General features: G+C 43.4%; 2 protein-coding genes across 2 annotated transcripts; one reads left to right on the top strand and one right to left on the bottom strand.

The window, feature by feature from the left end:
* Window positions 1–72199: 72199 nt before the first annotated feature.
* Window positions 72200–239394, top strand: LOC126469952 (lysosomal acid glucosylceramidase-like). Its single transcript, XM_050097405.1, has 11 exons — window positions 72200–72245; window positions 81721–81921; window positions 104606–104744; window positions 111751–111904; window positions 127816–127976; window positions 147928–148165; window positions 192641–192785; window positions 200307–200386; window positions 218317–218603; window positions 234955–235050; window positions 239148–239394. Exons 1-11 carry the CDS (start codon window positions 72200–72202, stop codon window positions 239155–239157), a joined length of 1557 nt encoding a protein of 518 aa, XP_049953362.1. The 3' UTR covers window positions 239158–239394.
* A 10340-nt stretch (window positions 239395–249734) lies between these two features.
* LOC126469890 (dynein axonemal intermediate chain 4-like) lies at window positions 249735–312243 on the bottom strand. The gene is made up of 5 exons (XM_050097273.1): window positions 311961–312243; window positions 302219–302335; window positions 280879–282150; window positions 268302–268540; window positions 249735–250163 (listed from the first exon to the last, which is right to left on the bottom strand). Exons 1-5 carry the CDS (start codon window positions 312241–312243, stop codon window positions 249735–249737), a joined length of 2340 nt encoding a protein of 779 aa, XP_049953230.1.
* Between the last annotated feature and the right edge of the window lie 122433 nt (window positions 312244–434676).

The following is a 434676-nucleotide window of genomic DNA, read 5'->3' as shown; positions in this document are numbered from 1 at the left end:
CTTGTTTCACCAGCTGCGTATATTAACAGTGATCCAACACTGTCAAATGTTTTTTATTCCAGTCTTTGATCACAATATCAATTCTTATGACGATGACCGGTTTTAGTCAGTAATGACCATCCTCAGATCTTTTCTACACCATGTCCTAAAGTGGTAAGGCCATAATGGTCATTACTGACTGAAACCGGTCATCGTCAAAAGAATTGATATTGTGATCAAAGACTGGAATAAAAAACATTTGATATAAACTTGTACGGCTGTGGTAGGCGTGGGCTTCGTGTCTATCTTGGCTACAGTAATGCGTTCACTATGCTGTTCGTAGTAGCTTATCAGCGTTCCTATTTTTTTATTCATTATTAAACAAACTCCTGCATTAACGTTATTTGATTTTATATTTATAACCCTGTATTCACTTGACCAGAAGTTTTGTCCCGACCTACCACCGAACTTCACTAATTCCCACTATATCTAACTTTAACCTATCCATTTCCCTTTTTAAATTTTCTAACCTACGTGCCCGATTAAGGGATCTGACATTCCACTCTCCGATCCGTAGAACGCCAGTTTTGTTTACAAAAGCAAAACGAGGATAAAGGAATGTAGTCGAAATAAATCAGGTGATGCTGAGAGAATTAGATTGGGAAATGAGACACTTGAGGCAGAAAATGAGTTTTTCTATTTGGGGATCAAAATAACTGAGGATAGTCGAAGTAGAGAGGATATAAAATGTAGACTAGCAATGGCAAGGAAAGCGTTTCTGAAGAAGAGAAATTTGTCAACATCGAGTATAGATTTAAGTGTCAGGAAGTCTTTTCTGAAAGTACTTGTACGAAATGTAGCCACGTATGGAAGCGAAACATGGACGATAAAAAATACAGACAAGAAAAGAATAAAAGCTTTTGAAATCTGATGCTACAGAAGAATGCTGAAGATTAGATGGGTAGATTACGTAACTAATGAGGAGGTACTGAATAGAGATGGGGAACAGAGGAATCTGTGGCACAACTCGACTAGAAGAAGGGATCGGTTGTTAGGACACGTTCTGAGGCATCAAGGGATCACCAATTTAGTTCTGGAGGGAGGCGTGGAGGGAAAAATCGTAGAGGGAGACCAAAGGATGAATACACCAAGTAGATACAGAAGGATGTTGGTTGCAGTAGTTATTCGGTGATGAAGAGGCTTGCATAGATAGAGTAGCATGGAAAGCCTCATCAAATCAGTCTCTGGACTGAAGACTACAACGACAACACTTGAAGACTCGCAGTACTAATGACACATTTCACAAAATTGCTGATTCTGGTTCACAGTACTTGAATGTGGAGATGCACTCCTACGAATGATAAAACAGTTTGATAAACTGAATAACTGGCATTAATATTGTCACTTCAATTGGAGATTTATCATCTTACATCTAACGCAAATCTCGTAATCACTTGGCCAGTAAACATTCACTGAAAGTAGCTGAAGTAAGTTGACGGACAGTGCTCAGTTGGAAAGACACGTCCAGCCGGTGATGGAATAGAGAGACCTCTCGCCTCATTGCACAGCTCTACTGGTTGTTAACGTGGCATAACATGCAAGGAGGCATCGTGCTATCAACATATTGCCTGTTCATATGAAGTCGAAAATCTTTCTGAACGTTGTGAGACTGTATTATTTAATATGGGAGACCATATAGCAGTTGATTCATTGAACTTACATCGTTATCTGTTGTGTTCAATAAACTAACAAAAACGCTCTATACACCGTACTACTAAAGAATTACAACCCACCAAGATAACGCTACGAAAAAATTCATTTTTAGTAAAACAAAGTATCCCAAACCGTCACGAATTATGAGCATAATATGCGTTTTCGGTTTCGAAACGGTCTTGTCTACGTTCCGTAGCGTTACAGGAAGGACTACCAGGAAAGTACATTAATATAGCAGTAGGACAGATCCACAACACCACCCAGTTAACAAATCATTGAATGCTGCAATGAAGTCAATACGACTGACAGAAGCATAAAAATTAGGCATTAACAAGTGTGTAATCCTAGATGTTTTTCAACTTTAGATTCAAAGGGTATAGAATCAAGTTAGCAACAAAGCAAGTTTTTTAAGGTTTCTTTAGTAATCGTCGACCTGCCTGCTAGTGGCTCTTTCACAGAACACGCACAAATCTTGTCTCTAGTGATGTTATACCGATAACTAAACATGCTACAGCCTGGAGGGCAATAATCTACCACTAAGCTAGCATACAGCTGCTTCAAACAGCGCTCTGTTGTTGTCCCAATGATGCCCAATCCAGAGAATTCGGAATGTAAATGACAAAGTAACCTGCAGTTTCTGTTGGAAAGACCTTCTTGGACTCATTATCATAGACTTGTTAGCTCTATGTCATCCCTTAAGTGGAAATCATTAAGAATATTTAATCTAAATTACAAGAAAGTTACTAGGAGTTGCCAAACGTATTCTACAATGCTTCCAGTTGTCAATTAGACTAGCGGCAGGCAGAAAACAAGGCAGAAAACGTCTGCTCAGCCGATGTGAACCTTGATCTGGCTGCCACCGGACAGGCTCGCCCCAGGGAGACACGATATCGCTGGCTGCCATGCATTGGCAGGAGCAGAAGTACGCAGTATAGGCCAATGAGCTTTATTCACATTCCTGTAAATATAATTTGAGTCTAAAGCATAGTTACGAATAACACCCAGACACGTCGACTGCAACACGAACATCACAAAAAAAAGTTGGGGAAATTATTTCGGCGGTTCTCCGCTCCTGCAGCTTTCGTACGTATTTTGTTCTTCTGCTTTAAGCAAACTGCAAACTACAAAACTCATTCATTGGAAAGGATCTAAAGGTGAAAAACATCCAGGCTTACACACTTGTTAATGCCTGATTTTTATGCTTCTGTCAATTTTATTAACTTAATTGTAGCATTCAATGATTTATTAACTGGATCCCGTTATATATCTGTCCTACTGATACTACTATCGTGGTTTTCCTTCCTGTAACGCTACTTCAGTATTACTGCGTACGGAACGTAGACGTAAACCGTTTTGAAACCTAAAACGCGTATTGTCCTACTAATTTGTGACGGTGAACCAGAATCAGCAATTTTGTGAAATGTATCATTAGTACTGCCAGTCTTAAGAAAGACACATCAGAAGTGATGCTTCAAATGTGATAATCTTTTCTTTTTTGTGAATCCATTTCCAGTAGAGGAATGACCAGTGTCTATGAATTGTTTGATTTTCTGTGCTTATTTCGATCGGTCGTCTTATCTTTTGGCTATCCGCGCATAACTCACAGCCAGACCCAAACTTCCGTATGTTGACCACCACGTGACTACAAACTGTATTCGTACAACCATTATGTAGATTCCCGTTCAGGCGAGACATTTTACTGGAAAGTCGCTTGTACGGTGTCGGCGAATAAAAAGGATATTGCAGTGCCAGTGTTCTAACGAATTACGAAGCAATTTTCCTTTGTTCATATATGGAACGTTGCATCGCAATTCAGGTTGGGTTGGGTTGTTTGGGGAAGGAGATCAGACAGCGAGGTCATCGGTTTCATCCGATTAGGGAAGGATGGGGAAGGAAGTCGGCCATACCCTTTCAAAGGAACCATCCCAGCATTTGCCTGGAGCGATTTAGGGAAATCACGGAAAACCTAAATCAGGATGGCCGGACGCGGGATTGAACCGTCGTCTTCCCGAGTGCGAGTCCAGTGTCTAATCACTGCGCCACCGCGCTCGGTGCAATTCGGAATAACACAGACAATGCAATATTGTATCAACAAATATATTACTTCCTCCTGTGTATACCTTGCGAAGAAACCACGAAGAGGAAATTTGAGATATTCGAGCTCACGTAGGGTATTACCGACAACCGTTCTTCCCACTAATCATCCGTAACCGGAAGAGGAGAGGGAGGATATGGTACTGCTACACATACTAACGACAGATACACTCTGCGAGATGGCGAGATGCTTGTGCTGCAGTCATGGACTGTGCGGCTGGTTCCGGCGGAGGTTCGAGTCCCCCCTCGGGGATGGATGTGTGTGTTTGTCCTTAGGATAACTTAGGTTAAGTAGTGTGTAAGCTTAGGGACTGATGACCTTAGCAGTTAAGTCCCATGAGATTTCACACACATTTTTGAGGTGGCTTGCAGAGTATAGATGTAGATGCCCTTCGACCATAGTTCGCAGGATATCGTGCGAGAAAAGGTCAAGCTGACCTTCGCTCGAGCATTGCTTTCCAAATTCGTGCTGGTTTGTAGAAAGAAGATTTTTTGTTTTCTTTAACGCTTCTTATACTCAGGAATCACCTTTGCTTTTTTGCAGTTGTTTGGGGCTTGGTGCTGGACGAGAGATTTGCCGTACATGCAAGCTTAGTAAGGGCCAACGTAGAAGAGTACCCTCTTTAAAACCGAGCCGGCCGAGGTGGCCGAGCGGTTCTAGGCGCTACAGTCTGGAACCGCGCTACCGCTACGGTCGCAGGTTCGAATCCTGCCTCGGGCATGGATGTGTGTGATGTCCTTAGGTTAGTGAGGATCAAGTAGTTCTAAGTTCTAGGGGACTGATGACCTCAGAAGTTAAGTTCCATAGTGCTCAGAGCCATTTGAACCATTTAAAACCGAACTGTGATTCCGTCCGGAGCAGGTGACTTATTTGTTTCAACTCTCCCAATAGCTTCTCAGCGTCAGAGATGCGTATGCTTACGTGCTCCGTATATGATTCCTTTGCTACTGTCAAACGGTGGAATGTCTGTAGTCTGTTCGATTCGCCGCCCTGCGCCTCGGTGTCATAAACCTCCTGCACAGGCGCTGCGAAGGCGCTCCCAAGGCGGCACGCCTACAGGCTCGGCACCACGCAGGGCCTCCAGACAGCCATTACCCCGCGATTCCTGCGCATCAACCAGTCAGAATCCACGCATGGCCGATGCCTCAGCGTCTGTGGGCAGACCTCCATGTAGACACAGAAGGCTCCTTCCTCAAAGTGAAGTGGCTCGTCTTCAGGTCTCATTTTATAACTATCCTTACACAGGGTGAGTCACTAACTATTGCCAGCAAGAATAACTCCGAAAGTATGGTAGAAGCTGGAAAGTTTATGGGACAAAAGTTGTATGGGACAATGGGGCCATAATATGACTTTGTTGTTTTGTTGCTAGGTGGGGTCGCTTCAGAGATATGAAGGTCAACTTTTTTTGTAATTTTTTTAAATTTTTTTTTTAATGGGATGCTATAGTTTGGTACTTACTTTCTGATAGCAGCTTTCGAGACGGATCCAGGAATCCAGTAATGTGTAACTATAAGGTCTTTGAAGGTCAACGAGGCTTAAAAAGGTGGCAAGAACGTCCATTTACAGAAGGTGTTCAAAGTGATGACCATTGGTATCAATGCAGTGCTGCAATCTTCTTATCATGGATTGAATGGTATCGGCACTTATCGAAGCACATTCTCCGTCAATTCTCTCTCGCACATCTTCAGGTGTCTTTTACGAATCCCCACAAGAAAAAAACCTGAGGTGTCAAGTGTGGCGAACGAGCCGGCGATGACACATCTCCTCCGCGTCCAATCTAAGAATTTAGGAATTTTGTCTGCAGTTTATTTATGTCCATTAGCGAAAATGTGCCAGACGCCCATCGTGTTGATACCACATTCTGTTCCTTGTTGCTAAAGGTATTTCTTCCAATAATAGACCTAATGTTTCTTGCAGCAATGTGATGTACTTCCTACCATTAAGATTTCCTTCGATGACATAGGGGCCTATAATTCCGTCCTCCAGAATCCCACACCATACATTCACCGACTACGGTTCTTGGTGTGCAACTTGCCGCAGCCAGCATGGATTTTCAGTTGCCCACTAATGCATGTTATGCATGTGAATGTAGCCTCCTCAGTCAATAAAATCAAATTAATAAATATGTCATCCCTCTGAATCTGAAGTTGAGTCCATCGGAAGAATTCAATGCGACGCACACAATCCGTACCCGTTAATTCTTGGTGGAGACTGATTTGGTAAGGATGATATTTATGGCGATGCATAACACGAACAACACTACTCTGGCTCATGCCAGATTCCCTTGCGATTTGACGCGAACTAACACAAGGATCTCGAACCACAGTCTCGGTTTCCTCGTTAGTAACTTTCCTTATCCGGATGTGTTTCCGATGCGTTAAAGACCCAGTTGCTGTCAATTTATCATACACATATTTAAATGTAGGGCGTGTAGGGTGAGTACGTTGAGGATATCTTTCAGCGTATAACTCTCTAGCTCTCACTGAATTTCTTTCTCATTCTCCATAAATCAAAAGCATATCGACTTGTTCTTCGAAGGAATGCATCATTTACATTCGCTTTATTCGTCAATACTAGTATTACCGTTCCTATTAGTGTTGTATTGCGAAACCGTCGAATGGTGTTTACATGTCAGTGGCACGTCAGATGGATACGCAGTATTCGGCGAATATTCACTACTTGCACGGTATACGAGAGAGGATTGTCAGAGCATGTGCTTCGATAAGTGCCGAAGTGATAAGGAATACCACTCAATCCATAATAAGAAGACTACAGCTATGCATTCATACCAATGGTCATTACTTCGAACACCTTCTGTAAATGGACGTTCATGCCACATTTGTGACCTTCGTTGACCTTCAAAGACCTTACTTTTACACAGCACTGGATTCGTCTCGATAGCCGTTATCAGAAAATAAGCACCAAACTATAGCATCCCATTTATAAAAACAAAGTTGACCTCCATATCTCTGACACGACCCCACCTAGCAACAAAAAACCAACGTCACATTATGGCTCCCGTTGTCCCACGCAACATTTGTCCCACAAACTTTTCAGCTCCTATCATACTTTCGGAGTTATTCTTGGTGTCAATAGTTAGTGACTCACCCTGCATTTTGAATGACAAATACCACAGCAGCAAATACATTAAGAGCCTTGCAGAAAGTATTCGCCGCTGCAGGGACCCCAGAAACACTTTTCTTCGGACAGTAACGCACCTGACAGTACCACCACTCCAGCCAGCCTCCAGTAATGAAGCCGAGTAGTTCGTCCACACCTTTATGATGCGCAAGATGGTATCGGTGCGCCGGAGGCCAGGGTCCTCACCCAATTCGTGGACTCGTGCATGACAACACCGATACACAAGTGAAATTGCTGCATGACCGCCGAAACCGAAACCTCTGGGTCCTCCTGTGGCCTACGACACAGCAACGACAGCCGAACCCTCCCCCACTATTTTAAGGGCACCTTCAGTGGGTCCCAGGGAGGATACCAGGCATCATCAGAACTACCCAGGAAAAAAGAAATGTTCACAACGGACGCCAACAATGCCTTGCTGGAACCAGTTGCACCCACACTTCCCACACCACTACTGAATCCGGAGCCAGCTCGATGCGACTTCAAATTTGAAATGGATTTAAAACAATTCTGACTGCAATAAAATATTTATTTGTAATGGTAACCGGTTTTCTCAGAATGTGACCAGCTTCAGACCATTTATACCGTGATAGTATGTAGTGGTGTTGAGTGGAGAAGCCGACGTAATTCCACGAACGTGAACTCGAAGGGCCTGACAGACTCGCATTCGTAGCTCGAGGTTATATCTGATCTTCATGGAATGGGACCTTTTTCCACCTCCAGCACCACTGTGTTCCTAATGATCCAAGAGACCAAAACATCTGCTCCAACTGACTCTAGCATCATCATCACATGCCCACTACAGGCAAAGGATACACCGACAGCAGATGTCGAAGTTTACAGCGAACGTTTAGCTGGATTGCCAATACACACCTCCTCCACTCTGGTATGTTGACCATGATATCAAGAGGGTCAGAGTCATCAGCTTCCTGACTGATCCGATGTGGCCCGTCACGATTTACTCTCCTGTGCGAACCTCTTCATATCAGACTAGGACTTGCAACCTACATCCTCATTTATTTGCTTTCTGGATGTATTCCAATCTCTGTCTTCCCCTACAGCTTTTATCCTCTACATCTCCTTCTAGTACCATGGAATTAAATCACTGATGTCTTAACAGATGTCTTATTATCCTGTCCCTTCTTTCTGTAAGTGTTTTCCATATACTCCTTCCCTTTTCGAGTCTTCACGGAACCCACTCATTCCTTACCTCATCAGTCCACCCAATTTTCAACATTCGTCTGAAGCACCAGATCTCAAATGCTTCGATTCTCTTCTGTTTCCGTTTTCCCACAATAGGTTTCACTGCCATAGAATTCTGAGCTCCAAACGTACATTTTCAGAACTCTTTTCCTCAAATTAAGACCATTGTTTGATATTAGTAAACTTTTCTTGGCCACTACTACCCTCTTTTTCAGTGCCTGTTTGCTTTTGATGGGCCTCCTTGCTATGTCTGTCTTGGGTTATTTTTCTGCCTAGGTAGCAGAATTCCTTAATTTTATCTACTTCGTGACCATCAGTCTTGATGTTAAGTTTTTCACTGTTCTCATTTCTACCACTTTTCATTATTTTCGTTTTTCTTCGATTGACTTTCAATCCATATCCCGTACTCATCAGACTGTTCATTCCGTCCAGCATATCTTGTGAATCTTCTTTAGTTTCACTGACGATAGCAACGTCATCAGCGAATCTTATCGTTGACATCCTTTCACATCAGCTAAAATATTTCTTCTGCTACCCACGGTTTCTTCGCAGTTACCTTCTTTGTACCTATGTTTTTCTTTCCAACATCTGTGACTGCCTTTTATGGAGATGTCCATTCTCTTCAACTGAACTGCCTAGTGAGCTATTCCTTACCCTCACAGAACTTCAAACGTATCTTTTCATTCCTTAGTTCTCCTGTATCCCACTTCTTTCCGCACTGATTCTTCCTGGCGAGTCTCTTAAACTTCAGTCTACTGTTCAGCGCTACTGAAGTGTGATCTGAGTCTATATCAGTTCCTGGGTACGCCTTACAATCCAGTATCTGATTTCGAAATCTCTGCCTGACCATGATGTAATCTAACTGAAACTCTCCTGTATCTCCCGGCCTTGGCGAAGTATACCTTGTGGCCCGTTAAGTTGGTCTCTCACTTTCCTTTAAACAATCAGTCAACCTGCCTGTATATTGCCTGCCCCTTCACTCTGCCATGGTAGATATTGGTTTAGCCGAAAAAAGCAGCGTTGTCGAAAATTCGACAAAATGTCTACCACGCAAAGGCCACATGACTCCAATCCTTGAGCAGTAGCTGAAAGTTGAACCATCGAGCCCTCGGAATTCTTGCATGAATTGTTCGAAAATATGTCAAAAATTTCCTTGTAGTTGGTTTAGTGTCTTTAAAATAGGGAAAATGGCTATCAAGTCCGAATTTAATATCCCGACATCAATTGTACAACGTTACTGTCTCTGGTACAAGTTCACACCCGAACTAGTAGATCGTGTCGGAAGTTCCATGCGGCTTTTCGCGGAAGTTGCAGGAGTAGAAAGATCTGCAGCGGATAGGCAGTTGGTGCAGGGAGTGGCAACTGACCCTTAACATAGACAAATGTAGCGGAACAGACACTGGAAGCAATTACTTCTGTAAAATATCTGGGAGTATGCGTACGGAACGATTTGAAGTGGAATGATCATATAAAATTAATTGTTGGTAAGGCGGGTGCCAGGTTGAGATTCATTGGGAGAGTCCTTAGAAAATGTAGTCCATCGACAAGGGAGGTGGCTTACAAAACACTCGTTCGACCTATACTTGAGTATTGCTCATCAGCGTGGGATCCGTATCAGGTCGGGTTGACAGAGGAGATAGAGAAGATCCAAAGAAGAGCGGCGCGTTTCGTCACAGGGTTATTTGGTAAGCGTTATGGAGATGTGTGACAAAATCAAGTGGCAGACTCTTCAAGAGAGGCGCTATATATCGCGGTGTAGCTTGCTGTCTAGGTTTCGAGAGGGTACGTTTCTGGATGAGGTATCGAATATATTGCTTCCCCCTACTTATACCTCCCGAGGAGATCACGAATGTAAAATTAGAGAAATTCGATCGCGCACGGAGGCGTTCCGGCAGTCGTTCTTCCCGCGAACCATACGCGACTGGAACAGGAAAGGGAGGTAATGACAGTGCCACGTAAAGTGCCATCCGCCACACACCGTTGGGTGGCTTGCGGAGTATAAATGTAGATGTAGATGTAGGTGAAAGCAGCCAGAAGATATTTAGTCCGACCCGATATTTTAAACGTCCTAAATGGTCACTGACTCACGACTACTTGCGAGTTAACACATTCAGTCGGTCAGTAGGCTTCTTGTAAAAAAATGCTCGCCATAATGTCTCGTTATCTGAACGAAACATGCCACGCGAAGCTTATGTACAACACGAAATGTTCACTCACGAATATCTCCTAAAATAAACCAGTCACAACGCTCAAACTTCCACAGAATACTCAACATTGTAGCCGCTTTTTCATCAGTGGGATGATCAAACTCGCGAATTTCTTCATTTTAGTACAAATTTGATCAGCGCGGTTCAACATAGGTGTTTTCCAGAAGACGGCAACTCTCTCGACTCGTACACATGTGGCACAAAGCCCCACTCAGTCGCACGGGAAAGGCTAGTATGGCTAGTATGTTAAACAGCCAATCAGATCATCTCGAGAACTTCTATACTCGCGGTATCGCCACAAGTAATGTAGATTGAAGTCTCGTAATTCGGCAATTAAATAAAATTTAATGAAAACAAAATACGATTCCTCTTCGCAAAATGAACACTAATAAATTAAATACTTAACGACCATCCTGGCTGCCTTTTACAAAAACAGGCTAACTCGGACATACATCACAAATTCCCCAATTGCACAATAACTTTCTTACGCACATATTTACGAGGGTTGTTCAATAAAGAATGACCATAATTATTTATGGTTTAATTTCTTGCGCTAAAATTTAATCTTATGATATTCTGTTATCTTAATGTGCAACAAACACGACGTAGTAGTTTCATTGTTGGGACTCCTGGTTCCCACCTGTGAGAGGAAGGCAAGGTCAGACATGTTCAGTATCGCCTACCGCTGCAATGGAGGTAACATTTGAGGAACAATATGCGGCTTTGAAATTCTGCTTTCGTCTCAGCAAATCTTCAGCTGAGGCCTATACATTGTTACAGGAGGCCTATGGGGAATCTGTTCTTCCCTGCAGCACAGCTCTAAGGTGAAGAATGTTTAAAGAGGTGAGACAATTTCAAAGGAAGGTGGACCCGGTGCTCCAGTTACTGCTCTTACGGAAGAAAACATCAACACTGCTGCCGTCATTGTGAGAGAGGATCGACCAATTATCTTAAGATCACTCTCTGAAATACTGAACATTTCATTGGGTGGTTCAAATGGTTCAAATGGTTCAAATGGCTCTAAGTACTATGGAACTTAACATCTGAGGTCATCAGTCCCCTAGACTTAGAACTACATACACATCCATGCCCGAGGCAGGATTCGAACCTGCGACCGTAGCAGGCGCGCGGTTCCGGACTGAAGCGCCTAGAACCGCTCAGCCACAGCGCCCGGGCTTTCATTGGGTGCCACCCACACGTTGGTGACAGATGAATTGCGCATGACACGTGTTTGTGCGCAATGGTTTCCAATACTGGGGATTCCGCAACAAAAGGACATTCGCTTGCACGTCTGCATGCAGTTAAAATTGATGTTCGGGGAAATCGGGAGTTTCTTTCAAATGTAATCGCTGCTGATGAAACTTGGTACATCGTTCTGATTCTGAGAGCAAACAGCAAAGCTCAGTGTGGAGATCTCCATCATCATCAGTCCCCAAAAAAGCAAAAGTGGTTGCTTCTGCTGGAAAAGTTATGGTCATTCTTTCTTTGACATTCTTGGAATGATTTATCAGCATGTTGTACCTGCACACTTCAGTAATTGGATGTCCTGAAAACATTGCAAGTCCACATCAGGCGCAAAAGACCACATTTCCATGAAGCAGGTTGTATGCTGCACCACGATAATGTGCCGTCGCATAGTGCCAATGTTGTTGCTGAATATCTTGCAAAAATCAACTTTAAGTGCATCCCTCACTCTCCCTATAGTCTAGATTCAGCCCCATATGACTGTTTTCTATTCCCTAACATGAAGAAACACCTTCATGGGAGGAATTATCTATCATCAGAATCCGTGGTGAAGGCTGCGGAGGCGATTTTGAAGGACCTGTCGAAAAATGATTTCCAGCATGCATTTGAAGACTGGCAGAAACGCGGGGAAAAGTGCATCGCATTGATAGGAGATTACTTTGAGATGGAACATCAAAATTATGAGGATAAGTGAAGCTATGTTGTCAAAACAATATTACGATCATCCTCTATTGAGCAGTCCTCGTACATAGTCTTAATAAAATATAAGATTCTCACTTTTCGGATGTCCTCCAATCACTGACTCAGTCTCTCCAAATTCGCACACGCCCAAAAACACGATGAAATAAAAATTTTGTTAAGTACTTTTAATTAAGTCAGAAATCTGAGGTAATAAAACCAAAGAAAATTAGATCATTTTAACCCATGCTCTAGGTTGTAGTTTCAATTGATACTATAGATGAATACATTACAGTCCCTAATTGAGTTTCACAGTGCAGCCAAGTTACTATGTGTTTTATGTAAATATTTATATATCCGAAAGCAATGAAGTTATTGATTTGAATGTTAACAGTATGTTTGTGTTAGCCATAGAATTTGGTATACCAATTACGAAAAAGTCGATTAATATTTAATAATTCTTCTTCAGATTCATAGAGAGTATGTGCCACGTGTTTCACGTACCGTTAAACAAGTACACGGCTCTCTCTGGCCAGTAGCCAGCATCAGCTGTGCCAGCGTCAGAACTAAAATCTGCTCTCCTCTCGACTCCACGGCAAGCTATACTTACAATGCAAGATGACAACTCTTAACAATTTGCTACATTACAACCCCCTCCTCTTATGATTCTTGAACAGAGTATTCGCCGTTACTAGCTGCAATTGAGTGCAGAATTCAATTAGACTTTCTCCTCTGTAAGTTCTACTACCAAGTCCATACTCTCTCATAACCATTTCTCCTACTGCTTCCCCTTCAACCGCATCCCTACCTCCCCTAATTGCTAGATTTTCATCTCCCTTTACGTCCTGAATTACTGATTCACTGTACTTTCTCTGTACCTCAACTTCAGCTTGCGTAATCGACATATATACCTGAACTACCATTGTTGATGTTGATTTGCTGCCGATTCTGATGAGAACAACCCTACCACTGAACTGTTCGGAGTGACACTTTCTCTTCCCTACCTTCCTATTCGTAACGAATCCCAATCTCTTTGTACCAGTTCATGCTGCTGTTGATATTAGCCGATACTCATCTGACCAGAAATCCTTGTCTTGTTTCCAGTTCCCTTCACTGACCCGTACTTTACCTAGATTGAACCTCTGTATTTCTCTTTTCAGATTTTCTAGCTTCCCTACCACATTTAAGCTTCTAAAATCCCATGCCTCGACTCGTAGAACGTTATCCCTTCGTTGGATATTCAGTCTTTTTCTCATAGTCGCTTCGCCCTTGGTAATCCTTCTCCTGGAGATCGGAATAGGGGACTATTCCGGAATCTTATGCCAATGAAGAGATCATCATGACAGTTTTGCAGTTACTGGTCACATGTCCTGTGGAGACACGTTAGGTGTCTTTGCTGAAGTGGTTTTCATTGCGTTCCATATCCTCATACCGTTGGTCATTGCAGATTCTTCCACCTTTAGGGGCAGTTTCCCACCCCAAAGGCAAGAATATGGCTGAAACCTCTGTCCGCTCCTCCACTCTCTTTTATAAGGCTGTTGGCAGAATTAAGGTGACGTCTTATGCCGGAAGTCTTCGGCCGCCTATGCTGATGATTTTTATTCAAAATTTAAGCGGTGGCGGAGTTAGATCCCGGGACCGAGGATCTAGACCAAAGATAGCTGAGTAAAGGTAAGGCGGATACTAAATCTCTGGCACCCGACAGCAAGGTCAGTACTCCACGATGTCCGCTATCATGACTCCTGCAGAGGTCAATAAGAGGCTTCAGTGAGCCGTCTCTTGGGCTCCGATGCCGACGTCACGCGAAAGCTATAAGCCAGCTGCCACGCTCCTGAAAGACACTTTGAGCCGTGCTCACTTACATTGTGCTTGACTCTGGACTATGTCGAGTATTCTCTTGGTGCGTTCAACAGTTCAGGACGTTGCAGCGTGGACTGGAATTGTGAACTATTGATTCTTACAGCCTGTCTGTATTTTATGTGTAACAGAGTGTTGTACCCTCGCAGATGTAATACTTCCAATGGTACTACATATTAGGATTTCTCCCTGCTGCATTCACATATGTACCGCAAGACGTTGGAATACTTAAATGGCTTTCTTGGACCTGTAATTAATCTACTCTCATCTTCGGGGTCTCAACGGGAACTTGTCAGTAGCTCTTTCAGAGTTTGAAAGGAACAGGTGTCGAGCTCGTGACGACTCGACGCTTTAAGTCGGTCTAGGAAGCATTCCCGAGTGACATAAGAGGAATCCACGGTTTGCGAAAGGGCAGATCTGAGGTTCGAATCCCAGTCCAGCACAGAGATTTGACTTGTTATACACAAACATCGCAAAAAATACTCTGCTGAGAATAAGAGGATTCTCGACTAAAGCAACGACAGTTTATGAAAGATAAAATGTTCTCTGCTACCATAGTTTGCAGAAGGAGACATATTCGAGTATTTAGGTCTTGACAGCTTACGAGCTTCGCGAGTACAGGCCCGTGAGCACCGTAACCCCTCCATTCCGTCGTCACAGCGCAGGGCATGTAGTGGGGAGCCACGAGTTAGACTTGAAATGGAAAAATGCAGATACCGTTTCTTTGGCAGGCTAAATACTTTTGCTACCAGAAATATATAATTCAGCGTGAATAAGGCTACACTGACAAAAATTAGAAAAATAAACTAGAAGCATAATGCTGCCGCATTATTTTGCTATTGAGTATGTACGTATCTCTCATTTTACTTAATCAGACGTTATTCGTCGTACGAGCAAATAACATTCATAAAAGTGATATTATTTGCACGTAAATGCTGCTGAGGATTCACGCAGTGGACACCTCTGATTTCACTGGGTACTGAAGGTTTTCGTTTTCTCATTCAGCTGCGTTTATTTCGTATGTGGCTAACGCACCGTATATCCAGGGCGTAAATTTTAAGTTGACTAACCAGAATAACTCGAAAAATAAGCTTCACACGAAAAAATGTGTACAATCCAAGGTTGATTATTTGCGAGGGGGACATCTGCTGGTGCTAAAATTAGCTCGCCACCCCCCACCCCCCTGGGGGTGGGGGCGGGAGGCAACTATAAAATTTCAAATGGGAACCCCCATTTTTTATTGCAGAATCAGATTCTACATTAAAAACTACGTACATTTTGCTTTAAACATTTGTTTTGATTCTTGGTAGTTGGCACTGTAATTCAAGAAAATCCATGTTCTCATTTTTGCGTGGAAAATGGTTACAGATAAATAAAAAATACTTATTTACTTCGTAAATTTTGATTGGCTAAAACTAAAACTCTCCCTCTCTCCCCATATGGGTTAGTTAGTTAACTAGTCAGATGATCTGTTTGATAATTAAAAGTTGTGTGGCCTCATGACCACGAAACAATCGAAACTTACCCGCATCTGCGGAAAAAAATATTTGGGTCAACATTTGTAAAACTCTAATTCCTCTCTCTCTCAAACCGCAGCCTATGGGGAGAGAGGGAGAGTTTTAGTTACAGCGAATAAAAATTTACGAAGTAAATAAGTATTTTTTTATTTATCCGCAACCATTTTCCGCGCAAAAATGAGAACATGGATTTTCTTGAATTACAGTGCAAACTACCAAAAATCAAAACAAATGTTTAAGACAAAATGTACGTAGTTTTTTTATGTACAATGTGATTCTGCAATTAAAAAAATGGGGGTTCCCAATTGAAATTTTAAAGTTGCCTCCCGCCCCACCCCCAGGGGGCTGGGTGGTGGGCTAATTTTAGCACCAGCAGATGTCCCCCTCGAAAATAATCAACTTTGGATTCTACACATATTTTTGTGTGAAGCTTATTTTTCGAGTTAGCCTGGTTTGTCAACTTAAAATTTACACACTGTAGAGACCGAAACTACTCACTTCCACCATAAACCTATATTTTCCACGGTTTCTTCCAGATTGCTAAGAGCATTCATCATCGCTACTAAGACCGGGAACTTTTTTTCTGACATCACTCTGATAAAAATGTCTCTTGGGTCGTAACTACTAGAAGAAGGGATCAGTTGGTAGGACATGTTCTGAGGCATCTAGGGATCACCAATTTAGTATTGGAGGGCAGTGTGGAGGGTAAAAATCGTAGAGGAAGACCAAGAGATGAATACACCAAGCAGATTCAGAAGGATGTAGGTTGCAGTAGGTACTGGGAGATGAAGAAGCTTGCACAGGTTAGAGTAGCATGGAGAGCTGCATCAAACCAGTCTCAGGACTGAAGACCACAACAACAACAACAACGGATCGTAACTAATTCCCTACAAAGGTTTACAGGCTGACCCAGAACGTCTTCTGCTACATAGTGTATACGACGCATAGTTATCATGTTTTGTATCAGCATCACTTCTGCCTGAAGATTTCTGCAACTGCGGACTGATATGACGAAGATATTTTCTATATTACGCAACGCCGACTCGCCACAGCTCTTAAAGCAACCCCTCGCCTGCATCATATTCGGCACTTTCCCGTGTTGTCCGACGGCCACTGTGTGCGCATATTTCTACCACTCCCCACCACGTGACAAGTGTTCTGTTTACGAATAGGGGCCTGAGCAGGCGCGAGCGCTCACGTTCAAAACCGGCGAGTTGTTAAGCCCCGAAGTAGACATCGTGGCCACCGTAGAGGTGATAATTCTGCCTTGTTTTCCACGCGCATTATCTGCACACACACGTAGTGCGGACTGTGGAGGTCACTGGGCACTGGTGTAGACAGCTCAGACAAGATACGCTCCGTCAGCAGGTCTCGGGGCCGTGAAGCACGGGTGGCGGCCCAGAGCGCTGGCCAGCGCTGGCACGGTCCACTGAAACAGCGGTGCGACTCAGCAACCAGTCACACATGAACAGCTTCACTCACAGCCTCGTGCTTTAGTGCGGTATCGAGGCACTTTCCTCTTATTACTGCGTCTTTGTTTTGTAGCTCATATGAGACACCTTTGAAGGGCGCTGACGTTGACTGCCCTAAACAAACAACAACAATAGCACTTACAAGGGAACCTCCCCATCGCACCCCCCTCAGATTTAGTTATAAGTTGGCACAGTAGATAGGCCTTGAAAAACTGAACACAGATCAATCGAGAAAACAGGAAGAAGTTGTGTGGAACTGTGAAAAAATAAGCAAAATATACAAACTGAGTAGTTCATGCGCAAGATAGGCAACATTAAGGAAAAGTGTGAGCTCAGGAGCGCCGTGGTCCCGTGGTTAGCGTGAGCAACTGCGGAACGAGAGGTCCTTGGTTCAAGCCTTCCTTCGAGCCACAATATTTTTATTTTCAGACATAATCAGGTTCGTTCTCCAAAATTCCAGGACATGTTCAGATTTGCTTGGACATATAGAGGATTTGACGGTCTACTCAAGGAAAAATTAGAAAACGTTAAAAACCGTTAAAACATATGTTTTGACAGAGCATAGGGAACCCTCTGCGAAAGTGAAACTGTTGCATTCATTTGTTGCAGTATAGTGACACACTCTTATGCATTCATCACTTTTTTGGGAGTGATTATCACATCCACAAGAAAACCTAAATCGGGCAAGGTAAAACCCATTCGCCAAGTGTACAAGTTAGGTGGGTCGACAACATATTCTTGTCATGTGACGCACATGCCGTCACCAGTGTCGTATAGAATATATCAGACGTGTTTTCCTGTGGAGGAATCGGTTGACCTACGACCTTGCGATCAAATGTTTTCGATTCCCATTGGAGAGGCACGTCCTTTCGTCTACTAATCGCACGGTTTTGCGGTGCGGTAGCAAAACACAGACACTAAACTTATTACAGTGAACAGAGACGTCAATGAACGAACGGACAGATCATAACTTTGCGAAAATAAAATTTTCGCTGGAGGGAAGACTTGAACCAAGGACCTCTCGTTCCGTAGCTGCTCACGCTAACCACTGGACCACGACGCTCCTTACCTTAGTTTCGTCCTTCATGTTGCTTATCTTCCACACAACTTCTTCCTGTTTTCTCGATTGATCTGTGTTCAGTTTTTCAAGGACTATCCCCTGTGCCAACTTATAACAAAATCTGAGGGGGGTGCGATGGGGAGGTTCCCTTGTTAGTATTAACATTCTACTTAAGAGTAATACCATCTTATTTCTTTTTGTTCCTTACGTTCACAGGCAAAATACCCTCAGACTTCAAGAAGAATATAATAGTTCCAATCCCAAAGAAAGCAGGTGTTGACAGATGTGAAAATTACCGAACTATCAGTTTAATAAGTCACAGCTGCAAAATACTAACGCGAATTCTTTACAGACCAATGGAAAACCTGGTAGAAGCCGACCTCGGGGAAGATCAGTTTGGATTCCGTAGAAATGTTGGAACACGTGAGGCAATACTGCCCCTACGGCTTATCTTAGAAGCTAGATTAACGAAAGGCAAACCTACGTTTCTAGCATTTGTAGACTTAGAGAAAGCTTTTGACAATGTTGACTGGAATACTCTCTATCAAATCCTAAAGGTGGCAGGGGTAAAATACAGGAAGCGGAAGACTATTTACAGTTTGTACAGAAACCAGATGGCAGTTATAAGAGTCGAGGGGCATGAAAGGGAAGCAGTGGTTGGGGAGGGAGTGAAACAGGGTTGTAGCTTCTCCCAGATGTTATTCAATCTGTATATTGAGCAAGCAGTAAAGGAAACAAAAGAAAAATTCGGAGTAGGTATTATAATACATGGACAAGAAATAAAAACTTTGAGGTTCGCTGATGACGTTGTAATTCTGTCAGAGATAGCAAAGGACTTGGAAGAGCAGTTGAACAGAATGGACAGTGTCTTGAAAGGAGGATATAAGATGAACATAAAAAAAAGCAAAACGAGGATAATGGAATGTAGTCGAATTAAGTCAGGTGATGCTGAGGGAATTAGATTAGTAAATGAGACACTTAAAGTAGTAAAGGAGTTTTGCTATTTGGGGAGCAAAATATCTGATGATGGTCGCAGTAGAGAGGGTATAAAATGTAGACTGTCAATGGCAAGGAAAGCGTTTCTGAAGAAGAGAAATTTGTTAACATCGAGTATAGATTTAAGTGTCAGGAAGTCGTTTCTGAAAGTATTTGTATGGAGTGTAGCCATGTATGGAAGTGATACATGGACGATAAATAGTTTGGACAAGAAGAGAATAGAAGCTTTCGAAATGTGGTGCTACAGAAGAATGCTGAAGATTAGATGGGTAGATCATATAACTAATGAAGAGGTATTGAACAGAACTGGGGAGAAGAGGAGTTTGTGGCACAACTTGACAGGAAGAAGGGACCGGTTTGTAGGACACATTCTGAGGCATCAAGGGATCACAAATTTAGCATTGGAGGGTAGCGTGGAAGGAAAAAATCGTAGAGGGAGACCAAGAGATGAATACACTAAGCAGATTCAGAAGGATGTAGGTGGCAGTAAGTACTGGGAGATGAAGAAGCTTGCACAGGATAGAGTAGCATGGAGAGCTGCATCAAACCAGTCTCCGGAGTGAAGACCACAACAACAACAACACATTCACAAAAGAATAACAGAATCTCTAAAAGGTAAAAGTTATCCTTCCAGTTGAGTACACGAAGATTCATATCAGTTCCTCCTAAACGTACAACCCATCGTAGGATTTCCCTCATGACATTATTTCGCTCTAGTCCTAGGCGACATCCTTCAAAAGTTCTACTATCGTGAAGTATAACAATACAAGTTAGTTCGTCATCATCAACATTGGTCGATTTATTCGCTGCTGAGTGTCGCGACCTCATTTCTTCATACACTTCTTTAGAACTGAATCTTCAACTGGATGTCTCAATCCACAATGATCGTCGGCTGTTCTTAATCCTAGATTACCAAACTCTCGTAAAATTTACGATGCAGCTGGTATCTCTTCGCGGTTCCCGCCAATCTGGACACATGAGCAACACGTTCTCTTGATTACCTTCTTCGTAAACATTGTCGTTAATAATGGCTGAATAATTTACTGCCTGACTCCAACGATTTGTTGACTCTGTGCACTTTTCGTATATATTACGAATGTTTAATAATGGCTCTGAGCACTATGGGACTTAACTTCTGAAGTCATCAGTCCCCTAGAACTTAGAACTACTTAAACCTAACTAACCTAAGGACATCAGACACACCCATGCCCGAGGCAGGATTCGAACCTGCGGTCACGAGGTTCCCGACTGTAATGCCTAGATCCGCTCGGCCACTTCGGCATATTTGTTTTATATCGCCGTATATGTTTTATAGCTTAGAATTTTTCAAGCACCATCATAGGTGAAATATCGAGCAGTGACAGCAGTTAGAAGAATGTTAGTATCACATTGGTGTTCTTCAGAGCTAATCTCGTTTTTTGCTACTGAAATTATCAGAATATTGGTGGTGCCGAATCTGATTTTGACATTAGTATACTGTGTGATTTGCTTGAAGAAGCTGATAAAGACGCAGGCACTGGAGAATTAAGTGAAGGAAAAGCAAATGAGGAAAACGAGGAATCAGAAGAAGATTGCTTGGGTGACCATGGATGACCAAGTTAGTCTTGCTTGGATTGTAATAAGCAGAAATCTCTGTTTGCGCATAAAATACTCTTGGATTTATAATAATTATTTGTAACTTGTGCATAACATAAATTGTGACTTACTTTCCAATTTGAACAGTAAAACTGTGATTATAAAGTATAAAACAGGATATTTTATACTTACCTTATGTATAACATATCATTGCGTGACTAATAACAGTTGTTAACCAAGGTACAATCCATAAATTATGATTTTTAAAATAAAATTTGAATTAGTCAAATTTAGGATGTTTTAGTAGCAACGTAACATTCCACCGCCTTTAGTGTTCTTCTGCCTTCGATTATACTTTGCAAGATTGTCTTTTCTACACTATCCCCTTCTCTTCGCCGGCCGTTGTGGCCGAGCGTTTCTAGGCGCTTCAGTCTGGAACCGCACGACCGTTACGGTCGCAGGTTCGAATCCTGCCTCGGGCATCGATGTGTGTGATGGCCTTTAGGTTAGTTAGGTTTACGTAGTTCTAAGTTCTAGGGGCTGATGACCTCAGATGTTAAGTCCCATAGTGCTCAGAGCCATTTCAACCATTTTTGAACTCTTCACTTCCGAAAACGTGTCCAAGGAACTGGGAATAGATTTGACTGGCACGGGAGGATAACCTTATTGTGGTGTAAGGTTATTCTATAATAAAAATACTGGTTCTTCTTTCTGAGCATTGCACACATAACATATTCCTCCAACGCAATATCTCTAAGGCCCTTTAAACGAGCCAGGTCTCGCAGTCGTACAAAAACGCAGGGAACACCAATGATTCCATCAACCGCAACTCCGTTAGTTCAGATATTGTCCGATTCTATCAGATCTTGTAGATTTTGATCAGTGCATCTCGGCCAAGGACAATTCGTCGTTTTATTTCTTTAAGGCACGTCCCCGTGTTATTGATCAGATATCCTAGATGTACGAGTACTCTATCAGCCACTATTTCCAGATCCTTAAAGCAACCTGCGAGTTGTATTTGCACTAAACTTCGTCGATTGATAATCATTACCTTGGTAATTTTCATGTTTATCTGTGGACTGAGATTTAAACTGTCTACACTCTGGAGAACAGATCATGGTTCTTTCTCACTTCCTGCAATGATAAAAATAACTGTCAGTTAAATATAGTCGTAAGACTATTGGTACTGGTGTTTTGCCTGTTGGCTTCTGTCTCGGATTATTTGAAAGACGTTAAACAGACAATCTTAGTTCGCTGAACATCGGTCGAAAAATCCGAGACACGTGCCAGCAGGCAGTACGTCAGCAAGTGGCCACGAAAGGCTAAAGTATTTTGTACTATTAGTACTGACGTTAAGCAAAGGATTAATAACAGTAACAATAATAATGATAATAACAGTAGTAATAGCACCACTCTTGTTCAACGGCGTGTTTGACAAAATAATACAAAAATGGGCGAAAAGAATAAAAACTTTGGAAACCGTTGAAACCGTTAAAGATTGGAAATAAAAAGAACAGTGTGGAAATGGTTTATCTCTCGCAGACGATACGGCCTTGATAAACAAAATATTTTAAAAGTGTAATAGAAGAAATCAGTGCAGTGGAAATGGTAGCAGAAAAATCGTATCTCCACTTTGTTCTTCAACATTTTTTGTCAGTTGCAAGCAGAAACGTATCGTTTGCAAACCTCTTCCTATTATTAACCGTCGTCATCTAACGGGCAAGGCTCATTCACTTTCTCTAAGTGCAGACTGGAAGAGGTGGGAGAGAAGCAACAGCCTTATCTTGAGCATCTAAATCGACAACCAACGCGTAATGGAAATATTTTAGATCTGGTAGCCATGAACAGACCAGACCTCATCGACGGTGTCAGTGTTGAGGCCGGCCGGTGTGGCCATGCGGTTCTAGGCGCTACAGTCTGGAACCGAGCGACCGCTACGGTCGCATGTTCGAATCCTGTCTCGGGCATGGATGTGTGTGATGTCCTTAGGTTAGTTAGGTTTAATTAGTTCTAAGTTCTAGGCAACTGATGAACTCAGAAGTTAAATCGCATAGTCCTCAGAGCCATTTGAACCAACCAGTGTTGAGACAGGGATTAGTGATCATGATGTTGTCATTACGACTATGGTTACGAAAGTTAAAAAGTCGGTCAAGATGGCTAGGAGAGTATTCTTACTAGAAAGAACAGATAAGCAGTTGTTAGCATCCCACTTAGTAAATGAATCGACTTCATTTACTTCCCGTACGATGGACGTCGAAGAATTATGGGCAAATTTTAAACGCATTGTAAATCACGCATTGGAGAAGTATGTGCCGAAAAAGTGGATTACGGACGGAAAAGACCCACCGTGGTTTAACAGCGCAATTCGGAGAATGCTCAGGAAGCAAAGACAGTTGCACTCGCGGTACAAGAAAGATCGGGAGAATGAGGACAGGCAAAAGTTAGTAGAGATTCGTGCTGCTGTAAAAAGAGCGATGCGCGAAGCATTCAACCACTACCACCGTCATACCTTAGCAAAAGATCTTGCTGAAAACGCAAGGAAATTCTGGTCTTACGTAAAATCGGTAAGCGGGTCGAAGGCTTCTATCCAGTCACTCACTGATCAGTCTGTCCTGGCAACGGAAGACAGCAAAACGAAAGCTGAAATTTTAAATTTAGCATTTGAGAAATCTTTCACGCAGGAGGATCGTATAAACACACCGCCGTTTGAGTCTCGTACAGATTCCCGTATGGAGGACATTGTGATAGACATCCCTGGGGTTGTGAAGCAGCTGAATGGTTGAAAATAAATAAATCGCCAGGTCCTGATGAGATTCCAATTCGTTTTTACAGAGAGTACTCTACTGCAGTGGCTCCTTACTTAGCTTGCATTTATCGCGAATCTCTTGCCCAACGTAAAGTCCTGAGCGACTGGAAAAAAGCGCAGGTGACGCCTGTATATAAGAAGGGTAGAAGGACGGATCCGCAATATCCTTAACATCGGTTTGTTGCAGGATTCTCGAACATATTCTCAGATCGAATATAATGAATTTCCTTGAGACAGAGATGTTGCTGTCCATGCATCAGCACGGCTTTAGAAAGCATCGCTCCTGCGAAACGCAACTCGCCCTTTTTTCACATAATATCTTGCGAACCATGGATGAAGGGTATCAGACGGATGCCATATTCCTTGACTTCCGGAAAGCGTTTGACTCGGTGCCCCACTGCAGACACCTAACTAAGGTACGAGCATATGGGATTGGTTCCCAAATATGTGAGTGGCTCGAAGACTTCTTAAGTAATAGAACCCATTACGTTGTCCTCGATGGTGAGTGTTCATCGGAGGTGAGGGTATCATCTGTAGTGCCCCAGGGAAGTGTGGTAGGTCCGCTGTTGATTTATATCTACATAAATGATCTTTTGGATAGGGTGGATAGCAATGTGCGGCTGTTTGCTGATGATGCTGTGGTGTACGGGAAGGTGTCGTCGTTGAGTGACTGTAGGAGGATACAAGATAACTTGGACAGGATTTGTGATTGGTGTAAGGAATGGCATCTAAATATAGATAAATGTAAATTAATGCAGATGAATAGGAAAAAGAATCCCGTGATGTTTGAATACTCCATTAGTAGTGTAGCGCTTGACACAGTCACGTCGATTAAATATTTAGGCGTAACATTGCAGAGCGATATGAAGTGGGACAAGCATGTAATGGCAGTTGTGGGGAAGGCGGATGGTCGTCTTCTGTTCGTTGGTAGAATTTTGGGAAGATGTGGTTCATCTGTAAAGGAGACAGCTTATAAAACACTAATACGACCTATTCTTGAGTGCTACTCCAGCGTTTGGGATCCCTATCAAGTCGGATTGAGGGAGGACATAGAAGCAATTCAGAGGCGGGCTGCTAGATGTGTTACTGGTAGGCTTGATCATCACGCGAGTTTCACGGAAATGCTTCAGGAACTCGTGTGGGAGTCTCTAGAGGAAAGGAGGCGTTCTTTTCGTGAATCGCTACTGAGGAAATTTAGAGAACCAGCATTTGAGGCTGACTGCAGTACAATTTTACTGCCGCCAACTTATAATACGCGGGAAGACCACATAGATAAGATAAGAGAGATTAGGGCTCGTACAGAGGCATATAGGCAGTCATTTTTCCCTCGTTCTGTTTGGGAGTGGAACAGGGAAAGAAGATGCTAGTTGTGGTACGAGGTACCCTCCGCCACGCACCGTATGGTGGATTGCCGAATATGTATGTAGATGTACATGTAGATCTTATTGCTTTTCCTAAATCAGTCCAGTTGGAACTTTCACTACCACTGTCATTTAGATAATTTTATAAATCATATGCTTTTGCAGTCCATTTTCCTTTCCCTCATCATAGTTGCAAACTTATCCGAGACCACATTGTCAAATGCATTTTTCAGCTCTATAAAAGACGTACATGCGTTTCATCCTTTCTCAACAAACCTTTCCACAAAATTCGCAATATTTTATCCGTTATGTACTCGTCCTAAAACCAAACTGCTTCTTAGCGAAATTCTCCTCCGATACTTTCGCCAGTCTTTCATTCACGATTCTTAACACAGCTATGGTTGCTTATGAAACGAGACTAATTGTCCTCTGAATTTCTTGGTTCCCTGTTTCTTCGATGTTGAAATCATTACCATTGTCAGAGAGTCTCCGATCATTCACCACTGCCACATGTCTACTTACTTAGCTTCGATATTTCTCTTATTTCTGCTAGATTCGAACACTTAAATATTCCTCCTGGTATCGTGCCTGTACCTACCAACTGCTTTACGGCATTCCATTGCAGCTATTTACTTCATCATCCACATCCAGACACAAATATCGCAAGGAGTATATGCGCTATAAAGTGAATGTATGAATTTACAGATCTCCGAAGAGGTTATAGTGTCCCTTTTGAAATATTCAAGCCGATATATTTGAAGTAAATAATAAAAGGACTCTGAATAATATTATATGGACATAAACGACAAATTAATTATGAAAATGTATTAAATTAGCTTCAAAGAAAGACTGTATCGATTGCAATGTAATAAAAAGATATTATTTATGTTAGGTGAAATCGTAGTGCATAACGATCTCGAAACTAACATTATTATCTTTGTCATTATACATAAGAGAAAAAGTATATTTAAAATCACTTCGAGTCAGATAATTTCTTCTGCTGTATGTAAGGTAAGCTTGCTATTGTAAAGCGGCAGCTTTTGCTCTTTTTGTTCTCGTACGTAGCGAATAATTCAAGTGTGTATTCTGTGCTTAGTGCAAATATATTTACAAAAAGTGAGTGCATTGTGTTACTTAAAGAACCCATGCAAAAAATTCTTCCTGAATTAATAATTGCAAGAAGTTATTTAGCATTTTTTCAGTCTCTGCGAAGCGAGTAGCGGTGATCTTTAACTGGCAACAATTGGCCGCCATTACGTGGCGTATTTAAATTTATTTTTTTGTGTAACATATCACTACAGCCGGAGCAGGAAGAATCATTTCAAGTTATTCAATTAACTAATTTTATTTCGTCAAAACTGCATACTTTCAAAGATACGATTTATTCTAGGTCAGTGAAACTGGCCTGCATTACATTTCGCCGAAAGCATCTGAAATAATTTGTAGAGAGCCTGGCGCTCATTTGAAACAAAATTTAATGCTTACCTTTGGCCACCTACAAATCAATATACAGGGTGTTACAAAAAGGTACGGCCAAACTTTCAGGAAACATTCCTCACACACAAAGAAAGAAAATATGTTATGTGGACATGTGTCCGGAAACGCTTACTTTCCAAGTTAGAGCTCATTTCATTACTTCTCTTCAAATCACATTAATCATGGAATGGAAACACACAGCAACAGAACGTACCAGCGTGACTTCAAACACTTTGTTACAGGAAATATTCAAAATGTACTCCGTTAGCGAGGATACATGCATCCACCCTCCGTCGCATGGAATCCCTGATGCGCTGATGCAGCCCTGGAGAATGGCGCATTGTATCACAGCCGTCCACAATACGAGCACGAAGAGTCTCTACATTTGGTACCGGGGTTGCGTAGGCAAGAGCTTTCAAATGCCCCCATAAATGAAAGTCAAGAGGGTTGAGGTCAGGAGAGCGTGGAGACCACGGAATTGGTCCGCCTCTACCAATCCATCCGTCACCGAATCTGTTGTTGAGAAGCTACGTACTGATGTGCTTGATGCTAGTACTGTAGAGCAATGAGTCGCATGTCAACAGAAGCACCAAAATCAACATTACCTTCCTTCAATTGGGCCAACTGGCGGTGAATCGGGGAAGTTCAGTACATACTGACGAAACTAAAATGAGCTCTAACATGGAAATTAAGCGTTTCCGGACACATGTCCACATAATATCTTTTCTTTATTTGTGTGTGAGGAATGTTTCCTGAAAGTTTGGCCGTACCTTTTTGTAACACCCTGTATATACATATTTCTTATATTATCCCTTTCTTGTGTTTCACTTAATAATAATAATAATTAATAACCACAGAATGGAAGGGATAATATAAGGTCTCTGTAATAGGCTAATTTACATATTGTTACTGTAGATTGATATTGAGGTCATTTACTTTAGTTACAGTGGTCCACGCGATAATTTCAGAGTATCACAAGGAGTGTAAGTACACAAGATCCTCGTCTTCTACGAGCTGTCGGACATCACCCAGTTTCTGGAGCACCTTTCTGCTGAGCGTGTATCCCCACACTCTGTGCTGCACTCCCCTTGTTCCCACGTTCCCTCTGCCTACACCTCGAGGCGCGCGGGCCGTCGCTGGATGTGAGGTGTCGGTAATCGGTGGTATCGAGACGAGGGCTGGGTTAGGGCAATTATGTGCCGTGGCTGCAGGCGCTGCGTCCACTAACCGTTCTCGCGGCCAAGTGGGCCGCTGCCTCTTCGCTCGGAGCATGGCCTTCCCACGTGGAGAGCCGCCTCAGGCGCCGACCACCTGCTCGAGTATGCAGCGCCAGCCTGTTCATCCACGGTGTGATGTCGTAAAAACTGAAATATCACTGCGCTCACTGCGGCAGTTACGACCGGAAGTCAAGCTCTTATACTGGCTGTGCAGTGTGTCTCAGCAGGAAACAGACACACGTTTTTAAGTGAAGACTATTGACCATACGGAAGGGAAGACATTAAAGAAGCACATGCTCTGTATAAGATACCATTCGTAATTTCAGAGAACAGTTTGATACGGTATACCAGAACAGACTCAGTCTGTCTTCTATCGATGACACAATACGATACTTAAAATGGTCAGTTTCTAACGTTCTCTGGCAGCACGCATCCAAAGTGAAAGTTAAAAGAACATTTCGATGTATAATGCTCACTGTAACAAATAATTTATATGTATTCCTGTTAATCGAATTTCAAAAGGACACTTAATTTTGTGAGAAAAATATAATTATAAATTTTGCTATTATAAATGGTTATTCAAAGAGTGTAAAATACTATCTGTGGCGAGGACGTGAAAACCGCCACAGAAGAAACGATATGTAATCAAAAACGACAAAAACTATACAAGAATTAGTTACGATATAAATAGGCAATATATTGTAATACAATCGCTTGTCTTCTGCACGGACTGAATGGGAGAGGAACCCGTGACTTTGCATTAGACTCTTACGTAGTCTTCATTTGTCATAAGTCGATGATCGACACCATTTGTAGCTGGGATTGTAAAAGGTGTGTAAAGATTTTAATGTTTCTGTTAAAATATATTTATCTAGTAAAATCTGATTGTCACAATTACTGCAAAGTTCGCACCCATTTTATTTAAGAAATTTCAGCATTTTATTGGCTATCGCTGGTGGTGCGGAGCTGCGCCGCGAGCGAGCAGTCTGCAGCAGCGGCAGATTTAAATATACGATCGCTATAACGACCACATCCTAAAAAGGGTACAGGTAGAGGTGAACGAAAATAATAAAGTGTTTCTTTTCACAGCATTACAGACGCAGAATAAAAGGAGATAGTAGATTTTATCTTGTGCATTCATAGATGGATACAAGCTGCAGCTTTTGTAAATTTTCATTCAAAAAAGTGATAAATTCTGAACATATCGTAAAGTCTATTTAAAACTGGATAATTTTCATGGGAGCTTAGCAATATAAAAAAAATATTTTCATATAGTGAAGATAATCTTATGCTTCGAAGCTAGTCGGGGTATATCCAGTTAAACCAAAAATCCACTGCAACGTGAAAATGTTTGCTAACTTCGATGGGCAATAGTATTTTCATTCTTGCACAAACAGCTTTAGTACTTGAATAAAAGTAAAACTTGAATAATTATTTTGGAATATTCAAAGAAATTCATTTTTATTAATCTGCAACAGAATATTTCATACGTAAAGTAATAATCACAGATGAAAAATTTATTGCAACCTTTCATTTCTCATGTCCATCCATGTATATGTTAAGTTCAATCTCAACGGTTTCCCAATCAAATTAAACGCAAGAAGCAAAGAAAGTTTAAAACCAGACGGTCAACTCCCGAATAATCAGAACAGACGCATTAAAAGTTCCTAGAAGAATAGAAACAGTCCGCTTTTGGGATTCTGAAGAAAACAGTATCAAACAATATACATGTGAAATTATAAACGTAAATACGTATTCAATATACTAACATCTTCAGCTTTAATAAATAACGCATATAACTGATATTATCTGCAGGTTATTAAATCCTTTCGAACAAACTGACAGAATAGATTTCATAAAAGGCGACTTGGTGAAATGAGATCTGACACAATTCAATCGTAATAGCATTTTTGTACTTTGTCACTTTTTTTCAAATGTACATGCCAGTAAATTTAAAAATGCAAATAACACAAATAAATTCAAACACGAACACTACATTCTTATAAATTAAACTTGACACTTCATGACCATTGAAACAAAATTTTCTTATCTAATCATATTCATGAAAGTCAATAATTACTGTGATTATATCTTGCTTCTATTGGCTTGAAAATAACCCAGAAAGCGCTTTACTTTATTTCCACCGCGAAAAATATTTGAGATTTTTAAATAAAATAATTCATTTTTCTTCTCCGTGTTGCCTTATTTAGAAGCTAGTATCTAACATTCTGCGTGGTGTCTGTTTGTTCTATATCGTGTCTCCCTACCACTTTCGCGCAACGACGCTCTGAGCGTGTTTTTTAGGGAATTGACTAGTTTGAACCTGGGACCTGTTGCAGGTAAGGAGACGCCAGACCACACATGACATGTAGAATTCAGAAGAGTTCAGTGAGACTAGCGATGATATAACCAAATACTTAATGATTTCAGCGTCAGCTTCACTGCACTCCCTGTAAAGGAATCTTAATACTAACTAAATTTAGTGGAATGGGTTCAAGGCTTTCCTATTTTTAGTTATCTGGTAAAATAACGTCGGAAAAGCAGTTAAGTTTACCATTGGAAATTTTATTCTACTCACAAAACATCGTTTATAAATTGCACTATTGATAAAAGGAAATGTTTTAATACAGGATGGTAAAACCAACTGCGTTCAACAAAAATGTGAACGAATATTCCCTGAATGGGTTTCCAAGTTCTACAATGGATTGAAGGATGACCTATGCCATATCACATCTATAATCTAGGTTTAAATTAAGTTTCACAAAAGAGAAAACTATCAAAATGGTCTACAGTGACCTTCAATTATCTTTAATTACTTATCTAACTTGTCGTAAATTACAGTGGCTGATGTGGCTTCTCAATAACTATATAACAGAAAAATCATCGCGTTTCAGATTTTTACTTCAAGTGGCAAATGTGAACACCATGAGCTTTAATTGACGATCGACACTAGTATTACGCAAAAAGGGGGTGTAACAGATGAGACTTCTGCAGTTCGAGTGAAGCTTTATGCGCTGTTATGCGGCATCGCGTGTGTTCATTACCTTGTCGGTGTTCGTCAGGGGGCGGCGGACAGCACAGCTCCGCTCACCTCGCCGTCTCGGAAGCAACTCTCTCCTAACTTCTCCTTACTGAAATTTACCGAAGTTGGTTTAAAAAAACTATCTGGCTGTGTCTTCATCTGACCAATCAGGGTCTCAGTGTTAACCTTACGCTCCGCCTACAAAAATTCTGTCTATCCAATGAGAAACGTTATACTTTTCGTGGTGGGGCAATGTTTTTAAAGTTTGCAACGTAACAGAGACGCGAAAGAGTCTCACTTGCAGCTGGTGTGGCCCTTTTAATGTTATCGTAAGGTCTATACTGTTCTTCTGGAGGACTCTATCTTTCAACATGGGCTGGGGGATGGTCCTGACATAACAGAGACGCGAAAAAGTCTCACGCTAAAACATGCGGCTGGGGTGGCCCTTTTTGTGTTATCGTAAGATCTATACTGTTCTTCTGGAGGGCTCTAGCTTTTGACATGGCCTGGGGGGTGGTCCTGACGTAAGAAAGACGTGAAAAAGTCTCACGCTAAAACATGCGGCTGGGGTGGCCCTTTTTGTGTTATCGTAAGATCTATACTGTTCTTCTGGAGGGCTCTAGCTTTTGACATGGGCTGGGGGGTGGCCCTACGTAACAAAGACGCGAAAAAGTCTCACGCTAAGGCTCTAGCTTTTAACATGGGCTGGGGGGTGGTCCTAACGGTTAGCTGGTGACGTGAGTGTCCGTCCCTTATCGTAGGGCCTTCTAACTTAACATGGTTCTGCTCTCGGCTTCTGCTCTCGTTTCTCCCCTCGGAACTGCGTCTGACTCACGGTGGGAAGGTATGACATGCATTTAGGCATTCTTGTGTTAGTCTGTGGTATTCCATTTGCTCACTCGTTACTCGTATTACTTTAGTTAATTTAATGTCACGATTTATTCAGAGCTATGTGACATACTACTCGATTTGCTTATCATGTCAGGGTTTTCATGGAAGGTGTTGGATTTGCCTGACACCTTACAAGTATAGTAGTAATGTTATAAGCTATAATGTACACCTTTAAACCCTGGCAAAATTTCGTAGGTAATCATTGAGTTTAGACTTATAAACAGATTACTTTAAGAACTTATTACTAACTTTTTATTTTAGATTTCACCTAGCTAACTCATTGATACTACCTAGCTAAGCACACTATGAAAGCACGATGGCAGTATATCATCAGAAAAACTGTAGAAGTGTTATGGGATTCTTTTCATTCCACAAGTGTTCTTTGAATATAGTAATGGTCTTGCGCGCCGGCCGGAGTGGCCGTGCGGTCCTGGGCGCTACAGTCTGGAGCCGAGCGACCGCTACGGTCGCAGGTTTGAATCCTGCCTCGGGCATGGATGTGTGTGATGTCCTTAGGTTAGTTAGGTTTAATTAGTTCTAAGTTCTAGGAGACTGATGACCTCAGAAATTAAGTCACATAGTGCTCAGAGCCATTTGAACCATTTGAACCATGGTCTTGCGAGCACGAGTAATGTTGTGTGGGGAACACATCATTGTTGGCCATGTGGTTAGGTCCAGTTTACTGTTTTTCGCATGCAGCTAGGGACGAACTTCATTATAGCGCAAACTATTAACACCTCAGATGGACGGGTATTTCATGCACGGTACGCAAATTGGCGCATCAGGAAGCTGTCTGCCACATGGGTACTACGAAAATATAATTTCTGTAAGCAGATTCGTTTGGTCATATCACAGCATTATTTACTGGTATTGAGGAGCAATGTAAGTACAATTTTTTGGAGGTACGTAAGGAATAACCGAAATAAGGATGACAATGATGCACAGCATCTTCAAAGTGAAGAACAACGCACTACAAAAAACTCGAAGAACACATTAAAAGAGATGAAAATATCTGGCATCTAGAAAGCAGCTGCTACAAGATGGGCATCAGAAGCAGATTGACGAATATGTTCCTGGACATAAGAAGTCTCTTGATATCTAATACTGACGTATAGCTCAGGAGGAAATCTTTGCAAAGAATGGTAAGTATTAGAAGAAACTTGAACTTTTTGAAATGTAGTGCTAGAGACGAGTGTCATAAAGCGTGAGCAGAAAAACCACGAAATGAAGAGGTGCTGGAATGAAAGTAAAAAACGGGATAAGACATCTATGGACATTATTGTTAAACAAAGGATCAGATTAGTTGGGCATGTTCTGATGCCTCCAAGTTGGCATCAGAAGGAGCAGTGTAATGGAAAAAAATGGCAGAGATAAACGAAGATTTAATTATACAGAGCAGATTGACGAGAACGTTGATGGCTTACACAACCGAAAAAAAAAATTGTACACGATGAAGGACGGTACCAAACCACCTAGAATTTTACAATGAAATGTTACGGAGGTACTTAAAGTTTTGAACATGGCTGCGTAGTCAGTGACCGTTTACAAAGTAAAGTTAACAGCAATAGCAACACTCGGTCACAAAAAAGGAGTCTTTTGATCCTGGTTTCGGCAGTGCTGTGAGAGCCTTCATCAGAATCACAACTCTCAAATTGGTATGTCGCGCTTGATGTTTAGTTTAATACGTGACATGCCAATTTGAGAGTTATATTCGTGATGAAGGCACTTGTAGCAGTTCCGAAACCTGGGTCAGAAGACTCCTCTTTTGCGACCGAGGGCTGCTATTGCTGTTAATTTTACGGAGACACATTTTCAGCTACGAGCAATTAACACTCAGAAAGGTGAATGTTCCATGCTGACATGCTCCAGAGAAGGCACAAACCGCCCCCGGTCCCTCGCCTGATAGAAAAGGAGAGTTAGTCTATTAGATTCATATGACATCATATTTAATGGCTACTTGAGAAGGACGAAAATAATTCGCTAGATAATGAAGAAATACCAGTACAATAAACCAGAAAAGATAGTTTCCGTGCATCACTAGCATAAATCCGCTCCCTTCTCTGCAAATTTCTGCAGTCACAAGTCCAAACTTTGCTACTTCGAGCAATGAACTGCTACCTTGGTCCCTCTCCTCCGTGTTCGTCCCTTACAGCTTTTTTTATCTTTACTAACTTGAAGGAAAGGCAAAAAGGATGTAAATTCACATCGAATAAAGAAAGGATGCTAGACAAGATATCTTTTGCGAGATAGGCTAAAGTAAGTTATGAAAATTTGTAAAAAGTATGTGGATCCACGAACAGATCGTTGAGAACGAAGTCCGGTTTAGTAGAAAAATGATCTGAAAGTAGCTCCCATTTAAAGTGCTGATTGTCGTGAGATAATTCCAAGTGACAGCTACAGTGAAACCCCATCAATTCGCACTAACTGGGGAGAGTCCAAGGCCGGATTATTTAATGTGTGAATTACAAAAATTATTTCCAAAATTGTTATCTGAAACTATAAGTGGGAATGTAGTCCATGTAGTGGTCCAATAAAAACTTGATGAACTGTACACAGCGTTGTTGTTTGTTCCAGATGTACATAGTGTGTGACGGAACGTCACGTAAATCGACATTTCGAGAAAAATAAAAAGGGTTTTTCGTGTGTTGAAAAATAGTGACGTGTGAACTATAATTTATTGAAAGACTGCGTCCGTGTGCGCGATGAATGTCAAATATTAAAAAGTGTAGTTTATTGTCTGTAAAGCTCGCAAACAGCGATGCGTTTGACAAATAGCTTTTGTTTATAGTATCTGCGTAATGTAGATGAAGAAGAACGGAGATAATTCTTTTGGGTTAGACTTTTTTTCCTAGCTTGTTTCGTCTAGCGGAAGGCCGTCATTGTATCACAGTCTGATATTTAATGTATGTCTGTCTGTAAGTTATCAGAATATATGTCCAATTGTTATTAGAAAGTGTTGGTTACTAAAGTAGTGAGCACCTCCCATAATAGCCACCATTAATTGTAATTAATAACTCTATTTCAGAACTTCGTGTTGCGGGGAGCTCTCTTTCCCTAGCAGCGTTTGGTCGGCCATTACGCTGACGACGTTTTTTAGTTAGAAATTCAGTCTGCAATATTAAATGTAAATGCGGTAGACTTCTATATTTTGATCTTTTAATGGTTTCAAAGCTAGTAAAGTAAAGACAAATTCCATTCATTAATGTTTTCGTACCGAAGGAATTCAGTATGTTTAAGATTGGCCGCTTAACGGCAGATGAGATTCTCCTCAGTTTTTGCCTTGCAGAGAACGAATAGTAAATACAGAAAAATATTCCGTTTAATAAGCATAAAAAATATCTCAGTTTCTTTGTGAAAGTTGGTACATAAATGACCAGTAGCCTCTGAGAACCAAATTAATCATTACAGTTTGTGTAAAAGCACGCATATTTTCTCTCAATAATAGCAGCGCTCACGCGAACTATCTGTTAGAAGGCGATGAGTCGAACGCTGTGTATAAAATATTATTTCGTGCGTACTTCGGAATAGTCGATGTCCGTACGTATGTTATCGTGGTATTGGGTTATTTCAGAGTCTCATGCTAGCCTACAATATATAACAGAGTAAGTAATATTGCAGTACAGAGTAAATAATTTTTCAGTATTCAGTATTTATTTATTTATTTTGATTAATCACTGCATACATACAATTTCACAAAACTTCCAATCCCGAGTACCGCGATAAGTGCCACCGAAAAGAAACCACACAAACTGTATTTGGTCCAGTTCGCTTCTGTTTCCCAGCTACCTCATTTTAATTTAACAAAAAAATCTGAAGTTTTATTACGTTTTATCTTCATGTGATTAGTATCAGCGGCTTGGATTTTGTCAAACACTCTCATTTTGTCTTCTAGAGTTAAAGATTTATTTTTGCATTACACTCACCTCAGTTGCTGTATTGTACTGTAAGACACTTTGTATATCGCACGTCGTCATGCGAACTGAGCTGGCTTTGACATCGTCGACCAACACTGACCTTTAACCAGCAACGACACATACGTTACTCATTATAGGTCACGGATGAAAGGAATAGGAAGGTATAGGATGCGCTTGACTGATGTCCGGTGCAGCACGGCGGATCTTCAGTCAGCGGCATAAAAAGAATATATAAAAAAATTAAAAATAAATACAGTGAATTCCAGAATAGTGAAGTCCGAATTACTGTAGTGTTTTTATTTCGGTCGCCTAGATCGCATTTCGTCTAATATGTGGATGTTCAAGTATTTTGTTCCTGCTTTCGTCTTTCCGTTTATGCGTGAACACTTTACTCGCTATCCTTAGTTTGTCTGCTTATTGCTCTACAAGCTTAGTGAAGCGCTGTTTAATTGATTTTGTTTCTTTGTCGTCTACAGATTTTACGGCTCTAAGCACTATGGGACTTAACATCTGAGGTCATCAGTCCCCTAGACTTAGAACTACTTAAACCTAACCAACTTAAGTACATTACACATATCCATGCCCGAGGCAGGATTCGAACCTGCGACCGTAGCAGCAGCGCGGTTCCAGACTGAAGCGCCCAGAACCGCTCGGCCACGGCGTCCGGCACAGATTTTATGAATAATGTGTTTTGTTTTTTGTCTTGTTGCATACTGTGGAACAAGGCAAAAAAAATTCGTTTAATTAATGGAATATATTAATACAACATACGAGTGCAATGTTTCATCAAGTACTCTCAGCTGAATCAATTAAAACAAAATATTTGTTGTTCTCATTGCTTGTCTTTGTTGAATTCTTGCAGTGGTGTTTGGTTTTGGTTGACAGAGGAATATGTCGGCATTTAGCTTCTGTTTAACTCTCACCTTGGTCTACATTTTTCCTTTCCTAGGTTCTTAGTTATTAATGGTGTTACAAATTTTTCATATTTTGGGAGATGGTACTTTGGACAAAACAAGAAAAACATAACATGCGCAGCAAACACGTGCTCTAAAGTGCATACCTAAAAAGCTATGAGAACTTGCGCATCTTCGCTGCCGTGAAACACATCCTTCTACTGCAAGCTCTTTGCTATTATGAACGACCGACAGAGTGCAGTAAAAAATGAATAAATATATGGCAACACATTATTGTGTAACTGTGAAACAGCAGAGCCTCTAATGTAGTCTGCTTGCTATTGTATACCATCCGCACTTCTGAAAATCTGTGAGGCAAGTGCTCAATACGGTGACCGTTCATAGCGAGGCATGCTTTTGTGCGACCTCTTAGGGAATTAAACAGTCTGTGAAACACTCCTGGTTGGTCACAGCTAAGCGCTTCAGCCCGGAACCGTGCTGCTGCTGCGGTCGCAGGTTCGAATCCTGCCTCGGGCATGGCTGTATGTGATGTCGTTAGGTTAGTTAGGTTTAAGTAGTTCTAAGTCTAGGGGACAGATGACCTCAGATATTAAGCCCCATAGTGCTTAGAGCCATTTGAACCATTTGGTCACGGCTGCGCCGAAGGCACTGATGACGCGTTCCTGTGTGTTCATCATTAACCCTTGACTCATAACGTGTGGTCTCTCAGGCTACGCAAGAATTCTCGAACTCTTTCTTAAAGGTAAATTCTGGCGGAATGCTCTTATACTCCCATCCATCCCCTCTCCCTTTTCCTCCTTAAATCACCCACTTAACAATGTTTTACAGTTTCTTCAGAATCGTACAAAACGTGTTCGCCAGTACGTGCAATTTTAACGATCCTATGTTTGATGAAACTATTTGTGGATGAAAGAAGACGTCATTGATATAGATCAAGAGATAGACGAAACAGACGATTTTGTAATAACCAGCGCTCACAATTCTGCTAGCCAACAAGAAGATCACTGAGAGGGAGAACATCAGGACAATGATAATGGGGGAGTAGTGTCAGTTAAAATTAAATGTGTTCTGAGTGGTGCTAAAGAAAAATGCAGACCCTGGCATTGAATATCAATTTTTCAGACATTCTTTTTGTACCAATCGAGTGAAATTTTTATGAGCAAGTTTAAACACTGGTATTTAGCTTTACGTGAAAATTGACTTTTTGCAGAGATTAATTTTTCAGAATGTAAAATTAAGCTCTCAAACAGTTCATTTATGAGTAAGATTTAAAAAACCACACAAAAGTATACTTTAAATAATAGTAGAAATAAATGTTATACAACTTAAATTAAAATTTTTAAATTATTTACTCCCTAAATCTCGGTTTAAACATGGGTACCGGAGACTGCACCTCATAGTATACTTTACAGAAAAGTCACGTCATGAGTTAAGTGTTAATGACCCCTGAATACAACGAAAAGTTCTAACTAAAGTATTGGATTCCCTCCCCTCACTCCTCCACCCCTTTCCTGACCAATCCATAGCCCATTAAATGTCTATGTGAGATGTTGTCGGATATTATGCAAAAAATGGACGGAGATGAACAAGAACTCATAGGTCGCTAGGTATGCTGTTTAGAGACCATGTTTCTGGACATTTTTCTTGCTTTGCTCCATACTACCATCTCTCAAGTATGGAATACTTCTTTCTTAACGCTCTGTATTGACTCTTTTTCTCTAATTCCTTAATGCAGCCCGTTAGCCCAGCCTGCAGACCGCTCATGTCGTCGTTTTCTATTTAAGATCCGCTACCTTGATTGCTGATAAATAAATCTGTAGATAAGTGTACGATGATGTCTGCCTGTACTGTTTTTCCGTCAGGCGAATTAACTATCGGTGCCGTGTGTGCCTTTGTTCAGACAACAGCTACTGCCTCAATTTGTCGAACTACAAACTGCTCACCACTTAGTTATCACCCTCGCTAATTCTCTGAAGCGTGGCGCCTTGGACTAATGACAGTGAGGAATGGTTGCATCAGGCAGTGCTATGATACCCGACACATACGACGATGCTGTCGGCCAGGTGTACCTTCGCCTAATGCTGAGTTCGCACTATGACACCGGTGCAATTGCTGCTGAAATCTGAGTTTCACACGTACTGCGGCACAGCACTTCACTGTCGCCGATAATGTGATTCCCACCAACGTAACAGACAACATATGTTACGCAAACATGTGGTTCATCCACTTGAGCCATTCGATAGCTTTGTAATTCAGCCTCGAAATCATATCAGTTACGTTATCTGCACTGTGCCATATCTCGATGCACTTTGCTAGACTAATTGTGCCACTTTGATCCGCTGCTAATGTTGAGTTTCAACCAGCCAAAGACTGTACCGTCGCAAATTTCATTCTCTTCTTCCTGTATACGATGTACATATTGTAGATACTGTCCTCCCCTGTTAAAACCTAAACCTTCTAATGGAGTGTAATTTATTTTAAACTCCTACCTGACGATGGGTAGATTGTAATACACTTTTGGCCCATATATGTATTATCACAGCCCCTGCTGCGAACCATATACCCCTCAGTTCTTCAGCACAATTCGATTCATAATACTACTTCCAGATACGGCTTGGATCCGGTCGATGACATCCACGCAAAGCCACAGTGATACTTCATAGTATCTCAAAGATAAGGAAATTCACTCTTATTTCTTGATTATGCCTAACTTCTGACTACTAGTTTAAAAATAACGAAAAACTGTTACATTTCGAAACAGAAAATCTGCATTACACATAAGTTGTTTAGAAACAGACATTGAGCGATTTTAAGAAACGAAGTGGATCCACATTTGTAATAATCTGTTGTTTTATGTTGTGCACTTTTCGGCCCATGTATATACAGGGTGATTCAAAAAGAATACCACAACTTTAGGAATTTAAAACTCTGCAACGACAAAAGGCAGAGCTAAGCACTATCTGTCGGCGAATTAAGGGAGCTATAAAGTTTCATTTAGTTGTACATTTGTTCGCTTGAGGCGCTGTTGACTAGGCGTCAGCGTCAGTTGATGCTAAGATGGCGACCGCTCAACAGAAAGCTTTTTGTGTTATTGAGTACGGCAGAAGTGAATCGACGACAGTTGTTCAGCGTGCATTTCGAACGAAGTATGGTGTTAAACCTCCTGATAGGTGGTGTATTAAACGTTGGTATAAACAGTTTACAGAGAATGGGTGTTTGTGCAAAGGGAAAAGTTCTGGACGGCCGAGAACGAGTGATGAAAATGTAGCACGCATCCAGCAAGCATTTGTTCGCAGCCCAGGAAAATCGACTCGCAGAGCTAGCAGAGAGCTGCAAATTCCACAATCAACTGTATGGAGAGTCCTACGAAAAAGGTTAGTTATGAAACCTTATCGTCTGAATTGAACGTCAACTACCCGAGGCGATGGATCGGCCGCCAGGCAGCCCGTGACAGAGCACATCACTGGCCTCCAAGAAGCCCTGATCTTACCCCCTGCGATTTTTTCTTATGGGGGTATGTTAAGGATATGGTGTTTCGGCCACCTCTCCCAGCCACCATTGATGATTTGAAACGAGAAATAACAGCAGCTATCCAAACTGTTACGCCTGATATGCTACAGAGAGTGTGGAACGAGTTGGAGTATCGGGTTGATATTGCTTGTGTGTCTGGAGGGGGCCATATTGAACATCTCTGAACTTGTTTTTGAGTGAAAAAAAAAACATTTTTAAATACTCTTTGTAATGATGTATAACAGAAGGTTATATTATGTTTCTTTCATTAAATACACATTTTTAAAGTTGTGGTATTCTTTTTGAATCACCCTGTATTATCCCAGTCACTGCTGTGAATCTTATGTCCTCCTGTTCCTCAGGATACTTTAATTCAGAATAGGACTTGCAGATATGGCTTGAACCCGTTCGATGACATCCAAATGTGGCCATTGTAATGCTGCATTGTATCTCAAGGATCATAAAACACGCTCCTATTTCTTGATTTTGCTTAACTTCTGATCGCTAGTGTAATAATAACGAAAAATTATTAAATTGCAAAACAGAAAATCTGCATTGCACACAGACTGTTTAGGAACAGATATTGAGAGACTTTAACAAACGAAGGGAATCTACATCTGTAATGATCTGTTCTCTTATGCATACGTGAATGAAGTTAATGGAAGAAGGTAGTTCAACAAGGACGATATTTAAAACTGTTACCTTAAGTTAAAACTAAGATTTCTTACGTTGCGCAAAATCTTACTAGGATTGTTTACGCCCATAATTCGTTCAGTTTTACAGTGCCTCCACTTTCTCTCGCTTCGACCAACCTAAATGTCTAGCTCTGCCCAATTGGCCTACACATGCTACTGGAAAAAATACAACACCCTCAAAGACGAGGTCACTTTACTGGCAAATGAGGTGACATGTAGTTCATCACTGTAGGAGCATATGATAACAAATTCACACCAACTGAAACGTACACGTCACAGTAAAGCGTGCTACACAGTCGCACCAATACGCACTGTACAGTCCGCTTCCCTACCCCCCTCGCCGCCCTCTGGAGGCAACGCGGACGTGTATTATAGCATGAAAACGGCCATAAAGGTGCCGAACGGCATTATGCTATAGACTGTCCCAAGCATCTTGCACCTTTTCGGCAGTGGTTTTTGCAGACCCTGGAGAACAAGTAAGTTCCCGCTTGAGCATGCGTGCTCAGTCGACGAGAGATTTTGTGATCTCGATGGCCAGGGCTGTTGTGCAGCAGAAGAGCACGGTGCGTAGCAGCAGCCAATGCGGACTTGCATCGTCCCGCTCAAAAAACAGAGCACCTCCCTGTCGAAGAAATGGCAGTATCACGCGGATAACAGACTGTGCAATGTGGTGGCCACTGGGTACCTTACCCTGTAGAAACACCAAATGTGACAGCGAGCTGTATCTGATGCCCCCCCCCTCCCGCCCCCCACACACACACTATGAAGCATGGAATGGGCCATGTGTGTCATGGGCGAATGCAGTCCGGACGAGGGAGCTCACCAGGTCCACGCCATACACGAGTACGTCCATCGCCCTCATACGAACAGAACCTCCTCTCATCGCTGAAGACAATACAGCATCATTACGGTCCCCAATCAAATCTTTCTGACACGCCAACCTTGGCAGTGTAGTGGCGTCAGTGGCAGCATGGCCAAAGGCACACGTGGTCTTCATGCCGCTGCAAGCAGGCGGTTCACAATGATCCCTGATGACATAGCACATACAATATGTGTCCGAACATCGTCTCTGGATGATGTTCCGTCGATCATCGCTGGTTGCATATTGAGTCTATCTTGACGTGCGTCTGTATTACGTGGACCTCCAGAACATTGTTTGCAGGTGTGTGAATGTCCAACAGACCACTCAGATACATTACGCCCAACATATGCAGCAATCCGACGATACGTCCATCCAGCTTTCCACAGCTCTATAGTGCGAACCCGTTCAAACGGTTAACGCTGTTCAGCAGGAGCACGTGCTCGCTGACGTGACAAAGTTGTACCTTACAATATACACTACTGGCCTCTAAAATTGCTAAACCACGAAGATGACGTGCTGCAGACGCGAAATTTAACCGACAGGAAGAAGATGCTGTAATATGTAAATGATTAGCTTTTCAGAGAATTTACACAATGTTGGCGCCGGTGGCGTCACCTACAACGTGCTGACATGAGGAAAGTTTCCAACCGATTTCTCATACATAAACAGCAGTTGACCGGCGTTGCCTGGTGATACGTTGTTGTGATGCCTCGTGTAAGGAGGAGAAATGCGTACCACCACGTTTCCGACTTTGATAAAGGTCGGATTGTAGCCTATCGCGATTGCGGATTATCGTATCGCGACATTGCTGCTCGCGTTGGTCGAGATCCAATGACTATTAGCAGAATATGGAATCGGTGGTTCAGGAGGGTAATACGAAACGCCGTGCTGGATCCCAATGGCCTTGTATCACTAGCAGTCGAGATACCAGTCATCTTATCCGCATGGGTGTAACGGATCGTGCAGCCACGTCGCGATCTCTGAGTCAACATATGGGGACGTTTGCAAGACAACGACCATCTGCACGAACAGTTCGACGACGTTTGCAGCAGCATGGACTATCACCTCGGAGAGCGTGGCAGCGGTTATCCTTGACGCTGCATCACAGACAGGAGTGCCTCAACGACGAACCTGGGTGCACGAATGGCAAAACGTCATTTTACCGGATGAATCCAAGTTCTGTTTACAGCATCATGATGGTCGCATCCGTGTTTGGCGAAATCGTGGTCAACGCACATTGGAAGCGTGTATTCGTCATCGCCATACTGGCGTATCACCCGGCGTGATGGTATGGGGTGCCATTGATTACACGTCTCGGTCACCTCTTGTTCGCATTGATCAGTGGACGTTACATTTCAGATGTGTTACGACCCGTGGCTCTACCCTTCATTCGATCCCTGCGAAACCCTACATTTCAGCAGGATAATGCACGACCGCATGATGCAGGTCCTGTACGAGCCTTTCTGGATACAGAAAATGTTCGACTGTTGCTCTGGCCAGCACATTCCCCAGATCTCTCACCAATTTAAAACTTCTCGTCAATGGTGGCCGAGCAACTGGCTCGTCACAATACGCCAGTCACTACCCTTGATGAATTGTGGTATCGTGTTGAAGCTGCATGGGCAGCTGTACCTGTTCACGCCATCCAAGCTCTGTTTGACTCAATGCCCAGGCGTATCAAGGCCGTTATTACGGCCAGAGGTGGTTGTTTTGGGTACTGATTTCTGAGGATCTATGGACCCAAATTGCGTGAAAATGTAATCACATGTCAGTTCTAGTATAGTATATCTGTCCAATCAATACCCGTTTATCATCCACATTTCTTCTTGGTGTAGCAATTTTAATGGCCAGTAGTGTATGTTGCAAGCACTGGTTACTGACGGCAGGGTCAAAACAGATGGTGCCTACTCAGACCTCCTGAGACAGCTGATCGCCGATGACGGTGACAAAGGAATCAGTAACACTACAATCCTTCAGCATGCACATATACCCTGGTGCCACTGAATAAAGTCCTTCTCGATGTTGCAATTTTTTTCTCCGGCAGTGTGTTATTTTCGTCCGACGGCCTTGCCGCAGTGATAACACCATTTGTCGTCTGATCACCGAAGTTAAGTGGTGACGGGCTTGGTTAGCACTTGGATGGATCACCATCCGGGTCTACCGAGTGATATTGACAAGCTAGGTGCACCCAGCCCTTATGAGGCCAATTGAGAAGCTACTTTATTGAGAAGTAGCAGCTCCGGTCGCGAAACCTGACAACGGCCAAAGAGCGGTTTGCTGACCACATGTCTCTCGGTATCCTCATCCGTTGACACCTAAGAGCTGAGGATAATACGGTGATCGATTTGGGAGTGTTTGTTTGTTTGCTTTTAGTGTACTGTTTTCAGCAGTGGTCCAGATGCCCCTAAAAGCAACTTTTTCCTTACTTGTGATTTTATCTTACCTACTGACTAATGCTATGGTCATGTTGTTGTCAAAATAAATATAAAAAAATAAGCCCGAGCTTATACTTGTTCATGTATTTCGTAATAGTTTTTGTCACGTGATGGATGACGCATGTATGAGAGTGCACTGCGAGCATCCTTCGAAAAATGGCTCAAATGGCTCTGAGCACTATGGGACTTAACTTCTAAGGTCATCAGTCCCCTAGAACTTAGAACTACTTAAACCTAACTAACCTAAGGACGTCACACACACACATGCCCGAGGCAGGATTCGAACCTGCGACCGTAGCGGTCGCGCGGTTTCAGACTGTAGCGCCTAGAACCGCTCGGCCACCCCGGCCGGCTGAGCATCCTTCATTGGAACAGTACTTTAAAACACAGTTTGAGACGGTCACCACATTGCTTTCAACTGAGTGACAAAATTGTACAGAAGAAGAAAAGATAACACAAACTGGTCAGTCTGAGAGAAGTAGCAGAGTAGCGGAATCGCTAATCTGTTTCTATAAGCAGACATGGTGTCATGACCGCAATACCGAAAGAAGCAATGATAAGGCTGAATTGAAGTCGCCTCTCAGATCTTTAGCGCACGTAAGCATAAGGAGGTCCCTGAATCAACAATTTCAAGCATGTTTACAGTTATGCTACCCAGCAAAGCCTGACTGGATTTTTCTAATACATACATCACTGCCGCCAAGTAATGTCATCGCGGCCCGTGTGTTAGTTACTAGTTGTTGAGAAAGTGGGAAATGTTTCACGAGATACTACTCGAATGCCCGTTGACCGAAGTGAATCATGTTCTCAAGCATTTCGTGAAATGGAAAGTCACCTTCTTCGATAATCGCGAAGATAATTTCTACATTAGTGGATAAAATGAACCAGATCTGCTACACTGAAGACTAGTCGTTGCTCAACGGGAGATCAGGCACGATGATTGCAGCTTCGGCGTTAATCTTAGTGCTTTTGGGTGAGTGTCGGATTTTGTCGCAGTTATTCAAAGATTTGAAATTAATGATTTAATAAGGATTTTCAACAAACATTTTTAATAACGTGAACCGGTATTTAGCGTTTTATCGAGTCTCGAGCATTTCGAATGATGTGACGCTGGCCCCCTTTTCTGTCCACCCTGTCCAAGTCTCTGTCCTGTTTTCGTCTAAAATCTGTTTTATTTTATACGTATTTTCATGTCTGTAGTTCTATCCTCTGTTAGAGTGATTATTATAGATTTACAACTGAAGTTTTAAAATATTTTTGTCATTGTCTGCTCAATGCGCCTCTCCTTTCTTTTACATTATTGGTATTTGGTTACTCATTCATTCCAGATCTTTAAACACTGAGAAAGAAGTGTACGACAAATAATCGATCCCAACTGAGCAAATCTGTAGCGTTTAGTCGTTTGAATGAAAGTAATTTCTATCCTAGTTATTGTTACATGCAAGTATCATCAATCTTAAAGAGTATACAGTATCACGCAACACTTAGACTCGAAGTATATCGCTAAATTCAGTTAGGGTAATTCTTCAATAACACGCTGTTTTCTTCAGTTGCCACCAATAAAGTGACATTATTTCCTAAAACTAGTCGCGTATAATTGAAGAATTCCCATATTTTACGGATTGCTCGTCGCTTGTAACCCGATTATTCTTGAGTTTGAAGTGATCATGAATTACAATTGACGGAAATGTTGATCTACTATTTGCCTTTAAGTGTTTAGGTTAACTATAAAACGATGCGGACATGTTGATTCTCACGTTTAGGTACAACATGAGAATCATTTAAATGTGCGCCTAGACGACCCGCTGCTAACATAGTGGATTTGGCAGTATTCCTGTCTTAGATCACAGGTTAGATGAATTAGAACAGATTTGACAAAAACGGTTTAGGTTGTCAAGATCAATGTTCGAATAGATATAGCAAACTTCCTTATCCCTAAGAATTCTTCTGACACGCTCTGAATTTTAGCGCACTACTTTATTGAAGTAAACCTCCGTGGACTGGGATTCAAATCTCTGTCCGTCAGATAACGCTGTACGGTCCAAATGTCAAGGGACAGAGGGAAAACTTAGGGTTACCAGGAGGTGTTCTCAGCTGTGTTTTACGCCACGAGGGTTTGCCATCTGTTACGGGGATCTGACAGGCACACAGAAAGAATATGGGGCACAACATATCTTTCAAGACCAAGGATTTGCTTCATAATGAGTTTTCCACTTCTCTAAGACTACGGTCCACGGCAGTAGTTGATTGTAGGAAAGTCTTGAAGATAATTGGGTAATGCGAAACGTGGTGCTGGAAATCTCCTTCAATACAGTCCATAAGCTGTGTTAAATGGGCGATCTTCTCGATACTGCTAAGAATTACTGTTTGCATACACTAACTAAATTTTCTCGTCTTCTAATAGCATATCAAGTGCTGCTTACAAAGCGGAAATGTTAACTTGTTCTATTGTCGTTGGTATTGGTTTTCGTTCAGTTATAAGTTCAATAATTATATTTGTTCGCCCTAATTCAGTCCGTTCCCCGTGCATATACCTACATCCAATTCATTATTTGTAGCATTACTTGATGATGGTGTAGTCATACCGCAACGTTAGTTCGCTTACTACTCTTTCGATCAGTAATGATTGACAACTACCTTCAAAAAGAAATAACTTAGTTTATTGGACCGTTCTTCAGTTCCGACCAATTGCAGTGCACTTCGTCCATTGATAGAACATCAGACTCGATATGAGGTGTTGCTGTTTTCCGTTAAGAGATTTCATTACCTTTCCAAATAGTAAATAACGTCAGTTAGACCTTAGACGTAATGTTGGACATGAAATAATTCGCAACTATTTGACATTTTTTTCGATCGGCCGAGTGAGTATCTGCACGTCATATGAATATCCGGAGAATCCTTCCGAGATGTGCCAGTTACTTTGTACAATATGATTTAAAAATCACTATCGAACTACCAGAAGCTTATAAAGAAATCAAGAATGTTTCGATAAAATCCTAAAAAGCGAGAGCGAGGAAGAAAAAGAGCTTCAAACGATTGTTGTTAGCACCCATTATTCTGTTAACAGAATATTTGGATTGACAGCTGAATATATGGTTCACCAGCCATGTGACTGGGCTGGTAGTTGAGGCTACGCAGTCTCAAAGTTCCCATAAACAAGACAGCGTTGCTAGAAGAGTCGCAATTAGACGGCGGCATACATCTTCGTTGTGATAATCAGTCCCCGAAGTGTTTGATGGCTGTAGAGTCCTCTTACTCATATGTCATCTGCAAAGTGGAATATTCGTCGTGAGAACGATGGCACAGTCATTGTTTGCATTTGTGTGGACGTTAATACGTTGTGCGATAGTACTTTTGCAGTTGATTAATGCGTTTATTCGGAAGACACCTCAAAATCCACAGCTGGAAACTAAAATATGGCACTGGCACAAGGAGAGCAGCTAACTCGAGGCTTTGATCGAACCAAATGAGTTCATGTCGATTCTGCATACTTTCAAGAATTCCCATGTGACTTCATATGCGCGACTTCTTATTGATATATAAAACTAGGTCTTTCAATTTGGCTAAAAACATTTACCTTCACTCTGTTTAGTTTCATCCTCCAGTTTGACTAACGCCTCCTGATTTTTTCTGTTTCATTCATTTATACTTAGTATTACACTTAGTTCCATTATCAGTAAAGTGCTAGCAATAACAGATAGCACTTAAGATAACCGATAAGTATTATTTTAATGACGTTTATCAAACTTTCGTGCTAGTATCCCCTCCTGTGAAGAACGCACAAAGGATGGAAGATATATCGCTGCTCTAAAAGTGTGTAAACAAATATGAAGAATCTCCAGAATATCGGAGACAGACCATCTCTCTTTACAATATGCAGTTGTTTGATATACGATACGAGTTTCTTTTCACAGGAGGAGCAGACGAGATGCTCTAAATTCAGCCAAATAGCGCAGAAAGTTACTTCTTATTATGGAAATTTAATACTTTGCACTGAGATCTATTTCATGGCTTGACATTCGGCTTCAGAACTAGGCGAAGCTAACTGAATTGCAGTATTAGCTTCCTGGGCAAGTGCGCTGCTGTTACCTTAACGTTAACATATTTTAAACTTGCATTATCTCTAGATTTGAATAACGGATTATCGTTTGTGAAGTATGATCACATTATGAAGCTAAATACGGCAGATGACAGCACTTGAATCCATTATTATAATTATATCTACAGCTTTATCAAATAGCAGAGCTCCCTACTTGTCTGCAGCATGCTTTAGAAACGATCATGTGTCTTCTGATGAGTAACATTAACAGTTCTCCGTGTTTCGTTTTAATATACAGAAAGGAAAAAGTACGTATACGGTTCTGCAAGTATGTAACCAATCAGAAGTTTCCTCTACGAAGTCTTAGACCAGTTTTAGAAGTCAGAGCTTGTAAGACGTCGTGGTCTCCTGACCTTCATTGCTTACATATTCCGCCCTCACAATCATATTCCGCACATCAAGACGCTTCATTCGAACCCAAACTCGATAGTATAAAATCAATGTTGTATGAATTCATGTAAACGATATGCAATTAACAAGTAAGCGCACCGTGGTTGAAATACTCGAGGCTGGCATACGCACATATATTCCAGACACTACGTCACAGAAGCTTTTAGTTCGGGAGAGAAACCGCACAACGGGACGCTGGTCCCTTCAGAGGACGACCCAGCCTATGTCGGCCGGTGACCACCCGTGTAGCGGACAGGGTGGGTCTGAGTGAAAAGGGGGAACAACCCCGTGTTCGGCTTAAAAGCAAATTCCGCTACATTGTGTGGGAGCGGCCAGCCTACGCATTCTTTACACATAGCACGCAGTTTCAGAGATTTTCACAGGGAGACAGCAAACGCCAAACGCCAATGCTACAGGTTTCGGGATTGGTCGCCTTAAACGAAACGTCATTCTCCCGGTTTTGAAGAGCAATGCTGATTGGCAGACGATATTTCTGACGCCTTGAGCTGAAGGAATAATGGAAGAGACCGAAAGATATACCCCTTCACATATGGCGTGGAGAGGTGCTGTTCTGTTGTAGCTCTTGGAGCGAGGAACAAGTCACTCCTCAGTACTTCACTGGGAGAGCACTTCTGTTGAGAGTGAATCGAAGTGCTACTCTATATTGAGTCCTTGCGATTAAGCGTTGTGCACTGAGTTGGCTGACACGCTTATTGTGTGGTATGAACAGAGTTATAGTTAAACACCTGCGAGCGAATTTTGAGTGGCATTGCGGTGGACTGGTTATCTGTCCGGTGTACCACGCCAATAGTTAAACTAGGGGCGAATAGGAATCCTTGACTTCATCAAGGCATAGGGAGAGTTTGATTGGCGAAGGTCAATCCAGATAGAACGAGAGTTATCTTATTTGTCAGCAGCGAGCAGCGCAGACAGCAGTCATCGCAGCTTACGGTATTGTGCACAACAGCTCTTGCGAGCCCCATATTTCCTCCACAACAGTACACTTCACTGCATTTCACATGCAGCAGCCTCGACCGTACCTAGCAACATTCTAAAGGATAATTATTCAAGTTGAGTAGGCGCGCCAATCAGCCATTCTGCCAAGTCAACAACCATCTTAAACTTTGTATAGAAATTTCATTAGCGAATCTTATCCTTGAGAGGTAACTTCACATTCCGAAAAGAGCCAGGATATAACTTGTTTAACTCATAACTAAAAGTGCCATTGTGATTTTTTCATAATTTTTGCAAAATAAATAATAACTTTCGTTAGATTCATGTTTTTCTTACATTAACTAGCACTTCTCCAGTACCCAAGTATCCCACTAGTTACGTAAGAAATTTTGTGAATTTTTGTGTCATTCCCTTACAGTGGACGACTCCAGAAGATATTTATAGCTGAAAGTTTTTCAGGCATTTCTCTTTAGAACATTAGGAGCGTCTGTCTGACTTCTGTAGTAGTGTGGGGGTGCAAATGGCATCTTGCAGGAGCCACAGGGTAAAGGGTACATCTCAGATTAATCCGTTGCGCAGAATAACAGAATAACAGATCAACCCCACATCTCAGAAGCTTGTCACTGAAAACTGTATCTTCAAACTTTATAAGACGTTATTCACGAAATTATCGCTCCTTCTTCTGGAATATTGAGCTGAGCTGCAGCACTGTCACAGCGGTTGAACAATCCCGATACTACTGCTGTGAGGTGTTCTCATTTTTCATTATTCTTATTTCAATTACTAACCTCACGGTCAGAATTGCTTGTTTAATTATTCTAAATCCAAACAAATATTTGCCTGGTACCATCTCAATTTTTCCAGTTGTTTTCTATATTACTGTACTTAGTGATTATGTGAGTGGAATATTAGACAGATGAAATTGCATTTCAGTTACTGTACTTCCCGGTGCAACAGCATTCATTCGACTCAAGCAGACTTGTTAATTTCTGGCCATGGACAAGTTGCCAAATTTTGAAATCCTTACTCTGTTACCGGTTGTTACACACATCAGTCTCGCTTCTATGATACTACTGGAGAGCTTTTCTCGGTGGTTTGAACTTAGGATATATCACTGTCATCCACCTGTTTCTTCGTTGGCACTTAATAGAACTCTGTCAATTGCAGCTCGTGTGCTAACATCTTTACTCTTTTTCCCCTGTGAAATTAAGTAATTGAACTTCTTGTGTTCATCAAAAATTCTCTTAATTTAACTTTATCAGCACAAAATGTAGAACCTAAATGCACAGGCAGAACACATCAGCTGAAATCACATACTGACATCTCTTGGCTATAAGTAATGCACTGTAATTAAAGTCTTCCGTCGTATGTCGGAGTTTATATGCCACAATATGAGCGATATAGAAATGCCATGGCACACACAACGCTTTCCAAGTTTAGGGATCTGAAAATTTCCCATGCGGCTGTTGAGAATAATTTCAATGTTCTGGAATCTCCTTGCCTAACTCCTCTTTAAATTCTGAATCTCCTACTACTCAGAGTAAGTCAGCTGCGTCGGCTTCAGTGTCTCAACGGCTGCTGGTTGTAAAACTGCTCTCCCTCTCCCTCTATATACGAGTACTTAAAATGTTAGTTTAGCGGTCGCAGATTTAAAGAAGTCCGTCGAAATTGATTTAGTTGCAGGCGAAGAAGTTATCTACTGGAGAACAAGAGAAAGTTAAGAGTGGGTATCCGTTTGCCTATTGCCAATCACATGTCTCTGATTTGATCTTTGACATCGTTGACTGCATTTTTGCATTGAAATATAATAAAAAATATAATGTCGTTGGTTGCAGTTAGTGTTTAAGAAGAGATGCTTGCAATTAACGTCGCTGTTATCAGACAACAAATCTAAATTAACAATCGTGATTGTCTTACAATATTACTCTGGAATATTTCCTATGAAATTTACTGAATCTTAAAATAAATGCTGTTTCCGGAAAGTAACATTTCTCATTAAGCACGCAAGATTTTTAACCATGAGCATTTGTGCCACTAATCTTACGATGAGTTTCGTTCATAATTGATCTTTACATTAATTCCACCGAACTTTTTACTTAATATTTTCCTTTTTGCCGCATTTGCACAGGCGGCGTCATACGTGAGCGAATTGTTGCGAACGTGACGCGGCTAGGCGACCACTTGAAAATGTCAATCGCTAGCAGTTGAGCGAAGGACGCTGTCAATTGGTTTGATATTTTCGCTCGAAGTGGAGGCGGATTGCGGTTAGTGTTTCAAGTTACATTGTGTAAAATTGCCATCAGTGGCTATTCAGGAACATATTCCCTTCATACCACTGTGAAGTGCATGAGACAGGATACGTCCCATTATATCAGTTCCCGTTCCGCTCAGTTGTTTTGCTCAGAAGAGCTTGTTCTGCTGACTCCAAATGCCATGCAATCACCGACAGGTCGATCAAAGGGGGCACTAATTTCTATGACACTATTTTTAATTATTATCTATCTTTGGCATGCAGGTTAATCAGAAGTGACGAATACAGCGTCACACCATTACAGTTGAAGTGGACACATTAAAGCCAATTATGGTCCTACATAACTTCTGATCAGTTTCTGATTAGTGGGAATGCTCATATAACATACTGTGTTGTTCTACATGACGTGTGAATTCTGTGTATGGTGACAGGCAATTACACTTTGTACTTGGCATCACAGGTTAAAAGACACTGAAGCAATCAGATGCCTTCATATGAAGATCATTTCCATACCGTTCCTGCACAGACCAGTTGACAAGCTGATATCGTCACACATAGCATTCCACAGGTTGTAAATAAACAAAAGATTTCAAAGGAATCTGAAAAAATAAAACATGTAGTTATTTAGCGATTATATCTTTTGCAACAAGTTTCGATTGAAGCTATGTAGCCCACATAGAATAATGTAAAAATTAACGTGTGCAATGCCACACTATTCTTCTTTTGACCAGTTAACCGTTGCAGCGTTGCTTCCATATCTCGATAGATAAAAAGGTTTCAGGTATTAACTGTACAGCAAGATACACTCCTCTTTGCATGCTATCATTTGCAGATATCTTCGTTTTGATATCCTCAATTGTTTATGACCGATGAGATGTGTTACAACCACATGATTCATGTTGCACATGGACAGATGTGGATCCACAGTGTGTGTGTGTGTGTGTGTGTGTGTGTGTGTGTGTGTGAGAGAGAGAGAGAGAGAGACAGAGAAAAAAATGGTTCAAATGGCTCTGAGCACTATGGGACTTAACATCTATGGTCATCAGTCCCCTAGAACTTAGAACTACTTAAACCTAACTAACCTAAGGACAGCACACAACACCCAGCCATCACGAGGCAGAGAAAATCCCTGACCCCGCCGGGAATCGAACCCGGGAACCCGGGCGTGGGAAGCGAGAACGCTACCGCACGACCACGAGATGCGGGCAGAGAGACAGAGAGAAAGAGAGAGAGAGAGAGAGAGAGAGAGAGACTCTCCTACAGATATAAAACAACAAGTTCTTGGAATGATTTTCTTAAATTGATGGTAAACACTATTACGAAAAACGAAAATGCATTCAGTCCTTTATCGAGCGAAGCTATCAGATAAACTGCACTCATGCCGCCTCTGCAGCCACATGTAGGCCACATGCGGGTCGAAGCCCAGCCAGTCTCGGCTTTGCTCGATCATTCAGGGAAGTACCCAGCATAGTGCGATATTTAATTTAGTATTGGCGCGTGGCATTTTTCTGTTGGCACAACTCCCTTCAGTTCGGCAGAATCGCAGTGTCACCTCTGCTTACGCTTCGCCATTTGTTCGTGATATTAAGGACGTTCACCGGTCCAGTGGCTGTTTGCACAGGAAAAGACAGTCTAGCGATCTGTCGTAACAAGCCTTTAAAACAGAATGGGAGTGACAGAAGGATGTGAATTCTCAATATCTATTATGTAGTCGCATATTCGACAATTACTGTAAATTTGCTATTCATCAACTACAGTACCATGCAGAAGCAATTGAAAGATCTAAACTAAGAAAATGGTGACTTTATATACACTATGTGATCAAAAGTATCCAGACACCCCCAAAAACATACGTTTTTCATATTAGGTGCATTTTCCTGCCACCTACTGCCAGGTACTCCACATCAGCGACCTCAGTAGTCATTAGAAATCGTGAGAGCGCAGAATGGGGAGCTCCGCGGAACTCACGGACTTCAAACGTGGTCAGGTGACTGGGTGTCACTTGTGCCATACGTTTGTACGCGAGATTTCCGCACCCCTAAACATCCCTAGATCAACTGCTTCCTATGTGATATTGAAGTGGAAACGTGAAGAGACACGTACAGCGCAAAAGCGTACAGGCCGACCTCGTCTGTTGACTGACAGGGACCGCCGACAGTTGAAGAGGGTCGTAATGTGTAATAGCAGACATCTATCCAGACCATCACACAGGAATTCCAGATTCCATCAGGATCCACTGCAAGTACTATGACAGTTAGGCAAACCATACATCACGCCGGTAAACGCCAAACGACGTCTCGCTTGGTGTAAGGAGCGTAAACATTGGACGATCTAACAACGGAAAAACGTTGTGTGGAGTGACGAATCTCGGTACACAATGTGGCGATCCAATGGCAGGGTGTGGGTATGGCGAATGCCCAGTGAACGTCATCTGCCACAGTGTGTAGTGGCAACAGTAAAATTCGGAAGCGGTGCTGTTATGGTGTGGTCGTGTTTTTCATGGAGGGGGCTTGCACCCCTTGTTGTTTTGCGTGGCACTATCTCAGCATAGGCCTACATTCATGTTTTAAGCACCTTCTTACTTCCCACTGGTGAAGAGCAATTCGGGGATGGCGATTGCATTTTTCATCACAATCAACAGGCCGGTGTGGCCGTGTGGTTCTAGGCACTTCAGTCTGGAACCACGCGACCGCTACGGTCGCAGGTTCGAATCCTGCCTCGGGCATGGATGTGTCTGATCTCCTTAGGTTAGTTAGGTTTAAGTAGTTCTAAGTTCTAGGGGACTAATGACCACAGATGTTAAGTCCCACAGTGCTCAGAGCCATTTTTTCATCACAGTCGAGCACCTGTTCATAATGCACGGCCTGTGGCGGAGTGATTACACGACAGTAACATCCCTGTAATGGACTGGCCCGCACAGAGTCCTGACCTAAATCCTATACAGCACCTTTGGGATGTTTTGGAACGCCGACTTTACGCCAGGCCTCATCGACCGACGTCGAAACCTCTCCTTAGTGCAGCACTTCGTGAAGAATGGGCTGCCATTCCCCAAGAAACCTTCCAGCACCTGACTGAACGTATGCCTGTGAGAGTGGATGCTGTCATCAAGGCTAAGGGTGGGCCAACACCATACTGAATTCCAGCATTACCATGGAGGGCGCCACGAACTTGTAAGTCATTTTTAAGCCAGGTGTCCGGATAATTTTGATCAAAAAGTGTATAACTGCGAAGTACGTTGGTTAAGTCAATGGGCATTCTTGGAATGATTTTTCTATGTAAATTTATGATGGAAAAATGGGTCCAGGAACGAAAATTACAACATTCAGAATGGATTGGAGACTTTGCACTTTAAATGGATTTGACAGCTCATTTCCTACAGTCAGATATTGCAAGGCGAGAAATAGCGTGTTTCTGATTTGACGGGGATGCATTTAAAAAGAAAATCGCATTGTAGAAGGGACAAATTAAGACAAACAAAGCCGATTTTCCTAAGCTCACTGATGTTAAAGAAATCGTAAGGTTTGAAGAATTCATCGTGACCTTGAAAGAATTACAAGGGTAGTTTTCTAAACGTTTTGGGAACATTGCCAATCTAACATTTTTTTTCGAGACCGTTTGCCGTTTCAGTTGAAAGCGCTCCCGTGCACGTGCAGATGTCGTCTCTGTGACGGTCTTGGCTGCAGATTTCCAGAACTGCGCTATCGAATGGGGATTTGGAGGAGTCCCCTTGAGGTGTCGGGGTGCACTACACCAAGGAAGAAGCTACTCGGCTAGCAGAGTACTTGTAGAGAGTACATGAGGGATATTTAGGCTAGAAGGTAGTTTGAGGTGCTCTGATGATCATTCGCCAGTCGAAGCGCAGCAAGGGAAGTTACGCCGCGTTCAGAGTAAAGACACTTCGACTGTCAAAGTTTTATTAGTAAACTGTCGAAGTGTTCGTAACAAAGTTCACGAATGTACTATCCCCCAGAAAAGCTCTCGCGCTAAGGTTATTCTTGGTACCGAGAGCTGGCTTAAACCCTAAGTGGAAAGCTCTGAGATATTTATCGAGTTGTGGAATATATATCGAAAATACAGATTAGAGGCCATAGGAGGGGGCGTGTTCATTGCAGTTGACAAAGTATTGTCTCTATTCAGGTCGAAGAGGAGTGCAACATTGAAGTTATCTGGTCGCGTATAACAGGTGTAAGTGGAGTCAAGTTAACTGTCGACGTTTTTCCCGGCCACCGTATTCTGCTGTGGCAGATCTAGAGTCATTCAAAGAAAGTCTACTATCAATAGCGCGTAAGCCTACCGGAGTGGCCGAGCTGTTCTAGGCGCTACAGTCTGGAACCGTGCGACCGCTACGGCCGCAGGTTCGAATCCTGCCTCGGGCATGGATGTGTGTGATGTCCTTAGGTTAGTTACGTTTAAGTAGTTCTAAGTTCTAGGGGACTGATGACCTCAGAAGTTAAGTCCCATAGTGCTCAGAGCCATGTGAACCATGTGAATAGCGCGTAAATACCCAGATCATACAATATTAGTTGGAAGCGACTTTACCCTACCTATTATAGAGAAGGATCTTTGGCTTCATTGCATGGAGTTCAGACAGACAGTCATGCGAAATACTTTTGAACACGTTTTCTGAAAACTGCCTTGAGCAGCTACCTCGGCGGCCTAACGCACAATGGAAATACCTTAGACCTTGTAGCTACAGATAGGCCGGATCGTATCGACAGTGTCAGTATAGAAACAGGAATCAGCGATCATGGTATCGTTATATCAACGATGGTTACGAAAGTTAATACATCAGTGAAGAAGGCTAGGAGAGGGTTTCTGCTAGATAGAGCACATAAGCAGTTGTTAGCATCGCACTCAGAGAGTGAAATGGTGTCACTTTTTACCAGTAAGATGGGTGTGGAGGGATTATGGGCAAAGTTCAAGCAGAGTGTAAATCCTGGTCTGGAGCGTTATGTGCCTAGTAAATGGGTGAAGGATGGGAAAGACCCACCACGGTTTAATAGCAAATTTCGAAAGATGCTAGGGAAGAAGAGACTGTTGAACTCTCGTTTCAAAAGAGAAAGCACAAATGACGACAAGTAAAAGCTATTAGAGATTCGTGCGTGTGTGAAAAGATTAAAGTGCGAAGCATACAACAGCTACAACCGTCATACCTTGGCAAAAGATATGGCAGAGAACCTGGGAAAATTCTGGTGCTATGCAAAATCACTAAGCGGGTCTACGGCTTCCATTCAGCCGCTTGTTGACCAGTCTGGTGTGGCAGTTGAAGATAGCAAAACGAAAGCTTAAGTTTTAAATTTCGCACTCAAGAAATCGTTCATACGCGAGAATCGTACCAACATGCCGTCATTTGACCATCGGACAGACTCCCATATGGAAGACAAAACGACAAGTACGCCAGGCGTAGAGAAACAACTGAATGATTTGAAACCAAATAAGTCAGCAGGTGTGGATGGAATCCCATTTCGGTTTTACAAAGAGTGCTCTACGGCACTGGCTCCTTATATAGCCTGCATTTATCGCGGATCTTTCGCCCAGCACAAAGTCCCACACCACTGAAAAAAACGCAGATGACTGCTGTGTAAAAGTATGGACCCGCAAAATTACAAACCAGTATCCCTGACTTCGACTTGCTGCATCCTTCAAAATATTTTCAGTTCGAATGTAGCAGATTTTCTTCAGACTGAGAAGCTTGTGTCCACAAATCTGCACGGTTTTAGGAAGCATCGCTCGCGTGAAACTCAGCTTTCCCTTTTCTCATTGCACATGAAGGATAACAGGCAGATTCGATGTTTAGATTTCCGGATAGAATTTGAGACGGTGCCCAATTGCTGGCTGTTAACGAAGTTTCGAGCATATGGAACCAGCTCACAGATACGTGAGTGGCTCGAAGACTTATTAAGTAGTAGAAGCTAGTAGGTTGTCCTCGACGGCGAGTGTTGATCAGAAAAAAAGCTACCGTCAGGAATGCCCCGGGAAAGTGTGATGGGACAGCTGTTGTTCGATATACACATAAACGATTTGGCGGACAGGGTGGGAAGCAACGTGCGTTTGTGTGCAGATGGTGCTGTGGTGTACTGTCAGCTGTCGAGATGAGTGGCAGGAAGATACAAGATGACTTAAACAAAATTTGTAGTTGGTGTGATCAATGGCAGCTAGCTATAAATGTGGGCAAATGTAAGTTAATGTGGATGAAGAGGAAAAACAAACCTGTTATATTAGGATACTGCGATAGTAGGGTACTGCTTGTCATTTAAATATATGGTCATAATGTTTCAAAGCGATATGAAATGGAACGAGTATGTGAGCACTATGGAAGGGAAGGTGAATGGTCGACTTCGGTTTATTGGGAGAATTTTAGGAAAGTGTTGTTCATCTGCGAAGGAGACCGCATATAGAACGCTGGTGCCACCTATTCTTGAATACTGCGTGACTGTTTGGGATTCGTACCAGATCGGACTGAAGGACATCAAAAATGTTCAAATGTGTGTGAATTCCTAAGGGACGAAACTGCTTAGGTCATCGGTCCCTAGACTTTCACACTACTTAAACTGACTTATGCTGAGGACAACACACACACCTATGCCCGAGGGAGGACTCGAACCTCCGGCGGGAGCGGCCGTGCAGTCCGTCACACGGCGCCCAAGACCGCTCGGCCACTCCGCACGGCTGAAGGACATCGAAGCAATTCAGAGGCGGGCTGCTAGATTTGTTACTGGTAGTTTCGAAAAACATGTAAGAGTTACGGAGATGCTTCTGGACCTCAAATGATAATCCCTGGAGGAAAGGCGACATTCTTTTCGAAGAACACTACTGAGAAAATTTAGAGTACCGCCATTTGAAGCTAACTGCCGAATAATTCTGCTGCCACCAACATACATTGCGGGTAAGGACAACGAAGGTAAAATACGAGAAATTATGACATAAGGAGTAATATAGATAGTCATTTTTCCCTCGCTGCGAATGGAACAGGAAAGGGAATGACTAGTATGAGGTTGCGGAAGTGTACAATATTTTGACCAATATACGTATGAGAAAGAACTTTTTTCGACAATGAACCTAATGAATCATAATTAAGAGACAACCCGAACGTGAAAATCAGTGAAATTGTCTGCATCTGTCACTGTGCCGACAACTTGTAAGATATAAATATTATATTACGTCTGCAACACATCAAAAATTATTAAGCAATATTGAAAATAGTTTTATTTTTTGTTGTGTGTCGTTGAGAAATGTGAAATATAAAACCAAGTTGTATGCACTGCGGCTACATTTCCGTTTAAATATGGCGTGTTTGCAGTTTTCCGCAGGCCTCCTCCTCACACTCAGACAGCGTGCCGTGGCGGTCGGGGAAATGTGCAGCTGGCTGAGCACTATGACACTCGTGCCGGGGCCCGGCACGCGAGCAGAATACTTGGGCACTCCTACTGTAATACGTGAAAGAACCAAGTTTTTTACCAAACAGTTTTCTTAAAATCGGATGATAATTATTTCATAGTGCCCATCATGTCCACTCAAGAGCTTCAGCTGCGGCTGCACTGCACATGTACATGTGCGATGAATTTCCGCGTCATACCGGTTCATGTTGAACCGGTCGAATGTTTGCATGGCCTGCATCACTCAAGTTCCATAGGATGAAGTGTTTGCGCGAAAAAATTAATTTTCAAGACGACAATGCCTAGTGGCAGCCCGCCTCAGAGAACTTATTACCTTGGTCGATAAAATGTAGATAAAGGTACGCCTGACTAGTAAGCTGGGCAGGTTTGAGAACATGCTTACCCACAAGCAGCGTACCCTCCTCCCACCAACACTGTCAGACATTAGTTGGACTTCCTTTTTCTGTGGAGGGGGAAGGGTGTATCGTCGGTTATCTGGGTTGATATAGCCCGTCACGATCAGTCACAAGCTCTTCACCTCAATTATAGCTTGAGTCCTCTACTATGTATTGGACACATTCCACTCTCTGTCTGCCTCACAGTTTTTACTATCTACAATTCTCCTAAGTACTGTTTAACTTACCTGTATTTCTTGATGGGTTAATAAATGTCCTATGATATGTCCTTTTTCTTATCAATGCTTTACAAATGTTACTCTCCACTTTGATTCAGCAGACAGCCTTCTCAATTATTATCTTATCAGTCCACGTAATTACCTACATCTTTATGTGGCACTACAGGAATGCACTCCTTGCATGCGTCGGTCTCCTTTTTATGCCCTCCTTCTTTCTTCCGTCAAGTTTTATTTTGATTCCAAGTCATCAGAATGCCTTCACTTCATATACTTTGTTATTTTCAATTTCGATGTTATTTTGTCGCTTATTTCTCCCAGCCCCCATTACTTACGTCTTTCCTCGGTTTACTCTCAGTCTATAATACGTGCTCTTTCGATTGTTTATTCCTTTTAGCAGGTCCTGCACTCCTCACATTCATTGGGGATTGCTTCGTCAACAGCGAATCTTGTCACTGATATACTTCCTTCCTGACTTTTAACCCCATTCTAGAATTTATTTATTTATTTATCTTTTGTTTCATCGTTGCTTCTTCGATTTACAGAGTGAAAAGTAGGGGCAAAAGACTACATCGATGTCTTATACCCTTCCTAATCTGAGTACTTCGTTCTCGGACTCCCATTCTTATTTTTCCCTCTTGGATCCTGCACTTTATGTATATTCTACATCTTTCCTCATAGCTCATACCTAGCCGGCCACGGTGATCTAGCGGTTCTAGGTGCTCAGCCCGGAACCGCGCGACCGCTACGGTCGCAGGTTCGAATCCTGCCTCGGGCATGGATGTGTGTGATGTCCTTAGGTTAGTTAGGTTTAAGTAGTTCTAAGTTCTAGGGGACTGATGACCACAGATGTTAAGTCCCATAGTGCTCAGAGCCATTTAGCCTTTAGCTCACACCTATTGTCTGAGAATTTCGAACGTCTTGTACATTTTTCCATTGTCTTAATAGATCATTTTCCTTCTCCACTCTTTTGTACATTATTCGTGTCAGCAGATTGGATGCATAAGTTGTTAAAGTGATTTGCAATACTTCTCGCCGTTACTATCATTCCAATCTTCATAATTCAGCAGATGACATTTTTTCGAAAATGTGATGGTATGTTCCTATACTCATAGATTCTACAAGCGAACTTAAGTAGGTAATTTTTGAGATTTCAAGAAGAGCAGTGGTGTGGTAAAAAGTACTTTAAAAATTGACGTAAACAATCTCGACAGCAAACATATTTACTTCGTGGCGTTTTTAAGATTTCGTGAAGAACAGTGGTATGGTAAAAAGTACTTTAAACATTGACGTAAACAATCTCGACAGCAAACACATTTACTTCGTGGCGTTTTTGAGATTTCGTGAAGAACAGTGGTATGGTAAAAAGTACTTTAAAAATTGACGTAAACAATCTCGACAGCAAACAAAAAAATGATTCAAATGGCTCTGAGCACTATGGGACCCAACTTCTGAGGTCATTAGTCCCCTAGAACTTAGAACTAGTTAAACCTAACTAACCTAAGGACATCACACACATCCATGCCCGAGGCAGGATTCGAACCTGCGACCGTAGCGGTCTCGCCGTTCCAGACTGCAGCGCCTAGAACCGCACGGCCACTTCGGCCGGCGACAGCAAACACATTTACTTCGTGGCGTTACGAACACCCGCTCCATTCACTGCCACCGCCTACCATCATAGTACGAGGGTCCGAGGACGGTCAAAAACTGACGTAACCAGTTACCACAACATAAATGTTTTTGCTGTCGGGACTGTGTCCATTTTTAACGAACTTAAATAACCATTTGGATGCCAATTTCCTGAAAGATTTTAGAAATTCCGAAGCAGGGTCATTTATTCCTAATGTTTGCCTCTTTAAATTGTTTAGGTTTGCATGCGTCTGGCACCCTTCTCAGCCCGGCGCCCCAGTGGCAGCTTGTGTTGCTTGGGCCTTAAAACGACCCTGATAGTGATATCATATTTATTTACATATCTCCGACAATAGACGATATCGATAGCGACTCAGGGGCGTTACAGCTCATTAGTGAAGAGCGTTTCACGTGGGCTCAGCCACTCACAACAATGGGTTAAGCAAGCAGATGCAGCTCAGTCTTGTGTAGTACGCCACATGTGTTGTTATCAATCACGTCTAGCTTCTATGCAGGTACTGATCCTGCTCTGGACATTGACATAATAGCTGTCGTTCTTGTTGTTTATTCAGTGTTATTCTCATGAAAACTTGGCTTTGTTTATGAATTACCCGTTCGCACTGGGAGCAGATATAAAAGGGGCCACGAATCCTTACCCTATCGTGTTAATGGCGACGTATTCGCACCCACTGCCAGTGTTACGCATCCCAGGGTTTTGGAACGCTGACAGCAACAGCTATCACTGAAACAGCAGCAATAGCAGCAACTGCAGGAAAAGGCAACAGCATAAAGAACAGCAGGATGTTCTGCTGCAGATCATCGCTCAGCAGCAACAATCATATAAGTAGGTATCCATGGCTACTCCTCCGCGGCCGTTCACTTCCTTCGGCGAGTCTTCAGTGGGCTGGGAAGTCTACGTATACAGTTTTGAACTGCTCTGTTTTGCTGACAGCATTTCTTGCACGAAGCAAAGTGTACTGCTCTCGTCTTCTAGGAGTCCTTCATACGAAGTTTTGCAAAAGTTGCAACCACTACTGGACATTACTGGATCGTATTTTAATGTCTCTTTGCTCATTTAACCAACTACTACGGTCAGCAGATGTACCTTGTTGCTACTAATCACCAGCTTAATCAATGGCATAAACAAAATGGCAACAGTGAGCAAAGTAGACTTAAAATTCGAATGGTCTTGCACGCAAGTCCATCTTCACGTACCAGAACTGTACAGTTTCGTATACAGAATAACTGATTTGCGGCGCGACTGTACGCCTTCCTTCCGACACGGAGGTCGCAGCAAAACCTTTGTCCACGTCCGACGATAGTCTAGGTAAAGTGTTTAAAATTGCTAAATCATCCGAGGTTGCTTCAGCAGCACCGCATGCTTTTACAAATCAATAAGTGTCCCAAGTTGTTACTCGCCATCGCAAGCAGTTGTCAACTGATGATTCATAATAGCAATCGTTTATATCGATATCGATAGCGACTCAGGGGCGTTACAGCTCATGATTGAAGAGCGTTTCACGTGGGCTCAGCCACTCACAGCAATGGGTCAAGCAAACAGATGCAGCTCAGTCTTGTCTAGAACGCCACACGTATGTTCACGGGCGTCCGGATCAGCGGCGTCTTTTGAGAAGTACGTTGGCCAATCTGTTCCTTCCTCAGTGCCGAAAGATCTTATTGGAAAGCTAATCAGATAGGTCAGCAACGCTCTCTCTTCTCGTCCATGATACATAACACACGCACTCAAGTAATCTTCAGTCCTGTCCTGGCTGCAGCAGCGGGCACACCGAACGCTGATGCCCGCATCGTGTAGTGGACTGCTGGGCTTGCGGCAAGCGGCCCCGTGTGCCAACAAGCCGCACGCCGGCCTCGTGCCCAGGAAAACGCAGTCACGGCTGCGGAGCAGGCAGCTAACCTGCTCACTTTGGACTTGATGCTGTATGGCCAGTTCATGGAATTCCAGCTGGACACCAGCACTGCCGTGTCTTGAATTAACGAGGGCACTTAGTGCCGACTCAGCTGGCCCCAATGCATTGGGGCAGCGTCGTGTAGTGTCATGTCTTGCTGCCACGTGGCCATTCCTCTCCTCAGAGATCTTCCCCTGCATCTAAGTACAGAAGGTCGAATGCGTACTAACCTTATTAGTTGTGCGCTCCCCTACTGCCATTAACATTTGCGGGTTAGACGACTCTACCAATTAAGTGTCGAAAGTAAATGATCAAGTTCGTTTAGTCTCCAATAACGTGTCTTTTCTGATCTTCACAACCTGTGCACTTCGTTTAAGGAGGTATTTGAACCAATGCTCGGTTGTGCACGTAACATTATGGTTCACATTTCTCTGAAGTTGTCTGTGGTGCGTAAATTTGGCAGAGCTCGCCCACTTCCACTTGTGGTTTGTGAGGCTGTTCAGGAGGAACTCGCTTGGATTCGGGATCAAGACTTTATTTGCAAGTCTCCACCAGTCAGTGGGCGAAGCAGATGATGATCAATCAAAAACCAAACGGTTCTTAAATGTTCATGGTGATTTTACCGACTATTATTCCCAGAAAAGTTACTGAGCAAATTGGCTGAAGGCCTCTATTACTCGAAGGTAGATTTAAAGGTTCCGTATCACCAATAGCCACTGGATGATGCTTCACGTCAGTTGCTACTTTTAAATACGCCATTCAGCTTAAGGGGGGTAGGGCGTCAAACGGACCGACTTGGAGCAGGAGAGGCACCACAGGACATTTTAATTTCCACTGTCTACACTTTTACAAAAAACTTCATAAAACTTTGTCAGCATGACCAAGAAGGATTCAGAATTCAGTGGAAGTTCGAAAACAAAACGAAATAATTTTTTTACATGTGAAATTTCGTCATTTTTTTCACTTACTAATGGCCGCACTTACTAATGGCAGTTATGACCTGTAGATTAAAACTGAAGAAACTGCAAAAAGGTGGGAATTTAAGGAGATGGGACCTGGATAAACTGAAAGAACCAGAGGTTGTACAGAGATTCAGGGAGAGCATAAGGGAGCAATTGACAGGAATAGGGGAAATAAATACAGTAGAAGAAGAATGGGTAGCTTTGAGGGATGAAGTAGTGAAGGCAGCAGAGGATCAAGTAGGTAAAAAGATGAGGGCTAGTAGAAATCCTTGGGTAACAGAAGAAATATTGAATTTAATTGATGAAAGGAGAAAATATAAAAATGCGGTAAGTGAAACAGGCAAAAAGGAATACAAACGTCTCAAAAACGAGATCGACAGGAAGTGCAAAATGGCTAAACAGGGATGGCTAGAGGACAAATGTAAGGATGTAGCGGCCTATCTCACTAGGGGTAAGATAGATACCGCCTACAGGAAAATTAAAGAGACCTTTGGAGATAAGAGAACGACTTGTATGAATATCAAGAGCTCAGATGGAAACCCAGTTCTAAGCAAAGAAGGGAAAGCAGAAAGGTGGAAGGAGTATATAGAGGGTCTATACAAGGGCGATGTACTTGAGGACAATATTATGGAAATGGAAGAGGATGTAGATGAAGATGAAATGGGAGATACGATACTGCGTGAAGAGTTTGACAGAGCACTGAAAGACCTGAGTCGAAACAAGGCCCCCGGAGTAGACAATATTCCATTGGAACTACTGACGGCCGTGGGAGAGCCAGTCCTGACAAAACTCTACCATCTGGTGAGCAAGATGTATGAAACAGGCGAAATACCCTCAGACTTCAAGAAGAATATAATAATTCCAATCCCAAAGAAAGCAGGTGTTGACAGATGTGAAAATTACCGAACAATCAGTTTAATAAGCCACAGCTGCAAAATACTAACACGAATTCTTTACAGACGACTGGAAAAACTAGTAGAAGCCAACCTCGGGGAAGATCAGTTTGGATTCCGTAGAAACACTGGAACACGTGAGGCAATACTGACCTTACGACTTATCTTAGAAGAAAGATTAAGGAAAGGCAAACCTACGTTTCTAGCATTTGTAGACTTAGAGAAAGCTTTTGACAATGTTGACTGGAATACTCTCTTTCAAATTCTGAAGGTGGCAGGGGTAAAATACAGGGAGCGAAAGGCTATTTACAATTTGTACAGAAACCAGATGGCAGTTATAAGAGTCGAGGGACATGAGAGGGAAGCAGTGGTTGGGAAGGGAGTAAGACAGGGTTGTAGCCTCTCCCCGATGTTGTTCAATCTGTATATTGAGCAAGCAGTAAAGGAAACAAAAGAAAAATTCGGGGTAGGTATTAAAATTCATGGAGAAGAAATAAAAACTTTGAGGTTCGCCGATGACATTGTAATTCTGTCAGAGACAGCAAAGGACTTGGAAGAGCAGTTGAATGGAATGGACAGTGTCTTGAAAGGAGGGTATAAGATGAACATCAACAAAAGCAAAACAAGGATAATGGAATGTAGTCTAATTAAGTCGGGTGATGCTGAGGGAATTAGATTAGGAAATGAGGCACTTAAAGTAGTAAAGGAGTTTTGCTATTTGGGGAGCAAAATAACTGATGATGGTCGAAGTAGAGAGGATATAAAATGTAGGCTGGCAATGGCAAGGAAAGCGTTTCTGAAGAAGAGAAATTTGTTAACATCCAGTATTGATTTAAGTGTCAGGAAGTCATTTCTGAAAGTATTTGTATGGAGTGTAGCCATGTATGGAAGTGAAACATGGACGATAAATAGTTTGGACAAGAAGAGAATAGAAGCTTTCGAAATGTGGTGCTACAGAAGAATGCTGAAGATTAGATGGGTAGATCACATAACTAATGAGGAAGTATTGAATAGGATTGGAGAGAAGAGAAGTTTGTGGCACAACTTGACCAGAAGAAGGGATCGGTTGGTAGGACATGTTCTGAGGCATCAAGGGATCACCTATTTAGTATTGGAGGGCAGCGTGGAGGGTAAAAATCGTAGAGGGAGACCAAGAGATGAATACACTAAGCAGATTCAGAAGGATGTAGGTTGCAATAGGTACTGGGAGATGAAAAAGCTTGCACAGGATAGAGTAGCATGGAGAGCTGCATCAAACCAGTCTCAGGACTGAAGACCACAACAACAACAACTAATGGCAGTATTTATTGCTATAGGTACACTTTTCTTCATAAGTAAGAGAGATTCTTCGATGAATTGTGCACAGCATACAAACCCTACTTAAAGGTGTATGAAACTCTAGAATTTTCGAAATCTATTAAAAACTGTGGAAAAAATTGAGGTAATTAACTATAAAATTTGTGTTTTTCCTAAACATGAAGTTTAAAATATAACAGTTCATTCGTTTTTTCATAAATTAAATGAATTCTAGAGTTTCATACACCTGTGAGTATGGTATGTATGATGTGCAAAATTCATCGAAGAATCTCTCTAACTTATGAAGAAAAGTGTACCTATCGCAACAAATGCAGCCATTAGTAAGTGAAAAAATTATGAAATTTCACACGTAAAAAAATTATTTTGTTATGTTTTCGAACTTCCATTGCAATAAGTGTGAATCCTGAATCCTTACTGGTGATTCTGACAAAGTTTTATAAATTTATTTGTAAAAGTATAGACACTGGAAATTAAAAACGTCCTATGATGCCTCTCCTGCTCCAAGTCGGCCCGTTTGACGTCCTACCCCCCTTAAACAGTTTCAGTCACCTACTGTTTGGGTGATGACTGGATGTTGTGTGATGTCCTTAGGTTAGTTAGGTTTAAGTAGTTCTACGTTCTAGGGGACTGATGACCATAGATGTTAAGTCCCATAGTGCTCAGATCCATTTGAACCTACTGTTTGGAGTTGCGAGTGCACCTGTCAATTTTCCAAAAGTATTTCAAACAACTGAGTCAAGTTATTCCACACTGTGTTAATTATTTGAACGTGCTACCGGGTCGATGCACGCGGCACATTGCAAGAATGTTAAACCTCTTTTTAAATGGCTTCAGGAAAACGACTCACGCTGTCAGTTGCAAAAGTACACTTTCTTCATCCTCAGCGTCAAATGCCTGGGGCACATTCTTAGTCACAAGGGTATCATGACCACGCGAGATCACGTCGACGCGATCCTAAAATTGTCGGTTTCCACTATCCTTAAACAGTTGCTGGAGGTTCTGACTAAAATCATATACTAGGCCACGTTTATTCACCAAGTGGTGGAGATCGCGCACCCTTCTCATCACCTGCACAAGAACAGCGTCAAATTTGTCTGGTTGAACGCCTATCACTAGGCTTTTCAGCGCCTTAAGCACAGTCTCAAAGCAGCTCCGCGTCTGATACCGTATATGCCAGGTCTGCCATTGACACTGACGTGTTCCAGTATGGCACTGAGGCAGTTTGTTAAACATCAGATGTGTCTGAGCGCCCATTTGCCTTTGACTCCAAGACATTAAGTGCTACACAAATAACTCTTCCCAAATTGAGAAGAAGGGTTTGGCGATCATTTAGGAGCTCAAGAAATTTCATGTGTATTTGTATCCTAGCAAATTCCACCCTTGTTTGAACATCTAAGCACCCAGACAAGATGGTGCAGCATCGGCAGTGCTGGGAGTTGTTTTTATACAGGTACTCAGCCCAACACAGCAACGTAGGTATTCTGTCCTGCCTCCCTCTCGACTCCGATGTGGAATTTGATCACCTGGCAGAAAGTTTCTTTTGCCCTGGATCAACACCTACAAATAACCCAGGACCAATTCCTCCTGATGATACGCAAGACTGCATCGGCGTTATCCTATGACCCAGTTCTGAGAGTTTTTGGGCCGTTTGTGGGTGCTATGTCGCTGCTGGTGGTGGACACCCACTGAAAATTATCGTTTGTAGCGTGCATGCTGTCCACTTCCACCCATGCTACCATCTGTGCCATTGAAAGGATTTTCTCCCCACCTCCTATGAGGAGATTAAGTAGATGGTCCATACATTCAAAACACAGATGCAGAAGGCCTGGAAGACATTATGAACCAATGATCCATTGCACGCCTTCCTTGCAATGTACAGGTCCATCCATGTCTGTGGGATCAGTCCAGCCAGCATGGACGCCAGCATCGAACCTGTTAGTTCCGCATCCAACGCAGTGCGCTCATCCCGTGTACCGGCCCACCTACACGCAGGATGCTCTTGTCTGGGCTCACACATTCAGCCTGCATCTATGGTGATCCAGTGGGTTCGTTGTAAACAACGGAAGACGTCAGCTGTTTGACGTCACAGCTGGGTACGTCCTCCCAACCAACCACCACAACTAGCTCAGGCTGTGACTACGTCCCTACCCCCGTTTACGCCTCTGATCCATGGACAGACACCAGAATCGGCCACAGCTTGATGTCTCGCCCACTTCCTGCGCATCTGACGCCTTGATACGACCTCCACCTCTGCAAGCCCACCATGCGCATTGTTGGGGGGTTAAGTTTTGAGAGTCTATGGAGATGGAACCGCTCGGTATACCCCAGTCTTACCTCATCACGGAGGCAGTGAGGCAGTCTACTGCTGTCAGAGTACTGTTACTCCCACTACACCCTCCGCCCTCAACTTGGTCTCCTGGTGGATTTAGCACAAAGTGAATGGTACTAGATCTGACATTACTCTACTCTCCCTCCCCTCCCGCAGTTGAGCGCCCCACAAACCAAACATCATTATCATCTCCCTGCCCCCCTCCCCCCACCCACCCCCCCACCCCGCCAATCGTCGACATTATTGGCCTTACATACTGATCTGAAATCAGTATGTATCAGTAGGTATTTGATATCCCCACCAGTGGAAGATATCGATAAGAGCTTGGAGGCATTACAGCTGATGAGCGAAGAGCGCCACCAGAGGCGCACAATGCGTGTCACATGGGAAGGATGGAAAGAAGGGAGTTTAGAGTTTAACTTTCCGTCGGCATCAAGGTCATTACAGATGGATTTCACGTGGCCTCAGACACTTACAGCAGTGGTCTTAGCAATCATCTGCGTCCCAGTCTTGTATAGTACGCCACATGATGTTACCAATCACATCTAGCTTCTATACAGATCCCGAGCCTGCTCTGTAAGTTGACTTGCTGGTTATAGTTCTTACAAGGGAAGCTCCCCATCGCATCCCCCTCAGTATTAAGATGACCCACTCGACAGCCCGTCAAACACTGAACACAGATGAAGCATGAAAACGGGAAGAAGGTGTACTGAATTGTGGAAAAAAGCAAAATAGAAACGTGAATGGTCCAAGAACAAGAAGCGCGATAAAGAGCAGCCTCCAACGACAGCGGTGTCGTGGTCATGTTGACCGCCGAGAGGGCGATCCACGTGCAAAACCCCCGTACGGCGTTTTTTTTTTTTCACTGCATTATGAATTGTCCGTCCGGTCACTGAAATGTTTGTTCTCCTTCCGTAGTATTGGCAGTTGCCATACTATACATTGGTTATAGAATACGAGCCGTGTGGTAAGAATATGTCACCGTCGCAAATAAATGTGATGAATAGTGAGAGCAGGCGAGATACCTCATACAAGTCTCATAGAAATGAAAACAACAAATAAACGGATGCGGACTACGTTACAACAAAGGAATTCTAGAGTCAAGACCTCCAAAACGGAACGCAACTTCAAAAACGTAAAAAACGTTTGTTTTGACTCAGCACAGAGAAACTGCGTTCATTTGTCGCAGATTACGTGACGAACTACGATGTTTTCATCATTTTCTGGGAGTGATCACATTCACATTGATACGAACACTTATACCGGGCACGGAGGCATATCTCACTCGTTAACCAGTCGTACAAATTAGGTGCGTCGATAAGAGATTCCTATCATATGACATACTGTCACTAATGCCGTGTATAACACACCAGACGTGTTTTCCGGCGGAGGATTCGTTTGCTTTATAGCCTTGTCATCAAACGTTTGCGATTACCATCCGAAAGTCACTTCCTTTCGGTTGCTAATAGAGACGTGCAGAATCAACTGTCATTATAGGTCCTTACCTTACTCCTCGCTGTTGCGAACGGACGTTACACCACGACACAGACACAAATTTGAATAAAGCGAACAGAGAAAAAAAATGGCGCAGGAGAGGTTTGAACAAGGCTCACACTCCTGGTAAGCTAACACAGTAAACGCTTAAACACGACGCCTTTGATTTTTTGCACCCTGCTCTATATTGGACAACTTCTCCTTGGACCGTTCACTGTTTCTATTCTGATTTTTTTTACCGACGTCCATTACACCTCTCTCTTATTTTCATGCTTCATCTGTGATCAGATTTTGACGGGCTGTTTATTGCGCCCTCTTACGACTAAATCTGAGGAGGGCGCGATGGACAGTTTCCTTGGTTAGTGTTTATTCAGTGCTCCGCTCATGACGAACTAGACTTTGTTTGTGGATTACCCATTCTTCTCAGGAGCAGACGTACAATTCATAAATCTCTAAAACGGCCTTTAAATAGTCAATAAGACAACGTCACTCTTAGATTAAGCTTCTGGCTCAGCAGCAGTAAACTGTGACTGATGAAGCCATCCACGTGATGCAGGTGGCTGCCTTAGAAAGCAGTTGGCTGCTCTCTTCTAGCTCCAGGAATCGTTTTTCGTATTTCCGAAAACGTTAATGTTGGCCCTCTCTACTATCACTCCGCATTTAAAATTTGTATAATGATTTTACACTACTGGCCATTAAAATTGCTACACCAAGAAGAAATGCAGATCATAAAAGGATATTCACTGGACAAATATATTGTAATAGAACTGACATGTGATTACATTTTCACGCAATTTAGGTGCATACATCCTGAGAAATCAGTACCCAGAACAACCACCTCTGGCCGTAATAACGGCCTTGATACGCCTGGGCATTCAGTCAACAGAGCTTGGATGGCGTGCACAGGTACAGCTGCCCATGCAGCTTCAACACGATTCCACAGTTCATCAAGAGTAGTGACTGGCGCATTGTGACGAGCCAGTTGCTCAGCCACCATTGACCAGACGTTTTCAATTCGTGAGAGATATGGAGAATCTGCCTGCCAGGACAGCTGTCGAACATTTTCTGTATCCAGAAAGGCCCGTACAGGACCTGCAATACGCGGTCGTGCATTATCCTGCTGAAATGTAGGGTTTCGCAGGGATCGAAAGAAGGGTAGAGCCACGGGTCGTAACACATCTGAAATGTAACGTCCAATGACACCCCATACCATCACGCCAGGCGATACGCCAGTATGGCGATGACGAATACACGCTTCCAATGTGCGTTCACCGCGATGTCGCCAAACACGGATGCAACCATCACGATGCTGTAAACAGAACCAGGATTCATCCGAAAAAAAGACTTTTTGCCATCCGTGCATCCAGGTTCGTCGTTGAGTACACCATCGCAGGTGCTCCTGTCTCTGATATAGCGTCAAGGGTAACCGCAGCTATGGTCTCCGAGCTGATAGTCCATGCTGCTACAAACGTCGTCGAACTGTTCGTGCAGATGGTTGTTGTCTTGCAAACGTCCCCATCTGTTGACTCAGGGATCGAGACGTGGCTGCACGATCCGTTACAGCCATGCGGATAAGACGCCTATCATCTCGACTGCTAGTGATACGAGGCCGTTGGGATCCAGCACGGTGTTCCGTGTTACCCTCCTGAACTAACCAATTTCATATTCTGCTAACAGTCATTGGATCTCGACCAACGCGAGCAGCAATGTCGCAATACGATAAACCGCAATCACGATAGGCTACAATCCGACCTTTATCAAAGTCGGAAACGTGATCGTACGCATTTCTCCTCCTTACACGAGGCATCACAACAACGTTTCACCAGGCAACGCCGGTCAACTGCTGTTTGTGTATGAGGAATCGGTTGGAAACTTTCCTCATGTCAGCACGTTGTAGGTGTCACCACCGGCGCTAACCTTGTGTGAATGCTCTGGAAAGCTAATCATTTGCATATCACAGCATCTTCTTCCTGTCGGTTAAATTTCGCGTCTGTAGCACGTCATCTTCGAGGTGTAGCAGTTTTAATGGCCAATAGTGTAAAATCACAGTGCTCCTCACCTGCCCTTCCTCAGAATTATGTAGCTTCTACACTAGCTGGAATTTTGTCAATTCTGGTTGCGTCTTCCACATGAGAAGGAGATTAGACAGACTTACCAGCGACAAGTCAGACGTTGGTGAGTATAGGCAAGTGCTGAATTTTTGCCTCTGCGAGCCGTATAGCACGATTTCCATGATGCATGACAAGGCGGCAACAATGTCCTCCTTTAAGCACGTGACAGGAATTTTCATCTGTGATCGGAGTGTACCATGCATCGATAATGTAGAACCAGCGTACTGCTGGAGCTGCGACCAGCTCTTCGTGTTTTAGTATTTCTCTTGTCCTTTCGATTTTTCCCGTTTACACACCCTGCTGCTTTCATTGCTAAACCACCTATACGTCTAGCTTCTAATCTCATCCTTCCCACTCGTAATTTGTCTTCGTTCATTGATAAATCCGAGTGATCGATGACATTTATTGCCTCTGCGCTCGCTTTATCTATAGCCGCCTATCCAATTTTATTCCTCCTCTCCTGTACTGCATCCCCCCCCCCCCATTTTTTACAGCACTACTATCGATACTTTGACCATTTTTCGCTGACACAGCGAAAAATCTATTTCCTTGTCTTCTACTTTAAAATTTTGGTATCCCGCTTTCTAGTTTGGAGGATTAAAATGTTTACAACTAATACAGTTTGCGTTTCTTTAATCTGGAACCTCTGTCGCAATACTGTTTTAATCAAAGTAAAACGCAGCCTATAATCAATAGTGTAATCCAGATAAAAATACACTGAAACGCCAAAGAAACTAGTATAGGCATGCGTATTCAAATACAGAGATATGTAAACAGGCAGAATACGCGCAGCAGTCGGCAACGCCTATAAAAGACAACAAGTGTCTCGCGCTGTTCTTAAATCCGTTGCTCTGCTACAATAGCAGGTTATCAAGATTTAAGTGAGTCTGAACGCGCCGTTATAGTCGGCGCACCAGCGATGGGACACAGCATCTCCGAGGTAGCGATGAAGTGGGGATTTCCCCGTGCAACCATTTCACGAGTGTACCGTGATTATTAGGAATCCGGTAAAACATCATATCTCCGACGTCGCTGCGGCCGGAAAAAGATCCTGCAAGAACGGGACCAACGACGACTGAAGATAATCGTTTAATGTGACAGAAATGCAGCAGCAAGTTGCTGCAGATTTCAATGATGCGTGCGAACCATTCAATGAAACATCATCGATATGGGCTTTCGGAACCGAAGGTCCATTCGTGTATCCTTGAAGACTGCACTACACAAAGCCTATCGCCTCGCCTGGGCCCGTCAGCACCGACATTGGACTGTTGATGACTGGAAACATATTGCCTCGTCGGAGGGGACTCGTTTCAAATTGTATCGAGGGGATGGACGTGTGCGGGTATAGAGAGACAACCACGGGAATCCATGGACCCTGCAAGTCAACAGGGGACTGTTCAAGCTGGTGGAGGTTCTGTAATGGTGTGGGGCCTTAGCAGTTGGAGTGATATGGGACCCCTGATATTTCAAGATACGACTCTGACAGGTGCCACGTGCGTAAACATCCTGTCCGATCAGCTGCATTCAATCATGTTCATTGTGCATTCCGACGCAATTGGGCAGTTCCAGCAACAATGCGACACCTCACACGTCCAGAAATGGTACAGATTGGCTCCAGGAACACTGTTCTGACTCTAAATACTTTTCTGGCCACAAAAATCCCCACACATAAAGATTATTGAGCATCTCTGGGATGCCTTGCAACGTGCTGTTCAGAAGAGATCTCCACCCCTCATGCTCATACGGGTTTATGGACAGACCCGCAGGATTCTACAAATACATCTACATTTATACTCCGCAAGCCACCCAACGGCGTGTGGCGGAGGGCACTTAACGTGCCACTGTCATTAACTCCCTTTCCTGTTCCAGTCGCGTACGGTTCGCGGGAAGAACGACTGCCGGAAAGCCTCCGTGCCCGCTCGAATCTTTCTAATTTTACATTCGTGATCTCCTCGGTAGGTATTAGTAGGGGGAAGCAATATATTCGATACCTCATTCAGAAACGCACCCTCTCGAAACCTGGACAGGAAGCTACACCCCGATGCAGAGCGCCTCTCTTGCAGAGTCTGCCAGTAGAGTTTGCTAAACATCTCCGTAACGCTATCACGCTTACCAAATAACCCTGTCACGAAACGCGCCGCTCTTCTTTGGATCTTCTCTATCTCCTCTGTCAACCCGACCTGGTACGGATCCCACACTGATGAGCAATACTCAAGTATAGGTCGAACGAGTGTTTTGTAAGACACCTCCTTTGTTGATGGACTACATTTTGTAAGGACTCTCCCAATGAATCTCAACCTAGCACCCGCCTTACCAACAATTAATTTTATATGATCATTCCACTTCAAATCGTTCCGTACGCATACTCGCAGATATTTTACAGAAGTAACTGCTACCCGTGTTTGTTCCGCTATCATATTATCATACAATAAAGGATCCTTCTTTCTATGTATTCGCAATACATTACATTTGTCTATATTAAGGGTCAGTTGCCACTCCCTGCATCAAGTGCCTATCCGCTGCAGAGCTTCCTGCATTTCGCTGCAATTTTCTAATGCTGCAACGTCTCTGTATACTACAGCATCATCCGCGAAAAACTGCATGGAGCTTCCGACACTATCTACTAGGTCATTTATATATATTGTGAAAAGCAATGGTCCCATAACACTCCTCTGTGGCGCGCCAGAGGTCACCTTAACGTCTGTAGACGTCTCTCCATTGATAACAACATGCTGTGTTCTGTTTGCTAAAAACTCTTAAATCCAGTCACGCAGCTTGTCTTATATTCCGTAGGCTCTTACTTTATCAGGCGACAGTGCGGAACTGTATCGAACGCCTTCCGGAAGTAAAGGAAAATGGCATCTATCAGGGAGCCTGTATCTAATATTTTCTGGGTCTCATGAACAAATAAAGCGAGTTGGGTTTCACACGATCGCTGTTTCCGGAATCCATGTTGATTCCTACAGAGTAGATTTTGGGTTTCCAGAAATGACATGATACGCGAGCAAAAAACATGTTCTAAAATTCTACAACAGATCGATGTCAGAGATATAGATCTATAGTTTTGCGCATCTGCTCGACGACCCTTCTTGAAGACTGGGACTACCTGTGCTCTTTTCCAATTTATTTGGAACCTTCCGTTCCTCTAGAGACTTGCGGTACGCGGCTGTTAGAAGGGGGGCAAGTTCTTTTGCGTACTCTGTGTAGAATCGAATTGGTATCCTGTCAGGTCCAGTGGACTTTCCTCTGTTGAGTGATTTCCGTTGCTTTTCTATTCCTAGGACACTTATTTCGATGTTAGCCATTTTTTTCGTTCGTGCGAGGATTTAGAGATTCCTGGTGTCAGTTCCCTCCAGCATTACTTCAGACCTTAGTCGAGTCCCTGCCACGTCGTGTAGTGGCATTTCTGCCTGCTCCCGGGGACCCTGCTCGATGTTAGGCAGGTATACCAGTTTCTTTGGCTCTTCAGTGTCAATCTGCAGTCTCAGTGCAGCTTAGTAGCGTACACTTCGCCTCTTGGCGTGAATCACACAACACGGCTAGGGTCAGAAATGTCTGTCAGTATGATTCTAGGCTCGTTTCAAGCTGACAGAATGTGCGCAAGTCACTTTACGATCAAAATACTTGTCTTCATGGGAAGTTGCCCGCCGAACTAGCCTATACGACGGAGAAGTAATTCGAACATTCAGCTTCTATTGTGGGACACAAAACATTGAAGGCCTGCGTAGAAGTTGTCGCCAGCGGTCAAGAACACCAAAAGATGACCGCTACGTGCAAATTATGGCAGTTAGATACCCCGTGGAGAATACAACAGGACTGCGCCATGCCTTTTTGGCCTATTGACAGCAGTTGACACGTCCCAGACTAAATTTGCCATTACCATTTCATGTTGACATCCACCTGTCTTAGTCCCTCCTTCCTTCTCTCTCTCTCTCTCTCTCTCTCTCTCTTTCTCTCGTGTCTGCATGGTTCAAATGGCTCTGAGCACTATGGGACTTAACATCTGTGGTCATCAGTCCCCTAGAAGTTAGAACTGCTTAAACGTAACGAACCTAAGGACATCACACACATCCATGCCCGAGGCAGGATTCGAACCTGCGACCGTAGCAGTCGCGCGGTTCCGGACTGCGCGCCTAGAACCGCTAGACCACCGCGGCCGGCGTGTCTGCATGTATATATATATATATATATATATATATATATATATATATATATATATATATATATATATATATATATGTGTGTGTGTGTGTGTGTGTGTGTGTGTGTGTGTGTGTGTGTTCTGAAAGGTGTGACATTGCACACGGTACTGAATTCATTTCCCTTAATTATTGCCGTCTGTATGTGAAAGCTTTGTAGTTGTTAATAAAAAAGAAAAAGAGAAGAAAAGAAAAGAAAAGATTGAAAATGTGGGAAGAAATGATGAATAAAAAGGGGGTTTTAAAATCGTTAATGACCGTGAAGAAGGGAAATAATGAAATGCAAATCAGACTTCGTATTACAGAAAAGTTATCGGACTTCGTGATTCGGGAAAGCTATTGTTGGGGTGGTCCTTGTGGCGTTTCTGAGCAAAAGTCAAACCAATTTCCATTATAAAAATTATCTGAAAGAGAACAGAGAATAACAACACGTGATTAACAGGGGGAAATGGCGTAGATAAGAGTTTATCCTTTACCTTGTTACGGGCATGGATGTGTGTGATGTCCTTAGGTTAGTTAGGTTTAAGTAGTTCTAAGTTCTGGGGAATCATGACCTCAGATGTTAAGTCCCATAGCGCTCAGAGCCATGTTGAGCCTTTACGTTGTTAACATGTCTTCTTTCGTGCGTCGTCCAGGTCTTCAAAAATGTCCTACTTCATTTCTGCGTGAAAAGTATTAGCTGCTCCGAAATCTTGCAATCGTCCAGGAATCACTAATTTATACAAATCAAAATCGTCTTGATATTAAATGCAATGTATTTTACGTTGCTGCTTCCATCCTCTGAATTTCATACAAATTTCCACAATACGTCTACACATCAATAAGTTGTTTTTCGTCTTAATCAGACCAAGACTAGCTAATAAGTAAGTTAAGCTTCAGCTCTCAAAAGACAAAAGACGGATAGATAACAAAAAAAGTTACAATTTTAGTACCTTCATTTTCTTATATATTTTCTCTGCCGTCGAGCGCTCATACCGCTGCGACGGTATAATTTATATCTGAGGGAACGAGTGTAGCGCGGCGAAATTCAAAGTCCCGCTACAGCTTTCTTCTATAGAAGTTATTGCTACAGGCTGTGACTGGATTTTAGTATTTTTCAATCCGCATATGTGTTATTTGGCTGTTGACTGCGAGGGACTAAGTACCCAGTAAATTTACTATGTGAGCTATCAGTTTTTAGGGCTCTAAGCTGTTCCCAAAACATTCTTTAATAATTTGTGTTTGTCTGTCATATCTATACAGACTGACATTTGTTGTGTGTAAGTTGGTTTATACTCGAGATACTATATTTGTTTCCTGTGTTCTAACATTTCTCTGTGTGGTGTTGTCTGTTGTGTTACCTATTTGAAGTCTCTGTTTCTTTACAATGTTGTTTGTTCTGTGAACTATCTAATCATCATAGGTAAGAATATGCCATTTTGCTTTGTGTGTGGGTTTTCGTTCTGTGGTGTCGTATGTGGTGCAATGGTCTGTGTACTGAAAAATGTTTGGGCACTTCTTCGAACAACAGGCGGAACTATAGCGGTTGGACAAAAACACGATAACACGGCGAGAAATGAATGCTTGCATGCTTGAACAGAGCAGTGTTCTGTGCAGTTGTGAGTGCATAAGTCGGAGCTAAGAGAATTCGAACGTATACAGTTGCTCATATGGAGGGCGCTTCCGTAACCAAGGTAACCGATGTGTTAGGATCCCAAGAAGCACCATATCGAAAACTTACACCGTATACAGGGAAAGTGGAAAACCATCGTCCTCTAAGTGACAACACGGACGAAAGTGGGTGTTGAGTAATCGCGACGATCGGTGACTGAAGAGGATTGTGACGAAAAGTCAGAAGAAGCACTGCAGAAATGAACGTGGCACTCGCGAACCATGTCAGCACCAGGGCAACAGAAAGGGAGCCCCGTAAGCAGGGAATTGCCTGGTGATCTCGATTTGCAAAACCCACTCATCAGTGATGCTAAAGCCCGTAAAAGGAAAACGTGTTGCTGAAGCCATAAAACCTGGACTATGTAGCAGTATAGGAAGTAATTTGGTCGTATGAGACTTGTTTTACGTTGTTTCCAACTTCTGGCCGAGTTTACCCCCTGAGAGTGAAACATTGCGGGGTTCAGTGATGATTTAGGCAGGCATATAGTGGTATCCTTTGGACCCCATCGTTATTCCGCAAAATCAAATTGCTGCGGAGGTCTATCTACATTTACATGACTATTCCTCAATTCACACTTAAGTGCCTGGGAAAGGGTTCTCCGAATCACCTTTAGACTGTTTCTCTACCGGTCCATTCTCTAAGAGCGCGTGGAAAAACGAACATTTAAAAACGAACATTTACATTTTTCTGCACGGGTTCTGATTTCTCTTATTTTATTACTATGATGTTTTCTCCCTATGTACGATGGCGGCAGTTAAATATTTTCACATTCAGAGTAGAAATTTAGTGACTGGAATTTCGTGAAAAGATCTCGCTGCATGGAAAAGCTTCTTTATTTTTAATGATTACTACCCCAGTTCGTGTATCATATCCGTGACACTCTTTCCCATATTTTGGGATAAAAGAAATCGAACGACCTTTCTTTGGACTTTTTGGATGTTCTCCGTCAATCCTATCTGGTAAAGATTTCATAGGGCACAGCAATACTCCAGCAGAGGACGAACAAGCGTTGTGCGTGCTGTTACTTCAGTGGGCCTGTTGTATCTTCAAGTGTCCTCTCAACAAAACGCAGTCTCTGGTTTGCCTTCCCCACAACATTACCTAAGAGATCGTTCCAATTTTAGCTCTACGTAATTGTAATTCCTATGTATTTAGTTGAATTACAGCCTTTAGATACGTGTGATTCATCGTATAACCAAAATTTAACGAATTCCTTTTTGTACACAAGTGGATGACCTCACACTTTTCCTTATTCAGAGACAACTGCAACTTTTCGCACTATGCAGATATCGTATCTGAATCATTTTGCAGTTGGTTTTGATCTTCTGATGACTTTAATAGAAAGTAAAGACAGCATCATCTGAAAACAATGTAATCAGGCTACTCAGGTTGTCTCCCAAATCGTGTGTATAGATTAGGGGCAGCAGAGGGCCTACAACACTTCCTTGGATAACGCCATATATCACTTCTGTTTTACTTGATTATCGTCATTCGATTACTACCTGCCAGGAAATGAGGAATCCAGTCGCACAACCGAGGCGATGCTCCATAGGCACTCAATCTGCTTAGAAGTGTTTTGTGACCGTTCTGGCTGATCAGATCAATCCCACTGTGCAATATTTGTTGCCCACTGGTGATGCTGTGTTCCAAGACGACAGGGCCGCTGTTCACACAGATCGCATTGCCAGGTCCTGGTTTAATGAGCACGAAGACAATGTGTCGTATTTCCCGTGGCCTCCACGGCCACCAGATCTGCATATGATTGAGCCTTTGGAGAGGAGTGTGCGTGATGTCCACCTTCATTGTCTGGCAGATGATGCTGTGGTATATGGTGAGGCGTCGAAGTTGAATGGCTTTAGGAGGATACAAGGTGACTTACACAAAATTTCTAGATGATGTGATGAATGGCAGCTAGCTTGAAATGAGGGGAAAATATAAGTCAGTGTGGATAAGTAGGAAAAAGAAACCCCATAATGTTCAGATGCAGCATAAGTAGTGTCCTACTTGATACAGTCACGTCGTTTAACCATGTGGGCACAATGTTGCAAAGCGATATGAAATGGAACGAGTATGTGAGGATTGTGGCAGCAAAGGGGATTGGTCGACTGCGGTTTATTGGGAGAATTGTAGGAATGTGTGGTTGGCCGTGCGGTTGTAGCCGCTACAGTCCGGAACCGAGCGACCGCTACGGTCTCAGGTTAGAATCCTGCCTCGGGCATGGATGTGTGTAATGTCCTTAGGTTAGTCAGGTTTAATTAGTTCTAAGTTCTAGGCGACTGATGACCTCAGAAGTTAAGTCACACAGTGCTCAGAGCCATTTGAACCATTTTTGAATGTGTGGTTCATATGTAAGGAAACGCAAGTGTGACCTATTGTTGAATACAACTTGAGTGTTTGGGATCCATACCAGATCGGATTAAAGGAGGAGCAATTCAGACGCTGGATGCTAGATTTGTTACTGGTAGATTTGAGCAACACACAAGTGTTACGCAGATGCCTTGGGAACTCAAGCTGGAATCCCTGGAGGGAAGGCGACATTCTTTTCGAAGAAGACTATTGAGAAAATTTAGAGAGCAGGATTTGAAGCTGACTGCAGACCGATTCTGTTGCCTCCAGCACACACTGCATGTGGAACGAGAAATCAGGACTTACGTGGAGGCATACAGATAGTCGTTTTTCCCTCCTTCTATATGCGAGTGCAAGAAGAAAGGAAATGGCTAGTAGTTGTATGGGATACTATCCTCCACGCTCCGTGAGGTAGATTGCGGAGTATCGATATACCGGGTGATCAAAAAGTCAGTATAAATTTGAAAACTCAATAAATCACGGAATAATGTAGATAGAGAGGTACAAATTGACACACATGCTTGGAATGACAAGGGGTTTTATTAGAACCAAAAAAATAGAAACGTTCAAAAAATGTCCGCCAGATGGCGCTTCATCTGATCAGAATAGCAATAATTAGCATAACAAAATAAGACAAAGCAAAGATGATGTTCTTTACAGGAAATGGTCAATATGTCCACCATCATTCCTCAACAACAGCTGTAGCCGAGGAATAATGTTGTGAACAGCACCGTAAAGCATGTCTGGAGTAATGGTGAGGCATTGGCGTCGGATGTTGTCTTTCAGCATCCCTAGAGATGTCAGTCGATCACGATACACTTGCGACTTCAGGTAACCCCAAAGCCAATAACCGCACGGACTGAGGTCTGGGGACCTGGGAGGCCAAGCATGACGGAAGTGGCGGCTGAGCACACTGTCATCACCAAACGAAGCGCGCAAGAGATCTTTCACGCGTCTAGCAATATGAGGTGTGTTTTTTTTTTGTTCTAATAAAACCCCATGTCATTCCGAGCATGTGTGTCAATTTTTACCTCCCTATCTACATTATTCCGTGGTTTATTAAGTTTTAAAATTTATACTGACTTTTTGATCACCCGGTAGTTGCAAGATCGTCGATACTTGAACTTGCCACTATTTTGAATGAAAAATGGTATAAGATTGCTTAAAAACCATACAGGCCCTGCATTTATCTATTCCGAGACGACTGTTTGGAATGCCAACGGTTTACCAGATCGATGAGACATGGTAATGTGTTGTGCTTTCTTCGTGTTTCCACACCTCGTAAATTTCCACGATTTCTTCAGCAGTGAAAGCTCTGACGTGAGGTGGGCACGCTGTTGCAGCGGCCGCCGGGGTGTCGGAGGGGTCGGAGTGCGCGGCGCGGCAGCTGGCGGACGGCGTGGTGTGCGTCTGCAACGTCACCTTCTGCGACGAGCCGGGCGTGCCGCAGCCGCCGCCAGCCGGCAGCCTGCTGCACGTGCTCACCTCCAAGGCGGGCGCCCGCTTCCAGGAGCAGGTCGTCCCCTTCCAGGAGGCCGGACAGGGTGAGCTGCTTCTCGTCCACTTAACCCGTTATTTTACTCTTAAGTAAAAGTTGCCACGTTAAAACCGATCTATAGGTTACAAACAGCTTTACTTTTTATAATCTGTAGGTCGGTTTTAACCTGCCAACTGCTTTACTACAGTGGTGTGCGCATATGTGTAAGAACAGAAAGAAATCCTGTAGTCTGCGAGCCGACCCATCGCGCAGTTACGGGTGCACAAAGAGAACGCTGGTTAGCTTGCTAGTCGAGCTGCAGCAGTGCCATTACGAGTAGCGCGTCACACGTGCTCGAACGCTCCCTCTGTTCTGCAGTCTCTCTCACACTATTTTACAGAAACTATTCGTTAAAAAAATAATATTTACGTCACACATAGCTGTATACACTGCTCGCCTTAAAAATTGCTACACCACAAAGGTGACGTACTACAGACGCGAAATTTAACCGACAGGAAGGAGGTGCTGTGATATGCAAATGATTAGCTCAAAACTGCTCAGATGTGTGTGAAATCTTATGGGACTTAACTGCTAAGGTCATTAGTCCCTAAGCTTACACAATACTTAAACTAAATTATCCTAAGGACAAACACACACACCAATGCCCGACGGAGGATTCGAACCTCCGCCGGGATCAGTCGCACAGCTTTTCAAAGCATTCAACCAAGGTTGGCGCCGGTGGCGACACCTACAACATGCTGACATGAGGAAAGTTTCCAACCGATTTCTCATACAGAAACAGCGGTTGACCGGCGTTGCCTGGTGAAACGTTGTGATGCCTCGTGTAGGGAGGAGAAATGCGTACCATCACGTTTCCGACTTTGATAAAGGACTGATTGTAGCCTACCGCGATTGCGGTTTATCGTATCGCGACATTGCTGCTCGCGTTGGTTTAGATCCAATGACTGTTAGCAGAATGTGGAATCGGTAGGCTCAGGAGAGTAATACTGAACGCCGTGCTGGATCCCAACAGCCTCGTATCACTAGCAGTCGAGATGACAGGCATCTTATCCGCATGGCTGTAACGGATCGTGCAGCCACGTCTCGATCCCAGAGTCAACAGACAGGGACGTTTGCAAGACAACAACCGTCAGCACGAACAGTTCAACGAAGTCTGCAGCAGCATGGACAATCAGTTCGGAGGCCATGGCTGCGGTTACCCCTTGATGCTGCATCACAGACAGGATGTTGTGTACATAGTTCCGCGTAGTCAGCGCGTACACAAGTTTCCCACTAGAGCGCGCCCCGCTAGACACAACAGCGCAGGCGCAGCGTTCGTCCGTCTCCGGACTACGAGATGGCGCTTGTAACGCCGGAAATGCATATCCTCCTATTTCCATCTATTGTACTATAATTTGTTTTCCTTATTTTTGTTACCTGAATATATGACATTTCTGTGTCTTTACATATTGTAATTGTTTTACTATTTGTATATATATATATATTTATGCATTTATGTCGATGTATAATTGGTTTGTTTCGTAAATATTATTTGTATTTTTACGCTGGGTCTTGCCGAGGGAAAACTGCTATCGAACGATTACATCGATAGGTCGTGTGAAGAATCAAAGTGTGTAGGATCTTTGGTAGTGTTAACTCTGCCGCGTGGAGTGCGGGCAGAGCTGTTGGAGTCTGGCTGGAGTAGCGAATGGAGCAGGTGTGTTGTGTGACGCTCCCGCGAGTTGCCGCGCTTTCGGGGTTTGGCAGCATGTAATTGCGCTCGACTCGCGATGATAGTTTCTGACATGGTGTCGCGGACGGGAAGCATTAGCTGGCGCACATCAAGAGCCCGTTTCGCCTGGTGACCGTGTCGAGAAGAAGGCGCGCCAACATCCAGCTTCTGCAACAGCGACGGCCGACAATGAGTGTCTGTCGCCACCTCCTCGATCGACGGCTTCATACCTTCAATCAACCAACAAGGAAGACTAAAAGCACGTAAAGTTTCAGAACTGTATGGCAGACCTCAGCTTTTCAAATTGTTCCATTTGCCTCGCAAAATTACAGCAACTTAGCATGAACCTTTGTTGCTCATTGTCCCAATTGCATTGCCAAGCAGGGCCCCTTCCTTTTCCGAAATGAACCCGAGTATCGTTGAAATTCAAACGCCAGCATAATTCCATTTCACTGCTTTAATTTCACAGTTCAATTTAAGTAACAATAGTTAGATTACACAAGCACAAATTAAGAGTGCTAGTTTTGTTACCGTATTTTAGCTTACCTGTGACTGCAGCTCAGCTTGGTACGTACTAAATTTTACTATTGTTAATTGTTCAGAATCGTTTAATTCAAGTTCAAAGTTAATTCTCTTATTTCTAAATTGCGTAGATTCAAGTAGCTTTTGAAATGATTGTTGAGGTAGTCCAAGACTAACCTTATTTTACTGAATGTCGATGTGCTTCAGAAAGAAAGCTCACTATTAACTTCAGTCACTAAATTAACTTTCGATTTCTTTTGCTAAATTAAGTCAGAGTGTAGCGAAATTTATTACTTCTGACAAACTTTCAGTTTTCACACTACACGTGTCAACCTTCAGTTGCCACGCTTCTAGTGCTAATTATATGTGTAATTACCTTTCTTTTTCAGTTACTATAGTAATTGTCCTTAGGACTGGCGACCGTAATTTCCCCCAAATCTCAAATATCTAATTACCGCTAGTTAATTGTTAACGTAACGGCCGCACATTTACTTTCTTCATTAACTTTACCCCTTTTCAAAATTAATTTCCACCAGTTTCACTTGCATTTTTCCTTTCATTTAGATGTAACCCTTTCCTCCCTCTTTACCGACAGGTTAACTACGGTGACGATTGCTTTTCCAAAATTCCCATTAGGTACACGCGGTTTCATTTTTCACTGTCATTAAGGTCGATAAGTGAGGGGGAGGTTACACGCTGCCATAGAGACAGACCAAATTCTGCTTCCGCCGATCCGCGTAATAATATGTAACGCAGCCAATGAGATTGCTGCTAACGTAGAACCTTTTCTCCTCGCGGATCACACTCGCACAGTGATACATGAACGCGCAAGGTATTATAATTGCACAGACCTCTGATTAGTCAGTCTGCATTTGCCTGTACCAGCCTGCATTAGTCTGTACCAGTCTGTACGAGTTCTACATTTGTCTGTGCCAGTCTAAAGTCAAGTTTCAGTCTGCACCTAATAAGATTACCATATTCCGTTGGTCACTGTCAATCTGCTACACTAAGCGTGCAAGTGGCATTTCTATCGTCTGACCTAACGGCAGAAGATAAACACGCCACGATAAGACAACAAGACATATTGCTGACACTCGCCTACTTCGTTAGAGCGACATGTCCAATAATCTGATGGTGTGTGTCCTGAAGGTCTTACAGAACGCACACCACACAGGAGCGCCTGCGATGGTGTACTCAACGACGAACCTGGGTGCACGAATGGCAAAACGTCATTTTTTCGGATGATTCCAGGTTCTGTTTACAGCATTATCATGGTCGCATCCGTGTTTGGCGACATCGCGGTGAACGCACATTGGAAGCGTGTATTTGTCATCGCCATTCTGGCGTATAACCCGGCGTGATGGTATGGGGTGCCATTGGTTACACGTCTCGGTCACCTCTTGTTCGCATTGACGGTGCTTTGAACAGTGGACGTTACATTTCAAATGTGTTACGACCCGTGGCGTGGCTCTACCCTTCATTAGATCGCTGCGAAACCCTACATTTCAGCAGGATAATGCACGACCAAATGTTGCAGGTCCTGAACGGGCCTTTCTGGATACAGAAAGTGTTCGACTGCTGCCCTGGCCAGCACATTCTCCAGATCTCTCACCAATTGAAAAAGTCTGGTGAATGGTGGCCGAGCAACTGGCTCGTCACAATACGCCAGTCACTACTCTGTGGTATCGTGTTGAAGCTGCATGGACACCTGTACCTGTACACGCCATCCAAGCGCTGCTTCACTCAATGCCCAGGCGTATCAAGGCCGTTACTACGGCCAGAGGTGGTTGTTCTGGGTACTGATTTCTCAGAATCTATGCACCTAAATTGCGTGAAAATGTAATCAAACGTCAGTTCTAGTATACTATATTTGTCAAATGAATACCTGTTTATCATCTGCAGTTCTTCTTGGTGTAGCAATTTTAATGGCCAGTAGTGTATATCAGCTACATACTGAACTGCCCATCATCTTGCTAATGGTCATACTTATTATGATATTCTCATTTACGTAACATGCTGCACGAAATTCGAAACGTTTGCAATGAAAAATATGGGTCTTTATGATTTTGCGTTTGGTGCACATTACATCAAATGTTACTGCTAACGTATTGAATTTGTCTTCATACTTGAAAGGACGTCTCTTTTTCTTCTCCAGTCTCGAGAAAATCGATTATTTGTAGCACACTCACTTCCGACCTTATGTGCACGAGAATGAGATGTTACTATCTCCTTTACCATTCGAGATATAGAAACGAGATTTTGATTAATGACAGCACGCAAAGAGGAGAGTATGGTGTCTTATGGTTAACATATAGAAATTTCTTATCTACGTCGATATACTACAAGCTATTTTTTGTTTTTTAATTTTTCAATCCCGTAATGCATTGTATGGAACTGGGGACCTAGAAACGACGGAGAGGCGTCGTCCCCGCGGTAGCCCGCAGTGGTACACAACCCCGCCACAGGCTACAGCAGTCCACTCACCCCACCACTGCCCCACGCCGAACCGACGGTGATTGTGCGGTTCGGCCCCCAGTGGACCCCCTCACACCACATGAGTGTAACTCCAATGTTTGGGTGGTAGAATAATTATGGTGTACGCGTAGGTGGAGAATGTGTTTTCGCAGCAATCGCCGACATAGTGTAACTGAGGCGGAATAAGGGGAACCAGCCCGCATTCGCCGAGGCATATGAAAAACCGCCTTAAAAGCTATCCACAGACTGGCCGGCACACCGGACCTCGACACTAATCCGCCGGGCGAATTCGTGCCGGGGATCGGCACCGCTTCCCGCCCGGAAATCAGTGCGTTAGACCGCACGGCTAACCGGTAGGGCTTTCAATCCAGTACTGTACTTCATTATAAGCCATCGATAGCTGTTAAAAAGAGAATATGCTAGCACGAAAATAAACGTGTAATTTCTTCCCTTAAGTTACTGCAAGCTGACACAATGAGGGTTTCCGTAATGTACTCACCTCTCTGGTCGCCTATTGCTTGTTTAATAAGACACTCTGTTTCAAGATTCTGTCGCAATAGCTATTTCAGGGTGAGTTTGTGCAGTTTATACTGTGTTTTGGCGAAAGAAACAAAATTGAATGTCAACAAGAAAAATGTAGTTGTCACCGATAACTCTTGATCCATCTTCAAATGGTTAACAAATTAGACAAAAATAAATTACCGATTCTGTTACAGTTTGGGCGGAACCCTGTAACACATCGTATTTTTAACAGTGAGCGACTGGAACGGAAACTTGCCAAAAGATTTTCTTCCTGTTCTTCATCTTAGAAATATGAAAATAATTCGCAAGCAAATACTGTAACATATTTCTGTTCCTATCCCCATTCAGAATGATGCGGAGAAATCTTCAGCATAATTATCTTTTTATGGGTTAAAGGTAGGTTATATACATATTTATAATCTGTTTTAACCTTAATGAGTAGTCTCAAGCGGTTCATAAATTAATGACTATTATGTTTCCATAACCTTATTATCCACAGATAAACAGGCATCAATTTTTTTTTCTAATGGAACAATGCTGCATTTTTGCTGCAGAGTAGAACTGACCCAATGAACCCCTTTCATAACTCTGAAGCTGTGGGCACACTTACGACTTGCAGTAACTTGCCAGCTGTTCGTCAAAGTCAATATCACTACTGAATTAAAAGATATTTGTAGTAAGGAGATTCACTCGCCCACTCTGCACAGGGATAGGAACGGAAAGATTGTAAGCTCTTTGCTGTAGTTTTTGCTGTGTCATAGATGACTGAAGTGTAGAAATAAAATTCTTTGGTAAGTTTCAGTTCCAGCTGTTCGTTCTTAATGATACCTGCGTTACATGATACCCATAGGATTGCAACAGAATTTGCGATTTATTTTCACCTGACTTGTAAAAGCATTTTTCTTCAGGAGTGTAATCAGTGAAGAGGTTTGACTAACGCATACGGTACATTTATCCAGATGCCACATTCAATTTTGCTTGTTTTGCCAAACCGAAACAGAAATTAACACAGTGAGTGTGCAAATGCTTTTTATCAAATAGTTTCGTTGAAATCTCATGAATAAGGTTGTGTGGTCGTTATTATTCACGCACCTGCCATTCGGACAGTAATGCGATAGTGTATTTCCGACACTGCCAGGGTGCTTTTGCTGCGACAGCAGTGGTTCGCCCCTTCATTTTGATCGTCATCGCCTGCCGGAGTGGCCGTGCAGTTCTAGGCGCTACAGTCTGGAACCGAGCGACCGCTACGGTCGCAGGTTCGAATCCTGCTTCGGGCATGGATGTGTGTGATGTCCTTAGGTTAGTTAGGTTTAATTAGTTCTAAGTTCTACGCGACTGATGACCTCAGAAGTTACGTCCCATAGTGCTCAGAGCCATTTGAACCATTTGATCGTCATTTGTGTTCAATTTCTGTTGTGTTTTGGCAAAAGAAACAAAATTTAACGTGGCACCTAGATAAATGCAACTATATGCATTACACGAAACATATCACTGAATACACTTCTCTGAAGAAAAGAAAGTCAGATGACCGTTAGGGAGATGATGGGCATTTCACCATGAAGCTGACATATAATGCTATAAGCAACGTAAAAAGTACATTTTTTGAGGAATAGTTTCTGTAAAATCGTTCGAGAAAGATTGCAGGACGCACCCCTCGATTCTGTCAGCGTAGCTCGTCGCCGACCTGTGCACTGAAGCGGCCAGAGATTGTCTCGTTCATTCCCGCTCACCGTCAGCCGCGGGACCGCAGCCGTCGGCGCTGCCACCCGGCTGCCACTGTATGCTGCCTCATTAGACAACAAGGGGATATTTGTGGCGCTGGTTCAAGTCACCTCACGATGGCCCCCCTGCGCAGTTAGGCCGCTTTCTTCCTGTGCGCATCTGTGAACAAATCAATGAGGATTTGCAGAAAATAAATGCGTGGTGTAATGGCTGGCAGTTATCTCTCAATATTAGTAAGTGTAACCTACTGCGTATAACAAGGCGAAAATCCCCATTAATGTATGAGTACAAAATAAATGATTAGTCTTTGGAAGCGGTAACATCAGTCAAGTATCTGGGTGTGACTATTCGAAATGATCTCAAATGGAATGATCAGATTACACAAGTAACAGGTAAGTCGAGTTCTAGATTGCGGTTTGTTGGTAGAACCCTGAGGCTATGCAGTCCTTCAACAAAGGAAATAACTTACAATACGTTAGCTCGTCCAGTCTTGGAGAATTGTTCGTCTGTATGGGACCCTTACCAGTTGGGTCTGATTCAAGAGACTGAGAAGGTCCAAAGAAGAGCGGCAAGATTCGTGACTGTTACATTTAGCGGTTACATTTAGCGTTACAAATCGCATAGAAACTTTGAAGTGGGACACACTTGCAGATAGAAGACGCGCTAAACAGAAGGGGCTGCTCACTAAATTCCGAAATCCAATCTTCGCCGAGGATGTAGAGCATATATTATTACCACCAACCAACTTTCAAGTCGCGTAATGATGATCATTCAAAGATAAGGGAAATAAGAGCTCGTACTGAGGCGTTCAGACAGTCGTTTTTCCCTCGCGCCATCCACGAGTGGAACAGAGGGGGGGATATGACTTTGGCGCGAATTGTGCCCTCCGCCACACACCGCTTGGTGGCTAGCGGAGTATATATGTAGATGTAGATATAGAATGCGTGTAGTGGGCCGATGCACAGTTGCAAGGAAGAGTGACGCTCCGGCCAATAGCGTCATTCTGCCGCATTTCTCTTTAGAGGGTGCTTCAGGATGTGCGCACAAATTTAGCATCGATTTTCAAGGTAGTTAAGTATGGTGAGTGTATTTAAAAACTCTAACGTTCGTGGCATAAAGCAACCACGACAGGTATTTCGTTAACAAGTGACAGCAATTGTTTTCTGAGCAACTAGTTCTGTCCAGGTGGAGTCATCCCCAGTGTTGGCAGCTAGCACGGTAACCATAGGTTGGGGGCACGAGGGATGGGACAAAGTGCACAGTGGTAACGTACAAAGTATTTGTGGTGTCACCGCCAGACACCACACTTGATAGGTGGTAGTTTTAAATCGGCCGCGGTCCATTAGTACATGTCGGACCCGCGTGTGCCCACTGTGTGATCGCAGACCGAGCGCCACCACAAGGCAGGTCTCGAGATACGGACTAGCACTCGCCCCAGTTGTACGGACGACTTTGCGAGCGACTACACTGACGAAGCCTCGCTCCTTTGCCGAGCAGATAGTTAGAATAGCCTTCAGCTAAGTCCCTGTCTACGACCTAGCAAGGCGCCATTAGCCTTACATAGCAATTGATACTTATCGTATAAAGCATGTCTCATCAAGAACGATGTGTACAACAAGGATGGATTAAAGTTAAGTATTCCAAAAGCTACGTACTTTTCGTTATAGCATTCATTACGTATCCTGTTTCAGACCTCACGCCATCCTTCGTGTGTTTATAGCGTGCATTGCGGTCCCCTCAAATCACACTGTGTCGGCACTTCTGTCGACACATCAGTATTCTCCTCATCTCACTACACAGAACGCATAGTGCAGCCAGCTTTGTTATTTGTACACCATTACAGGCAACTTCGTTTTGGAAGTAGTATGCCGTAGGGTGTAGACCACTGCAGGCACATGGTAGATGCGAACGGTCTGCACATGGTGTGCAAGAGAGAGGGCGAATCAGCTTCGTACAGTTTGCAGGAAGTTGCCGCAGAGGACCGACACTGCACTCACGTTCAGAAAAACAGAACACCTTGAATGACTGGAGGTAGGACGTTCATATTCACAAGGCGTGTACAGTAGAAATGATTAACATTTGAGTCATCTCGCTTTAGCACATGTCGTGTTACCTAGCAGGCACAGGGTCCGCCATGGGCCCTGACAACTTGTTCCATGCGTGATGGCATCGACGTGTATAAGTTGCGAATGGCGTCCTGTGATAAGATATCCATGCTGTATTCACCCGGCTCCAGAGTTCATCATTGGTGACTGGCATTAGGTCACATCGCTGCACCCGTCATTTCATCATATCCCACACAGTTTCAATTGGCAACAAGTCTGGTGGTCTGGCGGACCACGGCAAAAACTTGACATCCAGTGACACCAATAGCGCACGTGTCCTCGCAGCAACATGTGGTCGTGCATTGTCTTGCTGGAAAATATCTGGGGTGTTGTGCAGAAAAGGTATGGCTATGGGTCACACTGATCACAGTCAGCTAACACGCCAACTGTGATGTGTGGTTGTACCCAGTAGCACCCCACACCGTAAGGTCTTGAGTTGGCGCTGTATGTCATGTTCGAATGCAGTCACTGTGATGCCGCTCCCCCTGTCTGCAGCGAACCAAAACGCGGCCATCATTTTCAGACAAACAGAAACTGGATTTGTCTGAAAATGTTTCTGATCCCATTCCTGTCCCCAGTAACGTCGTTCCATACCGCCTTGGCATCTAGCAATTCTCCACATTCGCAATGATAAACGATATCGCGGCGCAACACGACGTACCGGTAAAATTAAACGTATGTATCTGAAAGGTAATGTAACCCCTGATACTGTACGATGTGTTACACTGTTCTACTATTGCGCCAGAGCAGAGGAGGACGCAGATCTGTCCGGTAATGCTATTTGGATGAGGGGCCGATCTTTTCAGGGGGTGGTCTGTGTGGTGCGACCTGACCCATCTAGTGTTTTCAGCTTTCCGTGAATCAGTTTGCACACAACCGTTGCACTACCGAAACACTTCATCCCACACAGGCAGCATTTTCCCGGATGGCTGCATCACATTCTCTCATGCCAACCCGAACGAGGTGACGCAGTGGTTAGCACAATGGACTCGCAATCGGGAGGACGACGGTTCAACCTTCTAATTTGGCTGTGGAATACCAATGAAGTCAACTTTCAGAAAACATGCTGGTGAGCTGCACAGACACTTTACGCACGGGTTTCGTCTGCAGGGAATGTCACAGTCTTTGGTTGACGAACAGAAGTACATCTATACGCTGTACTTTCGAGGCTGCATCTGACTGACCACTCGTGTGACAGGGCGGCTGAGATTTGAATTAGCGTGCCCTTGTGGGCTGAGACATAAAGGGCACTTCTGTTTCGGCTGGTGCTAAATATATCACGTAGAGGATTTTAGGATGCCTGCACTTTTCGTTGTTCTGTTGGTTCAAATCGTCGGCTTTGTCAAATGATTCATTTCGATGGTTTTTTCTATACTGCAACATGCGGGAATTTATGCCGAGGACGTTGCTTGCAAGTGCACTTTAGCGTAATATTTCATTGTATCATTTTTCAGCTTTATAGCTGTGCTTTCTTTGTGATCATTGTTAAATATACTGTTCACAACTAGAGACTATGTTCCGTGTTCAACGAACAACATCGGTTTCCATTAACTCATCCGTGAATTTAGAGAACATCGCTCGCGTTGCTATCCTACTTATTTAGTGTTACTACTGAGATTGGGAATCATATGAGGTTCCTTTTGTTGTAATGTTGATGATATATGGTAATTGTGTTCCACATGGTCCCATGGAGGACGTCTGTAATTTCATTGATAAGCTATCGTGTTGATTTTCTCAAATACTAATCAATAATTTTTTCAATTTCTCTTCAGCTATTTGTAGTTGCTAAGGCACTTATAATTTGTAATTCTTCTTTGTTGAGAGTCCATGTGTTCATTTATTCCTTGTCTAAAGTGGTAATTTACGCGAGCACAGTTAACTGAATACGTTGTACCTTCAGTGGAATTGTTATTAGGACAATTTGCTGTTTGCATATTACATAGTTATATCCTTGCAGGCACATTCCAGCAAGTATAATTCAGTTGTCAGCTGCTGAGAACTTCGAGACACATGCTGATCCTGAGTATACTGAGAGTGACTACTGTAGTGAATGCTTTTTCTAAGTGGAGATGGAGTTATACAACGTGGAGTCAACGTATCTACTGCACGCACACTATCTAAAAGGGGGGTGCAGTATATCTTCACACTGTGTTAACACGTTTGTGTATATTGGCCACAATCATGTACTTCCTTAAAAACATGTTCAAGGCCCACTATCTTTATCATTGAACTCTGAGAGTTTGCCTGTCTCCGAATATCTCAAAAAGGAAGTCAGATCGTATTAATATTCATTCAAGTGTTTGAATCTTTGATAAAAGTGGAATATTTTCAGGGTACTGATACTGAAGTCATATCAGTTATGTATTCAGATTAAATTTAGTAAGTAGTAGAAGGCTTTCACCATTCTCGTGTGACTGCTAAGAGACATAAAGTATCTTCAAGTTCATTGGTATCAAGAATAACATGATTCTTTTCGAGCATCGAGCCGGATGAATTAGTTATTCCAAGAAGATAAGCTAGTTCTTTAGTGTCACCATATGTAGTTCAATGGTGAGTTTCCACAGTCATTTAATTCTTGACCGAGCGAGGTGGCGCAGTGGTTAAGACACTGGACTAGCATTCGGGAGGACGATGGTTCAAACCCGCGTCTGGCCATCCTGATTTAAGTTTCCCGTGATTTCCCTAAATTGTTTCATGCAAATGTTGGAGTGGTTCCTTTGAAAGGGCGCGGTCGACTTCCTTCCCCATCCTTCCCTAATTCGATGTGATCGATGACCTCGCTGTTTGGTCCAGTCCCCCAAACCAAACAACCAGCCAACTTAACTCCGGTAGTGTCTTCCTTGCGCAATTATTTGGGTAACAGAATCCAACGGCACAAGATTTCCGCAATTCAAAATAGCTAGACTTTCGACAGGTGTTGTATAACCAATGAGGTCAGAAATGTGTTAATTGCTATGTTTTCGTAATAGCGAGACTGACTTCTAGAAAAAGGGAGAAGTTTAAGCATTTGTTTATAGGCCTAATATTATCAGGTATCCACAGAGAATATTTTAGAAACAAATATAAATCTCAATCTCATTTACAGTTATTAATATTTTGTACTATATCTAAGTCATGTATTTAGTGTTTTTTCTTTGTTTGTTTAATTCATTAACCTGACGTGTTTCGCTCAGTAATTTAGGCGTCGTCAGAAATCGCTACTGACATCCATAAATCGGTAGTGAAGTTTAGTATGCACAGCTATGAAGCGTCCAGATCATGTGCATATATCGAAAACTTCACTAGGGTCTCTCATTGAACGGACACACGCTTCAGGTGCGAGCACCAAACATAATAAATGATCTGCAGTACTATTAGACAAAATATGATAAGCACAACTGTAGTCAGTTCCAGAATAAAAGCTTCTTCGTCTTTAAATAAGAAATAAAATCAAGTAGATATATTTGATTACATTAAATCTTAAGTAACGACCTATTCGATTTAATATAATGTCGATCTGGAAATAGTATATGAAAAGAATTTATTTAAGTAATTTTTATTAACAGGCACAACTATATTTATGAATTTTGATAACCAGTTTAGATCTTCTTCAACGATTATCTTCAAATCTCTAAAAATTATTTCTATGCACTTTGACACTTAAGATATAAAATATATTCAGTATTCTAGATAATGAGATCATAAATTTCTCGTACTAGTGTGCTCCACATAAGGGTCACGAAATTTCATTATCTTAAAATATTTTCTGTTGTTGTTGTTGTTGTTGTGGTCTTCAGTCCTGAGACTGGTTTGATGCAGCTCCCCATGCTACTCTATACTGTGCAAGCTTCTTCATCTCCCAGTACCTACTGCAACCTACATCCTTCTGAATCTGCTTAGTGTATTGATCTCTTGGTCTCCCTCTACGATTTTTACCCTCCACGCTGCCCTCCAATGCTAAATTTGTGATCCCTTGATGCCTCAAAACATGTCCTACCAACCGATCCCTTCTTCTAGTCAAGTTGTGCCACAAACTTCTCTTCTCCCCAATCCTATTCAATACCTCCTCATTAGTTACGTGATCTACCCACCTTATCTTCAGCATTCTTCTGTAGCACCACATTTCGAAAGCTTCTATTCTCTTCTTGTCCAAACTGGTTATCGTCCATGTTTCACTTCCATACATGGCTACACACCATACAAATACTTTCAGAAACGACTTCCTGACACTTAAATCTATACTCGATGTTAACAAATTTCTCTTCTTCAGAAACGATTTCCTTGCCATTGCCAGTCTACATTTTATATCGTCTCTACTTCGACCATCATCAGTTATTTTATTCCCTAAATAGCAAAACTCCATTACTACTTTAAGTGTCTCATTTCCTAATCTAATACCCTCAGCATCACCCGATTTAATTTGACTACATTCCATTATCCTCGTTTTGCTTTTGTTGATGTTCATCTTATATCCTCCTTTCAAGACACTGTCCATTCCGTTCAACTGCTCTTCCAAGTCCTTTGCTGTCTCTGACACAATTACAATGTCATCGGCGAACCTCAAAGTTTTTACTTCTTCTCCATGAATTTTAATACCTACTCCGAATTTTTCTTTTGTTTCCTTTACTGCTTGCTCAATATACAGATTCAATAACATCGGGGAGAGGCTACAACCCTGTCTCACTCCTTTCCCAACCACTGCTTCCCTTTCATGCCCCTCGACTCTTATAACTGCCATCTGGTTTCTGTACAAATTGTAAATAGCCTTTCGCTCCCTGTATTTTACCCCTGCCACCTTCAGAATTTGAAAGAGAGTATTCCAGTTAAGGTTGTCAAAAGCTTTCTCTAAGTCTACAAATGCTAGAAACGTAGGTTTGCCTTTTCTTAATCTTTCTTCTAAGATAAGTCGTAAGGTTAGTATTGCCTCACGTGTTCCAACATTTCTACGGAATCCAAACTGATCTTCCCCGATGTCCGCTTCTACCAGTTTTTCCATTCGTCTGTAAAGAATTCATTTAGTATTTTGCAGCTGTGACTTATTAAACTGATAGTTCGGTAATTTTCACATCTGTCAACACCTGCTTTTTTTGGGATTGGAATTATTATATTCTTCTTGATGTCTGTGGGTATTTCGCCTGTCTCATACATCTTGCTCACCAGATGGTAGAGTTTTGTCATGACTGGCTCTCCCAAGGCCATCAGTAGTTCTAATGGAATGTTGTCTACTCCCAGGGCCTTGTTTCGACTCAGGTCTTTCAGTGCTCTGTCAAACTCTCCACGCAGTATCTTATCTCCCATTTCATCTTCATCTTCAACTACATCCTCTTCCATTTCCATAATATTGTCCTCAAGTACATCGCCCTTGTATAAACCCTCTATATACTCCTTCCACCTTTCTGCCTTCCCTTCTTTGCTTAGAACTGGGTTGCCATCTGAGCTCTTGATATTCATACAAGTGGTTCTCTTCTCTCCAAAGGTCTCTTTAATTTTCCTGTAGGCTGTATTTATCTTACCCCTTGTGAGACAAGACTCTACATCCTTACATTTGTCCTCTAGCCATCCCTGCTTAGTCATTTTGCACTTCCTGTCGATCTCATTCTTGAGACGTTTGTATTCCTTTTTGCCTGCTTCATTTACTGCATTTTTATATTTTCTCCTTTCATCAATTAAATTCAATATTTCTTCTGTTACCCAAGGATTTCTATTAGCCCTCGTCTTTTTACCTACTTGATCCTCTGCTGCCTTCACTACTTCATCCCTCAAAGCTACCCATTCTTCTTCTACTGTATTTCTTTCCCCCATTCTTGTCGATTGTTCCCTTATGCTCTCCCTGAAACTCTGTACAACCTCTGGTTCTTTCAGTTTATCCAGGTCCCATCTCCTTAAATTCCTGCCTTTTTGCAGTTTCTTTAGTTTCAATCTGCAGTTCATAACCAATAGATTGTGGTCAGAATCCACATCTGCGCCTGGAAATGTTTTAAAATTTAAAACCTGGTTCCTAAATCTCTGTCTTACCATTATGTAATCTATCTGATACCTTTTAGTATCTCCAGGATTCTTCCAGGTATACAACCTTCTTTCATGATTCTTGAACCAAGTGTTAGCTATGATTAAGTTATGCTCTGTGCAAAATTCTACAAGGCGGCTTCCTCTTTCATTTCTTCCCCCCCAATCCATATTCACCTACTATGTTTCCTTCTCTCCCTTTTCCTACTGACGAATTCCAGTCACCCATGACTATTAAATTTTCCTCTCCCTTCACTACCTGAATAATTTCTTTTATCTCGTCATACATTTCATCAATTTCTTCATCATCTGCAGAGCTAGTTGGCATATAAACTTGTACTACTGTAGTAGGCATGGGCTTTGTGTCTATCTTGGCCACAATAATGCGTTCACTATGCTGTTTGTAGTAGCTAACCCACACTCCTATTTTTTTATTCATTATTAAACCTACTCCTGCATTACCCCTATTTGATTTTGTATTTATAACCCTGTAATCACCTGACCAAAAGTCTTGTTCCTCCTGCCACCGAACTTCACTAATTCCCACTATATCTAACTTTAACCTATCCATTTCCCTTTTTAAATTTTCTAACCTACCTGCCCGATTAAGGGATCTGACATTCCACGCTCCGATCCGTAGAATGCCAGTTTTCTTTCTCCTGATAACGACGTCCTCTTGAGTAGTCCCCGCCCGGAGATCCGAATGGGGGACTATTTTACCTCCGGAATATTTTACCCAAGAGGACGCCATCATCATTTAATCATACAGTAAAGCTGCATGTCCTCGGGAGAAATTTTCTGTTAGACAAGTTAATAAAATTATCTGGCGATGGTTAAAACTGCAATAAAAACTACGTTATGTAAAGTGTGCTATATTCTTTCTTTAATATGAGAAATTTAAAGCAAGAGATCTATTTTTGTTTGTTTGTTCAGTGCTAGTCAGTTAAAGTAATCTCTCTAGAACCTAAGATTAGTAATACATGGGCATATTTCTTTCATCCGTTGCTATACAAACCTTTTGAGGCGTTATCCCATAGCTCATAGTTCAAGTTTATTAGAGTTACAAGGAAATAACAGTGAGTTGCACGCAAATAAAACAGTTTTGGTAATATTTGTGTTTAAAAGAGCTCTTGCTCCATAGTTTCATCTATTTTCTGCAATTCATTTTCGTGAACCACCACTGAAATTAACCATGTTTTTTTTCTGCTGCACCTACATAATTGTATCCAGAATGAGATTTTCACTCTGCAGCGGATTGTGCGCTGATATGAAACTTCCTGGCAGATTAAAACTGTGTGCCCGACCGAGACTCGAACTCGGGACCTTTGCCTTTCGCGGGCAAGTGCTCTACCAACTGAGCTACCGAAGCACGACTCACGCCCGGTACTCACAGCTTTACTTCTGCCAGTACCTCGTCTCCTACCTTCCAAACTTTACAGCAGCTCTCCTGCGAACCTTGCAGTACTAGCTCTCCTGAAAGAAAGGATATTGCGGAGACATGGCTTAGCCACAGCCTGGGGGATGTTTCCAGAATGAGATTTTACATAATTGTAATTTACCTAGTTTTTGTAGCTGTTAATCTAAGGAGCACCACTTTTACTCAGAGATGAAAGTAATATTCAGTATTTAAACGATTTGTGAACATAACCAGATGCCTATAAATAATTCTGAGTGCAGGTAGTGGGATGTTTATCAAGCGTTCCCCCTTTGAATCTCCCACACTGAATTTAATACTGTTTTTTTTTTTTCATTTGGTGGAGAATTTACCAGAAAATATTAGTTCGTTCGTGTAGTTAATATCAGCTGTTGGTGCTGCCTGGGTTCACGATCCATAAACTATGATGTTTTCATTTTATTGTTGTTTGTTGCCTTTACTAAGCCGAGGAGCTACGGGCAAACATTGCACTAGACATGACGACATCCTTCTGCCTATATTTCAAAGCTCAACGGAGAAGTTCCCTAAAATTCTGTTGACAACGGGCAACATTTCCCTCGACAAGGATGTCCCGATAATCCTCTTTTGAGGACAGAAGTGGTCGCCGTTGAGAAGAGGCCCATAGTGGTTTTTTTTGTAGTGAATAGAGCCCTGTCACGCCAACAAGATGCCAACTCAGATACAGTTGTTACCGCCAGACTCAAAACTGAGCCCCTTCCATCAGCAGAGGACACAGCCCTCCCCCCTCACCAACAAAACTGTTGTCAGCCACATAATATATAACAGTCAGGTCTAAGACGATCATACTATTTAACAAAATCTCGCTTAATAGTTTTTTCACTTAATCTGCGCCAAACACACTATCAGCTGACAACTTAGGAAAAGTAGGAGAAAAGAATTGTGTTCCGCAGTGTTTTGCGCTTTAATGCATTTTGCGTTAAAGTATTAAACTAATTTTGTTCACTACTGCTAGCTCACAGCATTCTTTAAATATTCTAATATTATTTCTCCACTACCGAATAGCACAGTAGGCAGTTCAGCTGAAGAAAAATAGACGTCTCTAAAAAGGGTGATCAAGGAATTTGGACAGACAAACGCAGGTATAAGGAAACTGACTACGAAGAAACCGTGGGTAACAGAAAGAATTCTTCAACTGACCGACGAAAGGAGAAGTACAAAAATGTTCAAGGAAAGACGGGACTACAGCAGCATAAGTCACTAAGTGATAAAGTAATCAGGAAGTGCAGGGAAGGAAAGGCGAAATGATTGCAGGAAAAATGTGAATAATTCCAAAAAGGAACTGTCGTTGAAGCATTGATTCGGCGTATAGAGAAGTCAGAACAACAGCAACGAAATCAAAGGCGTCAACATGAAGAGTGCGATGAGAACTTCAGCGTGAAACGCAGAATAGGGAGAGGATATCTGGAAAGAGTAGAAAGAGTAGATTAAAGCCTGTACGAGAGGGAGGACTTGTCTCATGATGTGACGGAACATGAAATGGAGTCAATACGACAGACATAAGGGATCCAATATTTGATTCGGAGCTGAACAGAGCTTTGGAAGACTTGCGATCAAATAAGGCATTTAAATAACATTTCATTACAATTTCTATAACGGAAGAAAGTTGCAACCAAACAACTATTCAAGTTGCTGTGTAGAAACTCTGAGACTGAAGACGTACCACCAAACTTTCGGGAAAAAATCGTCGACACCGTCCTGAATATATCAAGGGCAGATAATTGTGGAAACCATCCCACAGTCAGTTTAACAGTTCACGCATCCAAACCGCTGACAAGAATAGTATACAGATGAAAGGAAAAGAAAATTGAGGCTGTGTTAGATGACTACCTGTTTGGCTTTAGGAAAGGTAAAGTGGTCAGTGGGTCAGTTTTAATGTTGTGCTTGATAGTGGAAGCAAGATTTTAAAAAATTCAAGATGCGTTCATAAGATTTGTGGACGCTGAAAAAACGTTAGACAATATAAAATGGTGCAAGACTTCAGAAATTCTGAGAAAACCATAAGTAAGCTATAGAGAGAGGCAGGTAATATGTACAAGAACCAAGATGGAAAAATGAGAGTGGAAGACTAGAAACGAAGTACTGGAATTAACAAGGGTGTAAGACAGGGATGGAGTCATTCGTTCCTATTGTTCAGCCTATTCACCGAAGCAACAATAATGGAAATTAGAAAAACTTTCAAGAGGGTGAAAAGATATCAGTTGAAGAATTGGTATTGTCAGTGGAAGTGAAGATAAATTACAAGACCTGTTGACGGTAATGAACGGTCTAATGAATACATAATGCAGACTGAGAGTAAATCGAAGAAAGACGAAAATAATGAGAACGAGCGGAAATGAAATTAGCCATCTAATTAACATAAAAACTGGTGACAAAGAATTCTGCAACCTTGGAAGTAAAATAACACATGACGGCCGAAGCAAGCAGGACATAAAAAGCAGAATAGTTCAGAAAAAGAGAGCACTCCTGGTCAAGTGATAAGTCTTGATGGGAGGATGAAATTTCTAAGAATGTACGTTTGGAGTGCAGCATTGCATGGCAGTGAATCGTGCCCTGGAATAGGAGAGAAACGAAGCGTTCCAGATATGGTGATAAAGAAGGATGTTTGAAATAAAAGTGGACTGATAAGAGAGGAATGTTCTTCGTAGAATAAGACAATAAGAATGGGCAGGATAGCTGGACATCAAGGAACAACTTCCGTGGTACTAGAGGTAGTGCAGATGGAAGAATCGGAACGGAAAGACAGAGAGTGGAATTCATACGCCAAAAAATTGAGGACGTAGGGCGGAACTGCTTCTCTGAAATGAAGAGGCTGGCGCAGGAGGCGGAAACAGTCGAAAACTGGTACATGATATTTTATTGTAACTACACTCAAATGTAATTTCTTAAATTTACAACATAGATGTGATTAATTAATATACGAAATCATCGAATTTAGCGGAAGGTCTTCAATTTAGCTAGAAATCGCCAACTTGCATGTTCACGCCGTTGATTCTTTACTCACTTAACTTCTCAGCAGACCTCACGATATTGAGAGGACTACGGTGCAAGCCCACCTAGCCCACAAAAAAACTGACCGACCGCTATCGAACCCGATACGGCAACATTAAGGTCAATGACGCTACCCACTCTATTAGGGAGACTTTCTACGAATGTGCAAAATCCTCTGTTACGAACTGTGTATCTTGTCCGACTTATGTTATGTTAACCGGGGAACTAGAAACGACGGAGAGGCTTCGTCCCCACCGCAGCCGCAGTAGTCCGCAACCCCACTACGACTACTGCAGTCCACTTCACCCCTCCGCCGCCCCACACCGAACCCAGGGTTATTGTGCGGTTCAGCCCCCAGTGGACCCCCCCAGGGAACGTCTCATACCAGACGGTTGTAACCCATATGTTTGCGTGGTAGAGCAATGGTGGTGTACGCGTACATGGAGAACTTGTTTGTGCAGCAATCACCGACATTGTGCAGCTGAGGCGGAATAAGGGGAACCAGCCCGCATTTGCCGAGGGAGATGGAAAACCGCCTAAAAACCATCCACAGACTGGCCGGCTCATGTGACCTCGACATAAATCCGCCGGTCGGATTCGTGCCGGGGACCGGCGCTCCTTCCCGCCCGGAAAGCCGTGCGTTAGACCGCACGGCCAACCGGGCGGGCTCCTGTCCGACTTACTTGTATTAGTCAATCGGCGTCGTTTCTGCGTTCAATGGTGTCGATGTAATCGACTCGCAGACACTTTGATTGTATCCTCAGCGTTAACATGTTTTGCTCCAAAACATGTAATTATTTACTGTCTCTTTTTCTTCTGCCTCCTGTCCTCTGCCCCGTGTGCTAGGTAACGTACGAAATGGCGTTCTTTTAAAAAGCAAAAGACATTAAATTTTCAGACTTAATATTCCAGACAAAACAATTCTATACGTGCCAGGCAAGTGCAGTAGATTGCGTGCCGTTTACTGCACTGAGTTACGAAGCAACCAGAACGACATTGAAACACCGAAGTAAAAATGAAATGTTACAGAGTCAGAATGAAATTGTTACACATAAGATAACCAAACAGCCACATTTTCCTCTCTAACGGCTACGACATCGACGGGATGTTAACGTTAGCTCTTGTTTCATTCTTTCACTGACTGTCAGACTAAACATATTATTCAACGGACCACTTATACTTTCCTATACCGGAAGGGAAACAACGAATAATCCATTGAAAGAAACATTTTAATTTTCACATGAGAGGGTAACATTGGTTAACTGCGTCTCATTTTAAAGTTTCAGGTTACAAACATTGCTCAGTGTTACGACCATCTGCTTACACGGCAGCCTGGACCCACACTAGAAATTGTTCGCAACACTTTCGAACGTTGGTCGATGGCGTGTTCAGCCGTCGCGACACAATTTGAAGATCGTACACTGCGTCCAGCATTGTCAGCCACGGCAACAGTGACTGCTTCAACAATTTGTGACACAGTTGGTCTTCGGCGTCTCCTGGAGCAATTACCAAATCGCCAGTTAAATCGAACTTCCGAATCACGTTCTTCAACCCCGGTGCGGAAAGAGAGCCTCTCCGTATTCCTTTAATGCATCGGTAGTCGCGAGGAACAGGAGCACTAATTCTGTTGTTTTGATCAAACAACTTCACGAGTAAAGCCTTGCTCGCCTTGTTCGTATCCATATTGACTGTCAGCAACTGCAATGCACACTGACGCTGGTGTTCCGATCCTACCTCGACGTACCAGTACCGGCGCCTAACCCCAAGTTATGACACAAACGCTACCCATAACGCAAATCCTGCAGTGCACAATCTGAAGATCATTCCTACAAAGTTGGGTAGCCGTACGGTGAATGGTTTTCCGTCTACACTGGCTCAAATAGCAAAAATTTATTACGAAAACCATGAATTAAAAAATGAACCAATCTATGTGGCAAAAAGGAAATTATTTTTGCTGAGCAGAATGTGACTGTTAATTTCCCGTAATCTTTCTCTGACTGTTTGAAGTAAACAATATCTAACTGAACGAGTTTCATTACCGAAGAACTGTTGTTAGTTTAGTCCTCCGTAAGAACAGGAAGGCCGGAAAGCGTCTGGAACCGCGCGATCGCTACGGTCGCAGGTTCCAATCCTGCCTCGGGCATGGATGTGTGTGATGTCCTTAGGTTAGTTAGGTTTAAGTAGTTCTAAGTTCTAGGGGACTGATGACCTCAGATGTTAAGTCCCATAGTGCTCAGAGCCATTTGAACCATTTTTTAGGCCGGTAAGAGAAACACGGGTTAGATAACAGTTCACAATTATACGTTTAAATATTGCATGTTTTCTGCCAATTACGTTGTGATTAAGCTTTACCTTATTGTGTAACCCTTACGATATGCTGTTAAGGAAATAAGCTCCCTTTTTTAATGTTTGACTTTTAATCACTTGTGTACATGTGATTATTACGAAGGCTTTTCCGGCGTAATAATTGATAATATTCTTCTCGGGTGTGCAGCTGGATCATAACGTCATCTTGACACAATATTTCCGCGGTCCAACTGACCGCCATCTTCAGGTGAGAGTGCTGGTACACGATCTCGCCGGAACTGACTTCTCAGCGCAAGCGGCGGCCCCTATATAGGCCACAGAAAGGCCCACAACTCGTGCGCGAGAAGGTGCCGTAACTGTCCTCTAGCTCAAGTAAACATACAGCGCCGCCAGTGGTGGAAACAGGAAAATCGAGATATCGCTATCAGAAATTAAAAATTGTTGCCCCTGCATCTTGGTATTGGGACTGTTTTTTAAAAGAATCCATAGAGCTTCGTTTATCTGAAAATCTTATTAATAGAGACAAAGGTTACCTTTTAAGTAAGACTTGGAACCCAGTGTTATCACACATTAAAAAACAACGGTCTGTGTTTCGATCGTAGGAATAATTTTTAATTTTTGATAGCGATATCTCGATTTCGGCTGTTTCCACCACTGGCGGCTCGGTACGTTTACTTGAGCTAGAGAACAGTTACAGCACCTTCTCACGCACGCGTTGTGGGTCTTCTGCGGCCTATATAGGGGCCGCCGCTTGCGCTGAGTAGTCAGTTCCGGGGAGATCGTGGACCAGCACTCACACCTGAAGATGGCGGCCAGTTGGACAGCGGAAATATTGTGTCAAGATGACGTTATGATCCGGCTGCACGCCCGAGAAGAATATTATCACTTGTGTACGTATTGTACATATGTCTGAACGTGCACCGTGTTTGTGTTGCAGCCGGCGACACGGAGGCGGTCCTGTCGGTGAACCGCTCGGTGCGGTACCAGGAGGTGCACGGTTTCGGCGGCGCCATGACCGACGCGGCGGGTCTCAACATGGCGTCGCTCAGCGACGCTGCGCGGGAGAACCTGCTCAGGTGCGTACTCAGCAAAACCAGCGGCAGCGGGGAGGTACCGCGCTGGTGTCCTTCTCATTCACATGATTGTTTTGCCTCGTCTTTTGGTTGTAACACTCTTTAAAAATATCCAAGTGTAACGTCCTTTAAAACTATGTTTTAGTGTAAAATTCTTTAAGAAAATATATTTTGTGCTATCCAAATTTACTGTGTGTTGTGTTGTTTAGAAAATGGTGTGCTTAATCAGTTTTACTGAAATCCAAAGAAAAATTAAACAGCTTAATCTGGAAAACCAGTATGTAATGCCTATCCGGGCGGGAAGGAGCGCCTGGTCCCCGACACGAATCCGCCCGGCAGACCGGCCAGTCTGTGGAAGGTTTTTAGGCGGTTTTCCATCTGCCTCGGCGAATGCCGGCTGGTTACCCTTATTTCGCCCCAGTTACACTATGTCGGCGATTGCTGTGCAAACAAGTTCTCCACGTACGCGTACACCACCATTACTCTACCACGCAAACATAGGGGCTACACTCGTCTGGTGTGAGACGTTCCCTGAGTGGGTCCACCGGGGGCCGAACCGCACAATAACCCTGGGTTCGGTGTGGGGCGGCGGAGGGGTGAAGTGGACTGCGGTACTCGTCGTGGGGTTGTGGACCATTGCGGCTGCGGCTGGGAAGGTGCCTCTCCGTCGTTTCTACGTCCCCGGTTAACATACAGTACAATACAATACAATGTAATGCCTATAACGAAAGTCTCGTAAGCACCGACTTCTATGGCCCTGTGCAATAAACTGATAAAATTCCCTATGAAAATAAACAATGAAATACATTGTCCTTAGCTCTTGAGTCGCAATGGATGTAACCTTGGTATTCCGTTCTCTCCACAGTAGGCATACAAAATATTCAATCTTGCCTCAGCGGAGTGCAATACCGGCTGTAAAATAGCTTCATACAAATAATGTGAGTAGATTAGTTGATAATGAGTAACCTTGCAAACGTTCAGTGATAATTTTGGATACTGGTTCAGCGCTGTGCAATGCTGCCTGCATTGAAACTGTTACAAACATCAGTACTTTTCTGATTCTGGCACATTAATATTTTTTCTGACTGGCTGAAAAATCATTTCTTTAAAAAAATAGTCATTGGATCTAAACAAACACCACATGCAAGAGGATGAGATACTGATAACAGCATATGCTAAGATCGCATTCTTTAATTCGAAAATTGTATTGAAAATAAAGCTTCTCCTTCATAAAATCTGATATGAAACATTTTGCGTTTACTTCAAAATCAGTGAACTTCTCAACTGTTCTGCAATTCTCACTTACTGAGGTAGTTAACAATACTTGAATAGTAACATGACAAATGGTCTTGCATCGATTCACAAAATAGATCCCAAAGTTAACTTGTCTGTATCAGGATTACAAAACACACAAAATGTTACAAATCGGGTATACCTAATTAACCTATACATTAAATCTGAAGGCAAATACTTGGTTCCTACAATGAAGGGTCAGTACTGTAAAATTAGCAAGATCCACATTGCGTTGCTGCATACTTAAAACCAAATAAACAAAATTTCAGTACCTTACAAAACTGTATTACGCTGTGTCCATAGGCCAACAGCTAAATTCTCACAGATAGCCACTAGCTTTAAGTCTTTCATCCTACCTGCGACAGAGAGCAACACTGACTGCTACTGCATTCTGCGCGCCCCTACTTACAATCGATTCTGCCGCTCAGGCAACATCTTTTCTTCAGTGGTGTCAAAGATATAATCTCTTCTACATGTGATAACCTTTACACGCCATTTTTCATGAAATATAGTACAAAATCAGGCTCCACGTATAAGTGGGTCCGTCGCACGGTTAATACCGTTAATACCATAAAACTCAATAACGGAAAGCGGAACATAATCTAGCAGTGCTGCGTTCGATCGTGTAACACGTTTATAGCGATGAAACAATGCAAGTTTTCTGAGGAAATGACTGCCAAGATTTACCTGAACATTGATGAAAACCTTCTGGTGTAAGAATCTTCGGCACTTGAAATATTTAAGCACGTATGCCGTATTGAAATTAGCGAGTTGACGCAGCATCTAAGAGATTAGCTCGTACTCAAGGATTTTTTATCCACGTTTTCCGAGATTTCCTTGAGTCATAAGTTTGGGATGAGCTCACAATCTCATTCAATTAAACTAGTGCTCTGATCATAAGATCTCCATACCAACGCCACTTCACAAGGTACCCTTGCTACGTTTCTTCCTCAAATTTTTCTCAGTTACACTCTTTGCTTCTAAGGGAACTACGTTAACGATTTTAGAACTACAAGAACTTTGTTTCCTAAATCAGACACGTACCTGTAACCAATGACTAGTCTTTTGAAAATCCACGACGCAGCGAAAAGAACGGAAAATAGATTTAAACGCTCTGTCGACGTCAATGTGGTGAAATCTTACGGAAATAACAGTGCTGGCATTCCAAAATTGCTAGATATGAATAGAAGTCCATAATGTTAAACAACGAGCTGTTTCTATTAGCAAGCCAAATCTCAAGAATAAGTTAAAATACATACTTTTGTACCTAACCTCTATCTCTGAGCGGTGATGACAATTCCATTCTGACGCTTTAAACAATAATTTTTTAAAGAAATTTTCTGTATCCTGTTACCAGACCAAGAGAGGCAGCTTCTCTTATGACTTAGTAACACGCTGATTTTAAACAATACGGCACTTAGACACGCTTAGATCGTTGACTGTCACATTGCATCGTGCGAGATCTTATTCTCCTGTTGATCCGAAGGACAGCACGTCTTGTGATTCCAGCTGCGTACCCATGTCGGTCGATGCGCAGCACGCTCCAGACAGCACACCCATGTTGCCGCGTATCTGTTGCTGTTTCTGTATTGTAGTAGGTGGCGTACCTGTGAAGAGTGTTTTGAGGTGAAAATTGAATAGTTGCAGGAAGTTCATAAAACTGCGTGGCAAGCAAGCACCGGCGTTCTGACCACAGATGAGCCAGTCGGACCCGACCGACCGCCGTGTCGTCCATCAGTCAATGGCGTCACGTGGGTGGGGTCTGGAGGAGTGGTGGTCAGTGTACCACACCTCCGGCCGTTGCGGCTTTGCAGACCTGGTGCCACTACTATTAGTGCACACTGTTCCAGTCCTCCCACCAAGGAAAAAAATCCCTGCCAGTATCGGGAATCAAACCCGGATCCTCTGCATGGGAATTAGCCCCACTGACTACTCGGCTACGGAGGTGGACAACATTGTGTGTGTGCGTGGGGGGGGATCGAAGAACAACTGTTTAATAAATCGCATGGGCACTCTTACCGGTTTAGATAATAAGTTGTAAAAAATATGTAATTAAAGCAACCAACCAACCTGTACTCATTGCTGTGGCTCTTAAAGTAGCAGTTGTGTTTTACTAAACATAAATCGTTTTTTGATACTAAATCACGTTGGGTCCATGGTATTCCAATGTCTTTCTAGCCATTCCTAACTATGACAGTTCATCTCAATGATATTCCTAACAACAGTAATACTCCAGAAAGAAATTTTCACTCTACAGCGGAGTGTGCACTGTGCGTAACTTCCTGGCAGATTAAAACTGTGCGGTAGACCAGAAGTCGAACATGAACATTCATCTTTGATGGACTATAGCTTCACAAATTAACCTACCCACGCACAACCAACCACCCGCCCTCATAGCTTAGTTACCGCTAGTACCTCGTCTTTTACCTTCCATACATCACAGAAGTTGCGGGACTACCACTCTTGGAGGAAATGATAGTGTGTAAAATGGCTTTACCACAGTCTACACAGTTTACATATTACATACGTAATTTATATGCATGATGCATTAAAGTAATAAAATTGACAATATAAAGTGGTTAAAATGGTACCATCATTTGGACGAAACAGTCGTGATGACATGAGTAAATATGACTCACGATCTGCTAAAAATTTTGATCCTGTATGATTTTAATATAGTGGTATCTGATACTCCTCAAGAGAGAATATTATAATTATAGCAGTGTATTTATTGTTACTTTTACTACGAGACACCCTGAGTGCAACGCGTTCTTGCTTGAGTTTGGGATTCATTATGATATTTTTTGGGAAATACGAATACGCTTATTTCAATGCTTTCCCACGTTTATTATTCAAAAGTATTCGACCATATCACCAACCATATATTCTTTTACCCGGGAGAAACAGATTATACTTTTTACAACTTCAGGTAGAACTAATAAGCAGCAACGAATAGTAACCGTTCTTTCATACGCTACGAACAGCCCTAATAATATCTCTGACTCAGAGGTGTCGTTGTACATACGATTACACAGAAGGAAATATTGTATGTTTTTCAAATATTTAATAAAGCTTTAATTTGTATTTCTAAATTAAAACATCTCTGTTTACTGTAACCTGCCTACTTACTCGTATTATACTTTAAATATTATTACCTCTTTCAAGTAATTATGTTGACTTTAAAATTGTAAAAAGTGGCAAGAGACATGACTTCCTCTAGCTACATTTACGAAGTAAGTTATGCTAGACCACTGCAGCTTAATTCAGCAAAATGGATTATACAACGATTATCGTTGAGTTGAGTCATTGTCATATAGTCATCCCACTACTTCTCTTCTAATATATCCAAACTAAGATTACTCATCATAAAAAATGAAACACAAATCGTATTTGGTCCTACTTGATAATGTCAATTCAAAAAATTTAAAAAAATATAAAGTTGATGTAGACGGCGGCAGCTTTTGTCCTCCAGATTATTTCTTTTGTCAACACACCTCGTTCAGTCACTTACAATACATACAACATAATAATTCCACTATAATTAACGTACATTATCTATACTACAATATAAAGATAAGTCCTACTTTAACGTTGGTACCAAAAATATCGAGTAGTTCTTGATCGATTTAGTTTAGATTTTTACACGAAACTCTAATAAACATTCCGGCGGACATAAGCGAAAGGTTTCTCGCAAAATTATCAGGAACTTCATGACTGATTTACTTCAGATTTTTACAGGATACACTAACGTAAGTTCGGATAGGTATAGGCCACATACTTTTTTATATGTACAGCATATAAACATATATATAGAATTTATACTTCTAAATGAAGAGAGCCGCGCGGGATTAGCCGAGGGGTCGAAGGCGCTGCAGTCAGACTGTGCGGCTGGTCCCGGCGGAGGTTCGAGTCCTCCCTCGGGCCTGAGTGTGTGTGTTCGTCCTGAGGATAATTTAGGAAAAGTTGTGTGTAAGCTTAGGGACTGATGACCTTAGCAGTTAAGTCCCATAAGATTTCACACACATTTGAACATTTTTTTAAATGAAGAGAACTCGTAGTTTCAGATTGTTACCAATAATCTCGGAGAGTTTTAACGATTTACTTCAGATATTTACAGGATAGTGTAATAAACATTTGGACGCACATAGGCTACATAATTTTAAATAGATATGGTATATAAGTATATATTTACTATGTAAATCGGAAAGGTTCTTAGCAAAAATATAAAAAGTTCATAACCGATTTACTTCAGGTTTTTACACGATATCCTAATAAATGTACAGTGGGATATACGCTACATATTTTTTAACACATATGATACATAGGTATGCGTATTCTATCCAAATGAAATAGGTTATTACCGAAATATAGAGAATTTCTTGATTTATTTGAAATTTTCACCCAATAGTGTAATAAACTTTTCGACGGACATATGCCACAATTTTGTAATATATACATACTACGCAAAAGAAAATCGTTGTTATCAAAAATCTTGAAAAGTAATTGACCGATTTTCTTCGAATTTTTACACAATACTCTGATAAACTTGCAGGAGGACGTAGGCTTCAATTATTAATATATATGGTATTTAAATGTATATACTACATAAAGGGAAAATAGTTGGCAAAAATCTCGGAAAGTTCATGACTAAATCGTTCCAAATTTTTACACTATACTCTAATAAACGTATGAACAGGCATAGACTATATATAGGAGATGAGAGGGGTCAGGAAGAGATGGACAGGGAGAATGGGGAGACAGAATTAAGACGAACATCCAGTTCCCATACGCATTTAACAGTTGCCAAACATTGCTGGATTCACTAGTAAGGTATAAATTTATCTAGTAGTAAACTCTTCTGAGTGATGGAAATGTACTAACAACACGCACTGAGATGAGCGCTACAAAGTGGTATTTTTTCAGTAGTTCAGTCCGTAGAGCGATTGGTTTCGAAAAGCAAAGGTTCTCGGTTCCAGTTCCAGTCTGCTAGATACAATGTGCCAGGAAGTTTCAGAAATAGTATTGACAGAAACTCTCATTTTTAAAAAGTGTTGTGCAGTATGATGACACAAAATATTATAACGCGTCTGCACTTCATACCTGCCAGTTATCTCTGGTGAAATTTAAAGCCAGGAAAATTTGCCACTGCACTCATTGAGAGTAATTGCCTCTTTCAGTCTCTTAAGGGCTAGTCATTGTACGGTCGCCATAAGACGTACACTATGCTGTATGATGACGACCCCCTCTCGCCCTTCCTGACTGCTGATGTCTCTCGTCACATTGGGCACAGTCCGCAGCTCGTGGTCGTTCGGTAGCGTTCTCGCTTCCCGCGCCCGGGTTCCCGGGTTCGATTCCCGGCGGGGTCAGGGATTTTCTCTGCCTAGTGATGACTGGGTGTTGTGTGGTGTCCTTAGGTTACTTAGGTTTAAGTAGTTCTAAGTTCTAGGGGACTGATGACCATAGATGTTATGTCCCATAGTGCTCAGAGCCATTTGAACCATTTGAACCATTGGGCACAGCAGCTCTGACCGCGCAAACGCAGGGAACGTCACAAGACGAGTGCGCCTCACTAGATCATGCTGAGAGGCTTTCTACGAATGAAGTGACTTGTCTTTATTCAGTAGCTGTGGAACGTGAAGGGAATGGACAAGGGAGTGTAGCTGCGGAGCTTTAATCACAGCAGACACTGCGACGCTACAGTGGCAGGTGTGTGCAGGGCGTACTTCGCGCCGGAGGGCCTGCACTACAATATGGCGCGCGTGCCCGCAGCGGGCACCGACTTCTCGACGCGCACCTACTCCTACGACGACGTGGAGAACGACACCAGCCTGGAGCACTTCAGCCTCGCCGACGAGGACCTGCTCTACAAGGTACGTCACGCCTTTCACACCGCTCCACACTATACACTGCGGTTACGAAAATCATGGAACACCTAATACCGTGCAGGACCTCCTTTTGCAGGCGTTGTGCAGGAACTCGACATGGCTTGGAATCGACACGCTGTTACCCCACTGCCGAAGTATTGAGCCATGCCCCCTCTATAGCCGTCCATAATTGCGGAATTGTTGCTGGTGCAGACCTCTCGATTATGTCTCATAAATGCTCTATGCGATTCATGTCGGGCGCTCAGGGTGGCCAAATCATTCGTTCGAAGTGTCTATAATGTTCTTCAAACCAATCGCGAGCAATTGTGGCTCAGTGACAAAGCGTACTGTCGTCCATAAAAATTCCATAGTCGTTTGGGAGCACGAAGTCCATGAGTGGCTGCAAATGGTCTTCAAGTAGCCGAACATAACAATTTCCACTCAATGATCGGTTCTTTTGGATCAGAGGACCCAGTCCGTTCCATGTAAACACAGCCCACACCGTTATGGAGACACCACCACATTGCACAATGTCTTGTTGACTACTTGGGTCCGTAGCTTCATGGGGTCTGCGCCACACTCGAACCATACCATCAGCTCTAACCAACTGAAATTGGAAATTATCCGACCAGGCCACGGTTTTCCAAACGTCTAGGGTGCAACCGATACGGTCACGGACCCAGGAAATGCGCTGCAGGCGACATGCATTTCCGTCGGTCGTCTGCTGCCATAGGCCATTAACGACAGATTTCGCCGCACTGTCCTAAAGGTTACGTTCGTCGTACGTCCCACATTGATTTCTGTGGTTATTTCATGCAGTGTCGCTTTTCTGTTAACACTGACAACTCTATGCAAACGCCGCTGGTCTCGGTCATTAAGTGAAGGCCGTCGGCCACTGCATTGTCGGTGGTGAGAGGTAATGCTTCAGATTTGATATTCTCGGCACATTCTTGACTCTATGGATCTCGAAAATTGAATTACGCAAAGATTTCTGAAATTGCATATCCTTGCGTCTAGCTACAACTGTCATTCCGTGCGGCTATAATACCGTCAGAAATCGTTTCACATGAATGACCAGAGCACAAATGACAAATCTGCCACTGAATTGTCCTTTTATACTTTGTGTACGGGATACTGTCGCCATTTCTATATGTGCTGTTCCATGGACTTTTGTTACCTCTGTATATAAGTGGCATCTCTTTACCCCTTGTTAACAGCAACAAATGTTTGGCGCAACCTCCATGTCCGCATCGTGTGCGGACTTAGATTCGACACTGGTACAGTCCGAGAGAATAAGCCTTATGAAACTAAAACAATTAACTTGACTGTGAAGTAAAAACAAAATACACGCTGCAACAGAACTGAAGGATCACTTTTTCGAGACCCGTAATTCCCGTCCATTGCGACTCTTAAATTTGAGATTTGGCCCAAAAGTGTGTTCTACCTTCCTCTGTAATGTTGCAAGAGTCTGGCGGCGTGTTCAAAATGTTCAAATGTGTGTGAAATCTTATGGGACTTAATTGCGAAGGTCATCAGTCCCTAAGCTTACACACTACTTAACCTAAATTATCCTAAGGACAAACACACACACTCAGGCCCGAGGGAGGACTCGAACATCCGCCGGGACCAGCCACACGGTCCATGACTGCAGCGCCTGAGACCGCTCAGCTAATCCCGCGCGGCAGGCGGCGTGTAACATCATCCGCGGGCTAAACGACGCTTCAAACTACCAAGTGTCGACATGTGCAAAAGAAAGTCACTAATCATAAGTTCATGTGACGTGTAAGATGGGTTAACGATGTCACATTGGCACCAAATTTTACCATATTTCTGCCCACTGCCATAGTGGATGTGTAACACGATTGGAAGGTCGCCACATCTCCTCTCACCCACATTTCGCCTGTTTTTTTTTTTTTTAACTCCTCTGTGATTTGGAAGTCAGAACCGCGACGGTCAGGGTTGATATCGCCGCTGCTCAGAATCGGCACGGAAATGCCGCATGAGGTGGCATAAAGGGCACCAATGAAACCACTCTTTCCCTGGGGCGTTGATTTCATCATATTTCGCGATCGAAAACGACAATTCCCAGTGCTGTGGCCAACAGGAAGGCGTTGTTCACTTTTCACGCTGCTGACACTCTCGGGCACATCTAGCTTCCCCTAAGGACATCGTGGGGCTGCATCCTCATCGAACGCGATCGCACCCATTTGGAGTGCAGTACGACCGCAATCTTTGCTCTCGTTTACACGCTGGAACCACTAGGGACCGTTCAAAACCATTCAACAAAATGTGAATGTGATCCGAAGCAGCTAATGGTACTTATGCATTTTCAGTGCTCCTATTTTGTGTCCTCCTGACACGCAACACTGATACATGGGTAAATAAAACGGCAAAGCTTCCCTCTAAATTATCCAAAATGTACCTGTTTAGACAGAAATCGTGAGGAACGCCTAAGAACTTGCAGCCCGGCAAATCCATTCGACACACCCTGATTCCAAATGGCTTACAATCAGGTAAAAATGGAAATGAGCGGTTGGCGTCATTGGCCGGGAGGCCCCTTACTGGGCAGGTCCAACCGCCATGGTGGACGTCTTATTACATTCGACGCCACATTGGGCGACCTGCTCGCCGGATGGGGATGAAATGATGATGAAGACATCTCAAAACCCAGTCACCCTGAGGGGAGAAAATCCCCGACCCAACCGGGAATCGAACTCGGGCCCGTAGGACGGCAATCCGTCACGCTGACCACTTTTTTTTTTTGCGTTTAGTCTGGTCGGACGTCGCAAGACATCCGTTCAAGTTGTTCCTTGAGTCCTTTACTCAGTTTTTTTTTTTTTATTACAGAGGGCCACCGCCTCTCTGACCGAAGACTCTGAGCTACCGTACCGGCTACCACTCAGCTATCGTTGCGGACGTACAATCAGGTGCAAGAGCAGCACTCCAGCGGCGAAACAGCAGGAGCACAACCCGCTTGCGGGCACCTGATACGCTCGTCTTGGGTTGTTTGTCAACGTATTTTAAGGTGCTCTATGAAGGCGGTTGGCCGCGCGGAACGGTCGCGCGGTTCGAAGCGCCGTGTCACGGATTGCGCGGCCCCTCCCGCCGGAGGCTCGAGTCCTCCCTCAGGCATGGGTGCGTGCGTTGTTCTTAGCATAAGTTAGTTTAAGTAGTGTCTAAGTCTAGGACCGATGACCTCAGCAGTTTGGTCCTTTAGGAATTCACACACATTTGAACGTTTTTTGAAGACTGTTGGGAGGCACTACAGGAGGACGCGATATAGAAGGAATGAAAAAGCATAAACACCTTTTGCTGTTTCGGATAACGTTCGAATTTCATCGAATGTTGTTGAACGGTCCCTAGTGGTTCGAACTTGTACGCGAGAGCAAAAATTACGGTCGTGTTGTGCTCCAAGTGGGTCAGATCACGTTTAATGGGGATGCAGCCCCACAACGTCTTTAGAGGAAGGTTGAACTTCCGAGAGCGTCAGCACTGCCAAAGATTGTGAACATGGTCTTCCTGTTACTCATCGTACTGTGAATTGTCTTCTGCCGTGAAATGTGTGGGAATCAACGATCCCCTGAGGTCCTTTACGCCACCATCTGAGGTCTTTTTTGACGATTCTGGGCGACACTTTGTCTGGAACGTTTTCCTCGGCCCCTCATAAGAAAGCCACGTGATTTCAACGCTATGCGTCACGGTTCTAACCTCCACCGCAGAGGCGTCAAAGCAGGGGTGAAATTTGCGTAGGGGGGCTGTGACGAACTTCCCATCGTGACACGTCCACTATGGCGATGGACAGAATTGTGATGAAGTTTGATGCCAATGTGACATCATTATCCCACCTTCCACGTCACATGAACTCCTTAACTGTGGCATTTTTTTCGCATGTATCGATACCTGGCTGTCTGAACCGCCGTCGAGCCCGAGGGTGACGTTGCAGGGCACCACGCTTTTGCACAATTACAGAGGAAGTTTGTACACACTTTTGAGCCAAATTTCAAAGTTGGCGTCGTAATGGGTGGGAATTACGAGTTTTCCAAAAATTGACCCTCTAATTCTGGTTCGCAGTAACGAAATGAAGGGAGTCTCTTCAAAAATGCATTTCTTTGGGCTCTGTGAAGTCAAAAATTGTTGCTGAATAATATTCAATATTTTGTTGCCCCATCTTGCGCACTCTAACTAACTTGGGTCCTCTTTATCATGTTGCCAACAAGGTTATGGAAACATTGCCGATTTCCGGTACAGTTCCACGGCGGCCCTCTTGGTGCCATCCAGTGTCTGGGGAGGGTTCCTGCGACGGCGCACTGCAAGTCTTGGTCCCAGCAATGCCCAATCATGTTCACGTCACCTGGCGTCAAAGCTCTTGCAACAAAGTTGGTTTGTGCCTCCTGGGTAAGGTCTTCACTTGTTGGGCGCAGTTTGATAGTGCATTATCGGTCTGAAAGAAGAACCCATCGTTGAAACGTCAAGTGATGGGCCGGATAGGAGGTTGTGGGATCTTACCCGATTCTAGACAGCTTTGAAACTACTCTCGACCGCTATGAGAGGAGTCAATATTCATACTTGATATCGGACCAGGCCGTGATTTACTCACCTCCCTACTGAATCCACGAGACTGTATGACTGAGATGTACATCAGCATCTGGCTGCCTCCACACGCTTCTACGAGGGTCTGCCGTCTGACAGTTCCCGTATTCCTGTACCAGTTGAGATGTCGCTGCCATTGATCCAAGCGCCATTTCAGGCACTACGATGTTCACCATCTTTGCGCACCATGCTTAATGGCCAGAACTTATGGTGTGAAGGTTTCCTACCAAAAATTGTCACGAAGTATTTGTATTGTCTTTCAGGTATCTACGAGCTGTAATTTATACTTATATTGGTCATCAATTTGAAACGTTTCATTATGGTTACATACTTTGATGCAGACTGCACATTTGTCACACAGATTTTCGTGTGCTGCGTTTAGTTATCCTGCATACAAGAGCCTCTGGAGGACAGATAGCCCAATGTCTTCATTTATTTATTGGCACACATCCCCTGCAATCCTTTTATTCCCTTTCTGTGCTCATGTGTGTATAAAACTGAGTGTACCGATTATGCGAATCATCACAGAAGCACCAGTAAAGTAGAACCAATGTCAACCTAACTTCAGAAGCAAGTTTAACAAATATGGAAGAGAGGAAGAGTTGTACGATAGCTTACAGCTTTGTCGTGCGATATTCCCCCCCTCCCCCCCCCCCCCTCGCTCCACCTGTCACCCGTCTTTTGGTCTTTTGAATGTAGAGCCGTATCTTGGCACCCACCATGATATTTACTCGGGGCTGCGGCCTGATAATTTGAGCCGGCCGCGGTGGCTGAGCGGTTCTAGGCGCTTCAGTCCTGAACCGCGCGACTGCTACGGTCGCAGGTTCGAATCCTGCCTGGGGCATGGATGTGTATGATGTCCTTATGTTAGTTAGGTTTAAGTAGTTCTAAGTTCTAGGGGACTGATGACCTCAGATGTTAAGTCCCACAGTGCTCAGAGCCATTTGAACCTGATAATTTGACAGACATACTCAGAGGGCTGTTTACCTGAGTTGTGGATACAGGCATCAAAATGCGTTATTTACGTATAGAATCACATAATTATTTTTCTTTCAGCATTTTTATGTTAAAAAGTGAACACACGTTCCCAGTTTTGATCCTTTTGTTAAATTTTACTGCAGGAGAGAAGTCTGATGGTTATTACTTTGAGTGAGTCATAAACAATTGTCACAATATATTACACTGAACCAAAATAACACTAGTGGTATGGATGTTAAACGTGTTTTACAAATAGTGCGTGTTGTAAATTCAAATACTTACCATTTACAAACAACTGGAGTATTATTCATTTACTGGTCTGTTTTAGCTTACACATGGGTATCTTGTCTTCGCGTACATTCAAATGTGGGCACCTTTGGCTTTGATTTTCTTGCAAATTTTTCTTTTTCCAGCAGCTTATGTGTCTTACAATGACTCATGTTCAATTACCGCATCACGTTTACACTGATGTGTTCGTTCTTGTTACGTATAGATTCTTGGCAACAGAAAGACACACTACATCAACATTAATAAAATTCATATCCAGTACCTACGGATACGGCAGCAAAATGAAGAATCCTGCAAATAAATTTTCACGTTCTATGTTCTATGTTTCCTCCAGCATTCATCATTTTTATTCAACATATACACTCTCCAACACGTTTACTATCTTCAGACCTATAATGCCTTTGTATATCTCCTGTAACATTATTTCTGGAATGTATTATTTTTGTTATTAGCTCTCTGTGATTCTTACACAATCCTTGAATTATACAAACAGTCAGGAAAATCTTGGACTCCTTGTACATTTCTCTCTTTGGGCCCCATCTCACATTCTGTCAGGGACATTTCAAAACATTTCCTTTTTTTAAAAAAAAATTCAGCACATTCAGTCAGGTTCCCATTACCGTTTGCTTGGAACTCTCGACCTCTCTTTAATAATTATATTGTTCCATCTGAATTTTCGTTTCCTTTGGTTCTTGTGTAATCTTTACTTCATAAGATACGAAACTAGTTGCTTGAATTAATCTGGTACATCTCCCCACTCTCAGATAAGGCACATCCCATATAACACTGGGTATATAGGTTGTAAAAGAACTACGCATACAAAATTTTATGGCGCTTAGAGGATATAAAAAGAAACTTCTTTACGTGGCAGAAGTGTCACTAGTACACCGTTTCGCCGCTATGAGTCCACGACTATTTTGACGGTAGTGATGTTCAGACAAGGTGTTCACACTGCCGTGCGATGAGTGTTGTTTCAGAGCTGTAGGTGACTTTCTATGGATTTCTTTTTGTTAGAGGAGATGTCTGGTGTACGAGACAACGAGAGACACTACAGAAGAGTCTGTTGCTCGACACTACAGAAGAGTCTGTTGCTCGTTTCGTTGAAGTTGCAGCCATTATTCGTTATACACCTTGTTGTTTGAGCGTGTTAGACAATCAACACCGAGCAGATACCATTTATGTTTACGGTGACGTTTTCAGAAACATCCTTAAAACAATTTCCATCACTCGCCAGTTTGAACACCATCTCTGAACATCATTAGCGTCAAAACCTAGCAGCGGTACAGTGCTCTTATGACATTTTTGTCACGTAAAAGAAGTTCATGTTTTTATCTCCTTTAAACACTCTAAAATTATATTTTTTCTTAGATAAACAACATGGACCTTATGTTAACAACTATACGTCATAGCAAATGTTCAAAGTGGTACCCACACGCATCACAACAGCTCATACAATATTCACGCAATCTCTCAAATATCTCTGTTTTCTGTTGTAAACAGGAAGATAGATGCCAGCCAAACCGTTACTCTTCTGTTTGTTCTGGAGTTTCAAACACTAGTCCCATAGGAAAAAAATCCATTTGAGTGAGAACTTGCAATGGCGCTGACGTGGGACTGTACCATCTCCCATCCCCTCCTCCCGTGTATCCGATGACAGTGATCTCTGTTACTCAGGGGCTCATGGACATTAATATCAAATGCAGGAGGTGCACTCTCGTGTTGACGACATATCCATTCAGGACCAACGAAACGTACAACTGACAACAACTTTGGCAGCACATCTCGAATGAACTTCAGGTAGTGCAAACGATTCAAAAAGGATGGACACAAATAGTGCCCTGTAGTTGACATGGTCCAGTTCTTTCCCACAAGTTGACAGACAATCATTATTGGCAATCTGAGATGAGCACAGCATTTGGATTTTCATCACTCCAGGCATGGGCGTGGCTACAATCTATTAATACGGTCATTTACCCCCATTGCTACCACACGTCTTTTATAATAGAGGTATAATTGCCGCTTAGAACTCCGAATACTGTATTCTAATTGTTTAGTGATGAGTTTTCTCCCACAGAATGCGACACAGCTTTCTCAGATTCTTCTGTATGAGGATGTCACTGCTGAGAAATGTGGATGCGTCTCTGTAGCCTGAACGATCCAGTTCCTCATAAGGTTTCGTCCATGTCGAGAAACTTACTCCAGTTGGGATGACCCCCATTGTTTGGATTTTCTCTGTCTATTCATTCGTCTTTCAGTGCACTACATCCTTCATTAACATACGTTAACTACACTTTACAGTTTCCTGTAATTAATGTTACATCTTCGAAAAGCTGTCAAGAACTATAAATAATGGAGATTCGAAAGTGGACACGTACAGACGAGTCTGTATTGCGTTTTATGGTAGTGCCACTGACATCGATGCGGCGGGTTCCGATGTTTAAAGATCTTGGTCCATATGAAATATTGATTTCCTACCAATGGTTCCTTATTTCTAAGCGCCTAGCTTAAGATTTTTCTAGATCAGTACAGTTTTAACTGTAAACACTTGCGGCATCCCGTGTTTCTACACAGGCTGTAACTGTTTGAGGTGGTATTATTGATCTAAAATTTTAAAGTAAAACTGACTGAAAATACGAGAAATGGTATTAAGTTTAACTTCCGAACAGTTGCGTCATGGCTGTTACTGATAATGTAAGACAGTTATATTCAGAAACCTGTTACAAATTGTACTTGTATTTATTTGATCTTTTACCTTTCGGGAGTGCCACCAGAATTTGAACAACGAACACGTTTACGAGAAGAGGCATGCAGTGTACACAGTCCTTATTGTTCACCAACTAGAGCAGTGGTTCCCAACTTGGGGGTAATTACCCCGTGAGGGTAAAATGTAATTTTCAGACGGGTAAAACAAAAGAGTTCAATTTTGTTTTGGCCAGGAAACCAAATTATTTTTAAAAAATCATTACTCATATTAGTCATCTTCCTCACACAGGCCACTCACAACATCCATACTTTGCGCTTTGTAAAACGCCTCTATGACAGTAGAACTGGGAGACATACATCAGAAACGCTTAAATATCTCATTAAAGTTCCTTCTCTGTGTTTCAGGTTGTTCCCAAAAGAGACTAGAAATTGTTTCAATATTTATTTCACAACAATTGCAAAACCCCACGTGTGTGTAAATGACTATAACAGAAACAGAATTAGTCGTGATACAGGCACACCCTTGTGACCCAATGTTGGAATTAGTGTATTCAGCGCACTGATAAAAACTACGAAATACTGTGGCCCTAGCAGTGAATCTTAGGAGGGGAATTTGATTTAATTAATCTGTGGTTTATTACAAAAAGCATTACTGTCGTAAAGCATCCAAAACAATCATGGAATTACTAAAGCTGCAATCGCATAATTAACCACGATAACTGTAAAAGTTAGACTATCAGTTGACAAGATCACTCGATTGCTTGATAATGTCGCATCTGACTCCATGGAATTTATCTCAGCCTGACTATATAACGATTATAGTGACTGTGTGCAGAGAGAAATGGAGAAACCAACAAACGTGGACCGAGCGAGGTGGCGCAGTGGCTAACACACTGGACTCGCATTCGGGAGGACGACGGTTCAATCCCGCGTCCGGCCATCCTGATTTAGGTTTTCCGTGATTTCCCGAAATCGCTCCAGGCAAATACCGGGATGGTTCCTTTGAAAGGGCATGGCCGACTTCTTTCCCCGTCCTTTCCTAATCCAATGAGACCGATGACCTCGCTGTTTGGTCTCTTCCCCCAAAAAACCCAACCCAACCAACAAACGTGGGACAAGGAAACCTATCATGAATTTGAACTTCAGACACTCGATTTTCCTAAAATGACGGGCCTGGAAGCCATGCTCACCATACTCTTCAGTTTAATACAGACGGTATGGTGACACCGTGTCTCGGTACTCTTATGTTCGACACCAGGATTGCCTCTGAGGAGCCGGATACTGGATCCCAGGCGGCTCCTCCAGTTGAGAGCGCAGCCTGCAGTCTGCATTGTGTTCGGCACCGAGCACAGGGAGGGAGTCTTTCTTTCCAAGTCAGTAAGGAAGTGACTGGTCCCTTCTTCCCGCCTAGAAAATCTCGACCAACAGTCCTCTCTAAGCTTACATAAGCCCGCCAATGGCACAACTGTTTCTTGAACAATATATCCTGTCACATACAGGCAAAATGTCGAAAAACCAAAGCTCTCAATTTCTTTCCCTCTTTTCTAAAGAAAGTGTTATGCCCTCTGGACATCACTTCTGTCCCACGAATCAGTGCCCACTCAACCAACAGCTAGCCTCGCATTCCACGTCCTGGGAAAAGCTAAGAAACTGTGCGCGCTCGATGCTACCCACCAACGCTGCGACTTCTGAATCTGCAGTATGTCAGAGCTGTTTTTCCATGTCTTTTTTTTTTTTTGCATATCCAGGAGATGTTTATCTGCTAAAATAATTTTTCTCAATATGGTCCGAGAGCCTACCTCATGCCGGCAGCTTTCCATTGTCAGGAACGAATGCTTTAGCTTGACCAGGTGGATACGTAAAAAATGTAAATGTCGTGTGACTAGGGCCTCCCGTTGGGTAGACCGTTCGCCAGGTGCAAGTCTTTCGATTTGACGCCACTTCGGCGACTTGCGAGTCGATGGGGATGAAATGATGATGATTAGGACAACACAACACCCAGTCCCTGAGGGGAGAAAATCTCCGACCCAGCCGGGAATCGAACCTTAGTCCTTAGGATTGACGTTCTGTCGCGCTGATTACTCAGCTACTGCGGGCGGACAGTGAATACGTAACAAAACAACATTCACACGATGGTAGTGGAGGTGAATTTTCTCAAGACAACGAGAGAGCAGCTACGCGTGCCGGTCCCCTCCCCACAGCCCCCGCAAATCGGCTCGTTCCTTCTGCTCTCAATACATCATGTGCCTCGTACCTTACAGTGCTCCTCGCTTCCAAAGCTCACTCAGAAAAACAACTGTCATAGCCAGCATCGTGTTAGGTTAAAGAATATTAAAAAGAGGATCTGATATCACCATACACAATCACTGTAATCTTATCACTCCATATAAACTAACTCAATTCCCTCCTATCGCGTTAATAATTAAAAATAAATGAAAAGAGGTGAGTCAAATGGCTTGCCTCTTTTCACAGAAAATGAACTAATTGACAGCACAGCACAACAATAATTATAAGATTTCTACCACACAGTAGCAGGGATACGGTGTATTGCTGATATTGTTGCCGTTATTAATAGAGGGAGCGGTAACCCACGAAACAATAGCATCCTGAAGTCTTCCATTTTCCTCATGTTCAGAAGTAAGGAGTCCAGCAGTCAAGTGATTTTCAAGCAGGAGTATAGTGCACAAATTTTAATTTGACTGATTTTAAATGGGAGATGCAGGGTGTTGGTGAAGCAAGTGGCACAAGGGAGTTGAGTGGTGCAGAGGAATCGTCTTTTGTAACGAATGTCTACCCTCAAAGTGTATAATTATGTTTCATTTCTGAGAAGAAATTGTTGGTAGCAGCAAGCCGTTGTGGCCGAGCGGTTCTAGGCGCTTCAGTCTAGAACCGCGCGAGGGCTACGGTCGTAGGTTCGAATCCTGCCTCGGGCATGGATGTGTGTGATGTCCTTAGGTTAGTTAGGTTTACTTAGTTCTAAGTTCTACGGGACTGATGACCTCAGATGTTAAGTCCCATAGTACTCAGAGGGTACTGAAAATTGCTTCATCATTCCATTGAAAAATAAACAGTAAGGTCTACCATTGTCACTGTTTCATTATTGTGTGATTTAATAAAACGCCTAGAACAACTAAATGTCATTTAGATTTCACCATTTTGAAAACTGTTTTTCTTTATAAAGTTTAGTTAGAAGCTAATGTTGTTGACGAAGAGGGAAGGAGAGGTTAAAGGCTAATATCTGATTCTATTCGGGGGTAACAGCCTCAGAAAGACTGGGGAACCTCCGTACTAGGGCCAGCGGAAACTTCAGAAAATTCAATTTCTAACCAGGAATCTAGCATTTGTAGACTTAGAGAAAGCTTTTGACAATGTTGACTGGAATACTCTCTTTCAAATTCTAAAGGTGGCAGGAGTAAAATACAGGGAGCGAAAGGCTATTTACAATTTGTACAGAAACCAGATGGCAGTTATAAGAGTCGAGGGGCATGAAAGGGAAGCATTGGTTAGGAAGGGAGTGAGACAGGGTTGTAGCCTCTCCCCGATGTTATTCAATCTGTATATTGAGCAAGCAGTAAAGGAAACAAAAGAAAAATTTGGAGTAGGTATTAAAATCCAGGGAGAAGAAATAAAAACTTTGAGGTTCGCCGATGACATTGTAATTCTGTCAGAGGCAGCAAAAGACTTGGAAGAAAAGTTGAACGGAATGGACAGTGTCTTGAAAGGAGGATATAAGATGAACATCAACAAAAGCAAAACGAGGATAATGGAATGTAGTCGAACTACGTCGGGTGATGCTGAGGGAATTAGATTAGGAAATGAGGCACTTAAAGTAGTAAACGAGTTTTGCTATTTGGGGAGCAAAATAACTGATGATGGTCGAAGTAGAGAGGATATAAAATGTAGACTGGCAATGGGAAGGAAAGCGTTTTTGAAGAAGAGAAATTTGTTAACATCGAGTATAGATTTAAGTGTCAGGAAGTCGTTTCTGATAGTATTTGTATGGAGTGTAGCCATGTATGGAAGTGAAACATGGACAATAAATAGTTTGGACAAGAAGAGAATAGAAGCTTTCGAAATGTGGTGCTACAGAAGAATGTTGAAGATTAGGTGGGTAGATCACATAACTAATGAGGAGGTATTGATTAGGATTGGGGAGAAGAGAAGTTTGTGGCACAACTTGACCAGAAGAAGGGATCGGTTGGTAGGACATGTCCTGAGGCGTCAAGGGATCACCAATTTAGTATTGGAGGGCAGCGTTGCGGGTAAAAATCGTAGAGGGAGACCAAGAGATGAATACAGTAAGCAGATTCAGAAGGATGTAGGTTGCAGTAGGCACTGGGAGATGAAGAAGCTTGCACAGGATAGATTAGCATGGAGAGCTGCATCAAACCAGTCTCAGGACTGAAGACCACAACAACAACAACAACCAGGAATCTGTGTGGTTTATTAACATTATGACCACCGACCTACTACTGATATAAACCCGTCCAGGAGATAGCAGGGTCACCTGGCGAGGAATGAATGCTAGTCAGACACATACACAGTTCACGTAGCATCAGTGAGCGTGTTATCCGTGTGTAGACTGGGGAAGGCGCCCGATCTATCTGAATTTGACCGAGGACAGATTGTGATGGCCTGGAGGCTCGGCATGTGCATTGCAGAAACTGCAGGACTTGGGTGTTCGAGGAGTGAGTGGTAAGGGTCTTCAACACGTGGCCAAACAAGGTGAAATCACATCCTGGTGTTGAGGGGTTGGGTGGCCAACTCTCATTTGTGATGTCGGATATTGTAGGCTGTGCAGGCTGGTAAAACAGGACAAGCGGCAAACTGTGGCGGAACTAACATCAGACTTTAATGCTGCGCAGAGTAAAAGTGTGTCTGAACACACAGTGTTCCGAACACTTCTAACAAAGGCCCTCCGCAGCCAGCGACTCATGCACATGCCAATGTTAACACCACGACACCGGCAACTACGACTGAAATGGGCACGTGGTCTTGGGCACTGGACGCTGGCGCAGTGGCAGTGTTGCTTGGTCTGATGAATCCCGCCGGTTGAAGGGCGCAAATCCCTCGTCTTCCAGGGCAGGGAACAGCTCCTTGACACCTCTACTGTGGAACGGAGACAAACTAGCAGTGGTCCCATTATGCTCTGAGGAACATTCTCGTGGGCATCCAAGGCTCCATGGAGCACGTGCAAGGTACCATGACGGCAAAGGAATATCGTACATTGATTGCAAACTTCATGACGATCGTGTTTCCAGACGGCAGTGGAATTTTTCAGGAGTGTGATGGTGGGTTCGAGGAACTGAGTGGTGGATTACAACTAATGTGCTGGCGCCAAGCTCGCCAGATCTGAACACGATCCAACATATCTGGGATGTGATTGGACGTGGCGTCAGACCTTATCATTCCTTCCCGGAATTTACTGGAATTATGCGACTTGTGTGTACAGAAGTGATACGAAATACGTCCAGTTACACTCATGCTCATAAATTAAGGATAATGCTGATACATGGTGAAACAACACTCTGCTAGGCGGTTTGGGGGTTTAAATCACCTCAGGGTATCACCATGCGGTGTATCTGACTTGCGGTCGTCGCACGGTGGCGCTGGCAGCAGTCAACATACGCAGAGGTGTGTTGGTGCATGTCAGAGTACGGTGCAGCGAGTAAGTGTGCAGACGTGCTAATGGTGACTGTGTGTTGAAAATGACTCATAGAACACATATTGATGACGTTATGAGGGTTAGAATACTAGGGCGACTGGAGGCTGGTCAAACACAGGAGGTCGTAGCACGGGCCCTCCGTGTGCCACAAAATGTGATCTCAAGATTATGGTAACAATTCCATCAGACAGGAAACGTGTCCAGGCGTTACAGTACGGGACGTCCACAGTGGACAACACCACAAGAAGACCGGTATCTCACTATCAGTGCCCGCAGACGGCCACGGAGTACTGCAGGTAGCCTTGCTCGGAACCTTACCGCAGCCACTGGAACAGTTGTCTCCAGACACACAGTCTACAGACAATTGAACAGACATGGTTTATTCACCCGGAGACTTGCTAGGCGCATTCCACTGACCCCTGGTCACAGGAGAGCCCGTAAAGCCTGGTGTCGAGAACACAGTACATGGTCATTGGAACAGTGGTCCCTGGTTGTGTTCAAGGACGAGTTCAGGTATAGTCTGAACAGTGATTCTCGTCGTGTTTTCATCTGGCGTGAACCAGGAACCAGATACCAACCCCTTAATGTCCTTGAAAGGGACCTGTATGGAGGTCGTGGTTTGATGGTGTGGGGTGGGATAATGATCGATGCACGTACACCCCTGCATGTCTTTGACAGAGGAACTGTAACAGGTCAGATGTATCGAGACGTCATTTTGCACATGTATGTCCGCCTTTTCAGGGGTGCAGTGGGTCCCACCTTCCTCCTGACGGATGACAACGCACGGCCCCACCGAGCTGTCATCATGGAGGGGTACCCTGAAACAGAAGATATCAGGCGAATCGAGTGGCCTGCCTGTTCTCCAGACGTAAACCCCATCGAGCTCGTCTGGTATGCTCTCGGTCGACGTATCGCTGCACGTCTCGATACCAAAAATGGCTATGGGACTTAACATCTGAGGTCATCAGTCCCTCAGAACTAACCTAAGGACATGACACACATCCATGCCCGAGGCAGTATTCGAACCTGCGACTGTATCGGTCTCGCGGTTCCAGACTGAAGTCTTCATACCCCTACGACACTTCAGGAGCTCCGACAGGCACTGATGCAAGAATGGGAGGTTATATCCCAGCAGCTGCTCGACCACCTGATCCAGAATATACAAACCCGTTACCCAGCCTGCGTACGTATGCATGGTGATCAGCCGGCCGCGAAGGTCTAGCGGTTCTAGGCACGCAGTCCGGAACCGCGCGACTGCTACGGTCGCAGGTTCGAATCCTGCCTCGGGCATGGATGTTTGTGATGTCCTTAGGTTAGTTAGGTTTAAGTAGTTCTAAGTTCTAGGGGACTGATGACCACAGATGTTAAGTCCCATAGTGCTCAGAGCCATTTGAACCATTTGAACCATGGTGATCATATCCCATATTGATGCCGGGGTACATGCGCAGGAAACAGTGGCGTTTTGTAGCACATGTGTTTCGGGACGGTCTTCTCAACTTATCACCAATACCGTGGAAATACCTGCTATTAGTAGGTTGTGATAATGTTCTGGCTGAGCAATGTATATCCGGTAACTATAGCAATCACAGTGACTTTACCTGACCTACACATCTGAAGCTCAGTATAAAAGCACTTTGCTCCTTTGCTAAAGCAGCTGCGTACCCTGACAGTGTGTGGTGCTTTTTGTCGGCAGATTCCATACCTGCAGCACGCGCAGGACCTCAGAGGGGAGGAGCTGCTGCTGGTGTCGGCCGCCTGGAGCGCGCCCACCTGGATGAAGACCAATGGCAAGTTCAACGGCGAGGGCAAGCTGATCAGAGAGTACTGGCAGCTGTGGGCCGACTACCTGCTCAGGTTGGTCACCTACAGTTCATACCTTTTCTGTAACATTTATAAATACGTTGCAAACGTGGTGCAGAACGTCATGTACTGCTTTCCTCCCTGAGACATTTGTTCACAGGTTGGAAAATTTGTAATAGGGTATTCAGTTACGATCGTGTTTAATGGAAGGTGCTAAATCGCCGTGACAGTTTAGGATCCATCCCAGAGGTGCAGCATAGAGATATGGACTCATATTCATCTCCCACATCTACTTTTCATGTAAGACGATCTTCTGGATACGTTTTGGGACGTTACAGACCCGAACTTTTCGACTCTGTAAGTGCAGAACAGGGAATCAGTGATCATAAGGCCGTTTCAGCATCCCTGAATATGGAAGTTAATAGGAATATAAAAAAAGGGAGGAAGGTTTATCTGTTTAGCAAGAGTAATAGAAGGCAGATTTCAGACTACCTAACAGATCAAAACGAAAATTTCTGTTCCGACACTGACAATGTTGAGTGTTTATGGAAAAAGTTCAAGGCAATCGTAAAATGCGTTTTAGACAGGTACGTGCCGAGAAACCTGTGAGGGACGGGAAAAACCCACCGTGGTTCAACAACAAAGTTAGGAAACTACTGCGAAAGCAAAGAGAGCTTCACTCCAAGTTTAAACGCAGCCAAAACCTCTCACACAGAAGCTAAACGATGTCAAAGTTAGCGTAAGGAGGGCTATGCGTGAAGCGTTCAGTGAATTCGAAAGTAAAATTCTATGTACCGACTTGACAGAAAATCCTAGGAAGTTCTGGTCTTACGTTAAATCAGTAAGTGGCTCGAAACAGCATATCCAGACACTCCGGGATGATGATGATGGCATTGAAACAGAGGATGACACGCGTAAAGCTGAAATACTAAACGCCTTTTTCCAAAGCTTTTTCACAGAGGAAGACCGCACTGCAGTTCCTTCTCTAAATCCTCGCACAAACGAAAAAATGACTGACATCGAAATAAGTGTCCAAGGAATAGAAAAGCAACTGGAATCACTCAACAGAAGAAAGTCCACTGGACCTGACGGGATACCAATTCGATTCTACACAGAGTGCGCGAAAGAACTTGCCCCCCTTCTAACAGCCGTGTACCGCAAGTCTCTAGAGGAACGGAAGGTTCCAAATGATTGGAAAAGAGCACAGGTAGTCCCAGTCTTCAAGATGGGTCGTCGAGCAGATGCGCAAAACTATAGACCTATATCTCTGACGTCGATCTGTTGTAGAATTTTAGAACATGTTCTTTGCTCGCGTATCGTGTCGTTTTTGGAAACCCAGAATCTACTCTGTAGGAATCAACATGGATTCCGGAAACAGCGATCGTGTGAGACCCAACTCGCTTTATTTGTTCATGAGACCCAGAAAATATTACATACAGGCTCTCAGGTAGATGCTATTTTCCTTGACTTCCGGAAGGCGTTCGATACAGTTCCGCACTGTCGCCTGATAAACAAAGTAAGAGCCTACGGAATATCAGACCAGCTGTGTGGCTGGATTGAAGAGTTTTTAGCAAACAGAACACAGCATGTTGTTATCAATGGAGAGACGTCTACAGACGTTAAGGTAACCTCTGGCGTGCCACAGGGGAGTGTTATGGGACCATTGCTTTTCACAATATATATAAATGACCTAGTAGGTAGTGTCGGAAGTTCCATGCGGATTTTCGCGGATGATGCTGTAGTATACAGAGAAGTTGCAGCATTACAAAATTGTAGCGAAATGTAGGAAGATCTGCAGCGGATAGGCACTTGCTGCAGGGAGTGGCAACTGACCCTTAACATAGATAAATGTAATGTATTGCGAATACATAGAAAGAAGGATCCTTTATTGTATGATTATATGATAGCGGAACAAACACTAGTAGCAGTTACTTCTGTAAAATATCTGGGAGTATGCGTGCGGAACAATTTGAAGTGGAATGATCACATAAAATTAATTGTTGGTAAGGCGGGTACCAGGTTGAGATTCATTGGGAGAGTCCTTAGAAAATGTAGTCCATCAACAAAGGAGGTGACTTACAAAACACTCGTTCGAACTATACTTGAGTATTGCTCATCAGTGTGGGATCCGTACCAGATCGGGTTGGCGGAGGAGATAGAGAAGATCCAAAGAAGAGCGGCACGTTTCGTCACAGGGTTATTTGGTAACCGTGATAGCGTTACGGAGATGTTTAGCAAACTCAAGTGGCAGACTCTGCAAGAGAGGCGCTCTGCATCGCGGTGTAGCTTGCTCGCCAGGTTTCGAGAGGGTGCGTTTCTGGATGAGGTATCGAATATATTGCTTGCTCCTACTTATACCTCCCGAGGAGATCACGAATGTAAAATTAGAGAGATTCGAGCGCGCACGGAGTCTTTCAGACAGTCGTTCTTCCCGCGAACCATACGCGACTGGAACAGAAAAGGGAGGTAATGACAGTGGCACGTAAAGTGCCCTCCGCCAAACACCGTTGGGTGGCTTGCGGAGTATAAATGTAGATGTCGATGTAGATGTACAATATTTAATGTCTGTTATTGAAAGATATTACACAGCCGGAATAAAATTAGTACACTCTTTCACAGGTTCCCAATACGCTCAAGATTTATTATTGCAGCAGTACTTGGAAATAGGTTGACTCACAAACCAAAATCCTTACTTTGAAATTGACCAACATTCTAAATTCATAAAAGTTCTTCAGTTTAAATACCTTGGATCACGTTCCAACAGTTAAAATTTCATAACAATTGATATAAACGAATGAATAGCCTCAGGGTCAAGATGCCTGTACTCACTAAGCAACCCACTCAAAAGTAAAACTTTGTCAATCACCACAAAGATGAAGATATACAATACTATCATCTGCCCCATTGTACTGTACGGTTCAGAAATCTGGACGCTTAGAAAGAATGAAAGAGAAAAACTGAATGTTCTCGAAAGAAAAGTAATGAGAAAAATCTTGGGACCTGTGTTGGAGAAGGGCGTGTGGAAAATTCGAAAGAACAATGAAATTTATCAGCTAATGAAACAACCCACTATCATCCAGAAAAGTAGAAGACTGCAATGGGTTGGGCATGGGGCTAGAATGGAAAACAACAGAATCACCAAAAAAGCATTTGAAGGAACTCTCCAGGCAACAAGACCACTGCGCCGACCTCGTACAAGGTGGAAAGATGACACAGAGAAGGACATCGCAGCATTTGGAATTCCCGCAGGGTGGAGAGAGACTGCGAGAGGTAGAAGGCGGTGGAAGCAGATAGTTGATGCAGCGCGTTGTCTACAGGGCCTGTGATCGCTGAGGAGAAGAAGAACAAGAGAAGAGGAAAAGTGGCATGAAATTAGATTTAGAGATGATAGTACAGGCGGTTCTGGTGTACCAGGCGTCGACCCATCGTGAACACCGATGTTAGTACGTGGTGAAACTTCCACAGGCGGCAACACCGGCGCTGATTCTGGCATCCAGCTGATCGTACAGATGACGAATACTGTACTAGGATACGTTATTTCACTCCTCTTCACGTGGTTTTGTAAGAATGCTTCGTTGAAGAGTCGCACCAGTCACTTCTCGTCCCATCATATCCCACACGTGCTCTATTGGAGACAAGTCCGGAGATCGTGCTGGCAGGGAAAACTGCTGCACATCTTGCAGAGCGCGTTGAGTTCCACGAGCAGTCTCAGGCGAGCATTATCTACATCCATATTTCGCAAGCCACCTGACGGTGTGCGGCGGAGGATACCTTGAGTACCTCTATCGGTTCTCCCTTCTATTCCAGTGTCGTATTGTTCGTGGAAAGAGGGATTGTCGGTATGCCTCTGTGTGGGCTCTAATCTCTCTGATTTTATCCTCATGGTCTCTTCGCGAGATATGCGTAGGAGGGAGCAATATACTGCTTGACTCCTCGGTGAAGGTATGTTCTTGAAACTTCAACGAAAGCCCGTACCGAGCTACCGAGCGTTGCAAAGTCTTCCACTGGAGTTTATCTGTCATCTCCGTAAGGCTTTCGCGATTACTAAATGATACTGTAACGAAGCGCGCTGCTCTCCGTTCGATCTTCTCTATCTCTTCTATCAACCCTATCTGATACGGATCCCACACTGGTGAGCCATTTTCAAGCAGTGGGCGAACAAGTGTACTGGAACCTACTTCCTTTGTTTTCGGATTGCATTTCCTTAGGATTCTTCTATTGAATCTCAGTCGGCTCTGCTTTACCGCCGATTAACTTTATATGATCATTCGATTTTAAATCACTCCTAATGCCTACTCCCAGATAATTTACGGAATTAACTACTTCCAGTTGCTGACCTACTATATTGTAGCTAAATGATAAAGGATCTTTCTTTCTATGTATTCGCAGCACATTACACTTGTCTACCTTGAGATTCAATTGCCATTCCCTGCACCATGCGTCAATTCGTTGCAGATCCTCCTGCATTTCAGTACAATTTTCCGTTGTTACAACCTCTCGATATACTACAGAATCATCCACAAAAAGCCTCAGTGAACTTCCTATGTTATCCACAAGGTCATTTATGTATATCGTGAATAGCAACGGTCCTACGACACTCCCCTGTGGCACATCTGAAATCACTCTTACTTCGGAAGACTTCTCGTGTTGGAACAACACAGCTTCATGTTGCACGAACCGACCGATAGTTGGCGTCTCTCTAGAATCACCATGGTGAACAAGAGTTGTAGCTTATCGCAACCCGGACCACGAGGCCTGCGTTGGTGCCAGTGTGTCTCGGACGAATGCACTCTACGGGATAGTGCACGCCAGGTCTACGTCGCACGAACAAACGACCATCATTTGCGTGCAGGCCGAATCTGCTTTCATCCCTGAAGACTACGGCGCGCAATTCTATCTTCCCTCTGACAACACCCTTCTAGCCGTCCTTGTCCATGCTATGGCGCGAGTGAAAGACGGGCTAGAGGTGTGTGCGCTCGTAGTCCCAGTGCTAGTAACCGGTTCGCAACAGTTCGTGTTGACGTGTCTGGGCTTACAAGTCTTATGTGAGCTGTGATAGCTGTACAATCTGCCACTGCTGTCCTTACAATACGACGATTGTGGCAGGTGTATGTGTTGCATGGACGTCCATAACCACGTTTGCGGATGTGAGGATGTTCGCGAGACCCCTGATACCAGCATCGTTGCACAACTGATGCAGCACGACCAACTTGTATGGCAGTTCTCCGAAAGGATAGCCCTGCCTCTCGAAAGGTCACAATTTGACCCCTTTCACATTCGCTCAGCTGGCTGTAGAAAGCACGAGTGCATCTTCGTGGCATGGTTGCCTGCTTGCTTCACAAGTTCGCACCACACTGGGCCTTCCGGCTGTGATCTTTCCCTGATAGGGGTAGACACAGGCGGCGCTGTGGTAGCTATGCCACTACGCTATCTGTTGGCGGACGACGTTGAAATCATTGTCGGTACATCTATCTCCCAGGTGGCATATTCCGTCATCGGATCAAAATCGACGTCGTCTCTTTAGGTTTTCCGACAGCGTATTTGCACTATATGTAGTTCTATCATGTCAGATCCCGTACCTATGATATCCACTGCCGACTAAAATGTATTGCAAATAAGTGGCTGGAAGAAAACAAAATGAAAATAAGAGGAAGGTATATTTTTTCGTGTCCAAGGTTGTAATAGTGCAAGAGGAAAGGAGCTCAAATTTAATCCTGCTTCAGAAAAGTTAACTCCAATTGACGTTTCATGGAATGTGAGTTGGATCTTTTATTCTTGATTTATGAAATTTCATGCAAATAAGATAATGCAGTAACAGATTATATAATTTGTCGTGGAAAGTACCAACTCTGATGCTTGCACTCCATTACGCATTGGGAATGAAAGCTTTAAAAGGGTGTGCGGTGTTAACCCAGAATGTGTTTAATAAGGGAGTCAATCAGTTATATGTCCTAAAGTTCAGGTTCATCGTGAATTTAATAATTCAAATATGTTTGCCAATAAAAATTGCATTTCTTTCAAAAATGGCATTTGCAGGCGTGTAATTGACTACACATTATTCTTCCAGGTACACTCATAAAGGGTGTAAAGGAAAATACTGACAACGTTTTGCACGTACTGAAGAATGGCAAACTGATCGTTTGTGAGAAGGGAAACCCTGCCAGGAAGTGAACAGTTTCAGCCGTCTGGGGTGCAAAAATTTAAAATTCGTGGTACGAGAACTTATTTTTGGCCATGTGAGGTGCCAAAAAGAACCCAGGCACTGCTAGCAGACAGAGGCCAGGAATGTTGCCACAGGGGCCCCACGCTTTGTTGCGTCTGGGCAGGAAGCGATGGGACATATGGACCCAATGCATATTATTGGGCTGCAGGGCAAGTAGAGACTTCCAGAATAAATGGTGCTCGTCAGCATCATCTGATACATGCATGACAAGAGTAAACAAAGAGTTTTCAGTCACAGAAAAAAATGTAATTCGTGGCAACGAAGAAATTTTTTCAGAGAGGAAATTTCATGCCGAATGTGAGATAGCGTGAGAAAAGAGGACGTAGCTGAACAATTACAAAAGTTGCTGTTAAATAATTAGATTAGCGAGAAGAAGAACCGGGTTTAGGCAATCAGCTGTATGAACACGCCGAGTGAAATCTTTGCAGAATGCTAGGGATGAGGTCTTCGAAGCGTGTGAGACTTTGCTGCTAGACTGCAAAGGCACTTAGCTTACACGCCTCATGGGAGACAAATCGCTGCTTTTCTGCGCAAGCAATGGCCGCCTGCGAGAGTCATAGCCGGTTGCCGCTGCAGCATTCTGGCACCGCCGCTCGCAGTGGTTGTATTCTTCCTGGGCGGAGCGAGGACACTGCAACGGTGGCACCGCTGACAAATCGGTCATCGCCCGGTAGCGACACGCATTTACACGCCTGTCATACAATTGCTGCCAGTGTTCGATTTGTCTCTGAGTTACTACAAGAAGTCAGTGGAAAACGAGCGTGAGAGTTTCCATTAATACAATGGACGTATTGATGTTTGCTGATTTCAGTCATAAGTTACCTAGAACTGTTTTTTGTATCCTGATCATTCCTCCCATGAACCATGGATTTTGCTGTCGGTGGAGTGGCTTGTGTGCCTTAGCGATACAGATAACCGTACTGTAAGTACGATCACAACGGAGGGGTATCTGTTGCGAGGTCAGACGTGTGGTTCCTGAAGAGGGGCAGCAGCCTTTACAGAAGTTACAGGGGCAGCAGTCTGGATGACAAACTGATCTGGCCGTGTAACAGCAACTAAAACAGCCTTACTGCGCTGGTACTGCGAACGGCTGAAAGCAAGGGGAAACTACAACCATAATTTTTCCCAAAGACATGCAGCTCTGCTGGATGGTTAAATGATGATGGCATCCTCTTGGGTAAAATATTACGGAGGTAAAATAGTCTCCCTACGGATCTCAGGGCAGGAACTGCTCAGGAGGATGTCGTCATCGTAGTGTGGAATGTTAGATCCCTTAATAGGGCTGGTAGGTTAGAAAATTTGAATAGGGTAATGAATAGGTTGAAGTTATAGTGTGAATTAATGAAGTTTAATGGCAGGAGGGAAAGGACTTCCGGTCACGTGAATACAGGTTTATAAATACAAAATCAAATACGGATAATGCAGGAGTAGGTTATAATGAATAAGAAAGTAGAACTGCAGGTAAGCAACTACGAACAGCGTAGTGAACGCATTGTCGTAGCCAAGATAGACACGAAGTCTACGCCTACCACAGAAGTACAGTTAAAGGAGATGAAAATTTAATTGTGAAGGGGGACTGGAATTCGATAGTAGGAAAAAGGAGAGAAGGAAAAATACTAGATGAACCTGGACTGGGGTAAAGGAATGAAAGACGAAGTCGCCTGATAGAATTTTGCACAGAGCATAATTTAATCGTCGCTGACACATGTTTTAAGAATTATACAAGAAGGTTGCATACGTGGAAGAGACCTGGAAACACCGAAAGGTTTCAAATTGATTATGTAATGGTTAGACAACGATTTAAGAACCAGGTTTTAAGAAATGGTTCAAATGGTTCTGAGCACTATGCGACTTAACTTCTGAGGTCATCAGTCCCGTAGAACTTAGACCAATTTAAAAGTAACTAACCTAAGGACATCACACATATCCATTCCCGAGGCAGGATTCGAACCTGCGACCGTAGCGGTCGCGAGGTTCCAGACTGTAGCGCCTAGAACCGCTCGGGCACTCCGGCCGGCCCAGGTCTTAAATTGTAAGACTTTACCTGAGACAAATGTGGACTCTGACCACAGTTTAATGGTTATGAACTGTAGATTGAAATTGAAGAAATTGGAAAAAAGGTAGGAAATTAAGGAGATGGGACTTGAGTAAGTCGAAACAACCAGCGGTTGTTGATAGCTTGAGACGGAACATTATATAACGGTTGACTAGAACAGCTGAAATGAATACAGTAGAAGACTAAGGTCTAGTTTTAAAAATGGTTCAAATGGCTCTGAGCACTGTGGGACTTAACATCTGAGGTCATCAGCCCCTAGAACTTAGAGCTACTTAAACCTAACTAACCTAAGGACATCACATACATCCACGCCCGAGGCAGGATTCGAACCTGCGACCGTAGCGGTCGCGCAGTTCCAGGGTGCAGCGCCTAGAATCGCTCAGCCACACCGGCCGGCTGTAGTTTTAAGAGATGGAACAGTGAAGGCGGCAGAGGATCAAGTAGGTAAAAAGACAAGGCCTAGTAGGAATCCTTGGATAACAAAAGAGGTATTGAATTTAATTGATGCAAGGAGAAACTTCGATAATGAAGCAAATAAAGCAGGCGAATAGGAATACAAGCGTTTAAAAAATGTGATTGACAGTAAGTGCAAAATTGCCAAGCAGAAATGGCTAGAGGACAAATATAAGGATTTAGAAGTCCTTCCACTAGGGGAAAGATAGATACCGCCTACAGGAAAATGAAAGAGGGCTTTGAAGAAAAGAAAAGCAGATGAACGAATATCAAGAGCTCGCATAGTAAATCAGTCCTAGGCCAAGAAAGGGAAGCTGAAATGTGGAAGGAGTATATAGAGGGTCTACCCAAGGGAGGTGAAGTTGAGGTCAATATTATGAAAATGGAAGAGGACGTAGAGGAAGATGAGAAGTAAGATATGATACTGCGCGAAGAATTTGACAAATAATCGAAAGACTTAAGTCGAAACAAGGCCCCGGGAGTAGACGATGTTCCATCAAAACTAATGATAGCCTTGGCAGAGCCGGCCATGACAAAACTCTTCCATCTGGTGTGCAAGATGTAAGAGACAGGCAAAATATCCTCAGACTGCAAAAAGAATGTAAGAATTCCAGTTCCAACGAAAACAGTTGCTGACAGGTGTGAAAATTACCAAACTACCAGTTTAATAAGTCATGGCTGCAAAATACTAACATGATAACACGAATTCTCTACAGAAGAATGGAAAAATTGGTAGAAGCAGACCTCGAGAAAGAGCAGTTTGGATTCTGGAGAAATTTAGGAACACGGAAAGCAATACTGACCCTACGACTTATCTTAGAAGATAGGTTAAGGAAACGCAAACCTACATTTATAGTATTTGTGGACTTAGAGAATGCTTTTGAGAGCGTTAACTGGAACACTCTCTTTGAATTCTGAAGGTAGCAGGGGTAAAATACAGGGAACAAAAGGTGATATACAACTTGTACAGAAACCATACGGCGGCTATAAGAGGTGATTGTTATGAAAGCGATGCAGTGGTCGAAAAGGGAGTGAAACAGAGTTGTAGCCTACCTCCAATGCTGTTCTCTATGTATATTGCATAAGGAGTAAAGGAAACCAAAGAAAAATTTGGAGTAGGAATTACAGTTCAGGGAGAAGTATTTAAAACTTTGAGGTTTGCCGATGACACTCAAATTGTCAAAGACGGCAAAGGATTTAGAAGAGCAGTTGAACGGAATGGACAGTGTCTTGAGAGGATATAAAATGAGCAACATAAGCGAAAAAAATGGTTCAGATGGCTCTGAGCACTATGGGACTTAACATCTGTGGCCATCAGTCCCCTAGAACTTAGAACTACTTAAACCTAACTAACCTAAGGACATCACACACATCCATGCCCGAGGCAGGATTCGAACCTGCAACCTTAGCGGTCACGCGCTTCCAGAGTGAAGTTGCCTTGAACATAAGCGAAACAAGGATAATGGAATGTAGTCGAATTAAATCAGGGGATGCTAAGGAATTAGATACGGAAACGAGACACTTAAAGTAGATGAGTTTTGCTATTTGGGCAGCAAAATAACTGATGATGGACGAAGTAGAGAGGATATAAAATGAATAGTGGCAATGGCAAGAAAGGCATTTCTGAAGAAGAGAAATTTGTTAACATCGAATATAAATGTGTCAGGAAGTCATTTCTGAAGGTATTTGTCTGGAGGTTAGGCATGTATTAAAGGGAAACATGGACGATAAACAGTTTAGACAAAAAGAGAATAGAAGCTTCCAAAAAGTGGTGCTGCAGAAGAATGCTGAAGATTAGATACGTAGATAACGTAACTAATGAGGAGATACTGAATAGAATTGGGGAGAAGAGGAATTTGTGGCACAACGTGAGTAGAAGAAGGGTTCAGTTGGTAGGACTCGTTCTGAGGCATCAAGGGATCACCAATTTAGTATTGGAGGGAAGCGTGGAGGGTAAAAATCGTAGAGGGAGACCAAGAGATGAATACACTAAGCAGATTCAGAAGGATGTAGGTTGCAGGAGTTATTCGGAGATGAAGAGGCTTGCACAAGGTAGAGTACCATGGGGAGATGCATCAGACCAGTCTTCGGACTGAAGAACACAACGACAAAAACAACATCCTAATCAGTTATGCACCGCATTAGCCAACAGTCCATGGTAGATGAAACTTCCTGGCAGACTGAAACTGTGTGCCGGACCGAGACTCGAACTCGGGACCTTTGCCTTTCGCGGGCAAGTGCTCTACGAACTAAGCTACCCAAGTACGACTCACGCCCCGTCCTCACAGCTTTACGTCTGCCAGTACCTTGTCTGCTACCTTCCAAACTTCAGAGAAGCTCTCCTGCGAATCATGCAGAACTAGCACTCCTGAAAGAAAGGATATGCGCAGACATGGCTTAGCCACAGCCTAGGGGATGTTTCCAGAATGCGAGTCCATGGTAGATGTATAGACTGCGTACAACAGCCTTCCTTTACAGATGATGCATTTTTCCATAGTGCCCTCCTCTGATCATAATTCGCTAACTTTTTTGTAATCGTGTTTTGCAAACGGGAACTTAAAAATCTGCGGCACAGGTGGAGCTTAATACCTTTATTTATTAAAGTATGTCCAAGTACAACTATCTTATAATTAAAATTAATTAGTCTTCACGTTACTACATAAGTTTCTAGAACGGTGCAACGCATTAGCCAACAGTGCAAGGTAGATGAACAGACTGCCCACAAGAGCCTTCCTTTACAGATGTTGCATCTTGCATCTTTCCACAGTATCCTGCTCTCGTCATAATTCGGTGACCGTGTTGCGTATCAGAGCAGCAACCTTGTAGGTAGCATTATCACTACACTCCAGTAGTGCTTAATCTCCCATCACGTCCTTGGTGCCAAAATTCCAAATACAGAAGACCACGGGAGATTCCGGCAACATCTCTACCGCCTCAACATAACCCCATCTTCATATGTGAATACGGTAGTGAGGAAGATGCTAACCACATTTTATTCGGCTGCGGTAGAAGATATCACGATACTACAGCGCCGTTTGATGTCCTCCGGCAATACATTACGAACGAACATTTTAACTCTTTTTGCGGCAGAAGAACTGAATGTGTACAAACTCCGACAGATTTAACAGCGGAACGTGAAATAATAATATAGGAGAAACGAGTCTTTCTACATTACAATATTGCAAATAAATTAGTACGATTTTTCTTCTCAACCATCCTATTATATTAATGAATTTCCACAGGTCATGGACTTAATTAGTATTAAATGAATGCGATAATGGTTGCATTTAAATGTTAAGAAGCATTCTGATGCTAGCTACATGAATGGTAGTCAAAAACCATTAATAAATTTAAAAAAGAACATTATCACATGTACGAATAAACGAGTTTCGAAATGACTAATGTGCTGCTTTCACACGGCAAAGTTAGTGGGAACGATGAACTGCAGTACAGTTGTTTGTAGAAATGTTTCCCACAGTAAAACGGTGAAAACAGCAAGAGAGACACGAAAATGATGTTTTCCACCTGAGATATTCCCAGGATTATAGCGTGTATATACTTCAAAGTGGGCTTTCTGTCCTTAAATTTTATTGTGTATACAGTCAAGCTGTGTGATTGTTAGAAGTATACATTGTTTTTCTGGGCCTTCCGAACACAGCACCAATACACTGCATTTCTGTTCAATAGCATCAAAAGCGGATGTCGGCTGTCCCTGCTTGGCTCCAACAGTTGCCCTTGAGGAGGTTTTAAGAGGAACCGCCCACTTGCACTCCGTAAGTGTGTGAGTGCATAAGAACCAGGTACATCTGTGCTATCTACTATCTACAGAAAGTGCAGGCTATAGTACGGGAGGGCTATCCACTACACTTAAGCAGTAGTATATATATATATATATATATATATATATATATATATATATATATATATATATATATATATAGGTCTATATTCTCTCGCCACAAGGCGGTACTATGGTGCTGTTCACTGATGAACGAGAGCTCACTATAGACAGCTTTGAGAACCCTCACAATACAGATATTTCGACAAATTAAAATCCACGTGCTCAAGGCGTTGGAAGAAACCAACACAGGTTCAGTTGAACGTATGGTTTGCTATAATTCGTGATTACATCATTGAAACTAATTTAATACCAAACAGACTAACAGGACCGATCTGCTTCATGTTTGCCAGATACGTTCTTCCCATCCAGTTGGATGCGGTGTGACACTGGTTCGCTTGTTAATGTGGCTGCAAAACGACGGACGTTTTTGATATAAATATGCGGCATCATCTGGTCGCCATATACGAAAATCGATTGACTGGTCAACTGATCTTATGCATCTTGCCTGTAGTACGTGGAACACTGTGAAGATGATAAAGTGTGCCACTCCTGAGACTTTATCACAGGAATGTACACTGTTATGGAAATAGTGAACACGAAGTCACACTTATTTCACGATGTGGCTCACTCTCCACACCGTCGATGTACACTGTGATATCACACTGGAGGAGGAAAGTCTGCAAGCTTCTTGTAATGCATTTGCACGGCGTAAGTTTCTCAACGAAATGTGGAAGTCTGAAAATGAACCTACGGCATTGTGGGCCGGGAGTCCCCCATTCGGGGAAGTTCGGCCGCCGAGAGCATTCGACGCCACATTGGGGGACTTCAGCGTTTAGATGGGGGATGAGATGATGATGTGGACAACACAACACCCAGTCTCTGAGCGGAGAAAATCTGCTGCTCCAGCCGGGAATCGAACCCGGGCCCCTTGGCTTTGCGGAACACTGACTCATCAGCAGTACCAACATTTCTCTAACTTTCAAGCTCCTCCCACTCCGAGCGGGGTGGCGCAGTGGTTAGCACACTGGACTCGCATTCGGGAGGACGACGGCTCAAACCCGCGTCCAGCCGTCCTGATTTAGGTTTCCCTTGATTTCCCTAAGTCGCTTATGGTAAATGCCGGCATGGTTCCTTCGGAAGGCACGGCCACTTCCATTCCCCAGCCTCCCCCTACTCCGAGCTTGTACTGTGTACCTAACGACCTCGTTGTCGAGTGACGTTTAACACTAATCTCTTCGTTCTTTGATGCTTCACAATACGAATTTCAGGACACTGATTACTTCTGTGAAAATTATCAGTTTATCATCCTACTCAACGTACTAAGAATTGCACAGGTACAGTCGGTGTGTCCGCCAGACGGGTTACATGAGCTATTTGGATGCCAAGCATAGCCTCAAGAAACTTTGACACTAGTGTTCTCAAACTTCGGCGCCCCACAGCGCCGGAAATATACGTCTTAAGACAGGAATTCCAGTTTGCAAAATGACTAGTTTACAGCCCCGCGCAACATACTAACAGTTCCATCGTTTCTTCTGTGCATCCTTTTGGGGGAGTTATCAAGCAAAAACAAAATTACATTAAAAATTAGAGTCATCTGTTGATCTTTTATATCCATAGGTTGTTTGCTGAGGACTTTTATAGATGAATTTTTCAATCTCTTTTGTGCTAACGTTAAATTCATTCGGTGATAGTGTACATATTTTTTCTTTCCGGTTTCGTTACTGGGAATTTCATGATTGCTCTTATCCTCAAACTGATGGTTTGTAACTAATTTTATCAATAAATGAGAGCACTATAGAGCATCATTAAATATTAAGAACCGATTAAGCATGTGTCTATAGGAAATGCTTATGTGATATCCAAATATTTATAAATTCTTTCGACTGACTTCTTCTAGGTGGGCAAATCTGCCGCTATCACTTTTACAAACAGAATCATTTTCACCAGGATATAAAGTTTAAATGAGAATCTTATGAAGTATTACTGGCTGGTTTTGAGAATGCGCTCATTCTGAAGAACACAATGGCTGTGTACATATCGGCCCCGTGAGAAATGTGTAACAGAATCCACATACCATGCATAATGGACGAACGCGCCTTTCATAACAGTGCGTGTCGTATGTAGTTGTTTTATACCTCTTACAAATATGATGTGTCCACGTCCACTATGAAGCCGAGAATAAACCCACTCTTGAAATTATGTATTAGTTCTTAATAATGCGCTCATTTAAACTAAAACTCTGGCGTAAACGATGTCGTTTTTCGCAATCTCTTTCTCCTGTGCACTAAATAGAATACCCGACAAAAAGTTTGAAGCACCCAGAAGGTGAGGAGGAAACTAAATGAAACTTCAGGGGTTGAGGAGGTATGTGATATTTCAGTAATTACAATTTCGAGTAGATTTAAAAACGACTTGGCAGTCTGTGCCCACTTATCAGTATGACTTTGCACCCCGTCTGGCCTGAATGCACCCACTGATTCGGTTGGGAAGCTGGCCCACAACTGTTGTAACTAGTTCTCAATATCCTGGTACTGGCAAAAGGGACGCATTTGCGTCCGTGTTGGATCTACATATGTTCTGTCGAGGTCAGGTGTGGGGATCTTATTGGACAAGCGATTACCTCAACATTACGGAGACACTCCATAGAGACATGCCATGTCCGGAGGATGTGAGGGGCATTGTCTTTCTGAAAAATGTCCTCACGATGCTGTCGCCTGAGAGGTAACACGTGCGGAAGCAGGATGAAAATAGTTCAAATGACTCTGAGCACTATGGGACTTAACTTCTGAGGTCATCAGTCCCCTAGAACTTAGAACTACTTAAACCTAACTAACCTAAGGACATCACACACATCCATGCCCGAGGCAGGATTCGAACCTGCGACCGTAGCGGTTGCGGGGTTCCAGACTGGAATACAGGATGACCTTGGCGTCCTGTTGTGCAGCCAGAGTTCTCTCGGTCACTACCAGCTGCTACCTGAAGCAATACCCGATGGTTCTCCACACCAAGAAGCCAGGAGTAACGCTGCTGTTCCCCTTCAAAATATTGGAAGAAAGCGACCTCTCCCCAGCTCGCCACCATACTCTTTACTTGGTTACTTTACGCGATCAGGCCCAATGGACCGCGCGCTGCTTTGAGAGATTGCCTCCACTTCAGCCTGTCTTCGGCACCTTTCTGCCATCCTTTCAGCAGTCCCACTATCTGAAGGTCTTTGAATACGCAGTGACTCCATCGAGTTCTAGGTCTTACTACGGGCCTTCTGCCGGTTGACTTGGTGCTGAGTACAGTTTTCGGCCATCGGTTGTCCTGCATTCGAGCAACATGCCCTGCCCACTGGATATGATATTTTTACTGTTGAAACAGAAGAAATTTTCTGAATTTAGAATGTTGGTCAATTTCAAAGTAAGGATTTGGGGTTGTGAGTCGACCTATTTCCATGCACTGTTGCAATAACAAATCTTGAGCGAATTGGGAACCTCTGAAAGGGTGTACTAATTTTTTTCCGGTTGTGTAATACCTTTCAATAACAGACATTAAATATTGTAACGTCTCAAATGGTCTTTGAATACGCAGTGACTCCATCCAGTTCTAGGCCTTACTACGGGCCTTCTGCCGTTGGCTTGGTGCTGAGTACAGTTTTTGGCCATCGATTGTCCTGCATTCGGGTAACATGCCCTACCCACTAGAGTCGTCGTGTCTTCATTATAGCCACGATGTTCGGCTCATTGTAAATATTATACAACTCTGTATTGTGACGAATCCTCCATTTTTCACTCTCATTAACATAAACTGGTCCAAAAATCTTGCGAAGGTCTTTCCTTTCAAATACCATCAGTCTGTTCAGATCTGGCTTGGTTGTACTCTAGGTGGCACATCCATATAGTACTGGCTGTAGGAGTGTTTTGTAGATGTTTATTTTGAAATGTCTGGACAAACTTCTGGTTACAGCGATTACATACCTGTAGTCTTGCCTGTATTTCCATTTTACTGGGTGGTTCATATCTGAATACTGCCCCCAGATATTTGAACTCCCTGACTTGACTCGCCTCCGGTGTGATGCGAGCCCGCGATTCACCGCTGTACACAATGCAGCGCCATTCATCAGCAGTCCATGTTTCCCTGTCATATCACCACTCCAGACGCAGCCGTTTGTGCTGCTGTCTTAACAGCCCTGTATCCAGTGTTATATGGGATGTGCTTTATCTGAGAGTGGGGAGATGTACCACCACCAAGGCAGGATCGCTGTATTGTGCTTCAAGCACATTGTAACTCCTGCAGATTTTCAGACGTGATCGACCGGTTCCTTGATGCTAGTATGACTGCCCTCGCATCTGACCACTGTCACATCCGAATGCCCTACTAATCTGGATACTGCACAGTTCGATCAGCCGGCCAAACAGAAACTGTTCAGACGCTGTCAGATGGTGATAACATTGTCTCGTAGGAGTAAGTGACGTCTTCGTGTCCTTCATAGTGATTACTGAACTTCTGACGCTGTCCTCCCAGTTCAGACACTGAAAGGAGAGAAGTGATGGGATACCTCGTAATGTCGTGTCAGACCTCCTTTTGCCCGGTTTTGCGTAGCGGCTCGAGGTGGCATGGAATAAATGAGTCGTTGGAAGTCCCCAGGAGAAAATTGAGCCATAATGCCTCTCCAGACGTCCATAACTGCGAAAGTGTGCCGGTGCACGATGTTGTGCACGAACCGACCTCTCGATACTGTCCCATAAATGTTCGATGGTATTCATGTTCAGGAAATTCAAATGTGTGTGAATTTCTAACGGACCAAACTGCTGAGGTCACTACTTAAACTAACTTATGCTAAGAACAACACACACACACCCGTGCCCGTAGGAGGACTCGAACCTCCGGCGGGAGGGGTCGCGAAATCCGTGACATATCGCCTCAAACCGCGCGGCCACTTCGCGCGACGATGGGATTGATGACAGGCGATCTGGGTGGCCAAATCATTCGCTCGCATTTGTAACTTCTTTATTAAATATTTTGCTTAAACTGCTGAGTGAAACTGAAAGCAAGTGAACCTACTTTCTCTTTACTTATTCTTATCATGTCAACACTGACCCACAATATTCTAGCGCAACGCAATTTGACTGCTCAAAAAAATTAAAACCTGACTTCAAAAAATTAATTCAAAAGAATGGCCGTGACTAAAAATAAATCTTAACAATAACCTACACATTTCATTAAGCACTTACCTCACAAAAATCTTCATTAGGCGAACTACGGCAATACAGCGAACGTCAATACTGCCAGCTAAATAAAAGATTCTAACTACTAAAGCCTCTAACTTCTAGTAGGCATGTGGTTAGCAAAGGAAAGCTTTTGTTGCAAACCAAATAATGTATTTTCTACCTTAATAATGTGACATCCAGTTCAGACGCAAACATAAATCGTCATTGACATCTAGTACAAAGGCACATAATCATGAACAATATTCAGTCTCCAGGTCGAACATGTACGGATCGTTAGCCTACGCTAACACTTCAGACCTCTCCCCTCCATCAATGCTAACTTCTCACATCTAACATCCATCACTGCTGGCCATTCACCTTCAACTGCTCAACAGTACTTCCATCACTGCTGGCGACTTATTTCCAACTGCCCAACACTACTGGCGATTAACTTTCAACAACGAGTCCAGCCAGCCACAGAGCCTCTTACAAAGAAAGCGCAGTCACACAGGTCCAAGGAAAGCGCTACACAGCGCTGCCAACACAGAAGCAGCCCACTTACACATTGTCCAGAATGTTCTTCAAACCAGTCGCGAACAACTGTGGCCCACTGACATGGCCCATTGCCATGCATAAAAATTCCATCGCTCTTTGGGAACATGAGGTCCATGACTGACTATAGAAGATCTCCAAGTAGCCGAACGTAACCACGACCGAGTCCACCCCATGTAATCATAGCCTACACCATCACAGAGCCACCACCAGCTTGCACAGTGCCTTGTCGACAACTTGAGTCCATGGCTTTATGGGGTCTGCAGTACACTCTAACCCCACCATCAGCTCTTGCCAACTGAAGTCGAGACTTACCTGATCATGCCGCGATTTTTCCGTCTTCTAACGTCCACCTGGGATGGTCCTGGGCCCAGGAGAGGCTCTGCAGGCGATTTCATGCTATTAGCAAAGGCATTCGCGTCGGTTGTCTGCTGCCATAGGACATTAACGCCAGATTTCACCGCAGTGTCCCAAGGGATACGTTTGTCGTACGACCCACACTGGTTTCTGCCGTTATTTGATACAGTGTCACTTGTCTGTTATTGTTGACAAATCTACGCAAACGCTACTGTTCTCTGTCGTTAAGAGAAGGCTTTCGGCCAATGTTTTGTTCTTTGTAAGAAGTAATGAGTTAAATTTGGCATTCTCGGCACACTCTTGACACTTTATAGCTCCGCGTATTGAATTCCCTACCTATTTCCGAAATGGAATGTTCCATGGCTCTTAGCACTATGGGACTTAACTTCTGAGGTCATCAGTCCCCTAGAACTTAGAACTACTTGAACCTAACCAACCTAAGGACATCACACACATCCATGCCCGAGGCAGGATTCGAACCTGCCACCGTGGCGGTCGCGCTATTCCACACTGTAGCGCCTAGAACCGCTCGGCCACTGCGGACGGCGAATGTACCATGCATCAGGCTCCAACTGTCTTCCCGCGTTCAAAGTCCGTTTATTCTCGTCGGGTGGCCATAATCACGTCGGAAACCGCTTCACATGAATCACCTGCTTACAAATGGCGGCTTTGCCAATATCGCATTGCCGAAGCCGCCATTTGTACGTAGGTGATTCATGTGAAAAGCCTTCCGACGTGATTATGGCCGCCCGACGAGAATTAACATACCATGTGTATGCGATACTACCGCCAGCTATGCAGTATGTGCATATTGCTATTCCACGACTTCTGTCACCCAGAGTACACCATACCAGGTCTGGTAACAACACTAAACACGAACAGCCACTGTGGTGGCATTTGTAGCTGTCATAGAGTATTGCAACTGTAATTATTTACGTGCCCGTCCATGATGTGTACGTACACCAAGTTACATTGACATCCGACCATCTCATCAGGGTGGTTCACTTCTTTCGTCAGGCTGTGTAGCGGCATCAGGGGGCTCTCTTCTTTGTCAGCAAACATAGAGCGAAAATGTGTTATAGAAACCTAAGTATGTTTTCTCGGCTGGGGACGTCACAAGACAGTGTCACAACATTGTGAACGATTTTTGCCAATGGGGCTATAGTTTCAGTCCACCAAGCAGTTTGAATCCTTGAGATTCAATTTAAAAAATGTTTTACAGGTAAACATGCCTGGCCTCTCCATAGCAGCGAACAGCTCTCTGACGTTTACTATACTGGCGGTATTGTGGGGAAACTGTCGCTAGCGATGATCGGTCCTTTGGTGCGCAGGTTCGTGGAGGAGTACGCTTCGGTGGGGCTCCCCATCTGGGTGCTATCGGCGCAGAACGAGCCGACGGACGGCAACTCTGACTTCTGGTTCAACTGCATGGGCTGGTCGGCGACGGAACAGCGAGACTGGGTGGCGCAGCACCTGGGGCCCACGCTGCAGGCCGCCGTCGCGCAGCCGCCGCCCGACGTCCTCGTCATCGACGACCAGCGCTCCATGCTCGACCGCTGGCCGCAGCAGGTCCGTACATCTGACCCCTTCTCAAAGGGCGTTCCTCCGTGATAGCATCCAGGAAGCACGCGGCGACTGCGTTTAAGGACATTCTTGAAGCTTCCTGACATCATAATACACTACTGGTCATTAAAATTGCTACACCAAGAAGAAATGCAGGTGATAAACGGGTATTCATTGGACAAATATATTATACTAGAACTAACATGTGATTACATTTTCACGGAATTTGGGTGCATAGATCCTGAGAAATCAGTACCCGGAACAACCACCTCTGGCCGTAATAACGGCCTTGATACGCCTGGGCATTCAGTCAAACAGAGCTTGGATGGCGTATACTGGTACAGCTGCCCATGCAGCTTCAACACGATACCACAGTTCATCAAGACCAGTGACTGGCGTATTGTGACGAGCCAGTTGCTCGGCCACCAATGACCAGACGTTTTCAGTTGGTGAGAGATCTGGAGAATGTGCTGGCCAGGGCACCAGTCGAACTTTTTCTGTATCCAGAAAGGCCCGTACAAGACCTTCAACATGCGATCGTGCATTATCCTGGTGAAATGTAAGGTTTCGCAGGGATCGAATGAAGGGTAGAGCCATGGGTCGTAACACATCTGAAATGTCACGTCCACTGTTCAAAGTGCCGTCTATGCGAACAAGAGCTGACCGAGATGTGTAACCAATGGCACCCCATACCTTCACGCCGGGTGATATGCCAGTATGGCGATGACGAATACACGCTTCCAATGTGCGTTCACCGCGATGTCGCCAAACACGGATACGACCGTCATGATGCTGTAAACAGAACCTGGATTCATCCGAAAAAATGATGTTTTGCCATTCGTGCACCCAGGTTCGTCGTTGAGTACACCATCGCCGGCGCTCCTGTCTGTGATGCAGCGTCAAGTGTAACCGCAGTCATGGTCTCCGAGCTGATAGTCCGTGCTGCTGCAAACGTCGTCGAACTGTTCGTACCGATGGTTGTTGTCTTGCAAACGTCCCCAGGTGTTGACTCAGGGATAGAAACGTGGCTGCACGATTCGTTACACCCATGCGGATAAGATGCCTGTAATCTCGACTGCTAGTGATACGAGGCCGTTGGCATCCAGTACGCGTTCCTTATTACCCTTCTGAACCCACCGATTCCCTATTCTGCTAACAGTCAATGGATCTCGACCAACGCGAGCAGCAATGTCGCGATACGATAAACCGCAATCGCGATAGGCGGAAACGTGATGGTACGCATTTCTCCTCCGTACACGAATCATCACAACAACGTTCCACCAGGCAACGCCGGTCAACTGCTGTTTGTGTATGAGAAATCGGTTGGAAACTTTCCTCAGGTCAGCACGTTGTAGGTGTCGCCACCGGCGCGAACCTTGTGTGAATGCTCTGAAAAGCTAATCATTTGCATATCACAGCATCTTCTTCCTGTTGGTTAAATTTCGCGTCTGTAGCATGTCATTTTCGTGGTGTAGCAATTTTAATGGCCAGTAGTGTAACTCGTGCTCAGTTCGTTGAGAGCTTGCCCACGCGAAGTAAGATTCCGGTTTCGTGTCTCATTTCGTCTGTACTTTCGATTTTCCTGGAAGTTTTCGATACTCCTTCAAGTAATCTAGAGATATTCCATGAAGTTTCGGGATTGCAGCCGGATCGCTTCGACATCGTACTACGATATTTCGGCTGACAGGCATTCAGCCATCTTCAGATAAGTGTTTTGCACTGTAAAACGCTCAGTTGAAGATGATTGATCGATTGTGCGCCGAAATATCGTGGCAAAATGTCGACATCATCCGGGCGCAATCACGAAACCTCATGGAATACTCATTACGCCGAAAAAACGTCAAGAACCAAATCTATAGTTAATAGTTTTAACATTAGTCATAACTTGTTAGAATATTTGACAGTGAGAAGGAACTGGTGTTACCACCCCGCTACTTTATGTCCAAGTACACAGTGTTCCTTATTAATTATGATAAATTGGTCATATTCATATTTTGTTGTGATACCGAGAGCCTCTTGCGAAGGGATGGGCACCACTGTTTTTATTTATTTACCATATTGTGCACATACTTTCGTCGTTTGCATTATATTCCTATCAGTTATGGACTGAATGAATGTTTTGATTGTGATTTCGTGAATATATCAACTGTACTTCAGGAATACGTGTTTCACATTGTAACCTCCCCACAAAAATTTAAAAGCAATAATAAATGAATAGGAGCCAAACGTCCAAACGTAACCTCCCTGCAATTAAATTTAATGACAATAAAAATGAGAATCGCGATCTGACTCAAATATAAATTCTTCACACAAAAAATTAAAGTCTACTCAGTGATAAGAAAATCTCAGTGATAATGATAATTCAACTAAACCGAAATATCGGTCTTTGGCCCTGTGTAAATCAATCAGAATTAAAGTCTTACCTCAGAATAACTGGATGTCAAATTTCTGCTCTTATCTTTGCGCACGGCTTGGAGGAACTGCATTGCAAATAATAATATTCCTTTTTTCTGTAATTTTACTGAAAATTTTCTTTAAAAGAAGTGGAATGAAATGGGAAGTGCAACGAAATCTTTAGTTCAATGAAAAATAAAATTTTTGAAAAAATGCTTTTGAAATTAAAATTATTATTGGGGCACTTGTTGGAGAATAATTACAATAAATAAATTTTTACATTATCTAATGATTATATTAATTAACAGTATACCTCATTCAGCATCTTGACCAGTGTTGCCGACCGCCTACATCACACAACCGCACTGAGCTGCTACTACTGACCGACCGCTCTGCATGACGACTATTAGCGTACTGCTCGCAACTGTACTGCACGACTACTACTCACAGAGTACTGCCCTCAACTAGACAGAGTTACATACTCGCAACGACTACTGACAGACACGCAACGACTGACTGACAGACTGAGAACCGCTCGCAACACTCGCGCGGTCAAGCGCATACTCTCTGGTCACAGATGCTACAATGCCTCGCCATCGCTGCTATGTTACATACGTGTTTCATAACCCTCCACTGGGGGGGCAAAAATTTGGCAGCGATGGTGAGTCATTTGGACTTGCCAAGCGCGGCAAAATTTTTCTTTAATTAACAAAATTCTACAACTTACAGAATATTTAAATGTTGTGCACACGCACTAAGTACAAAATATATCAGACAAAGACAAAATGTGAGTACAAAACATAGTAGCAAATCAGAAAAATGTATATACAAATTATTTGACAGATAACAAAGTGCACAGGCACTGAAAAAATTCTTTAGCATATTCAGAACAAATAAACAGACTGGTAAGAAAAAATATCATGATGACAAGTGACATAAGTGTACTCGCACTGGAGTTCAGCGAATCGAAAAATGTATAACCTATGAACATAAATGATGTTACCAAAAAAAATTTTTATTTTTTTATTTTTTTTTTATGTGACAAGAATCAGGATAGGAAAGGGAAGGATTGCATCATGGTTGTAGCACTTTAGATTGCACACAGCTGCTCTGAAAGTCCATATCTTTCCACAGAAGTACAACACTAAGTGACACAACTTGAAGTTCTTTTCCCATCAGAATTTATCAGTGTAGCCAAGACACTGAACTGTCGTAGTAATGTTCCATGTTTTCATTTTGGCAGTACATTACGTACACCAAACAGTGGGACCATAATAATGTCTTCATCGCTCATGGTGGTGGACAGCATGTCGTGTCAACACCACACTCTTACAAGGCACACCAACGTAGAATTAGTGCAAAACCAAATATAGTGCTCCATGATCAGTGGGATAAACAGGACAAATGGACATTGCAGTAATTCAGGGTAGTTAACTCATGAGGTGAAGGACATTATGTCACATAATATTGACAATTACAGTCTTCATTGATAGTTTGTGGCATTCATAGCCCAGTTATTGAACATTTCTGTACCAAGTATGTAGTATTACAGAAAAATGTTCATTAATTGTTTTACATAGAATCAGTAGCCTTCTTTTCCTGGTTACAAAGTATTATGAAATAATCGCATTCTTTTCAGTTACAGAGTATAATTAAGAATCATTAACCTTCTCCTAATTACAGTTAATTAATCATTTGTCATTCCAATAATAATCATTAGCCTTTTCCTAATTACAGTTGATTAATCATTTGTCGTTAATTAATCATTTGTCTAATTACAGTTAATTAATCATTTGTCTAATTACAGTTAATTAATCATTTGTCGTTAATTAATCATTTGTCTAATTACAGTTAATTAATCATTTGTCGTTAATTAATCATTTGTCATTCTAATATAGTAAGAATCATTAGTCTTCTCCTAATTACAAAGCATTATTAAACAGTACCATAGTTAATTAATTATGTGTCATTCCAATCTATTAAGAATCACTAGCTGGCATCATGGGTAATCGTATTACAATAAACAGTGGCGGTCCTTGGCCAGTTACAAAGTATATTTAGTATGACAGAATAATGTTCATCAGAAGTCTTAGTTGAAAAGGAGAGTCAATTATTGGCCTAGCATTAACATAATACATTGAGTGATACAAATTATTGGCACTCATTGGCCATTAACCAAAACATGAAAACTCAACATGGGAAAAAAAGGGCTAATTAATGGCATAATTAATAACAATTCTTCAAGTGACATTAATTATTGGCGCTCAGTGGCCAGCAAGTATTGAATAGAATCATCATTCAGTATTATTCAGATTATTACGAAGTCATTATTAAAAATCAGTTAATTACAGTCATAGCATTAATAATCACAGGCATTATAAGCAGTCTCATTACCATAAACAGTGTTCCTCCTTCAGTAGTATTCAGATCATTACAAAGTCATTATTAAAATCAGTTAATTACAGTCAAATCATTAATAATCATGGGCATTATAAGTAGTCTCATTACAATAAACAGTGTTCCTCATTCAGTAATATTCCGATCATTACAAAGTCATTATTAAAAATCAGCTAGTTACAATCAAAGCATTAATAATCATGGGCATTATAAGTAGTCTCATTACAATAAACAGTGGCAGTTATTAGCTAGTGACAAAGCATTATCTTAAATATATACTTTTTTTTTGTCTCATTAAGAAGTCATTACTGAAGCGACATACTATTCAGAGCTAATCAGTATTATTCAGAATTATCATAAACTAGTGACATTATGTGGGACTGGTAATACATTTTTTTGGTAGCAATGCATTGCGTTGGGATCGATAATTAATTGCTGAAACATAACACTATTTGCTTTTGACCTATTGCAGCAAATGAGGATAGTAACGTCATTCGTCATGAGTCAGCTGTAGCAAGGTTATGTAACAAGGCAGTACATGTGATCACATTTATAAACGATAGACACAAATGGGTAAAAATATAAAAATGCAAGTACTAGAACAGGTATAATAAGTAACAGGTTTAGTAAGTATCATGAAAAGCTTCTCCTGGAAAAATTACAAAATGGATTATTGACCTGAAAGAAGAAACGCACACTATGCTGAAAAGTAGTGAACTTCGAATTAACAGGTAGTGAAATGTGTATAAAAATGTGTTCCATAGCTGTCCTTTCCAAAACTTTCCGTCATCCTACTATGCAATATAACACCTGCTGTCAAAGCAAACTGCAACAAATACTTAAATAACTACATAACATAAATACATAACTTCAACATTATCCTCATCTGTAAAGAAAACTTCATTATCCATATCATCATAACTTCACTATTATCATCACCTGTAAAGAAAAACTTCATTATTCATAACATCATATCCTTCATCATTATTCATCAGTATTCATTATCATCTGCAAAAAATCATTTCATTACTCATTATACAACTATTCCTTATCTCTAGCATATTTCATCACTAAAACTAAGATGTGTAGTTCAGTCTGACAGCCTGCATCAATCACCTTGTATTCTGAAAGAAAAAAATTAGCTAAGGCTGCTATTCTATGATGAGTATAGTATATTCTTGTTAATGCTTGTTAATCCTGATCCATTTACTCTTCCTCATAAAGTTATTGCATCTTCTTTCGTTTATTCCGTAGGTGAAATTCCCATTTCTGTTGAATTTATTTCTTACACGCACCATTTCTTACTGAAATTGATGAACAAAGATTAATGTACTGCATTTAAATCATATACCCACTAAATAAGGACTGGTTTATGGTAACATACTTAAGCATACAGCATAACATGACAGAAAACGTAATATGTCAAAGACATTGACAGTGTTCAGATGCAAAAATGTACACAGAATATCACAATGCAGCAGCAAAAAAAAATGTAAAACAGTCACGATGTCGAGATGTCATAAGGCAAAAAAAAATGTCAAAGTCGACTGGTGTGTGTTATATCTTAACTATTTCACAATACATACAAACAAAACTGGAGTACAATCATATACACAAAAAGTGGAAAATGTGCACGGTCTGATGTGTAACGACAAGAAAAGCGACCTGCTAACCTTACCTTGCCGGGCACTTGCCAAGAAAAAATACGATAATCATCAGTAATTAGTCAGGTGAATTAATTGCATTAGTAAATGACATCATAGTGTGTTGAATCATACAGTGGTTTCACTCAATAAACGGTTTAATGTTTGAGATATGGTGATTGCCTTTCGATTTTCTAGTTCTCAAAGTTTCGACGTGTACAACATTGGGGTGAGGGATGCTGCGAATCCGATACGGACCTGCGTATAGAAGTTCAAATTTACTGCACTTACCTTTTAATTTGCTGGATAAATAGTGTGTACGTACTAATATCTTCTGTCCAACGTGAAAGTCGCGGCGTGTACAAACCTGTTTTTGCTGTCTTCTCCGGCGCTCTGCGGCACGTTTGATGTTGTTCAGCGCAATGTCAATTATTTCGTGGTGTCTTAGTCGCCTACATTTGGGTAATTTTACTAATTCTTTAATTTTGTTCGGTGGTTCAACGTTTTTCAGTATAACAGTCGGAGATAGCATAGTGGATTCACTTGGAATGGAATTAATTACATCTTGGAATGAGAGTATGTGTGTATCCCAATCAATATGTCTTTTGTGGCAGTATATTCTACACAGTTTACCAATTTCTTTCATTAATCTTTCACAGGGGTTCGAAGAAGCGTGGTACTTGGATATATAGATCGGAGAAATGTTTCTAGCTCGTAACATGCGTGTCCATACGCTACTACGAAATTGTGATCCATTGTCAGAAATTACTTTCATTACATGCCCTACATGAGATAGAAAATGTTTTACAAATGCTTTCGAAACAGTTTTAGCAGTAGCTTTGCGTAACGGAGTGAAAGTAACAAATTTTGAAGTGAGCTCAACAGCGACAAAAATGTAGCAAAAACCTCTGTTAGTTCTGGGAATTGGACAAAAAATATCTACTGCGGCCATATGTCTTAATTTAACAGGTATAATGGGATATAAAGGAGGAATATGTGAAGTGGTGTCTGATTTAGCTTTCTGGCAAATTTTACAAGGCGCTAACACTCGTCGTATACGTTTTTCCATGTTAGTAAAATACCAGTTCTGTCTCAGTATAAGAAAACATTTTCGTGCTCCGTAATGTGCGTAACTTAAATGAGTGTACCAAATTAATTTGTTGACCAGTTCGTCAGGAATGCATAATAACCAATTGTTGCTGTCAGGATGAGAGCGGCGAAACAGAACGTCATTGCGTACAGTGTAATGGTTTCTAATCGTAACATTTTTTCTATCTTGCCAAAGGTGTTTAATTTCTTTCCACACATTGTCTTTATTTTGCTCCTTTGCTATGTCCTGTAATGACGACGAAATAAAATTTTCAAATGCTACTTGTTGAATGTACATGACACTGAAATTTGCTTTGCAGAAGTTGGTTGCTACGTCTTGCTGATTGTTGCCGAGAGAACGCGATAGTGCATCTGCTATAACATTTTGTGTGCCGGGAATGTGAACTATTGTAAAATTAAATTCTTGTAAATAAAGTTTCCATCTACTTAATCTGTCGTGAGTGAATTTAGCCGAAAGTAAAAATTGTATCGCTCTGTGGTCTGTGTAGACGGTGGTATGTCTGCCATAAAGAAAGTGCCTAAATCTCGTAAAAGCCCATACAACACATAATGTTTCAAGTTCTGTAACAGAATAATTTCGTTCAGCAGGTGACAAAATGCGACTTGCAAATGCGATGTTTTTAATTATTGTTGAACCATCTTCTTCTATTTCCTGGAAAATGTGTACGCCTAAAGCGGTGTTGGAACTGTCGGGAGCAATGGAAAAATTTCTGGTAAGATCTGGGTGCGATAAAAATGGAGCATTCAACAAAGCATGTTTCAAATAACATTCTCGTGAGCAAAATTCTGCGTGTCAAAAGTAATGTTTGCGTTACTGTAATACGCAATCTGTGCTGTATCTGGTTAAAATCTATCGCACGTGTTATTATTTACGGGAGAATGTTGTGGCATATCCACTATATGAACTGTTCTGTTATTTCTTACTGACGTGTTACGTTATGGATGACACCTATTGTCTGGATCATTCATGATAATGTGTTGTTGCTGATGTTCTTACTGCTGAAAAGATCGACTGTTATTAAATCTACGCTGAAAATTGTGCTCATCATTTTTTTTTACGTCTGTCATGATAGTAATTTCTATACGGCGCATTGCGATACGAGTTGAAATAGTGTGTTATCTGTACGTAGTTATTTCTTTGCTGCCATGCGTTATTATTTGTTGGAGCTGGGACTATACGTGCACGCGGCGTAACATTAAAGTTTGGTTGACCTTGTAGACTGCATTGTTGGTTAGGTATGCTAAGCGGCTGACTTTCATGCTATTGTGGTGAAAAACATCTATTGTTACAAAAATGTGGTTCCGACTGCACAAAATTTTATACATACTGATGATTACGATTTTATCTGTTATTAAAATTACGGCGGTAGTTGTCATTACGGGAGTGCCTACTGAAAATTGTCACATTCGGTAAAAGTTTGTCACATCGGGTTTTCATTACTCGTTTCTTAATACTAGGTAGAGCAATAGTTAAAGAGCAGTTTGGATAGATATAAAGGATAGTAGAAGAGAAGGCAGCAGTGCAGAAAACTAAAGATGAGACAGCACTACTACAGCTCGGGGCCCTATGCTCGCTACGGCACATATTCATTAAAGCGTAATGAATCCCCTGAGGTCATTTACGCTCTGCAAATAAATTTTAGCTTTTGTGTTACAGGCAATGGCGGTAAAATTCCAAAGGCAAATTGTTGTATCCGTGCTAATTCAAATTTCTGCATAATACGTAATGCTGATGAAAATACAATAGCAAATTGTCGCAAGTTCAAAGCTAGTTTATGCATTACAGGTAATAGCGGTGAATGTACAAAGATAAATTGTCGTATATAGCTCAAAGCGTGTACCTGTGTTCTGTCATTATTAAATTCTTTACATTTTCTTACAAATGCAAATTGCTTGAAATCTACGTTCTCGTCACTCGGTTTGATAACACGTTCAGGTTTGTGTGTGAATCTGTTCGTCTGTGTCATTTCGGATTTCAAGTTACATAGCTTTTCAGATTTTAAGTCGCGTGGCTTTTCGGATTTTAATTTGCGTAGTCTCTGTAAATTGCTCACATTATACGCGCTGCGTAAGTCTGACAAATGTTTGCAACGTGGCGGGTTCTGTGACGTATTGGTGACTGAAATAATTGTTAATTCTGTTACTTTAATACTTTCGTCAATCTGGTTGTTGTGTCGTTCACTTTTCTCGTCAGCCTCCGTATTCGGAGTGTGTGAAACTTCCACTGACTCCAAATCATCGCGAATCTGTACTGCGTTTTTAGGGCATTGTTCGGTGACTGCATTAATTTCGTGTATCACTGTTGCGTTTGCTGAACATTGTTCAGTGACTGCATTAACTTCGTCTTTATGTGATTCTGTTGTGCCTACACGTGTGCTATTTAATTCTTGTGCAACAGTGCCAACTTCTTTATTACTGTTTTTAGCACAAGCCTCAGTATCCTCACGTAATTGTTCTTTACTGTCCTGACATTGCACGGTAACAGCTGTAATCTGCTCACTAACTTGTTTGTTCTGTTCTTTAAGGTCGTCTTGTTTTTCGTTTGTGAGATCGACACTTTTATCAATTGGTTCGCTAAGTTGTTTGAAATGGTTGTCAAAACTTCCATCAAGTTGTTTAAAATGTTCATCAAGAAGTTGTATGAGATTTTTGGTTTGTTGTTGTATCAATCTTGTCATTATTCGTACCAAGTCAAAATTAACGTATATACTATCTGTACTGTTTAGTGGTGGATCTGGAATTGTCTCGTTTTGCGTGACCATTTGGTCATTCTGCAACTTACAAAAAGGATTATCAGTCGGATGTACACTGTCAGACATTATTTCGGAATTAAATAAATCCGTCGTACTTTCAGTATCCTGTTCATTTTCATTACACAAATTTGTCTGTACATTACTTGGATTTTCTAAATCGGGTGTGTTAAGCTCGGCAGCGCTCATTACTATAGACCGCTCCGCGTCATCAATTGTCGTCAAGTTAACAGACGAGACAATTGAGCTCGTTTGTTCATCATTAAGGTAAAAGTCATCATTAGTGGTTGGAATGCACTGATTGTTAGTGAACGCAGGATTGACATCATTACACTGCGTGTCACATGTCCTATCGGTAAAGTCGTTTGAGCCGGTAATTTCGTTCGTAATACCTCGCGATACACTATTCACAGTCTTTCGTGGCATTTTTACAATAGTCACAATTTTTTACAAAATTAAGCACAATGCAAAAGCAACACACAAATACAACAGAGCAACAAATTGCCGTTGACCTGTAGAAAGGAAGTCACAATATTATTAAAAGCGTTGCGCTAAATCCTAATTATATCTAAGCAAATAAGAGCAGATATCTGACTGTTCCTCAAAAGACTCTCAACGAAATACGATCCTGGCAGGGTCGCCAAGTGTAACCTCCCCACAAAAATTTAAAAGCAATAATAAATGAATAGGAGCCAAACGTCCAAACGTAACCTCCCTGCAATTAAATTTAATGACAATAAAAATGAGAATCGCGATCTGACTCAAATATAAATTCTTCACACAAAAAATTAAAGTCTACTCAGTGATAAGAAAATCTCAGTGATAATGATAATTCAACTAAACCGAAATATCGGTCTTTGGCCCTGTGTAAATCAATCAGAATTAAAGTCTTACCTCAGAATAACTGGATGTCAAATTTCTGCTCTTATCTTTGCGCACGGCTTGGAGGAACTGCATTGCAAATAATAATATTCCTTTTTTCTGTAATTTTACTGAAAATTTTCTTTAAAAGAAGTGGAATGAAATGGGAAGTGCAACGAAATCTTTAGTTCAATGAAAAATAAAATTTTTGAAAAAATGCTTTTGAAATTAAAATTATTATTGGGGCACTTGTTGGAGAATAATTACAATAAATAAATTTTTACATTATCTAATGATTATATTAATTAACAGTATACCTCATTCAGCATCTTGACCAGTGTTGCCGACCGCCTACATCACACAACCGCACTGAGCTGCTACTACTGACCGACCGCTCTGCATGACGACTATTAGCGTACTGCTCGCAACTGTACTGCACGACTACTACTCACAGAGTACTGCCCTCAACTAGACAGAGTTACATACTCGCAACGACTACTGACAGACTCGCAACGACTGACTGACAGACACGCAACGACTGACTGACAGACTGAGAACCGCTCGCAACACTCGCGCGGTCAAGCGCATACTCTCTGGTCACAGATGCTACAATGCCTCGCCATCGCTGCTATGTTACATACGTGTTTCAACATATACGGATCAGCCGGAACTTTATGACCACTGACCTACTATCGATATAACTCGTCCAGGACATAGCAGCGTCACCTGTCAAGCAATGACTGTTAGTCAGACACACGAACGGACCACGAAGTATCAGCGAGCGTGCTATCCGTGTAGCCGGCCGGAGTGGCCGTGCGGTTCTAGGCACTACAGTCTGGAGCCGAGCGACCGCTACGGTCGCAAGTTCGAATCCTACCTCGGGCATGGATGTGTATGATGTCCTTAGGTTAGTTAGTTTTAATTAGTTCTAAGTTCTAGGCGACTGATGACCTCAGAAGTTAAGTCGCATAGTGCTCAGAGCCATTTGAACCATATCCGTGTGTAGAATGGGGAAGGCGGGCGATCTACCTGATATTGACAGAAGATGGATTGTAAAGGCCCAGAGGCTCGGCCCGATCATTTCGGAAACTGAACGATTTCTCGGGTGTTAGAGGAGTGTTGTGGTGAGGATCTTCAACACGTGGCGAAACCAAGGTGAAATCACATCCAGACGTCGTGATATTGGGCGGACACCCCTCATTACAGATGTAGAACGTGGTAGGCTGGGCAGACTGGGAAAGCAGGACAAGCGTTGAGCTGTGGCGGAAGTAACATCAGACCTTAATGTTGGACGGACAAGTGTTTCTGAACGCACAATGCACCGCACACTCCGAAGGCCCATGCATCTCACAATGTTAACATCACGACATCGACAACTATGACTGAAATGAGTACGTGACCATTGGCACTGGACGTTGGTGCAGTGGCAGAGCGCTACAAGGTCTGATGAATACCGATACCTTCTTCATCATGCCAATGAGAGGGCGCGAATCTGTCGTCTTCCAGAGGAAGAGCTCCTTGACATCTCTACGGTGGGACGGAGACAAGCTGGCAGCGAGTCCATTATGCTCTGGCGAACATTCACGTGGGTTTCCGGTTTCCTTGGGTTCAGTGGAGCTCGTGCAAGAGAGTGCAAATGCGGTGATTCCTGGAGTTGGGTAGACGCGCCGGCCCCGGATCGAATCCGCCCGGCGGATTAACGACGAGGTCCGGTCTGTAGGCCAGCCGGGCTGTGGTTTTTAGACGGTTTTCCACATCCTGCAAGGTGAATACCGGGTTGGTCCTCAAGTTCCACCTCAGTTACACCAATCACAGACATTTGAAAACGTACGAACTATTTCAGGACTTACACTAGACGCAGACAGCTGGGGTACACTACTTCCATCCCGGGGGGTTCGGGGTGGCGGCAGGAAGGGCATCCGGCCACCCTCTGTAGTTAACACTGCCAAATCCGTAATAACAAAGCCTACCCCGCGTTGGAGTCGGACAAAGGCCCGAGAAAGAAAGAAAGAAAGAAAGCTCGTGAAAGGATCCATGATGGCAAAGGAGTATTGTACACTGGTTGCAGACCACGTACACCCCTTAATAACGATCATGTTTCCCGACGGCAGTGGCATTTTTCAACAGGATAATGCGCCAAGTCACAAGGCCAGGAGTGTGATGGAGTGGGTTCGAGGAACACAGTGGTGAGTTCCAATTAATGTGCTGACCCCCAAAACGCCAGATCTGAACCCGATCAAACATATCAAGAATGTGATTGAACGGGGCATCAGAGTTCATCCCGTCCCCCCACCCCCTCCGAAATTTACGGGAATTACGTGATTTGTGTGTGCTGATGTGTTGCGAGCTTTCTCCAGCAGCCGTTCAAGGCCTCATTGCTTCCATGCCACGAGGTATCACAGCTGTTACCTATGCCAGAAGTGGATATACGGGTTGTTAGGTCAAAGACGCATCTCTAATGGCAGAAACTTCAGGGTTTTGTGGGAAGTCCTCCCCTCCACTTCAGGGATGAGCCGAGTGAGCATTAGCGGAGCCCCTCCACTTTACGTCACCCGTCTTCCGTATGTCTGAGAAGGTGGTTGCACGCTGTGGATATCTCCGTCAGGCAGTCCAATAAATTTCAAAAGGATGAGGTAAATTGTAGCCATAATTACTAATCCGTTCTTTTTCACCACCGTCGTAGTCAGGGTTATTTTTTCATCACTAGTTTTAGTCATTTTGCAAGTAAAATCACCTATTTTTGTAATGAGAGCATAGTGTTCATTTTCAGTCTAGTCATACGAAGTTAATCCTGCATTGCTTTTAGCACATTCGATGTTTATCGAGTTCTTTTTTCCGTTCTCTTGCGTTCATTAGTTTTAGTTAACTTGTTTGCTGAGTATTTTATAGTTTTTTTTTTTTTTTTTTTTGTAGAATGGGCATCACCCTTTTTCTTCAGTCAACCATGTGGTCGCAAAGAAGAATGGGGAATCTCTTACAGTGTTTTCAATCTAGGCTTTCTTGACTGAAGTGTGAAATATTTAAGTAATCTTGTGTGTGAAATTATTTGATTTTATTTCATTTTTGGTCCGATGGTTAATGTAATTCTGCATGGAGAAGGGACTATCTGCATCCTACGTCAGTTAAAAATATGACTTGCGTGTGAAGCGCGTCAAATTTTGCTATTAATCCAAGAACGATCCATTGGTAAGTACACGTTTGAGCCACTAATTTCCAGCTTTACACGTGGGCGTTCTGGCAGAAATTCAAAACAGGTCATGCGTGTCAAGCTTTGTCATCAGTCCGATAACGATCGAATATTGTGAGAAAATGTTTATGGCATTGATCTCCAATATCCCGAATGGTGTTGGGTGGACGGTCTTTGCACAATTATCATTCTTGTGGAATTTCATAATAGGAAAAGCTTGTGACGAATTTTTTGGGATATATTAATGATTTGCTTGTATTTTATCATATGTACTTCTGTCTGCTTGAACCTTTTTGCCCCAATTTGCATTATGCTATGCACCCCACGTACTGTTGGTTTCTTCCCTCCAAAACCATGAAGACCCCAGTAGCAATTTTGTATAGTTTATCTTTCGAATTTGGATCCACTATCCCATGTATGAGCGGCATGAAACTGAAAGTTATGCGTGAATCACGATTTCATTATAACAATATAATATTCCTCCCTCTCCCATGCATGATTTACGAGACCGATTATGTTAAGCTGAAGACCATCAGCGCATGTAATATGTTTATTGTTGTTTGTTCCTCACTGAGATATGGCAGAAATGTTGGAATACTTCATATATCTAAATGAGAACCCACAATTGTTTTGACTAATGATTTGAACCACCTCATCTCACCTGTTAATAGACTACTGAATTGAAATATCTCAGTTATGATTCTAATGCAGCCAGTAAATAAACTACGACCCCTGTAGTAAGGAACCGTGTCTGACTGTGGCGCTAATATTTTCAACGAGCTAGCTTCTTTGGTTGCTTGTGTTTTCCCGTTGCGTTATCCGTTGGCAAAATTGTCCCTTTAATATGTGAATCATTATCTGCTCAATTAGATGTACCTAGCCCACCTCCTTTTATAAATGACCAAGAAGCACTGAACCAGAGAAGATAGTGAAAGTGTTAGTTTATCCGGCACATTAACGTCCATGGTCAGGTAACGAGATAGTAGTGTCCTCTACTGTTTGTTAATGTAGAATGGAAACTCCAATCCGATATGTATCAAACTTTATCACATGATGGCATGAAAGCAAACAGCCTCGAATGTCATCTTGAGGAATTTCTTGCCATGCCCCTAAATAGATGCCGTACCAGTTTGTGGGCGGTGCTGACTGAAGGATGGTATGAATGTATACGTCTTACGATGACATCGCAGACGTAAGTGATGGTCGCAGGTTCGAATCCTGCCTCGGGCATGGATGTGTGTGATGTCCTTAGGTTAGTTAGGTTTAAGTAAAGTTCTAGGGGACTGATGACCATAGATGTTAAGTCCCATAGTGCTCAGAGCCATTTGAACCATTCGAACCTGCGACCGTAGCGGTCGCTCGGTTCCAGACTCCACACAATGCAAGTGTCTGATGTCTATGGTGTAGTATCAGCGGTAAAAGATGTATGGCAACTCGAGATCTCAGTTCATCTCCCAGTAACCTATTCCGAGGGTACATGGTGCGCAGTGCAACCTCTGTCCGGATTTCAGTTACTGACATCCGTTCATTCGCCAGATACTATCGACAATGTAAGTATATTCTATTCGTGCAGTATCTCTGGAACGACCCGTGCCTAGATCTGCTGCAATACTTTTGCCTTGCATCCATCTCATCTCCACTGTTTTCGCAATCATCGCACTGTAGCCAACTATGTGTGCAGTTGCTCAGTATGATGCTCCCACGTCCTTCGTGCCAAGGACTCGACCTTTCTCAGAGTCCATAAGTTGGTGATAAGAAGTACAAGCACGCCCCGTGAACGTGCTGCATTTCGATATCCAATAACTGTGCTGAAAATACTGGAAATAAGCTGGCATAAGGATAAAACGTCAATCAACATATTCCACCATCATGGAAATACTACGATGCAGTACGTTTGCTGTCGCGCGGTCAAGACGTTAATGATGTAAGAGTGTCAGTTTCCATCAGTGATTAGCTTGAATCTTTCTCTGTCCATGACTACTGTCCTTCAAGATAGCATTTATAGAACACGATATGTGAATGAATGAAAGTCATTTGCTGAAGTCGTCTCAACAACAGTTAAGAAATTATCTTTCTCATTAAATTCGAGGTACTCTTATATTACTGGACACGAAGAACTTAACAGAACCTGACACAAATAATAGTGAAAAAAATCATGAGCCATTAAACTTAGAAAATAAAACTAGACTTCCTTGACGACTAGGTGCTTATTGTGCCGTTATTTGGGAATGAAATATATCTGAAGCGCTAAAGAAACCGATATAGGCATGCGTATCCAAATACAGAGATATGTAATCAGGCACAATACGGCAACTCCTACCCAATACCTAGATAATACAACAAGCGTCTGGCGCATTTGTTAGATCGGTTTCCTCTGTTACAATGGCACGTTATCAAGATTTAACTGCGTTTGAACGTGGTGTTATAGTCGGCGCAAGAGCGATGGGACACAGCATCTCAATAGCGATGAAGTGGGGATTTTACCGTACGACCATTTCGCGAGTGTACCGTGAATGTCAGGAATCCGAAGAAACACCAAATCTCCGACGTCGCTACGGCCTGACAAAGATCCTGCAAGAACGGGACCAACGATCACTGAAGAGAATCGTTCAACGTGACAAACGTACAATCCTTCCTCAAATTGTTGCAGAGTTCAGTTCTGGGCCATCAACAAGTGTCGGCGTGCGAACCATTCAACGAAACATCACCGATATGGGCTTTCGGAACCGTAGGCCCACTCATTTAGCCTTGATGACTGCACGACGCAAAGCTTTACGCCTGGCCTGGGCCTGTCAACACTGACATTGGATTGTTGATGACTGGAAACATGTTGCCTGGTCGGACGAGTCTCGTTCCCGATTGTATCGAGCGGATGGAAGTGTACGGTTATGCAGACAACCTCATGAATCCATGGACCTTCATGCAGCAGGGCTCTGTAATGGTGAGGGGCTTGTGCAGTTGGAATGGTACGGGACCCCTGCTACATCTAGGTACGACTTTGACAGGTGACGCGTACGTAAACACCTTGTCTGATCACCTGCATCCATTCATGTCCATTTGTGCATTCCGACGCACTTGGGCAATTCCAGCAGGACAATGCGACACCCCACACGTCCAGAATTGCCACAGAGTGGCTCCAGGAACACTCTTCTGAGAGAAAACACTTCCGCTGGCCACCATACTCCCCATACACGAACATTATTGAGCATATCTGGGTGCCTTGCAAAGTGCTGTGCAGAAGGGATCTCCACCCCCTTGTACTCTTACGGATTTATGGACTGCGCTGCAGGATTCATGGTGTCCGTTCCCTCCAGCACTACTTCAGACATTAGTCGAGTCCATGTCATGTCCTGTTGCGGCACTTCTGCGTGCTCCGGTGGCTCTACGAGAAATTAGGCAGGCTCTTCAGCGTATATAAACTGAAATACCGGACTGCGGTAGAATCAAACTATTAATAAATAATTTTAGGATAGTAGAACGAGGTACAATACTACAAGAATCTACGACAGTCTATGCTTGGTAGTCTATTATATGACTGTTTCCGGAGATAAATGTATGTGGAGGAACTGCTTACCCCCTCTCTTGTTAAGACAATAGAATTGCGAAATTGTACTGCAGGCGTCTTGGATAACTACTCGAAGTTTTCACGCTTTGTAATTATTCTAGATATCTCGAATATGCATTGACAATGGTTTCTAAAGGGAAAATGTGTATGTGACAGTGCTGATTTTTAGTATACTAGGCAGAAAACAGCTCGTGTCCGTATTATAAAATTTTAAATCTTAAGTTTAATGAATATGTATCAATTAAGATGTTAATGGTCAACAGAGTTCCTTCTTGAAATGACGTAAACCTTTATAAAATGTTGAAAGAATACAGAATTTTGTATTCTTGCTTCAAAAGAAGTTGATGGACAGCAAGTAATATAGCTGACCCGGATACTGTTTCCGAAATTTCTTGCGTACGTAAACTAATCAGCAAATACATTAGAAAACTATACAAAACTAGTTCGAATTCAAGAAAATATTGCTTACATGAAAGTACAAAAAAGTAATATAAAACCGCAACGTCGATTAACGGTGTAAAAGTGAGGTAAGATTTTGTCTTGTCAAAGAATTGTAAAGAAAAGGCCGTCACAAATTTTCACTTATACAGGAATTAATGTTTTCATAACAATCAGTACGCGTTCACTTCTGCCGGAGGTTTTCGAATGAGATAGCATGCCGTTTATTTGATCCTTAGAATTTAGTTTTTCAGATGATTAGCCTGTCGTTAGACGCGAACTCACAGAACAAGCACCATTCTGTTTCAGAATATGTTCTTCAGTAAGAGGACCAGCCGTTACATATAGTTAAGATTTGTGTTTAGTTCGTAGTTATCGGAACTGCTTTATTTGGGCCACCTACGTGAAGCTGAAATGAATTTCACAGTTAAGTCCTCATGAAAACTACTGCCACTGTGGTCATATTTATAATGATTCGCTGATCAACCAGGCGCAGAAGCAGAAGACACCAAGAGGAAAACGTAAATATTAAAATCCACTTTTAAGATAGATTTAAGCAGGACACTTAGAAGCACTTCATCGTATAACAGCCGCACAATCTCTTACATGGATGATATTAAAATCAGAACTACTGGTTTTCGAAAAAAGTGGACTATACGAAGAAAGTATGGCGTTTGATTTAAAAAGAATTATTGCAGGGTGTTCTTCGAAGCACTCGCTGAAATTACTCCTTAATTAATCCATATTCAACAGGAATTTATTGCGTTTTATACCCAAATAAGCGGGCAGTTCACGCCAGCGGAACCATTCCGCTGTGAGCTCTATCTGCAACAGCATTGAAGCACTATGCCTCGTCGACGTGTCTATCGTCAATGTTGTCATCGCATGTCAGTCTACAAACATGTAATAAGCCTCGAGAATAAACTTGGCACTAATGGCACTGCACAAAGTGTCATATTAAATGGACCCATTTTTTCCGTGGATGTCGGGTTAATTTCAGTCTTGATGCTGGCACAAGGAGTACTGGAAGTGGATGGTTTACTCTAGCTATTGTCCGATGTGAGAATGCCTCTCTACCTGGATTGGAATCATTCGCCGAACGAGATGTCATTGCTTACAAGACCTGGCATTGTGGAATAGATGCTAAATCGGTTATTTTGAGCGGTTTGAACACACAGGTTATACCGGCGTTGAAAAAAATCGTATAACCGAAATCCTGTTGTTTCAGCGACAACCAGGACGGCCGGCACGACCCCACAGCTGTCGAAGATCCGCGCGCTCGTTCGCGCCTCCTTTCACCATCACAAAAGGACACACGTGCACGGCTGCGTCTGCCTTTCAAAATTTTGGCGTTCAGCCGTTTCGGGCTGTGCCGTCACACTCCTGTCTACTGTGTGTACAACTTTTATGGTGTATTCCTTGCCGCAAAGGCAGAGAATTTGCTAGACCCCTGATTTACGAGGGCCTAGATCGCCCTTCAGTGAACCTAGAAGATTCAAGTTCTTAGAATGCGAGTGAAATACAATCTGCCAATGTGTCGCTCCAAGATTCTGCTTACTTTACTGGAGGTACTACCGGCAAACGGGATTATGCACCTCCTTTTTTACCTGCTGTTACCTAGGTAAAGCCCCAAATGCACGCCATATCTGTTTCTTGCTGTATTCATTCCTTCCGAAAATTGTCTCCAGGTGTTTCAGACTGCCTTGGTCGCAGATCTAACGCACACTTTAAACAAATGTGTGCAAAACGCCTTCATGTCTGGAGTCATGGTGACTACAGGAGGCGCGTTGGTAAAGATCCGTATGTGCAGGCTTTCTGTACACACTACGTCCCAGCTTGTCATCTGGTTTCCGTTTCACAAGAGCGTCACGGACCGGGCAGACACCATCCTGCACCACCTCTGTTGTAAATTGTATCTTGCGATACAGCGAATGGAAGAGATGGAGAAATTCACCTAAGCTGTCCCTTCCATGTGGGAAAATGAAGAAGTGTCATCCACATAACGATAAAAAAAGGTTGGTTTTAGTTGGAATTGCTCCAAGCCTTTCTCCTCGATATCTTCCATAAACAAATTCCCCTCAACAGGCGACAGCGGACATTCCATTGCGACGCCTTTCGTCTTTTTGCAATAATTTCCGTGGAACTAGAAGTTAGCTGAGGTGGACAGATACTCGACGAGTTTACGATTAGTCTCGAATCAATTCCACGGCTACCTTTACTGGTACTCTCCTGAAGAGAGATATCATGTCAAACGTCAGCAACAGGGCACTATCATTGAGGAGAAGGTTTTGTAAATGCCATACAAAATGAATGACAGGAGGTAAGGAGAAAAACCTTCGATACGAAAACTGGCATAAACAAACTTAGATCACGAGCTGCTGGTCCGTCACGACTGTATGGGCTGTAAAAGTCCACAAAGAGAGTATCCCAATGCGGACGGTATTCAGCAATATAGGAGCAGCAACACACAGCTTGGCCAAACACTTCATTCTTGAGTCCATTGTGGGGGAATTTCAAGCATCAAATCCGTAATTCTATTCATTTTGTGCAGCTTCACCTAGTCTAAAGTTCAAACAGAAGTTCCGTACTCTGGTGCTAAGGTTTTCAACAAGCATCTACACTACTGGCCATTAAAATTGCTACACAACGAAGATGACGCGCCACAGACGCGAAATTTAACCTACAGGAAGAAGTTTCTGTGCTATGCAAATGATTAGCTTTTCAGAGCATTCACACAAGGTTGGCGCTGGTGGCGACACCAACAACGTGCTGACATGAGGAAAGTTTCCAAGCGATTTCCCATACACGAACAGCAGTTGACCAGCGTTGCCAGGTGTAACGTTGTTGTGATGCCTCGTGGAAGGAGGAGAAATGCGTACCATCACGTTTCCGACTCTGATAAAGGTCGGATTGTAGCCTATCGCGATTGCCGTTTATCGTTTCGCGACATTGCTGCTCGCGTTGGTCGAGAGCCAATGACTGTTAGCAGAATATGGAATCGGTGGGTTCAGGAGGGTAACACGGAACGCCGTGCTGGATCCCAACGGCCTCGTATCACTAGCAGTCGAGATGACAGGCATCTTTTCCACATGGCTGTAACGGATCGTGCAGCGACGTCTCGATCCCTGAAACAACAGATGGGGACGTTTCCAAGACAATAACCATCTGCATGAACAGTTCGACGACGTTTGCAGCAGCATGGGCTATCAGCTCAGAGACCATTGATGCGGTTACCCTTGACACTGCATCACAGTCAGGAGCGCCTGTGATGGTGTACTCAACGACGAACCTGGATGCACGAATGGCAAAACGTCATTTTTTTCAGATCAATCCAGGTTCTGTTTATAGCATCATGATGGCGTAACACCTGGCGTGATGGTATGCGGTGCCATTGGTTACACGTCTCGGTCACCTCTTGTTCGCATTGACGGCGCTTTGAACGGTGGACGTCACATTTCAGATATGTTACGACCCGTGGCTCTACCCTTCATTAGATCCCTGCGAGACCCTACATTTCAGCAGGATAATGCAAGACCGCATGTTGCAGGTCCTGTACGGGCCTTTCTGGATATAGAAAATGTTCGACTGCTGCCCTGGCCAGCACATTCTCCAGATCTCTCACCAATTGAAAACGTCTAGTCAATGGTGGCCGAGCAACTGGCTCGTCACAATACGCCAGTCACTGGTCTTGATGAACTGTGGAATCGTGTTGAAGCTGCATGGTAGCTGTACCTGTACATGCCATCCAAGCTCTGTTTGACTCAATGCCCACGTGTTTCACAGCCGTTATTACGGCCAGAGGTTGTTGTTCTGGGTACTGATTTCTCAGGATCTATGCACCCAAATTGCGTGAAAATGTAATGTCATGTCAGTTCTAGTATAATATATTTGTCCAATAAATACCTGTTTATCATCTGCACTTCTTCTTGGTGTAGCAACTTTAATTGGCAGTAGTGTAGATAACATAAAGCAGAAAAACTGGGATTTTCCATCATTTAAAAATATAAGTGTAGAAGCTAATCATTCACTTCTTCTATATGTTATGTGTTTATCTAAAATCAAAGGATGGAAATTTTTATCAACTATATGGCAAATGGAGTGACCACGTGCTCGTAGATCAGTGTGACTGGTAGCAGTATATTGCAAACAGGCCTCTGTTACTTTCGTTAAAAAGTTCCATTTTAGTCAAGTAAAAGATATCAACAGCAGATAAACTAGCCCCTTTCACCGTAGTAGCGGCTTTGCTTCTAATTCATTAGACTGCGTTTAGCTGGCACAGGCACAAGTACTGCATAGTACAGTGAGAGTTCATTCTTAATGCGGCGTATAGATTCAGTAATCTACGTTTTACACCTTCCTGAAGGTTCTTTTTCTTGATGGGATTGCTCAGGAGTAATGCTCATGTGGCAAAGAAAAAATGCCATCCCTGTAAAATTTTTAAAAAATATACGACAAACCGTTCGCATGAACGACAGCCGCTCTCTGCAGAACGATATCTGACTATTCGTACGAGGAGCTGAACATAGATCCCCTTTTTATCATTTTATGAAGGGCATACTAATTGTGCCAAACTATTAACCGATAACGGTGAACGATCACACAAATTATCTTATCAGGTACGTGATGAATTCGAAGAATTGCTGACAGATCTAACACTTTACGCAATCCTGAACGGCGAATGTTTATCAAATACGTTCACCCAGTAACACGGCTTCTGTATACAGATAACTCTTCGGCTGAATCAGTCCCGCTACGCGTATCCGCAATACAAGTGAGCAGAGCGATTTGCTAAGAGGTGAAACTTGTGTTCCACGGTAGCCACAAGCAATGATAAATTTACGATTTACAGACTGCGAAGCACAGAAACGAGAGTATTCTATACTATGTGTAAACATTGCATCAGAAACGTATACTACTGGGGAAAGGAACAGTCACCAAAAGTTCTCTTTAAGCTAAATAATGCCTTCAGTAAGGTGGATAACGTCGACAGCAACTAATGAACTTCTTAAAATGTGCTGTCACACACGGATAGACGTACCGGTCCGCAGCTCGTGGTCGTGCGGTAGCGTTCTCGTCTCCCACGCCCGGATTCCCGGGTTCTATTCCCGGCGGGGGCAGGGATTTTCTCTGCCTCGTGATGACTGGGTGTTGTGTGATGTCCTTGGGTTAGTTAGGTTTAAGTAGTTCTATGTTCTAGGGGACTGATGACCATAGATGTTAAGTCCCATAGTGCTCAGAGCCATTTGAACCATTTTTTTAGACGTACCTATGTTGACAGCGCAACAGCACGGTCACGATACCGCTAGCAGAATGTGCATTTGGTCTGATGATAACCGCTGTCTGGTCTAAGCACATTACACATTGACAAATGCTTTCGTGATTGTATCGTAAGCAAATAAAAGAATAATAAGTAATTACGTCACTCCCTATGAAATTTTCTCGTAGTTGGTATCCCACAGTTCTAAGGCAAAAACATTACCTACTAGTCCCACATAACACAAATTACGAACTGTAAGTATCAATGCGCCGTGACGGAAACAGGGAGTGCTGCAGTATCTGTATGAGTGGTCTTCCAGAGATTTAATTGCTGAACAGGTGTAAAATAAGAGCAGTCGAAGTACAAACGTCGTGGAGAAGAGTGCTTACATATAATGGAGCTAATAAAGTTTGCTTGTCATAGCAGAAGTCAGTACACAATTCCAAAGCGTCTGAGATGAACAGCACAGATACCATGGACACGAATTTTCAAGTCTATAGGGAACTCTCACCAAACAAAAGAAGCAGTCTCAAGCTATTTCTTTATGCTTCTCTTTCCCTACCAGAAAAAAAAATGGCTCTGAGCACTACGGGACTTCACATCTGAGGTCATCAGTCCCCTAGAACTTAGAACTACTTAAACCTAACTAACCTAAGGACATCACACACATCCATGCCCGAGGCAGGATTCGAACCTGCGACCGTAGCGGTAGCGCGGTTCCAGACTAAAGCGCCTAGAACCACTAGGCCACACCGGCCGGCTCCTACCAGAAGACCAATTAAAAAAGAACGTGCACTTTCAAGCCTTCGTGATGGGATCATCTAGCGTATCAACGAACCCTCCAAATATAAGTTTCACTTCAACAGTGTGAAAAGGTGAAAGACAAGAAACAATAAAATCACACAAGTTAGATGGCTCCCACACACCATTGGAACCACACTGATTCAGGATTCATGTGTACGAGTTTCTTGGTATAGGCAGGCCCACGTCCCGATGCCCCTAAGACAACCACTACTGCGCCGTTAGTCAACAGCTTCCAAAGAGACGATGACTTCCTTGGACTGAGGGCTAAAAATGGTGTGGCAATGCTCATCGTGGACGAAGATAGCTCCACAGTCCGCCTCCGTAGCGTAGCTGTAGCGTTTTCGCTTATCACGCAAGGGGTCCGGGTTCGATTCCCGGCAAGGAACTGGATGTTGTGTGTCCTTCATCATCGTTTTCATCATCATTGACCTGCAAGTCACCAAACTGGCGTCAACTAACTCCCCCGCATGGGGCCTCCCGGCCAACAATGCCATACTCTCATTTCCATAGCTCCGCATCTCTCATTCATATCAACATACGGGAAGTTAATGTAACTGTACATATGACGTATCGGGTGCTCTCTATACCTCCCCTTCCCGTCTTACCGCCCTCCCTCCATCCCCTCCCCCTCTTCCATCCTTCCCATGAATCAAGCTACCTCAATGAAGCTTGCAACAAACTCATTTCATAAATCATTGCTCAAGTTTCCTCTGAGGGATATTAATGCACGGAATTTGTGAAGTGGTTCTATTACCACCTGTCACCTACCTGAAAGGTAGAGCAATGGAGAGCCTCGTACGGGTTTTTCAACATACAGCAAAGCATGCATTTCAGCGATGTTGTCCGCCATTGGTCTCTCGATGCGCACTTTACCGTCGTCGTGAACAGCACATTGTCCACGACAGTTATGCTAATGCAGTGCTACTTAACCGCGCATTATTTCGCTGGTTTCTACTTTCTCTTTAATCCTGCCACAGCTGAATTAAAAAATAATAGGGTAGGGTTTAATCTCTAGATACTTCGAAGTCATTAAACAAGGTTAAATTGTTTGGTGTTCTTAAAAGGGAACCGCGCCTATTCGTCATCAGCGATTTCGTCCAGGGCTCTGTGGGAAATGAAAGCGACAGAAGCGGAAGCTCCAGACGGCCAAGAGTTAAGAGAAAATAGCGTTTCTGGTGCAGGTCGCGCGAAGTATTAACCATTTATGTCAGCGTTGATTTCAGGCAGCGGTTGACGCAAGGAGAGAGGACAGAATGGCAATCCGAGGGTGATGGACTCGAGGCTTACGCCGAAAGTCTTTTATTTTCAGTTTTTAAGTTTCTTAAGCTGCAAACGAACCGAAATAATATTCAGTATATTCGATTTATTAATATTTTCATAAAAGGTATGAAAATAGGCAAAGGAGAATTTTGTATTAGAAAGAAATTTCCAGGAATGAATTATAAAGTGTACATGAGAACTTGTAATATAAAGTTAGATACTTTTGTCATTTTGCAGTTGATGATTTAGACGTGCTAGGGTGATTTCATCGCGAAAACAGGTGAAGCTGTAATTTTCTCTGATCTTGCACACACCATAAACGCCACATTTTTACAATTACAGGTTATCTTACAGTTGATACAGAAGTACAGACTTGGTTTCCATACAAAACGCTCGTTCTCATCGCACGGTTTGACAGAAAACCACGCATAATGCAACATTTGGCCGGCCGGAGTGACCGAGCGGTTCTAGGCGCTACAGTCTGGAACCGCGCGACCGCTACGGTCGCAGTTTCGAAACCTGCATCGGGCATGGAAGTGTGTGATGTCCTTAGGTTAGTTAGGTTTAAGTAGTTCTAAGTTCTAGGGGACTGATGACCTCAAATGTTAATTAGGTCAAATGTTAACGATGCTGATGAGGACAACATAACAGCCGGTCCTCGCGCAGATAAAATGTCTAACCTGGTCAGGAATCGAACCTGGGCTCCCTGCACGCAAGGCAGCTACACTGCCCACTTTACTTTTTTTTTAGCTTAAAGCTCTAACGATTTTTCTTTTTAGACTTCTTCACTTCAGCCATTGGTCCCTAATACCGCAACTACCCCCAACACCTTTGTAACATACAAACAAAACCGGTATCTAGTGCCACCGCGACTTTCTTCTTCGAAGGATGGATGTTTCTCACAACCTCAGGCTCCGTCCACGAGCAGAAATGAAACCTGTCTCCAAACAGTGTCCGGGTCGTCTTCTCGCTCATCTAGGGTATACACCCTATAATTATCGTTGATGTCTCTCGACAGTCCATTCTATGCTGCGTCTTCAATCTTTTCTCGCACAATGTACGCTCCAATGCTCTGGAGAGTGCGTCAATAAAGAGCGAATCACACGACACTTTGTGTCGTAAAACCGAATAGTTGCTCGTCCAATAGTGCCAAAACTCTAACAGCTCTTCAACGTGCTCACCAAAAAAGTGTGACAACACTATAGCTTTAAGCCACACTGGGAAATTATGTCGAGTAGCAGGACTGCAATTGACCTCGGCTGGATCAGTTCGGTGCGCTCTTCGGACTGAGTCGTCCGTCACAGCAACAATGCCAACATGCGACGTATGAGCAGCCTACACTCGACAGCCGTATTGCATACGAAACGGTGTACGTCGGAGTCAACAGCGGCGCATCTGGTGCAGAGAGGGTCCTCGGCGAGATCTGTAGTGTATAAACGTTGTCCAGTGGGGAATTTTTCAGTCGTTATTAAATAACACAGCGCCTTCACCGCAGTGGGAAGGAAAGGTGAGTGTATGTTACTCCACACCCGCTTCCAGCCAACCGCCCGATGTCAGCGTTGTCACATTAGCAGGCAGTGTCCGTTGAAAGTAGCGGTAGAAATCCTTGGTTCTGGGCGCCTGTATGATCGGTAGGACTTCCAAGAGATAACTCTAGTCGACCAGATAGGTGCGAATGTAACGTAATGGCGGGGCGATATGTCCAGCAGTCCGGAGCGATTGATGCGCTATATCCTCAATCAGGGTACCAGTTAGTGTGTCCTTGTGCGAAGCACGTAGGTGATGCATAGTCCTCAGAAAGAGGGCGCGTGCCCTATTTTGCATGTTTATCATTCCAACGCCGTCCGAATTTGTGGGAAAGTTCAGTGTGTCACAACGGGTCTTGAACACACCACCATCAGCAACGAAATTGCCAAAGGCCGCTTGGAATTTGGCAGCCACTAAAGCAATCAGTGAGAGAACGTGTACGTAATGATTAACTTTCGGGGCGTGGTTGACGTTCACAAAATATACGCGCATTATCAAGGCAAGCGTTCGAAAGGTATGGAGACGACCTCGCGTGCGGATCGTATTAATTAATCTGCGATAAGTAGCTGCCACAGTACGCTGCTGCACGCTCTCACGGAAGATCACCGCCAAACATTTCACCGCTGGAACCTCGGTAACGGGCACCAGCGTATGGATAGTCAGTGTTCTGCCAACTTCCATGTAGTGCACCTTCCGCAGATTGATTTCGTTGCCAGTCACCTCTCCGTAGAGCTGAAGCCACGCTATAGCCGTACGTACATCTTCTCCAAGAAAACTACATCTACATCTATATGGATACCCTGCAAATCACATTCAAGTGCCTGGCAGAGGGTTCGTCGAACCACATTCACATTTCTCTATTATTCCAATCTTGTATAGGGCGCGGAAAGAATGAACACCTATAACTTTCCGTACGAGCTCTCCGTTATTTTATCGTGGTGATCGTTCCTCCCTATGTAGGTCGGTGCCAACAAAATATTTTCGCATTCGGAGGAGAAAGTTGGTGATTGGAATTTCGTAAGAATATTCCGTCGCAACGATAAACGCCTTTCTTTTAATGATTTCCAGCCCAAATCCTGTATCATTTCTGTGGCACTCTCTCCCATATTTGGCGATAATACAAAACGTGCAGCCTTTCTTTGAACGTTTCCGATGTACTCCGTCAGTCCTATCTGGTAAGGGTCCCACACCGCGGAGCAGTATTCTAAAAGAGGACGGACAAGCGTAGTGTAGGCAGTCTCCTTAGTAGGTCTGCTACATTTTCTAAGTGTCCTGCCAATAAAACGCAGTCTTTGGTTAGCCTTCCCCAGGACATTGTGTTCCTTCCAAATTAAGTTGTTCGTAATTCTAATACCTAGGTATTTAGTTGAATTTACGGCTTTTAGATTAGACAGATTTATCGTGAAAGCGAAGTTTAACATGTTCCTTTTAGCACTCAGGTGGATGACCTCACACTTTTCGTTATTTAGGGTCAACTGCCACTTTTCACACCATTGAGATATCTTTTCTAAATCGTTTTGCAGTTTGTTTTGATCTTCCGATTACTTTATTAGTCGATAAACGACAGCGTCATCTGCAAACAACCGAAGACGGCTGCTCAGATTGTCTCCAGAATCGTTTATATAGGTAAGGAACAGCAAAGGGCCTATAACACTATCTTGGGGGACGCCAGAAATCACTTCTGTTTTACTCGATGACTTTCCGTCAATTACTACGAACTGTGACCTCTCTGACAGTAAATCACAAATCCAGTCACATAACTGAGACGATATTCCATAAGCACGCAATTTCACTATGTGCCGCTTGTGTGGTACAGTGTCAAAAGCCTTCCGGTAATCCAGAAATACGGAATCGATCTGAAATCCCTTGTCAATAGCACTCAACACTTCATGTGAATAAAGAGCTAGTTGTGTTTCACAGGAACGATGTTTTCTAAACCCATGTAGACAGTGTGTCAACAGACCGTTTCCTTCGAGGTAATTCATAATGTTCGAACACAGTATACAGGGTGGTCCATTGATCGTGAGCGGGCCAAATATCTCACGAAATAAGTGTCAAACAAAAAAACTACAAAGAACGAAACTTGTCTATCTTGAATGGGGAAACTAGGTGGCACTATGGTTGGCCCGTTAGATGGCGCTGCCATAGGTCAAACGGATATCAACTGCGTTTTTTAAATAGGAATCCCCATTTTTTTATTTAATATTCGTGTAGTAAGTAAAGAAATATGAATGTTTTAGTTGGACCACTTTTTTCGCTTTGTGATAGATGGCGCTATAATAGTCACAAGCATATGGCTCACAATTTTAGACCAACAGTTGGTAACAGGAAGGTTTTTTAAATTAAAACACAGAACGTGGGTACGTTTGAACATTTTACTTCGGTTGTTCCAAAGTGATACATTTACCATTGTGAACTAATCATTTCTGAGAACGCATGCTGTTACAGAGTGATTATCCGTAAATTCCACATTTATGCAATAAATGCTCAAAATGACGTCCGTCAACCTCAATGCATTTGGCAATACGTGTACCGACATTCCTCTCAACACAGACGTTTTTGAGATTCCCGATTCTCGCGCAATTTGTGTGCTACTGATGTGCGGATTAGCCGCGACAGCAGCTAAAACACCTACTTGAGCATCATCATTTGTTGCAGGTGTTGGTTGACGTTTCACATGTGGCTGAACACTTCCTGTTTCCTTAAATAACGTAACTATCCGGCGAACAGTCCGGACACTTGGATGATGTCGTCCAGTATATCGAGCAGCATATATACACACGCCCGTTGGGCATTTTGATCACAGTAGCCATACATCAACACGATGTCAACCTTTTCCGCAGTTGGTAAACGGTCCATTTTATTACGGGTAATTTATCACGAAGCAAATACCGTCCGCACTGGCGGAATGTTACGTGATACCACGTACTTATACGTTTGTGACTATTACAGCGTCATATACCACAAAGCGAGAAAAGTGGTCCAACTAAAACATTCATATTTGTTTACGTACTGCACGAATATGTAATAAAAATGGGGGTTCCTATTTAAAAAAAAAAACGCAGTTGATATCCGTTTGACCTATGGCAGCGCCATATAGCGGGCCACCCATAGCGCCATCTGGTTTCCCCCTTCAAGCTAGACAAGTTTCATTCTTTGCAGTTTTTTCGTTTGATGCTTATTTCGTGAGTGATTTGGCCCGGGCAGTATCAATGGACCACCCTGTATGTTCTAAAATCCTGCTGCATATGGACGTTAACCATATGGGCCTGTAATTTAGTGGATTACTCCTACTACCTTACTTGAGTATTGGTGTGACCTGTGCAACTTTCCAGTCTTTGGGTACGCATCTTTCGTTGAGCGAACGGTTGTATATGATTGTTAAGTATGGAGCTAATGCATCAGCGTACTCCGAAAGGAACCTAATTGGTATACAGTCTGGACCAGAATACTTGCTTTTATTAAGTGATTTAAGTTGCTTCAGTATTCCTAGGATATTTAATTCTATGTTACTCATGTAACACCCTGAGCTACGAAAGCAGACACTGCCAAGGGAGTATTTTTGCTCCACGATAAGGCCCTTGCTCCTTCTGTACAGGACACAGTCATACATGCTGCTCCTTGGGCTATCAAATTTTGCCCCCCCCCCCCCCCCCCCACACACACACCATCCTGTATTCTTCTGACATGATACCCAGAGACTTCTCCCTCTTTCCTAAGATAAAGAAACTGTTGCATGGCAGGTGTTCCCGGGATGAAGACGATGTGATTTTGGAGGTGGAACGTTTCCAGAAGAACCAAAATGAATTCTTCCACAACTAAGGCACTCAAAATGTCATCCATTCCTTGAAAAAATGCGTCGTATTTAAGGGTGAATATGTAGAGAAGAAATAACACCGTCAGCTGAACTTGCTGAAGGTAACTGAAACTTTCTGAGTAGCCCCCGTAGATTCCGGACGAAGCAGCACCCTCTGGTGCACCAAGTCTTTCTCCTGTTGAGAGGCTTCAACGGAGTCCGTTGCAGCTATTTAACGAGACGTTGACAACATGGCCGTAATAGTTTAAGAACTGATTCGTCTTCCATATTAAGTGAGAATGAAACGAATGAGGCATGGGTTACAGGTTCTGTGTTGCACACCTAAATTGTTATATGGGAGAATATAAAGTGTTGACAGGTTTGCTGATTCATCTACTATTTACATAACAGATCAGCCTGCTGAAATATGTCTGGGTACTGTACTTGATGTTTTAGCCTCTTCCGGTTACATTTTAGTTCTTAACAGAAATCCGTATTTACAAGTTTATATGTCTTGCGCCCGAATATGTGCGCGTACATGAGAATGGAATGGGGGTTTGTGAGTGAGTAATCCTCTTAGAAGATTTTGTGGAATCCATATTAGAGTTCTGAAAAACAATTGAATCATATTCGTCTTGGAATGTTTTAGTGAGAGCGTCAATAACAGTGCTGTTGCGTGCTCTAAATGCATAACGGTCGTCATCTTCGTGATGACGTGTCAGTCCAGTACTCGGTGACATCACCTTTCTGATGCCTGCGTAAAAGGCAAACCGCAGCCGAAATCTTTTGGTCCAGTTACATGGAGTAAATAACTGAAGACTATGGTCGTAATTGAAACCTGAATCATCCTGATGGTAAACCTGTATCATAACTATGAATAACAGAAAGACGTATATTTGACCACCTGGCCATCTCTACGTTTTACAGACGTTCGGTTTTCATCGGCCCTCCACGGCAGTTCATGTAACAAATGATGCCTCAACGAGACAGCATTAATTGGAATCCTACTCTGAAACACACAGCTACTTCATAGTTGTTTGCTACGTACACCCGATACAAGTCAGTTGTGGCGCCGTGAGGTTACACGTACTAGCACTACGGCATCACTCTCAACTGTTGTATAATATTATTTAGGTATTCGATGATTATTTCTGTGTTTGTTGGCCCATCTTTAGACGGGAGCTTGTGTTTCTCCTGCATCTTATTTTCCTCGTATTATGATAGAATAAATGTGTTTAATAATCTCCACAAACTTTCACCAAAACTCGTCAAACGTTAATGGAGAATTCGCAGACGAGGTGTGCTTGTCTAACCGATTTCAGATTGCGTTTTTTGCGTCATATAATTTCTGCAAGAAATGTGTGTACTTTTTTAGTGCCCTCTTTCTTTCAAAAATGGCTATTTATTACCTTGAAAATACAGGAATATTCTCAAATCACAAGACATTTCAGTTATATCAATTACACAAAAATCATTGATAAATATATCACCACTGTAACTGCGACCTTTTCCTGCTGCAACTTGACCCAACTGAAGTTAGCACTTGTGCGTTGCTAGTAACTAGTGCCCACTATAATTTTCCTCTAGGCTGCTTCACTGCCCAACTGTGTCACCTGTTTTTTTTTTTTTTTTTGTTTTTTTTCTCAGTCGTCTCTTCTGGTTTTTCTCGTTTGAGTTTGTAGTGATTATCATGTCACTTACTCACCTCCCAATTTCCGCGATTGGCTGTTTAAAACTACCAGTGTCATATACAGTACATAAAATTAGGAAAGTGACCAGCCATAGGTACGTCATCTATCTCAGATATTTCATTTGTTTTCCCATTTAGCATGTTTTTGCAGAGATTGTGTCCATCGGTTCAAAAGAGAAAGCTCAAATGACGGCAACCAAAAGTTAGTAAAGATTTTCGCATCTGTGAAAAAATCTATGCATCATACCTTAGCAGCCGCGCGGGGTAGCCGTGCGGCTAAGGCGCCTTGCTACGGTTCACGTGCCTCCCCCCACCACCCCTCCCCGTCGGAGATTCGAGTCCTCCCTTGGGCGTGGATATATGTGTTGTCCTTACCGTTAGTTAGTTAAGTTAGTTTTAGAGTAAGTGCTGTGTAAGCCTAAGGATCGATGAACCGATGATCTCAGCAGTTTGGTCCCATAGAACTTACCACAAATTTCATACCTTAGCAAAAGATAGCGAGAAAATTCTGGTCCTATGTAAAACCTATAAGGCTACCATCCAGTCATTCGTTGAACAGTCTGGCACGGCAGTAGAAGGCAGCAAAACGGAGGATGAAGTTTTAAATTTCAGTTTCAATAAATCGTTCATGCACGACTATCGTACAAAGACACTGTCGACATAAAAGATTTCTGGGTATGGTACCGCGTCATAATGTATAAAACAACTGCTGCTGGAGAAACAATAACGTTTCGGCCACGGTTGCAGCGGCCTTCTTCTGAGTCTACTGGGCTATTATGTCGACTGACTCTGGCCGTGGAAGCCTACGCAATAATAAAAGACACTGTCGTTTGACCATCGCACACAGGTCCTTATGGACGACATACTAATAAGAATCCCTGGCGTAAGAAATTTACAACAAATAAGTCGACAGGTCCGGAAGAAAACCCAATTCGGTTTTACAAAGAGTACTCTACTGCATTGACCCTTTACTTAGCTCCGAGCGAGTTGGCGCAGTGATTAGATATTGGACTCGCATTCGGGAGGACGACTGTTCAATCCCGCGTCCGGCCATCCTGATTTAGGTTTTCCGTGATTTCCCTAAATCGTTCCAGGCAAATGCCGGGATGGTTCCTTTCAAAGGGCACGGCCGACTTCCTTCCCCGTCCTTCCCTAATCCGATGAGACCGATGACCTCGCTGTCTGGTCTCCTTCCCCGAAACAACCAACCAACCTTTACTTAGCTTGGGTTTATCGTCAGTCTCTCGCCCAGCGTAAAGTACCAAGTGACTGGAAAGAAGAGCAGGTGATTCTTGTTGCCGGCCCTGTATATGAGAAGGCTAAACTAACTGACCCCAAAATTACAGACCAATATCCTTAACATCAGTTCGCTGCAGAATTCTTGAACATATTCTCAGTTCGAATACTATAAATTTCCTTGAGACGGGAAAGCTTATATCCACGAAACAGCACGGTTTTAGAAAGCATCGATCAGCCTCATATTTTCACTAGTCCCCGTGCTGACTTAGAGTTTGTGTATTTTTACTGTATTTAGTGTTTTTTATTAGTAGCTGTGCCTGGGATGCAATGTATACTCTATAGCCCGGATTTTATCGCTCTTGCTATACTCTATAGCCCGGATTTTATCGCTCTTCCTGATCACTGGATAAATAATGGAAAGTGCTGCTCGAGTGTTTGCAGTCTGCACTAAGTCGGATTAAATGAAGACATCGAATCAATCCAGAGGCGGGCTGCTACATCTGTTACCGGTAAGTTTGAACAATATACAAGTGTTCGGAGATGCTTCGGGAACTCAAATGGGAATCCCTGAAGGGAAGGTGACGTCCTTTTCGAGGAACACTATTGGGAAAATTTAGAAGCCCAGCATTGCAACTGACTGCAGAATAATTCTATTTGCGCCAACATACTTCTTGCGTAAAGACCACGAAGATAAGATAGAGAAATTAAGGCTCTTACGGAGGCGTATAAACAGTCGTTTTTCCTTCGCTCTATTTTGCGAGCAGAAACGAAAAAATGGCTGACATCGAAATAAGTGTCCAAGGAATAGAAAAGCAACTGGAATCACTCAATAGAGGAAAGTCCACTGGACCTGACGCGATACCAATTCGATTCTACACAGAGTACGCGAAAGAACTTGCCCCCCTTCTAACAGCCGTGTACCGCAAGTCTCTAGAGGAACGGAGGGTTCCAAATGATTGGAATAGAGCACAGATAGTCCCAGTCTTCAAGAAGGGTCGTCGAGCAGATGCGCAAAACTATAGACCTATATCTCTGACGTCGATCTGTTGTAGAATTTTAGAACATGTTTTTTGCTCGAGTATCATGTCGTTTTTGGAAACCCAGAATCTACTATGTAGGAATCAACATGGATTCCGGAAACAGCGATCATGTGAGACCCAACTCGCTTTATTTGTTCATGAGACACAGAAAATATTAGATACAGGCTCCCAGGTAGATGCTGACTTCCGGAAGGCGTTCGATACAGTTCCGCACTGCCGCCTGATAAAGTAAGAGCCTACGGAATATCAGACCAGCTGTGTGGCTGGATTGAAGAGTTTTTAGCAAACAGAACACAGCATGTTGTTATCAATGGAGAGACGTCTACAGACGTTAAAGTAACCTCTGGCGTGCCACAGGGGAGTGTTATGGGACCATTGCTTTTCACAATATATATAAATGACCTAGTAGATAGTGTCGGAAGTTCCATGCGGCTTTTCGCGGATGATGCTGTAGTATACAGAGAAGTTGCAGCATTAGAAAATTGTAGCGAAATGCAGGTAGATCTGAAGGGGATAGGCACTTGGTGCAGGGAGTGGCAACTGACCCTTAACATAGACAAATGTAATGTATTGCGAATACATAGAAAGAAGGATCCTTTATTGTATGATTATATGATAGCGGAACAAACACTGGTAGCAGTTACTTCTGTAAAATATCTGGGAGTATGCGTGCGGAACGATTTGAAGTGGAATGATCATATAAAATTAATTGTTGGTAAGGCGGGTACCAGGTTGAGATTCATTGGGAGAGTGCTTAGAAAATGTAGTCCATCAACAAAGGAGGTGGCTTACAAAACACTCGTTCGACCTATACTTGAGTATTGCTCATCAGTGTGGGATCCGTACCAGATCGGGTTGACGGAGGAGATAGAGAAGATCCAAAGAAGAGCGGTGCGTTTCGTCACAGGGTTATTTGGTAACCGTGATAGCGTTACGGGGATGTTTAACAAACTCAAGTGGCATACTCTGCAAGAGAGGCGCTCGGCATCGCGGTGTAGCTTGCTGTCCAGGTTTCGAGAGGGTGCGTTTCTGGATGAGGTATCGAATTTATTGCTTCCCCCTACTTATACCTCCCGAGGAGATCACGAATGTAAAATTAGAGAGATTAGAGCGCGCATGGAGGCTTTCAGACAGTCGTTCTTCCCGCGAACCATACGCGACTAGAACAGGAAAGGGAGGTAATGACAGTGGCACGTAAAGTGCCCTCCGCCACACACCGTTGGGTGGCTTGCGGAGTATAAATGTAGATGTAGATGTAGAAAGGAAGTGACTAATAGCGGTCCAGGATACCTTCCGCCACGCATCGCACAGTGGGTGGTTTGCGGAGTATGGATGTAGATGTAGATTTAGATGTAGATGTAGATTAGAAAGAGAAATAACATCAAATTCATTGGAGAAAGCTACCAGCAGCAGCAAACCAGACGTAAATGAAAACAGCAATATTCTCGTTACCATCTCTTCTTTTTTTCTCTTTTTTATGTTTTTTCTCCACTGTTTTCCCACCATTTACAATAGTTCCAATGCTGATTTAGAGTGCATACTTTTGCTATATTTAGCGTCTTGCGTTACTAGTTGTCCTGGGATGCATCATGACTCTACAGAATGGCTGTGATTTTTTGAAATACAATTGGGCTAGCGCATAAAATTATTTTACGCGTTTGAAAACAGTGACTTCGAGGCTTCTCATAATTTCATTGTATTATTTACCACAGAAAAGTAATGACGTACAACAACTCTTATGCTGTGTCTGACGATGGTCAGATAAATGACAAAAGGCTTGTGTTGATCGGTAAAACAGCAACCGATACTAAACATCGAGATTACCAGTCATTGCAGCTTCACTATAAAGCACCAATATAATGCCGCACCTCATTTTTAAACGAAAATCAAAGAAAGCCGTATCTGTGACGTTACAAAAATTACAAATTATTGCGCAAAGCGCCAAATATAAGGTGAAATGTACGAAAAATTTAAAAAAAATGAAATGAAATTACAAATATTTGAAATGAGACAATTAATATAGAACGTACGATCCGTATCTATAAAGGAAACTAAAATTGTTCAAAAAACGGGTATTGTTCAGGCCATCAAAAATAGTTAGAGAATAACATAGTAACAAAATGTGTAGTAAAATGTGTCATCGGTGCCAATGGTTAAATTTTTTTCCTTGCTCAGTGCTGAACCGCATATGTCAGTTGGGCGTTGTTGTGGTTACGTAGTAGTAAGCTATCTTGTATTGATTTCAGTAGGTTGGTTTTTTACGCTGCTGTTACGTTATTGCAAAGTATTTCATTTAAAATTATTTAGTCTCACATTTCACATTTTTTGCTATAAATCTGATGATGGAATTCTCCCGATAGGCGTCGTGTGACAATAAATAAAATTATTTTGGCGGTTAAAAAAGTCTTTTAGCATTTAGTACCAACTGGCTGCAATACACGACAGGTCAGAGTACATTACACGGTTGATAGCAAGCGGTCCATTACCCCTTTCAGATATACTACAGATATATATAATGTATATTAAGTTAATTGATCAACAACCCGAAAAATATTATTATTTGAATGAAACAGGTTAGAGTCAAAAGTTACTTACCCTAAAAAGAAATTTAATTTTTATTGTATATAAATATAGAAAATGTATATTTTTCATGTTTTCACAGTACTGTTGTTCGGATTATAAATAAACTAATTGTGAGGTGACCTGAATCATGAGCACGCGACGTACAATTGACCGTGCGAAAAGCTTGATTCCCTTAACACCACAATGTCAGAACGATTGGCCATGTGCTTTGTTGATCATGCTGTAAGCCAACTTTATTGTAATTTCAATCGCCTTAAACTCAAGGACAATCCAGATGGTATTAAAGGTAATCATGATATAAGTACCGTCTGCCCTTTTCCTTTGTCAATCATTATACTCGCTTAGATGACGTTATCCTGCAGTTTTCTGATGCAGAGTCTTGTAATTTACTCAGTTTCGGCGAATTCAGATACCACAGTTATGACTAGCGAAGCAACCTTAAATTTGAGGAAGTGTAACAGCATTGGCAAAATGCAAATAGCTCTGAGCACTATGGGACTTAACATATGAGGTCATCAGTCCCCTAAACTTAGAACTTCTTAAACGTAACTAACCTAAGGACATCAGACCCATCCATGCCCGAGGCAGAATTCGAACCTGCGACCGTAGCAGCAGCGCATTTCCGGACTGAAGCGCCTAGAACCGGTCGGCCAAAATGGCCGGCTAGTGTAACAGCGTTACTGGAACATTCGCCGAACTTAAAAATTCAATAGGAAAATTCACAGTTTGATTCTCATTTGTCATAGTATCGATCGACATGTTTTTTTTTCGGAATCATCTCTTGAACCGTTGTGTTGTTGTCGTTGACAATTTCGTTTTTCTTCGCTAGAATAACTCGCTCGCTTAGCCATTCTGAATTGGTATAATTTCGACTATATCCGAGTATATTTCGATTATGAGTTAATCAGATGTTACAACGATGTTACACAATTCATTTTTCAGTATGATCTGGCCGGAACTTTCGTCTCCCGAGATTTGCCTTCTCATATTTCTCGTTAACTTGATTATTTTTACATACTGCCATATAAACTTTTTTTTAAGATGGCGTTTGCTTCATCCCCTGGCGTCGATTTTGAAATGACAGACAGCGTTTGACGAAAATCGCCTTACAATATTAGTAACACACTTCCCATTAAATTCACGTTATCTCTTAACTCCTGAAGTATCATTTATTGCTTCCAAAGACATTCTGTGGGACATTGTTGTGCTTTTGTCTCATACGATGTCGTTGCACTGTTTCAATATACCGTATGTCCACGACCTGATGGTTTTGTTATGTCACGTACCGGTACCGGAATGTCATGTTCAGCTACAGTCAAAGATAATTTTAACGCAGAATGTGCTGTTCGTCCACCATCCATTAGTGTAGCCGCTTGTCATAAACGCAGTGTCTGAGAAAACGGTATTGATAAGATAGCTTATCTTCTCGGCGACATTTGCTCTAACGATTTCCTAAGAGACATTCTTAATGGAGAAAAGTAAATATAGCTTCGGGCGTTACAGGCTTGTTTCTTTTCACAATATACAGGGTGATTCACCTAAAACGTACACTGCAAATATTGCGGAAATGGAAAGTTTTACTAATGCGTGGTTTTCAAAGAATGGCTTGGTAGTCAGAGGCTCGCACTGTAATATTACTTAGCGTATTTTTGTGCAAACATAGACTTTTTGAAATTGAACATTGCCGATTGACGTAAACAGACTAAAATTAGGGTAAGTCAGAATATCAGTGGTGTTAGTTGTAGGATTATAGTGCGAGTCGTTTATGAGATATCGTATTTCGAAAAGTTCCCACACCGTCACGGGTACAATACCTCTGGTAGGACACACTAAAGAGCAACAGAGGTGCAAACACTGTATATGTGGATTCTGGCCAGTAACAAGTCACCTGACCATCACAGGTTGTGTTCAAAATGACCACCGGCAGCGGCAGTACACGCTTCTTGTTTGGCAGGAACTACTGCTGCACAGTTAGCCGAGCGGTCTAACGCACTGCTTTCCGGAGCGCCTGGTCTCCGGCACGAATCCGCCCGGCGGACTTGGGTCGAGGTCCGGTGAGCCGGCCAGTCTGTGGATGGTTCTTAGGCTGTTTTTCATCCTCATCGGCGAATGCGGGCTGGTTCCCCTTATTCCGCCCCAGTTACACTATGTCGGCGACTGCTGCGCAAACAAGTTCTCCACGTACGCGTACACCACCATTACTCTACCACGCAAACATAGGGGTTACACTCGTCTGGTGTGAGACGTTCCCTGCGGGGGTCCACCGGGGGCCGAACCGCACAATAATCCTGGGTTCGCTGCGGGGCGGCGGATTAGTGAAGTAGACTGCGGTAGTCGTCGTGGGGTTGTGGAATACTGCGGCTTCGGGGGGGGGGGGGGGGGGGACGGAGCCTCTCTGTCGTTTCTAGGTCCCCGGTTGACATACAACACACATACATACTGGTGCACGCGTGCTAGCATTTCAGAGGAGATTTCCGTGCAGGCTGCCGTAATACGTTGCTTCATATCAACGGGTGAAGTTGGTATGTCTTTGTAGACAGCGTCTCTCAGCATTTCACAGACAAAAAACGTCTACAGGTATCAAATCCGGGGAACAGCTGGGCAAGGTACACGTCTTCGGCGTCCAGGCCCACGATTTGAAAACATTTTTTTAAGAAAATCTGTAGTACTTCTTGCACTATCAGCTGGAAAACGATCATGTTGGTACCACAGATTCCTCCTAGTCTGCAGAGAAACGTCATCTAGCGTTTGTGGAAGATGGTCTGTTAAGAGGCTGCGATCCTTGTGCGGGTTTAGTGGTCCGTCTATGAAACACGGGCCTATGAGCTGATGATTCTCTATTCCACACCACACGTTTACAATCCATGGACGCTGATGTTCCATCTTACGAAGCCAACGGATATTGTTAACAGACCAAGAGTGCCAGAATGAGATTTTCACTCTGCAGCGGAGTGTGCGCTGATATGAAACTTCCTGGCAGATTAAAACTGTGTGCCGGACCGAGACTCGAACTCGGGGCCTTTGCCTTTCGCGGGAAAGTGCTCCACCAGCTGGCAGAAGTAAATCTTTGAGGACGGGGCGTGAGTCATGCTTGGGAAGCTAGTTGGTAGAGCACTTGCCTGCAAAAGGCAAAGATCCCGAGTTCGAGTCTCGGTCCGTTACACAGTTTTAATCTGCCAGGAAATTTCAGACCAACACTGCATGTTTCGGCAGTTTACCTCGCCTTAATTTGTAAATGTGGCTTCATCAATAAACACGATAAACTATACATGTGGAGTATCCTTTCTTAATGGCAAGTACAAAAGTTAACACCATTCTCACAATCATTTCCATGTAGCTCTTGGTGGAGGTAGATATGATAGGTATGGAACCTATGCCGATGGAGTATTCTGACTTATGCCACTTTCTCGTGCGATTGCGCGGGCGCCATCGTGCGGATCAATTGCAACAGCAGCAAGAACATTAATTTCCTCGTCTTCTGTCGTCAGTTGTTCCCTTCTGTTACGTTATGTAGATGTTACACTACCATTTTCACGCAACTGAATGAAGAGGCTGATAAATAACAGCGGAGGTGGTTGATTCTAATGTGATGTCTTGCTGCATACACCATAAAAGAGCTGACTGCAGTCTTCCTACACTCTCTATGCACCACGAGTGTATCGGCTTTTTCTGTATTGGTAAATCCCATCATCCACTCACGATCTACTGCTTGGTCCATCACGCACCAACTAACTAGCAGCACGTCGCAATGCAGTCAAGGAACACAGAAGCACACTATAAGCAAACATAGCATGATACCTAGCAACTACGCAGGTTGAATGGCACAAACAAATGTCACTGTGGAAACTTTTCAAAATGTGATATCTCATAAGCGACTGGTACTGGAATCCTACAACCAACGCCAATGACATTCTAATTTAACCTACTTTTTGTCTGTAAATATCAATAGGCTTTGCTGCATTTAAAACAGTGTATATTTACACAAAAATGCACTTTTGAAGTATTATTACTATCTGTTTATTAGCTAATAATACGAGCCCCCCCCCCCCCCCCCCCGAGTATGAATCCATTCTGAGAAAACCGCTCATCAGTGGCACATTCCATTTCTCCAATATTTGCGGTGCAACTTTTAGGTGATTAATCCTCTTACACACCGTCAGCCCAAAAAGTTCCAAGATTGATTTTATTTCTGGTGTACAAGCGACATCAGAGCAACAGCTACCATGGCAGCTTCAACTAACAATAATAAAATACATACGTGGATTCGACCAGTCAGTCCCTAGCAAGCTGTGCTACGCAGTGGATGTGCTGCCGCAGTGTGTTATCGTTATTGTGTCACAGAACGCAGTCGGGCAACGAACTGAACAATTCCAAATCAAGAATGTCATGAAGAAGAGGAAAGTGTGTGCGAAGTTCGTCCCGCACACTTTGACTCCGGAACGAAGTCAACGACACATGGACGCCTGTCGCGATTTGATATAACAGATATACGCAAACTTGGTTTTATAAATACGAATATACCACAAAACGACGAACAGCCCTAATATAAATCATATTCCTTGCTAAAAATATACACCACTTTTAAAGACTACCTCTGTAATCCTTCGGTTGTAACTGTTGCGCGAGCAGCAGGTCGTATGCTTTGGAATGTAGCAACCATCGCAAAATCAAGTTCGTGGCTGACGCGGACCGTTATTATTTTTGGACTTCATACGAAACTTTACTCCGTTCTCTCCATAGTTGCATTTGGCACACTTGGTCAACCGATACCGTTCTGCTCACAGAGGTAACCAGTGTCCCTGAATTGTCGATACCACCGCACAGAACTCTGTTTACATGGCGATTGCTTTCCATAATTTCTTCTGAATGAGCACTAGTCTATTGTAACAGATAAATGTCTCGCAAATTCCAAAACACAAAAGCACTCTTTTCTTGCTTTGTCACTATTTTCTCAGAGCTCTGACTCTTAAAGCCAAATGCCGAGCACAATGCACGCTCGATGAGTGAAGCTCATGCATCAGTCGTACTAATACATGTAATACGAGGGTAAGTCAAATGAAAGCCTTAAATATTTTCGCTTACGAAGTGCATAAATTCCTTTAGAAAAAAATTGTTTTGGTAGTCCGCTAACCACTCATACACAGCTTGGCGTACCTCTTCATCAGAACGGAACTTCTTTCCTATCATTGCGTCTTTGAGTGGTCCAAACATATCGAAATCACTTGAAGCAAGGTCTGGTGAGTATGGTGGATGAGGAAGACACTCAAAATGCAGGTCTGTGATTGTTGCAACTGTTGTACGGGCAGTGTGGGGCCTTGAATAGTCATGTTGCAAAAGGACACCTGCTGACAGCAATCCACGTCGCTTTGATTTGATTGCAGGCCGCAGTTGATTTCTTAGGAGATCTGTGTGTGATGCACTTGTGACAATGGTCCCTCTAGGCATGTCATGCCCCAAAATGACGCCTTCTTCGTCCCAAAAGAGAGTCAGCATAACTTTCCCTGCTGATGGTTCGGTTCGAAACTTCTTTGGTTTTGGTGATGAGGAATGGCGCCATTCCTTGCTCGCTCTCTTCGTTTCCGGTTGGTGGAAGTGAACCCAGGTTTCGTCCCATGAACGATTCTTGCAAGGAAGCCATCACCTTCTCGTTCAAAGCGCCGAAGAAGTTCTTCACAAGCATCAACACGTCGTTCTCTCATATCAGGAGTCATCTGCCGTGGCTCCCATCTTGCAGACACTTTGTGAAACTGGAGCACATCATGCACGATGTGGTGTGCTGACCCATGGCTAATCTGTAAACATGCTGCAGTGTCATTCAGTGTCACTCGGCGGTTTTCTGTCACTATGACTTCAACTGCTACAATGTTCTGTGGAATCACAACTCGTTGTGCCTGACCTGGACTGTGGTATCGATAGCAACGATGCCACGGCTTAGATGCAAGTTAAGTTGGCACTACGACAGACACCGACGACAGCGCCCTCTAGCAGGCGCTGTTGAGGTCTACGAGCGCCCCTGAAGATTCGGCCCATTTCATCAAGTGCAGACAGCCAGGAAACACCACTTCAGCTTAGTTTGCTATTGAGGCTATGTACGAGTTACGACGGAATACGGTTTTGGATCTACGGGCTTTTCAGTTGTATAGTTACGTATGTCATAGACTAATAATTAAATGTACTTTCACGTAAAAAGCTGTACAGAGAGTCTTACCTCACCTGCTCCTACTCACTTCCTACATTCGGCCTACGCTTCAGTTTACAGGAGCAGACCCACGCGCTGCCTTCTAGGCGGGATACAAAATGGAAGAGGAGCATCTTCCACTGAAGTCACACCATTTGCGATCTTGCTACTCCATTCGTAGACTTGCTGCCGTGACAAACATGCATCACCGTACTGAACCTTCATTCGTCGATGAATTTCAATAGGTTTCACACCTTCACTACGCAAAAATCGAATAACAGAACGTCGTTCTTCTCTGTTGCAAGTCGCAAGTGAGGCGGCCATCTTTGTACTGATACTGCGACGGTATGTGTGCATCTGCACTATGCTGCCACCTACAGGCCATTCTGGACGCTGTTTGTAGCACGCTTACCAACTTACAGGATAACGGCGCGAAATTTCGATTTGTTATTACAAATTTAAGGTTTTCATTTGACACACTCTCGTACTTGGGAAAACAGAACTCTGGTAACAAATAAATCATTTATAGCAGCCCTGTCGTTCTGCTTGTTAATGAGCAGGAAAGTTTCACTCTTAAGCAGCTCTTGACGTTGGTTAACATTTTGGATTCGGCTGTTAGTTGCTGGAAGCAAATTAGTATACAATACGGCTTGGAACGGCGGGCTGCAGATTGACCCGCGGTCGCGGCCCCGGCGCAGCCCAGCCTTGGCGCTCCCGTAGAGCGCGTGGGCCCCGCTTAGTCACCGCCGCCTCCTGTTCCAGATCCTCACCAACGAGACGGTGACGCAGTACGCCAAGTTCGTGGGCGTCCACTGGTACACCGACCAATTCTCGCCGGCCTCCATGCTGGACGATGTGCACCAGCTGTCTCCCGAGACCCAGATCCTCTACACCGAGGCCTGCAATGGTGAGCCATCTACTCGTCGCTTTTCATTCAGCCAGCGCCCTCCAGTGGGAAAGCTCATACCGCACAACTCCATTACTATATCTTCCTTACTTTATATTGTTGTAATATGTACACTACTGGCCATTGAAATTGCTACACCAAGAAGAAATGCAGATGATAAATGGGTATTCATTGAACAAATATATCATGCTAGAACTGACATGGGATTATATTTGCACGGTTTTTGGGTGCATAGATCCTGAGAAATCAGTACCCAGAACAACCACCTCCGGCCGTAATAACGGGCCTTGATACGCCTGGGCATTGAGTCAAACAGAGCTTGGATGGCGTGTACAGGTACAGCTGCCCATGCGGCTGCAACACGATACCCCAGTTCATCGAGAGTAGTGACTGGCGTATTGTGACGAGCCAGTTGCTCGGCCACCATTGACTAGACCTTTTCAGTTGGTGAGAGATCTGGAGAATGTGCTGGCCAGGGCAGCAGTCGAACATTTTCTGTATCCAGAAAGGCCCGTACAGGACCTGCAACATGCCGTCGTGCATTATCCTGCTCAAATGTAGGGTTTAGCGGGGATCGAATGAACGGTAGAGCCACGGGTCGTAACTCATTGAAATGTAACTGCCACTGTTCAAAGTGCCATTAATGCTTCCAATGTGCGTTCACCGCTATGTCGCCAGACACGGATGCGACCATCATGATGCTGTAAACAGAACCTGGATTCATCCGAAAAAATGACTTTTGCCACTCTTGCACCCAGGTTCGTCGTTGAGTATACCATCGCAGGCGCTCCTGTCTGTGATGCAGCGTCAAGGGTAACCGCAGGCATAGTCTCCGAGCTGATAGTCCATGCTGCACCAAACGACGTCGAACTGTTCGTGCAGATTGTTGTTGTCTTGCAAACGTCCCCATCTGTCGACTCAGGGATCGAGACGTGGCTGCACGATCCGTTACTGCCATGCGGATAAGATGCCTGTCATCTCGACTGCTAGTGATACGAGGCCGTTGGGATCCAGCACGACGTTCCGTATTACCCTCCTGAACCCACCGATTCCATATTCTGCTAACAGGCATTGGATCTCGACCAACGCGAGCAGCAGTGTCGCGATACGATAAACCTCAATCGCGATAGGCTACAATCCGACCTTTATCGAAGTCGGAAACGTGATGGTACGCATTTCTCCTCCTTACACGAGGCATCACAACAATGTTTCACCAGGCAACGCCGGTCAACTGCTGTTTGTGTATGAGAAATTGGTTGGAAACTTTCCTCATGTCAGCACGTTGTAGGTGTCGCCACCGGCGCTAATCTTGTGTGAATGCTCTGAAAAGCTAAGCATTTGCATATCACAGCATCTTCTTCCTGTCGGTTAAATTTCGCGTCTGTAGCACGGCATCTACGTGGTGTAGCAACTTTAATGGCCAGTAGTGTAATTACCCACACACACAGACGAAGGAAGCATCTAGGAGCTCACGATTAGTGTGAGATGATTAAGTATAGGTGGTTGAGAATTGGAACTTGGGCATCATGAAGTTTACGCTGTAAAAACACTGCTACTCGCAACGTATTCCGATGCGATTTCACTATATGTCTTGATTGCACAGTTTTATTCATCGACTACCGCTTTCGAAAAAATATTACCATGATTTCTGCACGGAACTACAAAAATGGCTCTGAGCACTATGGGACAACTTCTGAGGTCATCAGTCCCGTAGAACTTAGAACTACTTAAATCTAACTAACCTAAGGACATCACACACATACTTGCCCGAGGCACTATTCGAACCTGCGACCGTAACGGTCGCGCGGTTCCAGACTGAAGCGCCTAGAACCGCTTGACCACTCCGGCCGGCACGGAACTACACTCATGCTCATAAATTAAGGATAACTGCAGAATGTGGTGCCACACAACGTCGCACTACACAAAACTGGCGCTAATAGCATAAGCACATAGGGAACACACACGACACAGCTCTGTAAGTCCACGGTACAGGTGATAAGTTGAGAAAACCGTCCCGAAACACATGTGCTACAAAACGCCACTGTTTCCTGCGCATGTACCACGACATAAATATGGGATATAATCACCATGCACACGTACACAGGCCGCACAACGGGTTGGCACAATTCCTTTGTCAAAGACATGCAGGTTTGTACGTGCACCAATCATAAGCCCACTCCACACCATCAAACCACGACCTCCATACAGGTCCCTTTCAAGAACATTAAGGGGTTGGTATCTGGTTCCTGGTTCACGCCAGATGAAAACCCGGCGAAAATCACTGTTCAGACTATAGCTGGACTCGTCCGTGAACATAAGCTGGGACCACTGTTCCAGTGACCATGTACTGTGTTCTTGACACCAGGCTTTATGGGCTCGCCTGTGACCAGGGGTCAGTGGAATGCACCTAGCAGGTCTCCGGGCGTATAAATCATGTCTGTTCAGTCGTATGTAGACTGTGTGTCTGGAGACAACTGTTCCAGTGGCTGCGGTAAGGTCCCGAGCAAGGCTACCTGCAGTACTCCGTGGCTGTCTGTGGGCACTGATGGTGAGATACCGGTCTTCTCGTGGTGTTGTACACTGTGGACGTCTCGTACGGTAGCACCTGGACACGTTTCCTGTCTCATGGAATCGTTGCCATAATCTTGAGATCACACTTTGTGGCACACGGAGGGCCCCTGCTACGACCTGCTGTGTTTGACCAGCCTCCAGTCGCTCTAGTATTCTACCCCTCATAACCTCATCAATATGTGTTCTTTGAGCCATTTTCAACATACAGACACCATTAGCACGTCTGAAAACGTCTGTACAGTTACTCGCTGCGCCGTACTCTGATAAGCACCAACACACCTCTGTGTATGTGAACTGCTGCCAGCGCCATCGTGCGACGTCCGCAGGTCAGATGCACCGCATGGTCATACCCCGAGGTGATTTAAACCCGCAAACCGCCCATCAGAGCGTTGTTTCACCATGTATCAGCATTATCTTCAATTTAAGAGCATGAGTCTATTTCCATAGAGGAAATGTGCTGAATGCCTTTAAAAAAACACTTTCTTCACTTTAATCTCCACGAATAATAGCGTAATTTTTTTAAAAATATTTGCACAGTTTTTGGAAAAAACGGCAAAGCCTACAGAGAAGTGTCACTGACTTTCAGTAGAAGTTTCGTATTAACCCTTTTTCAAATATTTACATAATACGCTCTTACTCGTGACATACATTGCCCATCTTCAAAAACAACAATAGAAAAATACAAAATAAATATACTTTATCACCTAAAAACATAGAAAAATTGGCCATCTGATTAATGTTATAGTAGAATTTTATGTACCTATAAATGTTTTTCACTTTTTAAATTTCTCAATGTTCTCTCCTGACATAAGAAGATGCGCGGGTACAGGGTGAAAATTATTTAAATACACAAACTCTCGTGGGTTGCTCGAGACACTGAAACAAATGTCTTTCTCTAACGTCATATTTTCGTGTGAGGATTTTTTAAACTTCGAGACTAACTTTTTCTGGATGAAAATTAATCGAATCAACAAACTCTTTGAGGTTCCATGGGACACTGAAAGAACTTGTTTGTAATCTGTTTCCTTGTGGGGCACCATTTTACAAGTACATCATATCTTACTAAATGTAGACAAAAATTTCTTTATTGACGAGAGACAACAACATGAGCACAACATAATTACTTCAATTACAGTAGAGGTTCAAACATGCCTCCACTGACTTGTAAACAAAGGTTACACCGAAGGAGTCAAGTTCTGTCTAACAAGACCAAAATTGCTGTAGTGTCCTTAATTCTGCTACTATTCTGGCAACCAGATCCCCTTTTGATTCGACAGGGGTTTTGTAAACAAGTTTGCGCATCTCTCACGACACAAAAACTCCAGAGGGTCTAAATCAGGGGGTCGTTTAGGCCGTGGTGCAGAACCATCTCTGCTGGTACACTTTTATGGAAACTGTTGATTCAAGAATTGACGCACAGGTCGACTGAAACCTTCCCGTCGTGCTAGAAATGGCACGTCATCCAGCAATTCTGCCAATGTTCGAGATGTACAGCTAAATTTGAATGTCAAGCAGCTATTATGACTGAACAACGGATTATGCCTGCTACCAGTACAACAGGAACCGTTTCAAGAACAAGTCAGTCATTGCAAAAATGGTTCAAATGGCTCTAAGCACTATGGGACTTAACATCTGAGGTCATCAGTCCCCTATACTTATAACTACTTATACCTAATTAACCTAAGGACATTATAAACATCCATGCCCGAGGCAGGATTCGAACCTGCGACCGTAGCAGCAGCGCGGTTCCGGACTGAAGCGCCTAGAACCGCTTGGCCACAGTGACCGCCCAGTCATCGCAACTGAAGCACCCCTCTGCCCCATGGCTAGCCTGCAGCTGTATTTACCTGGAAAAAGCAGTAGTCTACAACTGCCATTCCTGTTCTCATAAGCAGCGAATGAATTATGTAACGACTAAATTGAAGTAAAGCAACCTCTGTATGGACGGCGGCCAGGCTCCATTCGAGGCGAGAAGGGCGAGACCATCGCATGTGTTCCAGTAAATGATACCTCGACGCCGATCCTCTAGGCTGGCTTCTTTCACTCGCACAGCACCAGCGGACTCCCGTTCCCAGATGTGCTCTCGTTGCCAGCCACGTATAGGTGACGCAAGCAGACTGTAGCGCCGCTGGTTTGGGTGCCGTAGTCGAGTATTGTTGCACAGAAGTAACAACACCCTCGTATTCATTATCAATTGTTTCTTACATTCTTCTTATACAGGGTGATTCAGGAGGAATGTCACATAATTTGTGAGGTAATTCTAAATGTGAAAATAAACCGAAAAAGTCCTATGAACCTGTGTCCAATTTTCGAAATTCTGCATAGGCGGTGTATTGGACAAAGTAGTGGTGGGACAGATGTCTGATCCATCCTACAAGAGGTGTTCAAAAAATCCTCCGCCCATCTCAATGCACTTGTCAATGCATTGGAGGATGTGCTGTGTTGCACATCGAACATTATCTTGGCAAGTTTTAATGCGGGCAGCAGAATCGTTCATGCGAGTGAGGAGTTCTTCAGGTGTATCCACCTCCGTAGCGAACACATCCCTCTTTAACCGCCAGTCGGGGTGGCCGAGAGGTTCTAGGCGCTACAGTCTGGAACCGCGCGACCGATATGGTCGCAGGTTCGAATCCTGCCTCGGGCATGGATGTGTGTGATGTCGTTAGGTTAGTTAGGTTTAAGTAGTTCTAAGTTCTATGGGACTGATGACCTCAGAAGTTAAGTCCCATATTGCTCAGAGCCATTTTGAACCTCTTTATTCAGCCCCATAAACAGAAGTACATTTGGATTAGGTTGGGTGATCTGGCAGGCCATTTAATGGGTCTGGCGCAGCCAAACCACTGTTGAGGAAATGCGTTATGCAGGTACAGTGAATTGGTGACCCATTATGTTGTAGGTACATTTTCTGTCATTGGTCTAATGTCACATCTTCCAAAAGTACATGTAGGTCTTCTGTCAGGATATATGCTTATGCTGCGGCTGTCATACGAACTGGCAGGAACACAGGCTGTATCACCAGGTTATCAATCATACGACACAAGACGCCCACTGAGAACGTAACTAGGAATCTTGTTTTCCTAGTGTTGTATGGGTTCTACATCGCCCATGTATAAGAATTGTGGGTGTTCATTGTGTGTAAATGTAGTCTCATCTATAAATAAAGTCTGTTGCATGATGTCTCTGTGCACAGCCAACCATTCTACTAATTGCTGTCTGCTTACTGAGTCACTTGGCTGCAGATGTTGCACAGGCTGCACATAGAATGGGTACAAGCCCTAGGAATGTAACGCACACTACACTCGCGTTTGTGGAATATCGAGCTGATGGATAATGCATCGTATACCGGTGGTGTGACTCCGTTGTACCATTACAGTAATGACTTTCCTTTCCTCAAGTGACAGGACAGCCTCACGTTCTGTTATTAAGTGTACATGTGGTAGTGTTCTATATTCATTTAATGTTTGAGTAAAGTTTGTGGTAAGCTGCTATGGGACCAAACTGCTGAGGTCATCCGTCGCTAGGCTTACACATTACCTAAATTAACTTACGCTAAGGACAACACACATACCCATGCCCGAGGGAGGACTCGAACCTCCGACTGGGGAGCCGCGCGAACCGTGGCAAGGCGCCCCAGACCGCACGGCTACCACGCGCTGCTGATGTTTGAAAAAACCTCGGAAATACGCTAGCACAGCGGGTTCATCGGTCAGAGAAACGTCTCCGATATTTTGTCACAGCAGCATAGGCACTGTCATTACAGTACCTACACTCAAACAACATATCTGCATATTCTGCCTAAGCAAATGTATGCGGCATGTTGGTATTCGTGGACACAATGGTCTTGCTCAATTAAACAACGCTCAAGCTTGACAAGCACACGGCCTCACGATTGCGTGCTGGGTACGCTTACAGCTGTTGACTCGGTTCTATGTCATAGTGATGCCATCTGCTGGAGAACCACCAAATCTCTTGTAGGATGGATCAGTCGTTGTCGCACCATTATTCTGCCCACTACAGCGCCTACACAGCATTTCAGTAAGTAATATTCACACTTCTCTTCGTATCCATTCTTCGATGTGTGTAGTCTTTAACTCGCACCATTTCTCTAACGATCGAAAATCGAACCTATGTTTATAGGACGTTTTCGGTTTATTTTCACATTTAGAGCCGCCTCACACATTATGTGACATTCCACTTCATTCACCCTCTATGTGTTGCTGTTATTGTGACTCTTCCCTTATTCAATGTGTTTGAAACTTTATTGTTTGTTTTATTTGGAATATACGCGTATTTGGCCAGCTTTTGTAAGCAGATTCAGATGTAAATATAGCCCCTAACTGCATACTGAAATTCCTGGAATGTCTAAACGTTTCTGGTAGTGAAATAGTTCATCCCCAGACACACATCGATGGCGAGCCCTCTGTTGGAACAAATCTTTTAAGTGTTCGATGTAATCTGATGAAATTAAATACAGCAATTCATTCCGACTGCTTTTAAACCCAAAACTGTTCCTTTCGATCACCATTTTTAGTAATTTGTTTGACTGAAGCAGCAGACTTTAGATAAAATAAATTCATAAATAACAGTCTGTGCGTGTGTTGTCACCAATTTACTGTGCTTCCAGTAAGAAATAAACTTCGCAGCATCTGAATAGTTCTGTTCTATGATATTAGGTCAAAAATCGTTCGTTTCCAGACAGACTCTAAAACCATAATACTTCTGTATTTTTGACATTCAATGATCGTTGATGGTGACTTAAACAATACAATTTATATTGCTTGATTGTGATTCTATTTATAATTACGATGTTATTTTCTAAATAATTACCTCAGAATATATCCACCGTACTTGCGGTTTGTAAATTAGATTCTGATTACCTTTTCTTTGCCTCGGATAATTTTCTGATCTCTGTGAAAACAGCAGACAACGTCCTGTACCATTTTGTTGCAGGACTGAGGGACATGGGTGAAGTCGCTGTTCTCCTCGGTTCGTGGGAAAGAGGGGAGAAGTACGCCACGAGTATTATAGAGGTAAGGAGGCTACAAACATCTAATATTTGCCTTCAAAAGTACCCAGTTGAAGACCTATATTTTGACACTACAACTCCATATAAAATTAGAATACCGTCACAAATTGGCTTCTGTTTTCTACTTTTGGCAATAGTTTATCACCGTTTTCACCCTTTGTGATGAATTCATCGCCATGAACGAAACATGTTAACGATATTAACTTTTTGCATGTATAAAGATGGGTATGTCATGTAATTAATATCATATAGCAATATCACGTGGATGGGTTGAATAGCATCCTCCGATTTTGTAACACTCATCCAGTTGAAAATTCCTGGCAGATTAAAACTGTGTGCCGGACCGAGACTCGAACTCGAGTTCGAGTCTCGGTCCGGCATACAGTTTTAATGTGCCAGGAAGTTTTATATCAGTGCACACTCCACTGCAGAGTGAAAATCTCATTCTGGACTCACCCAGTTGTTCGCAAAACTTAGTTATCTGTGTGTATTTATTTATACTTCTCTACTGCGCAGTTTTGAGGTGTGAGAACGAATGTAATGTATCAGTGTATTATGTACGCAATGGAATTTTTAAAACGCTGTTTTAAGAGGTGGCACTGTCACTCATAAATACCCCCTGGAGGAAATGTTTAGAGTACAAATTATACAAAACATTAACTGTTACCCAATAAGAATACCATTGCAATATCAATTTATTCAATGGATTATTCCAAACAGTGTGAGGCTAATCAAATATCCAGTCTTGTGCCCTACTGACACAGATCAAATACTTCCTCCGAGCCGCGCGGGATTAGCCGAGGGTCATGGACTGCGCGGCTGGTCCCGGCGGAGGTTCGAGTCCTCCCTCGGGCATGGGTGTGTGTGTTTGTCCTTAGGATAATTTAGATTAAGTAGTGTGTAAGATTAGGGACTGATGACCTTAGCAGTTAAGTCCCATAAGATTTCACACACATCTGAACATTTTTGAACTTCCTCCGATCGATGTTAATAAATACATACCAAACGAACAAATTAAATGATGGGGGGAGAGCTATGCTGCTACTGAGAGGATAAATTCTGGACTTGACAAAACAGTTTGTTTGCAGTAAGACCCACATGATGAACATGAACGAGAAATAAGCTATAGAGGGACCAGTGAACATATAAAAACTTGAAGTGTCTACAGTAAACTAATATTGACTATATTCTGCTTAATTCTTCCAAGTTGTGAATAACGCGATCTGGAATTTTCTAGAACTTCGCTTCCATAATGGAAAACTAGAAGAATCTACTCCACTCAGTTAATGTGAAACGTCAGTGGAGAAAATTTTACAAATGATCCCAACAGTTTAAAGTACATGCCCTGAATGCTGGAGTGGGTGTCTATTTCACCGTCTCAGACAGCGAGATGGCGGCCTGCACTGACGGCTCTCGAAGTATCCGGCGCTGCGAGCACGGCTGAGGCTCTGCAGTATTTTCAATACTGAAACCTAAATCCTCAGACAGCAGACTATTGTCCAGGAACTGCTAAGTCCAAGCTGTATCAAAATAGCTCCACTGCCAACAACCAAGGTAAGACGTGAACTCCCAGCCGAGGAGGAGAATTTCAGAACCTTATTAATCGTAAGTATACAACAGAGAAAGAGATCTCCACAGAATTGTATGCCAGACGTAAGACGAGAACTCCCAGCCAAGAGGCGGAGTTCCGAATCGACTTAAACGAACGGCAAAGTTCTCCACACGAGCTACTCCCTCTACACGAGCTATCACCTGTAATAGAAGTTCTATCGAGCCCAAGGGCTCTGACAGAAGTCTGTCCAGCTAGCTGGCCCAGGCAGATCTCTCTCGCCTTTCCTAAAAACTCATGGCTGTCCAGCTCATCTCTGGTTACCTCCCCCTACGTAGGAGCAGGCATAGTGCATTCTTTTCTGACTCCCACTCTCCTCACTGTTAAACACCTTTGGTAAACTAGAAACTCAAGTTTGGTTTCTTCCACTGAACTGCCTAGAACAGAATTTCTCTACTCTTATTTCACACAGTTCTTTGGATGTTCGGGGGAGGAGACCAGACAGCGAGGTCATCGGTCTCATTGGATTAGGGAAGGACGGGGAAGGAAGTCGACCGTGCTCTTTCAAAGGGACCACCCTGGTATTTGCCTGAAGCGATTTAGGGAAATCACGGAAAGCCTAAATCAGGATTTCCGGACGCAGGATTGAACCGTCGTCCTCCCGATGACGAGTCCAGTGTGCTAGCCACTGCGCCACCTCTCTCGGTTTCAGGCAGTTCTACCAATTGGAAACGTCCGCTTTAAAAATCGCGGGAAAGAGGTTGGACGAAGTGACTCTGCTAACGGCTGATGGCGCTAGCCCACTGCCCGACACATTCCAGGCGGCTTCTGCATCATCATCATCATCATCATCATCATCATTTAAGACTGATTATGCCTTTCAGCATTCAGTCTGGAGCATAGCCCCCTTATAAAATTCCTCCACGATCCCCTATTCAGTGCTAACATTGGTGCCTCTTCTGATGTTAAACCTATTACTTCAAAATCATTCTTAACCGAATCCAGGTGCCTTCTCCTTGGTCTGCCCCGACTCCTCCTACCCTCTACTGCTGAACCCATGAGTCTCTTGGGTAACCTTGCTTCTCCCATGCGTGTAACATGACCCCACCATCTAAGCCTGTTCGCCCTGACTGCTACATCTATAGAGTTCATTCCCAGTTTTTCTTTGATTTCCTCATTGTGGACACCCTCCTGCCATTGTTCCCATCTACTAGTACCTGCAATCATCCTAACTACTTTCATATCCGTAACTTCAACCTTGTTGATAAGGTAACCTGAATCCACCCAGCTTTCGCTCCCATACAACAAAGTTGGTCGAAAGATTGAACGGTGCACAGATAATTTAGTCTTGGTACTGACTTCCTTCTTGCAGAAGAGAGTAGATGGTAGCTGAGCGCTCCCTGCTTTAGCTTTGCTACACCTCGCTTCCAGTTTTTTCACTATGTTGCCATCCTGTGGGAATATGCATCCTAAGTACTTGAAACCGTCCACCTGTTCTAACTTTGTTCCTCCTATTTGGCACTCAATCCGTTTATATTTCTTTCCCACTGACATTACTTTCGTTTTGGAGATGCTAATCTTCATACCATAGTCCTTACATTTCTGATCTAGCTCTGAAATATTACTTTGCAAACTTTCAATCGAATCTGCCATCACAACTAAGTCATCCGCATATGCAAGACTGCTTATTTTGTGTTCACATATCTTAATCTCACCTAGCCAGTCTATTGTTTTCAACATATGATCCATAAATAATATGAACAACAGTGGAGACAGGTTGCAGCCTTGTCTTACCCCTGAAACTACTCTGAACCATGAACTCAATTTACCGTCAACTCTAACTGCTGCCTGACTATCCATGTAAAGACCTTTAATTGCTTGCAAAAGTTTGCCTCCTATTCCATAATCTTGTAGAACAGACAATAACTTCCTCCTAGGAACCCGGTCATATGCCTTTTCTAGATCTATAAAGCATAGATACAATTCCCTGTTCCACTCATAACACTTCTCCATTATTTGCCGTAAGCTAAAGATCTGGTCCTGACAACCTCTAAGAGGCCTAAACCCACACTGATTTTCATCCAATTGGTCCTCAACTAATACTCGCACTTTCCTTTCAACAATACCTGAGAAGATTTTACCCACGACGCTGATTAAAGAGATACCTCTGTTGTTGTTACAATCTTTTCTGTTTCCATGTTTAAAGATTGGTGTGATTACTGCTTTTGTCCAGTCTGATGGAACCTGTCCCGACTCCCAGGCTATTTCAATTATCCTGTGTAGCCATTTAAGACCTGACATTCCACTGTATTTGATGAGTTCCGACTTAATTTCATCCACCCCAGCTGCTTTATTGCATTGCAATCTATTGACCATTTTCTCCACTTCCTCAAATGTGATCCTATTTCCATCATCATTCCTATCCCATTCTACCTCAAAATCTGAAACATTACTGATTGTATTTTCACCTACATTGAGCAACTCTTCAAAATATTCCCTCCATCTGCCCAAGGCATCCACAGGATTCACCAGCAGTTTTCCTGACCTGTCCAAAATACTTGTCATTTCCTTCTTACCTCCCTTTCAAAGACTGCTAATTACACTCCAGAATGGTTTTGCAGCAGCTTGACCCAAAGTCTCAAACCTTTTTCCAAAGTCTTCCCAAGATTTCTTCTTGGATGCTGCAATTATCTGTTTGGCTTTGTTTCTTTCTTCAACATAACTTTTTCTGTTTACCTGAGTTCTAGTATGTAGCCATTTTTGATACGCCTTCTTTTTTCTTTTACAGGCTGCCTTGACTGTGTCATTCCACCAAGCTGTTTGCTTCATCCTATTTTTACACACTACTGTTCCACGACATTCTTTAGCCACTTCTAGTACTGTGTCCCTGTACCTTGTCCATTCCTTTTCCAATGGCTGTAATTGACTACATTCAACTAACTGGTACCTTTCTGAGATCGCTGTTATATACTTGTGCCTGATTTCCTTATCCTGAAGTTTCTACACTCTTATCCTCCTACATATGGACCTGACTTCCTGCACTTTCGGCCTTACACTCCCAATTTCACTGCAGATTAAATAATGATCAGTGTCATCAAAGAATCCCCTGAATACACGTGTGTCCCTCACAGCCTTCCTGAATTCCTGATCTGTTATTAAATAGTCAATGACAGATCTGGTTCCCCTGCCTTCCCACGTATACCGGTGAATGTTCTTATGTTTAAAAAAGGAGTTTGTGATTACTAAGCCCATACTGGCACAGAAATCCAAGAGTTGTTTCCCGTTCCTGTTGGCCTCCATATCCTCTCCAAATTTACCTATAACCTTTTCATACCCTTCTGTTCGATTTCCAATACTGGCGTTAAAATCACCCATGAGCAGAACACTGTCCTTGTCCTTTACTCTAACAACTACATCAATGAGTGCCTCATAAAAACTATCCATCTTATCTTGATCTGTCCCTTCACAATGCGAATATACTGACACAATCCTAATTTTCTTCCTAGACTCTGTCAAATCTATCCACATCAGTCGTTCGTTTACATACCTTATTGCAACTACGATGGGTTCCATTTCTTTCCTGATGTGAAGCCTTACACCCCATTGTGCTATTCCTGCTTTGACTCCTGACAGGTAGACCTTGTATTCTCCCACTTCCTCTTCTTTCTCACCCCTTACCCGAATGTCACTAACAGCTAAAACGTCCAGCCCCATCTTACTTGCAGCCTCTGCCAGCTCTACCTTCTTCCCAGAGTAGCCCCCATTGATATTAATAGCTCCCCATCTCACTACCATTTGTTTGCCAAGTCGTATCTTAGGAGTCCCTGGTTTGTCAGTTAGAGGTGGGACTCCGTCACCTCGAAAGGTCCGAGGCATTTTGCTCTGATTGTTGCCAGCATCATATTTAAAGTACCAGGGAAGCAGGTTGCTAGCCTTACTTGCCCCGAGTCCCATTGGGTATTACCCCTAACGGTTGAGGGACTAACCGGTGGATTTGGTAGTCTTTGCTGTATGAGCACAAAGGTGACCAAGACTCAGAATATGTCCGAGATGCCCTGCCTTATTCCAAAGTAGCTGGTGCATTGTCTAAAAAAATTTGTCGGCTGTCATTGTACGCCGCTTGCCCTCTCATTCCATTCTGGACGCATGCTCGTGAAAGCTGGCACCATCGGCGTCTCCGGGTCAGCGACAACTCGCTTGCAGTATCAGTGCCGCTGTTGCATCTCCAGACACTACCTGAAAGGCCGTTTGTGCGCGCAGCCATCGGCTAGCACCCCGCTGTCTTTCCTGTTCGCCCGCTTCTGGCTGCACTCCGGCCGAGGTCCCATTGTCCCATTCCTCCACCGAGATTTTCACAGCAACACTAGCTTCAGGGCCAATCACCTAGCCTGATTCAGTTATTAGTGCCAAGATGTGCTTGTCGTTATCAGTCACATTCTGTGTTTATAATAAAACGGCCCTCCTCCTTTAAAATGATATCAGAACCCAGTGTAATTCCATGTCATAGTGTGTTTTGAAAGCGCTTACAGCATTAAACCTTGGTCAAAGTATTATTGTGGCCAGTAATAATCAAGTTCTGGTGTTTCAGACTCGAATAACAGCCGGTCTTCGTGAATGTGATGTGTGGTAACGTGAAACTTCGACCGTCCCCCCAACCTCCCCCCCTCCCCCCCTCTCTCTCTCAAACAGTTTATTCCAGTGTGGGACATTGTGCCGATAATGGGTGGGCATGTTCTTCCGGAAAACTTAGCAAAACGATCACTACCAGAATCAGGTGCCATTTTACTCTGATAGCAAACGTGATGGGTGCTTACAGCGAGTAGTTAAAACTGCTGACGCGGGGTTGCGGGTTGTGGATGTGAGAGGAGGCAGCGGGAGCGGTCTAGAATGGTGTACCATGTAATGTTCTTCACCATACTTAGTGGTATCCTGTATGGAGCTTCTTATGCACGTCCATTAAATTTCATTTTACTGTACTCGTAATACAGCCACATTTATATCTACATCTATACTCCACAAGCCACCTTACAGTGTGTGGCGGAGGGTACTTTATCTAACAGTGACTCTTCACTCTTTTGCTGTTCCACTTGCATATGATTTGCGAGAAGAACGGTCAGTAATGTCTGTGTGGGTTCGAATCTCTCTTTTCATGATTTTCGTAGGCAGCAATATATTGGTTGGTTCTTCTAGGAGCATATGTTCTCGGAACTTGAACAGTAGACAATTTTTACTTGGCAGTTTACGCCCAAACTGCCATACAACCCCTTTTATAATGTAACATGTACAACCTACTAGTTAGTGTAGTCAACTGTTTAGTGCTGCACAGAAACTGCAGACAGAATTTACTACTCCCAATTATTTAAAAGCTATTTATTTCCTCCTTCCCTTTTCTTATGGTCATGAAGAGCTGTCATTTTCTGGAACCTTAAAGCTTCCTTTAGGAGATTCATGACAGGGAGGTTAACTTAAATGGACCAGAGTGCTATAAACTTATTTGGCGCTGAAGGCAGCCCCAAAGCAGGTAAAGAATAGGGAAGTTGTAGTGTCTTGTCTTTGGACAGCAGCTGCAGGAGGGCAGGCTACATCCCATTAAACAGCATTGTGCGGGACACTATAAGAAATCCTTTCTGGCGAGATAGAGATCTGAAAGCCAAGTGAAGCACTCACAACTTGAGACCGTGAGACCAGTAATATGTCTGCAGCCATGCCACAAAGTAACGTTCGTTTAATCCGAGTAAGCGAGTAAGAAGAACTCTGATTGCCTCACAATAACTCCACTCCGTCTTCAGGCCACGAGTGGCCTACCGGGACCATCCGACCGCCGTGTCATCCTCAGTGGAGGATGCGGACAGGAGGGGCGTGTGGTCAGCACACCGCTCTCCCGGTCGTTATGATGGTGTTCTTTGACCGGAGCCGCTACTATTCGGTCCAGTAGCTCCTCAATTGGCATCACGAGGCTGAGTGCACCCCGAAAAATGGCAACAGCGCATCCAAGTGCCGACCACGCCAGACAGCGCGTAACTTCGGTGATCTCACGGGAACCGGTGTATCCACTGTGGCAAAGCTGTTGCCTTCTCACAATAACTCACAATAATTATTTCAGTTGGTTGTGCTTTTTCCCATGTGTGTTAATGCAGAAAGTTTCTGGTTGACGGCTGTTGGAAAGCTGTCATATAATGAGACAGATTTTCTGCTTTCCCTCCTGCACCGCACTGTTATTGACAACCATGACAGAATCGACAAGAGTACGAATCTGTTAAAGTAGTTTATTAAATTATCATTGGCCAGAATACTCAGTGTCTAATGCAGTTGGCTGGCAAGATTCCTACACTGGATGAACGAGCTACGTTTTTGGGGAGATATCAGTGAGTACACTTTCAGAGGCAAATTGAACAGTAGATCTGTTCTCAGTCGTTGAAAAGTACTACAGAGACGGATGTCTCCTACTCAGAGCAGAGTGCCGAGGTACTCAGAATTTTCAGTTGCTGCTGCATACATCTTCCACACTCATTCCATCCAAGAGTGGTAAGCATGAGCCTTTAGTGCAGTCACTGAGCTGAGGGTATGCGAAGGTAATTAATGTACATCAGGTTTTAGTTGTGCAGTTTTAAAATTCTCTGCCTGCCGGTTGCACCCATCGCGCACTTTGGTGAGTGTATTTGTGTTTGTACTTGCTTTTCTGGGTTCCTTCTTCAAATCACTAACCATTTTTGCGGTCATTGGTCATATCTGTGCTGCAGTATCACATTATGCTTTTGTGTGTCCATGCACCAACGCAAAGGCTATAATTTATAATTGCAATCTTTTGTCCACTTATTAACTCTTTACATGCCCGACGCAGTGTGTAAATCATTTATTTGATGGCTTATGGTTGTAAGCCATCAAACAGCGCCTGCTAGTTTCCTTTTCTAGTGAGATGAGCCCCTTCATTAATACATCCGTGTGAGGTGTGGTACCTGTATTTTCATGCTTAACTGGGCCATCCTCTACAGTTTTAATTCAATAAGACGTTACCCGTAGCACAACATTGTTTCTCTTACATTTGCATGATCTTAGGGGTATGCTAAGCAGCTCAGATGACACCTCAAACCACATCGTGGTGCAGAACTCTTCTTTTGCAGCGCCTGGGACTGGAGTTGAGTGGGCGTGTCCGTGACAATTTCGCACTTACTAAATGAACCTAAAACGAAACATGCTGCTCTCCTTTCAATTTTCTCTATTTCCTCTATCAATCCTGTCTGATACGGTCCCCATACTGACGAGCAGCATTCAAGTTTTGGCCGAACGAATGTTTTGCAAGCTGCTCCCTTTGTTGATGGATTATATTTCCAGAGGATTCTTCCAGTGAATCGCTGTCCGCCATCTGCCTTCTTCGCGATTAATTTTATGTGGCTGTTCCTCTTCAAATCGATCCGCATAGATACTCCCAGATATTTTACAGAAGAAACTGCTTCCAGTGACTGTTCTGCAATTTTCTAATGACACGATAAAGGATCTTTCCGTCCGTGTATTCGCAATACGTTACATCTGTTTAAGATGTCGTTCAGTTGGGACTCCCTGCGCCATGCGTCGTTCCTCTATAGGTCTACCTGCATTTCTCTACAATTTTCTAGCTTTGTGACTTCTCTGCGTACAACAGCATCATCCGCGAAAAGCCTCTGCTTGTGAAAAGTAATAGTCCTGAAACACTCCATTGAGGCAGGCCCGAAATTAATTTTATGTTTGAACGCTTCTCACCGTTCAGAATGACTTGCTGTGTTCTCAGTCCAATCACAGAGCTGGTCTGATATTCCATACTCTCGTATTTTGTTCATTAGGCGGATCAGTATGCATTCCAGAAGTCAAGCAACACGGCATCTGTCTGGGCGCCTCTATCTACTGCTTTCTCTGTCTCGTGCACGAAGACAACGATCTGGGCTTCACACAATCGTTGTTTTCGGAACCCATGTCGGTTCCTACAAAGGAAATTCTCGGTCTCCAGAATCGTTATAGAACGCGAACATAAAACACGTTCCAAGTTTCTACAACAAATCGACGTTAGAGATATGGGCCTATTGTTTTGTGCGTTTGTTTCACGTCCCTTCATGTAAATGGGAATGACCCTTTTTTTCGAAACATTATCATTGCTTAGATAGTATGGTACACTGGTGCTACAAGAGAGGCAAGTTCTTTCGCATATTCTTTGTAGAATAGAAATGGTATCCCGAGAGGCCCAGCTGCCTTTCCTCTGTTGAGCGACTTCAGTGCTTTGCTATCCTTTGTTCACTCATTTCGACATCCGTAATTTTGTCATTCGTGCGAAGATTTAAAGGAGGAAGAACGATGTGATCTTCCTCTGTGAAACAGTGCTGGAAAAGACGTTTAATATTTCTGCCTTCTCTGTGTCATTCTCTGTTTCAGAGCCATCATAGTTACAGTGTGTCTGGACAGTTGTCTTCGACCCGTTCACTGATTTAACTCAAGTCTAGAACTTCTTTCCATTTTCTGTCAATTTTTTTATATGCTGAGTTTGTGAAGGTCTTCCTCTTGAATATAACATCCGATTTTTCTGAAATTGTAACCATTTGTTTATCTGTGCATGTACAGTGCTGAACAAAACGAGCGAGACCCCTCGCCTTTTCGTTATGCTGATCCGCACAACTTTAAAGTCTGCTCCACAGCTTAACAGGCAAGGCGACGAAGTGCTACCAACATACTATACACAGGCGTGAAATTGAAAAACTATTCGAACTTTGTCAGACTGTTTTCAGTCGTGAGTACGGCTATATTAATGCTGATAAATGTGTTAAACACATCACGTAAATATAAGATATAATTGAAAGAAGAAACGCTAATTAGTATGAACTGTACTAATAAAAATGAACTTCAGCTTATAGAGATAGCATAACTGTTTCAGTTAGACAAAGTATTCCAGATAGTTACGAATTAGCGAAATATTATGCGCATTCGGCCGCAAAATGGTCTGTGTCTACGTTCAGACCAGTCATACTGGATTACCGTTGCTGACCTGCCATGAAAGTGTGCAAATTTAGCAATGCGTGAAGATTCATTACGAAATTCAGTTTAAAATCATTCATTGACACACTTAAGTCAATACAATTATTGACAGCAACGGAAAAAGTAGGCGGTAATACGTATGAAATTCTACAAGAGTTTCTTATTGACATCCACAGGTCACAGGGCGCCAGTACGGAATAAAGGTAGCAATAAAACGTATTGGGTGCGCGAGAATTTCTTAAAATTGCTTTACTGATAGTCTATCTGCCTCCATCGATATTAGAAGCGAAAACAAACCAGACCTCCCTTGCAGCAGCAAACACCTTTCGCACAACCCAGGCAAACAGCGCTATATTATTACCCCAGACATGAATATGCCGGCAATTTCGAATGGAAATTGTAAAATGATCTGCAGTTTCTGTTGCATAGAGCTTTCTGGACTAAAAGAAAAAATTTTCTACCTTTATGTCACCGCTTATGTGACAATCATTCGGGATGTTTATCGAAATAACAAAATATTGTTATTAGCAAGTAAATTTAGTAGGATAATTCTGCACTACCCCAGGAAATAAACGGCGACATAGCTGGCAAACGTATTCTACAATGTTTCGAATTCTTCGTTAGACTCGCCACAGCTATAAAACGTTCATTAGCCGAAGTGTTTCTTAAGCTAGCTAGCAATGGGAATGCTCACACTTCTAAAACGCGGTGCCATTAATACTGGGATTTGAATTACCACGTGTATAGGCAAATGGATTTTATTTGCATTGCTGTAAACGTGATTTGGATCGAAAGCGTAGCTACGATTAAGATGCTGATGTATCGACTGCAAATAGAACATTTAGAATAAAGAGTAGGGGAATTATTTACGTGGCCCTCATCTTCAGTAACTACATCGGTAAAAATGGAACCGTACTAGTCTCACTTTCTTGACCGTCTATCTGTCTACCCAACCCTTAAAACCCGTTTACCTCCAGTACGGGTACACATAATAAGCGGAAATGTACCGCACTTCCTGCGGTATATGGTCCCTTGGTGGTGTAAAAAAGTTAGCTTCTTCGTCAACGCAATCTAAAGATACGGCCGTTTACGTAAACAAAAATTTACGCGAAAGGTCAAAAACTGGCTCTAAGAACTATGCGACCAAATTTCTCAGGTCATCAGTCCCCTAGACCTACTAAAACAGTTATGTTATCTCGATAAGCTGAAATTCATTTTCATTAGTACAGTTCATACTAATTAGCGTTTCTTCTTTCATTTATGTCTTATATTTATGTGTTGTGTTTAACACACTAATCAGTGTTAATATAGTCTTACACATGGTTAGCTCAGATAGTTTGTCAATTTCACGCCTATGCATAGTATGTTGGTAGCACTTCGTCGCCTTGCCTGTTATACTGTGTAGCAGACTTTAAAGCCGTGCGGATCAGCATAACGAAAAGGCGAGGGGTCTCGCTCGTTTTGTCCACGACTGTACATCACGTCAACCGATGTCTTAATTCCTTCGTGGTGCGTTGCTTTTTTTGTCGTAGAGTGTATGTGGTTGTAGTAGAGAGCGTGGTACACAAATACTGACTTGACATGTGTGACTCTGCTAACGCCAAGAAGAACAATCATTGGCGTAATAACATCATTATTTAAACAATATTGACCTGTAATTATGTAAGAACTTCTTAGTATGCAATACTAATTGATCATTCAGCAGATCATTTGGGGAGTCGATTGGACAGTTATATATTTTCATTTCTTCTAATTTATCCATTTTCTTGCTCTTGTGTAGCGAAAGCATGATCTGTAATGACACATCAATTCTTTCACTTGGTGATCATTCTCTTTTAAATGCTTACTGAATCTTAAAGTGTATATCTGTTTTCCTAATATATTCTTTAAGGTTACCGTGAAAAGAGCACCCTGTTTGTGCAATGTAATAGTTGTCGCATGTTTTTCACATAATCTTGTAAATATCGGGCCTCCTCATAGGGCTGGTTTCATTTGTACTATGTGTCTTTTGCCTAAGTTGTTGTTGGCTTGAAAACCCAACTGGACGTTAATTTTGTCAAATTCTTTTGCAGTTTTGTTCGAGACAACACCCACATATGGAATGGTAGCAAACATATACTTTTTCATTTTTAATTCTTCTCTAATTAGGGTAATATCTATAATATTGAGATATTATTCTCTCTAATTTTCTTTTTATATAATTTTGCGAGTATTTTTGGTCTACACCTATTGTTGAAAGCAATATCTTGTAGAATTTGAAATTCTTTCTAGCTGTTCAGTAGAAGATTGATGAGTTTATGTACAATAAAGTTTAAGTAACCCTTTTGTCGTTAGCTGATGACAAGACTGGTTATTAATCATACAGTCAGTAATTGTTGGTTTTCAGAATATTCTGATCACGTATCTGCTGCTAAGTCAAGGAAATTAATGGTGTTTTTTTCTACAGTTTTATTTGTTGAACTGAACCTTGTGATAGGGGCTATTTAGATCCCTACCTCATTCAGGCAGCTATCAAATAGTACTACTGTCTCACTGATATATCTTTTATAGAAACAAACTTTGTGGCTGATTATTTTAATTTTTCAAAAATCGCACTTCTACATTATTTTTATAAATGTCAGCCAATGTCCCGGCCAGACCATCCTGTTGTATTTAAAATTCCCCTTCGAAAGCGATATGGTTATGGTCTGTGATCAACTCTAACAGCTTAATGATTTGAGTAATTTCAGTCAGTGACAGTGTTTTATATTTAATTAGGACGCCCCATATCAACACAACGGGTGCAGCTACTGATATGTTTGTATACATATTAGCTCCATCAAATGATACTAGTATACCAGTTTCCATACTTTAAGGTGTTTCATTTCTTGGGTGACATCTTGTGAATTATGTACACTATATCGGTTTTCATACGCGCAGTATTCTTCCAGCAGTCCATCCACTTTTTAACTTAATTTATACGCAGAGTTACTTATGCAGTTAACATTGGACATAATTTGAATGTTATCTTCATTTATTATTTGTTGTACTCTGAGTTTTGGGGGCATTAGGATTTATATTTATACATACTCTAGCCCCCCTATCGTTCAGGAGAAAGTTACAATTCTTTGCCTTTTTTTCTTAGTATGTCATTGAAAATTGCAATGTTATCTTTATTTAGTACAGTAATTTTGAGGTTAGCAAAACGTTCTGTTATTTTAGCCTCATAATCAACCTTGTTAATAATTACAATGCATTTATATCCAAGGCCTGTTTTGTTTTCTGTCACTAATTAATGCTTTTACTGGTCCCACAATCTCTGTTACTTACATGATAACTACTTTTGTGCATATATATTTGCTCTTTCATAATTCTAGCAACATTACTTGTTATCAGACTTTGTTCTTCCACTCGTAACCTAGCCATACCCAAAGCAATTTAGTACTTACAACCAAATCTTTAATATACTGACTACCATGAGGCCACTGGCGATCACAGCAGATCTGTCTGCTGTGGCTGCCAGCGACCACGTGGCAGTCAATGTCTTAATTGTATTGCCTTGTAACTTGTCTGCTACATTAAATTTAAGACGTTTATTTAATTCCCTTATCTTTTTTCTGTAGAACTGATGTTAATTAAATTCACTGTTTTCTTAGAAAATTAGCGTTACTATGCATTATTTTACTAGTTTTATGTTGAGACATACCAACAGTGAGAATGAGATTAGACATTTTCTTAGAATGCGTAAACCTGACCTTTTTCACTCGGTTAATGTACATACTCACTCACAACAACACATAATCGTATTGTAGGAGTGAAAGCACTTCACCCTACACAACTGAGAAGAATAAAACTTTACAGTAAGAACATTGTTATGTTTATAACTATCATTAATTTGTTCTTTAAGTAACAGTCGTTTACATACCAACATTGCTCATCTCATTGCTTTTGATATTGGTTTGGAAACCAAATGGATATATTTAGGTATCACTTGTTTAGCCCTATACTTTTTGTTAAATCTATTATGTTTCATCGATTTAACTCATTTTATCTTTACCCACTGGAAACGAAGAACATCCTCATATCCATGGCTCGGTAAGAAGTGATTGATTTTTTCTTCGCTGGGGATCACAGTCATGTAGACCTTTTTGAATGTAATTTCTGCCTTTGAATGTTTATTAGTATTCAGTTATTTCACACAATCGCGATTTTGGCTTTGCAGCCAATATGAAGAGCATTGTGAACTGAAAATTCAATAAAATGTAGTTCATTCAGTGCAGGTCATAATATGAAGAACATAACAGTCGTTACGTATTCGAGTATAATTACTTCGATATCAAAAATGTCTGACATGGCTGCATGATACGTCATCGTCTATTTTTTTCCTTACTCTTATTTCATCCCCCTCGTCACATATAGGCAAAGGATGGACTTTTAGCTGTACATTCAATCCATCCCTTACTCAAAAACACTAGCCAAAAGATGAGATACTTACAAGTGAATTACAAATGTTTTAAAGGGAAAATTACAAAAAGGTTTTACATTTGACAAACTTAAGTTTTTCGTTTTTAATTTAAGTATGAATAAAAAATTTAAAACAGAAAACTATAAGAGTGTATTTAAAATATTTAAATCATGATACAAAACACTTATGTAAAACTTAAAAAAGATGCACTTCACTCTCACTAAAAGTGGAAGGATCGGCTCTGGGAAACGTCTTCTATGTCGAAGGCGAATGAGACTGGACATTGGGGATGGTAGGAGGTCGGAGGTATAAGAATAGAGGATTTATGCACAATAACGATGGAGCAGAAGTGGATTTTTAGAGGCAGGACTGGAGTAGTTGGAAAGGTTGCTGAGGACACACATTGAATGGAGAGAAGGTGTTGTGGTAAGAAGGGGGAGGGGAAATGGGTCGGGAAATACGCTAATCGCTGAGGTGAGGTGGACAGGGTGGTAGGAGGAGGATTTTAGAGGTTTTCCACACTTCACGATATTAACCTGTAGAGAGGATAGTGGTATAAAGGACTGCTTTCCAGAAGAAGAGTTAATAGGGAGTGTAGAGTTGAGTCTGGCGCATGTCTGGTGTCAGTCCCGGCATTTTTTAACATTTAATAACTTCCTGATATATCTCAGTATTTGTCAGTGGCATATGAGTGTATCCCAGTCATGAATCTAAAGTAAGAAGTGATGTTAGCAATGAGAGTTTCGGACAAGGAGTAGAGAGTGAGAGTATGGTTGCAGGGAGAGCAGGGTGCTAAGCGTCTTTTTTTTTCGCTGACTTTTGTCTAAGAGCAAACAGAACTTAGTTTTCATTTGCCACCATTACGAGAAAATTTGAAGTAAGTTCCAAATTTTCAGTTTCTTCGTTTTGAATAATTTATTATACATCAGCTTCGAAGAACAGTAATGAGTCGGACTGAGGCACAGAAAGCTAGACAGACACCATTTTTGCGCAGACGAAGTAACAGGAATTATGTGGACACTGATAATAATAATTTTTATTGCTTTGAAAGATTCATTTAAATGTGCACTGAACGCTATAGCAAATAACAGGTTTGATGAATTTACAGTGAAGATTTTTTAATGCAAAACATTTCGCATCTGAGATTCTTTAACGTGATACAAGGGCACACACGTTGTGTTGTTACAAGTGAAAAATTAATTTGCCGTCACTAACATAAAAAAATTATTTTTCAATGCACTGCATCAAGGATTCGCTCCAAAAGATTGAACAGTTAAAGAGAAATCAAAGAATTATTTCAATAAAAACAAATGGTCGAATTTCGATCACATGCGAAACTAGTTACTATTATTTCTGTCGATGGTTTACTAATTTTTAGAACTCAAAAATATAATAACTACTTCGTTAATCATGTAGAAAAATAATTAAAAACAAACATTAATGTTACGAGTGGCTTTCTCGCCGCTAGGGCACTAGTGTCGTTCTAACTGTCAGACGGTAACAGTTTTCACAGTAGTGAGTGTCGCGACTGTATATGTTAAGATACGTTCACATTTGGGATTTGTATCGGCACAAGCATGCGCGAAATATGTACACGTCTCTGGGACATGTATCACGACTTGTATGAGCGCGTTACTTGCAAGTCATACATGTACGATCGTGCATTTACATCTAGCGATTTGTATTTATGCTTTCGGTGGTGCAGAGCTGTTCGGAATTCGTGATGGCTTCCCGGAGCTATGTGGAAGACTTAACATTTTTATGTGCTGGGATGCCTGCCCTTTTGAGCGAAGAATGAAAACCCACAAAATGTAAAGAATACAACAATAGATTACGGAGAACACTCAAGATCAAATACACTTATAAACAAACATGGCGGCACATAGCCAAGAAAGACTGGTACTGCTCCTACCCAACTTCTGCGACTTGTCTAGCACATCTCGAAAAGTTTATATACAAAATGTGCAAGCCACTTGTATACCCGGAAGGCGCGCATAAAAGTCGGGTGAACTTTTTTATGAGAAAAAATGATAATTAGTTGAAACCCTCAATTGCCGACAGGTGCTGTTGATATACCTCGATGGGGACAGGTGTAAATCGGTGCCTTGACCGGGACTCGAACCCGGGATCTCCTGCTTACATGGCAGACGCTCTATCCATCCGAGCCACCGAGGTCACAGATGAATAGCGCGACTGCAGGGACTTATCCGTTGCACGCTTCCCGTGAGACCCACATTCCCAACCGTCCACAATCCTGCATATGTAATGTACCTAATAGATATTTGGCCATCTACTCATTACTCGCGCACACTTTGGCGATTCCTTGCAAGAGTTCGGGTAATCTGTGCGCATTCGCACAGACAAAGGCCAATGGCTGGGTAGCCTTTAGCTATATATATGAAGATAGTAACTGTTCTCGAAAGAACGAATACCATTGATGACCGTGCAGCTTCTCTAGAACAAATGATAATTAGTTGAAACCCACAACTGCCGACAGGTGTGTTGTTGATATACCTCGATGGGGACAGCTGAAAATATTTGCCTCGACCGGGACTCGAACGCGGGATCTCCTGCTGACATGGCAGTCCCTGGAGTCGCACTATTCATCTGTGTCCCCGGTGCTCAAGTTGATAGAGCGTCTGCCATGTAAGCAGGAGATGCCGGGTTCGAGTCCCGGTCGGGGTACATATTTTCAGCTGTCCCCATCGAGGTATATCAACAACAGAGGGTTTTAACTAATTATCATTTGTTCTAGACAAGCTGCGCGGTCATCAGTGGTATCTGTTCTTTCGAGAACAGTAACTATCTTCATATATTTTGTATGAGATGTTGTATCGCGACATGTCAAATTGACATGAGGCTCATACAAGTTGTGGAACACGTATCTTATGTAAATGTACCTTTAGATGTGCTACTACTGTGACACGACCGGTGAACCGTGCAGGTGCTAAATCACTGGTCGACGGGCTGGCTGGACTGGAACCTGGCGCTGAACACGTCGGGCGGGCCCAACTGGGTGAACAACAACGTGGACTCGCCCGTGATCGTGAACGCGACTGCGGACGAGTTCTACAAGCAGCCCATGTTCTACGTGCTGGGCCACTTCTCGCGCTTCGTGACGCGCGGCTCGGTGCGGTTGCAGCTGGACGCACAACTGCCGGCCGCCGCCTCGCTGGACAGCGTCGCCCTGGAGACGCCGCAGGGCCGCACCGTACTCGTCCTCTCCAACAAGTAAGCCTCCTCCTCGTCCTTCTTCTACACTTCCAGAGCGAGACATCTGCCTGGACCGATACTCAGGTCTTCCTCTATTTCTTTACGCTTGTAGTTTACGATTTTGAGAGGTAATCTTGGCTACTCATCCTCTTAAGACGGGTAGGACGTCAAACGGGCCGACTTGGAGCAGTAGAGGCACCACAGGACATTTTAATTTGCACTGTCTATACTTTTACAAATAAATTCATAAAACTTTGTCAGCATGACCAGGAAGGATTCAGAATTCACACTCATAGCAGTGGAAGTTCGAAAACATAACGAAGTAATTTTTTTACATGTGAAATTTCATCATTTTTTTCACTTACTACTGGAAGCATTTGTTGTTATAAGTACACTTTTCTTCATAAGTAAGAGAGATTCTTCGATGAATTTTGCACAGCATACAAACCATACTTAAAGGTGTATAAAGCTCTAGAATTTTGCAAATCTATTAAAAACTGTGGTAAAAGTTGTGGTATTTAACTATAAAATTTGTGATTTTCCTAAACATGAAGTTTAAAATAACAGCTCATTCGTTTTTTTTCATAAATGAAATAAATTCTAGAGTTTCATACACCTGTAAGTATGGTATGTATGTTGTGAAAAATTCATCGAAGAATCTCTCTAACTTATGAAGAAAAGTGTACCTATAGCAACAAATGCAGCCATTAGTAAGTGAAAAATAATGAAATTTCGCACGTAAAAAAGAAAATTATTTTGTTATGTTTTCGAACTTCCACTGCAATGAGTGTGAATCCTGAATCCTTCCTGGTGATGCTGACAAAGTTTTATGAACTTATTTGTAAAAGTATAGACACTGAAAATTACAATGTAGTGTGATGCCTCTCCTGCTCTAAGTCGGCCCGTTTGACGTCCAACCCCCTTAATGTGTGTCAGTTCCATTTTTTCGAGGATTTTATTTCAAACCTTCTAGCAGATTAAAATTGTGTGTAGGACCGAAACTCGAACTCGGGACCTTTGCCTTACGTGTACAAGTGCTCTACCATCTGAGCTTCCCAAGCACGACCCACGACCCGTTCTCACAGCTTCAATTCTGCCAGTACCTCGTCTCCTATCTTCCAAATTTCACCTTGCAGAACTAGCACTCCCGGAAGAAAGGATATTGCGGAGACATGGCTTAGACACAGCAGCGGGGATGTTTCCAGAATGAGATTTTCACTCTGCAGCGGAGTGTGCGCTGATATGAAGTTGTGAGGACGGGTCTCTAGTCCTGCTTGAGTAGCTCTCAAAAAGTGGTGTACTTTCCCGCGAAAGGCAAAGGTCCCGAGTTCAACTCTCGGTCCGCCACACAGTTTTAATGTGCCAGGAAGTTTCATATCAGCACACACTCCGCTGCAGAGTGAAAATCGCATTCAGGATTTCATTTGCTAATTGATAAACGTTAAATTTATTCCTAATTCTCTACATTCTTAATTCTGTCTAACCTACTACACTCCTGGAAATTGAAATAAGAACACCGTGAATTCATTGTCCCAGGAAGGGGAAACTTTATTGACACATTCCTGGGGTCAGATACATCACATGATCACACTGACAGAACCACAGGCACATAGACACAGGCAACAGAGCATGCACAATGTCGGCACTAGTACAGTGTATATCCACCTTTCGCAGCAATGCAGGCTGCTATTCTCCCATGGAGACGATCGTAGAGATGCTGGATGTAGTCCTGTGGAACGGCTTGCCATGCCATTTCCACCTGGCGCCTCAGTTGGACCAGCGTTCGTGCTGGACGTGCAGACCGCGTGAGACGACGCTTCATCCAGTCCCAAACATGCTCAATGGGGGACAGATCCGGAGATCTTGCTGGCCAGGGTAGTTGACTTACACCTTCTAGAGCACGTTGGGTGGCACGGGATACATGCGGACGCGCATTGTCCTGTTGGAACAGCAAGTTCCCTTGCCGGTCTAGGAATGGTAGAACGATGGGTTCGATGACGGTTTGGATGTACCGTGCACTATTCAGTGTCCTCTCGACGATCACCAGTGGTGTACGGCCAGTGTAGGAGATCGCTCCCCACACCATGATGCCGGGTGTTGGCCCTGTGTGCCTCGGTCGTATGCAGTCCTGATTGTGGCGCTCACCTGCACAGCGCCAAACACGCATACGACCATCATTGGCAGCAAGGCAGAAGCGACTCTCATCGCTGAAGACGACACGTCTCCATTCGTCCCTCCATTCACGCCTGTCGCGACACCACTGGAGGCGGGCTGCACGATGTTGGGGCGTGAGCGGAAGACGGCCTAACGGTGTGCGGGACCGTAGCCCAGCTTCATGGAGACGGTTGCGAATGGTCCTCGCCGATACCCCAGGAGCAACAGTGTCCCTAATTTGCTGGGAAGTGGCGGTGCGGTCCCCTACGGCACTGCGTAGGATCCTACGGTCTTGGCGTGCATCCGTGCGTCGCTGCGGTCCGGTCCCAGGTCGACGGGCACGTGCACCTTCCGCCGACCACTGGCGACAACATCGATGTACTGTGGAGACCTCACGCCCCACGTGTTGAGCAATTCGGCGGTACGTCCACCCGGCCTCCCGCATGCCCACTATACGCCCTCGCTCAAAGTCCGTCAACTGCACATACGGTTCACTTCCACGCTGTCGCGGCATGCTACCAGTGTTAAAGACTGCGATGGAGCTCCGTATGCCACGGCAAACTGGCTGACACTGACGGCGGCGGTGCACAAATGCTGCGCAGCTAGCGCCATTCGACGGCCAACACCGCGATTCCTGGTGTGTCCGCTGTGCCGTGCGTGTGATCATTGCTTGTACAGCCCTCTCGCAGTGTCCGGAGCAAGTATGGTGGGTCTGACACACCGGTGTCAATGTGTTCTTTTTTCCATTTCCAGGAGTGTATATTCTTTTACTCCTCTAAGAAATTTCATTGCTTCTGACCGAACTCTGCTCTCTTGTTACTTACGTATGAACGTGATTCACTTCCGCACAATACCATGTGGTGTGGAATATCTCCTAATATTGCGACAGACCTCATTCCACCCGGCGTTGTGCAACAACTCGACGTGGCATGGACTCAGCAAGCCGTTGCAATTGCCCTGCAGAAATATTGAACGATACTGCCTCTAAAGCCGTCCTTAATTGCGAAAGTGTTGTCGGAGTAGGATTTAGTGCACGAACTGACCTCTTGATCATGTCCCACACATTTTCGATGAGATTGATTTCGGTTGATCTGGGTAGCCAGATCATTCGCTCGAACTGTCCAGAATTTTCTTTAAACCGGTTGTGGGTGCACTGCCATCCATAAACATTCCATCGTTGTCTGGGAACATGAAGTCTATGAACTGCAGCAATTGGTCTCCAAGTAGCCGAACATAACGGTTTCCAGTCAAATATCGATTCACATGGACCAGAGGACCCAGTTCATTCGCTGTAATCGCAGCCCACACCATCACGGAGCCACCATCAGCTTCCATAGTGCCTTGTTGACAACATTGATCGACGGCTTCGTGGGGTCTGCGCCACACTCAAATCCTACCGTTATCTCTTACAAACTGAAATCGGGACTCATCTGACCGGGCCACGGTTTTCCAGTCGTTTAGCGTCCAACCGATATGGTCACGAGCCCAGTAGAGGCGCTGCAGGCGAGATCTTGCTTTTAGCAAAGGCACTCTCGTCGGCCGGGTGCTGCTATAGCCCATTAACACCAAATTTCGTCGCACTGTCTTAACCGATACGTTCATCGTATGTCCCACGTTGATTTATGCAGTTATTTCACTCAGTACTGCTTGTCTCTTAGCAATGACAACCGTGCGCAAACGCCGCTGTTCTCAGTCGTTAAGTGAAGGCCATTGGCTTCTGCGTTGTCTGTAGTGAGAGGTAAAGTATACTCGCCCCACTCTTGACACTGAGGATACTGGAATATTGAATTCTCAAACGATTTCCGAAATAGAATGTCCTATGCGTCTAGCTCCAACAACTATTCCGCATTCAAACTCTATTAATACTAATCGTGCAGCCATAATCACGTCGCAAACCCTTCAGCATTAATCACCTGAGTACTAATGACAGCTCCGGCAATGCACTGCCCTGTTATACCTCGCGTATGCCACCATGTGTGTATGTGCGTATTGCTATCCCATGGCATTTGTCACCTCAGTGTAAACTAGAACAGCCATGGTCTTATAATATTTTAATCTCCTCTGTCTTCGTGTTTGTTTAGTTTCTCTTTCTCTCACTCTCTCTGTCTCTCTCTCTTTCTCTCATTATCTGTCCCTCACACACACACACAAACACACATACTGCCTGACAAAAAAGTGAAGCAGCCATAAGGCATCGTCGGATCTCAATGTAATTTCGTATACACACACACACACACACACACACACACACTGTGAGGTGACGGGCGAGTTGTGGCGCCCTGAAAATATTCTAACAAGGGAACCTCCCCATCGCACCCCCTCAGATTTAGTTATAAGTTGGCACAGTGGATAGGCCTTGAAAAACTGAACACAGATCAATTGAGAAAACAGGAAGAAGTTGTGTGGAACTGAGAAAAAATAAGCAAAATATACAAACTGAGTAGTTCATGGGAAGATAGGTAACATCAAGGACGCTAGGACAGCAGCAACTCAGTGGTCTCGTGGCAACGTGAGCAGCTGCGGAACGAAAGGTCCTGGGTTCGATTCTTACATGGAGTGAAAATTTTAATTTTTTATTTCCAGTTTATGTGACAAACTCTTATGTTTTCATCACTTTTTGGGGAGTAATTATCACATCCACAAGAAAACCTAAATCGGGCAAGGTAGAAGAGTCTTTTTACCCATTCGCCAAGTGTACAAGTTAGGTCGGTCGACAACATATTCCTGTCATGTGACGCACATGCCGTCACCAGTGTCGTATAGAATATATCAGATGTGTTTTCCTGTGGAGGAATCGGTTGACCTATGACCTTGCGATCAAATGTTTTCCGTTCCCATTGGAGAGGCACGTCCTTTCGTCTACTAATCGCACGGTTTTGCGATGCGGTCGCAAAACACAGACACTAAACTTATTTCAGTGAACAGAGACGTCAATGAACGAACGGACAGATAATAACTATGCAAAAATAAAGTAAAATTTTCACTTGTGGGAAGACTTGAACCTAGGATCTCTGACCTCTTCATCTGCAGCTGCTCACGCTACCACGAGACCATAGCGCTCCTGAACTCACGAACTCCGTAATGTTGCATATGTGACCCATGGACTACTCAGTTTGTATATTTTGCTTATTTTTTCACAGTTCCACACAACTTCTTCCTGTTTTCTCAATTGATCTGTGTTCGGATTATCAAGGCCTATCCACTGTGCCAAGTTATAACTAAATCTGAGGGGGGTGCGATGGGGAGGTTCCCTTGTAAGTTCCGAGTCGGCTGTGGTCACGCGGGCTGCTCAGCAGGCCGACCGCGTGGTGCCGAACAAGAGGGGTGGCCCCAGTGCGTGGTCCAGCCACCATGGTGCTGGCATTTCCTTGGTGACGCTGTGTCGATGAAGGAGACACGTGGTGAGTGCCAAAGATGGCGGACTTTGTGAAACCTTAATGGCAGACATTTCACAGTTCATATAGAAATTAATAGTAGCCAGATGAATCATGATACCTCAAAAAGAAACATGTACATTACCATTATTTGCACGACGATTCTGATGGTGTAGTCAGATTTTCAATGTCTTTATTAGTTTAAAGTTTAGTATCTGACGATAAATTATGCAAGTAACACCCAGTAATTAATTTCCAAAATCTAAACGGTTCATCCGATACTGCCGATCGACGTGTCTTTAGAAAGCAATTAGTGTAAACGTAAATTGGTGTAAATTACAGGCATGTAACTTGAATAGTACATGAGTTATTGGAGGCCAAAGTGGCCGATTACTATCGATCGTGTCAGGCCATAAGTACACCACAGTTACACGAAAAAACGGTTGCAGCATGCTTATAAATATTTTTATTTGTCTATGTCTTTGTTTCTATCCGATACGTACCATTCATGAAAAATTGGTCAGTTATTTACTATGTTTTAGAAAGCACAGAGAGATTAGGCTACTGGCTTATTTCTGTTCTATTCCTTTGATATATGTTTCTTTAATTTGTTCATGTATTTAATAATGTGTGTTAGAGCGTGTTTGTGGCCCAGCTGTAGAAATATTTATTTAATTTCAAATTATTTAAATGTAAATCCAGTATTTCGAATGTGTTTCATTATGTCTGCGAGTGTGCATTGGCTTTTAGACAGGGCGGTAACGCTCTAACCAATCACAGTGATCGTTGCAAAAAGGACACTATGGAAGTGGGGCAGTTCTGAACAGTACGGGAGAAGACACGAGGGAGTCCAGGGCGGTATGGCGCAATGGATGCACAGTCGCGGGAAAGACTTGGGGGGTGGAGCAGTTTGCGTGTGGTCGCGGAAGATAGAAATATTTTGGAGTGCCGACTTGTGCACTTGTGAAATTTCCATGCGTTCTGCAGTGAAGACGTGGTATGTGTTTAGAAGTAAATTTCTCGTGAGCTATGTTGTTGTTCATAACTAATTACGTGAAGTAGGAATCTATTGTTTCCCTTTATTCAACTTACATGTTACTTAATTTCTGGACATCGACACCAATAAGTGTTTTACAGTAACAAAGGGCATTCTTAAAGGTACTTCTGCTATCGTACCCATAATTTAAAGTCGTTAAAATGTTGTTGTTGTGGTCTTCAGTCCTGAGACTGGCTTGATGCAGCTCTCCATGCTACTCTATCCTCTATCCTCTATCATCTCCCAGTACCTACCGCAACCTACATCCTTCTGAATCTGCTTAGTGTATTCATCTCTTGGTGTCCCTCTCCGATTTTTACCCTCCACGTTGCCCTCCAATACTAAATTGGTGATCCCTTGATGCCTCAGAACATGCCCTACCAACCGATCCCTTCTTCTAGCCAAGTTGTGCCACAAACTTCTCTTCTCCGCAATCCTATTCAATACTTCCTCATTAGTTATGTGATCTACCCATCCAATCTTCAGCATTGGTGTAGTTCATGTTTAGTGTTTTTACCAGCCTGGTGGGGTATTTAAGGTGTGTGAAGAGCGTCAAGTATTGAGAGACTCTGGGAAGCATATGGAGATATCACGTATTCATATAAGACAGCGTTATCAGCACCCAACAGAGTTTGAAAGGGAATTCATACTGTGTCTTCATTTGGCTGGCTGTTAGAGTTGTGCAATGTCCAGATTTGTAGAGCATTCGAATGATGGAGGCCCTACGTTGGACTGCATCGGGACGTGACTGACATACTCGTCGCCGAGGTTCTGGTCGACCATGTCTGTTCGCTACAAGGAAGAATCGCCGTACTGTGCATCAAACACATCGTAAGCCCTTCACATTTGCGCTTGCATCTGAGGACGAGTAATGGACTCTCTGGAATATTCTGTGTCATATCGCACCATTGGTAGGAGAGCTCCCATTCTTCTAGTGTTTCGTGGAGGCATAGCGGTGTTAGTGCTGGCGTCAAGGTATGGGGAGCCATCAGATATCACTGGAGGCCACGGCTGGTAGTAATTGAGGGAATTCTGATGGCACAGCGATACGTCACGGATATCTTGCGTCCTCATGTGTTACTACTCATGCAAAAGTGTCGTAGTATTCACAATTGCAGTGCTCGTCCACAAAAGGCACGTAACTCTATGAACTGTTTGCGTGATGTTGAGCTACTCCCGTGGCCAGCAAGACCCCCAGATCTGTTTCCGATATAACACAATTCAGACCAGCTCGGATGTCAACTTCGTTTCAGTGCGTTTCAGTGCGAATACCCGTGGTATCAAGGACCAGTTACAACAGCTATGAGCCGGCTTACCTCAGGGGAGGTTTTACGGCACCGCGCCCAACCAAATTAGAGTATACATTAATTGCAGAACGGGTGCAACGTCATATGAAACATGGGCTCAGACTGCCAAGTTCGTTATAATTTTCAAATGGCTCTGAGCACTATGCGACTTAACTTCTGAGGTCATCAGTCGCCTAGAACTTAGAACTAATTAAACCTAACAAACCTAAGGACATCACACACATCCATGCCCGAGGCAGGATTCGAACCTGCGACCGGAGCGGTCGCTCGGCTCTAGACTGTAGCGCCTAGAACCACACGGCCGGCCGCGGTGGTCTAGTGGTTCTAGGCGTGCAGTCCGGAACCGCGGGACTGCTACGGTCGCAGGTTCGAATCCTGCCTTGGGCATGGATGTGTGTGATGTCCTTAGGTTAGTTAGGTTTAAGTAGTTCTAAGTTCTAGGGGACTGATGACCACAGCAGTTAAGTCCCATAGTGCTCAGAGCCATTTTTTTTAGAACCGCACGGCCACTCTGACCGGCCGTTATAACTGTCACTCGATTTTTTTAATCGCTGAAATAACATCACATACGTTCTCAACTCGTGAACTTTGATTTCGTTTTCTGCTCCCCATCTGGGTGCTTCACTTTTTCTTTCAGGCAGTGTATTTAAAAATTTTGCTGTTTTCTCCTGAAAAACCCAAACCACAACTGGCAAGAGGCTACGGCTCATATAAACCTGTCTTTAGGGAATCTCTCTATGACAAGTTCACTCGCACTCCTCACCAAAGCTGTTCCTGTCCAGTTGCAGCCGCACACTCTCCGCAACACCAGATTTTTGCCGACTTTAAACGTTGCTGTCCGCTTAGTAACAGGAGCCAACTATTTTTGCCATAGTGGAACGAGCGTGCCTGATTTTGGCATTGAAAAAGTTATGATTTGCCGTTTTTCGCAAGCTTCTCTCTTCAGTGTGACGTCCAGGAGTACTATTTGAACTGAAACAGCGGTGAGAAACATCGCTGCTACATAATTTCTGACGTCACTAAGACGTCAGCCACAGGCGTTTCATCCACGTGGCACATTTGCACATGCAACAGGTCCAGCGCTGAACAGTTTTTCGCGGAAAAGTAACCGTTAAAGTTTTCAACTGAAAATAATGGCACCGTTTAGGATTAGGTGCAGCACTGGAAAAAAGTATCATCGGCGTAAAACTGGGTGTATTTTTTAGCGTTTGAAGAATTCAGTCATCGTAATTCTTCTTTATTAATCCAAAAAACTTATTTAATACAAATCGATGACGGTTTTTTCTCGTATTTACATACTCTGTTACATTCTGTTCTGCAGTGAATGATTGTGGACTCGGTCACAAAGACTGTTTGCTTTACTTTGTTGTCAAAGCTCGCCTGAAAATCATTTGTTTATATACTCTCGCATCAAACGACGTTCTCCTGTAAGTTAAACTGTCGGGTAGCCAAAACTGAAATTAGTGATACTGTAACTCACTTCGAGCTGTTTTTGCAATCCTGATTTACGTATATTTCACCGATTTTTGCTTTCACATAATACGTCTTTACAATAGGTCGTCTACATGTTTCATTGCAGTTCTGGAAACTTTTCATGCTTGTTTTAATACTTAACCCTTTTAGTTGCCGTAGTTTTAGCTCATTTTCTCACGTCGAATGTCGCAGTGCTGAGTCTGCAGCTTCCACCGGGATGCACAATGGAGATCAGACTGTGTTAAACAGTGTGTCGTGACGTTTCACTGTGTGGCTTAATATTGTGGGGTGTGTCTCGAAATTTTGTTCCATCCAGAGCGACACGCCCATCGTTTACGCCAAAAGATGATACGAGTGAAAGTCATCCAAACGTTGCGCTATTGCGATAAACTCACTTTGCTTTCTAGCCGGCACCTTTATATCGAGTAAAATGGTTTTGTCTGTGTGTCTGTTTTTTAATGTCTTCTTTAAAAGACTCATCTAGTTTCATCGGATTACATCCCATTTGTGTTGGCCGTCGGAACTAAATACTTCATTTACATGGATGTAACTTTTCGATAACGTATAACGGACCTACGTGTTCCTAACGTCCCTGTTGTCCGGGAAAAAGCATCGGTTCCGAAGAACAACTTAAATCCAAAAGAAATGTAGAATTTTTGTAACCGAGTTGTTATTGCGCGATTACTTTTACTCAATAACGATCGAAAGAATTTTGATAAATGATAAAAACCGAAAAGTAGTGAAATTTCAGATAGTGACGTATTTTTAGTTTAGATTACAATGGTTTAGAAAACGGTAGCCAGCGAACAATATTGTATAGCCGTTAATCAATTTGGAAAAGTATTTACGTAATAATTAATGTAAAACAACCAAGTGGGAACGAACACAATAAAATTGACTCGAACTCAGATTCAAAACCACAGCTGGTAATATGAAATAAATCTAATCGTGAAATCAGTAAAACAAATTGTGCTAAGCACGTGCACTTGATTGGTAATTGTTTGGTACTCAGTTTGCGTGATAAATAGCTTCGCGCAGCCTACCATAACACATACTGTTAGTATTTCTATTAGTGTAGTTGTTCTTAAGTAAATATTTTCTGTTAAGCAAAATATGTCTTATTAGCACGTAACTTTCATTAAATAACTACTGATTAACTTTTTTATAACACTATTACGTATTTTGGAAATGATAACAGAAATTATTGATCACACAAAGAAATTAAACATTCTGATTGCACACTAATCTTTAAAAACTCGCTGAAATTACATTTTCATAATCATTGGATGTTAATAACTGTTTTTAAGTGAAGATTTCGCTGAGCAGCAAAGCCCATTACTTATAACTACCAATCTCAATTATTTTTTAAGTTTTGATTACTTTCATTTTTAAACAAATTATCAAAATTAAATCAGCTCTGCAATTTTAGTCTTTTTATCGTCAACAGTGACACTAGGTTTTAGTTAATAATCACAGGATAGGACTCTACTTGGTAAGCGTACCGGGTTAAGCACTTTTAACACAGCATTGACGTAAAGTTAGTAATTATTCACAAAATGAAACTACTACCCTGGCTAATTTTGGTATACTTCGGAATATTAAAGTTGGTCTGGCCGTACTTCAGTGACTGGCTGCTAGTGCTGCGTAAGGTAATAATCGCCGACAATGCATGGCGACAGGCTATTCTTATAGACACGTTGCAGTAAACAATTTTGGGTCCACTTTGCTCTTCTTTCATTTTACACCACTGGCCATTAAAATTGCTGCACCGCAAAGATGATGTGCTACAGACGCGAAATTTAACGGACAGTGTGATATGCAAATGAATAGTTTTTCGGGGCGTTCACACAAGTTTGGCGCCGTTGGCGACACTTACAACGGGCTGTCACGAGGAAAGTTTCCAACCGATTTCTCATACACAAACAGCAGTTGACCGGCGTTGCCTAGTGAAACGTTGTTGTGATGCCTCGTGTAAGGAGGAGAAATGCGTACCATCACGTTTCCGACATTGATAAAGGTCGGATTATAACCTATCGCGATTGCAGTTTATCGTATCGCGACATTGCTGCTCGCATTAGTCGAGATCCAGTGACTGTTAGCAGAGTGTGGAATCTGTGGGTTCAGGAAGATAATGCGCCAGTCACTACCTTTGATGAACTGTGGCATCGTGTTGAAGCTGTATGGGCTACTGTACCTGTACACGCCATCCAAGCTCTGTTTGACTCAATACCCAGGCGTATCACGGCCGTTATTATGGCCAGAGGTGGTTGTTCTGGGTACTGATTTCTCAGGATCTATGCACCCAAATTGCGTGAAAATGTAATCACGTGTCAGTTCTAGTATAATATATTTGTCCACTGAATACCCGTTTATCATCTGCATTTGTTCTTGGTGTAGCAATTTTAATGGCCAGTAGTGTACAAGTAGAATTTTCAGTAGGATAATTACAGCATTTAGAGCTGAAATGGTCAATAATCCTAGATTGGGGACCGGGACAGCATGATGGGTGAATACTGTGCTGTTGTGGTACTCAGTCAAAACACTGTTTGATGTAGCTCTCCATGCTACTCTATCCTGTGCAAGCCTCTTTGTCTCGAATAACTACTGCGACTTACATCCTTCTGAATCTACTTACTGTATCCATCTCTTGGTCTCTCTGTACAGCTTTTACCCCCATACTTCCCTCCAATGCTAAATTGGTGATTCCTTGATGTCCCAGTGTGTGTCGTATCAACTGATCCCTTCTCTTAATCAGATTGCGTCACAAAGTTCTTTGCTCACCAATTCAGCTCAGTTCCTCCTCGCTCGTTATGTGATCTACCCAACTAATCTTCAACATTCTTCTGTAGCAGCATGTTTCCAACGCCTCTATTACCTTTTTGTCTAAACTGTTCATCGTCCATATTTCACTTCCACACATGGCTAGACTGCATACATATACTTCCAGAAAAGACTTCCACTCACTCAAATCTCTATTCGGTGGTAACAAATCTCTTCTTCAGAAATGCTTTTCTTGCCATTGCCAGTCAACATTTTATACCCTCTTTACTTCGGCCATCATCAGTTATTTAACAGCCCAAATACCAAAACTCCTCTACTACTTTAAGCGTCTCGTTTCCTAATCTAACTCCCTGACCATGCCCTGAATCAATTCGACTACATTCCATTATCCTTGTTTTGCTTTTTTTGATGTCCATCTTATATTCACCTTCCAAGACACTATCCATTCTGTTCAACTACTCTTCCAAGTATTTTGCCGTCTTGACAGAATTAGTGTCATCGGCAGATCTCAAATTTTTTATTTCTTCTCCCTGAACTTTAATTCCTTCTCCTAATTTTTCTTTGGGTTCCTTTACTGCTTGCTCAGTATACAGAATGAATAACATCGGGGCTGGGCTACAAACCAGTATCAATCCGTTCTCAATCACTGCTTGGGCCTTGTTTCGATTTAGGTCTTTCAGTGCTCTATAGAATTCTTCTCGCAGTATCGTGTCTCTCACCTTTCCCTTCATCTACGCACTCTTCCATTTCTAGAACATTGCCTGCAAGTTCATTTCCCTTATATAGACCCTCTATTTACTCCTTTCACCTTTCAGATTTCCATTCTTTCCCTGGGACTGGTTTTCCATCTGATTCTAAAGATTAACTTTCAAAACGCTGTACAACAACACCACTGGTCAGAATGATGTCAAATTTCAACGGGATATTATCGGATAAGGGGGAAAACGTACAGAAGAAGAAAAATTGATCAATAGACGGTGTTGTATGTGTCAGAATACGTAAATGAAAACACCTACCATGCGCACGACCCACTGAAGTTGGTATAAACACGCCGGGTACATGGCTTTTCCTCCTTTCGCGTCTGCGACGTTCGCCATGACTGTCTCAATGCAGGATCGCGCTCTGCTTGTAAAGCTGTATTACAAGAATGATGACTTTGCACACGTCACTCTGTAGAAGTTCCGGGCACTGAAGGGTTTGAAAAAAGGCGTTGGTCCAATGACTATCGTGGGTATGAAGAAAATAATTCGTAAATTCGGAAAGACGGGTTCTTTTGGTGTGCAACATGCTAGAGGGAGGAAACGAATTGATTCGACGTCAGTGGAAGCAGTGGTCACAGCAATAGAGGAGTGGGGGTGTGCAAACGTATAGTGCTCGGAGGATTGCCTGAACAATGGACATACCCGTGAGCATGGTGCATAAAATCCTACGAAATATCCTTCTTTGCTATCGATTCAAAATTACCCATGTGCACGAGCTGCTTCCTGTTGACCTGCTAGCAAGGGAGACCTTTGTTTTATGATTTCTTGCTCACATGGAACTGGACAATGACTGGCCGTGGAAGATTTTTTGTGCAGACGAAGCCCACTTCCGTCTGACAGGATATGTCGCTACACAGAGTTGTCGAATATGGGAAACGGAAAATCCACACGCATATCAACCAGTACCACCACATCCTGAAAAGAGTTTATGTCATAATTTATCATAGGCCATATTTTTTCGAAGAGACAGGTGCTTCCGGTCCTGTTACCTGTACCGTCACTGGTAAGCTCTATGAGTGTCTTTTGCGCATCCAAGTCATTCCAGCTCTCCAGCAGCATGGAAGAGTTGATGGGATCATTTTTATGCAAGAAGGCGCACCTCCGCACATTGCAAATCCAGTTAAGCAGCTGCTGAAGAGCCGTTTCGGAAATGCTAGAATTATCAGCCGCCATTTCCCTACAGTCTGGCCGTCCCCAGCGCCTGACTTCTGGCTGTGGAGCTATCTGAAAGATGTTGTGTTCAGTGCTCCGATTGCAAACGTAGCTGCATTGAAGGCGCTCACTGCGCAACACATTCTGAACGTGACCCCGCGAACGCTTCGATCAGTTGTGGGACATGCTGTTTCACGATTTCAACTTGTTGCAGAAAACGGTGGACGGCATACTGGACATGTTACGCGCCAGTCACACGGAAATTAATAATCCAATTTGATTTTGATTGATGCTTTTCATCTGGTTTTTGACGTCAGGGCAATTAAAACCGATGAGAGTGATGTTTTTTATGCAGTTTTTGGCCTCATCACAATTAAAAACTGATTTTTCCCATCCGATGTGATATGACATTGCCGTGGTGGATGGGTTTACGTAATTCACAGTATCACACCTGTACACCCATGCACACTGAATAATACAGTTTGTTTAAGGTCAAACGTACATCTTAGGCATTGTTGTATGATTCATTCGTCATTCGCAGTCGACCACTGTTAAATTATGATGCTTACAGCGCCATCTATTGTTACATTTTGTAACTATTTACTTTTTCTTCTGCCATACGTTTTCCCCCTTCTCTGATAACATCCCGTTGCAATTTGATGTCATTGTGACCAGTGTTATGTCTACAGCGGTTTGGAAGTTTAATTATAATCATGCTGTATGTATACAGCTGCTTTTCTTTTCTCTTTAATTTTCCGTAGGCGGTATCTATCTTTCCCACAATGAAATAAGCTTCTAAATGCTTACATTTATCCTCTACTCATTCCTGCTCAGGCGTTTCGCATCTCCTGTGAATCTCATTATTTAACTTTCATGTCCCCTTTTGCCTGCTTCATTTTCTGCATTGTTGTATTTTCTCCTTTCATCAGCTAAAGTCAATATCTCCGGTATTATCCAAGGATTTCTACTAGTCTTGTCTTTTTACCAATTTGGTCCTCTGTTGGCTTTACTATTTCCTCAAAGCAACCCATCCGTCTTCTATCGTAACCCTATCCCCGGTTCTAGTCAATCGCTACCCAATGCTCTCGTAGCAACATCTGTTTCTTTCAACTTATCCAGGTTCCAGCTCCTTAAATTCCTTTTTGCGATTTCTTTAGTTTTAAACCAATAAATTGTGGTCAGAGTCCACACCTGTACCTGGAAATGTCACTAAACATGATTCAGATAACCTTAATACGGGTTGCCCTGTTAAATGGAGAAGGCGACGATTAAGAATACATTGAAACCAAGCTGCTTAGTCACTTTATGTTACACGCAAACTGCTCTGTTACGTTTTTATGGGTATAAAAGAAATTACGAGGGCTATTCGGAAAGTAAGTCCGATCGGTAGCGAAATGGAAAACGCTATGAAAACAAAAAAATATTTTATCTGCAACATTCAGCTAGAACTTCTAGCTACTCTCTTCATAGCCGCTGCTCCGACTTAGACATATTTCGTAGCGTTGTGCTAACTTTCCAATACCAATACTGTCGTCATAAAAGATAGCCACTTGTATATTCCGCCAATACTCTACGTTGGTCTAAATGTCTTCAAAGCCAGCGGTTCATGTAAGCAGTGATGAAACTGTCATCCAGTTATGGGCTGTATTGTGGGTGCCCAAACACTTCACACTGAAAACGCTGCAGGAGCATCTTCATTGCCCCTGCAGAGTGCGGCCGAGAATTGTTATGAAGAACGAGCCGCATGACACTTGTGCTATGTGGGCTGCAAGACATCAGGCAAAGTCTCTCACCGGGCCCTCATACTTGGCGGGAGACGCTATTTCCCAGACATCTTTGCCTGCTATCTGTGCATTAGGAACTGAAAACAGCGTCGTGACGCGATCTACAAGCATACTGGAGACTCTGGCCAACACATCAGTGCAAAGGTCCATCGAATTTTCACAGTGGTTTGCGTTTCGCAACCGATTGGAAATTACTTGCCGAATAGCTCTCGTACGTTTTGTGAATGACTCTCCATCTGAGGAAACGTGCACTTGTCTCTCTTTCTCTCTCTCTCTCTCTCTCTCTCTCTCTCTCTCTCTCTTCCAACAAGATTTCAGTCACAGCTATGCTAAGATACAGCATCTGAACATATTATCGGCGTCACTGTGGAGTACTGAATCTAAAGTGTTTAGAACGTCTGGGAATACCGCCGTTCTTAGCAGAGATACGTCGTGTCTGTAGGGCGAGAGTTCCGTTGCCACGGTCGATGCTGTCGGAAGGCGTGCAGGTGGCCTTGGAGCAGGATGTCCCATCCATTTACGCCACTGGTGTGGTGCTGTGTTTCAGGGCGACTGAGGAGGTGTCGGTGCGCGTGCGGGATCCAGCACTGGGGGAGGCTCTGCTGACGCTGCCGGCCAACTCCGTGAGCACCCTGCTCTACACGTGAGTCCACCACTGGCGGCGCCAGATGCTTACTTGTTACACCACAGCTGATACCAAAGACCTATATAAACAACACAGACCGGCCAAGGTGCCTCCATATTTGAAACTACACTACAGGCCATTAAAACTGCTACACCAAGAACAAATGCAGAAGATAAACGGGTATTCATTGGACAAATATATTATACTAGAACTGACATGTGATTACATTTTCACGCAATTTGGGTGCATAGATCCTGAGAAATCAGTACCCAGAGCAACCACCTCTGGCCGTAATAACGCCATTGATAAGCCTGGGCATTGAGTCAAACACAGCTTGGATGGCGTGTACAGGTACAGCTGCCCGTGCAGCTTCAACATGATACCACAGTTCATCAAGAGTAGTGACTGGCGTATTGTGACGAGCCAGTTGCTCGGCCACCATTGACCAGACTTTTTCAGTTGGTGAGAGATCTGGAGAATGTGCTGGCCAGGGCAGCAGTCGAACATTTTCTGTATCCAGAAAGGTCCGTACAGGACCTGCAACATGCGGTCGTGCGTTATCCTGCTGAAACGAGTAACCAAAGGCATCCCACACCATCACGCCAAGTGATACGCCAGTATGGCGATGACGAATACACGCTTCCAATGTGCATTCACCGCGATGGCGCCAAACACGGATGCGACCATCATGGCGCTGTAAAAGAAGCTGGATTCATCTGAAAAAATGATGTTTTGCCATTCGTGCCCCCAGGTTCGTCGTTGAGTACACCATCACAGGCACCCCTGTCTGTGATGCATGGTCAAGGGTAACCGCAGCCATTGTCTCCGAGCTGATAGTCCATGCTGCTGCATACGTCGTCGAACTGGTTGTTGTCTTGCAAACATCCCCATCTTTCGACTCAGGGATCGAGACGTGGCTCCACGATCCGTTACAGCCATGCGGATAAGATGGCTGCTAGTGATACGAGGCCGTTGGGATCCAGCACGGCGTTCCGTATTACCCTCCTGAACCCACCGATTCCATATTCGGCTAACAGTCATTGGATCTCGACCAACGCGAGCAGCAATGACGCGATACGATAAACCGCAATCGCGGTAGGCTACAATCCGACCTTTATCAAAGTCGGAAACGTGATGGTACGCATTTCTCCTCCTTACACGAGGTATCACAACAACGTTTCACCAGGCAACGCCGGTCAACTGCTGTTTGTGTATGAGAAATCGGTTGGTAACTTTCCTCATGTCAGCACGTTGTAGGTGTCGCCACCGGTGCCAACATTGTGTGAATGCTCTGAAAAGCTAATCAGTTGCATCTCACAGCATCTTCTTCCTGTCGGTTAAATGTCGCGTCTGTAGAACGTCATCTTCGCGGTGTAGCAATTTTAATGGCCAGTAGTGTAATTGAAAACTTAGCCACCAGGATTTGCAAAGTCATGTTACGCGACGTAGGCGTCTGCAAGTACAGAGTTATACAGTTTCGTTTGTCACGCAATAACATTTACTATTACCAGTTGTGATTCTTTCTCTATTTATTGCCCGCTCGACGCGTTTCGGGAAACACTTCCCAAATACGAAGTGCGTTTTTCAAGTTCTATGGCATCTCATGAGTGATGTTTGTGATGTGGGAGCTGCTGCATTATTCTGGTGCCTTTAATGAAAACACACACATTTGTGTAGTTATTACTGAAGTATCCTGTTCTATAGATCCTTGCGGATGTCAGTGTAACTTCTACATACAGTTATTACACCTTTGACTTGGATAACGTTTAGCGAATTTCGCTCCATGAAGTTATGTCGTACGTATGAATCAAAGAAATATATTTATATAAGTCGCTGGTATTTATAAGGAAAGCACAAGAGAATAGTCTTAAATAAACATTTTAATACGCGGTTCGGAAGGTTAATTACCGTTGCTGTTGAGGACAATTCGAGATATGTGAGCTAAAGCTTGTTTTATAGCGTGTCGTCTTTTTCTGTGGCTTTCAAATGGTTCAAATGGCTCTAACCTCTATGGGACTTAACGTCTGAGGTCAGCAGTCCCCTAGACTTAGAATTACTTAAACTTAACTAACCTAAGGACACCACACACATTCGTGCCCGAGGCAGGATTCGAACCTGCGACCGTAGCGACACCGAGGTTCCGGACTGAAGCGCCTAGAACCGCTCGGCCACAGTGGCCGGCTTCTGTGGCTTTCAACAATTCTGATAGGAGATGGGACAGTTGTGTTTCATCTCATACTGCGGAAGGATTTTTGATTAAGGGATTGAACAATCCATTCTCCGACTCGTAGAACGCTGGTTTTGGCTTTCCTGATAACGTCATCCTCCTGAACAGGTTGGTTGGTTGGTTGATTTGGGGGGGGGGGGGGGGGGGGCGGGTCAAACAGCGAAGTCACGGGCTGTGTCCTTTCAAAGGAACCATTCGAGCATTTGCCTGAAGTGATTAGGGAAATCACGTAAACCTAGGCCAGATGGTCGTACGTGGGTTTCAACCGTCGTCCTCCCGAAAAGAAGGCCAGTGTGCTAACCACTGTGTCGCCTCGCTCGGCCTCCTGGGTAGCCCTCACCCAAAGTTCCGTCTGGGGAATTATTTTATCTTCGGAATATTTTACCCAAGACGATTCCATGATCTTTACGTCCTACTGTTGAGCTGCATGTCCTTAGGGGAAAAAGGATCTGTGATTTCCGCCTTGTTTTCAGCCGTTCGCAACACCAATACAGAAAGGTCATTTGGCATCTCCATACATACCTCTCCTTTGGGGTTGAACCTACGTTTGTCTGTGTCGTTGGGGCAAGCAGGCTACCCTACGACGGCAAGGTGGTTGGTTCACTTGCGGTAGGATCAATGTACAGTCACAAAAATCTTTGATATTTTGCAGGATCAGAACAAAATCTTCAGATAATAAAGCAAATCTCTTATCATTTCTTCTGGAAAGATCCTTCTTACTTAGAAGAGACACTGCAAACAATGGACAAAAATAATGGTTACGTTTATTTGAAAACCTTTCTCCGTGGCCGAGGCTGCTAACGCACGAATGTGAGGTGGCGCTCGGCTCGAGGGCAGACGTTCAAGATTCTGGTAGCAGAAGAAACTTTCACCACCAGCATTTTGTCGGCACGTGGTGGAGACGTGGTAGGAGTAAGCTCCAGATCACCAGACTTTACGCCAGCTTCTTGGATTAAATTCCAAACCCCTCCGCAGCGTGTCGTGGGGTGAGGGCGTGTGTCACTGCTGACGGTGATCACTCGGGTGGAGACGCTGAACGCGACGGTCGAGAGGGACAGGCTGCGTACCAATACTGGATTACACCCTCTCCGTCCTCTCGTGACCACAAAAGCAAATACATGGTACATTACTATGAACATACTGTTTACAGTCACATACACTTAAGGCACAGTTACTACACGCCTCGAAAACTTTTTCCAGTTAGGCTTGTTCTGTTGAACCCACCTTCAAGGACTACCAGCCAACAATTTCATAAGACTCTTTCTTTTCATTTTTGTTGTTAAATTTTTGTTTCACTTGTAACATGAGCAGTGCCAAAGAACATAGTACTCGTTTTTATTAAATTTAAACCATTGTCCTACGTAAAAATATGTGAATGACAAGTACGCAGTTATAGAACAGAAAAAAATGTACACATTATCTGTAAACACAGTCGTTCTACATCATTTCTACAGAACTCGAGTGAATAAACCAACCGGCCATTAACTAACATTTGGTAATAGTTGATGGCGATCACGCCTAAATGTTGCCAGAACTGTTTGTCAAATATTCTCAAGACAACGGGTAATGTGATATTCCTTCTTCAGAATGGGCAACAAAATTGTATGTATTAAGCTAGGGGCGTATGAATTAGCCTACCATTTCACTTACAACGTTAAGCGTTGGCCTAAATGTAGTGTAATTAAATCAATATAGCCAAAAATTAAAGTGATATTACAAATTTCATTTCCTGAAGACAGTGAGCTGGTGCTCCAGCGAAATACTGAGAGTTTTTATTATATACATGCATCATGAGGCACAAAGCTCGAGAGCTTTAGCTGCTGGGGAAATGCCTTTTCTCAATTTCGGCATTTAATCCCCCTGAAAATTAATTGTTCTTATTTTACAGGAGCAGCTAACGCAGACCACAAGGATTCGAAATAGCGACGGAGCAACTTGGTCCTCGTGAACTGTGAAAGGAAGAGAGTGAGAAATATAAAAGAGCTGAATTATTTCCTTTTGTGTTTAATTCACAAGTTTTGTCAAATTCAAACTCGAACAGATACAAAAATGTTACCAACTTCATGGGCTAATTATTCATTCGAAACTATGGTTCAAGTACATTCATAGTTCACAAATTTTGTATAATATGCCTTCAATACCGTATATATGAAAAAAGTAAAGCTATATTCTTTTACGTGTTATTGCAAGGAAAAAATCATGTAGAAAATGCATTTACTTTATATAATTTATTAATCTCCTCTGCTACCCGCTAACCAACCTCTGATGAAGTACGCTAATAGTTCCATAGATAAGAAAAATAACTTATTTAGCGATATTATCTACAATATAATGGTTAGTATTGTGAATTACATAAGAGTTCTTTGGCTTACGTCTGTTTTACTAATACAAGGAAGAAAGAGAATAAGTGTATGTTGCCCATCCTTCAAGACCAAAGGTGTGTCAACACAAACATATTTTCTCGGGCGGTGTAACACGACACATACTAGAGAGGTAACTGAAAATGGGGGAGAAGAGAAATTAATGTGAATAACTTAAAACAGGTACAGTTCGACAGTGTGATCAGGTGAGCTGGCCAACCAGTTGAAGAACATTTTACAAAGACTTTAGTTGCATATAAATACAAACAGACAAATACCGCTACGTTTTGTGTGGGGCCGCTACAGTGGGAAGAAGTATTTGGAACATATAATTATTGTGTTACTGATATTTCACACAAGCTCTGCAGCAAATTGAGAAACTGAATAATAAATCCAATAAATTCAATTTTCTGTTATCAAATTACAGTCTACATAATGCAGGAAATGCACTACCTTCACATGTACTGTAAACCAAACCACACAGTACAAATCTTTAAAAATAGTAATTACGTTTTCGTGCTCTAAAACTAAATAAGTAACCAGTATCAACTTGTAGCATTCATATAGAATTGATAAATCACACAAAATGTCCGAAGTATCATACGAAATTTTAAAGAGAGTAAATTCCTACAAACAGTTATCGAAAAACATGAGAGACGCACTGAAAAAATTAGACAAATTTCTGAAGAGAACAACATTATAAAGTAAAAAAACGGAAAGAAAGGTACTACTCTGCTGCAGATATTTCTGACATCTAATTACATGAAACGTAAATACTTGTAGCCAAGATAGGCCCCGCCAAATGATGCAAAAAAATACAATAAAACTATAATAAACATACACAAAGATTTTCAAGCGAGAGTAAGCACTCCATCATGTTTTACGCATTCAGGGAAATCGCATCACGTGACTTTCGTTACGAAATTGTTCTAAAGCTACAACAATTATACTCATAGTAACTTAACTATCGCTCTGTTGTGCTATACGAAAAGAGATGACATTGTAAAGTTGAAGTAAATAATTTTGAAATCTGTAGAATATAAATCATTCTTCGATTTCTCATTGTTCTTTTGTTTTATAGCTGATTTCGATGTGTTTATCTGCTGTCCTTCTAAACTACCTGAATATAACATAAAAGTTTTGCAGCCAAGACAGGCAAATATGTAAAACATAATGACACTATATAAAAAAACACACACACACACAATTGTCTCGTAGTGTTAGGATGCTGTCAGCACACAGTATGCTGTCGGTGACCTTATAATACGGATCAGTTGTGTTTGTTTCTTATAGTCTCATTATGTGCTTACGTGTTTTGATGGCTCCTATCTTGGCTACAGATCTTTTTTGAATACTATTTGCTGACGGTGACATTACAATAGGGGTCAATTGTGTATGTTTATTATAGTTTTATTGTACTTTTTTACACCATTTAACGCGCGTCTATCTCGACTACAAGTATTTACGTTTCATGTAATTAGAATGTCAGAAATATTTGATGATAATCAACTAAATCTAAAAGCTCCAGAAAAAAATAAAAATATTCGCGATAAAGGTTCTTATACAAAGGTTGCCCAGAAAGTAATGAACGTCATTTTTTTTCCTTCAACAATTCTTTATTAAAAATAATGAGAATTACACACAACAAAGAATGGTGTTTTATCTACACGCCTTATTTTTCCACGTGATATCCATCACGTTCTATGGCCTTCCTCAAGCGCGAAGCAAGGGCGTGTATGCCCTGTTAGTATCAGTCCGTGTCCTGTGACGGAGCCAGTGTTTCACTGTGTGAATCACCTCCTCAGCTCCTAAAAATGTCTTCCACGAATGGCATCCTTTAATGGCGAATGACAAGATCAGCTCGCTGCAACATGTCAGGCGTTACAGTCGTGGATGGTCTCCCCGACCGCTGCAAATCGTGGAGCTTCGCCGAACTGCTTTCTGATGACTCCACTCTCCATGCCCAGCGACTAACTGTACTACTGTCGACAGCAGATGCTCCATAGATTTTGCTCAAGCGTTTGTGAATATTCTCCAGTCTCTTTCTCTGTGAGAAATTCAATGACGGCACGTTGCTTGTAACGTACATCACCTACAGACGCCATTTTGAAACTCTCCTGCGGCTGCGCTATCTGATGGAAGTATCGGAAACTTGGAGTAAGCACTCAGGAGGCTTCAAGTAATACATAAGTAACGTTTCACATTCATAGCAATCATCGGCTCTTTCACCACAGCAGGTAGAGTTGGAAGCGTCTACGAAGATGATTGCAAGGAATGGAACCGTGTGGAAGATTGGAAATTATTCATCTTCTGGAAGCCGCTCAGCTGTGAATGTTCTGAAGGAGAGAGGAGGTCCCACTGCTTATGTTTGCCAATGAGTAGACAGCTCTGTCATCAGTGCCTTCCGTCTTATTTGTGATGCATTGTTACCAAGCAAAGCAAGATGCAGCTTCACTCAATTCGCGTCCAACAAACCAGACAGATATGGTTTGAAATTATGGTTGGCTGTTGATGTAACGACAAAGTATATATGTAATGCTTTCCCATACCTCGGCAAAGAGGATACGCATAGAGAGAAACAACCACTTGGAGAGTACATCGTTCTGTGTCTCATGGAGCTATTTGTAAATCAAGGAAGAAATGTGATCACAGACAACTTTACATCTCTTCAACTTGCTAAAATACTCAAAGAAAAGAAAGCTTCATTAGTTGGTACAATGAACAAGATCCGCTGTGGAATCACCGATGAAGTAAGGAAGCCGAATGCTAAAATACACTCCACCACAATACCGCACAATAGTGGCAACACAGACTGTAACTTGGCTGTATACCAAGGAAAGAAGAATAAAAATGTCATTCTTCTGAAAATGCTGCATGCTGAAGTAGCAATAAGCAAGGAAGGAAAGAAAAAACCCGAAACCGTAATGTTCTACAATGCAACAAAGTACGGGGTGGATGTGGTTGATCAAATGACCCGTAAATATGCTATGAAGGTTGTATGTAGGAGACGGCCAATGCATGTCTTCTACAACATACTGGACATGGCGGCAATGGGTCATCTATAAGATCGTAACGAACAAGAAAATGGAAAGGAAGAAGTTCATATTTCAGCCGGCAAATGAACTCAAGGGAATGGAAAAGCAAGAACATCAGGCAAAGGAAGATGATATGGGACTCAAATCACCTAGAAAGCGGAGGAAGTTCGAAATCAGTCTTCTTAAAAAGCAACAAGACCAGCGAAAAGTGTGTGAAACAGAAATAACCTGTGCTAAGTGCATTTAGCAGCTTCAAATGACTTGAGCGAACAGTAATACAGAGCCGTTTGTAAAATATATGTGAGAGTAAAATGGGCCAAATATACTAAATGTGTCTAGAAGGTTGTATGAATAGTTAATAATCTATAGTTAAGAAAGTTGTTAGCAGTAGCAACAATAAATTTATATGATACAATGTTGTTCAAATAAATTAGTAATTATTATTTATAATTGTAAATAATTGTTGTGATTATTAGAAATAAAGTATGGATTAACAGACACTAAAAAAAGTACTTGTTTAAGTAAAATACGAAAATATTTTATGTGAGGTCAAAATGACCCCTTTCCGCCGTTTTAGGAATGTTAGAAACTCCGCCTTTCTAGAGTTATATCGCTCCTGTCTAGAACCTGTGTGTCAGGAGAATGACTTGCGTGCACAGTGACAGATGGTAATAAGTGGTTTCAGTCGAGTACGTAGTCCCAATTTTCATCCATCAGTGTACAGCAGTGCACAGAGACATCCAAGAAACAGGTCAAGAGAATGTTTTTGTGAATTGTTCTGTTTATTTCTTGAAGGCTTTTTTGATAAAGAAAATATCAGAATGTTAAATATTTATTTCGTGAAAAAGTACAGTCCGAAAGTGTGTTATTTGTTGATTGGTTAGTCACGAAAAGGGCGGACTAACGCGAGAGGATGATGTTATTCTATTGGCATTAAAGAAAACTGACCAATCAGAACGGAGTATTCTTCGCGTTTCTATTCTCTTGGAGACGTAGAATGCTTACAGCAGCCTAGGGAATCGGAGTAAAGATTTTCAATTGTATGGTCGTGTGTAGTTCGTACTCCGAAGGAAGTTATAATTTGCCAGTTTTAGTTGTGCAGGATGCTTAAAAACTGTTTTAAAGTGAAGGCATAATTATTCCTGTGTGTTTTTTTTAGAAAGTACGGATTTTTAAGTAGTTTTGTAAATGAGAAAAGACAGTAATTCCACATGGCATATTGGCCAGATCGGTGACTAAAAACTAGACATTAAAAATTAGACACCGATAAACTTATACACACATCAAAAAAAGTTTTGCATCACCCCAGTTCCCAGAACTCCTGATGATAGACGTTGATCGTGGATACTGTATCACAGACACAGTCCCTGTGACTCTTCAGAGATGACACTAAACCCGCCCAAAGATATAAACAACCATGCAAGAGCAGCGCCTATTAGACGGAGGTGATGCGACAGCCGATCAGTTCCACTCATTCCACCAGGAAGGAGGTACACGCCTCGTGTTGTCTGTAGTTCAACCATACCTAGACGGTCCATACCGCGATTCGATCGCGTCTGCATTGTTACTTTGTGCCAGGAAGGGCTCTCAACAAGTGATGTGTCCAGGCGTCTTGGAGTGAACCAAAGCGATGTTGTTTGGACATGGAGGAGATACAGAGAGACAGGAATTGTCGATGACATGCCTCGCTTATGCCGCCCAACGGCTATTACTGCAGTGGATGACCGCTACCTACGGATTATCAGTCGGAGGAACCCTGACAGCAACGCAACCATGTTGCATAATACTTTTAGTGCAGCCACAGGCCGTCGTGTTACGTCTCAAACTGTGCGCAATATGCTGCACGATGCGAAACTTCACTCCCGACGTCCATGGCGAGGTCCATATTTGCAACCAAGACACCATGCAGCGCGGCACAGATGGGCCCAACAACATGCCGAACGGACAGCTCAGGATTGGCATCACGTTCTCTTCACCGCTGAATGTCGCATATGCCTTCAACCAGACAATCGTCGGAGACGTATTTGGAGGCAATCTAGGCAGGCTGAACGCCTTAGACCCACTGTACAGCGAGTGAAGCGAGGTGGAGGTCCCCTGATGTTTTGGGGTGGCATTATGTGGGGCTGACGTACGCCTCTGATAGTTATGGAAGGCGACGTAACGTGAATGCCGTCCTTCGACCGATAGTGGAACCATATCGGCAGCATATTGGCGAGTCATTCGTCTTCATCGACGCCCCCCTCGTGCACATCTTGTGAATTATTTCCTTCAGGATAATGACATCGCTCGACTAGAGTGGCCAGAATGTTCTCCAGATATGAACGCTATCTAACATGCTTGGGATAGATTGAAAAGGGCTGTTTATGGGCGATGTGACCCATCAACCACTCTGAGGATTCTTCGCCGAATCGTCGTTGAGGAGAGGAATTATCAGTGCCTTGCTGAACTTGTGGATAGTATGCCACGACGAATACAGGCATGCATCAATTCAAGAGGGCGTGCTACTGGGTATTAGAGGTACCGGTGTGTACAGCAATCTGGACCACGACCACTGAAGGTCTCGCTGTATGACAGCACAACATGCAACGTGTGATTGTCATGAACAATAAAAAGGGCGGAAATAATGTTTATGTTGATCTCTATTCCAATTTTCTGAACAGGTTCCGGAACTCTCGGAACCGAGGTGATGCAAAACTTTTTTTTTTATGTGTGTAATTCCGAAACGCGTCACTTGCTGATCGATTAAATCATTCTTCATCTGTTCTATGACTTTTTATGCGACGTTGTCAGCTTCAGGATAGATCTATGTATAATTAATAGAGAAGTCGCTAGCCTCCTACGTGACTTAATGCCAGACCTTCAGTATCCGTACATTACACGGGAACCACTGTAGCAACTGCATTTCCGTAGAAGTCTTTCGAAGAGCGTGTGCTCTAGACACATGTAATGACATTTGTTGTTATGTGTGCGGAGAGTACACACTATTCGAAAGGCGTCTACGCAATCCAGCTACAACAATGGTTCCTGTATTAAGTACAGATGCGACTGCAATACTATGGACGTTTGATGTACTGGGGCCTGAAGAAATCGTCACTGAGGCATTACAGCTTGTACCCTAAATAAAGTTTTGAAAAATAAGGGCGATAGTACATACTTCTACAATAACGCAACGTTTTTGCTTATTCTTTTTTTTTATTGAGACCTTTTTCTCAGTACCCATTAGATCAAAAGAAATGGCTACGTGCAGCCACCCATTTAATCGAGGGTAAAGTAAATATGTTTAAAAAAAAGGGAGAACGTCGAAATACTCACCTTGATACATGTTCACAGTAATCTGAAAGAGTGAGCCCACAAGCGCCTACGTCCCAAAACATCTTATACAAATCGTATGATTCCCGCACAAGGAGAGACAATGTTTTACTCGTCAGATCGCCTTGCTTTGGTATGAAATGCAGTAGGGCGTTGTCTGTATTCTTTATGGTTTCTATAGAGCAATGTCTGCATAGTACCTGTATCTGTCTAATCATGATGTACATCCTCCCTTCTTTTCAACAGATTTACTTTTCTCTCCATTAAATGAGTGGCTGCATATAGTGATTTCCTGTTATCTAAATGCATGCATATCTGAGGGAGTATTGCATCCAACTATACAAACACCTTACATTGAGTTGACAAAAGTTATACGACACCTCCTAATATCGTGTCGGACCTCCTTTTGCCTGGCGTACTGCAGCAATTCTTCGTGGCATGAACACAAGTTTTTGGGAATCCCCTGCAGAAATACTGAGCCGTGCTGCCACTATAGCCGCATACCCACTTAGCCATCAAGGTGTACCAAGCACCTGCCCCACGGAACCAATCAACAAGATTACGTGGGGACTCTCTCGGTTTGAATGTGAATTTGCTCAGCCCATTGTTTTCTGGATTCACTGTTTCTGTCATAATTTGTAAAGATAAAAAGTCATCAGATATTGATGAAAACTGAGAGATCTGTCGGATAGTCTAATTCGAATACGAGGGTTGTCCAGAAAGTAACTTCCGATCGGTCGTTAAATGGAAACCACAGTGAAAATCAGAAACATTTTATTTGCAAGAGTTAACTACACTTTCCAGATACTTCTCTACATAGTCTCCGCTCCGACCTAAACATTTGTCGGAGCGTTATACCAAATTTCTAACACCATCGTCATAGAAGGCAACTGCCTGTGCATTCCGATAATTCTCTACGCTGGTCTATAGCGTCTTCACTGCCCCTGCAGAGTGCGGCTAAGAATTGCCATGAAGAAAGAGGTGCGTGGCAGTTGTGTTAGGTGGGTTGCACTCATTAAGGCGAAGCCTCTCAGTGGGTCCTCCTACTTGGCGGGAGACATCGTTCTTCTAGGCACCTTTACTCGCTCACAGTGAGCTCACAACTGAAAAGAGTGTCTTGATGCGATTGACGGTCATACTAGAGACACTACCCACCACATCTGTGCAAAGCTTCATCGGGTTTTCACTGTGGTGTCCGTTTCGCGACCGATCGGAACTTACTTTCTGGACAACCCTCGTATATAATGTAGTCTTGAGAGTCATCAGATTAGCATTTGGTAGCGTACTTCCAAATACTTCTAGTGGAGAAAGAACTAATTTGTAAGCGTAATTTTTATCATTATTCTTTTCCAGCTTCTATACATCTGACGATGTTATGAGGTTATAAACTATACTTTGTGGTTAATTATGACGTTTATAATTTTGGAGAGTCTGCGGCCTTGCCAAAGTCGAACATTTCAAATCACTAAAGTAGTAAGATGAAACAAGCATGTAATAAAGTGTCTCCGACGAGAACTAAAATGCTTGTTCTGTGCTACAGCAGTTCTCAGTTGTCAGAAATGAATAAGCCAAGATGGGGAGGGGGGTGGAAGGAGCATGACACTTGATTTGCATCATAAATGCAATCGGTCTCTTGTAAAGCTCCATTTCATGCCGCTTTAAAGATTTTTTCCTAAGAATTAAATAGCAGCAGCGTGAATAGTAGTGGAAACAACAATGGAGCTCCAGCTTCGATTCGTTATTCGATTGTATGTGGTGTGTTACTGCTTATGCCTGTTGACTTACTCGCGTTTCTAAGAAATACCATTCCATTTCACACAAGGAAACAGCAGGCTCTCATCTGTTGGTGCACAAGAATTTAGAAAAGTCGTACACTACTCCACGATCGACATAGTCCAGCAACATCCCATTAATCGACTGAAATCCGGTCAATCAGCCTGAAGAAACGCCATGAGCGTGTTGCTGCCTGGAAGTCGGATGGTCGTCTTGACTCCCGCCAGGCTTCTGCGAGTCAAAGCCCTAGCTTACACATTCCGACTTTTTAATCTTTTTCTTGTGTTAGAGACGAAGAACTCTCACTACAATCCAATGATGAGAGATGGCTTGAGCATCCCAGCTGTGACTACAACCGAGCGGCACAGATAGCGGCATACATGCTCTCACCGGGTTCTTTGAGGAACTGCATCATGCTGAAATGGTAAGAGGACCTAGACATTAATCTCTAAATTTTTTTTGTTTTGATTTACTAGTACTCTGCATTTCTTTTTTTATGTCGATATACCAAAATTGTAGATTTGTGCATGTCTTTGTATCAAATGCTGAGTAATTACTGTAGTAATAATAACACCATGCGTCTTATCTAGCCGGAGCATGAATACTTGTAGAGAAACAGTAAGGTATGCACATACCTTCATTTGAAAATATGCACAGGCAGCTCTAAGAGTACGAAAACCCCCCAACAAACAGCAAGATTACACCCCTAAGGTGAAATTACCAAATATGCCGGATCCAGTCGCAAAATCATGTTTTATTTATTCGATTTGCAAAAGTGAATAAATAAAACATGATTATGCGACTGGTTCTGCATATTTGGTACTTTTATGGTTTACGGTCGCTGCACGACTTGGGAACCACATGGAGCACACCATTCACACCTAAGGTGGTCACGTGGGCTGTCTGTGACACTATTCTGTACGACCAACAAATTTGTACCGACCGAACGCTTGTAGCTAAGGAGCTTACATTGTTGTATGTCAGTGAGGTGAGATAAAAGATCGTGCCTCTTAATGCATATCTCGGTACCTTGTGATGAGAACGTTAATAATTAGGCTGTTCAGGAAAAAATGAAACGTAAAGATCCGAGCATAAAGTTCAGTCGAATGCGGGGTGTGATAATGAATGTCTTGCGGGCCAGCCGGCCGGTCGAAGTGGCCGTGCGGTTCTAGGCGCTACAGCCTGGAACCGCGCGACCGCTACGGTCGCAGGTTCGAATCGTGCCTCGGGCATGGATGTGTGTGATGTCCTTAGGTTAGTTAGGTTTAAGTAGTTCTAAGTTCTAGGCGACTGATGACCTCAGAAGTTAAGTCGCGTAGTGCTCAGAGCCATTTGAACCATTTTGAACCTTGCGGGCCATCATTAGTGCCCTGGCGTCAATAGGATGCAGACTGAATAGCACTCTGCGTAGAAACCCAGGGTGTAGAACACATATAATACTGTAAGTGACTGTGGAGCATGGTACACTCCTTGATCAGTTTGATTTTCGTATATGTTTTAAAATAAATAAAAGAAGTCGTTTCTACGTCAAGTATCTTCTATAAATAAACAAGACGAACAAACTGCAGCTTGAGAAAGTATGTCATCACATAATAAAATACATTGGGGCTGGAAGCCTCGGCGATGATGGAGACATTAAAATAAAAAATAAAGGTAATAACAGCAATGTTAATAACAATAATTGAGCAAAGTTTTCTACTCCGAACAACAACGTGAACAGTACATCACAGAGACGTAATTATAAATTACACCGCCACTTGTGATAAAAAGGAATATTTGGTGAATAATATGGTAATATCAGTTATGCTTGCAGTTGAGAGTATTTCAGTGCCGTTAGGGAAGAAAACAAATGTCTAATACCGGGTTCTAAGCCGAGCAATGCCGGCAATGCCGACGCGCCACGCTATATGATAAGTAGTGCCAGCAAGTCTAGAAATGAACAAATTCGTTAAGGAGCGTGGCGGTAATGGAGATTTTAAGAGAAAACTGTTATTGGGCTCAGAAGGGCGAGCCGAGCTTGCGGAGGCGCACGAGCAGCTCGGGCCTGGTGACGTTGAGCCTGCGGATGGCGTCGGCGAGCGCGGCGGCCTGGAAGAAGGGCGGGTGCGGCACGTCGCGCAGCGTGAACACGTGCACGGCGCCCGCGTCGTCGGCGGCGAGCAGCGCGCTGCCCGACGGCGTGAAGAGCAGGCTCGAGCAGGCGGCGGCGCCGGGCAGCGCCGTCTCGGAGGCGGGCCGGAAGGCGGCGCGCGCCAGGTCCCACAGCTGCAGCCGCACGTCGGCCGCCGCCGCCAGCAGCGGCGCCAGCGCGGGGCTCCACGCGGCCGCGCGCACCGCGTCGCGGCCCGCGCGCAGCGTCGCCACCGGCTGCCACACGCCGCGCGCCCACACGCGCACGCACCGGTCGCCGCCCGCCGTCAGGAACACCTGCCGGCCCACGCACACTGATCACCGGACTGCAGCCGCGCCGCCAGTCCGCGCGATCTTCACTCGCCTCTCTACGCTACAGAGACTGCGTATAAATTTCGCATATCACGACGGATTTTGTGTCGAATTGTTCGTGCTCTCTGTAGATTAGTTCAGACGTTCTTTGCACAACAGTATTTAGCATGGATAGGGACTGCGACTGCTGTGTTCGAATGCACCTTGAGGCTGTTGCCAATGGGCGCCACTCTGGGGGTCCGGACGGGGGTTTGTCGGGAATGGCCGGCTCGTCCCATACATCCCCCGATCGGACTACGACTGTGGCTGTCCGGGATACTGCCCACATTGAGGCTGACCCCTCACCTGTGGTAGAGCGGGAGGTCGTCTCGAGGTGTGGCAGGGGGCGAAAGACATTCCGGAGGGCTGAACGGAAGGCCTCTCCAGTTTGGCTGACAAACCAGTTTCAGGCTCTGTCTCCGGCTGATACTGATCTTCGGCCGGACATGGTTGCTTGTCCTGTTCCAGGGTTGCCCCTCAGTCTACAAGATCTGGGCGGTCGCAGACGGTGGGCTTACTGGTAGTTGGGAGCTCCAGCATCAGGCACGTAATGGGGCCCCTTAGGGGTATAGCTGCAAGGGAGGGGAAGAAAACCAATGTTCACTCCGTGTGCATACCGGGGGGAGTCATTCCAGATGTGGAAAGGGTCCTTCCGGAAGCCATGGAGGGTACAGGGTGCACCCATCTGCAGGTGGTCGCTCACGTCGGCACCAATGATGTGTGTCGCTATGGATCGGAGGAAATCCTCTCTGGCTTGCGGCGGCTATCTGATTTGGTGAAGACTGCCAGTCTCACTAGCGGGATGAAAGCAGAGCTCACCATCAGCAGCATCGTCGACAGGACTGACTGCGGACCTTTGGTACAGAGCAGAGTGCAGGGTCTGAATCAGAGGCTGAGACGGTTCTGCGACCGTGTGGGCTGGAGATTCCTCGGCTTGCGCCATAGGGTGGTGGGGTTTCGGGTTCCGCTGGATAGGTCAGGAATCCACTACACCCAGCAGGCGGCTACACGGGTAGCAGGGGTTGTGTGGCGTGGACTGGGCGGTTTCTATGTTAGATTGCCTTGGGCAAGTACAGAAAGGGCAACAGCCTCAAAGGGTGCGGGGCAAAGTCGGGACATGCGGGGACTAAGCAGCAGGCCATATCGTTTAATTGTAAACAGTCGAAGCTGTGTTGGTAAAGTACCGGAACTTCAAGCACTGATAGAAAGCACCGAAGCTGAAATCGTTATAGGTACGGAAAGCTGGCTGAAGCCAGAGATAAATTCTACCGAAATTTTTACAAAGGCACAGACGGTGTTTAGAAAAGATAGATTGCATGCAACCGGTGGTGGCGTGTTTTTCGCTGTTAGTAGTAGTTTATCCTGTAGTGAAACAGAAGTGGATAGTTCCTGTGAATTATTATGGGTGGAGGTTATACTCAACAACCGAGCTTGGTTAATAATTGACTCCTTTTACCGACCTCCCGACTCAGCAGCATTAGTGGCAGAACAACTGAGAGAAAATCTGGAATACATTTCACATAAATTTCCTCAGCATGTTATAGTCTTAGGTGGAGATTTCAATTTACCAGATGTAGACTAGGACAATCAGATGTTTAGGACGGGTTGTAGGGACAGAGCATCGAGTGACATTATACTGAATGCACTATCCGAAAATTACCTCGAGCAATTAAACAGAGAACCGACTCGTCGAGATAACATCTTGGACCTACTGATAACAAACAGACCCGAACTTTTCGACTCTGTAAGCGCAGAACAGGGAATCAGTGATCATAAGGCCGTTGCAGCATCCTTGAATATGGAAGTAAATAGGAATGTAAAAAAAGTGAGGAAGGTTTATCTGTTTAGCAAGAGTAATAGGAGGCAGATTTCAAACTGCCTAACAGATCAAAACGAAAATTTCTGTTCCGACACTGACAATGTTGAGTGTTTATTGAAAAAGTTCAAGGCAATCGTAAAATGCGTTTTAGACAGGTACGTGCCGAGTAAAACTGTGAGGGACGGGAAAAACCCATCATGGTTCAACAACAAAGTTAGGAAACTACTGCGAAATCAAAGAGAGCTTCACTGCAAGTTTAAGCCCAGCCAAAACCTCTCAGACAAACAGAAGCTAAACGATGTCAAAGTTAGCGTAATGAGGGCTATGCGTGAAGCGTTCAGTGAATTCGAAAGTAAAATTCTATGTACCGACTTGACAGAAAATCCTAGGAAGTTCTGGTCTTACGTTAAATCAGTAAGTGGATCGAAACAGCATATCCAGACACTCTGGGGTGATGATGGCATTGAAACAGAGGATGACACGCGTAAAGCTGAAATACTAAACACCTTTTTTCAAAGCTGTTTCACAGAGGAAGACCGCACTGCAGTTCCTTCTCTAAATCACCGCACGAGCGATAAAATGACTGACATCGAAATAAATGTCCAAGGAATAGAAAAGCAACTGAACTCACTTAACAGAGGAAAGTCCACTGGACCTGACGGGATAACATTTCGATTCTAGACAGAGTACGCGAAAGAACTTGCCTCCCTTCTAACAGCCGTGTACCGCAAGTCTCTAGAGGAACGGAAGGTTGCAAATGATTGGAAAAGAGCACAGGTAGTCCCAGTTGTCAAGAAGGGTTGTCTAGCAGATGCGCAAAACTACAGGCCTATATCTCTGACATCGATCGGTTGTAGAATTTTAGAACATATTTTTTGCTCGCGTATCATATCATTTCTGGAAACCCAGAATCTACTCTGTAGGAATCAACACGGATTCCGGAAACAGCGATCGTGTGAGACCAAACTCGCTTTATTTGTTCATGAGACCCAGAAAATATTACATACAGGCTCCCAGGTATGTGCCATTTTTCTTGGCTTCCGGAAGGCGTTCAGTACTATCGCCTGATAAATAAAGTAAGAGTCTACGGGATATCAGACCAGCTGCGTGGCTGGATTGAAGAGTTTTTAGCAAACAGTACACAACATGTTGTTCTCAATGGAGAGACGTCTACAGACGTTAAAGTAACCTCTGGCGTACCACAGGGGAGTGTTATGGGACCATTGCTTTTCACAATATATATAAATGACCTAGTAGATAGTGTCGGAAGTTCCATGCGACTTTTCGCGGATGATGCTGTAGTAGAGAGAGAGGTTGCAGCATTAGAAAATTGCACCGAAATGCAGGAAGATCTGCAGCGGATAGGCACTTGGTGCAGGGAGTGGCAACTGACCCTTAACATAGAAAAAAGTAATGTATTGCGAATACATAGAAAGAAGGATCTTTTATTGTATGATTATATGATAGCGGAACAAACACTGGTAGCAGTTACTTCTGTAAAATATCTGGAAGTATGCGTACGGAACAATTTGAAGTGGAATGATCAAATAAAATTAATTGTTGGTAAGGCGGGTGCCAGATTGAGACTCATCGGGAGAGTCCTTAGAAAATGTAGCCCATCAACAAAGGAGGTGACTTACAAAACACTCGTTCGACATATACTTGAGTATTGCTTATCAGTGTGGGATCCGTACCAGGTCGGGTTGACGGAGGAGGTAGAGAAGATCCAAAGAAGAGCGGCGCGTTTCGTCACAGGGTTATTTGGTAAGCGTGATAGCGTTACTGAGATGTTTAGCAAACTCAAGTGGCAGACTCTGCAAGAGAGGCGCTCTGCATCGCGGTGTTGCTTGCTGTCCAGGTTTCGAGAGAGTGCGTTTCTGAATGAGGTATCGAATATATTGCTTCCCCCTACTTATACCTCCCGAAGAGACCACGAATGTAAAAAAAAGAGAGATTCGAGCGCGCACGGAGGCTTTCCGGCAGTCGTTCTTCCCGCGAACCATACGCGACTGGAACCTGAAAGGGAGGTAATGACAGTGGCACGTAAAGTGCCCTCATCCACACACCAATGGGTGGCTTGCGTAATATAAATGTAGATGTAGAGGTAGACGGAAACTGCTGCAAATGGCCGAAATTACACAGTCCAGTCGCATTAATGTGACTACCGCCTACGTTCGACGTCAACGTACGAGGGTCACTCCAAAAGAAATGCACACTATTTTTGCAACAATACAGTTTTCATTCTGCATGTGTGAAAATTTTACAGTGTGTAGATACATCCTTCCCGCTTGTTTTCAAACTTAGTTCAACATGTCTTCAAGATAGCTGCTACAATTGACGTTCGTCTGAAGCAACGCGCTGTCATAGAATTCATGTGCTGTGAAAACGAGACAGTGGGAAACATCCACGAGAGGTTGAAAAAGGTGTATAGAGACGCTGCTGTCGATCGCAGTATAGTTAGTCGGTGGCCAAGCAGCTTATGTGATGAACGCGGGCTCGGCAACATTGAGGATCGTCCTCGCAGCGGCAGGCCTCGTGCTGCACACACTCCAGACAATGTGCAGAGAGTTAACGGATTCGTGACTGCTGAAAGACGCATCACGTTGGGATAGGGGAAGGAAGTGTTTGCAGAATACTGAAAGTGTTGGCGTTAAAAAAGGCTTGTGCCAGGTGGGTTCCCAGGATGTAGACAGTGGCTCACAAAGAAACAAGAAAAACGGTATGCAGCGAACTTTTGGAACACTACGAGAATGGTGGAGATAAATTTCTTGGAAGAATTGTGACAGGTGATGAAACATGGCTCCATCATTTTTCACCAGAGACGAAGAGGCAATCAATGGAGTCGCAAATCCACCCAAGAAAAAAAATTCAAAACCACACCTACTGCTGGAAAAGTTATGGCTGCGGTGTTTTGCGATTCCGAAGGACTCTTGCTTTTGGACATCATGCCAAGTGGAACCACCATAAATTCTGACGCATATGTGACGACACTGAAGAAACTTCAAGCTCGACTGAGTCGTGTTCGACCACATCGGAAAAAGCAGGATGTTTTGCTGTTGCGCGTCAATGCATGGCCACATGTCAGTCAAAGAACCATGGAAGCGATCACAAAATTCGGATGGACAACACTGAAACACCCGCCTTACAGTCCTGACCTGTGACTGTCATCTCTTTGGGGAACTGAACAAGGTTTGAAGATGATGACTCCCTTGTGCACGCTGCCAAACAGTGGCTCCAACAGGTTGGTCCAGAATTTTACCGTGCGGGTCTACAGGTGCTGGTTCCAAGATGGCGTAAGACAGTTGAGAGGGATGGAAATTATGTGGAGAAAAGAAAATATTTTTCCTAAAGGATGTATCTACACACTGTAAAACTTTCAAACATGTTGAATAAAAGATGGATTTAAAAAAAAATTGGCGGCATTTCTTTTGGAGTGACCCTCGTATAATAACCACTCACAAATGGCAGGTGGCAGCACTAGTATGTAAAGTGTGTCGGAGAACCGCGGAAAACAGTGCAACCGTTGTCGTATTACGGAAGCGGAGCGATTTATCTAACGTCCAAAAGCGAATGATCATTGATTTTCGCGCCAGACGTGGAAGCATTTCCGAAAAGCGCTAAGTTTGTAAACTGCTCGCGTGCTGCCACGCTTAAAATACACCGTGTATAGCAAAATGGCGCCGAGGCAACCGTGATGCACAACAGGCAATAGATCACAAGGGTGAACAATGACTGCGGAGATATGAGCGAGCTAATAGACGTGATACTGTTGAGCAACTGAAAAATGGTTCAAATGGCTCTGAGCACTATGGGACTCAACTGCTGTGGTCATAAGTCCCCTAGAACTTAGAACTACTTAAACCCAACTAATCTAAGGACGTCACACACATCCATGCCCGAGGCAGGATTCGAACCTGCCGCCGTAGCGGTCGTGCGGTTCCAGACTGAAGCGCCTTTAACCGCGCGGCCACTCCGGCCGGCTGAGCAACTGACAGCCCAGACGAACCTAGGGGCTCCCGATAGTGTCTCCTCAACCATTATTCAGCAAATGTTGCGGGGTATGGCAGGATCGATAAATAATTGAACATTTTTCATCATCATCACACAAAGGGAGTGCTTGCTGAGCTGATAGCATCATTAGTACGTGCACTGTTCGGATTTTACGTGCAAAACATGCAAAAAAACACGTTCTTTGGGAGGTTTTTGAAACGCGCCGCTTCTATGCTTTAAACATAAACGAGTCGGTTCGAACTTTGTACGAAAGTAGATAAACGGATAAAGTCGAAATGAAATTTTTTATCCAAAAACATTTATCCGTTGTCGAGATACTAAGGTTTAAAGTCGAACTAAATGTAGCGCGTAAAATTCGTTCTTAGTGAATTGAATGCGCGGAAACGGTAGAGTAATTCATATCAACAAACAAATAAATAATTTAGTCTTACCATAAAATTGAGAACTCACTTTCAAAAATCTAGCTTGGATTTTAAGTGCAAACACCGCGTTTTTGTGAATTTCTTATGCATGCAGCTTCTACGTTTCACACTGGTGCGAGTAGGTTTATGTTTTGTAGGATAGACAAATACATGTAATTAATGGCCGTTCTATTGTTTTGGGAAAGCTTTTCCCGTTTTCCCGACATGAGCAACAAGTTTCGAAAGACAATAAAAAACGTCTTCGCCCGAGTCAACAAAGATATACCTCGGTTGCCAAGCGAAGTCGATCTAACGTAAAAATTATGGTAGAATAAAAGCTGGGAATGAGTTCTGCTGTCAAAATTATGGTTTGGTAAAAGTTGGGAACCAGAATGAAAAATGCTTCTAGCGCAGCACTGAAAAAGCTGAATATGTCCTGGGCAGCTTTAGGGATGTAAAAGAAGGAAAGCAGCTCTTCAACTTATCTGGCAGCTCAAAAAAAACATTTAAAACATAACATCTTGACGTATTCGAGCTTTTTTACGAAGTAACCCTACTGCCTCAGCGTCCGCAGCTCGTGGTGTTGCGGTAGCGTTCCCGCTTACCGCGCACGGGGTCCCAGGTTCGATTCCCGGCGGGGTCAGGGATTTTCCCTGCCTAGAGGTGACTGGGTGTTGTTGTGTCGTCTTCATCATCATCGTTCATCCCCATTACGGTCGGAGGAAGGCAGTGGCAAACCACCTCCGCTAGGACGTTGCCTAGTACGGCGGTGCGGGTTTCTCTCCTCGTCCCCTACGCTCCTCGGAGTGTGGGACATCATCTTCATCACTTCCTCAGCGCAGTGAGCTCTCTTAGACCCATCCCCTGTTTCATTTTTGGTGAGCATTGTAAGAACAACAAATTCATGGGCTTCTACAGAGTGAGATGCATCTGAAGTAGGAAGTATCCGAGAGTGAGGGTGCATCTGTAATAGGAAGTATCCTAGAGTGGGGATGCAAGCGTTCTAAACTTGAATGACAAATTGTGTGGTACTGCACGACATTATAAGTGCCATATTGAATGACATGATCGGATTTGTCACGTTGTGCGACTTGACATCATGTATCATGTTACTTCGCTTGACAATACCCACTATATTACATGACATGGGTACCAATACTAACAAGCAAAAAAGGGCGAATATGTCAATATGTTTTGATTGAAATGTTTCTGAAACCGTCAGATAGATCGAAAAGCTAGTTCCCTTCTTATACATCCCTAACTCTGCCTAGGACATATTCGTCCTTATTTGTGCTACAGGAGGAGCATTTTCCATTCTGGTAACAATACTAACGATTTTAAACATAAATCTTGTCCTCGTTGCCATTACATAAGCATGGGGAAATTTCTTCATCTTAAAGTAACAGTTTATGTTTTTAGAGTTAAGTGCAATTCATATAACAAGACAAAATGTAAATGGTCAGCTACGAAAAGAAAGACACGAGGCATTGCCATGTTTGATACTGCTGCACTCAGCAACAAAGGCCGGAAGGCACTTCAAGATGACCCATCAGAGGGAGTAAACGTGTCTCCGTGTTTGTAACTTTAAGAATAGGTGATTATTATAGCACTGTAACTCAATTTAAGTGCAACTAATTCGTATAGTTGAAGCACATTATTAACATTTTTCTGTTTTCGTTGGTTTTTAGTAAATAACAGCAAATAGCATTCCAGTGTATGGGATTTACTTTGTTGCAGCACTGTATTACTGACACATCCCGGCGTCCATTTCACACAGTTCTCCAGGATTCATCTGCCTGACCCTTCTCTCAGTTACGGACAAAACTAGCTACAAGATCATTTTCCAAAGACACGTCGTTAGTACTGACCCTCCGGCATCTGTCGAGAGTCGCTATCGAAGCTCTGCAAATAGTTCGCATGTAGTCATATGTGGTACCCACTCCAGCACAAAGCATGGTTACAATCTGTGTGCACTACAGCTGTCACCTCTTGTGTGGGTGGTAATGTCACACCGAGAGACATAATGGAACGGATAGACATCTGCTGCATACAACCAGCTCTGCCGAATGTAGCCAACCAGTGGATGGGTGCTAGTGAAATGTTACTCGTCAGACGTACTTCGTCCCAGTACAACAGTAAACTGAAGGCAGAGGTTGAAAATACCGCTTCATTTGTAAATTACCGCCGGCCGGAGTGGCCGAGCGGTTCTAGGCGCTACAGTCTGGAACCGCGCGACCACAAAGGTCACAGGTTCGAATCCTGCCTCGAGCATGGATGTGTGTGATGTCCTTAGGTTAGTTATGTTTAGGTAGTTCTAAGTTCTAGGGGACTAATCACCTCAGAAGTTAAGTCCCATAGTGCTCAGAGCCATTTGAACCATTTTTTTTTGTAAATTACCTTGTTTTCACACAACCGGTTTCGGACTGTTATAAGCCCATCCTCGGGTGTCGTACTGGAAATAGCAAAAGACAGGAGATAATTTTCACACGCCGCAACACACATAGGAATCAAAAAATAAATTTTTCCAAAAAGTTTTAAAAACCTTTATTAAAACATTTCGAAACCGCCGGTCGGGGTAGGTGCTATGAAACCTATGTCAATGCGCAAGTGTTACATCTACATCTACGTCTACATTTATACTCCGCAAGCCACCCAACGGTGTGTGGTAGAGGGCACTTTACGTGCCACTGTCATTACCTCCCTTTTCTGTTCCAGTCGCGTATAGTTTGCGGGAATAACGACTGCCGGAAAGCCTCCGTGCGCGCTCGAATCTCTCTAATTTTACATTCGTGATCTCCTCGGGAAGTATAAGTAGGGGGAAGCAATATATTCGATACCTCATCCAGAAACGCACCCTCTCGAAACCTGGATAGCAAGCTACACCGCGATGCAGAGCGCCTCTCTTGCAGAGTCTGCCACTTGAGTTTGCTAAACATCTCCGTAACGCTATCACGCTTACCAAATAACTCTGTGACGAAACGCGCCGCTCTTCTTTGAATCTTCTCTGTCTCCTCTGTCAACCCGACCTGGTACGGATCCCACACTGATGAGCAATACTCAAGTATAGGTCGAACGAGTGTTTTGTAAGTCACCTCCTTTGTTGATGGGCTACATTTTCTAAGGACTCTCCCGATGAGTCTCAATCTGGCACCCGCCTTACCAACAATTAATTTTATTTGATCATTCCACTTCAAATTGTTCCGTACGCATACTCCCAGATATTTTACAGAAGTAACTGCTACCAGTGTTCGTTCCGCTATCATATAATGATACAATAAAGGATCCTTCTTTCTATGTATTCGCAATACATTACATTTGTCTATGTTGAGGGTCAGTTGCCACTCCCTGCACCAAGTGCCTATCCGCTGCAGATCTTCCTGCATTTCGCTACAATTTTCTAATGCTGCAACTTCCAGTACCAGACAGTACTACGAACAACTGCCTGGGTAGGGAATATCTACAAATGATATCAAGCATAATGCACTTTTAACTTATATTGCGTGCTTTTGTATGTAATATTTTGTTTTCATTTTAAATGTAAACCACTAGATTCAAATTGTGAACGGCCGGGCTAGTGGCCTCGTGTTCTTCTCTCCCTCAATAGATGGCAGCACTTTTGCCATTCTGGCTTACCAATTTGCCTCCTCGTTCGCGTTCGCTGCTCGCTGTTCTGCGCTCATAGGCAGCACGCTGCGCCTGGTAGACGCGGCGCTCGGGGACCACAGCACAGCGTAAGTGTCGTGATATCATTTGTATATACTCCCTACCCAGGCAGTTGTTCGTAGTACTGTCTGGTACCACTTGCGCATTGACATAGGTTTCATAACACCTAGGCCGAACGGCGATTTCGAAATGTTTTTTAAAAGATTTTAAAACTTTTTGGAAAAATTTGTTTTTGTTTCCAATGTGTGTTGCGGCGTGTGAAAATTATCTCCCGTCTTCTGCTATTTCCAGTGCGACACCTGGGGATGGGCTTATAACGTTCCGAAACCGGTCGTGTGAAAATAAAGTAATTTACAACGAAGCGGTATTTTCAACCTCTGCTATAATGCTCAGTTGTGGATGTTCTGCCAGCAGGATTGTTTGTAGTAAACTGAAGACAAATTTGGAAACGGAATTAGAGTTCAGGAAGGAAAAATTTTCAGAATTAACGTTTGGCGATGACACTGTACGGGACGCCTGGGTTAACATAAAGTGTAATAACTTGAGACGCAGTTCAGGTATTTATTGGCGGTTTGCTTCTACAACTGTGGTAGCTCAAAACATTCTCTGTGTTTGCTTGCGACAGTTGGTACCATGTGCGCATGCCTGTAACTGCTTTGTTCACGTAAAAGCGCGTCACTAGGCATGTGGACTCTGCAGCGAAAGGTCTTCTGTGTACGACGTCGTTTTTGGCTAGAGTATGGTCTGCGAGAAACTGACGATGTTCCCAGTTAGGTAACAATCAAGAAATGGAACAAGCGGCTTCGGAAAACTGGGGTTTGCTTTCGACGACGGACCTTCACGCCAAGAACGCAGCTTCCAACTTCCAAGATTACTGCTGAATCAATCCGTACGCCCTTCGCTCGTACGTCTGTGGGGGTTTATTAATAATCAAATGTACCAGCCACCTGTTCGTGATCTACTAGTTCTGCTCCTCGATTTCCTGCAGCTATCGTAAATGTTGCGTCTGCAATGCTGCAAAACACTTAGAGAAAGGTGGAATACGGATTAGACGTCTGTCACACCACTAACGGTGCGCATGTCGAGATGTAGTAGATGTGTAGAAAAATATTTTGAGTTAGCGTACTGGTAGAAATATACTGTCAATAAATACCTCAATTACTTCTCAAGTTATTACATATTATGTTATTGTATGTATAACCCAAACACCATGTACTTCTGTTAGAATCTACAAACGAGTTGAAAAGTCACTTTTTGTAAGAACATGCACAGAGTGTATTGGAAAGAGGTTACGAGATGAACATCAGTAAAAGTAAAACTACGTGGCCGAGCCGCGTGGGGTAGTCGCGCGGTCTCAGGTGCTTTATCACGGTTCACGCGGCTTCCCCCGTCGGAGGTACGAGTCCTCCCTCAAGCATGGGTGGGTGTGTTGTCCTTAGCGTAAGTTAGTTTAAGTTAGATTAAGTAGTGAGTAAGCTTAGGGACCGATGACCTCAACAGTCTGGTCCCATAAGATCTTAGCACAAATTTCCATTTTCCAACGTGACCGAAGTGTAGTCGAATTAAATCAACTGATGCTGACGGAATTAGATTAGGAAGTGAGTCGCCAGAAATAGGAGACGAGTTTTGACATTTGCTCACCAACATAACTGACGATGGCAGATCGTATACTACACGTGAGATTGACAATAAAAAGAAAAAGTTTTCTAAAAATACAAATATGTTAACATCCCAAGTTTGTTTTGGTGTTAGGAAATATTTTCCGAATGTCGTCTTACCTGGACGTTAAATACAGGCAATATACAGTAAAAATACGAAGAGAATACAAGGTTTTGAAATCTGATGTACAGCTTCATAGAGTGGATAACTAAAATGGAAATGCCGAGTGGCTAGGGCCTCCCATGTGGTAGACCGTTCGCCTTGTGCAAGTCTTTCGAGTTGACGCCACTTCAGCGACTTGTGTGTCGATGGGGATGAAAGGATGATGATAAGGACGACACAGCACCCAGACCCTGAGCGGAGAAAATATCCGACCCAGCCGGGAATCGAACGCGAGACGTTAGGTATGAAATTCCGTCGCACTGACCACTCAGCTACCAAGGGCGGACAGTAGATAACTAATGAAGAGATACGGAATAGAATTGGAGAGAATAGAACTTATGGCACAACACGACTGGAGGCTGGCCAAACACAGCAGGTCGTAGCACGGGTCTTCCATGTGCCACAAAGTGTGATCTCAAGATTATGACAATGATTCCAACACACAGGAAACGTGTCCAGGCGCTACAGTACGTGGCGTCCACCGTGTACAACACCACAAGAAGACAGATATCTCACCATCAGTGCCCTCAGACGGCCTCGTAGTACTGCAGGTAGCCTTGCTCGGGACCTTACCGCAAGTCACTGGAACAGTTGTCCCCAGGCACACGGTGTACAGACGACTGAACAGACTGGTTTATTCGCCCGTAGACCTGCAAGGATCATTCCACTCACCCCTGATCACAGGAGAGCCCGTAAAGCCTGGTGTCAAGAACACAGTACATGGTCATTGGAACAGTGGTCCCAGGTTATGTTCACGGACGAATCCAGGTATAGTCTGAACATGCTTTTCGCCGGGTTTTCATCTGGCGTGAACGAGGAACCAGATACCAACCCTTTAATGTCCTTGAAAGGGACCTCTATGGAGGTCGTGATTTGATGGTGTGGGGTGGGATTATGATGATTGGTGCACGTACACCCCTGCATGTCTTTGACAGAGGAACTGTAATAGGTCAGGTTTATCGGGACGTCATTTTGCACCAGTATGTCCGCCTTTTCAGGGGTGCAGTGGGTCACACCTTCCTCCTGATGGATGATAACTCACGGCCCCACCGAGCTGCCATCGCGAAGAAGTACCTTGGAACAGAAGATATCAGGTGAATGGAGTCGCCTGCCTGTTCTCCAGACCTAAACCCCATCGAGCACGTCTGGCATGCTCTCGGTCGACGTATCGCTGCACTTCTTCAAACCCCTAGGACAATTCAGGAGCTCCGACAGGCACTGGTGCAAGAATGGGAGGCTATGCTCCAGCAGCTGCTCGACCACCTGATCCAGAGTATTCCAACCCGTTGTGCGGCCTGTGTACGTGTGCATATTGATCATATCCCATATTGATGTCAGGGTACATGCACAGGAAACAGTGGCGTTTTGCAACACACGCGCCAACTGTGGACGAGCGGTTCTAGACGCTTCAGTCCGGAACCGCGCTGCTGCTACAGTCGCAGGTTCGAATCCTGCCACGGGCATGGATGTGTGTGATGTTCTTAGGTTAATTAGGTTTAAGTAGTTCCCAGTCTAGGGGACTGATGATCTCAGATGTTAAGTCCCATAGTGCTAGGAGCAATTTGAATTTGTAGTACATATGTTTCGGGACAGTTTTCTCAACTTATCACCAATACCGTGGACTTACAGATCTGTGTCGTATGTGTTCCCTATGTGCCTATGCTATTAGCGCCAGTTTTGTGTAGTGCCACGTTGTGTGGCGCCACAAAATGGATCAAATGGCTCTGAGCACTATGGGACTTAACATCCGAGGTCATTAGTCCCCTAGAACGTAGAACTACTTAAACCTCACTAACCTAAGGACATCACACACATCCATGCCCGAGGCAGGATTCGAACCTGCGACCGTAACTGTCGCGCGGTTCCAGACTGAAGCGTGTAGAACCGCTCGGCCACAACGGCCGACTGTTCAGACTGAAGACCAGAATAGTAATAATGAGCACTGTCATACCAGCGAGTGACTATTGTTTCAGCCAGTGTCCGACTGTGTTACAAACCCGATTATCTATTAAGGCCGCTAAGAAGTTTCCAAGTCTTATCTCAGTGTTAAAGCTAATAGAGTAAAGTACAGCTCACTGTCCGCAGTCTAATGAAGCAGTTCGCTTGGTGGATGGCCGTTAGTCACGCGGTATGCTGCTGTAGTGGACGAGTTTCAGCAGTCGGCCGGGTTCGGACAGCTAAACGCCCTACGATTTAGTCGAACGGATAGGATTCCAGTGGATGGACATTCTCAAGGCCCTATTACGCGACCTCTGAACTGCAGCTGAGTGATAGACCCTGAAATAGCTTCCGAGAACAGGCGGTAAATGTCAAGCTTCTGTTGATGATTTCAAACGACCTCGTGAGAATTACAAGTAGATGGACGTTCTCAGAGCTTGGGTGGTAAGCTATCATTGGTCCCGAAGACTCATGGAGTCTACCTTGAGAGAAAACTGCAGCACCCAGGCGCCCAGAGGACAGCGAGAAAGCGAAAATATTACCAGTGCTCTCAATACGTGGCGTAGTGATTTACCGTCCTCCACATACACACAGGAAAATCTGCACATGCCAGCCTGCACCTTAGTGAGAGGCATTTGATCTGCGACCAGACGCTGCAATTATGTTATAGACAGAGATGAATGACCGTCAATGGGATGTCCACAGGTCGAGTTTTGTGGTTGTAGCGTCTTTGACTATCGATAGAAAGATAATGAGTGCCAGATTCAGTCCTGCCCACTGTTTAGATTTCGAATGAAGTCATCATCAACGGCAACCGCGAATTTCTGGTATGAAGAGTAGCTTTCATTCTACCAGTGGTCTTGTCGAAAAGGAAAGAGGAATGGATACGGGATGCAGGGCACATGGGGGGGGGGGGGGGGGGAATTGCTCTTAAAAATGGAAGAATTATCAATAATCAACGGCTTTGGGATGCAGAAGGCAATGAAAACTACTGAATAAAGACATTTAACATGCAAAAGCTCAGTATAGGGGGTCAGTTAATTGAAATGGAATGTACGTAATGATTTGTTTATGATTGCAACCATTCTTCCTCATACTTCAATTATGTTTATCGTGTTGATAAGAATAAACATTAACTGCCTTTTGAAACTGAATGTTTATTTCGTTTTGTTTTTTGTCCTAAGCAGTACCCAACAAAAAAGAGGATGCCCAGTAAAATATAATTGTAACATACAATCTATTCCCCACACAAGAACCAATGGACACACGTAAAGAATAGGAAAAATAAAATCCACTGATGATGCCTGCTATGAATATATGAAATTTGTTTGATTTAAAACAAAATAACGATTCAGTTACAAAATACGGATACTTATTCTTATCTACATGGTAAACATAATTAAGATACGGATTTGTGATCTGATGAACGTAGAGTAATATCAGTACATCAGTTACAGAAGATAATGGTGTAACGGAAGTAGGATTTGTTATGAAAAGTAAGGAATTACAGAGAGTGAGTTACTGTGTATGGTTCAGTGAAAGGATAACTCCCAACAGAATCAGCGCCAAACCAACGCTTACACCAGATGTTTACGTATATATGTCGACGTAACTAGCAGAAGACGAAGACGTCGAATGTGCTAGTAATACCTCAGCCCCGATTCCTTGAGGAACTGAATCCCACGTACAAAATAGCTTCAAACGTCTGGTTACTTAGCAAATGAGTTAATCTGTTATGTATCTGACATAAGCTTGTAAGAGAAAAAAAGGTTGAAATTATATTTTTAAAGTTGGTTGCAGGTTGCTAAATGTTCTCATTCTCAAATACTGCATTAATATAGTTTGAGTAATTGCCGCGCCATTGAGTTATCTCTTACTGAGATTATGACGATTATGACAGCTTTTTAAATTGTGAAGTTTGTTCAATATGAAGTATCAAAGTCATATTTTTGTTGTCCCTGGAAGTCGTTAGATATGAAACCTGCACGTGGTTAACCGTTTAGCATTACAGATGAGGACATTAAACTGCTAACTCCGTACGTAAAGAGAGACAAAACTCTGATAATCATAGGGGATTGGAAAGCTGCGATAGGGCAACGAATGTAAGACAGAGTGACAGGAGAATACATGCTCGGCAGTATTCCTACTGCCAAGCCCTACTTAGAGAGAAGAAAGAATTCTTGAATTCTGCAATACATTTTTAGCTGGTGATGCCAAACACGATAACCGTAAGAAGAGGACGTATAATTGAAGGTACGGGAAGATACCAGCCGGATTACATAATTGTGAGACAGATTTTGAAGTAAAATATCGGATTATAAAGCATACCCTGGTGCAAATAGTGACCCAGGTCAGAACTTAGTGATCATAAAAAGTGAACTGAAATGTACGAGGAACGTCAAGAAGAATCATTGTGTCACGGATTTAGATACTAAACTCATGAGGAAAGAGGCTGTGCGTTTGAACTTCGTGAGGCTTTAGATACTGCGATGATGAGTACCACAACAGTCAGCTTACTGAATTGGAATCTACATATCTAAAAACGGCAATGACACAAGTAGGATAGAGGAATACAGGTATAAGGAAAGTAACTGAGAAGAAACCTTCCGAAACAGAAGAAATATCAAAACTGATCGATGTCATAATATAAAAATGTTTAGGAAAAGACAGGATTGAAGCAATATAAGTCACTTAGGAATGGAATCAACAGAAAGTGCATGGAAACCAAAGCGAAACTGCCGTTGGTAAAATGTGAAGAAACCGAAAAAGTAATGGTCGTCGGAAGAAGAGATGAAGCGTATAAGAAAACCGAAGTAACTTTTGGTGAAATTAAAAGCAACGAAGTAAACATTAAGAGTGGGAAAGAAATTCGACTGCTAAACGTAGATGAGGTAGGTGATAGGTGAAAAGAGCGCACTGAGGGCCTCTACAAGGGGGAGGAACTGTCTGCTAGCGTGACAGAAACAGAAATAGTTGCGAACTGGGCTGACATTGCGGACCTCACAGTACATTCGGTATTTGGCAGAGATATGTAAGACTTACAGTGAAACAAAGATAGAAAAAATAGATAACATTACTCCGGTATTTCTAAAATCATTGGGAAGAGAGGCGTGATAGTAGAAGGTTCCGCACAAGGCAAAAGCTATAGAAAGCTATACAAGACATCCAACAAATCGTTGAGGATGTTGATAGTGATTGCTACTCAGGGAAGCAATGGCGGCAGCGGCAAACGAGCCGGAAGACTGACGACCAAACAAATGTGCCTTTCGCAAATAATGACTATATTCGACTTTTTTGACGTACATATTACTGATACATTCTGCAACCTATGGTATCAGTGGGTCATAATGCAGGAATCAGTCAGTTCACATGAATGCCATTCTGTAGCAAAATGAATGGATACGGAATTGAATAACCGCTCACATAGGCTGAATCGTAATTAAAGCGAGTTGTAAAATTTGATTCATTTGATTTGTTGGCCAACGGGAGATCGTCACGGAGATAGGGGAAAACCTAAACTGGCAGACGGTTCAAAGTAGGCGCCAACTATTCCATGAAAGCCTACATACAAAGTTTCAGTAATCAACATTAAGTGGGAACTCTACGAATGTCCTACAAGCTCCTACGTATCGTTGCCGTAGGGATCGCGAAGACAATATTGCACTAATTACAGCACGCACAGAGGCCTTTAAACAAGACCTGTGCTGGACGCTGTGGCCGAACGGTTCTAGGCGCTTCAATTCGGAACCGCGCTGCTACTACGGTCGCAGGTTCGAATCGTGCCTCGGGTATGGATGTGTGTGATGTCCCTAGGTTAGTTAGGTTTAAGTAGTTCTAAGTCTAGGGGACTGATGACCTCAAATGTTAAGTCCCATAGTGCTTAGAGCCATTTTTTGAACAAGACCTGTCCTCGCAACATAACAGAAAGAAATCCTGTTAATCCGCTGTGTGACTAGGGTCTCCCGTCGGATAGACCGTTCGCCGGGTGCAAGTCTTTCGATTTGACGCCACTTCAGCTACTTGCGCGTCGATCGCCACTACAGCGACTTGCGCGTCGATGGGGATGAAATGATGATGATTAGGACAACACAAGACTCAGTCCCTGAGTCGAGAAAATCTCCGACCCAGCCGGGAATCGAACTCGGGCCATTAGGAGTGACATCCTGTCGCGCTGACCACTCAGCAACTGGGGGCGGACAGGCTGTTAATTGGACAATGGAAAGTACCCTTCGTTGTGCACTTCGGAGTGGTGTACTATTTTCATTGTGTAGGCCTACCGACGTCTGTTGGTTTGTGACACTGTGTTTCTGTCCACACACTGGTTGTGCAGGCTGTTTCACTTTGTATTCATATCTCTGTACTGCTGTTGCTCGAATGAAGCTATAGAACGAGAGTAGAGAAATGGCGAGTTCGCGAGACGTGGACACCGACCTTGTCGCAGAAGGGGTTGTACTGCATCGCGTAGACGGGCGCGCGGTGCGCCTGGAAGACGTCGAGGTGGTTGTGCAGGTGGTGCGCCGAGCAGTGGTGCACGCAGCCCTCGTCGCTGGCCACGTCGTACGCGTCCGGGTTCCTGGGCTGGCGCACCAGCACCAGCGCCGCCGGGTGGCACGAGTACGGCGTCTCCTCGGGCCAGCACTTGCGCGCCTGCGACAGCCCCTTCAGCACGCCTGCAACACCGCTCCCTCTGCTACCCTAACTCTTACATTGGCAACGATATGTGTACTGGTACATATATATCATATGATCTACGTATAGACAATATCGATAACTTTTTTACACATATCGCGCTTTCACATTCTGCTTTCTATAAACTTTTATTGGCTATTGAATGCATGTAATGCTGATGTTTCACACATACTCTCATATAAAGTTTGCAAATCCAGTATTTATAGTATCATACTACACTGGTGCTCATAAATTAAAGATAACTGCAGAATGTGGCGCCACACACAGCGTGGCACCACACAAAACTGGCAGATAGGCAAGACACACGAAACAGATCTGTAAGTCCACGGTATTGGTGATAAGTTGAGTAAACCGTCCAAAACACATGTGCTACAAAACTGTTTCCTGCGCATGTACCCCAACATCAATATGGGATATGATCACTATGCACACGTACAAAGGCCGCACAACGGGTTGGCATACTCTGGATCAGGTGGTCGAGCAGCTGCTGGGATACAGCCTCCCATTCTTGCACCAGTGCCTGTCGGAGCTCCTGAATTGTCCTAGGGATTTGAAGAAGTGCAGCGATTCGTCGACGCCGGCCGGTGTGACCAAGCGGTTTAAGGCGCTTCAGTCTGGAACCGCGCGACCGCTACGGCCGCAGGTTCGAATCCTGCCTCGGGCATGGATGTGTGTGATGTCCTTAGGTTAGTTAGGTTTAAGTAGTTCTAAGTTCTAGGGGACTGATGACCTTAGAAGTTAAATCCCATAGTGCTCAGAGCCATTTTTTTTTTATTCGTCGACTGAGGGCATCCCAGACGTGTTCGATGGGGTTTAGGTCTGGAGAACAGGCAGGCCACTCCATTCGCCTGATATCTTCTGCGTCAGGGTACCCCTCCACGATGGCAAGTCGGTGGGGTCGTGCGTTATCATCCGTCAGGAGGAAGGTGGGACTCGCTGCACCCCTGAAAAGGCAAAATGATATCCCGATACACCTGTCCTGTTACAGTTCCTCTGTCAAAGGCATGCATGGGTGTACGTGTACCGATCATAATATCTGGTTCCTGGTTCACGCCAGATGAAAACCCGGCGAAAATCACTGTTCAGACTATACCTGGACTCGTCCGTGAACGTAACCTGGGACCACTGTTCCAATGACCATGTACTGTGTTCTTGACACCAGGCTTTACGGGCTCTCCTGTGACCAGGGGTCAGTGGAATGAACCTTGCAGGTCTACGGGCGAATAAACCAGTCTGTTCAGTCGTCTGTAGACTGTGTGTCTGGGGACAACTGTTCCAGTGACTTGCGGTAAGGTCCCGAGCAAGGCTACCTGCAGTTCTCCGTGGCCGTCTGCGGGCACTGATGGTGAGATATCGGTCTTCTTGTGGTGTTGTACACTGTGGAGGTCCCGTACTGTAGCGCCTGGACACGTTTCCTGTCTGCTGGAATTGTTTCCGTAATCTTGAGATCACACTTTGTGGCACACGGAGGGCCTGTGCTACGACCTGCTGTGTTTGACCAGCCTCCAGTCGCCCTAGTATTCTACCTCTAATAACGTCATCAATATGTGTTCTTTGAGCCATTTTCAATACACATTCACCATTAGCATGTCTGAAAACGTCTGCACACTTACTCGCTGCACCGTACTGTGAAATGCACCAACACACCTCAGCGAATGTGGTCTGCTGCCAGTGCCACCGTGCGACGACCGTAAGTCAAATGCACCGCATGGTCATACCCCGAGGTGATTTAAACCCGCAAACCGCCCTCCAGAGCGTTGTTTCAACATGTATCAGCATTATCCGTAATTTATGAGCATGAGTGTAGCTGTTTCCGACCACACGTTGCTGTGGCTTGGTCTGGTTTAACGGAAACGAAAGCAAAGAGAAAGTGCATGTTTCAAACATGTATGAGAATTTGATATACACCCTAATCTCCCTCTCCTCACTCTTTGTCTGTCTGCTCGTCCCCCTTTGTGTATTTGCTCACCCTCCCCCCCCCCTCCTTTCTCTGTCCGTCTTATCCTCCCCCCTCTCTCAAAATCTCCTCCTACCCCTGTCTCTCCCCCTCCCTCTGTCCATCACGTCCTCCACACTTTCTGCGTCCCCCTCTCCCTCTATTTCCTGCTACCCATTCTCTCTGTCAGCCTCCACCTTCCGCTCTCTGCGACCATTTTCTCTGACCCCGCCATCCACTTCCTCTTCCCTCCGCTCTCTGACCTTGACCCTTGTTCATTGTTATTCTCTGTAGCAGTATTGTAATCATAAGCCGATTACCCATAAATACAGCTTTCCTGATTGTTAACAACAAATGGTTCAAATGGCTCTGAGCACTATGGGACTTAACATCTGAGGTCATCAGTCCCCTAGAACTTAGAACTAGTTAAACCTAACTAACCTAAGGACATCACAAACATCCATGCCCGAGGCAGGATTCGAACCTGCGACCGTAGCGGTCTTGCGGTTCCAGACTGCAGCGCCTTTAACCGCACGGCCACTTCGGCCGGCTTCAGTTTTCAAACAAAATTTTGGCTTACAAGTTCTTTCAAATTCATCACGATTCTTAAATATGAAATTGAAGAAGGATACTTCTTTGTGTTGGTTAGCCTGGTATCGCTTGGCTTCATGGAATTCTAAATTCTCTTGTTTCTTTATTTCTACATACTTGCTTTTATAAAGGTAGTCTGCGGTTATAACGTGCTTTATTACTTTGAGAAAGTGATTAGTTTTGCTAATAATAGTTGAATTATAAGTGTAAAATGCCTAGGCAACGTAACAGAGCATTCAAACGCCGCGTTTATCGGAGAAAAAAGCGTAAAGCAGTGAAGAAACAAATTTATCATCTGCTATTTCACCAGTGCCTTCTAAACTAAATAGGTCTACTGCTATACCCAAACAAAGTTCTTCCCAAAAGAAAGTGAACGCTGTAGAGAATACATAAAATACTATAAATAAGGGCAGAGAAGAATTTGAAATAACTGATATTTCTGTTTTAACTACTATTTTGGAGAACCAGGTGTTATGCGAATAGTGTAAGAGTGAAGGCATGAAATTAGAAATAAACAATCATATAGGAATACCCGCAAAGGTACAGTTGACTTATAAGGGCTGTAAATATAGTGTTAGTCTTTTTAAAAAATGTTCAAATGTGTGTGAAATCTTATGGGACTTAACTGCTAAGGTCATCAGTCCCTAAGCTTACACACTACTTAATCTAAATTAACCTAATGACAAACACAGACACCCATGCCCGAGGGAGGACTCGAAACTCCGCCGGGACCAGCCCTACAGTCCATGACTGCAGCGCCCTAGACCGCTCTGCTAATCCCGCGCGGCTAGTCTTATCTTCATATCTTATTACGACTGGTGATAACAACGAATTGTACAGTTACAATATTAGATTGGTATGTGGTCTGCTTTCCATTGGGAAAGGAGAAACACCCGGGTTATGCTATGTGCCTCCTCCCGGCCTTCTCCCCCCATCAAAATTTATCAATTGTAATTGTGTATTAGGGTCTACTGCTGGAGGTGGTACTAATGAATAAGTAAGACCTGCAGTGGAGCAAGCAGGGTTAGAAAATGTAGACTGTGACAATGAGAGGGATTTTGAATGAAGCATTTGATGACACCTGGCAAAAGCGAAGCCACGCTTTAAAGAACGGTGTCGTCACAGCCACAAGCGTGGACGCAGGCAAAGTGATTGATGTCGCCATTATGTCCAAATTTTGTAGGTGCTCAGAGCGACAAAAACAACTTCGTTTAGACAATTTTACAGCAGGTTTCATTGGGACGAGTGGAGCCATGGGAGTGGCAGGAATGAAGAAATTTTTCAACGCTCTCAGCTGTGTTATGATGTACAGTGCATCAATTACTTAGGAGATGGGGACTGCAAAGACTATAATGAAGTTGTGGTACTTAAACCAACGAGGACAGGGTAGAAATTTAAAAGACTGAGTGTGAGTAGCATATGCATAATATAATGGGGACCCGTCTTCAAAAACTGAAGTCGTCGCTAGGGAAAATATGCTTCAGTGATGGGAAACTAATTTGCGGCAAGGATAAACTGACAATGCCAGCTGTAAAGAGACTTCAACATTATTATGGTTAGCCGTAGTACTCATTGTGTAGAACCAATGGAGAAATCAGTAACGGCAGAGTATTTTCTTATACTGTCCACCAATGATGAACCTCATCATGGGCTCTTCTCAGCTTATGTATAAAGCTGGCACAAATAAAACAAGGGTTCAGTAATAGGTGAAAAATATAATCATCAATAGAATCTGCCTGTCGCAGTTATGGGGGCAGTGAAGCCAGCATTCAATGACTTGAGCAAACACTTATCTACTTCGAAAGTATTTGCATGGCAGGACAGAGAATGCAAAAATTAACGAAATACATCCGAACAGGCCTTGAAGGCCCAGCGGTACCGACCGACCGCCCTGTCCTCCTCAGGCGATAAGTGTCGCTGGATGCAGATGTGGAGGGACATGTGGTCAGCACACCGCTCTCCGAGCTGTAGTCAGTTTTGTTGACTGGAGCCGTTATTTCTCAGTCGAGCAGCTCCTTAATTGGCCTAAGAGCTGAGAGCACCCCGCTTGCCAACAGCACTTGGCAAAACCATCCAACTGCTAGCTAAGCCAGACAGCGCTGAACTTCGGTGATCTGACGGCAACCGTTGCGGCAAGGCCTTTGGTCTCTGAACAGTGTCATTTCGACTCGTTTGCCCAACAATGTCTATGCAGGTGTTTTACAATTTACACTGTGCGGTCTATGATGCCATTGCTACTTTCAATCAAGGTCACATTAATAGAAATTCGGGTAGTGAGGAACTCAGAAATTCAGAAAATCAGCTAAAGATGTGCAATAGGGATGCAAGACAAACTAAAAAAGGTACCAAGACGAAATTACAATTGGAAGATGAGGTGCATCATGACGATCCAGCTACGCAGCAGGCATGTTTTGATGTCTCAACTTTGGACTCTGTTTTTTATCATTTTGTTTTTCCAATAGAAAAGATACATTTTCTCAGTTTGTATTCAAGACGGAAAGCTGACATTTTCAGGATATACTCAACTGCAGTTATTTTTAATATGAACTGAGATGTTTTAAAATTTTATCAGGAAGATCGGATTGAATTTTAAAAGAAAAATCAATGTTTATAGTGTGTCCTTTATCGAAGCAAAAGGAAAATGACTGCATGAACAGATATTTACAGTTTTAGAGAAAAAGTCAATGATCTATTCAAATAGTAATCCACAAAAAAATTACTACGACTGAATTATTTAAACGATTCTGAGAATATATAACATCTTTGACTGTTGTATTACTCTGTGGAAAAGTCGATGTGAGTGGTTGACGTAATGAACAAGGGACTTTTGCTGATCTGGGCATTGGCAAGTATGGACGTTTTAGGAATTTGAGGAGAAAGAGTCATTATCGGTCACCGTTAAGAACAGTTTTTCGTTTGAAGCATTCTAATTAAATATAAAAAGATTGTATTGGAAGAAGACTTTCAAGAAAAGAGCTGTATGACTTGCTGAATGCATTTCAAATGATTTAAAGATACAAATGGACTCTATTTTCTTTTCCATATATTAATTTACGTGCCAATCGTCGGAGACTTTGTAGCATTTTATTGCTGCTGAAGTGACTCCTGCACGAAACCTGCTTACACGTAAGGTTATTGAAAGCCTACTATCACGAGGGTCTGCATTGTATCTACAGTAACAGGCTGGTCATTCTAGTAATATTCTACGGACCTGTCATAGCACTAACGACAAAATTCGCTGTTTCTCTCTGGAAGAATAAATTTTCTTACAGGCGACCGTGAACTTCGAAAACTGCGGCGGACAGAGCCACGAGATCAACGGAGACTGCCGTCGCATCTGCAACCATACTTTTCATTTTTTGTGAGCTTGAAGTGCAACTAGCAAAGACTTTGTTCTATAAACATTCAGAATAATAATTCAAGTTATATGTACAATCTGTTGAAGGACTTTGAAATAATCTTACCAGACATAATAATTAATGCCAGCTAACTTTATTTCTGCAGGAGGACATCATAATCATAATTGTAAATAAATTAATTAGCTCTGTGATGTTTTTCTCTCACAGATAGTAATAAATTAAATAAATGAATAAATACATAAGTAATAATCGTAATAATCATTCGCTATTGGACTTTATCGCTCTTTAAATGAGTTTACAAATATACACACATCAAAACAAGTTATGCACCACCTCGGTTCCGAGAGTTCCGGAAACTGTTCAGAAAATTGGAATAGAGATCAACATAAACGTCATTTACGCTCTTTTTTATTGCTCATGAAAATACACACTGCATTGTGTACCATCATACAGCGAGACCTTCAGAGGTGGGGGTCCAGATTGCTGTACACACGGTACCTCTAATACCCAGTTTAAGCACGTCCTCTTGCATTGATGCATGCCTGTATTCGTCATGGCATTCTATCCACAAGTTCATCAAGGCACTGTTGGTCCAGATTGTCCCACTCCTCAACGGCGATTCGGCGTAGATCCCTCAGAGTGGTTCGTGGGTCACGTCCATAAACAGCCCTTCTCAACCTATCCCAGGCATGTTCGATAGGGATCATGTATGTAGAACATGCTGCCCACTCTAGTCGAGCAATGACATTATCCTGAAGGAAGTCATTCACAAGGTGTGCACGATAGGGGCGCGAATTGTCGTCCATGAAGACGAATGCCTCGCCAATATGCTGCCGATATGGTTGCACTATCGGTCGGAGGATGGCATTCACGTATCGTACAGACGTTTCGCTGCCTTACATGACCACCAGCGGCGTACGTCGGCCCCACATAATGCCACGTCAAAACAGCAGGGAACCTCCAACTCGCTACACTCGCTGGACAGTGCGTCTAAGGCGTTCAGCTTGACCGGGTTGCTTCCAAACACGTCTCCCACTGTTGTCTGGTTGAAGGCATATGTGACATTCATCGGTGAAGAGTACGTGATGCGGTCCATTCGGCATGTTGTTGGTCCCATCTGCACCACGCTGCGTGGTGTCGTGGTTGCAAAGGTGGGCCTAGCCATGGACGTCGGGAGTGAAGTTGCGCATGATGCAGCCTGTTGCGCGCAGTTTGAAACGTAACACGACGTCCTGTGGCTGCACGAAAAGCATTATTCACCATTGGTGGCGTTGCTGTCAGGGTTCCTCCGAGCCGCAATCCGAAGGTAGCGGTCATCCACTGCAGTAGTAGCCCTTGGGCGGCCTGAGCGAGTCATGTCATCGACAGTTCCTGGTTCTCTGTATCTCCTCCATGTCCAAACAACATCGCTTTGGTTCACTCCGAGACGTCTGCACACCTCCCTTATTGAGAGTCCGTTCTGGCACAAAGCAACAACGCGGACGCGATCGAACCGTGGTATTGACCGTCTAGGCATGGTTGAACTACAGACAACACGAGCCGTGTACCTCCTTCCTGGTGGAATGACTGGACCTAATCGGCTGTCGGACCCCCTCCGTCTAATAGGCGCAGCTCATGCATGATTGTTTACATCTTTGGGTGGGTTTAGTGACATCTCTGGACAATCAAAGGGACTGTGTCTGTGATAGGGATCATTGGTATATCTGAACACTTCTTAAATAAGGAGATAATTCAGAGGCTTCCTTTACTAGGATACAGGTTGGCTGGCAGCCTTTCGAGGAGCTCTTTGCGGTGTGGGGGAGTAGCCATGTATGTGAAAAACGGCATCCCATTTGAGTCAATTGATGTTTCAAAGTACTGCACTGAAAAGGTGTTTGAATTTTGTGCAGGTGTGGTTAAATTTAATGGAGCTAAACTTCTAACTGTTGTTATTTATAGATCCCCAGACTCCGATTTCACAACATTTTTGCTAAAGCTAGAGGAGGTTCTTGGTTCACTTTATAGGAAATACAAAAAGTTATTTATATGTGGTGACTTCAATATTTATTGTATAAGTGGTTGTGCAAGGAAGAGGATGCTGGTAGACCTCCTTAATTCATATAATCTTATTCAAACCGTATTCTTCCCAACGAGAGTGCAAGGGAACAGTAGAACAACCATAGACAACATTTTTGTTCATTCCTCATTACTAGAAGGCCATTCTGTTAGCAAAAAGGTGAATGGCCTTTCAGATCATGATGCACAAATTTTAACTCAAAAAGATTTTTGTGCTGCAACACGTGTTAAATATAGTCATCAGCTGTTTAGGAAAGCTGATCCAGTTGCTGTAGAGACCTTTGTAAACCTTATCAAGGAACAAGAGTGGCAAAATGTTTATAGCGCTGATACAGTAGACGATAAATATAATGCTTTTCTCAAGACTTTTCTCGTGCTCTTTGAAAGTTGCTTTCCGTTAGAACGCTCAAAACAGGGTACTAGCACAAACAGGCAGCCTGGGTGGCTGACTAGAGGGATAAGAATACCTTGTAGAACAAAGTGGCAATTATATCAAAACGTTAGAAACAGTCAAAATCTAAATGCAGCAGCCCATTACAAACAGTGTTGTAAGGTGCTTAAAAATGTTATTAGGAAGGCAAAAAGTATGTGGTATGCAGATAGAATAGCTAAGTCTCAGGATAAAATTAAAACCATATGGTCTGTCATAAAGGAAGTGGCTGGTCTGCAGAGACAGGTCGAGGATATAGAATCAGTGCATAGTGGGAATATCCATGTTACTGATAAGTCGCATATATGTACAGTATTTAATAATCACTTTCTGAATATAGCAGGTGAACTAAATAGAAACCTAGTCCCAACAGATAATCATATAGCGCTCTTAGAAAAAAGTGTTCCGAGACTGTTACCTGAAATACTCCTCCATGATACTGACAAGAGGGAGATTGAGTTAATAATTAAATCACTAAAGACCAAGAACTCTCATGGATATGACGGGGTATCTAGCAGAATACTGAAGTCTTGTTCTATGTATGTTAGCCCAGTACTTAGCCATATCTGTAACTTTTCCTTTAGGAGTGGTCGGTTTCCTGACTGATTAAAGTACTCGGTAGTGAAGCCACTTTATAAAAAGGGAGACATTGATAATGTTGACAATTTTAGACCTATTTCTATGCCATCGGTGTTTGCTAAAGTTATCGAGAAGGTTGTATATACAAGGTTACTGGAGCATTTAAATTCACATAATTTGCTGTCAAATGTTCAGTTTGGTTTTAGAAATGGTTTAACAACTGAAAATGCTATATTCTCTTTTCTCTGTGGGGTTTTGGACGGATTAAATAAAAGGTTACGAACGCTAGGTGTTTTCTTTGATTTAACGAAGGCTTTTGACTGTGTTGACCACAAAATATTACTGCAGAAGTTGGACCATTATGGAGTAAGGGGAGTAGCCTATAATTGGTTCGCCTCTTACTTTAAGAACAGAAAGCAGAAGGTAATTCTCCGCAAGAGTGAGAGTGGTAGTGATGTTCAGTCCCAATGGGGCACTGTTAAGTGGGGCGTTCCCCAAGGGTCGGTGCTGGGGCCACTGCTGTTTCCTATTTATATAAATGATATGCCATCTAGTATTACAGGTGATTCAAAAATATTTCTGTTTGCTGATGACACCAGCTTGGTAGTGAAGGATCTTGTGTGTAACATTGAAACAGTATCAAATAATGTAGTTTAAGAAATAAGTATGTGGCTTGTGGAAAATAATTTGATGCTAAATCACAGAAGACTCAGTTTTTACAGTTTCTAACTCACAATTCAACAAGAATCGATATTTTGATCAGACAGAATGGGCATATTATAAGCGAGACGGAACAGTTCAAGTTCCTAGGCGTTCGAATAGATAGTAAGCTGTTGTGGAAAGCCCATGTCCAGGATCTTGTTCAGAAACTAAATGCTGCTTTATTTACCAATAGAACAGTATCTGAAATAAGTGACACTTCAACACGAAAAGTAGTCTACTTCACATATTTTCATACGCTTATGTCGTATGGTATTATTTTTTGGGGTAATTCTTCTGATTCAAAAAGGGTATTTTTGGCTCAAAACGGGCTGTTCGAGCTATATGTGGTGTAAGTTCGAGAACCTCTTGTCGACCCCTATTCAATAGTCTGGGGATTCTGACATTGCCCTCACAGTATATATTTTCTTTAATGTCGTTTGTTGTTAGCAATATTAGCCTATTCCCAAGAGTTAGCAGCTTTCACTCAGTTAATACTAGGCAGAAATCAAATCTGCATGTGGAATGCACTTCCTTGACTCTTGTGCAGAAAGGAGTGCAGTATTCTGCTGCATCCATTTTCAATAAGCTACCACAAGAACTCAAAAATCTTAGCAGTAGCCCAAACTCTTTTAAGTCTAAACTGAAGAGTTTCCTCATGGCTCACTCCTTCTATTCTGTCGAGGAGGTCATGGAAGAGCTAAAAAATTAAGCAAATTCCAGTGTTACATTGTTGATTTTCTTCATTTAAACTTACGACTTGTCACCTGAATATGTTTTTTTATATTTCATTTTATCTGTTTCTAATATCGTGTTACAATTTCATGTATTGACTCATTCGATGACCATGGAGACTTCTCCTTAATTTGGTCCCACGGAACAATAAATAAATAAATAAAATACAACATCCACAGTCAACGTCTATCTTCAGGAGTCCTGGGAACCAGGGTGATGCAATTTTTTTTATATATATATATGTATACAGATATATCAAAGCTTACAGCAGAAAATATATATCTTCCCTTACAAGAGACAATATTACCGGGTGTGCCGGTACGAAATGAGCGTTTTTTTGTGAAAATGAACCTAATTTTGAATTGAAAAGTAAAAACATTTTATTCAAAGTACTGACCATTGCTTTCTATACATTTCGACCACCTTTCTGACAATTTGTGGACACCACGCCAATAGAAATGTTCGTCTTTTGAAGCAAACCAATTAGACACCCAATTTTCGACTTCTTCGTAGGAATCGAAGTGTTCCTCAGCCAATGCGTGTCCCATTGACGAAAACAAATGGTAGTCGGAAGGGGCCAAGTCTGGTGAATACGGCGGGTGGGGTAGCAGCTCCCAGCCAAGTGTTTTGATTGTATCCTGAACCAGTTTTGCTTTGTGTGCAGGTGCATTGTCGTGTAAAAAAATTACTTTGCCATGTCTTCCAGCCCATTCTGGTCTTTTTTCGATCAATGCATTGTTCAGATTGATCATTTGTTGTCTGTAGCGATTAGTATTAACAGTTTCTCCGGGTTTTAGAAGCTCATGATACACCACACCTTTTTGACCCCAACAAACACAGAGCATTGTCTTCTTGCCGAATCGATCTGGTTTTGCAGTCGATGTTGATGGTTGTCCCGGATTAACCCATGATTTTTCCCGTTTAGGATTCTTAAAATAAATCGATTTTTCATTGTCAGTAACAATTCAATGCAAAATTGATTTTCTTTCATGTCTTTGAAGAAAAATTTGACAAATGATTTTTCGGTTTTCCATCTGTCTTTCATTCAATTATGTGGCAACCATTTTCCACACTTTTGGTACTTTCCCATAGCTTTCAAACGGTCACAAATTGTTTGCTGAGCAACATTTAGCATTGCCGCCATTTGCTTCTGATTCAAAGTATCATCTTCATCCAATATTGCTCGCAATTCGGTATCTTCGAGCTTTTTTGGTGGTCTTCCACATTCTTCATTTCTTACATCAAAATCATTATTTCTGAACCGTTGAAACCATCTTTTGCATGTTGCTTCTGATAGAGCATGATCACCATATGCCTCGACAAGCATTCGATGCGACTCTGCAGCACTTTTTTTCAAATGAAAACAAAAAATTAATGCTTTCCGTAAATCATATCTTTCTGGTACAAACTTCGACACAGTTAACACGATGAAAACATATGATGTTGCTTTTTCCATGACTTGATGTATACTAAATATCTTTGACAGATGTCACACCAACCAAACAAAAAAAAAATTAAGGCTCGTTCACAACAAATGTTCCCTATCGACACATTTGTATCTTAACGCTCATTTAATACCGGTACACGTATAGCTTCAGCACTTACACAGTGAATGTATCTATGAGCCACAAAAATTTCAAAAATTTTGCTTGGATAGTTTTGAGATAACGTACCTTACACAAAACCTAATTTTACATTATCCAGTTAGAGATTTGCGTTTCCCCTCAACATTGCTCTAAATATTAAAAGCTGATGTTTTCGAGTTTTGATTTATAAGCGCTTTAGGGAGTTAATTCCCGGGTACTGATCTTAAAATCTTAATAAGTATGAAGAAAATCGAGCCAGTCTGAGTCCCTTGTAAGATAAAAACCAACAGAACACTCGTGTAAGAGATGGGGGGACGCAGGAGAAGTGAAATACTGAAGGGACAGTTACCTTCGACGCGGGCGAGCCGCATCATGGGGAGACAGGTGAAGTCGCGGATGCCGGTGTACTTGTGGACGCGGCCGTCCTGCGTGGTGGCGACCAGGTACTCGCCGAACCAGGCGAGCTGCCAGACGGGGCTGAAGGAGCCGGCGACGAGGCGGTCTGCGCTGGCGAGCGGCCGGCCGTGGCGCGCCGTCGTGTCGAGCAGCAGCACGCCGCCGTCGTAGCGGCCCACCGCCAGCAGGTTGGGCCGCAGCTCCGAGAAGGCGAGCGCCGTCACCGCGGGGCCCATCTCGTACAGCCGCTCCGGCCGCGTCGGGTTCTTCACGCTCCACACGGCCACCGCGCCCGCCGTCTCGTCCGAGTACTGGAACTTGCCGTAGCCCACGGCCAGCAGGTTGCTGTCGGCCGCGTTCCAGCACATGGCCGTCACGCTCTTCCCCTTCACTTCCGGGCACGTGAACGTCCACAGCAAGTGCAGCCCGTACTTGAACTCCACTTCCATCCGCAGCGGGTCGGCCTGCATCAGCTCCTTGAACACCTTCTGTTCGAAGTCGTAGAAGTTGCTGTCGAGGATCCTCTCCACCTGCGAGCAGGCGTCCTGGAACGCGTCCGTCTTGACGATCGAAGCGAGCTGGTCCTCCGGCTCGAGCCTCTGGCTCTCCGACATGGGGAGGGACGCGTTGGACTGCGGCAGCGAGACGTCACTCGTCTTGTCCCGCAGGATGGTCGTGAGCCCGCCGGTGCGGGCTGCCGGGCGCTTTAGCATCGTGGCGTACGTGTCGTAGATGTCCCAGACGCTGGCGAAGTCGCAGCTGTTGTTCCTGAAGAGGCGGGCCGTCAGAGCGACGGCGGTCTTCCTCATCATGCTGACCGTCTGCATCTCCATGGTGCTCCTCTTCCTCATCCTGCCCTTGCCCTGCGTCAGGTACTCGTACAGCTCGTTGTCCCGGCGAACGGCCTCTCCGAGCGGCGACTCGGCCACGCAGCTGACGCTGGGCCGCGAGAGGAGGAAGAAGGTGTCCGTCTCGGTCAAAACGGCCGTCTTAGCGGACTCTGCAGCGGCGGCCTCCTCGATGGCGCCTCTAGCTTCGGGCTCCGCAGGTAGGTAGAACTGCGACGGCACGTCGTCGGCCTTGCCACTGCTTTCGGCTATGAAGTCGCTGCACGCGATCGACGCGTCTTCGATCGTGTGAGTGAACAGCGACTGGTAGATGGATACCGTCGAGCTGAAGACGCTGGTGGCGCTTATGCCGCTCATGGCACTCAGAAAATCCGAGCCTAAAAGTTGAAAATGAAAGAGGAAGTTATATTAGGATCTAACGTGCCGTCGACGATGGTGGCATTACAAATAGAGCATATACTGAGTCGAAACAAGGCCCGGGGAGTAGACAACATTCCATTGGAACTGCTGACAGCCTTGGGAGAGCCAGTCCTGACAAAACTCTACCATCTGGTGAGCAAGATGTATGAGACAGGCGAAATACCCTCAGACTTCAAGAAGAATATACTAATTCCAATCCCAAAGAAAGCAGGTGTTGACAGATGTGAAAATTACCGAACTATCGGTTTAATAAGTCACGGCTGCAAAATACTAACACGAATTCTTTACAGACGAATGGAAAAACTGGTAGAAGCCGACCTCGGGGAAGATCAGTTTGGATTCCGTAGAAATGTTGGAACACGTGAGGCAATACTGACCTTACGACCTATCTTAGAAGAAAGATTAAGGAAAGGCAAACCTACGTTTCTAGCATTTGTAGGCTTAGAGAAAGCTTTTCTCAATGTTGACTGGAATACTCTCTTTCAAATTCTAAAGGTGGCAGGGGTAAAATACAGGGAGCGAAAGGCTATTTACAATTTGTACAGAAACCATATGGCAGTTATAATAGTCGAGGGACATGATAGGGAAGCAGTGGTTGGGAAGGGAGTGAGACAGGGTTGTAGCCTCTCCCCGATGCTATTTAATCTGTATATTGAGCAAGCAGTAAAGGAAACAAAAGAAAAATTCGGAGTAGGTATTAAAATCCATGGAGAAGTAATGAAAACTTTGAGGTTCGACGATGACATCGTAATTCTGTCAGAAACAGCAAAGGACTTGGAAAAGCAGTAGAACGGAATGGACAGTGTCTTGAAAGGAGGATATAAGATGAACATCAACAAAAGCAAAACGAGGATGATGGAATGTAGTCGAATTAAGTCGGGTGATGCTGAGGGAATTAGATTAGGAAATGAGACACTTAAAGTAGTAAAGGAGTTTTGCTATTTGGGGAGCAAAATAACTGATGATGGTCGAAGTAGAGAGGATACAAAATGTAGACTGGCAATGGCAAGGAAAGCGTTTCTGAAGAAGAGAAATTTGTTAACATCGAGTATAGATTTAAGTGTCAGGAAGCCGTTTCTGAAAGTGTTTGAGTGGAGTGTAGCCATATATGGAAGTGAAACATGGACGATAAATAGTTTGGACAAGAAGAGAATAGAAGCTTTCGAAATGTGGTGCTACAAAAGAATGCTGAAGATTAGATGGGTAGATCACAAACTAATGAGGAGGTATTGAGTAGAATTTGAGAGAAGAGAAATTTGTGACACAACTTGACAAGAAGAAGGGACCGGTTGGTAGGACATGTTCTGAGGCATCAAGGGATCACAAATATTGCATTGGAGGGCAGCGTGGAGGGTAAAAATTGTAGAGGGAGGCCAACAGATGAATACACTAAGCAGATTCAGAAGGATGTAGGATGCAGTAAGTACTGGGAGATGAAGAAGCTTCCACAGGATAGGGTAGCATGGAGAGCTGCATCAAACCAGTCTCAGGACTGAAGACCACAACAACAACTGTGACGGGGCAAGCATGGAGATAGAAGCACGCGGTTTAGCCTGATGAAGCTCCAGTACATCTCAGGTATTCTGTTCGAAACGCACTAACTGATACCTACACCTCCGTCACCTGCTCCTTCCCTCGAACTCATATGTTTGGATCTTAATCTGCGGGATTGCCTAGAGTAATTATTTTACGCAGCTCAGACATTCCTAATTCGGAGACGCTTCATCAACAGGTCATGGAACGCAGTATAGCCGATCTTCTCAGTCCAAGGAAGTTTGAACGAGTGTGACAATCCATGATGCGTTTGTTGACGCAAGCGAAGGACACTGAACATTGATTATCAGATTTTGCATTGATAGCCTTATAAAATGTTGATAGTGCATAGCAGTAACCAGCCACAATTTGGCGTTGGCTTACTTTACTGTGCAAGCACCCTTACCAGATGCTACCTTTCTCATTATTTTCAGACGGCTGGCATGCTTTTATCGAAACGCTTGGTACGCTGGTTTCCAGGCGAGCTACCATAAAAATAACCGCATAGAACATTTCTTTTTGTCGTCTTTCAACAAAGACTACGACTAGTCCACTCTTTATGTTTTCGCACACACTATTATTGGTCTTCATTACTATTCACGTTCGATGGACAACGACACAATTTTTAAGACGCACCACGTGTTTTGAATTCGCTATATTGCACTAAAATAAATACGGCGTGATATATCAGATGCAAACAAATACGGTGAGGTGACAAAAGCCATGGGATAACTCCTAATATCCCGCCGGACGTTCTTTTCCCTGGCGTAGTGCAGCAACTCGACGTAGCATGGACTCAACCAGTCATTGGCAGTTTGCTGCAGGAATGTTGAGCCATGCACCTTGTATAGGCGTCCATAATTGCGAAAGTGTTACGGTACAGCATTTTTCGCACGAATTGACCTCTAGATCATGTCCCATAGTTGTTCGATGGGATTCATGTCGGGCGATATGAGTGCCTAAATCATTCGCTCGAAATGTCCAGAATGTTCTTCCAATCAACAGCGAGCAGTTGTGGGCGGTGACAAAGTTCCATCTTTGTTTGGAAATGGCTGCAAATGGTCTCCAACTAGCAGAACATAACCATTTCCAGTCAATATACAACACCCTCAGTGGCATTGTAGCGAGAAGGAAGTACTTGTGTTGGCGGTATCACTAACCTGGTGTCTTGCTGCTTCGGTAAGTCCCTCGTAGCACAGTAGTAGCGCTCAGTCACCAGGTTCCATGTAGGTGGTGATTCTGCTGAAGTGGAGAATTTAGGGATGCCAGTTGTTAATTGTCAACAACGTTTGTACTACGCTTGTTTTAATACAGAAACTGCTTTGTAACACACGTCACAGAATCAGCATTTGGAATATGGCTGCTCTGGACTACGCCGTTATATTCGACCCTAACACATTAACACAGTTTTCTAACTTTAAATAATGATAGACATCCAAACCTTCAGCCAATGGGCGTTCAGATAGCTGTTGCTAGGCGGATCTGACGTCACGTTTGCGGACATTGTGACGGAAGTTTGTCTCGGAACACTGTCTCGGATTGTAAGATCCTTCTCCCAAATAGTCGGATATTGTCCCTTCTAGGGTTGCACAACATTGCCTCCTATGATTTCATCTCTAATGCTCCTTGCTGACACTTAATTGTTAAATGTGCATGTAGCCTGGCTGCTACTGAGCATTCCCGATCGCATAAATATGCCTAATACTTCGCTTGAACATGTGAAAGGAATGCACATATGCATTATAAATGATCGGTTCAGTTGGACCAGAGGATGCATTTCATTTATGTAAACAAAGCTCACACCATTATGGAGCCACCATCAGCTTGTACTGTACCTTGTTGACAACTTGGGTCCACAAATTTGTAGCGGTACTTTTTGTCCACTTTTCGCTTACATCAGGAAATGCTTCCTTGCACATTTTTTTGGTATTCCCTCGTTTGTCACTGCTGATTTTTTCGTGAGATCTGCGCCACACTCGAACCGTACCATCAGCTCTTACCATCTGAAATAGGGACTCATCTGACCAGGCAAACATGGTCACGAGCCAAGGAGGCGATTTAGTAATGTTAGCAAACGCACTCGCGTCGGCCGTCTGCTGCCAAGCACGTTGGCGCCAAATTTCGACGCACTGTCTTAACGGATACGTTCGCCGTATCCTCGCATTGATTTCTTGGTTATTTCAAGCAGTGTTGCCCGTCTGTTAGACCGGAAAACTCTTCGCAAACGTGGCTGCTCTCGGTCGTTAACTGAAGGCCGCCGGCCACTACGTGGTGAGAGGTAATGCCTGAAATTTGTTATTCTCGGTTCACTCTTGACACTCTGGACCTCGGAATATTGAATTGTCTAACGACTTCCGAAATGTAATGTCCCATGCGTGTAGCTCCAACTAACATTCCGCTTTCAAAATCTGTTAATACCCATCGTGCGGCCATAATCACGCCAGAAACCTTTTCACATGAATCACTAGAGTGCAAATGATAGCTCCGCAATGGACTGTTCTTTTATAGCTAGTGTACGCGATAGTACCGTCATCGTAACTGCATATGTATAAGGGGTGTTCAAAAAGAAACGAGCCGGAGGTATAATCACAGAAAACAGTACCTGTATGTTAGAAGTATTGGCCCTGGCCGTTGAGACACTTGTCCCACTAAGACACAAGGCGGTGAATGGCTGCCTCATAAAATTCCCGGGGGCTGCGATGTTAACCAGTTCCGCACGTACAGCTGGACGTCGTCGTCCGAGGTGAATCGTTTGCCCCTCAGAGCCTTCTTAAGGGGTCCAAAAATGGCGTAATCACAGGGAGAGAGGTCCGCACTGTATGGAGGGTGGCCGAGAACTTCCCATTAGAATTTCCGCCGGAGTGCCGCTAATGCGTTGGCCTAAGAGGCTTCGCATTGTCGTGGTGCAGAATGACCCCACGGGTGAGACTGCCTGGTCGTTCTGATTTGATCGCTTGGGGAAGGGTGGTCAAGGTTTGCGAGTGACGCTGGGCGTTCACTGTTGTCCCTTGCCGCAGGAAGTGAAGGGGGCCATCTTGATCAAAGAAGAACATCAGCACAGGGGCAAACGATTCACCTCGGACGTCGGAGTCCAGCCGTACGTGCGGAACTGGGTAACATTGAAGCCCCGTGAATTTATGAGACAGCCATTCACCACCTTGTGTCACAATGGGACACGTGTCTCAACAGCCAGGGTCAATAATTCGAACATGCAGATACTGGTATCTGTAATTATGCATCCGGCACGTTTCTTTATCCATATCGCGTCTCCTGACTTTTGTCACCTCTGTGTGTAGAATCATCTGCACTCGTTTTCACCTGATATAAGCGAATCAAAGCGCGCAATGCTTCTGGACAACTTGTGTTGTTAACCAACGAACGCGGACGATACTGAAGACCATCCTTTCGAGTCTGAATATTAATGTAGGAACTCTAAACTAGTAACGGTGTTTTCCCAGCAACGTAAACAAAAACGCTGCTAGTTGCTGCTGTACAGTTTCAACATTCTGTGTCACAAAACAGTCACGGTTCTCTAATAATGTCATTATTCGACAAAATGGGTTTATCAAATGTTCTTTCGTTAAGGAAACTTAGGGAATTTCAAAGGACCCATTAGAGGCAGTATAGTGACTGCCAAAGGTGTACGTTTTCCAGTCTATTTATTTTGAAATCTTTCTGATATAGTTGGGTAGCTTCATTGACCTTTTAGCACAGAAAAGTTTCACCCCTCCTTTAGGGCTTAAGTGAGGCAGGACTCTTGTTAAGACTATTTTGTAAATTTATCAGAACAAGAAAATGACTCCTGTTCACCAATATACATTTTCTTTGCAAACAGTGGTTTATATGTCGCGCATTTGTTTCGTGCAGCATCTCGCGAAGAGCTCGTGGGTTCCAGCCGAGGCTAACGTGAGTACCCACGCAACGTTATGACTTCGTCGAAGGAACGTTTCAGTGCATCTACGATAAACAGTCGAAACGCCCACATAACAATATCATATTAAATAAGAAACAGACCTAAACTACGTAATACTGAGATCACGATATTCACCGCTCAGTGAGTTAATTTTCAAGTAGAACGTTCAGTTGATAACGAATTTACTTTGTGAGTTTTTAACCTTCCGGGACCGGCCGCTGTGATCGAGCGGTTCTAGGCGCTTCAGTCCGCTACGGTAGCAGGTTCGAATCCTGCCTCGGGCATGGATGTCTGTGATATCCTTAGGTTAGTTAGTTTTAAGTAGTTCTAAGTTATAGCGGACTGATGACCTCAGATGTTAAGTCCCATAGTGCTCAGAGCCATTTGAACCATTTAGCCTTCAGAATAACAAAAACGAAAATGAACAACCAGAACTTAATTCATCTGTGTGTGTGTGTGTGTGTGTGTGTGTGTGTGTGTGTGTGTCTGTGCGTGTATGGTGTGTGGTGTTTGTTTTCATATATATGTGTGTGTGTGTGTGTGTGTGTGTGTGTGTGTGTGTGACCGGGCCAAATATCTCACGAAATAAGCCTCACGAAATATTACCCTGTATACAGGGTGTTACAAAAAGGTACGGCCAAACTTTCAGGAAACATTCCTCACACACGAAGAAAGAAAATATGTTATGTGGACGTGTGTCCGGAAACGCTTACTTTCCATGTTATAGCTCATTTTATTACTTCTCTTCAAATCACATTAATCATGGATTGGAAACACACAGCAACAGAACATACCAGCGTGACTTCAAACAGTTTGTTACAGGATATGTTCAAAATGTCCTCCGTTAGCGAGGATGCATGCATCCACCCTCCGTCGCATGGATGCGCTGATGCAGCCCTGGAGAATGGCGTATTGTATCACAGCCGTCCACAATACGAGCACGAAGAGTCTCTACATTTGGTATCGGGGTTGCGTAGACAAGAGCTTTCAAATGCCCCCATAAATGAAAGTCAAGAGGGTTGAGGTCAGGAGAGCGTGGAGGCCATGGAATTGGCCCGCCTCTACCAATCCATCGGTCACCGAATCTGTTGTTGAGAAGCGTACGAACACTTCGACTGAAATGTGCAGGAGCTCCATCGTGCATGAACCACATGCTGTGTCGTACTTGTAAAGGCACATATTCTAGCAGCACAGGTAGAGTATCCCGTATGAAATCATGATAACGTGCTCAACTGAGCGTAGGTGGAAGAACATACTGACGAAACTAAAATGAGCTCTAACAGGGAAATTAAGCGTTTCCGGACACATGTCCACATAACATATTTTCTTTATTTGTGTGTGAGGAATGTTTCCTGAAAGTTTGGCCGTAGCTTTTTGTAACACCCTGTATATATATATATATATATATATATATATATATATATATATATATATATATATATATATATATGAAATATGCTATTCAATACCGTTTCAACCGCACGCGAGCTATGTGCCGGACATCCATCGTGTTGGCAGTACATCGCCATTCTGTCATGCAGTGAAACATCTTGTAGTAACATCGGTAGAACATTACGTAGGAAATCAGCACACATTGCACCATTTAGATATCCATCGACAAAATGGGGGCCAATTATCCTTCCTCCCATAATGCCGCACCATACATTAACCCGCCAAGGTCGCTACTGTTCCACTTGCCTCACCCATCGTGGATCTTCCGTTGCCCAATAGTGCATATTACGCCGGTTTACGTTACCGCTGTTGGTGAATGACGCTTCGTCGCTAAATAGAACGCGTGCAAAAAATCAGTCATCGTCCCGTAATTTCTCTTGTGCCCAGTGACAGAACTGTACACGATGTACAAAGTCGTTGCCATGCAATTCCTGGTGCATAAAAATATGGTACGGGTGCAACCGATGTTGATGTAGCGTTCTCAACATCGACGTTTTCGAGGTTCCCGATTCTCGCGCAATTTGTTTGCTACTGATGTGCGCATTAACCGCGACAGCAGCTAAAACACCTTCTTGGGCATCATCATTTGTCGCAGGTCATGGTTGGCGTTTCACATGTGGCTGAACACTTCCTGTTTCCTTAAATAACGTAACTATCCGGCGAACGCTCCGGACACTTGGATGATGTCGTCCACGATACCGAGCAGCATACATAGCACACGTCCGTTGGGCATTTTTCTCACGATAGCCATACATCAACACGATATCAACCTTTTCCGCAATTCGTAAACGGTCCATTTTAAAACGGGTAATGTATCACGAAGCAAATACCGTCCGCACTGGCGGAATGTTACTTGATACCACGTACTTATACATTTGTGAGTATCCAGCGCCATCTATCACAAAGCGAAAAAAGTGGTCCAACTAAAACATTCATATTTCTTTACGTACTACACAAGTATGTAATAAAAAATGGAGGTTCCTATTCAAAAAACGCATTTGATATCCGTTTGACCTATGGCAGCGCCATCTAGCGGGCCAACCATAGCGCCATCTGGTTTCCCCCTTCAAGATAGACGAGTTTCGTTCTTTGTAGTTTTTTCGTTTGATGCTTATTTCGTGAGATATTTGGCCCGGTCACTATCAATGGACCACCCTGTATATATATACTTTGTCTTCAAACTATTTCATTTTATTGCTATGAAGCATTAGCAGTGGTCTATAATGAAACAAATTTGTAGCGGTACTTTTTTGTCCATTTTTCCCTCACGTCAGGAAGTGTTTGCTTGCACATTTTTGAGGTATTCTCTCGTTTTTCACTGTTGTTTCTTGCCAAATTCCACATTGCTCACAAAAACAAATCTCAAAACGAAAACCAAAATCAGACTGATAGCAACAGTGTCGTATCTATCATCTCAGTAGCAATGACTGAGACATAACATATACCGGAATTACTGGCACTAAATTTGACATAAGATATAAAAAGCATACCTGGGATGGAATGCAAACAGTAGCGCAGGTACATTGTGCCGTGTTTCCGATCAAAAAAACAATATGGGACTGGGCAAGAAACAACACTGTCAAACGAGACAAAACCCAAAAATTTGCAAGCAGACGACATCTCCAAATGCGCGCGGAAATCAAGCTTAAAATATCTAAGCAAATTCAACATCTTTTGTAACGAACTATTTTTAGAACTAGAAACCAAGTCAATTCATAAATATGTTTCATTACAGATGTTGATGGTGTTGAGACAGCAACCAGCCACAAATTTATTTTCAGTTCCTTTATTCAAAAGGTACCGTTACCGGTTTCGAATCATTACGCTTCATGTTCAGACGGTTTTCATACTTTCATTACAACATGTGGTGCGTCTTTTTACAGATCAATTGTCCTAAAATATAATAATACATAATTATAGACACGCCACACAGATGGTTGCGTTTAAGATTTTCATTGGATGTGACTTACGTGAAATGTCGGTTTGGAGTGTTTGTTTTCAGTTTTCGTCCAACAGTTGTGAATACATTCCCACTGCATTCTTATCGTTCTACACGTAAATTTTTCTCACTGAACACTTTAGATTTGTCACAGAATAGATTTCTAACATGCACTACGTATTTTGATACATACAAAGTGATTACAAAGATATGTGTGTCAAAAATGCTATGATATGTGACAGATCTAAAGTGTTCAGTGAGAAAAACTTACGTGTGCAACTATAAGAATGCAGTGGAAATGTGTTCACACCTGATGGACGAAAACTATGGAAACAAACACTCCAAACTGACATTTCACTTAAGTCACATCCAATGCAAATCTGTAACGCAAACATCTGTGTGGCGTGCTTTTATATTTTAGGACAATTGATCTGTAAAGAAAATGCATCACATGTTGTAATGAAAGCGTGAAAACCGTCTGAAGATGAATCGTAATGATCCGAAACCGGTAACGGTACTTTTTGAATAAAGGAACTGAAAATAAATTTGTGGCTGGTTGCTGTCTCAACACCATCAACATTTGTCTTCAAATAACAGCCACGGTCTCCAACCATGTCATCGTATGACAAAATTGCATGTTTCGTTACAGACCAGTGATAATGTTCTATCAATAACGACACAAATCTGTGTGACAAAACACGCATCCTTTCTTTTTTTTTTTTGTTGTTACAGATTTAAAATTCCTTTAATAATTACTCGTAAATAGTTGAACCGATGTTGTGTTGAATGATTTGTGTATAACGTATTTTTGTTACTGACTGAGACTGCTAAATAATATCTGCCCCCCAAAATACAGCAGGAATTTCATCAGTCTGGAAAATTTCTGTAAAACAGGAGTAATGTTTGATAATTAGCATGACTATTGGTAAACGTATTCATGACAGTTCTGCTCAGTCTTTCAGTGATATAGCACGCAGCTACCTCTAGGAAAATACCATATGGGTTTGTCGCATCGAATCCCTGCACCAGTATCAACCACCATTTGTGTGTGTGTGTGTGTGTGTGTGTGTGTGTGTGAAGGCAAGGGAGGGGGTAATGAGGTTTGCAGGTTTGATATGTGTGCTACTATGTTGATGGACTCATTAGTTAACGCCAACGTCTCATTAACTAAAGTTAAAAATAGGACCAGGGCATAATTTTTTTCGATACTGTTCAGCTGGAAACACGTCAGTTTTGCATATCCCGTGGAAGGATAATAGTATGTAGCCAACAACAAGTGAGGAATCACAATGTTTTCTCTTAGTACGAAGATTAAAAGCTTACAAAGTTTGAACATAAACTGCAGCCAGAGAGTAAGGTCAGTTTTGGACGTTAGAGGTTAGTTTAATTCGTTCCAAGCAAAACAAGTGGAAATAAATTTCTGCTGCAGTAGCACCAGCTGGTTCACCGTCAGTTTCTCAACTACACTACGTAGCTATAAATTGTGATTCAGAGTTGAGATGTCAGTTTTAATTAATCAGTTTCTCCATAGTGGGAAGGGATGAGATTATCAGCAAATCTAGATTACGAATGAATATCACTGCAGCTCCACTTGTATTTGATTAATTTGTTGACAAATCACAGACGGTTTTGGTCTCGTTGAAGCCATTGTGATGTGATAAATATTTGTTGATAATGTCTTCAATGAGACCGAAAGCAGGTTGCCAGTCGTCAACGAACAAACAGTTACAACTAGCAAGTTTGTTTGTGTGGCCATCCTCCGCAGCAATCATATAAATACTTGTTTTGTAAACAAAACTCCCTTTTCCTGCTGCTAGCTACTTTATTTATCCAATACGCGTTTCGCCTTCTCCTGTTCTAAGGCATCATCAGTGGGATCTATAACGATACAGTTTTGTTAGTTTTTTAGATTATCAGACAGTTCACTTTGCGACTTTTTTGTAAAAAAGTAATTACTTACGATTTGCTGATCTGCGTTTCCCCATATCTGGTCTGGAGGTCGCACTACCACTTTTATCATGCCATATAATCACACCTTTGTGTTCTCACCTTCCACACATTGTTCATCATGTTTCTCACTCTTTTTTGTGGTGGACTGTTGTTCTTTTGTCACTCGATACAACTATTTCGTCGTACACTGTTTTTCACAACGTAAATATTGCAACTCCATTACGTGTTTCATGTTCTTTGGTATAATTACCTATTTGTTGCCCACCTAACGAAGTATATGTTCGAGACTAACTTCTATTTACGATGTTTATACCGTGTGTGTATGAGAGAGAGAGAGAGGGGGATAGAGCCGACGAGTTCTTTTTTTTTTTTTGGGGGGGGGGGGGGAAGGGGGCATGTGGGTGTACTAGCTGTTCGCAAGTGGTTGAAAACTTTGGTGACAGCTGTTTTGACTTTTCGTTTCAATATTCTGTAGAGGGATTCATCGATGAGTGAGTGTGAAGATGTTGGGTTCTATTATTATTATATTGGACAGTATTATTATATTAATACTTTTTGCGAACTTTATTCTATTATTTTGTCTATTAGTGTAAATAATGAATTGCTTGGCATGTGTACTTGGTCATTCAACAGGATTTTCCCCTCTGCTTTGGTTTTCTGTATGTGGTAATTTTCTTGCATGGTTATGAGGTGTTTTTTATTGTTGATTCTAATTATTTTCATGTCATCTTCTCTAGTGGTTGATTTGTGGTCATTTTCTCTTAGGTGTACTGCAAATGAGGAGTAGCTTGTCCCATATTTCCAGGCTCCCATGTGTTCTTTGTATCTGACATAAAATGTTCTCGCTGTTTGCCCTATGTATGTGCCTTCACAAGTGTTACACTGTAGCTAATATATACCTGCTTTCTGGTATATGTCTCTGTTCTCTGTCAGTTTTGGGGTGTACTTTTGTATAGAATTGTCTGTTGTGTATGCTGTGTTTATTCCCTGTCTTTTGAAAATCTTGGTGGTTTTATGAGTGAATTTGTGTTTGTATGTCATTGTGTACCATCTTGTGTTTTCTTTCATCTTTTAGTGATTATCCTGTGTAGTTGTTATGAGACTGCGTGTTTGTGTTTGGTTCTGTTGTGTTGTTGTCTGTGGTTTGGAGCTTTCCGCTTATATTTTACTTTTAATTTTGTAGTTTAGCTTTGTGACTGTGTTATTATTGTAACCATTATTTCTGGTACTGGTATGTTGGGATACATGTTTTCTGTATCAAATGTTTCCTATATGTTTATATATCAAATGTTTTCTACATCAAATGTATTCTAACATACCAGTACCAGAAATAATAGAAATTATAGATAAGAACCTGAAAACTTATAGTCAACTCCCTGATGAACAAAAAAAAAAAAAAATGGCTCTGAGCACTATGGGACTCAACTGCTGAGGTCATTAGTCCCCTAGAACTTAGAACTAGTTAAACCTAACTAACCGAAGGACATCACAAACATCCATGCCCGAGGCAGGATTCGAACCTGCGACCGTAGTGGTCTTGCGGTTCCAGACTGCAGCGCCTTTAACCGCACGGCCACTTCGGGCGGCCCCTGATGAACAGATTAAGGAAATATGCACACTAATAAAGCTCATAACAGAACAAAATTACTTCCAATTCAATAATGAATTTTATTTACAAGAAGATTGATTACCAATGGGGTCTCCAGTTTCATGAGCCTTAGCAAATATTTTTGTAAACCACATTGAACAGATCATTTTCACAAAAATAGTAGCAAAAGAATAAAACATATTACATTGGTTCAGGTATATGGATGACATCCTTTGCTTAATAGATGAACCACAAACAAAAACTGATATACTACATACTGACATCAACAGGATACATAAAAATGTAAAATTCACAATTGAAAGAGAACAGAAGAACCAAATTAACTTTCTGGATATTACAATCAAAAAACAAAACAATAAGCTTATGCTTGAAATTTACCGTAAACCCACAGCAACGGACATTATCATTTACCTCAATCACTTTTGGGGTTCACTTTAGTATTGGCTTGAAATACACTCCTGGAAATGGAAAAAAGAACACATTGACACCGGTGTGTCAGACCCACCATACTTGCTCCGGACACTGCGAGAGGGCTGTACAAGCAATGATCACACGCACGGCACAGCGGACACACCAGGAACCGCGGTGTTGGCCGTCGAATGGCGCTAGCTGCGCAGCATTTGTGCACCGCCGCCGTCAGTGTCAGCCAGTTTGCCGTGGCATACGGAGCCCCATCGTAGTCTTTAACACTGTTAGCATGCCGCGACAGCGTGGACGTGAACCGTATGTGCAGTTGACGGACTTTGAGCGAGGGCGTATAGTGGGCATGCGGGAGGCCGGGTGGACGTACCGCCGAATTGCTCAACACGTGGGGCGTGAGGTCTCCACAGTACATCGATGTTGTCGTCAGTGGTCGGCGGAAGGTGCACGTGCCCGTCGACCTGGGACCGGACCGCAGCGACGCACGGATGCACGCCAAGACCGTAGGATCCTACGCAGTGCCGTAGGGGACCGCACCGCCACTTCCCAGCAAATTAGGGACACTGTTGCTCCTGGGGTATCGGCGAGGACCATTCGCAACCGTCTCCATGAAGCTGGGCTACGGTCCCGCACACCGTTAGGCCGTCTTCCGCTCACGCCCCAACATCGTGCAGCCCGCCTCCAGTGGTGTCGCGACAGGCGTGAATGGAGGGACGAATGGAGACGTGTCGTCTTCAGCGATGAGAGTCGCTTCTGCCTTGGTGCCAATGATGGTCGTATGCGTGTTTGGCGCCGTGCAGGTGAGCGCCACAATCAGGACTGCATACGACCGAGGCACACAGGGCCAACACCCGGCATCATGGTGTGGGGAGCGATCTCCTACACTGGCCGTACACCACTGGTGATCGTCGAGGGGACACTGAATAGTGCACGGTACATCCAAACCGTCATCGAACCCATCGTTCTACCATTCCTAGACCGGCAAGGGAACTTGCTGTTCCAACAGGACAATGCACGTCCGCATGTATCCCGTGCCACCCAACGTGCTCTAGAAGGTGTACGTCAACTACCCTGGCCAGCAAGATCTCCGGATCTGTCCCCCATTGAGCATGTTTGGGACTGGATGAAGCGTCGTCTCACGCGGTCTGCACGTCCAGCACGAACGCTGGTCCAATTGAGGCGCCAGGTGGAAATGGCATGGCAAGCCGTTCCACAGGACTACATCCAGCATCTCTACGATCGTCTCCATGGGAGAATAGCAGCCTGCACTGCTGCGAAAGGTGGATATACACTGTACTAGTGCCGACATTGTGCATGCTCTGTTGCCTGTGTCTATGTGCCTGTGGTTCTGTCAGTGTGATCATGTGATGTAACTGACCCCAGGAATGTGTCAATAAAGTTTCCCCTTCCTGGGACAATGAATTCACGGTGTTCTTATTTCAATTTCCAGGAGTGTATGAGGATGATAAATCATCGCTTCCTGATTTGATGTCTTAATGGTCCATGAATGATTAGATGACCTTGGAAGTAGAGGATGTTCAAACAGATCCCATGATCTGAAATTTAAAGGCAGGTGAATCCCAGATCCAAGTATTTTTAAAAGTTTTCAGCATTCTTCATCAATTACAGAGACATGAGGCATCTTACAAATTAATTTTTCAAGCACAATCTTGGTCTCTTCTCCCTTGGCACACTGGACATATACATTACCATCTGATCCACTTCTTACTAATATAAGTTCCTGCTTCACATTAACCAGACTCCTCTTCATAACCTCAAAATATCCCATAAGCAATAGGTTTGTTTATAAATAATCTTCTGCTACCAGTCACGATTGTTTTATTTACTTTAAACAAACCTATTCTTTTCACAGTCCATATTTTGCATTGAAGGTCTTCCAGAGTTGCTAGTAACTAACAACGGACCTCAATTTGTTTCGGTAGAATTTGAGGGCTTTTGTGCAACAAATGGCATTCGTCACATCACCAGTGCTACTTTTCACCCTTAATCAAACGGAGAAGTGGAGCACTTTGTGCACACTTTCAAACAGTAAATGACAAGCTACGCATCCACCACACGCGGGAACAAGCTTTGGCGCTCTTCCTCTCGTGTCGCCACTCCCAGCCCTACAACGACCCTTCACCAGCGGAGTTGCTCCTAGCGGAGTTGCTTCAGCTGCTGCGCCCATCGTGGCGGCTGGCGCTTACTCCGCCTACTCAGGCAATGTATTCCAGCGCCATCTATCACAAAGCGAAAAAAGTGGTCCAACTAAAACATTCATATTTCTTTACGTACTACACAAGTATGTAATAAAAAATGGAGGTTCCTATTCAAAAAACGCATTTGATATCCGTTTGACCTATGGCAGCGCCATCTAGCGGGCCAACCATAGCGCCATCTGGTTTCCCCCTTCAAGATAGACGAGTTTCGTTCTTTGTAGTTTTTTCGTTTGATGCTTATTTCGTGAGATATTTGGCCCGGTCACTATCAATGGACCACCCTGTATATATATACTTTGTCTTCAAACTATTTCATTTTATTGCTATGAAGCATTAGCAGTGGTCTATAATGAAACAAATTTGTAGCGGTACTTTTTTGTCCATTTTTCCCTCACATCAGGAAGTGTTTGCTTGCACATTTTTTTCTCTTTGTATGGCAGACAGAAGACCTGGGAGCATGGCAGTATTGTAAAATCATTAGCTACATCCATGTTTCTTGAACAGGTTCCAGGAGGTTTGCAGCAGCGGCACCCTAACCAACTTCGTCATTGTAATTTGCGTAACTCTGCAACCGAGTCTTTGGTTACAGATTCGTTGCCTTCCCAGATGATGCAGCCTGCACTCCATCTGGCGACCTTTGGTCCTGTGTGACCACTAGCAGGCCACAAACCCATAGACCTGGACGCGACACCTCACCCGGCACTGGGCAGACAACAGACGTCTCTCATGGATGGTCCACTCCAGTCTGTGGCCTACCAAGGGGTCGCTTCCACATCACAATGCCATTGCGGGTCAACACCATGAAGATTTCGCTCCATTGTCAGGTGATGGAGTTTGTCCTCCACTGTTTTTCGGCTGGCGGTCGCAAGGCAAATGCCGGGCATGAGCCGAGGCTCGGCACTGGCTGCAGACTTGACTCCAGTTCACTGATCTCTTTCTGCACTCACACCTCCCCCTCCCCCCACGATGTCGTAGCAGCAACCGACACTCACAACGCCGGTGAAGAATTTCGAGGGGAGGAGTGTTGTGTCCTCGCTAATGGACGCAAATAGAGTTGGCGCACTGGACAGCGCTTTCAAATTCGCTGCCAACCACAAACGCGGCCCAATCAGCAAATTGCGCGCCACCGCCAATGAGATGGACTTCCGCGTAGTGACAAACAGCGGCCACGTGCTGCTATAGGAGTTCACGTACGGCTTTGACATTTCTAGTACAGAGTTCCAGGGTTGCATTTCATAGCTTCAGTTCGTAGTGAACATCAGCGTGTGACACTTAGTCTACAAATGGAGTCACATATAGCCTTTGCGTAGGGACAAGTGTTTACTACAGTGATTGACAGTGTTGTGACCAGGATAGACATAGTCTTGTTGACACTGTGTTCAGTAACGCACGCCGTGACAGGTTACTGCTTACATCTACATCTACATCGTTACTCTGCAATTCACACTTAAGTGCCTGGCAGAGGGTTCATCGAACCATTTTCATACTACTTCTTTACCATTCCACTCTCGAATGGCGCGTGGGAAAAAGGAACACCTAAATCTTTCCCTTCGAGCTCTGATTTCTCTTATTTTATTATGATGATCATTTCTCCCTACGTAGGTGGGTGTCAACAAAATATTTTCGCATTCGGAAGAGCAAGTTGGTGATTTAAATTTCGTAAATAGATCTCTCCGCAAAGAAAACCGCCTTTTTTTCAATGACTGCCACCCCAACTCGCGTATCATATTAGTGACACTCTCACTCCTATTGCGCGATAACACGAAACGAGCTGCCCTTCTTTGCACTTTTTCGATGTCCTCCGTCAATCCTACCTGGTAAGGATCCCACACTGAGCAGCAATATTCCAGCAAAGGACCGACAAGTGTAATGTAGGCTGTCTCTTTAGTGGGTTTGTCGCATCTTCTAGTGTTCTGTGAACAAAGCGCAGTCTTTGTTTCGCGTTCCCCACAATACTATCTATGTGGTGTTTCCAATTTCAGTTGCTCGTAATTCTAATTTCTAGGTATTTAGTCGAATTGACAGCCCTTAGATTTGTGAGATTTACCGTATACCCTAAATTTATCCGATTTCTTTTAGTGCCCATGTGGATGACCTCGCACTTTTCTTTGTTTAGTACCAATTGCTACTTTTCGCACCATACAGAAATTCTCTCTAGATCATTTTGTAACTGGAATTGATCGTCTGATGATTGTACTAGACGGTAAATCACAGCGTCATCTGTAAACAATCTAAGAGGGCTGCTCAGATTATCACCTAGATCATTTATGTAAATCAGGAACAGCAGAGGGCCTACGACACTACCTTGCGGAGCGCCAGATATCACTTCTGTTCTACTCGATGATTTACCGTCTATCACTACGAACTGTGATCTCTCTGAGAGGAAATCACGAACCAGTCACACAACCGAGACGATACTCCATATGCACGCAATTTGATTAACAGTCGCTTGTGAGGAACGGTATCAAAAGCCTTCTGGAAATCTAGGAATATGGAATCTATCTGAGATCCCTTGTCGACAGCACTCATTACATCATAGGAATAAAGAGCTAAGTGTGTTGCACAAGGAAGATATTCTCTGAATCCGTGTTGGTTATGTATCAATAAGTTCATAATGTTCGAGTACAGTACGTGCTCCAAAATCCTACTGCAAATTGAGGTCAGTGACATGGGTCTGTAAATAAGTGGGTTACTCCTATTTCGTTTCTTGAATATTGGTGCGACCTGTGCCATTTTCCAGTCTTTAGGAACAGTTGTATCTGCCCGTAAGCACATCAAACGAGTTGCTGTACAACTTTAGTTAAGTTTTGAAGTGCAATAAAGTGTATATTTGTGTGTCACTAATATGTTTACAGTCATATTTCCGCCATCCACATAGGAACACCTAGACCTAATACGATATGCATGAGCCGTTCTACCAGACGATCCGTACACTTCAATATATGTGCTGGGTTTCGTTGTGTGTGCTATGAGAGTGAAGAGAATTAGTGTTGCCTGTTCAGTTCAAAGGACTTTAAAAGGCTAGCCCCCATTATCATTATAGAGTGATCTAGACAGAATGAATCACTGAAGGGTGGTCCTGTTGACGTTCACATTCAATCTGAAGCCTCTAAAAACTTCCCAGGAAAACCGGCAGTATTCGCATTATTACTACACGATCAGATCATCAACTACAGCCCACTTAACGGAATTGTGCAGAGACTTACACAAATTAATCGACGTAGCATAACAGCTAAATCATTTCACGATACATCACAAACTGCTAACATTGTACGATAATTGACGTCCAACGCTCTCTCAATGAATATAGGCGTTTCTTATTGTAAAATGTTTCATTCTTCATGTCTACGAAGCAGGGACGAGTTACCACAACATTTTCAACAATCGTGGCTACAAACTGCCTTTTAAAGGGACCAACAACCTCAAATCGTGTGAAAGTTTATCTTGGTTGAGCCAATATTATCATGGCATTAGCTAAGATGAAGACAGAACTATTTTTGAAGATCTAGTGACATTACTTCGAAATTTTGATCAAATAACTAAAAATTTTACAGGAAATGTCTTGAGGAACCTTTACACATACCTGTTACTTTCAAGAACGCATCTGTCAGAGATCTATAAAGATCTGGATGTCCTCCACTGCATCGCCTTAGACTGAGGAAGCAGAAGAATTGTTTTATATGTGCAATGGATGATGTAAAAGTGATATTTAATTGGATTATGAATAAATTATTTTGAAACTAGCTCTCATGACTTCCTACTTCACAAACGCCATCCATCTATCGAGCTGTGATGACATGCATCTACTCTTGGTGAAAGCTACAAGCGTACTCGTCTGATTTCACCCCCATCACCTTTTTACTGACTGAGACTATATAAAAGGGCTCAGCACGCTTACTTTCTACTCAGTCCACTTCTGGTGTTGTTTCTCTCTCCCTCCCTCTATGTCTCTCTCTCTCTCTCTCTCTCTCTCTCTCTCTCTACCTCTCATGATGTCGGTTATGAAAATGTCATCCAGCAACAGCAACATCGCCAGAAGCAGAAGAAAAGATCCTTGTTTCAAGGAGGTTTTCGATGAGAGCAGTGTCGCATCGAATCTGTTTGATGATGAGGCTTTTGCTGCTTTAATGCGCTGTGTTTGGAGGGATGAAAATCTATAGCGTAAGCGCCGTTTCTATATAAGTGCATGTTTCTGTCTGTCTGTATTTTCAGTGCTTAAAGGTTGTTATGTTGTTGTTTTAGGGCTGATGAACGACGTCACTTCAAGGCCGTCTCTGGACAATGTCCCAAGCCCTAACCCTTTTTCTACATCTGAGGATTGATCGGCTAACATCACTCAGTCACAGGACGATGTTGACGATGACCTTGATCTTTTATGTAAGTATCGCTTTTACGAGAGAGAGAGAGAGAGTTTATTTGTTAGTGTCAATATTTTACTTGGCCAGCGTCTTTCTTGCCCTTTGAGAAATGGTTAATGCTCCGAACACTAGCCCGTTTCCAGCATATTCAGCATCTGAAGGGTGGCAGGTAAACATTACCCCATATATTCAGACGCTTGCCACGCCATCCCAGACCTCTAACCCCCCCCCTCTATAAGAATAGTGCCACATAGCGAGACTGATGGTGGTTATATGCACTACAGGAGTTAACATCTGAGGTCATCAGTCCCCTAGACTTAGAACTACCTAAACCTAACTAACCTAACGACATCACATACATCCATGCCCGAGGCAGGATTCGAACCTGCGACCGTAGCAGCAGCGGGATTCCGGTCTGATGCGCCTAGAACCGCTCGGTCACAAAGGCCGGCGCACTGACGGTGATGATGACAATGATGACGACGACGATGACTATGATGATGATGACTTTGTATGTAAGTATCTCTTTTATTTTGTGTGTGTGTGTGTGTGTGTGTGTGTGTGTGTGTGTGTGTGTCTACAATTGTCTCCTGATACTTATACACTGTTGTACTATGATGTTTCAGAGTTACTTGATAACTTGGAGCTGCCTTGTCCCGCACTGGCACCATCAACACCTGCATCACTACCACCACGAGCAGCATTGACAGGAGCTGGAGGGTCGATGGTGGGCCCGTCTGCATCAGTGACTGGACCACGAACAGTGGAGCTAGTTGCACTTCCTCTAGTGGTGGCACATGCACCGACATCTGAACTGTCTCATGTTTAATCGATATCTGTACCACCAGGATATGGTCCCCGTAGTGATAGAGATCAGCTATCGACCAGCGTAAGCCCCTCCACCCGTTCTAACAGTGAGGATGACGACGATCACGGAATTACGATCTTCAGTGATTCGAGGTGTACTTGGAGACAGGACTTTGCTTACTAGAATCAGCAACACAGCTGGATATCAAGACGAACAAGTATCTGCATGTTATGGAAAGGGAACTTTCCAAGATCTTAAAGTATCCGTGGTATCCCACCATTAACTACTTCGTTACAATATGCTGCGAGTTCACTCTCCCACCTAAGGAGGATATGCCAAAGGATGAGTCATACATAAGTGAGGTAATAGTGGCGAGATAATGTAGGACCCCTCAATTGCTAAATGATTTGATGATTGTACCCTGAATCCTATATAGGCCCAGCTCTCTCACTTCCAGCAAAGAGAGTGTGGTAAAGTTCTCCATAGATTTCCATATTTGAACGTTCATGTACATCTGTACGATCCAATATGTGAAGGGTCCTCGCATATGCCTTCCAAGGATATTGCTGATGAAAAGGCTGTTGCTAATGTCCGCAACAATCATTTCTACTTTCTGTGGTCACTTCTGGACTGAAAAAAAAAATTCATGGCTCTGAGGACTATAGGACTATGTGACTTAAAATCTGAGGTCATCATCAGTCCCCTAGAACTTAGAACTACTTAAACCTAACTAACCTAAGGACATCACACACATCCATGCCCGAGGCAAGATTCGAACCGGCGACTGTAGCGGTCGCGCGGTTCCAGATTGAAGCGCCTAGAACCACTCGGCCACAGCGGCCGGCTCTGGAAAAGAAATTATAAGAAACATGCACATTGTTCAGAACAATACCATGTGGATATTAGTTGATGTTATAATCATGATAGTATTAAATTCCTCATGATCTCACAGGAAATTAGTAAATTTGAGAGGTAGTTCCTCATATTTCAGTCCATATGTATGCGTTGAGAGTATGCAACTCGGATGATGGTGTTGTTACATGTGGTCATTACGACCCATTTACCTTTCTAAAGTCGCTGGTCAGCATGAGAAACATGCAGAGTTGTTGTTAATATCTGATGGTCACAGGCAACATTACTGCTGGTTCAAATGTATGTCCCACGTTCTCTCCTCCCAAATACTGAAACGTAACAGTAAACTGCATCTTTGTCCTAGGTGCCTGAATTCGTTTCAAATGAGTAAGAGCTTAACGAAGTATTTGGTAGACTGCTCCACCAAGGACCCAGTACGTGTTGTAACGCCGATTGAAGAATATAAAATCTTAAAATTTAAGAATTTTCTCCACAAGGAGCGATTACCCTTTGCTATATACGTCGACATTGAATGTCTTCTCGTTCCTGTGGGAGGCCATGCGGGGGATCCTACTGCCTCACATACTACTCTCAGAGAACGAAACGTAGCTTTCGCTGCCACTTATCAAGTTGTGTGTTTGTAGAACTCAAGTCTTAAACATTTTGATTTGTACGTTGGGGATAAACCGACGGATTAGCTGCTCTCTGAGATTGAAAACTTGCAAGGAAAGTTGAAGACATTCATGACAACATCACTCCTATGACCGAAACGCGGGAGGGTAAATTACTGTATGAAAATTCTGTTGTCTGCTATGTTTGTAGGCAGTTATTGCACAAAGAAGTGTAAACACCACATAGGGATCATTGCCATCTAACCGGTAAATTCCGCGCTGCTGCACACAAAGCATGCAACTTGAACCACCAACACCGAGGACACATACCCATTTTCATCCATAATGCAAATCAGATTTGCTTTAAATACACACTGTAGCGGTCATGAGAGCTAGTCATTTTTGAAAGTAAAATGTTAGTTCATGTTAATGTTAGTCAAGGTCTTTAGGATAAGAAAGGCGCATTACCAACACATCACTGGTTTCAAAAAAAAAAAAATAAAAAAATTTCAAATCGCCCGCCTGTTTGTCGATTTTCCTTGTTAAAAAAAAGACGGTGAACAAGTCGGGTAAGAGGGCTACTAGAAGCTGGATGTTCCTTCTGCGATATTGCAGAAAGACTTGGCAGTAATGTAGTCATGACAGCTGGCAGCGGCGGTCTCGAGAAAGTATGGCGACACAACGAACTGTTACGAATAGATGACAACAAGTACAGCTCCAAGCCGGACTCCCTGTAGCGTGCATTCCACTGATCCCAACCCTCGCCATTTACGACTTCGGTTGTACCAAGCGAGGTCTCAGTGGAGGGCTCGGTGCCAGTGACGGTCGTGTGTTGGTTGGATGATGATGATGATTGGTTTGTGGGGCGCTCAACTGCCGGTTATCAGCGGCCGTACAAAGTCCCAATCTTTACACAGTCCAATCTTGCCACGTTCGTGAATGATGATGAAATGAGGAGGACAACACAAACATCCAGGCCCCAGGCAGAGAAAATCCCCAACTCGGCCGGGAATCGAACCCGGCATTGGTTAAAAGGAGGTCAGTTGAGGGCCTGCAACCAACCTGTACGTGCTAGACACACTGTACCCAGACCTAAAATTAGAGTCTGGGGTGCTATTTCGTTAGACAGCTGGAGCACTCTCATCGTTAACCAACGCATCCTGCTTGCAAATTTTTTACGTCAATCTGCTGATTCGACCTGTTATGACGCCATTCAAGAAAAGCATTCCAGGCGTGTTTTCCAACAGAATAACGCTCGCCCACATACCACCATTGTAACTCAACATACTCTACAGAGTGTCGACATGTTGCCTTGGGCTGCTCGATCACCAGAACTGTCTCCAATCGAGCACACATGGGACATCATCGGAGGACAACTACAGCGTCATCCACAACCAATAATAATTAAAAATCACTGCATGACCGACCAAGTACAACAAGGCATGGAACTCCATCCCACAAACTGACATCTGGCTCCTGTAAAACCCAGTACATGTTTGTTTGCATGTTGCATGCATGTCTTCATGCTTCCATTCAACATTCTGGCGGATACATTGGTTATTAGCGTACCAGCATTTCGCATTTGCAATGGCTTATAGCGCGCTTACTAATGTACGTTTTGCTTAAAATATCTGTGAACGTTTGTAGTGCTACGTGAAAATCAGTGCTAACTATAACCGGTTGTGGGTGAGTCCACTGGTTCCCAGACCGATGACCTCGCTGTCTGGTCTCCTTCCCCAAAACAACCCAACTCCACTGGTTCCCAACCATCCTGAGTCTATTATACCTGAATGCCTTTAGATATTAGCCTGTATCATCCCGCTCCTCTCAACCCTCTCCAAACACATCAGCATTATATCCTAGCTAACCTCTACAGTGAAAACACATATCCTTTGAACAATTTTATTTTGAAAATGACGAAAGCTATATTATATTAAGTTGTTTGTGGATGTGTTACTCACAAACGAGGTAATTAGACAATTGTTACTGCTTATTTCAGATAACCGTTTTTACAGAACTATGAAACAATTGTCTGTGCGTAGCGAGTACTTCCTACAACTGCTTCTCAGGAAGGAAGCTAGTTATCCACAGTGATGTTAAACACTCGTTACAATACATGCTTCCTTTAACGATTCCTCTCCCTGGCGTCACGTGTTTCACACACAGCCTGCACCTCCGTTTAAAATGAACCATGTTAAAATATTTGCACTATACTTACAGCTAGCAAATCAGTTGAATGCTGGACTCGTTATTTCTGAACTAGCAGAAACTGGAAGATTTCAGACTACCAATGCTTAGCGCCTGACCACTGCCATTAATAATAATAATAATAACAATAATACCCTGTAAGCCTTACAGTAATGTCGTAGTCATTAGGTAGTCACTGTTGCGTGTCAATAACTTCATTTACTGTCGCGAAGTGAATACTGAAGTAATGTCTGGTACATTGTGGGAACTATCTACAACAAGGTATTTTCATGCAATATTTGAGCAGATTTGATGAATATGTCTCAGTTCTACTGTCGCGGATGCGTGGTACAAACTATGAGTGTTGTGTGTTTTATATGAGGAAGATGTTATTGATGGATTTGTTTCGCAATTCCATCTCATTGTGTCCGACGTTGATGTTAGCGTTTCGTGTAATTGCTGGTACTGTAACTTATGTAATTAGTATTAGAGTCTTATGAAATGGTGACAGAAGTAATGATATTTTAAAAATAATCGAATCCTTTTGTTTTTTCCTCTCAGGAAGCTCATTTTACCCCTCGTTGTGTATTACCTTCAGGTTGGGATCAACTGCTCTAACCTATTGACAAGGTTCCATTCCGATCTGTAATACACTGAGGTGACAAAAGACATGACATAGCTATATTCACACATAGAGATGGTTGTAGTATCGCTTGCGTAAAAGGGCAGTGTGTTGGCGGAGCCGGATTTGTACTCACGTGATTCATATGAAAAACTCTCCGACGTGATTATGGCCGCATGACGAGATTTAAGACGTTGAACGCGGAATGGTAGTTGGAGCTAGACGCATGGGACATTAAATTTCGGAAATCGTTAGGGAATTCAGTATTTCGCGATCCACAGTGTCAAGAGAATACCAAATTTCAGGGTCAATTACAGTGTCCGATTCCACTCGTCGGCTTTGAGCAATGACGTCATACCAAAGGCAGAGAAGCTACATAGAGGCAATCTTTGAAAGCAACTGATCGTATTTGTAAACAAACAATTGTAGCGTACGATAAAATTACAAACACAGTTCATTTAATTAATTGCTTAGCCACAAATTATACCGACAAGAATTAAAGGTAACGAAAATAAATAAGGACAGAAAAAGAGAAGTATAAATGACTAAAATAAATTATTATCACAATTTATGCGAGTAAGAAAAACACAGAAAACCTTTAAATCCAGTACAGTGTAGCACTTGGTGAAGTTATAATATTATGAATCGGCGTTAACTTTTAATACTAATTGTTAAATCTAACGGGACGAGTGCACAAGTAACGAAAATGAACTAAAAGTAGGGTCTAACAAATACCGGAATCGGTACCTGGAACTGACCTATGTAGGTTAATTCTAGTTACCGATTCCAACCATTCGACGGTTCGTTATTTAGATGTGTGCGCTAAACTGTCACAGGATTTCAACGAATGCTACTGCTATCTTCAGTATTATGAAAAAGAGAAAAATTTGGAAGCTGTAACTACAATATTTAATAGTTTTTCGTAGTGTTTCTGAGATCAATAAGAAATCTAGAATCCTACAAAAACATAGTCCACAGATTTACTGCAGAAATGTTCACAATTATGAACCATCAAAAAGTTGGAATCGGTAACTAGAATTGACCTCCTATGTAGGTCAATTCTAGTTACCGATTCCAGCCATCCGATAATTCATTAATTAGATCGTTTTTTCAGCACGTGAGTGCACTGAAATGTAAGTTAATATGATTTCTGCATTTGTAATTGCTCATTTCTAGTTACCGATCCAATTGTTGTTATAAACCGCAGTAGTTTTAGGGAGCAATTACAAATGTAGAAATATGATTACGTTTCAGAGCATACAAAAGCAAAAATAATTAATGTGTATGAATTATGAAACGGTTGGAATCGGTAACTGGAATACAACTACATAGTTTAATTCCAGCTATCGATTCCAATGTTCTTTAGTTTTTGTAGATATTCGTTCCCGATGTACTGGCTTTCTTTTAGAATTTAATGTGTCAGTTGCTCCACATTTTATGCTGCTGTTTCGTATTTGTTGTCATTCATTTAATTTTCCCGTTTTTCTTATACATTTTAGTTTCTCGCCTGCGCTTCTCCCGTTAGATTCAATAATTAATATAAAATTGACGTTGTTTTATAATAGGAGACACATTTATAATAGTCGAATACTTCTTAGCAGACATGAAAATTTGTTTCTAATTCTTGTTCTTAATTATTTTCTCTATCTTCAGTTCGTTTCGATATAATTCATGGCTAAATAAATAGCTGCGTGACTGTGATCGTAATTTAATCGTATGCTACATTCGTTTGTTTACGAGTATGATGCGTTACGTTTATAGATTGCCTATACGTAGCGTCTTTGCTTTAGGTATGACGTCATTACTCAAAGCCGACGGGTGAATCGGGCACTAGAATTTTTCCAAATTTCAGGCATTACCTCTCACTACCGATAACACAATAACCGATGACCTTCTCTTAACGACCAAGAGCAGCGGCGTTTTGTGTAGACTTGTCAGTGTTAACAAACAAGCACATTGCGTAAAATAACAGCAGAAATTAATGTGACACTCTCGACGAATGTATACGATAACACAATTCAGTGAAATTGGGAGTTACTTGGCTATGGCGGCAGACGATGGACGCGAGTGCCTTTGCTAACAAATCCACTCCTTGGCTTGTGACCATATTAGTTGGGCCCTAGACGATTGTAAAGCCGTGACCTGGTCAGAGGACTCCGATTTCAGTTCGGCAGGGTTCAAACGTGCCGCAGATCTCGCGAAACCAAGGACACAATTTGTCAACAAAGCTCCATAATAGTGTGGGCTGTGTTTACTGACTGACGGACTGGGAATAGTTATGTTACCAAACAGTGACGGAATTTTTATGTTTGACAATGCGCCATGTCACCGGTTTGAAGAACATCCTGGAATATTCGAGCGAATGATTTAGCCACCCCGATCCCCCGATATGAATCCCATCGAACATTTATGTGACTTAATCGAGAGGTCAGTTCGCGCACAAAATCCTGCGCCGGCAACACTTTTGCAATGAAGGACGGCTGTAGATGCAAAATGGTTCAAATGGCTCTGAGCACTATGGGACTTAACATCGGAGGTCATCAGTCCCCTATAACTTAGAACTACTTAAACCTAACTAACCTAAGGACATCACACACATCCATGCCCGAGGCAGGATTCGAGCCTGCGACCGTATCCGTCGCGCGATTCCGGACTGAAGCTCCTAAAACCACTCTGCCACACTGGCCGGGGGCTGTAGATGCAGCATGGCTCAATATTTCTACAGGGGACTTCCAACGTCTTGAGTTCATTCTTCGTCGAGTTGTTGCACTACGCCAGGCAAAAGGAGGTCCGACACGGTGTTAGGAGGTATCCCATGACTTTTGTTACTTCGGTGTACATTACTTTTTAAATGAGGAGGAAAGATGAACGAGGCAATAGTGTGAGATTACAGCAGCTGGAAGAAACGAGACTTGTTATCGGTACTTAAATGCTAATGACGCCGTCTTGCATTCGCTACCCGCACATCACGGCGTGCGCTGTCACCTCGAGTCACTAAAATAGGTAATTTCCAAGAATGATTGCCTATCGAAGTTGCGGTGTCCAAACAATACATACATGCGATCGTAACTCGATCATGCGACTCTGGTGGCGGGCGTTGTGATCAATTATTTGTGATCGTCATTTTTATCTGTTTTCCGTCGTTCCCTTAGTTGCTCTAGATTACATACCTCCGCAAATTATTTGTGAGTTGCTAGGGAATCCCAGACGATTTATGTCGTTAGTGAGTGGGATGTCTGGTGTTCTTGATGTTTCTTCGGCGGATTCTCTCACATGGAAAAATCTGATTCGATGTTTATCCAGCGTAGAAAATTGTTCGACTTTTTGTCGCAAGTATGGAGCGCCACCGAACGAGGAAAGAAGGTACTATGTAGACTGTGGTGGTGCGAAGTGTGTAGAACTTAGAATGAAATTTTCTACAGCGGAGTGTGCGCTGATATGAAACTTCCTGGCAGATTAAAACTGTGTGCCGGACTCAGACTCGAACTCGGGACCTTTGCCTTTCGCGGACAAGTGCTCTACCATCTGAGCTACCCAAGCACGACTCACGCCCCGCCCTCACAGCTTTAATTCCGCCAGTACCTCGCCTCCTACCTTCCAAATTTCACAGAAGCTCTCCTGCGAACCTTGCAGAACTAGCACTCCTGGAAGAAAGGATAGAACTTCGTATGAACATTTTCGATGCTGAAATACCGTTTACAGTTTCATTGCGGACAGTGCGGAAAACGAACGAGTATCAGGAAGAATACATGGTTCGACTCTTCTAAATTAACCATCCCGACAACCGTAATGGCAGGCCGGAGTGGCCGTGCGGTTCTAGGCGCTGCAATCTGGAGCCGAGCGACCGTTACGGTTGCAGGTTCGAATCCTGCCTGGGGCATGGATGTGTGTGATGTCATTAGGTTAGTTAGGTTTAATTAGTTCTAAGTTCTAGGCGACCGATGACCTCAGAAGTTAAGTCGCATAGTGCTCAGAGCCATTTGAACCCATTTGAACAACCGTAATGGATGATGACAACACCGACGACGAGTAAGGTAAGTCGTCTCCTTTGCAAATGCAAGAATTTTTGTAACGGTCTTCTTCTGTCGTTGCTGTAGCGACCACCGTAAACGTACTCGTAACGCCCCCCACCGGAGTTGCACGATCCATTTACCATCGCACGTTCGATATACAGGGTGAAAAGTATTTAAACCGACAAACTCTGGAGGTTTAGGGGACATCAAAACAAATATTTTTCCCTAATGTCATTTTTTCCTATGAGGAGTATTTCACCCGGTAGAGGAAGATTTCTCTGGCGGCTAATTAATTAAACCAACAAACACTTTTTCATTTTTTTATGACCAAGAGACAACAACTAGGTAGCTACGGCCCAATTAAACAGTCTTCAACAACACCGACCCATATATTAACGAAGAACCGCACTTGTTGAGCGCTAGTAACTGTGGCATGTGGATTATCCTCACTCCAGACATGCGAATTGTGCATGTTGAAGACTCCATCACGCCCGAACGTTGCTTCATCGGTAAACAACACAGAGGATGGAAATGTAGGATGCATTTCACACTGTTCCAGGTACCACTGCGAAAACTATGCTCTGGGTGGATTACCAACTGGTTCCAGGTTGTGGACACGCTGTAGGTGAAATGGACGTAACAATTGCTCTCGAAGGACTGTTCTTACATTCATCTGATTCGTCCCCATGTGACGTGCAATTGTACGATTGCTGATAGAAGGATCCCGCTCCACATGCTGCAAGACAACTTCCTCAAATTGCAACGTTGTTACCGTGCGACGGCATCCCTGTCCAGGTAAGCTGCTAAATGACCTGGTCTCACGCACACGTTGGTACACAGCATCAAAGGTCGTATGATGCGGGATACGGCGATTAGGATATTGTTGTTGATAAACCCGTTGTGCAGCGTTACGTAGTACGCACCAAGCATGTCAGTGTACTCACTCCAGGTGTATCGCTCCATTAGTAAACAGAGACAATGCACTACTACACTGGTGGACACCAGTTGCCTACCACTACACGCCCTCTAACTACTGAAGATTGTAATACGGCCTCTATCAACTGAAGAGCGTAATACGGCCTCCAACGGTTTAAATAATCCTCGTAAGAAAAAATGACATTAGGGAAAAATATTTGTTTTTATGTGGCCTACAACCTCCCAGAGTTTGTCGGTTTAAATACTTTTCACCCTGTATATCGTTTGGACCCCGCGCCTTCGATAGGCAACCATTCTAGGAATATTTTACAATACGTGGCTGTGTTCTTAGCCTGGGTGTGTCACCTGGCAGACCGGTGACACTGCCGCCGAGGGCGGCGTGGAAGACTTGCAGCTCGCTCTCCGCGGCGGGTGGCATGCGGGCGTCGCTGAGGCGGCCCGGCGTCAGGTCGACTCCGTTCTCGACGAGGCGCGGCAGCGGCGTGGTCTGCGCCGGCCTCCGGCACAGCGACAGCCGGGTGCCCGACTGCGGCATCCCGTGAGACAGCAGCGACCGCCGGCGCCGCGGGGCCGCGTGCGACTGCGGCATCGACGCCGGCGGGCTGTCTATCCTGTGCAGCGACTGCATTCCTCTGTCACAGCCTCGGGACTTAACTTATTCGAGTCAGGCTCCTTTCACAAAGCGTCTCGAGAAACAAGAGAACGAGGTCGACCAAAGATATTAGCGCAGAACGTGCAGCCGTAGGCACGTGGAAACGAGGCTTCTTCAGTCCGATTGAAGAAGTGTTAGCGCTGTTCCAGGAAGCTATGGCTCGACAGGAATTAGCTACACTAGCCGTTGGCTTTGACCAGAGATGTAACGGGATAAATTCTAGAGTCCTATATCACTCTTTGCTTTGAGCAACGATATCACACCCGAGGCAAGGACACTATATAGAGGCAGTCTTTGAAAGTAGCGGTTGATATTCGTAAACAAAGGAACATGGCATACTTTAAAAGTACAGACACTAGAATTGACCCACATAAAGTTACCGATTGCTGTGTCGTCACTTTTTGGTGCGCAGTTTAATTACATTCCTTTATAGCATAGCACTATTCGTTATAATGTCGTTGGTTCGACAGACACAATGTTGTAGTCTCTGCTTTTTAAGAAAAAGATTTATAACCTTTAGTCGATTAATCATTCTTTTTTTCTGTACAATTTATTATTATTATTATTATTATTACTTCTTTCCTTTCTCAGACGTTACGTCTCGTTAAAAATGGGAAATGACGCGGACCTTGATCAAGCGTGACTTCCTTTTAACTGTACGGTATATGTTACATTTAGGAACTTTCGGGTAATTGAACATGTATCAATAATTACAGATTTCTGTAGTTGTATATGTACTTTGGACGTAGCTGTATTGCGTTAATGTACTGGTGGATATTGTGTGGTATGACTCCTGTAGTTGATAGTATAATTGGTATAATGTCAACTTTATCCTGATGCCACATGTCCTTGACTTCCTCAGCCAGTTGGATTTATTTTTCAATTTTTTCTCCTGTTTTCTTCTGTATATTTGTTGTATTGGGTATGGATATTTCGATTAGTTGTGTTAATTTCTTCTTTCTATTGGTGAGTATGACGTCACGTTTGTTATGTGGTGTTGTTTTATCTGTTATAATGGTTCTGTTCCAGTATAATTTGTATTCATCATTCTCCAGTACGTTTTGTGGTGCATACTTGTATGTGGGACCGTGTTGTTTTATTAGTTTATGTTGTATGGCAAGTTGTTGATGAATTATTTTTGCTACATTGTCATGTCTTATGGGGTATTCTGTATTATTATTATTATTATTATTATCTCCCGATGTCCATTTCAGCTGTAGCCCTTTTTTTTTACGATATTCGATTCGTTTCCTTTCCGACAAATGGTTAAAATTCCTCTTGTATGATAACCGGGTAATTTCCAAGAATGTTTGCCTATCGAAGCCGCGGGCTCCAAACGATATATATCAAACGTGCGATTGTAAATCGATAACTCGACTGTGGTGGCGGGTGTTATGAGCATGTTTATAGTGGTCACTACAGCAACGACAAAAGAAGAGCGTTATGAAAATAGTTGTAATTGCAAAAGGAAACGACTTACCTCACTCGTCGTCGACTTTGTCGTCATGAGAAAGTCCATTTGATGTGTACGCTACGGAAAGAATTCCCTTTTTGCCGTAACCTTGGTAGACTCTGCCAATGTCACGCAAAAATATGGGTGGAGTGTCACATTTCCGACAAAAATTCAAACAATATTCTACATTGCATAAGCGTGAAATTAGATTCTTCCACGTAAGGCAATCGACCGAAGAAACGTCTGCAATACCAGACATCCCACTTACTACCGTCATAAATCGTTTGGGCTTTCCTAGCACCTCACAAATAATTTATCATAACGCCTACCACCACAGTCGCATGAGCAATTTAGAATCGCACTTTCGATATATATCTTTTGGATCCCGCGGTTTCGATAGGCAAACATTCTTGGAAATTGCCGATAACCGTTTCGATTAACTGCTGATACAGACATAGCTTCGTAACTCCGAATCGTAATGTCAATTTCAGTAACATAGCCAAAATGTATTTAGTGAGACTAGCTTTCATTCCTATAAGATGAATATGTTTCTTTTTTTAGTTCGTACTTGTTTGTCGCGATATCCATCACTACTTCAGAGCTGTCTTTTACAATACCGGTGCCGGTATTCGATTCAGATTCTATTTGATAAATATTTCCTTCAATAATCTGTGCTAACATCGTAGTGGTAACTCGAAATATTTCTCTTCCCGATTAATTAAATTCTTGCAATGAAAGTAAATGCTCGCTTTACATTTCAGTATATCGCCAAAAGTTTGGCGCGGTAGTCATAGCTGGCATGTTATTTACGTCGTCTGAAGCATATTCACTAGGTCAGTGATCAAAGCCGACAACTACTGTCACAGTCTGAAAATGGAGACGCGGCTCCAATCCGACAGTAAAAGTATTGTACTACACTCCTGGAAATTGAAATAAGAACACCGTGAATTCATTGTCCCAGGAAGGGGAAACTTTATTGACACATTCCTGGGGTCAGATACATCACATGATCACACTGACAGAACCACAGGCACATAGACACAGGCAACAGAGCATGCACAATGTCGGCACTAGTACAGTGTATATCCACCTTTCGCAGCAATGCAGGCTGCTATTCTCCCATGGAGACGATCGTAGAGATGCTGGATGTAGTCCTGTGGAACGGCTTGCCATGCCATTTCCACCTGGCGCCTCAGTTGGACCAGCGTTCGTGCTGGACGTGCAGACCGCGTGAGACGACGCTTCATCCAGTCCCAAATATGCTCAATGGGGGACAGATCCGGAGATCTTGCTGGCCAGGGTAGTTGACTTACACCTTCTAGAGCACGTTGGGTGGCACGGGATACATGCGGACGTGCATTGTCCTGTTGGACCAGCAAGTTCCCTTGCCGGTCTAGGAATGGTAGAACGATGGGTTCGATGACGGTTTGGATGTACCGTGCACTATTCAGTGTCCCCTCGACGATCACCAGTGGTGTACGGCCAGTGTAGGAGATCGCTCCCCACACCATGATGCCGGGTGTTGGCCCTGTGTGCCTCGGTCGTATGCAGTCCTGATTGTGGCGCTCACCTGCACGGCGCCAAACACGCATACGACCATCATTGGCACCAAGGCAGAAGCGACTCTCATCGCTGAAGACGACACGTCTCCATTCGTCCCTCCATTCACGCCTGTCGCGACACCACTGGAGGCGGGCTGCACGATGTTGGGGCGTGAGCGGAAGACGGCCTAACGGTGTGCGGGACCGTAGCCCAGCTTCATGGAGACGGTTGCGAATGGTCCTCGCCGATACCCCAGGAGCAACAGTGTCCCTAATTTGCTGGGAAGTGGCGGTGCGGTCCCCTACGGCACTGCGTAGGATCCTACGGTCTTGGCGTGCATCCGTGCGTCGCTGCGGTCCGGTCCCAGGTCGACGGGCACGTGCACCTTCCGCCGACCACTGGCGACAACATCGATGTACTGTGGAGACCTCACGCCCCACGTGTTGAGCAATTCGGCGGTACGTCCACCCGGCCTCCCGCATGCCCACTATACGCCCTCGCTCAAAGTCCGTCAACTGCACATACGGTTCACGTCCACGCTGTCGCGGCATGCTACCAGTGTTCAAGACTGCGATGGAGCTCCGTATGCCACGGCAAACTGGCTGACACTGACGGCGGCGGTGGACAAATGCTGCGCAGCTAGCGCCATTCGACGGCCAACACCGCGGTTCCTGGTATGTCCGCTGTGCCGTGCGTGTGATCATTGCTTGTACAGCCCTCTCGCAGTGTCCGGAGCAAGTATGGTGGGTCTGACACACCGGTGTCAATGTGTTCTTTTTTCCATTTCCAGGAGTGTATTTAAGGAATTTATCCATGTCAAATATTGTTGGAATATAACGTAACTATGTATGTATAAAATGCTCAGGACGAAGAGAAATTTGCCATTTTAGTCGTCCGCTTTGAGCAGTGTCGTAATAGTAAGGCCCGTGTTACAGGGCCAACCTTTTGGAAAATCTGAGACCATGGTCTAACTTTCGTAAACGATACCATAAACGTACCCTCGTCTGACTGAATGGTTAGATAACATATATTTTACCAAGTTTTTTACAGTGTAATACGGACCTCATGGATGCTGTGACGTTACATCCAGGTGCGTAAACAGTTTACACCATCAATGCATTCCCCTATACTCTTCTTCGTTGCCTAATTTGGGCTGTATTCAAACACAGATTAGGAATATCTATAGAGCGAGAGCAGCTTAATCAGAATATCGCCATCATCAACCCGAAATTATTGCGTGACTTCAATATAACGATGTTTGTTTACATATCGCGCTACGAACGAAACTCTAGTTTTGCGCTTACGTATCCTGTATTTACACATTTAACTGCAATGGCGAATCACTGTTGCCGCTGTGGGCATAAATAAAAAAAAATCAAACGGGGAAACGTTCCTTTTCATAGCTAGGTCTAATTGTAATTATCATACTAATAAGAGGCGCTTTATGTTTTGAAAAATATCGGGACACAGCGCAATAAAATATTAATGTACCAGGGCTGATTTATGTCATTGTCAATATACACTGACGGAAAAAAATGGCAACATCAAAAAAAGAATTAACGTAGAGTACCGAACTTTCGGGAATACATTTGTGTAGATAACATATGAAAGTGATTAGCGTTGCAAGATCACACGTTAATGTAATTGCGAGATAAGCTATTACAAATGTGAAATGCTGGTACGATTAATAACTAGCGTAACCGACAGAATGTTGATTGAAAGCATGCAAACGCATATGCACTTTGATACCCATGTGCCGTGTGTCAGTTTGTCGGATGGTGTTCCATGGCTTTTGCACTTGGTCTGGCAATGCAGGGACGGTTAACGCTATATGTGCATGACGCTGGTGTTGTCGTGCCCGCCTGGTAACATGTCGACACTTTATAGAGCATGTTTGGTTACAACGATGGTATGGGCGAGCGTTATCCTGTTGTAAAACACACCCTAGAATGCTTTTCATAAATGGCAGCACAAAAGGTCGAATCACCAGATTGATGCACAATTTTGCGGAATGGGCGCATGGTACACCCAAGTGAGTGCTCCTGCTGTTATACGAAATCGCATCCTTGACCATAACTCCCGGCGTAGGTCCAGTGCGTCTAGCATGCAGTCCGGTTGATTGCAGGCCCTCAACTGCCTCCTCCTAGCCAACACACGACCATCACTGACAAAGAGGCAGAGCAATCGTTCATCAGAAAACAACACATCTCCCCCCTGCCTTCCAACGAGCTCTTGCTTGACACACTGAGATGGCAAATGGCGATGGTTTGGAGTTAGTGGAATGCAGGCTGCAGAGCGTCTGTCTTGGAGCTATCCTTGAAGTAACCGGTTTGTAACAGTTCTGTATGACACTTTGGTGCCAACTGCTGCTCAGATTGCAGCTGCGGATGCAGTTCGATGCGCCAGAGACACAGGCCGAACACGATGGTCTTCCCTTGCAATATTGCCGCGTGGCCTTCCGGAGTCCGATCTTCTTGTAACTGTACTTTCTCGTGACCACCACTGTCAGCAACCATTTTAAATGGCTACGTTCCTGAATATCGCAGAAGCATCATCTAGATTCTCGTAACCCTATTACACGACCTCGCTCAGTCAGTGAGGTGCGACACGCGAAGTAGCAGCGCGGTCTGGGGCACCTTGCCACGGTTCGCGCGGCTCTCCCCGTAGGAGGTTCGAGTCCTCCTTCGGGCATGGGTGTGCGTGTTGTCTTTAGCGTAAGTCAGTTTAAGTTGGATTAAGTAATGTGTAAGCCTAGGGACCGATGAGCTCAGCAGTTGTTCCCATAGGAATCTACCACAACCAACGAATCTGTGAGGTGCTGATAATTAGGTCTTTGTCACCTTAAAGGCATTCTTCATTAACATCAACTTACAATGTCCGTTCTCAGAGGTAACTAACGCTCACGACCATTACAACTTGTATTTAAAGTAAACCTGATTTGCATCATCATAGTGGCGCTACTATGCGACTGGCGCGTAATTTGAATAGACAGAATCTTTCAGACGTGCAAGCAAGCCCTTCACATCTCGTTTATGTTGCACAACTCATTCTCGTTGTTGCTATTTTTTTCGTGAGTGTATTTACTAGACAAGTGCTACATAAATAGGGTCGTGTATGGAGCGTGCTGCCAGTCAATCCGTCCCGTGTAAAAACGTTTCGAGCAATTTTCAGTTGCAGATGAGGTTTACTTACATAACAGTCTGACCCATTACTTCCGTACTACATAGACCTCGAAACCATTGTGCGGAAATTTTGAAGTAGTAGGACTACGAAACAGCAGCACTAGAACCTGAGACGGAGAATCAGTATGTACGATTAATATATGAGTTCACTTAAGGGTAAAGAAAGATTTTAAAATTTAACAGGAAGTAAAAATGGAAGAATTTCGCTTTTAAAAATTTTCGGCATGTGATCAAATTTGATGTTTTTCGGGAGACTTTCACTTTGGCCTACAACGAAGCTGTTTCGCAATACTACAGCTATATAATTTATTCACGCAGGTACGACTATCAGGTGCAGTAGCAGTTGTAAAAAATAATGGTGGCTGTTCCTTCTTTTTCTATAACAAAAAAAGCGACACCTGAGCTGTGATACTTGTCGTAAAGAAGTGAAATGTTCTTGAAGTTATCCCCTCACAAGCAAGTTTCATTACAGTTACCGAAGGGAATTTACTCACATGCCTAGGAAAAGCATTTTCTGTTGAAAGGGATCTGTGTGTACTAACTGTGTAATGATATTGAAAAACTTCAGAGTACTTAGTGACAAACTTTTCGCCATATGATAGTCACGTGACTTTGGAAGGAACACAAAACTACTGAAGCTTTCGTGGCCTTTTGTTGACATATTACCTGTTGGCTTCTGTTGCGGGTTCTTCGACACACGTTGGTTCGACGATTTTTCTTATGTTCCTCCAACATGTGTGGCCGCATGGTCAGAGCTTGATGTTGCATTGCTTCTGACGGACAGGAGGGAATCTATCTCGGTGACGAAAATCCTGTTAGACGCATCTGAATGCTCACTCCATAGATGTTCCCACGTTATGACTTAGAATCATTTTTTTAAAGTTTCTGCTGCGTGTGATAGACAAGTTACTTTCATCTGCGTTTAGTGGCAATTCTAAGATTTCTTATTAAGTATGGCACCTGATTATGTGATTTATGTGAAGCAGATTGCCCGCATCTCGTGGTCGTGCGGTAGCGTTCTCGCTTCCCACGCCCGGGTTCCCGGGTTCGATTCCCGGCGGGGTCAGAGATTTTCTCTGCCTCGTGATGGCTGGGTGTTGTGTGCTGTCCTTAGGTTAGTTAGGTTTAACTAGTTCTAAGTTCTAGGGGACTTATGACCACAGCAGTTGAGTCCCATAGTGCTCAGAGCCATTTTGAAGCAGATTGTGACATACACGTTGATATAAACATGTTTGTTGCAGTCTCCACTTCAGCTACATATAAAGTTTGTTTTGTGACACCAGCTTCGATTTCCTGACGATAGATACGGTTTTCGATTTTTTTTTAATTTTTATTACTGTGTAACGTTGCCTTCCTTCTAGCTGTAGACGTTCCTTTTCATACTCAATTCTTTCTTTGTCTCCATCTGTTCGTTTAATCGATTCCGACTCTTCGTGACCCTACGAACTGAAGCACGCCAACGTCTTCTTACACTTTCTCCTGTAGACTTCCCAGGTTTGGATCCATTGCTTCTGTGATGCCGTTGATCCACCTCATCCTTTGCCACCCTCTTCTCCTTGTGCCTTTGAACTTCCCCAACACTAACGTCTTCTCCAGTGAATCATGTTTTCACACAATGCACCGAGAACAGGTCAGTTTTAGTTTCAGTATCAGACATTCCAAAGGCCAGTCTGGTCTTGTTTACTGTAATGCTGACCTACTCGTTGTTTTTGCAGCACATGGGATTCTAAGGATTTCCCTCCAACACCACAATTCAGGGATGTCTGTTCTACTCCGTTCATCCTTTCTTATGGCCCACGTCTCACATCAGTACATCATGACTTGAAAGATCTCAGCCCTTACTATTCGAGTCTCTCTTGTTAAAGTTATGTCTCTACACCTTTAAACATTGTCAAGATTGGACATTGCCTTTATGCTAAATAACAAGCGTCTTGATTTTGTAGCTTCAGTCACCATCATCAGAAATCTAGTAATGGAAGTAATTGAACACAGAACTCTTTCTTCCCCTGCACGCCATGAAGAGATACGAAGGTAAGTCAATTATTATCCGAAATGTAGTTATATTTTTGTTTATTTTGGTAGTACTGTCGTTTTACGTTGATGACGCATGTTTTGTTTGTTCGTTGTTATATCGTTGCAATTTTCAAGCTGCTAGGTGAGTTTCGTTGAAGCTGCCGTGCTGTTAATCACGGCTGCTCCGCTGTCTATTTGCACCAAAGAAGAGCAGCGGTCAGTGATTCGTTTTTCGTGGTCTAAATGGCTATCAGGGGCCAAAATTCATCGAAGATTTTCGGTGCAGTACGGGAACAGTGTTTTGCCACAACGGAGTATCTACGAATGGATTGAAAAATTCCAAAATGGTCGCCCAAGTGTTGCGCACGATGAAGGAGCCGGACGACCGTTTACCGCCACAAATTAAGAAACCATTGAGCGTTCACGTGAAATGATTCTCTTACAGAGACGATTAACTATTGACGAAGTGGCACATCGACTGCAAATTAGTCGCGGTTTTGCCTACGAAATCATCCACAACAGACTTGGGTTTCATAGAGTTTGCGCAAGGTGGGTCCCAAAACAACTCACACAATTGCATAAACAAACGCGCTTGGACATCTGCAAAAAAAACATTTGGATCGCTATCGTAACGAAGGGCATATCTTCTTAGACAGGATGATTACTGGTGACGAAACATGGATCCATCATTACGAGCCGGAGAGTAAACGGCAGAGTATGGAATTGAAACATCTAAATTCGCCGTGCAAGAAGAAGTTCAAGACCCAACCGTCAGCAGGAAAACCGATGCCTTCGGTTTTTTGGGACGCACAAGGTCCAGTACTGGAACATTATGGGGAATCGGGCACAACAATAAACAGTGTACGTTACAGTGAGACGCTTGCTGCCAGGCTAAAGCCTGCAATTCGAAGCAAACGCCGAGGATTGCTGTCGAATGGTGTTGTGTTGTTGCACGACAATGCCCGTCCGCGTATTGCTTCCCATACTGCTGAAACGCTCCAGAAACTCAAATTTGAAGTACTGGATCATCCTCCATATAGTCCCGATCTTGCCCCTTCTGACTATCACTTGTGTGGTCCACTCAAACACGCATTAAGGGGCCGCCGATTTGCCTCGGACGAAGCAGTGAAAGAAGCGGTGCATTCCTGGCTCACAGCTCAATCGAGAACCTTCTTTTATGAGAGGATCAGGAAGCTTGTACAACGATGGACTAAGTGCCTTGAAAAGCAAGGAGACTATGTCGAAAATTGATGTTCTTATAAGTTTCCTATTTGATTACAATAAAATTTTATAATTACTTTGCAGATAATAACTGGCTTGCCGTCGTACATGTAGTTGCCATTCTTTCCCGACAAATAGCTAAGTTACTTTTGCGACAACCACTTCCATTTTCTATTGATCGGTACATATACTTGTAACCGTTTGTCGTAGGCTCCACTTTTCCTACGTCTCTAAAGTTTATTTTGCATTACAGTGCCGATCATTAAAACTGCAGCATGTTGAGGGTGGCATGGAGCAAATGCTAAATTGGCATGAAGTATACTACATACTTTGATACGCAGATGATCAGCATTTCAGGACAACTGCACAAAGGAGGAGTAATGGCAGCTACATTCTGTACACAAAAAAAGATTATGCATCAGATTTCTGATTCATAAATCGCATTTAAGTGTTGGCTTTTAATGATAAGATCTCGTTATGCTTTATGTAAAATGGAGAAACATCCATCAGCATGTATCCGAATTCGACACCAGCAGGACTCAGGTCTATTGAGACTGCGGTTTATCATTCCGCGAGATGGCTGCTCGCATCTGCTGCGATCCCACGAGTGCCATGGGAATAGAGTCAGTGAGTTCAGGATGGCCGTAATCTACGCCACACAGGTTCTCAATGGCCCTGTATGGTTAGTTTTTGCTCGGCCTTGAAGAATCGTACAGCCACGCCAAGTAATTTTATCAAAAAATGGTATTATTTGCAACCAAACAAGTCTGGAGCAACACGGACTCTCAACATGGCGACTATTGTTATGGCTCTCCCAGACGCGGAAGCAGAGAGAAGAGCGTCGAAGGTGTTACCAACGACAACACGAAACACTGAAGTGGCATAATGCCATCTTTTCAAAAGAGGCCCGCTTTTGCATACAACATCACGAAGCCTGTACTCGTGCGGTGAGGCTCCCAGAGAACTAATGTTGCCATATTGAAGTCATCATCGTCATCATCATAAAGGCCTGCAACTGTTTTGATGGCAGGGGATGCAGTTAGGTGCACAACACGATCACCTCTGGCTCGCATACACGGTAATCTGGACAGCAGGAGTTATGTATCTGACCTGTTAAACCCGATGGCTGCAGTTTGTCTTTAAAGCCTCTGCAGTGTTATTTTTCAATAAGATAACGCAGTACTGTATACTGCCTGTGCTGTTTTGACCTACCTCATGAGCAGCCGCGAGACTGGCGCGGCACCACTCGCCAGCCACCACGACTGATCAATTCTGTCAGAAAGTTGAGCTAACATGGAGTGACGTACCATCTGTCGTCAAAGCTCAGTCTGACTCGGCTCCCACTCGAGTTAGAACAGTTGTTGATGCCACAGGTGGCAGCTCTGTGTATCCCGTATGTCTCACAATCAACTATAAATTTAATCATATAGTCTTCCTGGTATCTTAATTTCGTTCATCATAATCATTATTTAAATTATCCTATTGTAATGTACAATCAAAGTAAGGAAACTTCCGTTATTTTCTATCTTTTGTGGAGTTGAGATTTAAATGTCCAGCAGTGTTCAGTCTTCTTGAAGTCTGAGGGTATTCGCCTGTTTCATATTATCTTGCATACCATGTGCAACAATTTTTTCATGACTGGTTTGCTCACCAATCTCAATTCTGAGGGAATGTTGTCTACTCTAGGGGCCTTTTTTCATCCTTCTTTTGACATAATCACATGTAACATTTCATCCTCTATTTCCTCTTTTTTCCATATGTTTCCGGGTGTGTGTCTGTGTGTGTGTGTGTGTGTGTGTGTGTGTGTGTGTGTGTGTGTGTGTGGGTGGGTGGGTGGGTGGTGTGTGTGTGTGTGTGTGTGTGTGTGTGTGTGTGTGTGTGTGTGTGTGTGTACACTAGCTGAGAAACCCGGAATTGCCCAGGTATTTATTTATAGCTGTGCCTGAAACTTTGTATGTGTGGAATTTATTTTTGCCTTATAAAGATTCTCGTACACAACGTTTGAAGTAGTATGATAGGGGACATGAACGCAGAACTTGTTTGCTTCCCTAACATGGGAGAGAGCCATCTGAAAAACAGCATATACTAAGGTCCACATCGTGACATGCTGTGTCCGGCCTTGTGCTTTGTTTTATAGTCCTGGCATAATATAATCTCACCAGGAACTGTGCACGTTTGAACTGAAATGGTAAATTGCTAGGAAGAAGCGGGATTCAGTGTGTAACAGCTCGCTCGCCTGCGCCACATCCGGTCAAAATCTCCACTTCTATGATGTTACGTTGGAGAGAAGTAATTCTAAGCCCCTGTGTGAGAAGGGTTCTGAGGAGTGAGATAACGAATGATGCTCTCGATCAGAGTTATTTCATGCTTCAGTTTCGGAAGGAGTGTGCAAAAAGAGAGTTAAAGCCCGATGTTCTCGAGCTGCAGCATCTCTCGACTCCTATCTCATTTGGATTCTTGACCGCACAGTTTTCACGCTTTTCGCTATGCTGGTGTATTCAGAAAGACTCAACTGTTTCCTAGGCATTTTTATTCGTAAACAAAACCAAATCAAAATATAGGGAGTAGGCTTCAGAACCACAAAATCTAATTTAATAAATTCGTTCTTCCTAGAAAAGAATGTACAGAAACCTGTTGAAAGAAGCAAAGCAATGTCACTAAGTTTTTATTATACAAAGTGAAATCAGTAAATCCGAATATCCTAGCGAAGTTAGTGCACTTTTAGTTTGTTTTCGTAAAGATAAGCTTACGGCCCTTAATTCTGTAACTGTCATAAGCTTCAGAAAATAATCTGTCACTGAATTAAAAAAAAACTAACAGCGCCATTTACTGATTCTTTGGTGTACTACGAAACTTACAGCTCAGAACCTTATACTATACTCTGATGATTAAACATCCGAACTAATAAGCTGAGCTGATGATTTTAGATCTTTCTTTTTTGTGTTCCGATTTTGGTGAAATAAGCCTATATACATTGATCAGCCAGAATATTCTGACCACCGCTCAACTATCGATATAAAGCCCTCCAGGCGAGCGCAGCGCCACCTGGCGAAAAATGACTCACTCAATATCAGTGAGCGTGCTGTCCGTGTGTAGAATGGGGAAGGCGCACCTACATGAGACTTGCTGAGTATAGATTGTAAAGGCCCAGAGGCTCGGCACAAGCATTTCGGAAAGTGCACAATTTCTCGGGTGTTCGAGGAGAGCTGTGATGAGGATCTCCAACACGTGGTGAAACCAAGGTGAAATCACATACAGACGTCGTGGGATTGGGCGGTCACCCCTCATTACAAGCGTAGGACGTCGTAGGCTTGGCAGACAGGGAAAACAGGACAAGCGTCGAGATGTGGCGGAAGTAACATGAGACTTTAGTGCTGGGCAGAGTACAAGTGTTTCTGAACACTCCGAAGGCCCGTGCATGTCACAATGTTAACACCACGACATCGACAACTATGTCTGAAAGGGGTACGTGACCATTGGCACTGGACGTTGGTGCAGTGGTACAGCGCTACAAGGTCTGATGAATACCGAGACCTTCTTCATCATGCCGATGAGAGGGCGTGAATCTGTCGTCTTCCAGACGAATATCTCCTTGACACCTGTACGGCGGGACGGAGACAAGCTCTGTCGAACATTCAAGTGGGTTTCCTTGGGTTCAGTGGAGCTCGTACAAGGCTCCATGGTGACAAAGGAGCATCGTACACTGGTTGCAGATCATGTACACCCCTTCATGACGCTCATGTTTCCTGATGGCAGTGGCATTTTTCAACACGATAATGCTCTACGTCACAACGCCAGGAGTGTGACGGAGTGGTTCGAGGAACACAGTGGCAAGTTCTAATTTATGTGCTGGCACCCCACCTCGCCACATCTGAACCCGATCGAACACATCTGGGATGTGATTGGACGTGGCGTCAGAGATAGTTTCCCCTCTCTCCGGAATTTACTGGAATTGGGTGACTTGAGTGTGCAGATGTGGCGGCAGCTTCCTCCTGAGACCTACCGAGGCCTCATTGCTTCCATGCCACGACGTGTCGCCGCTGTTATCCGTGCCAAAGACGAACATAGCGGCTATTAGATAGGTGGTCATAATGTTCTGGCTGATCCTGCTCCAAGACATGCTTCTGCTACCTGTGAAAACCCAATTAAATATGTCACGTAGTTTTGGAGATTTGCGTGTTCAAACAGACAAAGGAACAGACACGACGGTTTTGGGTAAAATTTTAAATCACAATATCTTTCTTTTTTTCGTGATCCGACTGTCATTAAATAAAGCTCATACGACGCCCCATGCAACGCTCATGTTACCTGCGAAAACCCCATGACAACACGTCTAGTGTTTTAGGAAATTAGCGTTTTCAAACACACAGAGAGTCACGTCGGTTTTAGGTAAAATTTTAACTCACGATTTTTTTTTTCGTGACCGATTTTGATTAAATGAAGCCTGTATAAAGCATATACGTTGCGCGAAGCTACGCTCAAGTTACCTGTGAGAACCCCACGGTAATTCGTCTAGTAGTTTTGAAGAACAGCGTGTTCGGAGGGATACAACGGCCTTACATAAAACTTTATATCACGATACCTTTTTTTTTTCTTGTGACCAGTCTTGACAAACAGAGAGACACGGTGGTTTTAGATAAAATTTTAAATCACGATTTTTTTCGTGACCGATTTTGATGAAATGAAGCCTATATAAAGCGTACACGTTAAACAGACAAACAAACAGAAACTAGGATTTTTCATTTTCCGTGATCTGATATAAATGACGTAAACCTTTATTTCACTCAAAGCTATGGTCAAGTTACCTGTGAAAAACCAATTAAATACGTCTGGTATTTTTGGAGATGTGCGTGTTCCAGCAGACAAAGCGACAGACTCGAGGTTTTTAGGTAAAATTTTCAATCACGATATCCTTTTTTTTTTAATCCGTTCTTCATGAAATAAAGCTTGTACGTTGCTTCAAGTTAGCTATAAAACCCCCCATTAAAATTCGTATACTGTTGTTGGAGATTAACGTGTTCAAACAGACAAACACAGACACAGCTTTAAATCACGATACTTGTATCTGGTTTTTTTTCCTGTTTGAACACGTTACCACATCAAAATCGGTTAACGAATATGTATACTCGTTATCCGATTTTGATGTAATAAAGCCTCTACGTTGCACCGAGGTACCCGTAACTTACTTGTGAAAACTCCAGGAAATTTCGTCTAGTAGTTTTGGAGAACAGCATGTTCAAACAGACACACAGGACCTTCCTTTCTTAGCTTGGTCCCGGCTTGCGATGACCACTGCTCACCTCATGACGTCATGCCGTCTGATGGTGGCATTGACACGTGACACGGCAGGAAAGTATAAAAGCAGAACAGAATCGAATGAGGAGTCATTCTAGCAGCAATAAAGGCCCTGAGTGAGGTAAACCAACGATAAAAGTGATTTTGAGGAAGGACACATTGTCACGGCCCAACATCTGGGAATGGGAACATCGGAAAAACGCGAACTTTAGGCACACTGTAAGGAAAATCAAATCACGAGCAGGCGACAAGGTGCTGGACGTCCACGTCTTGTCAGAATGTGGAGGTCAGAGACCTGCCCACACTGTAAAGCAGGGATCAGATCCGACGGAATACATCTGGGACGCTATAAAGCTTCAGCTCTGCGCCCAAGAACCACCGACCCGCAAGTTATGGGAATTGCATGGCCTGTGAGCAAACGTCTTCTGCCGCATACACTATAGCCCCAAAGAAACTGATATAGGCACGCATATTCAGATACAGAGACATGTAAACAGGGAGAATACGACGCTGCGGTCCACAACTCCTATATAAGACAACAAGTGTCTGGCGCAGTTAGATCGGTTACTGTTGCGACAATGGCAGGTAATCAAGATTTAAGTGAGTTTTAACGTGGTGTTACAGTCGGCGCGCGAGCGATGGGACACAGCATTTCCAAAGCAGCGAGAAGTTGCGATTTTCCCGCATGACCTTGTCACGAGTGTACCGTGAATATCAGGAATCCGGTAAAACAACAAATATCAGACATTGCTGCGGCCTGAAAAACATTCTGCAAGAACGGGACCAACGACGACTGAAAAGAATAATTCAACGCAACAGAAGATCAACCTTTACGCAAAACTGCTGCAGAGTTCAGTGCTGGGCCATCAACAAGTGTCAGCGTGTGAGCCATTCAACTAAACATCATCGATATGGGCTTCAGGGCCGAAGGCCCATTCGTGTACCCTTGATGACTGCACGACGCAAAATTTTACGCCCCGCCTGGGCCCATCAACACCGATATTAGACTGTTAATGACTGGAATCATGTTGCCTGGTTGGACGAGCCTCATTTCAGATTGTATCGAGCGGATGGACATGTACAGGTATGGAGACATTCATAAATCCATGGGCCCTCCATGTCAGCAGGGTCTGTCCAAGCTGGTGGAGGCCCTGTAATGGTGTGGAGCGTTTGCGTTTGGAGTGATATGGGATCCCTGGTACGTCTAGATACGACTCTCACAGGTGACACGTACACAGTACATAAGTATCCTGTCTGATCACCTGCAGCCATTCACGTCCACTGTGCATTCTGACGGACTTGAGCAATTCCAGGAATACAATGCAACACCCCACACGTCCAGAATTGCTACAGAATGACTCCAGGAAAATTCTTCTGAGTTTAAACACTTCCGCTGTCCACCAGACTCCCCAGACATGAACACTATTGAGCATATCTGGGATGCCTTGCAACGTGCTGTTCATAAGATTTCTCCACCTGTCGCACTCTTACGGATCTATGGACGTCCTGCAGGATTCATGTTGTCAGTTCCCTCCAGCACTACTTCAGACATAAGTCGAGTCCATGCCACGTCCTGCTGCGCCACTTCTGCGTACTCGCGGGGGCCTAAACGATATTAGGCAGGTGCACCATTTTCTTTGGCTCTTCAGTGTACCTACCAAGAACACTTAGAATCCCTGTCACGGGGAACAGCTGCTGTATTGCATTCCAATGGCGAAGAGATGTGCCAGTAAGCAGGTGGTGACAATGTTTTGTCTCTCCAGTAAAAATGGAAATGATCGTACGGCGTCAGTGCCTGGGAGTTCCCAGGCGGGAAGTTCGGCCGCTAAGTGCAAGTCTTATTGAGTGCGACGCCACATTGGGCGACTTGGGCGTCGACAATGGGGTGAAATGATGATGACAGCACAACACCCAGTCTCTGAGGGGAGAAAATCTCTCTCCCCAGCCAGGAATCGAACACGGGCCCCCGCACGGGATTCCAACGCGCTGACCGCTCAGCTATTGGGGCGGACTTGTCTCTCCAGTGTATCTGCCTCATGCGTATGCATGCTACTGCGGCTTTGCATTTCTCTCCAGCCATTCCTTCTTTGACATTTAGCACTTTCTGCCAATGTCACCATTAGACTTTCGTGTTCTCTGTTTTTATATTCTGCTGTTTGTTCAATGAAATTCAATATTTCGTATGTTATCATAGAATACATTCTGAACCTCCTCTTTTGGCCTGTTTTATCCTCTGCTGCCTTCACTATTCCATCCCTCATAGCTAGCCATTCATCATTTCTCCTGTTTCAGTCAATCTTCCTCTAACGTCCCTTTCAAAATCTCAACAACATTCGCTTCTTTCGATTTACACAGGTCTCTTCCCTTACCATTGTGCAATTTCTTCAGTTTTCAGCAGTTCATAACGAATACATTATGATTAGAGTCAACATCTACTCCTCTAAGTGTTTTTCAGTTAAAATCTGGCTCGTAATATCTGTCTTATAGTTAGGTAATCTATTTGAAATCTTCTGCTGTCTCCAGGTTCGCTCCCGCACACGGCTTTCTTCATGCTCGTTACACCAAGTGTCCACAATGATTAAGTGAGGCTCTGTGTTAAATTATGCCAAGAATCTCCCCCTTTCATTTCTCTTCCCCCAGTCCTTGTTGTCCTTTTTGTTTTTCCTCCGCTTTCTTTTCCTCCCTTAACGAACTGAATATTTCTTTTACGTCATCATACTTTTTTTTTTAATCTCGTCATAATCTGCGGAGTCAGTGAGCATATATACTTGCTGTATTGTGGTGGGTGCTGATTTTGTACCTATCTTGGCTACGATAATGCTTTCTCTACGTTCCTAATAGCAGATCATTTGCATTTTTATTTGTTATTAATCGTTTCACTGCGTTACCCCTTTTTGATTTCGTGTTGATAACCTTGTAGTCACCTCTCCAGAAATCTTATTCTTCCTGTCACTGCATTTCACTAATTCTCACAATCTCTCAGTCTCTGAATTCAGCTGATCTTAAAAAAAAAAAAGAAAGAAAAACCTAGATAAGCATATAAGCGTACTAACATTCCATGAACCGACTAGCAGAACGCCAGTCTATTTACTTTTTTTATGACAACATCCGGCTGAGCATGGTAGCTATAGCTGGAAAGCAATCTTTTCAGGAGTTGCAGAGGCAACAGTCTAAATTATTGAGTGATCTAATGTTGTGCTATTAGCCACCCGCTTTTCTAATGCAATGTGAACAACTGAAAGTGAAGGCAAACTACAGTTGTTATATTTTCCGAGGATACGTAATTCTCCTGTGTGATGTGGCATCTTCTTGGCTAAATATTTCGAATGTATGCCACTAATACATTATTTCTTTGTTTTATTACCAATGTTCGCTTCTGAGATAAGTCGTATCCAATAACGTTGAAAAAATTTAGCCATTCCAACCCTTTATTTTCCAGCAGTAATTTACATCCAAGAAGTTAGGGTCCTCTCCTGTTGCTTTGGTATTGTAGACCGAATTAGTTAAATATAGTTTTTGAGTATGAAATGGGATCCATTAAGGGATCTTTTAAAGGAATCTCCACAGCCAGCAGTTACTACCTGGTCACTATTAAATAGTCATTTATGCAATAGTATTCCATACTCTGTATGTGCCATTCTTAATCTTTCATATTCAGTATCAACCAGGTTTATTTTTTGGTACTATTTTAAGCGTTATTTTTCGCTCTGAATCCTTCGTTTTCAGCAGTGATGTTTCTAAATTTCTGTACTTGTTCCTTGCTGTTATTACTGGGCGAAAAGCGTAACTCTCTTTGCTCCAAGATGAGCCACAACTTTCCCTCCGTTACCTTTATCTTTTTTCCCCGTATATTCTTCAAAATTCTCCATGTTTTTGTTATTTGACGATGATAAGTACATTAGCTGTATTCATCACCCTCTCTGAAACGTAATTTGTTGTTCTAGTAAACTTGTGCTGTTTTCTTTATTCTTTGGGGGAGTTAAATTTTGAATATTTCTTATACTAACCATTTACTTCGGATTCCTTTGCATCAACATTAATACCTCGCTATTCACTTCATCCGACACTCTACAAGGCAGCAGTTAGTTTCATTATCTCTTTCAGCTAGCCATTTTCTGTCTTTGCATTCAGCTTTAGATAGCTCGTGCATTTGTTTAGCTGTCGTAAGAGTGGCACTGTTATGACCACCCTTCGGAAACGTACTCCAACAATCGTGCAGACCATATAGTGGCGAGCTGCAAGCTGCGAGGCTTGCCTTATGAATATTACACCGCGCCATGTGTCAGCACAAGGGAAGCGCCGATTTTCTCGCAGTCGTTCCCTCGTAATTGATCATTAGGACATTATCCTCTTAAGCCGCCGACAAGCAGTGCCTGGTTCCCATTTGCAAGTATATCAGCTCAGAGACAACCAGCAGCTGTCAACGGTGGTCGTCCTCCGATATAATAGTCCCTTTGCATCTCCGTCGTTGGCGGAGATTCGTCTCTATAGTATGGTAAGTATAAAAACGGCGCAACAATAAAGAGTTTAAAATATTTTGTGTATGTGATGTTGAAAGTATTTTATTAAACGTCAGGAACTGCAACATGAGACACGGTTCTGCATTTATTTTTATTTTATTTTATTTTAGCTGTTGCTACGAGTGACACTGTGATGACCTTCTTTCAGGAAAGACTTTCCGACAATGGTGCAGAACGTTTAGTGGTGAGCTAAAAGCTCAGACATCTGGTCAGGCTTGCCTTATGAATATTTTTGTCAAAGTAAAAATAAGTACAGCTGTGTACTGCATGGTGCAGTTCCTAGCCAATAAGGGGTTTCGTGGAATGTGCCACAAGATCGCAAGAAAATAATTTCAGTTCATCGAAAGAGAAGGTAACTGGTCTACTACGTTTACGGTGTCCAAGTGATTTCCTCGATGATGGTTCTTTACAAAATAATTACTGGTATATGTTTCGCTAATTTACAGTAGGGAGTGTGTTGGGCCTGTAGGATGTTGTACCTAGGAACACATGATGTTTCCTGGTCAATGTTTCAGCCTAATGACCGATTTCAGAATCACATGAAAAATGCACACTGCAGATCATCATAGGCAATTTACGATATTTTCTGTGAGACATGAAGTTATGTTTTGTGCAAAATTTTTAAATATTTTTTTCTTCCACACATTTAAATGCCATGTAATACACTAGAGCTATTTGGAAGATTCTGTTAATTCTTCAGTTAAAGAATTTTATAGTGAATAAGATTCCATGTATTTTTAACACTAGTTATATAACGCGTGGACATTTGAGCCTTAATTCGTCGGTCATACATCAGTCTTGTACTTTGAAACGGAACAAAGTCGTCTACCTTGAAACATATGATATTTAGAAGTGAACTTAGTTTCTTTAATTTCTTAATAATATTAACTGTCTTGAAATTGAATATTTGTGTTATTTTTCAGTAGTTTTTGTCTTAAAATGCTTTAAATTTGTAATTTATTTTTGATAATACTTCTTAAATTGCTTTCAATGACTGATTATGGGTTTGTAGTTACGTAATAAAGTAACAGATAGAGTATTAAAAACCGTATTGACAAAATTCTCTCGATTTCAACGATTACAAATTCCAATAGAATGGTTTTTTCCTAGGTGTAGACTCATGTTATATCTTGGAACACTTTCTCACATTTGGAGAAAGCCTACTTTTCAGGAGTAATTTTTGTACCTTCAAAAAAAGTCAATGCCATCTTTAAAAAATGGAATGTGAAAATATATTAAACTTTTGTTACTAAACTGGCTAGAGGAGAAAGTCTGAAAATTGTTCCCAGGCGCAAACTCTCCCCTACATAAACAGCAGATTGGTACTCTTTCAAAGCCAACATAAAATTTCAAATCGATGAGTAAGTACAGTACACAGCAGCTTAAACTGTTTAAGTTTCTAATGTCTGAGCTACTAAACGACAGCCTTGCGCTATTTGACTCCTTTGAGATATCCGTCCTGTCACCTTCACCACATTTCACATCCTTTCATCGGTTTTCACATCTGTAGCTCGTCCTATACAAATCACGTACTGCGTCCTCGTCGGTCGGTTAAGAATATATAAGGAACGATCGATAATTGTGCTTTCGAAGGCCACACTAACCCCCTTACCTACATACCGGTGCTTATACGCCCGCATCGGAGTGAGCCTGGGTTGCATATACGTTACAGCAATGGCCTCAAACGGTAAGTTTTTCATCACCCCTCATAGGTATGAGATTACGAATTATTGGGTTAGTTGTCTACGTTAGTAGCGTTTTTCCATAAGTACAGGTACTCATAGCAGAAACTATAGTCATCAATAATTTATTCTCCTGCACTGTTTACAACAGTCTGCCAATGCTTGGTCAACATTTCGATTCCAAGACTGCAGAAACGCGTAGGTGGTTTTGAAGCGATGAACTCGTCGAACCATGTTCGGAGCGCATTTTGATCCGAAGTTCCTTGAAGGTTGTTAGACAGAGAGCGGAAAAGATGAAAATCTGAGTACACAAGATCAGGTGAGTCAGGTGGGTGCGGAATGACTTCCCAGTCCAAATCTTGTAACGTGTTTCTGTTAGTCTAGCAGAATGCGGGTGGGCGTTGACGTGGAATAGCATCACTTCACGCAGTTTTCATGGTCGTTGTTCTTGGACTGCTTCCATAGAACGTCTCGGGTTATGACAATAAACGTTAGCAGTGATGCTTACACATCGAAGCAGCAATTCGTATTAGACCTTAGCGTCGCTCTTCCACCAGATACATATCATTATCTTTCGTGGATGCGCGCAGGTCTTTATACGGGGAGCCGTTGCATTGTTTGGGTTAGAACCATTCCTTTCTTTTCCTTATGTTAGCATAAAGACACCATTTCTCGTCACCAGTAACGACACGTGATAGGAACGGTCGGTGTTGCTCACGATCAAGTTGATGACGAGCAAACAGAGATGCACCTATGGTCACCTGATGATTTTCGTGATTTTGGCTTAGAGCAGGCGGTACCCACACAACCGATTTTTTAACCTTCCGCATTGCATGAAAATGTCGCACTATAGTGGAGTGATCACATTTCATCACATTTGCGAACATTGGCGAAGAACATTTTGAATTAATGCGTTTAAATGATCTTCATCAAACCCCAAAGATCATCCTGAACGTGGAGTCACCAATGTCAAAACGATCCTCCTTAAAACGAAAAAACCATTTTTCTGTCGCACTCTGTCCATTGGCATTATCCCCATACACGGCGCATAAGTTTCTGGCTGCCTCCGCTGCTATCAGCCCTCTACTGAACTCAAGCAGAAAAATATAACGGAAATGTTTCGAATTCTCCACTTGGCACTCCAATTTCTAGCGTCCACAGCTCACTCACTATCTCGAAATGTCAAAATGCCAATAAGTAAACTCAAATAGCAACGGTGAACAACAAGTAAAAAAATGACAATCGATAAATAAACCCATAGCAACCAGAATATCAACATGCAAAACACACACACTACGAACTTATGCACCAACCTAATACAGTGAAAAAGCTGACACAGATAAAGAGCAGTCACTACTGTATTATTTAATTTCGAAACTTATCATTTCTCCATCAGAGAATTGGCTACATACTCAGTCATCACAAAAGATTAATCTTGTCTCAAATGTTTTACATTCTTACGAGTTTATTGTGAAAAAAGTCGCTGTTAGTAACGGAATCCTAGATGCACGTCACTCTGCCGAAACGGGGGAGAGTACTTTTATATTTACATACTAAAAGACCAAAAAAACTGTTATAAGCATGCGTACTCAAATACAGAGATATTTAAACAGGCACCAAAAAACTTTTATAGGCATGCGTATTCAAATACAGAGATATTTAAACAGGCATAATATGGCGCAGCGGTCGGCAACACCTACATAAGACAAGTATCTGGCGCAGTTTGTTAGATTGGTTACTGCTGCTACAATGGCAGGTAATCAAGATGTGAGTCTGAACGTGGTGTTATAGTCGGCACACAGATGATGGGACATAGCATCTCTGAGGTAGTGATGACGTGGGGATTTTCCCTTACGACCATTTCACGAGTGTACCGTAAATATCAGGAATCCGGTAAAACATCAAATCTCCGACTCGCCGCTGCTGGAAAAGAGATCCCTTAAGAAACGGACCTACGACGACTGAAGAGAATCGTTCAGCGTGACAGAGTGCAACCCATCCGCAAATTGCTGCATATTTCAAGGCCGTGCAATCAACACGTGTCAGCGTGCGAACCATTCAACGAAACATCATAGATATGGGCTTTCGGAGCCGAAGGCTCACTCGTGTACCCTTGATGACTACACGAGACAAAGATTTACGCCTCCCCTGGGCCCGTCATCACCGACATTGGACTGGTAATGACTGGAAACAAGTTGCCTGGTCGGACGAGTCTCGTTTCAAATTGTGTGGAGCGGATGGCCGTGTACGGGTATGGAGAGAACCTCATGAATCCACGGTCCCTGTCTGTCAGCAGGGCACAGTTCAAGCTGACGGAGGCTCTGTAATGGTGAGGGGCAGGTGCAGGAGGAGTCATATGGGGCCCATGATACGTCTAGATACGAGTCTGACAGATGACACGTACGTAAACATCCTGCTTGGTCCCCTGCATCCATTCATGTCCATTGTGCTTTCCGAGGAACTTGAGCAATTCCAGCAGAACAATGTGACACCCCACATGTTCAGAATTGCTACAGAGTGGCACCAGGAATACTCTTCAGAGTTCAAACACTTCCGCTGGTCACCAAACTCCCCAGGCAGGAACATTATTGAGCATATCAGGAATGCGTTGCAACATGCTGTTCAGAAGAAGTCTCCACTCATCGTACTCTTACGGATTTATGGCCAGCCCTGCAGGACTCATGGTGTCAATTCCCTCCAGCACTACTTCAGAAATTAATAGAGTGCATGCCACGTCGTGTTGTGGCACTTCTGCTTGCTCGCGGGAACACTGCATGAAATTAGCAGGTGTACCAGTTTCTTTGGCTCTTCAGTGTTTATATGTATATACACCATGTGATCAAAAGTCGCCTGGCTGAAAATGGCTTACAAGTTCGTGGCGCCCTCCATTGGTAATGCTCGAATTCAATATGGTGTTGGCCCACCCTTAGACTTGACAACAGCTTCCACTCTCGCAGGCATATGTTCAACCAGGTGCTGTAAGGTTTGTTGGGGAATGGCAGCCCATTCTTCACGGAGTGCTGCACTGAGGAGAGGTATTGATGTCGGTCGTTGAGGCCTGTCATGAAGTCGCAGTTCCAAAACATTCCAAAGGTGTTTTATAGCATTCAAGTCAGGACTCTGTGCAGGCCAGTCCATTACAGGGATGTTATTGTCTTGTAACCACTCTGCCACAGGCCGTGCATTATGAAAAGATGCTCGATCGTGTTGAAAAATGCAGTCGCCATCCCTGGATTTCTCTTCAACAGTGGGAAGCAAGAAGGTGCTTAAAACATCAGTATAGGCCTGTGCTGTGATAGTGCCATGCAAAACAACAAGGGGTGCAAACTCCCTCCAAGAAAAACATAACCACACCATAACACCACCGCCTCCGAATTTTACTGTTGGCACTACACACGCTTTCAGATGACGTTCGCCGGACATTCGCCTTACCCACTCCCTGCCATCGGATCGCCACATTGTGTACAGTGATTCGTCAATCCACACAACGTTTTTCCACTGTTCAATCGTCCAATGTTTATGCTCCTTACACCAAGCGAGGCGTCATTTGGCATTTACCGGCGTGATGTGTGGCTTATGAGCTCCCACTCGACTATGAATTTCAAGTTTTCTCACCTCTCGAGTAACTGTCATAGTACTTGCAGTGGATCTCGATGTGTTTGGAACTCCTGTGTAATGGTATGGATAGATGTCTGCCTATCACACATTACGACCCCCTTCAAGTGTCGACGGCCTCTGTCAGTCAACAGACGAGGTCGGCCTGTATCCTTTTGTGCTGTACGTGTCCCTTCACGTTTCCACTTCACCATCATAGCGGAAACAGTGGACCTAAGGATGTTTAGGAGTGTGGAAACAAGTGACACCCAATCACCTGACCACGATCGAAGTCCATGAGTTCCGTGGAGTGCCCAATTCTGCTCTCTCACGATGTCTAATGACTACTGAGGTGGCTAATATGGAGTACCTGGCAGTAGGTGCAGCACAATGCCCCTAATATGAAAAACGTATGTTTTTGGGAGTGTCCGGATACTTTTGATCACATTGTGTATTCTGTTTGCTGCTCTGTGTAAAATCCATCACTTAATTTCTCATAACGGGTCGTTTTGGCCTCTTACTCGTTGCGCCTGTTCGTCGAACTTGGAGGACCCACTACTGGTCCCCATGTCCAGACGTAACGTTGTCCTTGTCCACCACTTGAGAGCCGGGGATAACTATTACTCTTTTGTTTTTCCTGTTGAAGCAGATTTTTACTTATTTAAAAGAAAGTTACTGAATCTCTAGCGTGTAGTGTATGGAACAGACAAAACAGACTGATGAGCCAAAACATGGCCACTGCCAACCACGAGAGTGAACGTTTCCCGTTAGTGTTGCTGCCACATGACGCGGTAATGAAAGTGAATAAGCGGAGCAGAGACGAGTGGGGAGTCATTATAGCGACGACACGAGCCGCAGATGGGGAAGTCCACCGAAATGAGCGACTTTGACAAAGGACAGACTCTTATTAACTGGAGTATGGTAACGCGAATCTCGCAAACAGCGAAACTGGTAAGCTGCTGGCGTGCTACTATCGTGAGCAGTGGAAAGTGGTTAAACCACGAATAGGAAACTAGCTGTTGGAGGAAGTCCATCCCTCATCAGGGGGGTGCAGGTCGGAGGTTTGCCCGCTTTGTAAAGGATGATAGGCACCGATTCGTGGTGCATCTGATGACGAGTACAACGCTGGGGCAGGAACAAGCGTTTCGGAGCACACCATTCAGCGCAAATTGTTGTTGATCTTAGTGCTCTGTTGAATCACATTTCTTGTTACATCGAGTCGATGATCATGTCCGGATACGCTGTCATCCAGTTGAACGGCCTCTCGAAACATGTGCTGCGCCATGAAAGCAGGCCGGAGAGGTTGTAGAGTATTAGCTAGCGGGGTGGGGTGAGGATATTCACCTGTGCTTCCCTGGGACCTGCGACGGTAACTGAATCCACTATGACGGCTGTGCGTTAAGTGAATAGTTCTGTGCGCCGCTTTCATTTCTTTGTGATTGATGTCTTCCCCGGTGGCGATGGCGTCTTCAGCAATGTAATTGCCCGATGCACAAGTCAGAATCTTGCTACGGTGGTTTAAGAAGCGTTACAGTGAACCGATGTTGATGTCTTGTCCACATAATTCGACTGATGTGAACCCGATAGAACACGTCTAGGACAGTATCGTTTCGAGTGTGTAGTAAATGCTACGTGTGTGTGTATAAGTATTCTCAAGCGATATTGAAACAAAAGTTTTTGGAAGAACTGGACATTCTCCGAACATTGCTTTTCTGCTAGAAAGATAATTTTAAAAGCCTATCTTTGCCGTGTTCTGCGGTAATGTACAAATTTCTTATTACTAATGAGAAAAAGGAAACATTCATACAAATTAATAACGAGAAAAAATGAAAAGGTATGATACTGGAGCTAGTTGTTTAGGTATTACACAAATAAACAGCAGGACTCAAATAATTAATAATTTTTCCCCACACGAAAATTATGATAAAAGGTTATCCAAATCAGCTTTCTAAATAGCTAAAAACGTTGAAATAGTAAACCAGCTGATAGCGGTTTATTGCAAAATTTGAATGAAAATACAACCCGCGGCCTCGCCGAGAGGCACACCAAGACTTTCGTTTCCAGACGAGCTACACGTCACAACGCCGCTAAACAGGCTACTGGCAGGAAGTTCCGAAACGAGCCACATCTATTGGAAATTTGTGGTAAGGTCTTGTGGGACCAAACTGCTGAGGTCATCGGTCCCTAAGCTTACGCACTACTTAATCTAACTTAAACTAACTTACGCTAAGGACGACAGACACACCCATGCCCGAGGGAGGACTCGAATCTCCGACGGGGGGAGGCGGACGGATAGCGACAGGATGCCTCAGACCGCGCGGCTAAGCCACTCGAACCACATCTATAAAACACTAAGATTGGCCATGAGCGACCGATAATGGAGCAGATACAGTTCAAACCTAAATGTACACTGCATCAAGTACTTCCGCTTTCCTTTTTTTCTCTTTTTCTTCTTTAGGCACTGGACGGAAACAGAAGTTCCAGAATGGACCGGACAGATGCGTCAGCGAGCGCGGCTACAACAGAAGCAAAGTGAAGTATTCGCCACTCGGAATATTTCCACAAGATCACAAGTAGATGTAATTAAACTTTGTTTATTTGAACAAGTAAACTTCAAGCACAAAACAGACTGCTGTTTCTGATGCAGTGCGACAAAAGAAAATAAACGTTCTCAAAAATGTTCAAATGTGTGTGAAATCTTATGGGACTTAACTGCTAAGGTCATCAGTCCCTAAGTTTACACACTACTTAACCTAAATTATCCTAAGGACAAACACACACACCCATGCCCGAGAGAGGACTCGAACCTCCGCCGGAACCAGTCGCACAGCCCATGACTGTAGCGCCCTAGACCGCTCGGCTAATCCCGCGCGGCAAAAGCGTCTTCAGGAAATTCTTCTTAGTAATGTGAAGGAAAAATTCGTCACAAACAACCGTTCTTCAGTGAAACGAAAATAGTCTTGAGAGCATAGATAACATTCTCTTGGCCAATGAAAAGTCTATCTTCAAAACAAAGTACTAATTCGAAGTTCTATCTCAAGAGCAACACGACTAGTCTACGGCGCAAAACATCAAGGCTCTGAGCACAGGTCGCGGGACTGCAGCCGCTGGGGGCCGAGGACGACGTCCGATCAGAGGCGGAGTCGAAACGGTGACGGTACATTAGTCGTTGGCTGCCGAATACGGAACTGGTTCTAGCCGCCTCCACGCTGGCAGAAATACTCGCGCTGCGGAGATCCCATTTTTCGTATTGGCTATCGAAGTTGCGGCAGATGCAGCGACAGGTGCATGTCTGGAGCGACACCTGTTGCTACCTTCTGCGCACTTTGTCTGGTTACCGGGAGGCCCTCTGGGGACTGAGCAGGATAACGCGAAAACCATCCTAAACGCGGGGGTTGAGCTGATGACAACCCGCCAAGTATACATTCGTTGCGGGTTGGCGGCGTCGAAGTCGAAGCCAGCAGACGAACTACTAGGGCGATGCTAATAACACTAGTATTCACGGCACGGTGCAAGAGCGCCGCTTCACTAACAAATCGGTCCATGTGAACCAGTATCAACACCCCCCAAAAGAAACAATATACTCGTATATGGAGCCATCAGCAAGTTGACGCATGTATCCAGCCCAGCTCAGGCAAAAGTCGTAACTTATAGGAAGAATGAGGCCAGCCCTCTCTATATCAAATTTAACTTGTAACGCCGGAAATGCATATCCTCCTATTTCCATCTATTGTATTATAAATTTTTTTCCTTATTTTGTTACCTGAAGATATGACATTTCTGTGTCTCTATATATTGTAATTGTTTTATTATTTGTGTATATATATATATATATATATATATATATATATATATATATATATATATATATATGCATTTGTGTCGATGTATAATTGGTTTGTTTTGTAAATAGTATTTGTATTTTTACGCTGGGTCTTGCCTAGGGAAAACTATGCTATCGAACGATTACATCGATAGGTCGTGTGGAGAACCAAAGTGTTTAGGATCTTTGGGAGTGAACTCTGCCGCGTGGAGCGCGGGCAGAGCAGAGCAGAGTCTGGCTGGAGTAGTGCAGTGGAGCAGGTGTGTTGTGTGACGCTCCCGCGAGTTGCCGCGCTTTCGGGGATTTGGCAGCATGTAATTGCGCTCGAATTGCTATGATAGTTTCTGACACGGTGTCGCGGACGGGAAGCATTAGCTGGCGCACATCTACAGCCCGTTTCGCCTGGTGACCGTGTCGAGAAGAAGGCGCGCCAACATCCAGCTTCTGCAACAGCGACGGTCGACAGTGAGTGACTGTCGTCACCTGCTCGACCGACGACTGCAAACCTTCAATCAATCAACAAGGAAGACTGGAAGCACGTAAAGTTTTAGAACTGTATGGCAGACCTCAGCTTTTAAAATTGTTGCATCACAAAATTACAGCAACTTAGCATGAACCTTTGTTGCTCATTGTCCCAATTGCATTACCAAGCAGGGTCCCTTCCTTTTCCGAAATGAACCCGAGCGTCGTTGAAATTCAGACGCCAGCGTTGAAGTAATATCATTCCATTTCACTGCTTTAACTTCAAAGTTCAGTTAAGGTATTCATAGCTGGCTACAATATTTAGATTACACAAGCACAAATTAAGAGTGCGAGTTTTGTTACCGTATTTTAGCTTATCTGTGACTGCAGCTCAGCTTGGTACGCACTGAATTTTACTATTTTTAATTGTTCAGAATCATTTAATTCAAGTTCAAAGTTAAATCTCTTATTTCTAAATTGCGTAGATTCAAGTAGCTTTTGAAAGGATTGTTGAGGTAGCTCAAAACTAACCGTATTTTATTGAATTTCGATGTGCTTCAGAAACAAAGCTCACTGTTAATTTCAGTCACTAAATTAACTTTCAATTTTCCGGTTTTATTAATTCTTTTGCTAAATTAAGTCAGAGTGTAGCGAAATTTATTACTTCTGACAAACTTTCAGTTTTCACACTACGCGTGTCAACCTTCAGTTGCCACGCTTCTAGTGCTAATTATATGTGTAATAACCTTTCTTTTTCAGTTACTATGGTAATTGTCCATAGGACTGGCGACCGTAATTTCCCCCAAATCTCAAATATCTAATTACCGCTAGTTAATTGTTAACGTAACGGCCGCACATTTACTTTCTTTATTAACTTTACCCCTTTTTTTATTAATTTCCACCAGTTTCATTTGCATTTTTCCTTTCATGTAGATGTAACCCTTTCCTCCCTCTTTACCGACAGATTAACTTCGGTGACGACTGCTTTTCCCAAATTTCCATTAGGTACACGCGGTTTAATTTTTCACTGCCATTAAGGTCGATAAGTGAGGGGGGGGGGGTTATAAACTTCCAAGAGAACACTACAACACATATTAATGAGGCGGTAGCCAGATAAAATTTAACCTGGCGGGACAGATACGTAAAAGACATATCAGAAATAATTACTCTTACAAGGGGAAGGCCTCAGACACGGCCAACCGATTCGGCACAAATTTGGCAGGTCGCTTGTGTACAGCCTAAAACGAAGGACTCTAAGATATTCTGGGTCAACACCCCCACCATTTTGAGAAAATCATCCGTAAAGGTTATGACGAGTAATCGGCTCCAAATTGGCGGGATCGATAGATAATTGTAAATAGAGCATTTTTCATCATCAGGTATGGGGTCCGCAAACGCAAACTTTTCCAGAAATCGAGGAAAGAAACTTTTACAACTGCCGCTTCTGTACCCACATTGTTAACGCTTTTTGCCGACATCACCGATAGAGCAACGGCCAAGGTAACTGGGTGGGGATCGGAAAAAGCCGGGTTCGAATCTCGAAGAAACCTAGCGGATGTTCCTCTTTTCGTTTGTATTTTTCCATATCTCAATTGATAGGGATAGGACGGTTAATAAGGTAAGTAAATCAATAAGGAATGATAATAATAAGGTAGGCAAATGAATTTCTCAAACGTCTTGGGATAGTAAACAACTAAAATGTTACTCCAGGTCACTTTACAATGGGTCTTCCAGTCACTGTTACATGTCCTCATTTTTCTTCGAACAACTGAATGTATGGTACTTGTCATTTAAACATTCGAAACAGATATACTCACGGCACCAAGAACATCTAATGAATGCAGTCTTTCGACAGCTACACTGTTCCTTCCGAAGAGTCGGTGGAAAACAAACTTGGTTTACATTTAAAAATATGTCTTTTTCGGGAATTAATTTTGATGCGTACCACGCATACGATATCATTGCCTGAAAAATCGGTGCTGAAAGTTGGTTATGAATTATGCTGTGATTAGTTATTGCATCCTTGCGGTTGTGCAATTCCCGCTGGGTTTCCAGAAGCACACTGCAATTGTTAGATCAGTCCAAGCCTGTACGGCGGAACAGGCAAGCAATAACCAGACCATCCAGAAGTGGCCGAGGAAACAACAAATTCACACTATGAGGGCAGCAAGCCCACCGCCAGTGTTTAACATGGTAAGATCACTTTACATTAAGGACTCGAACCACCAAACGGCCGCCCGCGGCAATGTTCAACATAAAAATCACAGTGAAAACAGGCCTACAAAATGAGATAATACATCAGATGGGCCTCGCATAACCAGCGTGAAAGCTCTCACCCACTCTCACCTGAAAGAACAAGCCACCAGAAAATCCAGGGGTAAGAAAACACCGAACCAGTGGAATACCCCAGCCGCTCTCCAGGAAACATTCCGACAGGTCACCCCGGACATCTACAGTACAGCTCAAGCGACTCGGCTCCGCGAGGGCCTCTCTCCGGCTCTATTTGCCGCCGCCGTCAAAGCGTGCAGAATCAACTCCCGGCGTCATCTGGAAGAGGGAAGCGTCCGCTGGCCACCAGTGTGCTTGCGATCCGCAGCGCCTCCTCTCAGCTGCACGAGACGGACACCAGACGGCGCTGCGGCCCAAGCCAAGAGCTCAACGGAAAGACTGAAGAAAGAGCCACATCGGGGTATCGCAGGCGAGCCACACGGCTCACTGTTCGCAAAGGAATATTAATAAAAAGTTCGTTCCACAGCAGAGCTACATACGTTTTCTTGCTGACAGTTTGTTTAGAAGTGACAGTTTAGATGTGACGGTGCAAACTGATATCGCTTGATGTTTAGACTAAATCAGAACACAGCTTTCAACACGTTCAGACTTATTATGACAACAGCACGATTTAATCCTACGATGTACCATTTCTCCTGTGTATCTAGTATTTACCTCGAAAACGTGTATAATTTTACGATGAATTTAAACGGCCACACTGAAGACATCTCTCATTTTCAACCGGTCCAATCCATATAAAATATGAGTGCACTACTTAAGACGAATGCCGCGTTAATGGCTAGAGGGATTTTACCTGTGTTTCTGCTGTTTAAAGTATAATGTAAGTGCTGATTAAAAAAATTTAGTGGTATTTAGGAAAACTGAGCGTTTGAGATTTGATGTTCCAAAGGATGTTGAAAATAAAGTAGACCGATACGATAAGAAATTAGGAGGCTCTCCGCAGGGTCTGCGAGGAGAGGAACGTTTGTAAATCTGTGAAAAGAAAAAGGGACAGGATGATGGGACGTGTAACAAGACATCAAATGAACTCCTGCTTTTCGGATTATTGATTTTTTCGATTTAGTATTTGTTCTCTGGCACGACAGATCCGGCATCTGTTTCCATGGTAGGCGTCATACACCACAATTGACTTTCACACAGTTTATGCCATTTTAAACGATATATTTATCGTATGTAGCATACTACTTTCTTTGATGTGGTTTTAATATATTATCCAGAAAAGTTAGTTCATGTCCGTATGTGAGCACAGCCACCATGGCTGAAATTTATGCTTCATTTTCTTTCCAGTACAGCTTCAGGTAAATTTAACTGACTTTGAAGCATTAACTGATTTTCAATCTTCCACCTGAAACTTGCCCTATGTTGCTACATCCATGTTGAAATCTTGAAGAGGAGGACGAGATTAATGTTTAACGCCCAGTCAACATCGAGGTCATTAGAGACGGAGCACAAGCACAGATTTGGGATGGATGGAGAAGGAAACCGGCCATGCTCTTTCGAAGGATCCATCCTAGCATCTGCCGTAAGCAGTTTAGGTAAATAACGCAAAATCTAAATCAGGATATCCGGCGCGGCTTTGAACCGTCGTCCTCTCGAATGCGAGTCCAGTGTGCTAAACACTACCCCAATTCGGCTGAAATCCTGAACAAAGCCGCTCATCGAGCTCATATGATGTTTACAGACTGGTAAAATGAAACGTACACGTGGCTAGGGCCTCCCGTTGGGCGACTGGTCGCATGCTGCAAGTCTTTTTAATTGATTCCACTTCAGTGACTTGTGTGTCGAGTAGAGACTGGAGTTTCAGGCACGCATTCCACAAACTTGCACCCTTAGGGCCTATCTTTCCTCAGAGATTTTCAGGTCGTAAGGTGTGTTTGACACGGATGCGAGTTTCTCAGAGATCTTATGCCGAGGGAGAGGACAACTTGTAGTTTATTGCTATTAATCAAAAGACAGCTTGTAGATCATTACATATTAGTGGAATTGGTTTAGGTGTGTTGCGTTTTGAAACAATGAAAATAAAAACTCATAGTTTGGGATCGTACTTAATATTTAGCTACGCGTTCACTCTAACATGATTCAAATGTTGAAATGTGTATGAATTCCTAAGGGAACAAACTGCTGAGGTCATCGGTCCCAAGACTTCCACACTACTTAAACTAACTTATGCTAAGAACAACACACACACCCATGCCCAAGGGAGGACTCGAACCTCCGGTGGGAGAGGCCGAGCAATCCGTGACATGGCACCTCAAAAAAATGGCTCTGAACACTATGGGACTTAACTGCTGAGGTCATCAGTCCCCTATAACTTAGAACTACTTAAACCTAACCAACCTAAGGACATCATACACATCCTACCCCGAGGCAGGATTCGAACCTGTGACCGTAGCGGTCGCGCGGTTCCAGACTGTAGCGCGTAGAACCACACGGCCACTCCGGGCGGCCAGTATCTACTCTCATCAGTGAAGACAACAGAGCGCCATTCCACCATCCAGCCAACTGTTTCGCGACACCAGGGTAACCGTCCCTGCAGTATCGTGGTGTCAGTGACAGCCTGACAAGAGGCGCTCCCGATCTTAATCCTGCTGCAAGCTGGCGGTTCCCAATGGTCCGTATCGATACAGCAGGTGCAGCACGTGTCCGGATTCCGTCCCTATATAATGTTCGCCCGGCCACCGCTGCTCACACAATGCGTCGGTCTTGACGTGCGTCTGTAGTACTACGCGGACGTCCAAGACCTGGTCTAAAGGTGTGGGACTGCTCCACAGACGACCGATACATTGGCGCCAAAGATGTGTAGCAATCTGCTTCCTGTAGGCCCATACTGCGATACAATTCAAACAGCTGAAGCTGTTCAACAGGAGTACGATCTCATCGGTTGGGCACGGTTGTAACCTAGAGTGAATGTTGCAGACACTGTTCAGCTCTAAGCTCAGCAGAGTTACTGCCTACAGAGTCAAAACAGGTGGTGCACAGTAAGGCCTCCTGAGCGCCATCTAATCACCGATGACCGTAACAAAAAGAATCACTAAAATTACAACTCCTCAGTGTGTACGTATTATACCCATGTGCCACTGAACACAATCCTTGAGGGCATTCTGAACTTGCGTGAATAGGTAAGTGCTGGTTGACGAACCAGGAGGCTTACAGTTTGGTGGAAGTAGGCCTGCTACTCGACTGAAGAAACCGCTGGCCCGGGCGTAAAGAGATCTAACCCGTTCACGTAATTGTGTACAGCCACGTTCCAATTCAAAGGAGTGCGCATTTTTACCTCACGGTGCAGCCATGGAAAGTGATGCGGGAAATACACTATGTGATCAAAAGAATCCGAACACCCCCAAAAACATACGTTTTTCATATTAGGTGCATTGTGCTGCCACCTACTGCCAGGTACTGCATGTCAGCCACCTGAGTAGTCATTAGACATCGTGAGAGAGCAGACTGGGGCGCTCCACGGAACTCATGGGCTTCGAACGTGGTCAGGTGATTGGGTGTCACTTGTGTCACACATCTGTACGCGAGATTCCCACACTCCTAAACATCCCTAGGCCCATTGTTTCCGATGTGATGGTGAAGTGGAAACGTGAGGGGACACGTGCAGCACAAAAGCATACAGGCCGACCTCTTCCGTTGACTGACAGAGACTGCCGACATTTGAAGAGAGTCGTAATATTTAATAGGCAGACATCTATCCAGACCATCACACAGAAATTTCGAACTTCATCAAGATCCACTGCAAGTATTATGACAGTTAGGAGGGAGGTGAGAAAACTTGGCTTTCATGGTCGAGCGCCTGCTCATAAGCCACACATCACGTCGGCAAATGCCAATCGATTCCTCGCTTGGCGTAAGGAGTGTTTACATTAGACGATTGAACAGTGGAAAAACGTTGTTTGGCGTGATGAATCACGGTAGACAACGTGGCGATCTGATGGCAGGGTGTGGGCATGGCGAATGCCCGGTGAACGTCATCTGTCAGCGTGTGTAGTGCCAAAAGCAAAATTCGGAGGCTGTGGTGTTATGGTGTGGTCGTGTTTTTCATGGAGGGGGCTTGCACCACCTGTTGCTTTGCTTGGCACTATCACAGCACAGGCCTATATTGATGTTTTAAGCACCTTCTTGCTTCCTACTGTTCAAGAGCATTTCGGGGATGGCGACTGCATCTTTCAACACGATCGAGCACCTGTTCTTAATGCATGGCCTGTGTCGGAGTGGTTACAAGACTATAACGGCCCTGTAATGGATTGGCCTGCACAGAGTCCTGACCTGAATTCTACAGAACACCTTTGGGATGTTTTGGAACGCCGACTTCGTGCCAGGCCTCACCGACCGACATCGATACCTCTCCTCAGTGCAGCAGTCCTTGAAGAATGGGCTGCCATTCCCCAAGAAACCTTCCAGCACATGACTGAACGTATGCCTGCGAGAGTGGAAGCTGTCATCAAGTCTAAGGGTGTGCCAACACAATATTGAATTCCAGCATTACCGATATAGGGCGCAACGAACTTGTAAGTCATTTTCAGCCAGGTGTCCGGATACTTTTGATCACATAGTGTATGTTCACCAGCAGGCAGAGCGACAGAGCGTTTTCTCTGCTATCAGCAGGTCGTCACCGTATGTGGTGACAAGTTCCTTAAGGAAATCACACATGATCCCGTGCATTCCCCTAATGAAGGCCGCAGACGACATGCTCAGACTAAATGGCACTGCTCGGAACCTATAACAGCTATTGAATGTGAGGAACGCGGTGTACTTTCGACATGCAGGATGTAATTGAAGCTGCCAAAAGCTACTCTGCATATGAAAACATGGTAACACCGTGGAAATTCCGGAGCAGCTCTTCCAGCCACTCTGGTCTGTCTGTTTCCGTCTAGATTATCGTATTTATCTGCCGAGAGTCAAGAACGAGACGAATGTCCCGTCTCTCTGTTCGACAACACGGATCGGGCTATTGTACGTCGACCTCGCGGTCTGCCAACATACGGGAAATCTCCACTGCTACCCGTTCGCAATACATATTTGGTATAAGGTACGGCGGCACAAAGAGTTTTGTGTGCTCTTTTACGTTGAACTTGTAGCAGAAGTTCTTTATAGGCCCAGGTTTCGGCGAGAAATCCATTCCAGTACGATTATGCCATAGGTGGTAAATCATTGGAAGCGGTAACGACCGTAAAATACTTAGGAGTTACTATCCGGAGCGATCTGAAGTGGAATGATCACATAAAACAAATAGTGGGAAAAGTAGGCGCCAGGTTGAGATTCATAGGAAGAATTCTAAGAAAATGTGACTCATCGACGAAAGAAGTAGCTTACAAAACGCTTGTTCGTCCGATTCTTGAGTATTGCTCATCGGTATGGGACCCTTACCAGGTTGGATTAATAGAAGAGATAGACATGATCCAGCGAAAAGCAGCGCGATTCGTCATGGGGACATTTAGTCAGCGCGAGAGCGTTACGGAGATGCTGAACAAGGCCCAGTGGCGGACACTTCAAGAAAGGCGTTACGCAATACGGAGAGGTTTATTATCGAAATTACGAGAGAGCACATTCCGGGAAGAGATGGGCAACATATTACTACCGCCCACATATATCTCGCGTAATGATCACAACGAAAAGATCCGAGAAATTAGGGCAAATACGGAGATTTACAAGCAGTCGTTCTTCCCACGCACAATTCGTGAATGGAACAGGGAAGGGGGGATCAGATAGTGGTACAATAAGTACCCTCCGCCACACACCGTAATGTGGCTCGCGGAGTATAGATGTAGATGTAGAGAACACACCTGTGTTTGCCATTAACATCTTCCGTCTGCCGCATGATTTCGTCTTCTTTTCATCTGCGGTTGTCGCTATCATTGTCCCCCACATTATGAGACAGTCCCTGGTCGTCAGGGGTGTAACAAAGTTTGAAATTTTCTGCTGGTATTTGTGCTCCTATCGCGTTCTCGTCGAACTGGACGCGGACCTCCTATCCCTTGTTCAAACGGACCTCGCCTCTTCCCAGGTCGCCGGCCGGTGTGGCCGAGCGGTTCTCGGCGCTTCAGTCTGGAACCGCACGACCGCTACGGTCGCAGGTTCGAATCCTGCCTCGGGCATGGATGTGTTTGATATCCTTAGGTTAGTTAGGTTTAAGTAGTTCTAAGTTCTAGGGGACTGATGACCTCAGATGTTAAGTCCCATAGTGCTCAGAGCCATTATTTTCATCCCAGGTCGAGTATCGCCCTACACTCCCTGAGAAAATTCATACCAAGAATTAGATCTATGGCCTGGTTTGGTACCACTATAAAATTACTCTCCAGGTGGTGTCCTTGATACTCAGACTCAATCCTGGCCTGAAGATTGACCTCGGTCCCTTTTCTGGCTATTGCCCCCTTAATTCGAGTCTTACTAATGGCAACCGTGGGCCAACTTCGCTGCTCCGAACAACGCTGGAAACCATATTGCGAAAAGGCCGTTTCGTTACTACCTGTGTCCACAATACCTTTAATTATTACGTCCGCTATCGTTACTGATATTACCGTATGGAGATCATCACGGGTGACTACGTCTTTCTCCTCCATTAATACCTCTCGTAGGTCTTCGTAACCAACCATGTGTATATGGTTTTGTCCGAGTTTGGCAGCGAAGAGATTGCGGACCTCTTTCGCGCCCCCCTGGAGACAATTTCGCGGAGGGCTACGGTTACGTGTGTTGTGAGAGGGATTGGGTGAACGAATCTCAATCGCCTCTGCTATCCACTGATTCCTGTCTGGAAAGCGACAACCTTCAGACGTTTGCTGGTTCTGTTCCCGCTCCCGCCAGTTACGATCGTAGTGCTGCACATTGTCCCCTGCTCGACTCTTTTACCCATAATTCCTGCGGTCGGGTTGAGGTGCTTTCCTCTCTCCCTCTCTGTGGACCGGGGCGCTCAGTGCGCCAATCCTTGTTCTTACGCAGTTGCTGTTTGTTGCTGTCATTGTTTCTGCGTTTATCCCTTACGTTCTGCCTCTCATATATCAATTCCAGCTCGCTGAGTAGACATCTGAAAGTTTCAGTGTTGTCTCCGCTTCTACCGACGAGTACCTGCTAGTACTACATGGGAAGCTTTGAGAAACAGAAATGAATAACTTTCGAAGGGCTGCAGGGTGCGTCCAAGAACTGGCTCTTCTTTAATAACGCCTCGAACGCTTTTACCAGTCCTTCGTATCCCAAAGATTCGAGTTCAGGCCACATCATAATCTCCTGTTTTGCTCTATATTGCGTTTCTCGTGACCAATATGTAGCGAAAACTCTTCGAATGTGTTGCACTTTACCGCGACATCTCGCAGTTTTTCGGCGCCCGTTCCCTCAATATTCGCGCAAATTCCAGCTTCGCACTGAGGGCCCATGAAGATGCCGTTAGACTAGGTGAATTGTCCAATCCAAATTTTAGGACGCAAGCCGCCGCCATTTTTCCTTAGAAATTTTAGGCTTCACAGAAAATGCTTCTTGTCGAACGTAGGTTCAACCACCGCACTAGAGAATCTGTCAGATCCTGTCACGGGGATTTGGTCCAAATGATGGGACACCTCGTGTCCTCTGTGGTCGTCACATCTACCAAAAGTGTCCAGCCTATTCCTGCCCATTGGCTGAGAGGTATCGCGTGAGCGCGCACAGCACTGGGCAGAAGACGTGGCATCACTCGTGCTATTGAAGTTTCACAGCTACGTAATTGTACCGCCGCGCAAGGTCTCGAAGTCTTTGTCTGCAACTCTTCCTGTACTTGAGCTAGTCGATTGTTTACTTTGGCAATATTCTCCAAGTTGGCGATCACTGTCTCTTGTCCCTGCGCCAGGGCTTTCGAACTTTTGTTTGCCATGGAGGTCGCTCGTTTTGCTCCGATGTCAGCAGCAAGAGCCTTCTTCTTCACACCCGCTGCCTCTATTCGGGCAAGGCGAGCATCTTTCTTCACCTCCGTCCCGAGTTTGCGTACATCAGAAAGTATTGCCCCAAACTCGTACATGCGTTCGGTAATGTGTTCCTTTAATTCGATCGCCTCACGCTCTCTTTTACGTTCCAGTTCTTCTGCCTCCTCGTTTCGTTTTCTTTCTAATTCTTCTACCTTCTGTTTCCGTCTCCTTTCCGAATCATCTCTCTGCTTCTTAAGCTGACCTAGGAAAACGATGACTGGATCAGGTTCCGGCTCATAATGCGACCCTGCCCTTGGCGAAGTAACCCGTAATTCCCGAGAGCTGCTGCATTGGCGTCGCACTGTGTGTCTGCCTTCTATGTTCCTTTCGGAATTTCTACTCATAACTAATTCGTCTGAATGGCTGCGGTCGTCCCCATCCTCAGAGTCGTCACCATTGTTCATTCCGTTCCGATCCCGCATTATTTATCGATACCGAATCCCCATCATACGTGTTTGGGCCTGACTGCTCCTTGGGAAACCCGTCCAACATGTTACCAGAAGGGTTGACATCACCGTTATTAGCGTGTCCCATCGTATTTCCCGAATCTACTACACTTTGGCCGCGAAGTAACTTTGCTTTGTTCCTCGTCAACATTCACGACAGTGGAGGATAAAAGAGAAAGTATTTTGCATTGACCCGAAAAGAGAACAAAAACAATAACTATTCATAGGTAAGAACACCTAATAATATTTGACTCTCAACTATACTAAAAACAAACACAAAATTACCCCACCAAAAAGGAGTTTTTTGCATTTCAGGTAGCAATACTGAACTGCTAACTTCGTAGATGTGGTACAGAACCCACAAAACCAAAACATAAACGCAAATAAATATATTACACGGCAGGGGAGACATTTTTTTTTCACGTTCGCGTCAGCTGTAAGTACTACCGCAGAACCAAAAAAGAATTTAAACACAAAGGAAACCACGAATGTATTACGTACTGATTACTGTTATCAGAACAGACCGAGGGGAAAATTCGATCACTAGAGGGTCGCCAATATGCAAGCTAGCCTATGGTAGCGCAGTGCTCCGTCTGCCAAACAACAAAACAGTCTTAACCACCATACCCAAGAGGTGCCACATTTATCGACAGTACAAGGAAATCTGATATTGAACAGTGGTCCCTGTGTGGATCACCCCTGATTTAATTACTTCAAACAGACAACAGAATAAATGACATCGTAGGGAATGAGAATGGGTGTCGTTGAAAAAATTAATAACGACCTACAGTATCACAAAGAGATATATTAACTAATATCAAGGTCAAGAGAAAACAAATATATAAAGAGAAACGTCAACTGTGCCACATTTCATGAACACGAACTCAGGTTGGTTGGCAATGGACGTGGGGAACCTATCTGGAATTTACGTGCAAACGAGACTGGATACTGTGAGTGGAATGATGCCCACCTAGGCAAGCACGTTCTGCTGCATCACTCTACTGATTGGTCTCTCACATCAAGATACAATTAAGCATGCAATGGACACTGGGAGTGACTACTGCGAGTACAAGGCAGGTATGAAAAAAGATGGTCAGTAAATGATTGGATAGGCTTCTGCATTTGCCGAAGCTGTGAACATTACCTGTGTAGCTGGTGTAACACGAGACACTGTCGTTTGCGTGCGGGCACTGCTGAAACATCGTACTGCAGGAGATGACCACACATCTGCCAGTGATGGTCTCACGTCCGCACAATATAAAGTTTCGCCTGGATGTCTGGACGCCTTTACAACTAATTGCTCTCTCCATTTAAACACTAGAGCTCTAGCGACTGTACTCTGCCACTGTCAAGAAGCAAGTCCCTGCCTCTCCCTTTTGCTCAAAACAGCCATTCCCCCTGATGTTCTTGAATAAACCTAACATGGCCCAGCAGTGGTTACCGTGCCAATCATGTTTTCTAGCAAGGAGACGCGATCTTCTTCAACCAATTACTGCAGTGCAGAACACATTCTGTTCTCTAAAAACGCAGCACACAATAATGGAGGTCCTGCAGCCAAACCCCCAGCGCATTTCACAAGATGAGGGAAGCTTTCTAGTGAAAACAAGCTCCGTCTCATCCATAAAACGATTTAGAGGGCGCCGTTTTGGCAGGGCGCGGCAGCGTCTGAGAAACGCGACATCCGGAGAAATTCGTCGTCCCGTCTCACAGAGTACACTGTTCTTGTAGTAAAGACATTAGCCGGGCGCCAGCCCGACGCCGCTTTACCTGCACCCCCACATGGGGTAAGGAGGCCAGGCTCCCACACCACGTCCACTCACTAATGAAACAGTTAGGCCGGCGGCAGGATGACCAGCGCCACCAGTTTCTAAAAAAGTCTCATTTCGCATTGAACCACGGCGTTCCCACCCTCTTGATTGGCCAACAGCAGAACAAGGCTGACCGTCAGAATGGCGACCCATAAACCACTGCCCTGCGATGCCCATGGCCCGCTTCAGTGACTACAAAGGAATCCTCGGACTCACTTCAAGCTCAGGCAATGTTCTAAAGCTGCCCCTAATGCAATGGTCACCTCCAGCATCCAAAAATCTGTCTCTATAGCCGAGTTTAATTCTACTACCGCTACTCAAGTCATGAAAGTATTGTGAGATCAATCAGTGGCTTACCCTAACCCTAATAGTCCGTCAGATTAATATCAATCAGTGAAAATTTAGATACACCAAAGGCCAATGAAATTGTATGATAATCACCAAACAAAATTAAAGGGGAGGTGACTGACAGGTATTACCATGGCAGTGGCCTGCCCAGAAGGCACCGCCGTCTTTCAACATTTCGAAAGGAAACATAACGAATCAGTCATTTATCGCTTAAGCACATTTGTTTGTATTTATACTTCAACATTACGTTCGGTGAGTACAGAATGCTGGCCTTCTTTTGTTTTGGAATTATGTAAGCAAATGTGCTTGAGTGATAAATGTATGTTTTGTTATGTCTCCTTTCGAATTGTTACCTAAAAACTATGATGTATCACGCCTAGTTCTGTTCCTCAAGCAGAAGTGGATGAGTTAAACATCTGAATTGAAGCGTCGTGGAATGGAAATGGTACGTTTCCAGAAATGGGTTCCTATTCAAAATATTTTGTACTCACACCCCTGTGCAAGTCGTAGAAGCCTGTAACGGAAATTTCCGAAACCCTGTATACTACCATTCAGTTTGGTCAGTAAGAGTGCAGTACTGGCAGTAATGATATCGTGAGTCGCTCCTGCGTATCTAGCACAGTAAGAGCACTGGTTGTGTAAAGCAAGAGTCCTATATCCAGTTGCGATCCCATATGTAGGTTTAAAGTCAGTATTACACGACACACCTAACGTGTATAAATCGGGTGTAGCTGGCCTGTGGGTCAAGAGGAATGATCGAAACGAGTCGTTGGCTGTCGCCAGTGACGTAATGTTAATGGCTGCTGTCATGTCACCTCTTGGTGCATTTATTCGCAGTTTTGTTATTAGATGGTGAAGCCAACGAATTTGAAAGAAAAAAAAAGAAATAAAATAAAATAAAAACAAAATAAAGCTGGTGTGGTAACACACTGATCTGTAGCTTAGCCCGAGGCATAGGTTAGTTTGGAAGGTAACTATTCGGTTGTGAGTTGACGAAGACAACGAATGTGATAATTAAAAAAAAAAAAAAAAAAATTGGTTGGGGTGACAGACTGGTCTGTAGTTTTGCCGGAGGTCTGTGTTAGGCTGGAAGGTGACAGACTGGTTGTGAGTTGGCGAAGCCAATGAACATAATACTAAAAAGTGGTGACAGACTGACCTATATTTTAACCCACTTGAAAAAATCATCAGTAACATCACGTTATAGTCGCCATATTGTTTAGAGCGTTCGTCCTATTGTCATTGGTCAAAGCCGACGACTTGTATCGAGGATTACTCTATATCTAGGGCCTGTCACCTAGCGGCAGAACGGGTGACGCTGCGATTTTAGCAGACGGTTTACACTAGTATTCGCTGGGGAAAAACAGCAATAGTTTTAATATGTCATGGATGCCCACATGCGCAGTAGAAGAGGTATAAGCGCGCGAGCACAGCACGCAGCATTTCGAGCGGGCCTTGTGCTCGTTATTGTATTCACATGTAGTGAGAGAGAAACACGTGAGCCCTTGCGGGCTCTTTGGGTATTGGATGAGATATTCTACTCATTTTTTTCAGTGAATAATTTTTTTTTAAATTTATACTCTAACAGAACAAACGAAAACTCTTTTTTTTATTACCGTTGAGAAAAGCTGTTTGTCTAACGATTTCTTCTCATTGTAGAAATGGAACGAAATAAAGCAAGTATAACAGTGCTTATTGAGGCACAGAGCAAGGAAAGGTGTTAATATCATCCTCTAGATACTCTGTACCATAATAAAGTACGTTTACAAATGTTTAATGCTGAGATCGTATGTTTTACATAAATGTGCATATAATTTTGCTTTCAATATGTATACGTATCACCTTAACTGGTGAAAACACCGCATGTGTTTGCTTTGCATGCCAATAAGGACAGAATTGAGAAAACAGCCACAAGAGAAAGAGTAGTTACGCCAACCGCAACCAGTGACGATAGTAAAAGCCGTTCTGCATCTTTGCGGTCGCACTGTTGTGAAATAGGTTCCCTCATTACTGTTTCAGTTGCGCGAATCTTGTCACGTACGATCGACAAGGCACATCCATTCTGATGAAGTTCCTAAATTCCTGTGGATCTTAGGGCTATGTCCCTGGCCTTCACCTCTTCTTCCCAGCCAGCGTCGAACCCATTTCCCACTCCTGACGTTACGTTGTTGTTCTGCCTCTCTCCTAAAGACTAAGGAGGACGCTGTCACTGCAAATGCTGCATAGATAGTTGCATCCTCCATGTCTAAAGTGCCGTGACACGTAAGCACAGATAATAATTTGCTTGTACCAACGTAATACAAACCGAACAGGTTAGTCCCTAGTTCTATATGATCATAACGTAATTTCATTAAAGCTACACAAGATAACAGATACTGCTTAATAAATACGAAGCTAGACCTCTCAGAAATTTCTGTGTAAGTAAATGGTAGCTTTACAAGAATATTAACTTTCACACTCAACGACGTAACCGCCGTAAACAAGCCCGTGGTTCCGAATATATACCCTTGGGACGCTGGTGCAGACTTACACGCTAAGTGTATCGTTTAGTAGGGCTGGTGAAAAAAGTTGGCAGTTCCTGACTTGTTTGCTTGGGGCGCTGGTGCAGCCTGGTATGCGATAGGTGAAGCTTATGTTTCAAAGAATATGGTTTCTCTTTACAAAAATTACCTAGACGCAAATCATAATTACATTGAAACATAAAGCAAGGCTTCTTCTTCATTCTGCTGTTACGTGTTTCATCCTATTACGTATTGTGTTCTTTTGGTTGCCCAACGGAATTTCCTTTCTAGATATACCTTCTCTAACTTCATGCTGCAGCTCCACACGGCACCTGAAAACCAAGGACTGATCATTGATATTTTGTGTTCCAGGTGTCTATGTACGCTCTAGCGGCGCTTTTGATGTCGGCGGCCCTTTTGCAGGAGGTGGCGACGAACCGCCATGGACTGCAGTACGGCAGAGGTAGCAATAACGACGTCTTCGGGGACATAGCAACAATTCTCGATCAGCTGTTGGCTCCAGACTCCGATGTCCTAATGGCGCTACACGACACGTTCGTTTACTCGTAAGTGGGTCAGTGTTAAATCACTGGACGTAGGAGTAAAGTCCACTTCTTCCATCAATTTCAATAAATACTTAATTTCCGCAGCTAGCTTTGGAGATTCGCAGGTCTGCATTGTGGAGACAGAATTACTTCTTCGACTTACGGAACTAACAAGGTAGCCAGTCAGAGCATTGTACATACAAGATTAAAAGTTGCTTCTCAATATCTGTTGATTATCACCCTTGTTAGAGATAGCATCTTCTTTTCTCCTCGCAGTGAGTCAAGAGTGAATGCGTGTTAAATGGATGATTGTGATGAGTTCTTATGCGTTTTCGTGTTGTGCTTTTCTTGGTATGCATGATCATGGAAAAGAATGGTAAACTTTTCTTTCAGTTTTTGTCGAGGGGGAGGGGATCGGTTGCTGGCGCAAATAGCACAACGGGATACTCCGAGATTAACATGCCTGCTGGATGCCGACGCGTCACCACTACCACTGGTGATCGGGAATTTTGTGTCGCCTCCTCTCCTCCTCTTGCCAGATAAATATTAATAAACCAATTTTCTTCCATCACCATGATTCTAGCTAGCTATGTCGGGAGTGATGTCCAATGTCCTGCAAGATTAGGCGCACTCGGCTATTCAATCAGGTACTCTATATGGGCAAATCGAACAAAAATTCGCTGAAGAATGCAATCAGTTGCACCATGACTGAACGATAGGCATTCGCAGTTTCTTTTCTAGGTTCATAACTGCTGTACCGCTGCTTAGACTTTTGATATACTTGGTATAGTTCTCAACCTGTCCCCACTAACGACACACGAACATACCAGAACAATTCCACTTGAAGGAGCATGAACAAGTTTCTCCCGTGGCCATTTTCATGTCAAAACAAGTACCGTATTCTGTTCCAAAGAACTTAGCTGTTTGTGGGGCCCTATATTATATTACAGGAAAGTAGTAATAAGGGAAAACTGACTACTCACTTACTTTCTCACGCATGGGATATTTTATGAGAGAATAAGACGCCTCGGTGCTTTGTTGTTTCTACACTGAAGAGCCAAATAAACTGGTACATGTGCGTAATACCGTTTAGGGCCCCCTCGAGCGTGCAGAAGTGCCGCAACACGACGTGGCGTGGACTCTATTAATGTCTGAAGTAGTGCTGGAGGGAACTGACACCACGAATCATGAAGGTTCAAAATGGTTCAAATGGCTCTGAGCACTATGCGACTTAACTTCTGAGGTCATCAGTCGCCTAGAACTTAAAACTAATTAAACCTAACTAACCTAAGGACCCCCCCCCCCCCCCCATGAACCATGGACCTTGCCGTTGGTGGGGAGGCTTGCGTGCCTCAGCGATACAGATAGCCGTACCGTAGGTGCAACCACAACGGAGGGGTATCTGTTGAGAGGCCAGACAAACGTGTGGTTCCTGAAGAGGGGCAGCAGCCTTTTCAGTAGTTGCAAGGGCAACAGTCTGGATGATTGACTGAAGTGGCCTTGTAACAATAACCAAAACGGCCTTGCTGTGCTGGTACTGCGAACGGCTGAAAGCAAGGGGAAACTACAGCCGTCACTTTTCCCGAGGGCATGCAGCTTTACTGTATGATTACATGATGATGGCGTCCTCTTGGGTAAAATATTCCGGAGGTAAAATAGTCCCCCATTCGGATCTCCGGGCGGGGATTACTCAAGAGGATGTCATTATCAGGAGAAAGAAAACTGGCGTTCTACGGATCGGAGCGTGGAATGTCAGATCCCTTAATCGGGCAGGTAGGTTAGAAAATTTAAAAAGGGAAATGGATAGGTTGAAGTTAGATATAGTGGGAATGAGTGAAGTTCGGTGGCAGGAGGAACAAGACTTCTGGTCAGGTGACTACAGGGTTATAAACACAAAATCAAATAGGGGTAATGCAGGAGTAGGTTTAATAATGAATAGGAAAATAGGCATGCGGGTAAGCTACTACAAACAGCATAGTGAACGCATTATTGTGGCCAAGATAGATACGAAGCCCACACCTACTACAGTAGTACAAGTTTATATGCCAACTAGCTCTGCAGATGACGAAGAAATTGAAGAAATGTATGATGAAATAAAAGAAATTATTCAGATTGTGAAGGGAGACGAAAATTTAATAGTCATGGGTGACTGGAATTCGAGTGTAGGAAAAGGGAGAGAAGGAAACATAGTAGGTGAACATGGATTGGGGGACAGAAATGAAAGAGGAAGCCGCCTGGTAGAATTATGCACAGAGCACAACATAATCATAACTAACACTTGGTTTAAGAATCATGAAAGAAGGTTGTATACATGGAAGAACCCTGGAGATACTAAAAGGTATCAGATAGATTATATAATGGTAAGACAGAGATTTAGGAACCAGGTTTTAAATTGTAAGACATTTCCAGGGGCAGATGTGGACTCTGACCACAATCTATTGGTTATGACCTGTAGATTAAAACTGAAGAAACTGCAAAAAGGTGGGAATTTAAGGAGATGGGACCTGGATAAACTAAAAGAACCGGAGGTTGTACAGAGATTCAGGGAGAGCATAAGGGAGCAATTGACAGGAATGGGGGAAATAAATACAGTAGAAGAAGAATGGGTAGCTTTGAGGGATGAAGTAGTGAAGGCAGCAGAGGATCAAGTAGGTAAAAAGACGAGGGCTAGTAGAAATCCTTGGGTAACAGAAGAAATATTGAATTTAATTGATGAAAGGAGAAAATATAAAAATGCAGTAAGTGAAACAGGCAAAAAGGAATACAAACGTCTCAAAAATGAGATCGACAGGAAGTGCAAAATGGCTAAGCAGGGATGGCTAGAGGACAAATGTAAGGATGTAGAGGCCTATCTCACAAGGGGTAAGATAGATACCGCCTACAGGAAAATTAAAGAGACCTTTGGAGATAAGAGAACGACTTGTATGAATATCAAGAGCTCAGATGGAAACCCAGTGCTAAGCAAAGAAGGGAAAGCAGAAAGGTGGAAGGAGTATATAGAGGGTCTATACAAGGGCGATGTACTCGAGGACAATATTATGGAAATGGAAGAGGATGTAGATGAAGATGAAATGGGAGATACGATACTGCGTGAAGAGTTTGACAGAGCACTGAAAGACCTGAGTCGAAACAAGGCCCCCAGAGTAGACAATATTCCATTGGAACTACTGACGGCCGTGGGAGAGCCAGTCCTGACAAAACTCTACCATCTGGTGAGCAAGATGTATGAAACAGGCAAAATACCCTCAGACTTCAAGAAGAATATAATAATTCCAATCCCAAAGAAAGCAGGTGTTGACAGATGTGAAAATTACCGAACTATCAGCTTAATAAGTCACAGCTGCAAAATACTAACACGAATTCTTTACAGACGAATGGAAAAACTAGTAGAAGCCAACCTTGGGGAAGATCAGTTTGGATTCCGTAGAAACACTGGAACACGTGAGGCAATACTGACCCTAAGACTTATCTTAGAAGAAAGATTAAGGAAAGGCAAACCTACGTTTCTAGCATTTGTAGACTTAGAGAAAGCTTTTGACAATGTTGACTGGAATACTTTCTTTCAAATTCTAAAGGTGGCAGGGGTAAAATACAGGGAGCGAAAGGCTATTTACAATTTGTACAGAAACCAGATGGCAGTTATAAGAGTCGAGGGACATGAAAGGGAAGCAGTGGTTGGGAAGGGAGTAAGACAGGGTTGTAGCCTCTCCCCGATGTTGTTCAATCTGTATATTGAGCAAGCAGTAAAGGAAACAAAAGAAAAATTCGGAGTAGGTATTAAAACTCATGGAGAAAAAATAAAAACTTTGCGGTTCGCCGATGACATTGTAATTCTGTCAGAGACAGCAAAGGACTTGGAAGAGCAGTTGAATGGAATGGACAGTGTCTTGAGAGGAGGATATCAGATGAACATCAACAAAAGCAAAACAAGGATAATGGAATGTAGTCTAATTAAGTCGGGTGATGCTGAGGGAATTAGATTAGGAAATGAGGCACTCAAAGTAGTAAAGGAGTTTTGCTATTTGGGGAGCAAAATAACTGATGATGGTCGAAGTAGAGAGGATATAAAATGTAGGCTGGCAATGGCAAGGAAAGCGTTTCTGAAGAAGAGAAATTTGTTAACATCCAGTATTGATTTAAGTGTCATGAAGTCATTTCTGAAAGTATTCGTATGGAGTGTAGCCATGTATGGAAGTGAAACATGGACGATAAATAGTTTGGACAAGAAGAGAATAGAAGCTTTCGAAATGTAGTGCTACAGAAGAATGCTGAAGTATAGATGGGTAGATCACATAACTAATGAGGAAGTATTGAATAGGATTGGGGAGAAGAGAAGTTTGTGGCACAACTTGACCAGAAGAAGGGATCGGTTGGTAGGACATGTTCTGAGGCATCAAGGGATCACCAATTTAGTATTGGAGGGCAGCGTGGAGGGTAAAAATCGTAGAGGGAGACCAAGAGATGAATACACTAAGCAGATTCAGAAGGATGTAGGTTGCAGTAGGTACTGGGAGATGAAAAAGCTTGCACAGGATAGAGTAGCATGGAGAGCTGCATCAAACCAGTCTCAGGACTGAAGAGCACAATAACAACAAACCTAAGGACATCACACACACCCATGCCCGAGGCAGGATTCGAACCTGCGACCGTAGCGGTCACACGCTTCCAGACTGTAGCGCCTAGAACCGCACGGCCACTCCGGCCGGCGAATCATGAAGGGCTGTCCATAAATCCGTAAGAGTACGAGGGGGTGGGGATCTTTTCTGAACAGTACGTTGCAAGGCTTCCCAGATATGCTCAATAATGTTCATGTCAGGGGAGTTTAGTGGCCAACGGAAGTGTTTAAACTCAGAAGAGTGTTCCTGGAGCCTCTCTATAGAAATTCTGGACTTGTGGGGTGTCGCATTGTCCTGCTGGAATTGCCCAAGTCCGTCGGAATGCACAATGGACATGAATGGCTGCAGGGGATCAGGCAGGTTGCTTGCGTACGTGTCACCTGTCAGAGTCGTATCTACACGCAACATGGGTCCCATATGACTCCATCTGCACACGCCCCACACCATTACAGAGCCTCCTCCAGCTTGAACAGTACCCTGTTGACAGACAGGGTCCATGGATTCATGAGGTTGTCTCCATACCCGTACACTTCCATCCGCTCGATACAATTTGAAACGAGACTCGTCCTACCAGGCAACATGTTTCCAGTCATCACCAATGTCGGTGTTGATGGGCCAAGGGAATGCGTAAATCTTTGTCTCGCGCAGTCATCAAGGGTACACGAGTGGGCCTTCGGCTCCGAAAGCCCATATCGATGATGTTTCGCTGAATGGTTCGCACACTGACACGTGTTGCTGGCCCAGCATTGAAATCTGCAGCAATTTCCGAACGGGTTGCACTTCTGTCACGTTGAACGCTTTTCTTCAGTCATCGTTGGTCCCGTTCTCGCAGGATCTCTTTTCGGCCACAGCGATGTCGGGGATTTTTTATATTTTACCGGATTCCTGATATTCACGGTACACTCGTCGTCCCCACTTCATCGCTACCTCGGAGATGATGTGGCCCATTGCTCTAGCGCCGACTATAACAGCACGTTCAGACTCACTTCAATCTTGATAACCTACCAATGTAGCAGCAGTAGCCGATCTAACAACTGCGCCAGACACTTGTTGTCTTATATAGGCGTTGCCGACAACAGTGCCGTGTTCTGCCTGTTTAAATATCTCTGTATTTGAATACGCATGCCTGTACCAGTTTCTTTGGCGCTTCAATGTATTTCTTACCTTGATAGTGTCGTCGTATGCTTTGTATTTATTCGACATATATGCTCTGAAATTCTGTCTCGAAAATAGACACTTCCTCTGATCATGCAAACTGGACAGAATCGTCAGCATGGCATCTGGCTATCTAATAACAACAAATAGTACGATAATAATAGTTGTTCTGCTTCAAATTTTTCTGCCTCGGACTGTAACAATCCTCAGTTTCGGATTTAGTGATGGTCTTAGAAAAAATATTGTCTTCTTTACCTAATGCGGAATCTTTTTAATACATCCGTAGGCAGCATGCACGATACTTTTCCCGATTTTATCTTCCTGGAGAGATACACAAGGTTCCTTTCGTTGTATTAATTACCTCGGAAGTTATCTGCAGCCGCGCGGTATTAGCCGAGCGGTCTAAGGCGCTGCAGTCATGGACTGTGCAGCTGGTCCCGGCGGAGGTTCGAGTCCTCCCTCGGGCATTGGTGTGTATGTGTTTGTTCTTAGGATAATGTAGGTTAAGTAATGTGTAAGCTTAGAGACTGATGACCTTAGCAGTTAAGTCCCATAAGATTTCACACACATTTGAACATTTTTTTTTAGTTATCTGCTTGAAAGAAAAGAATTACCGCAAAAAGCAGATTAGTGGAGAACCATGTGTCTGAAAAACTACAGAGTTTTAATTTATGCCTTATTGGCCCTACATCTGATATCTAGGATGCGACACATTCTTGTTTCTCCAATATTTACGGCATTTAACACGATTTACAATTTTAGGCGTGTTTTGTGTATGTGTAAAAACCAAACATCCATCGTGATTTGTATTCCATATTAAACTGTAGAGCGTACATTCTCCTGCAGACCAGTTTCCAGATTGGAGAAAGACAGGATAGTGATATTTGGTTTGAGGGGCGCTCAACCGCGTGGTTATCAGCGATCGTACAAATTCCCAATACTTTCACTGCCCAGTCTCGCTATTCTCCCAAATACTGATTAAATTATAAAGTAAACACAAACGCCCAGTTTCCGGGTGGAGGAAATCCCCAACCCGGCCGGGAATCAAATCCGGGACCCCGGGATCCAGAAGCAGCATCGCTAGGCGCTAGACCACGAATTGCGGGCTAAAGACAGGAGCATACCTCCTCCATTATGACTGAAGTTCTTTGATGTGGAAATCAACAGTTTAGTTGTTCTGTATGATGATCTTTCTGAATACGTTAGAAACCTGACTGAATGCAACCGAATGGGCATAAGTTGTTGTGCACAACATACAGGGTGTTTCAAAAATGACCGGTATATTTGAAACGGCAATAAAAACTAAACGAGCAGCGATAGAAATACACCGTTTGTTGCAATATGCTTGGGACAACAGTACATTTTCAGGCAGACAAACTTTCGAAATTACAGTAGTTACAATTTTCAACAACAGATGGCGCTGCGGTCTGGGAAACTATATAGTACGATATTTTCCACATATCCACCATGCGTAGCAATAATATGGCGTAGTCTCTGAATGAAATTACCCGAAACCTTTGACAACGTGTCTGGCGGAATGGCTTCACATGCAGATGAGATGTACTGCTTCAGTTGTTCAATTGTTTCTGGATTCTGGCGGTACACCTGGTCTTTCAAGTGTCCCCACAGAAAGAAGTCACAGGGGTTCATGTCTGGCGAATAGGGAGGCCAATCCACGCCGCCTCCTGTATGTTTCGGATAGCCCAAACCAATCACACGATCATCGAAATATTCATTCAGGAAATTAAAGACGTCGGCCGTGCGATGTGGCCGGGCACCATCTTGCATAAACCACGAGGTGTTCGCAGTGTCGTCTAAGGCAGTTTGTACCGCCACAAATTCACGAAGAATGTCCAGATAGCGAGATGCAGTAATCGTTTCGGATCTGAAAAATGGGCCAATGATTCCTTTGGAAGAAATGGCGGCCCAGACCAGTACTTTTTGAGGATGCAGGGACGATGGGACTGCAACATGGGGCTTTTCGGTTCCCCATATGCGCCAGTTCTGTTTATTGACGAAGCCGTCCAGGTAAAAATAAGCTTCGTCAGTAAACCAAATGCTGCCCACATGCATATCGCCGTCATCAATCCTGTGCACTATATCGTTAGCGAATGTCTCTCGTGCAGCAATGGTAGCAGCGCTGAGGGGTTGCTGCGTTTGAATTTTGTATGGATAGAGGTGTAAACTCTGGCGCACGAGACGATACGTGGACGTTGGCGTCATTTGGACCGCAGCTGCAACACGGCGAACGGAAACCCGAGGCCGCTGTTGGATCACCTGCTGCACTAGCTGCGCGTTGCCCTCTGTGGTTGCCGTACGCGGTCGCCCTACCTTTCCAGCACGTTCATCCGTCACGTTCCCAGTCCGTTGAAATTTTTCAAACAGATCCTTTATTGTATCGCTTTTCGGTCCTTTGGCTACATTAAACCTCCGTTCAAAACTTCGTCTTGTTGCAACAACACTGTGTTCTAGGCGGTGGAATTCCAACACCAGAAAAATCCTCTGTTCTAAGGAATAAACCATGTTGTCTACAGCACACTTGCACGTTGTGAACAGCACACGCTTACAGCAGAAAGACGATGTACAGAATGGCGCTCCCACAGACTGCGTTGTCGACTATATCTTTCACATCACTTGCAGCGCCATCTGTTGTTGAAAATTGTAACTACTGTAATTTCGAAAGTTTGTCCGCCTGAAAATGTACTGTTGTCCCAAGCATATTGCAACAAACGGTGTATTTCTATCGCTGCTCGTTTAGTTTCTATTGCCGTTTCAAATATACCGGTCATTTTTGAAACACCCTGTATATGACACAAAGCAATAATTTTGATTTTAGCGGTGCTGGAAATTTTGCTCTCCGGACAGCAGCAAACGGCAAGTGAGTTGGACTATACATCCTTCGTCTGGAACAGTGTTTCCGTCTCATGACGAGTTATCTATTTCTTACATTCCATCGTAAGCGGAACATGATAGCCGGAATTACTGTTATTCCTGTTAATTTTCCCTCAGTTACAGAAAAAAAGGGCAACTTGAATATTCTGAGCCTAATATTAGAATTAAAGTTGTAACAAAAAAACTCATGAGTCAATTCTTATTCGAATGCGAATCTCAATGGTTTTCCTGCACGAAACCTCTGCAGTGGTGGGAGACTTTGTGACCATCTACTTATAACATACGTGACGTTAATTTCTCGCAAGGAGGCGCACCACCTCTGTTGGAATGCGAAGTGTGTCATACGTTTTTGCGGACAGAACAGCAGCAGGAACTTTCTCAATACGCGTTTAAATTCCTCTTGATACTTTAAGGGAGGCACATACGAAGTGCTTTCACGATGGTCGCCGTCAATATCCATGTAGTTTCGATAATATGTAAACAAGTAGTCATTCATTCAGGGGCTGACTCTGTCAGTTCTTTGAGTATGCTCAGACCCCGGTGGGCCCTTTGAATATGCTCTGAGAAAAGCCGATCTGCTACGACAAAAGCTCTGTGTATATGGAAGACAAATAACTGCTGGCTCCAGATATTGAGGGGTTCTGCACACTCAAAGAACTAAAGAGAAGTTGCTGCCAAAACGTTGTCCCATAAAAGTGGAGTACCGCTAGCAGCGAGCCAAAAGCATCTCATTGAATCTGTATACGTTCGGTACGCACTCACGCCCACATTCCATCTTCACAAAGGCTGCCGTTCTCCCGCCTACTGAGCTCATAACGTAATCATATCTGACAGATCTGTAATGAACAACATTTGCTGTATTCGTGTTTCGATTAATATCTTTATACAGTGGCGGGTCATTTGTCCTTAGTCTTTAACGAAAGGGTGGTGATGTAATATTGCAGGCCCATTTTTTTTCCTCTTGCAGCCAGTTAGATTTTAGAAAATACTAAGGAATTTATTGCGAAACGTTCCTTTCGTCCTTGCCTCGGGGCTTCTGTGGTGCCCAACGAAATCATACTCGCCTCCGCGGTCTTAATCCAGGCTTTGACGCACGAGACTCGTTTAAAATTCACTACTCCAAAGTGAGTAATTATCAGTGCTACCATATTAATGTTACTACTGCCTATTGTTCGACATCACAGCACAATATCGCAGAATGCAGGTGGCAACACTAGTAGAGGAATTTATGTAAAGCGTGCCGGGGGGGACGCGAAAAAAGATGCTGTCATTGTCGTAATGCAGAAACGGAGCGATTTATCCGTCCTGCAAAAGGGCATGATCATTGGCTTTTGGGCCAAGGGTGGAATCATTTTCGAAAGGATTTGGTTTGTAAAGTGTTCGCATGGCACCATGGTCAAAGTACGCCATGCATGGGAAAATGGCGCTATAAACCTGCGCTATAAACCGGTTCCGAGACCACTGTGGTGCACCATGGGCCACAGATGAAAAATGGCGGTACGCGTTTCCTCTCGCATTTGCGTACGCCCACTATCTGGCCTCCGTTTGACACTACCTGTATGGAAAGCTCGTTTCTCCCAATCAAGCAGGGCTACTTTACGAAATTGACCATTGTAAAAGTGATCTCTAAATGCACTCATTGTCTCTGTCATTGTTCATCCTGTCTTTGGACGTTAGTGCACCCACACGGACACCTCCAATCGCTCCTCAACAGCACGCTGTATTTAGGATCTATAGACCCTCAGATTGCACCTGTCGTGTGGGACCCACCAGGATACATTTTGCTATAACTAGGCTGCCAAAACAGCGTCTTACATCAGTTTTGGAATTAGAAGGATATAATGCTAGATTTAAGGTTTATTTTTATTTTAATTATTAATTTTCGTTCTTGTTACTAGCTTCGGGCTCCTAGTCCCACTTTCAAGCAATAACTTCTGCCATCAGTCAAGGCATCAGGCATCCAGCACCATCACTGGTCATAGTCAAACTAGGAATCTACGTTTGGCACTTTCGCTTTTAAATTCCTCTTTATTTTGACGACGTTTCATTTGCAGTTCAAGAACCCACCTGGATACCCGAGCATGTGAAGAGCGGTTGCTTCTGGATCACAGAGAGCCGCTCCAGCCCCAGATCGAATCCACCTCACAGATTAATGATGGGGGTCAGTGCGCTAGCCAGCCTGGATGTGGATCAAAAAAATGGTTCAAATGGCTCTGAGCACTATGGGACTCAACTGCTGTGGTCATAAGTCCCCTAGAACTTAGAACTACTTAAACCTAACTAACCTAAGGACATCACACAGATCCATGCCCGAGGCAGGATTCGAACCTGCGACCGTAGCGGTCGTGCGGTTCCAGACCGTAGCGCCTTTAACCGCTCGGCCACTCCGGCCGGCGGATGTGGATCTCAGGCGATTTTCCACGTCCACCTTGGTGAATACTCGGCTGTTTCCCACGCCCCGCCTCAGAAACATGATGCGAAAACACTTTGTAAAACGATGTACAAGGATTTCTTCCCAGATGCGAACGGGCTGTAGCTTTGAAATCGCTTCAGGAGTAGCGACACCATCGTAATAGTGGCCTATACGTGGGATATGGGTATGGTTCGTTCCTCGTGAAATTGGAGAAATACTATACCAGGCCATCCTCGCCATTTACTGGATAAAGGACATCGCAGTAAATATGGCAAACATCGAAAAGATAAACAGCTCATCATCAGGGCATGATGTGAAACTTGCGGTTTGAAAGAAGCATATATTTTTAACGAATACTTTCCTCGGTATAGTTTGAGAACAACTTAATCATGCTAATCCAAAATATGTGGTGTTTCATTTTTTGTGCTGCAAGCAAACATGTTCCGAAAAACTACTTCAGCAACTTAATCAACTTTGTTTTGTTTACATTCAGTATGTTCTTTCAGTAGCGCAGCAGACGACGCAACGTTCAGCTTTCTGCTTTTCTTCTGTCAGACCTAGACGTGGGTCTGCCATAAGCAGTCTACAACAAACTATGCATGACAGTGCGTACCAATAAGGGGTCCCCGCCTATTCCGCACCACACGTTTCGTTCAAATTTATGGTATATTCAGGGCTTGGATAGAAATGAAAGTGACAGAAGTAGGAACTCCAGATGGCTAACGGTTTACAAAAAATATCATTTTTGACGCGGGTCGGGCGAGGCTGGAGTCACCTATGCAGCTGCTGGCCCAGTGGAAAGAGTTCAGAACGGTAATCTGAAGGTCGTGTGATCGGGTCCCTACGTGGAAACTTTTTAATTTTCAGTTTTTCCGTTACTTACATCGCAAATAAAATGAAATAATTTTCAGTATACTGTATTTATTACTATTTCCACAAAATGTATGAAAACGAAAGGTAAAGGAAAAAGAGACATAACATCTTGAGAAGAGTGCTGCAAAATACACCTCACTGACCGTCATCAGTTACCCCCGCCAATATTTGGCGAAATGATGTATTACATGTGGTTTATTGCCAAACTGCGCCGTGAGTCAAAACCTTTTATAACTGTAAACCAAGTTTGTTTTGCTATAGAAACCATAAAAGAGTCATGAAATTGTAAATATGCGGCGTTAACATCTGGAAGACGGCGACAAAATTACTGCTTTCCTGTTTTAGGGTGAATCACATATCACCTCTAAATGATCAACTGTAAAATAATAAAAGTATCTAATTTTAATATGTTTGTTAGCGTAGCCACCTTTGCACCCGCTGTTAAAATCAATTAGTATTGGTTTCTCCGTCTTAAGCTTACTACAGTTAATTAAAGAGAATTCTCTTTAGTTAATTGCAGTTATCTTAATACAGAGAAGCCAATAATAATTGATATCTAATTTTATACTCGAAATTCCCGTGTGTACGTTACAATCCCTTCCTGGAAATTTGTTTGCAGTCCCAACTTTTCTATGCCTTTACTTTTCAGCCTTTTATGAAAATATTAATAAATACAGCATACTGATCATTATTTCAGTTTATTTACAATGCAAGTAACGTAAAGACTGAAAATTAAAAAAGTTTTCGCATAGGGATTCGATGCCGCGACCCTCGGATTATAGTTCTGTGCTGTTTCCACTGTGCCAACCGTTCTCTACAAATAAGAGGCTAATATAAATGACTCCTGTCTGGCCCCACCCGCACCAAAACTCTATTTCTGGCGCTGCCACTTCTGTCACTTTCATTTCTGGCCAAGACCTGCGTAGGCCTACGTCACAAATTTGGACGAAATCTGTGATGACGAGTAGGTGCACTACCATTGTAAGCTTCGCAAGAGGACTGCTATAAGACGAGCTAAACATGTTCATCACGCGTGTTTTTTCTTATTTTTTTCTTTCAGTTGTATCACCTCAACCAGCCTCCAATACGTACTCAATCACTCACACACATGATTCGTATACAATGTGTTGTAAAGATATTATGGTTGTAAACATAATATTTACATCACGATGTGCTCGTAACCTTGCCATGAGAAGTCACTGCAGACACCAATTCAATATGGAACATACAACGTTCATGACTGCAGACAACTTTCCTGGAGTGCAGTGCTTACATCGCTTAAGTTAAATGATAGTGACGATATTCAGTTAGTCTATGTTGTTCTCTGAATTTTATTCGTAACTCTACAAAGAGGCTCGCAAACAAATACGCTGCGCCAGACACGGTTTTCGGCCGTCGATATTAATGCTACCAGTGTGAACCCGGGCCGAGCCGTTAGTTATGTTATAAGAAAATAGTCTAATAATTATTGTAGTTGATTTAACTGTGGGTTCTTGATTACACATTGTGTATTTTACTAACTAAATGAAACCCTTTTTTAGCCTTGTTTCACAAACTTTATTATCACACGACCTTGGTTTCCGGTTATAAGCCCATTTTGTAATGCACGACTGATTACAAAGATCAGAACCAACGAATACAAAAATGTCAACTTTTTAAATCTTTCGATTCTTGGCTTAAACTGTAAAAGTTATCTCTGTTGACAATTTGACAAATTATGTATGGATTTACAAAATTCGTAAGGACAACTTTACAAGATTCATTAGTACAGCATTATTACTAGACATACACTTGAGTAGAGCTAGGCACAGGAACGGAAATTTTTAGTATGTGAATGAAGGCATCAAAGATTTTTCCTTCTAAAGTGGACTTGCAATATTGTCCAAAAGGGATGAATAGTTGAACTGAGTTTGTTCATTCAGTGATGAATGTGGGAGAAAACACATATGTTTCTTAATTTCTAAAGTTTGTAGCTGAGTGAGCTTCGCTATCATCATGGTGTCAGTTATGTACTTGAAAATGGCCTTATTACCCGAAACTCAGGTCGTGCTGTAATAATAAAGCTTGTGAAACAATGTTAAAAACAGTGTTTCCTTTAGTTAATACTGAGGTAATTACTGAAATTTTATGTCATTTTTTAATTGTATTTATTAAGGTTCTTTGGTCCTTGTCCTTCGTCCCTGTACCGTCTATTTTTTAAATCACATGTCCTTAAGTTCCGGTTATCTGGGAACTGGATGTAGTAATTGCTGCACCCAAGATAACCAGCGCGTAATTGCAACCCTGCTCAACAGTGTAACTGTGTACACCCATGCCTGCCGTGCTTTCATAACTGAGACAACGCAGTACTGAAACAAAAAATACCGTACTGAAAAAAATGCTTTTTGGTAGTTTCAGATCAGAGACACCCATAAAAGAAACACTTAACACTGTTCAGTCAGAACATTACGAGCGCCTACCTGATAGCCCGTATGTCCACCTTTGCCACGGGTAACAGTGGCGCCGCGTCATGGCATGGAAACAAGGAAGCCTTGGTAGGTCGCTGGAGGTAGCTGGCACTACATCTGCTCACACAAGCGACTGAATTCCCGTAAATTCCGGGGAGGAGTGTGATGAGCTCTGACGCCACATTCAATCAGATCCCAGATGTTTTCGGTCGAGTTCAGATCTGGTGATTTGGGGGACCAGAACAACTGGAACTCGCCGCTGTGTTCCTTGAACCTCTCCATAACACGCCTGGCCTTATGACATGGACCATTATCTTGTTGAAAAAGGCTACTGTCTTCGGGGAACTTGATCGCCATGAAGGGGTGTACATGGTCTGCAACCAGGGTACAACACTTCTTGGCCATCAAGCTCCTCTGGACCGAGGGATGTCCACGTGAATGTTCCCCAGAGCATAATGGAGCTACTGCCAGCTTGTCTCCATCCCACAGTACAGGTGTCAAGAGCTGTTCCTCTGCATGATGAAGCATGTATCGAGACGTAATTCTTCAGGATTTCCCGGCGATCTAATGACATCTCGGGTTGTTGGATGTTCTGCCAGATATCAGCATCGTACTTGCACGATATTTCGGTAACGTAGCTCGTTACCTTCATCAGGTGCGACCTGAGACTACTCTTCGAGTGGACGTGGTCCAGTATTTATGACTGTGGCCTTCCCCCTTCACCAGGCACTCCCTCTGCGGTCCGCGCCCGCTCGCTGCGATCTTCTGGATCATTGCTATTCCCTTTTCCGTCCGTTGCAGTACTGAGTGTTCTCTTTGCGGTCCGCGCCCGCCAGACACGCTCCTGAATGTTCCATCTTCGGTCTGGTGCGTTTGAAGTCCCGTCTGTGGTACCAGGCATCCCCCTGTGGTCCTCTCTCGCTCACTATGATCTGCTGGAGCGTTGCCATTCCATTTTCGGTCCGCTGCGGTTCTGGATGTTCCCTCTGCGGTCCGCGCCCGTCAGACCTGACCCTGAGCGTTCCATCTTCGATCTGGTGCGTCTGGAACTCCGTATGGGGATCGTTCTCCCTGTCCACGCCTTCAGTTCTTCTATTTGTGGAGTGCTGCAGCTGTCCCCGTTGCTTCTTCAACAATAACAGAGCAGGATCCCAGGCTCTACTTAGCTGGTACCCCGTGTCACTGTTCATGAGATTATTGGTCACTTTTATCTCTATTGAGTCCTTTATAACACTGCCCCAAAATCTGGGCGTTTGTGCTAGAAACTTTCTTTCTTCATAATTCATGGCATGACCAAGCTCTAGACAGCGTTCAGCAATGGCAGATTTTGTTGCCTGTCTTAATCGGGTGTGCCTCTGATGTCCCTGGCACCTGATATCTACTGTTCTTGTCGTCTGGCCAATGTATGACACGAAACATTGGCAAGGTATATTATAAATCCCCAGTTTCCATAGACCCAGGTAGTCCTTAACATTTCCCACCAGTTCTCCGATCTTGCTGGATGGACAGAAAACACACTTGATATTGAGTTTACAGAGGATCCTACTAATTCTGGCAGAAATAGAACCAGCATAGGGCAAATACACCAACTTCTTTGCTTCATTTTGCTCTGCTTCTGGAACTTGTGGTGTAGTGGCTGGTTGGAGTGCCATCTCAATTGGTTTCGGTGTATATCCATTTTTGCAGAACACTGTTTTGAGATGCTCCATTTCTGTCAGTAGACATTCTTGGTCTGATAGGGTACATGCTCTGTGGACCAATGTCATAAGAGCCGGCCGGAGTGGCCGAGCGGTTCTAGGCGCTACAGTCTGGAACCGCGCGACCGCTATGGTCGCAGGTTTGAATCCTGCCTCGGGCATGGATGTGTGTGATGTCCTTAGGTTAGTTGGGTTTAAGTAGTTCTAAGTTATAGGGGACTGATGACCTCAGATGTTAAGTCCCATAGTGCTCAGAGCCATTTGAATGTCATAAGAACACCGTTCTTCTGTGCAGGGTGGTGACAGCTGCTGGCCTGCAGATATAAATCAGTGAGTGTGTGTGTTTTCGATACACACTGTGGCCAGTTGATCCATCTGCTTTCCTTTTTACTAGTACATCCAGAAGCGGCAGCTAGCCATTCTTCTCCTGTTGCATGGTGAACTTGATGTTCGGGTGGCACGAGTTAAGATGTTCCAGAAACTCATTGAGACTGTCCTTGCCATGAGGCCAGATCTCGAAGGTGTCATCCACATACTTGAAGAAGCATGTGGGCTTATATCTGGCTGTCTCTAATGTCCTCTCCTCTTCTTCAGGTATGTGGATGACATACCTGGGGAGTCAAGGGGGAAGGCCGCTGGCATAAATACTGGACCAGGTCCACTCGAGGAGCAGTCTCAGGTCGCACCAGATGATGGTAACGAGCTACGTTACCGAAATATCGTGCAAGTACGACGCTCATATCCGGCAGAACACCCGACAACCCAAGATGTCAATGTATCGAGATGTATCAGAGCAGGCGACACTCTGTCACTTTGCCAATGTCCAGTGCCAATGGTCGCAAGCCCATTTCAGTCGTAGTTGCTGACGTCGTGATGTTAACATCGGCATATGCACGGGTCGTTGGCTGGCAGAGGCCCATCGTTAGGAGGGTTCAATTCACTTTGTGTTCAGACACATTTGCAATCTGCCCAGCATTAAAGTCTGATATTAGTTCTGCCACAGTTCTGCACCTGTCCAGTTTTACCAGTCTGCCCAGCCTACAACACCTGACATCTGTAATGAGAGATGGCCACCCAACCCCATGCCGTCTGGACGTTGTTTCATCTTGGTTTCGCCATGTGTGGAAGACACTCACCACAGCACTCCTCGGACACCCGACAAGTGCAGTTTCCGAAATGCTTTTGCCGAGCTTCCGCATCATCACACTCTGCTCTCGGTCAAACTCAGATAGATGGAGCACCTTCTCCATTCTGCACATGGACAGCACGCTCGCTGATACTACATGCACCGTGCATGCGTCTGGCTAGCAGTCATTCCTCGCTTGGTGACGCTGCTATCGCCTGGGATGGTTTATACCGATAGTAGGTCAGTGGTCATAGTAAGTTTCCTTTAATTTATGTTTATGGTCACAACTTTTTGTTAACAGATTACCGGTTTTGTCTTTAATGACCATCATCAGATCTGCAGCAAAAATGGGAAAAACATAACTACACTCGCAAACTGTATACCGCTTGAGGACAATACATAGACCATAATGAAAAGTAGTAATGACCCAAACCTTCGCCCTTCCCATTAACTACGTCCGTCTGATCGGCTCCTTTCTCTCCCACCGTCCTTCCTATGTCACCATCCATAACATGGATTCCTACACCTTTTTTCCCTCCGCCGGTGTGCCCCAAGGCTCCGTCCTCTCCCCCCTTCTGTACCTTTTGTATACGGCCGACATGCGCCGCCGTCACCCCCCGTCCACCTTCTCCAGTTTGCCGATGACGCCGCCTTCCTTGCCCTCGCCCCCACCCTGCAGCGTTCCCAACACCTTCTCCAATCCCATCTTGACCGGTTCATCGCTTGGTGCAACCAGTGGTTGCTCAAGGTCAATCCCTCCAAAACCCAGGCGATCATTGTAGGCAAAACCAACCCTTCCTTCCGCCTCCTTGATTTCTATCTCACCATCTATGGTCGTCCTATCACCCTCACCCCCAGCCTTAAGTACGTAGGCGTCACCCTCGACCGTCGCCTCTCCTGGACCCCCCATCTCCAGACAATCCAAGCCAAGGAACGCTCCCGACTCCGTCTCCTCAAGCTCCTTTCCGGCCGTACGTGGGGTCTGGACTCCTCCACCATACTCCACACCTATAAATCCCTCATCCGCCCTATCCTCTGTTACGCCCATCCTGCCTGGATCTCCGCCCCCCCCCTACCTTTTACAAATCCCTTCAAATCCTTGAACACCATGCTCTCCGCCTCTCCTATCGCATCCGTCTCCCCTCCCCCACGCGGATCCTGTACGACCTCATTCCATTCCCCCATTTCCTCCTTTTCCTTGAACGGATATGGATCCTGTACACCTCCCGAAAACTCGATCCTCCTCACCCGCTTGTGTCCCCCATCCTCTCCCACCCCCTCTCGCTGCTGCACCTGTATTCCCACGTCTCACCCGGTCTCCATCTCTCCACCCTCCTTACCCTCTCCAAAAGTGGCTTCTGCCCACTTCCTCTCCCTGATGATGCCCTCCTCCCCTCCTTCTACCCCTCCTACCAACTTTGATCCTCCCTCCCTCTTCCTGTGTTTGCTCCTTTGGGCACCCTCCCTCCCTTCTCTCCCCCTTCCCTCCATCCTCCATTTCTCCCCACTCCTCCCCCAGGCTTCCCTTCCCCTGTCCCTCTACTCCTCCTCCCATCTCCTCAGCCACTGGCATCTTTGTTCACCCCTCTCCCCCCTCACCCTTCTTCCCCTCTTGGCAGGTCCCCGGACTCGCACACACCACATGGACGTTCGCGCGCTGGAGATCATCGCCATCAGTGTCTCGTGTGTGCCGTCGTGTTTAGTGTTCAGTGTTCACCATCGCACTACATCGTTCGCCTGTGCCATCGACATCTTCAGTGTTTGTGCGTCGTGTCAACAGTTTGTAGTGTGGATTATTATCGCGTGTGAACGGCTCCGTGTTTGTCTTTATGTCTCTACTGTTTTATTAGCCCCCGTTACGTAACTTATGTGCATTCTTTCTGTTGATTCTTTGTCTATTCTATGGCTGAAGAGCAGCGTAACATGCTGCTGACGGCCTTGTGCGCTTTAAATATGAAGAGGCATACTTCTTTCATAAAAACAAAGTCCTAATGTACTGCAGCCATAGTGGTATCGTCAAATGTTAAATGCGGAATCAGCACCAGCATCGTCAAATACATACAAATAACATCACATGCACGAGTCATGTTGTCAGTAGTACTACTGTTCAAAACAAGCTGCCGTACAGTAGCCCCAAGATGTTTGTGTTGTAAGTTCACCAGATGTCGCTAATGTCGGCATACACAAGTTTTCAATAATTAATTGAAACAGCGAAAATAAAGGGGGATACTATAGTTGAAGTCTGTAATAAGCTTATAACATATAAAAGGCATTACAGTAAAGCAGTAAAAAGAAGAACACGACAAAAGCAATATTGTTAAAAAGAGGAAGAGTTAAGAAACAGTGGTTGACATGTGCTCTAGTGCCAATATTCTAGATAATGACATAAATATTAAACACCGTTGATAGTGCACTAGGTAATATTAAACAACCATAAAACAAATCGCTAAAGGAGCCACAAATGAAAGAAAACAGTGTTGCACACAATCAGCGCCCTCTGTTAGCGCTAACGCCAGAATTCCGCACAGGCGGGAAGTGGTTGGAGGAAGGTGACCGCCAGAGGGTCCCTCGTACCCTGCGGCACTCCGTTGCAAGAAAAGAATGATAAAATTCCGTAACAGTGGATGATCCACATTATCTGATTAATGCAGTCTGTGAAATAAATAGAGAAGGAACAAGAGTCATGCGTAAAACGTATGAAAACGAAGTAAATAGGTGATGCACTCAATACTAGGTGAACTTATCAACACACTATATATAACAGAGGCGCGCGGTGATTAGCGTCATCATTCGAGCGTTGGATTCCTTCACTTCCTGATCGAGGACTCACACTGCCTGGGCTACACTCAGGGTGTATCTTCGACGTAGTAGAGCCCCAACCGTGCTTGTCGTGTTGTTGCCCGTCTGGCCGCCACCGCCGCCGCCTCCGCCACCACCACCACCACCACCACCACCACCACCACCACCACCACCACCACCACCACCTGGTCGCCATCTCTCTGTGACGCTGCCGCCGCCGCCCCCCGTTTTAGTTCCTTTTGTACTTCGGCGACTCCTGTCGCCCGTGGGCACTACCTGCAATCATGGACACCTCAACTACCACCAATATCTACACCTCCCCTTCACTGGCGCCCACTGTAACATCATGGATTCCTACCTATGGGATTAACCCGTCTCATCCACCTCCCCTACTCACGGTCTCCTCCCCATCTATCTCCTCCTCCTCATCAATGTATCCCTACCTGTATGTCACTCCTTCCCCTTCCCCTGCTCCTGCTCCTGCTCCTGCTCCTGCTCCTGCCCCTGCCCCTGCTCACGCCCCCCCTCCCGCTCCTGTCGCCCACCGAGACGACTTTTCCCCCCTCCCCCCTGCAACTACCCCTGCTTCCCTTGCCCGAGTCACCGCCCGCCGCGCCACAGTCGCCACCACAGAGCGCCCCACCCACTCCCCCAGTGCTACTGCCTCACAGGAGGGCCCTGCCTCCCACCACCTCCCCATCCATCCAGTCCCTCATCCCTCCTCCCAGGCAACACCCGCAAAAAAATCTTCCAAATGACCCAGTGGCGACCTCTCCTCTACTCCCTCATCCAAAAAGCCACAGCCCACCCCACCTCACTCTGACCCTGCCATGGATACCACCCCACTTCCCTCCTCTCCCGCCCCCTCCGTGTATACCTTCGTCCTAGCCAACCCTGATCCAAAATTTCTGGATGCCCACACCCTCACCCTTGAAATCCGGAAGTACATCCCCAGTGCACCCATCATCCAAATTATCCCTCGCAGAGACTCTGTTCTCATCAAGTCTCCCTCTCCCTCTTTCCATACTGATCTTCTCCGGCACCTCCCCCGCATCACCTTTGGGCCCCATGCCTCCCTCACCCCATTCCTTACATCCTCCTCTCCTCATCAGCCCCAACCCCCTCGTTGTCCACCGACCCTCACCGCCGTTATCACAAAACTCAGCCCTGTGGTCACGGAGGTTGAAGTGTTGGCAGAACTAAATGCCCACCCCGTCCTGGAAGTCCACCCAGCCCGCCGTATTTACAACTCCTCTGGCCCTACTTTCCTCATGCATATATTTACACAGTCCGCCTCCTCCATCGACCACCTCCTCACGCAGGGAGCCCTGATTTTCAACCACCGCCACCCTGTTGACCCATCCTGTTCCCCTCCTCAATCCTACCACTGCCAACGCTTTCTCCTCTACAATGACCACCTCACCCACAACTGCAAGAACCCCCCATCTGCCCCAATTGTAAAGCCTCCTACTTCCTTAAACAGTGTCCCAACCTCGCCTCCCCCCCTTCCTGCAACACCTGCAATGAACCTCACCCCACCTATTCCTCCAAATGCAAATCCAAACCCCCTCCCACCAGCCCTAATCGCACTGTCCCCGTTCGCCCCATCGACCCACCCATCCACCCTAGCAATTCCCTCCACCCTCCCCCTACAGCAGAAGACATCATCCGGTTCCTCACCATCATCCTGCAGAACATCCACCCCTTCCAGCGCCCCCACACTCTCCAGCAGATTTCCCTTGCTGCCTGCTCTGTTTTCCACTTAAACACCTATGCCACCTACTCACACAACCAGGCCCACTTTACCTTCACCTCAACACCCTTATTTAAGCCCCTCTCTCCCCTTCCCACATTCTTCTCACCTCCAACCTCGTGGAGTGTTAACAGTACTGTCTCCTCTACCTCAACATTCGCTCCCTCCCTGTAAACAAATATCTCTTCATGCATACCCTCTCCCAGCACCAGGTTGACTCCTTCATCCTTAATGAAACCTTCCTCCAACCCCACCACGTTGTCTGCACCTCCCCCTACCTCCTTCACATCACTGACAATCCCCTTCCCCTAGCCCAAGGTGGGGTCACTGTAGGCCACCTCATGCATCTCCCTGTCCGGCCACAACCCCTCCTCAATGACCCGACCGAACACCTTCTCCACAGCCTATTTTTTCCCTCCCTCACCGTCACCTGTGCCACTGTCTATATCCGCCCCGCAGCTCATCTACCCTTTGACTTCATTTCCCATGTTGACCGTACCTTCTCCACCTATGTGATCGCCGCTGACCTCAAAATCCACAGCCGTGACCCTGCAACCTTTCGGAGGTGGCATCAGTCCCTTGCCACCCCCCATGATGACCTTGTTCCTCTACCACAGCACACCCGTCCTGAAAGTAACGCCACCCCTGATGTTACCCTCACTTCCCCCAACCTCCTTGGTCGCATACCCGTCCCACCACTGCAGCCAACTGCACAGCTGCCCCTCCAAAGTCTGTCCATGACTACTGCCATGCCAATTGGGATGCCTACCGGGAATCCATTGCCTTACAGGTCGAAACCCACCCCATCACCTTTCACCACCCTGCTGACATCACCCATGCCTCTTCCTTCCTTCAGAAGACCATCACTGACGCTGTGAAGGCTCATGTCCCTACCAAACTCATCCACCCTCACCGCCCTACGCTTCCTCCACAGGCCGTCCGTCTGCATGAATCCCACAGGCTCTACCGCTCATTCCTCCGCACCTGTGACCGGGATACACTCGCCCGCCACCGGCAATTACAGCGACACATTCGGAACCTCCTTACAGTAAAGAAACGCCGGGACTGGCGCCAGACATGCACACGCCTCAACTCTACCCTCCCTGTCAACTCCTCCAAATACTGGCCAGCCTTCCACCGCCTTACCGGTAGCCATCCCACCCCACATTACCCATCCTCTATGACGATCGACCCTTTCCTGACAACCTCAGTATGGCTAACCATTTTGCTTCCCACCTATCCAAGGTCTTCTCCATTCCTGACAATCCCCATTTTGATTACTCCCTCATCCCCACTGTCCTTGACTGTACTGACACCTCTGTCCCCCCTGCTTGCCCCTAGCTTCCAGTACTTGGATCGGTTACCCCCCCTCAGACATTGACCCTCCCATCAACACACAAGACATCACACTCGTCCTCCGCTCCAAATGCAACACTGCCCCTGGTCATGATGACGTCACCTACTGCCACCTCAAGGAATCCCCCCATCCTTCCTGTCTGTCCTTGCTACGCTGTACAATATCCTCCTCTCCACTGGATTTTACTCCGACCTGTGGAAGACTTCCCATGTCCTGCTGTTCCCTAAACCTAACAAACCCCCCTCTGATGTCTCTTCCTATCATCCCATCTGCCTCACCTCCATGTTCAGTAAGGTCTTTGAGGCCATCCTCTCTCACCGTATTCACTGCCACCTTAACCAGCACCACATCCTTCCCCTTACCCAATGTGGCTTCCAGCCTTCCTTCTCTGCCGATGACCAGCTCCTTAACCTTACCAATCTTCTTTCCCTCCAACTTAACTCCCATTGCTCCACTATCTATGTTTCCCTTGATCTCCAGAACGCCTATGACCATGTTTGGCATCCCGGGCTCCTCTTCAAACTCCAGACCTATGCTCTCCCCATCCACTTCGTCCATCTCATTGCTTCCTTCCTCTTCCATCGTCCCTCCTATGTGACTATCCACAATTCCAACTCCCGTACTTTCTATCCCTCTGCCAGCATGCCCCAAGGTTCTGTCCTTTCCCCTCTCCTCTATCTCCTGTACACTGCTATATGCCCAAACCGCCCCCACCTGTTAATCTTCTCCAGTTTGCTGATGACACCGCCTTCCAAGCCCTTTATCCTACCCTTCAACGGTCCCAACATATCCTCCAAACCCACCTTGACCAATTCACCGCTTGGTGCAACCACTGGTTCCTCCATATCAACCACTCCAAGACCCAGGCGATCATCATAGGCCACACCACCTGCTCCGTCCGCCTCCATGATTTCTATCTCACCATTTATGGCCTTCCTATCCACCTCACTCCTACCCTCAAATACCTTGGCCTCACACTTGACCGCCACCTCACCTGGACTCCCCATCTCCTTACCATCCAAAACAAAGCTCATAACCGACTCCCGACTCCTGAAACTCCTGTCTGGCCGGACATGGGGTCTGCATCCATCCACCGTCCTTCACACCTACAAATCCTTGACCTGCCTCATCCTCTGTTATGCCAGCATAGCTTGGATTTCCGCCCCCCCTGGTTCTATAAAGCCCTCCAAATCCTCAAATGCCATGTGCTCCACCTCGCCTTCTGTATCCGCCTTCTGTCCCCCAAACACATCCTCTATGACCTCATCCCCTTCCCCCACTTCTCCTTTTCCTTGAACACATCTGCACACTATGTATTGTCCCCCGCCTTGATCCCCCTCACCCCAGGGTGTCCCCCTTCCTCGCCACTCCCAACCAGTTGCCGCGCCTTTACTGCTGTGTCCCGCCCTCTCTCCATCTCCACACCCTCCATCTCCTTTCCCAATGCAACTTCCACCATCTACCCCTCCCGGATGATGAGCTTCGCCCTGACATCTACCCTTCCTACCAACTCTGTCACCATCTTCCTGCCTCCTCCTCAGGGCTCCCTCTCCTCCCCCTCCCTCCTCCTGGGCAGCTTCCCCCTCCTACTCCCCCTCCCTCTCTTGTGCTCCCTTTCAGTGTCTGCACTCCCTCCTGCCTTGTCTTCCCTCTTCATCTCCTGCCCCAAGTGTCTCCTGCCTCTTAGTGTACCCGCTGACTCTCTTCATCCCGCCGCCTCCCCTGCTGCCCCTTGCTCTCCCCTCCTTTTCCATCCTCTCTGACCTTTTCCTCGGCAGGTCCCACCTGGCAGTTTTATTCTTCGTCATGTGTGTTCCAAGTGGGCTTTAAGTGTGTTGTTCTGGAGTTTTTTTAATACTGTTGCCGTCTTTTAACCTGTGCATGTACATTCAGTGTCTTCTTTGTGTTTTAAGAATCGCCAACTGTGTTTTTTTAACTTTCTGGTACTTTTTTAAATGTCCGCCATGAACGTCTCCACGTCAGTGTATTTTTACCTCCATTTTCTCCCGTGACTCTGTTTTACGTTCCCCTTTTTTATCTCGTTATATATGTAACATTTTATTCTTGTTTTAGTTGTCATGTCACTCGGCTGAAGAGCGGCGGATTGTGCCGCTGACAGCCCTCCCCTGCCCATATGGGGCAGGAGAATGAAATCACAATAAAGAAAAAAAAATGATTAGCGTAGAACATTGTCCAATAAAGCATAGTAGGCGTTGGGCACAAAGTCGTTTTGCCAGTTAAACAGTTTAGTTGGTTCTCTATTTTTTGCTTTATAAATTTCAAACTCCTCTAACAAATTGAGAGCACGGTCTTTGTCCACTCTGTGAAGAATACGCATACAATTCTCAATGCTCCCTATGGAATGGCCAGTATCAGATAAATGCTGTCCCAAGGCCGTTTCGATTTGTGGCTGTGAGTGTTCTTTAAACCTGAATTTAATAGAGCGGCCTGTTTGACCGATATAATATTTGTCACAGTTACTGCAGTCAATCCTGTATACTCTGGAGCCATCAAATTTATCATAGTTCCCTTTCAGTTTATGTTTTATTCGTAGTTTTAGGGTGTTACTAACCTGAAAGCCACATCTGACAACACATTTTTTAAAAACATTTTTCTATTTGCAGGGACATTTCATAGGAATGGTTTTCATTCTATCTTTGCCAGTTCTCTTTTGTGGGTGGGTGTGTGTGCGAGCTGTTTGTTAAACGTTTCTTTAGCCTACTGTAGGTGCGAGTGACGTCATTTATATACGTAAATTAAAGGAAACTTACACTACTGGCCGTTAAAATTGCTACACCACGAAGATGACGTTCTATAGACGCGAAATCTAACTGACAGGAAGAACATGCCGTGATATGCATATGATTAGCTTCTCAGAGCGGTGGCGACACGTACAACATGCTGACATGAGCAAAGTTTCCAACCGATTTCTCATACACAAACAGCAGTTGACCGGCGTTCCCTGGTGAAACGTTGTTGTGATGCCTCGTGTAAGGAGGAGAAATGCGTACCATCACGTTTCCGATTTTGATAAAGATCGGCCGACTGGAGTGGCCGAGTGGTTCTAGGCGCTACAGTCTGGAACTACGCGACCGCTACGGTCGCAGGTTCGAATCCTGCCTCGGGCATGGATGTGTGTGATGTGCTTAGGTTAGTTAGGTTTAAGTAGTTCTACGTTCTAGGGGACTGATGACCTCAGAAGTTAAGTCCCATAGTGCTCAGAGCCGTTTGATCCATTTTACTTATTTATTTTTTTTTAAAAAAAAGATCGGATTGCAACCTGTCGCGATTGCGGTTTATCATATCGCGACATTGCTGCTCGCGTTGTTCGAGATCCAACGACTGTTAGCAGAATATGGAATCGGTGGGTTCAGGAGGGTAATACGGAACGCCGTGCTGGATCCCAATGGCCTCGTATCTCTAGCAGTCGAGATGACAGGCATCTTATCCGCAGGGCTATAACGGATCGATCCCTGAGTTGGGGACGTTTGCAAGACATCAACCATCTGCACGAACAGTTCGACGACGTTTGCAGCAGCATGGACTATCATCTCGGAGAACATGGCTGCGGTTACCCTTGACGCTGCATCACAGACAGGAGCGCCTGCGATGGTGTACTCAACGACGAAACTGGGTGCAGGAATGGCAAAACGTCATTTTTTCGGATGAATCCAGGTTCAGTTTACAGCATCATGACGGTCGCATCCGTGTTTGGCGACGTCGCGGTGAACGCACATTGGAAGCGTGTATTCGTCATCGCCATACTGGCGTATCACCCGCCATTATGGTACGCGGTGCCATTGGTTACACGTCTCGGTCTCCTCTCGTTCGCATTGACGGCACTTTGAACAGTGGACGTTACATTTCAGATGTGTTACGATCCGTGGCTCTACCCTTTTTCGATCCCTGCGAAACCCTACATTTCAGCAGGATAATGCACGACCGCATGTTGCAGGTCCTGTACGGGCCTTTATGGATAGAGAAAATGTTCGACTGCTGCCCTGGCCAGCACATTCTCCAGATCTCTCACCAATTGAAAACGTCTGGTCAATGGTGGCCGAGCAACTGGCTCGTCACAATATGCCGGTCACTAGTCTTGATGAACTGTGGTATCATGTTGAAGCTGCATGGGCAGCTGTACTTCTACACGCCATCCAAGCTCTGTTTGACTCAATGCCCAGGCGTATCAAGGCCGTTATTACGGCCAGAGTCGGTTGTTCTGTGTATTGATTCCTCAGAATCTATGCACCCAAATTGCGTGAAAATGTAATCACATGTCAGTTCTAGTATAATATATTTGTCCAATGAATACCCGTTTATCATCTGCATTTCTTCTTGGTGTAGCAATTTTAGTGGCCAGTAGTGTATTATAAGTACGGGTCACTGTTTTTTCGCGACGATGTAGCAGCTTGTGAAACTGGTGGTCATAATGTTCTGGCCGGTCAGTGTATTCCATCAATTGTACAAAGTACAGAAGGGTGTGTCGCTTATCGGACGGCCTGTAGAGAGAAAAAGTAAAACCGCTGTGTACGGGGCGCAGAGAGCAGTCGTGGCCAGCGGCGCTGTGGCGGCTGGCGCACGCGCGAGGCGCCGTCGCGGTGTGGCGCGGGACCCGGCCGCCCCCGCCGCTGCCGCCGCCGGCCGCCGCGCGGTGGGTGTGTGTGCTGGCGGACGCCGCGGAGCGCCCGCTGCTGGCGAGCTGGGCGGCGGCGCTGCGCGGCGCCTCGGGCCCCCGCTGGCGGTCGCTGGTGGTGGTGCGCGGGCCGCAGGTTCCGCGCGCGGCCGGGGCCCTGGCCGAGGTGCGCGCGCCCGCCGTCGTGGCGCTGCTGTCGCCGGAGGGCACCCGCGTGCTGCTGCACGAGCCGCGCGGCCGCGGTCTGCGGGAGGTGGGGGGGTGGCGACGCCGGAACTTGACGCTGCTGCTGGACGACGCCAGGCGCCTCCGCCGACCCAGAGTCACCGTCTGCGCCGTAACCGTGCCGCCCGCCGTCTACTACGACGAGCAAGATCAGCTGCGCGGCTACGAGTACACGCTGCTCCGCGTCGCTCTCTCCTCCCTCGGGTTCTCCGTACAGGTGCGTCCTACACAAATCGTAGTCCATTCGCAATGAATGTCATACACTGAAGCCTAGTTTACACGACGACATTGGGTTGCCCCACTCGTGTAGAATGAGTTGCACGCAAATGGTTTCATATTTGAAGACACGGCTAAACCAGTATATACCGGGTGATAAAAAATTCAGTATAAATTTGAAAACTTAATAAACTACGGAATAATGTAGATAGAGAGGTACAAATTGACACACATGCTTGGAATGGCATGGGGTTTTATTAGAATCAAAAAAATACAAACGTTCAAAAAATGTGCGACAGATGGCGCTTCATCTGGTCAGAATAGCAATAATCAGCATAACAAAGTAAGACAAATCAAAGGGGATGTTCTTCAGAGGAAATGCTCAATATGTCCACCATCATTCCTCAACAATAGCTGTAGTCGAGGAATAATGTTGTGAACAGCACTGTAAAACATGTCCGGAGTTGTGGTGAGGCATTGGCGTCGGATGTTGTCTTTCAGCATCCCTAGGGATGACGCTCGATCGCGATACACTTGCGACTTCGGGTTACCCCAAAGCCAATAAGACCTGAGAGACCAAGCATGACGAAAGTGGCGGCTGAGCACACGATCATCACCAAACGACGTGCGCAAGAGATGTTTCACGCGTCTAGCAAAATGGGGTGGAGCGCCATCCTGCATAAACATCGTACGTTCCAGCAGGTGTTTATCAGCCAGGCTGGGGATGATGCGATTCTGTAACATATCGGCGTACCTCGCACCCGTCACGGTAGCTGTTACAAAATCAGAATCACGCATTTCCTCGAAGAAAAAAGGCCCGATAACGGTAGATGTGGTAAATACAACCCATACCGTGACTTTCTCGTCGTGTAATGGAGTTTCCACGATAGTTCTAGGATTTTCGGTAGCCCAAATTCTGCAGTTGTGGGCGTTGACAGACCCTCTGAGCATGAAATGAGCTTCGTCGGTCCACAACACGTTACTCAACCAATCGTCATCTTCCGCCATCTTTTGAAACGCCCACACCTCAAATGCCTTCCGCTTCACTAAATCGCCAGGTAACAGTTCATGATGCCGATGGATTCTGTCCGGATAGCATCGGAGGGTACGCCTCAGTGCCAACCAAACAGTAGTGTATGGAATGCCGGTGCGACGTGCGACTGCACGAGCCCTGACTTCCCCGTGCATAGACGAACCCGCTACAGTCTCCATTTCTTCCTGAACTGTCTCAGCAGCACTACGCCTTGTGCTCGGTCGGCCACTACGGGGTCTATCGTCTAAACACCCCGTGGATTCGAACTTCGAAATCATTCTCGCCACAGCTGCATTTGTCAACGGACCTTTACCCGTTCGAATCCCCTTCGTATGGCGATAGGATCGTAACGCTGAACTAGCACATTCCCCATTCCGATAATACAGCTTCACTAAAAGCGTCTTTTCAAGTAACGCCAACATGCTGCGACTCCTGGCGCATCTGATTTTCTCACTCATTACAGCTCCTTTTATACACGAGTGTCATGCGCAGTCACTGACGTTTTGCTGTCCAGAGCCATCTGTCGCACATTTTGTGAACTTTGTCTTTTTCTTTGTTCTAATAAAACCCCATGTTATTCCAAGCATGTGTGTCAATTTTTACCTCTCTATCTACATTATTCCGTGGTTTATTAAGTTTTCAAATTTATACTGACTTTTTGATCACCCGGTACTTCAGCTTCGTAGTATTGTGGTTTCCTGAGACGTGTCTGAAATGAAAGTTTTGGCAGCTGCACGTTGCACGAGTTGCGATGGAGTTAAATCTTGTTGCGTGGAATCGCTGCATAAGAAAACAAATAAGAAACGTGTTTCGATTCGTGACTGGATGAAGAAAAGACGTCAGCTCGGTTGCTCAGCATCCTTGCTGAAATGATTTGTAATGGAAGACCCAAGAAGGTCTTTCAACTATCTTAGAATGTCAGTAGACCTGCCCACTGACTATCTTGTATGGACGCAATATCTCCGCTATCTTGCAATTCGTTAAGTTCAGCAACTACTTTGTCCCATAATGCAATGAGAACAGTTCTGACCCAGCAAAGTTTCGGCTGAGCACTGTCTTTCATAGTAATATGTGCAACAACATTGTCAGCCTTGCCTAAACCATCAGAAAATAGTTCAGGGAATTCTTTCAGCAAGCTAGCTACACTGTTTTTGGCATTGAATGCAGTCACTGACAACACATTGTCCTGAATTTTAAAGCCAAACAGATCAAACGAATCAATGTGAAATATGTTGTCACAATCACGTGATGGTAACGCAGTGAAAGCTACAGCTGCGTGGGCGAGAAATACATGACAGGTAAAGTACATTTTCCGAGAATGGGAATGTTTTTTTTGCATTATAAGCTGTAAGGTGTGTGCTAGTTTTAGACAGGCGTGGGAAACCTAACATTTTATGTGTGCTAACGATTCAGCAATGTAACAGAGGCACGCATTTCCAATTCAAATTTCACACGTTTCTCACTTAAATGTAAATGAACAAAAAGTTCGTTGGACTAGTGTAGCACTGAAACAACTGTTTGCTAATGTCTGCAGCAGGCTTTGAATACACTTCATTGATAACATGGGCCCTGTGACTAGATTTGTGGGAGTGGGCAGAATATTATGTTTGTTCCACCTAAACACATGGATTGTATGCGACCTTTCTTGCCACAAGCGTAACACTGTGCTTGTCTGGACAGGCAATCTTGGCGTTGGTGCCATCAATAGCACCGAGGGCATTTCTTAATTCTTTTCGCTGACGTAACCACCTCTTTAGAGAACTGTCTACGCGAAGTGGCATGCATGTGCTGTTGCTGCCTACTTGGCCAGTCGTGAGCAAAGGACGACTCAACCCAACAAATTGGCGGCTGCTCAAATTTATCTGACGCTACGGCGCCTGAATCATACTGATCTAGAATTTGCACTACTTGCTGAAATTATGGATCTGACTGTTTCAAAATCTGTTCTCTACGGTTGACATCAGTTACAGTATACACGATCGCATCGCACAACATAGCATCAGAGTATAAAGCACCACAAGAACATATGAATTTGCATTTCCTCAGCATACCCTGTAAATCTGTCATCCACTCATGATAAGTTTGTTCTGAGCTTTCTTGCAATGAAAGAATTGGTACCTAGCTGCCACCACATTCACTTGTTGGTCATAATAGTTGGTTAGAGAACCTATAACCTGATCATAAGAAAGTTCACTCAGAGTGGCGGTAGGGATCAACTTATGAATGAGGTGAAGATTGCACTTACCTATCATTGACAAAAAGTAATGTAGTTTCACAGTACCTGGTAATTTGTGAGCAACGATGTGGGCTTCATACTGTTACAACCAATCGAGCCATTCCTCTTTTTGTTTTCGTTGAACCAGCAAAAAGGCGGTGTGGCACTTGCCACATTTGTTGCTTGTTGCGCAGTGTTCGTGCCTTGGTTTGTGAGTAACTGCTGTACCATACTGAGAAGGGTTGAAGCCTGCTGCGTCTGAAACTGAAACATTGTGTTAGCTGCATTGCACCTATCACTTGCAGATGAGGCGTCCGAGCAGGGGGTGGGAGAGGTGTGTTGCTCATATTGGAATAGGCAAATTATTATTATTCTCGAATCAGAAACATACAGATTTACAGTAGCCATACACATCAATAAATATGTACATATATATACACAAATTGTATTTATATTACATGTGCCCAGTACTTTGCACCCTCCACGCGCTGGGAGTGGCTTGCAGGAGATCAATCATCGTGCAGGATGTAGGGCACAAAAGGCACTGGAGCATGTGGCTTGTGGTTTGTTCTTGTCCACAATCACAGGACGTATCTTCTGTTATGAAGGCCCATCTCTTCAGGTTGTCTCTGGATCGTTCAACTCCTGATCGTAATCTGTTTAAAGATTTCCACACCAGCCAGCTCTCGTTGTGTCCATGTTGTAGTTCTTCAGCTTCTGGCGTCTGCAGGTGAGGCGTCAACTTCTTCCATAACTCCAGCCTTGCCTTCTCTGGTGAAATGGTGAGCTTCTCGGATGTTCTCAGGAAGCTCTTTCGCGATCTCAGCCGTTGCTGTGGTGGACTATGTCCGTGCAGTGGATGGGCACTGTCCTGTTCCACTTTCAGTCTCTCGTTGTTGGCAGCCACTGTTCTGCGTATCCATGGTGGCGCTATTCCAGCCAGGCAGTAGAGCTTATCAGTTGGGGTAGGTCTTAAGCAACCTGTGATCAACCTGCAGGTTTCGCTGAGAGCAATGTCTACTTGTCTGGCATGAGATGACCTGTACCAGACTGGGGAAGCATATTCAGCAGTAGAAAAGCACAGTGCCATTGCAGAACAGCGAATAGTTTGTGGATGTGATCCCCACTGTGTCGCCGCTAGTTTGCGAATTAGGTTGTTTCGAGCGGAGATTTTCATTTTGGTGTTCTTGCAGTGAGTTTTGAATGTCAGAGTTCTATCGAGAGTGACTCCCAAGTATTTAGGTATGTGATGATGCTGGAGTTGGATGCCTGACCATGCAATATGTAGCTCACGATTAGCTTCCTTGCAATCGGGCGTACCCTGGACGTCAGGTTTCTCTGACGGCTGATCCTTTCACACCAGAAACATCATCTTGGTCCTTTTCAGGACCACAGTTGACCATCATATCGATAAATAGGTAAATACAACAAATGGTTCAAATGGCTCTGAGCACTATGGGACTTAAGATCTGAGGTCATCAATCCCCTAGAACTTAGAACTAATTAAACCTAACTAACCTAAGGACATCACACCCATCCATGCCCGAGGCAGGATTCGAACCTACGACTGTAGCGGTCGCGCGGTTCCAGACTGTAGCGCCTAGAACCGCTCGGCCACTCCGGCCGGCGGCAAATACAACAAACAGACAATGCAAGCAGTAAAAATAGGCACTCAAGCAAAGAAAATTTCTGGAACGTCCACATGAAAACACTGAATAGAAAAAAACGCTGTAAGAGATACTGTTAAAACCTGTAAACACAACCCTGCAAAGAAAAGACAAGGTAGAATTAAGGTGCCAGAAAAACATAAAAGCCAACAACAAAACAAAATCTGTGGGAGCTAGCGGCTCTGGCTGCAAAACGTAAACAGGTTGTCACATTGGTATTTGTTCACCTTGTCGCCAATCTTGTTGTGTCTAGGAATCCTGCATACTCAGTTCGCTGGACAAACAATCAAACAACTCGTATTAATGAGTTTTATTACAAAAAGACAATTACAGATACTTAACTTTGGCAATTACACAGATGTGTCGCAAGCAGAGGGCGACATATGAAATAATCAATCTCTGCAGTGACTGCTGATCTCTAACTGACGAAATTCTATCCTGAATTGCTATCGAAGTGCCTAATGTTGACACTGCTATGCAAATGGGCTGCCACCAGTTGGGCGTGGTTCTTATCTTCTCTTCACCTAGGGTCCGCTGCTGTCGCATTGTCGTCCTTGAAGGGAGGTCAGTCAGCGTGTGATTGGTTGACTTCTTCTCAGAGCTTCTCTTCCCTGTCGTTCTCGACTGGCGTGCCAGCACTTGACTTTATGCCGTAACAGTTCTATGTGTGCTTTCAGCCTATGTAAACACTGCTTGTGCATGTGTTTTTCATCACATTTTCGTTCACTTTGGGGTGTATTGCTTCCATTATGGAGTCTCAAATGGATGCTTTGGCCCACATGATGGTCATGCTCCAGCATACACAGTGCACCCATGAGCTTCTAGTGGAATGGTTAGTGCTGCCTTTCATGGCAACACCTGAACTCTCCCATCACCTCTCACATGTTGAAACTATGGTCTAGGGGTTCCAGATGGCGGCTCTGCAGTTCCAGGCATTCAACAAGATCAAGCCGTGGCCTAATTACATCACATGCCTGGAATATCGTGTGATAACCAACAGAGCGCTTCTCTCCTGGCAGACCTGGGCTCTGAGATGTGCCACCATCTCCAGCAACTTCACTCAGAGGTGGAACCTAACACCCTTTTATACGGTCAAACCAAATCCATATTGTTGGATTACTTGGATTCCCAGGTACATGTAGCAGTGGCAGGCCATCTTTTCTCTGCTGCCATAAAATGCAGGTCAGTCCTACAACGAATGAATCGTTCTCCTCCAAGGCCTCTACCACGGCTGTCATTTCAAGTGTAACAATGAACAGTCAAACAATCTTATGTGGCCTCCTCGGTCAGAGACATGATCCGCACTTATGAGCCCAATGAAAGCCTCCATAAATACTTTCTAAACTTAAAAGACACATATTTTAAAACTTGTCTCATTATTTGACTGTTCGAGCAGTGTCCTAGGTCGTCAGCTACCATACAGAATGCCTGCAATGTGTGTGCCTGGCCGATGCACCATGCCCCACCCCTGGGTCGCGCCCCTTCCGGGCAGGGCACTCAGGAAGGAGGCCTCCCTTCAATGGCCTGACACTGCTCTCAGCAGTTTCTATCCTGCAGCCACTGTTTCATTAGCCATCAACATCACCAGTGCTCCTCCTGTCGAGCTGTGTGCTCTGGCTGTGGGAAGTCCAGCCATCATGCCAAAGTTACCAGGTGTCACGATGGACGTTGGTGGACCTTGCCCACAATGGCCCCTCAAAAACAGAGGAGCATTCAGTGCTGGACATCTTCCCAGACATCACGTCTGTCCAGGAGATCCTTTGCTGCACATAAGAGGTGCTGGCCATCACTATGCACATTTACGACCTCCTGGTCTCGCTGTAGACTTATACATGGTCCTCAACAGCTCTTATTGTTTGGACTTAACATCACCAGGTGAGGAACCCCCCCTCCCTTTCTAGCCATAATTCCGTCCTTCTCCACAGTTACAGTAATGAACTAATCAAGGTTAGTGGGTATACTACTGCCCAATGTTGATACCATTTGATCTCTCTTTGGACCAAGATCTTGATGGTGGACACCCTGTGTGCAATCAGCCTATTAGGTATAGCCTTCTTTCACGTCCTGGACCTGGACGTCCATGACTCTAACCTGACCTCTAACTCACTGTGAGCTAAGGCCTGCTTAAAGGTTCTTCTGTCACATTTTAGTTCCGTTTTCTCTGATCCAGCATCAGGTTATCTGTTCCTTAGCTATTGTATATTTTTCTCGTGTTCACCTCCCCCTTGGCACTCAGTCCACTCACGGAGATCCGAATGCGGGACTATTTCGGAATTTTTGGCCAATGGAGAGAACATCATGACATTTTTTTCAGTTACAAGCCACGTGTGCCATGGATACAGAGCATGGGTCTTTAATGCATTGGTTTCAATTGCCTTCTGCATCTTAATGCCGTTGATCAGTATTGAGGCACACATTGCCCTTCTCCCATACACCACCCTAAAATTCTACAAGGCAAGAAACATCCTATTTGTGCTCTGTGACAAGCTGCCATAAAACCTCCACCAGCTCCAGGACGAAGGCATTCTTTCCCCAGTTCCTAATAGCCAGTGGGCCTCTCTCATAATCGTCACTGAAAAGTCCAATGGGGCATTGCGAGTCTGCGGCAATTTCAAGTCTACAACCAATGTCCACTCCATTGTCGAAGCATATCATGTTCCTTTTCTTGGTCATTACCTCGTTCAGTCGCTTCCAATACAGTAGGCTCCTTTTTAGTATAGTCAGTATTCCAGTGATCTTCCAGTGGTACTTGGAGCTTACATGCTGGGTCCTAAAAACGGTGAATTAATTGGACGACACTGGTGGCCAGCAAAAGCACCAAGGATCTGGCCAATAAGCTTTGTGCCATCTTCACAGTTCTTCAGCAAGGTGCAACAAAGATAAGTGTTGTTTTTTTGTAGCTCATGTTGGATATTTGGGAAACATTTTCAGTGCCTCAGATATCTGTCCCACATCTTAATGTGCGAATACTATACAGCACCTACCAGCTCCTGCCAACAACAGTTGCTGAAGTCATTACTGGATTAACTTAACTATTACCAGAAGTTCATTCCACATGCTGTCGACATCACCGAATCCTTATTACTTTTTCCGTGTAAAAATGTTTACTGAAACTTAACCACAGAGTTTGAGACAGTGTTTAGGGAGTTGAAGCAGTCTCTCCTTTGCCCTTCATTCCTGGCAGCATATGATCCTAGCAAACCTCTCCGCCTAGTGGCAGGTGTCTCTGATAGCGAGTAGGGGTTGGTCTTATCCCTATGTCATTGATGGGGTGGAACGTCCCATTGCCTTTGTCTCCAAGACGTTGTCAGCAGCTGAACGCAAATATAGTCAAAATGAAAAAGAAGTTCTGGCCTTTATTTTTGGTCTCAAAAATTCCATGATTACATTTATGGCCACCACTTCAGCTTTTACGCTGGGACAGGAATCGTATTTTGATGCCAACTAGAGATCTGTCTATGCCTCAAGACCAACACCACAGGAGCAGTGGCCAGATTGACACTAGATGCCAAGGTCATTGTTCCCCAGGTGGCCAAGGATCTGACACTGTAAGATTCTCTGCCTGGTGCCTTCAACATCTGGAAGTCCAGTCTTACTGGCATTGCCTTCATGAGCTGTTTACACTCAACTGGATCCTCTTCCTCCAAGGGAATGATGGGTGCCCTGACATCATCAGTCCAGCTGTGTACTCTGTCCGCACACACGTTGAACATGTAGGCATGGTTTTCACGAAACGCCTCACCTGCCCACGCGTGTTATGGAGAGGAATGGATGCTTCTATCACCTTCATGATCAAGGCTTGCACGACGTACCAGAGTAAACAAGCCACTCCACCACCTCACTTCTTCCCATGGCTGGATACTTCACTTTCCTGGCCTAGTTGGCAGCCAGAACATGCCCATTGCTACCTGCAAGTTTCACATGGGTCTCCAATCCCTCGCCCCCAGTGAGGAAAGGAGGAGAGGTACACAGTTTATTGGGCTTACTCCTACTCTTCCTGCAACGCACGTGTCATCCAAGTTATAGAGGCAGCCTGCTTCCTTAACAGAAGATAGTCAAAGGCTGCCATGACACACTCGACCACCAGACGGCGACCAAAGCGCCAGCAATGGTCGCTGGCGCCACCGACCTCTTTCTTACGACGACCACGTGACAGGACAGATTCCCGACTATAGTTTAGCGCCGAGGGCTGTACTTAGGCCAGCACACAGGCTGTAAGAAGCCAGTCCACTCTGAGTGGCCTTCCTGGGCCACACGCCGAATGCTCGTGCATTTCTTCAATCAGGAGCTCATTCCGGATCTGTGCCAGATCCCACATATGGTGTTCCTGAAGAAGACCCAGTGTTGACATTGTGACTGATGAGCAGACTTGTAATAGTTCTTTATTTGTCTTTAACTCAGCTTCGCCCAACTTATAAATCCTTCGGATTTGAACTCTTTGGGAACTTTGTGTAAGCAATGTTTGTGGCAAGATCTTTAATTCGGAACTTTAGGTTTTCTACCTTACCAGGGCATCTGCCTGAAGTGCCTTTGTGACAGAATCATAAAAATTTGTTTTAGACTGTTAGTAGACTTGTTTCCAAGAAGGAAATTTGTGTTGGCGTAGTCCAGATAAAGTTAGTTTTTACTGTGTACCTGACTCTTCACTTTCAGGCCACCCGTGGCGGACACTTTACCACGCTTGGTCTGAAACTATGAAGATCATCCATCTCCAAAGTACGCAGCTAATACAATCCTGGTACAGCATCTGGATTTTCTCCACTAATCCTTCACATATCCTCCTTTACCTCAGGCACTCCCAGAGCCTCTCCTTTGAAACCCTATTATATGCAGATTTCTTACATATAAGAACACAGTTAATAGGTATTGTATTGTATGTTAACTGGGGACCTAGAAACGGCGGAGAGGCTCTGTCCCTGCCGCAGCTGCAGTGGTCGACAAGCCCACGGCGACTACCGCAGTCCACTTCACCCCTCCACTGCCCCACTCCGAACCCAGGGTTATTGTGCGGTTCGGCCCCCGGTGGACCCCAGTGAACGTCTCACACCAGATGAGTGTAAACCCTATGTTTGCGTGGTAGAGTAATGGTGGTGTACGCGTACGTGGAGAACTTGTTTGTGCAGCAATCGCCAACATAGTGTAGCTGAGGCAGGATAAGGGGAACCAGCCCGCAATCGCCGAGGCAGATGGAAAACCTCCTAAAAACCATCCACAGACTGGCTGGTTCACCGGACCTCGACACAAATCCACCAGGCGGATTCATGCTGGGAACCAGGTGCTCCTTCCCGCCCAGAAAGCCATGCATTAGACTGCACGGCCAACTGGGCGGGCTCAGTTAATAGGTTCTTGCCTATTCTTCAGTATTTTTTTTTTATCAGCATGTGGGTACTGAAATTAGATCCACACTGGATTTCTTATTTCTGAAGTCATACTGCTTGTCTTCCAACTGTAGTTGTATGGTCTTTCTCAATCTTTAGTCTACGGTATTCTCTAAAATTTTCAGCCCAATTGACGGAAGGGTTATTCGCCTACAATTAGTGGGCTCTTGTTTACTGCAAATTTACAACAGCTCTTTTTTAATATTTAAAAATAAATATTATTGATGTTACTTACATGAAATTACACCATTTATTTTTTCAGTCATTTTTAATTAAAATCAAAAACACTGAAAGGTAAAGATAAAAGAAAGAATAGATATATTTAAAATGGGTAGTGACTTTCAGTAAACAGGGAAAAGAACGCTGGAATGTGTTGGTATAGGCACAGTAGCAGTCCAAGACTGCTGATCAGAGGGGGAAGAATGGGGTTATTGCTGTCTAGTTTGCAGGTAGAGTAGGATATGCAAAGGTGTTTATTGCAGATGAGTAGGACACGTTAATCTTTCTTTTTCTTTCTTTATTGTGATTTCATTCTCCTGCCCCATATGGGCAGGGGAGGGCTGTCAGCGGCACAATCCGCCACTCTTCAGCCGAGTGACACGACAACTAAAACAAGAATAAAATGATACACACATAAGGCGATAAAAAAGGGGAACATCAAAGAGAGTGAGGCGAGAAAATGGAGGTAAAAATACACTGACATAGAGACGTTCATGGCGGACAGTTAAAAAAGTCACCAGAAAGTTAAAAAACACAGTTGGCGATTCTTAAAACGCAGAGAAGACACTGAATGCGCATGCACAGGTTAAAAGTCGGCCAAAGTATTAAAAACACTCTGGAACAACACACTTAAAACCCACTTGGAGCACACACGACGAAGAATAAAACTGCCAGGTGGAACCTGCCAAGGGAAAGGTCAGAGAGGATGGAGAAGGAGGGGAGAGCATAGGGCAGCTGGGGAAGTGGCGACACTTTAATCACAATAGCATTCTATTTACTTGGACAGGTGATTCCGTCCAGGAACGAGAGTGAAGACTTGGTGTACGGTGGCAGACTGCGCAATGGGTCTTTTACGGGCGCCGTGCGGTTTGTCGCAGAAGGGGAGGCAGACATATGCGCCAATAGCCGGTACCCCGTTCCAGAGTGGCTGGACGCCATCTCGTTCACGTACCCTGTGGTGAGCGAGAACCTGTGTTTCGTGGTTCGCAAGTCGCGCGTGGCGCCGCTGCACTGGCTGCTGCTGCAGCCGTTCGCGTCGGCGGTGTGCTGGCTGACGCAGGCGTCGGTGGCGAGCGCAGCGGCGCTGCTGTGGCTGGCGCGCCGCCGCCGGCCGCCGCTCGTGCAGTGCGTGTGCAGCGCCCTGGCGGCTCTCTGCGGCTGCGGAGGCAACAGCTGCGTGAGTACGCGGCGTCCCGCCGGCGAGCGCCTGGCGCTGGCGTCGCTGCTGCTGCTCGGCTCCGTGCTCACCGGCGCCTACCGCGGCGCCGTCGTCGGCTGGCTCGCCTCGCCGGAACACCTGCCGGAGATTGACACCATCGACGGCGTCGTGCGCTCCGTCGACACCATCTACGTAATGCCGTCCTTCCTCGACGGCTTCGGCTCACTAGAAGAGGGCACCGTACTCCGCCAGCTGTCGCACATGTACCGACCACTGCGTAGCACGCACGACTGGCTGTCGTCTTTGTGTGAAGTTCAGAAAGGTATGTGGAAAATTTCTGGCTTTCAGACTTTACTTTCGTTAATCCCGTCTTACACGAGCAACTTTCTGGTCGTGTGTCACGTAACTGCATGTAAATCAGCCACCAACCACGTCAAGAGTGGGTCATGACGTCAATGATAAATTTACCTTGACTAATACACTAATGACCCTTAAAATTGCTACATCAAGAAGAAATGCAGATGATAAACGGGTATTCATTGGACAAATATATTATACTAGAACTGACATGTGATTACATTTTCACGCAATTTGGGTGCATAGATCCTGAGAAATCAGTACCCAGAACAACCACCTCTGGCAGTAATAACAGCATTGATACGACTGGACATTGTGTCAAACAGAGCTTGGATGGCGTGCACAGGTGCAGCTGCACATGCAGCTTCAACATGATAGCACAGTTCATCAAGAGTACTGACTGGTGTATTGTGACGAGCCAGTTGCTCGGCCACCATTGACCAGACATTTTCAATTGGTGAGAGATCTGGAGAATGTGCTGGCCAGGGCAGCAGTCGAACATTTTCTGTATCCAGAAAGGCCCATACAGGACCTGCAACATGCGGTCGTGCATTATCCTGCTGAAATGTAGGGTTTCGCAGGGATCGAAAAAGGGTAGAGCCACGGATCGTAACACATCTGAAATGTAACGTCCACTGTTCAAAGTGCCGTCAATGCGAACGAGAGGTGACCAAGACGTGTAACCAATGGCACCCCATACCATAATGGCGGGTGATACGCCAGTATGGCGATGACGAATACACGCTTCCAATGTGCGTTCACTGCGATGTCGCCAAACATGGATGCGACCATCATGATGGTGTAAACAGAACGTGGGTTCATTCGAAAAATGACGTTTTGCAATTCGTGCACCCAGGTTCGTCGCGGAGTACACCATCGCAGGCGCTCCTGCCTGTGATGCAGTGTCAAGGGTAACCGCAGCCAAGTTCTTCGAGCTGATACTCCATGCTGCTGCAAACGTCGTCGAACTGTTCGTGCAGATGGTTGTTGTCTTGCAAACGTCCCCATCTGTTGACTCAGAAATCAAGCCGAGGCTGCACGATCCTTACCAGCCATACGGGTAAGATGCCTGTCATCTCAACTGCTAGAGATACGAGGCTGTTGGGATCCATCACTGCATTCCATATTACCCTCCTGAACCACCGATTCCATATTCTGCTAACAGTCATTGGATCTCGACCAACACGAGCAGCAATGTCGCGATACGGTAAACCGCAATCACGATAGGCTACAATCCGACCTTAATCAAAGTCGGAAACGTGATGGTACGCATTTCTCCTCCTGACACGAGGCATCACAACAACGTTTCACCAGGCAGTGCCGGTCAACTGCTGTTAGTGTATGAGAAATCTGTTGGAACTTTGCTCATGTCAGCACGTTGTAGGTGTCGCCACCGGCGCCAACCTTGTGTGAATGCTCTGAAAAGCTAATCATTTGCATATCACAGCATCTTCTTCCTGTCGGTTAAATTTCGCGTCTGTAGCACTTCATCTTCGTGGTGTAGCAATTTTAATGGCCAGTAGTGTATCTTGATTATGCTGTAGGTTGCACATCCGCAGAAACAGTGAACTGTAGTGTCGTCTGCTAACATCGGAAGTTAACCTTTTCTCGCTGAGCTCACTGCTTTTGTAGTAATTGATTTTGTGGTTTTGTGTCTTCATAATCCTGGTGTTGTTTGCTTTGTTCTTGTGACATACTGCAAAGGTTGAGCCACAACCTGATATTTTTGTGTTACTCCACAAGAAATTCGAAATATCTGACAGCAAAAAAAGGAGAGACAAATCATCAGTGGAAACCTTCTGTCCCATTTCATTATTGGCAATATTTTCAAAAGCGTTTGAAAGGGTTATGTACAATAAACTTTATACACACTTAGTACAGAAAAATATTCTCATTCGCAATCAGTATGGATATCGGAAACAATTTTCAACTGATCAAGCTATATTCACTTTTACAGATGATATATTAGAACCAATAAATTAAAAGTTATTGCCACTTGGAATATTCTATGACCTGGCTAAAGCTTGTGTTAAACATGAGATCCTTCTACGAAAGTTAAAATATTATGGGATAACAGGAGTAGCAGGCTCATGGTTCTCATCCTATCTTTTTAATCAGGCTTACCACATAACAATAGTCATTCAAAATATGAAACCATCAGACAAGGGGTGCCCCAGGGCCCTATTTTAGGTCATTTGTTGTTCCTATTATACAGGGTGATCCATTGATAGTGACCGGGCCAAATATCACACAAAATAAGCATCAAACGAAAAAACTACAAAGAACGAAACTCGTCTAGCTTGAAGGAGGAAACCAGATGGCGCTATGGTTAGCCCGCTAGATGGCGCTGCCATAGGTCAAACGGATATCAACAGCGTTTTTTAAAATAGGAACCCCCATTTTTGTTACATATTCATGTAGTACGTAAAGAAATATGAATGTTTTAGTTGGACCACTTGTTTCGCTTTGTGACAGATGGCGCTGTAATAGTCACAAACATATAAGTACGTGGTATCATGTAACATACCGCAAGTGTTGACGGTATTTGCATCGTGATACATTACCCGCGCTAAAATGGACTGTTTACCAATTGCAGAAAAGGTCGATATCGTGTTGATTTATGGGTATTGTGATCAAAATGCCCAACAGGCGTGTGTTATGTATGCTGCTCGGTATCCTGGACTACATCACTATTGATGGCACCTCTTTTTACACTAACATCCCTGATGCCCATTGCCTAGCTGCCATTGAAAACTACTTTTCCCAACACCCTATGTATACCAAACCTACAACCTGCTTCCTGGTCACCATGACTAACTACATCCTCACCCACAGTTACTTCTCCTTTGAAGTCACCACCTACAAGCAAATCTGGGGTATGGCAATGGGCACCATTCTAAGCCAGCCTATTTATGGGCCATCTAGAGGAACAGTTCCTAACAACCCAGAATCCCAAAACCCTCACCTGGTACAGATTCACTGATGACATCTTCCTGATCCAGACTGAGGGTGCGGACACATTCCACATTCCTTCAGAACCTCAATATCTTCTCCCCCATTCACTTCACATGATCCTTCTCAACCCAACAAGCCCTCTTCCTCAATGTTAAATTCCACCTCAAAGATGGCTAGATCAGTACCACTGTCCATATCAAACCTACCAACCACCAGCAATACCTCCTCTTCAACAGTTGCCACCCATTCCATACCAAGAAGTCCATTCCATACAATCTAGCCACCCATGGCTGTCGCATCTGTAGTGATGAGCAGAACCCCTTAAAATATACCCAGGGTCTCACTGAGGCCTTCACAGATCGTAAATACCCTCCTAATCTTGTACAGGAACAGATCTCTGGTGCCCAATCTCTCCAGTCACTGACAACCTCCCAAAGTACCACCATCTGGCCACAGAGAAGCATTCCACTCATGACTCAGTACCACCCAGAACTGGAGCAATTGAATCACATTCGCTGCCAAGAGTTTAATACCTCTCATCATGCCTTGAAATGAGGAATGTCCTATCCAATTCCCCTCCCATTCCTCCCACAGCGGAATTCCACCACCTACCAAACCTACACAATATCCTTGTCCATCACTACACAATCCCTGCTCCCAATCCTTTACCTCATGGCTCATATCCCTATAATCGACCTAGATGCATGACCTGTCCCATACACCATCTACCACCATCTAACCCAGTCAAGTCACAAGCATCACTTATCCCAGGGCTACCTGTGAAACCATTCATGTGATCTACAAGCTAAACTGGAACCACTGCGCTTCATTCTACAAGGGCATGACAAGCAACAAACTGTCTGCCAGCTGGATGGTGACTGACAACTGTGGCCAAGAAACAGCTGAACCACCCAGTTGCTGAGCATGCTGCTGAACACGATATTCTTCTTTTTAATGATTGCATCAGAGCCTGTTCCATCTGGATTCTTCCTAACACCACCACTCTTTCTGAACTGCACAGGTGGGAACTCTCCCTGCAAGATATCCTACGTTCTCATAACCCTCCTGGCCTTGACCTTCATTAGCCATTGTCCTTCACCCACCTATTCTCTTCCCTGCCCCACTCCACAGCCTTCTATTCGACTTCCCAACTGCACCTAGCTGCCCTATCATCTGTCCATCTTGTCCCTGCATGTCCATGCAGCACATTACAATCCCCCTCCCCACCCCAGCTACCCCCCCTCCCCTCCCCTCCCCCACAAAAAAATCGCTTCTCCTATCATGCACAGTTGCTCACAGTCTGGCCCTGGCAGCCAGAGACAGTGGCCATGTGTTTGTGAGCTGTATTTGAATGGATATGTGCATATGTTGTCTACTTTAGAAGAAGGCCTTCTGGCCGAAAGCTTACATACTTAGTAGTCTTCCTGTTGTGCCCATCTGTGACTCAACATCTCCACTATATGGTGAGTAGCAAACTATCTGTAGCTATATTAATTACAGAGATAATGACATAAACTTTGCTTTTCTAAATGGAGCTATAGTTATTTTGGCTGTTACTATTTTAGTTAAGAAAGAGAGAAATTAAATGGCATTTCTCTCTTCCAGACCCAATTAATAGTTTTGGAGAAATTATAATATTTATAAATTAGGTTTTATCTGTTTTGAACATGAAACTGACATGAATGCAGATATTTATGTTGCTATGCAGAAATGTTGCAGAACTGATTAGGTGCCCAGCTTGACACAGTTAAGAGAAATGGAATAGATGGGAAAAAATTAATACAAAACTAAGACTAATCACAAATGGCAACATCAGGATCAGGATGGTCAACACACCAACTGGAAATTGAAGGACATGGCATCTACATCTGTTCTTTTTTCTGCCAGTGCTTTGAAATAAAAAAACACATCAGGAGCTTATGGAAATGTTGAACACAAGGTTGAGGTGTACAGATTGTTAAATAATAATTATGTGTCATGAGTTTAAAGATACACACTTATATTGCAAAGTCACATCCATAACAGTTACAAAAAGGAAATCTGAAAAAAAAAATGCATAAATATATGCTTAAAATTACATTTTTGTCACCAAGTGTTCAAAATATCCACCATCCACTTCAGTAAGCATTTGCAGCTGCTGGCACAAGGATTTATGGAGAGAGTGAAAAGGTTCATTCAATATCATAGTGCAGGCAATAGCAATGTAATGTTTCAAAACTTCTTGGATCATTGGATCTTGTGAATATATTTCATCTTTAGTAGCCAATGGATTGTGCAATCAAAACTGTCCAGTGGTAACAAATCAGGTGAATTTGCAGGCTAACCAATAACATCTTCACATTCTGGCCAACAACCAGGACTCGGTGACTGCTTTACTAGCCACAAGTGAGTAGTGAAACAGGAACCCATCATGCTTGTTCCACTTACGTCTATGCATTTCAAGTGATATTTTCTCAAGGAGAACCAGTACTGCTTCAGTAAGAAATTGTGTGTATCTTCTAGCATTAAGATTTCTTCAATGAAGTAAGAACCAATCACATAATCTCCAATAATTCCACATCAGCTGTTTAAACTCCATTCCCTCTAACATTCAATGTCTCAGACAGCATGATTTCACTGCAGACTAATAGTGTACATTTCTTACATGCAGAATTCCAGAAAATAGCACCATTCTTTTTCTTTTTTACTTTCTTACCAATTACTTTCTCACAGTAAGAGAAACTCTGCATCTGTAAGACTATTTAAAATTTAAGTGGCATCAAAAGTGTAGCAATATGGCAATCTGTTTCCATCACAGGTCGCACTGAAGGTGCTTGGCTGGTGCGTGACTCCACTGCATCTCTGCTGGCACAACCACGCTATGCCCTGCACAGGGTTCTACAGTGCCCACTTTCCCCTGCTTACAGAGCATTTGCAATGCCTCGTGATCATCCTCTGATATCACATTTCAACAGAGTTCTCACATTACTTGTTGAGGTTAGTAATGTACACAATTTCTTTGAGTGTGTTCAGCTTATATAGATCAATTCATTATATACAGGAGTTTAAGATTGCAATAAACTGTCATATATACATGCATCACATGCTTTCCTTCTGAAATAAGTCTTCTATGTTATTCTTCCTTGTGTTACACTGATTTTGCAGCCTGTTGAATAACTAACCTGTAAATAATGCATTAAAATTAATACATGGAGAAAATTAGATCACTGCTCACCAAATGCAATAGTAGTTACTGAGTGACATAAACACACACACACACACACACACACACACACACACACACACACACACACACACACACACACACACACACCAGAATGTAATCGGCAGTTTTCTCCAAATGCTTATGTCACCATGTGTCTGCAGCACATAGTTTGGTGCCTTACATCTGCAACGTGCTCAAGGTGAAAACATCCTGTTTCATGAAAGTGTTAAATGCAGCAAATGAAGGGCTGAATGGGTTTATTCTACTTGCAGATATGACAAGCACCTTTTCCATTGACCCTCATCTCATGATAATGCATAATCAAGTTAATACAGATGTTGTTGTTGTTGTTGTTGTTGTTGTTGTGGTCTTCAGTCCTGAGACTGGTTTGATGCAGCTCTCCTTGCCACTCTATCCCAGTACCTATTGCAGCCTACATCCTTCTGAATCTGCTTAGTGTATTCATCTCTTGGTCTCCCTGTACGATTTTTACCCTCCATGCTGCCCTCCAATACTAAATTGGTGATTCTTCGATGTCTCAGAACATGTCCTACCAACAGATCCCTTCTTCTAGTCAAGTTGTGCCACAAGCTCCTCTTCTCCCCAATTCTATTCAATATCTCCTCATTAGTTATGCGATCTACCCATCTAATCTTCAGCATTCTTCTGTAGCACCACATTTCGAAAGCTTCTATTCTCTCCTTGTCTAAACTATTTATCGTCCATGTTTCACTTCCATACATGGCTACACTCCATACAAATACTTTCAGAAACGACTTCCTAACATTTAAATCTATACTCGATGTTAACAAATTTTTCTTCTTTAGAAACGCTTTCCTTGCCATTGCCAGTCTACATTTTATATCCTCTCTACTTCGACCATCATCAGTTATTTTGCTCCCCAAATAGCAAAACACCTTTACTACTTTAAGTGTCTCATTTCCTAATCTAATTCCCTCAGCATCACCAGACTTAATTCAACTACATTCCATTACCCTCGTTTTGGTTTTGTTGATGTTCATCTTATATCCTCCTTTCAAGACACTGTCCATTCCGTTCAACTACTCTTCCAAGTCCTTTGTGGTCTCTGACAATTACAATGTCATCAGCGAACCTCCAAGTTTTTATTTTTTCTCCGTGGATTTTAATACCTACTGTGAACTTTTCTTTTGTTTCCTTTATTGCTTGCTCAATATACATATTGAATAACATCAGGGATAGGCTACAACCCTGTCTCACTCCCTTCCCAACCACTGCTTCCCTTTCATACCCCTCGACTCTTATAACTGCCATCTGCTTTCTGTACGAATTGTAAATAGCCTTTCGCTCCCTGTATTTTACCCCTGCCACCTTTAGAATTTGGAAGAGAGTATTCCAATCAACATTGTCAAAAGCTTTCTCTAAGTCTACAAATGCTAGAAACGTAGGTTTGCCTTTCCTTAATCTTTCTTCTAAGATAAGTCGTAGGGTCAGTATGGCCTCACGTGTTCCAACATTTCTACGGAATCCAAATTGATCTTCCCCGAGGTGGGCTTCTACCAGTTTTTCCATTCGTCTGTAAAGAATTCGCGTTAGTATTTTGCAGCTGTGACTTATTAAACTTATAGTTTGGTAATTTTCACATCTGTCAACTCCTGCTTTCTTTGGTATTGGAATTATTATATTCTTCTTGAAGTCTGAGGGTATTTTGCCTGTCTTATACATCTTGCTCACCAGATGGTAGAGTTTTGTCAGGATTGGCTCTCCAAAGGCTGTCAGTAGTTCTAATGGAATGTTGTCTACTCGGGGGGCCTTGTTTTGACTCAGGTCTTTCAGTGCTCTGTCAAACTCTTCACGCAGTATCATATCTCCCATTTCATCTTCATCTACATCCTCTTCCATTTCCATAATATTGTCCTCAAGTACATCACCCTTGTATAGACCCTCTATAGACTCCTTCCACCTTTCTGCTTTCCCTTCTTTGCTTAGAACTGGGTTTCCATCTGAGCTCTTGATATTCATACAAGCGGTTCTCTTTTCTCCAAAGATCTCTTTAATTTTCCTGTAGGCAGTATCTATCTTACCCCTAGTGAGATAAGCCTGTACATCCTTACATTTGTCCTCTAGCCATCCCTGCTTAGCCATTTGGCACTTCCTGTCGATCTCATTTTTGAGACGTTTGTATTCCTTGTTGACTGCTTCATTTACTGCATTTTTATATTTTCTCCTTTCATCAGTTAAATTCAGTATTTCTTCTATTACCCAAGGGTTTCTACTAGCCCTCGTCTTTTTACCTACTCTATCCTCTGCTGCCTTCACTATTTCATCCCTCAAAGCTACCCATTCGTCTTCTACTGTATTTCTTTCTCACATTCCTGTGAATTGTTCCCTTATGGTCTCCCTGAAACTCTGTACAACATCTGTTCTTTCAGTTTATTCAAGTCCCATCTCCTTAAATTCCCACATTTTTGCAGTTTCTTCAGTTTTAATCTACAGTTCATAACCAATATATTGTGGTCAGAGTCCACATCTGCACCTAGAAATGTCTTACAATTTAAATCCTGGATCCTAAATCCTTGTTGTACCATTATATAATCTATCTGATACCTTTTAGTATCTCCAGGGTTCTTCCATGTATACAACCTTCTTTCATGATTCTTGAACCAAGTGTTAGCTATGATTAAGTTATGCTCTGCACAAAATTCTACCAAGCGGCTTCCTCTTTCATTTCTTAGCCCCAATCCATATTCACCTACTATGTTTCCTTCTCTCCCTTTTCCTACTCTCGAATTCCAGTCACCCATGACTAATAAATTTTTGTCTCCCTTCACTACCTGAATAATTTCTTTTATCTCATCATACATTTCATTAATTTCTTCATCATCCGCAGAGCTAGTTGGCATATAAACTTGTACTACTGTAGTAGGCATGGACTTCATGTCTATCTTGGCCACAATAATGCGTTCAATATGCTGTTTGTAGTAGCTTACCCGTACTCCTATTTTTTTATTCATTATTAAACCTACTCCTGCATTACCTCTATTTGATTTTGTATTTATTACCCTGCATTCACCTGACCAAAAGTCTTGTTCCTCCTGCCACCAAACTTCACTAATTCCCACTATATCTAACTTTAACCTATCCATTTCCCTTTTTAAATTTTCTAACCTACCTGCCCAATTAAGGGCTCTGACATTCCACGCTCTGATCCGTAGAACGCCAGTTTTCTTTCTCCTGATACTACAACATTACAGGAAAGCCAGGGCTGTGAAATTGCTGACACTATGAATAGACTGTAGCAGTGATCTTGTAGTCGCACAACTGCCATGGCTGGCACCTCAGTTCTTTATGTCTTATGAGAAAGAAGCACTGCCATTTCAGAAATAATAGTGAACCAACTTTGTATTAATACTCCTCATTCCAGGAAGGCAATATTCAGTCACCACCAGGAACCAGCTATAAGTGGAAGACTACTGCAGGCACCACAGAGAAATGGGCCATCAAGCTGCTGCCAAATGACACTCTCTTCACTATCTGTGGGCCTACTGTCCGTGCAAAGTCTGAATGCAATAGATCACCTGCTGACTAGTTTACATATGCTTCTGACCACCAGGCAAACTTGTTGCTGCTCACCATCCTGTGGGGACAAATGCTGTTGCTCTTAATTGCCCTGTGTGGGCAAACATTGCTGCCATCCACCATCACCTGTGCAGGCAAACCTTGCTACAGCTTGCCACCATCCTTACAGGCACACAGGCATGGTTTCAGTGGTGTGGTTGGTTGGTACCTGGTGGTTGTCCAATGTCCAGTCATGCATGCAGCTGTTTCATAGACGTGTTTATTCTGTGTCAAAAGACCATAATGTTGATGTCACAGTCAGAGTTGGGTGTAAGTCCTGGTGAGCGTCAGAGGTGTTGCTCTCAGTAAGCAGCCTCAGAAAATGCTATAAGAGACGATTTGTGCATAATAGAGAGGTATGCTACAGAAATTCCAAGAGAGCATGTTCCAGGAAGAGTCAGACATACATCCTGTGAAATGATTGCAACGAAAAAATTTGAGAATTAGAACTAATACAGAGGTTTATAGACACTCATTCTTCTCATGTGACACTTGTGAATGGAAAAGGAAAGGTGGGATTAGAGAGTGGTACCAGAAACATCCTCCATCACACAGTGTCGTGTGGCTTTGAGAGTACAATGTAGATGTAAATACACTAAATGAACGTTATGATCAAGGTTGATAGGGGTCCAACTGGATTAAAAGTTACAGTGAAGACAACACATATACAAACTAATACATATGTTCAACATATTTTGCATTTTGTGTTATTGTGTTTACCTGAAGTCCAGGACAGCCACTTATTTTTTTATGCTTTCATTTCCTTTTTTCTATCAGAATTGCATTCTGGGGCAATGCTACTAAAATAAATAACTTATTTGTTAAGGAGACGTGAGCTGTGAGACTATCATGTGAGTTATATAATGGCATATCTAGTAGAAACCTTTCCAGAGATTTTGGGATTCTTATACTAATTTCCCAGTACATTTACTGCTTAATGATTTGTTTCAATTAAACTGTGATTTATATAATCAATAAAATTCATACAGACTTTGTCTACAGTTCAAAATAAGGTTTAGTTTAGTGCAAACATCTTCAACAAGCCTGTGGCAGCATAAGGTAATTCCTACAAATTCAGAAGAAAAATTAGAACATATCGCACTTGCTATGCCTTTTACAAATTATACAACTGCTTACACAGAGTGTCCCAAGAACAGTGTTCAGTATTCAGGCATATGGCAGAAACAATCATTCTAAGCAAAAATGTCCAGTAAACAAGGGCTTTAGAATGCATGCTCTAAGTACCATAAGCACTACTTCGTCTTTGATACTGTGAAACAAATCTCTTCTATGCATGCTCTTTGCTTTCAATATTTTGAGATGTGGTAGTATAGACCAAAACAGGAAAAAAAATCTGTGAACATGGTCTCCAAAATGGCATACCTTAAGAGCTATGAGCACTTGTTCATCTCTGCTACTGTGAATCACGTCTTTTCTATTAAAAAAGTGCCCGTAGCCCTTAAGGTATGATTTTAGAACCCCTGTTTACTAGGCATTTCTTTTTCTTGTTTTGGAAAGCAAAGAGGTTGCAGTAGAAGAGATTTGTTTCACAGCATCAAAAACGAAGAAGAGCTCATAGCTCTTCAGATATGCTGTTCAGAGCACTTATTTACTGGACTCCTTTGCTTGAATGACTGTTCCTGGGACATCCTGTATTAAGTGACTGAAGAGTTCTGCTAGCTGCATTACAAATAGAAATATTCATTGTAAAAAGGCCTCTATTTGTACAAATTTAGATAACTGTTATTCGTTAATACTGTATATACAATACCACAATACCATCACACTACTACTTACAATAACTGGGTAGCAGCAGCTATTCATGTTACTTTTAATATGTTAAATTTATCTTTTGTAATTACAAATAGTATTTAACAGTGTAGTGGTGGTTCATACTTTTAATGTCTACTTCTCTTGTAGTAATGTATACATTGACTCATCCCACATTTCTGAATATTCTTCTTGATGATGAGGTACAAGTAATGCAATGGATTAGTGAGCTGATGGATTATTTAATTTTTATTTTGGAAATCTGAGCTGTTAAACTTTCATTTATATTTAAGCAAGTGTTTTGTTGAAGACATACTGTACGAGGTCTGTTCAAAAAATTCCAGAACTTTGTCCACAAAATTTTTCTACACTTACCTTTTACCTATTCTGCATGGTATCCTTCAAAATACTCTCTTCCACAGTTGATACACCACTCCCAATGAAGTTTTTACTTCCAGAAATAGTCTTGGTATGCCTCTTCCAGGATCGTGCAAAGTGCCGCCTGCAAATTTTCTTTTGTCTCTTCTATCATTGCAAATCTTTGCCCTTTCATCAGGGTTTTCAGCTTTGAAAATAAAAAAAGTTTAGGGGGCCAGGTCTGGAGAGTATGGAGGATGAGGCAGCACAGTTATTTCGCATTTTGTGCAGTAGACATGCACCAATGAATGTGTAGGCACTTTATCATCACACAAGAGCCATGAATTGTCTCATCACATTTGAGGCCATTTCCATCTCACATTTTCTCACAGGCATCGCAATATGACCCACAATATCATCAATTAACAATCTGTCCCTGTGGCAAGCATTCGTGAACTAATACTTCAAAGACAAAGAAAACTATCATCATGGCTTTGACATCTGACCTGACCTGATGACCCTTTTTAGGTCTTGGAGAACCTCTCCTGATCCATTGTGAAGACAGAAACTTGGTCTCAACAACATGACCATAGACCCATGTTTCACCACCAGTTATGATTCCCTTAAGGAGCATCTCATTCTCATATGTGTGATTAGAAAGCTCTTCACAGATTGCAAGGCAAAGATCTTTTTCATCTTGACCCATTAATCGTGGGATGAAATGGCAGCAACATGATGCATTCCAAGATGCTGTGTCAGAATTACACAACATGATCCAATTGAAATGTTACATTCTTCTGCAGTCTCTTGGACAGTCAGTCTTCAATTGACAAACTCAATTTCATTGATGTTCCTGACATGAGTGCCTTTGGTAGATGTCAAAGGATGCCCTGAATAAGTGTCATCTGGACATTTTAAAACCACGTGAAGCATTCATAACACGGAGTACAGCTTAAGCACTCAACACTGTAGGCTTCATACATCATTTGGTGTGTCTCTGTAATGATTTTCTTGAATTTCACACAAAATTTAATGCAGATGCTTTGCTCCCATAATTCTGCCATCTCAAAATTCGTAAACTATGTGACACAACATTCCACTCAATACAGCACTGAACAATAACTAACAAACATACAACAATGAAACTTCCAGCAGTTACACATCAAACACAGGCTCGTGCAGCGATGCCAGCTCCATTTCACTCCAACGCACCATTGGTATGAAATTATGAGAGCTCTAGAATTTAATGAACAGACCTCATATAGGACAAGTTTGGTGTTGTGTTTTCCAGTGTCAAAAATTTTCACGGTATAATTTTATTCTTTGTTCATTTTTTTTCAGTGTGAAGATGGTAACTGTACAGAGGTCTTTCCTAAAACCATTTTATTTCTCAGTATTAAATAACTGCCATGTAACAACTTTTTTCTCTGCTAAGATTTAGCTTAATTTGACAGCATTCTTGAACATCCTTTCATAAAAAAAATTTTCTTCACCTGTATATCTATGACACATGTGGACAGAGGGTAGGAAATGAAAGAGTAAGTGTTATGAAACTGAAAAAATAGCTTTACTGTTAAGAAAAAACAAACAGAAACAAATGTAATGTGTATATAAATGGACAGCCAAGAAATCCAAATCTGCTGCTGAGTAACTTCCAATATAGTGATGTTTAAAGCTTTCCTGGCGTACTAATTGTTCCATAAAAACATGGGGGAACTGCCAGATATCAGTAACTTCCTGCCATGATATTTCGGCGCAGAGTCTTCTGGCCATCTTCAGGTGAATGCCACTGTAGTAGTGCTGATGAGTATGCGCTGAGCTCCTCTATTTAAAGCCTTCTGAGGTGACATTGCACATGCACTGCTCAGCGTGCGCGTTCATAATGGCTCCGTGTGCTGCGCCTCGCGCCCTCCACTGTGAAAGCCTGGCGTATCGGTGTCAGGTCGATTTCCATCTTCATGCAGATAACTACGTCGACTATGAAGTTTCTCTATAACAGGATTCCAAGCAGAGTTCAGCTGATAACCGCTATCTTGATTGATGAGAGTATTGTTGTCAGACAATCTTATTTACACAGATTCATTGGTGTCGCCATGGGGAGTCCTGGTGGCCAATCTTTTTATGGAGGATTTTGAGGAGAGAGCACTCGACTCTGCCACTTTTAAACTGACAGTATTTTGACAGTACGTTGACGACACTTTTATAGTGTGGCCTCATGGTCTGGACCATCTCCAAAAATTTTTACGTCACATGAACTCCATACATGAAAACATAAAGTTTAACATGGAGATAGAGAGAGATGGTTGTCTGCCATTTTTAGACGTCTTGGTGCAACGACGGAAGAGTGATGGCACACTTGGTCACTCGGTGTAGAGAAAGCCCACTCATACAGACCTGTATCTACAAGCTACTAGTTGCCACCATCCAGCACAAACAATGGGCATTCTCAAAACCTTGGTCCACCGTGCCCATACTATCTATGACGCCGACAGTCTTCAAGCGGAACTGGAACACCTGCAAAAAGTATTTTTGAAGAATGGCTTTTCACCTAGGCAAGTGAACAGAGTGATGAAGACCTACAAATGACGGAACAAGGAAGAGGAAGAGGCCTTCAGGTCGACTGTTTATCTACCATTTATTGGGAATATTTCTTCACAGATAGGCAGAATATTGAGAAAGTATCAAGTGAGAGTCATCTTTCGCCCTCCTTCCATAATTTCATGACTAGTGGCATCCGTTAAAGACGACCTGGGCCTGCGTAAACCAGGTGTTTACAAAATTCCGTGTGAATGCACTGTGCAGGAACGCATTGTGGAACACCAACGGCATACTCGCCTTCTCCAACCCACCAAGTCCGCAATCGCCAAACATTGTATTTCCACAGACCACTCCATGAATTATGACAACAGAAAAATTTTGGCCCATATATCAAACTTTTGGAGCTCGATTATCAATGAATCTGTGGAAATAAGATTGTCTGACAACGAGACTCTCATCAATCGAGATAGCGGTTATCAGCTGAACTCTACTTGGAATCCTGTTATAGAGAAACTTTGCAGTCGACGTATTTATCTGCATAAAGATGGAAATCGACCTGACACCGATACACCAGGCTTTCACAGTGGAGGGCGCGAGGCGCAGCGCACGGAGCCGTTATGAACGTGCACGCTGAGCAGCGCATGCGCAATGTCACCTCAGAAGGCTTTAAATAGCGGAGCTCAGCGCATACTCGCCAGTACTACTACAGTGGCATTCACCTGAAGATGGCCAGAAGACTCTGCGCCAAAATATCGTGGCAGGAAGTTACTGATATCCGGCAGTTCTCCCGTGTTTTTATGGAACATCCAATATAGTGTTGTTCCAGCTCATGCACTGTAACATTCTTGGATCCTCCTTGGAATTCTGTCCACAAGATCATCAAGATATTGTTTCTCAAGCTTATCCCACTCGTAGAAGGCGGTTAACATGTGAGGAGGCTGCCTGCAGTGAGCACTGCAAGTTTCAACTGGACCTAAACATATTTACACAGGTTCATGTCAGCAGATACCAACACTATTCCATTTGGTGCAATACTGCTTCCTGAATCAAGGTGCCCAATAAGTGGGTGAAGTGTTTTCATGCATTATTTTTGAAAGACAAACCCATCACCACAATGTTGTCTGTAGAAATGGACAGTAAGATGGAGGATATTGTCAGAACATCACAGTCCTCAAATTGTCCTCAGTAGTGTACATTATAACTGATACCTGCTAAACTCATGGTACCATATGAATGAGATGCTAATTGTTATCTGACCACTTTCACTTTTTTCTATGACATTCATTAGGTGTCAGACAAATCACACACTCATATGTGGAGAGAACTTGGCACCATTGTCCCAAGTTCCACTCACAGTGTTTCTGTACCCCCTTTCTTCACACACTATAGTGCTTTCAGTTTGTACTATTGCTTAAAATGGAGACCAAATTAACTGTCTGATGCTGGTAGTGTACCATCTGGGCCAACACACCTTGCCCAGTTCCCTCCAAAACAGCAGCATGCAGTTCTCTTGCTTTTTCCTTCAGGTGCCAACAAGCAGTGATTTGTAGATAGTAGTAATCAGCTGGTATTTCTGACCATGTGTAACCATTGTGGGGCACACAGCATTTTGTCTCTCACAATCAAAGTTGAATCTTTGAATGAAGTCACTGTGAGTTTTGCCAGTATGGTGGATATCTTCCCTTGCTGACATCACTTGTTGCCATAAAGGTATAATATGTGCCTGGTCTATGCTTTAAATTACCATCTGAGGTATGCTGCCAGATGTAGCAGTGTTGCATAAGCCACATTGTTCTGTTCATGACTGGAGAGACAACTTGATCTACTGAATTGTACTGCCTGTATTAACAGCCGGCTGAACACCATAGCAATTTCTCATGGTCAAGAGGATTTTTAGAAAGATATACTTAGAACCAACAGAATTATTAAAAAACAGATAAATGTATTCATCACAATGTTAATAACAGAATAAAAAGGCTGTTCTTGGACTCTAATGAAATGCATTTTTCTCTTGTATTTTAGGCTGGTCTATTGCAGAAGTGGACAGTGGACACAACAGAAATTGTAAATTCACTAGGTAAGGTTCCTCTAGTACGCAATAGTACTCCTCACTTCACTATAGCCTGTGCAATTTCAATTCTTGCAGCTGGGCTTGGTATAAGTACATTAATTTTTTGTATTGAAATAATGGGTAAGAGACCCAGAGCAAAGGCAGGAACACAAATTAAAGAGCCTAACCTTGAGTACACCACCTTTTTGGCAGATAAGTGAATAACTTCGTCACCACACACTTTTTTCATTTTTATATTTACCAAGTAGGGTCATATAACAACTTCAGTTATTCTTCATTTTTTGTTTCATCCTGTTTTCCCTTTAGCCCCTAGTCTTCTCCCTACATTGTCTTTCCCATTCTTCTGTCTATGCTGTTCCTGATTTTTCATTTATTTCACTTTGAAAGCCTTCTAAATTTAGTATTTTATTCTCAAAAAAGTTTCTTTCTGTTATTTCTGATTATTTGATGTTGTTTCTTTCTAGTTCTTTCCTTATTTCTGTAATCCATGCTACTGTCAATTTCTTTTTTTTTCAGAAATACAGGAAGATCTGTCTCATTAACCTGTACCAATTCATTCAGTATAGGTGTCCAAAGAAGATTAAGCTTCACTTTGCCATTACCGCTGATATTCTCTCTATATTCTCCTACATATCCTGTACTTCCAATTTTCTGATCAGTGTAGTTTATGTTGCACTCATTACCTTTCTAATAATCCTCTACTCTGCCCAGTTTATAGTTCATCATTTAGCAAACTCATACATATAAGCATTCTGATCATATTTTAGTTTATTTTTTCAAACCCTCTAGAAATAGCCAATACTTTTAACAGATATTATATTACTGTAGCAGATGAATTAGTAAGACAAAATAAAACAAATGCAGTAAGTAAATTGTTTTTAAACCTTCACATACAAATCATACTATGATTTTCATACCTACAAGAGATACAGAAGTGTCAAACCTAATAAAACAACTTAATGTATATTAAAACCATTAACACACATGCTGAATGCTGCCATAGAAGAAGGTATATTTCCAGATTCACTGAAAGTAAGTAAAGTGAAGCCAACATTTAAGAAAGGGAACAGGGATGAATTAGGAAATTACAGGCTAATATCACTGACCTCAACATTTGCTGAAATCTATGAAATGATAATAAAGAATAGAATTGTAAGTTTTATAACAAAGTACAGCATACTGCATTCATCACAACATGGTTTCAGAGAAGGGAAATCAACAAAAACAGCATCAACAGATATAATTGAGCAAATTCTTAATTTACTTGACAGGCAACAAAAGACTTGTGGAATTTTTATGGACCTATCTAAGGCATTTGATTGTGTGAACCACTCAAAATTAATGATGAAATTATATCAGTATGGAATTAGAGGAAAATGCTATAACATACTTAAATCATACATTACAAATACGAAACAAATCAGACATACTAGTGGGGGAAATATAACAAACTACAGTTCAGAATTGCAAACAGTTAAACATGGTGTGTCGCAAGGGTCGGTGCTTGGGCCAATACTGTTTATACTCTACGTAAATGACTTCCCTAGCTATATAAATCAGAAAGTTACAATGTATGCTGATGACACAACAATCATTTGCACAGCTGTCACAAAGGAGGAGCTTGAGAAGGAAGCACTCCTGAATATCGAAAATACAAATAAATATTTAACACAAAACAACCTGTTTATGTATCAGTCTAAAACAATGAATGTAGTATTTCAGACCAAGCATAGTGAAAATTATAATATAAATGTTAATATAAATGGAAAGACTATTAAAGAAGTAACCAGCACAAACTTTCTAGGAACTATAATAGACAAACATTTGACATGGGGGGAGCACATAGATGCACGGTGTAAAAAGGTAAACAAACAGATCTTCATCATGCATAAAACAGCAAAGACTGCGGACGATAAAGTCCTCAGATCAATGTAATATGGCCTTGTCTTCCCACATTTGTCTTATTCAGTTCATATATGGGGAAGTGCACAAGCTGGCTACTTAAAAAGAATATTCACAATTCAGAAAAGGGCAGTGAGATGCATTGCAAAAATACCACCAAGACAGACCTGTAGGCAAGCCTTTGTACACTATAATATTATGATATAATGTTATAACAGTATATTCACTGTACATACCAAAGCATAATGGCGGTAAGGTCAAGTGATAAACACCTCCTAAATAAAGATGTGCACAAACACATTACAAGAGGAAATGAAAATTACTACATGATAAACAGAAATCTAAAACTGTCTATGACTGCCCCTGAAGAAGCAGGCAAAAGGTTTTTTAATATGTATTGCTGTTGTGGTCTTCAGTCCTGAGACTGGTTTGATGCAGCTCTCCATGCTACTCTATCCTGTGCAAGCTTCTTCATCTCCCAGTACCTACTGCAACCTACATTCTTCTGTATCTGTTTAGTGTATTCATCTCTTGGTCTCCCTCTACGATTTTTACCCTCCACGCTGACCTCCAATACTAAATTGGTGATCCCTTGATGCCTCAGAACATGTCCTACCAGCCGATCCCTTCTTCTAGTCAAGTTGTGCCACAAACTTCTCTTTTCCCCAATCCTACTCAATACCTCCTCATTAGTTAAATGATCTACCCATCTAATTTTCAGCATTCTTCTGTAGCACCACATTTCGAAAGCTTCTATTCTCTTCTTGTCCAAACTAGTTATCATCCATGTTTCACTTCCATACATGGCTACACTCCATACAAATACTTTCAGAAACGAGTTCCTAACATTTAAATCTATACTCGATGTTAACGAATTTCTCTTCTTCAGAAATGCTTTCCTTGCCATTGCCAGTCTACATTTTATATCCTCTCTACTTTGACCGTCATCAGTTATTTTGCTCCCCAAATAGCAAAACACCTTTACTACTTTAAGTGTCTCATTTCCTAATTTAATTCCCTCAGCATCACCTGACTTAATTCGACTACAATCCATTATCCTCATTTTGCTTTTGTTGATGTTCATATTATATCCTCCTTTCAAGACAAGTTTCTTAATAAACTCCTCAAAATCATTAAAAAAGAAACAGACCTAAAATGTTTTAAAAATCATTTGAAACTATATCTCACAGAGAAATGTATATACAGTTTCAGTGAATACTAAGATGGTGTTTAAATATATTATATCATTACTGAAATGCACCTTTAAAAATTATCATTTCTGTATATTGTTTAGATTTGTGTGTGTATATAATGTGAAACATGTAATACCTTCGTATGATTATAGACTATTTCTGTTCAATTATTTGTTTTATTTATATAGAATGTAATCAAGTTTGATGTTAATAGCCTATTGTATGACACACCCAATACTCTCAGCTGGATTTTCAGCTGGAGTCCATGGGCAAAGAATAAATTAAAAAATAAAAAAAAATTAAAAATGTATGAATATCTTGATGTAGATATTTCTTCTCGGCCATACGTTTGTAATCTTACCCTCCCACACATCACAATTATAGTTCTCTGTTATTTGAAAAATTTTCAAAAAGTTTGAGAGGGGTAAGATGTACAAAAGAAGAACTTTTTTATTTATCTTCATTATCTCACTGTTGTTGTTGATGGGTCAAAGTCTTGTCTAGGAGTACTTTCTTGGAGCTGAAAATGTCGATTTCTTAGGTTTGTGATGACAAAATAACTGATGAAGAGTTGCCTGTTGCTATGAATATCCTTTTCTTTTATCCCATTCATCTAAATCACACTGACTTTACAATTTCCACGTTCAAAAAATGAATAATTAGATTGTTGTTGACAAGGTTAGCAAAATCGTGCATTTCCATCAGAGGCATGCCCACCACACTTTACATTCTGCAGTACTCACATTATTCCAAAGAGTTACAAAGTAAAAGAGTTTACAAAGTTTCTCGACAGGAGAAGAATCTTTAGCAAATTATGTCATTATTTCATAAATAAATCCAAAAACAAATATAATAATTAGCATTTGTTTGTGCAATTAATAATATGAATTTTAAGTATGCCACAAATATTGTAATTTCAAATACTTTTAAAAGAAGAGTAATTTTAACTGTTAGTACATATTGATTGTAACACATTAATTTCTTTTTTATACATTTTAGCCTGAAATATAACACGTTATATACAAAATCATATGAGTTCTTTTAGTGAAACAGCTGAGACAATTTTAACCTAGGCAAGATTCGATAGTTTACGTGGTATCAAGACACTTGAATTTACTAACTCATTCTATTTTATTTATCTGTGTTTCTATGTACTTTGGTGCATTTTTCATGTTTATCTTGATTTTCGTTTTTTTCAGCTGATATTTTAAATTCGGCTCTGTTTGCTACTTTTTCCAAGGGACTTATTTACATTTTGCTAATTTCCCTCATATTTAATTATATTTTGTCATTTTTAACTTTGTAGCATATAAGTACATGTTTAAAATTTTGATGAAAAAATTTTACTATTATTTTGCTGCAGTTTTCTTGTATTTCTATAAACTGAAATTTTTCAATAGTGCCTTTTAGTTTTCAGATTTTTTTATAGTTGTCTGAACTTTTCAGTGTATTCTTTTAACTGCTGGTAAATATTCCATGTTGTACAAAAGAACACAGTTTCACTGTCTTTCATTAAAAAGGTAACTCATTATATCAGAAAGATTTTACAGAAATATGACTTCAGAGTAGGTTGTAGACCAACAAAGAAAATACATCTATATCTTTTCAGAATCCCAGCATGTTTTTTGTAAACCCAGGTCTGGTGAGACTACAAACTTTGCATTCTTGAATGAAGCTTTAAATGCAATTGACAAAGAGCAAATTTTTCCAATTTTTCTAGACCTCTCAAAGGCATCTGATGTCACAAGCAACATTATCATCTTGCTTTCAAAACTGGAATGTGCAGGTATTAGGGGACCAGAGCATGAGTTTTAAAAAAACACACCTACTACACAGTGAGCAAATAGTAGAACTTGCATTCCATGAACTGAATAACATGAAGACTTATCACTTAGAAAAACTGTTTATTAAGTATGGTGTACCACAAGGCTCCATTCTGGGACCAGTTTTGTTTTTGTCCTATGTAAATGATCTGGAAACAACCAGCAAATACTAAATTTGTTATTCTTCAGCTTCTCCTGGTGTAGTTCCCATCAAAATAATTTGTTGTGGTTGGCAGGAGAGCCAACACTGGGTTACTAGAGGAGGCCTAAAGGCACGCTTTTTAGCTCACGCAGGCTGGTGTGAGGTCTGGAACAGGACAAGGAAATTAGAATTTAGAAAAACGGACGTAGCTGGTGGAATACTTAACTTTAATCCGTTAATGAAGAACGTCGGTCTTGACGGTACATGAATCAATATCAATAGTAACTGATAATGGCGCCTTCCTAGGTCGTAGCAAATGACGTAGCTGAAGGCTATGCTAACTATCGTCTCGGCAAATGAGAGCGTATTTTGTCAGTGAACCATCGCTAGCAAAGTCAGTTGTCCAACTGGGGCGAGTGCTAGGAAATCTCTCTAGACCTGCCGTGTGGCGGCGCTCGGTCTGCAATCACTGATAGTGGCGACACGCGGGCCCGACGTATACTACCGGACCGCGGCCGATTTAAAGGCTACCACCTAGCAAGTGTGATGTCTGGCGGTGACACCACATAATTCATGGATGAACTGCCAGGTGCCAGTCTCCAATGGGCACAATATTTCAGCAAATGGCCATGTTGCCATCACCAGGTGCCTGATTATGGCAATGTGGTCATTTGTTGAAATATTGCGCTGTTGGACACCGACACCCACAGTTCACCCGTGAACCAGTTCAACAATGTAATATTATGGGTTAGTCAAAGGAACGACTGAACAAGACTTGCCGTATGAAATCAAAATATGCACCTCGAGACATAACTAAATGGTTTTCTGCAAACAATCTAATAATAAATATCCAAAAAACAGTTACTATGAACCTACACACAGTACAGAATAAACATCCATTAGCCCCAACTATAGAGTATATTCACCAGAAACTTGGAAAATGTAAATGCTGCTTGGAATATCAATCCAGGAGGATCTGTTATGAGTCCAACATAAAAATTTGTAATCAATAAACTGAACACGAACTGTTACTCCGTAAAAATAATTTCAAGTTGTACATCAAAGGAACCAATAAAAAATGCATACTTTGCCAATGCAGAATCTCTACTGTGATACAGTGCAACCTGATGGAGAAACTTGAGTGCCAGCAAAGGTTACTTCACAGCCAGTAAGAAAGTTGTATGAGCTATGGTAAGGGCAGCTCCCAGAAGCTCGTGCAAACCTTTATTCAAAAAACTTCAAGTCCTTCCATTGCTCCTTTATATATTTTGCAAGTAATATTTTTTACTAGGAAAATCTTTGATGATACAAGCCAACTTGTAGTTAGAAACCAGGGTATTCACTCAGATAAAACAAGCATGAACCAGGATACACATGTGGAATACTCCGTGCCATACATGTTGAATACTCAGTACCCAAAGACTGGAAAGTTGCACAGGTCACACCAATACTCAAGAAAGGTAGTAGGAATAATCCACTAAATTACAGGCCCGTATCATTAACGTTAATATGCAACAGAATTTTAGAACATATATTGTGTTCGAACATTATGAATTACCTCGAAGAAAACAGTCTATTGACACACAGTCAACATGGGTTCAGAAAACATTGTTTCTGTGAAACACAACTAGCTCTCTATTCACATGAAGTGTTGAGTGCTATTGACAAGGGATTTCAGATCGATTCCGTATTTCTGGATTTCCAGAAGGCTTTTGACACTGTACCACACAAGCAGCTCGTAGTGAAATTGGGTGCTTATGGAATATCGTCTCAGTTATTTGACTGGACTTGTGATTTACTGTCAGAGAGGTCACAGTTCGTAGTAATTAACGGAAAGTCATCGAGTAAAACAGAAGTGATTTCTGGCATTCCCCAAGGTAGTGCTACAGGCCCTTTGCTGTTCCTTATCTATATAAATGAGTTTGGAGACGATCTGAGCAGCCATCTTCTGTTTTTTGCAAATGACATTGCCGTTTATCGACTAATAAAGTCATCAGAAGACCAAAACAAACTGCAAAACGGTTTAGAAAAAATATCTGTATGGTGCGAAAAGTGGCAGTTGACCCTAAATAATGGAAAATGTGAGGTCATCCACATGAGTGCTAAAAGGGTCTCGTTAAACTTCGGTTGCACGATAAATCAGCCTAACCTAAAAGCCGTAAATTCAACTGAGTAGCTAGGTATTACAATAACAAACAACTTCAATTGGAAGGAACACATAGAAAATGTTGTGGGGAAGGCTAACCAAAGACTGTGTTTTACTGGCAGGACACTTAGAAAATGTAACAGACCTACTAAGGAGACTGCCTACACTCCACTCGTCCGTCCTCTTTTAGAATACTGATGTGCGGTGTGGGATCCTTACCAGATAGGACTGATGGAGTACATTGAAAAAGTTCAACGAAAGGCAGCATGTTTTGTATTATCGCGAAATATAGGAGGGAGTGTCACAGAAATGATACAGGATTTGGGCTGGACATCATTAAAAGAAAGGTGTTTTTCGTTGTGATGTAATCTTCTCACGAAATTCCAATCACCAACTTTCTCCTCCAAATGCGAAAATATTTTGTTGACGCCAACCTACATAGGGAGGAACGATCACCACAATAAAATAATGGAAATCAGAGCTCGTACAGAAAGATACAGGTGTTCACTCTTTCCACACGGTGGTGGTGGTGGTGGTGGTGGTTAGTGTTTAACGTCCCATCGACAACGAGGTCATTAGAGACGGAGCGCAAGCTCGGGTTAGGTAAGGATTGGGAAAGAAATCGGCTGAGCCCTTTCAAAGGAACCATCCCGGCATTTGCCTGAAATGATTTAGGGAAATCACAGAAAACCTAAATCAGGATGGCTGGAGACGGGATTGAACCGTCGTCCTCCCGAATGCGAGTCCAGTGTGCTAACCACTGCGCCACCTCGCTCGGTCCACGTGCTATACGAGATTGGAATAATAGAGAATTGTGAAGGTGGTTCGGTGAACCCTCTGCCAGGCACTTAAATGTGATTTGCAGAGTATCCATGTAGATGTAGATGAATACAACACCAATACAAAATAGACCACCTCAATTGGGAAACAAGCTAAGACAAAACAAGAACAAACCAGGCCATACATGTCCAATATTCAAATACAAAATTTATACAAAATGGACCACTTCAAGCAGGGAACAAGCTGTACAACAGACTACGTTTTTACATCAAAATGATCAAAAATAATTCAGCATTTAAAACAGCTGTTTAGGCCCACCTACTGCAGAAGTGTTGTAATGATGTTGCTGAGAATCCATCAGGTTAAAACTTAAATATGTACAATATTAGAGTATAACTTGTGATAGTGGAAAATTTGTATCAATTGTGTTAAGTGTGAAACAGTTAAAAAGACTGCAAAAGCAAAGATCTGTGCACAACTCTCCCCACAGTAAATGTTCTTATGGTATAAACTAATGTTTGTTAGCATAAAGAAGTAGAATACCATACAACACAGTTTTATTGTGATGTCATATAGATTGTAAATATCTTAAAATTTTCAAATTTGTGTCTTTTACACAAAAAGCTGCAGCAGTAAACTATAGTCACAAAGATACTGCAAAAACTGTTAATCTTTTTTCAACTACCAGTATATTAACTTTTCTAAATTCATAAGTTGAGTGTGATGATGGGACATACATTTGTATATTTTATGAATAAAAGTAGAGGTCTGCATATTGAGGGTTTTGCTTGCTTGTACTTGCTCGAGCGCATTGTGCCCATCCATGAGTGTGAGTATGAAAGCACAGAGCAGGCAGGCTGTGGTCAAACAAGGCACCGCAGGGAGAAGAGGGTGGAGGCTGCTGGGTCTGGTGTGCTTGCCGCCTTGCTGCTGTGAACGTTGTAATAGCTCTGTGTGTCTGTAAGCTGGAGTTACTCTCCCTCCTCATTGATAAAACTACATTAAGATTAATTTAGTTATACTATATGCATATATTCCTGCATAGTAGCATCTAACTGTGCCATCATTATGTCCATGAAACAGAAGAAAGCTTGCTTTAGATGACAAAAAAATTTTCAAACAGTTAAAACCTTTAAAGAAAACCTAAGGAACTTACAAGTTTTGTACTGATGACTGGTCTCAGAGTGAAAAAATTACATTGCTGTTTTTTATAACATCACCTGCTTTATTGGTTCAGATTTGTATATGCGGCCACTGCCAAGAAGATCTTGCAAAATGTCTTTGATTCTATAAATAAGAAAGACTGTATTGTCACAGGAGGAGATATAAATGCTACAATAGCCCAGTAAGGACCTAACCATAATAAATGGAGAATAAGCACTTAATCTGAAAGGAAAAACGTTACAAGACTTTGTTAACTTAAATTCATTGCAAATACAAAATAACTTTTTCAAAAACAGAGGGATTCACAAATTTACCTGGGCATCCCAGACATGTTGATCAGTAACAGATTATTTAACATCATATACAAAACTGCTGGGTTAAAGTAAGCAGTCGGATGAAAGGGAGAATGATGACGTAAAAGAAATCAACTGATGTTTTTCAGAAACTGATAAAACAGATTTCAAAAAAATTCAAGATGCCTTACAGAGCCATAAAATCCAAAGAACTCCTGGATCTGATAATATGGACCTTTTCAAATTCCTTCAAGAAGAAGCGAGTATAGGCTTTAAGTTTTGTAAATCAATGCTGGCAGCAAAGAAAACTACCAATGGGGTGGAAAAAAGCAATAGAAATACCCATTTTCAAAAGGGAATCAATAACAGACTATGGAAATTACAGGAATAAGTCTTTTAAATATGGGATACAAAATACCTGTGACGATAGCAGTAAAGAGCGTGAGAAACATTGCAGACAGCATATTACTCGAAGAACATACTGATTTTCGGGAATGTAGGTCCTGCTAAGACGAAATTTTCTCATTAAAACAAATAATAGAAAAAAGAAAAGAATATGATTTAAAAATCTACATATCTACATCTACATCTATACACTGCAAACCATAGTGAGGTGCATGACAGAGGGTGTGTCCCATTGTACCAGTTATTAGGGATTCTTCCTTTCCCTAGATTGTACATATTTTTTAAATATACAATTTACTATCACAGCATTTTGATGTAACTGTTGTCCTGTTATGATTCAGCCAGCATATTGTAAAATGCTGCAAAGGACCAAACTTTTCTCTGGATTTATTCATTTACATCAACACAGCTTACTCGCAGTGTTCCCTAAGGTACTAAATTATACAGAAAATTTTACATCTCTAAATGACTCTTATGTAGAGTCCATGATGACATATATATATCTTGTATGACTCTTGCACAATTATCATTTTTCTTTTCGGTAGTTATGTCACTCACCTTGCATATAATGCATGTGTTGCACATCACAACTTTGAAATTTTACTTGTGTCCAAAGAAGTTTCACTTCAAAAATGGACCGAATATAGGATCATAAATTGCAGGTCACCAGTTCAATTCCAGTGGTACGCAAATTTCTTTGATAATCTTTATCGAAATGACTATGGCCTTTATTTTTATTAGTTTGGTTTTAAATATAATTACATTATTATTTCATTTAGAATCATTGTCCATGTCATTTTAATCATCATAAGGAGTTTCATTGTTACATGTCTGTTAGTTTTTATACAGGGCTCGTGACAAATGAGAGGCCTTGGAGGCCACTGATGCACCACTCGCATTGTTAACGGGTTGTGGTCTGGCAGTCCACTCGCACTATTCCACACTGCAAAACACTGACATGTGGTGTGCTGCTTAAACAAGGAAAGGAACTCTTCACTCGGATACAGTGTGGGAGGGGGAATGGTGAAGTAGGCTTTGACACCGATGATTCCCCACTTGTCGCACGATGTCGACCATTAGGTCTCGTTATTCGATCAGCTTTCCAGTTGGGGGCTGACACATGACAACTTGCTTTTCCCTCTCTATCTGTCTTTCCTGCTGGTTACTACAGACCGTGGTGTCATTTGGTGGCTTGTAACTCTGGCCATACAGAACAACACAGATGGGTTCAAGGTTAATCTAGGTGTCCAACAGTTTCAACCGGAGGAACTGACGGAAATAGGTGGTGGGTAACTGTGTGGTGGTGCAGGCAAAGCATGAAGAGCGTCAAGATGAGCACGGTTACATATTGCGCCACATGCAGCATTGCTAATTGCTGCTGAAGGACATAATGACTGAATAGGTGCAGACACAACTGTCATCAGCATCAACCGACCGAGACAGACGCAGCAACAGATAAATAAACCGCTTTTGTGATATTTACATATTCCTAACCAGGAGCGAATTTTATTATATCATCTGTGTGTTTTAATAGTTTAGGTTCTCGAGTTTCTGCGTGTAAATTTAAAATCTAATAGCCACAGTTCTCGCATTTTCGTTTGCATCAGAAAGTAAACTGATTTTGTGACATGTTACAAGTTCCTTATCAGGGGCAAATTACTTAGTTTCACTTGAGTGCTTTGGTAGTTAGGTTTTTGAATATCTGCGTATTACTAGACACAGTTCGTGCATTTGCATCAGGTTCTACAGTAGAGTTGCGCAGCATGTGCCGATAGTACGTTTATCAGCATAGTTCAGTTTTTCACGGTCTTTAGTATGGACAGGGACTGCGATTGTTGTGTGTGAGTTGGTGACACTTCACTTTCAGCTTCAGGCTGTGATGGCTTCGGTTAGACAGCTTGAGGCTGCAGTGGATGGGCACCACTGTTGTGGGCCGGCCGTGGGGATCCAGCAGACGTCCAGCGCGTCAGAGTCCTCCGACCAGTCCTCACTGGAGGTCAACCCAGTTACTGCTCGCACTGAGGCTGATCCCTCACCTGTGGTCGAGTAGGAGGTCGCCCCCGGGCGAAGCAGATGGCGAAAGACTTCCCAGGCGGCCATACGTAAGGCCTCTCCAGTCTGTCTGACGAACAGGTTCTAGGTGCTATCTGTGGCTGACACTGTCACTGAGCCAGATGCTGTCATCTGTCCTGTTTCAGAGGAAACCACTCAGCCTGCAAGATCTGGGCAATCGTAGAGGGTGGGATTATTGGCAGTTGGGAGCTCCAACGTTAGCGTGTTATGAGGCCCCTTAGGGACTTGGCTGACAAGAAGGGTAAGAAAACCAATGTGCACACTGTGTGCATACCGGGTGGAATCATTCCAGATGTGGAAAGGGGCCTCCCGGATGCCATGAAGAGCACAGGGTGCAGCCAAATGCAGGTGGTTGCTCATGCTGGTACCAATGATGTGTGTCACTTTGGATCTGAAGAAATTCTCTCTGGTTTCGAACAGCTAACAGAACTGGTAAAGGCTGCCAGTCTTGCTTGCAACATGAAAGCAGAGCTGACCATTTGCAGCATAGTCAACAGGACCAACTGCGGACCTGTGGTACAGAGCTGAGTGGAGGGTCTGAATCAGAGGCTCAGACAGTTCTGCGACCGTGTAGGCTGCAGATTCCTCGACTTGCGACAAAGGGTAGTTGGGTTTCGGGTTCCGTCGAATAGGCAGGTGTCCACTATACGCAGGAGGCGCTACGCAGGTAGTAGGGACTGTGTGGGATGGAATGGGCAGTTTTTTAGGTTAGAGGGTCTCGGGGAAACACAAGACGGGCTTCAGTCACAAAGGGAGTAGGCTGAACACAGGAAGAACGTAGATACAGGAACCACTGGTATAACAGTTGTAAATTGTTATAGCTGTGTTGGGAGAGTACCAGACCTCCAAGTGCTAATAGAAAGCACTGATGCTCAAATCGTTACAGGCACTGAAAGCTGACTAAAGCCGGATATAGGATCAGCCAAAATTTTTGCGAAGAGCCTAATGGTGATCCGAAAGGATAAGCTGAAAACGGCTAGCGGTGGCGTGTTTGTTGCTGTCAGAAGTAGTTTAAATTGTCGCGAAATTGAAGTAGATACTTCCTGTGAGTTAGTATGGGCAGGGATCATTGTTGACAACTGAAATAAATTAATAATTGGATCCTTTTACCGACTTCCCAATTCAGATGATACAGTTGCTGAAAGGTTCAAAGAAAACTTGAGTTTGATTTCAAACATGTATCCGACTAATACGATAATAGTTGGTGGTGACTTTAATTTACCCTTGATGTGATGGCGAAAATACATGTTTAATTCCGGAGGTACACATAAAATATAGTCCGAAATTGAGCTAAACGCATTCTCTGAAAATTATTTCGAGTAGTTAGTTCATGAGCCCACGCGAATAGTAAACGGTTATGAAAACACACTTGACCACTTAGCAACAAATAATCCTGAGTTAATAACGAGCATCAAAACCGATTCAGGGATTAGTGAACAAAGGGTTGTCGTAGCGAGACTGAATATTGTAATCCCCAAATCCCCGAAAAATAATCCAAAAATATACCTATTCAGAAAAGCAGATAAAAATTCACTTGACGCCTTCCTGAGAGTCAATCTCTTGTCATTCCAAATTAATAATATAAGTGTAGACCAGATGTGGCTTAAATTCAAAGAAATAGTATCTGCAGCAATTGAGAGATTTATACCTAATAAATTAACAAACGACGGAGCTGATCCTCCTTGGTACACAAAACGAGTTAGAACACTGTTGCAGAAACAACGAAACAAACATGCGAAACTGAAACAGATGCAAAATCCCCAAGATTGGCAATCTTTTACAGAGGGTCGAAATTTAGCGCGGACTTCAATGCGAGATGCCTGCAACAGTTTCCACAATGAAACATTGTCTGCAAACCTGGCAGAAAATCTAAAGAGATTCTGGTCGTAAGTGAAGTATGTTAGCAGCAAGAAACAATCAATGCCTTCTCTGTGTGATAGCAATGGAGATACTATCAAAGACAGTGCTGCCAAAGCAGAGTTACTAAACATAGTCTTCCGAAATGCCGAAGTAAATACTCCAGAATTCGAATCAATGATAGCTACCAACATGAGTAACGTAGAAGTAAATATCCTCGGAGTAGTGAAGCAACTTAAATCACTTAATAAAAGCAAGTCTTCTGGTCCAGACTGTATACCAATTAGGTTTCTTTCGGGGTATGCTGATGCATCAGCTCCATACCTAACAATCATATACAACTAAAGATCCGTACCCAAAGACTGGAAAGTTTCACAGGTCACACCAATATTCAAGAAAGGTAGTATGAGTAATCCACTAAATTACAGGCCCATATCGTTGATGTTGATATGTAGCAGGATTTTAGAACATATATTGTGTTCGAACATTATGAATCACCTCGAAGAAAACTGTCTATTGACACACAGTCAACATGGGTTTAGAAAACATCGTTCCTGTGAAACACAACCAGCTCTTTATTCACATGAAGTGTTGAGTGCTATTGACAAGGGATTTCAGATCGATTCCGTATTTCTGGAAGGCTTTTGACACTGTACCACACAAGCGGCTCGTTGTCAAATTGCGTGCTTATGGAATATCGTATCAGTTATGTGACTGGATTTGTGATTTCCTGTCGGAGAGGTCACAGTTCTTAGTAATTGAAAGAAAGTCATTGAGTAAAATACAAGTGATTTCTGGCGTTCCCCAAGGTAGTGTTATAGGCCCTTTGCTGTTCCTTATCTATATAAACTATTTGGGAGACAACCTGAGCAGCCGAGTTAGATTGTTTGCAGACGACGCTATCGTTTATCGACTAATAAATTCATCAGAAGATCAAAACAAACTGTAAAACGATTTAGAAAAGATATCTGAAAAGTGGCAGTTGACCCTGAATAACGAAAAGTGTGAGATCATCCATATGAGTGCTAAAAGGAACTCGTTAAACTTCGGTTACACGATTAATCAGTCTAATCTAAAAGCTGTAAATTCAACTAAATACTTAGGTATTACAATTACGAACAACTTAAATTGGAAGGAACACATCGAAAATGTTGTGGGGAAGGCTAATCAAAGACTGCGTTTTATTGGCAGGACACTTAGAAAATGTAACAGACCTACTAAGGAGACTGCCTACACTCCACTCGTCCATTCTCTTTTAGAATACTGATGTGTGGTGTGGGATCCTTACCAGATAGGACTGACGGAGTACATGGAAAAAGTTCAACAAAAGGCAGCATGTTTTGTATTATCGCGGAATATGGGAGACAGTGTCACAGAAATGATACAGGATTTGGGCTGGAAATGATTAAAAGAAAGGCATTTTTCGTTGCAACGGAATCTTCTCACGAAATGCTAATCACCAACTTTCTCCTCTGAATGCGAAAATATTTTGTCGACACCAACCTACATAGGGAGGAACCATCAGCGCGATAAAATAACGGAAATCAGAGCTCGTACAGAAAGATATAGTTGTTCATTCTTTCCGGGCACTATACGAGATTGGAATAACAGGGAATTGTGAAGGTGGTTTGATGAACCCTCTGCCAGGCACTTAAATGTAATTTGCAGAGTATCCATGTAGATGTTATCGGATGGTGCCCTCACAATCACATTACCAAAGAAGGCTCTCCCTCCAGTGGAGGGTGGTGAGTGAGTAGTACAACCTGTACAGACAGGTGTTCCAGCAGTTACCAACCAGCAATAGCAGGGAGGAGAGAAGATGGAGCAGCGAATAATCCATTGCTCATCACTGTCCTTCCATTCAAGAACTTTAACACTTCTCGTTTCTGCTTCTCATCAAGGAGCTGTCATGTACGTGGAAGACTGCATTTAATGATTTTTGAATCACTTTCATTTTCTGTAAGAGTAAAACAATGTTTCGTATACAACTGTTTGAAGAATGTATTTGTGTATTGTTTGTAGTGACGCATAAATCTCATAGACTGATAATTTTTTGTACTGATGTTCAATAAACACTTTCTATGGCAAAAAAAGCTTAATTTATATGTAGGTGGTGATATTCAATTACCTAATGTTCTGAGCAGCACAATATAATATGTTTTGTGGCAATCATCTGCTATGGTAGGCACACGGAAGTTACAAAGTTTCATGGAAGCTTATTATAAAGACAGTCATGTAGTCACATTCATATGTGGTACTTACTTGTCTTCGGTTTCAACATTTTGTTGACAGGGAGCCAGCAACTTCATTAAACTCCTTTGAAATGTTTATTAACAGTTTTGTCAACAGTTGCAGTATTTATAGAAGGTGAATATTACTGAACCTCACAGGTCCATTTTGAAGCCTCAGTTACTGAGACTGCACTTACAGTGTCTGATCTTAACCCTCTGCTTACAAGAAAATCTGTGTAGCATTTTCTACCAGTCGGACTTCTCAAGCTCGTGTTGCTTAAATTGACATAAACTGACACTATTTTGAAACCTTATGATGCGAACAACTTTTGAAGAATAAATACTTTTAAAATAATTTTATTTATTTAAAGTTTACATTTTAAAAACACAATTTTTATACTTTTACTGGTGGCTTTTACTCTTATTAAAAATTTGTGGAGGATCTACAGAAGACAATAGCAGAAGATTCCAAGCATACAGGTTTGGGGCACTTATAACATGTAATTTGATTTTTTCTGTTTTTCTTCTCTACACATTTTCTCCTTTTCTTAGCTGGTGGTTTCACTGCCCTTTTTGGATCTTTATCCCCACTAGTTGCTTTCCCAAATTGACGATGAAGGCCCAATGTCTCTTTTTTTTTTATTGGTAGCCAGCATCACCCAAATTACATATGCATTCATTACACTTAAATTGATTATGCTGAAGAAAGTCACCAATGGCCAGCGCCTTGTTTTTCTCTTCACACTGCACTGTAGAATCGCATCTTCTGGTCCGTGGTGTCAACACTACCTTTTGTGGCATTGTATGTCATTATAACTTCAAGCTTGTTTACTTTCAATGATGACATCACTGGTTGGTCATGAAGAGAGCTAAGGATGATAACAACTTTTTTTCTTAGGAACAAAATAGGCTATCATCACAACTGGTTGAAAATGACAGAGTATACTTTATGCCCTTTAGGTATAATAAAGTCGGCAGGCAGTCCGAATGTGACCAACTGTTCATCCACAGTCATGCATCATCCTGGTAGATGCCCCTCAGGGAAATTTCCCACACCACAAAAACTTCTCTGGTTGGTTCCAGTTTGCCACTTGACCTATGTTCACATTGAGCTGTTGCACTGTCAAAGCAAACCACTTCAGAAGAGCATGGAAGCGTTTGAGAGACAATTTCATTGAACAGTGATCGGCCATTCTCAGCACTCCAAAGCTGACTGATACCTTCATTTCTTGACTTGTCAGGATCAGAACACCAAGAAACTTATTCATTTCATCTCATAAACAATTTGACCTTCCTTGTTGATCCACATACATGCTCTATCAATGAGGGGTACATGAAAGAACAACATAAAACAAGATTCTTCACAATCACTGTTCCTAATCAAATAACATGTAGGTTCCTGGCCTTCTTTCAATACACCAATTTTGCTCCACCTACCAGCTTGAGGAGCTATAACCCACATTTCATCCTTATTACAAGAAAACAATAAGTCATACGCAACAGAATTTGTACTAAATTGTTCTTCTCCATCTTCCTACAAGGATTATTTATGATCACATTCGTGTAGTTATGAGTTTTCAGCAACATCTACCTCATTTTCATCATCACTGGAAGATTAACATTCAATAAGTGGGTTTTCAGAATCAGAAAACTGCTCCAACAATTCCCTTATCTCCTCATCTTATAATCAATCCTCTTCTCCATAACAGCTTCAGTCTGTATAACAGACAACTGTTGTGAAATAATGCACCAAAATAAAAATGTGCTGGGTGATGTAATAGACACTGCACGGATAGACAGCTGGTTATTGAAAAACGGCTTCTAACCGCATGTGCCTGTGAGGGACATACAAGATAAAATGTGCACCACACTTTAACACAAAGTCATAGGAAATTTTTTATAATTTTTTTCCAAAACCATTGCTAACTTGACAAATTAGGAAAAGTCATAAAACTTCATTAAAATAAAATATATAGTTGCTAACAGAGAAGATATTAATCATCAAGGATGGGACTCTGAGGCCCAATGCTAGTTAAAGGTTTAATTACAAACATCAAAGTGGCAACATATGCTTTATAAATGTTTGCAGAATGAATGCCACAATCTACAAAAGCTTCTTACCATGTCAAAACCAAATTTTTGACTTTGTAAGATTAGAGATTAGATTAGTACTTGTTCCATAGATCATGAATACGACACTTCATAATGATGTGGGACATGTCAGGTTAATAAAAGGTGTCTATACAAGATATTACATTACACAAAATATTACATGACACTTAACATTTTTAATTTTTTTTGTGGGGGGTGGGGAAATTACCCACTTACTATATCCAAAAATTCATCTAATGAGTAGGAGGAGTTGCCATTCAGAAATTCTTTTAATTTCCTTTTAAATGCTATATGGCTATCTGTCAGACTTTTGATGCTATTAGGTAAGTGACCAAAGATTTTTGTTGGAGCATAATTTACCCCTTTCTGAGCCAAATTTAGATTTAACCTTGAGCAGTGAAGATCATCCTTCTCCTAGTGTTGTAGCCATGTACACTGCTATTACTTTTGAATTTGTTCGGATTGCTAATAACAAATTTCATATGTGAATATATATATTGTGAGGCTACAGTGAAGATCCCTAGCTCTTTAAATAAGTGTCTGCAGGATGATCTTGGATGAGCTCCAGCAATTATTCTGATTACACGCTTTTGTGCAATGAACACTCTTTTACTCAATGATGAGATACCCAGAACATGATGCTACAGAAAAGCAAAGAATGAGAACAGGTGTGGTAAGCTAATTTACTGAGATGTATATCAGCAAAATTTGCAATGACCCTAATAGCATAAGTAGCTGAACTCAAACGTTTCAGCAGATCCTCAGTGTGTTTTTTCCAGTTCAACTCCTCATCAATGCATACACCTAGAAATTTTGAATATTCTACCTTAGCTATCAATTTCTGATCAAAGTCTATATTTATTAATGGTGTCACTCCATTTACTGTGTGGAACTGTATACACTGTGTTTCGGAAAAGTTTAATTAGAGCCCATTTTCAGAAAACCACTTAATGATTTTCTGAAAAACATCATTTACAATTTCATCAATTAATTCTTGTCTGTTGGGTGTGATAGCTACACTTGTATCATTGTCAAAAAGTACTAGCTTTGCATCTTCATGAATATAGAATGGCAAGTCATTAACATATATTAAGAACAGCAGAGGACCCAAGACCGAACCTTGCGGCACCCCATTCTTGATTGTTCCCCAGTTTGAAAAATCACCAGTTTTTTGCATATTATGTGAACTGCTTATTTCCACTTTCTGCACTCTTCCAATTAGGTATGATTTAAACCATTTGAGCACTGTCCCATTCATACCACAGTACTTGAGCTTATCTAGAAGTATTCCATGATTTACACAATCAAAAGCCTTTGAGAGATCACAAAAAATCCCAAGGGGTGAATTCCGGTTACTCAGAGCATTTAATATTTTATTAGAGAAAGCATATATAGCATTTTCTGATGAAAAACCTTTCTGGAAACCAAACTGACATTTTGTTAAAACTTTATTTTTACAAAGGTGTGGAGCTACTACACAATACATTACTTTTTCAAGAATTTTGGATAGGACAGTCAGAAGAGAGATTGGGTGGTAGTTGTTGACATCAGACATATCCCCTTTTTTATGCAGTGGTTTATCAATGGCATACTTCAGTCTACCTGGAAAAATACCCTGCTTCAGAGAGCTATTACATATGTGGCTAAGAATCCCACTTATCTCTTGGGAACAAGCTTTTATTATTCTGCTGGAAATGCCATCAATTCCATATGAGCTTTTATTTTTGAGAGAGTTTATCATCTTCCTAATTTCAGAAGGAGCGGTGGATGGAATTTCAGTTGTATCAAATGGTGTGGGGAAGGCCTCTTCCATTTATCTATCGATGTGCTGCTGTCCTTTACTACCCGAGTAGGAAAATCAATGGCAGATGTCAAATTGAAAGAACCGAGCAAGATTTCCAGGTCATGTGTGAATTGTGGCATTCATTATGCAAACATTTATAAAGCAGGTGTTGCCACTTTTATGTTTATTTTTAAGACTAAGCACTGTCAGTGCAGCCTCGGCAGGCCAGGCTTGAAAATGGACCTGTAAGGTTCAAAACTAGTCACCTAATACAAATACTGTAACTGCTGACAGAATCGTTAATAAATGCTTGAAGATACTTACTTGTAGTAGGCCTAAGGAATATGAAATTAAACTGAACATGCACACATCAGTTATGCAAATTCTGCAGCAATGAGAAGTAACGCAACATTCGTCACATTTGTCTGACATCTGCCAAACGAAACTACGATGGGTAGGCTCACTAAAAGTATTACAATCTATGTATGAGGTTCATTCAAATGCAATATTGTCAGTGCGTCTACCTTTGCTTACACATAAGGTGGCACCATGTAACTGCGGGTATGGTGGCGCCATCTATTGGTAGAGAGACTGACACATGCATACCGTTTGATGCTGCATAGTGGCAGTGCGGTTTTGCGCCGAAGAGAAGGTGGTCACACATGTTATTGTCCACTACCGAACATGCAGGCGAGTAAGCAGGAACAACAAGGAGTAATTTGATTTTTGGAGTTAAAGGCCATTAAATGAATCAACGGATGAAGGCTGTGTACAGTGAGTACAGCCTGAGTTGTTCAAGTGTTGTGAAATGGCGCAAACGATTCCTTGAGGGGCGCAACTCACTGGAAGACAATGGTCATCCCAAACAGGTTCATTGTGTCATCACACCGGAAATGGTTGTAGAAGTGAATGCTTTAGTCTTGGACAATCACAGTATCACTGTGGATGAGGTCCATTGGTTACTGAGTATTAGCGAAGGCACCAGCCACACCATAATGCATCAATACTTGAATTTTTTAAAAATCTGTGCACAGTGGGTTCCCCTCCAACTGACCGCCAAACAGTGCAATACTTGAATGGCACTGTCTTCGAGTCATCTGCAACATTATCACGAGGAGGAATATGGC

This window comes from Schistocerca serialis, chromosome 1 (genome assembly GCF_023864345.2).
Source record: "Schistocerca serialis cubense isolate TAMUIC-IGC-003099 chromosome 1, iqSchSeri2.2, whole genome shotgun sequence".
Classification (NCBI taxonomy): Eukaryota; Metazoa; Arthropoda; class Insecta; order Orthoptera; family Acrididae; genus Schistocerca; species Schistocerca serialis.
Note: the sequence above shows the minus strand (reverse complement) of the source record. Positions and strands in the feature narration are given on the sequence as shown.

Excerpts from the sequence above, each read along its gene's own strand:
- LOC126469952 (XM_050097405.1), top strand. The coding sequence starts at position 72,200 with ATGAGAAGGAGATTAGACAGACTTACCAGCGACAAGTCAGACGTTG. Across the intron at positions 72,246-81,720 it reads CAGCGACAAGTCAGACGTTG|CGGCCGCCGGGGTGTCGGAG; the intron begins GTGAGTATAGGC and ends ACGCTGTTGCAG. Across the intron at positions 148,166-192,640 it reads TCGACCGCTGGCCGCAGCAG|ATCCTCACCAACGAGACGGT; the intron begins GTCCGTACATCT and ends CTCCTGTTCCAG.
- LOC126469890 (XM_050097273.1), bottom strand. The coding sequence starts at position 312,243 with ATGCAGTCGCTGCACAGGATAGACAGCCCGCCGGCGTCGATGCCGCAG. Across the intron at positions 302,336-311,960 it reads CAGTGTCACCGGTCTGCCAG|TCACTGATGCAGACGGGCCC; the intron begins GTGACACACCCA and ends TTCGTGGTCCAG. Across the intron at positions 250,164-268,301 it reads ACAACCCCTTCTGCGACAAG|GTGTTCCTGACGGCGGGCGG; the intron begins GTCGGTGTCCAC and ends GTGGGCCGGCAG.